The 469,329-nt window shown below is 35.6% G+C and overlaps 7 protein-coding genes and 1 long non-coding RNA gene across 12 annotated transcripts in view; 4 read left to right on the forward strand and 4 right to left on the reverse strand.

Moving 5' to 3' along the window:
- Window positions 1–4,471, reverse strand: part of LOC149803209 (cholesterol transporter ABCA5-like) — a 120,621-nt gene extending 116,150 nt beyond the window's left edge. Inside the window, exon 1 of the mRNA XM_089952835.1 lies at window positions 4,265–4,471. The gene's annotated coding sequence lies outside the window, so the exon portion shown is untranslated. The remainder of the gene's footprint in view (window positions 1–4,264) is intronic.
- A 2,067-nt stretch (window positions 4,472–6,538) lies between these two features.
- LOC149803210 (uncharacterized) lies at window positions 6,539–13,903 on the forward strand. The gene is made up of 3 exons (XR_016420155.1): window positions 6,539–6,921; window positions 9,293–9,350; window positions 13,593–13,903. It is a non-coding gene; the product is annotated as an uncharacterized LOC149803210 (long non-coding RNA).
- A 14,139-nt stretch (window positions 13,904–28,042) lies between these two features.
- On the reverse strand, window positions 28,043–50,020 carry LOC149803211 (cytoplasmic phosphatidylinositol transfer protein 1-like). 3 transcript variants are annotated; one of them, XR_016420156.1, is made up of 7 exons: window positions 49,817–50,017; window positions 49,073–49,171; window positions 47,228–47,287; window positions 45,023–45,118; window positions 40,371–40,434; window positions 32,702–36,476; window positions 28,043–32,542 (listed from the first exon to the last, which is right to left on the reverse strand). XR_016420156.1 is itself a non-coding variant. In XM_089952836.1 (6 exons), exons 2-6 carry the CDS (start codon window positions 49,124–49,126, stop codon window positions 36,394–36,396), a joined length of 357 nt encoding a protein of 118 aa, XP_089808962.1. In that variant the 5' UTR covers window positions 49,127–49,171; window positions 49,817–50,017; the 3' UTR covers window positions 28,043–36,393. The 3 variants fall into 3 exon arrangements, 2 of the variants coding, with proteins under 2 accessions (XP_089808962.1, XP_089808964.1); XM_089952836.1 differs by having other exon boundaries at window positions 28,043–36,476; XM_089952838.1 differs by lacking the exon at window positions 49,073–49,171 and having other exon boundaries at window positions 28,043–36,476; window positions 49,817–50,020.
- Window positions 50,021–57,591: 7,571 nt separating this feature from the next.
- LOC149803212 (cytoplasmic phosphatidylinositol transfer protein 1-like) lies at window positions 57,592–72,125 on the reverse strand. Of its 2 annotated transcripts, none has more exons than XM_089952839.1 (3): window positions 71,517–71,719; window positions 59,403–59,551; window positions 57,592–57,718 (listed from the first exon to the last, which is right to left on the reverse strand). In XM_089952839.1, exons 1-3 carry the CDS (start codon window positions 71,562–71,564, stop codon window positions 57,622–57,624), a joined length of 294 nt encoding a protein of 97 aa, XP_089808965.1. In that variant the 5' UTR covers window positions 71,565–71,719; the 3' UTR covers window positions 57,592–57,621. The 2 variants fall into 2 exon arrangements, 1 of the variants encoding a protein (XP_089808965.1); XR_016420157.1 differs by lacking the exon at window positions 71,517–71,719 and adding an exon at window positions 71,891–72,125 and having other exon boundaries at window positions 57,611–57,718.
- Window positions 72,126–93,383: 21,258 nt separating this feature from the next.
- Window positions 93,384–118,004, forward strand: LOC149803213 (small ribosomal subunit protein uS7m-like). The gene is made up of 6 exons (XM_089952841.1): window positions 93,384–93,524; window positions 102,492–102,659; window positions 107,491–107,554; window positions 113,364–113,531; window positions 114,522–114,662; window positions 116,816–118,004. The coding sequence occupies exons 1-6, from the start codon at window positions 93,457–93,459 to the stop codon at window positions 116,891–116,893; spliced, it is 687 nt and encodes a 228-aa protein (XP_089808967.1). The 5' UTR covers window positions 93,384–93,456; the 3' UTR covers window positions 116,894–118,004.
- Window positions 118,005–118,227: 223 nt separating this feature from the next.
- On the reverse strand, window positions 118,228–316,325 carry LOC149803214 (transmembrane protein 94-like). Its single transcript, XM_089952840.1, has 29 exons — window positions 316,130–316,325; window positions 306,879–307,207; window positions 302,986–303,134; window positions 296,786–296,979; window positions 295,700–295,857; window positions 294,591–294,696; window positions 283,956–284,042; window positions 280,143–280,256; window positions 279,065–279,232; window positions 268,505–268,703; window positions 253,894–253,949; window positions 231,503–231,568; window positions 229,145–229,266; window positions 207,173–207,266; window positions 206,224–206,332; window positions 200,308–200,410; window positions 187,986–188,153; window positions 176,335–176,518; window positions 174,219–174,302; window positions 171,409–171,948; window positions 170,514–170,613; window positions 166,497–166,605; window positions 153,629–153,803; window positions 150,148–150,393; window positions 147,851–147,993; window positions 142,084–142,184; window positions 130,574–130,667; window positions 127,945–128,112; window positions 118,228–127,186 (listed from the first exon to the last, which is right to left on the reverse strand). Exons 1-29 carry the CDS (start codon window positions 316,130–316,132, stop codon window positions 127,114–127,116), a joined length of 4,242 nt encoding a protein of 1,413 aa, XP_089808966.1. The 5' UTR covers window positions 316,133–316,325; the 3' UTR covers window positions 118,228–127,113.
- Window positions 316,326–321,872: 5,547 nt separating this feature from the next.
- On the forward strand, window positions 321,873–364,985 carry LOC149803215 (uncharacterized). The gene is made up of 8 exons (XM_089952842.1): window positions 321,873–322,061; window positions 334,238–334,790; window positions 341,089–341,196; window positions 347,805–348,032; window positions 351,702–351,788; window positions 352,537–352,689; window positions 356,046–356,117; window positions 360,623–364,985. Exons 2-8 carry the CDS (start codon window positions 334,266–334,268, stop codon window positions 361,406–361,408), a joined length of 1,959 nt encoding a protein of 652 aa, XP_089808968.1. The 5' UTR covers window positions 321,873–322,061; window positions 334,238–334,265; the 3' UTR covers window positions 361,409–364,985.
- Window positions 364,986–410,560: 45,575 nt separating this feature from the next.
- Window positions 410,561–419,245, forward strand: LOC149803216 (group XIIA secretory phospholipase A2-like). 2 transcript variants are annotated; one of them, XR_016420158.1, is made up of 5 exons: window positions 410,561–410,812; window positions 415,293–415,360; window positions 416,446–416,611; window positions 418,701–418,960; window positions 419,002–419,245. XR_016420158.1 is itself a non-coding variant. In XM_089952843.1 (4 exons), the coding sequence occupies exons 1-4, from the start codon at window positions 410,614–410,616 to the stop codon at window positions 418,844–418,846; spliced, it is 579 nt and encodes a 192-aa protein (XP_089808969.1). In that variant the 5' UTR covers window positions 410,561–410,613; the 3' UTR covers window positions 418,847–419,245. The 2 variants fall into 2 exon arrangements, 1 of the variants encoding a protein (XP_089808969.1); XM_089952843.1 differs by having other exon boundaries at window positions 418,701–419,245.
- The last annotated feature ends 50,084 nt before the right edge of the window (window positions 419,246–469,329 follow it).

Consider the following 469,329-nt stretch of genomic DNA (forward strand, 5'->3'; position numbering starts at 1 on the left):
GGTTCATCATGAGTTACAGAGCAGAGACAATAACATCTGTCTACCCTAGATGATGTAACACCTTTAGCCTCTGAGAAGAAGCCACCTGGTCAGGAGATGGTGGGACGCAAGCTGCATCGCTTCAACTGTGAGAGCAAGGTCCACTAACCTATGGCTGCATAAAGGACTAAGGACCCTGAGATGGAAGGCTCCATATCCCATAAGGGTTCATGTGATCCCAGTCCCTAGTCTGAGTCCTATGTATGGATTGCAAATCCTGCACAGGGTTGGATGGTATAAGGGTGGAAAGTTGGAAGATTGGCACTTGCCCTGTCCCTGTACCATGAGGCTGATGAGTGATAAACAAAGACCTTGTCTTCAGCTGATTTATCACTGTGTGCATCATGTGTTTGGTGTTTTGCCTCCCTATCAGTAGGGTGCAACACATTAACACATTGATAGAAGCATGATATGTATTGTGGTGCTATATCTCACTGAAGGGCAGGGATAAACCCCCTGATGTGGCGCTCAACTCCCTAAAGGGATGGCACAGCCACATGGTTGCAGTGCTCCACCTCCTTCAAGGAAGGGGGCATCCTGCTATCATGGTGCTCTACATCCCTAATGGAGGTATGCAACCTGCTATAATGAGAGGGTGCAACCTGCTGTCGCATTGCTCTACCTCCTCAAAGGGAGGTAACAACCTGCTATCTGAGGCATGCATGCTTAAAGACATGAGAAGCATTCGTCATCTCCCTACAGGGGGATGTCAATCATATTCTTAAATGTCTGGACCCTCCTTCTGGAGGGGCTTCAAAAGCTGCCAAAGATGTTTGTTCCAACATGTGAGACCTGGAACAGATTCTAGAAAATTCAGAAAAAAGGGGAGGAAATGTTCCTCCAGCCTTGATATAAAACCATAATTTGCAAAAAGTGCAACTGTTTTTCTGTGTGGACTTTGAGCACTTATGTAGTCTGTATGATATCCCAATGTCCCTTTTTGTGGCCACACTGCCATGCTGACTGTTCTGACAGTCCTGTAATAAAAAATTAATGAATGTCATCTGAAAGTACTTGTTGTTGCCTTGAAACTCACCTGGTTGAATGCAGAGTTCTAACGTGTACACTAAGAACACTATGATGTTGTGGCGAAACTCATGTGAAAAGAACAGAGGAACCAATGTCCTCAATGTTAGGCAGAGTCTATTGTTATTTTCCTTAGAACACAAGGACTTGCCTGTACCAAGTCATTTTTTTATATATGTAAGGAATGTGTGTCTACCTAAAAGATGGAACATGAGGTAACTTCAGAAACCCTTTAAAGAAGTAAGTTCTAAAAGAGAAAAGGCTATAATATGGTTTCTTATAAAATGGAGCAGACAGTTGTTACACTGAGTCTAATTAGTAACTGTCAAAGACTGCTTATTTGCAATAAGATGCTACAGGCTAATTTCTCTGGGGATAGTTTTGGCAGACATCTTGTAACACAGTAGGGCATCCTTGAAAATGATGATAGGCAATATCTACCTTCTGTCCAGACCATGAGACATACAGAGTGGTGTGCAAAAGATCATTCAGACTTTTCTCCATTCTGTGGGAGGATGTATTCACATCAAATGGACGGTGGGTATTTGGCACAAAAATAGGTTAGCTATGCAATAGCGGCAGGATAAGTAATGGCTGCTATTAAACATAGAATTATCCCCCTGAATATCTGTTGTTGCTGTTGTTGTTGTAGGGTTTAACGCCATTTTTCAGCACATGATAGGCTATACATGGCGGCCAGTATTAATGGTGGAGGAAGAACTTGGCCACTCGGGCCCCCCCCCCCGAGTATCTACTGTAAGCCTGAATTATGTCCATACAATTCTGTAGTTGAGGACATGTTCGATATTTGCTGTAAGAGGCCACACTAATCCACATGTCTGCTTCTCAGCATCTAATAAAGTAATCACAGTACATATTACAAGCCCCTCTAAGTGTAAGTTTCTTTAATTTTCATCTTGACACACTAAACACCTATGATTTAGTACATGTATTATGCTTTCCACTAGTATGTTGAGGTAATTACCACTCACTGTAGAGAAGCTGGCAGCTGCTTCTGTTGGTTAATTTTTACTAAAGGACTATGCAAGTTTATATAATCAAACCAATCACAAATTGCTGTTCTGGATACTACACTTAATGTTTGGTAACGAAAATCACAAATGAAATGTTAAGAGTTCCCTGACAGTTCAGATAAAGATTAACTGCACTGGATTAATAATAATGTGAACCCTGATGATGTAACTGGGATAAATGCAAAACATGTCTCTTGTCAAAGGTGGCAAACTACTATAAAGCTGATGGACCCATCAAAATAAGAATTTTTGTTCTTGATCTCAAATAGATGAAATCTGTGTGTAAACTGTGTGACACTTTCCATCAGCATGACTGATAGTGAGTTACTAGTGTTGTGTGCAATTAGGACTAACTATATGTATATGACAAAACTGGTGAAAAATGTTGTCTACAGAACTGTACTAATTTACAAGACAACCAGAAAACTGTGCTGGGCATCGATATTTTTTAAGCTGGTTGCCACAGGACAACCATTGACTGAACAATATTTTAATGGAAAACATTCCAGTCCATTTAATCTTTGCTTTGTTATTCAACAGTTCTGTTTTCTTCATTCTGTATACTAAGCCCCTTTCAAGTGTCATAAATCGTCATCTGGTGTCTCACCAATTTTGTGCTGATAACTCTCGAATATGATGTTAAGTCATGAATGACATGTAACTAGCTGCTGAGGTTGATAAGAATGAAGCCATTCTGATCACCTCAAAAAGATTTTCTCATTTCCATCTTTTACCTCAAAACAAGTATCAGCAACACCAGTTTTAAATTCACACAATCAGTATGAAACCTATGTGTTACTCTTGACAGTTCTCTCTCACTGCAACAACATGTCACAAACACATGTATTGCTGCAGATCTGTTGCTGAAACTTGTCAGGTCCATTCGCAACTTTTTTTCTGTTAATGCCCCTAAAACACTTGTGTGATCCTTAATACTTTCTAGACTTAACAACTGTAGTTCTCTTCTATCTGCTTTGTTTCAATACCTAGAAAAGGAAACTTCAAAAACTTCAAAACACTGCTGCACTGATCATCCTTAGAATACCAAAAACTCGGATCACTATCCCCATTACTACATGCATGTCATTTTCATAGCTTTGGACAAGTACATAAACATTTTATGTGTGTGTGTGTGTGATTTGGATTCTTAACATAGCCTTAACAATTTTATGATCATATCACTAAGATGTCTGCAGTGTGGCAGTTTATAGTGATGTCTAGCACTGGTGCATCATATCACAGCCATACGGCATCATGTCCCAACCAGTCACATTATCCTGATACCAGGCCAACAGGTCCTAACACTAATCTCTTAATGTTGAGTGCCTAGTGAGGCAGCTGTTAGTACCATTTTCATAAGTCTTTGGTACGACTTGTATTTGTTGTCTGAAAATTTTATTATCACTGCAGATAAGTAATGATATTTATCAGACCAGAATAAACTGTTTACTACTTGCATGTATGACATGGACAAGTACATAAACATTCTAAAAATTAAATGATAAATTTGGATATAAAATATTTCAGATATAACATTCCAAAAATCACAGTCCACTGTGAAATGTTATAAATCACTTAGAATAACATTCTTCATGTTGCATGAATGTGTTTCACATTAACTTAATCAATTAAATGTCAAATGGTATGGGCAAAATGAATATCCAAATTTGAGAGCATATATAACTATAATCTTCTGTTTACAACTGCCCTGCAAGTAAGATGACATTAAGATACATTATTACTGGTTATAAATACTGGTTTTAAATAAGAAACCTTGGTTTTATCACAAACATATCTTTGAAAAATTTGACAAAACTTTACCATTAACTCTTAAAGCTATTTGTTATAATTTTCTAATGTAAAAAGAATCAAAGTAGTCGTTTTTAAAATAAAAAAAAATATCTGCACAGTTTAGTAATTAAAACAATTTATTCCAGGTATCACAATGTATAACCAAAGTGGTATGACGAACTTTAAACCCTTGCAAATGCATCAATTTCACTCAGCCCCTGTATTCAAAGTTACAGTCTCATAAATTAGCCCCCAACCTATATAGACAAGACAGAATTTGGAGGGGATGATTTGTCGGACTTTGACATGGCAGGCTGACAATTTATCAATAAAATACAGTAGAGATAAGCCTTATCATAAGGTTGTTGTCTTACATCCATGCGTAAAGCTTCAAGTCGAGAGATGGTGGAGAAAAAAAACTCGTAGAAAGGTCTAGAGACAACCTTTCTCAAATTTCTTGTCAGTCACTAGAAAGTGTTAAGAATAAACCATCAACTGTATGCAGGATGTTTCACACCTTTTCCGGTGTTAAGCGTCCTTGCACCTGTCCTGTATTAGGAAGTGAAAACACTCGAGCCTGTTTTTTTTTGTTTACTCTCCACTGTTCCGGTTTTCATGTTTGATATATCGATAGTTCCAGGACTACGCGCATAGTCGGTCCATTTTCGTTCTCGGCCAGGAAAGAACTCGGCTTGGCCCGGGAGGTAGATATTTCGACTACAGGTGCTCGGCGCGAGCTTGATGTTAAGAAAAAAAAAAAAATAATAATAATAATCTAAAGGAAAAAAATCATACAGAGTGACAAAGATACTTTAGATTACCCCGATGACCCGTTCTGACATAGGACCCTCATTATCATAATATATGAGATAATATAATAATATATATTATGATAGTGAGGGTCCTATGTCAGAACGGGTCATCGGGGTAATCTAAGGTATTTTTGTCACTCTGTATGATTTTTTTTCCTTTAGATGATTGGTTTTTTTTTTCTTTCTTAACATCAAGCTCGCGTCTAGTACTAATATTAGTACCCTTACTCGTACCTCGTGGACAAGGTACTAACATGAGCATATACATGTTAATGGCGCTCTTTTAGCCTAATAATAACACTTTAAACATATTCCTTGCATACAATTCAATAAATTGAGTAGTCCTCTTATTTAATACTGGAAGTATCGAAAATCATTGTAGAAATAGTTGTAAAATCTCGTTTACCTTTTTTAGCCGATATTTTCGTTTAGATCGTCCGCCATATTATTTCAAATAATGATTACTTCCGTTGTCAGCCTCGTTTGTTTGTGTGCCATATGGACATAGTACACAATTAATTTTACTATATGTTCTCTACATTTGTTTCTCAGTACTGACCTTTCCACTGTGTGACAATCAATGCAAATCATATGTTAATCTAAAATACCTTCAAAGATGACTTCACGGTGAAGTTCTTGTCAAAGGTTGACCTGCTCTTTTTTTAGATGCTGAACTGTCAACACATCACCATGTAAACAGAACACACATTTCACTTCCGGAGCATCACCAAGGCCTTATTACTCACTGTGCACTGTCGCCGAAATACACACATACAACAACACCCTGAGCTCATATTATAAAGAATAAACAGTTACCTTTAAATCCCTACCAAAACTGCATAAATAAAACTCTTCTATCACCACCAAAATGAGAGAGGAAAAAATGTTCTAAAAATAGACTAGAACTACCTGAACTGGAAGTATTAATTGTGATGTAATTCCATATAAAGACATTGACGCCTTATTTGGAAATGTAAACAAATCGTAGTAAAAATTTGGCGCCGTTTGGGTCAGAAATTTTGCGCATTAAAAGTAAATACGGTTTATCGGCAACTTTGAAATTCACCAAGAAGCGATTATTCGCACTTGATTGATAATAATATAGCGTAGAATATCGAAAGTATGGCCTGACAAGCCTTACGTAGAAAAGGGGTCACGGCGAGAGTCTCGCGTTATCTGTCATGGCGGACAGTATAAGGTCAGAGTAACCATGCTAATTTATTTTATCGCGTAAGGGCTTAGTAAATTCAAATTAAGCCAAACTTCTTTCACAAGATGATTATACTTATGTAGTTGATTTCTACACTGTTTGTTTTTCTGACTTTAGTGATGATATTTTTTGCTCCATTACATGATATGGGATCAGTTCGTAGCCTCAACCACAACAAATCAACTTGAGGCTACGACATCGTAGCTAGCTCGCGTCGAGCACCTGTGATTTCGACCCCCAAAATAATTCCCAAAACATTTCGACCCCAGCCACGAGACAATCCGACTCCAGTTCGTGCATTTTTAAAACAATAATTAGCATATTGCTAAAGGTAATTCCCACTAACCACACCAATATTCTTTTGATGTCTGCAATTAAAGAAGATGGCAACACACCTCTAAGTCGCCGAAAAAGAATGCCAACAGTTAATTATAATTCAAGTCATTTTTATTAAGTTAATGAATGCACGCTAATTTGAATGAAAAGAAATCAAATTTACCACACACTAAATCTGTATTAAAAATCTGAATTTTTTAAAGCAGTATTTGGCACACTGCTAATGGTCATTCCCACTATATAATCACACGGTTATTCATTGATGTCTGCAATCAAAACAATCCGCTAAATCGCCGAAAAAGATGTAAACAGTTAATTATAATTAAAATCACTTTAATTAAGTTAATGCACGTTAAATTGAATGAAAAGAAAACGGTATGAAAATTAAATGTACCACACTCTGTAAATTTGTATAAAAGAGCCAAAAAGTTTCATTATGTGCCAATTTTTATCCTAAGCTTTAATAAGGTGTTTGGTAAAATTGTGCAACTTTTGGATTAATTTATAGTACAGTTTATATTGTGACATTTCGATCGGATATATTTTGTTATAATACTAACTGAACTGTGCTAATTGTGACAATGGTGCTTTTACCTCCATTAAAATGCCATAGGCATGTCAGGCATCACCAGCTTGCTTTGCAGGAAATGGCAGCATCGCATCTGCAATACAAGTAAGTGTAATGTCTTGGCAGCCATCACCACCAAAATTACATTTAATAATCGAATGATGTAGCATGAAATCAAATGATTTAACCCTGCAAATGAAAAGTCCAGATTCCAAATGATGTGGTGTCACATGAAATGATTTAAAGAACAAAAACCAAATGATGAATTTAGATTCCAAATGACATGGTATTAATGAAATGATTTAACACAAGAAATAAAGTGATGAATTCAGATTCTAAATGATGTTGTGTGACATGAAATGATTGAACCCCAAAAATGAAATAATGAATTCAGATTCCAAATAACATGGTATTAAATGAAATGAGTTAGTATGAAATTAAATGATTTCAAGAGCAAAACGGAATGATGAAATCTGCTTCCAAACGAACTGGTATTAAATAAATTGATGTAGTCTAAAATGATAGTGTCAGCATGCCCAAATTTATAAACTAGAGAAGTATGTTCAACATTAGGTTGAGATTTTTGCAGACGAAGCTTGGACAGCCAATGTGTTTCTGTTCTTATGATATAAACAAGAATTATATCTTCCAATCAGCATAAAGTGATTTGATTCACATTAACGAATGTGCATGCGTTCTTTAACATTTCTCTGCCTTCTACTGCATGAGCTTCCAATTAAGGCTTCAACAAACCTAGCTCTATCAGTTAAGGAGATTAATTTTTTTTATATCTCAAATGATAAATAGTAATTACCATGTTTGATTACCTGACATAGCATATGCACATTAAACTAACAAGTTGTTTCTCTCTACATTACTGGATTACGTACATATGTATTATTTGTCGAAGTTCTATATGTAACAATTCTTGGTTTTTTGCCAATGAATTCCAGTTTGCAGCGGCATATTACTGTGGGTTTTTAAAAAAAAGTTCTCTTTGAAAGAAATGAATACGTGAATAATAAACAGGTGCCTACTTTTGAGTGTTTTGTGATGAAAATGAGCATAGATATGCTTGATTAAACCCAAATTTAACAATGATATATAAATATACCAAGGAAAGGTGTCATTGATAGATTTCATCAGAGAATGTAAAAAAAGACCCATAAAAAAGTATCATAAAAGTGTACTAAGTGATAACACATTAACCCTTGGAGTAAAGACAGTTTCGGATACACTCTTTCTCTCTCATCAACTTAGAACGATTTATTATTGTTATTATTATTTATTATTAATATTATTATTATTTATATGGTAGCTTCTAACTTGTCAGTACTGACTCAGTTTAAAATCAATTAATAACAGGGCTGACTCTAAATATCTAATCCCGTTAGTTTCACATGCCTCAACAAATCTCATATGTTGGTCATTTCTTGGTAAAAGTACATAAAAGGAATAGTCTTTGGGTATATTTTAAAAGTGTATGATCAGTAAATGGTAATAATAATATACGACTAAATGCATATTAGAAGTAACATTGATAGAGACTATGGTCATTAGAATATATATATTTTTGGAAGTGATCATTAACATGGAAGTTTATTAAAGCATTTTTATCACAAATGTGATCAATATTGACACTAGTCTTGTGCAAACAGCATTTGTGCAACAAGTTGAAGCAGTTGGAATAATAGTCAAAGTATTCCTTTTGTAGTTTATATTTCTGTCGCATCCTTTTTATCAGCTATAACTGTATTATTTTATCTCCAAATATACTGAACCTAATACCGAAATAATAACTTTGTATTTTTTGTAATTGTCTAGTTTAACTGAATCAGTAGTTAAATAATTTCATTCTTCAACAGTTTTCCACCTAAATATTACTTTGCCATGTTTACATTTTTTCATGTATAAAAATGAAGATAGAACTTTTATAGTCATATATAATTACGAAGACATCCAAACTTGCATGATAGCACCTTCCATTTTCCATAAATGGCTCTATAGTTTGGGGGCTTGAGACTTCACACTTCATGGCCTCGCAAAATCTATTTTTTTTTTCTTGTCAAAAGTAAGTATACAAAAATTTGTCTAGCCAGCTCTCTAGAAAAATTGACTGAATCGGCAGTCGCTGAGCCAACATCCTCATTTACTGAACCAGCTTGAAATGATATTTTGTATCATGTTACTCAATTCACTAAGTTAGAACACAGGAGGGATATTTGCATTACTTTTATACAATGTTAAACGTATTGCTGTATTTAAGCAACAATCACAGTTTTTATTAAAATGATAAGGATTTAAATTTTTAAAAAATGTGTTTTGTAAATCTTCACTGAAAACTTAATTTTCACATTTATATTAAGTATATCAATTTGTGTAAATCATTTATCCGGTATGCTTAACATATTGATTACCAATAAAAAATAAAATAGTATGACTTTTTCTTTTACATATTACAATTTTTCCTTCGAAGTTGGAATTCCATTCCTTGGTATACTGCACAGTATTTGATCACATGGATCCTTAATGAGGTATGAATAGCACATGCCATTAAATATCTTGGTGTTTCTTAAACCTTAATTGTATACTATAGTATATCTTTTCAGGGTTATATTGATCTGTTAAAAGAGTGATACTCCCTATAATACTAGAACTGCAACATATTTTGCTTCTTTTAATTATATATCATAAACAAATGAACTTCTTTAAACATTAGCATTGTTGATGTTAACTCCTGTTTAAATCGTCACTGTTATGCATGCAGCGACACGTGCTTCTTTTGTGTGTAAAATTTGAATGGTTGACGCATGGACTTCATTGTATTTGCCTGATCTTGCTTATGGAATATCAATGTCACTAACAATATTGCATTATTATATGAACAATCGTAAACACAATAAATTAAGTTGGCTTCGAATTGTCTTGGGGTTGAAATGTCCGAGAGCCCTTGGGCCTACTCAGATCTGAACATAACATATGGTACTTTGCCTTTCTGTCCACAATTTATATTTGGATGTAGGCCTAATGTTCTTTGTTCAATGGTCATTTAATTTTTTTTAATTCTCTGTACCTCTCTTTCAACGATCATTTATTTTGCAATAGAAATATAGTCAACAAAAATTAAAATGCCAGATTAACAAAATTATATACTGCATAAACAATATTTTGAAACTTATTATGCCACCGCTTTTAATTATTACTTGTGTTGAGGGTCAGAAATAAATGTCTACTCTACTACTTGTGATTGTAAATTGTGTTAGCGTAAAATTTTTATCAGCAGTAATTATTTTCCAGTATTCTGAATTTAAAACAGATCTTTCTTTGTAGGGCCACATTGTTGATTGAGTTAAATAAATATTATGTTTGTTTTAGTTTTTTTGTTTTTAAAAAAGGTAAGTAGAGAGACAATGCAAACATTTAAATATCTTATATATTTAATTTTTGGTATACATTTTGCATCTTTCTTTGTCTTGCCCTGTCTTACTCCTCCTCTTAATACTAACCATAATTAAATATTATTTATATAAATGTATTATGAGCAGTAAATATTCGACTTCCACTATTCTTTACCCAGTTTAGTTCCCGTGAAAGTCCACAGAATAAACAATTTTCATCTAGAAGATTTTTGACGACATTTATGGTGCTGAGCATTCAACAATCAGGACTGAATTGATTCGATTAAGATATATTAGTATTAATATGTAGAACAAGTAATATTTAATTTAATATGAATAAATACGCCTACATGACTATGCTGATATATACCTCCAGGAGTAAACAGTTGACAAGAAAAATCAAAACATGCGATATCTGTACTTTTTATTTCAGTGATCAATACATAAATTAGTCACTAAATCAGTCATATTAGACATACTAATCATGAAAACTCAACACAATGGTCAGTATCTATGGATGCATTGATATAATAACTTGGGGGGGGGGGCAATTAGATTAATGCAGAGTAAATTTTCAGTTGAAATTGACATAAACATAACAACAATAATAATCATCATGATCATCATTAGCAGAAAGAGGTACAAGTAGCAACATTACAAGATGCTTAGAAAAGATGCAAGAGGCAAAATTATATAAAAAAAAACAACTGTCAACAACAATAACAACATGACAACCTGAAGAAGCAAGAAGACAAGGAAGAGAGGCTGTCAGTGACTGATGGCATTTATTACAATTATTGTTACAAAAATCTTTTGGTTTCATTCATATTAATATAGATATGGCAATAAAGCACTATCAGAACAGTACATTCATTTCCTACAATAAGTTGTCATCATTTTACTGATGATTTAATCCCCCCCCCCCAGCAGCAAAGGAGGTGAACAGACCTTTTGCTGAAACGTCACCCTCCCTACCCCCAACCCCATTTCATTGGAAGTAGTAAAGGCTAGATGACAATGGTGATAAAATAAATGAGTTGAGATCATTTGTGAAGGAAGAACTACTGGTATAAATTAAAATACATTAGGGAGGAAAGAATTAAACATATTGGGTTTTATTGATTGGTTTTTACTTTTGGAGAAGATTTGAATACTGCACTGACTCTGAAGGAAGTCTCTTGCTGGAGAAATGTAGCAAGAGGTCCCACCCAGTCACATTATCCTGACACCAGGCCAGCCAGTCCTAACACTAACCTCTTAATGCTGAGTGCCTAGTGAGGCAGCTGTTAGTACCATTTTTATGTCTTTGGTATGACTCAGCCGGGGTTAGAACCTGCAACCTCCTGCATCCATAATGTTGCAGGTGACATGAATTGGATTTCAGTAGTAAATATTCATTTGACAAAGAAAAATCTTTATTCTTGGATTTATGGAGCTTATAAATCCTAGTGGTCAAGTACAAGTACTGATTTATACTGGTGTTAAATTTTTATTTAATTAATTGTTTGTACTTCTACCATGTGTTTCATATAATCATTTAATTTGTCTAAATAATGTTTGTCACACTAAAAGTTCTATTACCATGGCAACCATTCTGATACAAATAATAATAAGAGCAATAAATGCAATAAAACTATTGTTTTATTGTGAGCTGCTACACAATATCAAACAATTCTAACAATAATGCATGTACAGTGAATAAAATTCATACATCATGAATTGATAGCGTTGTGAATCATTATAAATCAAACAAATGTTACATGACTGTGACGAAGAACTGAAGAATATGGCAGAAGTGTGAATGTGACAAGCAGAAAAATCCAAAAGCCTGAACATTTTAGGTACCAAGTTTTGAAAACAAAGTCTGCAGAATAATTATTCAATTATCATAAACAAAAGCATTTTTTGGAAGCTTCCAGCTTTGTACAAATTTGTATCCAACATTCAGCATTGTCTTTAATTGCTCCATTAAATGATGATTTAGAAATCTGATAATTAGACTCTTCTGAAGATATATCAATACATAGCTAGATATACAATTTTATTTAAATCTAGCAGTAATGAAAGAAATAAGTGTGTAAAATGGTGTGGAAGCAATAATCAGGAGCCAAAACTGTCAAGTGATGGTGCAGATGAAACACTGAAGAATCAAATTATGTCATGGTGTCATCAACATTACAATGGAGTTATTGCAGGACAAAGATGGTCGGTGGGATAACACAATCAGGGGACATAACTCAAATAAAAAAGATGATGTTGCATGCTAAACATGTACATAAGCAACAGTGACAATAAAACTCAGCTTAGGTCTCCTTACAATTTTTTTCTGACAATTAGGTGTTGTAAATTCGTCTAAATGATGTAAAAAAAACCTCACAATTCAACTCAGCTGAGGACTCGTTAATATCAATGAGCATAACAAATCTGGCTCACATCCAATTAAAATTAGTTGAGTTATTTAGCAAAGATGAGAGTGAACAGAGGCTATAATACCAAATAAATAATAGCACATCCAATTAAAATTACATGTTGTGTTATATAGCAGAGATGAAAGTAAATGAGAGCTATAATACCAATAAATAATAGCACTGAATGCTGGTAATCGGCTCATCTGGGGTCATATCAATATTAAGCTGTCAACCACCGATTTGGTTGAAATGACAATTGAAGTTTTGTTGTGAGGATAGTGTTAACTTTGTTAATAGATGACGGAGAATGCTGACAATCAATCTCAACTGAAGCCTCATTGCTATAAAGTTGTCTATATAATTTAATTGAGATTCAATAATAAAGAGAGTAATTATGCAGGAATGAAAGGGGTGGGTAAGACATTGACGAAACTGATAAACTTGATCAATTTTCAATAAATATCAAGCTGCCTTCCAGTTTGGTTGAAATCCAGTAATAATTAAGGGAATTAATGTGCAGAAGCAAAAGTTGGTTGGTCTGCCAACCAGGGGCTATAACTCAACTAAATGATGATGAAGAAAGGGGACAATCAAACTCTTCCAAGGCCTTACCAACCTCAAGCTGCATACTACACTTGGTTTTAATGCACAAATAATGAAGGGTGTTATTTATGCAGAAATGAAAGTGCATTTTCGGACAATCAGTGGTTATAACTCCACTGAACAAACACTGGTTATGACTCCACTAAATAAAGACACAACACTGACAAAATTAAATCAACCAAGGTCTTGTCAATATCAAGCAGCAATCCAAATTTGTTTGAAATCCAATGATCAAGGAATTTGTTTATTAAAAAGACAGTGGATGGTTCTCATAAATATCTTGCTGGATATCAGTTATGGTCAAAATCCGAGCTGGTTATGAAATATGGTTGAAATCTAATAATAATTAAGGAATTTCTTTTTTCAGAAACAAAAATGGACGAGTCTGACAATCAATGGATGTACATCCACTAAATGATGATGCAGAATGCTGACAATCAACCTGCTACATCTCTATGGTCTTAAACCAAGTAACCAAAAAAAGAGCAGAAACCAACAAGTTTTGTACAGTTCAACAAATAATTTATTTCCCTAGAATATGAAGTGAAAATTTAAAAAGAACATATGGTATTGTGAATTAAATCTTAAATGGTCTTAAAAATTCTATCACAATCCAAATGTTATGAAGTTCCAACTGAATCCCAGTGGTATTCCAAATAAATTCCAATATTAAATGTGTTGATGTGCCTGTAGTCTTGAAAGTGCTAATGATATAATACAATAATATAATCCAAAATGTTCTTGTCTGATTTCGCTATAATTCCACATTAATGTTCCAGTCCAAGAATATTATTGAGCACTCTGTAATTCCAATTTGAATAAATAAATCCACCCAAATTAAAACTGAAGACAACATTAAGATTGATTCTGCTTCAGACGTTAAGGCATGAATGAGTAATTTTTCAAGTAAACAACATTATATTACAAGCTAAATTACAGTAGTGGAGTCAGGATGTAGGTCAGTCTTCTCTCGAATATAGTCAAAGTTGTGAACAAGTTCAGGAATTACCAAGTGGAAAACTGATGTCCTAGACTCAGATTCAAATAAACATGTTTACTTCCATTAATAATGGTCTGAATATGTAACCTATGGTCTTAGAGAAATATAGCTATGTATGATATTGTTTACAAAATAAATGTCACTGATCAGGTACAAAATTAATTTGATTTTGGATGAGGTTAAGTACAAAATATACATGTTCATAATATATAATCAGAAGAAAAGCCAACAAACAACACAAAATTAAATAGACATAACAAAACTGAGCCAAGGCCTAATTAATGTCAAGCCTCAAACCTCATTAATATCAAGCTGCATATTTTATTATATTAAGCTGCATCATTAATATCAAGCTTCATACCTCATTAATATCAAGCTTCATACCTTGTTAATATTAAGTTTCACACCTCATTAATATTAATCTTTATATCTAAATAATATGGTTTCAAGCTTCAAACCTCACTAATATCAAGCTTTACTCCTCATAAATATCAAACTTCAAGCCTCATTATCAAGCATCATACCATGTTAATTCAAGCTTCATAAAAATTAATAACAAGCATCATACCATGTTAATATCAAGCTTCATAAAAATTAATAACAAGTATACCATGTTAATATCAAACTTCATAAAAATTAATAACAAGTATCATACCATGTTAATATCAAGCTTCATAAAAATTAATAACAAGCATCATACCATGTTAATATCAAGCTTCATAAAAATTAATAACGAGCATCATACCATGTTAATATCAAGCTTCATAAAAAATAATAACAAGCATTATACGATGTTAATATCAAGCTTCATAAAAATGAATAACAAGCATCATACCATGTTATTATCAAGCTTCATAAAAATTAATAACAAGCATCATTCCTTGTTAATATCAAGCTTCATACCTCATTAATATCAAACTTTATACCAAATTTAGTTGAAATCCAAAAATAATTAAGATAATTCACTTGTGGAAATAAAAATAGGATGGTTGGATGGATGGATAGCAGGAAAAAAGGATGCATGGGCCAAATGTAATATCCCTCATTTTCTATGAAATGCATAGTACAATATGGCAAAGATTTGGGGAAAAAAAAAATACATGTATCAAAGTATAATTTACAATTTGCCATGTACACCACTGTTGATGCCACCACTGTCTCTACAAGGATATTCATACCATGCCTGACTATTTTGTGACACTGGATAGAAAAAAATAAATAGGGTTGCAGAACAATGTAGGACTCTAGAATTATTAAGTACTGATATTTCACACTTTAAGTACTGGTATATCACACTGTAAGTACATGTACTGATATTTCACACTGAAAGTATTGCACTGTCAGTACTGATATTTCACACTATAAGTACTGATATTTCACACTGAACATATTGCACTGTAAGTACTGATATTCCATAAGTACTGATATTTCACTGTAAGTACTGATATTTCACACTATAAGTACTGATATTTCACACTAAGTACTGCACTGTAAGTACAGATATTTCACATTGTAAGTACTCATATTTCACACTGTAGGTATGGATATTTCACACTGTATGATCTGATACTTTACACTAGTGGTCAAGTACAGGTACTCTATTATACTGGTGTTAATTTTACTTTAATTAATTAAGTGTACTTAAACCATGTGTTTCCTACAATCATTTAATTAACTTGCCTAAATAATGTTTGTTATACTAAAGTTCTATTACCATGGCAACCATTCTGATACAAATAATAATAAAAGCAATAAATGCAATAACAACATTGTTTTATTGCAAGCTGCAACACAATATCAAACAATTCTGACAATTATGCATGTACAGTAAAAAAATACAATTAAAAACATAACTACATGTATAATAAGTGAAACACCTTGAATTGCCAGCATTCAGCATCATAAATGTTGAACTGAAGGCATTGGGCATCATATAAATCAAACAAATGTTATACAACTGTGACAAGGAACTGAAGAATGTAGCAGAAGTGTGTGTTTGTGAATTGGATTTTTAACATAGCTTTATAAAAAATTCAGTCGCATCGCTACGATGTCTGCAGTGTGGCAGTTTATAGTGATGCCTAGCACTGGGGCATCATGTTGCAGACATGCAGCATGATGTCCCACCCAGTCACATCATACTGACACCAGGCCGACCAGTCCTAACACTAACCTCTTAATGCTGAGTGCCAAAAGAGGCAACTGTTAGTATGATTTTTGTAAGTCTTTGGTATGCTTAGCTGGGGATCGAACCCATGACCTCCTGCATCTGAGGCGGATGCTCTAACCACTATCCCACCAGAGTGGTCAGCAGAAGTGTGAATGTGACAAGTGAAGAAATCCAAATGCAAGAACACGTGTGTGTGTGATTGGGATATTTTTAATGTAGCTTTAAAAACATTTCAGTCATATTGCTACAATGTCTGCAGTGTGGCAGTTTATAGTGATGTTTAGCACTAGGGCATCATGCTGCAGACATGGAGCATGATGTTCCACCCAGTCACATTATTCTGACACCAGGCCAACCAGTCTAACACTAACCTCTAAATGCTGAGTGCCTAGCAAGGCAGAAAAGCAGGGACATTTTAGATGAGAAGTTTTGAAAACTAAGTCTGCAGAATAATTATTCATTTATCAAATACAAAAACATGGTATGTTTTTGAAAGCATACAAATTTTTCTCCAACAATCAATAATATTGGTCTTAGCTCAATTAAATGATTTAGAAATCTAATAATTAAATTTTTGCTAAAGACATATCAATACATAGCTGTATATACAACGTTATTAAAATCTAGCAGTAATTAAAGAAATGAGTGTACAAAATAAAAGTGTGGAAGTAACAATCAGTGGCCAAAACTCTGTCAAATGATGATGACAATGAAACACTGAAAATCAAATTCAGCCTTTAACATAATAAAGGAGTTATTGCAGGGCCAAGAAGGTTGGTGTATGGCACAATCAGGGGGACATAACTCAAAATAAAAATAATGATATTGCATGCTAAACATGTACAATTTAAGCAACACTGACAATACAACTCAGTTGTTAATAGATGACAGCCGAGACTGCTGACAATCAATCTCAAAAGAAGCCTCATTGCTAATAGATGACAGCCGAGACTGCTGACAATCAATCTCAAAAGAAGCCTCATTGCTAATAGATGACAGCCGAGACTGCTGACAATCAATCTCAAAAGAAGCCTCATTGCTAATAGATGACAGCCGAGACTGCTGACAATCAATCTCAAAAGAAGCCTCATTGCTAATAGATGACAGCCGAGACTGCTGACAATCAATCTCAAAAGAAGCCTCATTGCTAATAGATGACAGCCGAGACTGCTGACAATCAATCTCAAAAGAAGCCTCATTGCTACAAATTTGTCTATGTAATTTAACTGAGATTCAATAATAAAGAGAGGAATTATGCAGGAATGAAAGGGGTGGGTAAGACATTGATGAAACTGATAAACTTGATCAATTTTCAATGAAAATCAAGCTGTTAGTTTGGTTTGGTTGAAATCCAGTAATAATTAAGAAAATTAATGTGCAGGGCTATAACTGTACTAAATGTTGATGAAGAAATGGGACAATCAAACTCATCCAAGGCCTTATCAAACTCAAGCTGCATAATACATTTGGCTGACTACACAAATAATGAAGCATATAATTTTGCAGAAATGAAAGCGCATTTTTCTGACAATCAGTGGTTATAACTCCACTAAGCCAAGACACATCATTGACAAAATTAACTCAACCAAGCTGGTATTGTCAATATCAAGCAGCAATCCAAATTAGTTTGGAATTGAATAATAATCAGGGAATTTGTTTATTGAAAGGAAAGTGGATGGTTCTGATCAGTATCATGCTAGATATTAACTATGGTAAAAATCCAAGCCTGTGTAACTGTCAATTCTTTTCTGAAAGTTTTCCCCTGGGAAAGAATGGCAAACTGATTCTTTCCCCCTCTAGTTATTTCTTCACCCTCAATAACAACAACCAATTAGTTTCTTTTCATTAATGGACTCCTTGGTAATAAGCTTAATTCACACATGTGAAATATACATGTAACTGGGTCAATTAACAAATACGGGGGTAGGGGCAGAATCAGCTAGCAGATCCTTTCCCCTTTACAACCAAATAATTTGTTTTCATTGACAGGCTCCTTGGTAATCCACTTAAGGCCTACTATTGAGATATACATATCATGGGTCACTTCTTTCCCCACTGTGACCTATTGGTTTCTTTTCATTAATGAACTCTTTCCTATTCTGCTTAAGACCCACATGTGAAGTATAATACATGTAAGATGGTCATTTGCTAAATTTTTTGCATAAATTCCAGACTGAGTGAAAGTGTTCAAGGAAAAGGATGCTGGATAGGTACCTCAACCAATCGTACTGTTTAACTCCTTTGGACTTTGATCCACTAGCATTATACACATAAATGTCTGTGGATGTAGCACACATAATCTTGCCATCGATTGCCCACACAATATTTGACTCTATATTACTGTCCTGTAAATACCTATTTACATTGTTGTTGAGGTAATTGCTAAGCTTTTTAGTAGCCTATGATGAGTGCATATGTTGACAATATTTTTATGGCAAAATTTGTAGCTCTCTCCGCTTCCTGAAATTGCAAAGCTTATAGCAAATGATTGCCATCACCTCATACAATTTGCAATTTTTTACGTAAATTGTACTTTGGTTGCTTCATAAAGGTGATTTGCATTTTCCTGCAATTGTCTTTGTATTGATTTTCTATAGGTCTAGGTGGATTGAAAATATTATGAATGTTTTTGCTTTCCTTGTATACCTGGGGCCTCCTTGGAAGTATTGTTGGCAATCTTTTCAATTGTTGACTCATTTGTCTTTTAAGAACTTTAGATGGATTACCATTACTTATTTATATAACTATTACTTATTGTTGGAAGAGCTGAAGTATGATGTTGTCTTTTGTTGTTTCTTTTCAGTAGTAGAAGTTGTCATATTTGGTGGTGGGGGCGACTTTTGTCATAGCTGATCTCCTTGTATAAAGTTTCAAATGGCCACAAGGATGAATGTTAGACAGCAGTTTGCCACTATGTTCAGTTTGCAGTCTTTACCTGAACCCCCAAAATATCAGTTAGAACAATAACATTCACCTGTAGTCATCACACCTGTGACACTTTCCTTTACTACACATATAGTAAGGAACACTTAGAATACTTGAGAATGATTGGTTGCAAACTTCCTATTGTTTCTTTTTAATTGGCAATTTCAATAAAATACTAAATTATTTTACACATGCTAGCAAAAACTGACAAATTGGGACAATCATATTTCTTCCAAGTGAGAACTTAAAATAGTTATATTTCCTCATTTTATATTCTAATTAAATATAAAATCCGAACAAAATAATAAAAACATATAAACCCCTACAATGAAGAAAGAACATTAATATATTTTTTGTTAATATGGTAGGTTGTAATGAAAAGATTTATTTTAATACGGTTTGTTTAAAAATATATATATATCATTCTTAAAATAAGTTAGTATCTGTTTTTATAAATTTAGTTTTGCTAATTAATTGTTTTAATGTATAAAAGGTGTAATTGGGGTGAAACTTTCAGCTGGAGGGGGAAAGAATTGGCTAGCTGTTATTTTGGAGTGGGGAAAGATTCACTGGCTAGAAAAAAATCAATGGGGTTGCAGAACAATGTAGGACTCTAGAATTTTTAAGTAATGGTATTTCACACTATGAGCAGTGGTACATTTCCATTGGATCCATATGGGATGGAATAAGATGCTCCTGGCCCCATGATTCTCCCAACTATGGGTAAAATAGTGTGATGATAGTACAACATCAATGGTTGGAAGTCTTCCTCGATGAAGTCAACTGCCAGGGCAGAATGGCTCCATAATGAACCCAACATTTTTATCTTACCTTATGATTATAATTTGATGCGTTCTACTCTCCCTTTAATTTCTTGTAATCTGATTTTGTATTTAATGATAGTTTAACACATAACACATGTTATAAGATGCTCTGAATTATTAAAACTATTCCATACCAATGATATGCCATCTTGTTTTCCCCCTTTCTCCAACATTATTGTTCTTAGTGAGAAATGAGATGAAAATAATCTATCATACGTGTTGTGTGGAATAGGGAAATCTCACCCTGGGATGCAGAATCTATGGGCAAGAACTCTTATTTTTTCTTGATTACAAATTCGGACTCCCTTCAGCATCACAATCATACAGGCATATGCACCCACATCTAACTATGATAACAAACTGGAGAAATTTTATAACCAACTGCAAGATGTCATTGACAACTCACGCAAGGACATTCTGTTTGTACAAGGAGACTGGAATGCAAAGGCGGGAGTTGATTCACAGACAAACTGGCAAAGCACATATAGACCCTTCTGCAATGCAAAAACAAATGAAAGAGAACTCAGGCTCTTGGAGTTTGCTGCCTACAACAATCTTGTGCTAGCCAACACATTCGGCCATCACAGATGGACAACATCACAACCAGATTGATGACATCTTGGAGAAAAGACGATTTTGCACAGGACTGAATATTGCCAGAATACAAAGTTTTCCAGGAGCAGATATTGGAAGTGACCATGATTTATTAATGACAACGTTTCGCCTCCACCTGAAAATGATCAAAAAGCCTAACCAACAAAGAATCAGATTTGACCTTGAAAAATTGAAAGATCCAAAAGTCTCAGAAGCCTTCTAAGCAATGATAGGTGGTAAATTTGCACTTTTAATAACCATGGACAGCCAAGACACTGACCTCGAGTCCTTAACAACCACATTCAACACAGCTGTGACTAGCAGACTAGGGAGATCATTGGCCAATATCATTGAACAAAGAAACCTTGGTTCACAACGGATGTCCTTGAACTATGTGACAAAAGAAGAGAACTGAAAAAGGGAAAAAGAGATCATACAGTAGAGAGATGAACAACATGATCAGGAAAAGCATGAAAAAGGCAAAGGAATCCTGGTTTAAAAGACAATGCTGCAAAAGTGAATACAGTCTGAGTAAAAATGATAGCAAAATGGCATATCAACTGGTGAAAGATCTCACAACCCATAAACAAGAGAAAACTGTGACCACCATCCAAACAAATCAGGAAAATGCCTCACAGAATATCAAGAGATCCACAAGCAATGGATAGAATACTGCTCAAAATTGTACAGCCAATGTAAGACCCAAGGAGATCCAGCAGTACTAAATTGCCTTCAGGCAGAAGAAATTGATGATAACCCCATTCTTCGTGAAGAAGTGAAAATTGCAGTTAGGTCACTGAAGAAAAGAAAGTCAGCTGGCATTGACAACATACCAGCAGAGCTCCTTCAAGTGGGAGGAGAAGAAATAGTCACAGTCCTGACAACAATCTGCAACAAGATATGACAGACAGGAGAATGGCCCACCACATGGACTCAATCCTTGGTCATCATGCTCCACAGAAAGGAAACCTACAGCAATGCCAAAACTACAGAACCATCAGACTCATCAGTCATCTGAGCAAAGTCATGCTGAAGACAATTCTCAACAGACTTAAGCCTCAAGCAGAGAAAACTATTGCTGAAGAGCAGGCAGGCTTCTGAGCAGGAAGGAGCATCTGAGAACAAATCATTAATCTCAGAATCTCAGACACCTTTCCAAGAAATACCTTCAGCATCAGCAGAATCTTTATAGATTTCAAAAAGGCCTTTGATAGGGTGTGGCATGCAGCCTTATGGGCAACTATGAGGAAGTACAACATCAGCTCAAACCTGGTGCAGGTTGTTGAGCACCTCTATGGCAAAACCACCAGTGATGTCCTCATCAATGGCAGCAGAGGAGATTGATTGTGAACAACATATGAAATCAAACAGGGATGTATACTGTTACCTACACTCTTCAACATTTTCCTAGAAAGGATCATGGAGGATGCCTTGCATGACAACAAGGGCACTGTCAGCATAGTAGGATTGTTCATCTCCAACCTTCGCTTTGTAGATGATATTGATGGTGTAGCGGGAGAGGATAAAGAACTGGCTGACGTAGTTGAGCACATTGACACAACCTTCACAGCATACAGTATGGAGATTAGCACTGAGAAAACCAAACTGATGACAAACAACACCAACGGCATCAGTGCAGCAATAAAAGTCAGTGGACAGAAGCTGGAAGGAGTCACAAGCTTCAAGTACTTATCACAGATGAGGGCTCCAAACCAGAACTACTTTGCAGGACTGCCTGTACAACAGCAGCAATAACAAGGTAGAGACCAATATGGAAAGATACCAACATTGCTTTTGGTTCCAAAATAGGCTGATACACTTGATTGTCATATCCATCTTTCTGTATGCTTGTGAAACATGGATGCTCACATCAGATCTACAAAGGATTCAAACCTTCAAAATTAGATGCTACTGCACGATCTTGGGCATCTCATACAGCAACCATGTAACCAATGAAGAAGTCAACAACAGGATCCAAAAAGCCATCGGATGCTATGAAGACCTCTCGACCACTGTAAAAAAGTACTTAAGTGGTATGGTCATGTCTCAAGATCATCTGGACTGGCAGAAACAATCTTGCAAGGCACAGTGCGAGGGTGCAGAAGAAGAGGCAGACAGAAAAAGAGGTGGGAAAACAACATTAAGGAGTGGACAGGCATGGGATTTGGAGATTATCAAAGGGCAGTAGAGAACAAGGAAAGATGGAGAGAATTGGTTGTGATATAAACTGCGGTTTCTTATTTTTAACTGCTGAATGTTGAAACCATCTCTGATATTCTTCAGCAATAACAAGATTTTCAAGATGGCAACCTCTGTATCCACATTGACTGTAAGATCAGTAGATTTCCATTTAGGACCCACTAGACACCCTACAAAGTCTTCTTGTGAAAAGCACATGTCAGTATAGCTTTTAATTTAAGAGTAGTGCTACGATTCTCAAGATGGTTACCATGGTTGCCATTTTGGCAGTCAGATGAGTATCAATTTCATTTAGGACCATCTAGACTTCTGAAGAGGAGCAATAAAAAGATTTTTAAGATGGCCACTACGGCAGCCATAATGCATATCAGACTGGCATCATTTTCATTTAGTTAAAATTCGAATGTGTGTGCAAAGTTTCATGGTAATTCCTAAATTATCATAGGAGTACCCATAATAAGTGTGCTAACAACCAGCAGGACATCTCAAACTCTTCTGGGCAAGAGGTAATAAAAACCTATGATCATTCCTATCCAGAACAGTCAGCACATATAGGCCTTCTCCTTCTCCCTGAAGTGCCAATGAGGAAGAGGGGAGTCGTTTCTTCTGTGGTTAGGAATATGAACTTGTATTAGCTCTTTCAGCTTGCTTATCCATTTGTATGTTCAAGGTATAATTTTGTCTGTCTGATTGGTAGTAATGATATTCCATAGGAAGTCATTAGATTTAGATCCCACATTAATCAATCTTTTGATTTAGGATATTCCATAGGAAGTCATTAGATTTAGATCCCACATCAATCGATTTTTTGATTTAGGATATTCCATAGGAAGTCATTAGATTTAGATCCCACATCAATCCATCTTTTGATTTAGGATATTCCATAAAGCCCTGAGCAGAGTTTGGACATTTATTCTCTAGAAATAATTTTCATCTTTCTGGGAATTTCTGTTTACAAGTTTGCAGGAATTTGTTTAAAATAAACTTCCAAATAAAATGTTAATAATTTTCTATGCCTCAGTATTGTAAGGAGTGCACACCATTCTGTGTATGTATTTGAGTGTACTGATTTGATTTCTTAAACACAATGTGAAGTTTGCAGCCATACACAAAGTCTTTACAAACCAATTTCTTCTACATTTAGTATGGGCAGCCATATTTAATGCAGAATTGGTTTTATTTTTCTTTCAGTAATGACAGACATGTTTATTGCCAAACAGGTGTAATTGGTATAAAATGTGAATTCTTTCATGCCAGGATGCTTTCTGTCAAATTTGGTAGCTTTTACAAGTCATGTTTTATTTTCTTCTAACTTTAGTAATGGTATTCATATCTGATTGCAGATTGGCATCAGCTGTTCCAATTTTAAAATCGTTTATGCAAACATGCTTAATCAGATTTAGTAAACTTCTGTTAAGCAGTTATCAAGAAGTCGGTCAGTGTTTTTCTAGTTTTAATAATGGTGCCAATATTTGATGGTGGAATGGCATAATGTATACAAATGTGAAAGCCCATAGTACAAGAATGCTGTTAAATATTTGAACATTTTACTTAACATTCCACTTATCTGTATTTCAAAGCTGTTGCCATATTTGATGGCAGTCTGGCATCATTGGTATAAAATTATGAACCCTTTATACCACAGCAGTATGGTTTTCTCAAATTTGGTTATATTTTGATCAGCAGTTTTTTTTTTATAAGAATCGTTATGGTTGATGGTTAATTTAATCACTTGTAAAAATTGGAAAGAATTTTTTTGCCAGTATACTTTCTGTCAAATTTAGTCAAAATCTGTTCTGCGGTTCTTAAGTGCTCATTTTAATGTTTGACATTTTTAGTAATGGTGTCCATATTTATACAACTCTGCAAGCCACTTTATGTCAGTTTTGTTACAAATTTAATTCTTTGGCAGTTTTTAAGTAGGCGTTTAAAGGTTTTATATTTATAAGTAGCATTGGCCATACATGTGATGGTAGAGTGGCATCTGTACAGATCATAACAGCCCTTCCTGTCATGATCCTGTGCATCTCCAGTTCTGTTGAGAAATGTTATTTACAGGTTTGTATAAATTATTTAATGGTGACTAGATTTGAGGGGAGGGGGAATCTACATCATCTGTATAAATCTGAAAGCCCTTTATACCTGGATACTTTTTGTCAAATGTGATCAAAATCTGTTCAGCAGTTTTGAAGAAGCAGTCTTTAAAAAATTTGTAAAAACATTTTTCCGTAATGATGACCTTATTTGAAAGCCAATCAAATTTCACAGCCCTTCATGACATGAAGTTGCACAGCTTTGTGCAGATAAAATATATTACTTTAGTCCTCGCAGTTTCTGCTTCAGGAGATGTGTTGTTCCCAATAATTTTTCATGGCATGATGAAGCTAAAAAATATTCATACACTGAAAGTATGGATCATGTGTGTGCATGAGAAGGGTTGGGTTGATGAAAAGGTGCTGCAGTGGATTATAATGTTTTATCTCACATACACACTATAATATATTCCTTAAATAAAATTTGAGTGCATTTTTTGACATAATTTTCTAATGATTTAAAATGTGTCCCACATTTTATGACTAAAAAACCTGACATGTCCCAGAACATAGTGTACACAAAAAATTACTTTAAAAATTACTTTATGGTGTCGCAACATTATGTGGTAACTTGGTCAAATTCTGCTGAGCAATGTTTTGTATAGCTGTTTACAGGTTTTTCTATATTCAGCAATGGGTGCCATATCTGATAGTGATCTGCATTATTTCCATAAATGTAAATGATTTTAATGCCAGGATGCTCTATGCCAAATTTGGTTGAAATTTGTCTTGCGGTTTTTGAGAAATTTAAAAAAGCAATTCCGATGGATGACATGATGAACTATTTATTCATAAACTCACCTAACCTTATGGCCAGGTGAGTAAATTATTCTTAAAGATCTCTGTGCTTGAATGCTTTGTCAAATTTGGTTTGATGGACCTGCATGATTTTTTGTACACACTATAAAGCCTACAGGTCAAATGTGCTTTCTCTTAAATTTGGTCAAATTATGTTAAAGTGATTTGTGTGAAACTGTTTAAATGTGAGATTTTGTTCTTTGTTTTAATAATTGAGGTATATCTGAAGGTAGATTTTGTATGAATTTAAAAGAACTTCAAATTAGGAATCTTTACATAAAATTTCTTTGTCAAAAAGTCATAAAATGGGATTTTCTTTTGTTAGGAAAAGTTTAGATATTTCGTGGCTATTCAGCAATATCTATCAAGAACAGAACGGCCTTTATGCCAGGGGGTCTTCAGTCCAACTTGCTCAGATTCTGTTAAACGTTTTTTTCATCAGTTATTGTCAATAGATTTTACTTTTCAGTAATGGTAGCCATATTTGATGCCTGATTGACACAATTGGTATGAATATGAAAAACCTTCATGCTAATATGCTCTTAGCTGTTTGGTTAAAAATGGTCCACTACATACAATAGGTTTGGTTGCAAATGGTCCACTATATACTACAATATGTTTGGTTGAAAATGGTCCACTAACTTTTTATAAGTTGCAAAGAGCAAATTTCATAAATGGATGATGTACATGGTGGACAATGCACTATGTACCGGGCACTCTACCATGTGCTCAACTGGCCTTACAGACCTGTATTATCATTTTCACAAATTATTTAGATTATGGGTGAAATCCACACATCAATGACATGATCATGAATCTGACTGGCTGAGATTGCTACCACTCAGGAGATATTTCTGGTTCAATTTTGATAATACTAATTTGTGATATTGATAATATCAGTCTATACACTCCACGTTTGATCAAAACCAGAATAGAAATATACAGCCTCCAGAATGGTATTAAGATCAACCAATCAGCATGTTACTTATAAAAAAAATTTGAATAGTTTATATTCCAATATTAACCAAAATTTGATCAGAAATACAGTTGTAAAGTGGTAACAAGATCTTACAATTCGATAGAAGATAAATGCTTTAATATGCTTGGATCTCACTAATTATGAAACTCATCTGAGGTCTTGATGAGATAATCTCACAATTCAAAGTTTAATCAAAATGGGATAAAAATATGGCTTTCCGCAAGGCAGCAATCAGATGCAAGATCACCTCAAGAATCTAGCTCACTATCAAATTCATCATCTTTAATGATGACATGTCCTAAATTTGATCATAAATATGTCCTTCACGTGGTGACCTCAGCAAATCTGGTCCAAAATCAACTAATTAACATAGCTGATATTACTCGTTATCAAACTCATCCTGATCTTGTTCATACAGACAAAAAATGACCTAAAGAGTGTAACAAGCTCAGCAACTTCAATTCAAGATCACCCTGTTAATGTGATGTGATGTGATTAGGATTTTTAACGTAGCTTTAACAATATTTCAGTCCTATCGCTACGATGTCTGCAGTGTGGCAGTTTATAGTGATGTCTAGCATTGGGGCATCATGCTGCAGACATGTAGCATGATGTCCCACCCAGTCACATTATTCTGACACCAGGCCGACCAGTCCTAACACTAACCTTTTAATGCTGAAAGCCATTAGTACCATTTTTTATAAGTCTTTGGTATGACTCGGCCAGGGATCGAACCCATGACCTCCTGTATCCGAGGCAGATGCTCTAACCACTAAACCTGTTAATGTGACTAATGTCACTAACAAGAATGGAATAGAATTAAAAATATTAATCTTTTGGAAAAAAATACATATATGTATTTGGGTGAGTGTGTATGTATGTATGTATGTATGTATATATATATATTCAATAGATTTTAAATCAAAAGATTACAAAACAGACATAATGTTAGAGGAGAAAAAGAACAAGAATCCATGAATAGAAGTGAGCTGAAAAGAAAATGATACATTACATGAAACAGGTAAACTGAGAAGAGAATACTCCTAATGCTATAAACAGATTTTATCCCTCAAATAACTGCTGAATATCTAAGGTAAATATACTGATAAGTATGTATCTATGATAAATATAGATATCACATACCTGTCAATTCTTGTTGAAAATTTTTCTCTACCAGTGAAAAGATTAATAAATATTCCTGATTTATTTAATAAAACAAACAAGTTCCATGCTAATTTGTCTTTAAATATGTTTATTACTGTACCCTTGATGCTGTTTTATTACACTGATAAATGAGAACTTGAATCTATCTTATTGTCAGTAAGGAATAAATGTGAAATGGACACTTGTAGTGAATGACACTGGCTAAAATAACATAAAACGTAAGTTATGAAAACACTGAAAACTGAGTGTACATTCATAATTAGCATTATTTAAATCAGCCATGTGCAACCTACAGTCCAACCCATATGCTGGATCTGGCCTGTGACATGGTTTTTATTCCTTATTTGCATCAAATGGTGTGGCTAAAAAAACACGTGTACCATGTACATAATCCATGCCCTGGAGGAAGATGCACATGACTGATTAAAACAAAATATAGGTGTAAGATTTTGTACTTTAAGGTCACAAGACAGAGTTTGACCACTGTATTTAGAAAATATTGATACAGGTTATAGTTTCTGACTTTGTACAGACCTTGAAATGTGTAATTTTACAAGTGAAATGAAAATAGAATGTGAACAAAAAACAGAAAAAATGAAAACAAAAAGAAATGCAAAACTGAATGTCAACAAAATATGAAAATCCATTTTGCAGAAAACAGTGCAAATACAACATGCAGAACTATTAATAATACATGAAAAAAAAAATGAAACACAGATGCATTTCATGAATGGACTTGAAAATGTATTATTTTCAAGCTGCAACTAAATTTTCACAGTTGAAACCCTTTCATAAGATAAGCCTGGATCAGATTCTTAAATATTTACACTTACAGCAACTGAGGTTATATTTTAATTTATCATGACAAATTTGTTGCTATTACACTTTTAAATGAGAAAATGCTGTCTTTTGTATTTTATGCATTTGCCATTTCATTATTGCACATTTCTATTAGGACAAGGTATCAAAACTTTAATTCTCTCCCTTTAAGATCCTCTAACAGAAATCTTGACTACAGTGAAAACATTTCCATTTCATTCCAATCAATCAAAAATGAAAGGAAACTATGGAGGCAAGACAAACATAAAATCAAAATGCATTTCTGAGATCAACTTTGCAAATCCCCCAAAATACAGATGTAATGCAAACATAAATGGAATGTAAATGGATCACAAAACAGATTTCAAATGCTGATTTTGTCAAATGCACCATTTCAGTAGTCTGTATGCACATTGAAAATATAAATTTATGACATCAGCATTCTTTTACATCACATATTACACAAATACTTGTAAGAAATAATCTACTGGAACACGTTAATTTGTTCTGTATGCGAATAGCTAAATACGTAATTGAAGTAAAATTTGTAAGAATAATTAACATTTAATGCAATACTTAAAAAAAAAATCTAAATTTGTGTAGGATCAGAATTCATCAACAAACTGACAAGGTAAATGCCATGCAAATAGAGTACTGGAACGTATTCATTATTTTACAAGCTTGGTAAATTGTTTAAAATTAAATGAACAAGTGTAATTTAAACAGAAAAACCTATATGTAACAAAATATATACATTTGTATCTTTTCCATAACTTCGGGCACTACATCATTTTGAACCCTTATACGTAAGAGTTATACCACTTGCCCTTTTAATTTTGATTCATATTGTTTAGAAATATTAAAACTGGCCATCGCAAATATTTGATGATGACACAGCTGACCGTCTACACTTCCCTCAAAATACACTTTTTCCATGAACCAGAAAGGATAGCAAACTGGCTCATTGTTTACCCTGAAAACATACATTTTGTTTGAAATGGGGACAAGATTATTGTGTTATGGACCCCTGGTAAGGTTATGTGCATTTTTTACAATTCTAATAGTTTTTTTTTGTTTTAAAATCTGGTAAGGCAATACAAAGAAACAGAAGGATAAACAAATTGTTTAGCAGTACCAATTCTAAAGGAATGACCACAGTACTTAGAATCATTCAGCCCAAGCACAGATAATGAATGCCTGATATAAGTAACTGCAAGGAACAAGTCAACAAAAACACTGCTAATTATTAGAGTAATGTACTTCACTGTTTTCTGGTATTTCTTTTTTCAATTTATTTCTCTTAACAATGCATTTATTGTTTTGCTACCTCAGCTATGATATTTATTCTGTGTGCGATACTTCCTTGTATGACTGATTTTCGGACATTTACTCCTGTGAATTACATACATCTCTGCCTAGATATATTTGATCAATGTCCTGAACTGTGCAAAGATTACATCATGAACAGCATCTGAATCATGTTTAGCTCTCTTTGTATAAGCACATAATTGCATATGTGCTCTAAATTGTGCACTCCAACTGCAGCTTAATCATGCATTTCACTATCAACTATACGTACTAGTGATTTTTCATACACATTTTCTTCATCTGCTATAACGAGACCTACAAGACAGGCAGCATCTGCACAGATATGTACAGTAGGCCTGGTATATGATCCTACTTTACCTGAGATTAGACCATGAGGAAGTTAAAAAGCTAACTTTCAGCATGAGGAATAACAATGTTTTCTTTTCCGGATAGCACTAGCACCATATGAGTGTAAAGCGACTATAATGAGACCTACAAGACATGCAGCACCTGCACAGACATGTACAGTAAGCCTGGAATATGATACTACCTTACCTGAGATTGGACAATAAGAAAGTTAAAATGCTAAATTTCAGCATGAGGAATAACAATGTTTTCTATTCAGGATAGCACCATATGAGTATACAGTGATGAATATAATATTTTAGAATGTCCATGTTCTTTAATAAACTGGAGAAAATTCTACTTTGTAGTTTCCTGTGGTAAATTTTATACAGGCTTAATTATGCCATATCAAGAAAATAACTAGTTACTGGGTAATCATGGTTGCAGAAGTTAATAACACCTCAGCACAACAGAGGCACTATGAGGCCAACTAAAAGCAACATTCCAAACATGGAAATTTGGTAAAAATCTGATTAGTCCTTTTGTGAAGACATCTAATGAATTTCTATAGTTAGCAAAGACAACCATATTTCACTGCAAATTAGCATCACCTGTGCCCCCCTAAAATGAAAGCCCTTCATGCAAGCATACTTTCTATAGATTCGATTAAAATTCTATTGTGTGGCTTTTGCGAAGAACTTGTTTAAATATTTTTATAATTTTAGTAATGGTGGCCATATAAATTTTAAAGCTCTTCCTGCTAGGATACTTTGGTAAAATTCTTTTCAATAGGGTTTAAGATGGATTTGCCGAAAGGTTTTTCTATTTTTAGTAATGGTGGCTGTTGTCTGTATAACCCTGAAAGCCCTTAAAGACAGGAAGCTTTCTCTGAAATTTTGTCAATATAGTTTTTGAGAAAATGTTTGAAGGCTTTTTTATATTTATTAATGACATCCATAAAATGGCTGATCCACATTATTTATCTAAATTTCAGATCCCTTCAGGCCAGAAAGATTTTTGTACAAATTGATCAAAATCTATTCGGCAGTTTTCAAGAAGTCATTTAAAGTTTGTCTATGTAGTAACAGTAGCCATCCCATTTGTACAAATGTAAAAACAAACCATTAGTGTCCGAATGTTCTATGTAAAATTTGGCTGAAATGTTCCAGTGTTTTTCTAGAAGCTGAAAACAGCAAATGTTGCTGGACAACAGAGAACAGATGCAGGGTCATACCATAATGTCACTGTCCATATGGTCTAGTACACTAATATCTAAAACACTGAGTATTGTATGTAAGGAATGATCTACTTGTAAATATATGAATTTATGTCCTGAAGTATTAAACATGTGCAGCCTGAAAACTGAAATTAAATTCTGCATATAGCTAGAAACACATTTAAATGAATATATATATTTGCATTGATATATATATGGCTTGTAACATAAATTCATATTTAAAAACAGACAAATATTGAAAAAAAGTGTCATTTTCTCCAATACTGAATTCTAGAAAATAACAGACAACCTATTTATCTGATCCACCTTTTCTTGAGCAAGCAGTAAAACTTTAAAGAATTCAGCCTAAATTTTTGTTAACCTAAGGAATGTTTTTTTTTTTCAGGATAGCAGCATGCGAGTATAAAGTGGTAAATACAATATTTTATGATGTACACATGTTTTAAGGAACTGTAGAAAGTTCTGCTTTGTAGCTTTCTGTAGTAAATTTTATACAGATTTAATTATGTGTCATATCAAGAAAACAATTAGTTATATCGTCATGGTTACATTCTAAAACATAAGCAGCATAAGTGGTGCATTATACAAATGCCTTGTGTTTAATATAGAGGCCATCCTCTAGAGAGGACCCTCTCAAGACCGGCCACCCCTTCATCAGAGACCAATATCCCCAAAAACAAAATAAAATAATTTACCATTCTATCCCACTCATAAAAGGTGGCAAAATGTACTTTTTTATGTAGGTCACAATGATCTTGACAGTTAATCAAAATCGTCAGGCCTCTTCTGTACCTTAAGTGCAGCTCTCCACAAGCTATGAAAACAGTCTACAATAAATATGTTATACAAAATCATTTTTTTTCTTTCTGTAATAATGATAGAAAACTTGGACCTTTTGAAATCAATATTAATTAAGCCATCCACAAACTTTGGTGAAGGTAGATGGTAGATAATGCAACTTTCTGTGGAGAAATGATTCTTCAGTTTGTGACCTCAACCTTTGATCCCAACATCAGCAGACTTCTTCCTGATCCAAATTCAAGCCATCAACAAAATTCAGTCCCCATCTGATGTAGAACTAAAGTTAATGACCCACAATCAATAGGGTGTGTGGCTTTGTCCTTATACAATGTTTGGTCCTAATTCCTAATATGTGATGTTAGGATCTTACCTCCATCTTGTACAAAAGAAATGGCAACTGGAAGAATTACATTTTTTTTCCCTTTTCATGCACCTGCCAGATGGCACAGTTATAATGTTATGACATCTGTCCATTCATCTGTCTGTTACCTTGTTTATTTCTGTAAAATAACTTGAGCTGAACACTCTACCCTTAACATACTTTGTGGATTGCTAGCACTTGCTGTAAGAAGAAACCTTTTGATTTGGAATTAAGATCACTATGGCTGAAGGAAAAGAATGGATTCGACTAAATAACATTAGTTCAATAAGATGCTACAAGATAACCAACAAACTATCTGCACTGAGTATTTGAAAAAAAGTGACAAAATATACTAATGCAGCAACAAATCACAAGTTTTCCTGGTGATACAAATCCTCACTTGAGAACAGTATTAAAAAATGCTATGAAAAATCCTGATTCTCAATAAGAAGATGTGAAACTGTCTACTGCACCTTCTGGCGTAAATGAAAATTATACTCATGTATGCTTTTAAACATGTTATAGGAAGTCTAGTACATTTGCAAAATGTTCCAAACACTCCCATTTTACCTGTAAGTAACAATTAATGATAAATTTTCAAGAGTACGAGTTTATGGTGTGGCAGTAAATTATGTTTTTAACAGTACTGAAATTCATGGATATTGATAATAATAGCATTTGCAGCAAACCATATACTTTGTTGCCTTAAAATGCATAATTTGTTTTTTTGCTAACATGAAAACCAAAAAATATGTACCCTGCCTGTAAAAATGATTTTACAACAAGGCTTGACAAACCAGATCCAATGACTGGATTTGAGCTAACACTTTACAAAATGAAACACTTATACCTGTTCACTTTCTCTAAACATGAACACTGTAGAACCCAACTTGTCCTCACATAACATACCCAGAGGTAAGGGTCTATGCTGTTTGTTCCATTTATGATTAAATAACAACAGCACTAACTTGATCTGCCAGTACATTATGATGAAAGATCCAAGACCATGCTGCTTGCAGGTGGATGTATACAGTAAATCATTGCAAAAAGCATTTTCAAGTGCACAGGTGGGGAAAACCCCCAAAGGGAATATTCAGTATAAATTAATGAAACTATATATGTGTTACATCAAAAAGCCTATATTGAGCAATAACAAAAATAAAAGTATGTTATACACATTCCACAAACAACAATGCAAAATCTGCATTTTTTGCAAAAAATACCTAAGACTCTGTAAAATAAAAAATCTGGAATACAGAAGAACAAAAAGCACTCTGTAAAAGGCATGTTTCTATAATTTACATTGATATGTATATCTTCTAATTTTAAAGTAACATGAATATACTTAGCATTTTAATATCTACCAGCTTCTCACAGTTCCTTCTAAAGCTTCTTTAAAATATGTCTGGAATGGTTTCCTCTTCCACATCTCAAACATTACAGCAAGCATCTCTAACACCTGGCAAAAATTCAGTGCTAAATTTGATTTAATGATTTCAAGCCATTTAAACAAGTCTATCATAATGTAATTCCATTGTTTTTCTAAAGCCCAGACAAGGAAACATTTGAGCCCATTAGTTTGACTGGATAGTTCATCGGTGATTGGTTACCAAATCACCTAATGTTAGCCAAAGTTCAAATCAGCATGCTCCACAACAAATATAGCCTCATTGAATTCCATGATCTCCTCCATGGAATCATGAGCTGCCATGTCTGAGTTCTCAACAAAAGCATGTTTTCACCTTTTATGGCTGTAAGAATGGTTTCATATTATTGAATCTCAAATTAACACAAATATTTTTGCCAGTTTAAGTGATGATCGCTATGATACAATATGAGAGATGACAAAGGATACAATTCATGGTGTCATTGGAAACAAACTACAAAAGAAAATAAGTTGTACGAGACAGTCGACCATTTAATTTGATCCATCACGATTTCCTTTTTGCTGGAATTTGGATGGTTTTCAAGTATTGAAGGCGTTAAATACACCTGACATATCAATAATGTACTTAATATTTCAAGTATTCTTTAACTCTGTTTTGGGTAAAAGAAAATGAAATGGATTTACTGACTTTATCACAAACAATAAATGGTTTCACATTTATTCTTTGAAGCGATCCAGATATATAACAAACAAAACAACATAGGATTATGACTGAACTGCAAATCGCTGTTTTATCTAAATGATGTAGTGCTTTTTATGAGATATCCCAGGTCTCAAGTTATATCACTCTGCAGTAACAGTATTAAACTGAGCTGAGTGCAAAACTTAATGCAGATCAATTGGCCATAATGACTTTCGACTGAAGAGTAATACTTCTTGTGACACAGATATATAGCAAACTACATGACTCTGCAGAAAATAGTGTGTGATAAACTGACCGGTTTTTCATACATCAGTGATCTGTATTAACTCCATTTCTCACACACTGTTTTCTAGATTTGACATAAGAATCTGGCTCTATTCTGAATCTATGTTGTCTGAGTAACTGCTAATTGCAAAGGTTGGGAAATATATGGCACAGAGACCTAGTTTTAACTTAAGGATGGATCTTTATCAAAAGTTACCTGACTCTGCAAAGAACACTGTCAGAGAAAATTAGCTAAACACAAACCTTAACTTTCACAAACTTAACTTAATGCAAAGGTAAGCACAAACCACTCGGACATGAAAAATAGGTCAGAGACCTAGTTTTCACTGATGTCTATGATCCTCATGAAACATTTACATACCATGTCATGTGATAATACAGGCAACACTGTCCAAGAAAAGTGACCTAAATGCATATCCTAACCTCAGTGCTGACTGATGAACTGCTTTGCAATTCAGCCCAAAAGGAGGAAAATTAAGGACACTATTTACAGATGAGAAACTCAAATTATTCAAAGTGACCGTACTGATGTTGTAACTGTACTGTTATAATCATCATAAATTACTGCTTCTGTGCATATGACATCATTTTGACAGTAATGTCCAATAATTTTCCATATAAACTCTAACAAAATTTTTTTTATAATTCTTTGTGAAAACTAAATCTATGTTTGCTTTAACAATTCCATAAATCATTCTAAAGTTATGATTATAAATGTACAAAACCTGGCATCACACATTACTAATTTTAAGACAGTTCGTTAAATCACTTTTAACAATCTCATACAGATGGATATCATACTACATTTTAACTTTTTATATAATACATCTGTTAGCATTAAGAAATTTTCTAATGCATGTGTTAATGTCACTTGCATTCTGATTGAAAGAAAAGCATTAAATACTACAAATAAATATTGTTCACTTGTTTATCTTTATGACATATGAAGAAATTTGTTTATGATAATATCTCAATATTGCCAAAAATTATTTTGTATCTTTGTGAATTGTCACTAAGAGTGAACACAAAACCCTGACCTAATCATTCACTCAGTCAAATTTAACTATAACCTAGATAAAAGCTTCCTTGTTTTAATGTGTTGTCTGCTGCTTCAAGGTAATTTTAAGGACTGAACATGGGTCATGAATAAATGGCTTGGCAGTGCATTTCCAAACATTAATCATCTCCCTCTATAACCTTTTTGTTTGTTGCTTCATGCATTTTGTTTTCATACACTCGAATATCATCTAAAGTCATATCTGAAAAATAAAGGATATAAATTATTTAAATAAATGGAAAAAATAAGTGAATAAATCAGCAATAAATAAAAGATGTATACATGTAAAGGGTCTAATAGCAACACCAACATATTACTAACTTTAAAGTGTTCATTAAAAGTTAAGATCCAAAACATACAGATAAAGAATTCTTTAAAAAAATCTGCAGGAAACTAAATTAACACAAGTCAAGTCCCATTAAGAGAGTTCAAAATGATCAACAAGGGAAATAACTCTGAAAATAGGGTGTATATGAGATAAAACAAATAGAAGGTTCATCTAGGTTTAAGAGGAAATGTTCCAACCATGTTCCATGAGAATACGTTGATTTGTTCTTTAGCTTAAGCTGAATTTAGACAACACTAATGTTTCCATTTAAAAATAATTTGCTTTACAAAGGGCTTAATTATATATAACATGGAGTAGATGAGATGAAACCCATAAAAGGCACATGGAAATCTATGAGACGATGTTCATACTAAATTGCACCAGAACGGTTCTTGAACTATACCATTTCCAAGCAACTATATGGCAAGTCTATTGTCAAGGGCCATAACTCTATCCAAAATGGAGTTTAGGTAAAAAATAACTCACATTAAATGCACATCTAAATATCTAAGTGTTGAGACAACTTTACAAACTAAATTGCACAAAAATATGTGGAAATGGTTCTTGATTTTGTTGGCTACATGGCTCTACTGTAGTGACTTTCAATGTGGATGTACAGATGGACACACATATAAACAGTCAATCAAATGGATGCCAAAGTGATTGTTACTTTGAACTTCTACTAAGACCAGTTCTCACTCACTAGAGACTGAATGGTCCTGGAGTTCAAACTTCTGTGCTGGATCTCTGAGCAAATCCTGATCAGAACCAAGTTGACATGTGTTGATAAGTTGTTTGCAGTATGTGAAAGTAATTAATTGTCCTCCCCTTTTTTATTTTTGCTGGCATGCTACATAGAGTAAAACTCCATTGACCAGGAGTTCTAAAATTTGTTTATGTAGGGTTTAGCTGATAGCTAATTGCTTCCTAAGTCAGCTTCAAACTGAATCACACTTGAACTTATTCTGACAAGTGAAATGATCATGCTTTACATTTGCTATATGCAGTAAAGTTTCAACTTCAAAGAATGTTGCCACTGTTCACAAGCCTGTAAAATTCTATAATATATATGGCTTAATCATTCTCATTTAAAGTAATGACGTGTTATACCTTTTATTTTCCTACACGCATCTAGCATCTGTTTGATTTACCTGTATTGGGTTGTTCCATGTCCTGATTGTACCTATGCAAATTAGCACAATGGGCTCACTCACTGTAGTCTTCAAAACACATGTCAATAACTGTTGTCAGCCAGTAAAGTAATGTGTGAAATGGTCATTTATACCTGACCTCTTTGCCTTTTAATTGCCGCTGTTTAGACTGCCTAAATTATACTTTTACATCAGCTACAATCATGACTTTACACATGCTACACGTAACGGGCATATACTGAAAGTGGTGCTTTTTTTCCCTCAGCTACAATCATGACTGTTTACACATGCTACACGTAATGAAAGTGGTGCTTTTTTCCCCTTCTATTTTCTAAGATTAGTGAAAAATTGTGTTTTCTTGAAACAACCGTGTCAGGGGGTCTGGGAGTATAAAATCATGCTTTCAGCACAACATGCTGTGAGGCAATTTGATTAAAATTGTATATCCACTTCAAGTAGCAGTGATCTGATTTTAATCAGTTTGTGCTGAGTTATGGCGAATGTGTCAACATCTTGATAATACATTTCCACTTTCATCAATGTGATCAAAGTTTTCTCAGGCAATTTTTTTTTATCAAACAAGCTCAATGGGCACCTTATTTGAATAAAGGACAGGCCTGTCTGTTCATGAGATCTGAAATTAGAGGGTCCCTGGACGTTCAGCTATCAGATCTTTTTGAGCACTGCAAATGCAAGAACTATGAGGGAATTCCAAAACGTAACAGAGTCACCAAGGAAGTTATCTCCCCCACCTATTCTCATTTTACGAAAGCAAGAAAGATAATATGCAGATGAAAATGTCTTTATCTTTTTTTTATAAGAACTGTTTTGTAGCATGAAGAATGAAGGTGTTACAATTCAATTTTATTATAAAGAAGAAAAAACTGTACAACAAAATGTATAGCTTGTCCGATTGTCCAAGTGACAACTATTAAGGTAAAGAAAATCCTTTCTCATTATGTCAAATCTGGTTTTTAAAAAAACAAAGATACTAAACTACTTGCATGTGCAAACAAATGTATTGTCTGATGAATTAATGCTTAATCACCATTACAATTAGCAACATAAAAACATAATTTGTCTAATTAACTTGTGTAGAATATACACTGTACAGTCTATATCAACCTATGTTCCATTTTGTTCCAAATACACCTCTCCCTCGATAACTTGCACTCAAGGGGGTCCACAAACAGACTGCACTATAAATGTGGGTGTGAGTTACCGAGGGACCTCCAAAAATTGAGGGAACTGGGCCTTTTAATGACTGAATCCTCATTTTACAATCATGTTGATAATAATTTTAAATAACGAGCTTTATCTAATGAAGTTGTTCATTATTCTGTTTAAATAACATTTATTTTCAAAATGTCCAACATGTGAAAGATTGTTTCAACTGGTTTCAACAACCATTACGTGTACGTGAAAAATCTGTAGTACGTCACTGCTTTTTGTTTTCTTGAGTCTAGTACCCGTAGTGGTGTTCAATAATATCCTGCCAAATTGGGAGTCCCCAGAGCAGTACCTAGACTAACTGTTGATACACCACCAAACAAGATTCCTTTTTATAAAAAAATTGTGACATTTATTTTGGGAGACAATTGTCTATGTCGAGTTCAATTTTTGTATAGATAAATTAGCACAATATTGATGTAGTGATTTCATTGGAAGTAATAATGAAACTTCTTATCATCCTTGAGGGTATCTAAGTGCCAGTTCAAGAATTCTCTGAAACTTGCTTGCCCACAATGGTCCGTATCTGTGAAATCAAGTATTCATTTCGCTTGGCTGCCTTGCTATCTTCAGTTAATTTAAGGTAGTTCACGTTACATACACAATAACATTTATAACAGTGATCAAATGAAGTGAGTTCACCTGACATACAGTTGGGGCCACTAGATTTTAAGTTTGTAGGATTTTTGTGCCTTTTAACTTTTCTTTTATTCCACCTTCTTTATTTGATTCAAAAGACATAATTAACGTGATAATATAAAGGAGGCCAGCTTTTAATTCAGTGCAACAATACAACAAATACTTCAAGTCAGTTTTCAAAACACGGTCGGGACTTAATTAGGTTCTCAGAGAAACGCTCGTGGACATAGTTGTTACAGTAGATTGATGCATTTTATGTTTAATTACAAGAGGACACATTGCATTTATGACGACTACACTTAAAAGGAACTAAAAGTTAGAACCAGAACACAAATTTCATTTGAATTTTTTATAATTTAATTTGTATTTATTTATTAAAGTACTGCCTCCGCTTGGCGTAAGTGACATTTTCATTGATCAAAATTTCTTTACATATCGTTAATTGTGGTGTACTAGGAATGTCATTTGGAAAGAAAATGTAAAAAATTGGATGAGTTTTTTAAATTTGATATTTCATAATGCTGATGAAAATTCCAGGTCTATCTACAGTTTTTGACGATAAAACAAGTGATATATTAAAGTTTCCATTACCAATTTTGATCTCGATTTGCTTGAAGTTCAGCAAATAGGGATCAATTTTTGGGTATTTTCTGGTTTAGAAAATGGGATCCATGCCTGATCCCGCGTTATAAGTAGGTTTGTGATTATCAAGGAAGTTGTTTATTCTTAAAAGGTCAAGAATACTTGCCAATCCATTCATCTATCCATGCGAATGCTTGTCTGTGCCCAAGTAATAAAATATCCCTCACAGTCTGAAATTTACAGAGGAAAATATACACAAGTAATCAATATGTTATTCAATACATTTTAACTGATGAAAATGTTACAAGTAAATTTCCTATATCAGGCAACTGTCTCCATGGCATTAGCCAGATAGCAAATTTTAAAGCAACACTAAATGATGTAAATACAACTGGATTACTCAAAATTGTGGCTAGATGTGGGTTGTAGGTTGCACATGCTTGCACTTCATGCAAATCCAGCCTACCCAAGTAAAAGAAAGAGAATTCAGGAGTTATAAATCAGCCAAGAACTAAAAGCAGTTGAAATAAATTAAACAGCAATTTCCAAAACAAAATTCACAGACTGTAAAAGGATTTGTGATCATGCAAGCATTATATCTGGTACCACTTTATACCAAGATATTGTATAGTGAGGGATAAACAGTAAGTATAATATGCCCTGCATATGCGGCAATGTAAACTGTACATAAAGTTTGCTATGAAAGGTATGACTAAAGAAGACCGAGTAGATTGCAGGTTTGGATGTGACAGATTTGATCTGAAGTCAGAAAGTACGAGCTTGAGTCCAAACAAGTACCAATGTGTTGTTTCTGAGGTCTTATATAGAAACTGAGTTCTGTAAGTCACAAGTGCAAAAACACTTGGTGCACATATGAAGGTAATAACACAAAAACTCCAAGGCCTGCATTTTGAACCCATCATCAAATCACTGCTGTAAAAAATATGTGACCTAAAAAACAAGGTCAAAAGGTTGACCCAGTAAGCATGTTGACTTAACATTGTAATGACTCATCCAAAATATGAATAAAATCCATCAAATGAAACAACTCTAACCCAAACCTAAAAGCAAACTTGCCATGACTGTGACCTTGACCCCACAAACAAAGGCACAAAAGTACATGTTGCTGAATGATTGTCTAACCTTCATAATGATTCATCTCAATCATGAAGAAAAGTCATAATGGGATTTTATGGATCAAAGGAGTGAAAGTGCAGGTAAAAGAATTAATTGTTTAAGCTTTATAATGATTCATCTACAGCACAAAGAAAATTCATAACAGAGTTTAGGAAATATAAGCAAATAAAAAACAATATTCAAAAAAAAAAACATAACACAAATTTTCCAAGACAGATGTTGACCCCAAGGTGAAAATGGAAAGTGTGCACATCACTGAATGAACTGTCCTAGCTTCATAATAATTCATTCCAATTATAAGAAAACACATCATGGGATTTATGAAATATTAGCAAATGAACAATCTTTAACCAAAACATTTTGGCAAATTTTCTATGACTGACCTTGACTTTAAGAACAAAGGAGTGAAAGTGCATGTTGCAGAATGGATTGTCTAAGCTTTATCATGACTGCTCTCAAGAGTGAAGAGAACTGATAAATGAATTTAGGAAATATAAGCAAATATGAAGAAAAAAAGATTAAAAAAAACCCCAAAAACCCACACATTTTCTCTGATTGTCAAGGGGACAAGCATACACATTACCAAGTGAATTCATTCCAGCTATGAAGATAACCCATCAAAGGTTTTAGAAATGTAGACAAATATTCTATTACCAAGGTCAAAAGGGAAGGACGCATATCACCAAATGAATGGTCACATCTTCATAACAATGTTTCAATTATGAAGAAAATCCATCAAGGGATTTAGGAAATATAAGCAAATTGAAAAAAGGAAATTTAATGCAAATTTTCTTTAACTGACTTTAATCCTAAAATGAACTGTCTTCCCAAGTAAGAAGAGAATCTACTAAGAGTCTTAAAAAAATATTTGGAACTAAAAAAAATGTAATCCTAAAATGCTGAATGCACATTTTCTCTGACTATGACCTATATTCAAAAGTAAAAGCAGCAAGCAAGCTTGTCAAAGAATGACAAGAATCATTAAAGAGGCTTAGGAATATGTTCAAAAAATTGACAATTTTAATCAAACCCTTTACCCTGCTGTCATCATTATAATGACTCCTACAGTATCTTTCACTTTCCACTAATGTGGGCTTCACACTTTTACATCACTCACCTTATGTGCAAATTGTTCAACTTTGTTTTGCAAACCCCAAACATCAAAGCACACTTCACACAATATAAAATAAATGGAATGTTGGACAGTGGACCATATGCACCTCTAGCTGGACTGACAGGTGAACTGCATAAATGATATTAAGCATACAAAGAACTAATAGAGGTAGTTTCAACTCTTTAATCAACTATTAAGCATTATAAAACAGGACATATTATACATCTTTGATTATAAAACAATATATATTATACATCTTTGGCATTCCTTGGGTCTCACCCTCCGCTGCATGAGGTTAGTAGTGGTAAGATGGTAGAGAAGCATGCAGTAACTATGAGGGGAATCACCAGTCTGACTGATGTCAGGGCCAAATGGCCAACATGCCCTATCTATGAGGCAGAATTGCCAGTATGACTGATGTCCTGGCAGAATTGCCGATGTTTTGAGGCAGACTCGCCAGTATGACTGACTGACATAACTGTTAAGGCAGAATTGCCGCTGTATTGAGGCAGAGTCGCCACAACTTGTCATGTCTAAGTCGAGTGGATTGGGGACAGAATGCCCGATGACGTAATAGTGGCGAATACCACTGAAGAAGATACGGCAAGAGCAGCCTATTAGTATGAGGGGTCTGGTTGCCACCTCCAGAGATAGTGCAATTAGTACGCTGGTGGGAGATTAATCATAAGACCTACAGGCGAAGGGTGAGCCAGATATAACAGAACTGAAGGCAGCGGTTGGGGCAGTGGAGGATACAAAACAAAACAGACTACTCTCGATGCTGATCCCTTGTAAAGTGACTGACCACTGTCAGCTACCTCAGCGCAGCAGACTCTTGTTTCTGATTGGCTGATAGCTAATCCAACTTAGTGTGCGTGTCCGGTGCCTAACCTTGAACTGACCCATATCACAGGCCCTGGTTGGACTCCATTCTTTGTGTAAACATCATTTAATTACATTAAACACCTATTTACACAATATAAAATAAATGGAATGTTGGACAGTGGACCATATGCACCTCTAGCTGGACTGACAGGTGAACTGCATATATGATATTAAGCATACAAAGAACTAACAGAGGTAGTGTCAACTCTTTATTCAACTATTAAGCATTATAAAACAGGACATATTATACATCTTTGATTATAAAACAGTACATATTATACATCTTTGGCATTCCTTGGGTCTCACCCTCCGCTGCATGAGGTTAGTAGTGGTAAGATGGTACAGAAGCATGCAGTAACTATGAGGCAGAATCGCCAGTCTGACTGATGTCAGGGCCAAATGGCCAACATGCCCTATCTATGAGGCAGAATTGCCAGTATGACTGATGTCCAGGTAGAATTGCCGATGTTTTGAGGCAGACTCGCCAGTATGACTGACTGACATAACTGTTAAGGCAGAATTGCCGCTGTATTGAGGCAGAGTTGCCACAACTTGTTATGTCTGTAAGTCGAGTGGATTGGGGACAGAATGCCCAAATGACGCTGCATGCCAAGTAATGGAACTGCAGTAGTATGCAGCGGAGAGCCCCAAGGAACGGATAGATAAGGATGAGAAGTACCCTCAGTTCTGTTAAACTAAACATGAAAATCACTATCGATATAAGCAATTATGTATATGAAATGAACGACTGCCATACTAAGAATTACACAACAGTGAATCATCATAAATGGATACTACTGCAAGAACCCGTGCCAAAGTATGACTAGTCCGGGGTCTATGCCTGCACACCATGTTATGGTGATACCAAGACTGAAGTCACATTATATCTAGAGTGGAGTCGTAATTGAGTCTGTGATGCAAGAATCTGTAGGCAAGTCATATATGACGAAACTGGCACTGCAATGTTCCTTGCTTGTTCTCTGTTGGGAGCTGATGTATAAATAAAGTTAAGTTTTCACTTACTGCCAAAAATCACTCTGCAGACACGTATACAGTTCATGTAGTTCAATAATGAAGTCAGATGCATATAACCGCTTGCAGTGCACATGCAGTAAACTGATTAAATTAGAAACCAACTAGATACACCAACAAACGTTAGTAAACACAATGCTTAATGCCACTCAATGGCCATGAATCTGATGATCCTGCTCCACAGAACACAGTAAACACACTACTGGTGTGAAACACACCTCACCGCCGACTGAATCTGATGATCACACTACGTTGAACACTGCAGAAAGAACACGCACAATTAAACACTTAGAATAATAAGGAAATTTAATGCAAATTTTCTTTAACTGACTTTAATCCTAAAATGAACTGTCTTCCCAAGTAAGAAGAGAATCTACTAAGAGTCTTAAAAAAATATTTGGAACTAAAAAAAAAATGTAATCCTAAAATGCTGAATGCACATTTTCTCTGACTATGACCTATATTCAAAAGTAAAAGTAGCAAGCAAGCTTGTCAAAGAATGACAAGAATCATTAAAGAGGCTTAGGAATATGTTCAAAAAATTGACAATTTTAATCAAACCCTTTACCCTGTGCTGTCATCATTATAATGACTCCTACAGTATCTTTCACTTTCCACTAATGTGGGCTTCACACTTTTACATCACTCACCTTATGTGCAAATTGTTCAACTTTTTTTTGCAAACCCCAAACATCAAAGCACACCTTAACAACCTTGTATGAACACATCATAGGTTTGACAGTATCCTAGAAAGAAATAAAGAAAAAAGTATTTGACGATATCAAGTTCAAAATAATTATCTATATCACAATGCTAATGATTTAAAAAAAATACTTTTGAACAGTGTTTTTACTGACTATGGTAATAAGCAATAGTGACAACCTGGAGAGAGAACAATGAAGGAACATGTAAGAAAGTGGCATATATTCTACTTGTGTGGTAAAATGTTTACAAAAAATAGGACAAAAACTTTCAAGACCCAGAATCACTCAGGAACAAATAAAAATGTCCCATTTTTGGGATTTTAAGATTTAGTGATGTTCAATATTCTCATTTGACAATGAAATATGATCACATGTCCTCTGAAATACTGGTCATTTTAATGTTTAAACAACAAAATCAACAGCATGTCAACTATTAGAAAAGTTATGTGTAATCATGATTTCATAACATCTGCATTTGATTCTATGTTCCCACATCACTGCATGACTTTATTTAGGCTGCTGACAGACCAATAACTGGTCACTTGCACTGACTGAGTTTCAGTTTTATGATTTCATTTTGGTATAAAACCAATATCTGGACGGGAAATTTATTTTCATTTTTAGAGTAAAGTGGTTTCAGCTTAATGAGTTAATAACTAGGAAATATTCTGGACAAGAACCATGACTGATTCAATGAGATTTCAGTTTACTGAGGTTTCAATGTATTCTGATCTTGAAGATAACTTCAATAATGGGGCCCCCAAGTGATCTGAAACGCTCACCATTATGGATCACTGCCATCTCACCTCTGTCTGCATGGGTTTGAGTCTCGGGTTCGGCCAATAAGGGTATGAGAGAAAGCTTGCCTGTAGCTTCTTGTGGGTTGGTGGTTCTTTCCGGGGCTTTCCCGGGTTCTTCCTCCACCATTTATACTAGCCACCATGTATAGCCTATCTTGTGCTGAAAAATGGTTTTAAAACGTTTGCATACTCATAGTAGATCCACAAGAAAATACAGATAATTATGCTTCATGACTTATCATACATGGTTCCACAATACTAACGAGATCACTATGACATTTAGCTTACAGGTCAAATTTTTTATTTTATAAAACCAAACTATTTTTTTCCATCAGACTATATATATACACACACACCACACCCTCCTTACACAAAACAACAGTCATCTGACTTCCAGGACATGGTGTGTTGAGGGCTCCCGTTTCATCAAAATAATTTATGTCTATACAATGTATAGTGTACTTGACCTTGGTCCATGACTGAGGGTCGGGTTTTGGCCTATCTGACTTTTTAATTTAAAAGATGCTTAGTTTGACTGAAATTCAAGATCTGGGTTTTCCTTGGGAAATTTTATTGTGTCTTTGATACAAAGGTTTTGTAAACAAGGTCTCCATTCCCGTTTCATATGTTTTGGGGAATCTATGAGTAGAGTTGTTAGTTTTGTTCAGATATAATTTGACAGGATTCATTTATTTAAATTATTCATTGGAATTACAAAATGCTCATGGACTTTTTAGACTAAACCAATCCTTTGGAATTATTGGAAATTCATTCAAATGCATTCTGGATTATATGACTGTGATACATCAAGACTATTAGTACATCACCGCAGTCAAGGCTATTTGTGAAGCAGCACATTTAAGACTACTGGTACATCAGCACATTCAGTATTTTTGATCTTGTGATATGACGATGACTTAGGATTATTTGGGATTTAATTCACAATACTCTAGGTTCCTCTTAAATCATCACTTTGTAACTTGTTGATTTCACTTGTTAACAGGTTTTGCTACTTTGTATGACGTAGTTTGGAACCTAGAGTTATAACACAATGATCATCCAGAAAAATTATCAATAATGTAAAGAACAAATTGTAAGCATAGAGGACATTCTCACGATGAATATGAGTGAAAACGTCTGGATCACTGGCATACAGATGATAGACATTTTAACTGTTAACTGCAAAGAAGATTTGTAATACTGCTTTTGTACTGAATCTGAACTGCCACTCAAAGACACTATTTTCAAGCCCTGATGACACTTTAAAAAAAGCAAACAATATGTGTAAATTCCACTAATCTATCATTCCTATATTGTTATAACTCATCATAATATGATACCATAAATGTACCTTCCAATCTTTTTGTAGATGACCACGGTTTTTTTTCTTAGACATAAACTTGACTGGGTCCTGAAGAAAAAAAAAAGTACAGCTAAATACATGGCATGGATTGGCAAATGCACACCCTTTGCTTAAAAACACTCTCCTACACACACTTTCTGACCCTGACTTTTATGCTTTTAAACTATTACCTATGTGTTGTACCCCAAAATATATATCTTGTATCATGCTACAATGACTGCATGTATACAGTTTGTTAAAAAAAAACATGACTGTAATCACATCTTGCATACATCTGACAGTTTGTTTTATCCCATAAATGAGGCTCAAACGTTTAACACTCTTGCAGATAGCTAATATCAATGAATCAAGTTGGGCTAATTTTCACCAAGCAGTTTAGGAGGGGTGGAGAGTTATGGACTGACCAACAGTTGGTCTAATTTTCACCAACCAGTTTCTCTCTATCCTGCTGATTACTTAAGTAAACACTTTAACATTTGGCTTAATTTATAAAATGTACCAGTGACTTTCAATGTGGATGTACAGACAGACACACATATAAACAGTCAATCAAATGGAAGCCAAAGTGATTGTTACTTTGAACTTCTACTAAGACCAGTTAAACAAATATTACACAAGTTACAAAAATTAAGTCACTTTTGAATGGCTGACACCAAATTTCGAACTCAAACTCTAGCTCTGAAGTTGTATGGTTTCCAGGCTTGGTGGTAGAACTATTAAGTTCAGTAATTTGTCAATTGATATTAAAATGGAAAAATAATATACTGGTGATACTCGCTGTATGCCAATTCAATTTATATACTTTCGTTTTAAAGAAATTTATAATAAAGAAATAGCATTTAATTTGCACCAATGTGCTTGTTTTTATGCCATATCTGGCACCATGTGTGCGAGTCATGCATAACTCACATGTGTACATGTGCACACATTTCATCACTCATTCAGAAAGCACTTTTCATGTATACAACAACCTCAGGAATGCATCTATGGCGTAAATCAAGCATCGCCAGTTTAAGTACATACCCAGTTGGCAGTAACACTGTAAAAATTACAATCTGAGAAAAAAATATCAAAGTCCAAATACATACACAAAGCTTGGAATGTTTGAAGGCTCAAGACTGAAAACTATGTTATAAATGTTATTAAGGGAAAACTACATTCAAACTTTTTATACAAATAATTTTATTTCTTCAAATCAACTGTACAGCTAATAACCAACTGAATCAACCAAACATCCATCCTAATTCCTTTCATTCACTCTATTTATCATTGTCTTTGCAGATGCAACTTCAGAGGAAAACAGAAAATATTAAATGTACTCCAGGAACACAGATGCCCAAATCACAGTACCTCAGAAATGACCTACTGTAAAAATGAAACACCTAACCAGACGGAAAGACAGACATATGAACAAAGAGACTGCTACGCTCCTTCTTATTCTAGATAGGACAGGAAAATTAATAATCATCAGACATATTGTCTACAAGAATCAAGAATCAATTATTTCTTGCCACAAATGATCTATCTATTGGTTGATGTTTGAAGGTAAGCTTCAGATAAGCAAAAAAGAAAATGAAATCTGCTCATGAAAGAAGGATCCCTATGCATAGTAACTCAAAAAGTGACCTAAATGCAACACCTATTCAGACAGACATATGAACATGGTAATATCTATAGACTCCTTATTCTATGAGGGTCATAAACATTAATAAACATACTGTAAAAAAAAATCGCAAACTCAATATTTTTGTAATAATAATCCCTTTTTAATGTATGAAAGACTTAATTTCCACCTCAAAAGTCTAAAATCAGTTAATGCTTGCCAATAATTACCTCTTCTTCCTTATATTTTTTTTCAGGGAATTCATCGTATGCTATATCCATCATATCTATTTCTCGGATGGCAAGTTCTTCTGGAGAAAGGTTATGGATCTGCAGGGAAAACATATGCAGATGTACATAAAACCGATGAGTTTGTGAAATCTACTGGGAAAAGAATTTATACACGTTACATATATACATAAACATGCAGTCATTTGAGTTTTTGAGTTCTAATGGCACTTTTAACATATTACTAGCTATATCAAGCTGAGGAAATAGGAACTAAGTGCCTTTCCTAAGACAAATCCATGTAATTGACCTGTCACCTATGGACCACAGCTCCCAAACATACACACACACACACCTCCAGAAAACAGAAGGAGGCAAGTAGACATACAGAAGGCTGGACGAAGAAAATGCAACTCAAAACATGTGATATATAACATCCCCTCCAAAAAAAGATGAGAAGCAAACAAGACAAAGAGAGAGAAGTTATATTTATTTAAAGGAAAAATACAAATTTAGCAAATTTTACTAAAAAAGAAGTACATTATACGCTTTCAGTCACTTGTAAAGAATTAAATTCTGATCATAATGGAAATGACATGAAAATAAATAGAAATTATGAAATATGATGACTCATGAAAATTTTCCATAAAGGTGATTTTTCAATATAAATTTACATTTTCTTAATTTCTTTCAATTCTTGGATCTCAAATGTAATTAAAGCAAGCAAAACTGCACCTCTCAACTTACATTTGGATTGCATCCATTGTTATCTTCATATTTTGTTTCCACGTGAACTGAAAATCGTGGAATAAAGGAACACTGAAATAAAACAACATGTTTTTAGAATAGATACTGAGTTTCATAACCTCTGATATCCCATCCTAGAAAACTGCAAAGGTTTAAAAAGTCAAGCAAAAAAAACTTTCCTGTTTATTTTTTTAAGATTTCTAATCAATATGAATTCGTCCATGGTTTGACAGCACATCACATATCAGCACAATCCAGGCAATACAGTCCTGATTAAAAGTTAAGTAAAATGTAGGGAATTAAACTGTACTAAATAAATGTAAACATTCACTCCAACAAGATATGTAATGGGGGAAGATAAACTATTTAAGATGGTTACAAACATACAGATTCTTTAAAATGAATGTGAACTAAAAGATAATGGTAAAAAGAAAATATAAAATCCTTGAAATATAGGGTCCAAATTAGTTACATAAACTGAATTATTGTATAAAATCAAAGATTTTCTTTTGAAAAGCTTCTTAATTGAGATCACATAAAAAAACTTCTCTCGGGTTGCAATTCAACACCCTCTGAAAATGTATTATGGAAAATAAAGGTTTAAAAAATCCAACCAGACCTACCAAAAATTACTACAAAGTTCTATTCCCAGAGTTGGAAATAAACTATTTCTGCAAGGTTTCTATCTTGAGAAGCTCAAATACCATGTAAATGTCCATATCTGGTTAAGGTTTAATATTTAGGTTTTCTTTTACTGAAAATAATGGCCATATTTGATGGTTAATTGACATTAACATGATTTTAGTAACCTTATAGCATAATGCCAGTTCAGCAGTTTTGACAAAAACATTCTTGAATGTAATTTTAGTAATGTTGTATTGAATGGCTTTTGGCACCTTTTTTCATAAATTCTCAACACCCTGAAGCCTAGGTGATCTCTATTAATTCTAATAAAGTAATAGTCAAGCAGACTAAAGAACATGACAACAGCAAATGTTGGCAGATAAACAATGCAGGTAGATGCATTTCATTAAAATATCTTCAAAAATAGTTATACACACCCATGGATAAAGGACACTATTGATATTTTCCATTGCTACGTTCTTTACCCTGAGGCAAGTGGTGTGGCTATAATATGCAACACAAGTCATGATGCAAAACTGCTTAAAATTTCATAAATACCCTCAGAGAATCAAAAGTTGTACTTCAGACTACAAGCTGGAGTTACTCTTTCCTTTATTGTGACCTTCAACTTAAGACAGGGACATGTCTTTGGTTTGTGATACAGTCAGTAAATGATATATAATTGGCAAAAGATTTCATTACAATATCTTCAGTGATTTAAAAATTATATTCTGGACAAGAATACAAGTTACAGAATTATATTTTCACTTCTGTGACCTTGACCTTGAGTCAGACTGTTTTTAGTGTATGACACACCATCTAGTATTGAGTTATACCTGGGTTATACATGGGCAAAGTTTCAATAAAAATATATTGCATCATTCAAAAGTTGTAATGCAGATTAAAATACAAGTCAAAGTTACATTTTCCCTTGCTGTGATCTTTATATCATGGGAAGGGGCATAAAAACACATAATCTATACATAATTGGTTTGAGTTTCATTAAAATATCTTCACTGGTTAAAAATAATATTTCTCAACAGGGATACAAGTCACAGAATTACATTTGTTACTACCATGACCATGGCCTTAAAGCAGGGGTCATGGCTATGGTATGCGAAATACTATATAATTGGCTGAAGTTTCATCAATATATATACAGATCATTAATATAGCTGATATTTAAAGTTTAAACGAAAGCAGATTAAAAACATGGCTTCATGAGTGGCAACAAGATCAGCCAATTAAATTTAAGATCACCTCATTAAGATAAGTAGATCCTCACTTTCAATATTGTCTGAAATCTTGATGATATAAGCCCTTATTCCAATTTTGATCAAACCTGGATCTGAAAAAAAGGCTTCTAGAGTGGTAATAAACTCAATCAAATTGTTGCAAGATCACATTATTAAAATGTATGGATCTTGCTTTTTGCTGTTTGCTGAAATTATCCAAAAGCATGATGATATAAGCACATATCTCAAGTTAGATTAAAACCGGTTAAAAAATACAACTGAGTGTTGTCACAAGTTCAGCCAATTACATGCATATATCCTGATGATATAAGCCCATATTTCAAGTACGATCAAACTGAAATTAGAAATGTGGATTCCAAGGGGAAGCAAGGTTAGCCAATCAGATGCAAGATCACATCATTAGTATGACTTAACAAGGTTAACCAATCAGATGCAAGAACACCTAATTAGTACGTATGGATCTCATTTATTACTAAATTTGTCAGAGTTTGACAATATAAACTCATAATCTCAGCTGGAATGACATATGGACTCAAGAGTGGTAATAAGCAATTGTTGATAAAAGGATGCATTATGCGCAGGTGACTATGGGCCATACTATAAGCACAACTGCTTGATGGCCACATGAACTAAAAGCTAAAGGGAATACTGACTTTAACTTGTAAAGTTAAATGAATCAAATTTCTGAACTTTGACCTATTTTGTCCTTCAATGAAGACAAACTGAGCTGAATTTCTCTAAACTACTTGTGTCTCAAATTCAACATCAGCATAGAATCCAGTGTTCTGATTGGCACAGTTTATGCCTGACTAAAATATTGACCAAACAACTGTCTAGACTTAACATTAGGACTTATGTTCATGATATTGGCACCACACCATTTTAAGTACTTACGGTATAATCTGCCAAGATGAGTCGCCAACATGAAAGAAAAATAAGATCAAGACATGAATGCATGAATTTAAAAGTTTTGTGAATTCATTTATCTTCTTGATTTTGAAGAAAATGGCATTTGCACTGAAAGTTAAATTCATAGCTTAGGAAGAAGTCCTACTCTTTCTACAGACAGAACATAGTTTATAGAGGCTTTTAATTTGAAAGATTGAAATCCACTGAAATATATACCCCATGAAAGAGTAAAATTCACAGTGCAATGAAACATGTACAGTACTATACATACTTACAAGCACAGTCCAAATCTGGGTCCATGCATCAATCATGAAGAACAAACAACAAAAACCCTGATCTACTGGTTCATTTGATGATGGCAGATCTGGGTCTATGTTGCTTGCAGTTGATCTCACCTTATAAGTGTGAATATGTATTTATACCACATACATTAAAAATAACACGGCTTTTAAAGTGTTGGTATAAAGCAATTTGATATACCAATACTACTGGTATATCAAATAGTGATCCGCCCATGGTGCAATAATACACATACATAAACATTTTGGAACTGTGTGCTATGGGATCTATTCCTATAAATCAATGATGAATTTCCACTCATTAATCATTAGTGATGCATGAAAATAATTAAAAAAAGTAATAATAATCGCCATTTTCTAAATGAATTTAACATAGTCCATAATTTAATAGCAATCCTTTTTTTTCCATTTTCCCCTCCAATCTCATGCACAAGGGACAAAATACATAGAAATCTGGTGAGAGAAAACAAATTAGGCTTGACAAAAAAACTTGAAACTGAAATTGTACCAAGTAACCTACAATACTGTTCATCATACTGTAGGCATACACTTACCTTTGGACCTATCTAAAGTGTTTATATAATCAATGATACAAAGTTGCAATTGCCGGTCAACACAGTAAGGTAAATGCCTTGGTTATGGGGCACACATATGTAATGTATTTAAGGCTTTGTTGATTGTGTTTCTTAACTTACTATAAGGTTCTAAAATACGATTATTATTAATTAAATATGAAAATAACCAAAGGCCACCCCCCTCTCTCTCTCTGTTGACCATCGGATCAAGATAAAGGTGAAAATCCATGAAAAAAATAGAACTTTTGCTTGTGTAATACCATGATGTCTCTGAACCTTGAAGAATGATGGTAAATATTAAATCAAGCTGACCAAAGGAAGAGAGAGACAGAGAGAGATAGAGAAAGAGAGACAGAAATTTATGGTCAGTAGTAATGTTAATTTAAACAGAATAATGACTGACATCAACTTTAAATATATTAAAATATTTTAATTACCTCTTGTTGGTTCGTCATTTCGCTTAGATTCTATTCCACACTAATTTATATGCGCATGTATGTCAATGCATTGATAAGTGTTCAGTGTTCAAGAATCTATGTGTTTGTAGTGCTCTACTTTCTTCATTCAAACCATCTTTCATGTATAAATCATGTGACTTATTTTGATTCAATCAATGTGAATAGAAGTAGAAACTAAAAAATTAAAACAATCAACTTATCAATATGCAATGATAATTGTGAATAGGCAAAAAAGGACAGATCTACATTTTGTAGCAGACACTCTGAAGGGATATGAGTTCATTCACTATGTCAATACACAGATGCCTCCCATCACTAACTCCATTAACTCCAAAGGGCAAATATATGTATTTGTTTGTGATATAAAAAATAATAATCTGTATAGTATATATGCTGTAAGTATCAATGATATATCACAAGCCTTGTTTCCTTTTAATGAAAAATGTATACATCTTGTGGCATATTGTTGATACAGTATACATACATATTGTATATAAGCGAGTATATATAGTATAGTTAACAAGTGGAATATATATCATATATAAGTGAGTATATATATAGTATAGTTAACAAGCGGAATATATATATCGTATATAAGCAAGTATATATTGTATAGTTAACAAAGTATAGTTAACAAGCGGAATACCAGTTTGGAGTCAAATACAAACATGGAAACAAAAACCTGTGCATTTTACAGATAAATTTTAATTGCTCAGGGTGTCAGATTATTTATTCATTAAAAGAAACAGGCATTTTTACAATTCATCAAATGTTCATCAAATGCAGTGATGTTGGATGTGAAATTCATACCCAGTGGTCATAATCTGCCTTGGAGAACTTCTTATTTGAAATTTCTCTATCATAAAGCATGGCATATGACAAGTAGTATAATTTCATTTCTAGATGGGAACAGGGGTCAAAATCAAAATGACTACTCATCTGCATAGGTGTGTTATGTGGTCCATGTAAATATATGAGTTTCCCCAAAACTGTATCTCACTGGGAGCACAAAAGGTTTAGTTTACAATGGAAACTTATTGATTGTGAACCAGAACTTTCATTTTATATAATGGTAAAACTTGCCTTCTCAATATTAAAATTTCCAGAATTTTTATTGCAAATATTAAAGACATCATTAGAATGATGCCCTTAATGTCATCAAGTGCAAACACGTGTGACTGATTTTCTCATTATTATGCATGTGACTGAATAGAACATAATTGTGCAAAACTGTTTTCTTTGAGTTACAATGACCTGTGACCTTTTGACCTCAAAATTAATAGGTCTCATCCATACTTTAAGTGCATGCCTAACAAACTTTGGTTAAGGTATGTGGTCAACAACTAAAGTTATTCTTCAAAAGCTTTTAGTCAGAGATCTTTACCTGTGAAATTTAAGACCCCTGAAAACAGGCTTCTTTCTTACCAAAACTGAAAGCCACACACTAAAATTGGTACATTATGCGATTGAGAACTGAAAATTTTGTGCAGAAATCATTTTTCTTGTTCCATCTAGTGAAATTAACATGTCCTTTATAACTCGTTAGTCTGTAGATATTCTTTTCAATTTACCTAAAATGTGGGAAGGAAATGCATTTTTGGGGTTACTTCAAAATGCATCCAAACACATCTGTTTCTGGGAGATTTTCATTTAGCCAGATGCTTGGGTGTATATAAAATATTGTTTTGGATAGGCTACTTCATGTGCAGAAGGGTGAAAACTGGACTGCTTATTTGCATCTTAGACTAAAGATTTCTGTCTCCTGGCCCCTCTGTACTCAAAATCTCAAACTTATCCTAAATTTTGCAAAGGTTCATCTGTCTGTGTGCAGTCTGCACTGGTTTGCTTTACATTTGAGGCTAATGATTAAAAACTGGACACAAACTCTGGTTCTGAATCCTCTAATTTTTGGCCCCAAAATAATAGGTAAAAATAAAACAAAACATTGTGGCTGTATTTGTTAACATGAGCAGAAATACATTATATGGTATCATTGGATAACTATATATTTCTCCTCTTTTGTGAAGAAAAAAATGCTTTTATACTTATCATGATGAGCATTCCATCCAGAATTAGGCTCAGCTCTGTGATGCAGAATTAAAGTCATTTTGCAGAAATTATTTTTCTTCTTTCTGGACCTCTGACCCCCATATTTTAGGTTTCTTCATTACTCAATATACACACCAACCAGAAAGTTTGGTTCAGGTCTTATAGCAGAACTAATGCTATTTATAAACCATTTTTCTTATTTCGACATGTCCTTGACCTTTGAACTTTGGACCACCATAATTAACAGGCATCTTTCTCACCCCAGATGCAAGTTATTTATGAAATCTGGTGTCCGGTAGATGGTGAAGATCTCAAATGGAAACAAAATAGGGAAAAGAGAGACAGATACATGGATGGACAATATAATAACATGACAGACTCCACCTTATGACAGGTTTATCAAAATGAAAACAAAAGTATAACTGCATACATCTATTCTTGTGTCAGCCTACAACCAGGCATACCTTTTTATATACATATATTAGATGTGTGTGGTATTACTGGTCTACTGTGGTATTTTTTTATGGTATGTATTACAGTACAGTTTCAATGAACCAGTACATTGTTTGTTTGAATCAATAAGGAATGTGTGGATATTCCCAAGAAATCTTGCCACGACTTTTCATTATCCATGAAAAAATAGTTTCAAAAATATCTTTTTATTTACAAAATGGTTGTATCTCCTACAAATTATGGGTGAAGATCACAAATATATTTATATTTATTATTCTTTTATCACATGTTTGACATGTGTCACATATGCCAATGTGGTGGCCAAATGGAATGACAACTTTCAGACAACTTTTGGATCAATAAAAACAAAACAAAAACACATGCCATGTTTTCGTTATTTACTAGCAAATGTGAATGTGATAAGCATATGTATTTCTTTGTGAGGCTGTGAATCATCCTATGATTTTCTGAAGTGCACTTGTTTTCTGTCTGAACATTACATAATTTCTTGAGCCCACCAAACATTTTCTCTTTATTAAGTGTTTTGTTTACTGGCTCTCAGATAAATACCTTGCATGGGTGTTGGGATCCCACTCAAAGCTTCCCTGCCTATTATATCACTAGTATAGCTAGAAAATTGTAGGCTTCAGTATCAACAGTTCCTATTTTTTATCAAGAGGCTTTTGAATGTCAGCACATTGTCTATTACAGCATCAGCTATAGTGTAGCTTAATCATCCCACTTTAGTTGCAGCTTTTAGACTGCAGCTTATATAACAATTAATATACACATAAATTCATTTACTATAAGGTAGTGGCCATTTAAAGGGGGGGGGGCTGTGAGTTTCTTTTGAGCTGAAATATATTCTGTTCTTTTATCTCCAGATAATTAATATTTGTTCCAAATATCATGGATATAATCTGGTGTCATTTTGCTATATACCAGAGAAAGATATGATTGTAGTATACCATAGTATGTATCATGGTATGTTCAGAAATACACTCAAGCCAAGCTATAAAGACCATATTTTTATTAAGCAGTTAACCTTTATACATATGAAAATATTTCAATTTTTTTTTTCCCTAATGGGACTATAAAATCTGGTCTTTATACACAAGTGGTCCTAATTGCTAAAGCAGGCTTGTTGGTACATTTTATGCTGCCTATAAAGTATCTCAGTGCTTACATACCTGTAATAGTATAAGGATAGTAATTCCAGGCCTTCTCTGTGATGTAGAATATTCTAGGAATCATTGATCGGATCCAAGGTGGCAGTTTACTGGATCAAAAAACAGGGAAAGAAATAATGTAAAACATATAATAACTTGGCAAATTTAATTGATAATCCATCATTACTACAAAATAGTTTATATTTTGTATGTCTTTTATAAATACACTGAAACATTGTGAAAATGGAAACATATATCTCGATTGATCAAGACAATTTTGAAGATATCTTTAGTCAAATAAACTTTCTGACTTCACATGGATTTGAGAAAGTATGCAAATGAATATAAATTTGATATAACACTTCAAAATATCTCTACATTGCACCAAACAGAAAATTATTAACTTATTTAAAATAAATGTAAACAGTTCATAGAAATATTTGATTTTGACAGATACAACTGTGAAAATCACATTTTTGATTCAGCAGAAATTTTTTTGTTAGTACACATTCTGCAAAATTTGGTCAAATTATCTTTTGTGTGCATCTGCTTTTCTGCCAAATTTGGTCAAACTAATTTTTTAAAGGTACAGTAGTTAAAAGGTTTTGCAATTTTTAGAAACTGACATTTTAATTGTGTATTGGCATCATTGGTTAAAATACAAATTGAAAGGTTTTGTATCAGGATACTTTTCTCACATGTCTTCATGGTCAAATTCTTCAGGTCTCACAGGATAGTTTCGTATTATGATACCTCCCTAATTTTTAAGGTAGAAGGCATGAACCTAATTATTACAAGCCTAGCATTTATAAATTCACACAGAAGCTAAATCTGTAATGTGGTTTAGATTTAGGCTTGAAAATGGGTTGGCTTGTTGGTGACTGACTGTCACAGTAAGATGAGCACTGGAGATCAAATGTGTAACTTGGCTGCAAATGAGCTGTCGACTTGGCTTATATATTTACATGCATCTGCTACAGAGGTAAATATCTAAAAATCTAGATGGTTGATGGGTGATGAAAAGTATGCTAATTTTTTATAGTACTAGTGAACTTCATTCATGCATAAGGCACATAACTGATTCTTTTAGATGCCTTGTCACAGGAGAATATTCAAAATAGCTCTTTGCTGTCAAAAATGAATGTAAAAAAGAGGGGTTGGTGGCAGTGTTGGTTCAGTATAAAAGCCATCAGTTGCATCAGGAATTAACCTGACTGCTGCAGTCAAAATCTCACATGTATACTTTCTACAAAAAATCATTAGTTTGTTTTTATTAGTATCTTCAGTATAAAATTATTCTCATTTTTCTGCAATAGGTCATTGTCGGATGAAAATTCACCAGATAAACTGTCCAGTGAAACCTCAGAATTTCGTTTTGAGCACAAGTTGTTTTTCCATTTCTAGTAATGGCAGCATAAATGAAGATGGATCAGCATTAATTTTACAACTGACAGCCCATGATGATACTACTTGTACATTTTTTTTATTGTAATAGTGTTTTTAATAAAAAAGTTGAAACTAATAAATACCAATTTTTAACACACAAGTCATGATAGACTATGCATACCAGACACAGTCCCATACAATAAGCTCACATGGCCCTTTACTGCTAGTTGGGCTAAATGTTCACAAAATGTTGGCAAATAAACTTTTCCACTGGTATGGATTCTGCTGAAGAGTAATACATTAATGGTTCATTTTTACAATAATTTTGCTGATCATTACGAATAGTTTCCTTTTTCCCTCAAGACAATTGCTTACTACGAGTAACCTTTATGAAAGGTCTGACCGTACCTGGATAAATAAACCCGCTTCTCTGTGAATTGTCCCTGGCCATGCACAGGGTCTGTACATGGCTCATTTCTAATGACTTCCACACCTTCGCCCTGCTCACTTTGCTCGTGACTGTGTTTTGCTATCATGTACAACTGACCAATGCGATACTGAAAAGAAAAAAATTGATTTTCCTGTACTGTAAATCTGGTTAGAATTAATTTTTTAAATTTACATATCAACTTTTCTAAGCCTTACTACTAAACAAACAAGGAAAATCCATTATTCATAGGCTGTGATCATAATGGAAACTCTGCATTTTAAATTTTGTGAACTAAAACTTAATTTCCTTGAGAATTATTGAGACAAATTCAAGATTGTGTTGTCTTTTTTGTCAAAATCTCACTCTTAGGTAAGCAACATTTTGAGGAATTGTGGGAAGGCTACATAAATAACTAAATGCTCCACAAACTTTACCTCAGAAAATTTACCTGCTGTAGTACGTAAAGTCCTCACATTTTTCGTAGTTATTTATGTCCTCCCACCAATGACCCCATTGTCTAACCCTGCTCATATAATCAGATCATCATCTCACAACAGAGTATTTGGAGGCAGGCTTATTTCAGTATTTGAAAAAAAACTGGACTGGTTTCCTTTCTTCTCACTCCAGGTATAATAAAGGTTTAATCTTCATTTTTATAGTTATAGAAATGCTATTTTAAATAAATAAGACATGAAATCGTGTAATTAAACTACTGGTACTTCTCAGAACTCTGCAAAATTATCAAAATGCAAGAACAAAAAAATAGTTTGTCCCAAAACCTTATGTAATTAATATGCCCTAAAACAAGGAAATGCATTTGAGAAAATGTGGATTTATATCCTCAGGTAATCTCCAGCTAGGCATGAGTGAAGTATCATAGAATGACCAAAGAAGGATCTGACAAAATTTGCACCCAAAATTCAGCAACTAAAGATGGCTCTAGGCCATGCATACAGTTGCCTACCATATGCCGAATTTGGGTTGCCCAGTGACTGACCATTTCATTTTGAGAGGTCAAGCTTTTCCTTTGAAAACAAATTCTGGCACTCACATAGCTTGAAAACAATAATGGAAATTTTCTAAATTACTGGCCATTAAAATGCTTGAAAACAATATTCTTGCTCTTTTTTATAGGAAAGAAAAATCACACATGTACATGAAATACTACTACCTTCATAATAACTTGTACATACATGAAACTACTGCTTTACGCAAATAATTAACACTCCAACTAGAGTAACAGATAAAAGTGCTACAATCACTGATCAGGTTTATACTAACAAACATCCAAACATAAGTGAAATTAATGTGCCAGTGTATGCATTTTATGATCACTATCCAGTCTGTATAATTACACATGTTCCCGATTGTCTAAAAAGGGTCGCCACTCAGAAATACAACAGATTAAATAGTCTGATGTGGAAAAAGTCTTAAATGAATTTATACGCAAACTCTTACATTTAGTTTTCAATATAGAAGATGTCTACACTGCCTTGGACACAATGTATCAGTTGTTAAATATAGTCTTAGACAAGCATGCCCAATAAATAAAATAAAAAGGGTTAAACATCAGATTACAGCAAAGTGGACTATCACCGAGATCAGTGAAACCAGGCACCTAAGAGGTCAACTTCAAAGAAGAATGACTTAAAAAAAACTATAGAAAATGGAGGAATAAAGTTAAGTACCTGGTTGATAAGGCAAAAGAAGAATACTATAAACAGGCTATTGATGAAAGTAAGAGTATTTAGACGGTGTGGAATAATTTAAAAGAGCTGAATCCATCTCTGAACTGTTGTTTCCCTGCTCGACATAAGCAAAATGATGGCATAGAAATATTTATACAAGATATTGTTAAAATGTTCAATAATTTCTTCACAAGAACCTCCAGTAACTAATCAGAACCTGATTAACAACACAACTAAGCTTGATCCCCTTCCGACATTTATACTGTACGAGATAATTCCTCATGTCAGATGATAAATATTTTTCAATAGCTAGTGTTGTGAAGCTGAATTTTTGATATGCACAAGCTGTTGAGTTTTAATAAATCCTCTCTACTGGGTGGCATTGGTCCACAAATTCTAAAAAATTGCTGCACCAGTAATAACAGTCATTAAACCATCTTATACACTTCAGTGTAATGAGTCACGACTTTCCAGCTATCTTGAAATGTGCATGGATACACCTATCTTTAAGAGTTGAGAAAAGGAGAATAAAGGGAACTAAAGGCTAATATATATTCCACTTAAATTATCAAAATTAACTTAAAGGCAGGTAGCTGTGCAGGCCTCATGAACTTTTTGAAACTCACTTTCTATTTCATAAGGCACATTCTGAATTGTGAAAATATCACCCATGCAGATCAGAACTCACCAAATCAACAGATTCTCAACTACATGAAAATGATAAAAGTTCTTTGACTGGAATTGTTTTCCTCTACTTCATTAAAAAAGGTGTCAACGGGTACTAGCCTGTTCATAATTAATGGGTAATAAATTAGCTACAGGGTAGCCATTTAGTTTATGTAAAATAAAACCCAATATGATTCAAGTTCAAATCCAAGATTATATAGGGCAAACGTCAGGAGCTAGCTAGATATAGAATAACAAGTACAGTTTGAGGCTTGTGTCATTTGACATTTATCCTTCGTAGACCTCCATCTATTGATCTTATTTTTGACCATTTGGCTCTATACATCAGATAGTTTCCTTATTTTCTATTTATAGTAACTGTATACCACACATTTCCAATAAACAGAAAGGTTTCTTGAATTTGAAACCATGTGTCACAGATTCATTATAGTCTGATACAGTCAAGTGACAGACAAGTCTATACTGAAAAAAATATGATACCAAATAAAAAGTGAAACCAGCTTTATCAATGTTATGCGTGGATGTTATATAACTAAAAAAATTGCTAGAGGGGAGGGATTTTGTTTACTGAACATGTTGCATTAGGAAAAGGAAAACGCAATAAGAGTTTTACAAATTTTGAAACAGGATTTCTAGTGATGTAATACAGTGTTATGAATTTGTAGGCTTGACTTTATGACCTTTCAGTGAAAGCTAAAAATGTGATGTCGACTAGTTAAAGTGACTTTGTGTATAATTTGTTTTGTCTGTATTCTTGTACTAATCCACAAGGAATGGGCAATTTGTGACAAGAATTTTAACTAACCGCAGATCCATGGAAGTAGCCAAAATAAATGTAGGGATTTTGTACAGTTTTCTGTAATTATGGCATGTAATATATAGATTACTCTTTTAAGCTCAGAATATGCTTTTTTGCCACTCATTTGTAATAATTACTCTTATACCCCCAGGGGGCTGACATGTATGAACCTATGACAAAGCAGTTCAGGTTCACATTAATGTAATTTTCAATAGGCAGTTTCTGTATATCAGTTTCTGCATGGAGCTGCTCCAGAGTATCTTCAGGGTCTAATTAGGCCTTATTCACATGACTAGGTTTTATCCCTAAAGCTGCAAAGCCTCTTAAGTTATAGTTGTTATTGTTGTAGGGTTTAATGCCATTTTTCAGCACACAATAGGCTATACATGGCGGCCAGTATTAATGGTGGAGGAAGAACCCGGGAAAACCCCGTAAAGAACCACCGACCCACGAGAAGCTCCTGGCAAGCTTTCTCACATACCCACATTGGCTGAATCCGAGACTTGAACCCACGCAGACAGGTGAGATGGCAGTGATCCGTAACGGACAGCGCTTCTAAAGTTATAGCACAAAAGGGAAGCGTGATGGAAAACATAAAATATTGACATGTGACCTTGATCTTCATGATAGGACCTTCAGTGTAGTTACACTGCAATTTTCTCATAATCATACACAAGCTTCAGCTTCATCCTTTGCTGGATTAAAAAAAAGTAACCAAAAAATTGTACCAACATTCCTGCCATATTTGTTATCACACTTTACCAGAACCATGTATTTTTTTAATATTTTGGCCTAACAGCTCTTGTTGTTGTGGGTTTAATGACATTTTTCAGCACAAGACAGGCTATACATAGCAGATAGTATAACTGGTAAAGTAGGAATCCAGGAAGAATCATTGACGCAAGGAAAGCTACTGGCATGCTTTCTCACATATCCTCAATGGCCATGCCCAAGACTCGAACCCATCTGGACAGAGGTGAGATGGCAGTGATTGGTAAAGGTGAGCACTTTAGACCACTATGCCACCTGCCCCCCCCCCCCCCAACCATAGAAAGAAAAGAGTGAATGAAAACTTAGAATATTTAGATATTTAGTTGTGACCTTGACCTTAAAGATATGATCCCTAATGTGGCAGGAAACACATTTTCTAATGATGATATATAGAAGTACTTCAAGCTTTATATCTTACTCACTAGCTGAATGGAAAGTATCATGGGAAAACTTAAAATATGGCACAAAGACCTTGACCTTAACACAATAACCCTAATGTGATTTGTGATGCATCTTGTAATGATGATATATAAAAATCTGAAGTTTCATCCCCCAAATTTGAAACATCTGTAATGCTATAAAGTGGAATAGAATGTACAAGGAAAACTTAAAAATATAGCCATTATCTTGACCTTGAAGACAACCCCCAAGTTGTTTGTGATATACCTTCCAATTTACCAAATTTAATCTCTTAATCTCAACTGGCTTGAAAAGTATAGAGCAGAATGTAAAGTGTGAGGCAGAACTTCAAATACTGAGCCACAACCTCTACTGTTCACTAAATGCCATGACCTCAACTTTGAAGATAGGTCCCCAATACTGTTCACTAAATGCCTTCTATATTGTCATGTATAACATGAATCCCTCACAAAGACTGATGCTCAAATGACCCCCCCCCCAAAAAACTTCCAGGAATAAAGATAAGACCATTTCTTTTTTCAAATACTGAGCGCTGAAACCATCTGGTGGCCAAATTTGATGCAAGATTGTCAGAATTTTCATGTAAGACCCACTGTAGCCTTCTAATTATCAAACGGAGTAGCTGGCTTCAAAATTAAAAGTGCAAGGCTAAGTCAATGTAGATGCTTGCAATTATGATAAAAGCTATAAAAGTAAAAGGTAAAAAAAGTAAAAAAGTAAAGGGTTTTGAGCCATCTGCTGGCCACTAATAAGAAGTTTGAACCAGATACCATAAGAAGTCAGTGAAAACCCCATGTGATATGACCACTCATTCAAAAATAGTTGTGAAAACAAGACGTTCAAAAAGGCTGCCATTGTGGTCACTAATTCGATGATTGATTGAACAACATTTTCACTTAGGACAAAATAGACTTTGAGAAAGATGTGTGTGTAAAGTTTGGTTGCAATTCCCCCAGTACAACAGGAACAGTGATAAACTTGTGCCAATGAACACTGGATGGAAAGGGCATTGCACAATCTCTTCTGGTTTATGACCAATAGACTGAAATATACCAAGTCTCATTCCTTAACTTCAACTGGCTTAAGTTATAGAACTGAAAGAAAGTGTGACCTTGAACCTAAAGGACTCCCAACTGAGGTAAGTGACATCTTCTAATGATGATGTAAATGTACATGTGTACGGAGTTTCATCACAAAATATCAAATAGTTTTAATGTTACAATACACACTCATTAATAAATCAAGTCAAACAGCAAGCAACAAATAATTCTAATTTGCACTAGCAAAATGAGCTTACAGATCTGGGTATATGTTGCTTATTTGACCGACTACTACATGCAAAAACTGAAGATACAGATCTGCTGGTGCATTATTTGCCAGCAGATCTCTGTGTAGTTTACAGTTGGAGTCATCTTATAAACAAGTATTGACAGTAGTGAATGGAACCAAAAATATGATGAAAAGGCAGTGACATATATCAAACTATAAGGCACATGTGACATTTCCTATCATGATGTCATATCTGAGGGTTTGTGCATTATTTAGCCTTACAGTGAACCCTCCCTAATCCAGACACTGCCAGGGCCAACATTTTTACAAGTGACCAGCATGCTGAGGTTCAATAAATAGTAAAACAACTTTATTTGTAAAAAAATATTTAGCCAGACTACAGATGAGGCTGGACTATGGTAGTTTTGCTATATCAGAGAATTGATATTATTGGATTTTATATAAGTAACTTGAAGTAAATATTTATATAATCCACAGTGAGTCTATTTTATCTTACCACACAGGTACACCAACTATCCAAATGATCAAACTGCAAATGAGCTACATGTAACTATTGGCAGACATCAGATATTTATTAGATTTATTCCTTACTTCCTTCCTTGCTGATCTTGTTGGCTAAGAAGCCCAAGGTTACATTTTCTCTTTACCATTCACTTTCAAATAAAAGTCCACAGGTATGTTAATGTTCCTTACTGATACACTCTATATATATATATATATATATATATATATATATATATATATATATATATATATATATATATATATATATATATATATATATATATATATATTCCAGTATCAGCAAGAAGTTAAATAAACTAGTTGACATAATAGAGTTAGAAGGTTGAATTCCTGTAGAAACAGCCATGTAAAGTTTTGCAAACATAACCATTTTTCTGTTTTATTTGTTTGTCTTGTCTACATTATGTATTTGCCTTTGAGAAAGACTCATTAAAAAGTTGAAAGCACTCCGGCTAGCAAGATACTAGTCTCGCACTGTTCGTTGTCAGTTTATGGCATATATATATATATATATATATATATATATATATATATATATATATATATATCAGTTTCTAGGTTTATTGGGGTATAATAGAAATGTTGGTAAATTTTTTCAATGCCATTCAAGATATTTTATAAATCATACCTTTGCTAAGAGAATAAATATTAATCATCCATCCACCAGTATAGCAGATGGTAGTTCCAAAGTAATCCATAATAAATCATTTTGAATAAAATAAAAAAAATCAGTGTGACTCCATTTCCAAAGTCAAGAGCATGTTCCCATGCTGCAAAATAGTCCCCCTTTGCCACTGATATATAATCATGTTCATGACAATACAAGTCAAAGTTTTCATTTTATTTTCAATAAACAATTTACAATGTTAATTTGTAAATAAAGAAAGATTGTACTGTTTATAATGTGTATAAAACATTTAGAATTTAAATACAAATGTACTAACAGACTATACAGCAACATATGGCATGTGGCCTTGTAAGTGCAGACTAGGTTTTTGTACTGCAGACATGTCAAATATCACATTATGGTTTAAGTGGCTGCATGATCTTGGATGACTTCACTCATGTAACATTTTAGTACCATATATACTCACTTATATGTCCAGTCTAACTGCAAACAACATGCATCATGCTTTAAGGATTGCCCACTCAATCCAGTGAACATAGGGGCAGGGGATTAAGTGCATTTTTGAGTAGTGTTAGTCCACTCAGTCTGGTGGACCCCTCAAGACACTCCAAAATACACTCAATCTAGTGGAATTCCATTGTGGATTTTATTGCAACTGTAGTCAGTTTTATGGCATCCATGCTGATTAGATCTACGGTATTTGCTCCATGTCTTGACACACTAAACAAACAGATGGAAGATACCCTGAACACCCTAAATCCAATCTCAATGGGTGTCAGTTTCCTACATTTACCTGTGCAAACTATACATTGGTAACATTTCATACTGTATGCATGAGCTACAAACACATACCTGTTACATCATAAATTCCCAAGACTGAAGCCTACATTAAGAGTAAGCTTTGGCTTTCTTTTCCGCCTTGATTCTGATCTCTTTTTACTGGAGATGATGCCCACCCAGGTGTAATTGCAATGTTAGTTTTGCTTTTATTCTGAAAATAATGATCGATGATACTTGTCGCCCTTCATGTGCAAATCATGAGTCCTTGCCCCTGAGGGGCTAATAATACCTTCAAATTTACATTACAGGAACCTTGATCTTAAATGAAGTCCCTTTAAACCATTGTTCAATTATTACATATATTGATGCAGCAGCATACAGGTATATCAGTGCCATCGGAAAAACTGTACAACTACTAACACTTTTAACTGGATACACCATTTGTGCATGTGTATGTGTGATCTTCTGGAGAGAAAATGAAGTAGATAATGATTTTACAAATACATTATCTAGAATAAATATAAATATAATGATACAGTAATCTTGATTATGGATCATGTTTTTTTTTGGTGGGGGGGGGGTGACCATGGGGGAAAAAGTTAGTATCAGCAATGCTAAAGAGGGACAGTTGTTCAATCAGAAACAAATATTTTGTTTTCATTTGACCTAATGCATGATGGATGTAGGGTCATATAATAAACTCATTTAACATTATGGCCAGATGAATTAAAAATACTGATTGGCATTATTGTATAGATCTGAGATTCCACCCTACCTTATGTAAATCAGTTTCCAATTCAATGCACTAACATATGTTCACATTCAACAGTTGTGTTTTCACCATTACTCTAGCTCAATTGATACATGTCTGTGCAATATAAAAATGCAATGATCATAATGGCCAATTGCCAAGGTTACTAAGTGGAAAATTTATCTTTTCCACTTAGTGGAAAAAATAATTTAATTTTCCATTAGCTGTAAGCCTGGCTTTGGCACATCGGTACTGAATGTCACCTTTGAACTTAATTAAACAGGTCCAACTTTACCTGTACCAACTGGTCTAAGTTGTCCTTTATAAAAAGGCACTGAATCAAGACGAATTGGGGTTGGTTATACACTGTTCAAAAACCTGGACAGAGTTAAATATCTTCAGCTATAGAATTTGTACATATGTAATAGATGTACATATATTTGGTCCCAGTTCTTTCCTTCTCTCTCTTCCACTTTTGAAACCACAAATCTCAGAGATAGGAATGTCAGGGGATATAACTATCTTTAGCTTCACGAATTTGTTTACTGCTTTGATTCCTGAACAGTGATCTGCTTTTATTGTACATTTTAATATAGATTTAGATGTTGGAATGCATTTTTTTTACAGCGACAGAACAAAGACCTCAACATGTTTTTATAATAACATTTAAGCTGCCAGTGGATTGAAAATAATGCAAGAATTTGTGTATGAAGTCTCATTTCAGTAGCGGAACTTGGTCTCTTTAGCTTTATTGATGTTGACCACTGCATAGGCCAAGTTGTCCCTCAAATATACGACACTTCGGTCACAAGCCTTACTGTGTTAGAACTTAGAACTGATGAACTAAGATAATTTCAGTGAGGTTATTTTGTGTCTAAAATGATTTTCTTTATGATAAACATTAACGATTACGTTTATTTTCTATAAATTGGTTCAAATTACTTAACTGAAACAGTGTCACATCAAGATTATTTTCATAAGAATTAAGTATTTAAATATAACAAAGAATGGCTTAAACACTAATGATGATTTGTTTCAAATATTTTCAGTTCTTTTCTACTTGAAGCCTACCTTACAGAATCAAATATAAACAAACATAAACCAAAACCATCAATGTGATATTTATTTTCATAGTGAAGGGACCCATATTTAATTTGAGTAAAGTGAGAGTCACATGTGACAGTCAGTTGTTGAAAATCCAGTTAACGATGAATGTCATTTACAATCTATTTGGATTATGTGCTTCATTTTTCATTTCTAGAACTCTCCCCCCACCCCCAGCAAGATCCTAATTTTGATCAGTACATCAATTTTATGAAATCTGTAGCAAGTACCAAAAATAATGCCTGTAAATAAGCACTCAAATTGGGTATCAAACTGAAATGAAGCATCCTGGATTTAAAGCAATAAAGGCTATATTCAAGTTAATAATAATATTTAAAAAACCAGACACACAATGGATATTTAATGCAGGTTTCTCTGTACAACAATTAAGCACAATTTGGTGGTCTATTGTTTCTCTTAAATAGGTGGGTAAAATAAATGATGTATAAAGTTAGGTGAGATACTCTTAAGACCTCTGCATTGTTTGGTACCTGAATGAGTATACCATATGACTGAATAAGTATTTGTTTACCCTGGACTAAGCAACAATTGTTGACATTATGCATTGAAGACACACATAAAGAAGACTCAATAGCTTTATTGCTGGGAGATGAATAATAATTAGATTCACAATTATTAGCTTGTTAATTAGCTAATAAAGTTTTGAAAATAAGTGATTTTTTTTTTACTCTTCAAGAATATAAACACTTCCTGTCAAATTAAGTCAAACTCTTAGTAGCACAAGGAATAGGTGTAATTATTGCAAAGATTTGTGGAACCACACCATGATCATGCTCTAACAAAGTGCTTTACTGTTGGGATTGCATATACATTTGTAGTACCTAACTAAAGTACATGTTATACCTGCAATGTTGGCATTCAGTACCAAAAATTTATGTAATGTGTATAATATTTAACATTTTGAGATTGCATACCTTTTAAATGGTTGAGTACGTAAATATTTTTGGACGATAAAAAATAAAGAAACTGGAAAATTTAATGTTGTACACTATAATACATTGCGTATGTTGAAAGCAATTTGTACTCTTATTTTATAGTTACAACTGGACCATATGTCCTCTCATCTTGTCCCAGTTTAGTACCTGGTCACCACTGTAAATGTTCACAGATCAATGAATTTTTATCTAAGTTTTTTAATTCAATTAAGATGCATTCAACAGATCAAACTGAAAATACTTCTGTTAGTCTATACTAAAAATATACTTTAGAACAAAAATTAATAGTATATGTGCCAAAATGACCATGCTGGCATATACTTTAATCCACATCAAGATGAAAGCATGTACCCCACCAAGATCATGCTTTGCTGTTTTGGTTGGAGAAATCATGCAAAGTAGCATCCAAAAACAGCTCAGACCTGAGTTGTTAATGCATGAATGCATCTCCATTAGGTCTGTTTAGCACCAATAACTGCAGTGTGCAGAAGCATGAAATAAAACAGAACACAATTAAAAAAACACCAAAATGCACTTCAATTAAATATTCAATTAAATTTATAAACCATAGTCTGTCATTTGTTGCACAAGTCACAACATAAATAATATAATATTAGTTATATAACTGTGCAGATGAAGTTAGAATAAAATAAATATAAGCAGACAAGTTTTTAACTATGAAAATATAAGAACAAATATACAGAATTTATAACACAGTACTTTAAAGTATTAGGTTTAATGACAACATTTAATAATTCAATTTCTAACGGACCTCATAAGTTTTAATTCACAATGATAATGTAAAATTATAATGGTAACATAATTTAATAAAATAAAAACACATAGTACTTTAAGGGTAATCGGGTTGAATTAATCCTGTCTTATTTAATCCTCTTTGTCCTCATATCAAAAGCAAAGAACTTAATTAAAGCATATTAAACAGAACAAATATTCTTTATGTTTGCAGTTCCTTATCAATTTGCTCTCCAATTCTTGAAAAATCAAATTTACTATTGCATCACATTTTGTCAATAGCAAAAGTATTAGACCAACAAGGTGTTATCCACCTTTCTCTGTTCTTTTGATACGAGTTTGTGGCAGTAATATCGGGGGGAAAAGGCGAGAACAACTTGCTGTTTAACAAACATACATGTTACTCTGTTATAATTATATAACAAATATTAAATTATGGACGTTATGAATTATACATTAACAACTAATGATATTTTTTGGTATGTGCAACCACAGGAGTCCGACGTTTTATCAATAAAGTACGGCGAAATCTCTGACAACATGAAATCACCTTATCGGTAGTATAAATGAACATAAGTGTTCATTAATATTACCGATATGGTGATTTCATGTTTTCAGAGATTTCGCCGTATTTTACTGATAAAAAGTCAGACTCCTGTGGTACAACATAAGTGAAATATGAAGTGATTCAGTGTTTTAATGTGTTCCGGTTTTTCTTCGCATCCAACAACTTGTAGTTAATTATTTGCGCCTTATGCCTACCCTAGTCCTACCCCACCAGGACGATACGCGGTTGTATCAACATTTAATATCTGCTTTCTGACATTAACATGTACTATTTACAAGTCGCATCCCCCTTAAAATATCGCATAAAAAACGTAAATAAAATAGTGAAAGCTTGCAATGCGAAGTCTAATGTAGAAACGGTAGATGTACGAACCTCTTCCACACTCAGTGGCATACATATTCGATATTCCTTTAGATGCATTATACAGGCAACTCTGTTAACCAGTTACTGATTGCAGTGGCAATTAAATGATGGACTATATTGCAAAGATACACTTCAATCATTCGGCTTTAGCGGCGTACGCCACATGTTACGACAGCAAAAGCCGAGGATGTCGCAATTGTGATTTTGTGTCCTTCCGCTGCCCAAGTGGTCCATTTGAACGAAAGTAGTTCAGAATATAGCTTGCAAATGCATACGGACATAGTACACAATTAATTTTACTATATGTTCTCTACATTTGTTTCTCAGTACTGACCTTTCCATTGTGTGACAATCAATGCAAATCATATGTTAATCTAAAATACCTTCAAAGATGACTTCACGGTGAAGTTCTTGTCAAAGGTTGACCTGCTCTTTTTTTAGATCATTGACTGTCAACATAACAGCATGTAACCAGAACACGTATTTCACTTCCTGATCATCACCAAGGCCTTATTACTCACTGTGCACTGTCGCCAAAATACATACAGACAACAACACCCTGAGCTCATATTATCAAGAATAAACAGTTACCTTTAAATCCCTACCAAAACTGCATAAATAAAACTCATCTATCACCATCAAAATGAGAGAGGAAAAAATGTTCTAAAAATAGACTAGAACTACATTCGTGGGTGGAAGTAGTAATTGTGATGTAATTCCATACGTCTCTTTCTCGACTTAATGAATGTAGTCCTCTCTTATCTTCGTGGTAATGCGAGAGTTAGGATTAAGGCATTATTGGTCTTGATTAAAAGTTAAATTGTATTGGATAGAATATGAACATTTGTGTGGTTGTTTGCTGTTTAGAATATAAGTTGCAGTCGGTTGGCTTTCCCCCCCTAGACATTATGGAAAAGACAGAGTATGTTATTGGCCGATCGTGATAGGACTCTGGCCACAAGTATTACTTCCGGTTTAATACATGAGTTAGATTTAGTCATTTTTGGTATTGATTTAATTTAAGGTATTTTTTTTTTTTATTCTTTAGAATATGACCATTATGGTGTGGTTGTTTGTGTGCATTTTGGTGACAAGGGACAGTTGAGTAACCAGGTAATAATGCTGATCTGGAAGTGAAATATGTGACTCACTGCATAGTGCTGTATTTACAGTCCAGCCTCTCAAAATAATGCCGGATAACCTATCACAAGAACTTCACCGTGAGTTCATCTTTTGAAGGTATCTTAGATTAACACAAGATGTATCAGGATTTGGACGCAGTGTATGTAGTGAACATATAGGAGAAATAATTGTGATCCGAGTCTGGTACCCTGGCCGATTTTTACCACATTTTGCGGGTTTAGCTTAGAAAGAAGAGTAACAGAATGGAGAGCACTCTTCGCCATAACCGCTAAATAAGTGTAAAAAGACACCCACCCACCCACCCGCCGGAACTTATGAAGTTTGAGTGTAGAGCTGAGACAAGCAAACTACACAACGACATGGTTGCAATTTCTAGACCTAATTAATTAGTTGTACAAGTACGAACAGGAACCAGTGTACAGAAATGGCGTTCTGTTCCATCCGGATACCCTGGGTCGTTGGTATAAAAAAAATAAGTGTTGAAGGTGAAGCTCTACAGTTTCGTGTTTTTCATTGTTAGAATTTAAAGAGAAAGAATTTCCCCGGGTTTCCTCACTGGTTAGGGGACGTCCATTAATTATGTCAACAATTTTTAGGCAATTTTTTACTCCCCTCCCCCCCTTGTCAACAACTGTCAAACTTTCAGTGACCTCCCTAATAAAATTATGTCAAATTTTTTCTACCCCCCCCCCCGCAAACTAACAATATTTTATACGGCTGGCTTTTATGCTAAAAATAGAATTATGGAAATTAGAAGGCCTACAAATAAATTTTAGTACATTTATTTTACTTGTTTAACAGATTTCAAATTGACTATAACACTTTGAATTCATGAAAAAAATCGAGACTTTATATTCTAGCTTCTATCATCTTCCTATGGGGAAGCCAAATGTTCCTCAATTGTTATAATGGGCATAGTGGCTGATTCATTAATTTCTTCAGATTAATACCATATGTGGTTAATCTGTCTACAATCTACAATCTACACTGAATAAAAACAAAATATGATGATGCAAGACTATGACTTCCTTGGCAAGAGCTTAACCGGTTTAGGATTAAACTGTTGGGCTGTTGACGGGCGAGCGAGTGTGTGCCATACCAACGCACCAACTAATTTCCTCTTTTTTGATTTATTAAATTTATTGTAAAAAAATAACATTGTTGACGTCAATTTATCTTGAACTCCCCCCTCCCCCATGTCAACAATTGTCAAACTTCTTCAAACCCCCTCCCCCCATTTTGTTGACATAATTAATGGACGACCCTTTATACTGGCTATTTTAAAAAAAGACCTCACATATCTTAGGTATTGTTCCAAGAACCCTTTATTCCTTTTATTTTGGTGTATGATTGATGGGAGTAATATGGGTTATTGAGTAAACAAGCTTGGCCTTACTCCAGATGTGCATCTTTCAAAAACGGCTAGCTCCGCTTGGTCATTTTCACTTCCTGTGCTTCAGAGGTAAATTGTATAAAAAAAGATCTGATAACTTTTTTTACATTTTATATATGTAGTAATTCATCCATTGCACTTTCAGAAACCAGTGTTGTCTAGTTAGACAAAATTCATTTTCACTGTTTTAATAGGTGCTAAAGATAGTGTACTAGCAGCAGAGAGGGTGAACAGACCACTTAGGGGAATGGTCACCCTTGTGTTTTACCAAAAAAAATAGTGACCACTCATAGAGGTCAATTACCACGTCTACGATTATTGTTTGTCCCAAACAGAACCGTAGACGCCCCTCTCTGCTGCTATCAATATTGGGAATCATCATCTGAATCATGGGAATCTTCATCTGTTTCATCTTCATCTGAATCTTCGGAATTTGTTCTATGTTTCAAGTAATATTCAAGTTCTGATGGTGGTTTTTCTATTTTTGGATTTATGTTCTTTCTGTGTTTATAATATATCATCAAACTTCTGTATCGATCTCCACCGCAATTTTTACAAATCTGATATAATCCTCTAACGCCGTTGTTACATCCAACACATCTTCGTGGACCAGCATGAGGATTTTTCTTTATAAGATAATTATGTTTCTTGCAATATTCTCCACGGCACTTTTTGTTGCATTTATCTGTTGTTCCTTGACGTAACCACGCACAGTTGTTCATTATATTAATGATATCTGTTTAATTCAATTTAATTTTATCATCACCCCTGTTACCCAAATATTTTATCAATACCCACACGATATCTTGTTCTTGGATCATGTAAATTTATTGTTATAAATCCATGCGGGGTAGCTTGCGCTCGTGAGAAGAAATTTTTGAATTTAATTATATCCATGTCACCACCACACCAAGTTTGATGAATATTTCGCAACGTGTGTGTGTCTACGCCATTAAACACAACTAAAATGTTGCAGTTGTCTCTGATCACTTTTGGTATTTGTGTATATCGTTGAGTAACATAGATCACGTCTGTATTTTTGTGTCTCCCTCGGGAAAATATTCTGGCTGGATTTGATTGTTTATCTAGCATCACATCGTCGTATACAACTAAATTATTAATAAATCCGTCTATGGAATCTACGGATGGTGCTTCATCAATATCGGTTATAAACTCTATAACATCATTATCTTCATCCAGTAATCGCGCGTTTTCATTGAAATCTTTAAGTACATCATAACATCGTTGATCATCAACGGATGGTGCTACTAAATACAACTTATCCCATTTCAACCATCTCATTATCAGATTAAGTAATAATTGCGTCTTACCCGATCCAGATGGTCCTATGATAATCATTCTGATGGAGTTCGGTAGCGCAGGATGATGCTTAACTGGCTCTCGCTGCCGAGTTGCTGAGAAATCAATTATATCCATATATATTATAACATGAATTTATATTGTTTACGCTGTAAAGTTAAAACTCCAGCTATTGATTTAGCTACGGTTATAACAAAAAATAAAAAAATAGCGTACGGTGGAAAATGTTCTGTATGCGGTAGAAAGAAATTTTCGTTTTTACCTAATAAGCGGGGTGGTGATATTGCTAATTTGATGTCAAAGTTTCCAGGTGCTCCATGGGCTAAATACAGCGGAGAAAAACATCTACCGGGATATAATTATTGCGGTCCTGGTACTCGACTCGATATCAGGCTCGATAATCAAGATCAACCAAAACCAGGCGAGGAACCAATAAACGCTATTGATCGAGCTTGTCATGCTCATGATGTAGCTTATAAAAGTAAAAATCTACAAGATAGGCATATTGCAGATGTAAAATTAATTCATTCATTAAATTCTATAAAAAATAAAAATATTAGAGAATCATTAGCTAATTGGTTAGTAAGATCCTCGATGAAAGGTAAATTAGCGATTGGGGCTGGTAATTAATAATGGAATCAATTTATTATTCACCGAGAGGATACTGGAGAGGCAAAGCAGCAATTGGTAAACTCGCTGATGCAGCATCGGTTAAACATTCTACTGCTAAAACGTGGTTATCTAAACAAGCAATATGGCAAATTTATCTACCACGTCCTAAACAAATTCAGTACTCGTATTTCGATGTCAGTGTTCCTAATGAAGTTCATCAAGCTGATATTCTGTTTTTACCGCATGATACTGTGCGTGGAAAAACGTACAAGTACGCGTTAACCGTAGTTGATGTTGCAAGTAGATATAAAGAAGCAGAGCCGCTATCAGCGAAAACATCATCTGAAGTAGCCGATGCGTTTGAACGAATTTATCAACGAGGACTTGGACCACAAGGTGGCCTGCGATGGCCGCAGCTACTACAGGTTGATCCTGGTAAGGAATTTCTTGGTCCAGTATCATCGCTGATGAAACAACATAATACCAAAATACGACGAGGTCATACTGCAATTCACCGTGATCAGGCAATTGTTGAGCGATTTAATCGAACACTTGCTGAACGGTTATTTGGATATCAATACGCGAGGGAATTTATTCAGGATAAGAGATCTCGTGAATATGTTGCAAGATTACCAAACGTGATAGCTGCGTTAAATAATGAGATCACACGAACAACCAACATGAAACCCATTAGCGCGGTCACAAAAAAAAATATACCAACACAACGAAAAGATGCTGGAAAACAAAAAATATTAGGTGATGTCACAGTCAGATATTTATATGAGCCTGGTGAACTTGAAGGTGGTAGCGCGAGAGCAACTGATCCTATTTGGAGTGTTACCACACACAAAATATCTACCGTGACAAGATCCACTGGAAGAAATGTAGGCGTTTCTAGACCTGCAATCTACAGATTAGATTCGGCCGCTCCTCAACGTGGATTTACACGTGAACAACTACAAATAATTCCCGCGGATACACAACTACCACCGCGATCACTCCGGTGATTTCGATCACTTAACTAGCGCCTCTACGTCGATTACACTCAAGACAGGTTAACATGGTATTTTCTCGTGTATGACCGCGACTATTATCTTTTCTATCTACGGTAAATTGTCTTGAATCATTACTCGAATATCGCCATAACATTATACAATTACAACTGGTGCAATGATTGTTCTGCTGCTGTTTTAACTCAATAATAAATTCAACATCAAGATCAAAGTCACGTTTATTTTTTTTGTCAGATTGTTTGTATCCGATTAATTTTTTTCTTATTATATCATCATCGATGATGTTAAATTTATCAACGATTTCAGGAATTATAATTCTACGTAATTGAGATATATTTCTGACCCTCGATACCGCCAAATAAACTAAATTTGACCACTCGATGCGATCGTCTACAATCCAGACTCGTGTATCAGAAATAGTTAATCCCTGAGACGAGTGGATTGTCATAGCGTATCCCAACACCCATGGAGATTTGTCAGCGCGTAATGCATCTTCGACTACACTGATATCAACGGCGACAATATCATTTAATACGAGAATCTGTTTCCTTGACTCTGTCAAGGGTCCTGGAATATCAACATTAATATTCTGTTTTCGTGTATCTGATGGTCTATAACACAACGGTACGGGTAATTCTGAATATTGTTCTTTATGCAGCTGAAATAACTGTTGTTGTAAAGCGTCTCTGATTATTTTTCTACTTGCTACGATCAAATCGGTGGGTCTCCATGAGTTCAAAAAATCACTCATTGATGTCTCTGAGATCACTCCACGTATTATTTCACACTGAATTTTGTTTGATTGTAATCTGATTAATTTTTTAAACTCCTTCAAATTTGCATCAAGAGCTCTATGATCATCATCTATTTCTTCGTAATAATCAACGAAATTTTTTAACCAGTCATGTGGAGATGGTCCAACAAAAGGCGGCGGTTGACCATGATCGCCACACATTATTATAGCGGTATTTTTTGTCAACAACCAATCAAGAAACATTTTTAATGTATCTAATGACACCGTGCATATCTCGTCCCAAATAATTATTTTAGGTATATATTTTTCTCCCATCCGTTCAGGAGTCCATGTATCCCCGCGCCATCGGAAGAAACTATGATACGTACACGATTGTACTTGCCGCTGTTTCATCTCACGTGCAAGTCTATGTGTGGGTGTCAGCACGATTATATCTGAATTTCTAAAAACATTAATCGTTCGAGTTGTTTTGCCGCATCCACCAGGTCCATTGAGATATACTGTCTTATATCTGGTTATTGGATCACTCAACGATGGTGCTTTCGACATTTCTGATATTTTATTACCCTCACAATAAAAATCTCTCACTGGAACATCTGCTGATTCTGTGTAATTGTGTAATAGTTCCTTTTTTATTCTCCACGAACCCCATCGTTCATCATTACTTGTAAATTTCATAACAGGTTCTAAATATTTACTTGAAATATAAAACGAGTCCGTTGCGACTCTGACTGCAGTCTCAGGAAATCTATTAATCATCGATAATAAATTTATAGAAACATAAGCCAACATGGAAGATCTTAGATGAGTATATTGCGGGGATACGTCATTTATGTAACTAACGATCGTACCTAATTTTGTTCCGTCGGATAAATAAACACTCTCTCGATTTACAAATGTATTTTTCGCCGTTGTATCAGCGATTATAAAATCGTACTCGGCATCATCTAAAATTAATCGTGCGTGATGTCTTTTATAATCATATGCACCACCTTGAGTAAATTTACCTATAATTTTTCTACCGAGATCTTTTGCGGTTTTGAGTTTATTAGGAATATCGTCCTTAAACTCGCTAATAACTTCAGAATCTGACATGGGCAACCAAACTTTGGTCTGTGCATGATATGATATAATTGCCTCACTGACCACCAACGATGTCAGTATCATACAATCTAGCATATATCGTAACAAAACTATAGGTGCCCAACGTTTTTCACAAAAATGTCTGCCAAACCAAACATAACAAATCTTGTGAAGATTTTCGTTAAACTCGAATGACTCAATACAGGCGAATCCAGTCAGATCAAAATCAGGTAATGGTCCATTAATTGCCACTCGCGTCATCTCGTTTGTAGGGTGACCAAATCTTTCAAAGTACGTAGAACAATCTCCGTATCCCAGAAAACTTCCTGGATAACATGCAACCATATCAACCGAAATAACATCATTGTAATTGTATTTGGTATTCCATAATCCGCCATGTCCATATTCGACGCAACTTGCGCGTACGTCCTCGAGTAAATCAAATCGTGTTGGTTTCCATGAATTTCGTTCTCTGGCGAAATGAGCCGCAACAGATAGAACGGTAAAACAATTAGTTAGTAATTTGTCAGTAGTTTCCACGTGCTTGCACTGTAAAAACGTCGCAAGATTTTTCATCTCGTCATGGAGGGATTCTGTTCGATATATTTCACCGTTCGGTTTGACAAACTGATCAAATTCACCCTCCTCATTACTTTTGAATAACCATACCGATACAGGATCGGTTTTACTTATTTCGTTAATAAAATCAAACATATCTGCCCCAGAATTATCTGGGGAGTAAAATCTAACAGTTCGATCACGTGGAAATATTGTTACCGCGTTAGTCCATGCGTGCGCGTTATGATCGATAATATTTATTGGAGCTCCTTTCGATTTATATTTCGACTGGTACAGTACTTCTCCCGTTATTGTCGCCACAGTTATTGGAAATTTTAATATTTTTCCTAACTCAGCAACATCTTTTATTGTAGCACCAGTATCCTTAACTGAATCAGCCCACGAGTTTATTTTTTCACGCCTTAAATCAGTTAATCCATTTCCACGCATCGCGTTTGTAAAGTGTTCTATTACTCGTTCAGCTACACAATTTAACCTTGAAAATTTCATCGGCGCTAGTTTATCAACGTTAGGTTTTTTATTTATCTCATAAATTCCATAAATAACTGCTGTTACAGGATATGCTCGCTCATAATACGGTTTATCAATACCAGTCAATAGACCCGGTCTGGAATTTTTACTTAATATGATAGTTTTATTATTACCAAGGACAGGATCATACTTGTCACGGATAATCCAACTATCTGTTTCTGTTAATACAATAAATTTTACTCTGAAGAAATATTTTTGATTGCCCTCGTATTCAGCGATGTAGTTAATGATAGTTGCCGCTCGCTTGTCATTCATTGTGGCGTCCGTGACAGTGTTGCGTATAATCTTGAACGTTGACCATGTATGAGATGCACCATCCGTGTAAAATTCTTTCTTAGCGTCATGAATTTTCGAGATCAAACTTTTATTTTTCGGATCAACCAGATCTCGTACTGGCAAGTCAGAAGATAATCTGTCAAGGTTGAATTTATACTTAACAGGCCTAGTTTGGGATAATCTCTCAAACTCGTTCATATAATTAAAACAAATATTTAAATAAAGAAAATTATATATATATATATATATACAATGTCCCAATGTAGATGGTTGATGATCGGCTCAGTAAATCGATGCAACAAATCCTGTAGAAAGGAATTTTGTTGGATGCACTCACAAAACATACGACGAGGAAGTCTAGGACCAATACCATGTCTACGGTGTGGTATTGGAGTGCGAGGAAAGACAGAATTATGTGGAAAGTGTGGCGGGAAACGGTTCAGAGAGCTTAAAAGATATTATGACAAAAAAAATAATAGCGGTGAAAACGCTATAAAATCCGTGAGGGATTATATATCAAGATTTCAGACAAACAATGATTTAAACATATAATATTATTATAATGGAGCAAAATATATTTGTCCCACATCCTGTCATAACAAACTATGAATCAAATATTAATGGTATCATCAGACACCGCAAGTTGAAGAGACAAGTTGGTTGTATTAATAATGTTGGTTATCTTAGATTTACAGTTGGAAAGAAACATTATTTGTGTCATAGATTTACGTATGAATGTTTCTTCGGAGTGATCAATGATGGTCTTGTTATTGATCATATTGACGGGGACACTCAAAACAATAATTTATCCAATTTACAAGCTATCTCTCACAGCGAGAATAATACACGCGGTAATACAGGAAGATGTAAGACAATCGGAAAGAGGGCGGTAATTTCTACAAACATAGAAACCGGTAAAGAAATTATGTTTCGTTCGATGCGTTCAGCTGCGACATATTTTGATATTCACTCGCGTTCAGTACAAAGAGTGGCAGATAATATAACCAGATCTGCTCTCTCGAAAAAATATAAGCAGAAAATCATCTTTCAGTATCAATAACTATCATCACCACATTATTAACTATCATCACCACATTGAATTAATTTTTTAATTTATGTCACAGTAGGTCCTCCATACACTACTGAATTTTTGATTTAAGGGGAGATTACTTTGTAATATATAGTTTTCTTCGTAGATGGTTGGTTTTTTATGATCGTAATTAGTCAGTTTAACTAATTACATCGTATAGTGCCGACGAACCTAACTCATTAGACTCATAAGTATTATTTATGGTTTTTAAATATTTTCCCATCATACAACACATGATAATATTATTGATCCGTAGGAAGTTGTGTGTGAAACAGAAACCGTTACTCATTGTAATTGACCTGCAGTTGTGTGTTCACTGAACTTACAATTCTGGAAAGTTCTTTGACTGGTGCATTAATGCTACTGTTATTATTGATTTTCGGTCTGCTTAGGAAACTAGCTACAAATACAGAAACTATTATTCAGAAACTGTTATAAATACAGAAACTATTATTCAGAAACTGTTATAAATACAGAAACTGTTATAAATACAGAAACCGCTACAAATACAGAAACTGTTAAATACAGAAACCGTTATTATTCAGAAACCGCTGTTTACTGTAAATATTGGTTCCTTAGCTATATAGCTAGCTATATATTAACTTCCGAAACATATGTTCGTAACAATGTTTGATAGCTCGATCAGTATGGTATTGGACTGTGGCGCTCGCGGTCCAGGATCGAATCCCCATGGCTGACAATTTGTCGGTGGTGCGCATAATTGCGATTTTTATAATAGTGGGGGGAACCGCAAGAACCCCTCCGCTCAGCATATTCACAAACCACAATATTGACTTGTGGTTGATACATATTTTCGTATCACCCACTGGATTAATTATTGTGGGTGTGATTTTGCTGAGCGTATATGTTTGTACTGTCCTTAGTTAGTGCCGTTTCATTCATAATCTGAGCTCGCTAATACACTCGATAGGGGCTCTTCATTCATTGTATATAACCATTTCATTGTATATAACCATTTCATTGTATATATGTTATATGTATGTCCGATAAACTTGGTAGATTGCGGTGGCAAGCTACGAGTTTAATGAGGACTGTGCTGTCCTTGTACTGTCCTTAGTTAGTACCGTTTCATTCATAATCTGAGCTCGCTAATACACTCGATAGGGGCTCTTCATTCATTGTATATATGTTATATGTATGTCCGATAAACTTGGTAGATTGCGGTGGCAAGCTACGAGTTTAATGAGGACTGTGCTGTCCTTGTACTGTCCTTAGTTAGTTATATGTTATATGTATATCCTCTAAACTTGGTAGATTGCGGTGGCAAGCTACGAGTTTATGAGGGTTGTGCTGTCCTCCCTCTTGGGCCTCTAGACCGTTGTTTGGCGGGTTAGGGGCTCTCGTAGAGGGAATATTTGCCTAATGAACTTGGTAGATTGCGGTGGCAAGCTACGAGTTCTTGGCTGTGCTGTCCCTGAAACATCCCGACGAACTCGCTAATACACTCGATAGGTGTTCTAGGGATATTTTTTTTATTTTAAAGATTTATATATTATATAATGAACCATGAAAATATCAATGATGTAATTGTCGCTATTAAAAAATTAAAAAAAGATGGAATTAATATATCTGATGAACTTAATCCTGAAAAAATAGTTTCTGACTTTGAGATTTTACAAGAACGTAAAACCATGGGGACACACACACTATCATCTGAATACAGGCTCATGAAACGGATTCAATCGGCAATGTTTCAGTCGCTAGCTACCGTAGAAGATGATCATGTGAAGGAGTTCGTTCCTCTTTCTACCGCCGTAGAAAGAATTAAGTCGTTATTATCCCACGAGTATGAGGCAAAGAAAACGATTAGTACCCGTATAAGACTATTAAGAAAAATTATGTCAGAGAGTAACCCCGTTACTGGTGAAACGATCCAAGGTAACCCCGTTACTGGTGAAACGATCCAAGGTAACTTCGTTACTGGTGAAACGATCCAGAGTAACCTCGTTACTGATGAAACGATCCAGAGTAACCTCGTTACTGATGATAATGAAAATGAAAGTTTTGGTAACTGGGGTCCAAGTCAACGCTGACCACGTGTATTGATAGTCAAAATCAAGAAAGTTCTAACCTTGTCAAATTGTTCCTAATAAATTTTATTTATTATAAATTTTATTTATTATAAATTTTATTTTTACTGAGGATTTATTTTTTTTTTACTAAAATCAAGAAAAATGCACAAATTACTTGATTCTGACGGGGTAGTTGGTAGTCAAAATCAAAGAAAAATGCACGAACTACTTGATTTCTGACGGGGTAGTTGGTAGTCAAAATCAGGAAAATTGAGCAATTTCGTTGTATTTTAGTAAAAAAAAAAAAAAAATCTCAGTAAAAATAATATTATTAATAAATAAAATTTGTTAGGAACAATTTGACAAGGTTAGAACTTTCTTGATTTTGACGGGGTAGTTGGTAGTCAAAATCAAGTAGTTCGTGCATTTTTATGTTTCTGACGGGGTAGTTGGTAGTCAAAATCAAGTAGTTCGTGCATTTTTATGTTTCTGAGGGGTAGTTGGTAGTCAAAATCAAGTAATTTGTACAATTTCAGTAAAAATCAGGAAAATTAATAAATATTATTTTTTTGGTGATAGAAATTTTAATTTTACTTTCATCGACTAGCTTTTTTAGTTGCCTGGGCCGATTAATTTGTACCAAACACAAATTTGTGCCAGTAATAATAAAATATTTTTTTTAAGTTGATCGAATTTGATTCTGAAGATCTACGACAGAAATCCTTACGACGGAAGTCCTTACGACGGAAGTCCTTAGACAGAAATCCTTACGACGGAAGTCTTAGGACAGAAATCCTTAAGACGGAAGTCTTTACGACTTTACATACAGATTTATTACAAGCTCTTCTTCACGTATGTCAATCAAGCGATTAAGGTGGTCTGTGAGTTTAAAATTGATTCGTGTTAACATATTATTGTGACACCGCAAATACACGGGATTAGTTGGTTCTTGCACGATTAAATTTCCAGGGGGAACTTGTGGTGTGAACGTGTACAGGATGTATCCTTGTTGAGCTTGATTTGATCTTCCGAGATCTATTTGATAGCTGCCATCGATTACGTCACAAACCAGATTGACCGCGACCGTCGGTGTTATATTAACGATCCGCGGGGATACGTGTCTTCCGCCGCCGTGTGGATCATTATCATATCTGAGAACGGTTGGAGGTTGTGCTATTTTCCATGCATCGAGTATTTTAGGGAAGTTTTCGTTGATAAGATCGTTTAATAATTTTACTAGTTCTCTAGCATCAATCCCCGGTATTACAAATGTTGGTAATTGTTGTTCAGTTATTTTGTAATGATTGAGAAACTATGGTTTAGCTTTATAATTATCAATATCTTCATCACCGTGTCTAACCATGTTCACAATGATAGTTTTATTAACGTATCTAATATCTGATATGACCTGATTTAGATGTTTTATCGTCTCAATGATTTTTTGTTTTACGTCATCGCTGTAGCTATCAGTAAAGAAATTTCGTAGTTTGTTGATTGATTGTTTAAATTCAAAATTAACAGGATCAGAATAAGATTTAATAAATTCTTCATCAACGAGTGGTTTTGATAGAGCACCTGTACGAGCATTACGTACATTATTTATTATTATAGGAATGGTTTCACCATCAGGAGCACTTGTGATAAGGGAAATACTACCGCTCTCCTCCCATCTCCACGGATATTTACCTCTATATTCAGGAACTGTCATAAATTTTCTTTCATCTGTGATAAAATCAGCCCGAGTTGGTTCTGGTGGTATCGGTGTTATCGGTGGTGATATTTCAGGCCATCCTAGCACGGATCTGATTGAAGATTGATAAATATCAACGGCATAATCAGGCGAGTTTATTTCAACCGTCGAGGACAACGTCGGCTCGTGAACGTTTATTGATATTTTTGATTCCTTTCCCGTTATTGATTTTATTCTACGCGCAAATTCCTCACCGATCTCTTCAATCTGGTAACTGCCGGTTGGTATTCCAACAACAACCCAGTCAGGTGTTCCATCGGGTTTGTTGTTGTTAGTAAATACGAGCGAATTATTTGCTGGTGTACCATTAAATGATTTTGATCTGATATTTGGCCAGCTGTAATATACTCGTAATTGTGCTAGTGCTATTTCTTTTATCGGAATTGCAGTAGGAAAATTAACACTAAATTCAGGATTAATTGAACTTACCGAGATCATCGTTATCTTTGGCGGAGTTGTGTTGGTCACGATCTGCTGGAGTAATTCTGTCATTATTGATACTTGTATCTTTAATACCTTCATCGTATATTTTGGTCATCATTGAAAATTCGAAATCAGATATAATTCCATCACTGAGACTCGCTGATAACAACGAGGATAATTTCGAGTATGCTACCGTCGCTGTATGTAATTTTATTTTGTAATCGGATAACTTTTCGTTCGTACAAGTACATATTTTTTTTGTGATGATACCAAGCACACCTGCAATAGTTGTTGCTGCTGATATACAGATAGTTACAACTACTGGTGCCATCGTTGTTAACGCTGATAATATTACACCGGTTCCAGCAACAACAGCGGATACTGAATAAACAATCACATCAACGATAACCAATCGTCGTCGATATTTTTTTACTTTTACTGTATATTGATCAACTTGATCTTTTAGCGCCGCCTGCCATTCACGTGCTTGATTGTATCTGTATTGCGCACCGTCCATATATATTTTTATACAGTAACCAATTGAGGTGTTTCAGCTACAAATTCCAAACACCACCAGAAGGATGTTGCGGTTAATTTCTTATCAGCTGCTTCCAGAATAAATATTTCTTCGGTTGCGCTATTTAATACAACAGATACAACCCCGGAAAACCTGTCTGTGGAATGACGCCATGGAAACGTTGTAAATATTTCAAACTTAGCGGCGGAAAACACAGACAGCCTGTACACGCCAGTGACTGTTGCGGTATATTTGATAGTATTATTTTGTTTGGACCATGTTGCAAATCCCGATGATACCGTGCATACGATGTTTGTGATATGCCCGGGAGTTATTGCAGCTGGAATTTTAATCAGATTGGTTTTACTGACAATCTCAGGAATTCCCGCTACGATGTCTTGCTGTGTTTGTTTGATCGTGTCTAGGTCAGTTTTGATATCAATGAGTTTTATATCAGCGACCAACGGATATACTCTAACACCTGAACGATTACTACGTACATTATTTATTATTTTAGGAACGTCACCATCAGGAGTAATTGTAAACACGGAAAGATCACCGGTCTGGATCCATGGATATTTACCTCTATATTCAGGAACTATCATAAATTTTGCTTCATCTGTGATAAAATCATCCCGAGTTGGTTCTGGTGGTCCTTCATACACCGGGGGAATTTCAGGCCAACCTAGTACGGATCTGATTGAAGATTGATAAATATCAACTGCATAATCAGGCGAGTTTATTTCAACCGTCGAGGACAACGTCGGCTCATGAACGTTTATTGATATTTTTGATTCCTTTCCCGTTATTGATTTTATTCTACGCGCAAATTCCTCACTGATCTCTTCAATCTGGTAACTGCCGGTTGGTATTCCAACAACAACCCAGTCAGGTGTTCCATCGGGTTTTTTCTTGTTAGTAAATACAAGCGAATTATTTGCTGGTGTATCATGAAATGATTTTGATCTGATATTTGGCCAGCTGTAATATACCCGTAATTGAGCTAGTGCTATTTCTTTTACTGGAATTGCAATAGGAAAATTAACACTAAATTCAGGATTAGTTGAACTTACCGAGATCATCGTTATCTTTGGCGGAGTTGTGTTGGTCACGATCTGCTGGAGTAATTCTGTCATTATTGATACTTGTATCTTTAATACCTTCATCGTATATTTTGGTCATCATTGAAAATTCGAAATCAGATATAATTCCATCACTGAGACTCGCTGATAACAACGAGGATAATTTCGAGTATGCTACCGTCGCTGTATGTAATTTTATTTTGTAATCGGATAACTTTTCGTTCGTACAAGTACATATTTTTTTTGTGATGATACTAAGCACACCTGCAATAGTTGTTGCTGCTGAAATACAGATAGTTACAGCTACTGGTGCCATCGTTGTCAACGCTGATAATATTACACCGGTTCCAGCAACAACAGCGGATACTGAATAAACAATCACATCAACGATAACCAATCGTCGTCGATATTTTTTTACTTTTACTGTATATTGATCGACTTGATCTTTTAGCGTCGCCTGCCATTCACGCGCTTGATTGTATCTGTATTGTGCACCGTCCATATATATTTTTATGCAGTAACCAATTGAGGTGTTTCAGCTACAAATTCCAAACACCACCAGTAAGATGTTGCGGTTAATGTCTTATCATCTGCATCCAGGATAAATATTTCTTCGGTTCCGCTATTTAATACAACAGATACAACCCCGGAAAACCTGTCGGTGGAATGACGCCATGGAAACATTGTAAATATTTTAAATTTTGCAGCACTAAACACAGATAGCCTGTACACGCCAGTGACTGTTGCGGTATATTTGATAGTATTATTTTGCTGCGACCATGTTGCAAATCCCGATGATACCGTGCATACGATGTTTGTAATATGCCCGGGAGTTATTGCAGCTGGAATTTTAATCAAATTGGTTTTACTGATAATCTCAGGAATTCCCGCTACGATGTCTAGTTGTGTTCGTTTGATCGTGTCTAGGTCAGTTTTGATATCAACGAGTTTCATGTCAATGGCGCGTGGAGTACCGAAGAATTTATCTATGGTATCATCGATTTTTTGAAAATTTCTTCGAAATCTTCCAAAAGCTCCTGCGTGAACGTCATACTCAGCCCGTAGCGTGGATAGTTTTCCATCCACGTCGTCGACGTATAGTTTGTTTGCGACGTCGTTGTCAGATTTTGGAGCTGTTACAGCTACTATTTTGTTCCCGTTCATGCTAAGTTCACCTGTCATCGTGTCACCGGTGTTTCTCACGCGATTAGCAACACTTTTTGCAATTTCATCTCTAATGGTTTTAAGTGACATACTTGAATCTCTGATTCTACCACCGTCAGTAAACACGGGAATATTATCTGCAACTGCACCGAGTACTCGCCGGACTATATCATTCCATTTGATATTGCTGGTTTTTAGTTTACCATATCGATCTTGAAAAATAACAACTTCATCTGGGTCAACTCCAGCAAGGTTCATAATATCAGCGAGGTCATCTTTAGTCGCATACTTTGACAGATCAACGTCGGATTTTATTTTCTTACTAGTAGAAGATCTTCCGTAAATATCAACCATTATAATAAGATCCGTTGTTTAAAATGCTTTACGCGCAACAAATCGGTTGCTTGTATAATCGTGCACGACTTTATGTGGCGGCTTGGATGATTTTGATATAGCGTCGAGTACATTAATTACTTCACGGCCGCATATTGGCGGATCTGTCATTGTTTGTGTGGGTAGCGTTGAATACCAAACTTTGGAACCGCTAGTTGTTGCGTGGAGTGGTGCGACATACTTGATAAATTCAACAGGTGGAGCTAACCCGTACGAATCAAAATAAACAATTCCACGTGGATCAACCGCGTATGATACCCAATGAGTACCGGGTCCGGAACGTTTGTCAAGATTAATAATACCTGTTTCAAGTTTGTTTGGTTGTTTCGGTAATTGATCTCGCATAAAAACACCTCTAAAGGCAGATATTTTTAATTTTTTAGCAGCATCAAGTAAATCAAAATTTGATGCTGGAGCGTCTAACGAAGTGACCCTGGAAGCCTTAGGCCTCTCCCCCAACGAGATCCCGGTAATCTTAGACCGCGTCCCTTTTTTTTGTTATATCGTCCACCAGTAGCTTTTTCGAAAATTTTTTTACCCGCCGCTCCAGCAACACCTCCAGCAACACCTAACGCGGCCGCTTTTGCTAAGGCTGGAGCAGCTGCAGCTATTAATGCCGGAATGGCCGCAAGAAATGGAAATATACCACCCGTTTTAACCATGTCTTTGATGGCGCTCGGGGAGAGATGGAATTGAACTCCAGTTTTTGATTCTAGGGCTTTATTGAAATGTTTAATCTGATTATTTGTCAACGATAATTTGTTTGGACCACCACCAATCTGATCTCGTTTTAGTGATATTTTAGTTCCGCATTTGTTGGCGGTTTTTGATTGAAGCTTTTTTACCTGACCCGGGGTCAGAGTAACATTAACATGACCATACGACATTTTTATATAAAATATATTTTTCTAAATAACACGATTAAAGATTTTCCACCGGTGCATCAACGACCCTCATTCGACCACTGCCACCTTCAAGTAACATGGCCTTGTCGCTAAGTATGACCGCGATCGCTCTGTAAAAGGCACCACCAGCTGGTGGGTTAGTAACATGAGCTCGAAAGTGTATATCAACAACAGATTGTTTGGATAAATCAAGATGTTCTAGTGAAAAATAATAAATCGGATATAGACCTGTAAAATCTAGTTGTGATATTTGCAAACCAGTATCTATATTTTGATCACGTCCCATGAATGACATTAAACGATGATATGCGCGCGCTACATGATTTTGTGCATAATTTAACAATATATCCTCGGATGGTTCTTGATGTCCATTTATCCGTAAGGATACTTCACTAACTCCAAGGTTATCAAATATCATATGTGAACGTTCTTGATCATTTATCCGAGCATTATCTTGTAGTGCAATAAAAATATGTCGTGGTGCAGAAACACCCTGTTGTGATGCTATATGCCATGTAAATAAACCATTAATATTGCTTTGAGCAGCATCTGTGGTTACTGTTAACCATGATAGCAATGATTTACCGCCTTGATCCATAAAAGATAGTAATTTTTGTTCCTCAGTAATAGATGGAGTCATTACTGGCATCCACAATGAAAGTTTTGATATATTTACTTTACCCTCGGCAACACCATCACCTCGCCAGATTGCATCATTATCATTACCTTTTCTTACGAGCACAATTGTGTGTTTAGCTCCAAAGATGACTTTTCTAACATTTCTGCAGAATCCAAAGATGTGTGATAATGGAATTGCACACGAAAAATTTCTATCATTTCCCGACAGCGCCGCCCGGCGTGTTGCAAATCCCAGGTTGTAAGTCGCATTAACGGTTCCTATAATATCAAAATCAGCACCTGGTCTGTCTGCGTGCTCAAAATCAACTGGTTGTGGATTAACCGCAGTATTTTGTGGTGTTCGTATTTTAGTATACTGAACATGATCAGCGTTGTTGGTAATATCCTTAGCAAACATCATTGTTGGACCAGCTGATCTTGTAAAGTCGTCAGAATATCTGGCTAGACCAATTATTGTTGTAGCAACATCAACATCCTTCTGAACTGATTCAATATTTTTTCCATCAATCATGTATGTGGCGCTATCAAACAACGCCATGATCCCGTTGTTGACAAAACCAACACGCAAATTAGCAGCATATGGCGTATTAGCTACAACATTCGTTACAAGTCTACCTTCTACTTCAATAAACGCCTCAGCGGGCAAGAAATATCTACTTGTATCATGAACCTGTAATTCGATTCTCCCCGGATGATTTGGTTGTCTTGCGTCATAAGAATAAAACTGATAATCACGTACTGACTCGTACTTAAGGACAGGTGCCTCCATATCAAATGCTGGGTCTGATTCGCGCCTGAACATTTTATTATAGTTACCATTTTTCCAAATGATGATCATCGTCGACGAAGACCACTTCCTGCTATTAAATTTGCTGTTATATTTTTTTCTGCTTCTTCAGATATCGCCGCTAGTTTTTGATTTGCAGCCTGATTTATTATTTTACTGACATCTGCAGGCATCACCTCAGTACTTGCCAGTTTCACCGGTGGTTGTTGTTTTCGTCGCAATAATCGTGATAATCTTTCTTTGATCGCCGAGAACGCCTTACCAGCAACATTGACAATTGCACCAGGAGCTTTATCACGAACAATATCAATAGCCTTCATCGATAATTGTTTTGCAACAGGTGCTACTTTTGGAGCTATCCTCGTGAATAATCCCCGAATGACATCACCAAGTCCATTTCCGTAAATTGCTTCATAGATTGGTAATCGTGAGTTTACCGCTCTAACCTGTGTGGGTTTACGATGATTATCATGCACAATCATCTTATTTTATTTACCATTTATCTAACAACTAGTCATCAACGAGCTCATCAATAAGTTCTCGGTAAACGCCAATATCCATGATACCACCTTGAAATAGTCGCCGACAAATATCAGCTGCTTCATTGGTTATTTCTGGTGAATTATTTCCAGCTCGTTTTCCTCCTATGAGAACTTCTAACCGTGACACGTCATTGATGATATTATCAGGACATAAACCAGATCCTGTTTTAGGTTCATCTTGAGGTGGTGGTTGCATTACCGGAGCAAGTACTTCAGTGGTGGCCGGGGGTGATTCACCTTCTCGAAATCCATGTGGTGAACCTGTCGGTGTAAATGTCATTTTCGGTGCAGAAATTTTCTTCGAGAAGGGTGATTTAAGTGACTCTTTAGCCTTTTTAATTTTCGACAACAACCTTTGCTGTGGCGAAGAAGATTGTTGTTGTTGTTCTATTTGTTGCAGAGGTGGAGGAAGCTGATACTGGGAGGACTCTCCTTGTTTTGGTTGTTCCCGCCCCCCTCTAAATCTTTCTACTTCTTCTTTAAGTCTTTTAAATTCTTGACCTCTAGCTTGTTTTTTATTGTAATATACGCGATATATCCATTTAATGAAATCATCATCAGTTGTTTTTCCATAAAAGGGTTTTAAAAAATTAGATTTATTAGATATATTTTTTGATATCAACTCAGGTAATCTCTCTCTTTCAGTGTTTCTAATTTCCTCAACAACTCCTTCGTTAAATCTTGCAATTAATCTTAAGCTCTCTTCTGCTGTTTTGGGTTCAGATGCAAGTTTTTTTCTCACATCGGCGACTTCAGTACGAAGTTCTCCAATACGTTCAAGTATTTCCTCACCAACAGGTGGAGGCTGAGCCGCAGCTATGCCAGTTGGAAGGTCTCGTAAAATCTCCCTTGTCTGTTTAGTTCTTCTTGCTATTTTTTTTGATATCGGAAGAAGATCTTCTTTGATGACAGTTGTAACTTGTTCAGTAGCTGCAGTGACGGGCTTAAACAGTTTTTTAGTGTCTTCTTCGTACTCAACTTTTGATTCTTGCTGCGCTTGGAGATTTTTTCTAAATGAGTCTCTGACAGGAAGAAATTTTTTAATTGTTTCTAATCGTTCTCGTGCTGTTCTTGCAGTATGAGATTCTGGATGTATCATTTTATTATAACATAATAATTTAATTAATATCAGCAGAAGAGGAATACAGAAGTTTGATGATATATTATAAACACAGAAAGAACATAAATCCAAAAATAGAAAAACCACCATCAGAACTTGAATATTACTTGAAACATAGAACAAATTCCGAAGATTCAGATGAAGATGAAACAGATGAAGATTCCCATGATTCAGATGATGATTCCCAATATTGATAGCAGCAGAGAGGGGCGTCTACGGTTCTGTTTGGGACAAACAATAATCGTAGACGTGGTAATTGACCTCTATGAGTGGTCACTATTTTTTTTGGTAAAACACAAGGGTGACCATTCCCCTAAGTGGTCTGTTCACCCTCTCTGCTGCTGTACTTTAGACTAATTCAGGCTGATTTTGTTTAGCATAAGGTAGCTGTCATTCAGTTACCAATGTGCTTAGATCACGTACAATTTTCATAAGTACAATATCCAAAGATATGTCAGCCACATTACATCAAAGTAACATAGAGGTATGCCAACATTCTCTCCACTGTGCATGTTTCAAATGCAAACAACTTCGCCTTATATTTGTCACTCTCTCAAAAGTAGATGACAAATGGTGAGCACCCCCTAAAATAAAAATAGTTTTAACCGACGATCCAGGGTATCGAGATCAATTGTAGTCTGGTTCCCTGCTTAGTATGCTCCCTGCGTTGCACTCCGCTATATAGCGGAGTGCAACGCAGTGAGCATACTAAGCAGGGAACCAGACTAGATCAATTGTATTCCGATTGTATTCTCGCTCTGAATTCCACTTCCTGTAGTACGACTTTCGGAATATGAAAAATGGCGTTGACAGGCGTGAAAAATCATTTATTGCGAGGAGTGTTGTGTAAAAGACACGCTGCTTTGATGTAAGATTATTACTTGCGTGGAAAATATTTAAAAAGTTCCAAAAACAGTTTATGCATCTAACAGTTTTGTCAAGCATACAGACACAGATAAATGGATAGACAGCTAACAGTAGTCTAGATATATAAGAACAAATGTAGGGATGCTGATTTAGTTACGAAATGTATTGTAAAGCCACATTAAATGTTTCTTGTAAATATGCACAAATTATAATAAAAAGTAACCACCTCTGAACATACTTGAAACCATTCACTATTCTAAACAGTTTTACTGATACTGTTATACGCAGTAAGTCATGTTGCTACTAGTCCTACATGTAAGACATAGCACATGTTGATTTTATTTAGGTGCTGTGTCTTACTATCCAAATAACGGCCTTGTATAGCGTGATCCGATGTCGTTGACATCGGAATGAGTAATCAGAGTTTCAGGAGCATCTCACACACTTGACAGCCAATAAGGATACTCTTCCACTAATGTATGTGTAATTAATATACTTACTGTGCTGTCTTTATCCTGGCGGAATGAAAATATGATACTAGCAAATGGACGCATTTTCACGATCCGTTGATGTACATTTGAATTTGTTGCAGTGTGACAGTAGTCGAGGTATGCCGAAGTAAGTTCAAGTAGGTACATGTTGGGGATAAGTTTCTTGAACGAAACTAACCGTTACTTACAGTTCCAATAGGCATAATATATTTTATTCATTTCATTAAAGAATAACGTTTCAACTTAACCCGATTTCGGCATTCCCGGCTTTTATCGCTTTCCTGCTAATGGAATGTAGGCCAACAAAACTTGAAAATAGGTACATTTCCTTTGTGAGACTTTGAATTTATTAGAAAAAAGACATCAGAATAAGTAAAGTCTGCCTAAAACATTACTTTACTTTGTAGAAAATCGTCGTTATTTTAGTTGTCAGTTGTTTGAAATATTCCTGAAAATTTTATTTTTGTAACGATGTTAGTCGACATCAAAACATGCTACACAGCACTGTTAGTTAGGCTGTATGACCTTGACACCCACAACATAAATATCAGCGTCAGGTCTTACATGTAGGACTACTAGTCCTACATGTAAGACCTTGATGCTTATATTGGACTATGCTGCTACCACGTGGAAATATCCAAGGACCTGTGATGGAAACACCATATTGACAAGAGAGTTAAGAAAGGTAACAGTACCGTGCGGTTTTTCTGATGCAATCTTTGAATCAGTAATGAGCAAATATATAGTGCAGCATACTTCTCCCTCGTGAGACCAGGCCTTGAATTTTGCTCAAGCAATCAAAAGCCCCCATACCAAGGATCAGATACACAGGCTGGAGATGATACTGTGAAGGGCTGCTAGGTATGCTATGAATCGGTATAGGAATACCAGCTGCATCATCCCAATGGACCGACAGCTGGAATCACTGGAATCCAGAAGGACCACAGCAGGAAATATAAGTACATATCTACCTCTACAAAAAGCTATAGGGGCCCCGAGTGGTCTAAAGTGCTCTCCATTACGGATCACTGCCATCTCACCTCTGTCTGCATGGGTTCGAGTCTCGGATTCAGCCAATGTGAGTATGTTAGAAAGCTTGCCAGTAGCTTCTCATGGGTTGGTGTTTTTTTCCAGGGTTTTCCCAGGTTCTTACTCCACCATTAATACTGGCTGCCATGTATAGCCTATCGTGCGCTGAAAAGTGGTGTTAAACCCTACAACAACAACAACAAAAAGCTGTAAGTTAAGTTTCTTCCCCTGCACCATTAGCACCTGTAATGCCTTACCATACACTATTGTAGAAGCTTCTTGTTTGGTATCCATCAAAAAGGGGCTATCTAAACTCACCTTCTAGGCTGTAAGCTGCCATCAAGTAGGACCTAATGAGTCCCAAATCTATTCTGGTTAAAGTAAACTTACTTTACCGATGCCGCGATAGCCAGACAGGTCTGAGATGAAGTGAGAAAAATGTATCTTGGCAAAAATTTCCTGACTTCCTTTGCTAATTACTATTTCTATCTATCCTATTACTCAGTTCATTCTTCTTTCTCCCATGCACCACTCTCATATAATAGTCAAGAATGACAGCAACAACATGCCTTAACCCTTTACCTCATGGAAGTGCCTTTGGACACCTCTACTCCGTTCGCATGGAAGGGCCTTTTGACGTCTCTACTCCATTTGCATGGAAGCGCCTTTTGACGTCTGGTGTAAACATCAGCCATTTTAAGCCGGTTTTCATTGCGCCACCTTTGGGGGAAAACCCCTATTAAATACTAGATTCATTTCTGCTAATGACAATTATGTCAGATCATGTGGTCACTGTTTATGCCCAGGTCAGTATCTGCTATTTAAAGTAACTGGTTCATAATCTCCACTTTCCAAAATGGAGGTCGCGGATTCCATTCAGTACTTAACAAAGTTTTCACGATTAGAATCACAACTATGAAAGCTTGAATAACTTAGGTAAACTCTATGATATTGATGTAGGCAGCAATTAGTTTTTAAAAATGATCAAATTCAGATGACTTAGTGATGTAGATGTGGACAAAAAAACCTGTGTAAATTTTGAGTATGAGAAATGGCAGCTACGGTTGGTCACACAGTCTCACTGACTTGACAGTGAACGAGTTCTCTCAAGATTTTAAAGCACATAAAAAATTCTTCCATGAAAAATAATTACACAGCCATAACAATCGGATTTTACTCTTAAATTTTTCCACACGATATATGTGAACCAAAAATGTAAAATGGTTAAACTTGCTGTTAAACGAAAATACACTACATTGCTTTACAGTTAACAGGTAGGCCTATGCGTATGGAGTCGAATAGGTAACAGGTGTTTTATATATAGCGCGCTGCACTGGGTAACCTTGCTCTATGAGGTAAAGGGTTAAAGATAGATGTGCTCAAAGAAAATTATTTTTAGACACAGGCCCTTGGATGGTGACTTAAATAAACTCGCAAGCCCTGACTGAAATTCCACAAGCCACGACTCCACATGCCCAAAATTTCACCTTTTTAAATATCGTTACACAACGTTGCAATAGCTGCAATTAGAGACTGCTCAGGTGGCACTGCTCAGGTGGCCTGGTGGTTAGAATGTCTGCCTCAGATGCAGAAGGTCGTGGGTTCGAACCCTGGCTGACTCATACCAAAGACTTACAAAAATGGTAATAGCAGCTGCCTTGCTTGATGCTCAACATTAAGAGGTTAATGTTAGGACTCGTCGGCCTGGTGTTAGGATAATGTGTCTGGGTGGGACATGATGCCCCATTGCTAGACATCACTATAAACTGCCACACTGCAGACATCGTAGCGATATGACTGAAAAATTGTTAAAGCTACGCTAAAAATCCAAATCACACACACATGCTCCGGTGGCCTAGTAGTAGTGGTTAGATTGTCTGCCTTGGATGCGGGAGGTCATGGGTTCGATCTCTGGCTGAGTCATACCAAAAACTTATAAACATGGTACTAACAGCTGCCTCGCTTGGTGCTCAGCATTAAGAGGTTAATATTAGGACAGGTCAGCCAGATGTCAGGATAATTTGACTGGGTGGGACATAGTGCTCCATATCTGTGGCGTGATGCTCCAGTGCTAGACATCACTATAAACTGTCACATTGCAGACATCATAGTCATATGACTGAAAACTTCTTAAAGACATGTTAAAAATCCAAATCACACTCACACACACGCTATAATTAGAATATAAATTCAATAGGGTTGAAAATGGTTTGAAGGTAATGCAAGTATCATTAGTGTTCATTGCTGTGCTGGCGTGCTTCACAAAGTAAAAGTCCAAGTTCAAAGACTTTGACAAGCTTCTGAGTGGTGGGAAAATGTTGTGTTATTTACAATGACTGAATTCAGAGGCAGGAAGACCCAGTAATGTACTTGTGGTTTCCAAGTGTAGTCAAATAAGTAGTGCATGTGACCTCGAAGTCAAGATACATTGAGACTTCTACAAAATGCCGTTTACAAATTTGGGTATTTTGTGGTTAAATGGCAAATTGATAAAGATTTTAATGAGATTCAGAAGAGTGCTGAAGTTGCTAGAAATGTTGTTCTCATGGAACAGTAGCAATATATAAGAAAGTGTGATGCCTTGCTTATGTTTGGAATAAGACCTTTCCTTAGCCTGACATAGCGGTAATTCAGTCTCACTCCAGTGGACAAACAAGAGTTATATGTCAGTGATGTAAAGAATTTAGAAAATTAAACTCATTGGCAACCACTGGTTCTTCTCATCTGGAAATTGAGCCGCTTCTGGGAGGTGACTGCAACTTTTGCCTATGGCACTCTTTTTTTCCCCCAAATAGGAGTCCTGGACTCCTAGTTTTAAAATCCTAGCGAGACCTCTGGTGTTGATCAGTGTAAACAGATGTTGTGGTTGTGATGTCATTAGAAGACACATTCATGAATGGGACAGGAAAGTATAGTTATAGTGTTTGTAGCCTTGATATGTTTGAAGTAGTTTTTAAGGATATGTATGCCGTATTTTCAAACTTGTTGATATTATGCTGAAAATCTGCTGGTTGCTCCATTGATAAATATAGGAACATTTTTAGTACACTGTCGACAGAGGAGCTAATGGTTTATCCCTCCTATTTTATGTTTTGTTATAGTGCGATTTTTTTGTATATAATGTGGCACTACTTAGACCTTGTGACCAAAATTATACCAATGCTTAAAAGTATGAGTTCAAAGATAACAACCTGAAACTTAGTCTTATGTCTAACGTCTTCATTTCCGTTTCAAAAACACCATTATGTAACACATTTTGATCATCATCGCTATACCTTATTTCAGTATATTATGCTGTTGTCAATATAGATATTGCAATTTTTTTCAGTTCGGTAATAATGCTGTCAGCAGTAATGGATTCTGACTAGTGCATTATAACATGGGAGAGATGTACTAAGAGATATACCATGTCATGCCCATTATTATAACATCTGAGTATTTCCAAGAACTGATGACATGCAAACATGCTGACAGAGTCTATCTTTCCCTGCATCAATAACACATTTGATTTCATGCAGATATGACATTTTTCATTTTGAAATGAGATTATGGATAACATTGGTAGACTTCCTTTTATGTATGTTTTCTCAGTAGTAATAATAGGATGTGCTGGTCTACCAGTTCTTTTTCAACTAAACCAGTATATTTTTAAGTGGAGATGCATCCAAGAATTATAAAGTCTGAACTTCATCTTAGATGCAACTTAGCATGATTTATCTAACTGAAACGAGTAGGGGTGTACAATTCCAAAAATACATTTTTATAAATTTTTTCAAATATGGTTCTGCATAATGTAATGAAACTCTATTCATGCTTATAGCTTTAGTTTTAATTAGGACTAAGGGTGAAAGCTATAGAAAGTCCCACTTGTCAGCAGTCACTGAGGAATACCCTTTGCCTACCCCTTATTCATTTTCATGAAAGATAAAACAGTTTTTTGGCCTTCTTTAAGACTGTTTCTTATGTGTTTTATAAACTTATTTGAACAGAATCTATTCGTGTTTAAGATATATTAAACTGGATAAATATTTTAAACAAATATTTCTTGAGTTACCATAATATATGTGAGTTACAGTGTAACTCAAAGACTCTTCTATTACCAATGATGCATTCAAGTAAAATATTGGTAACGAATGGAGAACAAAAATCATCCACATTTAACATTTCTACCAATTTTATTTACTCTCTTTCTCTTTCAAACACATCAGAACAAATTTATACACCTATATATATATATATATATATATATATATATATATATATATATATATATATATATATATATAAGGTGTATACATATGTTCTTAAGTGTTTGAAACATACATACTTGAGATAACATTTTAATCCACTTAAGTTTTTAGCTTTCTCTTGTCATGAAAAGTTATCATTGGAGGCAACAAATCTCCAGAAATGGAAACTGAAAGGACTGAAGTCGGATTGTTTTTTAATATTCTGCACCAGTCATGCGAATTCTCACACTTTTAATCCCCATCTTATCGAGAGTCCATCCAGGAATGAGATCAAAATACACTGGAATTTACTCATATTGGTGGCAAAATCTGGCCTTCCTTCATGAATTGATCAAATGATTTTATTTTCTCTAGATATGTAGGGTGATACTAGGTCATCAGTGTCTTTGCAAAAAACACTATACTGTGTCACTTTAAAAATTGTTCCATTTCAATTTATTTTCATAATTCCTGTGAATACTGGTGAAAGGGAACCAAAGTTAGCTTCCCTATTTGGCCACATTTGTGTATTAAAAAAACAAATAAGCAGACTCAAAAGAAACCAGTTGGCTTCCAAGTTGGCTTGCTTTGTACTAATATAACTTTGTACTTGATATCTTAAAAATAAAATATCAGCACACTTAAAAGTATCCAAAGTAAAAAAAAATAACCTTTGTATATGACATCCATTCGTTAAGTTTAAACAACGAGTTTATTGCTCGCTGCTAGTTGTGTTTATTCACCTCCTTGGCATTTATTTGCTTGGCATCTGTAGTCATAATTAATATGGGTATTGATGTTTGTGGGTAAATAATATACACAGCTATAACTTGCTTTAATAATACTTTTGTAACATTCTAGCAAAAATTTGCACTTCATATGAAAATATTTTCAAATAATGATTTTTATTTGTGAGATACTATCATATAGTTAACCTGGATATAATACAACCTTGGTTATTTTGCACCTAAGAATGTCATGTGTGAATGGCAGATGCCTTCAAGAAGTCAGTTGTTTATTTCTGTTTCTTTTTTTATTTTTATTGGATCATGTTTTCAGTCAGATAACATATTCAAACCTTTGTGTAAACCAAACATGATTAGTGAACAATGTGTCTTGTGTTGTCTGACATAAGTGATACATGCTACAGTATGGATGCCTAAGTCATATATACAGAGATTCTGGATATATATTTTTCTATAATGTTCTTGATGAAAAGGAGGAGGAATAAATTATAATAATACAAGGTCAGTTTGTTTATTGCAATGTGCAGTGGTAGGGCAAATTCAACAAATATTTATTTCATTTCATGGGACAGTTGACCTTTGATAAAAGTTCCACTTTGAGTTCTGGGACAGGAAAGAAATGATTTTTTCTTATCGTGTCCCAATATATACGGTAAATACTGTAATGCTGGTACAAAGAGGACATATCCATTCTTCGCAAAGCACAAAGTGATTGAGTGGGAAATCTGGATCAGAGAACTATTGAGAGAATGTTATGTGTGAAGCTTAACAGTGAATATCATCCACGGCCATCAGACAGTAATCTTGTGGAGAAAACTTAAAATGCTATTTAATGTTATTAAAAAAATATTTGCAGTGAACTGTAAAGAAGTCTTCCATTCTTATTACGGTAATTTACTATATACTCATATTAATGTTTGTAGCATCAGAATCTATCTCTAGTTTATGTTCAAAACTTGCTGTTTTATTACACTATGAAGAGAATATATACAACCGGAAAAAATGCAGTTTTTGTTGTTTGATCCCCTTGAATAATGTAACATTTATGCTGATTAAAAATCTGCTGGTTTACAAGCCAATCTGTAGTTCAAAATTTCTGAATATACTGATTTGAGATCTTGATTCTGGCACATATATGAACACCATATGCATATGGCTAATAGTCGCTTGTTTTCTCATTTTTTGGTCTATGGGTATGTCCTGTTCCACGGTTGATTCCACAAGTCTCTCAGTCTCTATGTCATTCTGTTTCCTTACTGAAAATTAGGTGCATCTACTGTTTTCTATGGGCCAGTCTGGTGAGAATTATGCTCATTTGCAGCCTTGTGCTTGGCACCAAAGAAATCATGTCAAGTTGTCATCAGAAGTAATAATCACTCAAAAGCAAAAGTGTATCTGTACATGACACCAAAAAGTCAGATTTTATAACGTTTAACATGGGAGTCTAAATAAGTCCTAAAACCTCTGCAATATTTTCTAAATAAGGTATTTAATAAAATACAAGTGCTCCAAACATTGTGTAAGGATTTATAATATGATGGATTAAAACAGTGCTGATTAATATTTAACAAAAGTGTAATATTAGGTTTGCAATCAAAATTATCATTAGGAGCAGACAGTTAATAGGTTTCTACTAAGATCTAACCTATGTGCCTTGACCTGATCCCATTACAATCGCTTGAACTTTGATTGATTGCTTGCCACATGATGAATGTGATCCTTATGTTGATGAGACAGATCAAATATAAGAAATTTGCCGATATAGAACTTGCCTACTGAGGACTCGGTGATTGTAAATGTGTGTGTGTGTATATATATATATATAGTCAACAAGTTTTGTAAAATTCAACAAATTTATTTCCCTAGAAAGTCCAGCTGTATAAAGTTCCAATTGAATTTCCAGTGGTATTCCAAATAAGTTACAACTCTGACTCAGTTGATTTGCCTGTAGATACTGAACCTGTTGATTTGCCTGTAAATACTGAACCTGTTAATTTGCCTGTAGTCTCAAACATACTAAGACACAAAAAGTAGAACCGGGATGAGGGTCACAAGTTCATTTGTAGAAAGTTCTAAGTTGTCAACAAGATAAATTTGTTACTAAAATAAAAAAATAATGCTATAAACATTAGGCAGACCTGTTTGTTATGGGGGAATTCCAGTATTCTATACCCAGACCCACACTCATAGATAAATATTAGCTTTTTTTCTGCACAGTAAAAGTCGTTGCTCAGATTCACAGTGAACTTGATTTTGGACAAAATACAATTATATGGAGCATATAATCATGGAGAAAAAACTAACAAATGCATGTGTATATATATATATATATCCAATATGGTTGTCTCCAAGATGGAAATGTAGTTTAAAAATTGTACAATATGCAATTACTATGGAACAAAACATGGTTTTTAATGTTTTATACATTCTTAGTGTGTTTTTTAGGTGCAAGTTCATTTATTTTTTTCTTCAGGGTGATCCCAGTGCGAGGTAAAATATACAGCAATGACTATGTACCAGCATCAAATGATATGGAAGATTTATCCAAACCTCTGGCAGAGAATGATCCGCGCCGCTATCAGAAAATCATGGCAGCCTATACTGAACACACAACATCAGTCAACTTTGACCCTCTTGTAAAGTAAGTTATCAAAGATCTTTTCTTTCATATGGTTTTGGGAGTATCGGGAGTTGGAGTGGGGTCATCAGGAGCTGATAAAGTGCCTCCATCCAAATCAGAAATATTTTTCCAAGTCATGCAGAACTTATAATTTTAGCAAGTTACTTCTAAAGATTCTGATTTGATCCTGTGTTTTTGCAAATTGGGAGATTAAGCCCCAGTTTGTGAATTCTGACATGGAAGACATAGCTTCATAAGTTTCACTCAAAAGTAGAGTTTTTTCTTCTGCTCATTTCTGGTGCCCTTTTTATAACAAAGGTCATGGATCATGGATCCCATTTACATAGCATTCTTGATAAATCATGAGTGATTGGGGCCTGTGAATGTTGGCCACTGCATATTGAGGGTGTAAGTTAGCGAGGGAGATTCAAATTTTGGTTAACAGTTGGGGGAAAGATGGATGCTACTGCTTGCAAATGTTTTTGATACACAAAAGTATTAACCGTGGATGAAACTGGAGGGGACTATTCATTAATTGCATGTTTTATAAGTCAGACGCGAACCAAATAAACTGTTGGGAATTTACAGAGAATACAAAAATTTGTTGTGGCTGGATTTCTTATATGTCACAGCTTTATGTTACCTAGTTCAGAGTTAGTATCCTTTGCATACAGGGTTCCCACGCTATCAGGATAAAGTCGGGAGAAATGATAATTTTTTCCCGACCGTGAAAAGTCCTGGAATTTCTCAAATATTGATGAATGGAAAAACCAGGGAATTTTACGCCACTACTTGATGCCCGAAACAATCACGTAACCGAGTCGTAACTAAACTAATTGTGAGTTAAATTTTTCGAGTTCTAACCAGAATATTCAGAGGATGCAGTATGTATCATTTGGGTGCTTTCAGTAAACATATATGCTGAGTAAATCCAAATGCTCAGTGGATTAGATTCATCTAGTATATTTTTATTTTCAAAGTCAGCTCGATATCTGTATCTTTCCTTACATAGAAGCTATGAAAACAACTCTAGCATCACAAGAGGAAAACACTGTGTTGGCAAAGCGTAGTCGCTTACTGGATGGTCTAGCAAACTTTAAACGTTGTTAGATCGAGCAATACATGCATGAAATGGATATGAAAATTACTTATTTTCTCAGAAATTGTGAGTATTAAAATCAGAGTTTATGAAATGTGACCTGGTACTCAAGATTTACATTGCTAGTTGCATGAGTACACAAACCTAGCCACCCACATTTTCAAATGTTGTAGAGAAAAAATAAGAAAAAATATTAAATGAAAGTCATATACTAGTTGTAATCAAAATACAAAAACAAAAGAACAAAGTTTTCCATATTTATACATTCTGAGAACAATTTCTGGAGTTTTGTTGTATCATGAGACTACCATGTTGACATGTGCTCTCTGCTTGATAAATCAGACTGGGCAGATTGCCGGTTTTTACAAAAAGTATCTGACTTTCATTTAATATAATTGAATTTCTCTACAACAACATTAAAATGGAATTTGTTGTTGATATGACGTGACTAATGGACTTCCAGTGTCGTCGTTTGAGATTTGTGAAGTGATTAGTAATGCAAATGGCGAGTACTGGATCAGGTTTCATCAATGCCGTAGTTTCGTCTAGTCTGTCAGCGGAATAAAGACACAACGATTATAATACTTGCCATTTCTGAGAAAATAAATCATTTTTCTATCAATTTCATGCAGGTATAAGTCGATATAACATAAGTTTAAATTTTCTAGGCTCGCTGGTCAGTGACTACCATGTGTCACTACCGCACGGTGGCAGCAAATTCTACATTTTCGATATGCACTTGCATTGACCCCACACCCCAACCCAAATGTCCAAATATGAAAAATAGGGTGGGAATATTCGGAGGAAACCTGGATTAGAAAACGGACTGCTATTCGTTTTAATCCAAACTTGTAGTTCAAATTGTTGAATCTCAGCTGAAATGAGAAATTGTCATCCCTTGTATTATATATTAAAAAACTAATCGAGCCCCTGTATCAATACAGGTTTGGGGACTGGTTTAACGAATTACAAGAAGACAAGTCGATTTACAGAAAATTCAGTCTTTGTTTATACAACAGTATATAATTTTGAAGGTCTTTTGTCAAAATTTAAATGAACCCTTTTGAACTGTTTTTTAAATGATGGATTTTTAACCAGATCTTCTTAAGGAGATAAGGTTGTTTGAAAGATCTTGCTTGGGATTTTATTGGCACAGATAAATTCAGGGTTAAGCTCTCTTTGTTACAAGACAAGATTCTAATTATTTGCGTTTTTTTATATTAATTTTATACTGTAATAGGAAATGTTTATTTTCTATAAGATGCATATATATATATATATATATATATATATATATATATATATATATATATATATATATATTGCTGTAGAATTCTTTAGAATTAAAAAGGTTTGAAAGGAAACAAAACTAATGTATGTTCATTATGTTGTTCCAACTTAGCAACATAATGCAGGTCAGCAAAATAAAGGTAGAAGTTTTATTTTGGTCATTGGAATGACTTTATATGCCAATTTATAGGAATATAATCAAACTTGTTTTGTGTGATACATTTTGTGGTTTTGTACATGATCTTCTTTTCTGGTTTAGATGTTTTGGAGAGTCTTGAAAAAGAGCTATCTTTAGATTTGGAAAATGCATGTTTTATAATCTAAAATGTTCTTTAATTCCATTCATTAATGGTCATATGTGAACCTTGAAAAAATTAATTTTATCCTGGAAATGACCTGGAAATTTATTTTTAGAAAAGCGTGGGAACCATGTGTACAGGTGCAGTTCATGTCAAACAATTGACATTCGTTGAATGAATGAGAACCATTAGAATCTTAAATACATGTACAGTATCTACTTGCATAGTTGTAAATAGTTCTTTGAAGAATTTATTTTTGCTTCTCAGTAGTTTTTGAGGGCCCTGAGTGGCCAAGTGGTCAAAAGCGCTCACTGTTACGGATCATTGCCATCTCACCTCTGTCTGTGTGTGTTCGAGTCTCAGGTTCGCCCAATGTGGGTATGTGAGAAAGCTTGCCAGTAGCTTTTTGTGGGCTGGTGGTTCTTTCTTGGGTTTTCCCGGGTTCTTCCTCCACCATTTATACTGGCCACTATGTATAGCCTACCTTGTGCTGAAAAATGGCATTAAACACTACAATGACACCAAACTCATCAGTTTTTGCTTTTAAAATAACTTCTCTGACATTTGACATGGTGAATAATAATAAACCATTAAGAGATACAGTACTTATAGTAAGAAAGCAATGTTATCAATGGGTAAAAAAGGCCTCGATTTATTCAATTAAAGGAAGTCCACAATGTTATCAGTGGGTACAGGCCTAGGTTTATTCAATCAAAAGAAGTTGCCAGTGTTATCATTTGGTTATGGCCTGGGTTTATTCAATCAAAAGAAGTCAGCAGTGTTATCAGTGAGTAAAGGCTTGGGTTTATTCAGTCAAAGGAAGTCCACAATGTTATCAGTAGGTAAAAGCCTGGGTTTATTCAATCAAAAGAAGTTGCCAGTGTTATCCTTTGGTTATGGCCTGGGTTTATTTGATCAGAAGAAGTCAGCAGTGTTAGAGGCTTGGGTTTATTCAGTCAAAGGAAGTCCACAATGTTATCAGAGGCTAAAAGCCTGGGTTTATTCGATCAAAAGAAGTCAGTGTTATTAGTGGGTAAAGGCTTGGGTTTATTCAGTCAAAGGAAGTCCACATGGTTATCAGAGGGTAAAGGCCTGGGTTTATTCGATCAAAAGAAGTCGGAGTGTTATCAGTGGGTAAAGGCTTGGGTTTATTCGATCAAAAGAAGTCAGCAGTGTTATCAGAGGGTAAAGGCCTGGGTTTATTCGATCAAAAGAAGTCAGCAGTATTACCAGTGGGTAAAGGCCTGGGTTTATTCGATCAAAAGAAGTCAGCAGTTATCATTGGGTAAAGGCTTGGGTTTATTCAGTCAAAGGAAGTCCACAATGTTATCAGAGGGTAAAGGCCTGGGTTTATTCGATCAAAAGAAGTCGGAGTGTTATCAGTGGGTAAAGGCTTGGGTTTATTCGATCAAAAGAAGTCAACAGTGTTATCAGAGGGTAAAGTCCTGGGTTTATTCGATCAAAAGAAGTCAGCAGTTTTACCAGTGGGTAAAGGCCTGGGTTTATTCGATCAAAAGAAGTCAGCAGTTATCATTGGGTAAAGGCTTGGGTTTATTCAATCATAGGAAGTCCACAATGTTATCAGTGGGTAAGGGGCCATTGATTTAGTACATACAAATTGAGTGGGGGGTTACCCAAATGCATACGCTTGTCTATGGGGCTGTGGGTCTACTGATAATGTATGTATGCATAGGAAACAGGTGGGTGAAACCTTGATAATAATTTGTCTAATACGTAACCTGTTTGGCGTTTGAATTTTAGCGGACACTAGACAAACTGTTTAAAGTTACACAGCTTATTTTTTTGATGCAGCCAGACATTCATTGTTGGTGGACTGTCTGCTTTATTAAACACATTAATGTTATTAATCCATTATTATGGTTTCTGCATGGATTAAAGATAGGCCATTCCTTAGAATTCGGGTGTGTGTGTGTGTATGCATCAAGCGTATGTACGCAGGTGTGTGTGTGTGAAAATGTATGCATGTTTACGGGGTGAGGGGTCAGGGTTTGCCAAATTTTTATGTACGTACTAAATGGATGACCCCTAACAGCTTGTGTTTATTCTGTCAAAAACAGAATAAGTTGCAGCAACAAAAACAATTCATGTCAGTACAAAAAATATATTTCAACATGATTTATTTCATGGTTTGCTTGTTTTACAGATATTTCACAGGAGTCATGTTAAAAAAAGGAAGAAAACATAAAGCCAGGGATGTCATGGACAAGGTTTGTGTATTATTGATACAATTACAAAATGGACTGAATCATGGATTGAACTAAATAAATAACATTTAAGTTAGTTTTAAAGTACATTGTGTACATACTGATATAAAAGCTGAACAAAGGAGGTACATGCTTTTTCTTTGAAACAATTAAAATACATATGAAGATGATTAAAAAAAAATGTACTTTATATTCAGTGTCTTGGATTTTGATGACTCAGTACTTTCAGTGATCTCCACAGATAGTTTTGATAGCATCGGGGTAAGCATGTTAGGGGTCATAACATGTTTTAAAAAGTACTCTTTAATGTCATTAAAGTGAACAAAAATATTATCAGTGAAATAAGGTAGAAGTCTATTAATTTACATAGTGTTCTTTATTTTCCTAAGTTATAAAGTCAAACTCATTTGTTTCTTAATTTAAATAATTGATATCCTTCATTTCTTTTTTCCTCCATATATTGGAAATTGAATTTGCCATGTCAGAGTTAAAGTCTTTATAGCTCAACCTTCAGTACTGATTGTCGTCAGGTTGTTCAGTACCCTCTGCGTCAACCTATTCCAGGGCCCCAACTGGCCGAGCGGTCTAAAGCGCTCACCGTTACGAATCACTGCCATCTCACCTCTGTCTGTGTGGGTTCGACCTATTTGGATATGTGAGAAATCTTGCCAGTAGCTTCTCGTTGGTCGGTGGTTCTTTCCAGGTTTTCCCAGGTTCTTCCTCCACCATTAATACTCGCCGCCATGTATAGCCTATCTTGTGCTGAAAAATGGCATTAAACCCCACAACAACATCAACCTATTCCTTAAAACACTCTTGATTCTGATTATTGAAGAGAGTGACCTTTCAGTCTAAAAAAAGTAACATAAAAACTTGTACAATTGTTTTAGAAATGTGTAAATGAGAATACTTTTTATGTATCTATAGACGTTAGAAACTGCTCTACAGTCGACTCCACTTAACTGCACATCGGTTAACAGCACACTCTGGATGACTGCATGTAGTCACGCCGGTCCCGTTTTTTCCCAGTGCTTTTCAATGGGAACAAACTTCGCATAACTGCACTTCGCTTAAATGCACACTCCGGATAATAGCACGATAAATGTTCTGCCAGTGGCACATTATTCATTACAATTTTACTCCGGTTAACTGCACAATGTAAAGTCAGGATCAGTTATTGCCAGTCCACTGCTGTAGCACTTCAAATAAGCCGACAATTAAGCCGGTAAATGCGACTTTGTAAACGATTGACATGTAAAGGACGCCATAGGTGGTAGATACATGTATATTCCCGCCCACCAGGGAGCAATAGCGTGGGAACAATCATATTACAGCATGGGAAACCTTACTCTAAACCGTGATTTGAACCAGGGGGTAATCATCGGAAGTTCAACCTTGAATTTATGAGCGTTTATTTTACAGTCTAAAATGACTAGTCGCAAGTGTAAATCCCTGACGTTAGCTCAGAGGTTTGAGGTCATAAAATGCGTTGAGAACAACAGAAGTCAGGCCTCTGTTGCACTTGAGTTCGGTGTTAGTCACTGTGATTTCGCGAATCCTCAAGAACAAGGAGAAGATCATTGAAGACTGGCAAAATAATAGCAATCCTTCTCAGAAGCGCAAACGAGGTGGCAAGTCCGAAGAAGTTGAAGAAGCGCTGTTACAATGGTTCGCTCAAGCTCGCAGTCGACAGATTCCGATAAGTGGACCACTGTTGCTTGAAAAAGCTAATCAATTGGCAAATGGCTCGGGTTTGCATGATTTCAAACCAACAAATGGATGGCTGGAAAGATGGAAAATGCACAACGGAATTCAATTTAAACGACAACACGGCGAAAAACAGGATGCAGACGACTTTGGAGCTGAATGATGGGTAATTGATGTTCTACCCGAAATCCTTAAAGACTACCAACCAAAAGAAATCTTCAGTGCTGATGAAACTGGGTTGTACTGGCGGGCGTTACCTGATGGGACTTTCTCTTTCAAAGGAGCAGAAGCACCGGGATGTAAGATTGCCAAAGATCGTTTGACAATTTTTCTTGCATGCAATATGGATGGTAGCGAAAAACTGGATGCCTTGGTGATTGGCAAAAGCAAATCCCCTCGATGTTTTAAGAATTTGAAAAAGCTGCCAGTACAGTACGAGGCAAACAAAAATGCCTGGTGACGACAGAAATTTGGAAGAGATGGTTGAAGCGCGTTAACAATCAAATGCGTTTGCAAAAGAGAAGCATCATTATGCTGTGCGACAATTGTGCAGCTCACGGCGACGGCATCAAACTGTCAAATGTTAAGATTGTTTTCCTACCTCCGAACACAACTTCTCTGATTCAACCAATGAATCAAGGAATTATAGCGAATTTCAAGAAGTTCTATAGATCGCTTGTTGTTTGAAAACTACTGTCAGACATTGATGGATCATCTCCCAAAGAAAAAGCGTCCAGCCAGACAAGGAAGCTGACAGTTTTAGATGTACTTTATATGATTAGAAATGCCTGAAGCAATGTAGCACAGTCAACCGTAGCAAACTGCTATAGGCGGGCCAGTTTTTCGGTGCCTTCTGATGACGAGTCACTTGATGACCCCACCTATATCGGCGAAACCCCATTCGAAACGCCACAGGGCATGAATGTAGAAGAATTCGAACAATATGTTGCAGTAGATGACGGTCTTCAGACAGAAGGTGAAATTGACGACTCAACCATCGTTGCAGCTCTTACAGAAACAAAACAAGAAGAAAATGACGAAAGAAGTGATGACGACGACGCAGTAGATGACCAGGTTTCATCTAAAGTCGCTATTCAGTCACTCCAGAATTTACACAGATTCATGGAACAGAGAGAATGTGAGCTGTTTGAACCATTTTAGAAAATAGTCGGCAATTCACCAACTTATTAGTAAAACTTGTGTGCAGACATCAATTGCCGATTTCTTTCGGAAATTGTAAATTTCGTTGTGTTTGATTTAACAATATGACGTTAGTGCTGTTCATTGTTGACTCTTGTTTCATTTAAGTAAATGTTGAAAGAGTGGATTCTAATCATCTTTATACGTTATTCTTCACCTATATTCGTGCCGTGCTGATTTAAAGCTGTACTGTACCGTACTTCGGTTAACTGCACACTCCGTTTAACTGCACAGTCTTTTGACGGGCCCGAGGCTGTGCAGTTAACCCGAGTCGACTGTATTTATTACTTGGAAAGACAGAAAAGAGAAATGAATAGTTAAGGTTTACTTGTCAAACTATAGTTATTTTGTTCAGAGTAAACTATGTACATCTCCACTGTTTGCATTTTGACTCGACTTTTAAGTGAGTATATACTGTATGTCATTGCAGACAATACCTGATTCAAATGTTATCCGCTGGCAGCCAGGTACATAAGATAACGCTTAAATGAGTAATTATCCTGGATTATCTTGATCAAATGCCCAAGAAGATGTAAGAACAGGTGTCATTTGAATATTATTTGCAGTTGTAGGGTTTAGCGCCATTTTTCAGCACATGATAGGCTATAGATGGTGGCCAGTATAAATGGTGGAGGAAGAACCCAGGAAAACCCCAGAAAGAACCACCGACCCACGAGAAGCTACAGGCAAGCTTTCTCACATACCCACATTGGCTGAATCCGAGACTCGAACCCACGCAGACAGAGGTGAGATGGCAGTGATCCGTAATGAACAGCGCTTTAGACCACTCAGCCACTCGGGGCCCCAATAAGTATTTGAATTAAAATGACAGGATGATTCTTTAACAGGTTCATTTTATAAGGATATGGGGAAACATTAAAGCATAGTAGCACAAACACATGGCATAGCAGCAGGTTTTAAAGCATTGGGGGTTGAAATGATTACATAGTGGGATTGCTTCAATAAAATGCCCTGGAGACAACATTGACTTTAAAATTAAATTGATCAATTTCAACTTGTTCCTTTTTAGCTCCACTGGTCCAAAACCATTAGAGTATATGTGGTGGCCTGTTGTCAGATGTCTCTTCAAATGTTATCGCTACTGCTTGTCTTCTACTGGAATTATTGCCAAGAAATTTTATACACACATTCATCCTAATGTGTAGTTCAGACATGGGTAACTTCCTCCAGGGTGCAAGCTGGATAAGTGATGTAAATTAACTTATAAAACTAGATCCCAGGCTGGATCTAGCTGACTGGCCACATTTTGCCCACCCTGGTGCTAAAAATGAAGATGGTTCCTTGCAGACATACAATCTTATTATTGCTATATCTTTTGAATGGATGGTAAAAGTGACATGGGGTTTTCACTAAATTACTTTTTATAAGGTATACAGTTGGTCCTAAATGTAAATGGTGCTGAGCTGACAACCAACATGGCTACCATACATATTGAAAGTTTGTTGTTACTTATCTTGGACAAATGTACATGGGATTTTCACTAAAACACTTATGTAGTTAAAAGACATTTGATCTTTAATGAAAATGGTACGAATCAGACCTTGAACATCTTGAAAATCTTGACTACTAAATTGATGGTAATATAATTGTGGCACCTTCACTGTAAGAATTATTATGATGTCTAGTTGATCAATAGTGAAAATGGTGCCAATTAGATCTCACAATGCCAGCATTGGTGGTTATCATTAAATCTTGTTATCACTAGCCTTTATAAAGTTATTGTAACACTGACATGAGCTGATCTTTAATGACAAGAATGCCAATATGACCTTCCAAGAGAATTTTAACACCTTTTTCTTAGGAGTAATTATTTACATATATTTGGAATGTTTCTCTTCCTTTGGATTAAAAAAAATTACTTTCTGTTTTTATAATTTAACTTTTAATCAGCATTATTTAGTCAGGATTGTACTGATATACTGTGAAATCCTATACAGGTGACACTCGATTTATGCCATAGATGCATTCCTGAGGTTAAAGAATAAATCAAAATGGTATAAATTGAAAGTATTGTAAATGGATGTATGAGAGCTGCTCACAAGTCGCAGCACATGGTACCAGTGATGGCATAAAGATGAACACATAGGCACAAATTGAATGTTATTTCTTCATTATAAGTCGCATTAAAATAAAAGTGCATAAATTAAGCATGGCTTGCTTTATGTATACATAATTCTTCTGAACACATTGCTGTACCAACAAGTAATTTTTTTTTGTACATGATAAAAACAACCCATCAGTACATTGCAATATGTACTTGTATCTATATATTAAAATAATGTTGCTCTCAAATGACTGACAGTAATCTAAGAAATCTGTATATGGCTTCCGATCTGAAACAGATGGTTGTATTGACATGGGCTTTTTGTTAAAGCAATACACCAGTATGTAGCTGGTTCCATTTTAGAAATTGTGCTCTTCTGACCTACAGCATGGTACTGTATTTGTGTTCTTGGAGGTCTTGTTATCACTACTCAACTTCTGTGAGTGGTGGCGCTGACATGGGGATTTCACTAAGATACTTCTTACAGGAATTATTTAGTTCTGAATGAAACTGTTGCACATCTGACCAACATTTTGGCACTTATGTACAAGAGTATGAAAATCAGACTTCATTGACCTTGGAATCAAGTCACAGATAACTGCTTGCTTTTTTAACTTGATTACAATTAGTGACTTGTACACATACAGGTGAATTTTGACCAGACATTTAATTTAGTTGCATTCCATTCATCAAGTTGATAGTACTCTACCATTTGTTTTAAGATCAAAAGTCTTGGCTTCATTTTTTTTTTTTAATTACTTGTGCTGGGTTGTGAGCATCACTCACGTAAAGGGAGCCTTGTTAATAAATATTTTTAAATGTTTTTTCTTAAAATTTCAGACATTTGAGAATGTCAAAAGGCTACAGTTGGAGAAATACCACAAAGCAGAGGGAGCTGAGAAGGCAAAAATAGAGTTAAATCCCAGAAAAATATTTTATGATGCACTAGAAAACTGTAAACCTGTTCTAAAATTAATGCAAGTTGTGAAGGGAGGAGTTGCATATCAGGTCAGTGAAGTAAAAGAAGGTGCATTTCATGTCATTTTGTTGGATATTATCTGAACTTTTACTGCCATCTTTCTATTGACTTGATTGGTAGAATGCTGACTAATGTTGATGTGTGTGTAATTAGGATTTTTAAAGTAGCTTTTAAAATATTTTCAGTCATTGCTATGATGTCTGGAGTGTGGCAGTTTTATAGTGATGTATAGCACTGGGGCATCATGCTACAGACATCTGCTGAGTGCCAAGCGAGGCAGCTGTTAGTATCATTTTTGTGAATCTTTGGTATGACTTGGCCGGGGTTAGAACCCACGACCTCGCGCTTCAGAGGCGGAACATAATAGCATTTCAGAAGTGTGTGTTTGAGACAAGAATAAATGAAAATAGTATTCATAAAACTTGAATGAAGATAACACTTAAAGTCTTCATACACTCCAAGATTTCTTGTGACATTTTGGTATTTGAGAGTTCATACTGACCAAGCACACCTTTTGGAGACCAGTCATTTGATCAAATGTTTCAGTAATTTTTATTCTAAAATTTTTCACCCACTGTAACACAGTAATGCAGCAGAAAAAAGGCAGCCATACAGCATATCCATTAAAATCAAGTTATCATTGTACCCAGTTTTGGAATTTTCTTATTTTTTGAATGCATATGAATTATGAAATAACAGTCTCAGTAAAACTTTAAAAACTGATGTTGCTTGAAGCAAATTGATGCAGTCATAGTATTATGGGATTATGGTAAGACAAGGCAATAGTTTTGTATCTCCTGAATTTTGTAGAACAGTTAACATAATCTACTCTGCCATTGGGATCCTATGTTGCAACACTGCAGTTATGCACACAGTCATGTTCAGTGGTATGAAGATACTTGTAATGTATACGACACTAAATTAACAAAAATCAAGGGGCTGCTGGCTGAACATGAAGGCTATGGCCAGTTTCATTTTTACAAATCTTTCTATTTGTTGCATTTTCTTAAATTTTACAGGTTCCTGTGCCTTGCAGGGAAAAAGAACAACTATTCCAGTCAATAAAATTTATAATCACAAGTTGTAAAGACCGAGAGAGAAACAAAATTCCCATGTGTGATAAACTAGCATACGAGCTGTTAGGTGCAGCTAATCATGAGGTAAGTAAAACTAGGCAGCAGAGTTTTGCTACTATGAAAAATGAAACAAGTTATCTAAAAAAACAAGTTACTTTGAACATGGAAATTAATTCAGCTAATTAAATGTTGACATGTGGATTTTAAAGTATAATTATTTGCCAAAATATAATATTTTACACACATTGACACTTCATTCCTCCTGGGTTTTAAGCAGATTTCATGTGCATATTCATACCGACAAGATTGCATAATTCATCATTTTTTTTATCATTATTTGGTACAGTTAAGGCCCATGATTAATCAAAATCCCTTTTTTTTCTTCTTTAAATTAAACCTTTTTCATCCAATTTCAATTCTAGTTTCAGAGTGAACTTACTGAGCTGGGTATCTCCATCCATGTTGTACCATGATATTTGTTTTTGTTGCAAAAATATATATCATGATAGTAAATGAACTGTAAAATATAAGAGAGTCCATATTTGCAGCAAAAACCACTTGTATCATTGCCTTTATTGTAGAATATGCTATATTTTTGTTTTATTTCTGTCATGCTTTTGCATCTTCACCAAACATTCTTCATATACGCTAAAATGATTTTAAAAACACTTATTGTGCATTTTTGCATACCAGGGCCCAGCAGCGTGGAATGAATTGCCCACAGAACTAAGACACAGTGATCACATTCAAGAGGACTCTCAAAACTCACTTATTTTGACTGCAAGAACAAACTTAAAGACCTAATAATGTTTCCTACCTTAAATATTCTCAGCATGTTTTTTTATTTAATGTTTTCTAATTTCATGGTGTTTGTTTTTGTAATCATATCATTATTTTTTTTTATCTTATAGGTGTTGTCTAATGTTGTAAAGCGCTTAGAGCTTCTAAAGATTAGGTGCTATACAAAGTCCTCATTATTATTATTATTATTATTATTATTATCTATAGGGGATGCTGGATTAATAATTAAGTCTGGGTGGTGGGTGGGGTTGAGCATACAAATGCAAACAATACTTGGGGGAAGAAAAAAACTTTACAAGAATGAATCAAAACACACATAGTGAAAAATACTGTCATAAAAAGTTATAAGTATTGTCTTGTGATACTGTGATAGACTAAATTTGTTGAATTTAGAAAGAATGTGTTACATAGATTGATATAGTAGGTACAAGGAGACAGGTATTATCTATGGCTAAGCTTAAGTGGCCTTGTTTACTTACTGAATGGGATAATAGGATGACAAGAAAATATTCATTTTCAAACAGTTTACATATTTCAGTTCATGTTTCATAAGATCTTAGATGACCTTTATTGTTAATGTCTTTATTTTGATGCAATATCAACCTGGAAAATATGTGATTATTTGCAAAGAAATGTAAACCAGATAGTGGGCATTTGCCGTGGACAAAATATTTGGCAACCCTGCCTGAAAACAGGGACTCCAGTTTTGGCCAAGCATATTTAAGTAATTGCAGATCCAGCAAGGTCACAAAAAATCACAAAGTGATCTATTTTTGTGAGTTCACTTTGAAACTGTTTAATGCAAAATATGTGTTCATCAATAGTCCATGATACATTTCTTCCACAAGGTATGCTAATTTATCTGCTGGAGCATTCCGTTTTTTGAAGAGGTCAGTTTGAACCTTCAATTGTGTAGTTACTATGATATTTATAGTTAGCTAGAATTCATGAAAGCAGTGAAGTCAATCTTTTAGGATGAAAACATGTCAGATACTGCTTTTTTCTTTGAAGCTGAAAATACAAAATAGTAATGCTATAATAGAAAAATGTGCGAGGAATCTAATTCAACACCTATTTACAAAAGAACTAATATGGATACTCATGAAATATCATTTCAAACAATATATGTATTTTCAATATCTCCTCAACATTATTGGTAATAAGATACTGTGGAGCTATGGCCCTTATGCAAATTAAATCTTGTTCTTATTTGGTTTGTCAAATTAGTTTGTTTCCAGCTGTATGTTAAAAAGTGCTGAGATCAGTTTTATCATTGATCTTCTATGTAATCATTTGGTACAGTTCACTGCTTGATTACCCCAAAATGTAGGTTTTGCCAGTACATAAAGTACCATCAAAGCCAGAAATCAACTGTTTTGCTGTATATTAAAGTACCATTTTGCTGTATATTAAAGTACCATTGTTTTCTTTCACAGGGACGAGCAGTTCGGAAAAAGCAGGAGTTACACAGGGCATGTGAAGCAAACAAAGCTTATGCACATTATAGGTGGTGATAACAAACTGTGTAGTACATTATCTGATGTAATCTTGTATGAATATGTCTGAAATTAGACATGAACATCAGTTTTTTGTGATGTTCTTCAGCAATGAGGCATTTGATATCAAGTGCTAAGCCTGTTTTAGTGTCCTTAAACATTTGGAAAGTAATATTGATGAGAATTTGTAAGCAGACATCCAAAAATAAAATATGTATGGGGAGACCTTTGCATTTATATTTGCATCTCTTTTTTTTTTAGACGAGATGGAAACCTTTAGAGCCCACATTATTTTTCTAAAATTGAAGTCTTTTAGTCATTTCTGACACAAAGCAGTAAGGATTGGGGTGGGGGAAAGAAATTTGTGATTTGTTTGGATTTTCATTATATGAGTTTTTTTGTGAAAAACTCTCTGCCTTGTATATGGTATTGACATTCTACTTGCACATGTTTTTTAGTAAGTCAGATTCTGCTATTAGATCAAAACTTTCATTAAAGTGACCTATTCTTGTGGCTTCTGAAACAAACTTGAAACAGTCTCACCAAATGCAGTGAAACTATGACATATGGGTCACAATTACCTACGTATATTTTTGATGTCGGTGTTTTACTCCTCAAGCTGTTTCTCTCACCAGGTTTAAAGATTCCAGGTATTACAGTATGCATACAGTGGGTCCAGAATATGTTCTGAACACAAAACTTTACCAAGAATCTACATATAATGTACATGTATAAAGTTGGTGGGAGAAGGAAGAAGGATGTTTGAGATGCATTGAGGCTGTATGTATTTGTTCTTATACATGTGGATGTTTATGCTAGGAGTAATACAGTAACTCTTCTCTATTTTGTAAAGGCTAGCTAATAAATTAAATTTTAAGGAATCCCATTATGATGAAAAGAGTGTGGCAATTTATTCAGATGCAGGTAGTGTAAACTGTTTATTTCTTGTGGTTGAGTAATTTTTTTCATGTGATTGAATGGTCTCTAAGATCAAGAAAGTGTAACCTCACTATATCTACATTTTGCCAAAATGTAATTCACCAAAACATAAAGATGTCTCTTAAAAATACTGACTGTATGGTGCATGGACAGACAGGTTGAACAACATCAATAAAAAATATATTGAAAACCTTGTGACTTTTTCATGCAATTTATTGATGCTAGTAGTTTTGTTTTTGCCTCTATGAATCCCAGTTCAGTTGCTGGAACATTCTAGGATTAGTGCTAAACATCTTTCCCTCCAAGCCCAAAGAGAAATGATCCATTCCCTTTTACCAGACGTAGTTTGTGTTACTAATAGCAACATGCTGTATCATTTAATACAAAATAAACAACAAAATTATCAAATAATAGACATTTAATGTAATTTTTATTTTCAAGGAAGGCAACTCAATTTGAGGTAAATAATAGGAGCTGATACTTATCTCAAATTATTCCACTGATGGTAATACATGCAGCAATAGTTGAAAATGTATCTAAATAGTAATAACACTTATTTCTCAAATAGTGTTTTAAATGATATAAATTTTTATAATAACAGTTAATGAAACAATTATTTAAAAAAAAAATTATAATGACTCTTTAGATCACATGGTCTGTGATAGTAAAACGGACCATGAATATCTCTAAAAATTGTGTTCTTTCATCTAGTCTTGTGTAAATTGTCATTACTTAAGCCTTCCAGATCAAAATTATTTTCAGGTTTGATTTTTTTTTGTTTTCATTATTGTGTTTTCTTTGGGCACTTTTGAACTATCATGGTTTATTTTTTTACCCCTCTCTCTCTGGGGCCCCGAGTGGTCTAAAGCACTCACCATTATGGATCACTGCCATCTCACCTCTGTCTGCATGGGTTAAAGTCTCGGATTCGGCCAATGTGGGTATGTGAGAAAGCTTGCCAGTAGCTTCTCGAGTGTCGGTGGTTCTTCCTCCACCATTTATACTGGCCACCATGTATAGCCTATCTTGTGCTGAAAAATGGCATTAAACCCTACAACAACAACACCCCCTCTCATATTCCCCTTCTCCATGATGAAACAGTAACCAAAAAATTGGTTATTTCATGTAAATATATTTTAACAAGAGTATCATGAATGGCATATTATACAACTGCAATGTGTTTAATAGTGCTGTATACAGAAAGTTTTGTGCAGAAACCATTCTTCTTGTTCTTTTAGTTACAATGACCTTGACCTCATACCATTTTAGCTTCCTTATCAATAGGCTTCTACCCTGCCCCAAGTGAAAGCCACCACAAAGTTGGGTTGATGTTTGATATGTGAAATAAGTGTGTGTGTGTGTGTGTGTGTGTGTGTGTGATTAGGATTTTAATGTAGGTTTAAAAAATTTTCAGTCATATCGCTGCGATGTCTGCAGTGTGGCAGTTTATAGTATGTCCAGCACTGGGGTATCATGCCGCAGACATGTAGCATGATGTCCCACCCTGTCACATTATCCTGACACCAGGCCAACCAGTCCTAACACTAACCTCTTAATGCTGGGTATCATGCCGCAGACATGTAGCATGATGTCCCACCCAGTCACATTATCCTGACACCAGACCAGCCAGTCCTAACACTAACCTCTTAATGCTGAGCACCAAGTGAAGCAGCTGTTAACCCAACTTTTGTAAATTTTTGGTATGACTCAACTGGGGATCGAACCCACAACCTCCCGCTTCCGAGATGGACGCTCTAACCACTAGGCCACCGGATTGGTGATATGTGAAACAAATGTGTAAAAATGTTTCTTCTTTGAGTCGCAGTGACCTTAGACTTTGATCCCCAAATTGATAGGATTCTTTATCCCAAGTGTAAGCCATCCACAAAGTTTGGTAAAGAATATGTGCTATAAAATTAATGTTGTGTGAAAACTATTTTTCTTGTTTCCATCACAGCAATCTTCACATCTGACCTTTTGCCCTGAAATCAATAGAGTTCTTCCTTATCCTAAGTGCATGCTAACCTCAAAGTCTGGTAACCACAGATGACAGAAAATCAGTTATCAAAATCATTTTCCTTCTTTCAGTTAGTGACCTTGACCTTGTAGCTCAAAAATGATAGGACTCTTTCTAACCCAAAGTACAAGCCTCCAAAAATTTTGTAACAGTATTTGGTGGGCAGACATAATAATAATTTATGTCAGGCATATAAAAATGAGAGGACTTGGACTTTATTACATGATTATAACATCACTGTTTCACTAAAACTAATACATCTTATAATGCTTCACTATGAACTTTGACTTATGATTATGACTGAACCAAATATCATATTGTACATATCATTTTCTCCTTACACTGAAAGACTAATGGTACCAGGTAAAAGGAATGCATACATAATTAGCACAAAATTAGGGTACTGTATATACTTGCTTATAAATTGGGTCAACTGCAAACAACAATGACCTTGATCTGCCATAACATAATGTGTCAGAAGATTAGGCTCTGTATTATTTGTTCAACTGATTACTCCCTACAGACTTAAAAGACCTAGATCTGCTGGCATATTATATGAAACAGGAAAAAAGATTCTGACAAATATATTCATCTGTACTGATAAAGTTGTTGTAGAAGATACCCCCCCCCCAAAAAAAGTTGTGCATAACAGTTTATCCTCACTTCTTAAATAAACTGTTCAATATGTACAAGGAGAACGTCCATCAAATAAATTTACAAGTGAAATTAATGTTTGTGTCAGCTTACAATAAAGACAAAAATAAAACAAACTGGCATCTCGGCACAATTTGTCGGACACTGAAAGGCCTGGATGCTTTTTGTCAAAGTTTACAAATTTCTACTGAGCAGCTTTGAGATAAAATTGTTTAAATTATTGTGATAGCAGATGAGCATCCCTTGTACAAACTTGAAATCCCTTTACATGGGTCTGCTTTTAATCAAATTTTGTCAAATTCTGTTAAGTGCTTTTTGAAAAGAATAGTTTCTATATTTTTAGTTAACAGTGACCAATTTAGAAGGTGGATATGTGTAGCATAATCTAAATAAAAATGAAAGACCTTCATGCTTTTGCTTAAAATTGGTAAAGCTCTGTTGAGCACTTGTTGAAAAGTTGTTTAATATTTTTCTAGGTTTTTAATAATGGTGGCCATTATTGATGATGGATTGGCATAATTTGTACAAATCAGAAAGCCCTTAAAGCTAGGATGACTTTTGTCAAATTCTTTTCAGCAGTTGTCAAAAAGAAGTTATATTGAGGTTTTTCTAATTTCTGTAACAACAGAATATTAATACTCTTGAAGCTCTTTGCAAATACGCTTAAATTCTATTGAGTGGAAGGTTTTTCTAATTTTAGCTGTATTGATCAAAGACCAGGATAACTTTTAGGATGGTCTACTGTGTGTCATTGTCTGGCCATTAACACAAGTTTACTATGATTACTTCTAAACTACTTGGAAAACTGCTATGAAACTTTACACATATATTTACTCATAGTCTAGTTGATCCTAAATGAAAATGGCATTACTTGGACATCCAATATGGCTACCACAGTCATGCTCTTAACAAGCTTGTTATTGCTAATCCTTCTAAATTTGTCGTCATCTCCACATGGGGTTTTCACTAAATTACTTTTTAAGGCATCTAGTTGGTCCTAAATGGAAATGGCACCAATCTGATGTCCAAAGTGGCCATCATTGCATCCCTATTTAAACTCTTATCATTACTCAAAAAACCCAGAAAGTTGTATCAGCATAGAATTTTCACCAGAAGAATTCTGAAGATGTTTTCTTGGTTTTAAATTAAAACGTGTCAATCTGATGTCTGATATGGCTGCCATAGTGGCCACCTTGAAAGTCTTGTTATCATTACCATCAAGTGGAAATTCATTTTGACATCATTTTCACAACAAAAATTGTAAGGTGTCTGGTTGGTCCTAAATGAAAACGATGTCAAATGATCACCAGCATGGCCACCATGGTGGTCATCTTGAAAATATCTCTACTACTTCCAAAAGGATGGCAATATCAATACGGGGCTTTCAACAATAGACTTTTTATGATCTCTATTTAGCTTATCCTAAAAACTGTGCCAATAGTACATCCAATATGGCTGCCACAATGACTGTACTGAAAATCTTCTTGTTACTTTAGATAGTCATATTCACATGGGTTTCTCACTAAAAGATGATGTCTACCTGTCCCAAATGAAAATGGTGCCAATCTCATGTCTAACATGGCCACCATAACAGCTAATTTGTAAATTTTGTTAGCGCTGCAGAATATCTTATATACTTTAACACTCAGCAGTTAAAAGGAAGAAATGGTTATATTCTGCATTCCTGGGAATACTTTTCTCTTCTTTTAGTATTGGATGATGGATACACATTACCTGAACAAATATGAAAAGCCTTGATGCCAGAATGCTCCCGTAAAATCATGGGCAATTTAATCAGCAGGTGTTTGAGAAGTAGTTTTAAATGACAACTGTGAACTGACGGTGGATGTGGGGAAAAAAAATATACCATAATCTCATTTTTCCATAAGAAAAAGTAAGCTAATACTTACAGACACTAAGAATACTTTTTTTTATATACAGAATAAAAGCTGTCATAACTTCTGCAAATTTAGTGAGACAACTGAATTTGCTCAAGTACTGTTCAAATCAATAGGAACCCTTGTTGTACAATAGTAATGCATTAGCAATCAATACAATTTTATTTTAGGAATATGCTAAATTTAATGAATTTGAAAATGCTTCCCGACACTAAAATATTAACAGATACAGTACATAGAGAATACTGATTTAGGATCTGGAGATACATATTGACACTTTTTATACCATGTACAGTGCTTTATTGTACAGTAGTTTAAATGTGATTAAAAATTATTGTTTTTTAAAAATGGTATTAAGTGGAGGCTATATTTGGTGCATATGTGATTTGTCCTAAAAGACACCTTTTGAAAAATTATTTTGGGACATGCCTCACCTTAGTTCCTAAAACCCTAAATACAAAACTTGTCCCAGTTGTTAAAGAAGGATTATGGACACGATAACATTATATGTCTTGCCAATATCATTGTGGGGCATAAACTTCTACTACCAGTAATATTATTCAGTCACTGAAATATGTGCATACTAAATGGTGTTTTGATTGTTGATGTATTGGTGCATACTAAATGTATTTTGATGTTGATGTATTTGCCTGCTGGACCTTATATTTTAATTCTTGCATGGTCTGATGATTTTGCCTAGTTTGATACACACAATTTTTTAACATCTGAAATACTCAAACATCAGAACTGCATGCCTTGTTTGAGTAAAGGATTATTTGTGTTCTAACGACTCCTGTTTGTAGAAATTTGATATATACACCTCTCCCTCAATAATTTGCACACATCGGGGGCCATAAACATGGATCACACTATAAGTGAGGGCACGAATTACCAAGGGACCTAAATAAAACCTGCTAGGCATCCAGAAAACTGCAGGGTGGGGGGAACTGGGCTGTTTAATGGCTGAATCCTCATTTTATAATCAAGCAGAGAAAAACTGTCAATAAAGTGCTTTTTCTGATAAAGTTCTTCGTTATTTTCTATAAATTACATATATTTTCAAAATGTCCAACATCTGAAAGATCGATAAACATGATTCCAACTGGTTTCAATAACCAAACATGGTACGCAAAACATCCTTGTATTATGTCATGGGTTTTGTTTTATTGATTAGTCTGGTTCCCCAAGTGTTGTATAATAGTATTTTACGAAACCAGGAATCTCTGGAGCAGATTAACTGTTGATGGACTACCAAACAAGATTCCTTTTTACCAAAAGCACGCAACATTTATTTCATCAGACAATCGTCTAGGTAGAAACTTAATTTTTTAATTTTTCAATTAGTGAAATTTTCATGTCGTGATTTCATTGCAAGTAATAGTAAAACTTCTTATCATCCTTGAGGATATCTCCATGTTCAGAAATTCACTGAAACTTGTTTTTCCCACAATGGCCCATATCTGTGAAACAAAGCTCTTTATTTTACGAAGTACTCATTTCGCTTGGTTGCCTTGCTATCTTTAATTATGGTTATGATTGAGTAGGTTAATTTAAGGTAGTTTAATTAGATTACATAATAAAATTTACAACAGTATTCGATTGATCAAGTGAAATGAGTTACCTGACATTGACATGGGCTACTGGTTCTTTAGCATGAATGATTTAAATGCCTTTTAACTTTTTTTTAAATTTCACCTTCTTTATTTGATTCAAAAGATGTATTTAATTTGATAATAGAAAAAGAGGCCCGCTTTTTATTTAGTGCAACAATACAACAAATGCTTCCATAGTCCAATATCAAATCACTGTGGCACTAAATTAGGTTCTCAGAGAAACGCTTGCAGACATAGCTGTTACAGTAGATTGACACATTTTACATTTAATTAAAAGAGGACACATTGCATTTATGATTACACTTAAAAGGAACTAAAAGATAGAACCAGAACACAAATTTCAATTGATAATTTTTTTAATATTTAATTGGTATTTATTTATTAAAGTACTGCCTCCACTAGTTGTGATATTTTCATTGATCAAAATGTCATTGAATATCGTTAATTGTGGTGTACTAAGAAAAGAAAATGTAACACAATATGTGACTTCTTATTAAAAGTTGATATTTCATAATGTTGTTTAAAATTTCCAGGTCCTATCTACCATTTTTGATGATAAAACAAGCAATATATCAAAGTTTCTGTTACCAATTTTGAGCACAATTTTCTTCAAGTTCAACAAACAGGGATTAATTTTTTTGTATTTTCTGGTTTAAAAAATGTAATTCACACCTGACCCTACATTATAAGCGGGTTCATGAGTTATCAGGGCACAAGTTATCGAGGGAGTGGTGTATATACTGATAAACCGACAATTTAAGAATACTGATAATACACAGCTGTGTGCAAGCATTTGCTGGAATACTTAAGAAAGATATCTGGCTCAGTCTCTTTTCTCATACTCCAGCAAACCTTTATACATGCTTCCATGTATCATTCCCTACGCCATGCAAAGTCCTGTATACAACTAATGAACAATAATACAAACTGCAAAGTATTCTTCCTGCATTCTATAGTGTAAAGAAAGATTTAACCAGAGTATCACAACTCATAATGGGTATCAAGTATCTATCATTACTTATCAAACACTTAGAGTATCAGTGGAGTTAGCTATGGGTCCAATCTGATTAAAATCAGATCTCCACTGTTTATACATCAAGATCTGACAGCGATCACTTTGGGATCATGTTCTGGTAACCTATGTTTTTACCATGATATCTAATTTTATCAACAAATCAGTCGAAGTCTTATATCTTTGTGTTTGGAGACTGAGCAGGGTAGATGAAAAGCATGAATGCATACTGAACGATTTGATTCACTTTCAGATTTTTGAAAAATGCAATTCCGTTGGCTAATTCGAAGGTAATCAGAAAATTACCCTTAAGCAGTCAATGTCACATCTTTGTGTAGGACAGCGGAGCTGATTTTAATCAGATTGCTATAGGTCATCATAAACATCAAATATTTATCTTTCCTAATCAAGACATGGGTGAAGTTGTCTATGGGTAATTATGGAAATGAAGCATATATCATTACTTGTCATGACATTTGGAATGTATCAGTGGAGTTAGCTATAGGGCGTAATAGACATAATGCATCTATTATTACTCCTCAATACACTGGAGTGTATCAGTGGAAAAGCTATAACTAATAATAAACATAAAACATCTATCCTTGCTCATTTAGACTTCTGGAGTGTATCAGGAAAATAAAACAAAATGTCCATTAGAACTCGAGACATTTAGAGGGAATCTGCGGAGCGGCTATTGGTTCACAGGTGTGATGACACTTGACAGCTGCTGTCAAAACATCAATGTTTCCAATATAATAGTGTAGAAAAAGTGTGGACATCTTTTCAGCATGTGTAGCAAATGCAAGTTCACTTTCCTTATTCAAGTGAACATGTGAACGTTGTTCTCATATGGAGTCCTGCAGATGTTGCAAGAACAAAACAGAGTATTATTTCAATGTGTATGTGAGAATCAATTTTGTGAATGGAGATGAAAAATCTTTAAGTAAAATGTTTTCTGCCCAAGCTACCTGTTCACAAAAACATTTGACTTGCCCATGTTTGTAAACATCGCCTCATGTGATCTGTGATGCCTCTACTAAAATCCATCTTAAGGCAAAGGCCTTGACCTTTGACACTGTAGTACAGTGGTTCCCAAACTTTTTCAGGCCACTGCACCCTTGGTTATCTTCAGTGCCCCCCCCCCACCTTACCCCATAACAAGCATTATTCAGCATTAGTGCCCCCACCCCCACTTTGTGAACCATTGCTGTAGTACATTGTTTTTATGAATCTCCATCTCATCCTATGAACTCGAGCCAGAGGACAAAAATCATGTCACAATCTGGAGAAGGCCACTGAAAAAAATTCAGCCAAATAAAACTGGAACTAGTCCAGCTGACAGACCACTGTAGACTGATAAAAATCAGACACTCCTGTGTTTGATCCCAATTTTTGATATCATATGAAGCTTCCAGGTATTAACATCCAGGAAACAGCTGACACTGCAACCAGATTTGATTTCTGATAGCAGCTGACCATATATGTGACCTTGTCTATGATGAGATTGTACATTTTTGTAGAAATTCTTTAAGTGTATCAAACACCCTCTTTATATGTGACTCAAAGTCAATATCATATTTAAAACATTTGTAAGTTTCTCAATCACCCTCTTTATCTGTGACACAAAGTCAATATCATATTTTAAAACACTGGTGGTAAATGTCTCAATCACCCTCTTTATCTGTGACACAAAGTCAACATACTATTTTAAAACACTGGTGGTAAATGTCTCAAACACCCTCTTTATCTGTGACACAAAGTCAACATAATATTTTAAAACACTGGTGGTAAATGTCTCAATCACCCTCTTTATCTGTGACACAAAGTCAACATAATATTTTAAAACACTGGTGGTAAATATCTCAATCACCCTCTTTATCTATGACACAAAGTCAACATAATATTTTAAAACACTGATGGCACTTGTGGCATAACAGTTTCAATCTGGAATTGGTTACATTTTTAAGTACACTTATCACTGGGTCAGACTCAGGATTCTCTAGGAACACTCCATTATTGATACACATTTCCCCTGCAAATGAGAATGATAGTCATTCCAGGCTTAGCACACCACTATGTGTTGGGTCTCAGACAACTCTGATACATCAAAAAGGGGAATTCATTCCTAACTTTGTACCAAAGGCAAGTCTTGCTCTTTTTTGATACCTCACTGCTAGTCTGAAAAACAAAATATATCATTATGCTTCCTCTTTGGATAAAAAAATTCAAGATGTCCTAATTTTTTTCAACATGTCTTTCCCACTGTCTTTTTTTTATACATAATACAGTTATGATGAAGACATAGGTATATGACATCATCTTAATTGTTGCCATCATTAACGTCAAAATCTCCAAGTAAAAACAGACAATATTGCAAAATGATATGATAACCAAACATTTAAGAAAATTTATCAAAATGTTTTCAGAATATGAAGAAATTATATACCTTGTTTGCAATTCTTTGGAAACTAGGATGTGTAATATGGGATTATCTTAACATTTTGTCAATACTTCCAATTTAAAGTGGAACTTAATATCTGAACACATTTGGGGACATGACAGCAGCTTGAATAATGAGGACTTTGAAAATAGGAGATGCAGTATTAAATTGGGGGATATGCAAATAAGATTGAGAATCTGTACTGATAAAACTGCCCTGAATCAGAATAAAATTTGCTCTGTAACATTATGTAATTATCAGTAAGCTTGAAGATAAAATACATCAATGTTTAATTAAGATAGACCTTATGCTAAACAGGCAAATTTTAACCCTGATTGTACAAAAAAAATCTCTATGAGCTTGATTAATGTAGTTTTGAGAATTATTTATGAAATATAAAGCTGCAGATAAGAGTCCCTTAAGGCATCATCATGCTACAAAATGCATTGTAAGCAATGAGTTCACCTTTGTCAATGATCTGAGTAACAGAACTTACTTTATTTCCCTGTGTTTAATTAGCTCATTGACAAGAACGATGATGATAGGGAACATTAGGCCAATAACCCACACTGCTGGGTGAAGCTCAGAAAGTTTCAGGCTGCGAGAGACATTGCTGTCTCGAATGACCACATCACAGACACAAAACACACACTGGACCAAAAGGCTGAAAAATCAAAGAAAATGGCTGAAAAAATAAAAAGCATTACTGAATATAGTATTTATGCAGAACCATACCAGAGTCCGAAGTCGAGTTTAATTTGTACCCACAACCAACACACATAACAATAAGGATTGTACTCAGCACAAGAACATCAATTCAGGACCTCATTTTAGATTGCCTTTTCACCCCAATGTATGCTTTTTAAAACAGAACAGTACTAAGTGTATCGACATAAACAACGATACCAACATTTAAATTTTCTTATATAAGTATGTTTCTTGTGAGTGTTAAGATACACTCTAGATGGGGAAAACTCCTGTATTACTCTGCACAGAAAGAGAACTAAGTACCTTTGGTCGTCAATATTCTCTTTGGATTCCTACCATGCAATACTGCATAACTTGTAATAAAAAGATACATAACGTTACTAATCACATCAGTAACCAAAAGGAGTTGTATCCTGTGCCTTGCATATCCGAGTTTAGATCATGATGGCAGATTCAGGTTTATGTTGTTGGGTGCATGTTTTAAATGGCTAAATGTGGTACATGGTAATAATAATAATAATAATGAGGACTTTATATAGTGCCTAATCTTTAGAAGCTCTAAGTGCTTTACAACATTAGACAACACCTATAAGATAAAAAACATAATGATATGATTACGAAAACACACACCATCAAATTAGAAAACATAACAAACATGCTGAGAATATTTAAGGTAGGAAACATTATTGTGTCTTTAAGTTTGTTCTTGCAGTCGAAATAAGTGAGTTTTGAGAGCACTCTTGAATGATATCACTGTGTCTTCATGTCTAAGTTCAGTGGGCAATTCATTCCATGTTGCTGGGCCCTGGTATGCAAAAGAACGCTGTCCATATGACTTTGTTTTCATAGTGGGAATAATGAGTATATGATTGTCGGAAGAGAAGCGTAAGTATCTTGCTGGTGTGTACACATGGGTGAGGTCGGATAGGTATGTTGGACTATCAATGAAACATAGCACAGAGAATAAATTTTGTGTTTGATTCTGGATCGAATGGGTAGCCAATGTAGGGTACAGAGCAGCGGGGAGGTGTACTCTGATCGTGGTACTCTAAGTATGATCTGAGCAGCTGTGTTTTGAACTTTTTGAAGTTTCTGGAGTAGATATTGAGATGAACCAGACATATTGAGTTACAGTAGTCCAGTCTTGAAAGTACCAATGAACACACAAGTGTTTTAGTGGCTTCAACTGAAAGATATTTGCGAATGAAGCTAATGCATCTCAGCTCAAGATATGCAGCCTTGCATATGTTCATGACATGTTGGTGCAATGTGAGAGTACTTTCCAGAGTAACACCTAGGTTTTGAACTGATTGTGAATTTAATGTTGGTGTTGCTGATATTTATTGTTTGAGGTAAAAGATGTGAATGAGAAAGTCTTTGTGTTGTGATCAGAATGGCCTCAGTTTTATCATCATTCATCTGCAGCTTGTTACAAGTCATCCATGATTTCGCATCAGAAATGCACCTCTCTACACCTTAGATGGTAGCATCAACTTCAGTTGGGTGGCTAGATTTGTATATTTGCATGTCATCAGCATACAACTGGTGAGACTGGATGATGATCTATGACACTTGAGAGTGGCTGAGTGTACAGAATGAAGAGAACAGGTCCAAGAACAGACCCCTGTGGAACACCACAACATAGATCAACTGGGCTGGAGTGTATTCCATTTGCAGACACAATTTGTGTCCTGTTGACCAAGTAGGACTTGAACCACAGTAAGGCTGTATCATGAATGCCAAATACATGCTGGAGACAGTGAAGTAATATAAAATGGTCTATTGTGTGAAATGCTGCAGACAAATCAAGGAGGATGAGGACTGTAATATTTCCACTATCCAAAGCAGAGAGAATGTCATTAACTACTTTTAGAAGAGTAGTATGAGTATTAGTTTTAGTATGGTAGCTTTTTGCTGTCTGTGTCTTAAATCTTCCCCTATTCTGTTTCTGAAATCAGTGGTCATTGTTACAGACATGGACTTAAGATAATCAACATTTTACTATTATTATAGCTGAGTGGTCTAAAGCGCTCACCGTTACGGATCATTGCCATCTCACCTCTGTCTGCGTTGGTTCGAGTCTCGGATTCGGCTAATGTGGTTATGTGAGAAAGCTTGCCAGTAGCTTCTCGTGGGTCGGTGGTTCTTTCCAAGTTTTTCCCGGGTTCTTCCTCCACCATTAATACTGGCCGCCATGTATAGCCTATCTTGTGCTGAAAAATGGCGTTAAACCTTACAACAACAACAACAACTATTATTATATTTTTAGCATCATGAGGACCAATATCTTCTCTAAGTCAAGGCACACCACGTACAGCAAAGACACTACAAAATTAACCATAATCACAGTGAATGTTTACTATTTACAGTAATGGCATTGTAATCAACTATAATGACAGTGACGTCATACTACTTACATTAAAGGCACTGTAATTAACCATAATTTGTTGGTTGTTGGAGGTTGCTGCCATATGTGATCAGTCCAGTGTATGAAAGTGACTGAAAGACAACCTGCAAAAGATGATAAACATTCATAAACATGTCTGAAATTATTTTACATTAAGACTCCCAGAGCACCTTGAAAGTTTCATTTCTTAAAGCATGGAAGTCATTTCTTTTTATCTTAGTTTTTTTGTGTTGCCATTGCTTACAGTTTTAATACTGTGAAATCTTCCAAACTGATGAAATTAACCATAAAATTGGCAACGACCTATTGAAACTTTATCAAGCACTTCATGTAACAAAACCCTGCAATGTATGGCTATCTTGTTCTGAGAAATGGCATTCAACCAAAAACAATAAATAAAAAATAACATCTAACAGAACCAATTTGAAATTTGTTTCCCTTTGTTCACCAATTACACCTAATTAAATGTTTTCTGTAGATTATATTATACAATGTATTGTCATAAATGCAAAATAAATTATGTTTTGACTACAATCTAAATTTTGTACTTCCATAGATAAGTGATGGTTTTTGTGTAAATGTAGTATTAATGGTTTTTATGTAAATGTAGTATTGATGGCTTTTATGTAAATGTGGTATTGATGGCTTTTATGTAAATGTAGTATTGATGGCTTTTAGGCAAATGTAGTATCGATGGCTTTTATGTAAATGTAGCATTGAGGGCTTTTATATAAATGTAGCATTGAGGGCTTTTATATAAATGTAACATTGATGGCTTTTATGTAAATGTAGTATTGATGGCTTTTATGTAACTGTAGCATTGATGGTTTTTAGGTAAATGTAGTATTGATGGGTTTTAAGTAAATGTAGTATTGATGGCTTTTATGTAAATGTAGTATTGATGGCTTTTAGGTAAATGTAGTATTGATGGCTTTTATGTAAATGTAGTATTGATGGCTTTTAGGTAAATGTAGTATTGATGGGTTTTAAGTAAATGTAGTATTGATGGTTTTTATGTAACTGTAGCATTGATGGTTTTTAGGTAAATGTAGTATTGATGGGTTTTAAGTAAATGTAGTATTGATGGCTTTTAGGTAAATGTAGTATTGATGGCTTTTATGTAAATGTAGTATTGATGGCTTTTAGGCAAATGTAGTATTGATGGTTTTTATGTAAATGTAGTATTGGTGGCTTTAAGGCAAATGTAGTATTGATGGCTTTTATGTAAATGTAGCATTGATGTCTTTTATGTAAATGTATCATTGATGGTTTTTGTGTAAATGTAGTATCGATGGCTTTAAGGCAAATGTAGTATTGATGGCTTTTAGGCAAATGTAGTATTGATGGTTTTTATGTAAATGTAGTATCAATGGCTTTAAGGCAAATGTAGTATTGATGGCTTTTATGTAAATGTAGTATTGATGGCTTTTGTGTAAATGTAGTATTGATGGGTTTTATGTAAATGTAGTATTGATGGCTTTTATGTAAATGTAGTATTGATGGTTTTTATGTAAATGTAGTATTGATGGTTTTTGTGTAAATGTAGTATTGATGGTTTTTGTGTAAATGTAGTATTGATGGGTTTTATGTAAATGTAGTATCGATGGCTTTAAGGCAAATGTAGTATTGATGGCTTTTATGTAAATGTAGTATTGATGGCTTTTATGTAAATGTAGTATTGATGGTTTTTATGTAAATGTAGCATTGATGGTTTTTGTGTAAATGTAGTATTGATGGCTTTTATGTAAATGTAGTATCGATGGCTTTAAGGCAAATGTAGTATTGATGGCTTTTATGTAAATGTAGTATTGATGGCTTTTATGTAAATGTAGTATTGATGGTTTTTGTGTAAATGTAGTATTGATGGGTTTTATGTAAATGTAGTATTGATGGCTTTTATGTAAATGTAGTATTGATGGCATTTATGTAAATGTAGTATTGATGGTTTTTGTGTAAATGTAGTATTGATGGTTTTTGTGTAAATGTAGTATTGATGGGTTTTATGTAAATGTAGTATCGATGGCTTTAAGGCAAATGTAGTATTGGTGGCTTTTATGTAAATGTAGTATTGATGGCTTTTATGTAAATGTAGTATTGATGGTTTATGTGTAAATGTAGTATTGATGGGTTTTATGTAAATGTAGTATCGATGGCTTTAAGGCAAATGTAGTATTGATGGCTTTTAGGCAAATGTAGTATTGATGGCTTTTAGGCAAATGTAGTATTGATGGTTTTTATGTAAATGTAGTATCGATGGCTTTAAGGCAAATGTAGTATTGATGGCTTTTATGTAAATGTAGTATTGATGGGTTTTATGTAAATGTAGTATTGATGGCTTTTATGTAAATGTAGTATTGATGGCTTTTAGGCAAATGTAGTATCGATGGCTTTAAGGCAAATGTAGTATTGCTGTTTTTTTTGTAAATGTGGTATTGATGGCTTTTAGGCAAATGTAGCATTTATGGCTTTTAGGCAAATGTAGTATTGATGGTTTTTGTGTAAATGTAGCATTGATGGCTTTTATGTAAATGTAGTATTGATGGCTTTTATGTAAATGTATCATTGATGGCTTTTAGGCAATGTAGTATTGATGGCTTTTATGTAAATGTAGTACTGATGGGTTTTATGTAAATGTAGTATTGATGGCTTTTAGGCAATGTAGTATTGATGGCTTTAAGACAAATGTAGTATTGATGGTTTTTGTGTAAATGTGGTATTGATAGCTTTTAGGCAAATGTAGCATTTATGGCTTTTAGGCAAATGTAGTATTGATGGTTTTTGTGTAAATGTATTGATGGCTTTTAGGTAAATGTAGTATTGATGGCTTTTATGTAAATGTAGTATTGATGGCTTTAAGGCAAATGTAGTATTGCTGTTTTTTTTGTAAATGTGGTATTGATGGCTTTTAGGCAAATGTAGCATTTATGGCTTTTAGGCAAATGTAGTATTGATGGTTTTTGTGTAAATGTAGCATTGATGGCTTTTATGTAAATGTAGTATTGATGGCTTTTATGTAAATGTATCATTGATGGCTTTTAGGCAATGTAGTATTGATGGCTTTTATGTAAATGTAGTACTGATGGGTTTTATGTAAATGTAGTATTGATGGCTTTTAGGCAATGTAGTATTGATGGCTTTAAGACAAATGTAGTATTGATGGTTTTTGTGTAAATGTGGTATTGATAGCTTTTAGGCAAATGTAGCATTTATGGCTTTTAGGCAAATGTAGTATTGATGGTTTTTGTGTAAATGTATTGATGGCTTTTAGGTAAATGTAGTATTGATGGCTTTTATGTAAATGTAGTATTGATGGCTTTAAGGCAAATGTAGTATTGCTGTTTTTTTTGTAAATGTGGTATTGATGGCTTTTAGGCAAATGTAGCATTTATGGCTTTTAGGCAAATGTAGTATTGATGGTTTTTGTGTAAATGTAGCATTGATGGCTTTTATGTAAATGTAGTATTGATGGCTTTTATGTAAATGTATCATTGATGGCTTTTAGGCAATGTAGTATTGATGGCTTTTATGTAAATGTAGTACTGATGGGTTTTATGTAAATGTAGTATTGATGGCTTTTAGGCAATGTAGTATTGATGGCTTTAAGACAAATGTAGTATTGATGGTTTTTGTGTAAATGTGGTATTGATAGCTTTTAGGCAAATGTAGCATTTATGGCTTTTAGGCAAATGTAGTATTGATGGTTTTTGTGTAAATGTATTGATGGCTTTTAGGTAAATGTAGTATTGATGGCTTTTATGTAAATGCAGCATTGATGGCTTTTAGGTAAATGTAGTATTGATGGATTTTAGGCAAATGTAGCATTTATGGCTTTTAGGCAAATGTAGTATTCATGGTTTTTGTGTAAATGTAGTATTGATGGCTTTTAGGTAAATGTAGTATTGATGGCTTTTAGGCAAATGTAGTATTGATGGTTGTTATGTAAATGTAGTATTGATGGCTTTTATGTAAATGTAGTATTGATGGCTTTTATGTAAATGTAGTATTCATGGTTTTTTATGTAAATGTAGCATTGATGGCTTTTAGGTAAATGTAGTATTGATGGCTTTTATGTAAATGTAGTATTGATGGCTTTTAGGCAATGTAGTATCGATGGCTTTAAGGCAAATGTAGTACTGATGGGGTTTTTGTAAATGTGGTATTGATGGCTTTTAGGCAAATGTAGCATTTATGGCTTTTAGGCAAATCTAGTATTGATGGTTTTTGTGTAAATGTAGCATTGATGGCTTTTATGTAAATGTAGTATTGATGGCTTTTATGTAAATGTATCATTGATGGCTTTTAGGCAATGTAGTATTGATGGCTTTTATGTAAATGTAGTATTGATGGGTTTTATGTAAATGTAGTATTGATGGCTTTTAGGCAACGTAGTATTGATGGCTTTTATGTAAATGTAGTATTGATGGGTTTTATGTAAATGTAGCATTTATGGCTTTTAGGCAAATGTAGTATTGATGGGTTTTATGTAAATGTAGTATTGATGGCTTTTAGGCAATGTAGTATTGATGGCTTTAAGACAAATGTATTGATGGTTTTTGTGTAAATGTGGTATTGATAGCTTTTAGTCAAATGTAGCATTTATGGCTTTTAGGCAAATGTAGTATTGATGGTTTTTGTGTAAATGTATTGATGGTTTTTTATGGAAATGTAGCATTGATGGCTTTTAGGTAAATGTAGTATTGATGGCTTTTAGGTAAATGTAGTATTTATGGCTTTTAGGCAATGTAGTATCGATGGCTTTAAGGCAAATGTAGTATTGCTGTTTTTTTGTAAATGTGGTATTGATGGCTTTTAGGCAAATGTAGCATTTATGGCTTTTAGGCAAATGTAGTATTGATGGTTTTTGTGTAAATGTAGCATTGATGGCTTTTATGTAAATGTAGTAGTGATGGCTTTTATGTAAATGTAGTATTGATGGCTTTTAGGCAAAGTAGTATTGATGGCTTTTATGTAAATGTAGCATTTATGGCTTTTAGGCAATGTAGTATTGATGGCTTTTAGGCAAAGTAGTATTGATGGGTTTTATGTAAATGTAGTATTGATGGGTTTTATGTAAATGTAGCATTTATGGCTTTTAGGTAAATGTAGTATTGATGGTTTTTATGTAAATGTAGCATTTATGGCTTTTAGGCAATGTAGTATTGATGGCTTTTATGTAAATGTAGTATTGATGGGTTTTATGTAAATGTAGCATTTATGGCTTTTAGGTAAATGTAGTATTGATGGGTTTTATGTAAATGTAGTATTGATGGCTTTTAGGCAATGTAGTATTGATGGCTTTTATGTAAATGTAGTATTGATGGGTTTTATGTAAATGTAGCATTTATGGCTTTTAGGTAAATGTAGTATTGATGGGTTTTATGTAAATGTAGTATTGATGGCTTTTAGGCAATGTAGTATTGATGGCTTTAAGACAAATGTAGTATTGATGGTTTTTGTGTAAATGTGGTATTGATAGCTTTTAGGCAAATGTAGCATTTATGGCTTTTAGGCAAATGTAGTATTGATGGTTTCTGTGTAAATGTATTGATGGCTTTTAGGTAAATGTAGTACTGATGGCTTTTATGTAAATGTAGTATTGATGGCTTTTAGGCAAATGTAGTATTGATGGCTTTTAGGCAAATGTAGTATTGCTGTTTGTTTTGTAAATGTGGTATTGATGGCTTTTAGGCAAATGTAGCATTTATGGCTTTTAGGCAAATGTAGTATTCATGGTTTTTGTGTAAATGTATTGATGGCTTTTAGGTAAATGTAGTATTGATGGCTTTTAGGTAAATGTAGTATTGATGGCTTTAAGGCAAATGTAGTATTGATGGCTTTTATGTAAATGTAGTATTGATGGTTTTTATGTAAATGTAGTATTGATGGCTTTTGTGTAAATGTAGTATTGATGGCTTTTATGTAAATGTAGTATTCATGGTTTTTTATGTAAATGTAGCATTGATGGCTTTTAGGTAAATGTAGTATTGATGGCTTTTATGTAAATGTAGTATTGATGGCTTTTAGGCAATGTAGTATCGATGGCTTTAAGGCAAATGTAGTATTGATGGGGTTTTTGTAAATGTGGTATTGATGGCTTTTAGGCAAATGTAGCATTTATGGCTTTTAGGCAAATCTAGTATTGATGGTTTTTGTGTAAATGTAGCATTGATGGCTTTTATGTAAATGTAGTATTGATGGCTTTTATGTAAATATATCACTGATAGCTTTTAGGGAATGTAGTATTGATGGCTTTTATGTAAATGTAGTATTGATGGGTTTTATGTAAATATAGTATTGATGGCTTTCATGTAAATGTAGTATTGATGGCTTTTAGGTAAATGTAGTATTGATGGCTTTTAGGCAAATGTAGTATTGATGGTTTTTATGTAAATGTAGCATTGATGGTTTTTATGTAAATGTAGTATTGATGGCTTTTAGGTAAATGTAGTATTGATGGTTTTTATGTAAATGTAGTATTGATGGCTTTTATGTAAATGTAGTATTGATGGCTTTTAGGCAAATGTAGTATTGATGGTTTTTATGTAAATGTAGTATTGATGGTTTTTATGTAAATGTAGTATTGATGGCTTTTATGTAAATGTAGTATTGATGGCTTCTAGGCAAATGTAGTATTGATGGCTTTAAGAGAAATGTAGTATTGATGTTTTTTTTGTAAATGTAGTATTGATGGCTTTTAGGCAAATGTAGTATTGATGGCTTTTAGGCAAATCTAGTATTGATGGTTTTTATGTAAATGTAGCATTGATGGTTTTTATGTAAATGTAGTATTGATGGCTTTTAGGCAAATGTAGTATTGATGGTTTTTATGTAAATGTAGCATTGATGGTTTTTATGTAAATGTAGTATTGATGGCTTTTAGGCAAATGTAGTATTGATGGGTTTTATGTAAATGTAGTATTGATGGCTTTTATGTAAATGTAGTATTGATGGTTTTTATGTAAATGTAGTATTGATGGCTTTAAGGCAAATGTAGTATTGATGTTTTTATTGTAAATGTGGTATTGATGGCTTTTAGGCAAATGTAGTATTGATGGCTTTTAGGCATATATAGTAATAAGGAATGTGCCTTGGATTGAAATACATATGTGGAACACATCTCAGGGGACTAGTGTTAAATATGCAGGACAATTCTGGATGCAAAAAAGAACTTATCCTTTATATCCCAAGAAAATGCATAAATGGGTACATGTATAAGGAATTATTTCCAAGTTCTGATTCCAGATGCAGGGCCTTGTGGGGTAAGAACAGACCCAGGAACATATGCTGACCAACATAAAGAATAAATGTCTTGATGTGTCAAGATATGTCTCTGTTATGATGTTATAATGGTAGTCTTGTGTATGTTTTATGATTTGATTCTTCATATGCCACTAATTATGAAGTTATAATGGTACTGTCTTGTGTATGTTCTAATATTCATTTCTCCATATGCCCTTATCATGAAGTTATAATGGTACTAATAAAATCCATTGTTAGTACCAAAATAATATATATATTTTTAAATTTTATATATATATATATATATATATATATATATATATATATACACACACACACACATACACATACTTTTAGGGTGGGGCCATGAACAGATATAATCCAGATGGATGGATTGATGGTGGATAATGGACAACAGATCATCCGATAAGCTCTTCCAGTCTATGACCAGTACAACTAAAAGCAATCCCCACTCCCATAATATGAAGTGTAGCAGGTTTCATTAAATTCCCACAGGTAGTTTTGGAGTTACTGGCTTGCAAAAGATGTTCAACACTGCAATGATACTGGCAGATGAAATTATGCTTACATAAATTTTCCTCTGAAAAAGCTGAAATAGTGATGTTTTGAATTGTTATGAATTATAATGAACCATCATCAATAAAAACTCAGATTGGTCTTCTGTTTTGACTAGAGAATGAATATCATGCTTTTTTGAGATAACTGCAGTGTTTGTTGACATGTACATTTATTTTTTATTCTGGCATTGACATAAGAGAGATTATATAGTAATAATATAGCATGGGCCTGGGACTTATCATTTTCATTGACATAGGTGGCTTTTCAAAATAATTGATGTTGATGCAAGTGGGTAGGAGTGTATTCTACTTTATCCAGGCCATTAAGAAAGTTTATTTTAGGTCTGTAATGATGTAGAACTGATGTTATTGTAAGAAATCATTCTTTGACCCTATAATTACAGGTCTGTGATGTAGCACTAAAGTTATTATGCACAGACCATTTTTCTTCTTTCAATCAGTGACCTTAACCTTTAACCACTATACCCTGAGACTGAGTGGCTTTTCCTTTACCACAAGTGCAAGCCATCCACAAATTTTGGTAATAGTACATGGTGTAGAACCCAAATTATTGCATGAAAATGAAATAGGACAACATCATAGGATAATACACTCTGCTTTATGGCAAGTATATAAAAACAGTTTTCAACCTTATTGCAAAGGGAGTCAGTCAAGATGATATCTGGATAGAGAATTTCGAAATAAACATTACTACCAAGTTTGATTTAAACTGGTTCAATCTGTTGTTATGGAAAAATTGAAAATAAGTTTTAAATACAGTTGCTATGGATGGCACTGTAGTAAGGGCAGTCAACCCATGCACAATTTGATAAAACGTGTCCAATCAAACATTCGTATCAACTTTGATCAAAATTGGCTCTGTCACTGTCAAGAAGTCAAAAATAGGTTTTCCATATAGCTGCTAAGAAGGTCATACCAGTGAAGCAATTCCCAACACAATTTCAATAATGCATATCTTTAAAAGCATTCCTACCAGGTTTTATCAAACTGGATCAGCTGATCTACAGAAAGGAAGGTTTTTCACATGCTTGCTATGGAACCACACTGCTGTTTTTGAGCTATTCCAGGCACAATTTTGACTGTGCATGTACAAAGAAACACTTCTACTAAGTCTGATCAAAACTGTGTCAGACGTTTTAGAATAAAAGCAAAATTAAGTTTTCTCCAGTCTACTAAGGAAACCATTGCCAATGCAATGGGAGCAAACATGTTTTTCTCCCAGTTGCTAAGTAAGCATGAGGAGCCACAGTGAACACAATTAGGATAGAGTATGTCCAAACAAACATTCAAACCTAGTGTGATCACAAAGCTAGTATGGACAAGATGTAAAATAGGTCTTCTATATGGTTGCTAGAAAGGTGACAAGGGAAGCAACCCTAGATAAAGTTTTGAGCAAGCATGTACTGAGAAACAACTCTAAAAAGTCTGATAACAATTGGTTCAGCTGTTCAAATGAGGAAGTTGAAAACAAACATTTTGTTAGAGCATGCCCTGAAAAACATTCCTACCAAGTGTGACTGAAATTGACCCTTGTGGTTTTTGAGAAACTGACAGATGACAAACAATTGACAATGGATAAAGGATGACAAAAATCTTGCACAGGGAAGTTCAATAAACCCACTTGTTCTTGTGGCAATGTAAGCTAAAAATAATACCAATGAGATTGTAAAATGTGATTAGACAAGAATATTAGGCTTACATGGCTTACATGGTACGATCCATATCAAAGCATTTCTGTAAAATGTTTAACTTTGAACCACAGGTCAAAAGGTTGAGTGAGCATGTTGTAAAGCAAATAATTTTAGTTTCATAATTACTCATCCCAAGTATAAAGAAAATCCTCTAAGGGATTTAGGAGATATAAGCAAATGAAACAACTTAAACCAGGACCTTAATGCAAATTTACCATGACCAGGACCTTGACCACACAGTCAAAAAGACAAGTGTGCATGTCCATAATGAATTGTCTTACTATCATAATGATTCATCCAAAATATGATGAAAATTCATCAAGGGATTTAAGCAATATAAGTACAGTAGTCCCCCTCTTGAAGAACGCTACCCCCCCATGACCAGCAGCCACCCACTTCTTACAGTCAGAATCCCTTGGCACCGACGAACTTGTGTTCAAACACCCCTCTAACGCAACCAGTGGCCAGCTTATTAGTACAAAAATGTAAAATGTTCCCCTCACAAGCGGCCACTTTTTATTTCCAATGTATCCAGAGCCAATGATTAATTCATATTGTGACGTAAGGTAAGTAATCTGATTATCTCTATCATCGATACGTCTTCCAATGTTAAGTTTCCGTTACTGAAAGAAGTGTTGAGTAAAGTACATGTAACACTAAGATTAATATTATATTATTGTCTATAAGAGCTGATGTTTACAGGAATGGGCGGAACAATGTTATGATAGAGTTTTGGGCCTAACACATCTGTTGAGTTCTTCTCTTTGATGATTACAAGAAGACATAATTGTCAAGATCATAACAGGGTCAGCAAAGGCTAAAAATAGATTTTGTGCATTAATACACACACACAGAAATTGAACAAAACAGGGTACCAGACAAAGACAGAAAAATCATGTGACAACACATTTGTTGCTTCCTTTATGAAGGCATTTTGTCCACTCAACAAAAGTTTTGTCTGCATAATTAAATCACATACAGTTAGCAACATCTGAATAAATCATTACCAAACATTAACATGTCATCACGTAAATGGAGAAGAAAGTCGGTTATTCTACTCTACGATATCAGGTGAGGTGGGGAGGGGGGACTTGCCAAACAATTTTATGTAGAAAACTCAAATAAAACAATTTTATGTTGAAAAGACTTGAATAAACAGCATCATAACCGATAAGGATGTTATTCAGCAGCAGTGGGAAAATGGAGCAAATGGAAAGAGAATTATGTATATACCAAGATTTAAATGACATTTTTGAATGGTTTTACAGTGTGCATGACAACAATACCCGCTCGCATATCATGCTTCCATCAAGAATAAGAACTATTAATGTATATTCAGTTGAAATAAGTATATTATTATAACAAGAAGAACCTTTTAATAATCAATGTTACTTTTAATCGAAGATATGAAAATGCTTTGAAGTATGTAGCTCTCTTATTACGTACATTATATATACTTAAAAAAAACGTAGTCCCCCTCTGGAAAGGCCACCTGTCTTATAAGACCACTTTCCCGGTGCAGAACAGGTGGCTGTACAAGAGGGGGACCACTGTAATACAAATACTACTGCAAATACTTGTTGCTGTGACCTTGACTCTGTGGTCAATGAAGCATATGATGCAATGACCTTGGTTCAAAGGGGCATATGATGCCATGACCTTGACTCTCTGGTCAAAGGGGCAATTGAAGATTTTTGCAAGGTAAAAAAGGTAAGCAAACATGTCATAGAATGAACTGTCTTAGCTTTACAATGATTCAAGCCAAGTAAGATAAGAATCTATCATGGGGTTTACAAAATATATACAATTAGGACTTTAACCAAAACCTATACAAACTGTAGATACCAGAAACCTATCTGCTACATCTCACTTCCTACAAATGTGAGCTTGACAAAAAGCTAAATTTAATGACTTTATAGTAATGAAACACAACTGCATTTACAACGTTTGTCAAATACACATTAACCAACCTTAACTGTTAAAATACTTACAGAAATATAGCACAAGAAGAAAAATCAGGACATTTTGAGCAAGGACAAGCCCTCCGGAGTAGTTCTCATACCATGTGCTCTCTGAAGAAGGGCTGTATGACCTGTTAAACAGTAATAAAAAAGAAACTAAGAACCCTACTGTATTCACACAAGTATAGTACATTTTTAACTGCAAGAAGTATAGACCCTGATCAAATGTTGTAAAATGATGTCAGATCTTGGACCCATCATAAGCAAAATGAATAATATAACCCTGAACTGTTGCTGCATAATGAACTGGCAGATCTGGATCCATCCTACGTAGAAATGATAGTGTAGTTCCTGATCTGTTGTTATATAATGAACTGGCAGGTTAGGAACCATTTTGGTGTAGAATTAATGGTTTAGTCCCTGATCTGCTGCTATATAATGAACTGTCAGCTCAGGGTTCATCCTGTACAAAGAAATAACTGTGTGCTCTGATCTGCTTACATATAATGACCTGGCAGATCAGGATCCACCTATGTAGAATTAATAGTGTAGTCCCTGATATGCTGTTACATAATGAACTGGCAGATCAGGGTCCATCCTGTGTAGAATTTATAGTGTAGTCCCTGATCTGTCATTATATAAAGAACTGGCAGATCAGGGCCCATCCTATATAGAAATAATAGTGTAGTTCTTTGATATGTTATGTAATGAGGCAGAAAATCAGGGTCCATCCTATGTAGAATTTATAGTGTAGTCCCTGATCTGTTGTTATATAAAGAACTGGCAGATCAGGGTCCATCCTATACAGAATTAATAGTGTAGTTCTTTGATATGTTGTTATGTAACACTGGACAACAAATTTTTACAAAAGTCATGTTACTGAAATAAAATTAGTCAATTCTTATCAATTTTTATGTGCTGAACACGAATATGACAGTCAAATTGCAAAATTGGCTCTAGTTTTTTTGTAATCTGCAAGAAATTAATGTTTACATAATGAAATGCATTCCAATAGTAAAAGGTCAACTGTAATAGCCTACCTATAAAAAATCAAGTCATTGACTACATCTTAGATTTCTTCGCCTGTCTCTTGTACAGCTGTTCGGGAGCATCTCTGAGGAGTGTCCAGCAGTAGTCAGCCAGCATTGTAGTGGACCATTTTCCCTGGTATCTTTGTTCCATTGTTGCGATATCTTGATGAAAACGTTCGCCGTGTTCATCACTAACAATACCACAGTTGCTAGGAAAGAAATCCAAATGGGAATGAAGGAAGTGAATCTTTAGAGACATATTGCAGCCAAGTTTCTTATACTTCATCAACATGTCTTCTACTAGTTCCTTATAGTTTTCTGCCCTAACATTTCCGAGGAAGTTTGTAGAAACTAGGCGAAAAGCATTCCATGCTTGTTTCGCGTCACCTTCCAGCAAGTTGTTGAACCGGTCATCTTTGAAAAGCTCTCGAATCTGAGGACCCACAAAAACTCCCTCTTTAATCTTTGCTTCGCTGAGTCGAGGGAATTTTTCATGCAGGTATCGGAATGCTGGCAAAGTCCGGTCAATGGCTTTCACAAAGTTCTTCATCAAACCTAGTTTGATGTGAAGGGGTGGTAGCAAGATTTTCTGAGCCTCAACCAGAGCTGGGTGTTGGATATTCTTCTCTCCAATGGCTACATTCTGCCTGTGAGTCCATTCCTTCCTCATGTAGTGCATTTCCCTTGCTCGGCTATCCCACTCGCATAAGAAACACATGTATTTTGTATATCCTTGCTGCAGTCCCATTAAAAGGGCAACTACCTTCAAATCACCACAGAGGTGCCAGCTGTACTTGTTATACTCAATGGAATTCAGTAGCTGCCTTAAGTTATCGTATGTCTCTTTCATGTGGACAGCATACGCTACTGGAATAGATGGAAGAATGTTTCCATTGTGCAAAAGCACAGCCTTGAGACTCAGTTTCGAAGAGTCCACAAATAGTCTCCATTCTTGTGGGTCATGAGTGATTTTTAAAGCATTCACGAGGCCCTCAATATCGGAACAGAATATCAGATTACTTTCCTTTCTGAAGAAAGGCTCCAATTGCTGGTGGCGCTTTCGATATGCAGTAATTGTGACATCTTCTTCTAGAAGATTCCATTGTTGGAGTCTTGATCCTAGCAATTCTGCCTTGTTCTTTGATAAGTCCAAATCACGAATCAGGTCATTTAGTTCTTCCTGTGTTATTCTGTGTGGGGTTGATGATGCACCACAGTGAAAATCTGGATCACTGCATGCTGATGGACCAGGAGAAGAACAGGTCGACTCACCTTTGTCTTCGTCAGATGAATCAAGAGAATATTCTGCTGGAGGTTCTGGAATAGGAAGTCCCTCATCATGTGGAACTGGTCTCAATGCAGACGGAATGTTTGGGTAGACTATTCTCGACTTCTTTCGCTTCGTTATTCCGCCGGAAAGAGGAGGAACCAAGCAGAAGTAACAGTCATTTAGGTGGTTGCTTGGCTCTCTCCACACCATTGGGACTGCAAACGGCATTGATGACCTTTTGCAATTCAACCACTGTGAAAGCTGTGTTGTACATGTAGCACAGCATATATGCGGAGCCCAAGGCTTGTCTTGGTCACCAACCTTGCATCCGAAGTAAAGATGATATGCCTTCTTCACTTGAGAATTGATACTTTTCTTCTGGTTGGCAAATGTCACTTCCCCACAAATATAGCAAAAATTGTCCGCGGTATTAACACACTTTCGAGGCATTACTGTTCTTTATTGTACGTAAATGGATAAAATAATAAGTTTTATGTAACAGTAGCTTGAACTGTCTCGCACAACGTCTAAAATATTTTAAATGCTGAACCTATCTGATTGGGCTTTATATAGTACACTGCTTACGTCAGCTTCAGCAGCCGCCTGGCATTAGTATAATAGGCCTACACATGTATAGTACACTGCTGACGTCAACTTACTTCAGCAGCCGCATGGCATTAGTATTGCACTGCATCAGAAAATGATGCAATCAACTGTGGATGATGTGAGCATGATGGTATTATGCAATGTTACATCATTATTCCGGATGTTGCTGCAGTCCTACTGGAGAAATTTACACAGTGAAACATAGAAAATGAGGTATATGAATATCTTCAAAACGAGAGCCAATACAAATTTTTCACGGTTATATTCGTGTTCGGCACACCAAAATACTACAGATTAGGGCCTTTTCAAGTCAGTAATGATTTCACTGTTGACCAGTGTAATGAACTGACAGATCAGGGTCCATCCCATGTAGAATTTATAGTGTAGTCTTTGATATGTTATTATATAATGACCTGGCAGATCAGGGACCATCCTATATAGGATTTATAGTGTAGTCCCTGATCTGTTGTTATATAAAGAACTGGCAGATCAGGGTCCATCCTATACAGAATTATTAGTGTAGTTCTTTGATATGTTGTTATGTAATGAACTGGCAGATCAGGGTCCATCCTATGTAGAATTTATAGTGTAGTCTTTGATATGTTATTGTATAATGACCTGGCAGATCAGGGACCATCCTATACAGGATTTATAGTGTAGTCCCTATCTGTTGTTATATAATGAACTGGCAGATCAGAGTCTATCCTATGTAGAATTTATAGTGTAGTCTTTGATATGTAATTATAATATGACATGGAAGATCAGGGTCCATCCTATATAGGATTTATACTGTAGTCCCTGACCTGTTATTATATAATGAACTGGCAGATCAGGGTCTATCCTATGTAGAATGTATAGTGTAGTCCCTGACCTGTTGTTACATAATGACCTGGTATATCAGAGTCAATTCTGTGGTGAATTAACAGTGTGGTTTCTAATCTGCTGTTATTTAATGAACTGGCCAATCAGTGTCATCCTGTGTTGAATTTAGAATGTAGTTCTGATCTGCTTTTATATAATGAACTGGCAGATAAGGGTCCATTGTATGAAGAATTAACTGTATAGGTCCTGATTGGTTGTTATATATTGAACTAGCAGATCATGGTCCATCATATGAAGAATTAATTGTGTACACCCTAATAATCTACTGATGTATAACGAACCAGCAGATTTGTGTTCATATGTACCAACAGTATAGACCCTGATCTGATGACATTGTTTGTGACCAAAGACCAGAGTCAAATTGTTCACAGCTGGGTTGGCAATCAAGAGTTACACAATCAAATATGGAACATTTCACAATAATAATAAGATTGAAATACCAGTAAATAATCTATCAACTTTTCTGGTTACATACAGGTCAACAGGTCCTATGTAATATATGTATGTAATATATACAGTACACCCTCCCAAATGAGTCATCTTTCTCAGCAGAATTCTTTGTTTCATTTCTGGTTTTTCTTCTTACTGTTTTCTTTGAATATTTTTTCCAACATCAACTGGCCACTTCTCTTTAATACTGTATTCTTTATACTGTTATGGGGTATCGTTAGCCATTAAACTTCCGGTGAACTCAGTGACTCCCTATGTTCTCTATGGCTGATAAACTCTCATTAGAGTAAAGGCCCAATTAAACTTAGACCGTAACTCCAAGCAGTCTCTGATTCTCTGATGAAATGGGTAACCCTTACAATAAGAATGGGACAAATGATGAAATGCAGACTCAGATTTAAGTTTCATGTGGTTTATTAAATCAAGGACTTGTATGGTATTAAAATTTCAAGACTCAAATATCGGGTGCATCACTTCCAAATAACAACTCATTGATTTTATATCACAGGGTTTGTGTGCAGTTGGACAAACATAAGTAATGTAAGTAACAGCTTTTGTGACAGAAGAGGATATTAACATTTATCAATGTCAAAGTTTAATGTTCAGATGTTATATTAAAATTATTGTTTAGTGATAGACTTTTTGGAACATTGGCTAACTTCATTAAATTCATATAAGTTAATTTCAACAGAGCCTTGAGAAACACTAAATGGCTGTAACAAAAAATAACAGCATATGTACAAAGCCTTGAGAAACACTAAACAGCTTTACAATATAACAAATAACTATAGGAAAGAGCCTTGAGAAACATTCATTTGCTCTATATTCAAACCTGCGCTTATTATTATTACTATCATTATTATTATATTTCCTATTTATATTAAACTGTATCATACATCATTATTTGAACAAGATCTGTAAGAAACACTTGACTTGATCTCACAGAATCCTAAAAATACTGTCTGAATACTATTTAACTGATAAGCAGATATTTAATCTGAAGTTTCTGATTTAAAACCTGACAATGAATGAATAAATATCCATAAAGGTTTTAGTACACAGATGTAGATTTCAAAACTTAGTTTTAGATCTATCCAAAATTTTCTATAAAAGAAACATTATTTTCTTTGCATTTATTTATGTACATATTGTGAAATAACTACAATACATTTACCAACTTCTTTTACCAGCCACCTCTCTTTAATACTGTATTCATTATACATTTATATTTACCAACATCTACCAGCTACCTATTTTTAATGCTGTATTCTTTATATATTTTACAACCATTTACCAGCCACCTCCCTTCATTACTGCAATTCATGGTTGTGCATGTACTACACCCAAGCGAAATGCAAATCAATCTAGTCCATGGATGTAATGGGCATATCTGTATATGGAGTGGGCATATCTGTACGTGTACTGGATATGCATAAGACAGCCTTGTACAATTCCATGAAAGTCTAAGAATAGTTCAGAGACATCAGGGTAAGAGTAAATTGTCTGAATTGTTAGAGCTTGTTAATTAATTTACTAAAGAACAAAAATTTTAACTTGCGTGAAGCTGTAGAGACTGCAGTTAGTGCTGTTGGTCTTGTCTGCCAGGCAGAAGGAATGCAGAGTCAAGCCATAGCACAGCAGGGCTACACAGGTAGGGGGCAGAAATCGGATCAGGAAATATACTATAAACTGTAGCAGCACCTGGTAACAGAAGTTTAAATACTATATTATGTTATTATATTCCAAAAAAAATGTTACATAGCTCCAAGTACTCTCTTTCCAACAATATGATACAGACATCTGTATAACCTACTAAAATTTTCAGATTCCATATCACTTTATAACGTCACAAGAATGACTCCAACCAACCAAATTAACAGTGCTATAAAAACTAGAAACAAGTGTATTATTCAAATAATTATTAAAATTTTAAATTTGTACAACAACAAAAACCCAACATTCTTTTTGGCAGCATTTAAAAACATACTAAAGTAACCACTAATTATTATGTGAAGATCAAAGGCCATTATTTTCATATCAACTGCATCCAATTTGAATAGTACCATTAAATAAATGCTTCAGTCCAAAAAACTGATAAATTTCAACATCAATGTGATCAAGTTTATCAAATAATTCTCAGAATGAAGGATTGAAATTACTGACAATAACGAAATCCAATATAATCACATTAATCAGAATGTAAACATTGTATATCCAGAAATAACATTAGATGAATAAATATTTGTGGCACCTCATCACTGTTACACTATAAAAAGTATTCCCATAACTAATTCATCATTATTATGTATTATTATGTGATACCAGCAGATCCTGGTGATATCACATACTAATTAAAAGAAAAAGTTCAACTTGCCTTCGAGTTTGTACCCATTAATGCTACATTACACTCATGACTTTATTCTCTGATCCCTCTATAAAACAACTTTACTTTCTTCAAGCCATAGATGAAGGTTGCTGTAGTTATTTGGAGCTGAACTTGACAAACAGACCAATTTAATCTTTGATACAAGATCCTGATCTTTACTTTCTGATCCAAAAGGTAATAGGTTCCTTCCTTACCCTTACAAGTCCCTTGAAACATTATTTATCAGAGATATAAAAAAAGAAATTATAAACCATATTTTCCTTCCTAGGTTCACTGTGACCTTGACCTTTAAACTTTACACCCAAATATATAACAGAAAGATATCCACAATGTTTGATGCAATCATGTGGTTTGTAGTTTAGATTAATTTACAGAAATTACTCCTCTTGCTTGTACAAGATCCAGCTTAACTTCTGACTTTTTTGTGACCCCAAAACCAAGTTTTGCTTTCTGTCCCATGTGTGGGCTGTTTATGAAGTTTCATGAGCATTTATGAACTAGTTTAGGTCATTGTGTATAAAAGATTGTACTGTGAAATGTGAAAAATCAAAAATGGGCATAATTATGCATGGAATGAACTGTAATTATGAAAAAAATACCCCCTGTATGGACTGCATGATGATTCTCTCTGCAGTTATGACATGATACTCTCTGCGTTTATGATGTGATACTCTCTTGACTAACTACAATTATGACACGATACCCTCTGGAGGAATTGCTATTATGACATAATACCCTCTGCCTTATAGTGGGAGTAAAAGAATAAATATATTTTCCACCTTAAAGACAGAAAAATGAATTGAACTTTTTGTCTACCATTTCAATGTTACTGAGTAAGAAGAACGTTTAAATGCCATGATTATTGTCCAGCTTTCTTTCTGTAACAGACTGAACACATACAGAACATGTTTTTTTCTTACATAAGAGTTCATCACAATTCTAATTATAAGAACAATCCCAAAATAATGTTCTTTATGACAGTTTCTTATTCTTCATCTTGTAGCATTCAATCACAAATTCTTTAAATCTTTCTCTGCCTGACAAAAAGCATTCACCATATATCTGCACTTGTTTGAAAACTTGTTTGTAAACTTTAATGTCAACAGGTAATAAGTTGAAGGAAAATAAATACCATATCTACTAAAGAATATCACACACTCAAATGTAAACAATGTAAACCCAGATCTGCCACAACAAACTACACAAGTTTATAAGGGTCGAATCATTTGTAAGTAAAAAGTGTAGATTGGTACAAGTACTATAGGAACATGTATAAAAATGCAACCAGACATAACTGAGAAGTCCACGAAGTGAAAGAAGTCTGATTAGAAAATGCTTTAACAAAAAAGACTAAATGTTTTTAGTTGCTTTTAAATGAAACAAACACACCTACACACATATGTATCTGGGTGTACATTATTTACAGTTTAAAATGCACCATAGATTGGGCAATATATTATGTGTGTCACCTCTGTAGATATATGGTCCTTGTTTTTGCCAGTAGCAGCACCCATGATCCTGGGGTCCACTGTGTTACCCATCATCGAAAGGCTCAGCATGGGGATAATGACCAGCAGTAACCACAGAAGATGCTGTGCATCTATCACCACTGGCAACAGCAACATGCTAGATAGCAGCTGGACAAGGCTGACTGACAGATGACAACATAACATGAAGTAGAAACAGTTCCGCATCAACATCAGGTGTGTCCTGGCCTGGAATAGATGTTGGGAACTTCAATACTGGAGAATCTCATCTCAATGTTTTGACTGGGACTCTGTTTTTTTCATTATGGAGAATAAAGCACAATATACCCAAAGACAGAGACATGTTTGAACTGCTATTTGCTTCTTTTACTGCCAAAAGGCCATAAAATGATCAATACAGTGGACCAACTTGACAAATATATCTCCATGTACAGCAACAGTATTTTATTAGTAATATGACAGAAGCAGACTGATGTCCAACCAATTCTCATTAGCAACTAGTTCTTGCCATGGGTCTCAAAAAGCACAGATTTTGTGAGCTGAATTACATGTGTGTTCTCTTAACCTTTACTTTTAGGGCAATAATTATTATCAACTTGTAGATGTTTTGTTCAAATGGTGGACCTGAATCCCAATGAGTCCATCATGTTTATATAATACTTTGCAGAAGGAAAACCATGCCAAGTTTGAGTATGTGCAATACAAGAAAAACAAGGGTATTATTACTAGTTATTATATTATACATGTTGTTTATGGGTAAATATATATGCATTAAGACTTGATAAACAACACCTTATGTATAGCAAATTCATTTATTTCATGGATAACAGTGACTTAAGATTATTTTCAGATCCTTCTGTCTTTGAAAGTATGAACAGCCACTGATGCAAGGAGCAATGTCATTTCTAATCAATGGTACAGCTTAAAATGATTATTGCTACAATGATATCACATATAACATGTAATTATGATGGGTGGCTGGTGGATGGTGCATTATGCATAAGAGATGCAGGGCCATATGAAAAGCTCACATGGTCCTATGGTCAGACAAGTTTACTTGCTGAAACAAAACAAATGACTCAAATATATTACAGTGCTTTGTGGATGGATAACAAGTACTGGTTCAGCTGGTTCAGTAGTGTGACCTCTGCTTTGATCAGGTTACTTTCAGAAACAGCACAGATAACAAGCTAGTCACAACAGACTGATTTGGGTGAGTTTCTTTAAGGCAAAGTAAGCTGATTTTAACGTTAAAGTATTTAAAATGTGCTGAAAACTGAATCTGAGAAGTGAAATAATTTTTGTATTACTGACAAGAACTGGCATTATGCCAATACTATTTTAAAAGTACATGTTCCTATATTTTCACCTGTCTATCTGCATACGAATTTTAACAACTATCCGAATAGCACTGACAAGCTTTAACATTAAAAATGTGCAATTATTACACAGAGAACTTGTAAATTATGTAAATAGCATACAGCCATATTCCCAGACAGCACTGGGATTTTTATGAGCCTCAAAAAGTGTGGTTTGACATCAGAGGTGAGGAAGGGGTGGGTGGGTCATCAGTGCATGCAACTCCCCCCAAAAGTGACATAATCCAATAAAGAATATGCTATCTTTTCATATAAGCCTAAAGAAAATGATTAGAAATTCAAATCTGAATAAAAGAAAACAACTTGCCTGATTTCTTTAATGCATTTAATACACTTACAATGAATAGAAAAGTTGTAAGTTGTAAGACTTGGCAATGTCAAATATTATCACAACATACACATATTTGCAAATGTTCATATAATAAAAAAAACACACCAAGTTCGTGTCTTTAAAATGCATTGTATAGCAAAAATTAGGTGGAATGAGATATGAGATGCCATCTTTGTGGCACAATAACTGAGATGGGGTTTTCAAGGTAATGCCAGTGTTATTCTCTGCACTCATTAGAGACTGGATTATACTGTTTATCAGAGTTCTCTGCTACAGTCTCTGAGCAAATCAGGGTCAGAACTTGATAAATATAACATTAGCATTGTCAGAAATTTATCCAATGCAGTATAACCACGAGAATTGCTTGTCTCTATAGAAAAAGAATATATATATATATATATATATATATATATATATATATATATATATATATATATATATATATATATATATATATATATACATATATATGTATATGTATATATATATATAAACTTTAGGACTGACCATTTCATTTGGGGGGGAGGGGAAGGGGGAGATAACAATATTTTCAACTTTAATAGGAGCTTTAGAGGCAATACGGCAATGTCTCTGTCCAGTTAGCACTTTGTCAACACAAATTAACTATGCTAACATGAGCATGTGCTTATTACTGTCTTTCAATCGATCTTTTCCACAGCAAAAAAATCTTGAAAAGCTTGATTTGGTATTTTAACAAGATTAAGATAATGAATATTTATACAGAACTAATCAGAATATTCAATTCAGTATGTCAGATATGTTTTAGTTTGTCCAGCAGTTACATTCAGGTGGTGCTGCTGTTTCACTGGAGTTGTACACTCCAGAATGACTTATGTAGATATGCTGTTTGCATTATGTGCAAAGAATTAAATACCTCCTGTTACTATTGTGCTTTACCAAGTCAAACTCCGTCAACAAGGAGTTCTGAACTTTAGTTTGGCTGGGCCTTGCTTGCTATACTTAAGCTTGCTGTTACCTAAATCTGACAGTTTGCCTTCAAAAATGAATCACACTTGAACACTTTTCCAACAACTGAAATAATCATGCTTTGTGCTCTATACATGGAGTAAAATCCAACTTCCAAGAAATGTTATTGCTGCTCACAAACTTGTTAATAATTTTTAATACTGACGGCTTAAACATTCTTGTTCTTGGCAATGATGTGTAATAACTTTTGTTCTTCATCACATATATCTTTTGTTACCTATTAACTTATAATGAAATGGGCTGTTCCACTTTGCAAACTTTACCTATGCAAATTAGTATAACTGGCTCCTCCACAGCAGCCTTCAAAAGACTTGAAAAATCATCCTAGCTATTGTCAGTCAATTAAATAATGCATGAAATGGTGGTTCTTTATACCTGACCATCTTGTTTTTAAATTGACTCTGTGCCAATTAACCATACAAACTATCCCAAGGATAGTTTTGTATAAGATCTAAGCAGGACTCTATACCGTTTATACATGCTACATATTACTATCATATATTGAGATGGTGTTTGTTTCTTTTTCTTTACTGAAAATCATACTTCTCAAAACAGAATTGTCAGTGGGATTGGGAGTAAAAAAAACTCACTATAGCAACATTCTACTATTACCAAAGGAGAAGTTTAAATGCTTTTGGCTTTTAACGGCTGATATTTCATACAAGAAGTATATAATGAAATAAAAAACGTGTCTTATAGCTCTGTCTCTATACATATCTGTCTGTCCACATGTTTGTGTACTGACCTCAGCAATCAGATGGATAACACTCGTATTGTCATTCCTCCTGAAGATCAGTGGACATGGAATATTGAGCAGAATACTGGCCAGGTGAGTGGGTGTAATGTGGGTCTCATCCCAAGGTTCTACCATCACTGACTGTTTAATACACATCTGTGGGTACATGGGCTCAATTGCTAGGCTAAAATGTAATATATAAAACAGCCCTTCATTTATCCAAGTTAGCTAATCTTAGATTTCTTTATGTAAAGTGTGCTCTTAATGTTCATTCTAAATATCACCTTAATATAAAGCGTCACACAAACACATTCACAAATGAATTTGTCTTCAGGCACATAACTGTCACCACAACTCTGAAATTTTCAAACTTCATTTATGTGAAGTTATTCTGATTTGTGCCAAATTAAAATAAAAAAATCTGGAGTAAAATATGTCCTTTAAATAATACTTACCTGATCATAATACCTAGGATTACAACCAGTACCTTGGAAATGCATCCCTTCTAAGTAAAGTATGTTTCTCCAAAAATACTTAACTGATCACATCAACATTAGGATTCTAAGCTTATTACCTCTCAGATCCAGACCTTCAAAAAAAGACTTAAAAACATCTTATTTGTCTAAAATCATATAGACAATAGGCAATAACCCTTACCCATTACCTCCCCTTAGTGCTGTGTTGTTAGTTTTAACCTGAGAGAGGGATCACATGGAGGTTGGAGTTTAAAGTAATGTGATTGAGTAAGTACTTGCAGAGAAATATAATTTACTTAGAAAATTTGCCTTCTTCTTCATATGTGTCACAATCACATTAACATTAGCAGAAATGGTAACAGGAGAAGGGAAAGCCAAACATTCTGCCTATAACCTGAGCATCCTTCTAAGGATGATGGCTGGAATTGCCCACATGAAAGATAATCCACTCTAATATCATAGTATTACATACCTGTCAACCCTAACAAGACCTTCTCAGTAGGGCTATTGATATTTTTTCCCTAAGTTAGACTGGTTTTCAGTAACATGTAATAAAATATGTACTGCTATTGTTAAGCTGGAAAACATGCATTTAAAAGTCCATAGGTGGGATTCAAAACTGATGCAGCAATGGCAAACATTATGTTCAACTAAAAAGTTTGCACAATTAACTTGGACCTTAATTACCTCCAGTAAAGTTTCACAAACTGCAGTTCCAAACCTTATGGACTTCACTGACTTCTTGCTTTCTCTCAACTTGATGTAATCCTTAAAAAATTTCAATTTCACATGGGCTGTGGCAATGTCAATCATCTTTCCCACCATGTGACATACTCAAATCAACACATGAATTCCACTAAACATAACTGTTGCCCTTCAGCTTTTTTCTCCAAGAATCTGAATATTCCTTTTTATTCTTCTATACTATTAAACCTTGTCAATGGGTGTACTGTCTCTTCAGCCCTGAAAATGTATCACTTGTTGGATTCCATTTTTTAAAAACAAGCAGCAGCTTGTTCATGCAGACATTTTGCATCCCAAAATACATGCAGTTTAAAGTATATGAGGTACTCCTGTATAGTTAGTCTGGTTCCCTGACCAACTCCATTGAATCTAATATGTAATCTGGATCTGAATCAAAATGGACAAGCCAGTAACCAGATTTTACTGCAAGGCAATGTATTTCCATAATTTGTGCTTTTATTCCCTAAGTACTCCCTAAGTACATATTTTAAGGGTCATTTCCATAAGACTTACGGTAAAATTGTAAGGATTGGCAGTCTGTCATAGACATAGCACAGCCGACAGTAAAGTATCATGTGACAATTATTGTCATTTAAAAATAGATATTGGATATATAATAGTTCAGGTCTGCTGAAAGCTCATGAAACTCACTCATCCTACAAAGCAGTGCCAAAGCTATCATAAAACTAAGCTGAGTTTGATATTAGCTTCTTCAGGGCCCTGGCTAAAGGCTTGAATCTGTCTCAACTGAGCCATGTCAGGACCCAAAAGAGAATCCATTTTGGAAACAGGGTGATGGACTTTTGTCTATTCAAATCAAAATTGGCAAAAAGGTCTAATAGAAATTTATTATAACCATTAACTCATTTGCCATGATACTGGAATGTGTTGGATAACACAGAATGGTAGCCTTTGATGGTAATGTCGGCCAAATTTTTCTCATGAAACCAGATAAAATAATTCAGTCAGTTATAAGATTGAGGCACTCAAGGGATGATGTTAAAGTCTTTGCATCAGTCCCTGAATATATGGTACTTTCCATCATAGGTCTTCAAGTGGAAGGCCTTCTTGCTTGTGAGATTTTCTCCCTCATCAAAGACTGGAATTCTTTCCTTTGCAGGGCCCTCCTGACAAGAGCTAGACATGAAGGAGGAGTGAGTCTCAACAGGGATGTGACCACAGTTGTTGGAAAAGATTCAGCTTTGCTGGAAATTTCCTGGGTAGATCAATCACCAGATTAATTAGATTGTTGACCCAGGACTTGTCCCATCTTAACGGGGCAATCTGAATTAGTTTCCAATTTTGACCCCTTAATTTCTTATTTATTCTTGGTACTAGGACAAAAGGCGGGTAAGCAAAGGCCCACAAACACTAACAACTGATTGAAAATACGACCACAGCCCAAGCTGCTGGGTCCAGGACTGGAGAAGCAAAGGTGGACAGTTTGTGGTTCCACCTTGTTGCAGAAAGGTTAATCAATAGTTGCCACCAAAATGTGCAAATCTGATGAAAGACCAATTGATGAACAATTCATTTGGTATGAATGATCTGAGCTTTCCTTGACATAGTATTGGTCAGAATATTGAGTCTGCTGTGAATATGATTTGAACAGTGATGTAAACTTTCCTTGACATAGTATTGGTCAGAATATTGAGTCTGCTGTGAATATGATTTGAACAGTGATGTAAAGTTTCCTTGACCTAGTATTGGTCAGAATATTGAGTCTGCTGTGAATATAAATTTGAACAGTGATGTAAAGTTGGGATCAACTATGCATGAACTGCTTAAGGAGACTGATTACCACACCTTGTCTGACATGTAAGTAAGACAACTTTGCAGAAGAGTAGTCTTTCCAGAAATGAAAGGCATTGCTTATGGCCCTCATTTAAAGAAGGGTGATATGGAGAGACATATCCTGTAATCCCCACATGCTACTGGCTGTCTCAAAGCACAAGCAACCGGTGGGCTTCCTAACCATGCATACTGATGTCTTGTACTTATTGTAGCTTCTGGTTGGAGCTCTTCTAAAAGGAATCCCTGTCATGAGCCAATCAAAGTTGCACCACTGCTGTAAAAATGATATTATCCTGTATGTGATTCTGAACCTTGGATTTAATGTACTGGAAAAGGGGCAATAATGAGCTAACAATGTCATTTGTAAAGCACATTAAAAGATAACCTAGTGGTATCAGGTCCTCTGCACTACTGATTAATCTGAGGAATTGCAAACACTCTCACAGTGAACCACTTTCCATTGAAAGTGGGCTCAGTGAATTTCATGATATGCATCACTTGAATGTGAGATAGTTATATGAGGTTGAGATTGATTATATATTCCATAATGAGGCAGAAAAAACTCTGGGACAGACAGAAGTAAGACTTTTCCCAGTTGATCAGGAAGTGATAGGAGCTCATCGTTGTCTTTGCTTAGAATAGAATTTAACATATGTTTCTGGAGGATGTCATCCAGAAAAGGCCACCATTGCTGTGAGTGAAGTTGACCAAAGCAGGGTAATGATGTTGTTGTTGTTGTTGTTGTTGTAGGGTTTAATGCCATTTTTCATCACACGACAGGCTATACACGGCAGCCAGTATTAATGGTGGAGGAAGACCCAGGAAAACCCTGGAGAGAACCACCAACCCCTGAGAAGCTATTGGCAAGCTTTCTCACATACCCACATTTGCCGAATCCGAGATTCAAACCCACGCAGACTGAGGTAAGATGGCAATGATCCGAAACGGAGAGCACTTTATACCACTCGGGGCCCCGGGGTAATGATGTAATTTAGAATCTTGGAGATAGTCCATGGAGTGAAGTATTCATCAGTCAGTGTGAGAGTTATTGCCAAGTCATCTCTACTGATGGAGAATCTAATCAACTGAGCCATCTCCATTATGAACATTTTTGATGAAATATATTGGCTGAGCCAGCTCAGGTCAATAATCGGCATGTGCTTGTTGTTAGCTTTTGTTTCATGGAAGAGCCTTGAATAGTACTCCATGGAATGCAGTTTGTGAACAATCTCTACTACCCACCTGTTGATTAGTTATCGGATCTCCTGCTTCATGATTTTAGCCTTCTCAGGCTTTGAAGGGACTACACACTCATTTCCCAGAAATAGAGCAATCCAACAAGAATTGAAATGCAGGAGTCTGGCATCTACTGGTCAACTCTCTGCAGGTGACTAAGGTGTTAAGTCAACAGTTGATGTTAGCAGGCTCTTGGGGTGTGAAACATTTTGTTTCCTGCCTTCCCCCCAAAAGCCTGCCTCCTAAACTGGGTGGACTACTCCCACCTGACATTATATCTGGGTTGTAATTGGTTGTGTTTGCCCAGATGACAATCCCTTGTCCAGTTGATGCCAATTGTCTCTCCTCTACGGTAGAGACTGATTGGGTCTCTAGGGTTGTGGAGGCTGACAGGCAAGTTGGAGGGTCAGCTCAGAGCTGCCTGTCTCCATATTTCCTCTATCTTGCCTCCAAAGAGCAAGGAGATACAAAAGGTGTTGTCCTTACTGTCAGGGTGTGGTGGTATGATTTGAGAGTTGCTGTATGCAGACAAGGATATTTTCTCACTTGGTCAAGATTTGCAGAAGCAGCCAGGGCATTCACCATGAAAAAGGTGAGCTGCTCTGTTAATGGCCATGGCAAACTGGGCTGTGAACTCCCATGCATGGTCATTACCTGATTCCTGGGCGAGGAAGAGAATCAATAGAGATGCATTATCTAATATTGAAGAAATGGTGGCAATGTTTCAAACCATCTCTGACATTAAGTGAAATACCTTTTAGTCCACCTTACAGAAAAAAGAGCAAAATATAGTGATGGCCACAAAATTCTCATTAAGGGCTGGAAGCTCCATATAAAAATCAGCTTAGTAAGCTGCATACCAGTGGAAAGAAAATGCCACTGACAGCTGACTTTCTGCAAAGAAAGTCTTGGAATTGTCTGGATCACTAATTTTACTGGATAGGCAGTCAGTTATCTCTTTGATTTTGACAGACTGAGATAGAAATTGAAAGGAAGGACAATCTCTTCAGACAGATGAGACTTCAGTATAGAAAACTGGTGTTTGTCTTGCAAAAAACTTGGGTTAAAGTTTGATGGGAGTCATTGAAAAGCCTGTTCACAAGTGGATCTCAAAGCTGCATTTTGAAGCAGTACTAGATGTCACCAACTTGAGGAGACTACAGACGCTGTTTTGAAGAATACTGATCTTTCTTGAACAAGAAATTTTAAATAGCAGTCCTAAAAGAAAACATTTTACAAACGTATCTAAAGAACTAAATTCTTTACATACATTATCACAAGATAAAAGTATTATAATTATTGCAAAAGCTGGTAAGTTTAGCACCATAGTAAAAATGAATAAGCAGGAAGAAGTAAAAAAACAACTGAATAATGAAGTATATTATTCAAATGTTTCCTGCAATCCTTCTGAAGAAATTAAAGCAAAAATAAGCAAATGTATTAATGAAATCTCTATACACAACTACTCCATATATGATGAACTAGACATCTTCTCAAATATAATATGCACACCTCAGTTTTATATTCTACCTAAAATACATAAAACATTTGATAAACCACTACCTTTAGGGTGCCCAGATAGACCCACAATTTCTACCTATCACTCGTTTACTAATAATATATAGCAATATATTGATCACATTTTACAATCACTACCTTCACAAGTCAAAGACACTTTTGATTTCATTACCAAACTGAAATTTTTACTGAAATTAAATGAAAATTCATTTCTATTTATACTTGATGTGGTTTCACTCTAAATGAATATACTGCACAATATGATCCAAGTTTGCCTAATATAGGTAAGATTATCAATAAATATTGGGATTTATTAAAATTGTCATGTAATGCAAGTGTAAAATCACTACACAAAAGCAGACTCACCCTTGGTCACAAAAGAACTATAAATCCTAAAGATTTCCTAATCAATTCTAAACTAGAAAAAATGTGATGTTATGTGATTTGGATTTTTAACGTAGCTTTAACAATTTTTCAGTCATATCGCTACAATGTCTGCAGTGTGGCAGTTTATAGTGATGTCTAGCACTGGGGCATCATGCCACAAACATGTAGCATGATGTCCCACCCAGTCACATTATCCTGACACCAGGCTGACCAGTCCTAACACTAACCTCTTAATGCTGAGCGCCAAGCGAGGCAGCTGTTAGTACCATTTTTGTAAGTCTTTGGTATGACTCGGCTGGGGATTGAACCCAAAACTAAAAAAGACATCATACAAAAAAGGGATCATCAACTAAATGTAATTGATCTAGATGTTTGCACTGTTCTTTCATTAATGAAAATACTTCTTTCAGTAGTAATAATACGAAAGAAAAATTTAAAATGCATTGTGAAAATAGTTGCGAAACATCAAATCTTAATTATTTGATCACATGCAAAAAATGTGGCATCCAATATATTGGACCAACCAGTCAACAAATATCTAAATGCATGAACCAACAGGTCAGACATAAAAAATTATATCAATCCATCTTTTTCATCTCATGCTGCTGCACATTTTAATGACAGTTCCCATACTTTGCAAGATTTTTCATTTCAACCTATTGATATACATGTAGCTGATTTTGTGATGGAACATCTGTTAAAGAAAATCTACTGGATTCAGCATCTTAATACATTATATACAAAAGGTCTAAATCCAGAACATAATATGACATTCATCAATTCAAAAAAAAAAATAATGTGTTATGTTCTTTAAACAATGTTAAGGATTGGCATTTTAATTACATCCCTTTTTACATATATTTTTATTGAAGAATATTTTTATATTATTCTAATTTATAGAATAACTTAAATAGTTTAAGTTATAAACTAATATCACAAAAATAAGTTTGCTAATTTAAAAAGAAGAGGTATTATGAAATAACTTTTCAATCAATTATGACTAATTATTTATAGAATACTTATTTATTCATACTATTGTAGGTAATAAGCAGTTCATAATTTTTATTATATAATTTGAGTTCTGATGAATATTGAACAATTCAGTATTATATCAAGGTATAATATATTAAAAATAATACATTACACATAACAAGAAATATTAATAAAACTGTTTATCTCTATTTATTCATAAAGTTCTGATATAGTTATCTTTAAAGCCCAGTTTTATGTATTTTGGGATAGAAAATTTTTTAACAACATAATGGAATAAAATTATGATCCGCCACTAGTAATGACATCTTTGAAATATCAAACACTAAAACTATCTGAAAAACAAATGAAAAGCAGCCTTCACAGCAGTTTCTTGAACAAATGTGTTGCGGAGGGGATCATTCCATCACGTTTATGACTGAAACTGAAAATATATATAGGATGCAGAAATGAAGAATTCCAAAATTCTATTGACAGTCTGTTACATAAAGTCTCGCTAAACATATGTGAACGATTAGAAGAACAACAACAACAACTATCACTAAACACAGAAAAACAGATGGAAAATATTAGGGATGAATTGAAGAAGAAACTAGATGGGCAAAGCCTTTTCAGTTTTGATCAAGAAGCATATGAGAAAACAGAATCAACGAAAAATAATATACTTCTGAAGCAGAATGAAAAACTGAACAATTTACGAAAGAGTAAAGAAGAAAAAAGTCAACAAGTTGAAAAAACTGGAGAACAACATATAATCCATAAACAACTGAAAAAGCAGCAGCAGAAAAGCAGCAAATCATCACAACAATAGAATAATGACAGCAAGAAAGGAAGTGTTCAAAACCCAAAGAAACTACAGCAAGGAATAGCAATACACATATAGCACCTCCCAAAACATAGTAAACCAAAGAGTCGATATAAAAAGAATTTGATAAATTCAAACAAGAAATAACATGATGAACAACAGTGAAAAAACTTGACTCCCCAGGACACAACAAAGAAGACATACAACGAAGCCGTAAAAACGGGGGGAATCAGAAACAGTGACCATGAGAAAGACACTGACAATCTGGTAAAGATTTTAAAAGGGCTGATAGAGACGACATCACAAGACAAAAGAATAGGAGGTTCCACAGATTCAAAAGTAGAAGAGAGTGGAAAAAGGCAAAAAAGCAATGAAAAGAAATTAAGAGAGGTGAAGAAACAGTGTTAAACCTCTCATGTAGAAAATTAACTGATAATGACTATATACTTTTAGGTAAAGGGCTAAAATTTTGTCCCAAACCAAAATGTCACAATAAAATTAAATTAGCTGAAGAAATTTTTAATTTTTCCAGACGCCTAAAATTTAAAAAAAAATTTTTTATGATGAAGCAACAACAATTCAGAGAGTAAATCGAATGCTTTTCATTTGAAAAAATGGGTTATTTTAAAACAATTAAATCATCTTTTACACCACCTAGTGGACATAATTCATATTTAGATTTTTATATTGACGCAATCACAAAAGAGATATTAACTGATAATCATAAAAAGCAATATCATAGTAATATTTCTAAGGACAAAATTATGTCTTTATATAATCTAATGAATATAGTGATTAAAAAGGCTGATAAATCAAACACTATTATTATTATGAATCAAGAAGATTATGTTAAAGAAGTTGAACGTCAATGAAATGATGAAAAATACTACAAAGATATCAACGAAGACCTGTCAGTAGAAATTTTTAAAAAAATTTCAACATGCATTAATGAGATACTTTCTCTCTTAACATACGTACACCTCAATTCTACATATTACCCATAACTCCTAAAAATCCTGACCATAATTTACCTTTAAATTATCCAGGATGACCCTTATTATCAGGTTGTAGTTCATATACTGAAAACCTATCCAAATTTTTTGACAGTGTTTTACAACCTTTAATGAAATCACTTTCTTCATACAATAAAGATACTACTGATTTCATTAAAAAGTTGATGTCTATTCCACAGCTATCTGATAATTCAATCCTGGTATCATTAGATGTAACATCACTATATACCAACATTCCGCATGCAGATGGTATTGAAGCATGTAAATATTTTCTTGATAACAATCCTAATAATAGCACACTATATAGTGAAGATATTTGTAAAATAATAAAACTTAGCTTGGAAAATAATTTTTTCAATTTAATAATGTGAATTACATCCAAATAATGGGTATGGCAATGGGTAGTCCTAATGTTCCTTCATACGCTTCCCTTTTCATGGGTAAATTATAAAAAGATTTTCTTCAAAACGAAAAGTTTAATCTATCTGTTTGGTTCAGATTTTTAGATGATATATTTATGATCTGGAACCACTGAACTGAAGAACTGAAAAAATGTATTGATCACCTAAATCATTTTCACCCAACGATTAAATTTACTTATACTGTATCTAGTATGCATGTTTCATTTTTTGATGTAAATGTAAAAAAAAAAATATTATTAACACTATCTTTACAAATATTCATATCAATGAAACTAACATCCACCAATATGTGGAATATTCTTCATGTCATCCCATGTCATGTAAAAATGGTATACCATATAGCCAGGCCAAAAGATACTAACGCATTATTTCAGATGATTGTCAATTACAAAATTTGTTGAATAAATTACAAACATATTTCCAAAATAGAAATTATCCAAAAAATATAATTGATTCTGCGCTGAACAAAGCCTCTACTCTTACTCAACATGAGGCTTTAAACACAGCAGAATATAAAAGAGAGAAAAATATAATTCCTTTCACAATACAATATAATCCTTCATTACCTAATATAGGTCATATAATTAATAAATATTACAGTCTCCTAAATTTATCCAATAAAACCAGAGTAAAATCACTTTACAAAAATAAACCAATTCCTCCTTATAGAAGACCCAAGAATTTGCAAGATTTTCTAATTAGAACTAAACGGACAGAAAATAAAATAAAGACAATTTTCATCAGCTAAATGTAACAGACACCAGTGCTTTCAATGTGCAAACATAAGAGAAAGTACTTCTTTCAGTACAAAAGAGGTATTTTTTCTACATGTTAACACTAACTGCATATCAACTGATGTGATTTATTTGATAACCTGTAAAAAAACTAGTATGCAATATGTTGGACAAAGACTTCAACAAGTTTCCAAGAGAAAGAATGATCATCGCTTTCATATAAAAAATATAGAGATCCTCAGTTTTCCTCTAATATTTCAACACACTTTAACACCAATAATCACTCTCTACTCGATTTTTCTTTCATGCCAATAGATATTGTGCATGGTGACATGAATAGACTCATAAAAGAAACTTATTGGATTCATAAGTTAGATACTTTGTATCCTAATGGCCTTAATGCCAAAGCACTATATAAAATTGTATAATTTTTTTTAAAATTGATATACTGTATATCCTTTATAATAATATAATTATATGTATGACTGTTTGTCTCTATTTTATTCTATTATTTTATGTATTAAAATGTCATTTATCCACACTGTATAATGCACTTCTCCATATCAATTATTCATTAAAGATTAAAACAATTACATATGATAACAATTTAAGCTATGATGTCATCATTTTTATGTCATGTATTTATATCACTGATCACTTAGAAACAGAATGTATTTAATGACATAAGGAATGATACTGAATTCTATGTGTTGGTGTTGTTTGTTTTATCATTGATCTTTCTTAAAGAGATAGATGGATGTGGAAATTCTGCAAGTGGCCATGGAGAAGGTACAGATTGAAAGACAACTTCAAAAAATGCATGCAAGGATGAGTTTTCCCTGACTACACTGGATTGAAGAAGGAAGATGGTGCTTGTGAGCTCATGTCTTCAAACTCTTAAAAGTGGGTTGACAAGAAAACCTATTGCAAGGTAGTGACAATTAAGTTCATGAAGCAACGTGTCAAGGGCAGTGAATAAGGCTGCAGAGTATGTCCATACTGGGATATGGCAATCTCTAGGTGTTTTCTTGGAGTGTCTGCCACGGTCTGAGACAGATACCAGCTATCTGGGAATTGGAAATAGCTGTAGACAGTACCTGAAGTATGAAGCAGTGATGGTACCGGTCTTGTCCATGATACTACTATACTGATTCTGGTTTAAAAATTATGCTGGACATCTGGGGCAGAGTGCTGGGGTGGAACTGTCATCACGTGGTGTAGGGCACTGTCTGTGTCTTTCAGCCAGGACTTGGCAGACTAGAAAACTGATCACCATACCCAATCCTGGGAGTCACAGATGTAAGCTGAGGCTGTGCAGAGGAGGAGTGGAAGTACTATGTGGCCAGCTGATATCAGGTACCACAGTTCAATACTGTCTATCCCATGAAAAATAACTGTAGCCAGTGCCAGGATTGGTCTGTGTTGCTGGCATATCCATGAGTAGTCCAGATGGGCTGTTGTACCATGTCAGTACATGCCTGATAGTCTGAGTGGTAATGAGGGCCATGACAGGGTGAGACCTGTGCGAGAAGTCCATAATAGCCAAGATGGCTAAGTTTCTTTTAAGTTTGTGAACTCTTCACCTTCAGGGAGCCAGCTAGCAGGAAGCTATCAATGTAGACAATGTCAATGTCAATATTGATGGCATCTGCATGCTTTCATTGTACGCTTTTTAACTTTCTCATCTGCCTGGGTTACCAGCTTGGTGGTGACAATGGTCCATCTATCATTAGACCACTGAGTGCACATGTCACATCTACTGTTCAAATTGCACACCCAACAATTTATAAAGGCAGAGTGATTATTTTCGGGTGAAATTATACAAGCATTGCATTAAAACCACTGTGAAGTGCATGCTATGAATGAAGACAACTGTCAGAGAAAATTTACAAAATTATCATATTACATGGAATAAATAAACAATTACCTGATAAAATAACATAAACAGTTGACAACGGAGTTGAATTGTAAGTTCTATAAACCACAGGGCAGGGAATTAAGATGGTGCAAATTAGCTTAATAATGTAGGGCAAAGACAACTTAAATTCAAAACATTCATTTATTTTATGATAAAGACAATGCAAGATTTAGACATAAAAACAGATGGAGCATACTTCTTTGAGTTGAGAAAACTTCAAAGAGTTGCTAAACTGATGAAAAAGCACAAATGAATTCAGTATTTGCAAGGCCTTGAGAAAGTGTGTTGCCTGGCAAGAGCAGAAGTAGTAACTGGTGAGTGAAGGGATCTGACATCAATATGAATCCATGGAGAGACCATTCAAGTCTGACTTCTGCCAAGGCAAGCTGATGGTCTTTCGCTGCTAAATAAAAGCCAAAAGACATGGTGAAAATCTTTTTTAACTTGGGAGGGCTGGAATGCTGGATTTGTGCATTAGTGGGTGTTCCTATAAAGTATTTTGATTGGGTAACATATCATATTTCCAGGAAAGATGGAGAGAATTGGTTGTAAAGTCAGTTGTGGTACACAACCTCTTGGGTTACATGATCGATGATGTTGATGATGAACATATTTTGAAAAATAAAATGTTTCACCCAAGAGGATAAATCCTCCCTCTCAGGTGGGACAAATTATGGTAAAATGAAAACATGCACAGTCATTTGCTTAGTTCATCTTTAACACAAGCAACAACTCTTAACCAGATTAAGTTTGGCCTCACAATGATTCATGGTGATTTTAACACTTTGAAGAAAAGATTAAATTCCAATTTACACTATAACATCACTGCAGCACACATACCTGGAGTCAGCCTGGAGAAAAACTGGAGTGTTCTGTATGTTGACAGAACTGCCCATACACAGTACCACCTCCCCATACTCCTGCATGATTGAGATCATTTCCAGGGTTGCTGCATCAATATAGAAAATAGGATTATCAAACCTGTAAATAATCATGAGCTCATTCTGTTTGATATTTGAATAAAGGTTAACTGTTTTCTAAGAACTGTGGAAAAAGTTATAAATGAAACGTCAATGACAATTATCTTAAATATATCTTGCAGCAGTCTGAGAAAGTCAATTCCTTATTAATTAACACTACATTTACATGAAAGGAAATGTCTTTGGTCGATTGGGAATTATTTGTCACAGCATGTACATTACGAAGAAAACTATCAATAACAGGATGGTCAGATCATAAATCACTGGAGCATGAATTATTATATGCTCAGATTTGTCTCTGTAACTTTACATTGTCAGAATAATGCAGTATTTTGGGATACTGAACACCTTGATATTGCATGCACGTGCATGAAAGTTGTGCCTAAAAATAGTATAGTGTATTAGGAACTACTCTGTAAACAAACCATGTACACTCATGTAGTAGACACTTTAGGTTTTGGTTGATTATAAATTTGTTTGTGAATGAACTAAACAAGGTGTTTTGTCCATTTGAAAGTATAGATGATAAAGTTAAGGATGTGGACAAGTTCACTGATGCATAAACAAAACTTTCAAACAAGCACACAAATGAACATGATATTCACAATGTCAACAACAAACATGAGAGATGCAGTAACTGAAAATACCATTCTGATCACTGAAACAGTTATTTAGGAGAAATATTCATAACTTTTTACAAACCAGTGCTCTCTAGGGTCTATAACAATAGCATAGAAAGCATATTGAGGCCAGGGGCCATCACATATCTATCAGAGACGTACCATTTTACAAGTCTGTCAAAATATTAGATTGAAGAAAAAAAATCAAACTGAAGGTTTTGGTAGGAAACTAAAAGCCTTAGAACCAATAAGCCAAGATGCAAAAAAAGTATTATTTCCACTGGCTAAATGGACTGTCACACAATAGCTGCACTGCAATTTTCCACATTTAACTATTTTGATACAGTGTTAGGCTAGAAATAGAAGACACACTGTATGATGATACAGGTCATAGCTTGGGTCCCTCAGCAGTGAGATGCAAGTGTCAGGGCATAAACATGTCTTCTTGAGCTGGTAATAAGAATAGTAATAAATCTACTTATATTTATGCATCCTGAATGTCCTCAAAATGTACTTTCTTAGTTCTACAAATCCGAATGACATCTCCTGCAAAACCTAATGCACACCAAAACTGCACTGGAATTTCAAGTACATTTCCAACTAAAATCACATTCTCCTACCTACAATGAACTGACATCAAAATCTAGTCCATCATAATCAAAAAAGCATAGTTGGATCGACATAAAAACAAAATCATCCATTCCAGACCAAATGAAAAAGTTTCTGAAATGTGCATTTATTCACAATATGACTCTAAATTTCAATTTTATGCAGACCAAAACAACAATTCTTTTTTAGACTGATGTTGAGCATGCAAAGTTTAAAGGTTGCTTGGCAATGCTATGTATGCATTAATATTGTTATTGTGTACTGATGAATCTACGGTCATGTATTTATCTTTTAATACAGCATAAATTCAATTACTTTGTTCTTTGTAGTGTATTTTGTATAATTAAGCCTTAGGTGAAATAACAAAATGAGTATATATTAAAAAGGCCACTGCATTGGTATGGGAAAATATGAACTCATTTTCTTGAAATAATACTTCACTCCCAAAGTTCGTGCAGTTTTATTCTGAAAAAACTTGTTCATTATTTTCCCATACATATGCAGCAACCTATAAATACAAGTCACAGAAACTTAATTTTGAGTAAAGTAATTTCTGTTTAGCATCTAAATGCCTAGTTCAATGGCTATGCAGGCAATAATGTATGAGAAATTGAATTACCAATTTGAAAACTGGTCACTGGAGTGTAAAATATATGAAACAGTGACCTAGTTTTGACTTAAGGGAGAAATGCTTTTCCTAACATATCTACAAGCCAAGTTACAAGACTCTGCTTGCAATTGTTTCTGAAAAACAGTGTCAGAGAAACTGAGCTAATGCAGTCCCTAAGCTAGAGAAACTAAGCTCAACACAAATATAAGCACAAAATACAGAATCATTAATATAAGTCACAGTGACCAAGTTTTCACTGCTGGCCGTAGTATTCCTCATGGTACAATTATATATAAAATTCAAATGCAACAGTATCCAAGAAAATTAGCTAAATGCACAGGTTAACCCAAATTAGTGGACCCTGAAAAATAGGTCACAGAGACACAGTTTTCAGTGAAAGGTGTAGGCCATAGAGACAGTTTTCAGTGAAAGGTGTATTTCACATGAAACATGCAAATACCAACTTATGTGACTCTATGAAAACAGTGTCCAAGAAAATGACCTAATGCAAGCCTAGCCAGATGTGTGTGTGTGTGATTAGGATTTTTAACATAGCTTTAACAAGTTTTCAGTCATATCACTATGATGTCTGCAGTGTGGCAGTTTATAGTAATGTCTAGCACTTGGGCATCATGCCACAGACATGTAGCATGAGGTCCCACCCAGTCACATTATCCTGACACCTGGCTGACCAGTCCTAACACTAACCTCTCAATGCTGAGCGCCTAGTGAGGCAGCCGTTAGTACCATTTTTGTAAGTCTTTGGTATGACTCAGCCGGGGATCGAATCCACAACCTCCTGCTTCCAAGATGGACGCTCTAACCACTAGGCTACCGGAGCAGTCCCTAGCCAGATGAAGGAGAGACATATGGAAAGGTGGACTTCCAGACAAATTCATCAACTCATATAATGGAAATGCTTTGCAATCCAACCAAAAATTGCAGTAGAAAAAATCTAATAAAAAATAATATAATCAAATAATAAAAGTATAGGTACATTAAAGTGACTGTATCATTATTTAGCACAGAGATACTGCATTACCTCTATATTTATATAGACCAGCTAAAACCCTAAAATACACGAGAGACACAAAATGTTGAAGATGAAGCCAAACCCAGCTGTGTATTTACAAAACTTTAAGTCAGTTACCTTTCCAAGTCTAAGAATGACTCCCAGTTTCCATGGTGTGAAGCCATGACTCTATATAACACCCATTGATGGGATGCAAGTATAATATTAAACACCATCAACACCATCTTACATCCTGTGTATGCTTCATTTTTGCATTTTAACTGCTATTTAATCACCTGTCTGTGAACGCATTCCTTTTAAAAGCTGTTATTTACACAGAAAATTATACAGAAAAGGTGCTAATGATACCTAGCAGAAAACAGAAAACCGATTAAAAACTAATTTTCTCTTTTTGCTGGATTCACTGATTACTGCGTCACACTCCTATGAGATAACTAATTACCAACATAAATTTAGTTGTTTTGTTGTTTTTGTTACTGGTTTAATGCCATTTTTCAGTATAAATGTTATACATGGTGGCCAGTATATTTGGTGGTGGAAGAATCCTAGAAAACTCTAGGAAGAACCTCTGACCCGTGAGAAGCTACAGGCAAGCTTTCTCACATACCCATGTTGGCCAAGCACAAGGCTCAAACCCAGGCAGACAGGGATGAGATGTCAGTGGCTGTATAGGCAAATGCCTTAGACAACTTTTGGGTGCATTAATTTAGTACATTTAACCCACTGTGCACTGTGCTGATGTGATACTACCATCTAGTCACTGTATTTCAATGGACAGGTTACATTTGAATGATGTCACTGTTGTACAATTCATGACCCTGACTAACCAAACAAGAGATTTTAATAGTTACCAACCTATGGTAATTTGGTTGCCAATCTAGGCAGGTTACCAGCAAAATTTATTGTGTACAACATACAGCCAATTCTAAACAACTTAGAACCAGATGTGTTGCTACTTACTGCTACAGCAGATCAGGAAAGACTCTTCTCCCTAAAACTACTTACTTTCAGGTGTGCAGTCAGTGAACAGGTTGACGAGTAGAGGAACATTGTCTATACTCCTCAAATGTGGTCGAATATTTTGTATACCACGAGGAAGCTTGGCCTGATCAAAAACAAACAACAAAACAATATAAAACAATCATCTTGAAACCTGTTCAGAAAATTATCATTCATATCAACTTTTATTTGCTCAAAAACGAGGACCTCATTAGTATTTATTTCAATCCTGACTGGGATTCAATTAAGTTCTCAATAAAGTTATTGATTATTTAATATTCATTATTAATGCTTGGACTGTGATACAGGATATAAATCATACACCAAATCTTCAGGACGATTATCTGGTTATAAAGCATATTTCTGTGGTTAACAGGATTTTCTCTAACAAATATGAGTAGGGTGGAAAGACATTAAACGATTGGGGAATAACTGATCTGCAAATGAATTTATTTTAATGTTGTGATGCAGCCCAAAGCATTTAGACTAAGTGTTCAATCATGTATAACAGAAATAACTGAAAATTCATGCTATTATTACCACATCATTTTAATAAAGTTATTTAGAAACCTGAATGTATGATTATAGATAAAACGTAATGATAAATCTCTAAAATAATAAACATTAGAACCATAATCTTCTCTATATCTCAGGTTTCAGAATATATATTAACATGAATAGCCTGTTGTTCAGTTTTAATGTGTATTAACATGAATACTCTGTTGTTCAGTTTTAATGTGTATTAACATGAATACTCTGTTGTTCAGTTTTAATATGTGTATTAGCATGAATACTGTGTTGTTCAGTTTTAATGTGTATTAACATGAATACTCTGTTGTTCAGTTTCTGAATGTATACAAATATCAATACATTGTTGTCCACTTTCAGAATATACATTTACCCTGTTGTCCAGTCCACCAGTAAAACTGTCTTCTGTATTCTCTGTGAAGTAGCTGGAGGTGTGCCGACTTTCTCCATCATCACTATCAAAATTTACATCATCAATATAATTTGTCTCATGCTGTTCTTCAACTCTGTCCTCCACCCCAACCAGTGGCACCCTCTCTTCTTCTTCCTCAGGCTCTTCCTCTGGGCCAGGCATACGAGACCTCCTATTACTCACTATTGCTGTTTTCACTATTGACTCAAATTTTACCAGGGCTGAGTCAAGATTCACAATACTTGGTGCACTATAACTTCTAGATTTGATTGGCTCATAAACACTGGAACTTTTACTGATCATGGGGGTGTATTCCCTGACTGGGAAGCTGCCAGTAGAGCGGCGGCTTGAGTAACGAGTGTTGCTGCGATTTGAAAGTTCAACCTGTGACACAGGCCCTGAAGTGTTGGCTGAAGTGCTTGAGAACTGAGTTCTGTTATCTGGCAATAATGAGATATGACAGTTCCAGCCAGCTTCGAGTCCCATCTTTTCAGAAAATACCTAACAAAGAAAACTGGAAGTAAAATGCAGGAGACTCATATAATGGAAAACCCTACTGTCAATGAGTGGGATACTATACATTTAAAGTAATTCATACTGAATTTTTTAAAAACATGTTGGGTTACTATTATCAAAATTCCTAATTCTGAACACGTACTAATATTAAATGACTTTGTTTTGTTGTCATCTGTATACTGGTAAATAACCTTTTAAGAATAAAATAAATTTTACGAAAAATATTTCTTCTTCATGGCTGGAGAGAACACTGAAAATAACATTTAATGCAGCAAACATAAGAATTCCAGTTACTTTTTTGTTAGTTAGCAAACACTGTAGCAGTTTGTTCTAATCAATTTAACAAATAATGTCAAAGGATTAAATTAACACATCTTCAAAAGAAACATAATACTGACTGGCTTTATGTTGTTTTACTATAAATGTTATTTTCTCTTTCTATTACAAATATTAATTTTAACAGATCTGCCGAAGCATCATTGGTACAACATGATTGGGGACAACTTGTTATTCCCATGTACAAACTCTGGTCAGTTGCAACAAGAAGCCTAGGCCAACATTTGAAGGAACATGTCTGTGGTAAACTGTCACTAATATAGTGTTCACCCACTATCAAGTTCCTTGGTATTTAAATAACACATAATACCCAGGTTCAATATACACTTTATTATACATATAAAATAATCTTTGGCATAACGGGGGCAAGTCCTGTCACAGCACACTGCACCAGCCTAGCTCTGAATTGTTTGTTCTATAGGAATTACTTAGGAAGAGAGACTTGTGGGAGTTTGTAGGGTTGTGAAGTGTGTCCGACATCTGTATGTGAAGCCGCAAGTGGCTGATACTTGGTATATAGGGACACTGATAACCGAAACTTGACAAGTCTGATCCTGAGGATGCCATGATAACAAACATCAGCCGATACTCCATACATGCACCTTAGGAAGCGGGTATGAAGTATATATGGGCATAATAGTTGAGTACATTTAAGTACTGACACAAATTGGGGTTCAAAAGCAAAGTTATGAATGCCTGAAACTTGGCAATGGATCTTTGTTCCATAGGAATACCTCAGGAAGAGAGACTCTGGAGAGTTTGTAGGGTTGTGCAGACTGTCCGACACCTGTATGTGGAGCCGCAAGCAGCTGATACGAGGTATATAGGGACAAATAACCGAAACTCATTAAGTCTGATCCCGAGGATTGCCATGATAACAAACATCAGCCGATACTGCATACATGTACCATGGAAAATGTGTATGAAGAATATATAGCCTAAGTATATTCAAGTACTGACAATTGGGGATCAAACAAGTTATGAATGCATGAATTTGGGCAATAGGCCCGAGAACAGACTGGAACAATATGCCATACAGGTAATGCCCCAAAATGAATGACATGGTGGAAGGAGGGGAGGCGGGTGGTTCTTTCCGCAGAAAACGTTTTACGTTAAATGCAGCATCTACACTGAAAAGTACACATCTCCACAGGCATCCTGGTTGCTGACTCAATGCCTCATACAACAGACAATGTTTCATCACGTGCTCCACCTCGGTCGTCTGATTGGTTGACATAAAAATATCTAAATTTAGTTACTAGCTTATTAACATACTAGCTGCACTGACCTCATGTCTGGCAGAGTAACCATAGTATACAAAGTGGGGCCCAACAAGGGGCCAGAGAATGATGCACTGTGTGTTACTCAAACTATATTTAATCAATTAAATTACAATAAAACCTTGTGATATATATCATGGTTATTGTCATGGAAGCCAATAATCATACTGCTTGAATTATATTTTTGTACATGATGCATCCCATTATAATGCAACCTCACATACAAAAAGGCACACCTTTAACGTTCCTCTGATCAATATCATAATTTGGGACAACTACTGTAACAGTTGCATATACTGAAGAAATTGCAACCATATTCAAACATTTCTGCATCTATGTACATTTTAATGTGATGACAGCTAACTTTGTGGAACCTGTTTATAAAAACTGTATATATGTGACAAATTTATAGATCTTATAATTATATACATTTCAGTCCATATCTGAATCTAACCTAACCTAACCATTGCTGTATGTTTTTCGTGAATTTCTGTTTCAAGGAACATATGTCTTAAGATCAAACCATTTCATTACTAACATGTTCTATGTTATTCAGTTTTCTTCAGGATTCTATTCTAGATGCAAATGAAAATAGTAAGATCAGTTCTGTACTGTTTATGCTGAAATAAAACCACATACCCTGCTGCGGACTTCATTCTCTTGGGAAAAGTGGACAAATCTAATGCATGCCAACTCTAACTTGTCAATCATTTGCACAAAATCCTGAAAACAAACATTTTTAATAATTTTATGAGAGAGCAAAGCACGAAAATAACTTTAATTATAATTAACCACTTAATCTTGCTCAAACAGGTGTCTGGCAAAATATGTGAAAATAATATTAAAAAATTATATTTCAGAATCACTTTCAAGACATGGATCTGTTGCCTATAAAGGTCTGATTATACTACTTTTTATATGCAACTTATGTTTTTCTCTAAAAGAAAATGTCAAGAGATCAATCTGTAAAACTGCATTTCACAGCCCTCTGGCCTGGAATTGTATGGTGACATGAACGTTGGTTTATGTTGGGCTCCATGTGAGCTGAAATGTGAGAGATCCAATACTGGTGTTCAAAAGAAATCATAGATTAGAACACCAACATATGAGCTCTTTAATCTTACCATTCCAGAAAGATAACTGCAAACAGCAAAGACCCAGATCTGCTGACACATAATGCATCACCAAATCATAGTTTACAATGTTTGATCACAATCATGACAACAGCAAAGAACATTAGTTGTCAGCAAATTATATGAGGATTAATCTGACACTTGGGGTGATGCTATATACAAGAAAATGCAGCAGCAGGGTGAAGCTTCATCAAAGTGTGGCCCCATTTTCACTCAACATCTAAACCTTTCCTCCTCAAATTGTGACATTTAGTACCTTTTTTATTACTTGACTGGTAACAATGATTTTTTTTCACAGAACGTCCAGAAATCATCAGGGATCAAAGTAGTCCTAAAATCTTAATTTTCTTAATTTTCCTTGCCTTATCTCTGAAGAAATTTGATTTCCACATATTTGAGAAATTCCTCAGGTATTTTTCAGGAATAAAAAGGTTTTCACCTGTTCAAGTTTAAAAAAAAGGTGATGTTGCATCCTTTTCATTATTTCTCACAAATATACTGATTGTATTAAGCAACATAAAATCTCAACCTGAGGAGAAATTTTTAGAATTTATATCGTATATATAATGCTTCAATGTCCAATTAATGAATGTTTTCATGCAATAACAAAGACATTTTTATTTTTGTTAAATTCTTGTGCAGATTGGTAACATCATTAAACAACAGATTTCATAACTGAGTTTACTTGCAAGGATTTTGGTATCAATTTTTGTTTATTTTTGCATTCAGACATGAAGACTGTATGTTGGCAGGCTTATAGTATGTTTTCATAACATATGGTATACTTGAATTTCAAACGGTCATTTAATTTCATTTTGCAACTAATACTTATCAATGTCTGATTTCTCGTTCATCTTCAGACACAATGATTGTGATGACAGTTAAAACTGCTATTTAAACAACTTTATTACTATATGAAATCAAGATTATTTTTTAAAAAAATGAATACATCTGTTTTGTTTGTCATTATGTGTAACAGGTATAAAATAGTGTATGGGTGACACAGAATAATATATATGAACAGGTCATGTTAAGTTTAGTCACTGACAATTTGCATGATTTATGTGTGTGTGTGTGTGTGAGAGAGAGAGAGAGACAGAGAGAGAGAGAGAGAGAGAGAGAATATGAAATAGGTCCAAAGGCCTAACTATGGAAATACAGATGGAAAAATAAAGTAGTTCCAAAAATGATATTGCCACTGATGTTTCAATATCTCATGAAATATATCATGAAGTGTTCTCAAATTAATTATGTGATGGCAGCCAGTCCAGCTTGGTACTACTGCATAAACCTATTTATAAATTGAATTCAACTGTAAACCACACAGACCCAGATATGCAATCACATAATGCCATCACATAATGAGTCAGGAAATCTGGGTCTATATTATAGGTAATTAGTAAAACAAACAGAGACCCTGATCTGTAGATGTAGTATGCAATGTCAGATCTGGGTCTGTGCAGTTTGCAGTTGGACTTGACTTATGAGTGAGTATATATGGTATATAATATACACCATTAGGAAAGGGATGTTAAAACACTGACTGATAGTAGCAGATGCTGCCTTAAAGCAAGATCACTGATCACAGATGTTGTCTCAAAGTGTGAAATCACAGATCATACCTGTCTAGCTTGATACTGCATGGTCACCATCCCTATAAAAGTCTGGTTACACTGAGACTGATAATAGCTGTTTGCATCTTCTATGGAACTAATACTGGTATTCTCAAACAGCGAGTCCATGCTAAAGGCACGCAGTTTCTCCCACAGCATGCTGGGCTCTGACATTAGGTTCGTATCCTGATCACTGGAGCAAAAATTTTAACTAATATTTTTTATTATCCTTCTGGAAAAAGGAAATTAAAATAAATTCAGATTCAAGGAATAATACGAGTACCTAAATTCCATGAAGAATGAGATATACATGAACCTTACAATCAATGACCTGAACATAGGAAGTAAATAAATAGTGTTACTGGTACTAAGGAGATGTCCTTCAATAATGAACTGTTATATTTTTACACTGTATCTATGAACAAACATATGTTGTAAGAAGGAGCTACATAATTATTTTAAATCGAGGAAAACTGCAGAAGCAGTGCAGAAATGGAAGCATAAGCACATCCTCTACCGATAAAGCATCCACAAGCAACATCTGTCCAGCATGTCACATACAGTTCAGAGCACAAATTGGGCTGATCAGCCATTCACATACTCATAGAAACCAAACCAGTCAGTGATGTCATGGTCATCTTTGAACACGATGGGCAAACAATATATCATTAGAATAGACTGAAGGAGGAGCACATCAACAACACTGCAACTATATATAGTAACCATATTGTACATAGTTACAGCAACCACATGCTGAAGAACAAACCAAGGCAGCCATGGCTGATCCAATGATAGGATTTAAATGCACCCTTTTGGTTGCAAATCTGGCAAGCCTGCCACTGAACCTTCAACCAACACAGTTTCTCCTTCATTTCAACCCCTCTTAAGACCTGCAAGAGGGTACATAGGAAAACCTCTGGTCTCATAAGCCAATGTTTACCAATAGAAGACTAACTTTCAAGTCAGACCCATATTCTTGAAATATTTTCAGCATGAATCTCAGACATGATTTTGGTCTTCCATAAAAAAGCTGAACAAATTTTAAGGGGGGTGAGGTGGGGTTTCAGGGTTTATCCCCCAAAGGGGTCTTGAGGGACAGTGCCCCTGATCTGGGGGCTCCAGGGTGCCAAAGGCCCCCGGCCAAAAACGCATTTTACACTCATAAAAAAATGCTCCTGGTGCAACTTATGATCATAAAATAAACCAAAACAATCATTTGAAAAACTAAAATCTTACCAAAAATGTTAAACTTGAATTCAGTAATTTCACTGTATTTATAGTCACATGAATTTGTTCTCCAATACTATTGATGCTGAAGTTATTTCATGTGCATGTCAGAGATCACTTCATATTTAAGTCACAGTAATTTCTAAATTTTAGCAGCAACAAATCTGTAAAATAAACACCCAAGTAGTACATCAACTATATACAAATAATCCCATACATTCACTTTTCTTTTTCTCCAATGGACACAGCCTGTTGATATGCCGGTCGAGCTCTTTTTGCAGCTTTGGCAAACAAATTTTAGCCTTCCTTTTTGTCACCACTAACTTTTTTGGCTCAATGTGCCATCATTTCTTTTCCTTGTGAATGAGAGCCTTTTTTTCCTTTCAAGCTGGTGCTTGCATTGGCAACATGCAGTGCGCATATTCTGACAGAGGGCTACATCTGTTCTCTCATGCAAGAAATCTTTCTTCTTAAAGTAATTAAATGTACTTTTTCCAGGTGCCTTCTGAGATTCAATGTTTCCATATGCAACTTCTTTTGCAGGTGCTGTTCCAAACTCTTCCAACTGCGATTACCATAATTCAGATTTGTATTGCAGAGGTCACAAAATGCCAGTCCTCTAGTGTTCAGTTTTCTTATAAATTGACCAACTAAATTTCCGTCAACTTTTCGCTCCAGTCATTCCCATTTCCATAAGTTTTTTTAAAACTTTTATCTAAACTTTTCATGTCATGGTATCTCTCAACAACTTGGGACTCCATGTTTTGCAAGCATGCTTCTTCTTTCCATTGCCATCAGTTCCCATTACATGAAGATTCACTGGATGAATTTAAACCTTTAACCAATCAGAATACTCTTTACAAGAGTCGTGTGCTAACTAATATATGGAACGAATAATTTACAAGGATCAGAGATAATATAAAAAACGGATTATATCAAGAAAAATCTGATTCAGTTCAGGAGAAAAGCAGAATTCTGCTTTAAAACTGAGAAAAATCATGTCTTGAATCTGGAGCTGAAGTTTAAACCAACAAATTTTATGAGATATTTGAGCACGGATGTTTGATTCAAATTTGACATGCTAGAAGAGGAAACAAAAGAAGATTATAAAAATTATAAGAATCTGACTTCATTCTAATCAAAGTTACAAAATATTTAACATTTTAGGACTTCAGGTTTGAGGCTGGGATTAGTGCTCATAAAATTTCCAAACTTAAAGGCTTGGTACTTGTTTGTAACTACTATACACTTTCAATTATACAAAGTATGGTGTCTGCTTATAACTATTATGAGTCTATGGTCTTAAATAGGTAACTGAAATGAGTGAGAAGCAACAAGCTTTGTAAAATTCAACAAATAATTTATTTCTCAGGAATACAAAGTGAAAAATGCAAAAGAGAACTTACAGTATTGTGAAATAAATCCCAAATAATCTTAGAATTTCAAACACAAGAATTAATAAGAAATATTCTGAACAACTTCGTGCTTTTCCAAACTAAATCCAAAAAGGGAAATGTTTATGTGGCCTGTGTCATAGAGATGTGTCAACAGTCTTTTGTTGAATCACAATAATACAATGATCCAAGAATATATCCTTATTTGAAATTTCACTATAAATCCAAGTCTCTATTTCCAAGAAAGTTATTTTTGAGCACTGTGTATTTCCAAAGAAGATTAACTTGAATTGATAATCTGAATAAATAAATTCCAGCCCAAATGAAATACTGGATACAACAATAACACAGCTGATTCTGTTCAAATCTTACAGCATAAATAAATAATTTCTAGAAAAACAAAATTATACAGTCCTCAACTTGAACTCAGGTCACAATTAACATTTTCTAAACAAAAAACTATTACCTAATGGAAAATTTCATTCTGGAAGGTTCCAAATGTTTATAAGATATAATCTTAGCAATAAGGAACATGTTAAACACAATGTCCTTGACTCAGAAAAAGATAATAATACTAATAGTTAACCCATACTCATCAGGAAAATATTAGTTATGTATTAAAAAAAATCAATGATTCAGGTCAGGTATAAAATTAACTTGATATAATGAAATAAAAAAACTATAAAAAATGCAGATTAAATATACATAACAATAACTATGATAGAATTTCAAGAATACATGGCATGGTGCCAATAACTATCATATAAATCAAGAATATAAAGCCTGGTTTCAATTTATAACTATCATAAAATTTCAAGAATACAAGGCCAGGTCTCTGTTTATAACTATCATTAATTTAACTTGAATAATTCAAGACATGGTGACTGTTTATTACTACTCTAAAATTTCAAGAACACAAGGCATGGTGTCTGTCAATATCTATCATAAAAGGACTATATTGAATAAGGGCCATATTTCTGCCCCCTCTCCAAATGTCCTTATTTTATGTATGAGGTGGTTAACATTTATTTCTGACATCAGTTTTGTGTTCAAGTGTCTGTTGCCATGGTTACAAGGTGTCAAAAGACTATAAAAAACAGACATGAAAAGTAGTCATCTTTTCCATTTACTTCTCATAGATACTGCTTTACCACGATTCTGTTCACTCAGTTTCAAATTTGCATTTTGCATTTTTATTATTTTAGGGGTTATAAAGATTCTATGTATAAATTTTAGTTTCTAAAACTATTCCAAAATGGTCCATCGTAGACAAAAATAGAATATCAAATTTATATGTCACTGAAAACTGTTTCTAAAATATGTTGACAAAAAGGCATTAACAGGAGCCTGTACATTCGCTTCTTTGCCGAATACATGGGTTTGTTACCTTCACTGGAAATAACAAATATCCTTTATATATTTATGTACTTTTATCCTTATATTTTCATGCCTCTACAACACACACACTACTGTGTTTCTATCTTTAGAAGAAAAAGAAGAAAATTGTCTTCCACACCCCTTGAGGTACCTTAAAGTCAAACTATAATCGATTTATAAACTATATATTCATCTGTAAAGATATAATATGAACATTAATAAGAAAGAAAACACTATTGGTTAAGCACTTTTGATGAACTTCTGAAAAATGTGAAATATGTTTTTAGAAGTAATGACATTGGAGAATACAGGAAAGAAACAGACTATAGGCATTGTACTCTATAGACCTTTTGCATCTATTTTTAAATCAGCATAGGAATACTGCATTACACTGACTGCATACAGTTGTCTGTGAAATGAGAGGATGTACACATTTATAAAGAACATATACCTATAATGCACAAATAGAAACACAATCATTTTATTTTTCGTTTTGAAAATGCTATTTACCAGCACTTAGAGTTGGCAAAGATGATGATTTACATCGTGCAAGATTCGGGGATTTATAGAATGAAAGCAACTTTCAAAGAATCTTTTGGGAACAAGTTTGCACATAAACTTGGACGAAAAATGAGTCAAAGTAAGTATTTTTCTACCTTTTCCTTGTTTAAAATAACTATATATGACTATACTCTCTCTCTCTTCCTATGCACATGTAGACCTATATTCAATTCTTTGTAGCAACTCAAAACTGGGGCCCTTGATGGGGGCAATGAAGAAATTCAAAAATGTATAGAAAATTTTTAGTGAATAAAATAACGTTATATGAATCTGTGTTCATATATATCTTTAAAGTAAAGCTAGTCACATTATTACATTGATTATTATAATCTGACAGTGGTTTCAAAGGCAGATTTTGTGCATTAATATTTTAAGTACTGTATACTATACATATAGGCGGAGATATACTTTTCCATATTCCTACACAAAAATCATGTGAATATCTCGCTGTAAGGCTTTCTATATAACTGGAGGTTCAGGGAAGTGTTAAAATGAAAATCTATGCAAGCAAGAGATGACAAAGCATCTGATAAAAGAAATGCACTCACTAAACACACATTATCTAACAGTAGCAGTTAACCAAAACTAATAGCAAATCCTAATGATTGTAACGTCCCCACTCATCTACCCACAATATGACCCAGGCGTGATGCATTCCTGCCGTCTGTACAGTTGAGATGAGCAACTGTTACTGTAATAGCCACTTTTTTGTGTATTTAACCTTTGACCCCTCTTAGATTCACTGGGAGGTGACAAGACAGAACTTGCAATGACTGCAGTCATCAGAATAATAAGCATTAAAAATAAACTATTCAGGCCAACATGGACATAATAAGGCAAATTATTAATGAGTATGTCTTAAAAATATAACTTTTGCATTCATTTGAATGTGGTATGTACATTACCAGATTACCCATTAAGCATACCAAGCACGTGTTTTAGGGCACCAGAAATTTTTTGAATTATTTGTTGATGATAAAAATGAATGAATTATATATTACCATTTTGATCTGCATGTACGAGTATTTTGATTTGGAACGGTGGCAACACTGGTATTTTCCAGCCCTTTTTAGATTTTGATTTGTTTTGTTTTTTACATTTCCCATTTAGTGGTGGGGGTGGGGTAATATAATATTTTCAGTGATAAGGGCCCAGGAAGGCCTTAATCTGGCAATTGTTATGCATTATCATTCTCTCTTCATCAGTATCACACAAATAAGATGCCATAAGAATGTTAACATAATGATATGGATGACAATTCAAATTATACAAATTTATCATTTGTCATATAAACATAAAAGGAGCCAGATACTACTGATGAAAGTAGTGGTCACAGATTAGAGAAACAACTCAAATGATTCCCCGTTGTCATAATCACATTCTGGAATAGATGATGCAACCTTAAGATGACTAGTTAGTGATGCATTCTTTGTCAACTCATCATTTACCCATCTTTTTCAGCCAATAAACCATAGGAAATTAGATACATGGGCACAATGCCCAACAACCTGATTATCAACCTTGCAGATACAATACCATCCTTTGTAGCAGTCCATGGAATATTTAGGCTTGTACTGGATTCACAGGAAATGGATTTTATTTTTGGAATGGCGAGACTGGATTTTTGCATGTAACAGGCCTGGAAAATCCATGCATACCATAACATCATAAAGCCCCTCATCTGTGAGATGTTCATTTGTATAGCTTGGAGCCTGTTTGACTTGATAAATGCCCATAGTGATGTCATGCAGGTAATCAACTGGTACTCTGGGGAATTCATTCAGTTTCCAAGTGGATGCATCCATCTTGAAGTACAATTTGTGCTTATTCAGCAAGCTGTTCTCTTGAACCAGGATTTCAACCTTATTCCGTTAGAGGAACTGATTCATTTTCAAGCCAAAAAAGGTGGAAATAGCCATCATTGGATAAGGAAGAAGGAACATCAAAATTAAGATATGACCTTGTTTTACTTAGCTCATGCACATTTTGTTAAAGTGATTTCATATGTGTTCTTGAAAAGTTTTCAAACTCTTTTGTTGCAGTGATAAATCGCAGAGATTCATTAGTGAAGTAGATTTCCAAATGGAATTTGCAACATCTACTATCTGACTTCATAAAAATACTACAGTCTGCAAAAGACTAGGTTATGGCACAGTTTGGGACATTAACAAGATGATCTTGATGCCCATATGGTCTTTTACATTCAACACAATGTCTGTGAGATATTGATGTCGATGGAATTTGAAGTTGAATTGATTGTGGGCCATTTCTGGCATCATCTGAAGTGTTTTAGACCATTCGCCAAATAATCATGACTGACATAAAGTCTCATTAAGTCTCATTTGTTGGGTGCTCTTCATAGATTTGCAAGTATTAACTTTGGCAGTCATATTTAGTCTATAATGATACACACGGCCTGTGAATTCCATATAATCAGTTACTGTTGGGATGGAGCCAGAAACTAATTTTATGAACAGTATCTAAAAAGAAACAACTCAGCTAATTATGTATTAATTATCATAATTCTTGTTTTATATCATAAATTCTTGTGTCATCCATTTGTTTCCACTAGAAAAAAGGTAGATGGAAAATTATTTTAGTATCATTACTAATGCCATTATTATTATTATTATTATCAGCTTATTATTAGCAGTAGTAGTAGTAGCAGTAGTAGTGTGTGTGTGTGATTTGGATTTTTAAGGTAGCTTTAAAAAATTTTCACTCATATCTCTCCAATGTCTGCAGTGTGGCAGTTGATAGTGATACCTTTGCACTGGGGCATCATGTCGCAGACATGTAGCACGATGTCCCACCCAGTCACATTATCCTGACACCAAGCCAACCAGTCCTAACAATGACCTCTTAATGTTGAGTGCCAGGCGAGGCAGCTGTTAGTACCATTTTTGGAAGTCTTTGGTATGACTCGGCCTGGGATCAAACCAACAACCTCCCACATCCAAAGCCGACACTCTAACCACTAGGCCACTGGAGCAGTAGGCAGTAGTAGTAGTATTTTTAATAGTAGTAGTAGTATGCGTAGTAGTGGTACTTATATTTAAGCAGGATGTCCTTTGAATAAATGATACTCATATGTAAATGTTATTATATGTATGTTTTTCTGTTGTTATAATCAGTAAGCGTATCAAATTATGAGGTTATCATTTAATGAAATAAAGAAAATATGCTATTGTAATAAATATGCAGAATTTAGATAAACAGATTGAACAAACTTGTTTTGTTTATTTTTATTTTTGCTGGTTAGGGTTTAGGAAAAATACCGTTATCCTTTTCAATTGACAAACCATAAATCAATTCAGTTACTTGAGCTTCCATCCTGACCTTGGGACATTTTTCCCACTGTTTGGAAACAAAATGTGAAATGTATTATTTCAGAAATTGCTTAAAAAAAACATTAATTAAGTAGGCAAGTAAAATTTATGTCAGTCCAAAACTAGTTTTTCTTGATTTGGATGAGTAATTAGGAAAATGTGATAAAACATAAAGCATAAACAAACATGTATAAAAAAATAATACTACATCTATCCCTCGATAACTTGCACACAACGGGGTCCACAAACATAGACCACACTATAAACGAGGCGTGAGTTATGCAGAGACCTCCAAACATTGCGAGAAAAAAAATCGCTTTGATATGGAGAAAACGGGGGTGGGGTGGGGGAAGCGGTGTTAGTAGACTGGGCTGTTTATTGACTGAATCCTCATTTGACAATCACATCAATAATAATTTTTAATAACATGCTTTTTCTAATGAAGTTGTTTGTTATTCTGTTTAAATAACATTTATTTCAAAATGTCCAACATATGAAAGACCGTTCCAACTGGTTTCAACAACCATCATGTGTATGTGAAAAAATCTGTGTATTTTGTCACTGCTTTTTGTTTTTTTGATGAGTCTGGTTCCCATATTGGTGTTTAATATTATCCTGCCAAATCGGGAGTCCACAGAACAGGGAACTAGACTAACTGTTGATACACCATCAAACAAGATTCTTTTTTTTCAAAAACATGTGACATCTATTTCGTGAGACAATCGTCTACATCGAAATGTAACTTTTTTATTGTTCAGTTAGTACAATATTGATGTCATGATTTCATTGTTAGTAATAATGAAACTTCTTATCATCCTTGAGGATATTTCTAACTGCCAGTTCAGAAATTCTCAGAAAATTGCTTGCCCACAATGGTCCATATCTGTGAAATCAAACTAATTATTTTACGAAGTATTCATTTCGCTTGGCTGCCTTATCTTTGATCACAGTTATGAAAGAGTCAGTTAATTTAAGGTATTTTATGTTACATATACAATAACATTTATAAGTGTTCAATTGATCAAATGAAGTGATTTCACCCAACATACGACCGAGCCTGCTAGATTTTAAGTTTGTAGGATTTTCGTGCCTTTTAACTTTTCTTTTACTCCACCTCCTTTATTTCACTTAAAAGACATAACTGACATGATAATACAAAGGAGGCCAGCTTTTAATTCAGTGCAACAATACAACAAATACTTCCATAAGTCAGTTATCAAAACACGGTCAGCACTTAATTAGGTTCTCAGAGAAATGCTTGTGGACATAGCTGTTATAGTAGATTGATGCATTTTACGTTTAATTACAAGAGGGCATACTGCATTTATGACGATTACACTTAAAAGGAACTAAAAGATAGAACTAGAACACAAATTTCAATAGATAAAATAAATATTTAATTTGTATTTATTTATTAAAGTACTGCCTCCACTCGGCATAAGTGACATTTTCATTGATCAAAATTTCCTTACATATCGTTAACTGCAGTGTACTAGGAATGTCGTTTTGAAAGAAAATGTAAAAAACTGTATAACCTATTTTTAAATTTGATATTTCATAGTGTTGATTAGAATTTCTAGGTCCTATCTACCGTTTTTGACAATAAAATGAGCGATACATCAACATTTCAGTTATCAATTTTAATTGCAATTTTCTTCAAGTTCAACAAATATGGGATCGATGCCGGACCCTGCATTATAAGCGGGTTTGGGAGTTATCAGGGTACGAGTTATCGAGGGAGTGGTGTATATAACTATGGAATAATAATTGCTTCACAACACTGGTTCCACCACAATCATTTTCTGATGCAAAAATATTTGGCCACTCTCCTATAGTTTCCTTTTAGATCAATACCATACCCACAACAATATTACACTTTAGGAACATAAAAATAAAATGATTTGCAAATGACTGAGGCTCATATAATTACTGGTTTTTGGCATAGAAGTAATGCAAATAATATTTTCAATTAAAAAATCATAAATCGGTTCAGTTTCTTGGCTTCCATCGTGATTGTGGACATGGTTCCCACTGTTAGGAAATGTTTCTAATTTCAGTAATTGTTAGAAACATCGTTGATGTAGTAAGCAAGTTTAAAATTATGTCAGTCTAAAACCAATTGTTCTTCATGCATATGTGTGCACTGGAAAATGTGATAAAAATTCAGTATGAAAAAACTAAATATAAATAAACTTGTATGAAAGTTAAACTATCTAATTATGGAAAAATAACCGCTTCACAACAATGGTTCCAATACCATTATTTTCTGATGCAGATATGATTGGCCACCTTTGTATAGTTCCATTTTAGATGAATAACATACTGATAAAAAATATTACCTTGCACGACATAAAAATAAAATAATTTTCAAATTGCAAATTATTTTTTGTTGGTTTTAAAAACTGAGCAGTTTCTAATTATATTTCACACCAGTAAATTGACATCTGTTGATATTATGGACATTATTTCCTAAAAAGAAAGAAGAAAAAAAAATTGGGAGCTTTGGGGATTCAGACTGGGAGTGACAATTTGGCACAACACTGCTATACCATTTAATCTACTGAAGCTTGCTTTGTTCAATCTGTATATGATGCAGATGATACAGTTCTTCCAAGCAGATTTATACAACTGCAGACGATTCTTTGTTAATTCTTTAGTTTTAAAGAATTAATATTGTTAGTATATGAAGAAAGACCGAGCTAACAAAATTTAATGAAAAATTATGCTGGTTGTACCTGTTATTTCTCTCTGGAAATTGACAGATTCATTTAAAGATTACATGTATGGATTTACACTGTAATGTGAGTGAATTAAATGTAGCAAATGGTATCATGATGGAAATAAAGAAAAAAACCTGTTATTTATGTATAAAACAAATGATATATAAGTACTTTTCCTATTATTTACAGCATGCTTTTGCAAAAAATTGGCAACGTAAAAATACATTTCCATTTAATGTTTACTCTAACATAGGCTGTGTTTACATATAGTTCTGAATGCCACCTTCAGCACCTCATCCAAAGGCAATTTAGAAAGAATGAAGAAATAGAGAAATGAATGGATAACATTGTTTTTAAAGTATCCAATCGTTATTATTCCTGCATTTTTGTTAATATGATAATGAAGGAAATAATATAGCGCACTCTAGAAATGCAGGTCTAATTGCTCAAGCTTAGCGATACTTAGGCAGATACCGTGCAGCAGGGAAAACGACGACAATGATACATGGCAAAATTCAAGAATATTTTAATTTTCAGTGATTAGCGCAAATGTAATCAAATAAGATAAAATGAGAACCCAACAATTTTAATAAAAATTAATCAGTGTAAATACCTTGTCTGATCAAGCCTGCGCTTAGATCTTATTTCTAGTTTCAAGTTGCTAAAATGTAGCATTTTCTCTTAAATTTCCCATACCAGACCATGTTCAAAGGTCGTGTTTAGGTATGAAAAGGTATTTATATGCATATTTAATGCAGAATAGGGTGATTTATACATCAAATAATACAATGAGACACATAGTTGTAATATTTACATGAATTTTTGTTCCCATAAAAACGGGCAGAAAATGGCCCTTATTCATTATAGTCCTTTCAAGAATACAAGACATCGTGTCTATTTAAAATAAACTGTCATATATAATGTCAAGAATACAATACACGGTGAATGTTTATAATTATCATCTGAATTTAAAAAATATAAGACCTGGTATCTGTTTATAACTATCATAAAGTGACAAATGTTTACATGAAAGTAAGTAAAGTTGTGCTCACATGGACAGATTCAGATGGTCATGTTGTACTTGATGTGAACTTTTGACTGGCAATTCAATGTAGAAATCCTCCAGGTTGTTACTGACATGCTGGGAGAATGGACGGTAGGAAAAGGCTGTGCAATATGCCGCCATGCTGCTGCGGTGGTAGAAATCTACTATCTTCTTTCTAGAAATGGTAAAAGTTTAAATTTTAAAAAATAAATATCTGAACAGTTTATATAAAGGGACTTGTGATCTATTGACCATACTAATTTACCGGACTCCACACAAAATTCATTTATTTCCCTCTTTGTTTACCTTAAATGTTGAATATTAAAATCTATTGAGACATTCTTGAGAAAACCCAGCATATTAAGTTTGGTCACAATCCATTATCAAATATCTGAGTACAACAATCTGAGGTTATTTGCTGGCCTTGGCACAAGAAAAACCAGAGTCCTGTTGTGAGGGATTTGGCAACTCCTATAAATTATCAGTTACACGTACCAATGGAGGGAATGTGCATGAACAAACTACTTCTTCCAGTCAGTTAAGTTTGTTTTAGGTACCACTTCAGAACCCTGCTGAGGTCCTGTAGGTGCCCTTGAGATGAAGAGTCTAGTAGGCTGAGTGGACAAGCCATTGTATCTATGACGACAGCTGACATGATGTTCAACCCAATACATACACTCCTTGAGTGATAATGACAAGAAAGAACTCAATCTTCTGGTCATTTAAGTTTGCTAAACTTCAGAACCCTAATGAGATCCTGAGATGAAGAGTCCAAAGAAACAGTAGTTCCAAGATGAAGGATTGATTTCTCCTGAGCAGAGCCTGTTCTTGGCAATGAATGCTGGGGCCATCATAAGCAAAACCAAACCATCATGGTGGAACTGTAGGTGGTATGGGTTGGCAGACAATGCATGTATCTCTGTCTGCTGTAGCTTAAGTGACTAGGAAATGGTTTTATTTGATGGGTGAGTCATGGAAGTTCTGAACATCAGTTTGAAGGACATCATATTCAGCCACATCAGAACCCACAACAGATTTCATATCAGACAGAGCCAATATTATTTCTGACAAGTCTAAGATCAAAAGAAAGCCAGAGATGTCATTGTTAGGGTCTGCAGTCTCCCTTCTGTGATGACAGAATCTATCTGAGTGCATGACAGGGAAGTCCTTCATAATAATGGAAGCTAATTTCTCCTTATAAGCCGCTGGAGGAAGATGGCTATTGGTGGTCCTGGGGCCTGTAATGAAGAGAGGTGTTTCTGCTCACACCACAGGAACCATGAATCCTCTAGGATACTGTTCCTGCCTGGAATGTGATACATTTTCAGTGGCACCACATGAGAAAATTCCAAACCAGAATGTTCAGGTTTATGGACTTGTTTGCAAGACACTAACTTCGTGGAAGGAGTGCAGAAGATGGGCAAGCCAATCCATCATGCTGGCATCTGTGTAGATCATAGAAGGTGGGCAACAAAGTCTGTGTAGATTCTTATTTCCTTCAGTTGATCAAGCTTTAAACAGCAGAAGGGACCGGGGAGGCTGGGAAACATGGGTGGAAGAAAAAAAATGAATTAAAAAAATAAATACATGGAACCGTCAGAATGACCAATGAACAGTAACATAAACTATGTTTTTTTTTTGTCCTATAAAATGTGAATATTTTTTAAAATTCACAATATGAACAACATAGCACAGGAAGTCAAGCAACCAAATGGCAGCCAGACATGAGTAAAAAAAGTGAAGCAAAAATAAACTACATGGAATCATTGGAATGACCAATGAACTGTAAACATGAAGAATATGTGACACATCATAATGATTTTTTTTATGTGCTATAAAATGTGAATACTTTTATTTGATCTGAGCAACATAGCAAAGGGGGTAAAAATAATGCAAAGGCTTTACTTTAGTAACCATTCAATGTATGTACTTAATTCTTATATTATTTTAAGCAAAACAGCAAAAATAGACTGTAGAGGCTGAGCTTTTTGTGTGCCAGTTTAGTTGCCAATTCATTGCCAAATAATTTTGTTTGTGCCAGTTTATATCAATTCATGTGATTTTCTCACTTTTCCAATTTCTGCCTTCATGGGATACCCTTCAATGAGGTCTAATTTTGCTTTTGTATTTCTGGCTATATTCATCTTTGGCTATTTTTGGTCTCTTTACCTCTATGATCTAGTTTTACCATAAAGGGGTGGGGGAAAGGTGTTTCCCCCTTATGGTCACATGGACATACCCCCTGGTGAATTCCTAGATACGAAACGAAATACCAGAAATTCAGAAGGTTGCGCAGGCTACAGTTCTATGGTCAACAGGATATGCACTGATTTCTGGTGATGGGTATGCGCAAATTGTCAGCTATCAGTACGTTTTCTGGTTGACTTTCAAATGTGGCCCCCCCTCACCATAATAACTTCAGTTAAACCCATAGCAATATGCCCATTCTGGGGCTTGAACCCATGAAGTAAACCCGTAATGGTTTGGAATTCCAACAATATTACCACTATACTATCGCAGCTAGAAAGATATCTGTTCAAACCTAATATAAAAACTTACTATTGACAATAAATAAAAAATGTTTCAGATAATTTATAATTATCCAGTGTTGTAGAATATTCAGTTGAAATAAAATACATAACTAGTGTTATTTACAAAAAATAAATAATATATTTAAATTTGTACTATGTATATTGTCGAGTGGGGAAAAATAATCTGTATATGTAGTCCACAGGTGGAGTTAGTCAAGTGAAACAAGTCTGGCTTGTTATACACAATACTAGACAACCTGCAGGTGGTTTTCACAGAGACTATATCAGTATAAATAGTGTTATTAATGAAAACTAAAAAATATATCTAAAATTCGTAATCATATCTGTATTCCACAGGTAGAGTTAGTCAAGCAAAACAGGTCTGTCATCACTATACTAGAGAATAATGTTCCAAAATAGCCTGTGGCAAAATAGGTGGTATTTGTGAACAGACAGATATACTTATATTTAACCATGTGATCATGTTGTGGGAATTCCAGTAAGTTATTAATAAAGCAGTCACGTGATCATGGCAATGTCTAAAGTGTGAATATGATTGAGATCTTGGTAATTTATTGTACTTAAAAAAATTACATTATGTTACTGTAACAGAGTAAAATCTTGTATATCTGCTGACTTAGTGATCTGTAATTAAATCATTGTTGTAATAATAACAATGAGTGATTCTACGCTTACCATGGAATCTCATACAGCTAAATTAGCTCAACAATGACTAGACGCGATTAAGAAGTATCTTCCAGTCCATGATTCTGTCAAGCAACAGCTGCAACAATGCCAGGATGCTCATGTGGAATTTACAAAGGGTACAGGACAGTTATTTAAACCAATTGTAGAACCAATAAAAAAAATGATTACAGCAACTGAGGCAACACATAAAACTCTTAAGAAATTACCAGCTGATATTGCTGGCCATCTTCAACTGCCTCCACCACCAGTTCAGCCACCACCCCAAGTTCGACTACCACCACCAATACCAGGAGTTTACATAGACATTACGGAAAAATTTAATGAGGAAGGTAGTGCTGCTATCATGGATGAAGACCAAATATCTGACTGTGCTGCATTTGGATGGCAGAAAAATGAAAATTACTTGAAACCTGAATACGTTAACAATGTGGCTCGCACTGACTGGAGTAGAAACATATATTGCATTTATTCTGATGTTAAGCAGATTTTAACAGTTTTACCAGATAGTAGATGAGCATACTGAACTAGCTAAACAGCAGAGGGGAAAAGTCACAAAAAGAAATAAAGAGTAACATTGAAAAATCAAGAGAAGAAAGAATGAAAAGAGAAAAGCTGCATCAGAGGCACTCCAGCAACTCTCTCCTGAACCAGATCCATATGATGAACCACCTGAAGGTGCAACCGGAAGTGGCCTTACCACTTGTGACAGACGTAGGAAACGCTTTGGTAATATGATCTCTGAATCGCTGGTAGTTCAGGATAAAATTTGTCCCAATGACATCCTAGACAGCAGCAAATATAATAAATATGTTCAAATGTGTATCTTTAACCAGCATTTGACATGGACACACCAGTCCTAAAGATGAGTCTAACATTTACTCTTATAAAGCATGAGAACCAGACCAACATAGATAATTTGAATTACAAGTCCAAGATAAATCAAGGTATTTTTTGCCTGCCAAGGCATTTACTGAAGTTCATGGCAAACTTGTGAAAAATAATAATAATACAGTATATGCAGCAAATGAACAATGTGGATTCATTAACAATGGTATTATGATGTTGTTTAAAAGTGCCAGATATATAACTGATGGTAGAGCAACTGAAGCATGTCTCGATAACGTTGATGTTGCTATGACAATTATCAGTCTTTCAAGATATTCTGATGACTATTCATGGTCCGCAGGTCAATCCATGATGTTCGCCAAGGACATTACTGACATTCCTGATGATAGGCAGCATCTCATGGTGCAAATAACACAGGTTAGCACTGTTGATCCTCAACCAGCTGGAATGATACCTTGATCAGCCACTGCTTTGGCTACATTACACAGTGTTAATCCAGGATTCAACCTGGGATTTGCAGCACAGCGATCTCAGGTTAACACAGATGGTGGCTTATCATGTGTGATACCACTGTCACATATCTTCGGATTTTGTAGACATGTTAGAAAAGTTATCTTCAGAGAAAAACATACAGTTGCACTGGTTTGAAGAGCCACAGACAATGATGCTATCTGGCATGCTGAGATTGGTGGGGGTGGTGCTGGTAAAGTAACACTAACAAAATTAGCATTAGGGATGCCAATGATGACTCCATCGTTGACTGAAGACCAAGGATTATTGTTGATCATGAATGACGGCAGCAAGTCAACATTGTCATGGCTGACAAAGACTACAGATACAGCTCCAGGCACAGCAGGAAGATTTCCATGGCAGATCGCATCACAGAATGGAATTTCAGCACCACGACATATATTTGTGGCATTTCAGCATGACACCAGGCATAAAAATCAGACAGAAAATCCAATGGTGTTTGATAGATTATCAGTGGCTACAATTTTGCTGAGGAAAAAATGGACATCAAGAACCATCCAAAGACATAATACTGAATTTAAATACAATTTGATCATTCATGATGTTATAATGTCATATTATCATTCCAGTGTTACTCTAACACCTGGTCAGATTAAAAAACTTCAATCAGCATCAGCAAAGAATTCTGGGGCAAAAATAAATCTGAAATTATCGGCATTGCAGGGCACAAATAAATTATCGTTGACTGAACATCAGCTCAAACACTACAATGATGCAAAGAAATAATGAATTGGTGTGAGACCTGACCTTCCTGCAAATGCGATCAGCAACACAACAAAAAACGGTGGCATATTTCCATTTCTAGCAGTGTTACCAGCGCTAATTGCAGCAGCTGTTCCAGCTGTTGCAAAAGCAGCTGCACTTGGTTCTGTTGAAACAGCTGCCAGTATGGCTCTGAAAAGAGCAACAGGACACAGTGTGAACACCTATAAAAAAAGGTCAAGGTCTGAGACTGCCAAGGACATTTCATTAAAGCTTCCCATGTCCAATTTCGATTTATTTGATACTGCTCGGCAATTAAACATAAACTTCAGAGGTGTTTTCATGCATGATCAAATACTGGAAAAACCAAATCGTGTTGAAACTGTTATCATTAATCTTCATGGACGTTCTGGTCCTGATACTCATTGGGTTGCATATGCGGTTGATCCTCATGGACTTGTTTGTTTTGATTCACATGGATTGGTACCACCAAGAGAATTTGTAGAACATAACAGCAGTCAAATACACAGAATTCCACCAATCTGGTATTCAACATTACCAACACAGACAATAATGGATCCACCAGTATATAGTCCAGAAGTGGTTGTGGTATTTAACGCCATGTCAAGGTCATCATGGACCAATGATGGTGGTCTGCCACAATATAAAGTTGTGCATGAGTATACCACACGCCGTTTTAAACACGTTAATGGTTTATAATGGTAGATATTTACAGAAGATCTGCTAAAGGCAAGCCCCAGGACAACAATGATTTATCCAAATGTGCAACATGAGAAGAATTTGCTGATCTTTTGCATCTTGCTGATGAAGACACAAATGAGGTTGTTGTTTTTCAGGTTCAGCAAGAACAGTTAAAGAGGAGCAATATCCTCTTGACAGATATTATTCTGCAAGTTCCAGGGGTGACTGAAGATAACTTAGTGGTGTTTACTAAAACCGGTAAGATTAAAGAATCGAGGGAATCACTTCTAACAATCGCTGGGGAGATTGCTGGATGTATTAGATGAATTGGAGACATAATGAATGGCAATCTCAACATGAGCAGAAATACAATTTTCAATGCGAGAAAATCAAAATCAGACGATGATGTGGCAACAAAAAGATATGTGGACAACAGCAACACCACAATCAAAACAGAGATCAGTTGTTGTTTGTTCAAGGGCTTAACGCCATTTTTCAACACAAGATAGACTATACATGGCGGCCAGTATAACTAGTGGAGGAAGAACCCTGGAAAACCCAGGGAAGAACCACCAACCCACGACAAGCTACTGGCAGGCATTCCCACATATCCACGCTAGCTGAGCCTTGGACTCGAACCCATGCAGACAGAGGTGAGATGGCAGTGATCCGGAATGGACAGCGCTTGGGGCCCCCGAACAGAGATCAGTAAGTACATTGCTAAAACCAGCGATGTAATGACTGGCAATCTCCACATGAACGGAAATAGCATTACTTATTTGAGAGAACCAGAATCAAACAATGATGCTGCAATGAAGAAATACATGGACAACAGCAACATCCCGATGATGACCTCGTTAATGATAATCAATGATGGACTGACCATGTTCAGAGCTGAATCATTTAACTGCATTTAAAATTTTGCATAGAATCACAAATAGAGCCATTAATGAATTTTGTTGTCATCGACATTAAGCTTGTTGAAATTCATATGCAACTTGTTGATATAGTCAATGTTAAAACAACAATTAAAATTATTAATGATGAGCTCACCAACATTAGCTCAAGAATCAATTCGATAAACAATGAACTCGAAAAAATCAAAAAGATTGCCAATGGTGTAATTCACATAACTCTGCCCATCAACATGGTATACACAGTAGCATCTGGATTAGGAATAACAAAACAATAATAAATCCATCAAACATACTGCTGAGTTTACTGGGGTGTACAGGTTATCCCTGCTTAGCCCTAATCAATTTAGGATAGTTCCATTCTTTGAGTTATGGCACTCATCCTTCTTTCAGAACTATGACAATCATGATAAACAGAATACTGAGGCAATATTCACATTGGAAACCTTAATATCAGCGATATACTACTACTGTCTGGAATTCATTGCAAAGAAATCTAAACTGGTAACTTAATATATACCATAATGAAACCCACACAATCCTTTCAGTATAATCTAGCTTGTGCATGGAAGGCATTGCTGGAAGAAATCATCGACAAGCAATCAATAAAACAAAAAAATATTGCAGACAAATCATCGTCATCGACAGTATTGTATACGCAGTTTCCTTGCTGGTTGCTGGAGCAATGACAATAATCAGCACATTATCAGTGATGCACACAATACTGCCTTTGGTCGGAATTGGTGTTGTTGTTATTGATGTTGCTGGGATACTCAATATTATCATGAAAAAAATATCTATGTGTACCAGCAAAAAACAGCAAAAGCACACAGAAATAATGTATGCTGTGACATATGCATGTATAAATATATCATCGATACTGTCAGCAGGGTTAAATGATGGTGCAATATCAGACAATGAATTTTATGCGATTAGGGATATTAATTATTGGTATCACATGAATGGAAACCTGCCAATGCCACATTTAGAATAGGCCATATAGATAATAATGACCTCAGAAATAACCACGCGATCTGAGCGATCATCGCTAACACAACACCGCAGACTACTACAATGATATCAGCAATTTCAACACAACTAGAATTTGATATCAGTTTTCCAACTCCAATAAGAGCTCCAATAAGTGGTCGGTCACTTGAAATCGCACTGGCACAATTACAACTTTATTATAGTTGGCCAAATATTACAGAAAAATCATTTGGTAGATTGGACGCCAATAATTCACTGGTATTCTTGCATAAAACCACAGCTGATGAAGCTGGTGGGCAAGCCCCAATCTGGGAGGTCATTACCATCCCAACAGGATCATATCAAATCAAACAAATCAATCATGAACTTCAACGTAGAATCAAATCTATAACAGGAAAAGAATCAAAGACTGCTATCAATGTACATGAGCCAACACTGAGTGCAGCATAGAAATATCGGCTGGGGATTCCAGGGAATCCAATTACGCTGTTGATATATATAAGTTGTCGATCAGAACCAAGCTGGAATGGCTGTTGGTAGTGCCAATTATTACTGGACAACCACAACCAGTGCAATCTGATTATCTGACAAACAAACAACAGCTAAGATATTTTACAGAGAATGGAAATCATAAACAATGGTGGGCTGTAGAAGTTATGTGGGAAACCAATGGAGAAGTTTTATTGATGCTAGAAAAAAAACATGTAGGTATTCTTCAATGATGTAAACTTTAAAGAATCGGATTCACAAGCAAAAGAGGAATGGTTCAGACAGGGCAGAGTTTACCGAAGACCTTGTAGATAAAATAGTGCAGGAACATAAAAAAGTGCAAGATCTGAGAAAACTCTTTAAGCAGTATATAACTGAATATCCAAATGATGATCTTAGTAATCTAGCTTCATCCCATCGACCCATACTATATGATTACTTTACTTTAATATACATAATAGTATTTCTCAAATTAGACTTTTACTAATAGTATAACCAAACATACAACAATTTCAACTGGCTGATGATGGGATCGTCTACACCTTGTGGAAAACATAGTCACAGTGATTATTGTGCACTTCATTTACAGAGTGTTCGACGTGAGAGTACCAGCCCAAAACCGTGTTTGGTTTGTGGAGTTGATGTTAAAGGTAGGACACAATTATATGTAGCATGTGGCAGAAGAAAACATTATATATTGAAAATATACTTCGAGATAACAAATTATGCAGATAATGTAAAAAAAAAAGCAACAAGATTACATTGACCATTATATTAAAAACAATAAAAATGATCAAATTAGTGAAAAATCTGTTGAACTAGTGAAGACTCATCCAGCACCTCTTAGATTGATGAACTCTCGCCATGTTGCTCATATCAAATAAAAGTATTCACATTTTATAACACACAAAAAAGCATCACGATGTGTCACATATAGTTTATATTACTGTTTGTTGGTCATTCCAATGGTTCCATGTATTTTTTTGCACCATTTTTTTCACCCATGTCTGGTTGCCATTTGGTCGGTTGACCTGTACTATGTTGTTCATATTCTGACTTTAAAAAAAAATCACATTTTATAGGACATATAAATCATAACTTTGTGTCACATATAGTTTATGTTACTGTTTGTTGGTCATTCCGATGGTTCTACTTATTTCTTTTTAATTCATTTTTTCACCCATATCTGGCCACCCCCTGGTTGGCTGACCCCCTTCTGCTGCTCAGCAAGATGTCTGTCATAAGCCAAGTGAGGCCTTCCCAAATGTGAGATAGAACCTCATGTAACAAAAAGAACTTTGATAATTTAGTGAAGAGAGCAAAGCTTTCAGCTGCCATCAATCAGATTTGTCCTTGTTGACAACCAAATTAAGGTGAAGCAGAAGCAAAACATTGGATTATATATTTTATGTCTTGGTACAAAGGTGTGTGTGTGTGTGAAGTCTTGAGAAGCAAAAGTGAAAGCAGTAACTATTCACAGGATTAGGCACCAAATCCACTATCCAAGGCAAAACCACTCAAGTCTCACTTCTGCTTAGGTCAGCAAATCACCTATTTCCTGTTTTCTAACGCATGTCAAAAGTCATGTTGAAGCATCTTCTTAACTTAAGAGGGATGGATTTCTGAAGTAGTGGATCTACTTTTAACATACTGTCATTGGGTAATGTACCTGAAGAAGAAATACTGAATTTGTTACAATTCTTATGTTCTAAAGAAATTACAGTAGCAAATGATGAATACTACATTTGAACTCAAGGTCATAAGAGCTTTTAAAAAGATGAAGTCATTGTCTTTTGCCTTAATCTCAAGGTAATACTTACCTGAGATGTACTAAGTGAACCAAGTTTTAATTAAGACTTATTTATATTTGTTCAGGTTAACACCCCTGTCCTATTAAGAGCTTAACATGATCATAGGTCTGGATTTTTTTACAACTTTTATTATGTCCTGATTGCATTCAAAACATAGTAATGCTGACAGACAATTCAGTAATTCAATAAAGTAATAGCCTGAAGATTACAATCAACATAATCAACTAACAATATTTACCCAGCTACAAAGTAATGGCAAATTTAAATCGAGTTTTAGGCTATATGATTTCAAATTGCTATACAAATTGGGAAGTAGAAAAATGAACAGTAACTTTCAACAAACAGACTTGGACCTTGTGTATGAAAACTGTGCCAGAGATTTTAAACGGTGCTCAATACTCTTTAATTACCTTGGGAATGCAATAAAAAGGCTTTTGGATCAATTCACTTTATGTAAAAATGACCTCTTATTTAGTTATCAAATTATCTTCCTCCTGGCAATACAGATGGTTGAGATAGGTTTAGAATGGTTCCTTGCCCCAGCTTTATGTAGTTCCATATGGTATCTAGTAGTTTTACTCTAATGGGACCAGTCAATATTGTTAAGTTCAATTAATAATCTACAAAATGAAGCTCAATATCAGTTAACTCTAGGTCAGATTTTGAGGCGTCAAAGTTTTCAGTCAACTATGAAAACATATTTTAATCCAAATATAACCAATACATTTGTCTCCAAAAACAATCAAGCAATTTTAACTGTGATTTATCACTAAACAGAAATTACAACATTGACGTCAAAATGCTCTGCAGCAAACTCACAGAGTACAATCTGATTGGACACTTTTACTTCTAGTAATAATAAAAACAGATATTCAGCCATATCCTTGGATGCTCATGAAGGAAGCTTGAGAAATTTTTCAACACAATTAATGTTTCACATGCATAGTTCTAAATTATTTTGACCAGTTGGAGTTCTTGCTATCTAACTAGCATGCCACACTCCCAGTCAATTTGTACTGCTTTGGAATGTTAAGGAAAGAATTTTTTAAAAATTAATTTGATATCCAATGTTCATCAAATATTTTCTTTAAAAAGTCTTTTTACAAAGTATTTTGTGTTAAAAATGTAGTGAAAAAAAATGGTTCGCTGATATTTATTCTTTCGTCCTGGCCCCTCTGGTCAATCCTGACAATTCTTTTTGGGCTGGGGTCATTGTGTTATATACATGATCACATATATATGACAATGTCATTCATAGACCCCCACCATTGTGTTATAACGATATTAACCTGTAGTGACCTTTGACCTAAAATCCAATATTATGAATGGTTGGCTATCAAATTTTATCTACGGACTGCTGAGATACACGATGATTCTCAGCTTGATCAAAAAATACTTTTATATTTGTTCTAGTTGCAACATTCATGGATGATTACAGTTTAACACCCATGTCATGAACACTGATCTTGAACAAAAAAAACCCAAATACACCAATGTGTAGTGAAGATGTTGTCACATAATGCTGTTTAAGTTTCATTTGTATTTGTTCATGTGTTGTTTTGCCCACAAGACTGCAGTAATTCACAAATGTAAGCAATGACCTTTGACCTTAAGATCACAGAGGGTTGGTTATCAAACTTGTTTGAGATTTGGCAAGATAAACTGATAAGTATTTATCATGTTCACAAAGATGTTACAACAGATGGACACTAGCAGTCAGACAACAGGCCATCACATAAGTTTGATCTAACACTGTAGGTCTATCAATTTAAAGGTGGCCCAGAGTGGCCGGGTGGTCTAAAGCGCCCTCCATTATGGATCACTGCCATCTCATCTCTTTCTGAATGGGTTCGAGTCTCAAATTCGGCCAAAGTGGGTACATGAGAAAGACTGCCAGTAGCTTCTCGTGGGTCGGTGGTTCTTTCCTGGGGTTTTCCTGGGTTCTTCCTCCACCATTAATACTGGCCGCAATGTAAAGCCTATCGTGTGCTGAAAAATGGCATTAAACCCTATAACAACTGTAAATTTAAAGCAGTCAAGTTATATTAAGGGCACACAAAAGATCCTTTTAAAAAAGCCAAATACACCAATGTTGTTTTTAGTACCTGTCATTTTCTGTCAATACTGCAATATCCTCTCCATTCCAGTAGTCACTACAGCAATCTAGCAAAATGTCTGCTGTACCCTGAGACAACATCTGACATGCACCTAAGAAAACAAAAACTAAATTAAATTTTGATACCTATTTTTATCTGTGTTGCATAGTTTTTATATTTGGATAGCCAGTCTAAAAAGACAAATCTGGACACCAGAAAATCAAATTTCCATTGTATCATTGAGTTACTAATAACATTTACACACTTTTGATGTGATCAAAAACAAAAGCTGCAGTTTTAGATGAAAAAAGCGGATAAAACCTTTGTATGCTTTTCTGCAGATCTTAAAAGGTATTCATTTGATCTGCTTCCTTTTTCGAAGAAAACCATTCCATGTTCTCACAATAAATACTTTGCTATTAGTCCATATAGCCATGAAGCAATGAAGAAACCTGATAATATGCACTGAACATGAACATAACAAAGTATCAGGAAAGTTCTTACATAGAAGACTGGGTCCAAACATATAGGTGATGAAATGTTATTTATTTGTCTGCATGACAACATACATCAGTTTATACATTAGGCTGAATACCTATCATGAATAGTACATTATGCACCCACTCATGTTTAAAAATCATCTATGTAGGAACTAATAGGGTACAGTGGTCTCTGGACACAAAATCTCAAAAAAGTCACTGATATACAAAATATAAGACACGGTATTTACACAGCAAGCAAAGAAACCAATTCTTTCTAATAAAATATGTTTCTTTAAATATACTTACCTTAGGAGAACTAATACCTCACAAATCAAGCCATCCCAGGCTAAATGATTTCTGACAAATAAAACATAAAAGTATATGCACACCAAGGTGACAGAGTTATCCCCCCTTGATAGAGGGATTGGCAAACACAATTCCATGAATACTTAGTTACTACTGGAGCAGAAGGCATGCTCTCTATATGGATATAACTGCAGGGAGGTTGTAAGTGTATTATGATCAGGTAAATGTCATTGAAGAAGCATTTTACTAGAGAAAAAATTCTTCAACTATATTACCCAATCATAACACCTTATGAGAACAAGTAAGAGGGGGAGAGTTACATCCCTTCACACCCGAGAGGCCATCTTTGGTCCCCTAAGGTATGTGAGACAGCTTCTAGATATGTATTAATATGACTGGTTAACATACTCCATATGTCAAGAACAGCTTCAAAAAGGAAAATTTTCCCTGCTGCAAAAATCCAGCAGAAGTCACAAAGTCAATTCCTTATGAAGCTGTCTAATGACCTGGGAACATAACTTGTTGTGCCATGGCTATAGGTCCCACCATGCTAAGCTCAGCCTTTTGGGATGAAAGATTTCAAAGATAAAAGCTTAAGAATGTAGACTCTAACCATGGCATTGATAATGTAGGTTAGGGAACAGTTTCACTCAAATGCAATGCTTGTGGTGATTGCTCTAATTTTCTGAGGCAAAATGTATAGCAAATTCATTGATCTGGAGTTTTTCCTGGAATAACCAATTATACGCATGAGAAAACTGCCTGTGTCAGCCTTTCCCTATTTGAAGGGTTAAGAAGTAACTATATCTCTGGTATGGATCTTTTCAAGTGCCACTTCAGAGCTCATGCTGAGTCCTGTTGACGATTTCAAGATGAAGCATCCCCTGTAGACAGGGATTTCACTACAAAAGTATGCTTTCCCATTAATGGGAGCCTGTTCTTGGCAACAAAAGCAGGGGGTGTCATTAGTTGTAGTGACCCACCATTTTTGAACTGCAAGTAGTTCAGGTCAAATGACACAGCTTGTATTTTGCTGATTCTGCCTGCATTCACTATTGCGAGTAGGGAGAATGTTCAGAAACAGGTGTTTTGGAGAATGAGCGTATGCATCCAAGTTGTTCCAATCTACAAAATAAGCATTTACTGCCAAGGCCTTTTGACTCTGGGCTGGGAGACAATGGATCAGAGTTTTGCATTCCCCTTTTCTGCCTGTGGTTGATCCCAGCAGGCACATGTATTCTGCTTGTATTATTTGATTCTTCCTTCTTGTCCATGGATTTGTCAACAAAGATATCTGCTTAGAAATTCACTAAGAAGAGTGAAAAGGTCTGGGGACTTTGTTCCTGTTGCCTTCTGAGATAATTCTCCACAGTGGAGTTGACAGACAGAATGAAACTGTCCTTTTGATGAAAATTCTTCTGCCACAAATGGAATGCTTTTCCATATGGCTTTCATCTAAAGGATTTTTCATCTAAAGGATACTGATATGATTATCCTGTGTGAGCCACTATCCACTGGTCTTCTGGAATAATGGAATGTGCACCCCAAACCATTCGTACCTGTATAAACTGCCAACTCAAAGGTTGTACCTGTTAGGGACCACTCGATTTAATCATGAGGTTCTCCTTAGATGGAACCTCTTATGCATTGTTTCTTCCAAAGAAACCTCATAAATAGACAACCTAGACCAATGATGTCCACTGCATTGCTTAAATCCCGTTGGTAAAGGATTCTCGTTCTGAGAGCATGTTCTTTGTAAAAATTGAAGTCCCAATTGAAATTATTTCAATGCATGTTCCTGTGTTAGACAAACTCTGTTCAGGAGGATTATCAGGCTGACATATGATTATTGCAAGATTAAAATGATTGGAAGATTGGGTTTGGTATTGACAGTGAGCAATCTACATCTGAGAAATTAGGATTCAGCAATCCCCTTTCTCTGTGCTTTGATCCACAATGATTATCAAGAACCATGGCTATGAACTTGTAATGGATCTGCAATACTGTTTCCTCTGAGAACAGCCCATATGATCTAGGTAGTGGCACAACCAGCCATGGAGCTATCTGGGTGCATTGTGGCACCATACGAGATACTGAACAGTATAGATGGGCCCAACATTCCACTTTATTAGGCAAGATCTTCAGTACTGGCATGGAGCAGTCTGAGAGATATGGGGCATGTCTCCACATCCTTTCTGTCATCACTTTCTTGTAAGATAATATTACTTGTAGGAAAGGCCAAATGTTGGCCTATACTGGAAAAATCAGTAAGGTGATGTGTATATAACTCTGAAGTGGATGCTAAGACTAGGTTAGTATAGTAATCTTTCCTGCATGTATCCAATGGTAGCGGAAATTATACAGCAATATTTTAAGAGTTTTCTATATCACTCACCAGATATTTAAATAGAAATATAGTAAAGCAAGGGCACACACTAGTGACCCGTGCAGGTACATACCAAGGGCCAAAGTGTACAAGGATGGCTCAGTGATGAAACTACTAAAAGAACTTTGTAGTCAAAGAAAGAAAGAAAGTAAAGTTGGACATTTATAGATGGAGTTTTGGTTCCCTTCAAAGAGAACACATCGTCCACTTGCTTCAAGGTAGAAAACTTCCATAATTCTTGTGTGTGGATTGCAATGCCTGTGTCTGTAGAAAGCATGCTACTTAGTAACTCAAGCATTCACAGATTTGGCGCCAATAAAAAGGAGATCACACTAACTGCTACCTTGATGGGCAGATATCTTTTTGTTTTTTTACCCAGTAGTTCAAAAGTTTAAGCCAGGGAGGACTGGATTTGCATGATAGAAATAGTTTTTCTAATGTATTTTGATCGGGTAGCGTATTTGAAGAACCTAGGTTATCATGAGCTAAATGAAAAATCTTAAGCTAAACTTGTAAGATATGAAATGTTGGTCATAGCGGGATTCCTTTTTGGCATGCAGTCATCTAATTAATGAATCTAGCATCAACAGTTTAAACATAAAACTGAACCTAAGTCAGTGATATATATTTTGTGATGAGGTTGCATTGCTGATTTTATTATTCTAGATACACTACAGTACATGCAATGTGGATTACAGAAAATCCATTCTCCCCCCCAGTGGACCTTAAATCTTTCACATCTCAGGCCAGACATCATGGTGTGTGTGATATGGATTTTTAACATAGCTTTAACAAGTTTTCAGTCATATCACTATGATGTCTGTAGTGTGGCAGTTTACAGTGATGTCTAGCACTGGGGCATCATGCAGACATGTAGCATGATGTCCCACCCAGTCACACTATCCTGACACCAGGCTGACCAGTCCTAACACTAACCTCTTAATGCTAAGTGCCAAGCTAAGCAGCTGTTAGTACCATTTTTCTAACTCATTGGTATGACTTGGCCAGGGATCAAACCCACAACCTCCTGCGTCGGACACTCTAACCACTAGGCCACCGGAGCAGTCCGTCTTTGTGTAGATTAGCCACTTGTAAATACTACAAGAAATGCTACCACTGCATAGGTATAAAAGGTATGAAATTGACACCTGCCATTGTTGGGTTTATGGCATTGGGTTTTCTCCCAAATCTTTACTGTGTCAACTTGAAGAGCGACTGAAACAATTACTAAAGAGCACCAGAAAACTTGCTATAGCTGCAATAAAATAAGTGATGGAAATCCATTAGATTGAGTGAATTTCAACTAGACTTGGAGGAAATCCATCAGGAGAAATGTAGGTTTTCTTTTATGTGGCACTAATAGAGATGTATATCATAATCAAGTTCTAGCAACAGAACATTAGAAGTAAACATAAAATACAAACTTGAACCCAACTTTCTGAAACATGAAATATGGGTCACAGTAAACTTTGTGATGAGGGTTCAGCATTGATCAAGAGAGGCAGCCTCTCAGTAAGTTCCATGATTCCCTATTTAACAGTTTGTATTTAGTGTTTAGAATCATGTGGGCACGAGGTAAAAACAAAATCTGAACCTATGTTAATAAAATATTAACTGCATGTCACAGTGACTTTCTTTTCTCGTAAGGATGTGGTCATAAAAGAGACTCACACAATCATCTGGTTTAATAGTTCTAGCATGAACAGAGCTAGAGAAATAAGCTTAAAATACAAAAAAAGCTAAGTCAGTGTTGTGATCATGGTGTAGTAAGTTTCATGATTCCAGGTATAACAGTATGTATACAGGGTACAAAAGACACGAGCTAAATGCAAGAATGTACAAATAATGAAAGAGCTATCTTCTACTATGTTAGTCCAAGCTTACAATTGCAACACTGAAAATGGGTATTTATCTTTTGAAATATGAACCTCTTTTAAGTCATTATTTCAATTCAAAACAAAATTTAAAAAATCTGACTTGTTTACTTCCTCTGAACTGACCTAGTTCTATCACATGTGGGTGTCTCACTCAACCAATGGCTGAAAACTCCTGTAATGACACTGCAATGTGACATCATACTGAGTAAAACTGTTGGTAACACCTCCAAAAGAGATATCTATTGCACAATATAAATACATCATGCTGTAGTGTCAACTTTTCCGCTATATTTGATGGTCCCATGAAAACTGTTCTAATTTATGCCACAGGAATCAAATGAATGAGATTAAACAGTATTTGAGCAAAAGATGAAACTGCATTTTGAAGATGTATGTATTGTCCACAAAGGATTTTACAGAGTTAACAAAGGAAAGGAATGATTGTCTTTTGTACAAACAGAAGTTCAAGATACTAAAACATTGGTATGACAGTCAATCCTGTAGATGATCCAATTAATCTAGAAAACATTTGTTTTCTTGTAGTTCTATTGTTTTCTTGTAGATGTTCTATTGTTTTCTTGTAGTTCTATTATGTAAGCTCTGAGAAGTTATTTTTATTTAACTTGTTTTATACTGAAATCAACAGGTAATACCCTTCAAAACTGCATCATTTTTCAAAAGCCTCTCCTCATGTAAGCTGAAAAAACTTCAAAAACAGGTCTCAAAATATTCAGTTATATATCTAATTCAACACTTATTTCATCAAACATGTAAAATTTTAATTCTTGCAAGAGAAAATTTTGTAGGAAACAGAAATGGTTTTTAAGATGAAATTAAAATGTCTCCTGAAACTTTCTGAGAGTGCTTTATTTACCAGAGACATTCTCTCGCACTATGACTGACACCATATTTGGCATGGGAATCTTGTGCTGCACAAAAGATTTGGCCCGCTGAAGCTTTTCTTTTGCTGTCTCTTCTGCCGACTGGAATAAAATAAATCTTGTGACAGGAAAAAACTGGCGGGTTGGTACAAAGATAAAATGAAATGTTAAGGTATGAGGAGTAGCTACTTAGATGAAAAATATAAAATTTTAATGAAATGTTTAAATGTGCTCTTTCAAATTTCCCTACCTATTATATTAATAGTGTAGATATGGGCTTAAGTGTCAACACCTATATTATTTACAACAAGCTCTCTAATGTCAGCAGGCAACAGTGTAAGCTTATTCATCCCACTTTAGTTATGGTTTTTGAATTACAACTTATTCAACAATTAACACAAACAAAGTAAATTCATCTGCTATAATGTACTGACCATTCAACTTTAGAGCTTTCAAGGGGAGAGCAGCTGCAATTATATTTTGAGCTGAGATATTCTATTTATCATTTATTTCAAGATATTTTGTTTTTAATAATGAATATAATAAAGTGTTACTTTGCTATGAATCAGATCAAGATATTTTTTCAAAGCTGTTGACACAATTTTATAAAAAAAAGTCTCAGGCCCTTGTCCCAGAAAATTGAATTGTTAGTCTCTAATATAATTGCAGTATACCACAGAACATATGATGGGATTTTTTAAATACCTTGGTAACAAATTGTTTAATGGTACCCAGCTCTATCCAACAACAAACTGCACAGAACCAGATCTGCCAACTCATAATGCAACTGCAGGTCTAGGTCTATGCAGTTTGCTAGGACTAATCAGCAGAACAAACAACATTAACTCTGATCTGCCACTGCAAAATGTGCAAGCAGATCTGGGTCTATGTTGTATGTAGTTGGACCCAACGTGTGAGTACACATGGTACCTCTCAACTTACCACTTGTCTGTACATGCCCAGGGAATTTTCAAGTTCAAAGATTTGCACAGCCTGTTCTGAGAATCCAATTTCCCTGGCCAATTCACAAAGACACCTGCACAGAGGAAATCAACCTAATAACTATGTTTTGCAATTTTATACTGTAGCATTCTCAACTCTGTTTAAAGAAATACTTTCTTATGCAAGGAATACCATTTATACTTGCTTATAAGATGAGTCCAACTGCAGACTGCACAGACCCAAATCTGCTGTTCCATAATGTGTTGGCAGATCTGGATCTGTCCAGTTTGTTAGGAGTAATCATTAGAACAACACAGACCCTGATCTGCAGGTGCATTAAGCTACAGCAGATCAAGATCACTGTTGATTGCAGTGACTCGACTTATAAGTTAGTATAGATGGTATACTGGGAAATTAAAATAATAATCATATGCAAAACTCATTTCATCACAGACTCATCTATGGAAGTTTAAAAACAAAATAAAATTAAATTGCTAACAAATATGAAAGATGTAAATTTAAAAAAAACATTGGAAATGAAGCATATACCTGAATACAGTTTTCAAAAGAGTCCTTTTCTGTCTATTATACAAAGTCACTCCAGTGAAAAATGTACACAATGATTGGTTCAAACAACATATAGCCTTTCATCTCACAGCAATTATGGTACATGTACTAAAGTGTATCAGAACTTGATTAAAGGAACAAAAGAAAAACAAGGCCCTTAACTAAAACGTCCATCAGAATAAAATGGTCCCTTTTATAACATGGGAATGACCACAGATAACATTAAATGGGATTAATTATATATTTTAATTTAGTACCTAATTAATGCAACCAGCTGATCTGGGTCTATGAAGTTTGTTGGGAGTAATCAGTAGAACAAATAACAAATATGCTATCATAGATCAGGGTCTCTGTCACTGGCAGTTGGACTTAACTTATCAGCAGGTATATATGGTAATTGTCTAATTAGCGAAGAAATATTAAACATTCATTGAAGCAATGTAAATAATGAATTGAAAGATGTGCTTTTTCAGCACTTTTCAGAACAAATAAATGTGTGTGAGATGTATGGTCAACTGAAAGTTTTGCTGGTGGCATAGCCCAACAAGAATGACCAGTCCATTTTGACCTTTCATTTAAATTGATACAAGAACCTAGAGGAGAAAAAAGGTACAGTGGTTATGAAGTTTGCATGCTGGATTTTCAGGAAATATGCACACAATGCAAGCAACATTCATGCACACCAATACCAATTACATGTATGTCAATGGACATCATCAGTATTTCACTGAATGGTCTCAAGTTCAGGTCATTCTTGTCTACCTTTACCTCTGCCATGATGAAGAAACTTGTACATGAGAAATGCAGGTAATATTTTATATCATCATATGACATGGTCAGTATGGCATTGCAATATATCAATGATTAAACTTTGCCTAAGTAAAATGCTATAAGAATTAAGTACTGGATCAAGACAGGAACAAGGGACCTTCAGCTAACCAACAAATCCAACACTAACTTTTCCAGTTAAAATACTAAACTTTTCAATGAAGAACAGGTACAGTTTGCCATTTTAAACAAAATGAATCATACTCTTTTCAAAATAAACACTATGTAGAACATATACTGCATCCACCCCTAGAACTCCTTTGATTTTACTCACCTTCACAATCTACTGTGAAAGAAGTAGCCTTAGCTATAGCAAACCATTTGAAACCAAAATAATTTATTTATTAAAATAGCATTTTGTAACCAGAAGCAGATGGTAGTACATGGGACTGGCAATTAGCTTCTAAATTCAAGCAAATGACAAAAGTAGTCAGATTTTATAGTGAAAAATCTCCATGCAATGTTCTACTGAAGCCTCAACATATTAAAATACTAGTTTTAAGGATTATTTAAAGACCAGATGCAATTTAAATTTTAGTCACTCATAATGCAAGGTATCAGATAATCCAAACTCTTACATCCAGTGCAAAGTAAAACAAGTTTCTATAAAAAAAAATTGACAGCTGAATTTTGTAAAGTTTACTGAAAGTATCTGTATAATTTAAAAAATTGGTAAATTTTTATAGTAAGATAAACATTCGTGTACACTGATGCAAAATTAAATGTGCTTTTACATGAATTTCATGTATTTTGTACCCTTTACTGAACTGGTGCACTATCCTTTTTAAGACTCACACAGTAGCTGGAATACTATGTAAAAAAAATAACATGATTATGATTCAATCAGCAAACCTGTATTTACGTTTAAACTAGAACCAGTCAGTTGCTATACCCTAAAAGGCCACTGAATTTTAGTTCATATACAAGAAAATGAGCTGTGCCATACCTACATTTAATACTGGTAGTATGAAGATTTCAGTTTCTGTTTTACAATATTATTTTTACCCGAGTTTCATACAATATGAATCATACATAAATTATCCAAACAAACAAATTATCAAACAAAATGGATAAATAATAATGTCTCTTGACTTAACCATGAATTTTGACAGTGAAATAAAAAGCACTACTGACATAGGCAACATAATGATGTAACATATTGATATCAAAGCAATGACATCAAAAAGACTCAAAAGATATATGGTGAAAAGCTCAAGGAAAAGATCACTTAGAAGTGTTGGAAATGAGAAATGTTGGAAGCAACTACGATATGTAGCAAACAACTAATCACCAAACAGGAAATATCTAGGAACTTTGAGTTAAAAGCTGATGCAAGTGTCACAGAATATGAAGGTGCAACATGATTTTTATATATTCCTATTTTAAGAGCTTGTATATATGAAAATAAAGGACCCTATTCTCCATCTTATCTCTGAATCATAAGACTAATGCTTCATCTCAGTTTTCTTTTTGTCCTTTAGGAAACTACAAAATACCCTTTAGGGAAAGGGTACAATAAGGAACATAATCAACAGATTCCTAGCAAAATGTTACCTATAAACAGGGCCAATTATAGAACTGAACATTAAGGGAGAAATTAAATTAAGGGGTGAATTTTCTAAAAATTCAAGATCAAAACTTGTGTGCAATGCACTCTTTCAGGATACTATGGCCAGCCAACATTTGTATTTACAAAGGATAAATATATTTAATCTTACCATGTTAGGAATGGCTTTTGGAGTTCATCCAACAAAATACAGTCAAGTTTTTAAAAAAGTGAGAAAGGAAAGTACCATTTAACAAATTTCAGTGATATATTACGTATGTGCTTGACAAAATTACCTTTTTTTACTCTTTCAGAATGCATGTTTTTATCATTGTTCAAGATATTATTGAAACCAGTCGAGTGTAAATGGCAAGTATGGATCACAAGCATAATCATACACAGCATGGTGTACAATCTCATTATCATTTTCCATGTAAATGGAAACTACCTTCTTAAAAATAAAAGATGGTTTTCTTGTCATTAAGCATGTAGTAGTGATGTTACTGTCTCAGCAAGATAGGCTATACATGGCAGCCTGTATAAGTGGTGAAGGAAAACCCTGGTAAGAACCACTGAACCATGGGTAGCTACTGGTAAGGTTTCTTACATACCCACATTGGCCAAGCCCGTTACTGGATCCCAAGTGGATAGAGGTGAATTGGCAGTGATCGGTAAAGGGAGCACTTTAGACCACTTGGCCACCTGAGGCTCCCCTGTGGTAGTGAGATGACACATTAAGTTATGATGCATGACTGTGCATGATTACGCTTGTACTGCTTCATGGTCATTTATACTTAATATACTTGACTTGTGTCAACAATATATTAACCAATGAAAACTCAACATGCAACCAAAAGGGGAAATCAAAAATAAATTAAAATAAAAATAATTTCTAAGAGCAAATGTAAAATATGACAATATTATTTTATTGAGTGTCAGTGTAATTTTGCATTCAAGATAGAAGGGCAAAAAAGCAAGGACAAAACAAACAATTGCATGTTTGTGTGTGTATAACTATCAATGAAAGAGACTAATATAGCAAAAGTAGTAATATGCAACATGTAGCAGATTAATAAACATAACAGAGACAATGAGCAGTGAACTTTAAAATTAGAATTAGGATGTTACATGTCAGGTCTCCAAATCTGAAATTTTTCTTTGCAAAGCAGGAACATATTTCGTCACTTTTTTTGTCCCTTTGGTTGCGAGTCCATGACTGAGGTTCATTTACATTTTATTATTATGAAAATAGGTAACACACCAGGAAAATACTATATTTATACTATGAAAAGCTCACCACCACATCCAAACCCCCCATTTAAATTGTTTATACAAGTACACATCTGTCAACTTTTCAAAACCAAGTAGGGAAACTGACTTATAAAAATAGGGAGATTGGGCCCTGAAATCTGGAGGTTTTTCACTGCATTTTTTAAGCCTTGTTTTCACTAAATATTGACCAATCTTCCAGGTCCAAAACATATGAAATTCTATAAGTACGTGCCACTTCTCCCTGTTACATGCCTTATATTCTCCCAGGGCATGCCTTCTTTTCATATTCTGGTCAGCAGTGGCCAAAATGCAAAACAGCTAAAGGTTATTCTTAAGTAAACATGCAAGAAGGCCAGAAACCTGGACAAGTTAGAGACTCTGGTATTTGTTTAGCAATCAGTCAGTGATATTATAACTGGCTTGGAAGCAATCTTGGGCTCTGGGGACCAGAAACCCAAGAGTAACAAGTGCTAAATTACCCACGGGCAGTTTTCAAAAAGACCAGATCGCATCCAATAAAAACTGAGAGATTCAAATCTATTGTGTAGTCTCAATAAGCAACCACTTATATTGAGACTAAATCCATTTTTCAGTCAGTACATGTGTGAAGCTCGCCTGGCGTGGATCAACGAGAAGTTGAGGGGCATTAGACTGCACTCTGAGTTGTGCACTTGTTAAATGGTGAGAAGGAATTTTAGCAAAATTCAATGTTTGGATTTGTGAACAAAGGCTTCTTGAGATAACATATCTTCATCTGAATGTGTCTTACTTTATAATGATGTGTTGTAAGATTGATACATTATTATGTACATTTATTTTTTATTAGAACTGGAATCTTCCAAGTACAGCTTACTTATAAACATATCGTAATGTAGTGTATAGCAAATTATTAACATGCAAGGTTAAAATATGTAGATAGTTAGACTGGAATCGAAGTGGATGGTGAAATGTGCTACTATGGTACATGATAATGCATAACTGAATTTATTAGTGAACTGTGTTAGAGCTTGTAATTGCTTTATCAGTTTATGAATATATAGATTGTGAATTATGCAAAGTTAGTCACTGTTGGACTTGTGGCACAAATATGTATATTTGTGTGCGTCTTTTATAATCTGTTGAGTAGGATGATTGCTATTGTTGATGATAGTTTACTATATCAAGAAATTAACCAATCGGAATGTGTATGCACATATTAGAACTTATTAATAATGTTATTATTATAGCACATTTATTACAGAACAAAGCGTGCATAGAATATTTAGCTGCGAGTGCATAAGTTGACCTGTTAATTTATTTGCCATTATTCTGATGAAAGGTCTGTGAGAGTATGGTTAATTCTCCTGAGATTAGAGCAAAAAGGCAAGAATATATGTCACTTCTAATTCCATGGGAAGCTTTCCACGACTGTTAGAGTCAACATCCAAGGATCAGAGAGAGGGAAGAGACATGGAGAGCATGTGGTAGGCATTATTCTGATGTCAGCAGTTTGTGTGGAGGTGCAGTGCCAGAAGAAGCACATGATAGAGACAACCGAAAGTGTCAGAAGGACACATCCAGATGTGACAGGAGAGCATGCAGTCAAGGGTACCGGAAGTACCAAAGAGAATCAAGAGGTTGACAGTGATTAACAGATTAGTAACAGAGACAACACTGAAAAGAAACACCCTCACGTAAGACCTTTATTTTCATATGATGAAACAGTAACTGGCAACTGTAAACAGGTCACTGAGTGTATTTGTTTAAAAGAAATTGCAACTGAGAAATTTATAGATGAAATTATTGAATGCATTTTATGATTTATTAAATTGTTATACCTTTCACCTTGAGTTATTTATACGCCTAGACTGTCAACTGAGAGGTATTTAAATTCACAATGATCATTCTTGAGCATGAAATTAATTGCAGACAATTTCATTGTTGTGTTTTATTTTTCAGGCTGGTTTATCTTCTGATTTTAGTATTGTTGTAGAGGTAACAAAATGTTAACTTTACATAAATAATGTTTAAACTTTAACATTCAGTTTACTGAGAAAAAAAGTTTTGCAGTGTGATAATTATTTTGTCACAAATATAATCACAGGTGATAAAACAGAACATGGCTTCTGTGGATTGCATACAGTATATCTATTTACATAAGATTTTTTTAAGGCGAAATAAAAATCAACAGACATATTGTAATATTTGGGAGTTCTTTGCAAAAATCATGGAATGAACCCAAAAATCTGGAGCTTTCTCTCCTAGCATGAGAGTTGACAGGTATGCAAGTGCTTGTTAATGTCACAAATGGACCAATACTTTAAAATTCTTTGAATGAGGTTGTAGTTTTGAACTAAAGCTGACTGGATATACTCAATTATAAGTCAAGTGCAACTGCAAAGTGCACAGATCAGATCTGCTGCTACATAATGTGCTATGCAATTTGTCAGTATTAAGAAGTCAGAAAAACACTATGGACCATGATCTGCCAGCACATTATGTGATAGTAGATCAGTGTCTATCTTGTATGCAGTTAAACTCAACTTATAGACAAGTATATATGGCATTTATCCAATTATAAACTCACACCCCAACCCACCACACCCCATTAAAAAAAATGTTGGCAAGTAACTAATGATATCTTTGATAATAATCCATCCTTTTTTTATATTTTAATCATCAACATTTATGCATCTACAAATCTAGCAATTCCTTATATTGTTGCTGGAGTTTGTTGTAAAAAAAATTGCAGTGTATCATATAAACAGAATTCATTATTGTTTGAGGGCTACAAATTTCATGGATTTCATGGTTACCACAAACAGCTGTTACATATAATCCACAAATTTAAGTACCCATGAATTAGTCATTTCTTGCAAAACCATGAAATCTGATACCCATAAAATGGATTCACAGTACTTATTAGTAAAACAACGAAACTGGAGACTCAGCTGGAATAATCTAATCCACCTCAGGGTAAAAATTTTAAAGCATATTTTCAAATATGCATTAATTTAGAGGCCTTTGAGGCAAAACTATAGAAAAGATTTTCATGGAAAAATAACTTGGAATGGCCTTGCAAAATATTAAACGGATTTGCCTAAAAAAATGTCTGGTTCTCATTTCCATTTACATTTTCCTTTCCAGAAAAAAGGTTTCTGCCATTTTTTTGGATCAAACTTTGATACCATTGTTACTTATAAAAATGAAATTTTTTAATATTATCTAACAGAACAAAATAGGTGACCAAACATTGGATTTATCCTACATATAATTGGTGGATATTTTTTGTGATGACGATGCACTGTACTTTTGAAGCAATGAATATTAAGACAAATACCCAGTATGTACAACATCCTGTAATCCATAAAAATATTACTTTTAAAACATATTTGTAATTTCTGGGATTTATCAATCAGCTAGAAATGAAAATGAATACCATAACTATAGTTATTCATGAACCTGAAAAAAGTGTATAAAAAGGTATAAAAAATGCAGACAATATAGCAACTTATAATAGAATCTATCCCTTTGATATGTTTCTCTTGGAATTATGAACCAGTCAAGGACATGTTTGATGGCTATTACTAAAATGTGAAAACCTTAACTAATCCAGTCTGCAGTCTGATATATAATTTTCCTACTGACAGCAGACTGGCACACATTTATACTATATGGAGACTGACATGTATTATCACTATGTTTTCAATGCCAAGGTCAAAACAGACACTGTGAGGCTGCTTTGAGAACTGGTTCTTATCCACCAATTAAAGATCCTTTCTGTGGCAGAATAACAATGAAGATTAAGTTCTGAAGATATATGGCTCATGAAAATATGCAAATGTTTAATGTAATGCAGAATGTACATCTGCATATAACCAGATAAATCACCCAAATGCACATGAAATTAACTCTTCTATGTTCTGTTATTCACACAGCCTTGTGATAATTGTCAATATAATTTATGTACTGAATGAAATACAAGAACAGTGTGACCCCGCTATAACATGGTAGTTGGGAACCATAGAACCTGACTGTGTTATAGACTGAACTGTGTTATAAGCAACCAGGTCAGTTAGCTGAAGAAAATCATATATGTACCCACAAAAAAACTGCAGTGTGGGGGGGTAGGTAATAAATGCGGGCGGTAAAATACATGCTTCATCGGCACAGTTACCATCTTAAATTGATACATATTAAATGAGAAATACACCTGTAGTGAAAACAGAGAAGGCATATATAATAGCTTACTTTATTTAAAGAACCACGAATTGGTACATATACGTGAATACTGTTTATGTCTAATGTATAACATGAATAGAGTATCAACACTGTGTGCTCACCTGCAAATCTCATCATATACACTGATTCCACAATTCAAGTGCTTCCATCAAAAATATGCACAAAACAGAGATTTAAAATATTCAATAATTTTGTCAGAGGTCATATTGGTCTCAATTCAGTGGAAAAACATAGCACAATCACGTAACGAATGATAAAGCACATTTAATTTTCAGTACGTCCCAAGTCTGTAAAAGTTAGTTTGCATTTTAAGCTGCTGTTGATAACGTTCATAAGCATAAACTTTTTCCATGCGAAAAGGAATAATTCACAGCACAGTTAACGTTTTTTAGTAGTCATGTTAGAAAATGCAAAAATCCATCAGATTCCATTACTTTTATTTAAGTTTGGTTCTGACTTCCTTTGAAGAAAAGTTTGCTTTTATCGAAGATTGTATTCGGCTTTCTTTGATGAAGTGTGCATGCATTATTGAAGTCACCACTAAAGGACAGCTTTGGAGAGCCAAACAAATGCCCATTTCTTATTGTGGCGGCAACATCAAAAATTGGATTGCATGATTGAGTTGATTTTTTCCATTTGCCAAGTACATTTTCATAACAATCGGTGCTTCAAAGGTAATCTGTTTCCTTTGAACCTTCAGCAAACTATTTTATCTGGGTACATTTTTAAAAAGGAATTGGCCATCATTTGGAATATTCTATGTACTGTTCCTCTCTGCCTATTGAATAAACCAATAAGTAAGATGTGTTTTTTTTTTGTCGTACATTTGTGGTAGCAGCTTGATGCAACCTTTCATGCATGTGTCAGAAATTAACAAAGGATCAACGGATGATAGCGATGCAGGTGTTCTTGTCTGATGACAGGGATTATTACAGAAAATGTGAGTGTTCTGAAGGATTTAATTCTGAGTGAAAAGAAGAGGAATTTACTTACCATCCACATACAAATGTCAGTCTTTGTAAATATATTAATTACTAGCAAGTGACCGAAAATCTGACAAAAGATAATTTACGAGATAATGCCTCATCTGGTTTATCTCCGTTACCAGAAATGTCAACAACAAAAGAGCGGATATCTCACATCATACAGTACTCATGCTAGATGTCAAGATAAGTGGTTTATGATATAACAATGCACTGTTTTGATGGTTTGTCAATATGGACAAAGAATTTGATTATGTAACATTAGATAAATTTCAGTGCGTTTTATATCCAGTTTGTGGCTTCCTTTCATGGGGCCTCTGAATTTCTCCACTCCAAACCAATGGTTGTATATACAAGTTTAAACAGTCAACAATGTTGCCAATAATTAAAAAAAATCGCCAGATGGTATATTTTGCTGCCAGTAAGGAAAAAGATCCAACTTTGCGACATTGACAAAGCCCAAAGCAATCCAAGAATAAACTTCTCATATTATTTTTCATACTTTTAAGTAGAAAAATCTACTTTTTTGTGTATGAGAAAAATACATATAAGATTTCAAAAGCCACACCAAGGTCATCTTGTATTATTCATATGCGAACTCTTCTCCAAAATGATAACAAACTTTTTCTGTTTTTTCATACTTTTAAGAAAGGTTTTAATGTAAGAGAAAAATACGTGTTTATGATATTCTGGGAGCCACATTATGACAGTGTTATATCCAAATTTGTTATAATGGAGCATGCTATAGCGGGCTCACACTGTACACATTTATGAGTGAGGATAACTTCGGTCACCCAAAAACTGCTAAAAGTTGGACTTAACATATATACTTGCATGTAAGTCAAGTTCAACTGCTAACAACACAAACCCAGATCTAGTATTACATAATGTGCCAGCAGATCAGAGTATATGTTTGTTCTACTCAATGGACTTGACTTATAAGTGATTATATCTGGTAAACTGGCCTTTTCACACAATTATTTCACTAATAATGAGACTCTTCTTATTTCATATTTGTGTAAAATACTGTGCCTCAGTGACTAATTGATGAAAAATTAAAAAGATGGAACATATGCCATAAAAATAATATGGGCCAAGGGTGGACTGGTGGTCTAAGGTTCTCACCTTTACAAATTACTCACACATCTCACCTCTGTCTGCGTGAGTTATTGTCTTGGCTCAAGCATCACAGGTATGTGAGAAACTGGCACTCTACTGGAATTCAAGATAAAACCACTTCTTCCTTTTGAAACTATCTCTAATATTCTTCAGTAATAGTAGAATTTTCAATTTAGCTGCTGTGGTAGACATAATAAATGTCAGATCAGCACCATATTCATTTAGGATAAAGCAGACATAATTTGAAGTCTTTTGGTCACAACCACATGTCATAATGATCATCCATTCACGGGAAGTAATTACAACAGGATTTTCATGGCAGCCATATTGGATGTACACATGACACCATTTTCACTTAGGTCCAACTGTTATCATAAGAAGTCTAATGGAGAAAACCCCATGCTGATATAGCCATCCATATGTGAGTAGAGTGGCAATATTGAGGGTTATGTAGTCAGATTCATGAAAGACCAATTAGACACCCACAAGAGCTCTTCTGATGAGAACTGCATGTCAGAATGACTTTCTATTTAAGAGTAGTGAAAAACAAGATTTTCAAAATGACCACATATTGGAAGTGAAATCAGCACCATTTTAAGATGAACAAAAGTTTAGTCTTTTAGTGAAAACTCCATGATGATATGACCATTCGTTTAGGAGAAGTAGTGATAACATTTTAAAGCTGGCCACTGTGGCAGCCATATTAGACTCAAGAAGCGCATCATGTTCATTTAGGACCAAGAAGTCATTTTGGTGAAAACCCCATGTCAGTATGACCTTCTGTTCAAAAGAGTTGAGAAAAGAAAATTTTCAAATGGCCACTAATGTGGTCATATTGGATGTGTGAGCAGCACTAAACCATGTATAAACCTTGTTTACAATTTCATGGCAATCTTTTATATAGTAGGGGGAAAATCGATAACAAATGTGTTAATAGACAGATGGACAACAGACAGATGACAGACAAAAGACCATTCCATATGCTCTCTTTGGGTCTCTAACCAGAAGAGCTAATATACTGGCCACCACATATACCCTATCATGAGCTAAACAGTGACATTAACCCTCATAAAACCAAAACCAAAACCATAAATAAATATCCCATAAATCCTGTTTAGAAACATTCAATTCTGCTCACTGGCCAGTGTCCTCACCCGCAGCTACCACAGTGCCGATTGTGACATGGACCATTCCCTTGTGGCCAGCAAGGTGCGAATATTACCCAAGAAGCTGCACCATGCCAAGAAGAAGGGTCACCCACGCATCAACACCTGCTGTGCAAGCAACCCAGAGAAAACAAAGCAGTTCATCAGCAAACTGAAGGAAGCCCTCACCAAAGTGACACCTGATGACACCACTGACTCCAAGTGGTCCCATATCCGTGACTCTGTGTACAATTCAGCCATCACAGCTTACGGGAAGAGGGAGCGAAAGAATGTCGACTGGTATGAGGCAAACTGGGAGGAGATGGAGCCCGTGACTGAGGCAAAGAGGAAAGCCCTCCTGGCATACAAGGCTGCGCCTAGCCCCAGAACACTACAAGCCCTCAGGATTGCAAGGAACTATGCCCAGAAGACTGCCTGCCGCTGTGCCAACACCTATTGGCTGAACCTTTGCAACAGTATACAGACAGCGGGGATACAAGAGGAATGTATGAGGATATCAAAAAGGCGACAGGCCCCCCCCCCAGCTACAAGACCGCCCCCCTCAAGTCCAAGATGGGCGAAGTCATCACAGACCAGGAGAAACAACTGCAGCAATGGGTTGAGCACTATCTCGAGCTATATGCAACCCAAAACAATGTCACTGGAACTGCCCTGGACGCCATTCCAGACCTGCCTGTCATGGAGGAGCTAGACACGCAGCCCACCCTGGAAGAGCTCGGAAAAGCCATCGACTGCCTTGCCTGTGGGAAGGCTCCTGGAAGCGACGGCACTCCGCCTTAAGTCCTCAAGAGTGGAAAACCAGCACTGCTCCAGCCCCTACACACACTCCTCTGCCTTTCCTGGGAACAGGGATACATCCCACAGGACATGCATGACGCCAACATCGTCACTTTGTACAAAAACAAAGGAGACCATAGCAACTGCAACAACTATCGGGGCATCTCCCTCCTCAGCATCGTCAGAAAAACTTTCGCCCGTGTTGCCTTGGTGCGCTTGCAGATCCTAGCCTCCCGCGTCTACCCAGAGTCCCAGTGTGGATTTCAAGCCGGCAGGTCAACTGTAGACATGATCTTCTCACTACGTCAGCTGGCAGGAGAAGTGTCGTGAGCAGCAGATGCCCCTCTACATTGCCTTCATAGACCTGACGAAGGCGTTTGACCTGGTTAGTCGGAGTGGACTCTTCAGACTCCTGCAGAAGATCGGCTGCCCCCCACGTCTGCTTGCTGTTATTATGTCGTTCCACGAGAACATGCACAGCACAGTGTGCTTCAATGGCGCAACATCTGAAGCATTCCCAGTCATCAGCAGAGTCAAACAAGGCTGTGTCCTTGAGCCGACGCTCTTTGCCATCTTCTTCTCCATGCTTCTCCAGTATGCATTCAAGGACTGCAGCGACGGAGTGTACATCCATACCAAGGCTGACGGCAAGCTGTTCAACATCGCCCGTCTCCGTGCTAAGACTAAAGTCACAGAGGTACTCATCCGTGAATTGCTCTTCGCCGATGATGCAGCCTTGACATCACACACGGAAGATGGACTGCAGCAGCTGATATGCTGCCTCTCCCATGCTTGTAAGGAATTTGGACTGACCATCAGTTCGAAGAAAACGAACGTCATGGCGCAGGACGCAAACTCCCCTCCCTCTGTCACCATCGATGGGTACAACTTGGAAGTTATCGAGAACTTCACATACCTCGGGTCTAACATCTCCAGCTCACTCTCCCTTGATTCTGAGGTGAATGGCAGGATTGCCAAGGCAGCAGCAGTGATGGCCAGACTTAACCAGAGAGTCTGGCACAACCCCAACCTCACAGAGAAGACCAAACTGCGTGTCTACCAAGCCTGCGTGCTCAGCTCACTTCTCTACAGCAGCAAAACATGGACCACCTATGCAAGACACGAGAGGAAACTCAACAGCTTCCACCTGAGATGTCTGCGGCGCACTCTGTACATCCAGTGGCAGGACAAAGTACCCAACACAGAGGTTCTAGAACGCGCCAACATGAACAGCATGTTCTCCATTCTCAGCAAGAGGCGCCTTCGCTGGCTTGGCCATGTCAAGAGAATGGACCCAGGTCACATTCCCAAGGACCTGTTATATGGGGAGTTAGCAGAAGGTGCACGACCAACTGGAAGACCAGATCTGCACTACAAAGATGTTTGCAAGAAGGATATGAAGACGGCAAACATCAATGTCAACGACTGGGAGAGCTGTGCAAACAACCGTTCCAGCTGGCGTCTAGCTGTCAGGCAGGGAGTTCAAAACGCAGAGGAAGAGAGAAGAATAAAAAAAGCTGAAAAGAGAGCTAGAAAAAAGGATAAGCAAAAGTGTACTTTGGAGCTATGCCATCGTCTCCCGTAGATGGACGGATGCCAAGACTAAGACCAAGAAGAAGAATTCTGCTCAAAGATTATGGGGACAAAAGAAGATATTATAGGTTCTACACATTGTCAAGGTAACAAACAATTAAACTGGCCAAATATTGTAATATTTTCATCCTAAGTAGACTAACTTACAAATTACCATAAATCACTAAATACTGATGATCATTTAATTTTAGCCAATATAACAAGTGAACCAATTTTTTATCAATACTTTTTCACAATATTTTATTGTGAAGAACAGATCAAAATCGAGTATAATTATTTGAAGACAACAATCTAGGAGACAATTTTGAAGTGGCTTTACACATTAGTATGCACCTTTTTGCAAGTGCCATGTGATGCAGAATGGGTATATGGACTGGTGGATATGGCTTTTAAGTGTACTGTGACTGATGTTTGTCATTAATTATATTTTTATATCCACTGTAACAGAAAAACTGTTTAATGATTCATGTTTAATGCAGGGGATAATCCCTTGTGTTGGAATAAAGTAATAATCAGATTTAATTTTATGTTGCAAACATGCAAAATGAAAGAACTGTTAAAGTTTAATGAGACTATGTGATTTATAGTATACAAAAAAATTCAAATATAAGATTATAGTACAACAGTCTCCATAATGACGTTGATTATACATGTAGCTGTTTGTGTGAACCTTAATTTCACAAGAAAGAGCAAAAATAACCCTTGGAAAGCTTGCAAAAGAAAGTCTATAGTTTTTGTATAACCATATTTACATTTGCAGGGTTCATGCTGAACTCAGAATACTGGGTGAAGTTATTTCTCTCACATGTCAGAACAGGTGAGGTTGTGGAAAATAGGAAGAAGTGAGCTCAGAATGGCCAAACCAGAATAGTATTATAAACACAAAAGAAATATGACTGAACTATGGAAAAGTATCCAATTTTTCCTACGTGTGAAAACTTCTTTTATGATTTTTTTTTTTGTAAAGACAGTAATTGCAACAATAGGTACCTACTGAAAACAGAAGAGAGATACAGGGGTGCAAGTTCTCACTTCCTACTTTTAAATAATTCAATATGAAATTAACTTGTTAACTTTGAGTAGCAAAAAGCCCATGAACCTCCACAGAGTTATAATTTACACCTGGTTAGGCAACAAATGCATGGAATTGAACTTCCTTCCTTCAAGTAGCAGGTGTTAATTTTAGGCAGGAATCTCAGACTGAAAATAACTGCAGATAAATAATCATTAAATTGACAGAAAAGTTGATCAGAAGTATAATGCCAAAATGTTAAAGCCATTTTACAATGCTTTTTGAATGGAAAAAAGACAAAAGCTGATATTGTATTCACAGTTCAAAAATACTTATTGCCAACAATGAGGTGACTATTTCTCCTGAATTACCTAGCACAGACACTCCCTTTAGTGACATCTACTTTGATTAGTGGGGTGAAGGTAAGAAAAAGGAGATATCATCACAGTCAACACATTATTTTATGATATATTCAGAAAGCATGATTCACTCTCTAGCATTGGTACTGCATTTTAACCTCTGTTGACATCTAAATTGGGGTGCTGGTAAGCAATGGAGATATGGTCAGAGGTAACTATCATTTTATGATTTATGGAACCAGCCTAAATGTGGTGATATAACATGATTTGTACTTAAAAGAATGAAGGTCGCTGAATGAAAATAATTACCTGAAAACAATAACATCATTTTTTAAGAATTCTATACATAGGTCAATTATATATAATAACAAGCACATCTACTGCAGCGGTAATACTAGATGTAATTTTAATCTGGGAGATCTCACCAGTCCAGTGTTCTATAGTGTACAAACCTACAAGAGATTTTTGCTCTCAAAAATGATCCATGCTGCATATAACTTTCATCATTTTGAAAGTTCTCTCTTGGATAGATGGTTCAAAGGATTAAGTATGTTTTGGTGGTATTACCAAGAATGTACGTGTGTAGTAATTTGGCCAAACATTAACAATAAGGTCTATGGGAATTGAAATAGTAGTCTGTCTATAAAAGGTGCATAAACTAATACCCAAACAGCCATTAATCTTTCTGAACTTTATGACAGATGGAAGTTACCTATTTGTCACTATAGATTAACATACCAAAAGTAAAGCAATATTTGTGTAAGACAAAAACATTTCTATGTAATATAACAGACTCATTTTAGAGTTTGAGAACCATGCACATATTGAGTGACCTGAGTGTAGCCTTGTGTGATCCAATATAATAAGAAATACAACACTGTGCACTGGAACACAAGATGTGCAGCGTTTAAGGTCACAACAATGGAGTCTAATGACCTTGACATTGATTTCTTACAGAAAACTAAGGTAATGAACTAAACTGACTTGAATTACTTACCGAGACACACTGAAATCACAACAAGTCAGACAGGTTGTTACAGTATATTTGGCAGCACATTGAAATAATGGATTTATGGTAACTAGCAAATAAAAGGTGATCTGTGGCATGCAACATTTGATGAAGACAAAAAGTAGATCTTAGCTAAATAGCAATTCCTTGAAATGATACAGAATGATTCAACTTCACACTGATCTTTGCCATTACAAGGAACAAAAAATATCTGTTACTTTCTGGTGATATTGTTCATACAAATAAGAATCATCTCTCTTTTGTTGCACTGCATCAATTTTTGTGTTATTTTATCCAAAATGCAACAAATTTCATTTGAAGATTTCTTAAACTGTAATTTATGTAAATGTCAATATGATATTTAAACAAGGATTTTACTATTACATGTTCTTCAACACAGCATAAGAACTACATTTACACAAAAGGTGCAATGAACAGCCATAATACCAAAAAAATCAGACACTGACAGACAGACTGACATGCAGCAGTACAGTTTCCCCCATTATAATGCACTTTGCTTTAACACAATTCTGGATATAACAAGGTAACCCTATGGACCCTATAATAAAAATTATAATTAAAATTTTTTAAAACAATTATTCTCAACATCTTTCAGCTGAAAATTTTGCACCAAAACTAATGTACTTGATGTGGACATTACCTGATCATGTTTCTACAATACAGTTTAACTCTTGTTATACCACTATTTGTATTCAGGCAACATAAGATACTGTATTCCTAACAGGCTACTGCACACCTGAAATTACCCATGTCTCTAATAAGCCATAATTGTAATTGGTCTGTATCAACTAGCTTATATGGCTAAAGTACACATGATTGTTGAATTTGCCTTTAGCACTAACTTCAGCCCAACTGATTACTGACTTCATCTGCAAACACAGATGGTCCATAGTACAGAAAACCAGCTTATTTTTTACCATTGTTTACTGGCGCCTGGAAGAAATCAGATCAAAGGAACTATTAGCAGAGGCTTGTCTTTCGAATTTGCCACCATTTCTGTAATCTGTTGTAGTGCATCCCAGAAAGGATAGTTGTTCATTTGCATAATGTAGCTATTTCCATTCAAACGTTCATTCAATTTCACGTGAAATCAGATTCAAAAGTGAGTTCAGTATTGTCAGTATTTATGAGTGAATTAAGACATTTAATCTCGCAATGGTGACATCCAGGAAATGGAAAGCTAATTTTGTGAATAGGATAGTGATTTTGAGTGATTCATAGAGGATGATGTTGAACAGGCTGAAGTTATACTACTGGGACATTTTAACTCATTTGACTATGTTCAGCACTAGATCAAAACTGACAAGGACTGCCCCTCTGCTGAATATAAGATTGATGCTGACATTATACAGTTCTTCTGCCAAAAGAGAAAGCTTTGATCCCAATCAACAGGAAGTAGGATCTACTATCGACAGTGACCAGGAGGACCTGCCAGAAATACACCAAGCTGGTTTCAAAGCCATATGCTTAGAGAAAATAAGAATAATCAGGTCTCAAACAACGTAAAATTATGAAATACTGCCAGGGCAAAATGCACATCACGTGAATGAACAGGTATATTTTATTTGGATTAGCACTTTTTGTGAACATATGTGTTGGTTTCAGACATCACTGAATTTTAAATGGATTACATACATCTAAGTAAGTTTATTATTTTTTTTTATTTTTTATTCTATTTATTTTATTCTCTCTTTATTCTCTCTTTTATTCTCTGTTTTGGAATTGTTAAGAGATATTTTTAACTGAAGACGAAGATATTTTATTGCACTTGTTACAGAGATAGATTTTAATTTATTTGATAGCCTGATGGGTAAAGAAGTGGTAAATCTGCTCATAATTAACAAAGAATGAAGCTTTTAACGTCTGGCCTCAAGTGCAACCTCAATTTAATCATATTTTGGAGGCAAATGATGAAATATTTTCAGCATTTTAAATCACTTTAAACTTGATGCAGCTGTATATAGAAATTATTATTGGCAAGTGTATTTATTAAAATGACGTGTTTACATCATTGTTTTTGACGTTAATTGCGATCTGATCTATCACATGTATGACAACTTGGTTGAAAGAAAGCATCCTGAAGCTTGGTATTATATTTTTATTAACTTTTAATATGTTATTATTGGACACAATTAAATGAATCAATACCATGCAGTGAAAAAAAAAAACTAATTTACATTAACAGTATTACTATATATCTGACTGCGTGTTGTTCACCCCCCCACAAATGCATTCATAATCTTTTATCATTTTCACTATACCGCTGTTGAGTACATAACACTGTTAACAGTTATGGACCCCAACTACTGCATTATAATGGGGGACAGCTGTATAGACAAATGAGAAAATATGTGCCACCTCATTAAGGTCTACACATTTCATTCCATGAATGATTTTCAAATAGCAGCAATAAATGTGAAATACATGCTTCAAGTAAATTATTTCCCATCTTTCTCCTCCATTTGACAATGGTCTTCACATGAAAGCAACCTAATAAATGTTTGGGATTCTGCTTCCAAACTTCACAGTTGTTAAGCCATCCCAAAGCAGCTCTTATTCATATATTTGAAAGGGATTGCTCTAAATCAGTGGTTCCCAAACTTTTTTGGGCCACCTCCTCTTGGTTATCCTCAGCTCCCCCCTCCACATCTTACTCACTAAGAAGCATTATTCAGCATTAGCGCCCCCCCTCAGTAATCCCACCGCCCGCAAGGGGGTGGTAGCGCCCACTTTGGGAACCACTGCTCTAAATCTTCTGTTGCTTATCTGAAAATGCATGATTCTTCCCCAGACTTAACACATTTCTGCCACAATGAAGCTTCTGTACTAACCTAAAATAGCACTGTTAATTTCCATGGGTCTCAAATTTCATGGTTTTGTTAAAAAAGATAATTTCATGGGTGTTTAAATTCGTGGCTTTACCTGTCCAAGTTTGCACATCTGTATGTATTTAATTTCATGAAATAACCTCTACAAAAATGTCAAATAAAGAACACAAAAGAACAAAACCATGCCAAAGGACTGTCTCTTCCACAAATCAAACACATGTCAAGATCAATCGCTTATACACATCAGAAGGAGCAGACACAGGCAACATCACTAAGCTAACTGGTTACTACAGTACATGGCATTCACTTACTTAAAGCACTGTCCATAAAGCTGTGCCATCAATTATTTTTCTGACAATCATGTCCTTAATACAGTGTAAAACTAAGAGTAGTAAAATTCAACTTAGATCCCCGCCATCACTCCATATGTCAACACGTGGCCTGGTGCCTTTGTTTCAATGCCATAAGCAAGCAGTGCCAACAGTTGATGTATTCTGATCAATGTAAGAAGATGCTAACAAACTTAAACAACAGAGAAATCACTTCTTTGTTTGTGTGTGTGTGATATGGATTTTTAATGTAGCTATAACAATTTTTCAGCCATATCGCTACAATGTCTGCAGTGTGACAGTTTATAGTGATGTCCAGCACTGGGGCATCATGCCGCAGACATACAACACTAACCTCTTCATGCTGAGCACCAAGCGAGGCAGCTGTTGGAACCATTTTTGTAAGTCTTTGGTATGACTCAGCCAAGGATCGAACCCACAACCTCCTGCATCCAAGGCAGACGCTCTAACCACTAGGCCACCGGAGTGGTCTTTCCTTTGTTTGAGTCTTCATCATATAAGAATGAATTTCAACCACTACACTTTACTTAAAACTTTATCAAACAAGCAGATGCATGCTAAATGGATAATTGCAGCCACATGAAAATGTACAAAATAGCAATCAGTCCTATTTCTCCATGGCTTTGAGAATGCTGGGTTTGCTTAATTCAAGAATTTCAGGATTATTTACCTCACAAATATATGTGTGTACCAGTAGACTTGACTGACATGATCTGGATTCAGTGGTTTTGCCTAGAGTCAAAATAGCCAAGTGGTAGGTATTGCATACTTGGGATTTAAGTGTTTTTTTGGCATTTATTCTTCAAATACAATGTAGGCTGCTTCCCATTCCCAATGGTAGATATTTTGCAATACATGGTGAAAACTTTAAATTTGTATTCATTTGCAGCTGATTATAGTTATAATAATCAATAGATTCTGCTTATTTCATTCATATTCACAATGTACCATACTACAAAGCTCTGTAATGTCAAGGCCATTTAAGATACAGCAAAGTGGGTAGAGTTACAAAAACATAGATGTACCTCTACAATGATACCAAATGATCTGGACTTTCTACTCGCATTAAGACCACTCAGGTGGCCTAAGTGGTTAGAGTGTCCATCTCGAATGTGGGAAGTCGCAGGTTCAAACACTACACCCCCCAAATACCAAAGACTTTTGAAAATGGTACTAGAAGCTGCCTCACTCAGCACTCAGCATTAAGAGGTTAGTGTTAGGACTGGTCGGCCTGGTGTCAGGATAATGTGACTGGTGGGACATGATGCTATATATCTGCGGCATGATGCCCCAGTGCTAGACATCACTATAAACTGTCACACTGCAGACATCATAGCAATATGACTGAATTTTTTTCTAAGCTATGCTAAAAATCCAAATCACACACACTCACAAACACAAACACTACCTGCATTACAAAATACAGAGTGAAAAATGCAATTTTTAAGACCAGATTATTTTTACACTAAAAATTTGCCAGTTTGCATAACCAAATTTTGTGTCTGGATTTTAGACTTTTTGGACTGAGATCTAAGGTAGACTGGTCTGAACTGCACACAGACAGGTTAACCTTTGCAAAAAGTAGGATAACTTTGCGAATTGGAGTGAAAGGTGGCCAGGACACCAAAATAAAGAACTCCAATTTTTACCTTTCTGCACAAGAGTGAGCAAAATAGCCAATAAAAATCAATTAGGCATCTGGTTAAATGAAAATCCATTGGAAGCAGACATAATTTTATGTATTCCGAAGTAACCCCCAAAATGTGTTTCCTACACACATTTCAGGTGAAAATGACACAAACCTCCCAGCCTTAATGAGTTAAAATGTGATGGCCTATCGTCACATTCAGATCAAGTCATGCATTCTCAGTTAATTTATACCATGTAAACTGGCTAAGCTTTGGCCTTAGTAGTTTTGGTAGGCTTGGGACACTGTTAACCATGTGAAACTTATTTGAATTTATATTATTTACTTACACTGCAAAATTCATACTAGCAGCCAAAAGAAAATGACAATGGTTAGCATGGATGTAAGATTCATGGTGTTTTTGTAGGTAGGTAGGTTAAAGTCATATCAGAACAATCAAAGCCATAACAGTGCCTTGGAAATGTTTGTAAAAATGGAAAAGGTAAAGAGAACTGAAATTTGTACAAAGATAAACCCTTCAGAATAAACTTAAACATATACTCATAAATGATACTTATGCATAAAAGGTAAAGATAAAAAAAATAATTTAAAATGGGCATAAATATAATTAAGGAAGACTCCATCATATACACATAGCCAATGGTCAGTATGCATCCAAGATTACTGTTTGTACCTTTTGTTGACCACTGAGACTGTGTCCTCATTTGCCAGTGCTGCACAAGCCACATGGTCAGTAAACCGAGTATACCACTCCCCAGTAGCCAGGTTACACGTATTTGCCAGGATATTTAGACCCTGAGAAAGAAAGAAATGTTTCTTACAAGACAAAAAGAAGAAAATGCATTCCTACAATGATTTCATTCCAAAAAGATTGGAATGACAGATAATGTTAGTGAAAGAAATAATAAGTTGTTTGACTAAAGGTTTTACAGCTGGAGAAGAGCCCAAGTTAACAAGGAACAGTGAACCCAGGATCTGATCAAAGCCCAAACATTTAAATACAGCAATTCAATTTAGTTAATATTTTGCCCTTTCCACTGTGATGAGATCACCAAAGGAATACCACCATAAACTGATTGTGTCCTTTGTGACAGGGTTACCAGTTATACCACTTATATAAATCAGATCCACTGCAAACTACATATATCCAAATCTGCCTGTGCATTATGCAATTATAGATCTGAGCCTATGCAGTTTGTTAAGATTATTAAGTAGATAAAACAATCAGACCCTGATCTGCCAGTGCATTATGCAATGCTATATCAGGGTTTATGTTGTTTGCAGTTGGACCTGTCTTACAGGCAAGTAACTGGTACTAGAAATCCAAGTTTGATGACTGCATCACAACATATATTGATGCATAGAAAAGGGAAACATTTATCAATGACTTTGACATACATGAGATTTCAGCAAATTTGGAAACATTGGTAATTCCTGTAAACTCATAACTTTTTAAAACCCAGAATGCTGAAAACCTTCGTGAAGAAAAGTTTTGCTTTCTGGAATAAATTTAAACTTATATTATTTCTCAAACTTGGAGCAATAAACATGGTTCATACAGCCTTAAGATTTAATTTTTAAGAACTTATCAAGGCGTTTATATGGACTTGAAGTTTCCAGAAGTCATTTTTCTTATGGAAATTGAAGTTTCTTGCTATGTTACTTTGCTTATCATTGAATACTGCATAAATAGGTTCAAACACTGAAGAAAAAACACAGATAAACTAGTGAACCATTTAATGTCTTATTACGCTTACCATGACCATGATCTCCAATGTTTAGACCCCCAAATCTATTGGTTTCTTTACTTACTCTAAGTGCAACCCCATCCAAAAATTTTGGTCAAGGAACATACTCAAGAAAAAGGCATTTTTCCAAAGCCAATTTTTCTTTGAGCCAACAACACCCTGATCTTTAAACGTCTGACTCAAAATGAATAGCCCTATTTCAAACCTTAAGTACAAGCCATCCTAAAAAAATTTAAGTGGTCTAAAACTAAAGTTATTATGCAAAAACAATTTTTGACCTTCATCTTTGACCTTTTAACCCCCAAATTAATATGCTTCTTCCTAACTCAAGCGCAAAACATCCACAAAATTTGGTTTAAAGCTTAACCTCAAACTTTCCTTTCCACTTTGTAACTTTCAAGCCATCTGAGGTTAATGAGTCAAACTTAGTGTACTTATATATCTACATCTGTCTAGAAGGTGTATTGCTTACCACATCTTCAGGATCAAAATTATATCTAACTGTTGTAAGTTTTTCATCTGGTTCACAACACATTTTTGACTGATGTGAAAATATGCACATTCTTAAAACCTTGCTTTAAAGTTATAGAGTGGAAACAAAAGTGTTATGAATAGACATATGGATGGAAGAACAACATTATCCCCTATTTATTACACAAAGACTGGGGACAACAATCAGGAAGATTCAATTAAGGTATAAATCTTTCAGTCTTTCAAGTTTCTCCATATTTCAAGTATTGACAATCATACTAAATGGTGTTGCATGAAAATGGAAATCACAAGAAAATATGAAGTCATACAGAAGAAATTGGCAATGAATCATAACTTATATCCCTTATATCTTATAAAAGAGAAACTGAAAATGAGAAAGAGAGAGAAAGATTAACAAACCATAAGTCTTATGGAAAACTCATAAAGAATGCACCATGAAAGCATTCTTTTGATGCCATAAAATTCCAATTTTAACATAAATGCCACATGATTGACAATTATGCTAATGGTAAACAAGAAAGACAGCAAAAGTTGAAATAAAGCCAGATTAATGTAATTTTTATTAAGACAAAAAAAATACATAATTTTGTTCTTCTTACTGGCAACAATTATTCACAGATAATGCTCATTATAAAAACTTTATTTAAATTTGGTTCTGTCCAGGTGATAGACATTGAACAGACTACTATGACACCCATCACAGGTGAGAAATAAATGGAAATCTCTTTAATGTCTGTAATGAGAAGACAAATTAGGATAAACTAGATCCTAAATCAAATCAAGTTGCTTACCAGTGGTTTCAATGAACTAAGATATTTCTTCCAGGATGGATCATCAAAATGCAAACCAAAGGCCCTCTGCAAGAAAAAGAAACATGTAGTAAGCTGTCAGTGGTACTGTGACATGGAATGTAAATTATACTCAATAAAGCTACTATAATTAATATTGGTATAACCTCAACAGCTATGTCACGTTTCGTCAGTGAGAAAGATGTGCCAGAATAATTAGTTTGATTTAAATGCAACACTTTTATATTTATTCCATTTCTTGTTTGTTTGTTAAAATAAAATATTGGGGCCCCGAGTGGCCGAAAGTACTCAGTTACGGATCAATGCCATCTCACCTCTGTCTGCATGGATTCGAGTCTAGGATTCGGCCAATGTGGGTATGTGAGAAAGCTTGCCAGTAGCTTCTCGTGGGTTGGTGATTCTTCCTGGGGTTTTCCTGGGTTCTTCCTCCACCATTAATACTGGCCGCCTTGCATAGCCTATCGTGTGCTGAAAAATGGTGTTAAATCCAACAACAACAACAACAACAAAATATCTAAAAATATTATCCAGTAAATCAGAACAGCACAGACCCATAAGGACTTGGCAGGTTAGCTGGGTCTATGTTGTCTTTTACACTAAGGATTTTAAGCAATCAAAATGGACTAATTAGTCCAGGGTCTCTCGCACTGCTCTACTTATGTGTGACATCAGCATTATTGAAAATTCAAAACTGTGCCACCCCAAATGTAGGGCTGCATTTGCTGTCCTGTAGTACATAAACTAGGATCCATGGAAATGTGTGACTTGCAGAGCTCAATAGCTTGATTATTCATCTTCATGTCAACACATTCATATACACGACTTAACTCATTTGGTCCTTGTTTGGCAATATTTTTTTTTATCACTGTCATTGAAAATTTAATAACAGAATAAGGGTAAAACTTCGTCTAAAAAAAGACTACATGAACCATACATGATCCATAATAATGACCTGAAAAAAAGATAATTAAATTAGCCATCATTCATATAGAGTTAGACTGGTTACATAGATGTCATCAGCATAGTTCCTATCCTTCATCTCATGTTTTGACCCTTATCTCGGTACAATTTCCAGGTGGTGGGTCAACAGTTTTGATCAGACAATAACTGTTACAATTATGGCAAAGAATTATGCAAATACTGTACATTCAAAAGGAGAAGTGTGATTTATGTGTATTTTGAAACATTTTTGTAAATATAACTCACAATAAGAAGCTAAATCCATCAGATCCCCATTTTCAGTCAAAATAATCATTAAAAACTTTTTGAAAATAAACTGCAATTCTTTGAATTTGTACATGGGGGACATCGGTTCTTTTACATGTAACTCAGTATCTCATAACATAATGTTACACCATTTTCTATTTTATGCTCTAATTTCTCAATCATAATTTATAAAGCCCATGTTTAATGAAGATGTATTTCCAGTTAAAATTCCTGTTCCATATGAAAGGCAATGACTTATTTTTTCTACAATCTTCTCTTTCTCTCTCACACATGCTTGCTCATTTGTTTTTCCTCAATGACTGTCAAAGTGATATGTGTAAATCCTTTGTTTTAGCATTTTGATGGATTTGTGATTTGTGATGGTCTGATTGCTTGTAATACACTTGGGAAAAAATTAGAAGTGAGCAGTATGACCTATTCAGAAAACAAAATGATGATAAGATCCAATTTTTCTACATTTTTTTTTCATTTAGAAATTAAAAAGAAAAGAAAAAGAAATTAGTGGCGAATCAACTGATACCAGGCTTATGTCACATACAGCTGCAAAAACACAAATCTTAGTTAACAGAGATATTGCAGTCAGTAATTTAGGACCATCCAATGCTTCATTATTTTTAATGGCACACTTCAGAAAATCACTTGGGGTAAATTTTACTTTAGAAATGGAATTTTGCTCTACACAGTGTTTAACAAAAAAGAAAATGAAAAATTTACATTTTTAAGATTGTCTCCAAAACATGAATTTTCCAAAAAGAAACAACAATCAACTTTTCTAGTACTGTTGGTAGCATTCATAGGTTTCTGTGGTAGCCAATCCATCTTTACTGTATTTATCTGTGAATACATGGGTAAAACTCCAAACAGTGGAAATCCAGCTTTGCCTTCATTCACATGGGTATAAAGTTCTGTTAAAGATATTAAAAGCATAGATTCCATAGGATCTATAAATAGATGTTGATGTAGGTGTTTACAATCATTAATGATAGTATTAATAAGAAATCCTGCTGACAACTTTGGGGTAATCTCTCACTGGCTGGGGTCAAGTGGGTTCTTAGAAGAATTAAGTTATTTTCCATTGGATGGGTTAGGTCAGGTAGGTTCTTTTACTATGTGGGATATTTGCAAAAAAGTCACACAACTAGTAAAGCAAAATGTGTTTTCACCCCTTACGCTTGAATATAAGTATGTCGAGCTGGACAATTTTGGTTAGTCTTGTTTCTTTTGTTCTTGGTGTAACATCAGTCTGTAGATGCATTCAATGTTGTGTTTAGATATTATCTGAGAAGAAATGTTTGTTTAGATTATTCACTGGAACTACAAAATGCTCAATGGATTAAAATATTAATTTGGGACTATTGTTAATTATTCAAAGGAGTTCTGGACAATGCCATTTTGATACATTACAAGTGTTGGCAAATCAGTACATTCAAGAATCTGAAATTCACTCAGAACATTAAATGTTTCTGGACCTGATTAGAACTTTTAGGATTATTTTGGATTCAAATTACAATACAATAAGTTTCTCTTATATTTTCATTTTATAACTTAAAGAATTAAATTATTTGTTATGGTTTACAAGACTTGTTGCTTCTGGTTCTTTCTGTTACTTAGTTTATGGCCATAGTCATAACACCTTGATCAGTTGTCAGCACTATGGCAGATCTAGGGCTAAGCTGTTTGCAGGTTAATAGTGAAAGCTGTACAAAGGTAAAAAAAAGAAGCTAGTTTTCCCAATGTAATCTGGTTCCCTTCACCTCAGAAACCAACTTAAAATATCCTCTGTATCATTGTTTTTTTCTTGATATATTTTGCCAACAAAACAAAATCTAAAGTTTAAAAACATTTATATGTACTGAGTATTTAGGTGTAAAATTAATCATTTTTTTCATGTGGTAAATATTATGTTCTCTTTGTCTACATACATGCATTAAGTTCAGTCCTGCCTTAACTTTCAAAAGCATGACACTTTCATTAGCATAATTACTTACATAAGAGTTATAAAAAAATAAAGAAATTCCCAACTTGCTAAAAACCTAACAAGACATCCAAGTGGACCTGATATCATTTACCTTGATTGCATAACTTAACAGTTGATCATTTCACTAAACAGAACTATGTAGTACTGGAATAACACAATCTGTGTAAATTATCTCACAAACTTTATATCATGTTAATTTTACCTATTTTACTATAGTCCGATAAAAATTGTTTCCAAAGAAAAAGGCATAATTAAAATGCATTTTCTCTTGCTCATAATCAAAGTCATCCAATATCTTAAAAGTTAAGCTTACAGATGAAGCTTTCATCTGTGATCTACTGAATCACATGGTTTTCACATAAATTGAAATTTACATATACAGTAGTTTTGTTGTTTGCTTTTTATTTATTTAGAAAATGTCTTATCCTAATGAGAAGCCATAAACTTGAATTAACTTTTTACTGATATGTTTGATATGTTCAGTCCATGATAAGTTATTATCTACCAATACACCAAGTAGTCTATCATGACAGACCATCTGCATATTTTTATCCTTTCATGTCAGAAATAGTTCATCACTATCAAGATTTGTCCTTTTTTGCTGTGTTGAGATAAATAATATTTTAGTTTTACCAGTATTTACCACCATGCCACAGCATGTGCATCAGTTGTTCAGTTTGTTTAGGGCATTCTGTAAAGAAATTTCGAGTTCATGCTTTGTGTTTTGGATGTCTGACAATGTTGTGTCATCTGCATTGAGATCTGTAGATGATATCTGAGTCCCTTAGTAAAAGTGGTAGGTCATTAATAAATAGAATAAATAGTAATGGACCTAGAATTGAGCCTTGTAGTACTCCATATCTAATATCCAAGGATACAATGGGGAAGACACTTGAGCTTGACTCAGACCCATGAGTATTAACCAAAGTAAAGGCCAAGGTCTCTATCTTTAAAATGTAGTTTTTGAGGGAGTATATACTTACCTGTCACTATTATTAAACTTTACCTTTCTGCATGGAAAGACCTTGTCCATGTTAGATTTCTTACAACATATGCATCAACCAAGTCTGATATACATCATCAGCCCATCTCTATTGAACATCCTCATTTTTTTCTGGACATGTGGATAATAAGTGACATCAGCATGGGTAAGAGGAGGGCATCCAATAGTGACAAGTAAGTATTACATAATTAAAATTAGTTTTACTTCCCACAAAAACTACATTTTAATGTCTGTAAATAGCTTACCTGTCACTATTATTGAGCTATTATTAAGGAAGGTGACAGATGGAATTTGAAGAGAGTAAAATGTGGAAAAATTATTTACTCCTGACTCTAAATGAGCTCCTCAACCTGAATCTGATGCATTGGTGTACAGATAGGACTCAGGTTCTGGGACATGCATGGGAACTCCTCTTAGAAACATATCTTGATTGTATCAGCTCTTAAGCTGGTACTGAAACATTGACCCTAGAGACATCTGAACTGAGAGGGGATCCCTGTTGGGTTTCCAAACCACCAACAGAAGAAACTGAAGATTACATAAATAAAGTCTCTCTAGGAATACCAAGTCTGATGCAGAATTCACGGTTCTTAGATGGGAGAGAGATAGACGAGCCGAGCACAAAGTCTTGGTCTGTAATATCCTTAAAAGTTCCATGATTTTGTGTGACCTCTATGTGAGAACATGAACCTGGTCCAGGGAGGTAAAGAAATTTATTACAATGTACACAAAATCTTAAGAGGGAACAAATTCTGATTTCTCAAGGTTCAGAAATAGTCCCAATTGTGTCACCACAGACCAGCAGCAGGTTACATGGCTGTATAGGGACTATTTGTTTGTGTTGTGTAACAGCCAGGCATCAAAATGCTGGAGTATCTCAAATACGAAGCTAATACTCCTTTGACTCTGGTATAGATCCTGGTTGCTGAGGCAAAAGAGAATGGCATGGCTTGGAATTAAAATACTTCCCATCGGATCCAGAACAGGAAATATTATTTGTGCGGAGGAAAAATCATGATTTGGAAGTATGGATCCTGCAGATCAAACAAAATTGCCCAGTCAGCTGGTTTAATAGTGTTCTTAACTGAAGCTGCAGCTTCTCTCTTGAAAGTTTCCACTTGAAGACTCTGTTTAGAGGGGGAAAAGGTCAACAGTAAGCCCCAGTTTTCTGCACTAATAAGGGGACCAGAAATATTTGGGAGCAGAAAGCTGGTGACTGCATGTTTTAAACCTTCTCCACTGCCCCCTTCCAAAGAAGGGTGTGAACTTCTTCCTTAATTTGAAAGTGTTAGATTGATAGAAGATGGGTGTGTCCGAAACAAACATAGATACAAACCCTCCATCACAATATAAAGGATCCACTGATCTTCCATGATGTTCGACCAGACCTCCAAAAAGAGGGCCAATCAAGTACCTACCAGTATTAAATGCAGAGGTAAGCACAGCAGGAGAGGTGAGAGGTCCCAAGAGATGACCATTCTTTTCCCCTTTTGCCTCTTTGGGGATGGAGAAGTCAAAAGTAAAATGAGAATGTTTACCCCTGCCCCTGCTTCTCCACTTATTTTGTCACATTTGTGGAATGGACTTTTTGAAAGGTTGGCTACGCTGCCACTGTGGTTGTATACTATGTTTTGATACAAACTGTGGCTGACCCATAGCTCAATAAGGTTGTGTACAGACACTGGCAGGTTTTAACAGCCCAGCAACTGATGCAAAGGTCCTATGTTGTTGGCTGCCAATGTCTTGAGAGGCGATAGTGGTAATGAGACTACCAAATAGGATCTCTGAATCCAGGGGTGCAGCCATCAGAAGATTTTATCTATGTTCAAGCAAAAACTTTGATGAGCCCAATGCTATATGTCTGCATAGGTGAAGTAGCTCCACTAATAACGCCATCATCACAGGCCATGCGCGTCACAAAATCTTCACCACAGCCTCTAACAGTCATTGCAAAACAATGGGTGATAATGATTCTGAAGGAAGCTGCTGAAAACAGATCAGCATGTGAAGGTAGAGTCACTAATGACCTGGCCTTTGATTCTAAAGCTTCCAAGTATTTAACAGAGAGGCATGCAAAAGAACCTGCTGAAATGCCCACTTGTGAAGCTTCAGAGTCAAAGGGGGGGGGTCAAAGGCCAGGCAAGTTAATGGACCTCATAGCTTGTGGCTGATATTAAAGGGTTGCAATTTAGCTATGGGGACAGGCCACACTTTATTCTGTCTCACCACTTCTTTACATTTGCTCAAATGTTTTGCAACTTCGCTAACCACTGAAGAGTGAGGAAATATGAGCAAGTCCGATCTGGGCAATGCTCCTGACAGTTTCTCTAAACAAGAGTGAATCTTAGTGCCACCTGAATGCTTTTTGCACATGTCAGAGGGAAGAAGGTAGTAGACTTTGTTTACAGCCATGTTGAATGAACAGGTCTCCTCCTCAACCATGTGAGATGGTGGTGAGGGATTGGAGAATTTTGAAAGGTAAGATATACCCTATCCTCCAGAATTTCAGTAAATTCCTGAGAATCTACTAGAATCAACAAAGTATCATCTTCCTGTTCCAAAGCTCAGTACGAAACAGGAGAAATGTAGCCCAAATGATCCCTCTGTAAAGAAAGCCAGGAAAAAAGGACAGTAGTGCATCTAGCATGGATGAAGTCTTTTCAAGTGGAAAGGTAAAGCTTAATAGGTAAGCTATTACTGCCTGTGATGTTTTCCCCAACCCCTTGTATTATACATGTATTTATAAGTCTGTAAGTGGAGCCAGGTAAGCTTTGTTTTTCCAAGTACCTAAGTTGGCTAATCCTCTTACGTAACCCAGTCTTTGTTTGAGCTCTTGAGTGGAAATCTGGCGGGAATCTTTGTACATGGGAACACGTGACGTAGACAACTTCAAAGAGCCGGAAGCCGACAATGGTAGGCTGGACAGTACATGGGGACACACAGACTGACATTTTTATGATTGACAGTTCGATCAAATGACCAGAGTCCGTCGCCATCCAATCGGGATGCGTTGTAGGTGGGACTTGATTCGAGAAACTGGCATAAGACTTGTACAAGCCTGAAATTCGTCAGTTGGTGTTTAAGAGTCGCAGTGACACACACTCCGTTAGCCATTCGTAAAAATTGGCGGAATTTAGGAAATTCATGAAATAGCTTCGATCAGGAAGCTTTCGGGGGACGAAAGAATTTCAGAGAATTTCGGGGGACGAGAGAAGTTCAGAGAATTTCGGGTGACGGTGAGAGATACCGAGTGAATTTCGGGTGACCTCAAGGGATACCGTCAAGGGTTCCGGATACTAGAAGAGGAACCGGAAGTCAAGATAACGGCAAGGAACAAGGATTATAGAAGAGGAAGCGGAAGTGGAGATCACGAAAGGAGAGAAAGACAAGGGAACGAAGAGATTTAGATGAGTAGCAATCAAGAAGGGAAAAATCTCCTCACACTGTGAACTCAAATGATGATCAAAGGGATCATTGGGTGAAAGAGAGACATTGATTACTTTAAATTCTTTTAAATTTCATTTATTAAATTGTTATTGTTAAATTTCATCTTTGTATTTCTTTTAATTTAACTGTCGGCATTGCTGACTGGGGGCTCGTAGCCAAAAATATATTTAGTCAATAAATAATATAGTGTCCAGAATTAACCTTCTGAATAAGGACCAGGGGAACTTCTCATAATTCGTTAAAGTCTATAAGAAGAACCCCACCCCTAAACAACCACTACACCCCCACACTGTCTTTAGAATGGGTTTTGAAAACCTAATTTTATCTGAACCTATATCTTATATTTCTATGACTTTAATGCAAGGGTAACCCAGAAAGACTATTGCTTAAATATGTGGCTTCTCATTTAAGATTGATTCATTGGAGTTCAGTGGCATATGAAGAAATATTCAGTGTGAAAGATTAGGACTAGTGTGTCTCGCCCATATAAAATCCAGCCAACAACCTGGGTTGGTTTGATTGGGATTCAGACCTGTAAATAAGTCTGGCACAAAAATATTACAGGTCCCCAAAGTCAAAAAATGTGCCTAGAAAATCTGAAAAATTGCTGTAAAGATCTGAAAATCTAATCACATCCTCTATATATAAATAAAATTAACCATGCCAAATTTCATTTGTTTAACTCAAGTTGTTTTTTCTTAATCTGTTTTAAGTAGGTTTGAATAAAAAAAGCAAAGTCCCAAAAGTTTGAAAATATGTACAAATTGAAATATTACTGTAATGGTCTGAAAATCTAACTGCATCATCTAATTATGAACAAAAATAGACATATCAAATTTCCTTTGTATACCTCAAGTGTTTTTTGCTTACAAGTTTATTTTGTTAAAATAGTCTAAGTCCAAAAAGTTCTAAAATGTGTATTAATTTTTTTTTTTACAAACTGTTGTGATGGCCTAAAAATCTAACCAGATTATCTACATGTGCAAATAAATATGCCAGCAAAATTTCATCTGAGTTTTTTGTGCAATCTTGCTAACAAGCTGCTCAGGACAGACACAATAGCCAAATCAAAATGCCCTTTGCAAACAATGGGGTCTTACAAATCTCCCTAAAAGCCGTTCAAAAAGTATCAAATTACATATGGATGATACATATGTATTAGGGTTTAATAGCATGTCAGCACATTACAGAAAAATTTAAAAACATGTAAATATAAAAAAATGCTGAAAAACTTTTTAAAGATAAGCCTTTTTAAATAAACATAAAAATGAAGTCCTACAAAAGATAAAAGCAAAAATGTAAATTAAAAATTTTTAGAAAACTTTAGAAAGAAAACCTTCCAAATAAATATGGGTGAATAGATAGAAAGATTGACCAACACAGTCAGACAGACAGATAGATAGACAGATAGATATAGATTATCATGTCCATAACTGTTCTGTTGAGGAGGGAGTCAGAGAACAACAGTTTTAACGTGTAAGAAAGCTAAAACTGGCTCTGAATGATCTTCAAATTAATAACACAAAATAAACCAACAGCTTTCTTGGTACGCTCCTATAATTTGCATAATTAGGCTAAATACAAGTTAAAATTTCTGGCCTAGGAGTAGATCACACATAGCTGTACCTATATTTTTCCTCATTTTACTTTTACATTATTAAGGATATAATTATGAGTCAACATCCACTACACTTCAGTGCATTTAGGACAAGTGCACTGAAATATTCAAATTACAAACTTGTCATTGAAGGAGAGTGCAAACTGCTTTCTGACCTACTATGAGAAAGAAGTTTCATTTTCTGGCCTAGAAGCCTAGTTAAGACTGAAACCAGTCAAGAATGCATTGATTCACTAGTGCAGTCAGTTCAAATCAGTAAGTGCACAAACCCAGATGTATCATGGACTCAAGTGAACTTGAAAGTAGTCAGGAAATCAGTGCAAATACGTGAAGTGATTCATAAATTATACAAAGAGATTTTTTAAATGACTAAATTGAAATAACTACTAAAAAGCTTCAAAATTTAACATTTACCATACAAATTCAGAATACTGAAAACAATTTCCATCTGTATATGAGAGTTCATTAATTAATTCCATTTCCTCATAATCTTTCTTGTGCAAATATCTCTAGTAACAGCAGCACAATGTGAAAAGTTATCTATAAAAAACAGGAGGCCCAAGTGGGTCTGATATCACTCAGCTCTAAAGTTGACATATTCACACAGTATTGAAAATGCAGAGGGGAAACAAAAGTTTGGAATACACAGCTGCTAAACTGTCTGTTAATGCTTGTCTCCTTTATCATATTTTCTAAATCACATAATGTATATAGGATCAATTTCTTGGCATAAAAAGGGCAAGTCATTTATACAAACAGCATTTATCCCTGGATCTCTCACTACCCTTGAAAACCAAGCCACAAATCTTAACCTAGAAACTGTTCAAAGTCCTATGATTAAAGTACATACACTTACTTAGCATTACAAGTTGAGTTAATCTATGCACTACGCATGGATTCCCAGGTCGGTCCTAATCACCCCACTCCCTCCAGCCAGCCAAAAATATGGTGGAAAAAAGCAAGTCATCAAAACAAAATATGTATGGGGCAAATTGTCTGGAACTGTTTTTGTTAGACTCTTAACATAGATGTGTGCATCAAGTTGGTCAGTGTAGGGATACCATCCAAATCAGGTAGTCCACTGCCAGATAGCAGAGGCACTTACTTTACCACATGTGATGCCTCATTTTTCTTTTACTTTGTTTTTTCCAGACCCTGGTTTGTCTTTCCTTTTCACTGTAATGAAAGCTAAGTTGGCCAGGTAACCAAAGCAAAGTGGTCCTGGTAACCCAGGCTAAGTGAGCCCAGTGCTCTAGGCTATTCTACAATGATCACTTGGAATAATAGAATAATGAACAGTGTATACTCTGAACTGCCAGTTGATTGTTTGACAGCAGATCTGGGTCATCACTTTTTAGCAACTTACTGTGCAGTCTTATATAAATGTAAAAAAAATTATGTACAAAATTATTCTCTGAAGAAAAGTAATTCTAAGTACATCTTTAGACTATAGCTTTCAGTTGGATACAACTATACTATTGTATATATATATAATGTACATCATATCAGGGGGCCCCGAGTGGCCGAGTGGTCTAAAGCGCTCTCCGTTACGGATCACTGCCATCTCACCTCTGTCTGTGTGGGTTCGAGTCTCGGATTCGGCCAATGTGGGTATGTGAGAAAGCTTGCCAGTAGCTTCTCGAGGGTCGGTGGTTCTTTCTGGGGATTTCCCAGGTTCTTCCTCCACCGTTAATACTGGCCGCCATGTATAGCCTATCGTGTGCTGAAAAATGACGTTAAACAACAACAACAACAACAACAACATCACCAAATATTTACAAGCATAACAGTTTTGCAAACTTAGAGATGAAAATGAATTTGCAAAAATTCTCTCCACTAAAAACAAAAACTAAAACAGTATAATAATACAATGTATGTATTCCCCACATGCAAACTCCAAAAATTATGCACAAAATTCAGCAAATATCTTTAATTAACCGATTTTGGGAAAACTGAATGATGCTAAACAAGATGATTTACAGTACATGTATCTGTCAACCGATTTCTGCTTGCAATATAAAAGTGCAAGTGTCCTATAACTATTATAGTTATTAATAAAATTTACCCCAGACAGTAACATTTTGTTTTACACTCGATACAATAGGAACAAATAAGTGCACATGACCTAATAAAGTCTACTGTTTCAAATGTCCTTCAAATACTGGAGCATTTCTGTCCACAGGTAACAACCAGTGCAAACTCATCTCATGTGGCTTTGAGTACATGCATACCAGCTATATGCAAATTATTAAAATTGAAACTAGACATGGTTTGTTAGGAAACACCAGACTTCTCAAAGAACAGATAGGCCCAAACTTATCAGCTATTTTATTTATAACAACCTTAGACAAAACTGCAGTATTCCAGTGGTATACAGGTGTAATGTCTGAATTCTGCATCATTGCTGCTAGAAATTGATTTATCTTTTGCCCCAGCAGGTTGCTGGCTAGACATTTATCACTTGCCCCAGTGGGCTGCTGGCTAGACACTTTTCATTTGCCCTGGTAGGCTGCTAGCTAGATATTTATCAATTGCCCTGGGGACTGCCAGAGACATATATCCCTTGCCCTTGTGAACTGTTGGCTATCAAATATTTTTTTTTGTCTTGTCCCAGTAGTCTTCTGGTTAGACAAAGACATCACTTTTCCACATATCTATAATAATAGCAGTGGTATTTGTACAATCATTCATGTATAGATTTTGTGTTAAGGTTTTTAAAAGCCACTCATAATAGAGTGTACTTTGCAGGTAAAATACAAGTTTCTTTCCAATATAATTTTCTTTAATCTTCATTATTTTAGAACCTCTACCTGCAAAGCAGTCATTAGTATGTAGCATGTGGGTTGTGTACATACACAGTGCACAATCATGCACCTACTTGTAAATTAAACTAGAGAGGGAAGCTGTGACAAATATCCACACACATTTTTGCATTGAAAATGACTTATGACCCACTGCTTCTCTGCCCTTCCTCTCTAGCCACATCTAAGACCTAAAAGACTGACCATTTTATTTTTGCCATAGTTAGGAGGCCATGGGAAATTCTTAGAAAAAATGTCTAGCCCCCAAAATAGATCAAACAAAATATTCTTGTTCTGTTTTGAAGAAGACAAGAACTGTTTATATCCATTTAATTAATAAAAAAATTAATTATCTTGTGGTAAAAGAATAAAAAATATCTGGGTTGCAAAGAAAATTATAAGTCCCTCCCCAAAATAATTGGTTGGACTGTAAAGAATATACTGTCATGTACTTCATCCTCATGAAGCATTATACCATATTAACACCCTTTCTCAAGCAGTATGCTGTGGACAGATTTTACATTACAAGATTACACTCATACCCCTCCACCACCATTCCCTTGGGTGATATTTAGGATCTGAGACTCATGCTATCATCCACTCATCCTTGTAAAACAATGTAAAGAATATGATAACTCTCTCAGTCAATGAAGATAAAGTTCCAGTTCAAAAGAATATGCAACTCAGACAGAGATATTGTGGAACAGAGACAGAATGTTCAATCACAACACATCTGCAAAATTATAACTAGGATTTGCTTTAGTTACTCTACTGTTATTATTGTTGTTGTTGATACTGTCATTTCTCCATTCAAGTTAAAAACACCATATAAACCTGGTGAGCAGATGCATTTCAATTAGTACATTAGAACTATTCATTATCCAAAAAAGATAATTGTTGTGCTCATTACTTAGGATGAAAGTAAAACCCTTTTAAGAATTGGCTTAATCTAAAAACATTAACACTGGCCTTAATATAGAATTTATTTTGTGGGATTTGACACCATTTTCCTGCACTTGATAGGCTAGCTTTCTCACATACCATCATTGGTTGAGCCAAGACTTGAACCTGCATAAACAGCAGTAATGGCAAGTGACTTGGACCAATTAGCTGCCGAGTACTGCCCTTAATACAGTTTGTGGACGGATGGCCTGACGGACACCCACACAGCTGCAAATATGATTACTATGTTGACAAATATAATGTCATCTTGAACTCGCCTCCTTAAAGGCACAATAGATCAGAGTGTCTGGAATTCTATTAATTCTAAAGATCACAAAAATAATGAAATCTGTGAACTTATAAGTTGAAATAATTCACAAAAACCATTAGATTCAATTAGATCATTGATAAATAAAAAAGATAAAATGAATTTTTGTGGGAGCCCACTTTACTGAAACTTGTAGGTCATGCACTGTTACGGAAACCCCACGTGACCACAAAAACGGATAGTTCATCTTTGTCCAGTGGGCAGGTTATGAGTCACGTGGTTCAAATTTAAATATCTACTATAAACAAAAATGGCGGATGCATGAGAGAGTAAACAACGTAAAGATCGCCCGATCTTGTAGCTTCTGTGAAGAAATGTCGAAAATCTGTCAGAGAAACCGAACAGGACCATTCAAGGTATTGTCATGGGGACCAGTTTGTTTGATGCAGAGCAACTGATGGAAGAGTTAGGACTGGCATCAGAAACTGAAATGGTCAAATTGTTGTCGGACAGGTAGGCCGATGTCTATGTATAAAGAGTTCTCCAATTGTCAGTATCTTGTTCTTATCTTTGAAATCACAGTTTTATTATTACTATCTTTGCATAAGGAGTTCATCTGCTTTATAAGATTCCCAAAATAAATTTTATCAGCTGATCGATATTTCACTCGGTGATTGCATTGTGTGTATTATATATCTTGGGGTGGATTTTTTTTTTAACAGCGTGCTCATAAAGGTCATTTATATATGTGTCCATCAGGCTACCTCCTTGAGACAAGTTCATTAAATTCTGTTAGGGAACTTAGATATATATAAAAGCATTATCAATATGTATACCCTCTCTCCCTCGCACAACACAACTTGGGTTAATGTGACAAGCACAATACTTGCACAAAAGCTTAATAACCTTATCAAACAATTGCGTAAAACAAATAATACATGTTTAATGTTGATCTGTTCATAGGGTTTTCTGTATCTGAATGTAGAAATGATCCAGTACAATTTTGATCTCATGCTTACAATAGGCTGGATGCTTTCAACTACTAGTAAATCTATTATAAAGCACTGTACTGACTACATTTACAAAAGGATCTCTAGTCATGATAGGAAAGGATGTTGTAGTGCTACCAGAATTTATGGCTGGCAGATTGTTATGTTATCAGTTAAAGTTATGAGCTACAGTGAAGCAAGTTTTATTGATGTGAACTTTTTTTAGATCTATTATTATGTATTCTTGCTAAAATGAAGTATTTCAGTTCTAAGTGTTTAACACAATGCACAAAGAAACAGATTTAAAACATAAATTATACTAAAACTGAATATTTAATTCATATTTTTAATTGCGAAGTTACAAAAAATATAGCAAAAGATGAACCCAAGCATACAGAATCTGGCCAAGTGCATTTGCAACATACTGAGAGAATGAAGACACCTTTAGTATACGAATATTTGCTATTCAATCAGGAAGGTAAAAATTACAAGTTTCTTGCAGATTTTTTTTGTTGTTGGAGGTGGGGTATTACAGTTGTCATTCTGCTGGAAACAATGATGTAACAAATGCAATGCTGATAAAGGACATTATTATAACTGTACCAGCAGGTTGAGTTCCCACTTTATACTTTTCTTAGCTTGAGTTAGACAAAAAAAACCTTGAATTTTGCTTTCTCAGAGGTGGGATGGAGTACTTCAACAGCGCCACCTGATGCACGGAAAATGGCATAATTTGAACTGTCATTGTTTTGGTTAGGCAAAAAAGTTCCAGTATACTGTGCTGGCTAACCCAACAATCACAGCCATTTTTTTTCATCCACTCAATACTTAGAGGACCAGTCAGTGTATATTTTGAAATTGTGAAATTGCTGTCTTTAGGCAGTTTCTCATTTATAGATATGTCCCACATGCAGTTCTTGCTAACACCCTTTTCCCATCTATCCACTTAGCTCATGATGAATGCACATTGGACATACTTAATTTTAAAACGAAATACTGAGATAACAGAGTTGTATTTTTTTTGGGGGGGGGGACACCATTAAAATTTAATGAGACCTTTATTCATTAGGACTGGTGATAGAACTTATTTGGGATTTAATTCACAATACCGTAAGTTCTTTTTAAATTTTCATTTTTTTATTCTTGGGAATTAAATAATTTGTTGATTTTTACAAAACTTGTTGGTTTTCACTCTTTACTGTTATAAAACTTTTGGACCTAGAAAGCTGTTTCTGTTTTGATGATTGCTCTTCATGCACTTTTGACTTTATTTTATCTACCTTCTTTTCAAGGTTGCCAAACGAAAGGAACATAAGGCTTTATTACAAAGGTCCCAAGACATCATGAACCAGATTTGGTTTTCATGCAAGAATGCTAGCAGCTATGAACAATTTCTGGTGACTTTTCAGTCCTTGTATTTGAAACATATGTAAACGTTTGCTACTGTATATTTTTGTATGAAATCAAAATTACAGTGCATAATCCTTTAATATCTTCTTATTTCTATTAATGTATATTTTATCCATATATACATCACCAAATCTTTTAGGTATGTCGTTTATTAATAGTAATTTATCTGGAATGTCAGAGTAATGTAGAATATTGAAGGAACATTGATCCAAGCTACATTAACTATTAGCCACATCAACAATGTAGCTTTTGCTTGATGATATAAATTAAGTTATCTTGTAATCTATTAATTTGGGGTCACCATGACAAAACAGACCAGCTTTAGCTGCTATAGGTATTGATTGTGGCATTCTGTCAGAGTATGTAGAGGAGTGTCCTACATCACACCATCAATACACACATAAGTAGATCCTCTCACATGGCCAAGACATTATAAATGCCTACATGAACCTTTGTTGGAGAATGAAGAGCAGACAAAACCTTGGCTCAATCCCAAGAAGGACATCAAAGTGCTGAAAACCTTGGCACAGGTACTCCTGGATCAAAGCTTCCTAAACAGAGTGGAGTATTACTTAAATTTCAGGTATGCCATTTCAGGATTGCAGCAATTGCAAGGTATTTAAAAGAAAAATGTTAAGACCTCTTTAAATGTTTTTAATCTCAACTTAAAATAAATTACTGTATATATTTACCATTTGAAGATCTGAATAAGTTAGCATTCATAAGATGTGTGCACATGATACATGTACAGTGACTCTCCTTCTCAAGTCTTTGGAAAGTTCCGGTATAATACATGCACATCAGGTATAAACAATTCCATGACACTCTATCAATAAACACTTCAGTAAAGATTGTATGTGTGCAAAATTTACCAACAGTAACGATTATTTAATAATTGTATTAATCTGTTAGCAGATTACAAAAGACACACGTAACAAGATTCAAAGTTTTTTATAATTGTAGAAACATTGCTGAGAATTCAAGTTTTTCATCAGCAGATCATGATGTACTGTGCCAAAAGATTTTCATACACCAATCCTGTGTACAGGGTTAGGAATGAGCTAACTGCTTGGGATCACAATATCTATAGTGGCCGAGGTGTTATGAGAAACAAAGAAGGGGAGATAGTGTAAGTTTGTTTCACTACAGGAAATTAGAAATAATTATATATATTGATTGTACATCAGGATCCTTGATTGGACATCAAGCCAGTGGAATATTATTCACATGTACAAGTCATGACAACTTTGTATTAGATATAAGTCATTATAACAAACAGCACACATTTTTTTATATTTGAGGTAAGGAATCTTGATATTTTCATGCATACAGATCTTGTAATTAGTATTGTTATGATTCTAGTGGATATTTATTTTGAATTGAGCAATGACAGTCTAATAATTAGACCCAATGATATGTAAAGCACTTTCCCAGGGGTAATATATGACAAATACATGATTATCACAGGCTAGTGTTGGTAATATGTAACAAGTCCAGGGTCATGACAAGCTAGTGTTGGTAATATGTGACAAGTCATTGATCATGATAGGCTATTGTTGGTAATATTTGACAAGTCATTGGTTATGAATGGCTAGTGTTGGTAATATGTGACAAGTCCATGGTCATGACAGACTAGTGTTGGTAATATGTGATAAGTCCATGGTCATGACATACTAGTATTTTCTAGTAATATATGACAAGTCCATGGTCATGACAGGCTATTGCTAGTAATATATGACAAATCCACGATCATCATAGGCTAGTATTGGTAATATGTGACAAGTCCAGGGTCATGACAAGCTAGTGTTGGTAATATGTGACAAGTCATTGATCATGATAGGCTATTGTTGGTAATATTTGACAAGTCATTGGTTATGAATGGCTAGTGTTGGTAATATGTGACAAGTCCATGGTCATGACAGGCTAGTGTTGGTAATAGGTGACAAGTCCATGGTCATGACATACTAGTATTTTCTAGTAATATATGACAAGTCCATGGTCATAACAGGCTATTGCTAGTAATATATGATAAATCCATGATCATCATAGGATAGTATTAGTATAATGTGCCAAGTCATTGGTCATGACAGGCTAGTGTTGATAATATGTGACAAATCCATTATCATAATTATTTATAATTAGTGTAGACAGGTGGGGTTGTTTTAAATATTATTTTCTAAACATTATACATATTCTCCAATAGCATTTGTTTCACCACTGGGGGCCATTAAAGGTTTGATAAGTATCATTTCATTTATGATAAAACTATATGTCATAAAGAGTGTTTTACTGAAACGCCTTGTCAAGGAGAAATAGCAATCAATTGATTTTAAAGATGGCTACCATGTTATAAGTCACATAAGCATCATTTTCATTTAAGGTCTATATATATATACGAATAAGTTGTTGTTGCAGGGTTTAATGCCATTTTTCAGCACACGATAGGCTATACATGGCGGCCAGTATTAATGGTGGACGAAGAACCCGTGAAAATCTTGGAAAGAACCACTGCCCCACGATAAGCTACTGGCAAGCTTTCTCACATACCCACATTGGCCGAATTGGAGACTCGAACCCACGCAGACAGAGGTGAGATGGCAGTGATCCATAACGGAGAACACTTTAGACCACTCGGCCACTCGGGGCCCCACTATACGAATAAGAAGTGTTAGAATGAAAAACTTGTATCTATATAACTGTTGAGGAGATGTAGAAATAAAAACATTTTCAATATCTACACCATGGCAGCCATGTTGGAGATAAGATAAGAAAAGCATCATTTTCTTTTTGAATCTATTAAATAATCCATAAGTGTTTAATAGAAAACTCTAAGTCAATGAGACCATCTGTTCACGACTTTCCTGCTAACAATTTAAGAAGAGTAGCAATAACAAGTACTTGCTAATGGATGACAGACAACAGACAACATATGATGGAAAAATAGACCTATTTCGGATAAAACTAAAAAATTGAGTATGGTATCATCAGATTTCATTAACCTATGCAAAACTATGAATACTGTGCATGGACCTACTGTAAGTCCACAATGTCATGGTTTAAAAAATTAACATACAATACTAATATAGACAGCTCAATATAATTACAAGAGTATATCACAACAACATCAAGGCCATGGGCTGCATATCAAGCCCCTGTTTAAACACTGATGCAAAATGTGACCTTGACCCCCAAGATAAAAAAATTGAGTGAGCATATTGCAGAATAAATTGTCTCAGCTTCACAATTTGATTCATGCAAAGTATAAACAAAATCCATCAAGGGTTCAAGAAATATATCCAAATTAAAAAACTGTAACCTTAATCTTAATACAAATTAAATATGACTACCTAAGGCCAAAGGAGAGAGCAATCATACTGCAGAATTAAATGTTTAAGCTTTGTAATGATTCAGGTCAAGTATGATGAGAAACTATGAAGAGATTTATGAAATATATGCAAATAAAAAAGACTTTAATCAAAACCATAAGAAACTGTCATCACGATACTGACACTGGGGAAAAAGTGAATGCTATATCTTGTTCTCCAGTAAAATGGACTCAATAAAAACCTGCAAGACATTAAACAAATGTATGATGCAAATATGAATACCTCAGTGATGGTTTCATAAATGGTTTGTCACCTTTTATCATTTTATAATTGTCATGGAATGCGAAATATCTATCATCTTTTCCAAGAACCAAAGCTTGTTTCAAATGTCATTGTGAATGGTACCTCATTTGGTATTGCATCTAAAAATAGATTAATGAAAAATGCATAAAAGTTCCTCTTGCACAGGGTTTAATATCTCCTTACATTCCTCTTTTAACATAAACAGTGTGCATTCAACTGATCTGCAATGGTCAAGTTGCGCATGATGTTGAAAATGTCACCACGTTGTCACATGGTTTGTGTTTGCTTGTGTGCAAAAATTCCAAAATTTCCAAATATTTCTGTTCTTTTACTATTTCAGCAATTTGTTTTTAATATTATACTTGGTTTTGTGAATAGTTCTCTCTCAATAATTATTTTAGAAAAATGATAATTACTAATTATGATGTAGATGTCAGTAACACGTGATTGTTAATGGAAACCAACCCTTTTAGGGTCATACCAACTTCCGTCACTCTTTTCAGATACTGGCCAAAATTGACATCATAAGAGCCATGAAGATTCAAGGATGAATCATGTGCATACTGTTTGTGTTTTGTATCAATATATATTTAGATGCAACTCTGGATACCATTCATGATGCCAGGTGAAACGAACTATAATGAATTTTACATAATTCTGCATTCTGTCCCATACAGTCACCAATGGAATATCTATCACAATATACTTTCAAGACTTTGTCACAATCAATGTAACTGTGATTATCAAAAACATGATTTGTAATATTATTAGTGTGTAAGGAACGTTTAAATGGCATGTAATCAGAATGGAAGGGCCAGAATAAAGCAACTTTTTATATAGATGAAGGTCAGCATTTTTAAAAATAAAAATAGAATCCCACTAGGAGACTAATGCTTTAGTGGGCAAACAGAATTTCCAAGAATTCAAGATAAGACCATTTTCCCCTTTTATGAGTGTTGGGACCATATCTAATGCTTATCAGCTATAACAAAGTTTTCAAATTAGCTGCTGTGGTGGCCATATTGGATGTCAACTTGGCACCATTTTCATTCAGGACAAAGCAGACATCATTAAAAGTATTTTGGTGAATCCATTTCAAGGAAGCAGTGACAACAAGATTTTTAAGATATTCTGGCTGTACAACTGGCACCATTTTCATTTAGGACCAGCAAGTTATCATAAGAAGGCTATTAGTGAAATCCCCATGTAGCTATAACCATACATCTGGAAGTAGTGATAAAAAGATTTTCAAGATAGCTGAGGTCATGTCTGGATGTCAGACTGGCAGCATTGTCACTGAGACCAACTGGACATCGTAAGAAGTCTTAATATGCTACCTTCAAAATAAGAAAAATTGAGAACTCAAACCAAAACTTTCTAGACACACAGCACTTAATCCATATTTTAATGATGACATTGGAATAAAAGTGGAAGGTCAGTAAAAACAATATGAACTGAGTAACATGGTACTGTGGTGCACCCTCTTTATAGCGTTATTCATGGAAGCCATGAAAGGACCAAAATTATAGTCATATTATGGGATGTGTCATAACAGTGCATAAAAACACAGAGTATGGTATGTTCCAACAAAGCTGTGTCATAATATTGCATAAAACACAAAGTGTAAAGGTATGTTCCAACAAAGTTATGTCATAATATTGCATAAAAATGCACATAGTATATATAGGTATATTCCTACAAAGTTGTGTCATAATAGTGCATAAAACACAAAGTGTAAAGGTATATTCCAACAAAGTTGTAATAATATTGCATAAAAATGCACATAGTGTATATAGGTATGTTCCTACAAAGCTGTGTCATAATAGTGCATAAAACACAAAGTGTAAAGGTATGTTCCAACAAAGTTGTGTCATAATATTGCATAAAAATGCACATAGTGTATATAGGTATGTTCCTACAAAGCTGTGTCATAATAGTGCATAAAAACACAAAGTGTAAAGGTATGTTCCAACAAAGTTGTGTCATAATATTGCATAAAAATGCACATAGTGTATATAGGTATATTCCTACAAAGTTGTGTCATAATAGTGCATAAAACACAAAGTGTAAAGGTATATTCCAACAAAGTTGTAATAATATTGCATAAAAATGCACATAGTGTATATAGGTATGTTCCTACAAAGCTGTGTCATAATAGTGCATAAAAACACAAAGTGTAAAGGTATATTCCAACAAAGTTGTGTCATAATATTGCATAAAAATGCACATAGTGTATATAGGTATATTCCTACAAAGTTGTGTCATAATAGTGCATAAAACACAAAGTGTAAAGGTATGTTCCAACAAAGTTGTGTCATAATATTGCATAAAAATGCACATAGTATATATAGGTATATTCCTACAAAGCTGTCATAATAGTGCATAAAAACACAAAGTGTAAATGTACGTTCCAACAAAGTTGTGTCATAATATTGCATAAAAATGCACATAGTATATATAGGTATGTTCCTACAAAGCTGTCATAATAGTGCATAAAAACACAAAGACTAAAGGTATGTTCAAACAAGACAGTGTCTTAATTGTGTATAAAAACACAAGTAAAGCTATTTTCCATCAAGACAGTGTCGTAATAGTGCATAAAAACACACATCAAAGGTATGTTTCAACAAGACTGTGTCATAATGGTGCATACAAACAAATAAAACAGGACATTTCATGATGTGACATGACATACATTTTTCTCAAAGTTGAGAAATAAAATTAAGTGAAATAATTCAAGTAGCAATAATAAAAGAAAATGTTAAGAATCTGATGTGATTCATGGCAATATCCACATTACAAGAACATGTTTAATAGTGAGGGCCACTTTACTTAAAAAGACTCTATTCTATTTGGTATTACATTTATTACAATTATTACATGATGTGCTGACATTCCAATTTAAATTTCGATGAAAGATGATCATTACTAATTGTTTTTACATGAGAAAAGGGAAGCTGAAGAAAATAACAATAATTTACTCAGCTTTGCTGTAGCAAACCACCTTGTTCTCTCAACTAAGAAATGATGAACAAATTCTTAACATAAGAGTTAAACTAACCTTTTGATCATGTGTGATGTCAAGAACTTCAACAACTGCTGGGTTGCCATAACCACCTGAAATAAAAGATCATAATGTTTGCATCACCAGTGTTAAAAGTCTGACAGCCCGAAGGTCCATCTAATTTCAGAGCGGGCCCCTCCTGAATTCAAAGTGACGTGCTCACTGGGATTGTCAAACAAAATCTAACTTGCTGAGAAAACTTTGATGCAATGATGAAATGCGTAAATTTATTTTCAAGATGGATCATGTTGAAAATCTAGTAAATAATTAATATTTATCCCTACGCAGGTCCCTTACCCTTAGGAAGATTGTCTACTTATTATGCTATCGAAAGCTGCAAATTTTGTGTTCAAAACAAAATACATGATTGATGAATGGGCAACAGATTCCCTGGGTTATCATGACTATTGCTCACATGGCTTTAACATACATGTGATTCTAAAATACCACTTTGGATATTTGTGTGCTGGAAACCAGCCAGAACCAGTCTAGTTGGCACTGGAACGGTTACAGCAATTGTTGCAATCACAATGATATGTGGCTGTGTAGTGTGACTGAGGTTACCATGGATACACAAGCTGTTAACTGATTACTTTATTGTTGTAATTTGGAGAGTTTAGGCCAAATGCCAGATGTTTTTAGAGATATAACCAATAAAGGGATCAAATGTAGTCATCTTGGCTTCTGAATCATTGATTAAAAACTGACCATCCATTGGCAGAATTGAGATAAAAAGTAAAGCCCAACTAAAAATGATTTCATCAGAACTCCTTGCATATTTTTTTAAGTCTTGTTTAACTGCTACATGTCTGCAGCATGATGCCCCAGAGCTAGATATCACAATAAACTGCCACACTGCAGACATTGTAGCAATATGACTGAAATTGTTAAAGCTACACAAAAAATATAAATCACACACACAATTGCTGACCTCAGGACCTGAAGGAAAATACTGTTTTACATGAAATTTGCTGAGATCCAAATAAAGACTCAAGTCAGTATAATATTTTGGTTTTATCTTTTCATATTTGAAGTATAGCAATCACAACATTTTGTGACAAATAATATTAAAAAAAGGTGCAATACTGGACATATGGAAATTGGAGTTCAAGCCTGTGGAATTTGAATCGGGGCTCGTGATGTTTTTTAGTCCCCAGCCCTGGGCCTGTGTCTAAAAAATTTTTCTTCGAACACTGATCACTGGCAGTTTGGATACAAGTATCAACACAACAGTTATGATACAAGCATCAACACAACAGTTTTGATACAAGCATCAACACTACAGTTTTGATACAAGCATCAACACAACAGTCTTGATACAAGCATCAACAAAATAGTTTTGATACAAGCATCAACACAACACTTTTGATATAAGGATCAACACAAGTTTTGATACAACCATCAACAACAGTTTTGATATAATCATCAACACAACACTTTTGATACAAGCATCAACACAACAGTTTTGATATAAGGATCAACACAAGTTTTGATACAACCATCAACACCAGTTTTGATATAATCATCAACACAACAGTTTTGATACAAGCATCAACACAACAGTCTTGATACAAGCATCAACACAACAGTTTTGATACAAGCATCAACACAACTGTCTTGATACAAGCACCAACACAACAGTTTTGATACAAGCATCAACACAACCTGTCTTGAAACAAGCACCAACATAACAGTCTTGATACAAGCATCATCACAACAGTTTTGATACAAGCATCAACACAACTGTCTTGATACAAGCACCAACACAACAGTTTTGATACAAGCATTAACACAATTGTCTTGAAACAAGCATCAACACAAGTTTTGATACAAGCATCAACACAACAGTCTTGATACAAGCATCAACACAACAGTTTTGATACAAGCATCAACACAACTGTTTTGATAGAAGCATCAACACAACAGTCTTGATACAAGCATCAATACAACAGTCTTGATACAAGCATCAACACAACAGTCTTGATACAAACATCAACACAAGTTTTCATAAAAGCATCAACACAACAGTCTTGATACAAGCACCAACATAACAGTCTTGATACAAGCACAAACACAACAGTCTTGATACAAGCATCAACACAACAGTCTTGATACCAGCACCAACACAACAGTCTTGATACAAGCATCAACACAACAGTTTTGATACAAGCATCAACACAACTGTCTTGATACAAGCACCAACACAACAGTTTTGATACAAGCATCAACACAACCTGTCTTGAAACAAGCACCAACACAACAGTCTTGATACAAGCATCAACACAACAGTTTTGATACAAGCATCAACACAACTGTCTTGATACAAGCACCAACACAACAGTTTTGATACAAGCATTAACACAATTGTCTTGAAACAAGCATCAACACAAGTTTTGATACAAGCATCAACACAACAGTCTTGATACAAGCATCAACACAACAGTTTTGATACAAGCATCAACACAACTGTTTTGATAGAAGCATCAACACAACAGTCTTGATACAAGCATCAATACAACAGTCTTGATACAAGCATCAACACAACAGTCTTGATACAAACATCAACACAAGTTTTCATAAAAGCATCAACACAACAGTCTTGATACAAGCACCAACATAACAGTCTTGATACAAGCACAAACACAACAGTCTTGATACAAGCATCAACACAACAGTCTTGATACCAGCACCAACACAACAGTCTTGATACAAGCATCAACACAACAGTTTTGATACAAGCATCAACACAACTGTCTTGATACAAGCACCAACACAACAGTTTTGATACAAGCATCAACACAACCTGTCTTGAAACAAGCACCAACACAACAGTCTTGATACAAGCATCAACACAACAGTTTTGATACAAGCATCAACACAACTGTCTTGATACAAGCACCAACACAACAGTTTTGATACAAGCATTAACACAATTGTCTTGAAACAAGCATCAACACAAGTTTTGATACAAGCATCAACACAACAGTCTTGATACAAGCATCAACACAACAGTTTTGATACAAGCATCAACACAACTGTTTTGATAGAAGCATCAACACAACAGTCTTGATACAAGCATCAATACAACAGTCTTGATACAAGCATCAACACAACAGTCTTGATACAAACATCAACACAAGTTTTCATAAAAGCATCAACACAACAGTCTTGATACAAGCACCAACATAACAGTCTTGATACAAGCACAAACACAACAGTCTTGATACAAGCATCAACACAACAGTCTTGATACCAGCACCAACACAACAGTCTTGATACAAGCATCAACACAACAGTTTTGATACAAGCATCAACACAACTGTCTTGATACAAGCACCAACACAACAGTTTTGATACAAGCATCAACACAACCTGTCTTGAAACAAGCACCAACACAACAGTCTTGATACAAGCATCAACACAACAGTTTTGATACAAGCATCAACACAACTGTCTTGATACAAGCACCAACACAACAGTTTTGATACAAACATTAACACAATTGTCTTGAAACAAGCATCAACACAAGTTTTGATACAAGCATCAACACAACAGTCTTGATACAAGCATCAACACAACAGTTTTGATACAAGCATCAACAAAACAGTTCTGATACAAGAATTTGAATCAGGGCTTGTGATGTTTTTCAGTACCTAGCCCTGGGCATGTGTCTAAAAAAAAATTCTTTGAACACTGATCACTGGCAGTTTTGATACAAGCATCAACACAACAGTTTTGATACAAGCATCAACACTACATTATCGATACAAGCATTAAACAATAGTATTGATACAAGCATCAACACAACAGTTTTGATACAAGCTTCAACACAACAGTTTGATACAAGCATCAACACAAAAGTTTTGATACAAGAATCTGAGTCAGGGCTTGTGATGTTTTTAGTACCCAGCCCTGGGCATGTGTCTAAAAAAAATTCTGTGAACACTGATCACTGGCAGTTTTGATACAAGTATCAATACAACAGTTTTGATACAAGCACCAAAACAACAGTTTTGATACAAGCATCAACACAATAGTCTTCATACAAGCATCAACACGACAGTTTTGATACAAGCATCAGCACAACGGTTTTGATACAAGTATCAACACAACAGTTTTGATACAAGCATCAACACAACAGTTTTGACACAAGCATCAACACAACAGTTTTGATACAGGCATCAAAACAACAGTTTTGATACAAGCACCAACACAACAGTTTTGATACAAGCATCAACACAACAGTCTTGATACAAGCATCAACACAACAGTTTTGATATAAGGATCAACACAAGTTTTGATATAAGCATCAACACCAGTTTTGACACAAGCATCAACACAACAGTCTTGATACAAGCATCAACACAACAGTTGTGATACAAGCATCAACACAACAGTTTTGATACAAGCATCAACACTACAGTTTTGATACAAGCATCAACACTACAGTTGTGATACAATCTTCAACACAACAGTTTTGATACATGCATCAACACTACAGTTTTGATATAAGGATCAACACAAGTTTTGATATAAGCATCAACAACAGTTTTAATATAATCATCAACACAACAATTTTGATACAAGCATCAACACAACAGTCTTGATACAAGTTTCAATACAACAGTCTTGATACAAGCATCAACACAACAGTCTTGATACAAGCATCAACACAAGTTTTGATACAAGCATCAACACTACAGTTGTGATAAAAGCATCAACACAAGTCTTGATAGAAGCGTCAATACAACAGTTTTGATACAAGCATCAACACAACTGTTTTGAGAGAAGCATCAACACAACAGTCTTGATACAAGCATCAACACAACAGTCTTGATACAAGCATCAACACAACAGTCTTGATACAAGCATCAACACAAGCTTTGATACAAGCATCAACACTACAATTGTGATAAAAGCATCAACACAAGTCTTGATAGAAGCGTCAATACAACAGTTTTGATACAAGCATCAACACAACAGTCTTGGTACAAGCATCAACACAAGTTTTGATACAAGCATCAACACAACAGTTTTGATACAAGCATCAACACAACAGTCTTGGTACAAGCATCAACACAAGTCTTGATACAAGCATCAACACAAGTCTTGATACAAGCATCAACATAACAGTTTTGATACAAGCATCAACAACAGTTTTGATATAATCATTAACAGTTTTGATACAAGCATCAACACAACAATTTTGATACATGCATCAACACAACAGTCTTGATACAAGCATCAACACAAGTTTTGATACATGCATCAACACAACAGTTTGATACAAGCAACAACACAAGTTTTGATACAAACATCAACAACAGTTTTGATATAATCAATACAACAATTCTGATACAAGCATCAACACAACAGTTTTGATACAAGCATTAACACAACCATTTTGAGACAACAATCAGTACAACAGTTTTGATACAAGCCTCAACACAACAGTTTTAATACAAGCCTCAACACAACAGTTTTGATACAAGTGTCAACATAACAGTTTTGATACAAGCATCAACACTACAGTTTTGATACAAGCATCAACATTACAGTTTTGATACAAGCATCAACACAACAATGTTGATACAAGCATGAACACAACAGGTTTGATATAAGCATTGGTACAGCAGTTTTGATACAAGCATCAACACAAGTTTTGATACAAGCATCAACACAACAGTCTTGATACAAGCATCAACACAAGCTTTGATACAAGCATCAACACTACAGTTTTGATACAAGCGTCAACAACAGTTTTGATATAATCATCAAAACAAGGTTTGATACAAGCATCAACACAACAGTTTTGATACAAGCACCAACACTACAGTTTTGAGTTTTGATACAAGCACCAACACAACTGTCTTGATACAAGCATCAACAACAGTTTTGACATAAGCATCAACACAACAGTTTTGATACAAGCATTCAACACAACAGCCTTGATATGAGCATCAATTCAACACAACAGGTTTAACATAAACATCAATTTAACACCAGCTGTCTTGATATGATCATTAATTCAACACAACAGGTTTAATATAAACATTAATTTAACACCAGCTGTCTGATATGTTCAATTCAACACAATAGTTTTAATATAAACATCAATTTAAAACTAGCTGTCTTGATATGATCATTAATTCAACACAACAGGTTTAATATAAACATCAATGTAACAACAGCTGTCTGATTTGGTCATCAATTCAACACACTAGTTTTAATATAAACATCAATTTAACACCAGCTGTCTGATATGTTCATCAGTTCAACACAATAGTTTTTAATACAAACATCAATTTAACACCAGCTGCCTGATTATGTTCATCAATTCAACACAATAGTTTTAATACAAACATCAATTTAACACCAACTGTCTTCATATGATCATTAATTCAACATAATAGTTTGAATACAAACATCAGTTTAATACCAGCTGTCTGATATGAGGATCAATTCAACACATGTTTTGACATAAGTATCAGTTCAAATACTATACAGCATCATACTTGGCAAAATGGTATACACAATGTATGAAATATAGAAATTTAAACTCTTGTGAAGAAATTACTGTTGTTAAGAAAGGTAAAAATGTTAAAGCAATTTACCTGGGCATTTAAAGAATCAAATCACTTGTTAAGGAAAAATCCAACATGAAGAAAGCATGAAACATATTGTAGCCAATCCACGTGCCAGTCATTTTTGTGAACCCAAAGCAATGACCCATATATCGAGAACTGGACTGAAGGTATGTTGAATTAAGTTCACTTAGTCTCTATAAGTAGGTCATAGTAACCTACTTTCAGGATAAAAGGTGGTGTTACATTATAATTTATAAACTTAAAAATTTCTTGATACCAATGTCAAATGCCATGCAAGATACTCCCCACAGGGATGAAGATCACAATGACAAACATTTAACATACAACATAAATTCAAGTCATAAATTATCAAGTTTCATATATTAAAGGTGAAAAGAGACCATGATAATGCTGCAAAATAAAGGAACCCTGGATATAGTAAAACAAAATAAAGCCTAGTGAAGGATGAAACAGTGAAAATTAAGCTGTTATACTAATCCTACCTTTTTTTACCAGCTGAAAAAGACATACTGTATGTCTGGTTGAGTGTCAGTGCCAAAACATTGCCCTTTTGATCTTATATTTTTGCAGTGTTTACATTCTGTACTAATGGGGATAAGTTATTGTTCTTTTTAAATTTAAATTATTGTAACTTCAACAGATCTTTTATGTTCACTGAAAAAACTAATGATCTCAAATATAACAAAATAACATCCCCAAAATATAACCTGCTATACAGTCTGACCTAAGAACAAGGGCCATAACTCCATCAAATATTGTTCTACAATGCTTATTATTGTATCAATTAAAATCAGAGATGCAGGGCTGTCAGGTACAAGTGGTCAAAATTCTTTATTATAGAATGGAATGGAAATTAAAGCTGAAATTTCAAATTTAAAACAGAAGTTGTCAATTTTCATTAACTATATCACCAGGTGCAGTACAATATTAACAAATGCTTTTCTGTGAGTATTTGAGCAATCCACAAGGCATTTTCCATGTTTGTATTTTTCCTGCAGGCAAAACAAAGCTATATTTACAGCCTCATCATATAAATAATACATTCCACTGTATTATACACCTTGCCTGCTCCCTCTGTCAGATGCACAAACTCAAATTTTCTATGTTTAAATGACTTTTACCTTGACCCTGCCAGTGGGTCAGAGGATGGGTGTATAGTGTATGGTGTATGAATATGAAAGGAAAGTGCTTACTGGTTCTATAGTTCTAGTATGAAAACTATCTCTGCCAGGGTTCTAGACTCATGATATAAAAACTTTTACTGAAAGTAAACCAAGAATTTCAAATGACCAGAACCTTGCCATGGATATCAGAGAGTGGGTTGGTGTCATATCATTAGAAGTATGATCATCCCATTTTCTTATGGATTACACTTGGTCAGTTGAACTCAATTTCCAGTAATTTTCAGTAAATTATGTTTCTCTGAAAATACTTACCTGATCACATTAACATTAGAGATATAACCCTGCTACCTCCGAAACCAGCCCTACTATAAAGATTAAAATCTGTCTCTAATTCATATAGACAAAGGACAACAACTCTTGTCCATTACCTCCCCTTGCCATCACCAGGTGTCATAGCTTTTAAGCTGAGCTATGTACCAACCAGCTGAGCTATATGACCATGTAACCAATGAAGAAGTCCACAATGAGTCATTGGATCCTATGAAGATCTCTTGACCACTGTAAAGAGCGTAAACTGAAATGTTACGGTTGTGTCTCAAGATCATCTGGACTGGCAAAAACTATCTTGCAAGACACAGTGCAGGGATACAGAAGAAGAGGCAAACAGAAAAAAAAGGTGGGAGGACAACATTAAGGAGTGGACAGGCATGGGATTTGAAGATTCCCAAAGGGCAGTAGAGAACAGGCAAAGTTGGAGAGAATTGGTTGTAAAGTCAACTGTGGTGCCCCAACGACCTCTTGGGTTAAGGGTTTGATGATGATGATGATAATGATATACCAACATTGATGCTAGCACGACAGATTGGTTGGCAGGGTTTTTAAGTAATGTGATTGGGTAAGTATATGCGGAGAATCATAATTTATTGAAAACTTTGCTTTCTCCTTCAAATACATTCCCTGATCACATTAAGAAAATAGGTAACAGGAGGATGAAATGCTGACAATCTTATCTATACCATGGATATCCTTCTGGGAAAGAAAGGTTGGATTCCCTATTTGAATGATAACCTGCTCTCCTACTTTAAACAACACATCATATGGCCACCTCAACTGTGACCGCTCTATCAGATTAAGATGATTACTGAAATCTTCTTACCATCAAAATTCCCTGACAAATCCAAGAAAGCTTAGAGCCTGTGTTCGTTTAATTGGATCTGGTGGTCATCTTGGCCGCAGCCTTGGGACCCACCAGATTCAGGTTTTGTCTCTATGAAGATAAATTCTGAAATAAAGACTCCAAAAGTTTGACACTGCATGCCTGTCAACTGCTTCTATGATGTCTCAGTTAAAAATATTGCATTCAAATGCAAGGTTCACAGAGATCACCCTCATTTCATGAAATTTTTAGCTGTCAGATTATGCCAAGCATAAAACCACTTAAGCCACGAAGATTGAGTCTGGGAGGTAATGACCTGATTTCTCATCTTCAAAGAGAAAAAATGACCTCTGTGCATACCATAATTTTTTGTCTGTGTGGTTCAAGTAGTGCTTGAGAGGAAGGACAGGATGTTGCATGACTGCTCTCTCAACTTATCTACAGATAAGAGTAAGCATACAATGATTTGATGACTACCCCTGATCATGACTAGTTCTTGGCTACAATGCCTAGATGAGTCATGAAGATCACGAAACCATCTGGTCTTAACTAAAGAAAGTTTGTGCTGACTGTAGAGGCAAGTCTCTCAACCACCATGCTAAAGCTAAAACAATCAGGAAACAGGTTTGTATGATAGCAGCTTCAGTACAGTAATGACTAATGGCTCCAATTTTTCTGAATTGAGTCATGTTAAAATCCAGGACAGATTCCATTTTAAATCAAAATTGGTTATATGTACATCTTTATCATGACCAATATCTCTTCTGCAATGATGCCTGAATGCATCAAATATCATGAAGCAGTAGCATTTGATAGTAACTGGTACCCACCTTTTCTCTTTGTAGAGCCAGAGAATAAGTTGGCTAGATAAAGGGTTGAGGCATACAAAGGGACTACGTTAATGACTCAACACTTGTCCCTAAATACATGCCCATTTCCCTATTAAGCATTCAGAGTGGATGGCCTTCTTGCTCTTTAGATTCTCTCCACAAAGGAGGTCAAAATTCTTTCCCTTGCAAGGCTGTCCAAATAAAGGCCATGAAAGAGAGGCCAGTCAAGACAGGGGTGTAACACTTGCGACCATGGCTGTTTAGATAGATTCAGTTTGGCCATAATATTCATGGGTAGGTTTATTGCTAGATCAATTATTTAGTTGACCCAGCAATTGTCCCATCGGAGAGGGGCTATCAGAATTATCTTGCAATTCTAACCACATTTTCTGTATTATTTTTGCATTATGACCATATGGGGAGAGTAGGAAAATGCCTATAACCCCTCCGAACTATTTGGTGACCCCTATTTGAGAAGGAAAGTTAGCACTACGGAGCTGACTGGCATAATCAGGACTGATTTCTCACAGGGTCTGTCCCTTTAGAACTGAAAGGCATTATAATAGTTTTCATATGGAGGCTGATGTGAAGAGGCAGTTCACACAATCCCTATTTGCTGCTGAAAGTATTCCGGCAACGGGTGAATTACCCAACCATATACATTGACATGTGTAAATTCCATCACTGCTAGTTGAGGCTTTTGCAGAGGAAATCCTGTCATGAGTCAAACATGTTTGCACCACTGACATAGGAATGATTGTATTTCATTTGTGATATTGACATTCTAATTTAGTGGACTGGAAAAGGGTATCACTGAGCCAGCAAAGTCATTTATAATGGGCACATATAAGGCAGCTCTGCTGAACAATTCTGCTGCTGCAATGAATATCCTAAGGAGTTGCAAAAACTTCTCATGGAAATTCCCGTTCTTTTGGAAATGACAGTGCAAGTTTGACAATCAGCATAAAACAGACATGACATACATGATTGAGAAAAGTTATAACCTCGATACCCAGCTGGACAAATTAGGATGGATGAAGTTGATATTTAGACTAAATAGAGAACTCAAACTTAGTCAACTTGTCAAAGGTAACCAAAGGAACTTCCATGAAGCGGGTGAATAGGGACATTAAAGTAGGCATCTGTGAGATCAAGATTGATGGATACTTATCCCTTCAGATGGAGACATGCAGATCTCACCATCTCTATCTTAAGCACACCAGAAGAATGAATTCGTTGAGGCAACTGAAGACTACAACTGACCTCAAATTGCCATTGGCCTTTTTGGTAAGGCACATCTGTGAATAAAAAACAAAAACTGTGGTTTTCATACAATCTCCACCATCCATTTATAAATGACCACTGTATTTCCTGTTGAAAAATTCTGTCCTTCTCCCAATCTGATGAAACATCCATTAGAACGGGAGGAGAAAAGAGGAGGTGGTTGAACAAAGTCTGAAACTCCTCCAAAATGACTTGAATTACCCATTCATTTTGTGGCAGCAGATTGATCAAGTTTGTTCAGAATTGCAGGAGTCTGCCTCCCACCCCCACCCCCCACTACCAGGTAGACTGTTGCTGATGGGGGTATTAATTCAGCACTGTGAGACAGGAGGCATGGGGTGGAGAAACTTGATTTTTTTACCTCCCTTGTAAGGGTGCCTACTCAACTGGATAAGCTGTCACCTGCTGGCATATGGATGAGATTTGAATTGCACTTGTAATGTAAAAGATGCCTTTGCTTGGCTTGCCTATCTACTATCTGATATGGAAAGGGCAGCTGACTTCTAAAACAAGGATATAGGTGGAGTGGCAAGTTGGAGGGGCAGTTCTTGAGCTGCCTGCCTACTTCCAAACTGCTTCAAATCTGCCCCCAAAACAGCAATGGGAAGTCAAAATAGAGCCATCCTTAAAGCCAGAGCATGATTTTTTTTATATAACAGAAATATGTGTTACGATATATCAAGTTAAAATTGGCAGAGGCAATCAACACATTCACCATCAAATGGTGAGCTGCTCTGTCAATAACACAAACAATTTGGATGTTGACTCATAGGCATGTTTGGCCAAGATATCCCGACAGTCCAAAAATCACCAAGAAGGCATCAAAGACATGGCAACAATGTTCTGAACCTGCTTTGATGTTGTAATAATTTTTTTTTTTCTTACTCCAGATTTCAGTCTGACAGGCAGTGGAATGTGTCCTGTTCTAGACTGTTATTGGACTGCTTCCCTTTCAGGATAAAACATTTCCTGTGGCAACAATGATTCAATATTATTTGTATATAACTCACGCCTAATACTTAGCAGGTAAACAGTTAATAATGGAGAAGCTAGCTCTGCTGGACAATTTTGTCATACTGGTACAGATGGCCAGTTTGCTGAGAGTATGGCCGGCATGGTTACCAGCCATGCAGATGGCGGTCAGGTTGATGCCAGTGCTGGGCATGGCTTGATGGACGGCTCTATCACTAAATCACTAAAATCCCCATCATAATGTGCTTGGGTGGACTTACACCAGTCAAGATGGACAGATCTATCAGTAAGATCTCTGTAATTGTAATTGTAATTGGATGTAGCCGTAGGCATGTTAGGACAGACAAATCTATCATTAAAATCTCCCCAATTGTAGAGATATGAAGCGGCAGACCTAGCAAGAAGGATGGATCTATCACTAAGATCCCTGCAACTGTAAATGAATGTAGCTGATGGCATATTAGAACAAAAAAATCTATCATTAAAGTTTCCGTAACTGTAGAGATATGAAGATATGACCTGGTGAAAAGGATGGATCTATCACTAAGATTCCCATAATTGCAATTGTAGCCATAGCCCCTTTAGAACAGACAATTCTAACACTAAGTTCTCGGTAGATAAAGAGAGATGAAGCCACATACCTGGCAAGACAGATGGATCTATCACTATGTTTAGGATGAATATTAATCCAAATAAATCCAAACTCCTGGATGGATGGTTCAAATTTAACACAAATTTGGCTTTAGATTCATGGAAGGTGTCTCATACAATGTTGTTTTACAGAAGCAAAGCTTAAAAACTAGCCATGCATAGTGATGGCAAGTGGAGGTAATTAGCAAGAGTTATTGCCCTTTTTCCATGTGAGAGTGCCAAAAAAGATTCATTTTTGTCTTATTAGATGGGCTGGATTCAGGAGGTAGCAGGCTTATGTTCCTAACTTTAATGTGATCGGGGAACACATCTGAAGAAGAAGAGTAAAATAATTTTTCATTTTTTACATATGGCTCTCTTCTGTGACTGGAATTACAGAGGGATTAGCATCTATGTCCTTTCTAAACATATATCTGACTCCCTATAGATAGGCGAACAAGGCTCCAAGTCACAGCTTTAACAATAAAGATCAAAGGGCTAAAAACAATTCAAAGTACCTATTCCCTGAGGCTATTTAGATTTTTTTGCTGTTGCTCATTTTTATTCTGAAATAACTTTTAAATCTACTTTTTATTTGAACAAATAGACAGTCATATCCCTTCTGAATATAATGCTATATTCTTTAACCATTTGTGTTTGAAAATAAATCTACAACACGAAACCAAATGTTTGAAAAAGTATCCCCAAATGCGATTTACTTCTCTTTAAAATGGCAAAAGAAGGGTATTCAAATAAAAGCATCATCATTACATTTTAACAACTGAAGAATAAACCAGCATTAGTTGCATTCTTCTACTATGGATAGAAAAGGAGCAAAGTGGTTAAAAAAGTGTATACCAGTGACTGATGAAAATAAATTTCAATCAACTCAAAGTTTCACCTTCAATGAAAATTCACAGAAAAGTAAAAAGAAAACTACATTAGTGCATCTTCATACCTTTTAGAAATGTAAAGATACTTAAATAAATAAATAAATTTAAAATTTTTTAAAATAAAATAAAAGTAAAGACACATTATGGTGTCATGCGTCAAGTGTCTGGATGTCCTGGTGGAATAACAGAGATATTCATATGGTAGAGAAAGGGAGGTATATACCCATGTAATTCTAGTTACAACTCTCTTCAAGCTCTAGCAAAGCAGAACGTAATCTTGATTAGTGAGAAGCTTGCTCCATGGCCCAAGGTGAAAAGACAAAAAAAGTGTGCATGTACAATCTTGTCTATATAGTGATAAGTATGTTTAGGTGTCCAAGAGAAGACATACAAAACAAAGTTAAAAGCGAAACAGGGTAAAGTCTTTCAGATACAAAGTTTTTTTTCCAACTATTTTGAAAGTCCAAGACTTTCTCATGCATTGCTGATCAAAAGGTTGCCTCCATTATATGTCCTTTCCTCGTACCATACAAAAGAAACCATATAGTTAAGGGCTCACATTTACTAACACTGGAAATAATGGAAGATATTTTACAGAATATTATCAGAGTACTATTCAGATGGCCGTTAATGCAAATGATAAACTGCTTCATGGAAATCTAAACACAAAATTGGGGCCCCAAGTGGCCGAGTGGTCTAAAACGCTCTCCATTACGGATCACTGCCATCTCACCTCTGTCTGCGTGGGTTTGAGTCGTGGATTCAGCCAATGTGGGTATGTGAGAAAGCTTGCCAGTACCTTCTTGTGGGTCGGTGGTTCTTTCCAGGGTTTTCCCCTGAGTTCTTCCTCCACCATTAATACTGGCTGCCATGTATAGCCTATCGTGTGTTGAAAAATGGCGTTAAACCCCACAACAACAACAACTAAACACAAAATTTACTTATTCAGAGAACAAAATTATTGCTTTTGTCCCTTCAACATTTGCAAGGAATAAACTACTAAAGACTCTCAATCCTGCAAGTTATAGACCAATGACCCATTAACATGTATTTTTTAATGCAAAATACTACATAAATGTATTGCAAAGTCACATTTCTGAAAAATACCCACCTGAGTCTCTGCGTTTCCGTTTTTTCTCGGATTTCTTGATCTCTTCAACTTTTGGGACTTGGAAATTTTCTGCATCTCCTGTTACATCTACAGAGTTTCTGGAAATCAGACCTGTATCCGCCCCTCTCAGAAAGAACAACTTCTCAGCAGATGGATTTGGCCACGACAATATTCCTTTTTTGTCTATGCAGCAAAGTGTCTAACAAGTAAATACACTACCATGTTAACCTTGTAACTGTCTACTCATAGTCTTTAATAACAAAATGGCATCAAGGAAAATTGTAAATTCTGGATACAAGTGAAATGCTTATTGACTATAAAAGTGCATGTGAGCTAAGAAAAATATCTTCTAACAGTTTGCAGAATAAATGTAGCCTGAAAAGACAGTAATTTGTTTTGCTCCCAATTACATACTGATAACTATTTCAAGCTGATGAATTAACAAAATTAAGATGAAAACTGAACCTTTAATTTCTTAAATTCTGCATACAAAATTGCAATAAATGAATTAAAATTTTCTTCTCAATATAAATACAGTGTTAATTAGATTAATATCATATCATAATTTGTATGTGCTACACATGTAACACCTCATGATGTCACAGTTCCACCAAGACATCCTATAAAGCAAAGATGAAATGACTGAGACATATAAGATACTTGTCAAACAACAACAAAAAACTTTTGCTCACCACGGTTCACAAAAGATGTGAATCATTCAACTTTTTTCAGAATTCTTTTGTGAATTAAACAGGCCTCCATGATCCTCTATATATAAACTAATATTTCTACGATCACATTTTGTTTGATAAAATATTATGTCTAAAACAAGTCACAAAATTAATCCACTAATGTATTAGTAATTGTGTTTCATATCATATACAGGTAATTGTGTTCATATGTACTGGTAATTGAATTCATATCATGTACTGGTAATTTGTGTTCATATCATATATTGGGAATTGTGTTCATATCATGTACTGGGAACTGTACACTCATCTGAGCTCCAGATAATGTTTCTGTCAAATGAGCAAAATACTCATAAGTTTGAAATTTAAACAGCACTTGTCTATGAGTACTGTACACATTATTTTTAGTCTCAGTATACTTAAAAACCCAAGACCAAACAAGTTTGCTTTGTCATCACACCCTTTGGAAGTATATCAAGATAAGAATTACATATTTTATTCTTCATTGTATTAAGGGTTTCAAGAAATCTTTACTCTGGCTTATATTTTCTGAGTGTATGTTTTCTTTGCTTCAAATAAGACTTTAATTTCTTGTACTCTACCACTACCAGACAATAAACAGATACCAGAGCAAATGAAATCTTTGTATGTTCCTCAATTTCATCTTTCACTAAAATATTGTACATCCCTTGATCCTTGTACCTGCCTCTCTTGTATTGTTATCTACCATTGTAATAATAAATATGGCTCATTACTCAGGTTCTATCAGTGATGTATCATGTAATACAAGAGTTGCAGAATAAAAAGCATACATTATTTCAAGCAGTTAGGAAAAACAAGGCAATGGTAGAAAATAAAATTTGAATCCGACTATACTGAATCAAAGGTCTGTATAAACATTAATTTTAATAAAAAATTAAAACAAAAACAAACATCTCCTATCTTAAACCATGGTTTGTACGATACCTAAAAATGATGATACAATGGCTGGATGCAAAAGATAGGCATTAAAAACTTTCTTTCTGAACCACATACCTAATCACAGTTACCATTATACCTCAATATAAAAGACTGTTTTATATGTGTAGTTTCCTATTCAGTTGTAGACTTGGTTGATGCTAGAGCTTAGAAGTGATTTGTAGGCTAAAAAAATACCCCCCAAAATATGCTCACCCCAAACAAACCAAAATATTGTTGTGTCTCTGATGATTAGTAAAAATGAAAGAATATAGTGATCATTAGGTACCCCTTCCAAAATAAGATGTGTATTTGGACCAAACAAGTGTAAAATTACCATTATGTGTGCTACCTGAAGTGGTAAACTCAATATGCTAGTTTGGTCAGGGTATTGTCAGGGTTCCCCCACTTTTAAAACAAATTATGTTTCTCTGAGAATACTTACCCAATCACATAACATTTAGAATATTAGCCTGCTACCTTGTGAATCCAGCCCTACTAAAAAAACAAAAATAGTCTTTATCGATTTCAATAGACAAAAGTCCCCTTGGTGTTCCGGCTCACACCAGTAGGAAGAGGTGTTCGCTTGTGTCACAATATGTCTCTGTGTGTTTCAAGTAGTGCTTGAGAGTGCAAACAGGATCTTGCATGGCTGTTGTTCTCGACCTATCTACGGAGGACAGCAAGTGAGTAATAACTCTTTAGTTACTAACAGATGACAACTTATTTGGGCTACAAAGCCTGGTTGTGTCAAGAGAACAATCGAACCCTCAGATTTGAACTGAAGAGAATCTGGGTCAACATAAAGGCAAGCAGTTTGCTTACACTCCACTAGAAGCTAAAGCTACCAGGAAACATGACTTCATGATAGTGACTTTATCAAAGGTGGACTAGAGATTCCAATGGATTCAAATCAAGCCATGCTAAAACCAAGGATTAGTTCTATTTGGAAACAGTGTTAGGGATTTTGGTTGACTGAGACCAAAAAGGTCTAAAAACTCCGATAGGTCTATATCCTGTGCCAAATCATGACTGCTATGAAGAAAGAAATGTGTCCAATATCAAGAGGCAGTAGTTTTGATAGAGATTGAGGCCAACTGTTTCTCCTCAAAGAGCCAGTGAAAAAATTCAGCCAGTTGAGGGACTGAGGCACACAGAGGGATCATACTGGTATGGCACCAGTCCCCAAACACACACTACTTTCCCTCTTAAGCCTTCAGAGTGGAGGGCCTTCTTGCTCTCAAGATTCTCTCTGCAATTGAAGGTTACAATTGTTTTTCTCACAAGGCTGTCCTGAAAAGAGTCAAACTGAATAAACTGAGGAGTTTTCAAAAACACTCATTAAAATCCAAGTTCTGTTAGAAATAGACTTGATGAGCTTGATGATTCTGATTAAATGAACACAAGGAAGTTGCTCCAGATTCCAGTTGGTTAAAACTTCCATGTCCAGAGGTACAAAAATCTGTGATGGATGAAGGTCTGACTTTTCCCAGTTAACTAGAAGGCCTGGATGATCTAAAAGAGAGAGGAGATTGAACTTACCATATCTTTCTGGAGGATGTCATCAAGGTATGCTGCCCTGTTTGTAGATGTCATCTATCGGAACAGGGTGATGTAATCATAATCTCAGTAAAAGCCCAAGAACCCCATTGGTCAGATTGAGACTAATGGCATATTCATTCCACTAAAAGGAGATGCAGATTGAACTCACCATTTTCATCAGGAATTGGTTGAGGCAACTACAGTCAATGAGGTGACTCCAGTCTATGATGGGTCTCAACATGCCGTTTTCTTTCTGGAAAAGAAACAACCTTACCCCAGGGATTGTGGTATGTGCACAAGTGCCACTGCCTTTTGTTTTGTTGATGAGTGACCACATCTCCTGTTGTAGGAAGGCATCCTTCTCCCTATCTGATGGTGCATCTGTGAAGAGGGGAGAGGAGGAGAGGAAAAGGGATTGTTGATGAATGAAACCCAATGTCCATCTAGATGACCTGAATCACTCCCCCAATTTTAATGGAATAGGTAAATATAGTGAGCTCAAAATTCGGTTTCATATCACCTATGCCTGCTTCCTAGGGATCGTTATTGGTGCACCTGTGACTGAGAAGATCCCCTGCCCTAAGGACACTTAACATCACAATAGTGTGGGCTAAGTGGTCCCAAACATCCATGTGAGTGGAGCTGCATTTTGGCGGGGTAGTTCCTGAACTGCCAGCCTCCAAACTTCCCTTATTCTTCCTCCAAAGCAACAGTGACCTGAACAGGGTTGTCCGGAAAGTGATGGTATGACAAGGTTGGAGACGTGGATCGCTGAAATGCAACGCATATCAAAAGTAATCAGCCAAACCTGTCAAAGTATTGGCCATAGTATGCTGAGCAACCCTAATCAATGACCACAGCAATCCTGGCCATCACCTTCCAAGCTTGGCTATTGCAGAGTGTCTTTGTCAAGTCTGAAAGGTGCCAATGGGTCCAATCCAACAATAAAGGTGCAATAACATCTCAAACCAGCTCTGACAGGAATGAAGCAAATTTATCCCCCTTATAACATATACAAGCAGGCATATGAACATCTACCATATTCTTGTCAAGTGCCAGATCAGTACTGAAGGTATCTGTTGCCTTTAGTGCATCTCTTCTTCCTCATCAAGACCTACTGATTCTTTAGAGTAGAGGTTTTGGATGGAGGGCATTCTGAAGTAACCAACACCATATAAATGTCTTCAATGGTGGCTTGAAAACTAAACTTCAGTCCGTTCCATGGTAGGAGCTGAGTAAGATGTGAAAGATGGTGGACTGAAGGAGCTCTGTCACACTCACAGTGCATCGAGGCCCAACTGGGTCTACTTGTAGCTCTGCAGAAGACATACCAGGTGTTCTAAAGACTCGATTCCATCCCAATGAAAATGTTACTAGCTCTCCCTTATCGATAAACAGTGAACATAAGAAAATCAAGCACTGCTGTGACTGCCGGCTGGTTTGCCTGGTGAATGGTCAGCCTGGAAGGTGTAGTATAGAAGATGGTCCAGCTATTACCGGTACCAGTCGCTCCAAGAGCCTGGCTGGACAGTCAGATATCTTACAGAAATCTCCTCATAGAAAGGGCATGTCACTGACGGTACGGTTAGACAGGTGGATCTGTCACTAAGATCCCCGTAAATCATAGCTGGCTGGACCAATTCAAAGAAAAGGTCCCCATGCTGGAATGGCTGGATGGCCAATGATGGCTGGTGACAGTGGTTTTATTATGCATCAAATCCAATGGATCTGGTATGAACCCTATGCATCTTATAGGCCCAAAGACCATGTCTAAAACTGTTGAACACTACTTCAATGAGTCGGAGTTGGCTGGGCTGTCCTCTCAAAAGGTCTCCTGTGTTGGATGGGTGTGACAGCTGGACAGCCAGTAACTGTGCAGTGGTATAAGGAGGTGGAAACAACTGACCCAATATGAAACCCATCCACCCTGACTTACAGGCCCAAGGTCATGCTTGGACATGCAGAGGGAATTATGCCCACTAGGCTGCCTAAAATTGGGGAATACTCCCCAATGAGTCGGTATTGCAAACAATGAACCGTAGATGTATTCCATGACTTATTACATCTTTCTTTCCATCAATGCAGTATAGAATATGGCTTTGATTGTGCATTTCATGCATCTAGTAAATATTTTTCCTGAAACAACACAAGAAGAGAACAAAACAAAGATTAGCAAATTGGTATGTGACTAACTAGCTAATACGGTAGCCCAGACTTCCTCTCACCACATATTACAGATGCTGCATATCACAGACAGTGTATAGTTAGTAAAAACAAAACAAGAGACATGTTGACTTCCATTCTCTGAAGTTGCATAAATAGCATTTAAATGACATTCTCCTGAAACGACAAAAGAGCAAAGCATAAATTATTAATTCATCAGGCTACTAACTCACTAATATAAATATATTCCCCATTATTAACAGAGGAATTCAAATAGTCAGTGTTGCGTTCAACACTTACAAACTATGCTTTCAACTTATGCATTTTAAGTAATTAGTTGACCGTTCTACTGAAACTACAAAAAAGAAAAACAAGGTGTAAATTAGCAATGCAACATATTAAAAGCTCACTTAAATCAACTCCACTACAAATGACGAAAACTTTTTAAAAAATCAAAGTCGGGCTAACTTGTAATGACTTTTGCAGAGGTCAAACAATAGTCATCAATCCAAACAATAAAACTAAAAGGAACATTGGATGAGTCAATTTAGTCACAAAAATGGCTTGGCTTGTCAGAGGAGAAACTGGATGATGTTATCCAGTACAACAGTAAAGCTAAAAGCTAGCAACACCGGGAGGTGCCAAGGGGAGGTAATCAGCAAGAGTTATTGCCCTTTGTCTATTGAAATGGACAGAAAAAGACATTTATTGTTTTCCTGTATGGTTGGATTCACAAGGTAGAAAGCTAATATTCCTAACGTAATGTGATTGGAAAATGTATTCAAAGAAGAACATCCAATATGGTAACCACACAGTGGTCATCTTGAATCTTGTTATTTCTACTCCTCCTCCATGGAAGTTGGTAACACCATGAGGTTTTCACAAAAGATTTAAAGATTTCTTATTATATCTAGTTGGTTCCAAATGAAAATGATGCTGATCTGATATCCAATATGGCCACCACAAGAATCATTTTAAAAATTTCGTTATTGCTACTCGTCCTCAACAGAAAGTCATAGGGTTGCCACTAAAAGTCTTCTTAATATGTCTAGTTAGTCCTGAATGAAAATGGTGCCAATCTGATGTCTAGCCCAGAATGTTGGAATCTGCATTGAAAACTGCCCCAGCAGTTGGCAGATTACTACATATTAAGTATGGTCTGCTAGTAAACTTCTGTGTGGAGGCATGTTGGATGTGAGAGTGGTGGCAAAGATTACTTTTGACAACAATGCTGAACACCATGTTCTCAGAGCAAACAACCAAACACAAAGGAAGAATTTATCACAATACATATTTTCATCTTACAAATCAAAAGGCGACTGGATAAGATAAGCTTTATTATTTTTCTCTAAAAATTACAGAGACCACACATCATAGACAATAGTGTCCTTGGGCAAAACACAAGTACAAGGTTCTTGACCTGAATATTGTTACCGTGGTTCTTTCTAATGCCAAGAACACTGTTCAAGATCTGTTAAAAACCAAATTCTTGCATTGAGAACCCACACAACCTCCAAGCAGACACGAACATGCTGAACATAGATCCACCATTTGCTTTATTCCCCAATCAACTTGAGTAGCATGCACAGGAATTTCTGAAAACATGTGAGAATGTTTTTTTGCTATTTGGGTGAGTACCTCCAACATCTTGACAGTGTGTGACACTAAACTAGTCTTCTACTCTTCTGTATAAGAAAAGACAGTAATACTGTACTGACTATGAGGTAACCAGTCTACTTGACCAGTCTAACTACCTGGTGTTTGGACTGGCTGTAACAATATGTTTTGGGTAAGCATACAAATGATCCATTAAGCAACTGTACCTCAAATGAATGAAATATTTTGCAATCTATGAAATTCTGGTTGGATTGAAATCAATAAATTTATCTCATGATCAGTTCAATTATGACTCAATTACCTATTCTCTATGTGATCAAGTGGCAGCTGACAATCTTATAATTCCAGTTTTTCCTCAATTTTTTGTTAATATTCAATAACTTTATGGTCTTTTCATGATCAAACAAAATTTCATTCTTTATCCTGACTTTTCCCCCAATTTCCTAGTAGCATGGGAAACCTGGTTGAATCATTTACTGGTGTACTTGGATTCTGAATATAGTGTTGGCTTTGTTCTCTGTGAGTCACATGTACTGTTATTAGGTGAAAATGTACCCTGTTTGCTGGCCTATACAATACTTTTTGACCAGAAAATCTTAGCTTCAGCTTATACTCTGAATCGACTTATATATGGATTATGTCATCCAAATTGCTTTATCATATTTTTCGTACAGAAAATAATTCTCTAAGAGTATGAAAAATAATGTGCAAAAAATATTTCATTTTGGAGAAGAGATTGTGTATTAACAAATATAAGATCCCACAGTGAGCATTTTAAATAATTACATGATCATCAGTATTAAAAATTAAATATATCAGCTGTAATTGCAGCATGCACCAGTAATGTACGTTGTTTGTAATATACGTTGTTTAAATTTAATTAAATATATGCACATTAGTATTTACAAGTTAGAAGATGAATAACCATGAAAAAGACAGATTCCATCACAAATTTCTTCCTGTACCTAATGATCAAAAAATCTGTATGCCCCACTGTGAGACAGACATACATCTTCACAATTGTAAATCTATATTGTTCACTTACCTGATGACTGATTTTACTTGTGTACAAGTGCAGTACCATATTCCATCATCAATTAATATCACTAGTTAAGCGATTCCTTCTAATTTTTGTTTCCACTTCCATTATTACAAAAATCACATGGCTTTGTAGTGGTATTTACATGCTAATTAAATATGCTACAGCTGTATTCAGTCATTCCAAGACAACAGCTGTTTGAGGTCAAGAATCTGCACACCAGATCAGATTAGTGAGGCTACTAATAGGGAAATGAGCCTACCCATGGGTATTATGAATACTGTACCATATAGTCAAAGGAAATGCCAGGTGGTTACTATTGTAAATTTCTCACCAAGTGACATTTTTGAACTTGCCAATGGAACTGACAGCAATTTAAAGTATATCTAGCATGAGCAAAGACCAAAAACAGTTGCCACCTAAGTACAGGAAGAGTACATGCACTTTAAACAAAATCTGAATTGTTGGGAATGGAGAGGTCATTATACTTGCAAAGAAAATTAGCATGCAAAATGGCTATTCTTGGGATTTAACCTAATGGAGACTATATGGATATAACTATTGTAAATATTTAAACCCTGAGGGAGTATAGTATGTATTTTCAAAGTTTACATTTACTGTTTCATTTATAAATGTTTTCTCTCTTTGACAAAAGCTTCAGCATCACGAGGGCAATAAGTTTTAAAAAAAAAAATCCACAAAGAGCTGAACTCACTCTCTCTCATATATCGGACCATACTTGATTTTGATTACAAGGTGCAAAAAAGAAAAATGCAATGGAATACATGTGCATTTTTCTCTTTGTATCTCCCCCCTCCGCCCGGAAAATTGATTTTAGTATTAATGACGCAATTTCCCTATTGATGGTAGTCTGAAATAGCATACAATGATACTTTTAATATTTATGAAACCGGAAGTTATTATAGTCTAATTCCACACAGCATCACAAGTTTTATCCTATCTGTAACTCAATAAATTTTCATGTCACCATCATTATATGTAGCAAAAAGTACATAATATGTTTAAAATACTTCTTGTGAAATAAATTAGGTACTTTTAGTTACATTTAATGATCCTGAATGGAAAGGTTTCTGAGTTACAGGCAGAATAAAATTCGCAATGCTGTGTGGAATGAAGTGAAAAACAGAATGCAAGGTGTTTATCTGGCCTTATCTTATACTCAGCATTGATATATATAAGGATGAAGAATAGAAAATTTACTGATTTGACTTATACTCTGCATCGACTTATAGGCCGGCAAATACGGTTTGGCAATACACATGTAGCATCTGCATAGTAGTTCTGTAGTCAGATCCTAGGCTTGATAGACATTATTTTTGGGGATAAATTATGCAAAGAAGCAACCAAAAATATATTGTCCCTTTTTTCTTCAAGATGGAATAATGCATGCAGGCTGTAGTGGAGATTTATGATTGGTAATCTTAATAACAAAAAGAAAAGTTAAAGACCTAATTTTCTGAGACAACTGTTAATCACCACTTTATGGATTAACTGCTGCATGCTCAGAAATACAGATATATTATTATCAGTTTTGATAGATATATCTTGCTAAGTTGTCAGCATTAGAAAATCTCGATCATTAAATAATGTGAAGCGTCAAGTCAGGAACTGTGTTCATGAGATGTGATCTAGAAATCAAATTCGCATTACTGTGATAAATTTTTTTATATGCATATCAATTTTGAGATAATTCAAGTTCATTATGTTGGAAACTCACCAACATTTTCATTATGAACTTCCGTAAATGGGCTTTAATGTACAGTCTTGTTTTGGAACACAATTTACAAATCTAATGTTGTTTGGGATGAACCTTTAGGTTCTATTATCTACTTAAAAAAAAAAAAGAATATTTATTGCTGAATTAACAAAATCATGGCTTTGGACCTTTCAGATATTTTACATATAATGCAAGGTTTCTTAACTAACATTGTGAGAGCTCTGTTTCCTGATAGTGTTGGCATTTCCTAACTAGGGGAGCTGCTATTGTAACCAAGCAACGTTGAGGATAAAGTATCCCCAGCTTCCTCTGAGAGTATTAGTAAAACATAATCAGAAACTGAAAGTATTGTTTTTCTACTTATAGAAAATGATTGTAAAATTCTGGCTTTTTATAGGGAAGAAAATTGATAGGGATATAATAAAGATATGTGATTGTTATCATAGCGTTGAACACATTTGATTTGACCTGACAGCAATTTCAGGTCAAACCTTGTTAATGAATGCAAAAATGAATTATAATGACTGAATACAGAAGCAGCTAATTAGAGCCAAATGCGTATTGCAGCAATGATTTTCAGCGAAGCCTAACGCAAGTTATTTCCTAAATCTTCCAGTTAAAAAATAATGGAAATGGCTATTTGTTTGTTTGATATTTTAACAGCTCATGGCATAAGCATATTATATCTGGAATCAGGGTATTATAAATGATATTATAATAAAGGATACTATAATAAAGGATAGCTGTAAATTTGATAAACAGCTGTCGGATAAACAGAGCAATATTGTTTATGACTATTAATACAACCAACTTACAGAAACCGATCCAAGTACATGAGTTAGGTTGACTCGTCGAGTCACAACCTTTGCTCTTCCCAGAACTATATCCTTAAACCATTGAAGAACATGACTCCATTGCAAATCCACCCGAGCCTCATCAGCTGATATACTGCTGTCGCTGTCATAACTATCCTCTCCCAGGGGCTGAAATTTACACAACACAATGTGTTAGTTATTTTGCTTAACCAAACCCTATAACAGACTGGAATAGTTCAGTTTAGGGGGAAAAGCTACCTTTTGTATGATTCAAGTCTGCTGACATACCATTTCCACCTTCAGGTACAATTCAATTCAATTTTGTTCGAACAACATTGTGAGATTAATGGAATCTATGACAGAGTTGGCACAAAGACAAGGAAATTCAAGATAAGGAGCACAATGTCACAGGCAAGGCTATACTAGCAGAACTGACACCAAGATATGGTGAATGGGCAGATTAATTGACACTGATCTGAAAAATGTGGGTTACAATGTAAAATTAAACACCCATTTTGCAATTTTATGTATTGCTGAACCATTATAATAGTCACATCACGAGACAATCATCACGTGGCAGTCAAATTATAAATCCACATGACCATAACAACCATTCTGAATGTGCAAAGTTGTACCTAACTGGTTCCTCAATATTGATGGAATAGCCAATTATCTGCCAATTAAGCCCTCTAGTTTGAAGGTCGGGCTGTGCAATTCCATGTGGATTTACAAGTGGTTAAATGTCAGATTTGAACCAGAAAGATTTTGTACAGACTGGCAAAGGCCCCTTCAACTGACTGTGACAACTGAGCCATGAGAAGTACTGGCAAGTTCCTAACAAAATTCATTATGAGCACTGATGTGTTGCAGAGAGGTCTGTCCACAATTTATTATAATGGTTCAGTTTTATGAAAAGGTGAGACCAGATGTTCACAACATCCATCAATATCATTCCATTTTTTGGGAGATGATTTATCATTCTAATTTTTACTCTGATGGGAACAGCTGGGGCACCAACAGGAGAGGTGTAAGCACATGTACAGAATATGTAATTAAATATGACCATGAAAACTGTTACCTTTGCTCCCTTGGCAGCCTCAAAAGCTGTAAAGACCTTGGCTTGCCCATACAGATTCAGCAGGTGCCATAACACAGGGAAAAGAAGGGGCACCAAAGGAAGAAGTGTGTGTACCTGCAGAAAATGTAGAGAAACTATTAATTCATTCAGTGGTCAAGAAAAAAAAAATGTAGTGTAAAGACAGTATAATTTAACAGAAGCATAAATAAATATAACTAAATCACATTTTAAAATAAAAACATATGCCAGAATTTATTTGCTTTCAACTCCATGACTATACTGAAGAGTCATTAATAAGGGGCTAATATGATAATGTTAGCTGCATATGTGCATTTTAAAAAAAATATCTCTAGCAAATAAAAATATACAGCTATCGAGCAGGGATCTTTAGTAGTGTTTATCTTAAACTGTATCACAATAAAAACTAAAGATGCAATCTGAGGTATACGTGTAAAGATAAGCACATATTATGCTAAATATCTTTGCATATTTACATGTATATATTCTATAATAATTGGGCATAAATTCTGTTTCATATAAATAGCTGACCTTCCATATTTACCAAATAAACAGACAAGAACAACACAGAGAATACTGTCAGTATGATTATGCAGAAATTTAGAAAGTTCACTAAAAGCTAACAAGCCTGGAAGAAAGGATGCAAAAAAAGTAACATACACTTAACATGTCACCTATTAATGGGGATGAGATTGCCAGTGAGTTACTTATAATTAGTGCTTACTTAGGTTTAACATACATGTGATTATACCAGCAAAAGGAAAAAATATCATTTGTTAAAGGCCATCTACCACATACACCATTTTATAGTTGAAATCTACTGTTTAGAAAAATAAAACTTTAATTTATTTTTTAAAACCCAGTATTTATATGCATTCTATCTGTACATTATGGAAACCAGCCAGAATCAGTCTACTGGGTACCGGAACTGTTTTAGCAGTGCAATGATGCATGGTTAAATAATTAGATCATGAACTAACATGTATACACAATACGCTGTTCATTGATTACCTTACTGTTGCAGTCTGAAGAGTTTAGTCCAAAAAAGGACATCTTTTGAGGTATTATAAATAATAAAGGATCAAATATGGTCCATGATGGCTTTTGAGTCTTTGATTAAAAATCTATCACCTCCTTTGCTGGAGATGATATCAAAAGGAAAAATCAATCAGAAAATTAATTAGGTGGAAACATCTTTTTGATTAAATATTTTGAAATTTTGTTCTTGTTTAATTGCTGCATTATTTAAGATGTTTCAAGCTTTAGGTTACTGAATAATACTTGAGCTGTTCCTTGCTCACACTTACATTAGTATAATGTAACAGTGATTAAATACCATAAGCAACACCTAGGAACAATGATAAAAGTATAACAAGAAGTTGTATAAACAAGACTTGCTTCAGATGCTAATGAACTTCAGCATTATTGCTCTGGTGATTAAGGATGACACTGAAAGAGCATTTAGACAACTGTTAACAACAGGACTTAGTGGAAAAATATTGTTTTACATGAAATAATTTGAGTTATCGAATAAACACAAAAGTCAATTTTATATGATCTAGTTTATATATTTTCATATCTGAAGTACAACAACTGCAATGCCAAGTGCCAATAATAATATTAAAAGAATAAAGCAACTTCGGGCACATGGAAATTGGATTCAAGGCTGGTGTAATTACAGTTGGGGCTTCCATTTTTTAAAGTCACCAGCGCTTGGGCCTTTGTTGGAAATTTTTTATTTTGAGCTCTGCAGGGCAAGGGAGAACTATTTCACCAGGTCTGCCAATGCTGGGCTAAAAAAGAAGGAGATAGCCTGAATAATGGATGTGCAGACAGATGAAAATGATCACAATATCCCTGAAGCTTCTTAACCCTTTATGTCATTGAGCATAGTGACAAAGTGCAGCACGCTATAAATAGAACACCTGTTCCCTAGTCGACAGCATAAGCATAGGCCTGCCTGTGAACTGTTAAGCAATGTAGTATATGTTACGTTTAACAGCAGTTTTAACCATTTTACATATTTGGTACACATCTATTATATGTGGAAAAATTTAAGAGTAAAGTGCGATTGTTATAGCTATGTAATTATTCTTCTCAGAAGAATTTTTTATGTGCTTTAAAATCGAGAGAGAACTCATTCACCATCAGGTCAGTGAGGCTGCATGACCAACCGTAGCTGCCATTTCCGATACTCGAAATTTACAAGGTTTTTGTGTGCGTCTACATCACTAAGTCATCTGAATTTGGTAATTTATAAAAACTAATTGCTGCCTACATCAATATCAGAGCCTTTACCTAAGTTATTAAATCTTTCGTGGTTTTGATTCTAATCGTGAAAACTTCATATGTACTAAACGAAATCAGCGGCCGCCATTTTGGAGAGTGGAGATTACGACCCAGTTACTTTAAATAGCAGATATCAACCAGTGCATAAATAGCGACCACATGATCTGACGTAATTGTCATTCACAGAAATGAATGTAGTATCTAATAGGGGGGTTTTCGTCGAAGGTGGCGCTACGAAAACCAGCTCAAAATGGATGATGTTTACAGCAGGCATCAAAAGGTGCTTTCATGCGTATCTTGTAGAGGCATCAAAAGGTGCTTCCATGCGAATGGAGTAGAGGCGTCCAAAGACGCTTGCATGAGGTAAAGGGTTAAACAAGAATAATATGAATGGCATATTTTACATCTGCCCCACATTCAAAAGTTCCCTCAACTTCCAACTTTTAAAGTGAGGCAGATGTAAAATGTGCCATTCACATTTCAGGCAGGTGTGTACAAAGTGTGACAATAAGCAGTTTTTAATTTCATTTCAAGCGGATGTATACAAAGTGTGACAATAAGTAGTTATTAATTTCATTTCAGAAGTTTCCTAAGGCATAAAGTATCAGCAAATTTGTGAGAACAAATCTGGAATCCACCTCAGTACTCCTGCTAGCAAAACTTATTTGCCATTAAATCAACCTAGCTACATACAAATGTTCTGTCTTCTGGTTTTGAGGGAAAAAAAGCTATTATTGTAATTGTTCACTTTTAAAATTTATCATTTTGTTATTATCTAAGAATGCACAAATAAAATTCAGGATCAGAGCTGAAATGAAGACTAAAACAATACATTTTGTCTTTCTCATTTTATCTAAAGGATAAGAGTCAACTTTATTCTTTTTTTGTATCATTACATAAGCTGTAGACTATTTCAAATGGTGTATATTGCCATTTCTTAGCAGTTCCTTCCAATGTTCTTTGAACAGCACATCCATGTTAAAATATCATCTAGAATTTACACTGAATATTTCAGCACAAACCCTAACTTTTTACATTCAATCTAAAGGCATAGAAATTTTCACATGTTTGTATGTTTTAAAGTTGCATTGATATTCACAATACACCATTTTGACGTCCACCCTAATTTCTCATTGAGGAATGCGAGAAAAATCTTTCAAATTATACATCAATATAAGGTAAGAAAATTCCACTCTCTGGATCAGAATTGTGTCAGGCATATGACCCATCATTTTCCTACACCAATGCCTGCATAGCTTGAAGGATGATTCTAATGATGCAAAATGATAAAACAAACACACAAACAAGGTAAGGGCTGTTCCAGTAAAATATAAATGGGACCCAGGGAAGGCACCTTTTTTATAGAATAGTCAACCATAGATGCATTTAGAATTTGTATTGTTTTCATATGAACTCACTGGGTAATATGAGTACCCTAGCATATATTTTTAAAAATGTGCCATCCTTGAGTACTATGTTTAAATGGAATAACCCTAGGTCAATTACCTGTATTACAAGAATCATCTCTGTCCACTCTCCCACATGTCCCCTCAAGTACAAATGCCTCAGAACATTCACAATCACCATGACAACCTGAATAAAAGAAAAAATCATTTCCATATATGAAAGACTTGTTGTTTTTCCAGGAAAACATGTTATCTGCCAAAAGTACATTAAAAATTTAGCATTCGCCCACATACACAATTTAGAATTCGTAACATTTCATCGGAACTCCTGGTAATGAGATTACCTATGCAGATATATTCTTTTTAAGCTGCATTTCCTGGTTACTGTGTATGTTTCTATAGAAACGCCCTTGTCAATAATGGAAAATATGCTTAACCCCCAAACAAAAACAACAGCCTATTAATACTGAAAATGTCTATTGGACCTTACAACAGACTGAGGATTTCAGTCACCTTGATAATGTTAGGTTCAGCAATTTCATAATCCCATTTGCTAATGCGACTTATCACAGTTGGTAAACTTTAACTAAAGTGCATGCAGTTTAATCTGTTTGATATTGCAACATGTTAAAACATTACTCTATGATTCTGATAGGTCCAAATAAGCCCATTAAATTCATGTGCAGTATTCTCCTTACTGATTGACCATTATCAATTTTCCTAAATCTGCCAGCTGGAACTTTTGCTTTTACTATTACTATGAACATTTCGGCAGCCATTTATCAAATCAATTCACAAAATGGAATCAGAAAAAAATGGTCATGTCTGTCTGATCATGGCCAATTTACCCCACAAGGGTATAATATATCATACTCTGAAAAATGGCATAAAATCCTAGGACATGAACAACAAATAAAACCAAGGGCATATATCAGCTGATAGTCAGTGTGGGGATGGGAGGAATACCTGTAGGAATCTGTCCAATATAAAGCGTGGTTTAAAAGCTGCTATTAGAATTAAATAAACTCACCTCTGTTCATAGAAGAATGTGAACATAAAATGGTCTCCCAAATGACAGATCTATAAACAACCAGAGCATTTTTATGGGATAAAATAGCTAAACTGAGCCACTGAGTAATGTTTCTTATAAGATGCAATTCTGACTCTAAATAAAATTTATTTATGTCTTCTGTAGTCTACTGTTCCAACTCAAATAATGCAAATATCTAGTCAAAAATACATTTCAGATAAATCAGGGAATTTCCATATCCAGTAAGTATCCTTGCATATGAATATCCCAACAATGAAATATTTAGTAGTAAAACTGACACACTCTTGTGTTAATATGGATTGTCTACCCTATCAAACTATGTGACATCACACGCAATGGACAATCTGTGTTGAAAAATTATTTTGTCTGTACAATATTTGGAAGGACAATTGCTCTTGAATTAATAATTTGTAACAAAAAATATTTACTTTTAAATGTTGATGGATTTAGTACTGCATCTGGGACTATCTTATTTTTGTCCAACAAACAAATGGTGCATAATCTGAGGCAGAATGAATGAATTATTCATTCTTCTTTCACTCTAAATAATATCAATTAAAATAAAACGTGATAAAAAGAATCTCAAACTGGTAATGATTTAATATTAAATTTATGAAACTTGCTGAATAATGTCCAGCTTTTGCTGGGGTCTCGAATGGTCGATTGGTCTAAAGTGCTCCCCGTTACGGATCACTGCCATCTCACCTCTGTGTGGGTTTGAGTCTAGGATTTGGGCAATGTGGGTATGTGAGAAAGCTTGCCAGTAGCTTCTCGTGGGTTGGTGGTTCTTACCGGGTTCTTCCTCCACCATTAATACTGGCCACCATGTATAGCCTATCGTGTGCTGAAAAATGGTGTTAAACCCCACAACAACAACCAGCTTTTGCTTGAAAAGGCTCTCAAAAGCTGGGTATTATTCAACTCATTTAATAAATTCAATATTAAGTCATTACTCATTTGAGTTCCTCTAAATAATTAAAACAGGACAACTAAATTCAATAAAATTCTCTAAGTGATCATGTTTTCCAATTCCATGCATGTATTTCTGTCATTCTGGATAAATATCTCTGATAACTGTATTTGCAGGTAAAAACTAGAAATATGGCCACACAAGACAAATGCTCCAGGAGTATGATACAATTAAACAACCTTAGTTCAGTATACACCACTCATTCATTTTATCATGCATTGATAACTTGCAAGGCCACTAAAATGTGGAGGTAGGTGTTGATCTTGTGTATTTTCTTATAGAAAAGGCAGAAAATATGATCTGGTTTGTTTGGTATTTAACAAGCATTATGAAAATTAATAATAGAAAGCTCAATATATTTTTAATTTTATCATTGAAAATGGCAGTTAGTGTGCTTTAATTTGGAACTAACGTCAAATTCACAATAAGAAAATTCACATAATCTCTAACATTGTCTTTGACAAGGATATTTTCTCAATAAATAACATCTGAAGAAAAAAAAATGAAAATTCCAACTGATGCCAATATCATAAGAAGTAAATACAGATTAAGAAAGTCATGTCAAGTGAAATGTGTGTTTTAAATTGCATTTTTAAATTCAGTTTCAATGTAATTATTACAAATGTGACATAACCTCTTCTATCTAATTATGAAAAGATTCAGTTGACTGTCGTTGTACTTCCTGCCAGTGCTTCCATGACAACTTAATTAAGTGCTTACAGAGCAGTTAAGCTGGATTTATTTTGACAATGATTGAGAACTTAATGGTCTTTTGGTATGGCAACATAAGCTAATTAACCAATGAACTGTCTCATCCAATATTATAATACATAAAAGGTGCCAACATAACATGGATACCTCTTTGTGAGGTTAGCCCAATTCCATGTTAATATTACACACCTTAGACAGCTTAAAGGTCGTTGGTTTTGCATTATCTGTGGATTGTTCTTTACAATTTGCATTGATACATTTGAACATAAACTTACAAGTTCAAATAGAATGTAAATTCTCTTTCTGTTCAGTGAATCTTTTATTAATCCCAATGAAGTGTTCAAGGACCATGCAAATACTGTGTGCCAAATGTTTTTATAAGTACAAAATGTCACAGGGTCGTGTCAGGTAATTGCATACATGCCAACCCCTGGCAAGGAAAAAGTGTAATCCAAGCAGACAAAAAGAGTAATCCTAGCAGAAAAAGTGTAATCCACATACAACATGATAAAAATTCAATGAGCATATGTACAAAATGATTTTTTTTATCCCTCTGGAATTTTAAAGAACCAATATTCCTTTCATAACCTGACAAAGAAGAGGAAATTTATATCTTACAGTTATTAGGCCTTTTAGCTGGGAAATAAGATGAAAAAAATCAATTCTATCCATATGAAGTACATTGTCAGGTAGAGTGGAGTGCCAACCTGATACTTCAGGAGTTCTTCTAACATATCAGCAGCTTTTCCTGCAACATGGTGCATCAAATGATAGAGACAACCTGATATGTACAATGATGGAGACATTTTTCAAAATATAGAATGCAACTCCTTTATGAATTCCAGTCATCACTGATGCAGTATCAGCTTAAAACCCCATACAATTATGCCAACTTACGTTTATTCAAAGTATTATCAAGCAAATAAATGTTTTAAAATCTCTAGTGGAATCTACTGTTAATTCTGTTAATGAAAGAAGAGCACTCTGACTTTGCCCTTTACATTGTCAAAGTCTCGTACACAGACTGGGTACAACTTTTTCTCACAATTACTACTCCTGTCTGTTGCAGTACTAAACGGCCAAATTTCCATGGCTTCTGCAATTTTATGTGAAGTATCTTCTGCTAAACACCTAACAATATTAGATGATTTTCTTCTTGCACATGCATATTTTCTGCAATTTTGGAATCAGGAAACATCTGTCTGAACAAAGGACCAATGTAGTTTTCAACCACTAAAGGCTGTCTGTGTTTTATTAAGAACTCTGTAGATAACACATCTGCATTTATAAAATTTATGTCCACAATTTAGTTCTGCTGTATAAAAAGAAGTTACCTCAGTACTGGAGTTAGTAAACGAGCTAATTCAAGGTTTCTTGTTTTACCACCATGACCAATATTAAAATCCTTTCCACGCATCCATGCAAGTGCATGAAGATCACTAGAATGGAATGCTGTATTGTGTTATTCATGTATTCATCTCTGAATTGGTTTCTCGTCTTTTCCTAATTCATCTGTGAAATTATTTTAAAAATATTTTTGCTCTAACACGTATCGACTAAAATAAATGATGAATTTTAGTGCCAAATACCTACAGACTGGTTCTGTTCTGAATAAGAATAAAGAATCTACGAGCAAAGATTAAAAGTTAGAAAACCAGTCTGTTCTCTCCTAAGCCATACAGCTGCTATAAATAGAAACTGAGGTCAAAAGTTCAAAGTAGAAACCAGAATGTTGCAATAAATAGAACATAATACTGTTAGGAAAGTGCATGCAAGTCTTCGGACAAGCATACTCTTATGTCGTAGTTACATAGAAGCTGTCTTTTCTAGAATATGGTCAGTGGGATTAATGGGATGTTAATAAAAAATGAGAAAACAAATTATTTTTTTGGAGGAGGATATACTGAAAATGCATAATCCGAATACAGTTACGCATAATGCATAATTTGGTGAAAAAAAGCGCAATGATTAAGCCAAAAGCGTAATGGTTGGCATGTATGTAATTGTCATGTGTTATTGATGAAGTGATATTTAAAATAGCTATCGTAAGGAATTAACCAGTGCAAACATACTGAAGGGTCAGCTCTGGCAGTTTATGAAAATTTTTTTATTTTTGTTTTATTGTAGATGTAAAAAAAATCATTAATTTACGTGAATAATGTTAAAACTTAACATTCTATTTAGTAAAGAAGCGAATTCTTTATAATAAAATAATTATTTCGTCACAAAAATAATTCACAGGTGATACAAGAGAACATGTAGGACTTTTCTTGTTTAGAAGAAATGAAATCAGGAGGTAGGCGTGGAGCAACCCAAACAATCGGGAGTTTTTTCCCCTCCTGGCATGAAAGTTGACAGGTATGGTGTAAGGTCACTTACATCAAAGAAAACTACTACTCAGCTTTTACTGTATTAGCATAATTTTTGAAGCATTATTTCCAAAACTTTATTATTGTAGTTTAGAGAGATCATAAAAGTTGAGCGCAATGGTGCTTATGATTCAACTCCAAGGAATGTACTTAATTCTGCATGTAATCAAACATACAACGTAGATGCGGTGGCACCATTATGTGAATATGTTCAATAGCCTAATTGCGAACCTTGAATTGAACCGTATTGCTTGTTTGTCGTGTTGTCATGCTGGGATTACATTTTAATGAGAATAGGTATTTACAATTTCAAAGCAAAGTAAAAACATAATTACCAGTGCACTGATATAAAATGTCCAATGCAATAATGCATAAACAAACAATAATAGAGTGAAAAGGGAGAGGTAGTGTTACAGGAACTCGCGATTGCTAAATTTTTTTCATTGTTCAATCAAATTATATACAAATCTAAATTAGGCAGAAACAATAAGAAAACAGAAAATTAAATTACTTTTCAAACAAGTTTATACCATTTTTTTTTAATAATCCTGCACGCCAACCTCGAGATAAGTATAAATGCTAAATAAATGCATTTAGAACTTACCTTGTGCATCTTGAGATGCTTCAGAGTTGCATGGACTTTTTAGTGCTTATACCTGTTCAGTTTGGGAGTTGGCTTATAAGCAAACGGGCTTATATGCGAGTATATATGGTAATTAAAAGACTCTCATCAATTTACTGACTTAATTGACTTCCTCAGCTGTAATATGACAACAGAGATTATAATGGTCATGAATAGATTTTAAATGCCTTCTTCTGATCTAATATTCATAAATATTAAAATCCATTATACGACTATTTGCGTAGGGAAATGAAATTTATACTTCACTTGTTATAACACCACATCTCATGTTTACCCCCAACTGTTCAACAAAATATTAGTCTCCCTCACTATTGCATGCCATAGTCAATGTTTAGAGACCCCCACTGCTAGTGAGTTATCAAGAGAGAGGTGAGTAAGGAAACAGTCTAAATCAAACAGGGGCCAAACTTCAATCAAAATTTGACAAAAAACCCACTCATAAATCATCACTTGACCGAGGTCTTCCTAATACTGAGCTTCATACCAAATCTGGTTTCAATGCAACAAGTCTTTCAAAAAGTTATTCTGCAATGAAATATATGATACATGAGCAAAGTTCTAAATAAACAAGAGGCCAAATTGGCCTGATATCGTTCACCTGCTTTAATATCCTAAAAGTTGACCACTTTACTAAGCAGGCTTATGTAGGAAGAGCATAACCTATGTAAACTATCTCACCAACTTTATATCAAGTCAACCATACTTATGCATGATATCTCACCAACTTTATATCACTTTGACCATACTTATTTTATGACAGTATATCTCACCAACTTTATATCCTGTCAACCGTACTTTTTTTTATGACAGTATGATATATCTCAGCAACTGTATATCATGTCGACCATACTTATTTTATGACAGTATGATACATCTCAGCAACAATATATTATGTCAACCATACTTAATTTATGACAGTATGATATATCTCACCAACTTTATATCATGTCAACCATACTTAATTTATGACAGCATGATATATCTCACCAACTTTATATCATGCTGACCATACTTATTTTATGACAGTATGATATATCTCACCAACTTTATGTCCCGTTGACCATACTTATTTTATGACAGTATGATATATCTCAGCAACTTTATATCACATTGACCAGGCTTATGTAGTAAAAACATAACCTATGTCAACTATCTCACCAACTTTATATCACGTCAACCATAATTATTTTATGACAGTATGATATCTCACCAACTTTATATCATGTCGACCATAATTATTTTATGACAGTATGATATCTCACCAACTTTATATCACATCGACCGGACTTATTTTATGACAGTATGATATATCTCAGCAACTTTATATCACGTCGACCATATTTATTTTATGGCAGTATAATATATCTCAGCAACTTTATATCATGTCGAACATACTTATTTTATAACAGTATGATATATCTCACCAACTTGATATCCCATCAACCATACTTATTTTATGACAGTATGATATACCTAACCAACTTTATATCACGTTGACCATACTTATTTTATGACAGTATTGTATATCTCACCAACTTTATATCACATCAACCATACTTATTTTATGACAGTATGATGATAAAATCCTTTCTAAAGATAAAGGCATAATTTTTATATGCAGTTTTTGGCTCAAAGCTAAGTTTGCTGCTTTAGTTTTAAATATTGGTCTATAGAGTCATATAGCTTCTATATGAAATGAAATTAGAATTAAGAGTACACTTTTAAGGCCATATTTTTCTTTACTTTGTTAATTAAATCTAGAAGTGTATCAGGAGAAAATCATATTGGGGTATTGTATTTTTATTAAATACAAATTTTAAACAATTGTGAGCAATGGGAATAGGTCCGTGAAATGCCATAAAACAATGCACAATGCATATGCCTATTTACAAATTTTATAAACTGTTTAATAAAAATGCATTCATTCTTTATTCAAAAAATTACTTTTTTATTTGATTGCATTGTTTTCCAATTGAAGATCACTTTGTAATCCCAAACCGTTGATTCTCAAAAGTTAACATCATGGGTTAATTCCCTTGCTTTCATTTAAAAAAATCAAAGCATACTATATCAGAAAAAAGACTGAATAACATTCAGATTAGAATTACTTCTAATTAAGCTGAATTATTTTAATAAGTGAAGATCCTGCTCATAACAAAACTATTTCGACATGTTGAAAATATAAGTCTGTTTACTATGTTTGATAAATAAAATTATCAGAAATTTTTAAGTGCAACAATATAGTGCTTTGCGCACAAATATCATTGACCCAGCATCGCCCAGATCGATAATATTGATGAAATTCTACTATACTTTGATCTCATTTCTGCGCTAACTGACGATAAGATGGGGATCAAAAGTGTAAGAATTAGCACAATTGACTTTGGATACATTTAAGCCGTTTTGTGTTAATATGGAATATAAAGGTTATTTTATTACAAAGCAAGCCAACCTTGGAAGCCGACTGGATTCTTTTAAGAGTGCCAAATTTTTTTTGAGGGGTTATACAAAGTCAGTTGAGACATGGATGAAATTCTAGCGTACTTTGATCTCATTCTTGGATGGACTGATGGGGCTCAAAAGCGCGAGAATTACTATGACTGGTGCAGATTTGTAAAAATCCAACTTTAGTCATTTCAGTTTCAGAAGATGTGTTGCCTGTAATGATAACTTTTCACAGCACGAAAAAGCTAAAAATAATATTTATGCACCCAAAGAATGCATTGTGCATGTGCAGGAGAAGTGTTCTGTTGATGAGATGCTGCAGTGGAATAGAATTTTATGTCAAAGTACACATTTTTATATTTTTAAAATAAAATTTCAGTTGAAGTGCATTTTCTGACAACGAATGTTTGAATGATTTAAATGATGTCCCACAACTTACGACAAAAAAATCTGATGTGTCCCAGAACATATTGTACACAACGAAATTACTTTAAAAAATAATTTATTGTGTCCCAACAAAGACAGTGTCCCAACATATATGGTAAATACAGTATTGTTGACAAATGTTAATCCTCATAAAAGTGTGTCTCATTTTATCTATGCATGACTGTAAAATATTAAACTTGCTGCCTGAAGCGCACATGCTAAAGAAACACTATATAAATAATAAGGAAGATTACTTAAGATCATAATTCACTGGTTTTTGGACAAAGCCACAGAATCAACATCACGGCAACCAAGTCAGTCAGGACACACAAATGTTTTATGCTGAGTTAATAATCCTTAAACTGTTTAATTAAACAAGTCCAGTATTCTTAACACCATGGATAATTAGGTTCAATCTTTCACACATTTTGGTATGAGCCCAAAATTATCCATTCAGGATGAATCTGTTTGAATGTGGTTGAAGATGGTTTGTACATGAGGCTGGCTAAAATGAAGCAATTCCATAATTTTTCAATTTAGTTAGCATCTTCGCACTTTGATGGGCCCTAAAAACTGCTTGCAATCTGCATTGATCAAAGCGCAGCTGGTCAAGTGTTTGTTTCACATGTGGATGATGACATTGTCCAAACTTATTGTGATCAAGTTTAATTTTACCACTCCTCAGCCAGTGTTAATGCCATAGCCATCAACAATTAAGGACAGTGTTTTAAGGAGGAGATCATACAACTGATTAGCTTAGTGTTGTTGGCTGCATTGGTTCTGTTTTATTTTGAACTTAAGTTATTTATTTTATTAGGTGTATTGAAATGTGTCTATAAAGGCAGAAGCAAAGTTTCAACTACAGTAGCAGCTGTTATTTGTTGTGATCGTAGTTTTGTTCTTTTGTATTCTTTATTTGGGAATTTGTATAGATTACTCTATGAAATGAAATGCTGAAAAATATGCAAACTTTTGTAGGCAAAGCCACGAATTTAGTACCCAAGAAAATGACCATAAAATCTAAGACTGACAAAAATAAATGATACTACATTATTCTGAGGTTGATCAGAAGTGGTTCAAAACTATGGCCTCCAGGGTGGTAACACAACTTGCCAATCAGATGCAAGATTGCCTCATTCGTATGCCTGGAACTCATTCATTACCAACTCATTAGAGATCTTGATGCTATAAACATATTTTCCAAGTTTGGGAAAGGTAAACATATTTTCCAAGTTTGGGAAATGCTATCAACTCACTTGGCTTTACAGATCTGTGAGCTAAATGGGCCCAAAACTTTAACATTTGATGGAAAAATGTGAAAAGCAAATCTGACTTGAATATTAAACAGCTTCAGCGAAGTAAAAAAATTTACTGAACTGAAATGAACATATGTATGGAGTATATGACATAGGGATAAACGTAAAACAATATGCACCCTCCATGGATGAAAGGATAGGGGAGTACCAAAGTTTTGGACTCAATATAAGTTCATTTTCTTATTTTACTTACTCTTCACCAAGACTTTTAAAACAGAGGAAGAGCTGTATCACATGTGCAGCAATTGAAAGGGTCTGTCATTAACACTACTATGCTTATGAGCATGAATGTTTGGTTTTGTTGTTTAATGCCATTTTTCAGCACTTAGAGGCTATACATACTTGCCAGTATATCTGGTGGAGGAAGAACCTGTTAAGAACCAGCGACCCACAGGAAGATGAATCAAAGCTTTCTCAAATACCCACATTGGTCGAGGTGAAATTCAAACTCATGCTGGCAGAAGTGAGATGCGTGAGTGATCTGTGAAGGTGAGAACCTTATAACACTCAGACACCCAGGGCCCCTATAGAGAATACAATACACACTTCATGTTGATCATACTGTTGAAGGAATATGAAATTTCTTCAGAATGAAAATATTTCTAATATCTGTATATCAGTTATTCAACTAAAGGTCTGATAGTGCAATATAATGGCTATGCAACTTTGCAATCTTGGGTTTGATACCCCAAATGGGCATGTGCAAGAATAAGAGGACACCAATCCAAGGACAGAGTTTGATGAAATCAGTTACATTCTTAGGTGATGATCACAACAATGAAATTAAATTGTAGGTCTATTTACCAGTATGAGTGGGAAAATTCTCCGTTCAATCCATTTACTAACAATAAGGAATCTCTCATGCTCAATGACACTCCTGGGTCTCTGCTGATGGTCTTCTAGTATGAGCCTGAAGGAAATTATTAAGCATTATTTTATTATTTATTTATTCAAGACTACCAATACAAAGTTTTGGCAAAATTGCTCAAAGAAGAAAGAAATGGTCATGAAAAATGATTTTTTTAAATTATAAATTACATCATATAATCAACAGAGAATTCAGATCCAGAAGAAACTAACACAGATAAAGAAGATTCCTCTATCTTCCTTAGTTATGTATTTATTCTTTTATCTCAGACCACTTTTAATAAAGGAAAGCAATCACTAAAAAGGTAGTGGCTTTCTCCTTCTATGTGGTACCCATTTTCAAGGATTAATGACATGACAGCTAATAAGCACCCATCATGCTGATTGTGACATACATCTTAAATTGTGCATATGTACACAATAAGCAAAAGATGTATGGAAAAATCACAAGTTATGGTATATATAACACAACATATATTCTGGAAGGCCACTGTCATGGCCAAACTGGATGTCCGAGAGAGGCACCATTTTTATTTATGAACAACCAGACATCATCAGAAGTCTTTTAGTGAAAATCCATGCTGACATAACCATTCACTCACTCAGGTAAAGCTGTGAAACAGATTTCCAAGAAAGCCACTGTGGTGGCCATATTAGAGGTCTAAGTGTCACCATTTTGATTCAGGACCAACTAGACTTCACAAGTCTTCCATTAAAAAGCCCCCACCGATATGACCATACATTCAGGAGTAGTAGAGATTGTCAACATGGCTGCTATGGCAGCCATTGTGAACTTCAGATATGAAAATCCAGGTAGGAACTTAGGATCTGAAGAATATATATATATATATATATATATATATATATATATATATTCTTGTTTTCAAACGATATGACAATGGATCTAAAGCTTCCTGCCTGGCAAATTTGTTGTAGTTGTCTAATTCTATTTCTTGTTCACAGTATAAGAGTCTGGAGTCTGGTGAATAAAGAAAAATTGTATTACTAGCTTCAAGCAAATTTGCCATTTTATTGACCCTTCCTACCTTAGATTTTTGAGGAAAGGTGTGTCCAAAAGTAGGAACTTTTTGGCTTTAAGTGCTGATCTCATTGTAGGTTCCTGAAAATCCTGATCAGGTTCTTCAATGTCAGGTGCATAAATTTCTCCCTCACTCAGAATGGTAGAGGAGGAGGAGTCTGAAATCTGAAATGAGAAACTGAGCGAATTCACTGCTATGGCAACTGATTGCAGGTCAAATATAGCAATTTCTCTCCCAAACTAATTTTTAACCACATATTTGCTGTTATTATAAATTTATGCTAGATTGTTTGCAAATAAATGCATTTAAAATTATGATGCTCACAAAAGTACATGGGAAATAACTTCAAACACAAATTCAAACCCATGAAGCATAAAAAAAGAGACAAAGTGGCCAACTTCTGTGATGAAAGTACAGTAGTCATGAAGATGATTCTCCTCACCAAGTTTCATGATTACAGGTACATAAACAAGGTGCAAAAACCTGAGATAAAACACAAAAAACTGTAAACTAAATGTACAAAAATATAACCATGTATGTAAAAAGTTTGCCCCATTAGCTGATTCCCATAGCAAAGCCTTTAGTGTGCTAGACTGTGCTGTGAAACTCCAAAACCAAACCGAAACCCTTTCCCATCAACTAGGTGCTATGAAACAATTCCAAACTACAGCCTATGACCCAGGAAGAAAAAATGGTTGAGATACCATGAAGCTGTAGCAAAAGTATATACTTTAATATGTGCAGACACAAACACTGATGCTGTGGACAGAACAACTGCTCTCCTCTACTTCATAGAGACAAGCTAAAAACTGATGTCAAGTGAAATAAATGAAAAGAATCTCAAAAGTTAAATGTACTATATTTACAAAGCTTTCTACCAAAAAACATTTTTGGATAATTACTTTATGTTACAAACATTTAAAAAAAATTTTGCATTCCCTTCAAAATGGATTTTGGATTCACTCATCTTTGTTCAAGAATTATCCTGAATACATTTATTCTTTAAATATTAAGGATAATAAGACTTTATTCCATTTTCTTTTATAAATTTATTAAGGTGTGAAATGACTGAAAAATTACACACAACCTGACCTCAATTCCTTTACATCTGGCTGGTGTAGTCTGTCCTGGTCGTAACAGAATTATGTCCCCCTTCACCAACAGGGGTATCGGTACATTAAGAAGCTGGTCATTCCGAAATGTCCACTGCAGTGACACACATGGAGAGAGGGGAGAAAACAAGTGAGGAAAATTGGAAGCACTCCAAGGACTCTGTTCTGTAGTTTCTGTTAACAAAATTATATTTGCATGAAATTCCAAATCAAATTAGAATCTAAACCAAAGCTGTGTACAGACCCTGAAACACGTAATGTGAAAATGCAATGCAGATTTCAAACAGAATGTAGAATGAATGAAAACAAAATTAAGAATAAACACACAGAAAGGAGAGCACAAATGCAAAATGATCAGTGATTAAAAAAAAATGAAATAAAATGCTAAATTTCCATGGTAAAAAGCCCTTTCAAATGATAATCCAGGATCAGACTCTTTACAATAACAGACAGCTTTTCTCATCTCTCACATGTTGTGTTCTTGTGGAGAGAGACATAAAAATACAACCGTCAGAGCTTCTAGCTGTACAATCTGTATCAGGCAAAATGAAATAAGACACAAACTGAAAAAATTCTGTGAATTCTTTTAGTTCAATCAGTGACAATTTTAGTGCTTTTGTGAAAAATGGCATTTTCAAAGGTACTTAAATTTATTTTGTGGATTGGGAAAGAGATTATATTGTTTCCACTGAAGGATCATTGTTCATTGGGTCTTTAAATTTGTGGTTTGTTGTAAAAAGATATCTACAGAAATATGCACCCTTGAACAAAGTGAATTCACAGTACCCTATAATCATATTTAACACTTATTGCAGTTTTATTTTAATTTGTCAAAATTTTAATATTGTATTTTGTATTTCATGCATTTGCTATTTCATTGAAGCAGACTTTTAATAAGACAAGATACTAAAGTCATTGTTCTGTTCCTTTAACACTCTTGAAAAAAGAAAATCCAGCTTTATCAAATGCATATAAAATTTCCAATGAACAAAAAAAAACAAACCAAAAAGATGGTGGATGGTAGCAACAAAAGAAATTCTGTATGCATTTCAATGAACATAACTTTAATAAGAGTCCCCTGAAAGGCCCAACACTCTACTGTCCAAAAAGAATTTCCAGGAATTAAAGATAAGATTTATTCTTTTCAACTGCTACATGTTAAAACCATCTCTAATATTCTTGAATGATAAGATTTTCAAAATTAGCCACTGTGGCAGCCATCCTGGATGCAAAATTGTCACCATTTTCATTTAGGCGAAAATGTCATGCCATTCAGGAGAATTAACGATAAGATTTTCCTTATGTTCATGGTGACAGTCATACTGGATGTCTGTGGGACACTAATTTACATTCAGGACCAACTAGATGTTATAACAAGACTTCTGGTGAAATGTTGATATGACTTTCATCTAGGAGTAGCAGTAAGATGGCAGCCATGATGACCAAGTTTGAGGTCAGATTGTCAACATTTTCATTCAGGACTAACCAATATAATAATTAGTCTTCTGCTGAAAATCCAATATTTATACAACTTTCCATTTAGAAGGAGTAGCAATAAGACTTGCAAGATGGCCACTGTGGCTGCCATATTAAATATCACATAGCACAATTTTTATTTAAGGCCAAATAGACACCGTAAAAAGTCTTCCAGTGAAAACAACACATTGATACGAGTTTCCATTCACGAGAAGTAGCAATAAAAAGATTTTCAAGGTGGCTATATTGCATGTCTGATTGGCACCGTTTCAGACCAACCAGACATCATAAGAAGTCTTTCCCATGTTGATATGACCATACATTTAGGAGGAGCAGTGATAGCCAAATTTTCAAGATAGCCAATGTTGTGGTGCCAATATTGGAAGTCCAATCAGAACCATTTTCATCTAGAACAGACATCGTAAAAATACTTTTGGTGTAAAGAACATGTCGGTATGGCTTTCCATTGAGGAGAAGGAGCAACACCAAGATTCTGAAGATGGCTGACATAGTGGCCATACTGGATGTCAGATAAACACCATTTTCATTTAGGAGCAACTAGATATTATAAGAAGTCTTTCAGTGAAAACACCATTTTAATATGACCATCCATTAAAGATATATTTGATGTTCAAGCAGCACCATTTTTCATTTAGGATCAACTAGATTATATAATGTCTTTTAACGAAAACCCTGTTTTGATATGACCATCCATTCTTAAGGAGTAACAAAAACAAGATTTTCAAGATAGCAACTGTGGCATCTTATGGGATCTCCTAGTGAAACTATTTTGTTCAAGACCAACTAGACATCATAAAGAGTCTTCCAGTGAAACCCCATATTAGCATGGCTTCCAATCAGCAATAAAAGTGAAAACAAGGTTTTCAAGATGGCAATATTTTGATGTAATATATGAACATATTTCTGCACTGCAACTGGTTCGATCGTAAGGTGGGGATCCACTTTCCTTGAGAGGTTTGGCACTGACCCACAACACTCTCCAGGGTATGCCATTTGAGTTGATCAGTCTCACCCAACACTGATCAGTTTTTCCATCGCTTCTCTCTTCCTCCAAAATCACCTGCTTGGTACCTCCTGATCACAGTACAAGATCAGGTTTTAAGAAGCTGTCATTTTACATCAGAATGCATTTCTCAAGCCACTGTTATCAAGATGTTGTTTACTTCACTCCTTGGCCTCTGTCTCTTGCCAATTTGCACAAAATCCGGATGAAGATGGGACTGTCTTTCACTTAATGTCTCTTACTTGTGGCTATATCCATAGTGGCAGAAATCTCAGCAAGCACTTAGTCATGGCACCCATGATAAAGACCATCTTTCAGAGCTACAGTGCAGGATGACTGCACATGCTCTAAATTTGCATGTTTCCCATAAAGCTTACAGTTTGGGTCATCAATTAGTCCCATGTCTTGAGGTTTCTTGTTGGAAGAACACTGTATACAGAGTATAAGGGGAACAAATTTCCTGGATATCAACACTCTGGATGTCACTACAAGACAGTTTCCTGACTCTCACAACTTCTCAGGATAGCCAATCCCCTTTACTTTTTCATGCAGACAGATTTACCTTAATAATAATGATAATATTAATAATAATAATAATAATAATAAAAATAATAATAATAATGAGGACTTTGTATAGTGCCTAATCTTCAGAAGCTCTAAGTGCTTTACAACATTAGACAACACCTATAACATAAAAAAACAGATAATGATATTATTACAAAAAACAAACACCAGGAAATTTAAAAAAAACAAAAAACATGCTGAAAATATTTAAGGTATGGAACATTATTAGGTCTTTAAGTTTGTTCTTGCTGTTGAAATAAGTGAGTTTTAAAAGCAATCTTGACTGGGATCACTGTGTCTTTGTGTCTAAGTTCACTGGGCAATTAATTCCATGTTGCTGGGCCCTAAGAACGTTGTCCATATGACATCGTTTTCGTAGTGGGAATAATGAGTATACGATTGTCAGAAGAGGAGCATAAGTATCTTGCTGGTGTGTACACATGAGTGAGGTCGGATAGGCATGTTGGACTGCAGTCCATCAGTGAAACGAAGCACAGAGAACAAATTCTGTGTTTGATTCTAGATCAAATGGATAGCCAGTGTAGGGTACAGAGCAGCGGGAAGGTGTGCTCTGATCGTGGTACTCTAAGTATGATCCAAGCAGCTGTGTTTTGAACTTTTTGAAGTTTCTGAAGTAGATATTGAGATGAACCAGACAGAATTGAGTTACAATAGTCCAGTCTTCAAAGTACTAATGAACATACAAGTATTTTAGTGGCATCAACTGAAAGATATTTGCGAATGGAGCTCATGCGTGTCAGCTCAAGATATGCAGCCTTGCATATGTTCATGACATGTTGGTGCAATGTGAGAGCACTGTCCAGAGTGACACCTAGGTTTCATACTGACTGTGTGAATCTAATGTTGGTGTTACTGATATTTATTGTTTGAGGTAAAGGATGTGACTGAGAAAGTCTTTGTGTTGTGATCAGAATGGCCTCAGTTTTATCATCATTCATCTGCAGCTTGTTACATGTCATCCATGATTTCACTTCAGAAATGAACCTCTCTACACCTTGGATGGTAGCATCAACTTCAGTTGGGTGGCTAGATTTGTAAAGTTGGGTGACGTCAGCATACAATTGATAAGACAATGGATGATAATCTTTGACACTTGACAGTGGTTGAGTGTATAGAATGAAGAGAACAGGTCCAAGAACAAACCCCTGTGGAACACCACAACATAGATCAACTGGGCTGGAGTGTATTCCATTTACAGACACAATTTGTGTCCTCTTGACCAAGGAGGACTTGAACCACAGTAAGGCTGTATCATGAATGCCAAATACATGCTGGAGATGGTGAAGTAATATATCATGATCTATTGTGTCAAATGCTGCAGACAAATCAAGGAGGGTGAGGACTCTAATCTTTCCACTATCCAAAGCAGAGAGAATGTCATTAACTACTTTTAGAAGAGTAGTTTCAGTACTGTGGCAAGGGTGATATGCAGATTGTACATGGCTAAAAAGACTGTTTGAATTCTGATGAGATACAAGCTGGAATAGAACAACTTTTCTAAGATTTTTTATATGAATGGGAGATTAGAAACTGGGCGGTAGTTCTTTAAATCGTTAAGATCGAGTGTTGGTTTCTTCGGCAGAGGCTTTACAATGGCAGTTTTGAAAAATGATGGGAATTCCCCGGATGAGAGAGAGGTATTAATAATATCAGTTAGTGAAGGCAATACTGGATCTAAGCACTCAAGCAGCAGTGATGTTGGAATTGGACCTTGCCTGTCTTTCTCTTCTGCAAGATGTCCTTCTTTCAGAACCATGACACACTTTCTTTGTTACTTGCTGCTTGCCACAAAGGTCTCTTCAGACTTGCCAGCCCCAATTTTGCTATTGCTACTATGCCCAATATGGCAGTGTGTATGTCTGGATTCTGCTTCTTCAACTGCCTTTGTTACAGTCCACTTCTTCCCGTCCATGCCTCCACTTCTGCCTCTCTCACCCTCTCATCTGTACTGTCTGTCAACCTCATTACCTGCCTGGCAATGGCCATCCTAAACTTCTCTGTTATCGATGATAGTGGTAACTGAAGCTTACTGCTGGTACTATACATGCCGATGCTATTGAAAATTCTCTCAACAACTTCTACAGTCATAAATGGGACCTGGTATAACAGAAGTGACTAAAGGATTTTAGGAAGAATACTATGCTGGTAATACCAGGCTTTGTTCTTCCCAGGTAGCCCACTCTTGCATATGGGTGCCATCCAGTCTTTGGCTTGTCATTTCATGTCTGCCACACTCTCACTGTCATTCAGTGAGTCCTCCAACCACTTGCCAAGGATCTTAACTGGTTGCTCACTCAGTGTGTTGGTATAATTTCCTCTCCTGTTTTGAACCTGTATCTATCTTGCACCTTCATTCTCATCAGAACCAGACATCAGATTGGCACAATTTTCATTTAAGACCAACTAGATATCATAGGAACTCTTTTAGTGAAATCCCAATGTTGATTTGACCAGGATTTAGGAGAATAAGCTTTTTAAGATGACTGCTGTGGTGACTGTACTGGAAGTCTGAGCAGCACCATTTTCTCAACTAGACCTTGGAATAAGTGTGTGTGTAAAATTTTATGGCAATGCTCCAAGTAGTTAAGGAGGATAAGCAATAACGAACTTGTGCAACCAGACAGATGGACATTGGACATGGTCGGACAATAGACAACAGACCAACCCAAGATGACAGATGAAATGCAAACATGAATAGAATGCAAGCAGAACACAAACGAAATGTGGATTAGGTAAAATTACCCAAATCTGGGTCTGTGACAGCTGATTTAAAATTATGTTTTTATGCTCTCAAGATTTTTGTAAAAATATTTGAAAATTCAAAAAGAAGAAGATCCTGCAAATTTATTTACCTCATCTCCATATCAGCTACCTGAAGAGTGAGGCACAACAACAGCATATTAAATAACTCAAAACGAAAATGTATTTCTTCAAAAATGTGAAATATTAATGGAGAATTACATTAGTACAATATGCAGTGGCACTCACATTATTTTGGGTCGAAAAAAGTTACATTAAAAAAACCCATCATAATCTGTTACTCTCCAAAAACCCATAATATCTGAATAACCATTGAACATAGAATTAAACCTTACTCTGTATACTGTCCAGCGCAGAGCGGATAAGGCGGACTACTTCTTGTCTCTCAAGAGAGCTGTTCCACAAGCTCAGTATCAAATTTGAGATGGCTATCAGGAAAATGACCACTGCCTCTATCACACGCCATTCAAAGGCAGATGCCTCCCTACAAGATATAACACCATATAGTTAGTACAGTCAAGTATTGTTTTGAATGCCTGAAATGTGTTAGCAAAAATACTTTGATTCGTTTGTGTGTGTGTGTGTTTTTTCATGCAAAAGACAACAATCATATGCTTTTGTTCAAAACAAGATAAGTCCAGTATTATTACAAACGGGATATTCTCTTTTCCCAAGATAATATTAGCTATATCTCCACTATGTGGTACAATAAATATAACAATGTCACAAGTGTTAAGCCAGGAGTGAACATTTTCAGTTAACAGTAATAAATAACAACATATATCCAAGATTAACTTGGGAAAAAAAATTCTATTTCAATTATATACAAAACATTTTCCTGAATGGAAGTTTAAGCAAGAGTCCCCTGAAGGGGCTGAAGCTCTATTGACCTAAATGAATTTCCGGGAATCCTAGAGAAGTCACTGTCCATCTCTGATTTTCTTTAGAAACTCCAACAAAATAGGAAACCTGGACTCCTAGTTTTAAAACCCGAGCAAGACCTCTGCTTTAATTTATGCTCATTGATGTATAGGGAAAATTCACTGAGATAATAATGGATAAATTTTGAAGGGGTATAAACTGAAGTAAAAAAATTCATTTACTTATTTCAGTGAAAACCTGATAATGACTGTGAACAGGAAACATCAACACTCCTTTCATCTAATATATATATATATATATATATATATATATATATATATATATATATATATATATATATATATAGACACACACACACAGATCAACCCCGCCATAACATGCCTTGCGATAATGCGAATTTGGATATAATGCAGTTGTGGCATTGCTCCCAAAATTTTGTATATTCATTCGCACATGAAAAAATATTTTTTGTTCAAAGTATGTTAAACAATGTATAAAAATTTATTATCATTTTGGGGAAGAGACTGTGTATGAATTCAAATATAATATGATCCATGGCATGGTTCCTAAAATTTTAAATACATGTACATGTATTTTTCTCATACCGGGAAAAAATACATATTTTTTAAGTACAAGAAATAGTGTGTAAAACGTTTATGATCATTTTGGGGAAGAGTTCGCATATGAATTTTAATATATTACGACTGTGGCATAACTTCTGAAATTTAACAATTTCACCAGGTTCTTGAAGTGTTATGCCAACATAAACATTATCGGAAATGTTACTTATTACTGATCTATAAGTAAGGTCAGTAATTCATCTTTGTGATTGTCTTCAATTAATTCTGTATAAAATCGTTGCTCAAACAATACCAGACATGGTTTCTTCTTTAACTGCATACACAACCAAGCAGCAGACAATGCAGTGGTTGATAAAAGATTCTCACAATTTAATAAACATAAAAAAACAAAAGCCGCCAACATGTTTGCTGGGCTTGGTGGTGTTATTAGATGCAATCAGCTGACCAGTAAATAATGCCTGCTGTATTAGCTGGAAATTGAAAGGGTATGAAAATGTACATGCATTCAGCTTAAATGTTTTTATAAAAATGACTCATGACCATTGCAGGCCTACTGCACTTAGTTCTCTGGTTTTATATTGGTATGGTCTTTGTTTATGAACTCATTATTAATTTCTTATTTTTTATTAAAATATTTTACTGTTATGGAAAAGCAAGTTCACAAATGCAAGTCGTTCTCTGCCTTTGCACAATGATTATTATATTAGTTTTCACAGGTTTCTTTCAATATTCACAAAATCTGAAGTAAAAGTTATATGCACGCTGAAACATGTGTTGATTGTTAATTATTCTTGCTTAGTCATTCAGATGAATAGGTGTACAAGCGTTAATTATTGGAAATTTACAATGGATAAATGTACACGGAAACACATATGAGAAAATTTCAGCAGTATGAAATTTGTACAGACACCATTCATAGACCTTGGAACGTAATGAGCCGTACATGTACTTCGTGTTTTTTAACCTAATTTTGCTGTTAATTTTTTCTACTGAATTCAGACACATAATCATCTGTGACAAAATTATTGAACAGTTTAAATATGTATGCAATTTTGCAATGGAATTACATGTATTATAGATTAATTGCAAGCCCCAATGATGCAATATCAGACAGAAAGTAAACGGTGTTAATACTCTGTTCATGCTATATATTAGACGTTGAATTCAGACACAATGATCTGGGACAAAATTACTGAATACTGTAAATCTGTGTGCAATTTTTTAATGGAACTACATGCATTATGGATGAACTGCATGCCACAACGGCACAATAGTAAGCAGTGTTGATACCCTATTCATCATATACATTAGACACAAATACATGTATATGTGCCAACGAGTTGTTCTCTGAAAAAAGGAAAATACTGTAAAACCCCACATTAACATGATCCTGCTATTAACGCAATCCACTGTATATACACACAAAGTTGGAAACACTTACAAGAATAATTCTAAAAATAAATCAATTCATGTCCTTGATAATGGGTATATAGTGAGAAAATAAATTAATCATTTTTTCCAATTCAATTCAATTAAACTCACTTTACTCATATAGTATCCTGTTTACAAACTCATAAATCAGTTACTCAGTTAAAATACCAAAACAAAATACAGCACATATAATGCTGTAGGGAATGGAATGTTTTCATGAAAAAGATGAAAATCAAATGCTACTGTTCAAACTAATAGATAGTTTAGAAATCATTTTGCCAAAAGACAGAGATCAAAACTGTTCAAAATATTGAGAAGTCTAAAAAATCTTTCTGCCAAATGACAGATCAAAACTGTTCAACATTACACATATGGTTGATTTACTGATCTTTGTGACAACAAAATTATTTAAAGTTAAACTACATTATTTACCTTTGAAACACATATTTGTTAAAAGAACCTTTCATAAATAACATTTTATTTTAAGGAACACCATTCCAAGATTGATTATAAACTGTAGCAATTCGTCAGTCACTGTCAATCCTACAAAGGATCCTATGTGTGTGACCAAGCAGTATAACCTACACTATCAACTTTTCGTCATGTACACATATGAAGCAGTAAAAAATACCACAACAATCCTAAGGATGTTTTACCTAAATTTCAACAATTAATGAACTTATCTACAAACTGAATGCAGTCATAATAAGAGGTAAAAGTTTAACAGCAAATTAAAAAATCAAAGTTACACAAGGTAAAGCATGCACAATGTCATGGATTTAAATATAAATAGTCATCTGCTGCCAATCAGGGAAAAGGATGAGTTCTGAATTGTATCACTTAAAGAGCATGATTTATTGTAAACTGTGTACACATTCCAAATGTTGATAATATTGCAGCCTTACCCAACTGTAATGCCTGACTCAATGACCCTACCTGGGCAAGAAATGGATATGATAATGTTATATTTCAAACATGAAGCTAATGGTTTTTTTAAAAAGACAAATGATGAAATTACATCAAACAACAGCTTAAGCAAAAATGTGTCCATTAATAATTCCTGACCCAAAGCCCAACCAAGGAGAAGAAACGTGAGGCAGGATTGGTATAGATAGAAAAGTATGTGATGATATTAAATTCAAAATATCAATTGAACTGGGACAGTGCTTACTGAGATACACATGTTGGGAAAACATTAATCAAAGCTATCCACATACACACCCACAAATCCACATACAGACAGGCAACCAAACACCAAATGTTGGGGGTACAAAAGCCAACTTCACAATGAATAAACTTTTCTTCTTGCAGCAGACAGTGTCCTATAGTCAAACCTTTTAGTGCCACAGCTGTATGCCACTAGTAAAACAATCATAAAGACTCCAGATAAAGCAAAGCTGGTCCAGTGATAGAGGGCATCCACTTTTGACTGATGAAGGCTGGACAATGTTTTCCTCCATGACCAAGTTCTGTTAATCTGAGCATGCTGCTCAATCTCTGCTATCAACTCTTCATGAAGCAGTTCCAGGGCCTTCTTGTTGGTGTAAGGCTGAAGGTCCTCTCCCTGACGCAGCTCCTGTGTCTTCTGATTTGTAGAAGGATCCCCTTCAAGAAGCAGTGCCTGGGCCTCCTTGTTGGTGCACGGATGAAGGTCATCTTCAGTCTTAAAAATAAAATATATTATTATCTTGCAGAAATGATGCAAAACTTAACATTGCATAGAGGATATTTTCTTTTCCTATGTTAATGCCAGATATATTTCATCATGTGGTACCAAAAATATGTGATATTTTATTGAGCAGCAAAACCACAAGTTTGAATATATCAATTTTGGTACTAAGGGAATAAATATATCTGGTCTTTATGTAGGAAAAGAAAATTTTCATTTTATTATATACCAAACTTGCTCCAAAACCAAAGCTCCGAAGATTAAACTCACAATTCAGCACAACAGCTCAACCATCTTGACACTTCACTTTCATAGGCTGATAACATATCAGTGAGAATTGTAGGATGGGGTTGACATAATTTTTCAGAGTAATTACATTTGTTATATTTTGTAAACTATTTGATTATATGTCCACAAGTCAAATCCAATTCAGCAATTCATCACAACAAATTTATCACTGTTGCCAAGGAAGTAAGGAAAAATAACTTCATCAAGATGTGAATTTTGTCAAGTCAAATTTCTTCAGCAAAAAACATTTCTATGTCTGAAATGTAATGTAGTTTCTATTTATTTGTTCCTGCTCAAAAAGTGCTCACTATTGTTGCTACTGATATAACTTCTGTAGGCACACACAATCAAACATCACATGGCATGATGGAAAATCATATATTTTCCCCATGTTGAAAACATAAGGACGTATTTTTCATGTGAAAATATAGGAATGAAAACAATATGAAAATTATTTTGCCAATTTCTTATACTTCATACTTAAAAGTAGATAATAAAAATTTAATATCAACATCGAAATAAAGAGTCAGCTTAACGAGAATTTTACTGTCACAAATTTAATGAAAACTGGGTTCATTTATATTCAGTACACAAGCTTTTAAACTTTAGAACTTGAATTTTTAATACAATTATTTAACCATAGTATCTCAGACATCAGTCCCTATTTTCTCAGGAAAATAAGTTTATATGGTAGTTACCAGGTTTGTTGCACACAGATGTGTCCCAGATTTTGGTTTTATTTTGTTTCAGAGACACTGAACAAAACATATATAACTGAAAAACAGAATTTTCCACTACACTTATATAACAAATAAAAATGTTAGATGCCTTTAATCTAAAAGCCATAACAAACATCCTTATAAGATTGAATTCTCAAACCAACAACACTCGTTTCATCAAAATTTGTTTTCATATGTGTTTAATGATTAGAAATGGATAGAGTCTTTCAAGACACAGTCAAAAACTTCCTCAGAGTTAATCAACATAACAAATACATGCATATGACATCTGATGTGTTAATATTTATGACTAATTCATCTGTCCCAATATTAATTACAAGAGGTTTTGTTCTTGCAGTTTCAAGGATTTTTCATGGCATATTTTATTTCTTTATGGAAAATGAACTTTCTCAATATCTTAATGTGTTTACCATTGCAAAAAAAAGACCTAATAATTAGCACACCACTACAGCTAATGAGACATTGGCAAACTGCCTGTGTCAAGTCAAATGAACCACTCAGTTTTATCCCATTTTATTATTTATGCAAAAATCATCAGTAGAAAAATTAGGAATTTTAAAAAGCCATATATTTTATTCAGTTTTAACATCTAGTATTCTTCCTGGAAAATTAATGGAGTTTCAGATCAAATTCAAGAGTTTTTCAACAAATTCAAGAACTTTTCAAAGTTAATACCAACTTCATCAAAATGCAAAGACTTTCAAGGAAACTGTTTAAATTCAAGGATTTTTCAAGACTGTATAAACCTATTCCTCTATGCAGTGGTTAAGCAAAAAATTTCATCAGCCAGTCAAAAAATAGGTAATTTGAAGAGGTTTTTAGTGTGCACTACTGCCTCACCCATGTATATATCACATATCACTAGTAATAGCTGGGGGGGGAGGCAGTTACTACGGGAAGAAAGGGATTAGTGAGAATGCATTGCAGGTTTAAGTAAAGAAAATTCTATTTTTTTTAAAAAAATGATAATAATAATAATAACAACATTATCATCATATCTGTCATGTCATGTTTAATAATTATTTCAATATAACACTAACTTCAGAAATTAAGTACAGTAATCTATTTTTCACCTAGCTAGGAACCTCCAATGGTTGGTCTAGTTTCTGAAGCATTAGTTAACAATTACCTGACATAAATTTCTGTAAATATTGATATTATCGTCAATATTGTTTCCAGTTCGAGTAATCCCTGAAACACTTATTCGGAATAAAAATCTATTTAAAAACTAACTTTGATTAAATCACTCATGTTTACAGTAATTTATTTGGTTATGCACTGTTTGATTATCACCAACTAATTTTTTTCCCGGCTTCAAAATGAGTTACATACAATGAACTAGCTGACTTCAAATATTTTTTTATTTATTCATTTAATTTGTATTTCCATGTATTTATTGTACCAGTATTCATTTTTATATTCTTGTCATACCATTTCCGTTATAAGTAATGTAAAATTTAAATTCCAGTATGAAAGAAAGTGTGAAAATGAAAATTAGTTGTACTTTTTGGAATACCATTCCAATAACATCAAAGAACTTGATGAGAAGGGGTAATTCATTAGGGAGTGTAGGGATAAAAGAGAGACAGACTAGACAGGTTAAGTTATTTGTATAAAAAAGAAAACACTGAACTCTAATAGCTGAATATGAAGGAATAAAGGGACACAGTAAATCCATATAGCCAGGAGAGTTTCTCAGATTTAACTGCCCTTTACCACTGTTCATAAACTGACCATGATACTAAAAAGCAAATGCATTCTTCACTTCTACAAATCTCAAAGTTGGCACTGGGCAGTTAGCAAAGAAATTAAGTGGAGATCAAATTATACTTAATAGACATGAACCATAAATATTATTAAATTCCATACCTGTAACAATTCTTTTTCAATAAATCTGATTTCAAGCATAGAATGGTATAAATAATTGTCAATATATTATTCATTTTTTCTCCATCTTTGTTTATCCGTGTATGTGTGCGTGCTACAAGCTATTTCCCTCTGATATAATTTTTATGATATACCCAAGGATTTTTCTGATAAGAACTTCTTCTGATAATTCTTCAATGACAGGTGCACAGTAGTATTTTTCCACAAGAATGTAATATTTGCTGGGCATTTTCGATTTTCTTGTTTAACTGATGTACCATGAAGGCAACATCTACCTTTTGTAACTCATGCTTTAGATTTTTATTCTCATCATGGTAAAATTTCCCAATAAACTTTTATCTTTCTAAGGAACAGGTGCATTTTTACTAACTAAATTTTTGTTATTCTTGGTTTAGGTCAAAATGCATCAAGTGCAATAGATGAGATCTCCATATGAGGAAAGGGATTTGCATTATAGATTGTCACATTATAGAATCTTCCTGAATTGATCTCTATGAAAAAGTATTTAGATCTGTAACTATATACTCTGGACTTAGTTTCATGTTTTGGTTTTGGATTTGGTTTTAGAACAACAGACACTGAAACAGACAAACATTAAAATGAAACAAATTACAAATTTATCTTAAGAATATTTACTGAAACAGAATGCAAAAAGCAGTTCAATGGCAATGTACGATGTACTGACCAGATGGGTATGATAATATATCAATAAAGTGGTAAAACCCTATTACATAAAGCTTTTAGTTGCCCTAAATGGAACATCTGTTTCTTATATTTAGTTTTCGATAGATTTTCCTCCCCATATTAGAGGTATGTTAGCTATTTTAGCCCTGCTGCATGTGTGGAATTTTAGTTTTAGTTTTGGAGTACTCCTACAGCTTTTAGTTCTGTAGTTTTGTCTGTAGCTTTCTGTTACTTTTAATACACGGGAATCGTTCCCAAATATGTAATTCCTGTATATGCTGTTATCTGCCCTTTAATTTCTGTTTACTGATATAAAGAGGGTGGAAAAATCTACTGCCCAGTAGCCCTGGGCAACTTAAAAGTAAAGCAAGGCAAACAAGTGACTCAAAGTCAGACAACCAGATTTATTGACATGGAATGAAAAATGTTTGCAAAGATGTAAAATATTAAAATAGACCATCTAGTAAGAAAACAAAAGATCTGAATATACATCACTATATTCATTTTTATACTACAAGAAATCCTATAAAAATTTTCTAATAATTCTTTTAAAAACTGGAAAAAGTACACAAATTATAATCAGGCAACTACATATTACTGCTTGGCAAATCAACTGTTTAATCTGATTATCTGGTGTGCAACCATGCTTTTTGAAGATTTTTCCACCACTGTGAATGCGCTTTCGGTGCATCAAGGGTTCTCCATTACATGTATATAGGAACTGGTGTAAAGGTCCACTTTTTCCTGCGTGTGTTAATGTTAGTTATTTTACTTTTATACTTGGTAGTCTATAAAACAGCTTGAGCAAGCTAATGATTTTACCGTATGAATGCAAGCCAATTATAAACATAATTTGTGTATGCATATAAACTGACAAAATTAGTCTTTGATAAAAAGGATCATTAGCCACCAGCAAACAATTAACAGGTGTATTTACCTCCTTGTCAGCAATGATTTAACCTACAAGGCTTCTCTTAATCGTATTAAAATTACTTGAACTTCATTTGATATCTTGTACACATTGTACACATGACTGACACTCGCTTTGTTGAACATTGGAATTAAAAGTCATATGCATCATTAAATACAACAAAACATATTTACGTTGTCTTTTAAAATACACAATGTTCATGCTTCTCTTTTCTTGGCATAATCAGCCACCCCTTGTGTCCAGCATTGTATCCATTTCATTTGCAGTCATGTAAGTCTTTCTGGTCATAAATCTGTTGGTGTATCCAACTTGCTATCCACAGTTCTTTGTAAGCATGAACTGTTAAAAAGCACAACAAACGTCTTCTTCACAAGGGAGTACACTGTACTATTTGCTACACTTTAATGCAATGGGTTTTTGTAAAGCTCAGATGGGAATGACTTTGTATGTGTTGTTAATAAATTTGCCACAAAGAATCTGCTGGCAAACGAAATCCAAGACACACATCGTAGATTGTCCCAAAATTCAGAGAAATTGTCTCGTCTTAAGAAATCAGTTCTTTAATTAAAAGTACTTGACAATCCACTATTTATTCAACACTGTTGCTGACTTTCTTCTCCTTCCTTCTGCTGAATTTGAGGCAACAGTGATGACAAAAGTCACTTCATGGAAGGTCTTACGTGTTTAGGCTCAAATAAACAGTAACACATGAAAGAGTGAAAACAACAAGTTTTGACAAATTATTAATTTCCCTGGAAAATACTGTAAAAATGAAACACTAATAAGAACTTATGGTTTTAAGAATCAAATCCAAAAATAATTCACAAACAAAATTTTAGAAGTCCTAATAATAAAATGTTCTAATGATTTCAAGTTTGATTCCTGATGAAGAATCCAAGATGGAAGGCAATGACGTATGCTCTATCCTGTTCAATGATGTTGTCTACAGTTCCTTGTAGAAACACAAGAAATAATCTGGTGTTTGATTTAATGAAATTTCTCTGTTCAAGGATTCTGTATGAGCAATCAAAATATTTCCAGAGAAACTTATTAATCTTTTTGAATCCAAATAATTTGATTAAACATTAAAATGTAATTCCCAAAATGACACAACAAAAGAAACACCTTTAGGTCCCAGTGTTCTGAAGCCCAACTGAGAGATTTCTCTCTAAGCAATGGTTTAAAACTTGAATATCATGCAAAACTGATGCCCAAATTAGGGTCACATGATCATGTTTACATCCCGTACTCTCAGCATGGCCCTGACAAGAACAAATCATTTTACTCAAAGAATAAAATTTTAAAAAATTGTTTACTTCAATAAAGCTATTTACAAGCACTGGGTCATGTATTCAATACAGACTCGATCTCACGCTTAATATTCTCACAATAAAAATAAATATTAAAAAAATTTGTTCATGTGACTGTTACTAGTTCTGAATTAAGGTCAGGAACTAGGTCAGTTTTATGTGTTTACAAAACTGAACAGTCAAGGTCAAACTATTTTCTGGAAAAAGTATCGAGTTCCTAGTGAACAGAACTACATTATTTTGATATATAATGAAATTGAAAAATAAAAAGATTTTAAAACTTACAAACAATTAAATCAGATGAAATTAAATCAAATATACATAACACTTAAAATGTCTGACCATTTGAACATTGTCAAAGTAATCAGTCCTCTTGTGCCATCTTGATACAGTGGTTAGAAAGTCTGTGCCATTTCAGATGCAGTTGTTCTTTGCATTTTACCTGTTTTCACAGCTCAGTAGGTAGATTCTGAATGTACCCTTCTAAACTGGCCATTGAAAAAAAATGTAATATGGTATCACACTAATGACAGAAAGTATGGCATCAAGAGCTCTATATCCAAGTAGAGTTTTAAGTCTGTTTACTGTCTTTTCCAAGAAGCTGTCTTCTTATATTGTAGAAATAGCAACAGTATAAAAATCAATGCATGATTTCGAGTTTGAATTTCACTTTTATCTTGACAAACTCCATACAAAATTAGTTCCTGCAGTTTTAAAGGTTGTTATGTATATCTATACTGTGTTTCACTTTTGTTCAATGACTGTATATTCTGTTTTTAGATAGAGTTATAAATAGGTTGTGTGCAAATCTTAATTTCATCCATAATAATTTAACAATTTTGCAGTCTTATCACTAAAATGTCTGCTGTTGTTGTTGTAAGGTTTAACACCATTTTTCGGCACAAGATATATATGGCAGCTATTATAAATGGTGGACGAAGAACCCAGAAAGACCCCAGAAAGAACCACCAACTCACAAGAAGCTACTGGCAAGCTTTCTCACATACCCACATTGGCCAAATCTGAGATTCGAACCCACGCAAACAGAGGTTACATGGCAGTGAATCTGTAATGATGAGTTGTTTAGACTAGTCAGCCACTCGGGGCCCCCAACATTGTCTGCAGTGCGGCAGTTTATAGTGATGTCTAACACTGGGACATCATGCTGCAAACATGTAGCATGATGTCCCACCCAGTCACATTATCCTGACACCAGTCCTAACACTAACCTCTTAATGCTGAGCACATAGCAAGGCAGCTGTTAGTACTATTTTTATAAGTCTAAACCACTAGGCCATTGTAGTGGAGTATTTACATGTTTCGGGTAACTTATGATTGGATGGTTGAGTAGTATGGGATATGTCACATGGGGATGTATTGTGAAATACGTCAGGTGGGGATGAATTGTGAAGTATGTCACATTGGGATGAATTTTCAACTTAGTCATAATAGAGTTGTGGAGATGTATATAAAGACAGGGTTGAACAATTATTCTGATTCCTAGTTCCTATTTCCAAGTACTGTTCTTGGTTTAGTGTCAGTCTGCAGATGTATTTAATGTTGTGTTTTGATCTAAATTTCAAATTATTCATCTGGATTATTCATCGGAATTACAAAGTGCTCATTAACTTTGGGCTAAATTATTCTGGGATAACACCTCTCCCACAGTAACTCTTACACAATGGAGTCCACAAACACAGACTGCGCTATAAGCAAGGCGGGAGTTACTGAGGGACCCCCAAAACTTGAAGAAAAAAATCACTTTGACATCAAAAAAGCTGTGAGGGGGGAAGTACCATCAGAGAACTGGGCTGTTTATTGACTGAATCCTCATTTTACAATCACCTCAATAATAATTTTTAATAACGTGCTTTTTCTAATGAAGTTGTTCATTATTCTGTTTAAATAACATTTATTTTCAAAATGTCCAACATATGAAAGATTGTCCCAACTGGTTTCAACAACCAATTCTGACTGCGATTTTCTTAAAGTTCAACAAATAGAGATCAATTTTTGGGGTATTTTCTGGTTACAAAATTGGAATCCACGCCTGACCCTGCGTTAAAAGCAGGTTCATGAGTTATCAGGGTGCGAGTTATTGAAGGAGTGTTGTAAATTCATTCAAAGACATTCTGGACAATGCCATTGTGATACATCAAGACTGTTGGCACTTCAAAATATTCAAGAATATTGGTACATTGGCATATCTGAGACCTGGAATTCATTTGGAACACTATTCTTTTTGGACTGGTGATATAACTTTTAGTATTATTTTGGATTTAATTCACAACGCAGTTTCTTAAATTTTCTTTAATAACTTAAAGAATTCAATTATTTTTTAAGTTTTTACAAAACTTGAGGGGTTTTCTTCTTTTTGTTACTTAGTTCAACTCCAGAGTCATAACAAGGTAAACTACATTTCCTCTCCATTTCTAAAGTATCTGACATGAGGATTATATGCTGGACTCAAACACTGTTTTCTCCTTCTTCAAAAGAAACAAATCTGCCTCTGGCTAAAAATCTGGGACTAGGTTCTTCCAGATAGTTTGGTCATTTCACTCTAAACATATCGAACTTATACAGACAATTCCATACCTTTCAAAATCATAATGACCATGGAAAACTACAACAAAAAAAAAACCGAGTATTCGTCTCATTAGTAATTCATAACAGTAATAAACACTAAAATAAATCAAGTATGTGTGTTCCATGGCTTATCTTATAATATTTCACATCGTCCGGATCAGCCCGTAATGTTTGGGGTTGATTCAGCCATGGTCCGAAAAAGCCAGCGGGTTATGAAATATACTGTATGCAAATGAAAAACTTTAACCAAAACCATTACCATTGACGACGAATCCATTTGGGGGAGATAAAAAAACGGTTATGTCTCGCTTCCAATAGCTCGAGGAAAAGGCATATAGTCGGCTATAAAACAAAACACGACCATTCGTATCGCCATGGAATATGTCGATAGTTCGCACTTATCGAAAATTAGGAGCTTCTTTTTCGGAGTAAAGTTTAACTTTAATGCAAGGAACATAAGTTTATAATTAAAACAAAAATACTGACGTACCATCTCTATAACTGACTATCAAAAGATCATTTGCATTTCTGGATCTTATGACTATCGGTCGTACTCTCTTACATTCTGCTTCCAATCTGAGTATTCAGTTGTGGAGTTGTGGTCAATGGGAGTAACCTCTGCCTTTTATGTTACGTTATAAAATAAATACAGAAAGGGCAGAGAATGCGGTACCGGCTTCCATCTGTTCCCCATGTGGAGCACTTGTTTGCCTAGAACGGCCCATTATCGGTTCAGAACATCCTTATCTCTTTCCCAAGAACTTTAAATCGAGTTTTATCCTGCTAAATGCGTGATGAACTGATTGTTATAAAATTATAGGGGTTGAAAATAGAACCAAATGATGTTTCAACAATCAACGAAGTAAATGCACTTTTACTTTTTACTGTTATTTCTGCAAATGTAATTTAAAAAATTAGTGTAATCGTACGTTTCAGAAACCTGAAACTATTAATGTTAGTGAAGGCACGTGATCTAGTTATTGTGACGTTAATTACGTTATGCCAACGACCGCTTTGAGGACAGCTAAAAAGGGTAGTAATGAAATGTGAAATGGACACCTTTTTTTGCTATGACACTTTTGGCATAAAGACTTTTAATTTGGTTATAAAAGTCATTAAAACATTTTCTTTAAAGATAATTTTAAATAAACAATGTTTATAAATGCTTATCACTCTTCATTTTAAAACAATAATACCTAAACAAACTTTGATTTGATGTAAATTTGTTGTTCAGCGCATACCGAAATTATTTTAAAGCCCCTTTTTGTACAAGGGAAAATCTTTGAACATAAGAAATCGTTTTTCAAATCCTTTTCAGCAACAATTCCCGTTAGAATTTAACATAAAGCATCATGTTTGTGCACGGAGATTCCTTTTGGAAGAAACACATATTTATATTCATCCATTTTGATCGATGTAGAGAACAAAAACGTTATTAAACTGATACTGAGTCTCATAAATAAACATTAACCAGTCTGTTTAGTGAGAAGACCAAGTTGCATTAGTCTGACAAGTGGCAGGAGACTTTTAATAAGTTAAAAGCCATAGTCAAGAGCGCACCTGTTAGTTCAGCTCCAGATTTGAATAAATCATTTAAAATGTCTGTGGTGATCGGGTTTGTTGAGTATTTATGCAAAGAAGACAACAATGATGTGGATCATCCAGTGTGCTACTGTTTAAAAACATTGAACAAGAAACAGAAGAATTATTCCACGACTGAGAAGGAATGTTGGGCTTTAACATTGGCATTGCAACACTTTGAAGTGTGTGCTAGTTCAGCTCCTCGTCCGATTGTTGTGTTTATTGATCACAATCCACTTATTTTCATTCATAAAATGAACAACATGAATATAAGATTGAGTTTGATATTGCAGTCATGCAGCATTAATGTTCTTAGGGACATCAAGGGAAACAAATTATTGTAGACGTACTTTCACATGTATAGAGGTATTTATGTTTTATCATTTATGAAATATGTTCCTATTAAACATTAATTATATTTATGATAGACTAATATGCCAAAAGAAAGTTTTATGAATTTTCTTTATGATGGAATGTGCTATGTATCTTTTATATCATGTGCATTATTTTCATAATATTACTTTTGTAAGGTTATTTTGTTAATAACAATGTAAATACTAATTTTACTTAATGATCTCAGTACTTTTAAGAATGATAATACATGTATCAAGTGCGTAGAGTCATTCATAAATTTCCAAGGTTGAGATGTACTATATAGTTCAGGTAAAGATATCGTGATCCGACAAGGGTACGAGTTATAATGTTAGGCCAAGATAACATAATTCCTTACTGATCGATATTAATACAGCTGATCTGTTTACTGACTGATTTCGAAAAGCCAAGATGATTAATTCAAGCCTCGTGCTGCATTCTGTCTAATTCGTATTAGTAAGCTATATCATAGAACGATTATGTAGAATAAGGAAGTCTTAGTATTGACGGTCTTGAAAGAGTTATATTGAGAGGACTGATTATTTTATTTTATTTAATCATTCGTTGGAATTACAGTGCTCTAACATTCGTTGAAAGACTGTCTAGATATACAGTAGCTGTAACGGGATTAATGTGAATTCATTTTACAACATTTTGGGATTATATAATAGTGATTCATCTGTATTATGAATACATCAGTACATAACTGCCCATCATTTGGAATACCTTTGAAACTCATTCTGATTACTTGATAGCATTATTTAGGTGTCGCTCTACAGTTCGGATTTTGCATAGGGTTTGATTTTTAAATAAAAGAATTTCACCGCTTTCCCTCACTTATTATAATGGCATTTAAAAAAGACCTTGTATATCTTAGTAATTATTCAAGTAACTCTTGATCCTATTTTGGTGTTTGATTGATGTGTGTAATACAGGTGATAGAGTATACAACTTGGCCTTGCTTCAGGTGTTGACCTTTTAAACAAAAACTGCCAGCTTTCCTTGGTCATTTTCACTTCTTGTACTTCAGAGATAGACTGTAAGAAAAAAGGGCCGATTCATTGCACTTTCAAAAGCTGGTATTGTCTACTGACACTCTCTCAAAAGTTCAAAATATCTAAAGAGTGCACCCATCAAGAACACATAGCTATTATTAATATTTTTGTATGATTTAATGTTAGTTGTATGGCTGAAACATTGAAGTCACAAGCATCAAAACACTCCTTTTGAAAACTTCCCTTATATTTCCCCCAGCAGAACAGTCCTTGCTAGTGTCAAAATCCCACACACGCCCGCCCAACCCCCTTATGGTGAAAAGTGAGCCATTTTAAAAATGGACATTGCATTTGTCAGCATAGCCACCGAGTTATGCTGAAAGACAGGAACATGAAACTTGCCACAACTATTCCTGAGATGTCACCAATAAATTTCAAATTTTGAAAATGGATTGGACAGATGATTTTCATTTATGGCAAAGGTCAAAGGTTACAATACTTGTTTATTGTTCTAACACCAGAATATGGAAGACAGCGATTTCGCTATGTCATCATTTATTTCTTAATTTCATTAGAAATGAATTAAATAAATCATTTTCACAATATATTTTTTCATTAAATCCAACAGTTTTAAATTAAGGTTGACTTCACTCCTGTGTGTTAAGGCTTATAATTTCCCTATAATTAAGGTCATTACCCACACAATACTGCCGCAAGCCATACGGTGTAAGAAAGAGCAAATTAAGCTTATTTTCATGCATGCATTACTGATAATGTACCATTTTATTCAGAACATCATGCATGATGATATGAAAATAAGAAAAATATTATACAAATTTTCGAACCGCTCTGGTGGCCTAGTGGTTACAGCGTCCGCCTTCCATGCAAGAGGTTGTGGGTTCGATCCCCGGCCGAGTCATACCAATGACTTACAAAAATGGTACTAACAGCTACCTCGCTTGGCGCTCAGCATTAAGAGGTTAGTGTTAGGACTGCTTGGCGTGGTGTCAGGATAATATGACTGGGTGGGACATCATGCTACATGTGTGCGGCATGATGTCCCAGTGCTAGACATCACTATAAACTGCCACACTGCCGACATCGTAGCGATATGACCGAAAAACTGTTAAAGCTACGTTAAAAGTACATACATACATACATACACATACATGCATACATACATACAACCGCTCCGGTGGCCTAGTGGTTAGAGCGTCCGCCTCGGATGCGGAAGGTCGTGGGTTCGATCCCCGGCCGAGTCATACCAAAGACTTACAAAGATGGTACTAATAGCTACTACGCTTGGCGCTCAGCATTAAGAGGTTAGTGTTAGGACTGGTCGGCCTGGTGTCAGGATAATGTGACTGGGTGGGACATCATGCTACATGTCTGCGGCATGATGCCCCAGTGCTAGACATCACTATAAACTGTCACACTGCAGACATCGTAGCGATATGACTGAAAAATTGTTAAAGCTACGTTAAAAATCTAAATCATACACACATACATACATACACGACCGCTCTGGTGGCCTAGTGGTCACAGCGTCCGCCTCGGATGCGTGAGTTCGTGGGTTCCATCCCCGACCGAGTCAAACCAAAGACTTACTAAAATGGTATTAACAGATGCCTCGCTTGGCGCTCAGCATTAAGAGGTTAGTGTTAGGACTGGTTGGCCTGGTGTCAGAATAATGTGACTGGGTGGGACAGCATGCTACATGTTTGCGGCGTGTACAGTAATACTATTTTTTAGTCTCTAGTGTACAGTAATATTATTTATAGTCTCTAGGCGTGTACAGTAATATTATTTTTAGTCTCTATGCGTGTACAGTAATATTAATTTTAGTCTCTAAGCATGTACAGTAATATTATTTATAGTATCTAGGCGTGTACAGTAATATTATTTATAGTCTCTAGACGTGTGCATCGATACATGACGTATCTTCTATTTGTGGGCATACATCAAATGCTACAGTAGTCGTTCGACAATAAACGATTGAAACAATTTTAAAGCTACGTTAAAATCCAAATCTCACACACACACACACACACACACACACACACACACACACACACGGTTCTATACATTTTTCAATATGAAAACGGTCTGTTACAATCTCCAAGTTAACATAGGATTTCCCGTCTTGGTCTTATCACCATAGTTTGAAGTGAAGTCGACGAATATTACCATGTAACCACCTTTGAGGTCAACCACTTCTGACAATGGTATTATTTACCCTCCATATTGAATCTATGGACAACTTTAACATTGGATTTCTGGTTTTATGGTGTGCCGCTTCGTGTAAACCTATGGGCTAATGTTAATTCCCTTATGTCTCCCAGTCACCATATATTACTACTTCCGTAGCCACCAGCTGGAGTAAACAGAACTACAGTTCTTTTTGTGTGAGACAATAAAGATGAAGACTGCGAAACTGTATCGACGGGGACGTGGGTGTCGACTAGATCGCGGAGGAATAGAAACGGACGAAGGCGAGGAAAGAAGCCTCCTGGAGGGCCTTGGAGCAGTCAACATCCTTCCCGGAAGATCCAGCTCTAGATCTAAGACCAGCATCCAGTGACCAACCCATCGCCATGTTGAGGACCTCTACCCCGTCAACCACAAAACAGTAGCAGGCTACATTCATAAACCGCTACGTTTATAATCTTAATCACAAACAAACACACAGTAAATATGGTTTATATGGGTGTTAGATAGTAGATGATTATGTGATGGATAGTAGATAACTAGTTCGCATTATATTTTCTGTGTCAACCAACTGTTTTATGCTAAGGCTGCCATTTTCTAAGTCAAAATTCTTGGGGCCAATTGAAACTTTCAGGTTAATTTCAATATTACATTTCCCATGGAACCCTGGATATTGTTCCATTATTGAGATCAACAGCCTCTAACAAAGACACGACGTATCCACATTTTCAAGTCAGCCACTCCTAAAAAAACAGAAACAAAAACAACAATGTACCTCCATTTTTACATTCCTTTAAACCCACGATCATCTACCAAAACTACGGTTTAATGTTAATTTCCATTTGATTCTAGCTTAATACATTATTATTATTATTATTATTATTATTATTATTATTAATACATTATTATTATTATTATTATTATTATTATTATTATTATTATTATTAAATAACTAATCCAAAAATGGAGAGTTCCCGGTGAAAAACACAAAATGTGAAGTGCGCGAAAGGAAAAATCTCAGAATGATTAATTTGTTAGGCACTAACCAATCGAGCATGCTCCATATTTTTTTTTTTTTTCTTTTACTTCTCTTCGCCCGCTGTTGTTCGAGTTTCTGTTTCAGTTTTTTATTTGAATAGTCTCATTATGGTTCTTATGCTGGATCTTATGGTTGATCTGAACTGAAAATGAAAACAAAGAGTCTTCACTGCGTACGGAATATAGCTTTTCAACGATAGTCTCGGTATAGATCGTTTTTTATTACAGGTAAGTAAGAAATTGAATCAATGAGTCTATCAGTCTCTCACCCCAAGACACCCTAGGACACCCCAAGACACTCCAAGAACACCCAGTATTTCATATATTGGCACTAAAGCTCCCAAAAACTTACTAAGAAGCGAAAAAAGCAAACACACATACGGACATTGTTACTATCAGTGATTAATAGTATTGGTTGATGTCCCTATTTCCCCAAAACTACGGAAACTAACTCTTATGCATCAAATCTCTTTAATTTTATATTTTAAAACAATTTCCTCATTTAATGGCAATGCACCATACTGTTCTCATTTATTTAGTTATAAACTGTTTATATACAAATTTTTATTTTAAATCGTGCATCAAAATTTTTGACAGACGTTTAGAATACATAACCAAAGAGTGTTACAAGCTCCACGCGAGTGATTTCCCTTGATTTTAAGTAGCCGTGAAGGAAAGTCGCTCCTTTAAATTTACATCAGTGTCATGCTTGATATATCAGATGTAATTTATATAATCTGCCTTAATATATAGGTCATTGAATGATGGTACAGTCACATAGACAATTAGTTATCAACAGTAACTCACAAACCACCAAGTCGTTTAATTCAAATAACTTAAATCATCCCATATGTTCAATTGAAAGTTTATCTAATGATGTCACACCAGTTAAAGACACTAATGTATAATAAGTACATAATACATGTTCTTTTCATTAATCAAGCATTAATATTGGATAAATATTCATTTGTATAATCTAATATTCACATGTTAAAGACAAATAATGACCGTTTTGCTTACACTTTAATTTGTATTATAATTTTTTTAACAGATTTTATCTTTATGAGAAACCAGAATGTTTTAGGATGGAAAATTCCATTGAGTCGTATTATTTCCAGAAAATGCTAATTATGACTGAGGTCAAGTAGAAGGCTTTATAATCTTGTTTACATGAGAAATTAGTCATTTGTGCTGTAACACTTTTAGTTGGGTGGATGGCGTGATAAGTAACCAAATGACTGATTACCTAATATAATATATATATAGACACACAGAGAGAGATCGAGAGAGAGATCAACCCTCTGCCAAGTTGTTGCTCTTCTTATGCTGTATATTGAAAAATTAAATGTATTTACTATTAGTTATACCAAGAAGTATTTACTGAAATAAATACACTTAGTGGTGTTCTACATGTTACATTCTTTCTGTGAATGTATGAATTACTCTGTCTCAATAGCGAATCGTAAGGACATGCCAAAAATATTACCCAAATTACAGACTGATTAAAAGAAGAAATACAAACGATGGAACACACATAACTGGTTTATTGTAGAAGTTATTAATGTTTTCACAAGCATAGTAATAGAATATAAAAGGTAGATTTTCATCATTTTAAATTTATTTAATATAGCAAGTTTCTAGCTGAAATCAGAAAAAAAGATATGAGCTATTGCATTTACATTTTTTTAAACCAAAATAACTTTCCAATGTGTCCATAAAGAAAATATAAAATTAACTTTTAGTAACTCAGGCCATTATCAACAGTATCAAAGAGTAATGCATATTTATTGATTATTGAGTTCTCTAGCAAATTGTGCTTTCTTTGCATTATATTTGCAAAACAAATTGCATAAAGAGTTATTGATGAGTAAAACGATAGTACAATGTATCAAAGAGTCGTCGGAAACAGTACAAACGAACATTCGATATTTATTGATCCTGTCCTTCTGTACACAGACACTTCTTACAGAACTTATATAAGCTTTATGGAACATATTGCTACAGAGCTAGATAGAGGTGTTGAGTCAGTGGAAGTAAGAGTGCCTGAAATGATGGAATTTGGAAGTGATGATGAGAAGATTATAACCAAGCCAATAGAACCTGTATTCCCTTCGGCTACATGCTACCTTTGCACTAAACATCTGAAGAATAATGGCAGGCACTTCCTTCAAAATAAAATATGGGTGGGAAAGGGTGAACTATTATATAATAATGACCCAAATATTTGATACCGGTGTCATCACAGATCAAATACTTAAGATTTTGAAAGTCGATTGGAACTTCTGGAAACAATCATCAATGAACAGCATCCGACATTTGCACCACACTTTATAAATAACTTGAAACCAAGGCTACATAAATATTTTTTCAAAGACCTAGCTGCAAAAATACTGAAAGTGTGAATTTGACTAATGACAATGCGGAGTCCATCAATAAAATTCTAAAACTTTCCGTTGACTGGAAACCACAACACATCCAAGACCTAATACATAAATTTTTCAGCATGACACAGCTCCATTTCATGGATGATAGAAGTGCTCTTCACGACAGTGGGAATTATCAGCTTATGAAAAAAGAACATATTTGCCACATACATGACAGCGTCTGAAGATGCAAATCTGAAAAGCAAAAGACAGAGATTTTCGCAAACGTTCTCAAGGACATTAAATGTATACAGAAATCAAAGCACATGAAATCAAAAAATGGAAAATACACCATAATTAATAAGGCTATTATTTTTATATAATACTAATCATAAAATTTATATTATGTTTTGGAAAGTTAAATATCATTAAGAATGTAAAAGTGTCTGTAATCGTAGTATTGATTTATTGAATAGAAGATTTTGCTACTAACTTCATGCTCAGTAATAATTAATTTAGAAATAAAATACCTTTGAAACTACAGAACATGATATATTGGTATTTCAAGTCAAACATTTATTACTTCGGAATTACTGCAAACAATGTTGGAGTCAGCCTGAAGTATTGAAATTAGTAAGATTTTTTTTGCTCATCGTTAATTGATGCAATATTTAATTATTTACATTATGTTCTAAAAATAAAGAAATTCTAGAACTGTATGAAGTTGGTAAGCTTGAAGGAATAAAATTATTATATATATACTCTTATGTCTTAAATGTATGAATATACAAGCATCATCTATGCTACTTGGTATGTTCAACTCAGAAATATATAAATAAATAAATACAAATTTAAAGCATGTGGTGCATTTAATTTTCAAACCTTTTCCTTTCATTCTAATTAGCATGCATTAACTTAATAAAAGTGACTTTAATTATGATTAACTGTTTGCATCTTTTTTTTAAATTGCAGACATCAATGAATAACAATGTGATTAGTGGGAATGACCATTAGGACTGTGCTAATTATTGTTTCTGAACAAAAATCGAAATTTTTATGAAAATTTCTAGTGTGCGGTAAATGTGATTTCTTTTCATTCAGATTAGCATGCATTCATTAACTTAATTAATGTGATTTAATTTTAATTAAATGTTGACATCTTTTTCGGCGACTTAGAGATGCGTTGGTATCTTATTTTATTGCACCATTATTTATTGATGTCAATGAATAATGGTGTGATTAGTGCTAATTATTATTTAAAATATGCATGAATTGGGGGTGAATTGTCCCTTGACTGGAGTTGAAGTGTCTTGGGGTCAAAATGTCTTGGGAATTTTCTTGGGGTCGAAATTTCTTGCTCCCATGTTGTATTGCTACTTATTTATAAATGTTGATAAATATTCACATTACTGCACCTGAACACTCTTTGTCTAGATGGGAGTTATTTCCCTTGGCAACTCTTTGACCTTGCTACTTTTCCCATTACATAAACAATCGCAAAATATTCACGCTTTTTGTTTCTTTGTTTGTTTCTGTTGTTGGTGAAATTTAAAGTAGGTATTTTATAGTCTTGATGTGTTCTTGGAAAATCTTGGGGTGTCCTGTTGTGTTTAGTGAGACCCATGAGTGTATTCGCACACCCTCACGTTTATTTCTACTTGAGGCCTAATGATTTAAAATACGAAGAAGAAAAAAAAATAAACACATCAAGGACATTTAAAAAAAAACACCAAAACAATGCATAAAACTTAGTAATTTCTTACATTGGTTTATAATTTCCAACCTGACTCTCCAAGTAATCCTCAAAATTTTGTTATGACGGCACATACTTATCCTGATTATGATGGGAACTTTATGTATATGTTGCACAGTGTAAATCAACTTGACAAATAAATACTTTCATAGCCCTCATTCTGCATTCTGTTCCCACCAACTATAGAAACTTATCAGCAAGAATTAAACTATGCATAGGTAACCACCTGTGACCAAAGGGGCTCATATCGTTGCTTACAATTTACCTGTCATACATGTACTATATAATAACTACAAAAGAGGACACTTATTTTTCTTGAATGAAACGAAACGTTGCTTACAGTTTCATTAGGCATAATATATTTTTATTCCTTTCATTAAAGAATGATATTGCAACTTAACTCGCTTTCGACATTCTCAGCTTTGATCGCTTTCCAGCCAGCTGAAATGTAGGCCAACAAAACTTGAAAACGGGTCTATTTCTTTTGTGAGAATTTGAATTTATATGAGAAAAGGCATCAGAGTAAGTAAAGTCAGACTAAAACACTATTACTTTACTTTGTAAAAAAGCGTCGTTATTGGTTGCCATTTGTGCAAGATATTCCTGAAAATTTTACTTTTGTTACAATGACTAACAGCATCAAAACACGCTACACTTTGCCATTATTTAGGCAGTAAGTCCCAGATGCCCAAAACGTAAATATCAGCATCGAGGTCTTAAATGTAGGACCAGACTCTACCATAGATTCAGTCTCTTGGTTCTTGACAAACATGGTAATCATGTGGGTGTGACTCTTGTGTGACATCATTGGACATTATCAGATGACAGACTGGTTAATTGATATGTTATAATGCAATTGATTTTAAGAAGATATAGATTCTCTTTGAGTACATGGGGTGAAGCCAATTTTGCAAACAGTGATATTCATTGGTGCATTTTTAAAATAGTGTATTCGCCAGCAATCCCAAGATTTTCCTGAAATCAACTGGTGTTGCAAAACTAGTAACGTACAGTCATGTAGTATATAATGAGATAAGTATACAGTTGGTGGCACTAAGCCAAAAAATACAGAAAATTCTGAATACCGCAATACCATAGAATCTTTGATATTGTAGAAAGCTACCATAACCAAAAAATGTATGCAGTTATTGAGATTATCAAAGATGTTGAGCTACATCACATCTTTTGCTTAAAAACAAAAAACTTTGCCCATGTAAATATGGTGAATGGTTGCATATAATAACCAAAACTACCAAAACAAGCCTTAGACTACCAAAGCTAGTCCAAAACTAGCTCAGAACTGCCAGAACAACCCAAAACTATGTAGAAAAGTCCAGGAAAGTTTAAATTGGAATTGATAAAGCAAGCACATATTACTTATCTAGCACATAATTACATATGAAGGCACATTCTTTGCAAAACCTGTATTAGTCATCGATGTGTAATATTAGTTGCCCTTTCAGCTGTTGGCATTGCCCTGGTCTTGGACCAGCAGAATGTTTCAGTTTCTTGAACTTGTATGCTCCATTTCTTGATAGAACATAATTGGCATTTTTTATTTCTGTATGGAACTGGGCATTAAGAAATTCTGATAAACAACGTTTTTCTTTTCAGTATTTGTTTTGTGCCAAGTGTTTCCATTCATCAATGATACAGATTTCTCAAATAACTTACAGTTCCCACTCCCATACAGTGATTTTCTCTAGTCTGTGATTAGAGTGTTTGAAATAGCGGATAATCTGTCCATAAAATCCAGAAGTCTGAGTTGTTTCTCTTCGGTATCTTGCTTCTGAGATTCGGCATTGTTGTTGGTCCAAGGTTTAGAAACAATTTGGTTTTTCAATGGATTGAAGACATTTTGCTTAATACTTGCAGACAGATACATTTTGAACCTTGGATATTTGTTGAAATATAATGAGAGATTGTCCTCCCAGTTTAAAAATTCAAGCTCTTCTAGACTCAATACATATACTACTATTTTACTAGTCCATCTTTTCTTTTATTGAAGATAATGTTTATAATTTTTTCTCAATCTTCCTCATTGGAGCCTAGTTTTTGAAGAAAATGTCTGATATTGTCTTTTACATGTTTTGTATAAAGTAAAAAGACTGCATTTGGACACTTGTTTCAAAGTCCATTGCTCATAGCCTTTTCATCATCATTGCTGAATGTAAATTGAATCGAGCTTCCTTCCTATGTGTGAAAACATGTATAGTAGGTGCCTTGTTTACCATCCCAGTGAAGGCAAAGAGGTCCTTAGAAGCCAAGAGACTAACTGGTTGTCTGCTAATTATACTTCTATTTTTATATGACATCATGGTAACAAATACTTTACCTAAATTAAAAGTTCTGTCAAGACCAATAAAGCTACTGTTGGTACCAAAACAGTTTTTATTTGCTCCTCACTATATAAAATAATTACAGGTTGTTTTCCTTTTGTAAGAACTGCTTCTTGGACAATTGGATTTTATTTCAGTTGTCCAATAATAGATTATGCTGGGCACATAACTAATTTCTTGTATGCTTATAGTATAGTTTGTACAGAAGTTGATGAGCCAGAAAGCTGTTTTCTCTCACCATGTCATTCACTTCTTAAGTGGCCTTTTTCATCCCAACATTTTCAGTCACAGCCTGCAGCACATTGGGGTCAGTTCTTCTGTACACTTCACCCAATTTTGAATTTCCATGTGGGTGACTTTGGACAGATTGTCTGGTGCCTATGTATTCTACAACAACACGAGTTTTTAGAAATGATAATTGCTTGGGTGCCTCTGTAACTGTTGAGAATGCTTTTGTGTACAGTGTAATTCATGACAGTTTTCAATTTGGTATAGTACCAATGGATTGTCAAAATATCTAGAGCTTTCAGTTCTGTGGGAATGTATGTGAGTTTCTTATATATTACCATGTGGACACAAAGTATATTGTTTTTCATAATATAATTTTTGATGTTGTTGCTTGTAGCATTGAATGTTTGGTTAACGGTAGTGATGGCACTAGAGTCCTGTGTACCATAATCACCTAGTAAATCTGACTTTTTTCACCATCATTTGGTCTTGGTACAGACCATTTGCTTTTTGTCAGAATGGAATTCAGTTAGCTGGTGTTTTTGTGTGAACTCATTAACCCTTGGTAGTTTTTGTCGTTTTCGCCTGAAATGTGAGTAGGGAACACATTTTGGTGACTATTTCTGACTACATTCTAATATATCTACTTTCAAGAGATTTTCCTTTAGCCTAATGCCTATTTGTGTTAGAAACATCATTTTTCATTGGTTATTTTGCTCGTGCATGTTTTTTTTTTTGCTTAATGGACCCATCATTTTTGTATCAAGACCACTCTTTATTCCAAATACCCACTGTATCCTACTTTTTTGCAAAGGTTTACCTGTCTGTGTGGAGTTCAGACTGGTCTGATTAGATTTGAGGCCAAAAAGTCTCAAATCCAGACACAAAATTGGATTCCGACCATGGGGAAATTTTGGGTGAAAAAATAACTGATCCAAAAAATATTAGATTTTCCCCCACCTGGGGTTAATGAGTTAATAAGTGTTTCAGTTAGTTCTTCTTGACATGGGAAATAGTTGGCTGCATTCCATTTCATGTGATGGTTCTATATTATGTGACTGACCACTAGTAGGAAAATTATCTTTATCACTTTTAGGAAGATTTGCCTTTGTTCTTTATCTATACATGTTGTAACTGCTAGTCAGAAGGTCATTTTCATCGCTTATTGCTAGATCGTCTTTATCATAGAAGCTGCTCTCTTCTGAGCTGGAACTGGCTGGGTGGGACATTTCAACATCATTGTCTGTGTTCAAATCTTTAGGACCTGTATTAGACTGCATGAACTCTTTGTCGATGTCACAAAGTTGTCACCATTGCTGTGTAGCTGGTCAACCATGTCCTCAAATCAATTGCACAAGACATGTCAGTATCTGTAGACATAATTGAGAGGGAGGATGACTGCTTGTCTTCGCCATACTCCATTTCATTGACAAGATATGTGTTGGCAATAGCGATGTGTTTTAGCAGGTCTGGTCTTTTCTTTCGTAGGACTTACATTGCCAGCTGTTGGTGGTGTTTTTATCATCCCATCAATCATTTGCTGTTGAAACTAGTTCTTGTAAAGTGTTAATTTTAACACAGTGGCACATATTCTGTTTTCATTGCATGGAACACTGCACAACTAAACAGATAGCTCAACAGTTCTAATGAAAACATATGAAGATGAGAATGATCGTCCAAATCTAGTAGAATTTATTCAAATTCTCCATATAAAATGAACAGTTTGTAGTATAATTGGGAGCAGTGTAAATCTAAAAGAAAACAAAAGGAAATAGTCTTCATTACACCATTGAATACTAAAGTCATGCATATGGACGATGTGTATACTTTAAGCTTGACCATAAACTACAAATCTGTGTATGCTTCTTTATATTAATGACTTGTTTATACTGATTTACTAAAGTCTTACATCATCATTGCATGTCTTTAAACAGTCTGCAATTGACCATCAAATAAAACTACAAATGTTATAACAAATGCTAGAAGGGTTTATGTTATTGCTGTCTGAAATACACTCTCAACACTGGATGACACAACAGAACAAAAATTAAAACATTGTATAAGACAGAAAAGCACCACTGAATCTGCATGCATTACAGGGATATCTAGAACAACTTTTATTATATCAAGTACTATCAAAAATAGCCAAGATCTGCAAGGTTCAACATAACCTGTATGCTGAAAAAGAATGTGACATTGTTTTAAAGATAGCTTTAAATACCATCTTCTCATAATACAGAAACTTCTCATTCTTCTCTGATTGGAAACATATTTTATCATTTAATCATCTTTTGAATTTGGTATTAATTATTTGCAGTTAAGACATTATTGGTTCGAAATGTTTCATCTCTTCCAGATTTGTATTGGCAGCTTTTATTTGTTTGCATTAATTAAAACTAAAAACATAGCTTTTTTTTGTTCCTGAAGAAGAATGATTAAGAAGCACTTATATGCCACTAATTGATCTATTTTCCTCCCAATTTTTTTTTAACTTCAGGTTTCTGCTCATTTGATAACTTCTGTGGTTAAAATACAAAATGCAGAAACATGCATCCATCATAATTTATTTTTTTGTTCCCATTTGAAAAATGTGCTACGAACTTGCATTTAATCATCTACTCCAGCCTACTGGTACAACAAAGCGGTAAATTAACAGAACTGTTGATTATTATTACCTGGTTTTTAAATCCTTGGTTGATATATGGTTTTAATAGTCACAATTAACAAGGCAAAGGTGTAAATGGCTCATTCACTATATTGCATTATTATTATATTTTATATTTTATATATGCTTATGTTTTCACTGATACCTATGCATGTGTTCCAGACTTGATACTTTGAATTTTAAAATTACTTAATTATTTAGTGTCAAGCCAGACTCTTCACATCATGTTGTATATATTGTATATATAGTACATAACAGATAGAAGGCCTCAAGGTAGATTAGTTCTGTAACTAATTGAGTTACCTTCTCTAAATAAAGTATTTATTATTATTATTATTTATTATTATTATTATTATTATTATTATTATTATTGTTATTAAATGACCTGTACATGATTGAAATTCTGCCTGAGGGCACATAATCATAATGACTAGTAAGTTAGAAACCTTGCTGGTAGCATACAGAGGGTTGGTGGTTCTACCAAGGTACTCCTCAGTGCCAGGTATAAAAAAATGCTCAAAACTTAAAATACTGTTGACATACTGTCAGACCACAAAACCACTAATTTTGACAACTCCGATTATATCTAACTACAGTACATGCATTACAATTACAGTATACAAGTTTTCTCAGCATTGATACAGTGTTCTTGTTTCATATGATCTAGCTAGTAATCCCATGATTTACACAAAGCATAATTTATGATTTTGACATCCACAGTAGATTTGTGTAACATCACAGTAGTATGGGTAATATTTTAATAATTTTGGGTAGTTTGGGGCTAGGTTTGCGTTATTTTGTGCTGCCATTTTGGTAACTGTGTTACTAAAAAAAATCCTGTTTGATTTGAAACACCAAAAGTTAATAGTGTTTGGGACCCCTGGCAACAATTAGGTTAGAACTTATAAAACAGTGACTGAAATTACTAAATTTTATGCATTTTTTTTATATCCTTGATACCTTTTTTTTTTAATTTATTGGGGTACAAACAGGATGGTGTGTGAATAGTTCCTCCCAAAATAGTAGTAAAACAAGAGATTTTTATATTGTGATGGGTGTTGTTCATCAGAATATCATTATTGCAATGTTTTCTGTGTCTTTGGGTTACCTTGTTTACTAACAACACATACAAGTTTGTTTTTTCTTTAATTTATTTCTACTTGTTAATCTATTCCATTCATGGAAGCCTCTCTCCAAAATCTCTTGGGATTACAGGGCACTTTTGGGGAAGTGAAATTGATAAATTAAACTAGACTTACCAAGTTGACATTTGATTGTAGTTTCATGAACCTCGTAAGTGCCTTGGTGATCACATGCCCATCCTTGGTACTTCCCACCCAATTAGACACTGAGTCTTCCATTTCTTGTGCTTTCAAGACTGATCAGTCACATGTTGAATGTCATATCATGTAATCACTAAGGCACTTATGTGGTTCATAAAATTACGATCAAACATCAACCTGGTAAGGCTAGTTTAATTTATCAATTAAATCACATGTTATTGGTCTTGACTAAATTTCATTGAGTATTTAGACTAAAATCAGTTGAATATAGGTTGTTTTTTTTTTTCAAACTTAACTTGACAATAAATGTTTCTTTGATACAGAATTTCTGATTATAGGTAAAGAAGGCCAGAAACCCTATCACCTGTCTAGGTAATACAGGCCTGAAGAAGGCCAGAAACCCTATCGCCTGTCTAGGTAGTACAGGCCTGAAGAAGGCCACTAACCCTATCACCCGTCTAGGTAATACAGGCCTGAAGAAGGCCACTAACCCTATCACCCGTCTAGGTAATACAGGCCTGAAGAAGGCCAGAAACCCTATCACCAGTCTAGGTAATACAGGCCTGAAGAAGGCTAGAAACCCTATCACCTGTCTAGGTAATACAGGCCTGAAGAAGGCTAGAAACCCTATCACCTGTCTAGTTAATATAGGCCCAGAGAAGGCCAGAAACCCTATCAGCTGTCTAGTTAATACAGGCTTGAAGAAGGGCAGAAACCCTATCGCTGTCTAGTTAATACATGTCTTGTATTATATTAAAATTTTATCATGCAAATGATTTGTTAACAATCAAAGTCATGCAGACATGTGGCCAGTTTAATTTATTAAATTTGTTTGATACATAAACAGTATTCTTATTATCAACTGGCCACCAGCTTATTTCCTTTTGCAGCTGAGCCAGATAATTTTATAATGTTGACATTTTTCTAATATTGTCATATTGACATAGTCTTATACTTTTTTCTAATACTGTCACATTGACATAGTCTAATACATTTAATTTTGAACTGGCTATTTCAAATGAAAATGAGAAGGGTGTGTGAAGTCTTTCTTGACTTGTGTATGACTTCCATTCTATGCCATGTTCTTCACTGACTGGCTATATGAAATGTTCTCTTTTCAAGAGTTCCTGAGTGATAAAGAATAGAAACAGAAATGTCATGAACATTGCACATAACTATTCAGAATTTTGAGACAATTAATTTGTGAGATGAATTTTGAATTTCAGGTATTTAGCAAGTTTAAAGTTGTTGCTTAATAAATTGAAAATTTTACATTTACATTTGGTCTTGTTTCATTTGCAAAATAATGCCAAACCCACACGGTAAACAATGAATAATCAGATGCAAATTTTCTGTTTGAATGAGTTTTATAAAAGTATTCCGATGCAAATTCTCTGTTTGAATGAGTTTTATAAAAGTATTCTGATGCAAATTTTCTGTTTGAATGAGTTTTATAAAAGTATTCCGATGCAGATTTTCTGTTTAAATGAGTTTTATAAAAGTATTCCGATGCAAATTTTCAAGGATTTTATTTCATCTCTGTTTGATTTGCTATAATGATGCAATGGTTATAACCAAGTACTGTATTTAGACGTGCGTCTCGGGATCAAAGAATGGTATGTTTTGTATTTGAGAGTTAAGAGTTGGGGACCGTAGTACATGTACTTGGAAGTTTGCTTTGATTTTACTTTAGGTTTCTCGGATATTCTTTTTAGTCATTTTGCATAGTGATGAGAAATAATTACATGAAATTAATGTATTCTTTCGTTTCAGATCATTTTCAGCCTCCATTGATTTGAAAATGACAGAAGAAATAAAAAACCAAAGGGATGAGCCAGATAAATTTAAAAGGGCAGCTTTTGTAACGCTTGTATCCATTATGCATGAGAAAGATTTAGAAATCAAGAAATACATGAACAAATGCCACACACTAGAGATGCAGCTAAAGGAACAGCAAAATGTCAAGAGGAATAATAGAGAAGAAGGAGTTTACCATCTTAGACCTTCCAATAGAAGAGATATATTTGTATTTCCAAATCCAGTGAACCCCTCAGTTACCATTCGAAACAGATCCTATCACAAGTCAAAATCTCTAGAAGTAAAAGGATCCACCTCAAAATCATCACTCAGGAACAACGGTGATACACTATCAACAGATAATAATACCAGTATTGGAGCCAGTGTAAGTCTTGATCCAGCCTCTATGCCAGCTACAGGGGGTGTGTCATCGCAGATATTTAACAATGTAGTTAATGAGCTAGTGAAAACAAAACTACGCCTCCAAGATCTTCAAAAGGAAAAAGGAGTCGACAACAAAAGTTACATAGTGAGTAACACCAAAATTTGAGGTCTTTCAACCTTTGACATAATATTAACTGTTGTGACAAGAGTCTCTCCAAGAATTCTTTGAATTATGTTAGTCCAGAAGTCAGTGAGCTCTTGTAATGTCAATGACTAATTTAAATAAATAATTCTTCTCAAATTATATCTGAACACAAATAAAATAAATTACACAGGTTGATTTTAAGATAGGAAAGAAGGCTTTGTTTACAAACGGCCTATTTATATACACATCCCCACTTGACCCATTATATTATATTATTGATTTTGAAAGAAAATTCCATCAAATTGTAAATAAGTTTGCTTCCAGAGCATAAACTCAATAAGCTATGTCAATATCTTGTTTGCAAATTATCATTATCTTGAAGTACAATCAGCAGTCATGGAGAAAACTTAGCTATAAAAACATGTTGTTTACAAATGTTGTTGTTCTAGGGTTTAACGCCATTTTTCAGCACAAAATAGGCTATACATGGCGGCCAGTATAACTGGTGGAGGAAGAACCCTGGAAAATCCAGGGAAGAACCACCGACCCACGAGAAGCTCCTGGCACGTACCCATGCTAGCACAGCCTTGGACTCGAACCCACGCAGCTAGGTTGTTTACAATGACCCTTATCTTAAAGTACAATCTACAATCATGGACAAAACTTAGCTATATAAACATGTTGTTTACAAATGACCCTTGTCTTAACACATTAACCCCTAGCGACGACTTAACAGGGCAGGAGGTAGTAGCCTACTGCCGAGCTCTGTAGCGTCGTGGTCATGCATGATACACTAAAGTGGGTGGTATTATAGAAAGATAGACAGTTGTAGCTATACAATGATACCAAATAATCTGGAATATCTAGTTGCACTACAAAATACAGATAAAAAAACCTCATTTTTTGGACACGACTTTTTTCTAGCCAAACTTCACTGGTGGTCGGAATCGATTTTGTGTCGAGATTTTAGACTTTTTGGTCTCAGATCTAAGGCAAACCGGTATGAACTGCAAACAGACAGATGAACCTTTGCAAAAAGTAGCATAAGATGGGCTTTTGGAATAAAGAGTGGTCTCGATACAAAAATAATAGCTCCGTTTAGCAAAAAAAAAAAAACTTTTGCCCTTCTGCTAATGCGCAAGTCAAAATAGCCAATGAAAAATGATGTTTCTAACACAACTAGGCAGTATGTTATTGAAAGATCACCGGGGATTTGGCGTTTTCGGATCTAGTTAGAAATAGCTTTCAAAATGTGTTTCCAACTCGATTTTCAGGCAAAAATGGCAAAAATCTCCGGGGTTAATGTGGTAAAGTGCAATCTGCAATCATGGAAAACAGTTGAGCTCACAATATAGATATACATAACAATTTATATTTGACATATTTTTCTAGCAATAAGCAGCTAGTTTGCACTTGGAATATATTACATGATAATTGATATTTTTGATCTTTTTTTTGACTGCATCAATAGACATATTATTTTATTGGTCAGAATTGCAGATTAAAGCATAAAAACCACAACCATCTAATCATTGAGCTATTTCTACAATCTTTATAATTGCCACAGATTAACTTAAAACCACATTAGTTCTTTGCAATTTAGTATAAATATAACATGGATACTTATTTAAATTAAAAAACTAATGAGTTTTGACATTAAATCATGTTTCAAAACGGGGATAAAGAATATTTGTTTATATTTAATTAATATTAATTTGTTTGCTTTTATGATAACACATTTGTGAAAATGTTTTGTGATGCTGTCACATGCCTTTCCCAATGCTGTCGAAAATTTCTGAGATCACTGCATCATGGTAGCTTCACCATGGCTATGAGGCAAGGATTTACAAGAATTAGGAAAATGTTTGTAGCTGTTTAAAACCCTAATTACATAATAACTGATGGCTAGGTATGATAGGCACTGTTTATCTGAATCATTGTTCTGATTCCGAGTATATTCCAAAGCAAGTGCATATAAGGGAAATGATCATCTGTTTAATTCTGACTTAGGGCACAGTGTTTTGCACCAAAGTCATTTTTTGCCCTAGCCCCCCCCCCCTTCATTGTACCCAGGCTTTTGCAGGGAGTTAATATGTGTGTCTACATTAGTCTCCATTGTCCATCTGTTCCTCTCAGTCCACCTGTATGGAACTTATACTGCCAACTAAGCCTCAGGGTAGAAATTTACTACAAAATTGCCCATGTGGTACCATCCATGAGATCTTAGTAAAAGGTCATATATAGAAAATGTGTGAAATTTTTAAATATATAGCTTCCAAACCCTATACATGAAGTTCTAGCATGAGAATATGTACATTATAGATTTGGGATTGTAACCCATGGACGGGAATATGTAATAAAATGCTATTAGGCATGAAAGTAACTGAAGTGTTGCACCTTTCGTATCATGGGCAAGGAACTACTATCCCACTCTCCCACAACTCCTGAGGACACACAGAATTGAAAGGGACAAATAGTTAGTAGATGCTCTGTCATCTGTTATCTTCCTGTTGTCCATTTATTATTGCTATTCCTACTAAACCACTTGGAGGATTGCCATGAAATTTTATACACAAATTCATCCTATGGTCTGGTTGGTCCTAAATGAAAACTTTGCTGCTCAGATATCCATTATGCCTTATGACTGCCATAGTAACCATCTTGAAAATCTTGATATTGCTACTGCAAAATGGATCATCATATCCACATGAGGTTTTCACATGCAAACTAGTTATGAAAACTTAAATGAAAATGGTGCAGATCTGACATCCAACATGGCTGCCAATGCTAGCAATCTTAATCTTGTTATTGCTACTCCTCCTTTATGGGTGGTAATATCACCATAGGGTTTTCACCAAAAGACTTCTTAGGTGGCGCTCACCAGATAATATGTACTTTTGAGAGAGTGACATATGTAAGGTGAAGTAGTTCGCATTTAAAACATGCACAGTGGAGAGAATGTTTGCATACCTCTATGCTACATTAATGTAATGTGGATGATATTTCTTTTGGATATTGTACTTTTGGAAATTTTACATGATTTAAGCACACTGCTAACTAAAATGACTGCTCCCTTGTGTTAAAAAATCAGTCTGAATTAGTCTAAAGTACACTATACATAGCAGCTATTAAAATAGGGAAAATGAATTTTGCCAGACTAGACAATACCAGCTTCTGAAAGTGCAATGAATGAATTACCAAATATATAAAATGTAAAAAAAGTTATCGGCTCTTTTTTATACAATTGACCTCTGAAGTTCAGGAAGTGAAAATGACCAAGTAGAGCTAGCACTTTTTTGAAAGGTGCACATTTGAAGTAAGGCCAAGCTGTATACTCTATAACCCATAGTACACCCATCAATCATACACCAAAATAAAGGGAATTAAAGGTTCTTTGCATTATACCTAAGATATACAAGGTCTTTTTTAAATAGCCAGCATAACCAGTGAGGAAAGCCGGGGACATTCTTTTTCTTTAAATTCCTAACCCTATGCAAAATGCGAAACTGTATAGCGCCACCTTATGTTGTCCATTTGGTCTTAAATGAAAATGGTGATGATCTGACATCCATTATGGCCACCATGGCAGCCATCTTGAAAATCTTATTTTTGCTACTTCTCCTTTTTGGATGGTAATATCAACATAGGGTTTTCACCTAAAGAATTCTTATGTTGTCCAGTTGGTCGTACATGAAAATGGTGATGATCTGACATCCAATACGGCCACCATGGCAGCCATCTTGAAAATCTTGTTATTGCTACTCATCCTTGGTAATGTCAATATAGGGTTTTCACCAAAAGACTTATTGGGGGTGCTCACCTGTTATTATGTAATTTTGAGAGAGTGATATATGTAATGTGAAGTTGTTTGCATTTAAAACATGCACAATGGAGAGAATGTTGGCATACCTCTATACTACATTAATGCAATGTGGATGATATTTCTTTGGATATTGTACTTTTGGAAATTGTACATGATCTAAGCACACTGCTAACTAAAAAGACTGCTCCCTTGTGCTAAAAAATCAGCCTGAATTAGTCTAAGGTACACTATCTATAGCAGCTATTAAAATAGGGAAAATGAATTTTGCCAGACTAGACAATACTAGCTTCTGAAAGTGCAATTAATGAATTATCAAATATACAAAATGTGAAAAAAAAGTTATCGGCTTTTTTTAAATACAAATTAGCTCTGAACTTCAGGACGTGAAAATGAGCAAGTGGAGCTATCACTTTTTTGAAAGGTGCACATCTAGAGTAAGGTCAAGCTGTATACTCTATAACCCATATTACACCCATCAATCATACACCAAAATAAAGGGAATTAAAGGTTCTTTGAATTAGACCTAAGATATACAAGGTCTTTTTTAAATAGCCAATATAACCAGTGAGGAAAGCCAGGGAAATTCTTTTTCTTTAAAATTCTAACTCTATGCAAAATACGAAATTGTAGAGTGCCACCATTTTGTCCAGTTGGTCTTAAATGAAAATGGTGATGATGTGACATCCAATATGGCCACCATGGCAATTTCAAACAACTCCTATAACATACATTTACCTATCTGAGAGCACATGTGCAGCTGGTTTCTTCATACAATAGTGTTTATTCATTCAACCTACGGTGGTCACTATGTTACAGAGGAGCATTCAGAACTTTAAAATTACAGAAACTTATTTCAATATTATATGTGAATCTTTCTAACTGCTCTGGTGGCATATTGTTTAGCGCGTCTGCCTCAGATGCGGCAGGTCATGGGTTCGATCCCTGGCCGATTCATACCAAAGACTTACAAAAATGGTACTAACAGCTGCCTTGCTTAGTCCTCAGCATTAAGAGGTTATTGTTAGGACTGGTCAGCCTGGTGTCAGGATAATGTGACTGGGTGGGACATCATGCTGCATGTCTGCAGCATGATTCCCCAGTGATAGACATCGCTATAAACTGCCACACTGCAGACATCGTAGTGATATGACTAAAAAAATAATTGTTGTTTTCAGCACACGATAGGCTATACATGGCAGCCAGTATTAATGGTGGAGGAAGAACCCGGGAAACCCCGGAAAGAACCAGCAACTCACGAGAAGCTATTGGCAAGCTTTCTCACATATCCACATTGGCTGAATCCGAGACTGGAACCTCCGCATACAGAGGTGAGATGGCAGTGATCCATAACAGAGAGCGCTTTAGGCCACTCGGGGCCCCAAAAAATTGTTATTAAAGCTACGTAAAAAAATCCAAATTACACACACACACACACACTCTGAACAAAATGTGATTCTGACCTTTAATATGATGTCCACCATGAAAATTGTGTCACTTAAATTCCTGTCAAAGATATGGTCATGTCAAAATGGGGTTTGGACTTAAAATTATGCACAATATGTAGTTGGTCATTTGAGTGATATTGATGACCTGAGTGTTAGTCAGTGCATTTTTTAAATTTTTCCTGTATGAATAATTTACAAAAAATTTGAAGCTTAGAAATTTTTCTCCATGAATAATTATAAAATACTGTGCTTAGAATTCCCATAAAGAATTAGAGATCATTTAAAGGAGACATCAGCATAATCATTTAGGTACCTTTACTGTTCTTATATCAAATACCAATTGTTGTTCTAAAATATATTACTAAAGTAGATTTACCAGAATCTATTCATTCAACATTGTTAAGTAATTTACACTTAGTTCTCAATAAAAAAAAACTTTGTTACACTGGCAAACTGGCATTAAATAGAGGCAAAAAAGCAGATGATTTATCTAATTATGACCAATGCAGAGGTAATTTGAGGTTTTTTCCCTAGTACAAGCCACTTTCATTGTGACATCATCATGTGTGTTTTTCAGTCTTGTTTACAGAGACACACCTTGTTGTTGGCCTCATCAAAAAATGTTAGTAGATTTAATCATTGACTTTGTTGTATGCATTTATCATTTCATTTATATAAGGGTCTTCCAAGGAATATTGAGGACTGATGAGGAGTGAAATAAAGTGAATAATCATCATATTCACCAAAATGACACCTATAGAAAAAATACTACCAAATGTTGTATGACTTGAGAGAAATTTGTCCTTTATGGCAGGACACATATTTGCTAACTAAAATATAAACATACCTATTTCAAGTTCATTTTTGTCATTGACAGCTTATAGTCTTTGAAGAACAAGTTCTTGTAATGTAACAGCAATTCACTGATCAGCACATTGAGAATGATGCCATTTTGTGTCCATTTGCTGTGAGATTAATCTGTGTGCTTTATAGCTATGCTGTTCTAAGAATAATGCATTTGTATTTTCAGATAAGTAAACAGACTGAGGCTGAGTTGAAATATCTTCGTAATGAACATCAAAGACTTCGCCAGGAGAATGAAGATTTGAAGCTAAAAGTAGAGGCAAACAAAGTTCTGGTGAGAAAACTATCAGTAGAGTCACCACTAAAGCATATCACTAAATTTTATTGCAACTTCATGTTACCTTTTATATATATATATATATATATATATATATATATATATATATATATATATATATATATATATATATATAGTATTTTATGACAGATCTTAATATAAAGGCCCCCCCAAGATGGCACTATTGTTGACTGACCTATGGAAATGTATTTTGGACATGTACTTCCATAGTCAAAGGCCCTCAGTATATGGCCATCCCTTTTATAAGGCAGTTCTTCCTCCACCATTAATACTGGCTGCCATGCGTAGTCTATCGTGTGCTGAAAAATGGTGTTAAACCCCACAACAACAACAACAACCTTTTATAAGGCAGGTATGGTCATGAATCCATTTTCCTAATTTAAATACTGAAATTATTTCATCAACACTGGCATCATCTTCAACAACACTGGCATTATTTTCATCAACACCGGCATCATCTTCAACAACACTGGCATTATTTTCATCAACACCGGCATCATCTTCAGCAACACTGGCATCATCTTCAACAACACTGACATTATTTTCATCAACACTGGTATCATCTTCATCAACAGTGGCATCATCTTCAACAACACTGGCATCATTTTCATCAACACTGGCATCATCTTCAACAACACTGACATTATTTTCATCAACACCGGCATCATCTTCAGCAACACTGGCATCATGTTCAACAACACTGGCATCATCTTCAACAACACTGGCATCAATTTCATCAACACTTGCATTATTTTCATCAACACTGGCATCATCTTCAGCAGCACTGGCATCATGTTCAACAACACTGGCATGATCTTCAACAACACTGGCATCAATTTCATCAACACTTGCATTATTTTCGTCAACACTGGCATCATCTTCAGCAGCACTGGCATCATGTTCAACAACACTGGCATCATCTTCAACAACACTGGCATCAATTTCATCAACACTTGCATTATTTTCATCAACACTGGCATCATCTTCAGCAGCACTGGCATCATGTTCAACAACACTGGCATCATCTTCAACAACACTGGCATCAGTTTCATCAACACTTGCATTATTTTCATCAACACTGGCATCATTTTCATCAACACACTGGCATTATTTTTATCAACACTGGCATCATCTTCAACAACACTGGCATCATTTTCATCAACACTGGCATTATTTTCATCAACACTGGTATCATCTTCAACAGCACTGGCATTATTTTCATCAACACTGGCATCATCTTCAACAACACTTACATTATTTTCATCAACACCAGCATCATCTTTATCAGCAGTGGCATCATCTTCAACATTACAGAGGCTTTCAGTTTGATGCCTTGGCCCAGGCTAATTCGGAAAAAAGTTGGTTGAGTCCAGCCTCAAAGTTTCTGGGTTTGGATCAGTTTGAAACTAAGGTACACAAACTAGCATGAAATTGTTTTTTCTTATTCTTAAATTTATTTGCCTTTTACTGTAAGTGTGTGAGCAAAAATAATGTATTTGAATAAAACTAGACATTATTGAAAACAGTTTTACTTTATTTGTATTCATTAGGCCATTCATGTGCAGACTAAGTTCTCCTTTCATTTTCATTTAAATGTCGAGTTTCATTAAAAAAGGACAATATCATAGCATTGAATACTTGAAAATTTTGACAAGTATTCTTAGTCTGGATCAGGAATTCACGGTCATGTTCACACTTTACTCACATGTTGCCATGATCAATTTGTTCCATATTTAGACACTTTATGGCCCTTCAGATGTTTTGTGCTGTGATTGGCTCTGATGCAGTTGGTTTCCATTGACCATTAAATTCAGCTTAACTGTCCAAATATCTAACACTTGAACAAAAAAGTTGGAGAAAACTTGGTCTGCACTGCAGTTGTTTGGGTCACTTTGGCCGACACAACCAGTGTTTGAGTCACTTTTAGACTATGCAGCAGTTATTTGGGCAACTTTTGGACTACACACAGTTATTTGGGTCACTTGTGGACTACACAGTAGCTATTTGGGTCACTTTTGAATTTGAAGCGCCCCTATTTTGAACATCTGTTGTATTAAATACTTTTTACAAAATTTACAGAATATCTCATTTTTTCTGCAACATAAATTTAATCAAGGGCTATTTTTCCTTCCATTGGAGGAGAATTTTTTTTGTACATGTTTCTTTTAGATATTGTTTTAGTTTTTTTCCAACTGCTAATAAATCTGATCACATATTCAGCCTCTTTCATCAACATTGGCACCATCTTAAGCATTTACAATGCCTTTATATTTATCAATAATGGCACTGTTGTCATCTGTTACAGTGACATCTTCATAATCAACACTGCCATCATCTTCATTCATTGGTAGTATCATCTTCATGGACACCTGGTGGGTTGTTAAGTTTAAACCATTTGCCCAAACACTTAGAAAAGAGATCAAACCAGCAGGATTCACTTTAGGTTCACAGTACCCATTCTAAAAGTAAATATAAATAGCTGTTAACTAGAAAAATCCCCATCTCTCACCTGTTTATATATAATTGTCACAATACTGACTTGTTTGGAAAATCAATGGTAAACTGCAGTGATTGGGTGATAGTTTCAAATTGTTATAGTGCAGGATGGGTAAAAAGTATGATGATGGCATTTGATAAGAAGTCTGATGCTGCAGCAAGTGAACACTAGTTTCAAACTCATCAATAATGTATCAGAAATCTCTAGGGATTTTGAAACTGGAAGTCAAATGTTGGCCAAATTTTACAAAGCGAGATTTCTGGCAAGTGCTTGTTTTTATCAATCTCTATATCATAACAGTATCAACAAACAAGAAACAATGTTTTACCAAATAATTGGATTGTTATGATTACTTTTCACAATAACTGTAAACTAAAATGTATCCTTACATTATTAAAAATGCACCACTGCAAAAAGTTCTGCCTAAATCAGAGAATAGCCCTTGACTAAATAAATCACCCTCTATAAATTTATTATTACTATTATTTTTATTATTATTATTATTAAATATTATAATTATTGTTGCTGTTGTTGTTGTTAGACAGGAGTTTATTCTTGGTAGGTTAACAAGTTTTAGTAGTTGTCCATCTGGGCATGTGGTTTTCTAGAGAATGTTAAACTCTTGCCACATTATTGCATATAATGGAATATTTTTATGTCATTGCTCACCAGCAGATACTGGTTTTTAAAAAAAAAGATGGTGGTTAATCAGCTTGGATTTAGCTTTAGAAAGTTTTTATATCATTAGAAAGAGCTATAAAAATTTTAGTATACGGTAAATATTTTGTTTGTTTTGTAGATCTGCCTATTGGATTAAAACTAATATCCTACACAACAGAGCTCTGACGGACACTGTTACGAGGTCATGCTCTGCAGACCTTTACTTTCACTTATTAAATTCTAACTTTCATGAAAGTGAAATCATTATTCAGAATGTAACATTTCTGATGAAAACTCCCCCTACTGCAAAACACAACACTTTTACTGATATGTTACTAAAAATAAGTGAATCCAGAAGAACATGTACATCAGTGTCCGTCAGATCATATATAAGTAGTAGATCTCACTTTTGATCAGATTATTGGCCCAGAGGTCTTGCTAAAACATGGGAGTCCAAGACTCCTATTGTGGTAACTATGGGAGTCCCACCAGCAAAACTTGTAATCCCATAAGCATATAGATGCTTACCAATAAGGTCACTAGCAGACGATATTCTGTCCATTTTACCTGGACGTTTGGCAACCTGGCAGTTTCTGCAACCACCAAAACTGACTAGTTTGAACTAGGCACACTGAAGCAAAATCATAAATATAGATATTAATAGCAAGCCTGATTTGTGTTCTGTTTGTGTTTTTATAACATTATCTTGAGATTCAATGAATTTATTTCAACACCATATAAAGTCAATGGTAAATCAGTCAGCATACCAAAAATATGGCTGCTGATTTGGGAACTATTGCATAACTGAAGTGGCTAAATGTCCAAATGAGAAGAACAAGTATTTGTCTTCGAGTTTGATTTTCCAAATTCTTTACACCATTGACATTTAGCTCTTGTTTGTCCATTAGAGTGAGACTGAATTTTGTCAATGCAAGGAAAGGCCTGATTCCAAAAGGCTAAGCCAGGCATCACACACTTTCTTAACTTGGGCTACCATTCTATCTGAACTAACAGTTCTAGCAAGTTCAACACTCTTCTGAATCTCATTTTAATTTTCGTTAATTTGCCATTTAACCCCAAAATACTTATCCAAATTTTGCAAACGACATTTTACCTAAGCCTTGTCGTGTGTTGATTTCGAGGTCACCTTATAATGACCACATGTACAAAACTGGGTCTTTCTATCTCTGAATTTGATCATTGTAAATGACTTCCCAATACTCAGCAGCTAGGTGAAGTTGTTGCATTGTCTTCATCATCTTCTTTTGATGTACTCTGAATACGATGACGTATACATATGGGGGCCTTTCAGCCACTGAATTCTGTCATTGTAAATATCATCACAACTAAAATGATCAATATTGATCAACACATTTTCCCACTCAGCAGGTGGTTGAAGCAGGACTGGCAAGCCACTGAATTTGCCACCCAGCTATTGCATGCACACAGAGGACTTATGCGTAAGTGATTTTTTTTGTGTCCCAGATAAATAAATTGCTTCCAGATACACGTAATTAAGCATTTCTGAGACCTGAGACCTGAATATTTTGTCTTTGATACTAATCAATGGAACAAATATTCCATATGTTTATGGTGTCATCTAGTGCCAAAGAGTGTCTTTATGTAGGATGGGTGTATTCCGCATGCCTATCTTGACATGGGCAAAGTGTATCAGATAGTAATAGCAATGAGAGGAAATGTTTAGTGTTACTTTTCTCATGGGAAAGGGACAGCATTATTGTCAACACCATTGAAATTTTAATGTTTACAGGAACTTTTTTTTTCCTCTGCCATGATGTCATGTGTGATGTCATATTACATATCATATTGATGCAGTTAAAGGTAATGACTTTTGACCTTTGAATTTTCTGAAACACCCCAAATTGATGCAGAGTTTAAATGAAAAATATTGATTTGTTCAATAGATATCACACTTCCTGCATTAATTATTGGTTAGACCTTGTATGTAAAACATCTGATCTTTGAAAAGTAAGGTTATGCATGTGTGCTATTTCCATGGCCACAATAAGGCTGAGTGTATCATAATATGACATTGATCCATCTGTTCCATTTTCTTTCCTCACACATTAACTCAAATTAACCACCACCTACAGTTATAAAATTTTGTGGATGGCTTGTATTTGGTGTAAGGAAGAAACCGGTTGATTTCAGCTTCAAAAGGTCAGAGTTCACCATGAGCCAAAGAAGAAAAATGGTTTCTGCACAATAATATTAGTTTACCATTACCTTTGCTGATGTCTTGCGCTTGAGGTAAAGTAGAATCCAGTAGATTCTAAGGTCAAAGATTGAGGTTGCTATGGCTGAAAATGAAAAGTGGTTTCTGTACAAAAATTACAGTTCTTGTTCATGTACTTCCATCAAAGTTTGTGGATGGTTTACACATTGTTTAAAAAAGAAGGTTGCTGTTGTAGGGTTTAAGGACATTTTTCAGCACAAGATAGGCTATATATGTGCAGTCAGTGTAAATGGTGGAAGAAGAACCCGGGAAAACCCAGGAAAGATCCACCGACCCACGAGAAGCTACTGGCAAGCTTTCTCATGTACCCACACTGGCCGAACTCGAGACTCAAACCCATGCAGATAGAGGTGAGATGGCAGTGATCTGTAACAGTGAACGCTTTAGACCACTCTGCCACTCAAGAAAGAAGGTCAGTATAACTGGAAGAAGAAAAATGTTTTTTGTATAATAACTTTAGATCCAGACCACATACCAAGAACAAAGGTTGCAAAAGATTGGATATAAGGCAGAGGTGAGGCCTTTTTATTTTGGGTCAAAGGTCAGGGTCATCGTGACTCAGAGAAGAATGGTTGGAGACAATAACTTTTGTTCTATTTTAGGTTCATGGACCAAACTTTATAGATGGTTTTATAGTAAAGAAACCTTTAGATTTGGGGGTCAGAGGTCATGGTCATGGTAAGTCAACAAAAAATAATAGTTTCTGCTCAATGAGTTTAGTTCAAGACTGCATGCATCCTTGACTAAGTAACAAAGTCATTGAGACCCATTGCTGAGTGATCTCAACCATGCCATAATAGTTCATACATAGAGGACATGATAATGGGTATAATGCCCCTACTGCACTCGCTGAAGGAACATTTTGTTTTGCTGCTGTTTAACTACATGACTGTCCTCAATTCTTTTTAGTGTTATTACACAAAATTGCTAAAAGCAAGAGGTAGACAAATTACATTTGTTTATATGCATATGTAGAGGACTTTTAATTTTATGAAATTGTCATGCCCTTGAAGCAATAAGTTTTGTTTTTCATTGTTTGGACATAGTTTAGTCTAAATTTTCATTAGCTCAATTACTCAAAACCCACCTGGGCAAATTTTTTAAATTAGATAGGTCTGTTTGTATGCATATTAAAGTATCTGATTATATGTTTTGCTATTGTTGTTTTAGATTAACCAGATGACTGCTCTACAAAGTAGCCTCTCACCAAAACCGGTTTCCCCCTTTAAGAGTCCCAGAGCTGTTGGAATCTCATTCAGGCCCCTAGACAGTCAGCACGTCTCCACACAGACTGACCAAGAACAGATAAGACCAACAAATGTGTTGAGTCAAACAGCACAGACCGACAAAATCAACATCAGGAATCAAGCAGCACAGACTGACAAAATCAGCAACAGGGTATGTCCAGATCTATATTGGTTTTACACAATCAAACTTGCCATAACAGTTACCTTTATATAGTGGTCATCTAGTCTCAGTAACCATTCCCATTCCCCCCCTTGAATTTTCCTCTATAAAAGTCATGTATTCAATGTTCACCTGCTTTCTGCAGGCAATGGCCAGGTATTTCCTAACCAAACATTGGTTTCTTAGTGCTTGAAGCATCAACTAAAGCATATCAACTATGCAAATTAAACAATAGTTTTCCCAAGAAAAGGGGGAGACGTTTTTTCCACAGCCACCTAAATGAACTGAACATCCCCCCAAAAAGCTGAAGATTGGACTGGGATGGCCTAGAAAAGAGAGTTGTGAATCCTGTTAGTTGTCTGTGCCTGCAGTTAATGAGATTAACATACAAAAACATGATGCTAAATCAAACACAGATGCAGTAGATAATGACAACATAGCACAAACTGCTAGTGAAATGGTGCCCATTGATGCCAAAACTTTTACTGAGCCTGCAGTAGACAAGCTGGACTACAGCAAAGAATGGTCGAGATAAACCAGTTCCCTGGTACTACAAAGTCACCACCAGTAAGAGGAAAGTACAAGAAATGGGAGATTGAAGACAAAATGAAAATTGTTGAGGGGACAGAAGGAGTGTAATGCAACTCCACTTGAAAGCCTTTCTAGTGATGGAGATGATGAATGGTTTGAGGGCTTTAAGCTGGGAGATTTGTAGAACTATTGAACATTCAGGATCTTTCATTACATATTTTTTTGCATTTCTTTTGTGTATTTGTTGAACATTGGATTGCAGATTATAAGCTTGCAAATAACAACATTCTGATTTTGTAATATATACATTTTTCACATACATGTGTCTTCGTTGTCCCCCCCCCCCAGTCACACATTCTCTCTTGTTTTTTAAATTCATTTGCCATTCATAATATTTTTATTGCTGTGAGTCAAGTGTATAAATCATATGGTGCATGAGTGCTTTAAAACATGTATCAGTACGTCATTTGAATACTGTTCTTGAGCTAATGGTCAGAAACATTTTTAGTACCCAATGGGTAACCTCATTTCCGTACAAAGAGCCCCACTAATTTGATCTGTTGATGCCAAGGTAAAAGGTCAAAACATATTTAATTAGCAAGTAATACCTCTGCATGGCCATGTGGTTCTTGTGACATTGGATATTATAATTACAACAAGAATGATATATTTATTCAAATTTTAGTTGCCAGTGGTGTACATAAGGAAGAACACAATCATCATATAACTGAATAATAAAGATTACAGTCACCTTGTAACTCATCTCTCTCTCTCTCTAATAATTAATAATAAAATACAGCTCTGACTACCAGCACAGACACAAGACTCTCTCTCTCTCTCTCTCTCTTGCACACACACACACAGACACACTAAAACAAATACCTAAATTGTAAGCAACAGTACCAGCCTTTTTGACTTTGATCATCTTCATAACTTTGTTAAGCACAACACTATACAAGAGATACTTTCTTTTTTAAATCACTAATCATACACATAATTGTAATCACTGACACATTATTGACTTATCTCTCTCTGGCACATGCACACATAACATACATAACATGTCTTTTTCAATACTTTTAAAACAATGAACTGTAATTAGGTTGAGAGAAAATTAGACAATGTAATGTTATGTTTTTTTTTTGTACATTATTGGTATTAGGTTGCCAAGCATCATGCATCACATAAACCTAGTTTAGGTCCGAACCCTAAATTTTTCTTACATGGTCAGTACTCCAAAATAATAATTCTTTTTACATATAATTTTTATACTCTGTAAACAATAAATATTTTTTGTGTAAATACATGAAATACATTAATAATTCTATTGTTGTTTTAGGAATTTAAATAAAGCCAAAATATTTATTAGAAATTCATTGTAGGGATAAACACTCACGGAAAATAGTCATTCTTTTATCCCCTCTTTTCAGAAAGGGGTGTGTATTCATCAGAAAGGATTAATAGAGAACTAATTTTGCACCCTATTTACATTGGTTGATAGTGGCCAAGTGGTCTGAAGCGCTCTTAGTTACAGATCACTGCCATCTCACCTCTGTCTGCATGGGTTCGAGTCTCGGATTCAGCCAGTGTGGGTATGTGAGAAAGCTTGCCAGTAGCTTCTTGTGAGTCGGTGGTTCTTTTCAGGGTTTTCCGGGGTTCTTCCTCCACTGTTAATACTGGCCGCCATGTATAGCCTATCATGTGCTGAAAAATGGCGTTAAACCCCACAACAACATTGGCTGATCTAATTGGACCTATTTTATAGTTTCTATCTGCATTTACTGCATGAAAATAGTATTGGACCAAGATCATGGCATGCTCCTCCTTAATAATGCTTATAATGCAAAAAATCAGGCATTTCTAGAGGGTGGGCATATGGTTATTGTGTTGTTCATACTGTAACAGTAAACGCATACGTATGTCAGATATATGGGCTGGAGTTTTGGTTTTTGATCTTTGGGCATAGTTTCACAATAGATAAATTTAACAGCAAGGATATCATGGATAAATGCTAACCAAGGTAAAACAACAGTCAGCGAATCAAAAACAAGTTACCAGTCAAGGATGTAATCAAGCATTGATTACATTAGCTTGTACTGCATAAAACCTATACAACCTACATATGAATCATAGCATTGAAATGAGATTTTGAGTATTGGTCAATCTGTCCAAACTGGAAAACTAGTCACTAATTTGTTAACACATTGTCATTGACTAAAGACAATTATGTATTAGTCAATGGCTCTCTTCTTGAATGAAACTTTGCTTACTGTTATTGCTTTTTCATTACATGGAGAAGATTTACAGATGATGAAAAAGGCTATGTTCATGAAGACTACATAAATGTTCCTATATGCAGTAAAGTATATTATTAAAGCAAATAGCAGTCATGTTGGCAATATCAGACCTACTTAAATACTTTTTATTATGAAGGTGCATGAACTAATTAATGGTCATACTTATAATCCCATGCTTTTATTGGAATATTGTTATCAGTGAGAGGGGTATAATGTTAGGTCTCCCTCACAGTCCCTAGAAGGGGGTCAGAGATGAAAAATACAGAATTAGAATTACATTGACATTTTTGAATATTTGTTTTACCAAAATTTATACATGTAGTCATAGCAGAAGGATGCATCATACAAGTAATATATTTTGGCTTAGACCCCTGGGTTATGGTCAGGATGGGGCATCTAAGTTGGGGAGGTCAGAGCATGGGGATTGGTGTTGCTTATGATCTCTGGGTCATGGTCAGAGCAGTGGCTTGGTTGGGGAGGTGGGTATATATGATAATAATATATAATAAAACACCTTTGGTATTACCCCTGAGTCATGGTCAAGAGCAGGTGTCCAGGTTGGGGTGGTGGGTATATGTGTGTGTGTGTGTGTATATATATATATATATATATATATATATATATATATATATATATATATATATATATATATATTGATAATGGTGCAAATCCAAATCAATGGGAGATTTGCCTGCACTATGACCCCCCCCACCAGTGCAAGTCATGGTCAGGAGGGAGTGTCTTTGTTTTGGGAGATGGAAATGTACATATTTTTAATAGGAATTGGGATTTGCCTTGGAAGTAGTTCTAGTTTTTGTTGAAATTATTTCAGGATGATACTGAAGACCCTAATAGTAGTGTGGGACAGCACATTGAAGAGCTAAAACAAGAGTTGGATAAGGTCAGGCAGGAGAAAGAGGTAAGAGTAAGTTTAAAAGATAAGAGTAAGTTAAGTGTATTTGTATTTGTGTGTCTGTGTGTGTGTTGATGATATATGACAATGCTAAGTCTGTGAGCAATTATTTTGTGTGGAAGTGTATTAATTGCTTAGAAGAAAACATACATTTTATTTAATTTATTCAGATTTGAATTTGCAATCATTTTCTATGTGATTATATGATAAGATAATCTATTCTCAATTGTACAGTCTTGCTTTTTTAAGTCATGCACACTAACTTCCATTTGGAAACAAGTCTCACCCCTGCCATCAACACTGTCTATGAGGTTGCAAGTATATATTATCCAGCCATTTTAAGCCTGCTTATTTTTCTAAGGCAAAATACCCTTCATAAGTGCAACCGTACCTTCTGACAAGTTTGTTGCCTTCTGGTCATAACATGGAATTGATAATACGTCACTCTCTCAAAAGTACATAATAACTGGTGAGCGCCCACTAAGTGTGTTAGGCTAGCCCAATACTTGTCTAAAAGTCAAATCCAACTGCAAACTGCACAGACCATTATCTACCAGCAAATAAGTGTCTCTGCAGTTTGTTAATATTAATCAGTACAACAAACAAAATATACCCTGATCTGCTGGTGCATTATGTGATGGCAGATCAGTGACTATGTTGTTTGCAGGTGGAGTTGACTTACAAATATGTATGCAACATGATACTTTCAACTATATGGTTGTTAATTCAATGATATTTGTACTCTTACTTCCAGACTTTTGAGAGGAACTATGAGCAATTGATGGGAAGTATAGATGAAATGGAGAGGCACTATGAGGACCAAGTTAGCAGTCTTCAACAGACTAACAAATTTCTTGTCAGTGACCGTCAGCAATTGAAGGAAGAATACTCCAAACTTAATGACAATGTACACTATCAAACTGCTTTAGCTGTGTGAAACAAAAGAATTACTGTAGTTTACTGTAAATTCGCTTTTTTCATGAGGGACCAATTTTCATTGATTTCATTATTCCTACAGACCATGAATTTAAAGAATCTGTAAACAGTGGTTTTTATGTGGACAACATAGGATCCTTTACCTAATACACATATTTAAACACTGACAACTAGCCATAATTTTGAGGAAAAATTAAAAAAACTTAAATAAAAGACAAAAGAGCTTATTCAATGACCTTATGTCATCCAGTGTCTGTGATCTGTCGTCCATTAGCACAAGCTTGTTATCACTATTTCTCCATTACTATGTGGAGAATTACCACAAAACTTTACAAAACATTCTTCTCAAGGTCAGGTGGGTCCTAAATGAAAATGGTGTGTCTCAAACACCCAACATGGCCATCATGGCAGCGATCATGAAAATCTTATCACATGGATGGTAATATTGACATGGGAATTTTTACTGAAAGATGTCTTACTATATCTAAATGGTCTCAAAGGAAAATGGTTTAGTTCGGTTTTAAAATGCATGGACTTGCATTTAAATAGAGATGCTGATTCCTGCCAAATTGCAGAGTGTGCTTTTGATGTATCCAAAATCATTCTCTATTTTTAAGTACAATGTTGATATTAAAATGTCAGAGCCAGAAAAAAATCATTTGTATTATCTGATTATTAAACACTAACTGTTTTAAAAATGAGGTATCCTTTTTTGTGGCTATCCCTACAGTTCTTTTATTTTCACTTGAAATTTCTCTTTTTTCTCAGCTTCATATTATTTCCTGCATGTGTAGTTGGTAAGTAAATAAACAGTATTGCATGTAGTACTGTGACCTTTGGAAATATGGTTGAGTTTTTGCATAAAAGCTTTTTAATGATTTTAGATTTTTCTTTCCATTTTAATACCAAAACTGCCGCTTAAATCACAATCCAGTACTTAATTTATGACTAATTTACCAATGAAATTTTTAATTTTTCTGGCATTTTGAAAGGCTGTGTCATACTTGTCTACTCTGTGGGTTAAAAGGTCAGGATTGTTACTTGAGATGCATCATGTTTTGTTGGTCCCAGATAAATCAGATGCAGATCTGACAGTCATTAAGGCCATTATGGTGGCTATCTTGAAAATCTTTTTATAGCTACTCTAAATGGATAGTCATAGTGACATGGGGTTTTCACTAAAAGATTTGTTGTGTTATCTTGTTGCTGATCAGATCTTCAACATAATTGCATTGGGGATTTTCAACATAATTGCCATTGGGGATATTCAACATAATTGCCATTGTGAATCTTCAACATAATTGCCATTGGTGATCTTCAACATTATTGACTTTGGGATCTTCAACATAAATGCCATTGGGGCTGTCTTAAGAATCTTATCACTTGTCCTCTTTAAGGGATTGTCATAATGTTGTGATTTTCATTAAAACACCTCTCACAATATTTAGCTGGTCCCTAAATGAAAATTTTGTCTATTAAATCTCCCTAACTTTAAAAATCTTATCAAAACTAGTTCTCCAGAATGGGTGGTATAACCAACATTAAGAAAAACCTTAAACATATTTTTTCTTGCAACATATTACAGTTCTTTTATTAAAATTATTATAGTACTGCTTTCAAAGTGGCATCCTTGATAGTCACTCTGGTAATCTTTTAATGGATACGTCTACATGTAAGTCCATGGTTGTAATGACATAGGGCTTTCACTAAAACACTTTAGCACTGTCTCTAATTCTATTAAAAACGGTAGTCATCTGGCCTCCAACATGGCAGTATAACTATCTTGAAAATCTTATCACTTCTACTCTTGCATGAATGCTGGAATTGACATGGGGTTTTCATTACAACTTTTGTTGTAGGTTTTAATTGGTTTTAAATATAAAAATGGTGCAGAATTGACCAACAACATATCCACACTTCTGTCAAGGAGTTTCGAAAACTGACCTAATTGACCTTGAGGTTAAGTCGAAGGTCATTGCTTACATTTTTGTTCTTTATTGATCTCATGAACAATGAAGTTTGATCAGACTTCTTTTTAGTTGCATTTCAGTGAAAAATGTTGATAGTAAGCTCTCTGACACTGATTGTAAGGTTCTTGATTTAAGTATTTAGCTGTACCTTCGGTTTTTAGCTGGACTGGTTTGTTAGCTGACAACACAAACAATTATGATTGAATTTTTATCATTTAACCCTGTTTGTGGATTTATCTGAAGAATGCCTTGAATGATACCACTTAAATAAGTAACTATTACTTAAAAATTTGATCAAACTTAGCATGTGGTTATAACTAGACATTATCACAGGCAGGTTCAGTGTAAAAGGGCATGATATTTTTTTTTACTGAACATACAGGTATCTTGTGAACATGGTAACTCGAACATAAGAAAGTGATTTTGTTCCCAGATTTGTTATGTTTGAGTTTCTCAAGAATATCAGAGATTGTTTCAGTACTTAACAGTTAAAAATTAGAAATGATCTTATCCTGGATTCCTGGAAAGTCTTTTCAGTGAGTAGAGCACTGGTCCTACTGAGGGACTCTTTGTTACACTGAACTCAAACTCATACGTTTCAACAATAAATGTGAACTCTTCAACACTGGTAGATGTAATTTACAATTAAAATGAGGATAAACCACATTCTTAACAAACATTTTTTAGTAAGTCTTTCAGTGATGAGCCATTTACAGAAGTTGCTAATTAAATGCTGTATCAAGAACAAAACTGATAACTGATCCTTTTGAATTCAACTTTATTACATTTGTTACACACAGTACCTTACTCCCTGCATTTAGCTATTGTGAGAAGCACAAGTGATAGCATAAAGTGGCTTTAAAAACAGGAATCTGAGAACCCACAAATAAATCACCAAACGCATATTGGCATCTAAGAACTTTGACGTATGTTGACTTATTAATAGTAGCCCATTAATCACCCATTCTACAATTTATATTTTCTCTGTAAAAATATTTATTAAGGTGTGGTTATTCCACATATTAATTTTTATGAGAATTTTCAACTTAATCCCGAATATTAATTTAATAAAATCTCACAAATTAGTATAGTTGCAAATGTTGTTGGTGACCACCATTTTATTAGCTTTATAAATTAAAACATTATGATTTGATTTACATAATTTATTTTTTAAATTCAGGCTTTGCCCCTTAAACAGGTTGTGGGTGGAATCAGAACATGGAAAAATAGAAATGTCTTGGATAAATAGATGGGTAGATTTTAATCACTTATTTTTCATATTGCCAGTTTAATTAAAAAGGACAGAGCTTATCTTTTATGTAGCCCTATTGACATAAATATTTTCTATTTTTTCTAGGCAAAGATCCTGCGTGATAAGTTGAGGGAAGAAGTACAGAAGAATCAACATCTTCAAGATGCCCTAGAACAGGTGAGAATATTATGGTTAATTATTCCCACAGGTAAAAGTAATAAGACATTCAACACTGGACTAGAACTGATATTCACCAACAGCTGGTTTATGCTTTCATTAGGGTTTCAGTTCTTAGAGAAAAATACTTTCAGGGCAGTCTTATCTCTGCTTATGTCTTGTAATTAATAAATAGTATCGATTGCTGACTGGAGTTGTTCTTGAATGACAAATAACCTTAAAAAGAAGATCTCGGATGAGTTCAATGATGAGCAACCTCCTGGTCATGTATCTGATCAGCTGAGCTTGTGAACAGTCCACAGGCCTTATTTCTGAAATAAATACTTCTGATATAACCTTAAATCATTAAGATTTCAGATGAGTTGATTTTAAGCAATATCTACACACATTAATAAAGTGATATTGGAACAGACCCTATTTCTGTTCAGGTTTATATCGTATTTTATACGTTATTGTATTCTTTATAGTACTTACAAAATATTGGGGGATTCAGTTCTAGCAGTTTCATATTGAAACTGTGTATTCACACAGTACAGTACACCTCTTCCTCGATAACTCGTGCACAATAGGGTCCACAAACAAAGACTGCACTATAAGCGAAGCACGAGTTACTGAGGGACCTCCAGAAATTGAAAATAAATGCTTTGACATCAAGAAAACGGGAGGGGGGGGGGGCTGCGTTAGGGAACTGGGCTGTTTAATGACTGAATTCTCATTTTACAATCACGTCGATAATAATTTTTAATAATACACTTTTTCTAATGAAGTTGTTTTTTATTCTGTTTAAATAACATTTTTTTCTTTCAAAATATCCAACATTTGAAAGATCGTTCCAACTGGTTTGAACAACCATCACATGTACGCGAAAAATCTGTGTATTATGTCACTGCTTTTTGTTTTCTTGATGAGTCTGGTTCCCGTACTGGTATTTAATGGTATCTTGCCAAATCGGTAGTCCACAATTTGGGAACTAGGCTAACTGTTGATACACCACCAAACAAGATTTTTTTTTTTTTCAAAAACATGCAACATTTATTTCGTGACATGTCTATGTCGAAACTCAATTTTTTATTGTTCAGTTAGTACACTGTTAATGTCATGATTTCATGGAAAGTATTAATGAAACTTCTTATCATCCCTGAGGATATCTCTAAATGCTAGTTCAAGAATTCTCTGAAACTCGCTTGCCCACAATGGTCCGTATCTGTGAAATCAAGCTCTTTATTTTAGGATGTATTTATTTCTCTTTGCTGCCTTGTTATCTATGATCACAGTTATGAAAGAGTCGGTTAATTTAAGGTAGTTTCTGTTACATACACAATAACGTTTATTACAGTGTTCGATTGATCAAATGAAGTGAGTTCATACGACCGAGGCCGCTAGATTTTAAGTTAGTTTTTGTGCCTTTTAACTTTTCTTTTATTCCACCTCCTTTTTTTATTCAAAAGACATAATTTATTTGATAATATAAAGGAGGCCAGCTTTTAATTCAGTGCAACAATACAACAAATACTTCTGATAAAATGAACGATACATCATAGTTTCCGTTACCAATTTAGGTTGCGATTTTATTCAAGTTCAACAAATAGGGATACATTTTTTTGGTATTTTCATGTTTAAAAAAATGAGATCCATACATGACACCGCGTTATAAGTGGGTTCGCAAGTTATCAGGGCATGAGTTATTGAGGGAGTGGTGTATATGCCATTCCAGCTTTTATTATAAAGCAAGGGAAGTAACCTATGATAAAGACTATTTAGAATCAAAGGCATGCGGTTGGTTTAGAAAACAAGATATATAAAATTCAGTAGAACAATGATAACACATATTAAGGATCATAATAAATGATTTGTGTTGTAAACTGAAGAAAAAATAAAATAAAATAGCAATGTAATTGCTAACAATCTATAATGATACTAATTTGATAATATAAGGGCTGTTCCGTTTAAACATACTTGGTAGCCAGGGAAGGTAGTTTTAAAAAAAATGTATGTCAGGGTGGATCAGTTTCAAAGTTCATATTAAAATAATAAGAAAATTCTAAATTGCATCTGTGGGTGAGTACCCCACTTTAAAGGTACCTTCCCTGGGTCCCATGTATGTTTTAATGGAACAGCCCTAACTATATTTATAAGATATTTGTACAATACCATTGAGCTATTATAATCTTGTGGATGTAGAAGTTCCTTAAAAAACACCTGTGTGGAAATTTGCTAATAATGCATTGTAGCCTGTATGCTGAGGAGATGAAAATGTGTCTGATGCACAAAAGTAGTAGTGGTCAAGAACGAGTTTCTTCACGTATATAATTATGTGCACAAAAAAGATTTTGCTTTAAGATAACATTTTTTTAAAAAAAAACATTGCCCAAGTTCATGAATTGTTTGCATTGAACCAATGCTAAAAACTTAACCAAATTTGAAATTCTTGAATATTGTGAAAGAAGCTTTATATGTTTGGTTAAATAGAGTTTGACAGTTAATGGGATTGCTTATAAAGTGTATTTGTACGATCACATGCATGTGGGAAGCAAGGCACAGATGGGGTAAATTTCATAAGGATATGCAAAATGGAATACATCAATTCATGTAAACACATGCATGTGGGAAGCAAGGCAGATGGGGTAAATTTCATAAGGATTTGCAAAAGGGAATACATCAATTCTTGTAAACACTTCAACCAAAATTAGCTCCTTGTGAAGGAATTTATTTTATTTTAATATAAATCAAAAGATCGATATATCTATAGGTTTAGATTTGAATAAAAAAAAGTTAAGAGTTTGTGTAATAATTTTAAGGTGCATTCTATTGAAAATATCTAGTCCCCTTTTTACATATGGGTATTGGAAAGAAATTTGTAAATATACATATAAATATCAGGCAATAAACAAGTGAAGTATGGAATAGAGTTTCATTAAACACTATTTTTATGTCTGCTGTTTTTATACAATATTTGCACAGATTTTCCAATTTTAGACTTAATTTTTACCAAAAATTCTAATTTAAAAAAAAAACAGCGTTTATATAAAAAACAAATTTATTTAGAAAAATAATTATTTTTTTCTTCAGCAGTTATACAAAAATATTTAAAGGTTTGAAAAGTTACTTTATCGTTGTCAACCTTTTTATTTTGGAAGCTGTCCCTTGTTGATAATGTACATGCTCACTTATAATTTCAACTGCAGAATGCAGACCCAGATCTGTTGTTGCATGTGCTGGCTGATCTAGGTCCATGCATTATGTTAAGAATAATCAGCAGAACAAACAACACAGATCCTGATCCTCCAGTGTGTTATGCGATGGCAGATCAGGGTCAATACTACCTGCAGTTGGACTTGACGTAAAAGCGAGTATATACGGTATTCAATATGAGACATTTGTTGTTGTTGTTGTTGTTGTGGGGCTTAACACCATTTTTTAGCACACCATAGGGTATACATGGCAACCAGTATTAATGGTGGAGGAAGAATCCGGGAAAACCCCGGAAAGAACCACCAACCCACAAGAAGCTACTGGCAAGCTTTCTCACATACCCACATTGGCTGAATCCGAGACTCGAACTGCCACAGACAGAGGTGAGATGGCAGTGATCCATAACGGAGACCGCTTTAGACCACTCGGCCACTTGGGGCCCCCATATGAGACGGCATTGGACTATTTAGAAAATTGTGGTTTGTGTTAAAAAAAATTGATTTTTACCTTTAGGATTTTACTTTTTTTGCCTTTGGTTTTGTTTTGTAAGTCCTTTTGGGGTGTACCTAAACTGACCCATCTTGTCTGGGTTGTGCAGATATGCCTTTAAACCCAATACATGCATGCTTAAATACAATGACATTTTCAGCTGGTTTTTTTTAAATTTAAAAACCAGACTGTATAAATGGAGCTGTTGCAGAAAGCTGCATCATATGTGTGATCAGTTTTGCATCATGACCCTGGGTCACTGACAGGAGGTTGTGGGGGTGAGAATATGTATTGAAAAGCATAGGGATTTTGTGATGGTGAGTTATTATAATTGTTGTAGTTTTTCAGTGGTGCAAGAAATATGTAATTGCCTAATGGATTTTGTCATTTGATAAAGAATTGAGCCAATAGAAAATAATTTTATTCAGAGAATTAGTTTTAAGCTAATAATTCAAAGTTTTTCTTGCATTAAGTCAGCAGAAAGTTAAAATTATTTTACATAAAAAGTAGTGAGAAAAGACTACACAAAAATTACAGGAAGTATTTTGGTCTGAATTCACTGCTAGTGAACCATGGCATCATGGAAACTCACTAACACTTCACTCTTTGACGTTTGCTCCTAGCAATTGCCTAATTATTTCATGCTAAGGATATTTCCAACTTTATTACATTATCATTGCATCACTGTTTACTAAGAATAGTACTTAATATTTGTGCCAATCTGCTTTCCTTCATAGACCACAACATTCATTCCTTGTGACTCCGTAGAAAGACAGTATCATGTCACACTTTGACCTATCTCAGTCTATGCCTTTGTGTTTCAGCTGGACTCTGGATCTGACTTTGACAGTTTCTCCCACCGCCTGCCATTCCAGAGCCTGTATGGAAGAGATTCACTTTCTACCCAGGGTTCCCAGCACCCAAGAGAATCTCCTCATCACTTTGTTGAAAGAAATCCTGTGGTTACAACCCCTTGCTACCAGCCTTTCACAAAGATGTCCCCAAGCCAACATACTTTGCAGAGAAATGACCAACCAGCTCAAACAGTTGGGCAGTCCAGACACACTCCCGACCATCCCCCATCAGAAAGAGGTACTGGCATTCATCAGACTGTGCCACAGGTTTCAACTTCAAGACAAATGGGCAATATGTCTCAACCTATGGCACATGTTGCCACACCATCAACAAATAGAGAAGGTTATGTAGCTCAGCCATTGCCACAAGATGTCACACCACCAGGTAGAGGATATTACACATCTCAGCCTGAATTTTCTGCACCATTGCCAGGTAGAGGAGGTTACATACCCCAGTCAGTGTCACAAGCTGGCTATGCTCCAAACCCACAGTCTGAGAAACAATTTGGACATCAAACCCAGGTTGTGTCACCAGGAGGAGGAGATGCCAGAAATGTTAAATCCGGGAGAGATTATTCTAAGGTTGCCATTTCTGCTAGGGAGTCTGCACAAACAGGGCCAGTACGTGAACCACCTGTAGGGGATGACATTTCTTCTGAAACTGTATATCATACACAGCATGTATGTGAGAGATGCTTTGGAGATTTCAAGACTTATGACATGTTATTGCATCATTATCAAAAGTGTTTGGATTGAAAAAGTTACTATTGAGCACTTTTCATTCTCTCTCATTCATTACAGCTGTGACTGCATTTTAAGTTGGCTTGTTTGCTACATTGAGTACGACTTATGTAGGATTGTGAATTCATACTTTACTATAGTGGACTCCTATGCACCTTCCAACAGTTCTGGTAATTTCATCAGTTGTAATCCATAGCATCTGATCTTAAATGGATGTGGAGTTACCAAGACATTATATTCAGAATGATGATAGCTTTACTGTCCACAGCAGTCTTGCTTTACTGTCCACAGCAGTCTTGCACACCTCCTGTCTTGATCGTACTTAGCATATATGTAAGTATCATTAAAATCTCCAACAAGTTCAGATATGTGCAAGATATAATGAAATGAACTTCCCCTTGATTGGCTGAGCTTATTACCACTCTGGAGGCCATATTTCTAATATGATTTTGATTAAACTTGGAATGTGTGTTCATATCGTCAAGATCTTATACAAGTTTGATAATGATCAACACAGAATGGTTCATCTAAAGCATATAAACATTGTGGGTCTTCAGGTGTGAAGTTGTATACCATTTCCTGTCAAAATACACCGCTATGCCTAAGACAGTAAGTGATTATCTGATCAGGATGTGCCACTTTAAAAATCAAAACCATTATCATAAAGAGAAAAATACGATGCAGTATCAGTTTTGTAAAAAAAATTAAATTAACAGTAATAGGTAGATGTACATAATGTCCTTTAGTTGTTTGCTATTGAAGAAAGAAAATATATTCTTTCCACACTTCTATCTCACTAAATAATATCTTGCACAGTATATCCTAAGTAACATGACACCGAGTTCATTTGAAAAGTCAGATTAATTTGTACACATTTTTTTTATTAGTATCATTTTATTGCTCATTTTGAATGTTGAAACTCTTGAAAGTTATGAAATCTCCACATAATGCAATTCTTGTATGTGCATTTTTAAAAATTAAATTCTTAAATTATTTTGTGAATTTAACTTTTCAAACATTTCCATGTCATTTTCCGATTACTATGCAATATCTCTGGTATATATTAAAATGCTGTTTAAAGCACATAAAGTCATCATTTCAATTTCCTAAATATAGGGCCATATGTTTGATATAAATGATCACACTGTTATCTGAGCCCCTGCATCCTCAGGGATGTAGGATAGTGCCAATGTAGAATGGGCCTTCCTGCATCATGTAAGTGGTGACAATGGAGGCAGGAGTCAGACTTTGTCAGTGGCTAGTATGCCAGACTTGTGACTGAAAGGGGTTTGGGTTTGAATCCTACCATTGGATGAGGCCAGGTTGGCCCAAGTCGGTTAATATGGCGAGTCCTTGGACAAGGCACTTTGCTCCAATAGTCTCAGTACTTGACAACTTACCTGTGTTTTGCTTTGCCATAAAGGGGCCCAGAGTGGTCGAGTGGTCTAAAGTGTTCTCCATTACGGATCACTGCCATCTCACCTCTGTCTTGTGGGTTCGAGTCTCGGATTCGGCCAATGTGGGTATGTGAGAAAGCTTGCCAGTAGCTTCTCGTGGTTCGGTGGTTCTTTCCTGGGTTCTTCCTCCACCATTAATACTGGCCGCCATGTATAGCCGTGTGCTGAAAAATGACGTTAAACCCTACAACAACAACAACAACAACAACAACAACTGTGCCATAAAACACCAAACAAAACTGTGTCCTCAATACACAAGCACATTAGGGTCAGAACCAGCCTAGTATCAGGTACAGTACATGCACAAACCACAACACCTGGTGGAATTAATTGGTCATTCAAAATATTATGTCAAGCAGGTGTTAAAATTAACAAGCATTTATCACTGTCACTTGTCATTACCATTTGACTTAACTACATGCCATTGAGCACTCCAGGAATCTAAGACATTGTTCTCTTATCCCACCATACAAAAGGTTTTAACCTCTGAGAAGCAGCTCATGGTGAGAAACAAATTGTATCAAATACTGGTAGCTGTTGCTCCTGTGACAATTTTTTTCCCTCATCTGTTCAACACAGACATAAATAAACTGCCCATGTCAACAAACCTGTCTCTAATAATCCATAATGCATGTACAATTAGTGTACCATGTTGAGTCAATTAGTGTACTATGTTGAGTCAATTAGTGTACTATGTTGAGTCAATTAGTGTATCATGTTGAGTCAATTAGTGTACCATGTTGAGTCAATTAGTGTACTATGTTGAGTCAATTAGTGTACCATATTGAGTCAATTAGTGTACCATGTTGAGTCAATTAGTGTACTATGTTGAGTCAATTAGTGTACTATGTTGAGTCAATTAGTGTATTATGTTTTCCTTTCTCATAAACACAGAAGTGGTGCTCAAACGATCACACTACCCAAAGAAACAGTTTGATTGGTAGGTAAAAACACAACCAAATCAAAGATGTCAGGCATATGGAATAATTATGAATACATCAATTAATTATAAAATATATAAAGACTTAAATGTGATGCAGTAGACAGTGAAATTCTACAATTTTACTGTGGGGCAGTTTGAATAGATTTTCTATTTTTCTGACATGTTGAAATGAGGCAGATGAAATTACCTATTTTTATAATTTTATGGGCCACTTGCGTGTGTGTGTAGCTCTATTGGTCATAGATCAGAAGAGTTTATGGGATGGCCTGTTGTTTGTTATTGCTCTCCTGCTAAACTACTTGGAGGACTGCCTTGACACTGTACACACAGTCATCTTAAGGTCTAGTTCGGCCTAAATAAAAAGGGTGCCGCTCAGACATCTGATATGGCATGCACAGCTGCCATCTTGTAAGTCTGCTCTCATGAATGGAAAGCCAGATGAAATTGGGGTTTTTCATCGAAAGACTTCTTATAATGTCTAGTTGTTCTCAAATGAAAATGGTCCTGCTCAGATATCCAATATCAAATTGTTTTTATATCACTGCTTCTGAATGATGGAATTGTTATTAATTTGTCCAGTTGTTCCACCTTTTGACAGATTTTTTATTATCTGAGTATAGATTCTGGAAGTTATAATGTGAAAGGCCTCTGGGTTTTCTATGAGCGCCAAAATTTACTATTAATATATAAATCTTGTCATGCAAACATTATGCATTTTATTTATTATATTATAGATTCATAAGTGTTTAATCGGGCCTTAGGTTTTCTATTAGTGCCAACATTTACCAGTATATAAATATTGTCATGCAAAATTTATGCATTCAAATTTTGTATTAGGTGTTGTGAATTTCTTGAATTTTTTAATAAATTCATGGCTCTCACTATCTTTTAAATGTAATTTGTTTGCCAAAACCCATTTTGTGCATATGAATTTGTTTACTGCTTGTTGTAAAATATTGTTATAATAGTTTCAAGCAACATTTAGAAAATATGAGATGAAAACAGTGACTTCTGTGTAGATTTTATAAAATGCACACAGTATACACTGAATGGACTTATGTTTTCAACTTCTTTTTCTTTATTGTATTCTTTAGAATCAATACAGATTATCTTTTCTCTTTCTTTTTCCTCATTTTTCCTTGGATCGGTATTACTCTATTCTTTCTGCAAAACAATAAATATGTTACCTGTTCATTGTATGTCTCAGACATGATTTTTCTCCATCTGAAAGCGGAACTCCACTTTTCTCTTGACTTGAATCAGATTTTTCTTGATGCAGTCAGTTTTTTATATCATTTCTGATCCGGTTGTTTAAAAACGTTTTGTCTGCTCCCATTCTGCAATGACCCTTGTAAATTATTCGTTCCATTTATTAGTTAGCACACGACTCTCATAAAGAGTATTCTGATTGGTCAAAGGTTTAAATTCATCCAATAAATCTTGTGTAATGGAAACTGATGGCAGTGGAAAGAAGAAGCATGCTTGCAAAACATGGTATCCCAAGTTGTTGAGGGAGACCATGACACGAAAAGTTTAGACAAAGGTTTAAAAAAACGTATGGAAATGGGAATGGCTGGAGTGAAAAGTTGATGGAAATTTAGTTGGTAAGTTTATAAGAAAACTGAGCTTAGAGGACTGGCATTTTGTGACCTCTGTTCTACGGTAATCACGGTTAGAAGAGTTTGGAACAGCACCTACAAAAGAAGCTGCATACAGAAAAATTTAAGCTCAGAAGGCATCTGGAAAAGGTGCAATTAATTACTATAAGAAGAAAGATTTCTTGCATGAGAGAACAGATGTAGCTCTCTGTCAGAATATGCCTACTGCATGTCGCCAATACAAGCACCAGCTTGAAAGGAAAAAGGCTCTCATTAAGAAGGAAAAGAAACAATTGCACATTGAGCCAAAAAAAGTCAGTGGTGACAAAAAGGAAGGCTAAAGAAATCTTTGCCAAAGCTGCAAAAAACAGCTCGACTGGTATATTAACAGGTTGTGTCCATTGGAGAAAAAGACAAGTGAATGTATGGGATTATTTGTATATAGTTGATGTACTTGGGTGTTTATTTTACAGATTTGTTATGAAAAGAGAGAAGTATAATGTATTTGCTGCAAAATTTGAGAAATTATTGCGACTTAATTACAATGTGAACACTGACATGCACATGTAATAACTTCAGCATCAATAGTATTGGAAAACAAATTCATGTAATTATAAATATTGTGAAATTATTGAAGTCAAGTTGAATATTTTTGGTAAGTTTATTAGTTTTTCAAATGATTATTTTGGTTTATTGCATGATCATAAGTTGCACTAGGAGCAGTTTTTTATGAGTGTAAAATGTGTTTTGGACCCCTGGATCGAGGCGCTGCCCCTCAACACCCTGTTGGGGGAGGACCACCAAACCCTCCTTAAAATGTTTCAGCTTTTATTATGGAAGACTAAAATCATATCTTATGTCTTTGGATAGGATGAAGCTTGTTTTCTTTTTATTATTCTCATGACTCCATTGAAATTCAAAACCTTGGTAATAATGAATAGGTATCACTCTTTAACTAGATAAATTATGGAGGGATGGCAAAAATACAGCATCATCCTTTCAGAAACATAGTGATGTGATACCACAGTGGCCTTCATGCGTTATTTCCTTTTATGTGAATCACTGGATGTCATAACAATAGTAAAACAAGATCATTCAATATACTGAAGATGTAGCATCAAGGACATAACTGTTACTTTGAATAAAGTATATTTAACATGTAACATTAAGGACATAACTTAGAATACAGTATATTTAAGATGTAACATCAAGGACATAACTTAGAATACAGTATATTTAAGATGTAACATCAAGGACTGTACATAACTGTTACTTAGAATACAGTATATTTAAGATGTAACATCAAGGACATAACTGTTACTTAGAATACAGTATATTTAAGATGTAATATCAAGGACATAACTGTTACTTAGAATACAGTATACTTAAGATGTAGCATCAAGGACATAACTGTTACTTAGAATACAGTATATTTAAGATGTAACATCAAGGACATAACTGTTACTTAGAATACAGTATATTTAATATGTAGCAACAAGGACATAACTGTTACTTATAATACAGTATATATTTAAGATGTAACATCAAGGACATAACTTAACTTAGAATACAATATATTTAAGATGTAGCATCAAGGACATAACTGTTACTTAGAATACAGTATACTTAAGATGTAGCATCAAGGACATAACTGTTACTTAGAATACAGTATATTTAAGATGTAACATCAAGGACATAACTGTTACTTAGAATACAGTATATTTAATATGTAGCAACAAGGGCATAACTGTTACTTATAATACAGTATATATTTAAGATATAACATCAAGGACATAACTTACTTAGAATACAATATATTTAAGTTGTAGCATCAAGGACATAACTGTTACTTAGAATACAGTATACTTAAGATGTAGCATCAAGGACATAACTGTTACTTAGAATACAGTATATTTAAGATGTAACATCAAGGACATAACTGTTACTTAGAATACAGTATATTTAATATGTAGCAACAAGGGCATAACTGTTACTTATAATACAGTATATATTTAAGATGTAACATCAAGGACATAACTTACTTAGAATACAATATATTTAAGTTGTAGCATCAAGGACATAACTGTTACTTAGAATACAGTATACTTAAGATGTAGCATCAAGGACATAACTGTTACTTAGAATACAGTATATTTAAGATGTAACATCAAGGACATAACTGTTACTTAGAATACAGTATATTTAATATGTAGCAACAAGGGCATAACTGTTACTTATAATACAGTATATATTTAAGATGTAACATCAAGGACATAACTTACTTAGAATACAATATATTTAAGATGTAGCATCAAGGACATAACTGTTACTTAGAATACAGTATACTTAAGATGTAGCATCAAGGACATAACTGTTACTTAGAATACAGTATATTTAAGATGTAACATCAAGGACATAACTGTTACTTAGAATACAGTATACTTAAGATGTAGCATCAAGGACATAACTGTTACTTAGAATACAGTATATTTAAGATGTAGCATCAAGGACATAACTTACTTAGAATACAGTATACTTAAGATGTAGCATCAAGGACATAACTGTTACTTAGAATACAGTATACTTAAGATGTAGCATCAAGGACATAACTGTTACTTAGAATACAGTATATTTAAGATGTAACATCAAGGACATAACTGTTACTTAGAATACAGTATATTTAAGATGTAGCATCAAGGACATAACTGTTACTTAGAATACAGTATACTTAAGATGTAGCATCAAGGACATAACTGTTACTTATAATACAGTATATTTAAGATGTAGCATCAAGGACATAACTTACCTAGAATACAGTATATTTAAGATGTAGCATCAAGGACATAACTTACTTAGAATACAGTATATTTAAGATGTAGCATCAAGGACATAACTGTTACTTAGAATACAGTATATTTAAGATGTAGCATCAAGGACATAACTGTTACTTAGAATACAGTATACTTAAGATGTAGCATCAAGGACATAACTGTTACTTAGAATACAGTATATTTAAGATGTAACATCAAGGACATAACTGTTACTTAGAATACAGTATATTTAAGATGTAATATCAAGGACATAACTGTTACTTAGAATACAGTATATTTAAGATGTAGCATCAAGGACATAACTGTTACTTAGAATACAGTATATTTAAGATGTAGCATCAAGGACATAACTGTTACTTAGAATACAGTATATTTAAGATGTAATATCAAGGACATAACTGTTACTTAGAATACAGTATATTTAAGATGTAGCATCAGGGACAAAACTGTTACTTAGAATACAGTATATTTAAGATGTAACATCAAGGACATAACCTACTTAGAATACAGTATATTTAAGATGTAGCATCAAGGACATAACTTACTTAGAATACAGTATATTTAAGATGTAGCATCAAGGACATAACTTACCTAGAATACAGTATATTTAAGATGTAGCATCAAGGACATAACTGTTACTTAGAATACAGTATATTTAAGATGTAGCATCAAGGACATAACTGTTACTTAGAATACAGTATATTTAAGATGTAGCATCAAGGACATAACTGTTACTTAGAATACAGTATATTTAAGATGTAAGATCAAGGACATAACTGTTACTTAGAATACAGTATATTTAAGATGTAGCATCAAGGACATAACTGTTACTTAGAATACAGTATATTTAAGATGTAGCATCAAGGACATAACTGTTACTTAGAATACAGTATATTTAAGATGTAATATCAAGGACATAACTGTTACTTAGAATACAGTATATTTAAGATGTAGCATCAGGGACAAAACTGTTACTTAGAATACAGTATATTTAAGATGTAACATCAAGGACATAACTTACTTAGAATACAGTATATTTAAGATGTAGCATCAAGGACATAACTTACTTAGAATACAGTATATTTAAGATGTAGCAGCAAGGACATAACTGTTACTTAGAATGCAGTATATTTAAGATGTAGCATCAAGGACATAACTTACTTAGAATACAGTATATTTAAGATGTAGCATCAAGGACATAACTGTTACTTAGAATACAGTATATTTAAGATGTAACATCAAGGACATAACTTACTTAGAATACAGTATATTTAAGATGTAACATCAAGGACATAACTTACTTAGAATACAGTATATTTAAGATGTAGCATCAAGGACATAACTTACTTAGAATACAGTATATTTAAGATGTAGCAGCAAGGACATAACTGTTACTTAGAATACAGTATATTTAAGATGTAGCATCAAGGACATAACTTACTTAGAATACAGTATATTTAAGATGTAGCATCAAGGACATAACTGTTACTTAGAATACAGTATATTTAAGATGTAACATCAAGGACATAACTTACTTAGAATACAGTATATTTAAGATGTAACATCAAGGACATAACTTACTTAGAATACAGTATATTTAAGATGTAGCATCAAGGACATAACTGTCACTTAGAATACAGTATATTTAAGATGTAACATCAAGGACATAACTTACTTAGAATACAGTATATTTAAGATGTAGCATCAAGGACATCACTGTTATTTAGATTACAGTATATTTAAGATGTAACATCAAGGACATAACTTACTTAGAATACAGTATATTTAAGATGTAGCATCAAGGACATAACTGTTACTTAGAATACAGTATATTTAAGATGTAGCAACAAGGACATAACTGTTACTTAGAATACAGTATATTTAAGATGTAACATCAAGGACATAACTGTTACTTATAATACAGTATATTTAAGATGTAACATCAAGGACTGTACATAACTGTTACTTAGAATACAGTATATTTAATATGTAGCAACAAGGACATAACTGTTACTTATAATACAGTATATTTAAGATGTAACATCAAGGACATAACTTACTTAGAATACAATATATTTAAGATGTAGCATCAAGGACATAACTGTTACTTAGAATACAGTAAATTTAAGATGTAGCATCAAGGACATAACTGTTAGTTAGAATACAGTATATTTAAGATGTAGCATCAAGGACATAACTTAATTAGAATACAGTATATTTAAGATGTAGCATCAAGGACATCACTGTTATTTAGATTACAGTATATTTAAGATGTAGCATCAAGGACATAACTGTTATTTAGATTACAGTATATTTAAGATAATATCAAGGACATAACTTACTTAGAATACAGTATATTTAAGATGTAGCATCAAGGACATAACTTACTTAGAATACAGTATATTTAAGATGTAACATCAAGGACATAACTGTTACTTATAATACAGTATATATTTAAGATGTAACATCAAGGACATAACTTACTTAGAATACAATATATTTAAGATGTAGCATCAAGGACATAACTGTTACTTTGAATACAGTATATTTAAGATGTAGCATCAAGGACTGTACTTAACTGTTACTTAGAATACAGTATATTTAAGATGTAGCAACAAGGGCATAACTGTTGCTTAGAATACAGTATACTTAAGATGTAACATTAAGGACATAACTTACTTAGAATAAAGTAAAGTTAAGATGTAACATCAAGGACATAACTTACTTAGAATACAGTATATTTAAGATGTAGCATCAAGGACATAACTGTTACTTAGAATAAAGTATAGTTAAGATGTAACATCAAGGACATAACTTACTTAGAATACAGTATATTTAAGATGTAGCGTCAAGGACTGTACATAACTGTTACTTAGAATGAAGTATATTTAAGATGTAACATCAAGGACATAATTTACTTAGAATACAGTATATTGAACATGCATCATCAAAGGTAAGTCTGTTATTTTGAATACAATATATGTAAGCCGTAGCATCAAGAACTTGTCAGTTACTTCACAGTATGTTTAAGATGTAGCTTCAAGGACACTGTATTTAATATGTATAATCAGAGACAAGTCTTGCTTTCAATGTGATATGTTACAGATGTAGTGTCAAAGACTTCTCTGTTAAACTGAATACAAAATATTAAAGATATTATCAAAACCCTGTCTGGCAATTTGCTTCCAATATGATAAGTTATAATATCAAAGCTGTGTTTGTTATTTTGCATACAATATGTTAAAGATTTAGTATCAAGGACTCGTCTTTTATTTTAAAATACAATACATTTTCAAGCAGATATTGGTTATTTTCTTCCAAACATTACCTTTGATTTAATTAAAGGTACTTTTTAGAGGTCAGTGAATACTATTTCTTAAGCCAGTATGCTCCATTAATTGCTTTCAACTTGTACATATTATATAAGGTCTAGTGAATATATTTATGTTTTCTTTATTCTTAAATAAACTTATAATTTAAATGGCATTTGTTTTAAAAATCACTTGAGTTGGGTGCCTGCTTCTATTTTAATGTATTCCTGGCATACTTTTGTTCAGCCATCACACAAAGTTTAGTTTGTCTAGCAGTTTGCCACATCCTGTCTGCTGCACTGTCTGCCTCACTTATGAATGGCAAGACATGGGCTTGACATTTCCAACTGCATCTGTAGTTTGAGGTCAGTATCTCAGAGATTATGGTCATATCTGCTTAAAAATGAAATTTCTGCCCACAGCAGGAATTTCAAGCAAAGAATTGTCATGAAAATCTAATGTGTACGTACAATATCAGCCTCAGGAAGGTACTTGTTGACGTTAGTTACTATATTCAACCATACTTTGCAAGGTTGTCTGGGATCTCATCCACATGAGAGTTCCTTGTCTGGTGATCTCACAGAGACGTACTACAGGTCTTGTTAAATGAAATCATCAATTTTCAGTCATTGGTTGATTTGGGAGTTCAAAATATATAATTTGGCCCTGAGTTTCAGATAGCTCACATGCTATATAAATTTGGTGAGTTAGCAATGCTCAAGTGGCTTAAAATCATTCTGGTTGTTGCTATTTTACTTTATATATATATATATTAAACTCCAACATTGGCCACTTAAATTCTTCCATTCAGGAGACAAGAGAAGAAAAAATACTCTGATTAAGCAGGTATGTAAAACAAAAATAAATAGAAATGAAAGCATGAGCTGAAGACAACATTATCAGCTAGAATGATTGATGTAGGAATAAAATAAAAACTCGAAGAACACATTTAGTTTGTCTAAGTAATCATTGCTGTGACAAATATTTCAGTGAAAGTAACAACTAATAGACCAACGCCTCTGTGTAGCATCTAGCAATTTTTCGTTTAAGAATTGATCACTGAATTGCCTAACCAATTTGCATATATGAACATAATGCATATGACAGTCGTTCAGAATAACATTAGATATACTGGGATTCATTCATTACAGCTTCCTTTATTGCTGTCTGTATCTAATATTCTATTGGTTCACTGTGAGTGTGTAGACGAGCAGGATATTGGTTTTTTGCATAATTGGTAAATGCTGCTATTTCAATTGCCCCAGTTTGCGTTGGCCATTGGTTTGACATTTGGAAGATATACAGTTTGGGTTGGCCATTGGCTTGACATTTGGAAGATATACAGTTTGGGTTGGCCATTGGCTTGACATTTGGAAGATATACAGTTTGGGTTGGCCTTTGTCTTGACATTTGGAACACACAGCCAGCTCTGATGAGCATAATCTGGAAACTTATTCTACTTTACATATAACTCGTAATGTTTAATGTTTTGATTAAATCATGTATCGTGATGTTTACATTTACTTTTATCTTTGAAGAGCACGGGCAAAGATGCGTAGATTGTCAGTTCAGAACTAACACTTTCCCACTCTGAGATTTTATTCAATCTTGAATTTAATTTATCGTTCTTGCTAATGTGTTTTGTTCTCAGGTAGACACTATAGATTTTGGGTTCAAAAGATCAAAGGTAAGGGTCACAATCCATAAAACAGAATTATCTGGTAAACAGCTTAGTTCTAAACAATTGGCCATTACCATCATCAATAGATAATACTTTGATATTGAGGGTATTGGCCGATTTCAAATATAGGAGTGCAAAGGTCAAGGTCACTGTCCCAAGCAATGTTTACAGTATTTGCTCAAAATGTCTGTATAGTTTGCAACACTAGTGTAGGCCTTGATGAAGATTTCAGAATTGATATTTTTTTAAATATCCATCAAATATCTAAGATATCTCATACAGTTTATAAGATTTATTATAAACTTATTTGTTTGTAAACTTATTAAGGTATCTGATAAACTATGTAGGATATCAGACCTAAAACTGTATGTAAGACATAAAGTGCATGTGTATTAGATAGTTTATATTGTTTATTAGATGTCTAGCTTTTGGAATAAATAATCATTTGGCTTGCAGAAATATGGCACACAAAATTATCAAAGATAATACAAAATGTTTGATTTGTCAATTTCAGACCTTAAATATCTGCAATGTTTAGAAAAGACGAAGATATTAAATTCAGTGACGATAGCATCAAGATGAGCATCATCTTTCCTGATGGAAAGATTGTAAAAAAATGTATGAAGAAAGAATAAATACTTATTTGATGTTTATAAATACAGAGATTTCTATTTTTTATTTATCTACAGCATATTAACTTGATGATCTTGTAAACAGCACAAAGTGAGCCTACAGTAATTTGAACAAAAACATATTGATATATTTTATGGAAAACAATTACAGCCAGCAGAGTGATGAGCAGATAACGTATCTGTTTTTTAATCAACCATAGGAATTAAAACACTTTACATGAATCTAAAAATCGTTATATTTTTTTTTAAAATTGAACAAATACTGGTAATTGCTAGAAATTAAGGTTCCCGTCGTTGAAAGATGTTCTGTTGGCGTAAAGACAGTTTGTCGGGCTTTAAGTATTATTTGAGGGGTATTTTAGACCATTTTAAATAGCTGCCAAAGACTAGTTTTTCAGTTAGATTTATTGCAAGCTGGAAATCACAGCGTCTTACAAAAATATCAATCCTAGGGAACAATGTGAACATGGCAAAAGCAGAACAAATAGAGCTGATATGAAAGAGTGTGAATACGAATTACCTTTACTCACATTACAGAAGCAAGAAAAGGACTTCTTTACAGAAGATTATGTTAACCATATGGATGACCAGTGTCAGGCAGACTTCGTTCAGATGTAAGTTTAAAAAATATACAATGAACACAAATGTTCAGTACATCTTGTCAGTGACAGATGTCTTCTCTAAATTCATTTCGGTTAGAAAGTAAAAACTATAAAGGATGATAAAATACACATTTTAATAGAAATGTGCAAAGAAAGAAAACCTGAAAAATAGCATCATAAGGAAAAAGGTTATATAATAAAAATGTTCAGAGTTTATCGCAAAAAGGAAAACATTAAGTACTTTTCAACAAACCCTGACAGCAACAATTATACAAACAGCATCTGTAGTAGGATGGTTCAACACAACCCCAAAGACTAGAGCATGTAAGTATTCACTTGATGAAACTAGAAAAATAGGTTAAGTTTTAACCAGGTTATCTTACGGATATAACTAATTCATCACACATATCAATAGATATGACACCAGTTTAAGCAAGAAAACGAGATAAAGCATGCAGATAACATTCTGTACTAAAAGATTTTATTAAATAAAATTTTGTGAATCCATATTAATCTATTTATCATATCCTGATCATAACATACATTCATTCGTTGTATCCTATCATGGGAAATGAACTGTGATTCTCTTCAAACACAAATAAAATACTGTTATTCTCCTAGACATGGATCACATACTCTAAATCTCTCTAGCCATGAGTAAAATACTCTAAATCTCTCTAGCCATGAGTAAAATACTCTAAATCTCTCTAGCCATGAGTAAAATATTTTAAATCTCTCTAGCCATGAGTAAAATAATTTAAATCTCTCTAGCCATGAGTAAAATAATTTAAATCTCTCTAGCCATGAGTAAAATACTCTAAATCTCTCTAGCCATGAGTAAAATACTCTAAATCTCTCTAGCCATGAGCAAAATACTCTAAATCTCTCTAGCCATGAATAAAATACTCTAAATCTCTCTAGCCATGAGTAAAATAATCTCAATCTCTCTAGCCGTGAGTAAAATGCACTAAATCTCTCTAGACATGAGTAAAATACACTAAATCTCTCAAGTCATGAGTAAAATACACTAACTCTCCAAGTCATGAGTAAAATACACTAAATCTCTCTAGCCATCGATATAATACTCTAAATCACTCTAGCTATAAATACAATACACTAAATCTCTCTAGCCATGAGTACAATACTCTAAATCTCTCAAGTCATGAGTAAAATACACTAACTCTCCAAGCCATGAGTAAAATACACTAAATCTCTCTAGCCATCGATATAATACTCTAAATCACTCTAGCTATAAATACAACACACTAAATCTCTCTAGCCATAAGTAAAATACTCCAAATAAAATACTCTAAATTTGTCTAGCCATGAATAATATACTCGAAGTCTATCTCGCCATGCATAAAATATTCGAAATCTCTCTTGCCATCGATAAAATACTCGAAGTCCTCTAGCCATGAATAAAATACTTTAAATAAAATACTTTAAATCTCACTAGTCATTAATAAAATATTCGAAATCTCTCTAGCTATGAGTAAAATACTCTAAATATATCTAGCCATGAATGAAATATAAGAAAACTCTAGCCATGAGTAAAATAATCTAAATCTCTCTGACCATGCGCAGAATACTCTAAATCTCTACAGCCACGAGTAAAATACTCTAAATCTCTACAGCCATGCATAAAATACTCAAAATCTCTAGAGCCATGAGAAAATACTCTAAATCTCTCTAGTCATGCATAAAATACTCTAAATCTCTATAGCCATGCATAAAATACTCTAAATCTTTAGAGCCATGTATTACGTATGTTTTTATCGATCCATAAATAGCCATGAATTAAATGCTGTGATTCTCTATATCCATAGATTAAACGCAATGCGTATCCCTCTAGCTATATATAAAATACTGTGATTCTCTCCACCCACAGATTAAACGCCATGCTTATCACTCTGTCTATAGATAAAATAACGTGATTATCTCCAGTCATAGATAAAACACGGTGATTCTCTCTAGCTATAGATAAAATACTGTGATTCTCTCCACCCATAGATTAAATGCCATGCTGATCACACTGTCTATAGATAAAATAACGTGATTATCTCCAGTCATAGATAAAATACTGTGATTCTCTCCAGACATAGGTAAAACACGGTGATCCTCTCTAGCTATAGATAAAATAATGTGATTCTCTCCAGACATAGATAAAACACGGTGATTCCCTCTAGCTATAGATAAAATAATGTGATTCTCTCCAGCCATATATAAAACACGGTGATTCCCTCTAGCTATAGATAAAATAATGTGATTTTCTCCACCCATAGATTAAACGCCATGCTTATCACTCTATCTATAGATAAAATAACGTGATTATCTCCAGTCATAGATAAACACGGTGATCCTCTCTAGCTATAGATAAAATAATGTGATTCTCTCCACCCAGAGATTAAACGCCATGCTTATCACTCTGTCTATAGATAAAATAACGTGATTATCTCCAGTCATAGATAAAACACGGTGATTCTCTCTAGCTATAGATAAAATACTGTGATTCTCTCCACCCATAGATTAAATGCCATGCTGATCACACTGTCTATAGATAAAATAAAGTGATTATCTCCAGTCATAGATAAAATACTGTGATTCTCTCCAGACATAGGTAAAACACGGTGATCCTCTCTAGCTATAGATAAAATAATGTGATTCTCTCCAGACATAGATAAAACACGGTGATTCCCTCTAGCTATAGATAAAATAATGTGATTCTCTCCAGCCATATATAAAACACGGTGATTCCCTCTAGCTATAGATAAAATAATGTGATTTTCTCCACCCATAGATTAAACGCCATGCTTATCACTCTATCTATAGATAAAATAACGTGATTATCTCCAGTCATAGATAAAACACGGTGATCCTCTCTAGCTATAGATAAAATAATGTGATTCTCTCCACCCATAGATTAAACGCCATGCTTATCACTCTGTCTATAGATAAAATAACGTGATTATCTCCAGTCATAGATAAAACACGGTGATTCTCTCTAGCTATGGATAAAATACTGTGATTCTCTCCACCCATAGATTAAATGCCATGCTGATCACACTGTCTATAGATAAAATAACGTGATTATCTCCAGTCATAGATAAAATACTGTGATTCTCTCCAGACATAGGTAAAACACGGTGATCCTCTCTAGCTATAGATAAAATAATGTGATTCTCTCCAGACATAGATAAAACACGGTGATTCCCTCTAGCTATAGATAAAATAATGTGATTCTCTCCAGCCATATATAAAACACGGTGATTCCCTCTAGCTATAGATAAAATAATGTGATTTTCTCCACCCATAGATTAAACGCCATGCTTATCACTCTATCTATAGATAAAATAACGTGATTATCTCCAGTCATAGATAAAACACGGTGATCCTCTCTAGCTATAGATAAAATAATGTGATTCTCTCCACCCACAGATTAAACGCCATGCTTATCACTCTGTCTATAGATAAAATAACGTGATTATCTCCAGTCATAGATAAAACACGGTGATTCTCTCTAGCTATAGATAAAATACTGTGATTCTCTCCACCCATTGATTAAATGCCATGCTGATCGCTCTGTCTATAGATAAAATAACGTGATTATCTCCAGTCATAGATAAAATACTGTGATTCTCTCCAGACATAGGTAAAACACGGTGATCCTCTCTAGCTATAGATAAAATAATGTGATTCTCTCCAGACATAGATAAAACACGGTGATTCTCTCTAGCTATAGATAAAATAATGTGATTCTCTCCAGCCATATATAAAACACGGTGATTCCCTCTAGCTATAGATAAAATAATGTGATTTTCTCCACCCATAGATTAAACGCCATGCTTATCACTCTATCTATAGATAAAATAACGTGATTATCTCCAGTCATAGATAAAACACGGTGATTCTCTCTAGCTATAGATAAAATACTGTGATTCTCTCCACCCATAGATTAAACGCCATGCTTATCACTCTATCTATAGATAAAATAACGTGATTATCTCCAGTCATAGATAAAACACGGTGATCCTCTCTAGCTATAGATAAAATAATGTGATTCTCTCCACCCACAGATTAAACGCCATGCTTATCACTCTATCTATAGATAAAATAACGTGATTATCTCCAGACATAGATAAAACACGGTGATCCTCTCTAGCTATAGATAAAATAATGTGATTCTCTCCAGCCATAGATAAAACACGGTGATTCCCTCGAGCTATAGATAAAATAATGTGATTCTCTCCAGCCATAGATAAAACACGGTGATTCTGTCTAGCTAGAGATAAAATAATGTGATTCTCCCCAGCCATTGATAAAACACGGTGATTCTCTCTAGCTATAGATAAAATAGCGTGATTCTCTCCAGCCATAGATAAAACACGGTGATTCTGTCTAGCTAGAGATAAAATAATGTGATTCTCTCCAGCCATAGATAAAACACGGTGATTCTCTCTAGCTATAGATAAAATACTGTGATTCTCTCCAGCCATAGATAAAACACGGCGATTCTCTCTAGCCATTGACAAAATACTATGAGTTTCTCTGGTCATTTATAAAACACTGTTATTCTCTCCAGCTATGCATAAAAGTATGTGTTTGTATCTAGACATAAATAAAATGCTATTTTTCTCTAGTTATTTATGAAACACATTGATTCTCTCTAGCTATATAGACAAAACTGTGATTCTCTCTAGTCTTGTATAAAATACTGCGATTTTCTCCATGTGTACAATAATGTAATTCTGTAGCCATGAATGAAACTGTAATTTTCTCTAGCCATGTATAAAATACTTTGATTTTTATGTAGCCACGCATAAAATAATGTTACATATCTCTAGCCATGTATAAAATACCGTGATTATTTTAAGCCATGGATAAAATGCAGTGTTTCTCTTTTAGTCATGTATGAAATACTGTGATTATTTCAAGCCATGGATAATCGAAACCGCTTAGGCTACTTAAAAAACTAGTTCGGCATTTTTCGTTATTTTTTGGCATATATGTATGTGCATGTGTTTGTGTGCGGCAATAACAAAAGAAAACGGCAATAAAACAAATAACAAAAGAAAGGAATGCACGATAAAAGGGGTTTTAATTTTTAGACACAGCTTGAGAATTTAAAGTTGAATTGCCAGTATAATGTATCTGTCTTTCATTTCATTCATTCTTTTGAAAGCAAAAGCAGGACATCAAATACAAAGATAAAACTCATTCTCTGATAGAGACTATATGTTCTTTCGAAATATTTGACCAACTATCACCCCTTGTTGTGGAAACTAATAAAGTTCAAATTATGTTCACGTATACGAAATGAAAAATTGGAATGAATCAGATACTGTAATTAATTATAATTTCATCGTTTCATTGGGGCCCTTGGTGGCCGAGTGGACTATCGCGCTTACTTTCACAGAACACTAACACCTGACCTTTGTCCGCGTGGGTTTGAGTATCAGGCTTGGCCTACGTGGGTATGTGAGAAAGCTTGCCAATAACTTCTCGTGGGTCGGTAGTTCTTATCAGAGTTTTTTCTTCCCCTCGGCTCTTTCTCCACAAGATATACCTGCTTCCATATGTAGTACGATAAATAATGTCGTCAAACAATATCTTCACATCTTATGATATTGTGTCTGGGTGGTAAAAATAGACGACCTTGATGTATCAAGCTGCGTATATAGATGTATTAGAATGAACTGTTCGTTTGATATTTCAGTGGGAACCTTCATGATGGCCTAATCCACTTGCAATGTGTAGGTCTATAAACATCTAGTTTATAAAACCACCTCCCTTTCCGTGGTTCCTCCGCTCTTTTCCAAAACCTCCCAAAGTGAATAGGTCAAAATTCCAATACCATTCTCTCTCTCTCTCTCTCTCACACACACACACACACACACACAACACATGTTTAAAGTCCTCGCCGCGAACTGCGTATAATTAATTACGCACACAATCACGCTCTCTCGTACAGACAGGCACATCACATATTTCTCACATCTAAGCATTCTTCACAAACGACTACAGGGGTTCAGTTTGGCCGAGTGGTCTAAAGTGCTCGCCTTTACCGACCGATTCCTCTCACGCTGTCCGCGTGGGTTTGAGTCTCGGACTCGGCTAGTGCGGGTATGTAAGAAAGCTGGTAGCTTCCCGTGTGTCGGTGGTTCTTACTGGTTTCCTTCCTCCACGAGCTATACTGGCTGCCATGTCATATCAGGTGCTGAAAATGGCGTTAAATCCACAACAACAATAACAACAGGCACACAACATAAAAGCGCGACTAATCTCAGTACTCCAATATTCTGTTTTCTCCATCTCGGTACTCCAATACATACTGTTTTCTCCATTTCGGTACTCCAATACATTCTATTTTCTCCATTAATCACATTGTAAATCATGTTATCCGACTAACTCTTGACGTTCTAAGGCATGTAATTTAAAACCATGAGTGTATTGTAATAAAATCAGAAGCGAACTTTCAAGGTCCATGAATGACACACCAAACGTGTGTGTGTGTGTGTGTGTGTGTGTGAGAGAGAGAGAGAGAGAGAGAGAGAGAGAGACTAATATAGTCAGCAGAGAAATGAGCTACAGGTAACTCATGACTGAAAATCTTATCCCCGTCTTTGTCATGCCATGATATTGATCTAGCTTGTCAGGTAGATAGCCAATCACCATCGCTCACGTACACTTCCATAGCTGAAATAAAGGACGCAGAGATGCTGCTGATCTGTATAGAATCTTTAATTCCCAGTATTTTCATTGCAGTCATCTTTCACGCCATCTTTATCGTAACATGAAACTTGCAGCCCTTAGTTTGATCATTTTGTTCTCCGTAATTTCCATGGGTAGCGCTAAAGTAACAAGGAAGTCCAGCAAAAAGCAAAACCCCAAGGATGAATATAAATATAAAATTAATCTAACTGACGACCAGTTGCAGAAACTTCTGGCAGAGCTGCGTAAAGATGAAGTGTTGAAAAAAGGAATGCCTCAACATGACGAAAATGAGGAATGCGTTTACAGTTGTAAAGACGGTTAGTGTTTTGCCATTTGTCTGTATGTCTGTCACATATGTTTCAATATCAATTGTGCATTGATATTCATTACACCGATTTTTACATTTCTAAATGTTATAGTTTTCACGTGTTTAGGCTACAAGTACGTATTATACAAGACAGTTGTTAGTGTGTGTGTGTGTGTGTGTGTGTGTGTGTAAGATCACTCCATTCCCAGACAGGGTCATATTCCTTGCACAATGTGTCCTGATTTATGAATTGTTCACAGAATTATCAGAACACCCCATCCAACCTATTTTTCATGTTAAAGCATTGGAAACTGCTTACATATTGAAGAACATGAGATCGTGTTATCATCTTAATATCAGAGAATGAAATGTTTTGTGTGAATGATAAAATAGATTATATAGTTGTTAAACTGATTATATGAAAGCGTTTCATGTATCAACAAGTCAAAATTGTCGAGTAAGCCGTACAACGAACAGGTCATAGGAGACAAAGTTCTAAGTGTACTCATAATTCGCAAAGAAAACGACATATGACAGGAATAAGTTTGTACAATTAAATTATTTTAATAATAACTCCAGAGTGTCACAATGCAAAGCTTTTTTTACCATTGCTATTTACTTTGTATGTAAATGATGTTAAGCAAGAGTTTATTAACAGCGCTAGTATTCCATACGAATTTAATGGGTTAATTTATTTATTTTTTGTGTGTTTAAAATGTATTCTGATGATACGTATTTTCGCTGTTGTTATTGTTGCTGTTGTTTTCTCAGATAGTGATGAGAATCTGAAAGAAATACATAACATCAGTTATCATCAATGTATGAAATTATCAAATTTATAGTGATCAATAGAATTTTAAAGATAAAACCGAAGGAACAAAAAACATGGTAGTGTTTTGAAATGGCGGTAAAATAAAGCACCACCCCACCCCACTCCCACCCCGAAAAATAGTATCACAAACACGAAGTTATCGGAATTGAATATAAGTTTCATACTTCGGTCTTATTTTGTGTTACACTGATAAGTAATCAGTGGCGGCGCCAGGATGTGAGGCACCCGGGGGATGGGGCAATGTTATTTAATTGTCTCCTAGTTTGCGACAGGTAACGGTTTTATGTCGGTTACCCCCTACGCCAACCCCCTCCTAAATATATTTTGTGAAGAATTACATACCGTTAAACTAAGATGAAGGTGAAATACTGTTAAAAAAATGTCAGCTGCAAAAAGGTACGGACTGCACCCCCGTTTGCCTTGTGCCTGGGGCAGCTTCCCCCTCCCAACCATGTTTAGCTAAACCGATATATCTACTGTGAATTTTTCTTACGAGCTCAGGAAAACATTGATCAATAGATCCTCTTCTTATGATTATATATAAGAAACTTTATTTGACAAGGGTAACACATTTGATCATGAAAGATCCATCTGCTACGTGGTCCTCAATTTTTGTAATTGGATATATTAAAAAAATAATTAATAAAATTTTTAAAAAAAAATCATACACATTCTCAGGTATCATCGCACACGTATTCACACAGATATAAAATGAATGAATATGTTTGACTATACTGGTCATTATATACATATAGGAACAATTTACTATACACTTACACACATTTCAGAATAATCAGAATCGTATATACATACATCAAATAAAGCATGCACATATTTGATTCCTGGACAAAATGATAAAGTTCTCTATTTGAAGGCTTTAATACGTCATTCCAGCTGGTCAAGAAAGAATTTCTTTAATGTTTAAAACGAAGCAAAGGAATTCAAGTTACTTTTCCTCAGGGGTAAGGAATTCCATAATGAAGATGCCGATACAGTAAAAAAGCTTCTCTAATGGTTGGTTTTCGTCCACGTTATCAGGAGATAGTTGTCAATTGTTGATCGGAGATTACGCTACATACATACATACATAAATACATACATACATACATACATACACACACACAGATATATATATATATATATATATATATATATATATATATATATATATATATATATATATATATATATATATATATATTCCTGGTACATCATTTTATCTCATTTTTACATTTTTTTTTATTCATGGCTGTAAATTCTACATAATCTCTTTAGTTAAATTTTGCTAATGTGACCTGATACCTTGAGAGTTTAATATTACAGAGGATCTATAAATAGATGTATACGTGTGTGCTGACAAGTATTAATACTAATCTTAATACATAAATGGCGCTTATGGCTTAATTTCTCAGTGGCAAATGAGGTTTAGATGTTTCAACAATAATTTTGTAACTTTCCTTTGGTTGGGCTAGGTGACATGAATAGGCCAGGCAAACTGAGTAGTGAATTCTGTCACGTGCATTCTATTGCGAAATACATTTGCAGCAGCCAGTGTATATCAAGAGAGAACTTAGTAGACAGTTTTAGTTCGATTTTTGTCCTTCACATTTCTTGTGCTCCTGTAGTAAATATACAGATATGTTTTATGTTGTACTTATATAGTTTTTGAGAGGAAAAACATTTGTTTTGACTGTTCAGTGGAAATACAAAGTGATCATTATTTGGACTATATTATTCTATTATTATATTAACTGTTAGAAATTATTCGAAGGAATTCTGGACAACGCGCTTTTGACGACGTCAGTAGTGAATTGGGATACTTTGGCGACAATGGAAATGTCAGTCATAAAGATGGTGGGACACTTTGGCGACAAGGGTAATTTAACATTGGGACTGTATAGCGACAAAAATATTGGGACTGTTTAGCGACAAGGGAAATGGAACAGGGGTGACTTTAGCGGGAAAAAGCTATAACGTTATGTCCCGCCCAGGAAAGCGGGTAAGTTCAGCTAGTTCAGCGGTGAAACTATACGAATAATAACGCTTGGCGGGGCGGGTAAACAAACAAACAAACAAACAAACAAACATAAAACAAAAACACACACATATGGCAAAATCAATCATATCTGTTTTCGAGGTAATGAAGTGGCCTTGGAAAGGGCCTTTGTTTTTCTTTGTTAACACAATCCCGTTCACATTGAGAGCATCGCATGGATCTTCTCTTCCTGAAACTTCGTCTGACCTCTGGACCGTAGATTAAGACTCTTCAGACAGCCTTGCCTCTCCACATAGATCATTTGTTTCCAAAGGGCTGTTTCAGTTATCTGGGTGATAGCCCATGATGATCTGACATACATGAGATAGTCCGGGTTGAACAGCATCGATGATAGGAATGTAGAGGATTCTGTGTTAGTACACATCTTGTGACGAGAACAGGTGAAGGGAATGAAGTGAACCGCGGTTATTTATAGTGGAAGAGCGGATCGAAACGGATTGAGTTCTTTCACCAATCCGAACACGCGTTACAAAATTCAGTCACAGAGCGGAGTCTGTCTTCCAATCCGAAGAGAGCTACCTGTGATGTCAGAAGAATCAGAGAAGAAACAAGATCTATGAGAAAAGGAGGACGGTGAAAGTCAAACGGTGACGGTACCCTTAGGCATTTTGGAAGAGTTAATGAGTCTTAAAAAATATACCAGACTTCTTTATTACGACCCAAGAGAAAAAGTCCTTCCCAAGCCGAACATCCCAAACTCGTTCACACAGCTACTACGCCTGAGATACCCACCCCCTAGTGATGTCTACCAAATCATCGATAGGAGCAGGTCCAGACGTAGGCCTTGGCCGTGGCAAAGGGATAAGGCAGTTAAAGATGATTACTTCCCGTTCCTGAGTTTGTTTGAAAAAAACACCCAACGGTCCTTTTCAGAGCCACACACGTCTCTCGAAACGAGAAAGCATTCATTTTGCCAAAATCAATTTAAAACTCAAAATCCCTTTTCTTTCTATGATGAACGTGTGCGAGTGCGTGAGTGTAGGTCCTTATTATCAAAATCAAAACTAAGAGACAATTACTTTTTCTTTCTGTTATATTCTGGTACAAATCTACAATCCAATGTCACAACACAACACATTAAAAAGTTCATTAGCTTCTTCTACCTTTTCATTCTCTATTTATTTTTAAATTTCTCCACTGTCATAGGTTTGTCCTCAGTGTTCAGTGGAAATACAAAGTGGTCATTATTTGGACTATATTATTCTATTATTATATTAACTGTTAGAAATTATTCGAAGGTATTCTGGACAACGCGCTTTTGACGACGTCAGGGTTCTTCTTCTTCCTGTTCGGAACCACTCTCTTCGTCCTGTTTCTTAGGTCAGTCTGAAGACCAATGTCTTTTCTCTTGATAATGCTAACATGTATCTTGCCTTTTGTCTCTTCTGACACCTGTCTTGCTTTTGTGACGGTCGGGACACTCTGAAGACCGATGCCTTTTCTTCTGACAGATATAGCAAGTATCTTGATTTTTATCTCGAAAGGAGACCTTCATATGACACCTCGCAAAGTTCTGATCAAAAGTTCGATCTGTGTTGGTTTTTCCAACTTTCTGGTCGGATTGAGAGTGAAATGAATACTTGGATGGAAGTCACTGCCCCTTTATATAGGGAAGACACTGGCCTGACATGGATATAAAGGGAGTCATTTGATGATACGATTCTTGTGGAGGAAGGAAAATAAAGTAAGAGACAAACTTGACCTATCACTTTGCACAGTGGCGGAAGTCTTGGCTCAAATCCATGCCAGCAATTTTGAAGATGACATGAGTGAACCAAAATCCCGACCCAGTGAGTCTACACCAAACCGAAATTCCCTACCAGTAACCCCTGAAAAGTACTACCACATTCGAGGGACGGAAAAGAGTCCCTCTAGAAAAATCAGAACCACAGCCTACACGTACACGATGAAATTTAAAGATTTCAAGTCCGACGTAACGTTGGAGAAAGCAGAACAGTTCATCACCGATGTATGGGATTCTTTGTTAAACACACTGAAACGACAATGTAAAGCCAAAGAAGACAATCTCTTGACACTTTCCATTGATCTTGACAGTCTGATGTCCCCTGTTTGGATCGAGTTTAGCAGACCATTAGAACTGACACCTTCCAAAGTCATCTACAAGATTCAACACGTGCAGCAGTCAAGCGACAAGTTTCACATCACCGATGGAAAAGCGACGCTGCACATGGCCCACGTTTTTCTTCCCAAAGGGACAAGACACAAAAAGATGTTATTGATGGACGACCTTCGTAGCACCAAAACCAAACTCGTCCGAATTAACAACCCTCAAGACCAGATGTGTTTAGCCCGTGCCATCGTGTTGGAAAGAACGGATGCTGACAAAAAACGACACAATAGAATGGAAAAGAGACTGGAAAACTATTCAAAAATCGGACCAAGCCAAACAACAAAGAGAAGCAGAACTCGTTACAGCAAGAGGGGATATCTAGAGACACATCTTACGGCATTCCTGAAATTCAAAAATTGCAAGATGTCTTAGCTCCACGCTACATCTTGAAAGTACACCCTCAAGAAATGCGCGGACCTCTGTTGTTTCGAGGCAAACATTTCAAAAACGGAAAATAATACATTTCACATCTATCAACACGATGAACATTTAGATGCCATCACCAGTATTGCCAGATTCCTGGGATACGGTTATTATTGTGAGAAATGTGACTATGGCTATAACAATTGAGAACAACACAAGCCTTGTCGATTGAAATGTGAGGGATGTTTAGCCTATAAATCCTGTTTTGACGAAGGACAAGAATGAGTGCATCGCACTGCTGGTCAGCGCACTTTATCAGCCCTACCTGTTACCAAGAACATGTGAAGACGCAAGGTTCACAGCAGAAAAGTGCTTGCCAACTCCTGAGATTGTGCCCTACTTGTGGACATGGCAAACATACCAACAATGCCAAGGCTCACGTATGTCCAGGAAAGAAGCGATGTCACATATGTAGCCAAATCGCGAACTTTGAACACGAATGCTGCATTCAAAAATACCAATCCTAACATGAAGAGGCATATGACCAAAAGAAGGGCAATTTCATCTTTTTCTATTTCGAATGTATGCAGGAGACTAGCATTCACATTCCTAATTTCTGCGTCGCTCATGCGACAAGTGCATCCAAGAACCTATCTTTAGTTATTGTCACCATTGCAGCAAGATTCCTGGAGGACGTGGCGAAATCTTTCGGAGATCAAACACGCTGGCTGATTTCACCCAATGGATCTAAGACCCTATCAACGAGACGTGTAGCCAAGAGAACATCGAACATTACGGAGATTGCCATCGCAATGCCACTGTAAAGGCTCACAATTTCTCGGGATACGATGGGCAATATTTTCTGAGATACTATATGGAACAAAGCAGCGAATGTCCTAAAGTGACTTTGAACTGAGCGAAAATCATTTCCGTGCAAGTGGGACAAGTACAGCTTAAAGATTCGATGAGTTACTTAGCCATGCCTTTGAGCCGAATGCCTAAAATGTTTGGAATGACCGAAATGACCAAAGGATATTTACCGCACTTTTCAATACTGAAGCCAATCAACATGCCGTTCTACCTTATTTGCCTGATGCTTACTACTACGATCCCGACAACATGCGCACCGAACAACGAGAAGCTTTCTACGCTTGGTACCACACTCACACCTCGGACCCCTTCGACTTTCAGGAAGAAATGTTAAAGTATTGTCGTTCCGACGTGGACATTTTACAGCGTTGTTGTAGATAATTTCGAGAACTGTTCATGGAAAACGGAGGAATCGATCCTTTGAAGAAAGCCTGCACCATTGCCAAATCGTGTTCCTTAGTGCACGGCCAACGATTCATGCCCGAAAACACCCTGGCTGTCATAAGCCCTCAAATGACCAATTTGTCAAACTTCAACGCTTGGTCAAAGGATTACGCTGGCTGCATTACTTGTGCGACAAGGAAGACAAATGGATTCAACATGCTTCCAAAGGAGGAGGCAAAAAGACCATTAGAAAGTATTCGGTGGATGGCTGGGACTTAGAAAACTCCAAGATCGTGTACGAGTTTAATGGTTGCTTATTTCACTTATGTCCCATCTGCTTCTCTCGACGTGATGCAATAATGAGTTTTTACAACGTACCATGGACGACTTGTAACAAGTACAATTGTCAGCGGCGCTTGAAGTTAGAACAGCAAGGATACCAAATAGTGGGAATGTAGGAAAACGATTACGATCACCTTTTGAAAACCGATCCAGAGTTTAAACGCATCGTGGAAAGTTACAAGTTGATGGACCCACTGAACCCGTGGGAAAGTTTGTATGGAGGACGGACGAATGCCACCAGTTTGATGTACCACGCCGATTAGGAGAAAGGAGAGGAAATACTTGGACGTGTTCACTGTATCCATACGTGTACAAATATCGGCACTTTCTCGCAGGACATCCACAATTGCTGACAGAACACATCGACCTGGACAACATTCTACAATACGAAGGATTGATCAAATGTAAAGCCTTGCCTCCCACGAACTTGTATCATCCCGTTTTACCTCACCATTGCCAAGGAAAACTGATGTTTCCCTTGTGCCGAAACGTGCAACCAAGATCGACCTTGTCAGCACAGCCAGGAAGAACGCGCCTTGACGGGAACGTGGGTCAGCGTGGAATTATTCAAAGCTCTGGGCCTAGGACACCAATTATTAGAAGTGTACGAAATTTACCACCTTCCCAAGACAGAAAAATACCATAAGGGTGCCGAGATTCAGAAAGGCATTTTCTCGGACTACGTGGATGCTTTTTGAAACTGAAACAAGAAGACAGTGGCTAGCCTTCCTGGCGTCACACTCCCGAAGACGAAAGATAAATTCAAAGAGAAATACTGGGCGCACAATCATTTAGTTTTTAGTTACCCATGGTATCCGAATACCATAAGAGACTCGATTAATTTGAAAGTGTTCAAACTGTCAGACCTTCAACAACTACCTAATGGATATCGACGTACGTATTTCAACATTAAAATAAACTGTGAAATTCCAGATGGCAAAGAGATGGAACAGAATTCAAAGACTATTTAAATTTACCATAGTATGTGCGGGATCAACCAGCGGACATCACACCTTTTCGAAAAGCCTTTGTTAATGTATCAGCAAATACTGTTTGTGTAAGGATATAATATAGGGTGAAAGTATCTCAGAAGAAACTATACATTTTTGTTTGTCAAATTCTTCCAGTAAACAAAAAATAATAATAAAACTAAAGGGCACTCAGAGGTGACCCTCAACATGGGTCTAAACACTGGCTGACATTGTCATGGATACTTTACGAGAGAACATTCGTGGTTTGCCTGTGGAGTTGAGAGAACGTATTTACCGAGTTGGTCAAAGTCAACGCAAAGAACAACTGCACCATTACGTCATCGATGTTGGAACCACTGGTGCCTGAATGGTACAAGAGTACTGATTCATTTCAAAGCGTTCCATGGGTCAGACATTGATGAATCACGCGAGATTGATAACATTTTGGATGCCAATCATTCTACATACAAGGTGATTATAGTACACCGAATTCCAACGAAGGAGTTAGAGGATTACAACAAATCTTTATAAGAACTATTCTTTTTGGTTCACGAGGAAAATTCGGTACGACGTGTGGTGTGTAAGTTAGTGACTAAACATTTTTGGTGCGGTACTGAAATAAAACCGATTCTGTTCAAAAAGTACATGTATTACCTTCAACAAAGGAGGGTATAAAAACTGACTACCGTACCAAGACCATTATCACTCGTAATACAACAGATTCCATAGAAGGAATTGACAATATTCAGACTATGGTGGATTACCAACTCTTTTTACGAGCACCGAGTCCAATGAATTTGTGTCGTCGTGTGTTGTGTCTTAGTGACTTGCTTTCTGTGATTTCGTTTACCAGCATATTTCGTGTGAGCTCTGTACGATCTGTACTGTGAGGTACCACCAAAAACATGAAAGTGATACCTTTAAATGTACACGAGACTCATTCTGTTAAAAGCCTTACGCTTTAATCTCGATACTTTTTGACCTCTACGGGGAAAAAAGATTCAACTTTTAGGCACTGAAGATGTTTACGACGATATGTGTGTAGCTTGTGACTTACAGTCTGACTGGTCAGATGTACGTGACTGGAAAAGTTTCGGTTTCGAGGCTTGGACAAAAGAAGTGGCACATTATGCCCACGATATGTGATCATAAATTCAAACGTCCAGTGAAAAGGGTAACTTTTAAACCCGTGTTAACTGCAGTGCCAGAAGAACCCGTCGCCAAGGAAAACCACTCTCTTCAGGATAGGACTGTCATGGACATGGACACCCCAAAAAGGAAATTCCGAGGGGACACTTTTGTGACTGTGCCAAGTGGTGTAGAAGATCTAAGAACATTACCAATTGTACCTGCAACACCACACCTTCGTCAAAACAAATGTTGTACAAACACTTGTTTATATTCCACTTGAATCATTGTGATGTGTATTTTATCGATGTACTTACAATTTGGGAGGCCCCAAGTGGCCGAGTGGTCTAAAGCGCTCTTCGTTACGGATCACTGCCATCTCACCTCTGTCTGCGGCGGTTCGAGTCTAGGATTCAGCCAATGTGGGTATGTGAGAAAGCTTGCCAGTAGCTTCTCGTGGGTCGGTGGTTCTTTCCGGTGTTTTCCCGGGTTCTTCCTCCACCATTAATACTGGCCGCCATGTATAGCCTATCGTGTGCTGAAAATGGCGTTAAACTCCACAACAACAACAACAACTTACAATTTGGCTTTAATGTATTTTGGTCTTTCGTGTTGTTCCATTTTAACTTGGAATAAACGTGTCCTGAAAAAGTAATAAAAACTCTTGTCTTGTCTGTCATCGTGTCAAATGTGACATTCCCTGTACTATGGCTACCTCTGTTGTCTTTGGTCCCTCTACCTCCACTTTCAAAGTCATCGACGAAACTTACATCGTGCCAGTTGGGAGGCTTTGTATCTTTGGCATCCCGTTAACATGTTAATTGCAGGAACCAGCAGTTCAGGCAAAACCGATTTTGTCAAACGTTTGATATAACATAAATATCATCCGATCGACCGTAAGCCCCCTGCGAGAAAGTCAAGGCGATTCCATCACGTTTGTGGGAGGCATTCCTGGTAAAGACGACAGGATCGTGTCTGACGCCAGTCAAACCTAATTGTTCATTTTCGGCGACATGTTAGCAGAAGACGAAGAAGAAACTGAACTGTGGTTTACGAGCAAATGGCATCATCGTAATGCAAGTGTCAATTACATCACCCAAATTTGTTTTTACAAAGTAAAGCCCATCGCACCATTAGTCTGAATCCTCATTACGTGGTCTTCTTTAAATGCCATAGAGATAAATTGCAAGTGTTAGCCAAACAGGAACGCCTTGGCTGACTCATGCATACGACGATGCCACTCAAACCCCACACGCCTATTTAACTGTGGATTTATCCCCTCCCCATTATTTGCGATTTTGTACCCCTCTGTTTCACCACTGGTGCCAAGACGGAGGACCTGTCATGTACACGTCGACTTAACAACAACAACAACAATCTATAAAAACACTTTGGGTCTGTCTCACATATCGTCAACATGATGCCCCTTCAATCTCATCTTCCCATCAAATTGATTCATGCCTTGTACGGTATCAGTCGCGGATAAATCCAGTCTCAAAGAAGTCTTACAATGGTTTACGGTGACAGCACGTCAATTATTGCAAAGCATTATTCACATTCCTCATCAAACCAAACGCTTTTTGAAAGAAACAAAGTAGCCTTGACGTAACTGGTAGATCCCAATCGACACACAAACCAAAAGCAAATCATTTTGAAACCTGAAGGTAGTGGTTCTCTAGCAGGTGTCATCATTAGCAGGTGTCATCATTAGCTCCCTCTTAAAATGGGATCTCACTGCCCTAAAGTCATCCCCAAGATGAAAGCCACTCCCCGACCCCAAGGTAACCAGAAGAAGAAAAAGAGCAATAGTGTTAAGACCAGGTCACAGCCCCAGAAAAAGAAAAAGATAAGCCCCCAGAAAATAGCTTCTACCCACAAGAGAGGTACTTCGGCCAGGACGTAATCTTACATCCCCAAACCACGACCTGCAGCAACGGTGACCGCGTCTCCAGTAGCCCCAGGTTCTTCCACTTACCCGTTGCCGGGTAAACCCGATTTGACACATTGTCTTTCCTAATTTGATGAAAAAATGGAAACCTGTGTCTCTAGGAGCTTCTCCTCCAGCGGTGACCTCCTCCTCTTTAGCTGCTGAGGGACCTGGTTACAAAGTACATGCTCCCAAAATCAAAATAAAAGATAGATCGGGCATGTTATAGAGTTTACTGGATTTATCCAAGCAAGAACTGTCCCAATTTAGTCCGTTGCCAACCCCTCCACATCGAGTGATGCCTAACATGAAAGTGATACGACAGGCCGACAATCAATAGCGGCGCATTCCAGTATAAAAAAGACCTGGGGCAAACAATAATATCAGTGTTTTTGTGCTCCGGAGCAACCAAATATGTCCCCTCAAAGAAGTGCACATCACCATTATCGTCGTTCTCCTGTCCAAAAAGAAAAAGGAAAAAGAAAAGGACAGTCTCGTCATCCGAAGAAAAAGCTTAGCCAAGCTTCTATGTCTACCCCAGAAAAGACATCATCGTCCAAAGAAAACGAGGAACAAGCAAAGGGGAGGATTTTTGTGGCAGTGCAAAGGTAGAACACATATTCAAAGAGTTTGGTTTTCCAAAAATATTCCAACAATACACCCCAAAAAATACGATAAAAGGACGCGTGTCAAGCCATGGACTTTAGTGTATTTTGTGTTCCTGAAGACACAAAGATGTCCCCTCAAAGAAGTGCACACCACCATCGTCGTTCTTCATTCCACATAGGAAAGGGAAAAATAAAAACACAGTCTCGTCATCCGAAAAACGCTTAGCCAAGCATCGACGTCTACTCCAGAAAAGCCACACTCGTCTAAAGAAAACGAGGAACAACCAAAGGGGAGGATTGTTTGACGATATAGGAAAAAATCGTCACATTTTTGACGACGCCATAGTCCAGAAAATAAGAAAAAACGGAGTGTCAAGTCATCGACGTCAGTGTATTTTTTGTGTGCATGGAACAAATAAGCAAAGATGTCACCCACAGAAACCATCCCTCTTCTATCCCTAAAGGAAGGGACTAGCTCCTCTTTTACCCAAACATTGGGATGTGTTGTCTGTCCTGTCCAAAGCCCTCCACCCATGCGAAAACAGATGATTCAAACGGCCTCCAAAGACGTCATTGATACCGTGTACGAATGTTGTCTGAATGCCTTGAAAGGCACGATACCTATGTCTCCACAACAGAAAGAATGCTTAGCCAAGCATCGACACGTTCTTGGCCAAATGGTTATAAAGAAAATACACATCCGTCAAAAGAAAAAGATGTTGGTACAACGCGGAGGATTTGTTTACTTGTTGTCAGCACCCTTGATGAAAGGCGTATTGGCGCCCATCATTACAGAACTCGTGGGAGCTACTGTAGCACAAATGGATTAATGATTAAAAAAAAAGATCAAGAAAATAAAAGGAGGCCTCTGGATTAAAAAGACCTCAGTCGTGAGCTTTGGAATCTGATGAAAGGACGAAAACTGACTTTAGTACCTTACAAATGATGGGTGGAATTTAATCGTTGGCAAGAACAACGGATCCCACATTTACCTGCCAATCCTCATTTGACAGAGGATTCCCATTTACAACACGAACTGCTAACGTAGATTGATCATAGCGATTTGGTAGAAATGCAAAAATCGCAACGGTACGGTCTAGTGTTGCAACTACTGCAACTCTTTCAACAAAAAGCTTTGGACGAAACAGCTTTGCAAACTCTGAAAGATTTCAAGGCCCTGATGAAAAGTCCATCACTCCCAGTGACTAAGACAGATGCTGCCATCGGATGCCAGAGGAAGAATAGGCACGCGAAGTCTTTCAAATATCGTCAGCAGCTCCCATGCTTATTAAGATTTCAGCGTCCGTTTTGACCCCTTCCTCGACACCTCAACGAGAGCTTTAAAGCTTGGGTTAAAAAGATGATGTCCACTCCTCCTTCGACAGAAGTAAAAAAGAAGAGAAACCAGAAGTGAACAAAGAAAAGAAGACCAAAGCCATCCCATTACCACCACCACCCTCTACTCCAGTGGCACATCGGACACGTAAAGCCGTTTCCAAACCACCATCTCGCCCCATCCAAGGTGACTTAGTAAAAAATGGAGGTTGTGAAGTTCTATGTGACCCACTGTTATGCATTGGGGTGGGATGCTCCCAATATTTATTTGAATTACTGTGGAATTCCCAACCTGGCTCGTTTTTGTAGGAAGTGAAATTAGTGATAGAGAGAGATACAGCTCCGAGCCCCCAGTCAGCAATACCGACAATTAAATTATTAAGAACACAAAGGTGAAATTCAAAAGAATAACAATTTAATACAAATTAAACGATATAATTTCTCAACCAATCTTCTTCCTCTCGACCATGTAACAACCTATTTCATCACGTGATTATAGTGTGAGATGGCTTTCCCCTGTACTTGGTTTCTACTCATCTGTGTTTACTCCGCCAATTCCTTTCCTCCTTCCGGCGTTCTCCGTACTCCGATTCTTCCAATCCTCTTCCCCTTTTGTCTCCTTTTCTCCTCCTCCTCCTTCTCTCTCTCTTTCTCCAGCAACTAGGCTTGTTCTCGGCCTACTGCCTTGTTCTATCCTGTCTCTCTGAGACTCGGGACTTGACTACCCGGTAGTTCTGTCCCCAAAGCTTCCTACGAAAAACACAAGGATCAGCATTTGTGTTAGACATCTCGCCTCACACTACATCAACAATCAATCAATCATCAGATAAAGGCTATCTACATCTTTGGTCACGCATTCGTGCACATCGAAAACCACACACGTTCTTATAGAAAACCACGTTGTAATAAAGAGCGGTAACCTACTTAACATACAGACATCACTAAATTGCGTCATATATATATATATATATATATATATATATATATATATATATATATATATATATATATATATATATATATATATATATATATATATATATATATATATATATATATTCTTAATCTCATTATTCTCAACAATATCACAACAATCCGACGCATTTCTGTACATTACACTCCCATAAGTGTACACAAATATTCAAATATCCATATTATTTTAATTTACACACTGCAACCATTTCCGAAGTTACAATTTAATTCAACAATTGCAAAATCTAGAATATCACATAAATAAATACACTAGTTTACCACGAAGTAACTACACAGCGAATTACAATATTAATTCTGACGAGCGAGCAATCTACATAATCATAGCTCATTTCTCAAGTACGCATGTAAATTAAACAATACAAAGACAATTCTACGTACTAACGATTCTAGTAAGTAAATATACATACTGCACATAATTACAATTACAATGCCGTAACATTCTGCAAAATCGAGCAAATAACTCACTGACCTTTACGAAGCTTTCTGTCCTTGAATGTACCAAGGTTTCTTTTCCCGCCAAATCACGAGTGGCTCCCGGAGTTATTGCTACAACTTGTCAGCACGATGCTTCACAATGTCTAACTCGTTCACAGCCCAAATGACTGTTAAATTCTGGTTCGAATTGATGGCCCCACCCTTTCTCAGTTATGATTGGATATCAATTCTACTCCAGTCGGTCAATTAACAGACGAGTCTCAGGCCATCTGTCAAAGCGGGGAGATTTACAACAGCATCGAGAGTCCTTTGTTCTAGAACAAAGCTTCTAACGTCTACATGCGAGTTTAGACACATAACGGAGCGTCTCTTGTACAAACCCGAATCGCCACGACAGTGCAGGGTCGACATACTCATGGCGCTAACCCAGACCTTTGTTCCTGACTTTCGTAATCGCGGGCAGGCAAACGTGACAGAGGTGATAACCAGAATTTACTACGATCCATCCCCTGCTGCAGGTTACTACGGAGTTGTATCGTTCTGCCAAAATCCGACTGAAAAATATCCGTTTATCTCAAGTGTAAAGATGGTTAGAAGAACAAGACATGTAAACCTTACACACACCCATTCGACGAAAGTTTTCCTGAAATCGCACCAGAGTGGAAGGCATCGATCATCAATGGCAGGTCGATTTAGCTGATGTCTCTCATTTGGCCACCTACAGTCGTGGCTACAAATATTTGTTTTGTGTCATCGACGTCTTTTCCAAATTTGCATGGGTCGTACTATTGACTTCCAAATCGAGCAGTGAGTTAGTGCGAGCCCGCAAACTTGTGTTGAAACAAAGTTGTCGTCACCCTCTTCGATGGCAAACCGTCAAAGGCACCGAATTTCTGAACCAAGCTGTCCAAAAAGAATTAAAAAAAGGAAACATTCGTTTTTCACCACCGAGAACAAATGTTTACAAATCAAAAGAGCTGGCGTCTGCGTCCATTGTTTGTTTGCAATAGAAAGTAGTTCCTTTATGAACAAAGATGGAACATGAAGATGTGCAATATCGTAAAATACCGAACGATTCTGACAATGTAAAGTTAACAGAGAAAAAAAATGACCATATACTAAGTATAGCTTACTGAAAATAACGTTACTACGTTTTATCGTATATGCCTGTGTCATGCATAGTAGACGGTGTTAGATGTATTTTCAGATGATCGGAGTTGACATTGTATCAGCTGTAAATCTGAACCATATCAGCCGTTGAGCTGAGTGAACAGTGTTGCTGGTCTAGTCGCAAGTGACCGGGCGTTGCTGACTGATTGGTGGGCGCTGATTACTTGATTGACCAAGAAACTGAATGGTGGTCGGCGACTATCTGGAATACTGAGTGCTTGATTGACCAGTGTGACGGTAGCCAAGTGTGCTGGTGACGGAGTACGTAATTCCATGCATGTAATCTTTTAGCCGTGGGCTAATTTTGGGGTTTGTAATACCTAGTGTTCTGAGAGTGTAATGATATTTTGTATTTCTCATCCATGCGACAGAGAAATCTACTTGTTTTGCTAACCTTACTTTTCTTATCTCATTCTAGTCATCTCAGTCAATGTGTCCACGCGCTCAGAACTACTTTAAAAAAAAAAACCTTGTTGTCTTCTGCTGTGTCTGACGTAGTTGTACTAAAATCAAACAACAACAACAAATATATAAAAGCATAGTAACAAAGCTAAATCCATCTTTGAGAACAAACCATACAAAAACATTTCGAGAGAGACACAAGACAAATGCATATGATGTCGAGATTTTGGTATTATGCTTGTTCGTTCCAAACAGCATGGTCAATTTTATCCTATATGCAGGCCTAACTCAGTACATTTTCATATCAGCGTCTTTCAATGTACCTAAAGCTACCTAACTAGTTTTAAATACTTCGTGTGAAACAAATTATATACCGTTAGCTACATTTAATGACGCTGACCTGAAAAATGACTGTGCTACAGATAGGATAAAAGCCTCGTGGGGAGACAAATAATATAACCCCACTGACTAGGATTTCCTTGTCTCGGTTCAAACCCCAACATAAATTCTATATATCTCTCCCTTTGTTTTCATCATTTTGCTGAGTAAAATACGTCGTTTTTCACTATTTAAGTGAATACATTTTACAATACGAGTAATGTACCACATTTTTTACTATTTGAGTAAAACACCATTCTTTTCGTCGTGTGAAATTACTCTGAATCATTCATTTTTGTCCTTGCACTGTATAAGGTCATTTATTTGTATTTTCGTTTGTTGCATTATTAGGTTCGTATGGATTATTTTAATTTTCCAATATTTAGATCTTATACACGCACGTATTTTTCAGAATTCTTTTCTCATTCAGTCATTCATCATTAAACGTTGTATCTGTATCACCAGCAAACGTGTTATCTTGTTACACATCTCCCTCGATAACTCGCGCACATAGGGGTGAGGTCCAAAAACACAGACCGCACTATAAGAGAGAGCGCGAGTTACCGAGGAACCTCCAAAATAAACGCTAGACATCCATAAAAACGCTGGGTGGGTGGGGGGACTGTGCTGTTTAACGGCTGAATCCTAGCTTTATCATTGGGTTGAGAAAAATTGTCAGTGAAGCGCTCTTGCTGATGAAGTTGTTTGTTATTCTCTATAAATTACATCTATTTTCAAAATGTCCAACATCGGAAAGATCGATAACATGATTGCAACTGGTTTCAACAACCAAACACTGTTCGCGAATACATTCGTGTATTACGTCACGGCTTTTTGTTTTGTTGATTAGTCTGGTTCCCGGAATTATGCTGAGTGTTATCTTGCAAAAATAATAGTGTACGAAGCAGGGAACCACACTAACTAAACGATACACTACCAAACAAGATTTCTTTTTGAAAATAAAAAGATGCAACATTTATTTCATGAGTAAATAATCTACGTCGAAACAAAAATTGTGTACTTTTCAATTAGTAAAATACTGATGTAATGATTTTATTGGAAATAATAGTGAAACTTATCATCCTTGAGGATATCTCTATGTGCGAATTTAGGAATTCTTTAGAGCTTGTCAAGTTCTTTTTGTCACGATGGTCCGTATCTGTGAAACGAATCTCTTTATTTTACGAAGCACTCATTTTGCTTGGTTGCCTTGCTTTCTTTTATCAAATTATGACTGAGTAGGTGAATTTAAGGAAGTTTAATTAGATTATGTACAATACAATTTATCAGGGTTCTATTGATCAACTGAAATGAGTTACCCGACGTACGACTGGAGCCGCTGTTTCTTCAGTATGTAGGATTTGCATTCCTTTTAACATTTTTTTTTATTATTCCACCTCCTTTATTTGATTCAAAAGACGTAATTACTGTGATAATATAAAAGTAGGCCCACTTTTTATTTAGCACAACAATACAACAAAAGGTTCCGCTGCCAAGATAATAACACACGGTGGGCACTTAACTGGGTTCTCAAAGAAACGCTCGCGGACACAGCTGTTACAGATAATTGACACATTTTACGTTTAATTACAAGAGGACACTTGGCATTTATGATGATTACACTTAAAAAGAACTAAAAGATAGAACTAGATCACAAATTTCAACTGATAATTTTTAAAAATTTAATTGGTATTTATTTATTGAAGTACTGTTTCCACTAGGCGTAAGTGACATTTTCATTGAGTGAACTGTCCTTAAATATCGTTAATTGCCGTGTACTTAGAATGTCGTTTGAAAGGAAAATGTAACAAATTCTATTACTTCTTATTAAAAGTTGATATTTCATAATGTTGATTAAAATTTCCAGGTCCTTTCTACCGTTTTCGATGATAAAACCAGCGATATATCAAATCGTTATAGGCGTGTTCGCGAGTTATCAGGGCGCTAGTTATCATGGAAGTGGTGTACATCGAATACCCTGTAAAGTGGGAAAACGACATCTCAAAGAAGTCAAAGTACCTTGGAAAGGATATCCTCCCAGTTTTGATTCTTGGATTGATGTTTCACAAGTCATCGACTATAAAAAGAAGTGACCATCAAGCCCTTCAATACAGCCTCAGCCACCACCACAGCAGTGATCACTCCTTCAACGAATTCTTCTGTGCAAGATCTACAAAAGAAACCCTTGTGAGTGTGGTGTGGAGAACGTGTGCCTGAAACCTAAATTGTCTTTTTCTGCCAAATCTTTGTGGTGTATTGTGTCATTGGTGCAGCTATTGCCAATTTGAGTTTGTAACAAGCAGACAAACAATTGTGGACCATTTTACTGAGTAGCTGTATTGATTACCTTCACTCCAATCCTTCCCTGAAATAATCCTCTAACGGTAACAACAGGAGCCTTGCGCGAAACGTCAGACATGCCCCCAATAGTCACCACTCCAACAACCACCACAACAGCCCTCTTTTAGATCCTACACTGACCTCGATTGACCCCTCGGACAGCAGAACTCTTCAATTATAACCAATCAATTTTACTTAAAGTTACCCAGTGACAGTTCCATGGAGGTGTTTCCCAAAAACACATTGTGCCAGATTACCTCAGGCCATTTAATTGGATCACGAAGCCCACTGGGAAGTGACTTTTGTCGAAATGATCCACCCTACACAAATCAAAAACATCACTGAAAAGCTAGACACTTTTGAGGTCGAAGTTCTGGATGCTCAAGTGCATGGCTACTTGAATAAATATCCAACTGTAGATGACTCTAAGAAATGACAAGTTCCCAATACTCCATGGTACATCTATACTATTACAATTTCGGCAGGCTATTTGTTTTTAGTGGTCAACATGTGGTGGACACGATTGCTGCCAGATTCAATGTACTGTCTGGCAAAGCATAAGACAAAAACAAAGAAGTGTCACCCTGGAGTAACATAAAGTAGCTCGTCGCCTACTGATCAAATTTCTGGATAACAAAATGTTGGCCATTCCATTTTGTCCTGAATTGTTTGTTATTTAGAGTCAAGTTGAATAAGAAAGGCGAGCCCGCATCATTCATCACCGACAACTTGGATTTTGTGAAGTATTTTAGATCCCCTGTAGAACTGAACCAAGGATTGATCTTTGTGTACTCCGATGTGGTGGAGTACAACGTGGTGGGACACACCTCCATACCGTTACTGCATGTCATTCCTTTCAAAGTGGATTCTGCCATGGCCGCTGACCAGGAACATGGAAACACATATCACGTTCACCGTGAATTTGTACATCATCACTATTTATCCATCATAAGTCGTATTTTGACACTGTCAACATTACTATGAAAAGTGATCTGGGACAAAATATTCTAGAAAATCACGGTGAACATCCATTTTCAAAAACGATTTTCTAATGATTGGAAGTCATGTATCCTGTGTACCAAGGAGTCGATCGACGAGGACATGGTTTAGGAGATATGCTAATATTGGCATTTCATTCGGTTGCCCCTTTTGAAACCGATGATGACACAAGGATTGCAAGCCTTGAAAGATGCCGTGTTGATGCACTGCAAAGAATTTCTCCAAAATGTCATCATTGACAAACAAAAACCAAAAGAAGCTTTCTTGAGAGCAGGCAAAATATCTTGCTTCAAACAGGCAAAGACATTTTGGGCCAATGATAAACTCCCATAAATGCCCTGGAGACTGCTGAGCCTGGTATTCCTACTTCCCTGATGCCACAGCAAGGACAAGGCAGAAAGAGACGAAGAGGAAGACAGCCCTCCAGAGGACTTCATACTCACAAAGCTAGAAAGTCTAAGAAAAGAAAAACCGTCTGAGACTTAGATGTTTTTGATTATTAAATCACAGAGATAAAATGCTGCACTGAGAGTCTTGCGCATGTTCCAAGTCAGAACTGGATCAGTTTGTCATGCCACCCACTATGATGAAGATTCTAGAATCCCAATGGGTAGAATTTCATTCGGTCTCCTCTTTGATGGATTCAGCTTCCACTGAGTTTGAAATCAAAGGACAGCCTGGAGATCACATTGATCTGAATAGCAGATACTTGTACCTAAAAGTCAAAGTGATCAAAACGGATGACAGTACTCCTTGTCCTGGAAACACCATATCGATCTCTTAATAAAAGTTGTAACAAAGACATCAACCTCTTAAGAAACCTCAAAGGGACCACACAGGGATCCAATCAAGAAACTATGCTCACAATCTATAGCGCACTCATTGGATCGAAACTAGACTATGGTTGCCAAGATTATAACGCTGCAAATCAAACACTCCTAAACAAACATGATGCTATCCAAAGAAAAGCCCTAATCGTACGCACTGGCACCCTCACCTCAACCTCACTGGACGAACTCCAAATACTCACTGGAGAGCTTCCACTAAACCTGAGAAGACAGGAAATGCTACTCAGTTATTCCTTCCTCCCCACCACTTATGTTCCTAGCCTTATTTATAGGGTGTTTTTTTTTTTTGTTTTTATTTCCCGACTAAATCTATTTTGTTAAGACAGATATCCCTGCCGAATACTCAGGTTGCTAAGACATGTCAAGGACATCTGATCTTATATGTTCCCAAATTTTAATTTTTTGTCAGCCTGTCTCCTACTTTATTTTGATTATTTTCATATATATATATATATATATATATATATATATATATATATATATATATATATATATATATATATATATATAAAACAAAAAAAAATCTCATCTACCTATTACTAACACTCTCAAACCTACCATGTTTCCTCTCTCATTACTAATTCAGCAAATTATCAGAACCTTTTGGAATTAAGTTCACTCATTCTAAATTCTAAATTTGTGCAAGACAACTTTAGATCAACACCCTGGACTCGTCAACGGACACCTTCCTGTGGATTGGTGCCTACCCTCCTGCCCATCTCCTCTCATGCTAAGGCCGGACATCAATTAACAGCGTGCAATATGCGCATTAATTTCTACCAATAAAAGTCATGAGTGAGTGTCGATTCTAATCCCACTCATCCCCACAATTGGTACTAGCCTACTCAAATATGAGTGCGTGTTGGGTCAATTCCCACCCACGACAGCCTACCATTCAGATAGCATGGGACAATATGTCTCGCTAACTGATGGCTTAATTATCAGCACTCCTTGAGTGCATAAACACCTGGGGGATGTGGCTCCAATTCCTTTCCCCAGGAACAATTAGAATCCTGGGAATAAACCAGAGGCACATGCACTCCGTGCAAATGCCTCTATAATCCAAGAAATCAATCAATCAATCAGTCTGACTATCGCATAAGGATTTCTAACTTGCAATGGTCAGATATGATAGGTAAAATTTGATCGGGTGTTCTTTAACTAATAACTTGTATAGTTCTTTAGTTGGAAATGTTTTGTATTATTTCTGATTGGAAAAGGTAATTGAATGCAATGGAGAAAACCAAAACACTCTTAACTAGATGGCAGATTGGAAATTGTTTGTTTGGGTTTCTGTGCCTTTCCTGGGTACCTTTCCACCTTACCTCGTCCAGAGAGATGAAGAAGTGTGACATTCACACATAAACACGGAGTTGTAGTGGCAGCATTCTTACAACGCCGACCAATTAAAAATCCTGACTTTCAGGAATTAATCAGTCATGAAAGTACTTTGTTACGTAGGCGACTATAATTCTTTTCATTCATTCATTCAGTCTGACCATCCATTGTTGACTCATCCTCCGATGAAGTTGTGTTCAAGTCTAGCCAAGCTGAACGAAGCTTACGTGAATTTACATTGACATCTGATACCTAAACCTAAAGAGACAGAGAATGTCAGGATGTTGAAAGTGGCCGAAGACCTGATAGAAGAGGTCTTCCGAGAGGAAATCAAGAAAGAGCAAGAATGGACAGAAAAGTATAGACTTCAGAAGCAGAGACAGACAGAGGCTTTGTGGACTGCCATGTGGACACGAAAGTGTTCTCCTTCTCTTTTCGAAGAAGCAGACCCTATCCTGTGGGAAAGCCTGCAGTCAGATGGTGATGCAATCTTAGATGACAAAAGATTGCCATAGTCCCCGTCAACACAACAGCCCTTTTCAGGGCCACCCAAAACATCTATTAGAGATACTAGTCAAATTGCCAAAATTTGTGTTTATAAGTTAAAAATAGCAGCCTTTAAGCACTTCGTTTCCCTAGCTTGGAAGATTGTGCGTGTATTTGTGTTTGCATGTTTGCTTGTACATTTGTGTGTGTATCTGTTTGTATGCATGCGCATACCTTTGTGTGTGTTTGTATGTGCGCTCATGTTTATTTGTATGTGTATGTATGAGCGTGCATACGTTTGTGTGTATTTGTGTTTGTATGCATGCTCATACATTGGTTTGTATGCATGCTCATACATTTGTTGGTATGTCCTTGTTTTATGCATGCTTGTATGTTTGTGTGTGTATATGTTTGTGTGTGTTTGTATGCATTCGCATACGTTTGTGTGTATGTGTATTTGTGTTTGCTTTCCCTTAACAAAAAGCCCTTGTCCCTACACTATGTGGATAGTATATAACGTTTTTTTCTTCTTCTTCCTTTCTGTGTGGATAGTAGACAGTGGGTTATTTTCTTCCCTTCTGTGTGGATAGTAGATCATGGGTTATTTTCTTTCTTTCTGCGTGGACAGTAGATATCAGGTTATTTTCTTCCTTTCTGTGTGGATAGTAAATATTGGGTTATTTTCTTCCCTTCTGTGTGGATAGTAGATAATGGGTTATTTTCTTCCTTTCTGTGTGGATAGTAGATAACATGTCAAGTTATTGTAATGGATGTTTTCCTTCACCTGTTTGTGTATTTGTTTGTTTATGTCTATTCAGTGATATGTCCTGCCTCACCAGGCAATGTTTGTGTTTGTTGGTCATTCACACACAGAAGTTTGTTCCTGTACCATCAATCATTATGTCTAGTTATATGTTCTGCCTTGCCAATCGTTATTATTCGTATAGCTTCATTGCTGAACTAGTTGGACTTACCCGCTTGGTGGGGCAGGATATAACATTACAGCTTTTTTTTTTCTTTTTCCCTGCTGTTACTGTATGGCCCGATTGAGGTGAGCCACGTGCAACATTGTTGCCAATGTCCAGTATTGTGACATCACCCCTGTTCCATTATTCTTGTCGCTAAACAGCCTCAATATTTTTTGTTGTTATACAGTCCCAAATGATATAAAATGATAAAAATAATATAAAATACAAAAATAAAATGATCTAATATGATCAAGCAAGGAAGGCTTCAATATTGTTTTTTTTAATAAAAAAATAAGAATATGAATGGAACATGGGCAACAAACCATCCATTTTTTTATTTGATTATTTTTACATAAAACATAGTGGCTTATGCAAATACTTTTTCTGTATACACATCTCAAAATGTATATATTTACTTCATGCCACTAGCATACTGTTTTCTTTTTTCTTATTTTTGTCCATAACCACTAAAATGTATGACAGTTAAGAGAAGTTCCGCTTATGTGATAACATGAATCTGAACTAAGCCATCATGTTTATGTAGTTAACGTATCATATATTTTTTCCTTCACGTATATTACATAAGAAAGGAAACACTGGAAAGGCTTTCAAAAGCCAACTAACTATCAATGTAAATAACATGCACTTGACGCTTGCCATAAATTATAACTTGATAATTGATTTGGCCAGAATTGAAATGATATTCTTTTCACTGATCATCTCCACTAGGACAAAGAGAATGGTTTCCAACTCAGCAATGATACCAATGCTAATAATAATAGAGTTATATGTTCTTCCAAAAGGGTGACACAATTATGCAGTTAATATCCCATGAGTTCCTCAAAGAGGAAACCTATATTTGAGCTAATCTACAAATCTGATATACTATCAAAGCATTCAAATACAACCATAAAAGGTAGTTTGCTTGACCGAACAAGTATGATACAATGTCGATATTTCTAATAAAGCAAACTTTATTTCTTCATTTGTACACTTTGGTAGAAAAATGAGTACATGTTTCTGATTTTTACGCTCGTTATACACCTCAGTACATGTATCTAATTTGTACGCCTGTTATACCCCTCAGTACATGTATCTTATTTGTACACCTGTTATATCCCTCAGTGCATGTATCTAATTTGTATGCCTGTTATACCCCTCATTACATGTACATGTATCTAATTTGTATGCCTCTTATACCCCTCAGTACATGTATCTCATTTGTACGCCTGTTATACCCTCAGAGCTATTGAAAATATTTCCTTATTTGTCTAACACACAAGAAATCATAATTACATGTGCAAGCTGGAATAATTTTGATTTGGATTGCTTTTAGTGATATGACTGTTATTACAACTACTGAGGATTTGTACAATGAACTGAAATTGTAATAACTACAATGACATAAAAATACATACAAAGTTGTAAAGGCAAACAGGCTTCTATTTCTTAGAACTCACGAATTTATAAAGAACCTTTTCACACATAACCTGTGAAATAACCCAACTCCCCCAAGTCCCTCTATAAAATAATTTACCTTTACCAGGCACGTGCACTGGAAAAACATGCTCAACTTTTGTTTCTTCAAGGACAGTTATAAAGAATGGAACTAAATTTGACATTAATGTGGACAAATGACAAGAAATGATTCAACAGGAATGGATAGGTGATATGCTTCATATAGTTTACAAAGTGGTATACTGCACAATTTTAAAAAATCTGAGTGGGAGAGGGCAATTGCCCACTCCTCCCTTGGACATCCATGTGTGTGTACATGTACACACAATCTAAATAATATTAGGCCCATACTGTGCTAACTGACCAACCAAAATTCGAGAAAAGGTATCATAATATTACAAACATAAATTCAGATACAAATCGCTGATAATAAAATCTTCAAGTTTAATATTAATAATATTCAAAATGTGCTACCTGATGGAGCTGCTCACAGAGTCAATTGTTAATTCCCATTCTATAAGACAGAACAAACAAACAAGTGAATGAAATAACAAACTGTGGTTCATTTCGTATGTAGACAATAAAAATAAACCAGCACTGGGATAGTGATCATGTATGTTCGTAATATAGGCACTTCAGTTTCAAATTATGATCACCATGATACTGCCAAAGAAATTGAAATGGTCACCTGAGTAATATGAATGTTCAGCAAAGTCATCAGTTATGGTCAGATATGGATTTCTTTAATGGATATGAAATGAAGGTTCCATTGATTGACCCTATTACAGTACTGGTTTCCCTGACTGATTAATTTTCATAGTAACAGCTACTTATCATACTTGCCAGATGCTTCATGATAATATATGGCTGTGAATGTGGAAAATTTGTTGTTTATTAATACTATACAATAGTGCAGGTATCTAAAGAAGACCTGCATTGAGGGTTTGAAAGAAAGCAACTCCATACTTCAGAACCTAAAGGTGGTCCTGTCAGTATTTAAACTTGCAACACTTACAGGGATGGTCCTGGCGTTTAAAAAGCTGTCGCAAAAAAAATCGCCAACCTCAATATTTTGTCGCCAATTTTCAAAAAGTGTCGCCAAAGCAAGTAGTGTACATTTTTCCAAGTGTTAATTTAGTCTATTAATGTAACAGGCAATGAAAATTACAAAAGATGGGTTAGTTAATACTTTAATTACAACAAGCATTAACAAAATGTTACAAAGTGTTACATGAAGATCCGTCGCGATTTTAGGGCTGCCCACTTGTTGAATGCAGTTTCAAAGTCTAATTTTTCACATCTGTACATGCTGATTCTCATTAAATTCTCGAGAGATGAGATGCAGAGCTTATTTCTGATGTCAGTTTTTATAAGGTTCATCATACGGAATCCACGTTCACAGTCTACAGTGCTGACAGGTGACACTAGTAGTCTCTCAGCAGCACACACACACCCCCATGGCTAGCTTCACAAAGCTTGTAGCGAATTGCTTCCTAACTCCCAAGAATGATCACTGAATGCTGTATAAATTTTCTCGACAAGAAAAATAGGATCTCCATTCCCACAAATGAAACGTACACGAGTCAACACCTGGCAATACTGGACTGTATATATAAGCATAAATTCACACCCAATTTAGGGATTCTTTCACTCCTGTATTTTGAGAAATAAATTATTATTATTAATTATGCAAAACTGTTTTTTTTTTTTTTTTCTTTCTATTTCTTGTTGCGGAGTTTAAGTCTCTGCAGCCGTAACACGGGACTGATGGCAAAAGGAAAAGATCAATGAGTAAAATGCTGCACTGGCGACAGATGTAATTGTGATTGAGATTTTTTCCATTTGCTTTGTATTTATACACAGTAGTCGGTACTTCAAAGGTTATCAGTTTTCTATGAAGGTTCAGCAAAACTATTGTATTGGTATATGTATAAAAAAAAACAGAAGGATTAGCCATACAATTAATTGTATCTGTTCTATTCGCGTCTTCAGAAGTCGGTCAGTTGTAGGTATAGTGCGGTTGCATGATTGACTGTATCGCAGCATACAGTCCTCAGCCCAGATGTCAGCATAAGCAGATCATGATGTAACAATGCACTGTAAAGATGGGGTTGTCAATAAGAACAAAGGATCGTTTGTGTAACAGATTGATTCCAATGCATTGCTTAGTCAAGTTTGTGGCTTCCTTTCGTTCTGCCTTTTAATTTATCCAGTCCAAATCCATGATTGTATGTACAAGTTAAATAACCAAAAAGTATGTCGCCAAAAAAATCGCCAGATGGGATATTTTTGTCGCCAATAAGTAAAAAAAAACGCAATTTGCGACATTGGCGAAGCCCAGGACGATCCCTGACTTAATAACATGCTGGATCCATGGTCATTCTATTCTTCTGTGAATTTTTCATGAGCCTTGTTTTCATATTTTTATTGAAAAGTATAGGAATGATGGGATGTATATACTGTATACACCAGTAACAATCTGGAGAGAATTTCAAAGACAATTATTCCAGTCTGTGTTAAATTAGCTGTAATTAAAATATGTCTCAGATCAGTTGCTCCAAGAAGCAATGAAAGAAAATGTAATCTTAAATAAGATTATGTTATTTGCAGAAATCAGTTGAATTTTTTCTAGTCCTTGTGATGATTTAATTCCCAATTTGATATGAAATCAATACCAAGTCACAACCTAAACCACTCAGTAACAGCCTATCCTTTGGTTTATAAACTGTATTTCATGACATATTTCTTAGAGTTGGGATGATGAAATACAAAGTTGCATAGATTTTGCCAGAGATAACTTACCAATAGTCATTTTAAGTGTGCTGAAATATTAAACTGAATTGAATTGAGGCATATCACATCATGATGATAACATTGCAAAGGAGGTAACAACACAATGAAAACATGTAGCTGCAATAATCATCTGATAAACAGAGGTCATGTTTTAGTGCTAGCTTCCATGTTTATAATCAGATTTAAATGAAAAGCCAGTTATTCATTTATTGTCCAAGATAGAGTCCATGATAAATTCATAATGATATCTCTTAATGTTACCCATAAAACAATCGCAACTGTAATAAGTAGCAAGAAATCTTGACCATGTTGCTGAATAATCATTGAAAATATTATGAAATCTTTGTGAGGAAAGCACTGTCAATGATTGAGCTCATGGTGGCAATTACCTATCCCAACTAGCTTGAGCTAATTAAGATTTATTACTCTAATTAAATCTGTCTAACATGATTCTATGTTTTAATGTTTACATAAAATTAAAAAGTTTCATGTCCATTTCTGTTGTTCTTGGGTTTAACGCCATTTTTCAGCACAATATAGGCTATACATGGCGGCCAGTATAACTGGTGGTAGAAGAACCCTGGAAAACCCAGGGAAGAACCACCGACCCACGAGAAGCTAATGGCAGGCTTTCCCACGTACCCACGCCTTGGACTTGATGGTAAGTAAAAACTTACTTTTGCATCTACCACTGTTCTGTAATCAAAGAAGGGATGTATTGTAGAGTTGCAAATATAGTACATGTAGCTCTTTTCACTGGTTGTCACATGTGCTCGCACTTGTCCCAAGAGACAAAATTCGAGAAAATCCCAAGTTTCGTTGCCCGTAACTTCATTTTGGCAAAACGCAGAAAAGTCAATATGGCTTGATGAATAGAAAAATATCTCAGGAGTAAAACAAGCCATATAGTATGGTCGTGTGCCTTTAAAGACGGAAATAGCAGAAGGAAATTGAGGGTCATGGGTAGAACGAAGTATTTGTAAGTTACGTCTATTCTCTCATATAGTATGATAGAGAGGGTCCTATGTCAGAACGGGTCATGGGGATAATCTAAGGTATTTTTGTCACTCTGTATGATTTTTTTTCCTTCAGATTATTGTTTTTGTTTTTTTTTTCAACATCAAGCTCGCGTCGAGCACTGTGGTCATTACGTCTTATGTTCATATCATTCGTGAATTGATAATTTCTGCTATATTTCGAGATGCTGATAATGATATGAAATATTCAATGAAAAACAGACGCGGATATCAAGAATCGCGATGCTGTACGGAACGAACTATAAATGAAAGATATAGGCGATTTCCTTGAGTATGGGCATTAAAGACTATGGTTTCGATCCTTGCTTAGTCGTTGGTGTAGGCATGCATATTCATTCTATTGTCGTCCAGCCGATCGTGGCGTGAGTTTAGTTTACATGTACGAACAAGCTCGAGGCAGGCCAATCGTGTTTCTTTACGTACTCCTTTCCCTTATTGCCTGCGTTGTAAAGGAGAAGCTTGAAAATGCGCTCTATAGGCTTTGACAAACTTCCACAATACACAGATTGCATCATATTGATTGAGAGGCCTGGCAGGGGGAAGGTAGCATTCAGAATGAATGTAGATTTGTTGTTGTGGTTTGCTGGTTTGGTTGTGACTGTTGAGAATGCAGTGGGTAAAAAATCAAACACCTTTGATCTAAAGAATAGCGACAATGATATCGATGAACTCAGCAATTCACTGGATGACGTTGTGGATTCACTGGCTAATTTATTTGGATCGGATACATCATGTATATTTAGATGCAATGATGGTTTGTATCATATTTATTTATTATCTTGATCCACTTAAGACATACAATTTATTAATATAAATATCATTTATATTTTTCCAAAGTAACTTTGCTGTTTTAGATTTGGTCCATGAAAAATGGAAAGAGAAAAGAGGGCTTTTGTTTGTTTGTTTGGGAATGAAAACTTTTGGAATGATTACTCCATACTGTAGTCACATTGGAAAAATGTAAATATTGTAAAATTGTATTGTCATTGATATTGAAATTCTACCTCGCGTGATCTATAATTTAGATGGTGTGTATAAGTGTGTGGATTCGTATTTTTAGTAAGCGGGGTGAGGTGGGAAATCAGTTTTATTTAGTTTGCCTTTTTACAAATAAAAAGTGACAAAGTTGTAACTATTGCAATTTTGGCAAATTAACATGTCAAGTTTGACACGTATTGTATTAGACAAAATATTTCTTTATTTTTATTTTGATATCCATAATGATGTGAAACAGTTTAAAGTTAAAAATGGCAATTCTAAGTTAGCTCAAATTTGTTATGAGAGAAAGCGAGTGAGACTGCATATTCAGTAAATACAAATATATTTTGTTTCGGAACAGGCAAAATAAAAAGAGAAAACTATTATCTTCCAAAACCTGGAAAGAAACTCATGGATTAAATATTTGTCCCCTTGTGTAGATGATAGTACTGATGACCGTTTGAGTAGGAGATAAAACTGACATTTTATCAGTATTAAAGGAACACACGCTATGGTTTAAGTACCATCGTCATATCAAATTATCTCCATATATCTGAGAACCGAGAATGCCGTTATATTATAAATTGCCTCCACCAATTTTTTTCTATGTCAGCAGTTATCACCAGAAGAAGGGTTAATTAATTATAACTAGAAATGATGTGTTTACAAACATGTATCCAGGCGCTTCCCCTTTTTTGACATGACTCCAAAGTTTTAGTCTTGTAGGTAAGTAAGGAAGCTCCAACAGGTAGAGACAGTCCCAGGGGCAAATGTCAGTTGGGTATATGCAGTGGTGTAGTAATACATAAGGAAGTGAGAGAACGCAATAAAGAAGAGAATAAACGTATGTTACTCAGATGGTGGGACACAATGCCTAGAGAAAAAAGTAAGGGAATGCGCAAAAAAAAAAGTTTCCGCCGTTCCCACTACACTACACCCCTGGGTATACGCATTTGTCTTTTGATGATCAGCTAGTGAATACATGGCTATGGAGTGGGATCTCAATAGTTTCTTCGTTATGACCCTGGGGAGTAGGGATGGACCTCAGGATAAATTTCAGTTGCATGTATTAAGTTGTATTTTCATGACCAGTAAGAACTACGTAATGAAAGTGCGTGATTTCTAAATTTAGATCTAGTTGTTAAGTCTCTGGGGTTATGGATACAACATGAGGTCAGTTCAGTTGCAAGTAGAATTCATGTGTATATTTGGTTATACGGTCAGAATTTCAACAGTTTTCAAGCAATGACCCCCGAGCTTCATTCCCAGGTAGTAGAGATGAAACCTGAGATAAATGTCATTTACATGTATACATTTATCCTTTTCTACCGAGTTACAGTTATATGGCAGAGATCTCGATATTTTCTATCCTTTGACCTTGGGGCGAGTTTTTGAGGATAGGAATAGGTCACTGAGCATCGCATAGGGGTCATAGACTGACGTGTTGACACTTGGGTCACTGGTCAAATATGCCAATTCTTCATCTTCGCTAGCCAAGGTTCCCATACGTTAACCTTGTAGACCGAGTTATCATATCGGAACCTTGGGTAGCGAAGATGGCATATTCTTTGACACAGAGACATGGTTCTGTATCCGTCCAGATCTGTCTGGTTCGGTTGCCTCGGTACGTCTTCGGAAGGACACTTTATTCCCATTTCCTTGCCATGGGATAGCCCAAGCCTCGCTGTGTCATTGGGAAGGGTGTCTGTGACTCGGATTTTTAACGTAGCTTTAACAATTTTTCAGTCATATCGCTACGATGTCTGCATTGTGGCAGTTTATAGTGATGTCTAGCACTGGGGCATCATGCCGCAGACATGTAGCATGATGTCCCACCCAATCACATGCCTCAGCCGGGGATTGAACCCACGACCTCCCGCATCCGATGCGGACGCTCTAACCGCAAGACCACCGGAGCGGTCTCATTGGGAAGGGCACTTTGCTCCCATTTGCGTGGCATGGAATAGACAAGTCTCGATAAGTCTTTGGGAATAGCTGGCATGGGATAGCCCAAAAAAAAGCGCTTAATGTGCCGATGAAGAAAGCCAACAATATTAATACAAAATTTGAAATTTACGTGAAGTCATATTTTGGTTCGTGATAAAATAACAACAACATAATTTAAATTTGTGTAAATGACCCTCAGGGTCATGATTAAAATTCCAATATCACTGGTACACTCTACACCCATATAGCTATCGCTGGCCAATGTGTCTGTCATGTGTCTAGCTTTAATGGTGTGGGAGGATGGGGCAGAGACATTACACACGTACGGCCGTGCATTAGGGCCGACGGATACTCTTAGCAGAATTTGCTATTGTTCGTCTTATGACGGGAGTGATACATTTTGAAGAAGAAAAAAAAAAGTCGGGATGAACTGTTTAAAAGAACGTTTAAACATAAAAAAATACAAATATGTAATAACAAAATTTAGGATGCTGCCGCGAGTTTCTAACTCGCGACCTCTTGCTGGACAGCCGGGGCACCGACATATATGTGTTTATATATAAGATACCATTGTATCTTCTTTGAAAGTACATGCGATTGGTTCGGTGATTTTTACGGTATGTTGCAAGATGGTGTAAAAAAAACAAAAACAATAGTGAAACAAGAAACAAACAACATCAGAAAAGTAATGCACCGGAAATTCCACTGAAGAGTCGTCAAAAGAAACAAATGAACGTACAAGAAATTTGCCAATCCATGCCTGAAGTTATAAGTTACAAATAATACAAAATCCGCTAAATTAGATATGGAAGCGTGTTTTTTTATGTCTTCTTCTACTACTACTACTACTACTACTACTACTACTTGTTGTTATTGTTGCAGACCCTCTGCGGGCACGAGGATATTGAATAGGCTTGATGCATCCTACTGTAAGTCGTGATAGGGGACTAACGTATGTAACTTGTATGAAGTGGGATACATACCGTTCCGTTGTCCTGTTTCTGTTAAGAAGAACTCTGAGTTTTTTAAAGAGTGTGGTTGATATAGGAAATTCGACAACCTATTGTAAGGAGTTTGTCTCACATTAAATCTTTATCTTCGTTTTGTACGCTTTGTACACTTTGTACGCTCGTTGGCGTAATTTTTGAGAATATAGGCAAGGTGTTTGACATTTCCATTTTCGCTACCTAACTTATACTCGATATTATAGAGCCTATAATGTGCTGATATGCATTTAAATCAAATTCAGATATATGTACATACATTACATATATCGTTGAATGAATAATATGTTTGTTCTTGATATTGTAAGACCATTGAAAAACACATTCTTGCCAAATGTACGCATTATTTTATATATGAATGTGCATGTGATCAGTACAGATATGAATCTACAAGTGTGTGTGTGTGTGTGATTTTGATTTTTAACATAGTTTAAAAAAAGATTTATGTCATATCGCTACTATGTCTGCAGTGTGGCAGCTTTTAGTGTCTAGCACTGGGGCATCATACTGTATTCATATAGCATCTTCTCCCACCCAGTCACATTATGTTGACACCGGGCCGACCAGTCCTAACACTAACATCTTAATGATGAGCACCAAGTGAGGCAGATGTTAGTAATATTTTTATAAGTCTTTGGTATTACTCTGCCGGGGTTTGAACCCGCGACCTCCCGTATCCGAAGTGGACGCACTAACAACTTAGCCACCGATGCGGTCCTTGTGATCAGTACAGATAAGAGTGTATATGTGATCAGTGTAAAGATAAGTGTGCATGTGTTCAGTACAACTATTAGTGTGCATGTGATGAGTTTACAAGTGATCGGTACAAAAGTAAGCGGGAATGCGATATTTCAACACATGAGTGTGATCTGTACAAACATGAGTGTGAGTATTATCTATACAAAATGAATGTGAATATATGTACAAACATGAGCGTGAATATGAAATGTACAAACATGAATGTGAATATAATATTAATGTGAATATTATATGTTTAAACATGAATGTGCGTATCATCTGTACAAACATGAGTGTATTTGTGAGTTGTGCAAACATGGTTGTTCATGTGATCTGTACAAACACGAGTGTGCATGTGATCTGTACAAATATGAGTGTGCATGTGATATTTATAAACACGAGTGTACATATGATTCATATGAGTGTTCATCGGAGTCCACGCATTTTTCAGTATGCGAGTGTTTGCTTATGCGCGTGTGTGTGTGTGTGTGTGTGTGTGAGAGAGAGAGAGAGAGAGAGAGAGAGTTGATAAAAAATATTGCTTGCCAATTTGTCTTTTTCTTCCAGGTGGAAAACCAAAGCCGAGGCCTGGTCACAAACCATCATCAAATGGTTGTGGATCTTTTGGGTTGGAGGTAAAGATATAATTTAAGAACTTCTAAAGAAATACTACCACAGACGCTTGAAAATGTGTGATAAACATATTCACTACATTTTACAAGGAGAATGATGATTTTAATAAAATATATCTTTCATTATTTTGCATTCTTTGTCTATAAATTGCACGTGAGCCCTTAGTTTCTGATCAACTTGAAGTTGTAAGCTCGGTATAACCTTTACGCATTCAGAGATCACTGGTATAACCCATCTGTCCTCATGGGTTCGAGTCATGGGCTCGAAAAACTTGTATATGTGAGAAAGCTTGCCAGTAGCTTCTCGTGGGTCGATGGTTCTTCTTGAGGCTTTTCCCTGTTTCTCCCTCCATCAGATATACTGTTCGCAAATCATGTGCTGAAAAAGTAGTTTTGAATTTCCAACGTTCAAATATTAGTTTGTGAGGTTTTACTAATTTTGGAACACAGAAGTTTGCAATATCTCCAATATTAAATCTATTCTGTTTCTAAGTGGGGACAAATCCAGAAATTGTGGGGATTTTTTTTTTTTTTTTTTTTTTTGGGGGGGGGGGGAGGATTCCGGAGTTGAGGTAGGTGAGGTGTGTGTAAACAGGTATGTTGTGGATGGAACCCTTTTGGGCGGCTTAGGCGGCAAAGCCCCCGGAAGATCCTGCCTTTCCATGACATGTCTTTAACCATCTAATTATTTTTAAAATATACATGAGCTAGAAAATACTCCGGTTGTTTTGCACTTATTTTAAGGGATGTTTTGGCGATGGGGGACCAGGTCCTCCTCCTACCCTCCCATCCACTCCGGCTGTTATTTTCCGTTTTCCAATCAGATCACACATGGAATAATCAGGTATTTTAAGTTCAAATCAATTAGTACTAAACCCAAAGAAGCACATTTCTCTCTCCGATCTCCTAAGCAGAGGAGATCTGAACGTTAAGAATAACATATTTTCTTTTTACTTTCCCACTCGAAGAAAATAATGTATAAACTAACTTCCAGTTTTCGTCAGTTGTAGCCGGAAGATATTACTAACTAGTCTTAAATGATTTTCTCAGCACGTTTCTCATGACGATCCTATGATTTCTTTACTCAGCTGGATACATCGACACTCCCGGTCATGACGAAATGCTGTGACGCTCACGACGAATGTTACGACACATGCAACAAGGATAAGTTAGACTGTGACAAGAAGTTCAAGAAGTGCCTAGAGAAAATGTGTAAGAAACTGGAACCCGATCTAAACGACGACGAATCAAGAGGTAATAACACCTGGTTTATTACATGTGAGAGTCAGAAACTTGATGGGATCGCAGCATCATTTAAAACCTACTTTTGTCAGAAATGCATTTGTAGTGAGTTTGTTTAGCCGTCTTAATAATGTGATGTACGATGTAGGCAATTGTTACCCTTACCGTCAGTACTTTATGCCGCCAATGGGACTACATAATACTATTACTCAAAATACAACAATTATAAATCTTTTTAAACTTTTTTTTTGGCCAGTGAAATGGATAAAGATTTGTTGAACTGAAAATATGCAGTGATCGCTCTTTGAAAGATAACCTAAGAAAATATCAGGCATCAAGCATCCCATCCTTATTTTCAATATTTTCCTCATATAATTAGCCATATTTAGAAAGTAAAACTTAAAACTATATGAGACGTCTGCTGTGTCTAGGTTTATAGTCGTCGGTGATCTAAATCTGCGTGACAGCATTGCCTTGGGCAGGGCAAGACAAGTGGGACAAAATTCCGGGGAACCACAACGGTCAGGGGGCCTACCCCCAATGAGAAAAAATTTCTTTTGTAATTCACACTGGCCTACGGAAGAATTTTTCATAGGCCTCACACATCCTGTCCGCGGCCCAGATTTCTTAGTGCATATCCCTTGCAAGTCATTTCATCTCTATGGTATCATCCCCATCTTCACTAACCAAGGTTCTGATCTAATAATGCTATCTACAACTTGGCGGATGGAACAGATATATTGGTGCTTTGTTCTAGTGACATCTATTTGATTTCGTGAGTTGCCTCCCTTAGAATATATATATATATATATATATATATATATATATATATATATATATATATATATATATATATATATATATATACTAACCAGTAGCGTGGTGCATTGCACATGGGCCGAAAATGGTGCCGGCAAGTGACCTAACAAGGATACTTCGGAAGTTTAACTTCGAAAGTATGAGTGTATACTGGAGGGAAGTAATTACAGGTATATTTGAGTGAAAGGTATTTGTGCAAGCACAGATCGGCACTGAAAAATTTCGTATGTATCAGTCCAATCAAGTTGTGTACTCCCCTTGTCTCGATCATGTAGAAACAGTGTTCAAATTTGAACAACTTAATTGTTATTGGATGCTATGGTTTGCCGCCGCATCCAATGAAATCACAGACCCGAAGCACATAAATATCTGCTCGATACGCCAAGGTGTAGATAGTGTTATCACATCGGAAGCTTGGCTTGCGAAGAGTTATCGTCCCGAGTTTCCATCTTTAAGGTATCTACTTGCATCTTTAAGGTATCATTCAGTGTTTGGGGCCCCGAGTGGCCGAGTGGTCTAAAGCGCTTTCAGTTACGGATCACTGCCATCTCACTTCCTTCTGCGTGTGTTCGAGTCTCGGATTCGGCCAATGTGGGTATGTGAGAAGGCTTGCCAGAAGCTTCTCCTGTCTCGGTGGTTCTTTCTGGGATTTTCCCGGGTTCTTCCTCCACCATTAATACTTGCCGCCATGTATAGCCTATCTTGTCCTGAAAAATGGTGTTAAACCGCACGACAACAACAACAACATCATTCAGAGTTTTCTCGCGTCACGATACGCATTATAAGCGATAGTTCACATGTGCTGTATACTATGGTTACAGTGACGCATGGGGACTTTTTCTTTGACACACACCTTTTTTGTACATATTTTAATCATCAGTTTCCTGTGATATTCTGCATATTAGGCATGATTTCGTCGTAAATATCCTACCTGAAATAACTAAACAGATTTTGATAGCTTGTATTTGTGACCTGATATTACCGCGACTCCGACGACTAGCTAGTTTACGTTTGTTGTGATAGGACATTTAGGCAATATAGAACGCAGTTCTTCTTAATTAGATCACAAGCAAGTAGTATATCCGGGATTGTGTGCATACACTTGATCACTGGAATAATATTTCAGATGTATACCTTTTGTATGAGGAAAGAATGTAGTTATTACAACATTAGCTGGTAACGCATGTCTTAAGAAACAACTGTAGGAGAAACCTCGCCATCATTAGTGCACGTAAGTATCAAATCATATAATTCTAAGTTTTCATTTTATTTTCTTTATTAGGATGTCGAGCTACAGCCATGTTAATGTCCTCTGGGACCCAAGCATTGGGCTGCCAAGCATACCTTGATTCTCAGAAGACAGCATGTGAATGCAAGAGTTCTAGCGGCCAGGAAAAGAACAAATCAAGGAAAAAGACGGAACTTTGAAATTTGTATGATATTCAAAGGCAAAAATTGGAATCATCAGGCCAAAAAAATTACATTACGTTAGTAGCAAACTTAATGAATATTTTCAATCATTTGTTGGCCCATTTCTTACTGTCAGCCATGTGTGTGCTACGAAACCTGTTTTTCTTTTGCACTCTTTCGCACGAGAGCATTGGTGTTGTTTTTGTTTTATTTTTTTATACTTTTTTATATGATCTGCACCATAGCGGGTAACGATTGCAGCTAGCAATGTACCAATGTGATAGAAGAGAGGGAAATTTATTTTTGTCGATCTTTTTCTTCCTGTATCTAGTTAGCAGTGATGACCACTGACCATCAAAATGAATTGCACAAAAGCACTTTTAGCATAAAAATAACAATAAAGCTTAATATAATATATCATCTGCTTTCCTTGTTCGTTAATATAGTACAAGTGAGATTGTGTATGCAATAATGATAGCTAAGACGGCAAGATTGCATACTTTCGCACTTTTTAACCTGCTGGGGTAATAGGATGTCTTTGTTTCCGAGGGGTCCCTATCACTGTCGACATATTGACGTTTCAAATCAAACTGAAGTTCTCGATGTAAACAAGCAGACAAGACTGCTCACTGTTCTTTTCTGGTTTCTAGAACAGTCCAGTCTAATAAAAACAGCGTTGTCTGCGTCCAATATTTGCAATGTCTGGTTTTAATATTTATAAAACAAACTGAACAAATGAAAAGGAGGAACTGCTGTATACATGTGTTCAAAGAGGTAGAACTCCCAAATGTACATAATTATTGAGATTTTCAAAGACTGTGAACCACATCACATCTGCTGCATGAAAACACAGACTTGCCCATGCAGATATGGCGACCTTGTTACTAAATAAGCTCCGTCTGATTCGAAACGCCAACAAGTTGACCTTGTTTTGGACTCCCGAGCGACAATCCGGTTAGAATTTATAATCAATGAATGAAATGAATAAGTCTTGAAGTCTTCTTCAGTTTTTATATCCTTGATGCCTTTTGTTTTTAAAATCAGTAGGGGGTGAAAACAAATGGGAGGGTGTACGATTACTATAGTGTTTTCATTAGTGATGTGTAATTCAGCTGATGTGTGTGAAATTGGTGACAAATAACGGATTTTATTAACAAAGTAATGAGAGCGTGTGTACCTTATTCTTGTCATGCAGCTTGCTTGAACGCTCAATTTACCTACAACATTGTACCAATATTTAAATAATGAAATATATAAAAGCGGAAAGAGCTATTTTACAGTTAAACCAATTTACATTTTTCTTATAACTATTTTTAAGATTTGATAATAATATCTGTTAAAATTACAGAGTACGGTAATGACATGAGATTTTGGCAGAATCTATAAAACTGGGCACATGGCTGGCAAAAGCTTGTTGAGGGTTTTCTCACTCGCATGTAACAGAAAAAAAGGTAGCAGACTTACTGAAATCGGTGTACAGGTTTCATTCTAATTTAACGTACGAAAATGGTCACCTGAATGTGCTATACATTTATTTAATAACAAAGTGTTGAAGCAAATTAACAAGCATATGCATCTAAAATAATTGAGCACAATCGGCAATAAATGTCACCTTATTCCAGATCAGAACTGAGACGTAATGGAGGAAAATCAATAAAATATATCGATGAGCATTACATGTTGATAGAACGTAATGTTTTCCATCAATGCCCAAAATAACGAAAGGTGTTATAGACCTAATGAGGTGCAGTAAAACACTGATATAAACATACTGCCTGTGATAATGAGGTGCAGTAAAACGCTGACAGAAACATACTGCCTGTGATAATGAGGTGCAGTAAAACACTGACAGAAACATGCTGCCTGTGATAATGAGGTGAAGTAAAACACTGATAGAAACATACGGCCTGTGATAATGAGATACAGTAAAACACTAATAGAAACATACGGTCTGTAATAATGCGGTGCAGTAAAACACTGACAGAAACATACTGCCTGTGATAATGAGGTGCAGTAAAACACTGATAGAAACATGCTGTCTGTGATAACGTTCAAGATTTATTTTAAAAGCATCTTTTTTGAGGCCCCCACTTGCAACGGTTTTTAAAAAAATATTTTGCGGTCTCTTTTCTTGGGCTGGATTTTGGTGGTTTTTCTCTTGTAGCATCTGATGCCCCAATTGCTAAATGGTCACACTGATTGTCGGAGTTATCTACATCGCTAAGGTTTGGGTAGCTGCTTGCAGATGTTTTGGTCTCATCAAGACTGCTTTTAGTTTGATTTTGTGGGCATGTAATGTCTGTCTGCACTGGAGTAGGATTTGCCAGCTGTGTTATGTGGAGCTGTAGCTTCACCATATTTCGTAGCTTCAGGAACGTTTCTTTTATTATACATTTCTTCTCTTTGACACGTTGGGACTCCTTCTCATGTTTCCACTTAGGACATCCCCATGATAATAAGAAATGTTCTGGCAATTTTCCCAAGATATATTCTCTGACCAGAATGATCTCTCGTGACCCTCCTGCACGCACCAGATACAGATTAGTTACCTCTTGCAGCCGTGGCAAATATTTTAGGCAGTTGAAATGCCGCATAAGTGTTTAAGAATAAAAGGGTTGATTAGGATATGTAAAAACTAGGCTTTGATCGATGTAGGCAATGTGGTGCAGTTGAGTGTAAGTGTTGTGTGGGAATCAACGTTACGGCAAATGTTAATTTGTTTTTCATTTCTGAGACGCTCAGAGAGCCGAGATTGTAATGCATCTCAATCTCACAGCATCCATCTAATTCTCTCGATAGGACAACACATTTTGACAAGTTGAGAGATTTGTGTGGATATCACTTAAGCCTGTGTCCACAAACTACTTTGAGAGAAATAGGTTATCAGAGTGAGTTTTTCAGCTACACTGTACATGTAGTAGGCCCAATCTTTTCTTGGTACACTTCTTGACTTTCCAGCTAAGCACTGAATCACTTTGGTTATTACAAAAGGTGTCGGCTTGGTTAGGGTTTGGTTCTCATTGTTGGACTGAGTGAGAGAAATCTGGGCCAATGTCCTGATTCTGACGAGTTTCCTCATCCAAACCGCTAGTGGAAATAATCCAAGTTCTTTTGAGAACATGTCTGACATTAATGGTTGAAGGTCTGATTGGTGTACCCATAATTTAAGATTATTCTTTCGTCACTTGTTAGCCCAATTCGCCTCAGAACCCAAGAGGGGTACAGATACTTACGCTCATTTATTGCGTTTTTCATGTCAGGGTAACACAGATTGATGCACCCAAGCCAGATAGAAACTATACTTAATTTATCTTCGCCACCACGTTACGAGGCTAAATCCATTACAAGATTTGATGAGCATCAAGCTGGTTAATCACTTTTATACTGTCTGCAAAATAGTTCAACTGCATATCTTTAACATTCACCCTGAAAATTTGGCATGACTAACTGGCCGAACAGAATCGACCCTTCTAGCTGAAGTTGTGGGCAAAGTGATGTTTCGCATCAGAGAGGCAACGATTGGCCTATCCTCTACACATCTGCTGGGATCCTCTTCTCCAACAACACGGGATGCAGCCAAAGGCAAACTTTCCTCGACTCAGTCGCATTGTACAACAGGGTGCGAAGATGCATTGGGCTTATTCTACAAACTTGAATCCACAGATGGAATCTGTAAATGTGTGTGACTTTTCGGGTACAGAGTGTCAAATTTTGTGTGCATTCCATTATAACTTTCTTCGAATCTTTAATGGAACCACTGTTGCATTGCTTATATTGTTTTTTTTATAACAACTTGCAATGTATTATATTTATCCCCGAAATTTCCAACAAACGCGAGGATAATGTGATAAAGACCATCGTCAGTTAATACTTAGGTAGTATGCTTCTCTCGTCCTTGAACTTCTATACCATTTTAAGCTTGACGTATGCAATTGGGTCAATAACAATAATGATCTCTATGGGTGTTGATTGAACCAAAAAGATTGGTAATTATTTTTGTTATCACAAATACATTGTTATTGGTGAAGGAGGTTAGTTTTTAAGGTATTTTAAACATTTTAGTAGGCTACCTCATGGGTGGGAAATATGTGCCTCTTCAATTCTGAGAGGCAGCCGACACGGGATGGCCTGGCGGATATCGAACCGTCGAACAATAACTCTTGAATTTCATGTCTCACATGTCTGAGAATAGGCATATGTGATCAATGAACCAAGTGTAAATGCACAGTAGATTATGATCGCATAATGATGCATAGCAATATATATTCTTGCTGGGCATGAATATATAAGTATAGATGTGAATGATATAGTCCTCGGGTTTTATCCCTTTCACACAGGGTGAAGGAGGTTAGTTTTTAAGGTATTTTAAGCATTTTAGTAGGCTACCTCCGTCCCTGGGTCATATTTAGAAAAGTATAGGGATCCTCAAGCCATCACCCTGTATACACTTATTTGTCACAACAAGACTACCAGCTACATGCAACTGATTTTGAACCATCTATACCCTAGGGAATAAGCTCGTGGGTCACAACGAAAGTTTTGAGATTGCAATCCGATATCTGTGTTCGTATCTGCTGGACGTGAGAATGCACATGTCAAACTGATATTCACCCCTGGGGCAGTCCATACACATCACACGAGCCTGAAATGTCGAATGTGTATGTCACAACGGTGAAGTGCGTGGGTGCATGTTTTAGAAACTCATAGTTAGTTAATGAATCCTCGATCTTATGATCAGTGCTAACAACGAAATAAGGTGGAGACAATTTACAATATAAGTGGCATTCTTAGTTTACACAGATACGGTTGAGAGATAGTTTGATTGGACAATGGTACTTACAGAAAGAAGAGTGTTTGTATAGAACTTATACAGACAGATGAAGTGTCATTTTTAACTTCCTGCTCAAACGGATAGCAACGCTTATCTTCTGCTAAAGGGGTAAAACAAACATTAGTTTTTCTTTACAGACGTTGTTCATAGATACAGTTGGTACAGTTTACTGTTTTTCTTTTGTCAGTAACAACCACGATAAACATTTGTGTTTATTAAGGACTCTCTCTCTCTCTCTCTCTCTCCCATGACATCTTAAAGCACTCTTAAGAACGATGTTACCGAGCTGAGACAATTTCACACAGCTCTGCATCTGAATAAATAAAATATAAAAGTGTATAAAAAGCATAAATAAATAAATGAAATATATGTTGAAGCCACAAAATGTGGACGGTGACATCCAGTATCTCAGTCGTTACAACTTTGGTACTTATAAGTCTAACATTAGGAGATAAATAGTAAATGATTTGTATTTTCCTTACTAGAAAACCATAAATCAAGACATTCAGTGATATCACATATACCACCTGAACCCTGAAGCACGCGAGATAACACTTGAAGATAATTGACAATTAAAGTTTACAATATATTTCCGTGCAGAGTTATCGTTCCTAAACTTATTCAGATAATAAACAACTCAGAATGTCTGTATCGATGGTTTATAGTAAAAGATGTGAAACTCGAAGGATTGCATCAACTGGTATGAGTCTATTTTCATTACGAAATTGTATTGTCTGGCTGCTTTACCAAAATAAGAGAAATAGAAAGGAAGCTGTGTTATAGAAAACTTGCATTGGATCTAAATTTACAATAGGTATCCGTTCCAATAAACTCACTAAAGAAAGAATCCACAACGTAATTGAATGAATCTATAAGTTTGTCACCACCTTCGTCGTCTTTGCTTATATTCAAAGTATTTGAATTTATTTTATTCTGAATCTCACAACCCAGCTAGCAATTTATACAATAAACGCTTCTTTTCATCTTGAAGATGTTATTAATATGCATTCCATTTGTTCAATTCATTAATTACTTAATTAGTTAATATTCTATCTAGAAAGTTAGTAAAATCATAATAACCTGCAGTGTAACTCGTAAATTGGATTAACCTTGAAGATTATATTGTCTGTGAAAATTGTGTTTGTATCGTAAAGCTCTTTGAAAATGTTCTTACAGTATATCAGATTAGCTCAAATATATGTTTGATAATTGAAGGCCTAAATATAATATACGATCATCTTTATTTAGGAAAGGAACACTGACAGAACATAACACGTCTAACTCTAATATATATATATATATATATATATATATATATATATATATATATATATATATATATATATATATATATATATATATATATATATATATATGATTGAATATTCATCCATTTACTCGAAGGAGAACCCATTTGCAATTAAAGGAGAATACATAATTACACAGAACATACATTTATACTTGCTGGTTAGTTTAACCAGTGTACGAATACAGAACATGAGATTATTAGGTATGATTGCATTATTGACCCAATTTTAGGTTTTAATTATGCGCGAGATACGGAATTCGACGCGCCAAGGTAGATAACCCATTTTAAAGATAATGTCTTCACTTTTGCAGAATTACTGTTCTTAAAATAGCGCGTCAGGAGTCTCAGGAAGAATTTACAGAAGGTACAGAACAGTTATTTAAACCAATTGTCGAACCAACACAAAAAAAAATTGTTACATCAACTGAGGCGGCTCAAAAAACTCTTGAGATTTTACCTGTTGATATTGTCGGCTGTCTTCAAGCAGCTCAAACACCACCCCAGCAACCTCCTCAACCACAACCTGAAGTTCAACCACAGCCTCTGCCAAGAGTCAGAATTAACATTACAGATAAACTCACGCCTGAAGGTATTGCCGCTATCAAAGACCCAAACCAAGTGTTTAATATTGCCGCGTTTGGATATCATGATAGAGATAAGTATGTAAAACCCGAATATGTTAAAACTCTAAAAGCTGCCGATTAGGTCAGGGATATATATCGCATCGCTACTGATACTCCGCAAATCAGATCGGAGCAAGATATTAATAGTTTTGACCTCTTCAACAATACAGTATACTAGCATACTGAACGAGTAAAGCAAGGAAGGAGACTAAGAGAAGAAAAAAAATGAAGTAGCAACTTGAAAAAGCAAAAGCAGAAAGGAAATAAATCTCAGGAGCATGGAAGAAAACAGCATATAAAACAAGCGAGGAAGATGGAACAACTCGAACTGGTATTGTTACTCGAGGAAGTGGCCTTATTACTCCATATGCCAATAATGTCCTTGCCGATGTTGAACGATTATAAATTCTGATTGGCGGAAGACGAGTCGGTAATAATTCCCCAGAAATTATTAATGAAGCATCTGATATTTTTCAACGATTATTTACATTCGGTATCATGGACATAAATGTTTATCGGTCCCTCATCGATGAAATCGCCGATGATTACAACAGTGATTGAAGGTATGCAATAAGATACAATGACTAAAATAAGATAATCATTCATAATGCTCAACGTTGACCGATGATGGTGAGGGTGATACATTCGCGATTACCTACGTATAAAGTTACCTACGGTGATGGGGCCCCGAGTGGTCTAAAGCGCTCTCCGTTACGGATCACAGCTATCTCACCTATGTCTGCGTGGGTTCGAGTATCGGATTCTGCCAATGTGGATATATAAGAAAGCTTGCCAGTAGCTTCTCGTGGGTCGGTGGTTCTTTCAGGGGTTTTCCCGGGTTCTTCCTCCACCATTAATACTGGCTGCCATGTAGAGCCTATCGTGTGCTGAAAATGGCGTTAAACCCTAAAACAACAATAACCTGCGGTGATGGACTTGGTGATGTTGTTCATGGTTTATTTAGAAGGATAGCCCCAAAAGCAATACCAAATGCAAAACAATTATAAATGAAAACTATTGACGTTGTTCGTGATGTATTTGTGTGTGTGTGTGTGTGTGTGTGTGTGTGTGGTTTGGATTTTTAACGTAGCTTTAACAATTGCCAGTCATATCACTATAATGTCTCCAGTGTAACAGTTTATAGTGATGTCTAGCACTGGGACATCATTCCGCAGACATGTATTATGACGTCTCACCCAGTCACATTATCCTGAAGCCAGGCCACCCCACCCTGTCCTAGCACTAACCTCTTAATGCTGAGCGTCAAGCAAGACAGCTGTTAGTATCATTTTTGCAATATGAGTAAAAATACAATTATTAATGTGAGAGAACCAAAATCAGACGATGATGTGGTAACAAAACAATACGTAGACAGCAATAACAACAGATCAGTAAATATGTTGCTAAAACCGGCGATACAATCACTGGTAATCTCAATATGGCTAGTAATACCATTGATTATAATCAAATAATTATTTGAGAGAACCATTAATAGATGATGTAACTGCAACGAAGAGATACGTGGACAACAGCAACATTTCGATGATGACATCGTTAATGACAATCAATGATGGATTGACCACATTTAGATCTGAATAATCTAATAATGTACAATCGTTTATAAATTTCCGCAAAGAAAACAAACGGAATTGTTAATGATTTCTTTGGAAAACCAACATTCATCGATATTAAATTCTCTGACATCAAAAAGGATCACCGTTATGGACACCACTTAATAGATCCATCAAACATCGCGCTGAGGTCACCGGTATATACAGGTTCTCAGTACAAGGCACAACGATATTTACGATATCTACCTCAATTTCACGGCTTTATCCACTAACTGGAGCCTCTGGATATATGTTAGTGATGTTGGAGCAAAAAGACGAGGAAACATTTGTGGCGGAAACCGAAGAAAAAACTTAGGTTTGTTGTACTATTGGTGTCTTGAATTAGTTGCTAAACTACCACCTACTATATAATGAACTCCCCAATCGACGTTTAACATTAAAGATACGATCAAATATGTGAATGCCAAACCAGAATGAAAAATATCGTTGTTTTACAGTAAAAGTAAAAATATATCGCAGATGTATAGTTGTCATTGACATAATTGTGTATTTGGCGTTCGCTTTTATAGCTGAATCAAGAATAACAATGACATCACCAGCAGTTGTAACAAGTTGTGTTTCAGCTGCAACAACAATTGCTGTTGTTCTTAATATCATCGCAACAAATATCTACGTGTACAAACACAAAATTGCATGAGTATACAATACAGTTGCACACAACGACGCTAGTATGCTCCAAATTATCTTCGTTGATATCATAAGGTCTTAGCGATGGTATAACAGCAGATACTGAGTTTACAGAAATGGTTAAGGTTTACATCGAGGCAATGACTGCATCAGAATCTACGTCTGATTTAGAAAATCGGGATTTAGAATCAGAATGTAACAATAATGTCGTCGTCGCAAGAATTACTACAACAGGTCTTCGCTAATACAACTACTTAAAAACCACAGTGATATCAGCAAGCTTATTCAATCCTGAGTTCAGCGTCAACTTTCCAACTGCTATTCCAGCGAAGGAAATAGCACTAGCACAATTACGAGTATTTCATAGTTGGCCAAATATTAGATAAAAATCATTCGGTGGATTGCAAGCAAACAATTCACTGGTATTTGCACATACAAATAAACGAAATAGAACCCCCGCTTGGCAAGTTATTGGTATTCCCCACAGATAATTATGAAATCGAACAAATCAACGATGAATTTCAACGCAGAATAAAATCTATCACGGGAAAACGAATCTAAAATAGCTATCACTGTTTACGAACCAAACTTATCAGCCACAATAGAAATAAACTATCTAGATGATGATGCAGACATATATCAATCGTCAATCCGAACAATATTAGGATGGCCGGAGATACCACCTGTTTATCAAGGACCACCAGAGCCTCAGCGTGTCGGTTTTACCGCGGACAAACGAGTATTTTTTAAAACGTCCAGAATATCGAAGAAAAAAACGTCCATTGAGTCCTGTGGGATCTACTCTCACTGCGTCTGATGGTGGAAAACGTCATGTAATAGAACTTAAATTTTATTAGAATAAATATATCAATAAAGGCGAATTCCTCAAAAAACATAGTAATGAATTTTCGGACGACATCAAGTCAGAATACAAATGTGAGTTCGATCAGCTGCAAAATTTGTTTTTATAAGCGTCACACAAAATTACCGCGACGATAGAAACGAACAGATCATAGCAACGATACAACATTTAAGCCAGGTTGTATCTGATCTTCAGTTTTTCAATAAACTTATCATTGAAAATATAATTATGCATGATGATGAAGTAGTTAATGTCTCAACAATTAAACAATCATTCCTGGACGCATATGTAATTACAGAAGAGCAATTATCAACATTCATAGTACCGGAATTTAACGCTGACGAGCTAAAAAAAGATCAGTCAAAAGATCCTAACGTCGTTGCATCATGGAAACAAATAGCCCCGCCATCAAATATTCTCAAATATAACGTACAGTGGAGGCAGGGATATTTCTGCACTTAATATCAGACCAACAATCGCACTCTTTTATGTGCTGCAATTGATGGCAGCTATCAAGTAGATCTTGAAAAATCCAATCAAACTCAACAAGGATATATTTTATGTACATTTACACATCAAGTACCTGCTAGATATTTGATCGTACAAGAACCCATTAATCCAGTTTATCTGCGATGTAATAATCTGCTATTATCAAGGATACACTTCAAACATACTGACCAAACCGGACACCTTCTTGATTTGAATTACAAAGTTTTGAATTTAAATCTGTGTGGAAGATCACAGATCTTTTCGTAGATTTTCACACTCGTGAGAGAGTTAAGGAAAAGTAAATAAAAATATTTCTGAGTCGAAGTTGGCGATTTACAAATAATTATTTCTTGATTTAATCAAGGGGTAGTATGTAATGCTCAACACGCGAGAGTTTTTGTATACAATAAAGAAATACTTGAAAGTGCCGTCAGAACAATATTGACACTATCCACCCTTGACAAAGCCAAGGCAGAACAAATTAGTGCTGATATAATTAGTGATGAATACGGCGATGAAAATATTTTGTTAACGCAGGAACAGTTAAATGCGCTGCAGCGAGAACATATTATTACGACTATGTCTGATAGAGATCAGATTCTGAATTAGGCACATTCATGCACTGAATTTGATCAGTTTAAAATATTGTCTTATTCCCCTGACAAAGTCAATGCAGAATAAAATATATAAAAATGATAAAGGCATTGAATCTGATTCAGAATAAAAATCGAATTTCATCAAATTGACGGGTATATTACCCATAATTTTTTCAGGTAATAAGATTATCGAACAATTTCATCAATTTAATTTGTAAATGATGCGCAAAATAAAAAAAAAACAGAAACGATAAAAAATTACATAATAATAATTTCATAAATAGGAAGTAAATATATTATAATATAATTTTTTGATACTGATTCTCATGCAGATTGCAGTAAGATTTTATAATTTGATGGGGTAAATGTTGCTCAAAATTATGAAATTCAGTCAAATTTATTAATTTCATGGGGTAAATAATACTGAAAATTATGAACATCCTGCTGACAACAAAAACATTACATAATAAATATTATAATCTGAATAAAAATAAATATCAATCTGAATAAAAATAAATCTGAATATGAATAAAAAAATCTGAATATGAATAAAAATAAATCTGAATATGAATTAAAAAGAATCTGAAAATGAATAAAAAATAAATCTGAATATGAATAAATATAATCTGAATAAATATTATTATCAAAATAAATATTATAATCTGAATAGATATTATAATCCGAATAAATATTATCAGAATAAAAATAAAAATCTTATTCTTCACTGATCACCGAATTTGCTAGGATACTCAAAATTGTGATCGATCACATTGCATAATTTGTTGGGGTAAATGAGACTCATAGTAATGAAAATCCTACTGAAAACAGAAAAAATTACATAGTAATAATAAAATATATTTACAGTATAGATAATCTTATTTCTAAGAACGGCACAGGACATATATTAGCATATTACAGTACATACAATCTTAGTTCTAAGAACGGCACAACGTATAATCTTATCTACCTTAATTGTAAAGACGGCATAACAATGACTTATATAACTTAACTGTATGGACGATACAATACATATACAGGGATTTCTGCACACCAACCTCCATAATCAACCATTAGCAGTACAAAAGAGCACCCATCGCGTGGTGACATGGTTCGAGGGTGTACTTTTTTCTGTTAAAATTCGAGATTGGAGTGAACCACTACAATAACACGGGTCCTATGCTATATAGGCTAACCAATACTTGGAAATCCAAAAGAAGCTCTCGCATTTGGCTTGTCTCATTCGCTGTTTGTATTTTTCATTTATCTTAACTATTATCGCTGAAAAATCTAGAGGATGCAAGAAACATGACAGATTCAGAAAAAAATCATTATTTATAGTTAAATAAAAACTATTTATAAGATATAGGCTATACCTTTACCTGACAGAGTTATATCCCTTGACTTTGTCTATTGACAAAGTCATTGACGTTGAATTTCTCTGTCTTACAATAGGATTATACTCTGATGTAAAATACCGTTTTGTATTCCTTTGAAAATACCGATTGGGTTATATTATTTGAAAAACAATGGGAAAAAATTAACAAAAAAAAATAATTTATTTTATAAGCGAACACTATTGTAAAATACAGGCAAGAAAACTTTTTATTGCTCTAACTTTTACCCGACATAGTTATCTCCCTTCATCTCTTTGTATCTAACACAATCGGTAGATACTGAAATATTATTATGTGTTTATATTTCGTCGAAAAGGTTGATCTGGTAATATCATCTGCGACGCGTTGAACGGAAGGTATGAAAATATCAAAATATTTGCCAGCTGCATTCATTCATTCGAATATTTATTTTTCTACCAGTCTCCACGTTCATAGATCTAACAACCCTGTGAAATTTGTTATATTTTCCAGTATTTGCAACTTTGCAAATTTGATTGTGTGTTATAGCCTGTAAATTAATCAAATAATTATTTTTCGGATTTGAATCATAATGATCAATCAGAAGACCGTCTTGGATTACCCCCTGAAAACAGTCGTAAATAAATTTATGAGAAATAATTTTTCTTTCCATCAAGACAAAACATTTGATAACCATAATAATTATTAACAAAACCGACTGGTATTTTTATTCGACAGTCCCTAATTACACCATCACGAGATTCCTCATAATTTTGATAATATTATGTGTCACAAATTCATTTTGCTCCATTTATATAATGTTATTTGTCTAAATATTCTTTTAGCTCTCCACCACATTGCACACACAACTGCGTTTCACTCCTAACCCCAACACCACACTTCAAACACGGTTTGGTCGTAGACTCCCTTTTCGTAAGTTTTGTAGGTTTAGTCCACATAATTCGATTGCGCAGGCTTTGTTACAGAGAGTTGTATAACCTTTTATTAGTCATTTACAGTTATTCTTTGTTTGAATCATTATATTTAATTATATTTCAATTTAAACATATATTTGCCCTAATTAAAATATGGAAGAGTGTGAGAGATTATCTACAATCGAACCTAGTAAAGCTAGATTTGATCTTGACAGAAGAACTCCTAACTTGCCGAGGCGAGCTCTGATTGATCCGGCAAAGAAAACTCTGATTAAAAGTATTTATCACGCCAAGAAAGAATTTCGCGCCTATGGTGCAGCTCATGTGTGTCCAACATTCACAATTATGCATGCGACTCCGTCAGGTGTTGTTGATGCTATAATGAATGGCCAAGGAGCGGCGATGATTATTAATTATCTCGATAATCAGAGATCTTTTTAGAGTAAAATTTATTGCGGAACTCGAGGATGCTTGGATTATCCTTGACAAACGTGACTCTGTCCGTCCTCACACTGGAAATATTGTTACGTTAGACTAAAATTCCAAACGAGGAATGTTGACTGGTATTGACACACCATATTATGCAATATGTCCGCTAAAAAATAAACCTAATCTCGAACCAATGAAAGTTTCGAAAATAAATTGTGTGGCCGAACGAGTAATGGAACACTTCACAAGCACGATACGTGGAAATGGTTTAACGGATCTAAGATGTAAACAAATTGTGTGTGTGTGTGTGTGTGTGTATGATTTGGATTTTAACGTAGCTTTAACAATTTTTCAGTCATATTGCTACGATGTCTGCAGTGTGGCAATTTATAGTAATGTCTAACACTGGGGCATAATGCCGCAGACATATGGCGTGATGTCCGACCCAGTCACATTATCCTGACACCAGGCCGACCAGTCCTAACACTAACCTCTTAATGCTGAAAGCCAAGCGAGGCAGCTGTGTTTTACCATTTTTGCAAATCGTTGGTATGACTCGGCCGGGGATCAAACCCACGACCTCCCGCATCCGAGGCGGACGCTCTAACCGTTAGGCCACCGTAAAAAAAATTAATGAGTGGACAAAAACAGTTAAAGATACTGGAGCGTCTATCAAAGACGTTTTTGAACTGTGAAAGAAACTAAAATTTCCCATAATGGTAAAAACAATAACCTCAAGGATTTATCGAGATAAATTTACATGATCCTCGGTCGCGATATCGCAATGCGAAATGTTTGGTCGAGAGACATGTCCCTCCTTTTTACACACACAGCAGCATGAAGGGTGACGACCAACAGGTTGGTAAACAATAACGCATACAAATTTGACACAAAAACATCAAAAACTACACTAACCCGGTTAAAGGTCTAGGTAACGCTTCTCTGTTCATATTCATAGGAAGGTTTATTTTCGCAAATGGACTTCTCTATAAAGTGGTCAGTTTACCCTCTCCTCGTTCAGTGTTATTGATGCTTGCGTATCATTTTCGTGGGAAGCTTTATATTTGTTTTTAAAAGAACCTCCTAAAATGGTCGGTTCACCCTCCCAACTGCTAGGCACAGTATAGATATATTCAAGTCAAAAAAATATTAGAATTAGATGTGTTATATTCTGTCAATATTCATTTCCGTATATGATAAGCTGTAATCGTTTTTTATTGCGTCGGTAAAATAGCCCATGCTTTGTTGCTGAAACTACCGACGTTACAAAAAATGTTGATCGTATCTTTTATTTAGGCTCTCATATATCAAACATATATTGGAGCTAATAAACAAATTACAATATGAGTAGTGAAGGGGGATACATTACGTACAATGGAAATTAGCATTACAGACCCCCTTGGGAACATATACGTACAATGGAAATTTAACATGGCGAAAAATCGTGGGAACATATACGTACAAGGGGAATTAACATGGGAATAAATCGTGGGATACTATACGTACAAGGGGAATTTAACATGGGAATAAATCGTGGGTCAATATACGTACAAGGGGAATTTAACATGGGATTTTTTTTTAAATTTTAAAAAAAGGGGGTAGGCAATTCAAAGGCTATCTCTTTTCGAGAAATATGGGGGCCCTGAAAAGGGCCTTTGGGTTTATGTTAATGTATTCATTAACATAAATGGCACCGCATTGGTCTTCTTCTTGTCCTTAGGCTGCATCTCACTGTTGGCCCGTAAATTAGCACTCTTTTCAGGCATCCTTGCCTCTCCACGTAAATCCTACGTATCCACAGGCTGGTGTTTGTCCTGTGGACAACGGTCCACTTGGATCGGACATACATGAGCAAGTCTGTCCGAAACATCATGGAAGACACAAGGGTGGATGACTCAACTGTGGTCCACATCTTGAAGCGACGAGAACAGGTGAATCAATGCACTGAACTGCGTTTATTTATAGGCAGAGGTAGGATTGAAACGGATTGAGTTCATTCACCAATCCGAACACGCGTTACAAAATTCAGTCAGCCCGCATCCAATCCGAAGAGAGCAGTCTGTGACGTCACGTAGTCTATATAGATTCGCTAGCGCTTGTGTGTAGTCAATCTATGCGACAGTGATTCAACATGACGGAAACTCAGAAAACGATCCAATGGGGTGCACCAACAGGGGAGACTGCCCAAGGGAACCCGGACTTACTTTCAGAAGAGGTGAATTGGGATTTTGTGGATTTTCTCTCCTCGCAAGAATTTGTTCCGGAACCTTCGTTACCTTCTTCATTACCGCAAGTGGAAAATTTTAGACAGAGACAGAAAGAAGAATTGGAGAAATTTATACAACGACAAAAGGAAGCGGAACAAGCTTTTCTCCTGCAGCAGCAAGAAGAAGAGGTAAGAAAAAAACAACAGCAACAACAGCAAGAAGAAGTAGCAGCAAAGAAACAAGAGGGTGAAAATCAAACGGTCACGGTACTGTTGGACATTTTAGCGGAGTTAAGAAGTCTGAAACAAATGTATCAGACTTCTTTATCACGACCGAAGAGAATACGACCTTCCCGAGCTAAACACGTCAACCCTGTGACTAAGCCTACCGTACCGCCCTTAGTGATTTCAACCCAATCATCATCAACATTACGCAGTTCAGAAGTAGGCCTTGGCCGTGGCAAAGGCATAAGGCAGTAAAAGTTGATTGCTTAAACTCACCCCTACACCATAAAGAGAAAAAAAGGCCCTTTTCAGGGCCACCCACATTTCTCGAAAAGAAATACAATTTCAATTTGCCAATAACTAAAAAAAAAACCCCACCCATTTTACCCTTATAGTACGTGTCTGTGCGTGAGTGTACGTTCTTATTTTAAAATCAAAACTAAAAGACTCTTACCTTATATCATTCATTTATTCTTTTATCCATTTTTTTACAATCCAATTCACAATTCACAACAGAACACTTTAATAAAAAGTTCATTGACTTCTTCTTTCTCCTTGTTTAGTCTCTGTTTTTTGAATTTCTTCACCTTCTTTTCCTCATTTTCTTCCCTTCTTCTTTTCTTCTTCTCCTGTTTCTTTGCCTCTTGTAAATAGAATTGTCTTTTTTCTTCCTCTTCTTCCTCTGAAGAATCCCTCTCTTCTTCTGAAGAATCCCTCTCTTCTTCTGAAGAATCCCTCTTTTCTTCTGACTCCTCTTGTTTCTTTTTTGGGCAATCTGGAGACCAATGTCCTTTTTCTTTACAATAATAACAGGTATCTTGACTTTTGTCTTTTTTAGTCCCTGTTTTTGTTCTTTTTTGACGGTCTGGACACTCTGAAGACCAATGCCCTTTCTTCTGACAGATATAGCAAGTATCTTGACTTTTATCTCTAAAGGAAGGAGAGTAGTCCGTAGGCTGGTCTGAAGAGAATTTTCTAATGACCCCTCGCAAAGCTCTGACGAAACGTTCCATCTGGTTAGTCTCTTCCATCGTTGTGCTCGGCTTGAGAGTGAAATGAATAGTGAAAGGACAAGACACACACCCTTTTATATACGCTGGTTTGCTATGACTATAAAGTAGCTCATGGTGTTTGAACTTGAGTCATTTGACATTTTGCTTTCAGGATGAAACGATCTAATTCATTCGAGAAGAAAGAAGAAGAAAGTAAGAGGCAGAAACGTGATCTATCGCCTCGTACCAGGGCTGAAATCTTGGCACAAATTCATGCCAGTGATTTTGAAGAGGACATGAGTGAACCAGAATCCGAACCCTCTAAACCAAGTTCACCACCCTTAGTCAACCCTGAAAAGTACTATTCCATTCGAGAGACGGAAAAGCGCTCCTCTAGAAAATTTAGAACCACGGCTTATAAATACACAGTGAAGTTTAAAGATTTCAAGGCTGAAGTGCCGTTAGAGAAAGCAGAAGTGTTCATCACCGAGGTGTGGGATTCTTTGCTCACTGCACTCAAGCGACAATGTCAACCCAAAGAAGACGATCGCTTGAGACTTTCCATACAACACGACGGTTTGAAATCCCCTGTTTGGATCGAGTTTAGCACCCCTGCAGAATTGACTGCTTCCAAAGTCATGGACAAGATTCAACACGTACAACAATCTAATGATCAGTTTGACATCACCGATGGTAAAGCCACACTGGACATGACCCACGTCTCTCCTCCTCAAGGGACTGGACGCAAAAAGATGTTATTGGTGGACGACCTTCGCAACACCAAAAAGAGTCTCGTCCGAATTAACAACCCTCATGACCAGATGTGTTTAGCCCGTGCCATCGTGGTGGGACGAACCTATGCCAACAAGAACGACACGGTAGAATGGAAAAGAACCTGGAACACTATTCAACGTTCCGACCGAGCCAAACAACGAAACGAAGCAGAACTCCTGTTACAACAAGCCGGACTGTCCAAAGACACACCCTGTGGCATTCCTGAGATGCAAAAATTGCAAGATGCCCTAGCTCCACGCTACACCTTGAAAGTGCACCCTCAAGAAATGCGCGGGTCTCTGTTGTTTCGAGGCCAAGATTTTAAGGACGGAAAATACATTCACCTTTATCATCACGATGACCATTTCGATACCATTACCAGTATCACCGGATTCCTGGGATACGGTTATTACTGTGAGAAATGTGACCATGGTTATAACAATCGAGAGCAACACAAGCATTGTGGATCGAAATGCACAGGATGTTTGGCCTCTTCACCCTGTCTGAGCGAAGAACCAGTGCCTTGTTCAACTTGTCTGCGCACGTTTGTCAGCCCTACCTGTTACCAACAACATTTGAAGACGCAAGGTTCACAGAAAAAATGCGCTTGTCAACTCCTGAGATTGTGCTCTACGTGTGAACAAGTCATACGTACCAATAATACCAAGGCACACGTATGTTCAGGAAAGAAAAAATGTCACATTTGTCACCACATTGTGGACTTGGAACACGAATGTTACGTGCAAAAATACCAACCCCCAACAGAGAAAGAGGACGGTCACAAGAAGAAAGGCAATTTCATCTTTTTCGATTTCGAATGCATGCAAGAGACTGGCATTCACATTCCTAATTTCTGCGTGGCTCATCGAGCGTGCGAGAAGTGCATTCAAGAACCTATCTTCAGTCATTGCCCTCACTGCAGCAAGATTCCCGGAGGGCGTGAAAAAATCTTTCGGGGACCAAACACGTTAGCCGATTTTGCCCAATGGGTCTTAGACCCCGTCGACAAGACGTGTAGCCAAGAGGACATCGAACTTTACGGAGATTGTCATCGTCATGCCACAGTGATGGCTCACAATTTTTCCGGATACGATGGACAGTTTCTTCTCAGATACTATACGGAACAAGGCACCGAGCGTCCTAAAGTGACTTTGAACGGAGCCAAAATCATTTTCATGCAAGTGGGACAAGTGCAGTTTAAAGATTCGATGAGCTATTTGGCCATGCCTTTGAGTCGAATGCCTAAAACGTTTGGAATGACAGAAATGGCTAAAGGGTACTTTCCACACTTTTTCAATACGGAAGCCAATCAACACGCCGTTCTACCCCATTTGCCTGAGGCTCACTATTACGACCCCGACAACATGCGTACCGAACAAAGAGAAGCTTTCTACGCTTGGTACCAGATTCACGCCTCGGACCCTTTCGACTTTCAGGAAGAAATGCTAAAGTATTGTCGTTCCGACGTGGACATTTTACGGCGTTGCTGTGGAAAATTTCGAGAACTGTTCATGGAACACGGAGGGGTCGATCCTTTGAAAGAAGCTTGCACCATTGCCAAAGCGTGTTCCCTAGTGTATCGACAACGATTCATGCCTGAAAACACCGTGGCTGTCATCAGCCCTCAAACGACCCACTTTGTCAAACGTCAATACTCGGTCAAAGCCCTACGTTGGTTACATTACTTGTGCGACAAGGAAGACAAGTGGATTCAGCATGCCCGCAACGGAGGGGGTGAAAAGACCATCGGAACGTATTCGGTCGATGGTTGGGACTTAGAAAACCCCAAGATCGTGTACGAGTTTAACGGTTGCTTATTTCACGGATGTCCCGTTTGTTACCCTGACCGTGGCACTAAAAATCAGTTTTTGCAACGAACCATGGAAGACTTGTACCAGGACACTTGTCAGCGACGCCTAAAGTTAGAACAGCAAGGATATCAAGTGGTGGAAATGTGGGAACACGAGTACGATCACCGTATGAAAACCGATCCCGAGTTTAAACGCCTCGTGGAAAGTTACCAGTTCATGGACCCGCTGAACCCGAGGGATAGTTTGTACGGAGGAAGGACCAATGCCACTTGTTTGCTGTACCAAGCCGACGAAGAGAAAGGAGAAGAAATGAAATACTTGGACGTGTGTTCGCTGTATCCCTACGTGTGCAAATATTGTCGCTTTCCTGTAGGGCACCCGCAATTGCTGACGGAACACATCGACCTGAAAAACATTCGACAATACGAAGGCTTGATCAAGTGCAAAGTTTTGCCTCCCACGAACCTATACCATCCCGTCTTACCTCACCATTGTCAAGGCAAACTGATGTTTCCCTTGTGCCGTACTTGTGCCGAAACGTGCAACCAAGACCAGCCTTGTTATCACAGCCAGGAAGAACGGGCCTTGACGGGAACCTGGGTCAGCGTAGAATTGTTCAAAGCTTTGGACATGGGATACCAACTGTTAGAAGTGTACGAAATTTGTCACTTTCCCAAGACACAACAATACCACAAGGGTGACCCCACGCAGAAAGGCATTTTCGCAGACTACGTGGATGCCTTTTTGAAACTGAAGCAAGAAGCCAGCGGCTATCCTTCCTGGTGTCACACTCCCGAAGACCAAATACAATTCAAAGAGAAATACTACGAACAAGAAGGCATCACTTTAGACCACATCGAGAAAAACGAAGGCAGGCGGTCGTTTGCCAAAGTGATGTTAAATTGCTTGTGGGGTAAAATGGCACAACGACCGTGTTTACCCAAGACGGAATATTTGACAGAACCTTCCCGCTACTTCCAGATGATTCACGACAAAACCAAATACATGAAACACGTGGACGTCGTTCGAGAGGATTTGATCTTGGTCAATTACGAAGAAGATCTGGACTTTGTACAAGACGACCCTTTTGGAAACGTCATCATTGCGGCTTACGTGACAGCCCATGCTCGCTTAAAATTGTACGAAGCTTTAGAACTGTTAGGGGAACGCGTCCTGTACTTTGACACGGACAGTTGCATTTACATCCATCACCCGATTCAACATCACCCTAACATCGAAGGAGACCGTTTAGGAGCCTGGACAGACGAGCATCCCGACGACAAGATTCTAAGTTTCGTCAGTGGCGGTCCCAAAAATTATGGCTACGAATACCGGGACAAACAAGGAGAAGTGCACACGACGTGCAAAGTGAAAGGACTGACTCTGAATTATCGTACCAGTCGAGTGGTCAATTTTGGGGTATTGAAAGAAGCCTTGCAATCGGGAGAGGATGGAAACTTTAAAGTGACCACCTATCAACCGAACAAGATTGTACGTTTACCCACTCACCACATCGTCAGTCGACCCTTGGAAAAAGTCTATCAAATTGTATACCAGAAGCGAGTTCGACTTCCCAATCATTTCACCTTACCGTACGGTCACTTCGGTATTGGTCTGTATATAAAAAAGGAACCCTAGGCAAGATCGATAGTTCATTGTGACTACCAAGACCGAGCGAACAAGATGAATACTTTGAAAGAGGCATCGTTCCAGTTTGGGGATTGTAAAAAAGTTGTATCTTCCTCTAGTGTGACTAATATTGGATGGATAAGACACATGCATTGCGACGGAAAATGTCCGGAAGGAAACTGCGATTGTCCATGTGGTTACCATTGTAATTGCGTAACGGAGTTTGCAGACGAGTGCGATTGTGAGCCTTGCGATGGATACGATGCTGTACCTTGTGACCTGAGCGATGCCGTAAAGCATCATGGGAACTTTAGTGCCCCTACCCCTATCATGGAAAGTGATGCTGTGCGTGTCAAACCTGTGGGATGCGAAAGCGATGCTGCTCGTCCTCTTGGACATTTTACTGGGTTTCGTTTTAAAAGGGAATGTTCACCTTCACGTCTACCCCCCTACGGATGTCATCCAGCCCTGAGCAAACTCCTACCCATGTCACTCAACCCTCATCGAAACGAACCTGTGAAAGACGAATATTCGTTTCCTGTGGGTTTGTCGGAATACTGCGACTTTGAAAATCGTCTTCAATCGTTCAAAGGAAAATGGCCAAAGTATCTGGGAGGACCGACCCCTGAAGAATTAGCCAGAGCCGGATTTTTCTACTTGGGCGAAGGAGATAAAGTCAAGTGCTTCAGTTGCGGTGTGTCACTTCACCACTGGGAACCGCAAGATTCGGCCTACGTTGAACATGCTCGATGGTCACCGAACTGTCATTACTTACCCTTAGTGGGACCGAGACATTGAAGTAACTTACCATGTCGTTGACGAAGAAGAAACCAGATTGGTTAGGAGTCAAATGTTGGACATCACCGAGACCAGTATTTAAACTTCATTTCAAAAACGATATTGAATCATTACCTAAAGAACTACAAGAGAAGATTTACAAGGAAGTTTGGCAGGGGTTTGCCAGAGTGAAATCTCAATGGGTCACTGTAGAACTTTTGTGTCGAGAAATTCATAAGAGGAAAGTGAAAAAAGTCAACCAGTGTGTTAGATTTCTTTGGGTCAAGGGTGCATTCCTCCTATTGTATCGCTTTAGACCGTTTACATCAAAAGAGTTCAGTGACATTCTTGGACGTTACCCTGAATGGCAGTGGTCAGAAATTACTCACTATGTGGATTACTTTTGTGAATTGTATGGACTGACCTATTCATGAATACTTTACAAGAGAACATTCGTGCTTTGCCTGTGGAGTTGAGAGAAAGGATTTACCGAGAGCTGGTTAAAATACAAGTGAAACGTAAAGAACAATTGCATCCGTTACGTCACCGGTGTTTGAACCACTGGTACCTGAAGGCTATACAAGGATTGATTCAATTGAAAGTGTTCCATCGGACAGACATTGATCAACGATCCTCTAGTTTTAAAAAGGATTGGTTTGGTATGGACGATTGTAGTTACATCGTTGTAAACGTACTGCATCGAATTCCAGAGGAAGAGTTAACGAATTACCAACATCTTGAACACAATGTCAACTTAGTGAAAGAGGAAACTTCTGAACGAATTGTAATGTGTAGATTAGTGACTCAACGATTTAAATTCGACACTGAAGTGAAACCATGTTTGTGCAAAGAGTACATTTCTTGTGTCAGACCAAAGAGGATTTAGTATGACCTATTCATGGTTACTTTGCTAGAGAACATTCGTGCCTTGCCTGTGGAATTGAGAGAATGCATTTACCGAGAGCTGGTCAAAATACAAGTCAAACGTAAAGAACAATTGCATCCGATACGTCACCAGATCTTTAACCACTGGTACCTGAATGGTATAAGAGAACTGATTCGTCAGAAATTCTTTCAATGGTCACACATTGTTCAAAACTTTGAGGTCGCTAATGATCGACATGTTCTTGATTATGGTTACTTCGAGATTCACCTAGTGCAACGCATTGAGGAAGACAAGGTAAAGGATTACCAACATTTGTTACGTGGAATCTACTTAGCGGAAGAGGAAACTTCTAAACGAACTCTGACGTTTCGGTTACAGTATGCAAGATTTAGATTCCCTACTGGAGAACGAAGATCTCTGGCTAGAAAGTACGTGTATTGCATCCAAAAAAAAGAGAATATAAAAACAGGCTGCCATGCCACGGTTTATGTCACATGTCATCCAACAGATTCCGTGGAAGGAACTCAATGACCATATTCAAACCGTGGATCATTACCATCAATTATTACAAGAACTGTATCCATTCAATTTGGGACGACAAGTGGTGTTTGTCTTAGTGACTTGTTTTCTGGGATTTCGTTTACCAGCCGATTCTTTGTGGACTCTTTACGATCAGTACTTACCACCTCCATGGCCTTAAATGGTCACGAAAAACTCCTTTTGCTCAAAGCCTTGCGTTTTCATCTGGATACTTCTCAACCTCAACAGGAAAAAAAGATTCGTCAACTTTTAGCTACCCAAGACGTGTATGACGATGTGTGTGTAGCTTGTGACTTACATCCCCATTGGACAGATGTCCGTGCCTGGAAAGAATGGGGTTTTGAGGCTTGGACCCAAGAAGTGGCCCAGTATGCACGAGAGTTGTTCAAGGAAAAAAGTTACTTTTCAACCTGTGTTAGTGACGGTGCCAGAAGAACCCGTCACCCAGGACAGGACTGTCGTGGACAGACCTGAAAGACCCTTTCGGGAGGACACTTGTGTGACCTTACCCCCTACTATAGAACTGGTTAGAACATTACCCAAAACATGTTGTACAGACACTTGTGTTTATTCCACGTTCATAGTTATCATGTGCCTTTTATTGTTCTACTTAAGCCTTTGGCTTTTATGTATTTTTGTCTTTCGTATTCATGTTTGAAAAAAAACATTCAATAAACGTGTTCTGAAAAAGTATATAAACTCTTGTCTTGTTTGTTTTTCGTGTCACAAGTGACATTTCTCACACCATGGCTACCTCTGCTGTCTCTGCTCCCTCTTCCTCTACTGTCAAAGTCATCGACGAACACTTAGATCGTGCCAGTTGGGAGGCTTTGTATCTTCGCCATCCCTTTAACATGCTCATTGCTGGACCTAGCGGTTCAGGCAAAACCGAATTCGTCAAACGTTTGATCGAACATAAACATCATTTGATCGATCGGCCACCTCAACGGATCGTGTGGTGTTACAAAGAGTGGCAATCGGCGTACAGCCTCTTGCGAGAAAGTCAAGGCGATTCCATCGTGTTTGTGGAAGGCATTCCTAAAGAAGATGACGGCATCGTCTCTGACTCCCGTCAAACCCATTTGGTCATTTTCGACGACATGTTAGGAGAAGACGAAGAAGAAATTAAATTGTGGTTTACGCGCAAAGGGCATCACCGTAATGCCAGTGTCGTTTACATCACCCAAAATTTGTTTCAACAAAGTAAAGCCCATCGCACCATCAGTCTCAATGCGCATTACGTGGTCTTGTTTAAAAGCCCTCGAGATAAATCGCAAGTGCAAGTCTTAGCCAAACAGCTAGGAACGCCTTGGCTGACTCAGGCGTACGACGATGCCACTCAAACTCCACACGCCTATTTACTCGTCGATTTGAAACCTACGACCCCCGATGATTTGCGATTTCGTACCCACTTGTTTCACCACTGGTGCCAAGACGGAGGGCCTGTCCTGTACACGTCTCCGTCCTCGACTTCATTTCACTCCCCATAAAAAAATCTATAAAAACCTCAGACCCTTTTTCGTCTGTCTCACACAGTGTGAACATGACGTCCCTTCAGTCGCATCTTCCCGTCAAATTGATTCGTGCCTTGTATGGCATCAGTCGAGAAAAAGATCCACAAACACGAGCTCGTGTCTTAGAAGCTAGTCTCAAAGAAGTCTTACGATGGTTCACGGTGACGGCACGTCAATTACTCCAAGGAATCATTCAGATTCCTCATCAAACCAAACGCTTTTTCGATCGAAACAAAGTCGCTTTGGTCCAACTGGCCGATCCCCGCATCGACACTCAAACCAAAAAACAAATCATTTTGAAACCTGGAGGGAGCGGTACTCTAGGAGGGGTCATCATTCGCTCTCTCTTAAGATGGGATCCTAATGCCCCTAAAGTTATCCCCAAGACAAAAGTCCAACGAAGCCCCAAGAAGAAAAAGAAAAAGACCAGGTCCCCAAGAAGAATAACCTCTCCAGTGGCGGGACCCTCCTCTTACCAGACACCACCACCCCGGAAAAAGAAAAGAAGCCCCCAGAAAAAGAAACAGAGAAAAAGTCCCCAGAAAAAGAAAAGTCCACAGAAGAAAACTAGTCGCAAGAGAGGCACTTCGGCCAGGACGCAACCTTACACTCGCAAACCACGACCTGCCACGGCGGTGACTGCGTCTCCGGCAGCCTCACGTTTGTCCACTTCTCCGTTGATGTCACCAGGAACTGAAGAGTACTTGGAGACGTTGATCACACCAAGAACTTCTCCGTTGATGACCCCCAAAAGAACTTCCCCAGTGGCAGGACCTTCCAATTTAGCGGCAGTGGCTGCTGCTCACAAAGTACCTTCTCCCAAAATCAAAGTCCATGAAAGATCGGGCATGTTACAAAGTTTACTGGATTTGTCCAAGCAAGAACTGGCTCGATTTAGTCCGTTACGTACCCCTGCACGACGTGTCATGCCTGTCCTCAAACTGATACGCCGTAAAGACAATCAGTGGCGACGCGTTCCAGTATAAAAAAGGCCTGTGACCGAGTAGGGTATCAGTGTTTTTAGGTGCTCCTAAAGACTCAAAGATGTCACCCTCCAGAAAACCCCAAGGAAAGAAAAGGAAAGGACTGCCACCACGTTTAGCCAAACATGGGGACATGTTATCTGTCCTGTCCAAAGCTTCTCCACCCCTACGAAAAAAACTCATTCAAACGGCCTCCAAAGAGGTCATCGATACCGTGTGCGAATGTTGTTTGAACGTTTTGAAAGGCACGATCCCTTTGTCCAAACACCAGAAACAATGCTTAAGCAAACATCGTCACGTTCTTCGCCAAATGGTTCGAAAGAAAATTCCCATTCGTCAAAAAAAGAAGATGTTAGTGCAACGTGGAGGTATTTTGCCTCTCTTGTTAGGCCCCATACTGAAAGGAGTCTTGGGAACCATGTTGGGAGGACTAGTGGGAGCAAGATAAAAAGGCCTTCGGAAGTCCCAAGATCTCAGAATTCACCCCTGACAACCCCATGGAAGGACGAAAACTAGCTTTAGTGCCTTACAAACGATGGATGGAATACCATCGGTGGCAAGAACAACGCACCCCGCATTTACCTCCCAATCCCAATTTGAGCGAGATGTCCCAGTTACAACACGAATTGCAATCCTTGATGGATCGCCAAGATTTGTCGGAAACAGAAAAATCGCAAAAGTACGGTCAACTCTTGCAAAGACTGCAACTCTTTCACCAGAAAGCTTTAGACGAAACAGCTTTACCCACTCTAAAAGATTTTAAGACCTTGATGAAAAGTCCAGCACCATGATCATCATTACCACCACCACCACTACCATCCCCAAGGGTCACCAGAGATGCTACCCCACAAAGACCTGAGGAAGAAGAGATGCGCGAAGTGTTTCAAACACCGTCAGCAGCTCCCATTTCGAGTAAGATTGCAGCATCCTTGTTGACCCCGTCCCCCACACCCCAACGTGAAGAAATGAAAGCTTGGGTTAAAAAGATGATGTCCACGCCTCCTTCGACAGAAGTGAAAAAGAAAGAAGGGAAACCAGAAGCGAAAAAAGAAAAGAAAACCAAAGCCATTCCATTGCCACCTCCACCACCACCACCACTACCTTCGACTTCTACTCCCGTAGCCCATCGGACACGTAAATCCGTTTCCAAACCACCCTTTCGACCCACCCAAAGTAGCATCACCGAAGAGTGGGTGACTTATTAACACACAAAAAATGGAAAAAGTCTTAGCCAGCATTTACTACGATCCCTCCCATCCTGCAGGTTACGCAGGAGTTCAAAAATTGTATCGTGCTGCCAAAACTCGACTGAAAAGTCTCCGTTTACCTCAAGTGCAACGATGGTTACAAGAACAAGCTACCTACACTTTACACAAACCCATTCGACGCAAGTTTGCCAGAAGTCGCACCCGAGTGGAAGGCATCGATCATCAATGGCAAGCCGATTTAACCGATGTCTCTCACTTGGCCAGCTACAATCGTGGTTACAAATATTTGTTTTGTGTCATCGACGTCTTTTCCAAATTTGCCTGGGTCGTACCCTTGACTTCCAAATCGAGCAGCGAGTTAGTGCGAGCCCTGCAACGGGTGTTAAAACAAAGCGGTCGTCACCCTTTTCGATGGCAAACGGACAAAGGCACCGAATTTCTGAACCAAGCTTTCCAAAAAGAATTAAAGAAACGTGACATTCATTTTTTTACCACCGAGAATCCCGAGACCAAAGCCAGCATCGTGGAACGTTTTCAACGCACTTTGAAAGAACGCATGTGGAAATATTTTACGCATCACCACACTCTGAAGTACATCGACATCTTACCGCACCTGATGCAAGCGTACAACCAATCTTACCATCGAAGCATCGGACGTGCCCCGCAAGACGTGACTCCCGACAACGAAGTGCTGGTGTTTGAGCGTCTGTTTGGTACGTCCCCGACGAGGGCTGTCCGCAAGAAAAGTGGAGTGTTGGCCGTAGGAGATTGGGTGCGCATTGGCAAAACCAAACGCACTTTCGACAAAGGTTACTTACCTAACTGGACGACAGAATTGTTTCGCGTCACTGGACGAGTGCATGGCCGTCATCCTGCCGTCTATAAATTGGAAGACATGAACGGAGAAGTGCTCAAAGGAACGTTTTATTTGCCCGAGTTACAACGTGTCACCAAAAAAGAAGACGACGTGTACGACATCGAAAGCATTCTCGAACGCAGAACCCGTAAAGTGGGCAAACGACGTGTCAAAGAAGTCAAAGTACGTTGGAAAGGATATCCACCCAGTTTCGATTCTTGGATCGACGCTTCGCAAGTCATCGACTATAAAAAGAAGTGACCATCATGCCCTTTCACACATCAGACGCAGCTACGTCGACCACTCCTTCTTCACCCAGTTCTTCTGTGCAAGATTTACAAAAACAACCCTTGTGGGTGTGGTGTGGAGAACGTGTGCCTAAAACGCAAATCGTCTTTTTCTGCCAAATCTTCGTGGTGTATTGTGTCATCGGGGCAGCCATCGCCAATTTGAGTTTGCAACAAGGAGACAAACAATTGTGGACCATTTTATTGAGCAGTTGCATCGGTTACCTGCTTCCTAATCCCTCCCTGAAATTCTCCTCGAACGGGAACGTTGTGTCCAGTGCCAGTGCCAGTCACCACTCCAACAACAACCACAACCAGAACCCCATTTTGGGCGGAGACACGCCTCTGACGTCCACTAACCCCTCGGACAGCCACAGAACTCTGGAATTATGAGTTACCAAAACCAATTTTACTTAACTTTACCCAGTGACAGTTCCATGGAGGTGTTTCCCAACAACACGTTGTGCTGTTACACGGCCAAATTACCTCAAGCCATCCCGTTAGATCACGAAGCCCATTGGGAAGTGGCTTTAGTAGAAATGATTCACCCAACACAAATCCAAAACATCACTGAAACTCAGAACACTTTTTACGTCGAAATTTTGGACCCAGCACTGCAGCAAAAGATGACGGGCAGTCCTCAACATAACTCACATTCTGCAAAGGAGCTATTATCCCACAGCAGTGACTCTTCTTCTTCTCCTCCTCCTCCTCCTCTTTTCGTTTATCACTTTAAAATTAACCCAGGCCATTATTTTAGTGGTCAACATCTGGTGGAAGCCATCGCTGACAAATTCTATGCAACCTTTGACAAAGTTCTGACCAATGCAAAAAAACGTGTCACCATCGAGTACCACAAACAGTCTCACCGTCTACTCATTAGATTTGAAAGTGATGAAAAAAGTATACGTATTAAATTTTGCCCTGGATTGTATGACATTTTGGGTGGAGACCTCAAAATGGTCACGGATAAGGACACCAAAAAGATTAAAATGGCAGAGATTGACAACGACGGGCATTTTGCAAGGTATTTTCGTTACCCGGTAGAACTGAACCAAGGACTGAATTTGATCTTCGTGTACTCCGATGTGGTGGAGTACAACGTGGTGGGACACACCTCCGTACCGTTACTACGTGTCATTCCTTTCAAAGTAAATTCTGCCACGGCCACTGACGAGGAAGGTGGAAACACTTACCACATCCACCGCGAATTTGTCCATCCTCACTATTTGCCCGTCAGCAAGTCTTATTTGGACACGGTCAACATTGCTATAAAAGGAGATCTGGGACAAAATATTCCATTCACCAAAGGAAAAGTCACGGTGAAACTCCATTTTCGAAAACGGTTCTCTCACGACTCGTAAGTAAGTCATGTATCCAGTGTACCGAGGGGTTGCTCGACAGCGAGGACACGGTTTAGGAGACATGTTAAAATCGGCCTTTCGTTCGGTGGCTCCGGTGTTGAAACCGATGGTGACACGCGGATTGCACGCCTTGAAAGATGCGGCACTGACGCAAGGCAAAGAATTTCTCCAAAATGTCATCATCGACAAACAAAACCCTAAAGAAGCCTTCATGAGGGCAGGCAAAAATGTCTTGCTGCAAACAGGCAAAGACCTTTTGGGCCGACGAGACACACCTATAAATGCCCTGCACGCTACCGAGTCAAGCATTCAGCAAGGACAAGGCAGAAAGAGACGACGACGAAGAAAACACCCTTTCACCAGACTTCAAGCGAGAAAGGCCAAGAAAAGAAGAAGAACCGTTCGAGACTTAGACGTTTTCGATTATTGAGAAAGAACAGAACAAAATGATGCACCGAGAGTCTTGCGCTTGTTCCAAGACGGAACTGGATCTGTTTGCCATGCCCCCCACCATGATGACCATGCAAGAATCCCAGTGGGTGGAATTTCATCCCGTCTCCTCATTGACCGATTCCGCTCCCATCGAGTTTGAAATCAAAGGACAACCCGAAGATTACATCGATCTGAATAGCAGTTACTTGTACCTGAAAGTCCAAGTTCAAGATAAGACTGGAGGTGCTATAGACACTGAGCCGGTAACTCCCGTCAACAATTTCATGCATTCCTTGTTCAGTGGAGTGGACTTGTACTTGAATAACAAACTGGTCAGCAGCAGCATGGATACTTACCCTTATCGTGCCTACCTGGAAAATCTCTTGACGTACGGAATGGACGCCAAGAACACTCATCTCAATGCCTGTGTGGTATGGGAAGCTGACGATGCTAACGAGTTTGAAAATTTCGAAATTGATACAACTAAAAAAGATAAACCATACAATGAGGGATTTACAGAACGAAGAAACAGAATCAAAGATGGACAGAGTTTAGAACTGATGGATCGTTTGCATTTGGACATGTGGTTGCAAGAAAAGTATTTGCTGAACGGAGTGGATGTCCGCCTGAGACTGAATCGGAGCAGTACCACTTTCCACTTATTGGCTAATGCTGACGAGTACAAAACCAAAATCCTAGAAGCCAGACTCTACGTACGCCGTGTGGAAGTGTTACCTAAAGCGGGAAACGACATCAGTCAGACGTTGAGCAGAACAACTGCCAAGTATCCCATACGACGCGTGGAAGTGAAAACTTTCACCATTCCCAAGGGACAGCGATCCATGATCCAAGATCATCTGTTCCAAGGACAGCTACCCAAACGTTTAATCCTTGGTATCGTCGAGAATGAAGCCTTCAACGGAGCTATCAATAAAAATCCGTTCAACTTTAAACACTTTGACGTGACCAAGATCGAAGTCAGTCGCGATGGCAAGACCTTGTGTACCCGACCTTTTGAACCTGACTTTAAAAACAAGAATTACTTGAGATCGTACTTGTCCCTGTACGAAGCCACGGGACAGTTAGGAACCAACACCAGTCACGGCATTACGTACGACGATTATGCAGGAGGCTACGCTTTGTGGGCTTTCGATTTCACTCCAGACCAAGGCAGCGACGAGGGACATTTCCACCCTATAAAATCCGGCCAGATTCGTGTGGAAATTCAGTTTGCAATCCAACCAGACCCCGCTACTGCTAATCCAACGTTGAACGTCATCCTGTATGCAGAATTCGATAATACCATAGATATCAACAGTTTGAGAGAAGTCATTCTAGATTACTAGAAACCATGGAAGATTGTTATCCCTCTTTACCTAGTGGAGAAACTTTGGAGATGGAATGTGAGGAGACCGTGGAAAAAGAAGAAGTGATCATGATGAAGTCGAGATGGCCAGAACAAGAAGCCCATTTAGTCTCCTGTTTTGCCAAACACTTGGTCGACAAAATGACGGAATTGATCAAGAAAAATTGCTATGGATGTCAAAACGATCATCCCAGTCAAATTCAACACGATAAATGCCTGATGTTGAGCCAAGAAGAAAAATTGGACGAGTATCTGGACGAAGCTTGGAGTCTCATCTCAAACAAAGACGTGTTGCACCAGTGGTATAAAGACTTGCGTGAACATTCTTGTCCACCATTAACCACTCAAGAGATCCATCGTATCGAAGCACTCCTGAATCAGAGTGAGGAAACAGAACGAATAACCGTTTATTCGTCAGACATTTTCAAGCAAAAAGTCAGGATCGATTTGACGACTTATTATTACCTGTGAAGAAGAAAACACAAAACAATGGATACCTGGGAACTTTATTACCTTTTGAACCACAGTTCGTATACGGCTTCTTGGAATCCTGTCGTCTGTGCTAAAGATGAACTCCCTCATCGCAAACCTAAAGACCATCAAGCTTACGTGATCAACACGGACGACAGTCATCTCCCAGGAACCCACTGGGTAGCCGTCTACTTTCCTCAAGAAGGATGTGTGGAATATTTCGATTCGTACGGATTGCCCCCTTTGGAAGACGATATCATTGACTTTATGAGAAGAAATGCTCAAACCACCCGATTCAATAACGTGAAATTACAAGGCACAGATTCCTTGGTGTGTGGACAGTACTGTGTGTATTTTCTGCATCATCGCAGCCTGGGCTATTCCTTAGATCATTTAGTGACTCATTTTGATCCTCGTTCTTCTTCAAGAAACGATGTGAAAGTAGATCGATGGTTTTGTGACCATTATGCTTATCTTTTGTCTCAAGCTAGGAAACGTAGTGTCCATCAATGGCCTAATGATTTCCAACAGTGGAAATCACAATTTCATTCACAACGTTGTCAACCCTGTTCAAAGTAGATTGTCCACTGAGAAAAAAATGTTTGTGATTTGAAAAAAATTGTTTGATGTTATAGTGTTGGATTATTGTTAAAAAATGTTAGAGTTGTTGTTGTTTAGTGTTAAGTGATTTTTTGAATAAAAAATGTTGTCTTTTGAAAAAAATGCCTTTGTGGTTTTGTTTAGCTATAAGAATGTTGGATTGATGCTCTTTGATTTCTTACTATCCCTCTCATGACACTCACTGAACGTTGCGGCTCGAAAACCGTGGGGGATGTTTTCCTTCACGTCCGCGCTTTGATTTTAAGAACCGGGGTTGTTTCCAGTCTAACCATCCATTGTCGACTCATCCTCCTACGAAGATGTGCTCCAAACTAGCTAAGCTCAACGAAGCCTACGTGAATTTGCATAGGGTCAGACACAGTCTGATACCGAAGCCAGAAGAAATAGAGAATGTGAGAATGTTAAAAATCACTGAAGACCTGATAGAAGAGCTCTTCAGAGAAGAAATGAACAGGGAAAAAGAAGAATGGACAGAGAAGTACAGACTTCAGAGACAGCAGCAACAGCAGCAACAGCAACAACAGCAGCAACAACAACAGCAGCAACCTGAAGCTGACAGAGGCTTTGTCGATTGCCGTATCGACACCAAAGAGTTCTTCTTCTCTTTCCGAAGAAGCAGACCTATCGCCAGAAAGTCTATCCTCAGAGGACATCGCATTCTTAGAAACTAAAAAAGAATGCCATAGCAAACAAAAAAACAGCCCTTTTCAGGGCTACCCAATACTCTAGAAAAGAAATAACGATCAATTTACCAATGTGTGTAGGTAGAGTAGTGTGAAAATAAACACTAACTCTTTATTAATAGTGGAAGTGTATGTATTTGTGTGTTTGTGTTAGTAAGTGGTTAAGTAAGTTGGTATGGATAGTAGATTAAAATGATGTTTGTTTTTTTGGCTGTTAGAGGTGTATATTTTGGGTTAGATTGGATTGCTTTGCGTATGTGGATAGTCTATTGAAGTGATTTATAAAAATTTTACAATAGTGATGGGTAGCATAAAAAAGTGAGTGAGTGTTTCTTTTAGGTCCGCGCGTTGTTTTGGGTCATGATCTAGGTAAGATTAATTTTATGTTATTAGGGGGATGTTTTCCATCACGTCCGCGCTTTCACTATAAATTGAAACTCGCTGGGCAGTCTAGCTACCCTTGTTGATTGATCAACACAGCCAGAAGAATGAATAGCAGAATAGTGAAACTGTTAGAACTCCAGATGCACCTGGAATATGCCAGGCGCATAGTAAACGAACTATCAGCGGAGGCTATCATAGAAGAAGCAAGAATGAAAAAAGAAGAGGAGGAGAGAAGAGAGAGGGAAGAAGAGGAAAAGAAAAGAGAAGAGAGGATGTCGTTCAATATTCCCGAGACAGAGGATTGGGGTGTTGAAGCGAATCATCCTCCCTCTGCGCTCCCCAGAAGAAAGGTGAAAGAAGACTGGGGAAGAAGATGCGTGTGTGGCGCCAGGCCAGGAAGGTGCAACCATTAGATAGGTGCATCAGGAGTTCAAAAAAAAAACAGCCCTTTTAAGGGCTACCCAATACTCTAGAAAAGAAATAACTATCGAATTGCCATTGTGTATAGGTAGAGTAGTGTGAATATAAACACTAACTCTTTATGAATAGTGGAAGTGTATGTGTTTGTGTGTTTGTGTTTGTAAATGCTGAAGTAAGTTTGTGTGAATAGTAGATTATGGGTTTATTTATTGATTATTAGCGTATGTAGAGAGTATAGTTAGGGTTATATTATATGAAATGAGAAAGTAGGGGGATGTTTTCCTTCACGTCCGCGCGTTGTTGGGTCATGATCTAGGTAAGATCCATTTTATGTTTTAGGGGGATGTTTTCCTTCACGTACGCGCTTTCACTATAAGAACCCACAGTGTTCGTCGTTCAAACCATTCTGCAAAGAATAAAAAGATGATGGCGTCAAACCAAATGGACAAAATACAAACCTTGCAAGACGTTTTAGACAACTTAGGAATAATGGAACAGATGCTAATAAGACTGGTTGAAGACCATTTTTCCTATAGTCCCCATCGTGTAAAGATGGAAATTAATAACTTAAGAAAAGCAAAGGACAAGATTAGTTGCGTTATGAAAGAGATAAAGGAGGAGAAGGAGGATGAAGAGGAAAGAATAAGAATACGCAAATGGAACGAAAAAATTGAAAAAGAAGAAGAAAATGAAAAGAGGAAGAAAGAAGAGGAGGAAGAGAAGAAGAAAGAAGAGGAGGAGAAGAAAAAAAAGAAAGGGAAGAAGAGTGTAGGAGATAAAATAAGAACTTGGTGGAGAAAAAGAAGAAATTAAAAGAAAACCCAAAGGCCCTTTTCAGGGCCCCCATATTTCTCGAAAAGAGATAGCCTTTGAATTGCCTACCCCCTTTTTTTAAAATTTAAAAAAAAATCCCATGTTAAATTCCCCTTGTACGTATATTGACCCACGATTTATTCCCATGTTAAATTCCCCTTGTACGTATAGTATCCCACGATTTATTCCCATGTTAATTCCCCTTGTACGTATATGTTCCCACGATTTTTCGCCATGTTAAATTTCCATTGTACGTATATGTTCCCAAGGGGGTCTGTAATGCTAATTTCCATTGTACGTAATGTATCCCCCTTCACTACTAATATGATATACTGTAAGACCATATTCAAAACCTTGCTTTACAATACAAGCACAACTTTGAATCTTCGTTTCACTGACAATAGAATCTTCAAAGGTAACAAAGATTAATAAAATTCACCAATGGAATGCTAGCTTGGTTGTGAATATTTAGAGTGAACTAAATACTTTGAATATAAAGAAAGCCTACGAAGGTGTTGCCAACTCATAGAGTCATTCAATTACTTCGTGTATTCTCTAGTGACTTTGATGAAATGCAGGTTCGTATGAAGACTGATGAATTGCAAACTTTAAACAGGATGTTAAAGTCTATCAGAACCTTTAGATAAGCAACCAAAAATAAATCGAAGTGATCAAATATAAGTTTATGTCTAGGGAGCATGATGGCAGTCCTGGCAGCAGTTTAGAATTTATAGGCACAAATCAGCTGCTTGATTATTTCAGAGACAACCATCTATCCCCCGAAAAACAAATTCCCACAAGACTGCAGTTTATTACCGTTATATAACAAGTAATATAGAAGAAAAAGGAACCAATAATTTAGTGAAAGTTACTGTGCACATTACATAACAAAATTAAATATTTACACAAGCAGAAACTGTATCGACACTGTGTTTTGAAATTAATTAGTATTCATTCAGTTTAATGATTAGAAGAGAGAATATTACTTAACACCTTTTATTGAACTGAATATCAATCTGAGATAAAGAGGAACCAAATACGTTTTCTGCAACTGGGTAAAAAGATCGAAAATGTGTATAGAAGAACTATGGTAGAAACATGTGCTGATGAAAACAATATTCACAAACACGAGAAAGACTTAACCTTTTGCAAACGGACCACTTATAGATAGTTAGTAAGTTTGAGAAACAAAAATATCAAATTAACAAAAGTCAGCTTTTGAGTATTTTAAAGTTACCCCAGTAGCTGACGGATGACGTTGCTATAAAGTAAAAATTCAATGGGGCGATGACATTAGGTTGTTAATGCCAGCTTTAGGTCCACTCTGTATTCATGTCAAGACATTTAGAATGATATCAAGATAACATCCAGTTTTACGACACAAGTCAGTAAAATAATGATAATGCACATGGTGTTCCTCAAATGAATAAGTTCCATGTATTCGTATGATGAATTATATCCTGTCCGTTTGCAAGAATTCTGTGGATTTAGAAGTCAACCCTTTTCTTTTAAAACTGATCACGAAGAAAGGAAAGTTTCGTGTGGATATCAATAAGTTTCGAATATTTTTGTTCAATTTAATATGTACAATGATTCTTGGAAACCACAGTTCACATTTTCACATTTTCAAGAAATAGCTTTAGTAACATCGTACGGTTAAGAGATATACACTTTGCATACAACGACAGGAGATATTTAGTTGATAATATAAACACACTCATCTGATTACCCTACCGCCTATAGTGAGACTGGAATTCAAGACTAATAAACAGCTTGTTCGTTTGTTCTGTTTTAAAATTTGAACCATCACAACTTTTATTCGTTCTGGGATTATATGATTTCATCGAATATAATGTACGCTCTGTAGACGCTTTGTGTTGCTATTGAAAACAACAAGAGCATTGAATCCTTTAGGATAAATATCTACACTTGTAAAATCACCCAAACAAACAGATCATAGTAACAAAATACTATCATGCGCATCACGCCATGCATATTGTGAACGGTGAGAAGGCTGGACTATATTGTATTTGTTTAGTGTATATTGCCATGTACATTCGCGTACCCGATCTTGTAGGAGAAACAAAAGATCAGCCTGGTTAACATCGTTGGAGGTCGTAACTGGAAATTTCCCTTTGTGGGGGTAGGTAAATCGGCCATAGTGCTTGTTAGCAAGCTATTCTAGTGCAGCCTTTTGGATGACATTTGCCGAGCTCGCTAACTTTTCAAAGTCAGATTCCCTCTTCCAATACCGTTTCAAACACAATTCAATGGTGTAATCAGTATGGTTCTATATATTCCAGACCCCAGAACGCATAATTGCCGGACACTTAAATATTCCGTAGTCTGATATTTTTTAAATATTGTTTACTGCAGCCATATTTGCCATTTATTTAATCACTTTGTAGATGACAGTTGACCTAAGTGTTGCTTGAATTGTGGCATTGGAACCAAGAAATTGGTCACTCGGCCACAATTCCCTGTACTTTAATACTACTAATGGATTAGCATGTTAACTCCGTTCATGTAAATGACACAGGCAAGAAGTTTTACGACACTTTGGTCTTAAACTAAGAAACAGAAAAAGCAAAACGAACAAGTATAGTAAAACTTCACAACTATCTTTTTTTCGCTATAATATAAAGTGAAAATTTAAAAGGAACATACAGTATATGAATTAAAACCAAATAATCCTAAAAGTTCTATCATCAGTACAAAATTATAGAGTGTTCCGAGTGAATTACAACACTGAACATGCTGATGTACAAAGAAAGTTGAATAGCAGCTGTGCCAATAGTCTTGATATATCACAACGATCTAATCCACAATGTGCTTGAGTGAAGTCACAATAATAACAGAGCAATGTTTTTGTCCAAAACTTAATGAGCATTTTGTAATTCCAATGAATGATTTACTAAATAATTCTTTCCAAATTATATCTCATCTCAAATAAAATTAGATCTTCAAAGACTGTTATTAAAATAGGAATGAATAATGTTGTTGATCTTAACCTCATATACATCCCCACGTGACCTATGTTGCAATAACATTTTCTGAAAAAAATACCAGTCATCTTAATGGAAAATGGATCTTAAACTATACGCAGATTCGTTTATAGAAAAGTATAGTCATAATCAAGGATAAGTCTTGAATTTATACCGAAGTAAACAACCTATTTATAACTTAACAACAAGATAGAAAGCATGTACACACAAATTCTTTCCTCAATCATCGATAAGGTCAAGCACACAAAATAAATTACATATCCATAACACCTCCCATCATAAAAAGGAAGAGTTATTGAATTAAGCTTTCTTTTACATATACATATGATACCATGATAAAAAATAACATAGGATGATGTTTTATGAATATCACAAAATATCGTACCTTATCAAGTGCATTTGCAATTAGATTATACTGGTCTACAATCTGTTTAGAAGTCGTCTGCTTGAGAGATAGAATGTGCTATTTAATATTGATTTTGATGTGCTGAATTCAAATATGACAGTTAAAACAACTGATTGGCTACTGTTTCTAAGTTTTTACATTTTACGTCTATGTATATTGTGTAGATAGTAGAGTTGTAATCATAAATTGTAGACATAGGTATATTTATGTGTTTATGGTTGCTTTACATTCTAATATTTCACCTCTCCTGTTTATGTAACACTTTAAAAAAAATCAGCAAATGGGTTATATAAATCTAATTTATTATGAAACAAAATGGAAAAAAGAGTGGACTCCTTCCTACTGAACCATCCGTAGGGAGGAGGTAGTCATTGCAAGAATTAGAATGGGTCATACTTGTATAACACACTCCCAAATTGCGTTTCTTGCAATTAACCATTCACTATTAAGCACTTTATGACTGTGTGCTTCAACCTACAACCTACGCGCGATCAGTATTACAATGTGCCTGACATTTAGGAACTTTTTGATAAATAAACATCACTTGTATTATAAAATTCTTAAAACAAGTAAACATTTCCTCTAAGCTATAACTTTTATGCCATCACCTTGATCATGTTTATGTAATATATATATACACCGTCCTTTATTTTCAATAACTTTTCATCTTTCTTTATTAACATATACCATTCACATTCCCCGTTGATCTGGATGCTTTATATATTGCCCTTACCATCTCATCATTTTAATTTCAAATATTTGGTTTTGATGTCGCAGGTTGATATGAAATCTTTAATCATTTTTAAATGATCATACATATAACCTTTTGTATGGCGCTAAATAGCCTAACAGTGCTGGTACGCCCTAAAAATATAATCAGTCTTTCAATCATAGTTTAGTCCTTGTTCAGTGTCTTATCGGCGCTTCCTGGCTTGTCTCTTGTATTCATTGAATGGAACAACTCGTCACTGTCCAGCAATAGTCTGAAAGCATTAGTTGGCTCCATTTACCCTGACAGCGTTTCTCCATTGTTGCAATGTCCTGCTGAAATCACTTGCCGTGCTCGTCGCTCACTGCTTCGCAGTTTCGTGGGAACAAATCTAGATGAGTGAAAAAATGTATCGTTAGTGACATGTCGCAACAAAGGGTTTTGCATACCATGACGAGGTTTTCCATCAATTCCCTGTAGTTGTCTGCCTTGTTGCTTCCAAGAAAATGTGTTGCCACTAGCTGAAAGGCTTACCATGCCGTCTTTTCCTTGCCACGCAGTGCACGGTCAAATGCATAATTTCGAAGTTCCTGAATTTGAGGACCAACAAAGACACCTTCCTTTATCTTAGCTTCAATTACCTTGAAAGATTTCCACGGAGGTACTTGAAATCTGCTTGTGTTTTGTCCATGGCCATGACAAAGTTGTTCATCACTCCCAGCTTGATCTGTAATGGTGGTAACATATTCTTCATTGATTTAACAAGCTAGAATCTCGCGCACGACTATTTCATTCGCAGAAAAGATAGCAGTACTTTGTGTATCCAGTCTGCAGACCAATCAAGAGTGCAAGAACCTTCAAATCGCCACAACTGTCCACTGATGTTGGTCACAGTTTATTTAACTCAAAACTTGTTTCATGTTTTCATAGGTTTCCTTCATATGGACTGCATGACCAACTGGAATTGATGACATTACATTGCCATTATGCAGCAAAACAGTTTTAAGACTCATCTTGATGATGAATGAATGAACATTATGCACTCATATGGATCATGTTCAGGACTGCTATCACACCATCAATGTTGTTGCAGGCGGCAAGATCACCTTCCATGAAGAAGAATGGGACAAGATCCGTTTGACGGTCACGGAACATGGAAACCCTTACATCACCTGTCAGGGGATTCCGCTGCTGTAGTCTGGAGCAACATCTCTGCTTTACTCTTTGATTGTTCCAAATCCATTACAAGTAATCCAGTTCGTCTTGTGTTATAATGTGTGGTTATGATGTTATTAAACCTAACCCAGCAATAAGTGTATTCATTGATCCAGTCAAGGATGTATTTTAGTCATTTCTGGTTTAAGTCGAGGTCCCATCCCTTTATAATTCACATATCATCCGCCATTCCCAAGTCAAGGGTCGTATATACTGACCCAGTATCATATCTTTAAAACTAGAGTCAATCCACAATTTTAAGCGTCATTTCCGTTCTCAGTGACCCAAAAATAGTCAAGTTTGACAAAAAAAAATTCGGAAGCATTTTGGCTGTAGACCAGTGTTATATTTAGCCCTAAGACGTAATATTGATGTTGTATTCCTGCAACATCAGACTCTATCACAACAATCCCTAATATTTGCTTTTCATTTTGTTAATGAAGGTAAGAGGATTGTGATTACTGAATACAATAATCTGAGAAGGAGCTGAACCTAATATGCACATCGAAGTGTTGCAAAGCAAATGTCAAAGCCATCTATTCCTTTTCGGTTATGCAATAATTTCGCTGGGTTTTTAAAAATATTTATAGACAAATAGCACACTGGATGGTCAATAACATTTTGTCTTCCTGAATCAATAAGTCACCAACCCTAATATTACCCGCATTAATAGACATTCTAAATAATTGGCTGAAATTTGAAGCTGAATGATATGATGTACTCTTAAGAATGGCCTTTAATTATCAAAAGGCTCATGACTTTGTCAGCCCAACATCATTTGCATTTTTTACTCAACACATTGGCAATGGGCACAGTGATTATAGAAAAATTGGAGCAAAATTTCCGATAATATCTAACCATAGCAACTGCTTTTTAGTGATAGGAACTGTGGATGCAGAGATAGCCTTGACGATAACTTGCAGGTTTAATTGGACCGAGTACCACAATATGTCTTAATAATGTAACTCAAGCACGGCAAATCTGACTTATGTAAAAGTTAATTCTCAGATTTGCATCACTAACTCGATCAAAGAATGGTTTGTAATTGGTCTTTCCAGGTATCGTTGTAGATGATCAGGTCATCGATGTACGCTTCACAGTTATCTAGACCAGACGTTATTATATTCATTAAGCGATGAAATGTTGAGGAAGAAGTTTTTCATAATAAATGGAATCGGTTTATCTTTATCTGGAGATGCAAATGCCGAAATTCGTTTTGCTCTTTTCGTGAGTGGGATTTACGGAAATTATTTCAAAAGGTCAAACTTGTTGACATATTTTGCATTTACAATTTTGACAGTTCAGGCATCGATTCGTGGCAATGGAAATGAATAAGTTTTGGTGGCGACACAGATCACATTTATAGAGTCAGTACACATATTAGAAAGTATTATCTGATTTCAATGCAAGATGGCATGATGAACGTTATTTACTTTTAGTTGGTTCAATAAATCATTATCCAGCAAATATTTAATTTCTATTTTCAAACATTTCTGCTTGAGAGTGTACGGATGCTGTATGTCACAGGTGTTTAAACTACAATTTCAACATCATGGTAAATTGCATTTTCTTGTGTTGGAACATTTGGAAATAAATGTTCATATTCACATGATAGCTGATTTAGTTTACTCTTTTCTTGTGACTGTAGATGAGAACGTTTCTGGTACAGATTGTTTAATATTTCTGAATTTCAAAGTCACTGCAGTCAGATTGCATTCATTCACTTACATCATCACTGTAGTTGTACATCTAAACTGAATGAATGATTAACAAGGCTAACTCTTTCAACATACTCCATTAACATAGATATGTGGCAAAATTGTTTTTAGTTTACTTCTCCCAATAGCGTAAACGATATAATTTAAGACACTTATTTTCTTTTCAACTGTATAAGAACGATAATACTGAATAGGATTTTAAGGTATAGACAATATCGCCAGAACTCTATCACCAGGCTGAAAACTTCTTTACTTTATAGTTCTGACATAACTTTGTTTCATTCTTGTCTAGGTAAATTGAAGATAAATTCTTGCTGCTTCACAAGCATCAGGAAACTTATATTTGAAGTTACATACATAGTCAAGAAGAACAACCGTGTAATCTACATTTGAAAGTAATTTCTCTTCAAATAACTTCAACGGCACACGAACATTATGTCCAAAAACTAGTTCAAAGGGAATAAAACCCAATTATTCTTGAACTGATTTCCTAACAGCCAACAACAGCAAATGAACACCATTGATCCCAATCTTTTCCTGTCTCAAAGTAATATAACCGAATCATATTCTTCAAAGTTTGATGAAATCTTTCTAACGCACCTTGACTATCAGGTTATCGGCAGAAGATTACACTGTTAGATGCGTAACGTTTTGGAAAATTCCAGACATAAACATTTCACTCTTGATCATACTGGACAGATTTGGGAAGACCAATAAGTGTAAAACAAAACTTTATCAAAGCCTTTACTGTGGTTTCATTTGGAATAATTCTCTAAGGAATTGTCTCTGGAAGTCATGTCGATGCACACATTAAGGTCAACAAGTCTTGGATGCATGACTTGGTCTTAGGTAAGGGACCGACATAGTCTATCATTATTCTGCTAAATGATTCGTCAAATGCGAGAATATGTTGCATATAAGCCTATGTATCTTCTTATTGGGTTTTCCTACGAGTATGAAACATCTAGATTATTTTGAAACATCACTTTTAAATTTTGGCCATACAAACGAAAGAGGATAAGGATTTCTGATTAGTCTTAGCATAAGTGTGGTTCCTAAAAGTTCTACCAAACAGAAATTTTGAATTACTCGTATGAGGCACATATGCTTTTTAATCAAATAAAAAGACTGATGAGAATGAAACGTAATGGCAAATAAAACTTTTAAGTCAAGGAATAGTCATCGGCTGTGCGATCAGCATTTTCCAAAGTTTCCACCATTTTGCTTATAGAGGCAGGTCTTGACATTACTATCGACGCAGTTCTTTAACTTTTGAAATGACCTCATTTTAAAAGTTAAAGAACTGCGTCCATAATAATGTCAAGACCTGCCTCGATGAGCAAAATGGTGGAAATAATTGCAATGGCAGTAGCTGGTACAGGAAAGTAACATTTCCATTGGTCAGAATTTTACCACGTGATCAAAATGAATTGCATTCATTTCTGTATGAACTGTAAGGAGAACTACTTTTCCACTTCTATAAATAGAGTCACGTGTACAGCATAAGAAAAACACTGCCAGTGAAGGCAGACACGAAGTAAGCATTAAAGGAAAACAACATTCTTAAATATTTTTTTTTTTAAAATTGGACAAATTTGGCTTCCATTGGTTGAAGGACTGGTATTATGATGACCATACTACGATCAAGCAGGACACTCCCAAAAGCTATATATAGCTACGTAACAGAAAAACCCTAAACATGTATTACTACGCTCAATTAAGATTTCTATTTTTTAATGATGCAAACAAAATAACATAACGAATAATTGAAATTTCAATTATAAGAGTTTAACGTTGTTTTTTTCTGAGTTTATCGTGGTATAAACTGTCAGTTGCCGACTCACACAGCTTACATAACGCCCTTCGGGCATTATTTGCTGTGTGAATCGGCAACTGACAGTTTATACCACGATAAACTCAGAAAAAACAATGTTAAACTCTTACATGGATCAACCTTCTTTGCTGAACACCAGATATCAAATAGTTGTTCTTTATCCCTTGCAAATTCGCGTAGAATTGTCCAGTTTTTTTCCGACAGTTCCTAAACCTTTGTGATAAGCCTCAGATACCAACTCATAACCCTTCAATACTCATTCCTTAATCACATCACAATCAGCACTTCGTTATACACACAGTGAAGTGTATACTTCATGAGCTTTGCAATAATACAAGTTCAATACTGTCTTGGCCATTTCAAGTGTTCACCAATTTTCTCAAAATGAGGAAAGTATTTATCTACCTTTTGTTTTAAATTGGGTACTAAACTAATATTTCTGGTAACATCAAGACATAAACTTATATGTAAATGGGGTGAGTGTGCTCCCCTGCCATTTCATATTTTTTAAATTTTAATTACATCAACAACTCTCTCTCTCTCTCTGCCTGTCTGTCTGTCTGTCTGTCTCTTTATCTCTTCATTTGCATTTGCCTCTCCTGTTGCTCTTTCCGAATTTGCAATTCCATAATTTCTTACTTAGGTTGAAGTTTTGATAATTCCAATTCCATCGGGTTTTTAACTGTACGTCTTTGGATTTCTTTTCAAAATCGGATACATACTTAATTATTAATTAAACCCAATGGAGTTTTTTTGAAAGATTCGTTTCCATCAAATGCTGGACAAAACTGTTATTTCTACCGTAGTTAAGAATGCTTAATGTGTGGCAAACTCGAGCGACTCGTCCTTTTTTAAAGACTCTAACCCTTTCTATGTACGATTTGAAGCAAAGTTTACTCCATTAAATGACATTATGAATGCTTGCTTGTTGCACTGAAGATTTCTAAAACATTTAATTAGAATCTTAACCAGGGACAGTGAAAATTCCTAAACAACGCAAATTTAAATTTCAAAATCAATTATTAATTTCTCTGAATATTTTAAAGAAATTCGTATTCCAGAGGGGCACCCTAATTCTGTTACGACTCTATGGTCTTAAAATAGACATAACAAGGGGAAGAATCCACAGCATCTCAAGACACCAGTTGCAGAGTATATTAGGTCATTTGGGACATCTCAGACTATGGATCTTGGGTCTTGCCCTTACTCTGAGGGTTTGCTTGGAAGGACTTGCATGTCAGCTCCGGTCATCGCCTACACAACGATGGACGATGCTTTCAGTAAATATATCTTTGGGTCCTCATAAAGACTATACAATGGTCATCAATCAGATTAAAAAAACACAAACAAACTGTTGCAGTCTAATAAATTATGTGTGGTGGCAATACCATCTTTTCGTGAATAAGCGGTCTACAGTGTGCAAACTTTGAGCCTGGGGACTCGGGGAAGATTTGGCTCAAACTCTTCGCTCATACTCCGGTAAACCTTTGCATACAGCAAATAGTGTGTATCCCAACTGGGTAGAAAGGTACTTTCTTTCCCCTCTACGTGTCTTTAATATCACTGACTGGTAATTTCAGAATGCACATGAACATGTTATGAAGACGATTAATGATAGGAAGTTATGATAATTTTGTAAAGATCAATTGTACTATGCATCCGTTTTCTTATCATTCTTCTCATGTTAGCCTACTGATATTATCATTACGCTGCAGTTTTATTAAGAATAATCTTTGTTCTGAACTAAGTCATCGTTGTTTATGGATCTGGTGTAATTCGTTGATCGCCAAGGCAGTGATAGCTCCGCCTTATCATCAGTATAACATTTTTGGTACAATTCAAAGTCACCAGACGTATTTATAAATAAAAACGAAGGCATAAAACATTTTCTGAAATTTCGAATTTAATATTAAATGTAAAATGTGTACCTCATAGTTTATTACCAATTACAAAAGTAAGTGTGCTGAAAATGTTAGGACTTATGGAAACTTAAAAGCGATATTTTAAATAATCCGATGAATGTAATATATTATCAGGGACAACTCGCTAAGCACAATTTTCTGTTCAAACAGAGACAATTTTTTATATCTATAAATTGTCTTGACATTTTCTTGTGAGAGAAACCACCTTTCATAAGTAAATGTCGAATCACTTGTATGATATATTGCAGCGCATAAAAATTAGTTTTCAACCAATGTTACCTTTGGGTGACGTCCGGTATAGGTCTATGATTATCAGAGAAGGATTTACGAGCCAAATCTCTTCCAGTGCAAGAATTTAAAATTTCCAAGAAAAAAAGCATATAGATTAGAATTATCTATTGATTTTGTGACTTAAGGCGCATGATGAAATAATCTGCTCTTGTAAATTTACGGCATCTCCTCCGTCGTTAAACCTTACAATGGCTAATGACACATCTTACATTTAGCGTAGTTTCATAAGCCTACTAGTGATGGAAAAAAAAAAGGCATCGCGTGTAAAATCAATATTATTTTAAACATCTTAAGAGGTTCTCTTGTCAACGTAGGGTTATTAAATCTAGAAATCAACGTTACTGTTTTGCTCACGGGACTAAAAAATCCAATTAATCATTAAAAAAATGAGGACCACATGTGATTAGATTTAAAAAAACGAAATGTTTGAAAGCTTTATCAAGTTCAAGTGATATAATATAGAACTGATTTCCTGATGTTTCATTTTGCAGAAAAGACACATGGATTAAGAATATGCCTAGTTTTATTTTTATGTTACTGGACTTATTAGTGCCGAGAAAGCTCAAATCCAATGAATAACATATAGCTTGCGGACGGAAATAATTTTCAAGTGAAATGTAGTCTCCCTGTGGATATAGAAATGATAGAATATATCTCAATCCACGTGTTATGTTTTCAAATGTCATTTAAAGTCTTTCGATTTAGTTCATGCGTGTATGCATGGTTTTAATTCAAAGAAGTGGGATATTTCATGACAAAAGCAAGCAACAGTGATGTACTGATACTTCTATCTTTACGTTTTCCGACTGATCCGGTGGTCTAGGTGGTTACAGCGTCGCACGGGATACAGGACGTCGCGGGTATGAACTCCGGCCGAGTCATAATAAAGAGTTATAGAAATAATACTAGCACATGCTTCGCTTGGCGCTCAGCATTAAGATGTTTGCGTTAGGACTGGTCGGCCTGGTGTATGGATAATGTGACTGAGTGGGGCTTTCTGCGGCTTGATGCCCCAGTGCTAGACGTCACTATAATCTGTGACACTACAGACATCGCAACGAAATGACTGAAAAATTGTTAAAGCTACATTAACAAAGTAAATCACACACACACACACTCACACACACACACACACACACGCACGTCAGTATTTCATAGTCTGCCCACCACTGTGCACCTTGTTTTTGTTATCCTAACTGCATTTGTCATTTTCTCTTTTGAGAACACAGTGATAAATCTTTCAAATTAATGTTTTCAAATTGTTTTAAGTATAGACGGTGGAAGCCAATGCAAATAATCTAACATATATTATCGCCTGATGAACGTTTTGCAAATAGCTGATTCTTTCTATCGCATTTAACAATAAAATGTGTCAAGTCAACATCATAACTGGATGAAAATCAGACAGCTTGACAATAAATCAACAGCTAAAATATTTCATCACATTATTTACTTTGACTGTCCATTTTTCCACATCAACAACGGTGAATGTAAACAATAACTTGCATATTCTATGTGCCAAATTTGCTTCACCTTCAATGCATATGGATATTTGGAGAGACAATTCATCATTACTTGTGAATGTAAACGATAACGCGGAGGTTAATGTACTCATTTCTATTCCAACTCAATGTATGAGTACTTTTCCTTAAGGAAATGGTCTCTCAAAAATCAATTCCGTTGTAATAATAGTACTCTTCAATTGACTGTTGGAACATATTTCAGTAGCATAATATTGATAAAACTGATTATATTGGCCCATAAAGGCAATATTCTTCAAGAATGAAGATTTGTCACAATTCCTGACAATGTAGATTGGGCGTAAATGCGACTTTTTAGCCATTTACATTCATCTCTGGAACAAACTTTCTCAGGAAATCATCATGTTGGATAGAATCACTTCACATATACTTAATAAATTAGGCTTACAAAATTAGAAGTCGGATATAGTCTGACACTAATAGACATATTTGGATCCATATTTTGAACATTGTACGTGGCAGATGTAATGACAAACATGTTCAAGCAAGCTGATATAGTACTAATAATACAGCGAGGCTTACATGACGGATATTGTAAATGATACGCATGGCAAGAGTATAGAAAACATTATTTCCCTTTCATCCAATCATAGAAGTCTTAATGTCTTAAACTCAACATTTACCAATGTTGTGAAAAGGTTATATCAGTGGCTGATCCAGAAATATCGTTTAGGGGTACATGGGGGTGGGGGTGGTAAACAATAATGTGAAAGGTCCATGGTAGAGAACGCCCTACGGAAGCTCAGGGAGTGAAGTCCTCGGAAACTAGCATTGTAAGTGTTTTAAAGGCATAATTGTAACCATCTAACTGTAAAGAAAAACGTACACAAAGAAAACGTTTCACTTGGGGTGGGGGGCTCCTCTCCTCTCCCCTTCCACAGATCAGCCCATTCATAAACTAGTACTGTCGGCAATCAGTTTATACAGACTTTGACTGTCTTCTAACTTTGCAAAATGGCTAAATTTACAATCACTTGCAGAAAAATCTCTCCTGGCAGGCCACATGTATAAAATCTATATTATTTCACCTGTTCGGCCATTTTTCAGAATATATTGCAGGAAAAAAACGTGAATCTCACTATAAAATAGCGAGAGCCAAATCCTATCCCGTATTTATATGAAATACATTTTTGCAGGCTATATTTGAATGATATAAGCAACTCGATGATTGTCAATTACAACATCTGATTTGTTTCCTTTTCGAAAATTCAACTTATATATAGGACTGAATTATAATGTCACTATGTATGAAGCTTACGTATCCAAGAAGAGACGACCCTATCTTATTACTCTATAATCCGACTCAGTTGCCCTTTAGAAAATTAGAACATCAAAGATGACTTACTAACTGACTGATTGATGGTAGGTTGTAAAAGGGATGGACGCCATTTTTCAGCACATGAGAGTCTATACATAGTGGCCAGTATATTTGGTGGAAGAAGAAGCGGTGAAAACTCCGGGAAAATACTACTGACCCAGGGGAAGCTACTGGCAAACTTTCTCAAATACCCACGTTGGCCGAGCCAGAGACTTAAACTCGCGTGGACAGAGGTGATATGTCAGTAATCAGTAAAGGCAAGCGCATTAGACCAATCTGCCGCCCGAATCCCGATTGATTTATGTGCAAAGGTACAACTCCATATAAATGTCACTGACTCGACAAAAGTAGTATTCAAATTTAGAATATCCAATATTTTCTGAATACGACGAAACTGAAGATGTTTATTAAGACACAGATTAAACAATTTCATCGAGAAGAGAATCTTATGGCAGATGACTTTTCGCAAGTACCAATGCCACCTCGATGTTGCACCAGGAATGCAAGACAGTAGACAAGTTCAACTACCTCGGCATTACACTGTCACGCGCAGTCTACATAAATGACGAAACCATGGGTTCGATCCCCGGCCGAGTCATACCAAAGACTTATAAAACTGGTACTAGCAGCACTAACAGGTTAATGTTAGGACTGGTCGGCCTGGTGTCAGGATAATGTGACTGCGTGGGACATCATGCTACATGTCTGCCGCATGATGTCCCAGTGCTAGACATCACTATAAACTGCCAAAACGCAGAGATCATAGTGATATGACTAAACAATTGTTAAAGCTACGTTAAAATTCTCTCTCTCTCTCTCTCTCTCTCTCTCTCACACACACACACACACACACACTGACGAAACCAATGTCAAAACTGACAAAGCTAGTATGGCCTTCGACAGGCTACACACAAATGTGTGGGAGCGCAGAGGCATCGTTCTGCAAACAAAACGGATGGTCTATTAAAATTAGACCCAAACTTATAAACGTTATCGTATTTAAAGGTGTACTTACAGATAGATATAGGCAAAATGTACAGGTATCAGCGTTCAATAAGCGATGAATAGGAGAAACACGCGGTACATTGATGACTGCGAATCGTATATTGAAAGAATCGTAGTTAAATTGGTCAACGATCGAGAGATCACCTACACACAACAATGGATTGACAATTATCGATTTTTCAATTGTAAAATAGCAGATACTTCCATCAGGCCAATCCCAGTTTTGGCATTATTTTAAAGTTTTTTATTTGCAAGAAAGAGCATTAAGATTATATTGGCAAAGGGAAGGGTATCTATCTGTTTATCTGTATATGCATGTATGTATGTATGTATGTATGTATGTATGCGCGTGTGCGTGTGTGTGTGTGTGTGTGTGTGTGTGTGTCTGTATCTGCTCCTGTGTCTGTCTATCTATATCTCCATTAGTTTGTTTCACTTTTACAGCAATTATTCATTTAAGAACGCATTCGACATTGCCAAAAGCTGATATAAACCATCTTTTAGTTTTTGACTAGTTAACATGAGAGAACCAGATGTATTATATTAGCAATGTTATCGTCCTCCATCAGTTGGATCGGGCAAATATTGTTTTCTCTCTCGTTTGCATTGAA

This window comes from Sinohyriopsis cumingii, chromosome 3 (assembly GCF_028554795.1).
Source record: "Sinohyriopsis cumingii isolate HCF-2022 chromosome 3, ASM2855479v2, whole genome shotgun sequence".
In the NCBI taxonomy this organism is placed as follows: Eukaryota; Metazoa; Mollusca; class Bivalvia; order Unionida; family Unionidae; genus Sinohyriopsis; species Sinohyriopsis cumingii.

What these genes read in the sequence shown, in the direction of transcription:
- LOC149803213 (XM_089952841.1), top strand. Translation starts at nt 93,457, where the DNA reads ATGGCGTTGACAGGCGTGAAAAATCATTTATTGCGAGGAGTGTTGTGT. An exon ending in CCAGGGATGTCATGGACAAG is followed by an intron (nt 107,555 to 113,363) that starts GTTTGTGTATTA and finishes TTAAAATTTCAG; the next exon opens with ACATTTGAGAATGTCAAAAG. An exon ending in TAGGTGCAGCTAATCATGAG is followed by an intron (nt 114,663 to 116,815) that starts GTAAGTAAAACT and finishes TTTCTTTCACAG; the next exon opens with GGACGAGCAGTTCGGAAAAA.
- LOC149803212 (XM_089952839.1), bottom strand. Translation starts at nt 71,564, where the DNA reads ATGCATCTAAAGGAATATCGAATATGTATGCCACTGAGTGTGGAAGAG. An exon ending in TGCCACTGAGTGTGGAAGAG is followed by an intron (nt 59,552 to 71,516) that starts GTTCGTACATCT and finishes TTTTCTTTTCAG; the next exon opens with TATCGCATTGGTCAGTTGTA. An exon ending in AAGCGGGTTTATTTATCCAG is followed by an intron (nt 57,719 to 59,402) that starts GTACGGTCAGAC and finishes TTTTTGATCCAG; the next exon opens with TAAACTGCCACCTTGGATCC.
- LOC149803214 (XM_089952840.1), bottom strand. An exon ending in AGATGATTCTTGTAATACAG is followed by an intron (nt 280,257 to 283,955) that starts GTAATTGACCTA and finishes CATTTTCTGCAG; the next exon opens with GTACACACACTTCTTCCTTT. An exon ending in TCTTCTTGTGCTATATTTCT is followed by an intron (nt 130,668 to 142,083) that starts GTAAGTATTTTA and finishes CATCTTTTGCAG; the next exon opens with GTTGTCTTTCAGTCACTTTC.
- LOC149803211 (XM_089952836.1), bottom strand. Translation starts at nt 49,126, where the DNA reads ATGATGGATATAGCATACGATGAATTCCCTGAAAAAAAATATAAGGAA. An exon ending in TTGAACAATTTGCACATAAG is followed by an intron (nt 40,435 to 45,022) that starts GTGAGTGATGTA and finishes TGTAAATTTCAG; the next exon opens with ACTGTGAGGGATATTTTATT. An exon ending in ATGGATAGATGAATGGATTG is followed by an intron (nt 36,477 to 40,370) that starts GCAAGTATTCTT and finishes TTTATTTTTCAG; the next exon opens with ATATGACTTTAGATGATATT.
- LOC149803215 (XM_089952842.1), top strand. Translation starts at nt 334,266, where the DNA reads ATGACAGAAGAAATAAAAAACCAAAGGGATGAGCCAGATAAATTTAAA. An exon ending in CTGACAAAATCAGCAACAGG is followed by an intron (nt 348,033 to 351,701) that starts GTATGTCCAGAT and finishes AAATTATTTCAG; the next exon opens with GATGATACTGAAGACCCTAA. An exon ending in AGGTCAGGCAGGAGAAAGAG is followed by an intron (nt 351,789 to 352,536) that starts GTAAGAGTAAGT and finishes TCTTACTTCCAG; the next exon opens with ACTTTTGAGAGGAACTATGA.
- LOC149803216 (XM_089952843.1), top strand. Translation starts at nt 410,614, where the DNA reads ATGAATGTAGATTTGTTGTTGTGGTTTGCTGGTTTGGTTGTGACTGTT. An exon ending in TATATTTAGATGCAATGATG is followed by an intron (nt 410,813 to 415,292) that starts GTTTGTATCATA and finishes TTTTTCTTCCAG; the next exon opens with GTGGAAAACCAAAGCCGAGG. An exon ending in AAACGACGACGAATCAAGAG is followed by an intron (nt 416,612 to 418,700) that starts GTAATAACACCT and finishes TTTCTTTATTAG; the next exon opens with GATGTCGAGCTACAGCCATG.